Here is a 576,716-nt window from a genome sequence, read left to right as displayed (position 1 = left end):
GTACTTTATTTTTGTAACCACCTTGCATTGGCACACACATTTTCCTGGAAGCACTAAAAAGATGTACAAAATAAATATGATTGGTTAAGCTTTGGGGCCCTGGTTTTAATGTGTTTAGGGCCTCTTGCAATGGCAATCAGTTTGTGTATTTTTCAGAAATATGAGGTATTAAGTTAATGACTTTGATGATGGTTGAAAACTACACCTGAACTGTCTGAACCCTTCCCAAAATGTGTGACACTGCAGAGCCACATATTATTATACCTAAACTTTCAGACTATTAGATGTATTTAGGAATTTTCTGCAAGGGCACTAACAAGCCCCTTTTTCATATTAAATTAACTGTGGAGCTCAATGTTTAAACCAGCTAGTCCTTAAAATGCTCTAATTTTTTATTTTTTTTATTTAAACATTTACAATTTCATGACTACATCTGCTAATGAGGTTCATGTGATATGATTGAAAGCTCCAGAACAGATACTAAATGGACTTTGCATTGTGACATTAGTTGTTTGGCATAAACTCCCTTTTAGACCGTTAGAAAACGTTGATAACAGAAATCCAAATTGACTTATTAGTTAGTGTTTGTAGAAAAGTAATGTCAACACCAGAAGTAATGCTTCATATTCTGCAATTTACTTTTGAAACATGAGTTCAAAATCATTTTTATGAGCTATTTTCATAAAATTAGAAAAAAAATCATGATGTATGAAGGCGATAAAACAATGTTAAAATATTGTTTTTTGAGCTTGGCAGGGACCACAGATAAAATCATTTTTTTTACTGATTTTCAGTGGTGGAAGAAGTACTCAGATGTTTTACTTAAGTAAAAAAAAAAGAGCAAAGAGAGTATTGCTAAATACTAAATCCTGCATTCAAAATGATACCTAAAAATATAAAAAAGGTATTAGTATCAAAACATACAAATACAAAGGTAAAAAAAAAAACCTCATTATGCAGAATGGCCCATTTCAGAATAATGTTTGTTATATTATTGGATTATAATTATTGATGCGTTAATCTGTACATCACTACTATCACTTCAAAGTGGCAGCTGGTAAAGGAGGGGCAAACTTTATAAACTGCTGGGTAGTTTGTGAACGTACCACCAGGGCTCAATAATCTCATCTGTATTCTTAATAATAACTCATAATTGTTTGTTGATAATATTTGGTGTTATAATCTGAATCTGCAAAGTAACGTAAAGTTATTAAATAAATGTAGTGTAGTAAAAACATGTACATGCTGCCACTTTCTACATCTACTCTACTACATCTAAAGGAAATATTGTACTTGACTACAAGGGCAACATTTTTTTCATAAAAAAACTAATTTTCTTTATACAAAAACCAACCTATGGTTCAAACTTCTTTAATGTAGTACTGTTGGTTGGACAAAACAAACATTGTAAAGGTGTCACTTTGGGCTCTGGTTAATTGTGACTGCAATTGTCGCTATTTAAGAGTCTTTATAAACCAAACAGTCAATCAATTAATGGAGAAAAAAATCAGCAGGTTAATCCATAATAAAAAATAATCATTAGTTGCAGTCCTATACAAAATAGTAGTTAGCTCTACCTCAACCAACTACAACCTGCTTTAACATTAATGCATGAGTAATAATAACAATCTGTGATATATTGTATAATAGTACAACAGTCACAAGGGTGATTTTTCTGCATTGAGTACTTTTAATAATTTAATACTTTAATATATTTTTCTTATTATACATTTACTTAAATAACATTTTCAATGCAGGCCTTTTACTTGTAATAGAGTATTTTACAGTGTGGTATTAGTACAGTTCTATATTAGTACAATATCTGAATACTTCCTCTACTATACTCAAGAAAGGTACAAGTACCAGAGTACATTTACTCAAATAATGTTATTTTGAGGCTACTGAGCTACTTTGAATAGTTAAACGTAATGTCTAAATTAGCCTGTACCAGTACCGACCATAGACTGTAGCCTGTGGTACTGACCCGGAAAGTGTGCGTTGTAAAGCGGGCGGTGCCGTCTTTGTACATCCGGTGGGTTCGAACCTCTGTCTATGCGAAGAAGGAGAGAGCTGCTAACTAACGACACACTCCGCTGTTAGCGTGAACCATCAGTCACAACAAGTAACAGCAAAAAGCTTTAACGTTACATTAAGCTCCGCTCGGGCAGTCGTGTACATTTTGGCGTGACAAATAACACAAGCCGTATCCTGGTCGTCTGGATTAATCACAGCGAAGGTAAGACTGTTGTGTCTGCTTGCGACGAGCTAGCAAAGCAACATTTTGATAGTAAGCCTTTGGTTGTGAGCTAATATTTTCGTTGCTAACGGAGCTAATTTCCTTGTTGCGCTCGGTCCAGCTGTCAGCTAGCCACCAGCTAAGGCGTTAACGCCAAGCAAGGAGTCGGGTTGCTGTATTTGGTGGCAATTATGTGGCCCAATATTGTGATTAATAAGAACATGTCTCTGTAGCCATTTTCAGCTGAACACATTTTAAACCAGAGCAGTCACTATGGCTAAGTAATGTTTGGCTAACGTTAGCTTCGTGGCTGGTCAGTCAGGTTTTTTTTTTGGCAAGCTGGAAAGCTAACTTGGCTAACGGCTAGTTAATCGATGTGACCATCACTAATGTTAGGCTTTGTCCAGGAAACATTGGCGTACAACTCGCTTCCTTTTTTTGATTTAACCGGAGGGCCCGCTTACAAAGGATCGGTCATCTTTATATTAGCCTCAGATGCCTCTACAAAACACTTCCTCACGTACAAAGTGTTAACAACCGTAGGTTACAGCTGCTTCTCAGTGCAAGGTAACGGATGCAAAGACAGGATGGCACAGAATATGAAATGCATTAACTAAGGCCCCTTCCTCAGCCTGGTGCCAGTGGGCATAGTTGTATTGAAGCTAACTGATGCAAGTTATTCTGATTTTGTCAGGTGTAACGTTAAATGTCAGGTTAAATTGTAACGTTACCTCCCAATGTGCAAATGTTTCTTGCTCATGGTCAAATGAGCATACTGTTAGATACGGTAGTCTCAATGCAAATGTTCCTTCCTCAACTGCATAGATGGCTTATTATTGAATCAATAGTGTATTCAGTTACCCTTCATCTATTTAAATAATTGGTTGGGGTCATTTTCCACTTAATAGCACAGGGCTTTAAGAGAGTGGTGCAAACCACTTGTGAAGTTATTTTATTGAAATATATATGTTACTAGCTGGACATATGCCCAAACTAGGCTATGTGGATCCATAATAAATTACTGCTTCCTTTTTAAAAGAGTTCCACTTAAGGAAAGGCTTGGATGAAGTAGTTTGTGATCTGTTCATGAACTTCACTTAATGCAAGCCTGAACAAACTCACTGTTTACAGGCCTCAACTTAGGAACATCTACATTAAAGTAACATTTTTGTGTGTGTTACATTTCAATACATTTGCATTTTGTTCGTGTATAATTAGAACATTTGCTTTTTATTATTTGCAGGTTTTGCAGGTAATTATTGACGTGACAAAGCTGTGGTCAATGGCTTATCCGTCATCATATGTGCAGTTCATTACTACAGAATGTAGACCACCTCAGTACAGTTAAAGTAAGCTATAAGTTGTCTTTACAGAATTTAAGATATATATTTCTGCGGATCATGCAATATTTGTATGATTTTTTTTTTTTTTTTTAACTCTGGAAAAATTAGATCATTGTCATGGATGTGCGTGCACACAACTGTCGTGTATATATAAATGTGGTGTTCTCTATGAATTGATGGAGAAGGAAAACTGGATAATCTAAACTCCCACCAGTTATAGTTTATAAGAGCTGGCTTTAAGGAGAGAGAGGCAGCTGTTTGCTGGCATTGCCACAGTAGGAGTCTGCATTATTGGCAGGCCCCCCTCTCAGGCTGCTCTTTCCACTGAAGGTTAATCACTCCACTCAGAGCCTTTATGTATCTGTACAAATGAAAAGAGGTCAACAAATTAGTCTTTTTTTCTTTTTCTTTTTTTTTAAATAGATGCTAATAAGCTATAAGCATCTCAGTTTCTCAAGATATTTTGACAGGCAGAATTTGTGGACTGTAATCAAGGTTTCTGGAGTCTTAAATACATTTTCAATGGCACCGTAGTGTGTTACTTAAGGGGATGTACCAGTGAATAGTGCTGGATTTTCAAACCAGCTATTAAGCAATTACATCAACTTTCCTAAACTCTTGAAATGTTTAGTTTTTGATTAACCGGCCTTTTGCCGCTTTTTTTGTCAGGCTCCCTTGCTGCTCTGACTTTGTGCCAGGGATTAAACAGTAATGTGTATGCTTTGATGCATTTCACTTGGATATTATAACAGCATTGTGAAAATAGTACTGTCCATAATATCAACTTCCTGCTTCATCATTTCCAGTAGGACCAGAACTATAAAAGGAAATAGTCTGACGATGTTTTCAGCTGAAAGAATATTGGTGATGTGACACAGATGTGAGATCAGCAGAGCTTATTGATTGTAGTTACAACAATTCAATTCTGAGAGCACCTTGAGTAATATGACACATTTCTTGTTCATTTCTTGTTATATTTGAACAGAATGACAGTGTGTGATTGTTCAAAATATACAATGGTATTATTTTTTACACATGGTTTGTGCCCAATTGTACATTTTGAAACCTCAAAGCTCATCTATTAAATTTTGAGTGCAAATTTTCAGGAAGCAAAAAGAATGAAAATCTAATGTACTGGTATACATTTTAAGAATGTAAACTATTTCTTGCCTTTCAATGTTTAACAGGGTTAATTAATCAATGCACATAATTATGTTACTTTTCTTTGAGCACTCATACAGGCCAAGCCAGAGTCAAATGAAATGCCTTTATGCAAATGAGCACTATATCAGACACCACGCAGTGCCATCATAAATCTACACAGGCATCTACATTTACCACCTATCTATTCTAATCCAGCACGAACCCAACTAAGTTTCCACTTCGAAACTACGGTATGACATTCAAACTACAGAACAACAACTGAACACTACCTCAGCATTTCTTCAACATGCTCATCAGCCCAACTGTTGCACTTTGCACTCTCACCTGGAGAAGACGGTTTCTGTGGTGTTTGATTCCTGGTAGTCGTGCAGCTCTGACAATATCAGTTCCTTTTACTAGGGCATGCATATTGATTACATCAGGACGTTCTAATTTGAGACTATCTGATATGGTTTTTTTTCCAGTTTTATTTATATAGCCCAAAATCACAAATTTGCCTCAAGTGGCTTTAAATGTAAATGTTTGCACACATTTTACCAAAGTGGACGAGGGCAAAATGCTACATTTGCAAAACAAATTTTAAGCAAGCCTGGCCAAACCAACATGTACTTATTTGTTTGCGGTATTTGTTGCTGGCAAAAAAGAATTGTTGAACAAAATGGAAAGAAAGGGGTTAAGAAGCTAATGGGATTTTAATTTATAATCTCCTTTCATGTCCTCTCCTTCTGAGAAACAAAATTACCTTTAACCTTACTTTTATCGGATGCCAAAAGGTGTGTATCCTCAAACATATCCTCCTTTATCAGGAGACATGGTGCTTCCACAGGGATAAAGGCCGGGGATTCCCCATGTTACATCAAAACTGGAGAAGCCATTTGTAGAGACCACAGAACAGTCCAGTGGATTGCTTGTTGTTCACTTAATTAATTGGGCGCTCAGCTGATGCGAATTTACACATAGTTGCTCCATAACATTTATTTTGAAAAATCCCTTTTACACACACAAGGTTAACAAAACTACAGGGACACTTTCTAAAATAATACCATACACAACAACGCCACCACTTAGTATGTCCTAAAAAATACTAAAGAGTTGCACAGTTTCAGCTGAAATTGAACATTTACAAATGCTGTATTATAATGGGACTATTATAGTGGATGTTTTTACATTTTGCAGCAGTAGATATGACTTTGTCCAAGATAAGCATTTTTTCAATAAATTGAACATATATTCAAAAATGAGCACCGTGTATGTATCAATAACCAGATGAAAAGGATACACAAGTAGTTCAATCATACCTAGGGGCTCATTACAGCATATAGTGTGAAACGCCTTTTAAAAATGAAAGGTTTCAGATGTTTTGCTGCTTTACGTAGCATGAAAGTTCTTGTCCCACTTTGATGTTCATTTTTCCCTCATAATCCTCAGGCATGTCTGAACATGTTTGAAATACAATGGGGATGTGGTAATCTCCCTAGTACCGTAATACAAATGACAAATGCGTATAACAGGCAAAGAAACTGTACATTGTTTTGTGGTATTTGTTATAATGTGATATTCTCATACTCTGAAATTTAATGTGAAAACACCTTAAAAGTAAAGCTGGCATATAATTGGCTCCAAACAAACTGGGCTAAAACTGCCCTTGGGTCATCCCTGTGTGTTGCATTATCTGTAACAACAGACTCTTGTCTCAAATCAAAAGAAGATTTTAATATACCGTAGAATTTAGCATAATTATTGTGGAAAACAAAATTTTGAAACATTTGATCACACTTCATTTACACCCAAAAGCACATGAGTGGAAATGACAAATGACAGTCAATGTGACGCCTCAGTGTCTGCTGACCAGTCCGAATCAATCATGCCTCTCTTCCTTAAAACCACACTTGAATCTTCAGTGTAACCTTATTTTTGTAGTAATATAACTTTGAATAAAGTCGCAAGCTGTGTGTGTGTGTGTGTGTGTGTGTGTGTGTGTGTGTGTGTGTGTGTGTGTGTGTGTGTGTGTGTGTGTGTGTGTGTGTGTGTGTGTGTGTGTGTGTGTGTGTGTGTGTGTGTGTGTGTGTGATCCTGCGCCCACCACCGAGTTTGTGTGTGAAGATGGTCTTCAATCAGGGGAAACACCTAGCCGAGCTTATCTAAACACTGGTTCGCACTGGATTGGACTGGCCTACAAATGTTGTTTGCACAATGGAAACTGTAACGGCTCACCATTTGTCGTTGCTGCAAACCTGTTTTATAGCCGTGTTGTTCTGTTCCTGGTTTTATGTAATAGCAACAGTGCACAGTTGCCCTTGAGAGCAAACTAGCTGTCTTTGATGCTGAGATATGTGCGGGCAATACTCAGCATGAGTCACCCGAAAGCCCACACACACAAATACTTTTCAGCAGCAGCCTTTCCATGCTCGGGAATTACAGCATTGTCATGAAATCATTAGTAGCTGTTTTTATTTTTTTTACATGCATTTTTGGGTGGCTAATTAATGGAACTGGTAATCTGAGAAAAGAGGCCTGCAGTTGATAAAACCTACTTCTTATTTCTAAGTGATTTTTGAATCTTACACTAAACTGCTTTTACTCATTATTATTTACTCGTTATTATTCTGAGCACTTGATGAAATCCGACCAGTGTCTATCAAGTTAAGCTACGGTGTCCTTGCGAGCAGATGTAGCTTTATATAATTGTTGACATAATATTCCCTTCTGTCATTGTCTGCCAGGCTCTAGCTGTGGGTGGTGGAGAGCCTTGAGATGCATTCATGATCTCAAACTATGACTTTAAGGTTTGTGTTGATGTTAGAACTGTTTACTGGCTGTGACCTGATGACTATCTCTTTAAGTCAGCAGCTCAGTTACAGTAAGCCAGTCCTGTCCTCATTTAGCACGGTTTACTTGTAAACATTGAGCGTTTATGCGACTCATGACCTTCAAATATGAGTAAAACTTGTATTGTTATGAAGTTAAATTTAGAAAAAAAATTACTGCACTTTTTTTTCTAACATGATATTGACAGTAGTGGAACTTTAAATGGCAAAATAGATATCTACCTTACTCTTGCCATTGCCCACAACCAAGGCACTGGACCATTATTAAATAAACTTAATTCAATTCCAATTTCTGTTTTATTTGACTATACTGTGTTGCATTTCTTTAAATCTTGAGGTAGGGAGTCATGTTTTTCAGGAACTTTTAAGTGGCTAAATGTCTTCAATGTGGATCTACTTTAAATGGTATTTGCAGTGCCAGTGTTTTCAATTTGCCAGTGTTTGGAATGGTAATTTAAATGTTCATTTGACTGTCAGCTTTTGCTAAGAAGAAGCTCACTGGAAAGGACTGGTAGTGTGTTCTTTTTTTTAAGATTCTTTTTTGGGCATTTTAGGCCTTTATTTAGCAGGACAGCTGAAGACATGAGAGAGGGGCAATGACATGCAGCAAAGGGCCGCAGGTCGGAGTCGAACCCGGGCCCGCTGCATTGAGGACTAAACCTCTACATATGTGCGCCCTTAAACCCAATTTAGTTTGCAGGACTTGATCAGATTAACATTGGAGACAACACCTTAGCACCACGAAACCACGTTCAATGTGCTGCTCTCTGTGGAAAGTTAATGGCTTTGTCGTTTCTTGTGTTTGCTACAGGTCCTCCGCCTTCTCCTTCCTGTGACAGATGCTGGGGCCAGAGATCAGTCTGTTCAACTGTTAGAGGTGACAGGGTGAGGACGGGGGAGGAGTGTCGGCTAGCTGTACTAGGTTTTGTCTCATGAGAGTGACTGTGCCATCCAGGCACTGCCAGTGACCAGGGCTGTGGCTGTGGTGGGCCCGGCCCAGGAGGCCTTTTTGTACATCTTCTCAGGCCCCTGCTGACCTGTGCTGCTCACACCATGGATCAACAGAGAGATAAATATGGCGAGCGGCCTGCCAGGAGCACTAAAGTTTCCCAGGGAAGCCGCAGCGGACACTCGTCCCGACCATCTGGCTCCTCCAGCTCATCTGGCGTTCTCATGGTGGGGCCAAACTTTCGTGTGGGCAAAAAGATCGGCTGTGGAAACTTTGGTGAATTGAAGCTTGGTAAGTTGACTCTAAATCTTGTGTTAAATGGTTCAAGACATATTAACTGACGAGTGAATGTGTTGGTTTTTTTTATAGCAGTTCTTAATGGTTCCGTGTGTAACTACAGTCAGTTGCCAGTTTATAAGGTTCACCTAACCAAAACTAATGCAGTCTAAATAGTTCATTTTTAATTTAAACTGTTTTAGAGAGGTGTCGATTCAACTTTATGCTCATTTGAAGGTTGTAGTTTGGGGTAGTGTTGCATTGTATTGCATTATACTGATCAGAGTAGACTAAAAGACACCTCTCAGTATAATGCAATACAATTCCACAGCAGCACTGCAAATTATAGCCTCCAAAATAACCATAAGTTAATCCAAACCTCTTGAAACAAATAAATACAAACATAACATTATAACTTCCATGACAATAAACTTCTTGAGGGCTGTTTTATTAGGCTGCATTCTCTTTGGTTAGGTGTACCTGGCAACGGAGTATATTCCCAGTAGAGTTGGGGGAGGAAACGCTTATTGGATAATTTTTTTGTTTTATACATGGATCTTGCAAAATATGCAAGAAATTTAAATAACAAATCTCCACTCAGTCAGACACAATCAGTTACAGAGTTGCCTATTCCCTGGTGAACCTGTTGTAAAGCCTTAATGGTGTACTTTCTTTTTAAAGCCATCTAATCGGTCTTTCCTGTCTTATTTCAGGTAAAAATCTCTACACCAACGAGTATGTAGCTATTAAACTGGTAAGTGCACACTTTCTTTCTCTGCTTGATTCCCCACCTCTGCTGATGTAAAAATCCTTTCCCAAATGATAGATAAAATACAGCTACACAGATGCATAATGAAGAACAGAGAGTAGTGATGCATCGAAAATGTTACTAAAATTATTTAAAGTGGCTATATGTAACTTTCAGTTTGTGTTGATTCCAGCGGCCACTTCTGACAAAAGCGGTAGTGTTTTTACCACACTTGCTGGCGTAAAGGTCTTTTCTTGCTGTATAGGCAACTGTATTACCGAGTTAGCGTTACCGGCGCCTCATATACAGTAGTTGCGATGAATGTTTTGCTCAGAGAATGATTCATTTACAATAAGAATACATTACAGATGCATCACTGCATTTCAAATGTTGCATACAGTAACTTAGCCTACTTTAGATGTATCGTGAGCTAAACCGGCTAACGTTATCACTGTGTCACGAGCCAAAGCATTAAGAGTTCGTTGTAGCAACATAATAATAATAATGATGATGATAATAATAATAATAATAATAATAATAATAATAATAATAATAATAATAATAACTTTGATTTATTTAGCTCATTTCATGAAACCCACGGACGCTTTACACAAGTACAGGGGGACAAGGGAAAAGAAAATAGTAGGCCAACACAAACACGGACTAAAAGGAATAAAACGTCCGCGCTAAATGGAAGGGGGACGTCATTTAATGTCGGCTACTGACGAACAACCACATCGCGCAATCTAAAGTTATTTTATGAATGAAATAGACATATTACATACCTGAGGGCCTGTTCAGGGTTGGTTTTGAATCCTGAACAATTAGTGATGGGTCTCGAGACCCGGTTCTGTTAAGGACCCGGTCCCAAATTTCTCAAAACCCGAAAATCAATAAGGTCCGAGCTTATCGATACTGCTATCGAGACTAGTGGATCATATAACGTTATCTATAAAAATAGATATGTGGGCGAACCGGAAACGTGATTTACGAGCACAGTGTGTGTGCTTAAAGACCATATCTGTAAAGACTAGCCTCCCCACCGCAAGTCATTCAAAACCTAGTCGGACTGGCTACCGAGAGCACCGCTCCGTGGGCCGCTTAATCAGCTCGTTAAAACAAAAACACCGACAGAGACCGAGGAAGTCACAGACTCACAGTTTTTGCAATAAGGTTAAGAGTCTGTCATCTTTTTAACAAATAATGGAAAAGTATCTTTAATAGTATCGATAAAGACTTGGATTGTTAAGCAGTCTCAAAAATGGTATCGATATCAATAAAAATGAACGATCCCCTTCCCTATTTACAGTCCTGTAATTGTCTCGGTCTGTTAAAGAGTGTGACTTGGTTTTCGCCGTATTTCACTTTCAGCTTTTAGTTGTTAATTAGTTGTAATTTTCTTTTTTTCTGTGATGGCTCTGCCCCAGTATCAGCCATAACTTCTAAAATATAATTTTAATACAATTAGGCTTATTGTAGAACTCTCCTGCCACATTTTACCTGCATATAACGCAGGCTTGTGTTTCGCCAAAATCTGTGACCCGTCAGAACGTGTGCTCTGTAGCGCCATCTACCCGCCGTAAATCATTTCGTGACTTTGCTCGAAAAATCGGACCCGGGCAAAGGCATTAATAAAAACTATATACAAATAGCGTTCTTTTCACTGTTAGTCTCGTTTGCTGTTACAGGTCATTTATGATCATCAGATAGAATATTACACCATTTCTGAAACATTTAAAAGTTACATATAGTCACTTTAATGACAGTGCTATGTTCAGACCGGGAAGCTGTTATTAAGCAGTTACTAGACACAAATTGCACGTTTTTCATTGCCATTTGCCGTTGATTTCCAGATATGACTCTCAGGTTATGCTTGGGTGGCACAGTGGGATGGTTGTTAACACTGAACTGTTCTGGTCTTCGTGAGAAACGAGGTGTAGCTGCTTGGGGATGTGTGTCTTTCCAGTGGTTGCTGGACTGGAAATCATGACTTCTGACTCATGCTTTTATTATTGCTCACCAGAGAGTAGTAAATACAGTAGCTACAATAGTATTAAGTTCACTAAGCCAAATAGTTTTTTTTTTAGTTGCTTACACTGCTTGATGGTGTGCTGACGCTGATGTAGTGCTTTCATACAATTTACATTTTGTTTTATTAAATGGGTGTTGAGAACCAAAACGTCAGTGAACTGGGATGAAATGACAGACTTGGACGCACTGTATCTTTAGTTTACACCCAGGTCAGTTTTTATCAGGAAATTGTTTTCCAGCTTACTTTTGATTGTCCCTTTTGACTAGATTATTATTGAACAATTTAGTGGGAACTTTAGGTGGAGTGTAACTTTTGGGGAAAGACTTAAGTTTCAGAAGTACCTGGGACAAAATCTGCAAAATGGAGAGACAGATGGTAACTTTTTATGATGACTGAGGTAATAGGGTCATCTGCTGTCTTCTCTAACAAAGTTTTTGGAGGAGGAGAAACATTTGAGCTGACGGGACATCATTTAGGCTACATGTTTAAACTTTTGTAAGAAGAAAGGGTGGCTGTTGATGTTTGTGCAAAACTCACACCCAAATCCACATCGCTGACGACATTCATGCTGCTAGTGCCAGTTAGTTTGGTAGACCTGGTTTTACACGATGGGGGGGTTTTCCTGGGTCATCCCAAATTCTGTTCTCACATTCAGTTGGATAGAGAAAAGAGTTGTTTTTCTTACTGATTTAACATATCCTTACAATTCTGTTTTTAGGTGTGTTTCTTTTCACTGTTTTATTCCAGTTTGTGAGGTTCTTGTCATTAACTGATTACTGGTTTTGATGTGTCCACTGTGTAGGAACCAGTGAAGTCGAGGGCACCACAGTTGCATTTAGAGTACCGGTTCTACAAAACACTGGGAACTACAGGTAAGGTCACAGATGTGTTTGCAACACCACAGGGTAGTTCTTTTTTGTGTGTGACTGCATGACAATGATTTGACTGTTTTGGAAGATCGGCCCAGAAGATTGCATCATTTCCACAACAAGTGATTACTCCACTCCGGTTACGTATTGATATTAAGCTGGGTCAGCTACTTGATTTAATCTCCAGGACGTTTTTGTGTACATGAGTTCATCAATGCCTATGTGCATGAGAGTGTGTGTTGAACAGTGACCTTGCTTGACAACAGACTTGCCAGGGGTGCAATTCAATATAAAATGTGTTGACACAAAGCTTCTTATACACCCACAGCACAGATGCAGCAGCGGAGTTTTTTTTTTTTTTTTCTGATCTACTGAAAAGACTTCCTTGTTGTTATCGAGGCAGAATATGCAGGAGGTGTTGCACACAAAATGATGTTCTATATACACTCACCTAAAGGATTATTAGGAACACCCTACTAATACCGTGTTTGAGCCCATTTCGCCTTCAGAACTGCCTTAATTGTTCGTGGCATTGATTCAACAAGGTGCTGCAAGCATTCTTTAGAAATGTTGGCCCATATTGAGAGGATACCATCTTGCAGTTGATGGAGATTTGTGGGATGCACATCCAGGGCACGAAGCTCCCGTTTCACCACATCCCAAAGATGCTCTATTGGGTTGAGATCTGGTGACTGTGGGGGCCATTTTAGTACAGTGAACTCATTTTAATGTTCAAGAAACCAATTTGAAATGATTCAAGCTTTGTGACATAGTGCATTATCCTGCTGGAAGTAGCCATCATAGGACGGGTACATGGTGGTCATAAAGGGATGGACATGGTCAGAAACAATGCTCAGGTAGGCTGTGGCATTTAAACGATGCCCAATTGGTACTAAGTGGCCTAAAGTGTGCCAAGAAAACATTCCCCACACCATTTCACCACCGCCACCAGCCTGCACAGTGGTAACAAGGCATGACGGATCCATGTTCTCGTTCTGTTAACGCCAAATTCTGACTCTACCATCTGAATGTCTCAACAGAAATCGAGACTCATCAGACCAGGCAACATTTTTACAGTCTTCAACTGTCCAATTTTGGTGAGCTTGTTCAAATTGTAGCCTCATTTTTCTATTTTTAGTGGAGATGAGTGGTACCCGGTGGGGTCTTCTGCTGGTGCAGTCCATCTGCCTCAAGGTTGTGCGTATTGTGGCTTCACAAATGCTTTGCTGCATACCTCGGTTGTAACGAGTGGTTATTTGAGTAAAAGTTGATTTCTATCAGCTGGAATAACTCGGCCCATTCTCCTCTGACCTCTAGCATCAACAAGCCATTTTCGCCCCCCAGGACTGCAGCATACTGGATGTTTTTCCTTTTTCAGACCATTCTTTGTAAACCCTAGAAATGGTTGTGCGTGAAAATCCCAGTAACTGAGCAGATTGTGAAATACTCAGACCAGCCTGTCTGGCACCAACAACCATGCCACGCTCAAAGTTGCTTAAATCACCTTTCGTTCCCATTCTGGCATTAAGTTTGGAGTTCAGGAGATTGTGTACACCTGGACGACACCCCTAAATGGATTGAAGCAGCTGCCATGTGATTGGTTGATTAGATAATTGCATTAACGAGAAATCTTACAGGTGTTCCTAATAATCCTTTAGGTGAGTGTGTATGTATACACACTCACTTACCGCTGGAAAGTTTTCATAAAACCGGGCTGTCTAACATGCCATATGATTAAACATGTATGTAGGTCAATGCTTTATCATTTATTATTGTATAATTGATTTTATTATCTATTTACGTAGATTTTTTTTGACTATAAACTTAAATGTTTTGACTGATAGTGGTTAACGACGTCATATACAGTACATGGCAGCACGCCAGAAAGTCAGTGGTGAAACCATCGCGTTCCCATCGGGTCAGTGTTACAGGAGCTCTAGTTAAGCAGCAATTCGGACGTATGATTCTTTGTTGGCTTGTCACTACGAACGACCCCTTTCGCATTATACAGTCATTTGACCCGTCTCATAAAAAAAAAAATTTGATTATATTCGCAGTAAGGAAATGTGAGGTTTGACCTCTTCAGTATGAAGCAGGCTTATACATTGTCACTGTGCTGCTTGTAGCAAAGGAATTCAATAGTGGGTGGTGATGCCGCAGTGGAAATGACACATGCCTTTGGTGTGGGAGACCCAGGTTTGATTCCCACTGCGATACATCAACCAGTGTGTCCCTGAGCAAGACACTTAACCCTAGTAGCTCCATAGGCATGCAACCTCTGACATACAGTATAGCAATTGTAAGTCGCTTTGGATAAAAGCGTCCGCTAAATGACATGTAATAATTTAAATAGCCTTTGTTGTTTTATTAAAGCATCCGTAAATGGATGACCAAAGGTACTGTCCCTGCGTAAAGCTAGTTCATGTGGTCAAAGGTTAGCACTAATACTTCGTACATGTCACCAGATGGTTTTTAATTATTTTATATATTTAATATGCATGCCATAAATCTTAGCGGATGTCAGATAACCAATAACCTCATGGCCATTTCAGCCAATATGACTGCTGATTCATTTTAGTGCAATACTAGTGTGTCTAATCTAGCACTCCTTTATTAATTCTGATGTTGTTTGCATTCAGCCAAGCCCAAATGACTCCACTGTCAAATGTAGTTTTTCCTGATACCTTACCTGTGATGGTATATCCTACAATTCACTACGTGTTTATTTTGAATACATTTTAAATGATTCATAATGGCCAGTGGCAACCGTTTCTCATGGTGTTGAATAGTGATTACAACACTAACGGCAAAAACACTGACATAACTCATAACCTTTTCTTTTCTGAAATTGTGCCCTTTACACTATTATTTTGTGTTCATAATGAAAGACAATACAATAATAGCTGCTTCTTGACTTCTCTTCCCTTAACTCTGCTTATCAGTTCGTCATGAAAGATTAGTCAAGGTCTGCTGACGCATCCTTGTCACGGCAACCAGTGACAAGAATCTTGTTAGGATTAAATGACTACAACAGAGAAATAAATTAAGGGCAAAGGAAATGGGTAGGAATGCTAGAAACAATGGAACAATAGAAGAAAAAATGTAATAGTTGTTTGTTGCTCTTCTGGTAAAATGGTTAGAATAATAACGTATACATTACGCTGGTAGTCGTGAATACACCTTAAATGGGGCTAGAGATTGATAAGAGATTTGTTTGATCATGTTGCTTGTGAATTTATAAATTAAGATGTTCCTTACAAAACCACGCTGTTACAGTTTAGGGATGGCATCAATCATAGTTTGGCATGGAAAATAAAGGCACTTTTTTGCGATGTATGGCTCCTGATGTGATTTTTAGAGCTCTACATGCATATATGATAACCAGACTGGGAATATAATGGCTATTGTTTTGCAAAGGCAAGGGCTGGAAAAGGCCAACCGTGCGGAAAATCATTAAATATTTAGAGAGTGGGTCTGCCTTTCTTAGTACTAACCTGCCTCTGTCCTCTCCTCCAGATGGGATAACGTGACCTCATTTCTTCTTGGCTGTGTGCTGGGCCACATTCCTCTCAGCCAATGCGGTTGTCGTAGCGTCTGTGTGACACGGTCTTAATAAATTACTGTGGTTAAACTCAGATGCTCAATCAGGTGTTGGATCTGGTGCATAACCAACTGTCACTGAATATTAATAAGGATGTTTCAATTAGGAATTAAGCATCTTCTTCCAGATACTATGTGAGAATATTTATCAGTGCAGTCAATAATTGCTTCGTTGCTGCTTTGGTTTTACAAGACAGCAGGCATTATTTTGCTGAGGACAAAATGTTTGGTTTTTTTTTAAGATCAAGAGGGTTTGTTCAAGGGTGGGTGGACACGATTGAGCTGTTAAAGGCATTCGCAGTCAGACCTCATCATGAAACCCTACACCACCTCTGTGACCATTGCGATCCAAAGTAAACATTTCCCGCCGTGACGCAACTTACTAGATTTTACAAACATGTAAAAGAAAGGCCGGCAGACTTATCCTGGATGTCTGTTCCCACTACTGCGAACACATCCCTCTCCGACAATGTTTTGCTTGGAGTGAAAAAATAGGGCATGAGAAACTAGAGAGCTGCGTTCTAGTAGACTTTTTGAGACATTGATTATTCTGCAGAGCAGTTTGCTTGTCTCCTTATTCTACGCATCCACTTTCATGACCAGGGCATGAAGTTAACTTTTTTGACCACCAGCCGCTGTGGCAGGTGGATTTTTAAATCCACCTGCCACAGTGACTTTTTACCAGCCACTTTTTTTATTTTTTTGCCTCCATAAAGGTGAAAAACAGGACTCGCTGTGTCTCTATGATCCTATCCTGTCCTATTCATGGTAGCCTACTCATGGACATTGTGCCGTCATCACGTGCTGTAGTAGGGGGGCCAGCCTTGATAATACTGCATAGGGGGGTTTGGTGTTGGCTCGTTATGCCCCTGCATATAAGAGATGAGATGACTGACAAAATCAGGAGTAGCCTATGTGCACCACAACAACAAAAAAACACTGGTGAATGTGGACCATAACACATGAGTTGTTGCAAAAAAGTTGCAACATTTTTTTGTATAGTTCTTAAAAATAAAAAAATAAATAAAAGGGAAACTTGTTTTGGGGAGAATAATAATTAGTACTATTAATTAATTACTCTGGGCTGAGATTTCCTAGGAACCTTACCAAAAAGGCTCAGGATGATGATGTTGGTATAATATGAAAACGGCTGGTGGATTTAAGACACAAAATAATAATTTATTAAATGAATCAAATAGGAACATATGTGTCAGTGGCTTGTTGATCTTTACATTGTTAGTTAATTTCCTATCCTGGGCTGGGACTCACATTCACGGTTTATTAAAGTACTTATTGGACTTTAACTTATCATTGCACTTACAATAAAGTAGCTGTCCTCAATTTAGGTCATCCTGTAGGTCTCATCTGTGTTTTTTCCTGCACCCACCGTGTGTGTGTGTGTGTGTGTGTGTGTGTGTGTGTGTGTGTGTGTGTGTGTGTGTGTGTGTGTGTGTGTGTGTGTGTGTGTGTGTGTGTGTGTGTGTGTGTGTGTGTGTGTGTGTGTGTGTGTGTGTGTGTGTGCGCCAGTCGCGGGGGAAACGGAGCAACAGCCCCGCCCGCTGCAGACAGCTAACAAGATTGAAACAGCAGCAACTTTAGAGTGAAAAATCGTTACAGCGTACATTGATGTTACAATGTATACATGTTGGCAGGACGGTCTGAAATGTTTTGCACGGTCTTTCGCTGTACGTTTTGTTGGTAATGTGAGATGTTCGAGTCACACACATCTCCTCTACATAACAGAAACAAGGAAATAAATTGTACCCGTTCTCACTCCCGCTTGGTCAGTGGCTGCACGTGGGACTGCTGGGATTGTGTTAGTAATGAAAATGCGATAGGGGGCCCTGGCTGTCAATCAATGTCTTTCAGTAATGCGGGCCCCTGATTGGACCAGGCCCGTAAGCAAACGCGTACCCTGCTTACCGATAGTTACGCATCTGAATCACTCAATTCTCATTGGCTACCTGCCAAAGTGGCAGGTAGATTGACAATGTTACCCGCCAATTGCAAAATTCACCCGCATTTGGCGAGTGGGCGGGTGCTAATTTCATGTCCTGTTCATGACACAATTTTTGCACACACTTGACATAAACTTACAGTGCAAAAAGCCATCCATCCACCAATCTCTATACTGCCTATCCTGTCGCAGGGGGCTGGAGCCCTGGTGAATGGTGGGGTACACCCTGGACAGGTGACTTGTCTATCCCTGGAATGACAGGCATATACTCGATGGATGGATGGATGGATAAACACATTGACACCTACAGTTTAATTTAGAGTCACGAATTCACCTAACCTGCATTCCTTTGGACTGTGGGAGGAAACCCACACAGGCCTGAGGAGAACATGCAAACTCCACACATACAGGCACCGCACAGTAATCCCAACATAATTTCTGTGATGTTTTCTTCCATTAGTAAAAAAAAAAAACGGACTTGATGTTACCGACATGCTCGAAGAAATCGACGTTTCTCTTTCCGTAACATTTTGTTGAGCATAGCCCTTGTGAGATGGCATGGTGTTGCTCTGGCATTAGGAATCTTATTATACAATGAAACGGGTCTACAAATTATTGGTGCAAAAGAAACAAATATATGACTAAAATAATTTTTTATAGATAGACATTGGGTGTCACAGTGACGGGTAATTTATTAATAACAGAACAACTATTATCAGATGGTCACAATAAAACATCCAAGTTCAGGACATATCTGAGTCCAGAGAAAGATCTAGTCTTTCACAGCTGGTTGAAAAATTGCACCCATAGTAAGTCATGGGCAGGGAGATTTGGCCGAGTGCCTTTCAGTCGGGCTTCTAACCAAATTCTTATTCATTCATTTATTCATTCATCCCAAATTTCTCTTATTCCCCTTTTTGTTGTAAAGGGCTGCAGCCAGCACCTCCTATTAGATTACACTAATGCATAGGAAAATGTGTTATTATCCTTTTACACCCGCCAGACTGTTTTATTTAATGGCTGGGAGAACTGATACAATACCTGTTTTGTAGTTATGGTTTTTATTCTGATTTATTCTTTTCTGATCACAGACCTGCTGCTCTGAGTAATAGGGATGGGCATCGTTTGGATTTTAACGATTCTGATTCCAATTCAGATTCTTCCTTTCGATTCCGGTTCTTATCGATTCTGATTCTTTGAGTGGTGGAGTTGAAACGGGTTAGATGCTTATTTCACAAATAAGAGGAAAGTTTTATTTTGATTCATAGGTGGGTTGCAGTTTTACAGCTTTTACAATGCAAAATAAAGCCACACTAGAGCTCCGCTTACTGTGCTGCACGGCTGCAACACAACAAGCGCCTGGCTGCTACGGAAACCAAAAGTTGCGCATATTAAATTTGGAACCTATGATCAGATTTGAAACCAAATCCTCCAAACGATTCCAATAAAGAAACGATTCCGATGGAATCGTAATTTTTGAAACTATTCTGATTAGGAATCGGTTCTCGATGCCCAACCCTACTGAGTAATGACATATGTGTATATGATATATCTTGAGCCAATATTTGTATTTTACTACATAATACAACTGCATAGTATATACTTAGTTTATTGAGTTTATTAAAATAGGTAAAGCTAACTCTATTTTCAAATAGTATGTCTGGAGAATGTGTCAAGTCTGTAAGGTTTGAGCAGACATCATACCCAGCATGAAATACTGAAATTCAAATAACGTTCAAGTTCAAGTTCCACTTTATTAATCCTTAGAAAAGGAAATTTAGTGTGCAGCAGGACGTCTAAAAACACATACACAGAAAAAGCACCACCAGATGCCAACAACATTGTAAACACAACACAGGACATACATCAACACATCAAGTCAGCAGCCTTTTTAGAAGCTTACTTGCAAAATATTGCTCTAATAGAGGCAGTTTACCCCGTGCTGTTCTGCTCAGACGGCTGTCTTTGTTTGTCTATGCCACATACCGTTTACTTGCTTGAAGCACTGTAGAAATGTCTTGAAGCCCAAGTTAGAACTACACCCAGGAATTGCTCTGATTATTTTTAAGAAAATTGGATGTGAGAAGTCAAAATTGGTACCTACAAAAGTGGTAGTTTTAAAGTTTGAGTCTTCCTGTACAATTAGAGTAGACTTTGCCGTACAGGACGCACATATTTGATCTTATATGAGGACCGTTTTGCTGTAGATAATGATCCTTCTGCTATCCACGGCTTCCCTTTGCTAGTAAAAAGCTTGACAAACCTTGTTTTCATTTGAACAACTGTTTATCCACTTATTTACAGCACATCTTCAATCTGACGCATTTTTAGGCCTCCCACAGGCTCCCGGGGTTTCTAGTCACTCATTCCTATGGTACAATTAGCAACCCACAGAACTGCATAATGGTGTCCAGAAACACAAGATGGAGCACAGTATGACTCCTACATGTCCATATGCTAGCTGACAGCATTAATGCGACCTTTCATGCTGCAGTGTATTTCCTATTACCCAGCTGGCAAGTCAAATGTCTTCAGCAGCATATTCAGTATAAATATGCGAACCCACTACATCAGTATTAGTATTTAGTTTTCTCATTATCAGTCTCTGCTTAAATTATTTGAGCAAAATAAAATGTTTATGATGGCAATTTGGTCCCTTCACTAAACTTTATTGTCCAAACTCATGTCTTAGAGCCGTCTCCTTCGTCGTGGCACACAAAACATGAATGAACTGAGCACACAACCAATACAGTATATTGTCAGCTGGCAGCCTGTCCAACATTTTCACCTGTATATGTCCAGAGGAAAATAAATCTTCAAGCCTGTACATAGACTGAGATATACTACATATGTTAAGGACAGAAACTAAATGTACCGGCTCTCGTCTAGGGAGTTACTAAAAAGAAAATTAGAAATAGTTTAGTACAAAAGCGGCTCTAATCAATATTTTTATGTTAACAATGGATCAAATGATTACGTGTAATGTGAAAGGGGTTACTCATAGTGACAGAATATTCTCACAAAGTTGAGTTCTGTTCTCCTCAGCTCTATAGAGCGTCTTTACCCTCAGCTTATTGTTTTGGTTTCAAGGCCAGCAACTTAACTGTTTTGGTTCACTCTCATGCTGATAAATCTACAGTACAATACTTACTTGCCCAGCAAAAATAACAGGCAGATGTTAGACAGAAGTTAGGGCCTAGCTGGTGAACATATTGGAGCATTTAGCAGCTGAGGAGCCAGATCACTTCCTCAAGAGTTGGTGGAGACCACAACAAAGCTAGAAAGAAAGTAAACGTTTGACTCCAAATGTATTCCAATGCCGCTCTGTCTTTCATATTCACCATATCAACTTTATAATGGGATGATATGTCAATGTTGTGTTTACAGCTTAATGCACGGCCACCATGTGGCCAAAAAAATCAATGAATGCAGATTACATTTTTTTTTTTTTTTACAATGATATCCTCCATTCACAGGTGAGGAACAATGGCAAATATAACATATACATATATGCACCTCATATACAGTACATAAATAAATATATATTGCTCAAACCAGGGCTGTCAAATCGATTCAGTTTTGCTAAGAGGGCCTGAAAAGTCGCTAAATCTAGCGAGAAAGTCGCCAAGTTGGCAACACTGTTCACAACGTTACTGCTGCAGCCTCCTGATTTCCCAAACCACTACTAGTAGTGAAATCACAGAGCATGCATGCGTTAATCACACGTTAAAAAAATGAGTGCCGTTAAAAGGAAGTTGCATTAACGCGTTCATTTTGACAGCCCTAGCTCAAACAGATACATACATACACACACACACACACACACACACACACACACACACACACACACACACACACACACACACACACATATCACAAAGTATGAACACAAGAGAAACAAAGCTACTATGTATACAGTAATGCTCCCAAAGAGTCTTTCTTATTTCAAAATCTGCAGGTACTCAGTGTTAAAGGACGGGATTTAGGAACGGACAGCTTTCTTTTTTCTTTTTTTTTTACTTCTAGGCCAAGGGTCTTCAATGTTTTTTAAGCCCCTTAACTGAAAGAGAGCCGGAGCAGGGAGCCCCTACTACATATATTGTAGAACTTAAGTTGCATATTAAACTGGGCCAACAATATCGTGTAGGGCGACCTTGACCTTTTTTTTGCATAGAATACTAAGCTATTAAAATAGCCTAATAATTGTTGTTTTAATGTTAAACATACACGTGGCACATTAAATCCTTAACTGTATCTGTGGATGGATATCTTAGTGACTACCTTACCTATAGGCCAGTAAGCCTATCGTCAGTGGGGATTTATATTTGCTAATATGTTTGATTCATGTTAAGACAATAATTTGGAGGCCGCCCTGCATTGCCTCTGAGGACCCCCTGAGGGTCCCGGACCCCCTGTTGAAGATCCCTGTTCTAGGCAATTATAATATTTTACACAGCTGAAGCAGTCTGATGAAGGTCTGTGTGATTGAATCTCCAGCATTTCTTTGAAGTTTCTTGAGTATGAGGGGACCTTTTTTGAATAGGACTCTGACTAGCACTAAGCAAAGGCAAACTTTGAATCATGCGTCCCCTGAAGGCAATAAACAGTTTGACCTGATTTTCTGTTCTTTGAAACTAAAGTTCAGGATTTGGTCAGGAAGACAAAAAAGAATACGGATATCACAGATAACAAATAATTATAAATAACTAGGAACTAGTTGTATTTGCGTGAAACTTCCTGAAAAACACTAGATTAGATTTATTAGAATGTTATACTGTGTGTGCAGGATAATAAGGCTTTTGTTATACATTTAGAAATCCTCTTTGTGTGCCATCTGTCTAATTTCATGAAAAACTGCAGGAATAAAGGGACCGTTAAAACGGTTCACACCCTGCCATCACTTCATGTTACAATTTTAGGCTTTAAGCTCAAACACTTTTCTAGAAGTTTAACAGTACGAGGGGCTTTAATTCCCACATCGCCAGCATAACAAACAACCCATACCAAGGAGTTTAAGGGTCAGAGCACTGGCCCTACCATTATTACTGTTGCAATAGACTTTACCGCACAACACTAAACTGCACAGTGACAAGAAGTAAAATAAGAGCCAAGGTGGCAGATGGAAAGGATTTTGGAGCAATTAGAGTGAATAGAGCAAAGAGGACATGATTCAGTTGGGAGGATGCGATATGAGGCAGTAAAAAGATTACTTTTCAGCCTGCAGTAGAGTGACACCGTGTAATTTGTGGGCACTGTTGTATTTTACATCAGGGTAAATGTTTACCTAGCAGCTTTCTCTGTTCTCAGTAACCTTGTGATGCCCCTCCTCCAGACCAGTTTGAGGCCTGTTATGGTTCACTTTTGACCTGACTTAGAAATATCATTAGTCAAGGGAGACAGGAATAATAAACACTTTTGCCTCCCTAATAGTCTTAATGTCCATATAACTGGAAAACATTGAAGGCATATTCTACTTTTTTCATCTACTACTACTACTACTACTACTGTTGAAGGAAAAGCAACTAGCTAATAGTAGTTTATTTTCCTCCAACATTTTGCTATCTAAGGTATTTACAGTGATCTTGCATATTTTGGATGCACTTAGTTAAACAATAAAGACTTTGGATTACTAAATGTAAGGATTTGTACAGGTGTGTCCACTGAGTCGGGATTTGTGTCTCTTGTAAATCTAATTTCTTTCTCCTTGTGTTTCAGCTGAAGGTGTGCCCCAGGTATTTTACTTTGGACCCTGTGGGAAATACAATGCCATGGTTCTGGAGCTGCTGGGCCCAAGTCTAGAGGACCTCTTTGACCTTTGTGACCGGACCTTTTCACTGAAGACGGTCTTAATGATAGCTATTCAGCTGGTGAGTTCAAACTGGTGACCGACTGGTGAAATGTTAGTATAAAACTGAACACTTTGTGCATATGTTTGAGAATAAAAGCCTTCTAGGATTTTGAAAGAATTCTGCCCCCTGAATCACTGGATGGCTTTTGATGTGAAACAGATGGAGAACCTTTGACCATTTCTTTTTAAACACATAGTCTACCTGTCCAGTTTGTTTTTGCTGCAGCGTCTAAGTACAGTCTCTTAGCAGGTGGAGTTTGTTTACAACTCAAACTTTACTCCGTTGACAAATGAGCAAAAAAGTGGACCTAGAGTTAAGGTGCTTTTGCAAACTGTTTTCAAGGACAAGAATGAACTTTCACTCCCAAGATGGATCCTGTGTTGTGTTTCGTTTTATTAAGCAGTATCGCACAAGAGGGAGTGCTGTTGTTTACTATGTTGTTGAGTCCTAGGCACTTGGCAGAGTGCCGAAGATAATCAGAGTTGTGACGATATTCAGTACAACAGCGTTGATATTGGTTAATTAAAGGAAACCCAACACAACAGTTGCTTTGGTGGCATTTGTGACCAAATGTGCATTTGTGATTTTCGGACAAGTTAACAGCTGGATCAGACGGTAACGTTTCCTGCTCTCCAGGCTGTATTCATCTCAGCCTTCTTAATGGACTGAATGTTTATATATTTTAGATATTTTTGAGCCAAGTCTGAAAGCCGTTCAAAGCCCTTGTTGTTAGCCTTAAAGTGTTAACGTTAGCTTCATTTTAGCTCTTCTCTAATTTGTCTAGCGAGAGGTCAACTGATGTCGGCTGATGCGGTTACCGCAGTCATATGAGCACACTTAGAGGTTTGCACTGAATAATCCAGGCTTCTTTCCTTCCATTCCTCCTCTTCTGACAACCATTCATAATTTAACTCAAATGTTTTTCGTGGAAATATTTTCAACTTTGCGGTAGGGATGCTAACTTAGATTGTTTTTTACTTAGAACTCCTCATGGGTGAGACAGAAACTACGCACTATAGCTTTAAATGTAAATAAAGCACCTTTAACATACAGTATGTCCCACAAAGCCTAGTACAAAAGAATGTACTATATTCAATAAACTGCATAGCTGTTTTTCAGTGTTTGGGTACATTCAGCCCAACATTATAAACATTATTTTTATGCTGCTTACAGAGGTCCATGGAGCAGGTCGACTACCAATGCAGAGTCTGCAAATTAACAATCTGTCAGTATACGCATACTATTGATCAGAGTCATGTAGGCTGTCAAAAAGAGCAAAGCCATCACTGAATCTCATTGTGTCAGAGTGGCCCAGAGGGTGTTTTCCCCAGTCTTTTAGGCGCCTCAGACATCTCAAAATTTCTAGCATTTCATTTTGTCAGCACAAAATCTGCAGTGCTCTTGTAATGCAGATAGCCCCTGCAAATTCTTAAGGAAACCTAAAAAACGGCACAACATAAGCATGATGTTGCAGAACCGAGAGTTGCTAAAGCATGCATCTCAGCCAATCTCTCTGTATTCACGTAGTTCTTCCTCTTTATTTTTTGGCACAATTAAGTGATACCACAATAAGAGCTGGAATAACTCAAAAAGTAGAAAAAAGAAAAGTGTTTCAGGGTAAGGAAAGGCAACTTTATTTATAGAGCACATTTCAGCAACAAGGAAATTAAAAATGCTTTGCAGAAAACATTGAAGAGCAATTAATAACATTCATTAAAGAGAATAGAAGATAAAAACCAGCTAAAATCGAATAAGACTAAGGTATAGAATACAAGAATAAAAGTTACAGTGCAGTGTAAGAAATGAACAAAAACTTGATTTAATAAAAGGCAGCTTCAAACAGAAAGCAGCCTTGATTTAAAAGAAGTGAGAGTTGCAACTGACCTGCAGTTTTCTGGGAGTTTGTTCTAGATATATGGTGCATAAAAACTGAATGGTGCTTTAGTTCTGACTCTGGGGACCAAAAGCAGACCTGTCCTAGATGACCTGAGAGGTCTGGATGGTTTATAATGTAGCAGAAGATCAGAAATTTATTTTTGACCCTAAACCAGGGCTTTATAAACCAACAGTATTATTTTTAAATACATTTTTGAGAGCGAAAAAGCCAGTTTGAAGACCTTAGAACTAGAGTAATGTGATCCACTTTCTTGGTCTTCATGAGGACTAGGGTTGGGTACCAAAACCTGGTTCCATAGTGGAACCGGTTCCTACGCAAACGGTAGCATTCAAACCGGATTAGAACACAAATTTCAGTTCCGACTGGAATAGTTTCCCTCTGTCGCTCCGGACAGCGGCAGACTCTCTCTCTTTTTTTCTTTCTTCTTTCTCCCTTTTCCGCCGAGTGGCGCACGTGCCTTCTCGCGGTGTGAATCGTGCTATTTTCGGACATGCACTACAATCACTGCTGATAGATGGCTTTTTGTACACGCTCCGAAACGGACGTAAAAATATCACACTTTCTCTATAGTATACCATTAGCTAGCTATCGTAAATGTAGGCTACTTTTTAAATGCCATATTTTCCCTCTGGGCTCACCAAAACGGACGTAAAAACATATTAACCATTCATTGCACGTGACATATAACACTTGCTCGTTCAGGACAAGACCGTGTAGCCTGGTGGTGGGGGAGGCGGGACAGCCTCCCCCACCACCAGGCTACACGGTCTTGTCTGCCCTTTCAAACTCCTACTTGTGTGTCAGAAATGAAAATCACTCACCTTTCGGCGAAATTCGCCATTTTGAAACCAAAATAAATAAATAAATAAATAAATTAAAAAGTCCTCATGGGATCTGTTTTAATGCGCTGGGTTTAACCAATCATTGAACTTCCACCAACCAATGAAACGAGTTCCACCAACCAATGAAATGAGTTCTAGCCAATCAGATGCAAAGTAGGGCGGGTCTTTGCCGAAATGTCAGAGTGCGGTGCCGTTGTGGTCTCCGTGGTAACGTGGCTAAAATAAATTGAGTCAAAGTTTATCAAACTTGGAGCATGTAGATACAGGCAGCTTTAGTTGAGAAAGTAGTTAAAACAAATGGCGCTGGGCATGAATAGAGGACGAGAGGAAAAGGGTGGAGACGGGAAGCTGTTTAGCACTTGGTGCCTCAAATTGAGGGAGCCGGGTGCTTGCTTCTGCAGCTCATGTTGAAGGAAGACACTGGACGGCAGCAGCGGTAAGAAAGTGCTTGCTAGTCACAAAGCTTCGGTCCGTGCACTCTGTCATACGAGTACGTTACCGGCAACGACCGCTACCGCTGCGACTGTTCCTTTACTGACCGACCTTGATACAAACAATACGTGTGTGCACGTTCATAGCGGAACATGATGTGGAAAAGCTATCTGAAGCCCAAACTGCCTTGACAAAGCTGTCTGTTTGGAATTAGCATGGCAGGTATTTAAACATAACGGCCTTGTCCCAGAGTCTAGACGTCTAGCTTTTTTGATGGTGACCTGGCCAAAGTAGTAAAGTTTAGTTTTCACAATGATTCATTGTAGTATTATATTATTGCAATATGTAAATCCACATTGACTCTTTATTTAACATATGGTTGGAAGAAGTCAAAATGTATCCAAAACGTTTTAGTTTTTAAAAATGATGACTTTTTTTTATGTCAGAAGGACTTTAACTGTTTTGCCAGTCAAATTAACTTTAATGAGTGCATATTTAAATATTACACTGTTGGTTGGCAAAAAGTGTATCTCAAAATGCATCAGATTGATGCTTTAAAATATGGAATATCAAACATTTTCTTGCGGGGGACCATTCCCCCGGACCCCCGTAGAGGGGTAATATCCTTCTCACCTTTTTCACACCTGACCCGTTTTCATGCCTGGTGTGTACATGCCTCTTGGACACCGTCTGAGAGAGTTTTCTCCTGTGCAGGACATGCCATAAGTCAGGAGAGGTGTCATATCTTGCCAGAGAAGGCAAATATGGTCATTTTTCTGCATAAGAACTGCTAAAGTTTGAAGCTGGTTGGCATACCAACTCAACATTTATTTTGTTGTTACTTGTTATTAGTGTAACTGTTATTTGTTAAATTATTGTAGTTATGTGTTAGGTGACTTATTATATATTTAAGTACTTTAAAACATTAATATATTGTTAAATTTAAATCCTTTTTCAATTTTTAAAAAATCCATAAAAGAGCCTTTCTTTGATGTCATTTTTCAGTTTTTCAAGAATCTGTTTAGGAATCGGAATCGTTTTAAAAGTACCGGTTCGGCATCGGAATCGTAAAAATCCAAAGGGTACCCAACCCTAGTGAGGACTCGAGTAGCAGCGTTCTGAATCAGCTGCAGCTGTAATAGGTTACTACGGAGACCTAAAAGACACTGTTATAGTAGTCAAGCTTACTGAACATAAAAGCATGGACGAAGGTTTTCCAATCAATTGGTTGTTGACAATGTTTACATGATTTAACTTCACTACCAAGACTTAAAACTTAGGATAATATCAAACACGTTTGATTTTGTCAGAACGCCAAGACGGGACAGAGTTTTATGACCCCCTTACACCAAACGATTTACACGACGGGAGCGCCCCCCCTCCCCCTCCCCACCCCCAACTCTAGCAAGATTTCATGATTTAATTCTGAGATTGGAAATTAGCCTGCGACGGTGGATATCTCAGGATTGCAGTGACTTTGACCTTTGACCTCCACAATCTTAGCTTATCCTTGAGTCCAAGTGGACGTTTGTGCCAAATTGGAAGAAATTCCTCAAAGCGTTCCTAAGATATCTGTCGCCGGCACATTTGCAGTTTTTTTTTTTTTTTTAAAGATTATTTTGGGGGTTTTCCACCTTTATTTGACAGGACAGCTAGGTGAGAAAGGGGAGAGAGGGGGGGAAGACATGCAGAAAATCGTCACAGGTCGGATTTGATCCCTGGACCTCTGCATCAAGGCATAAACCTCTAAGTATATGTGCGCCTGCTCTACCCACTGAGCCAACCCGGCCACAACATCTGCAGGGTTTCTGTTATACATTGGTAGTCTCTAAGCTGAAATGAATGACTCAGGTGATGTCACTTATGTCATTTTCTCAGACTTGACAAAGCTCTCTCCCCTGACTAGTAAACTGATTTACATGTGGTATATCAATGGAGTGCCCCTTTTAGTATGACATAATGCTGACATCAGTTCCTTATGAAATACTAAATCACAAAGCTCTTGAAAACATTGACATAATGCAGCAGTCAACATTCATTGAAAATTTAAGTATTTTGGATTCTAATACATTGATTCCTGTTTTGCAGACTGTGTGGTCTGCTTTTTTTGATTATTTCAAATTGTTGTCAGCGTTTCTGTTTGCTGACTCTGCTGTTTTCTTTCTCCTCAGATTTCTCGAATGGAGTATGTGCACTCTAAAAACCTCATCTATAGAGATGTAAAACCTGAAAACTTTCTCATCGGACGGCAAGGAAATAAAAAGGAACACATCATCCACATCATAGACTTTGGTCTGGCCAAAGAGTACATCGACCCTGAGACCAAAAAACACATTCCATACAGGGAGCATAAGAGCTTGACTGGCACTGCCCGATATATGTCCATCAATACCCATTTAGGCAAAGGTAAGATTAGGTTCATAGTTTTGTTTTGGTTCTGTAGTGTTCTGACATGTTTATGTGGTTTGGTGCTTTATTCTTGAAGTTTCTCAGTTAAATGTTATCAAATCTATCGATATAGAGCAAAGCCGGCGAGATGACCTGGAGGCCTTAGGCCACATGTTCATGTATTTCCTTCGCGGGAGTCTACCGTGGCAAGGACTAAAGGTATGCCAAGTACATGGAAGTGTTACAAAATCAGTTTTATTCTATGTAGAAAAACATTTATCATGAAGAAAAAAAAACACATCTGAGAGCTGACATGATTTCATGGCAACCCTGACATCATGGTCTGATATACAGATCAGTATTGTTGTTTTATTTGCAGTTGTTTATGAACGATTTCAGAATGTGTTGAAAGTCAGTTTTGTATTTAAGTCCAAATTCAGTATTATTACAAGTGAGAGAATGTAAAAATAAAGACCTCTAGCAAATAGAATTAGGAAGAGAAGAACTCATTATCACTTTGTGTAATCCAGTCGGCTGTATAGTCAGAATTAAAGATTAGTTTTTTACCAGCCTGTATTAAGAGAGTTTTCACATAATTATGATTAATGCTCAGAATGGATTCATATGTCTTTCTGTTTTCATTCTACTGAAGGCCGATACGTTGAAAGAACGATACCAGAAGATTGGGGACACAAAACGAAACACTCCCATCGAGGTCCTCTGTGAGAACTTCCCAGGTAAACTGATTATGGCTGGAATGAATTTATGGATGAGGCTGTAAAGCTTGACAATGATCACATAGTGATTGGCTGTGATTTGATCTTTCTTTGTGAAAATCTTCAAATAAAATGTTTGTGCTCATATTATGCTTTTTGGCTTTTCCCCTTTATTGTGTTATATATATCTTTTTTGTGTATACAAAGTGAAAAAGCCCAAAGTCCAACCCCAAAGCGACTTACCATCTCCAACAGAAAACACTGTTCACAAACTGTTCCAAACCGCTCTATTGTAGTCCAGCCTTTACTTCCGTGACAAACGTGCGTCACTTTGTAACACACGTTATAATGCTCGCCTAGCTGCTAGCATGGCACTCCCTCGTGCTCTGCAACTGACTGGCTAGCAGTACTTACTGCGCATGTGCGACTCCCAACAAAGATGGTACAGAAATGCGATGCCTCACTCTGTAGCTAAAACGGAGAGCTCAACACACAGGGTGAAAAGAGGAGTTGCAGCAATGTGCAGTACAACAAAAATATGGTGTTTTCTGAAAATTAAACCTCTAAATACAATTATGAACCTGAAAATGAGCATAATATGAGCACTTTGAGAATTAGAATTATAGTACCCATTTTAAAAGTTAAACCAGTTTTTTTTTTATATGTATATTTGTTTAATTCAGAGGAGATGGCCACCTACCTGCGATATGTGAGACGGTTGGACTTCTTTGAAAAGCCAGACTATGAATATCTGCGAACTCTGTTCACTGAACTGTTTGAGCGAAAAGGATACACCTTTGACTACACTTACGACTGGGTTGGCAGGCAGATAGTAAGTAATGCACATAAACTACTGACAGATGTGTTTTAAGTCGGTCAACAATTTTTTTTTTTTTTTAGTATGCTGCTTGTATTGCACAGCATTTAACTGATGATTATTCACCTCAGCCCACACCAGTGGGGTCTGTCCATATAGACTCTGGAGCATCTGCTGTGACGAGAGAGAGCCATCCTCACAGAGACCGGCCCTCACAGCACCAACCAATTCGAAATCAGGTACACCAGGTTGTGTGTGTCTGTGTGTGTGTGTGTTCATGCGTTTGTGTGTGTGTGTGTTCGTGCGTGCGTGCGGCGTATGCGTTCGTTGCGTGTGTGTGTTCGTTGCGTCGTTGTGTGTTCGTTGCGGTGTGTGTGTGTGTGTGTGTGTGTGTGTGTGTGTGTGTGTGTGTGTGTGTGTGTGTGTGTGTGTGTGTGTGTGTGTGTGTGTGTGTGCGTGTGTGTGTGCGTGTGTGTGTGTGTTCGTGTTCTTTTTTCCCCCAGTGAACACCAGGGTTTCAATAGATCCTGAAATGTATGTATGAGGTACACACATCCCCCTGCATGCAAAGTTGTCCTGAAAGCGTTAGCATCCTACACATTTGTCAAATAGATGTTAAAACAGATTAATGGTTTTTAAACCATCAATCCCAATTCTTTCTATATTCTTGTTTTGGTCAATTGTCAACCAACTAATCAATCAAGTATTTTAGATCAGAAATTTAAAAGGATTCCTGTGATTGACAGCAGCCCACAAAGATGAAGATATCTGAGATAATTCTTTTTAATAATTCACATACATTGAAATAAAATAGTGAGGGAGGAATTATTTTACTTCTTTACCAGATGGAACAGGTGAGAACATGAGCTCAGGTTGTCAGTGCAGGTGTTTCATTAATGGCAGCATTTCCATGGTACTGCAGTTCACTCTTACACATGTTTCAGAGCTATGGTGCAAAGTCTTGCTCCATATAGGGTTTGGGTGAATAAGAACATTCAAACACCTGCCATTTAAGGATTTTAATTACTTTTTTCAGTGAGTTCACTGCTGAATGTACTCTACATTGTGTTTGTGTAAACACTTCTGCTGTGATCACTATTGTTAATTGCTGTTACAAAGAGGACTCGTCAAACAATTGGCTTGTTTTGTTAAAGTATTTTTAAAAGGTTAAAGACTTATTTATTTATTTATTTTTATATATATATATATATATATATATATATATATATATATAAAATAATTATTTAGGTTTAATTTGTGTGCTATTTTAAAGCTTTAGTGCGTAACTTTTTGATATTAATGAACGTCTGTTACATTCAAGCCATTGCCAAATGAGTTGATACAAAGCTAATTACAAATCTCTCTGTTTTTCCCAGCATGTTCAGAAACTGGTGTCGTCCAGCGACTTTCGTAGGCAGAAACTCGAGTGAAGATAATTTTTTTTAATCCTCCATGTCCTCCTTGGCTACTAGCAACTGCGGGGGGGGGGGGGGGGGTGCACGATCAATGAAGGCTTGAGATGTGGATGCGTGGACAGTTTTGTTGTCATTACTTAGAACTCCTCATAGGTGAGACAGAAACTACGCACTATAGCTTTAAATGTAAATAAAGCCCAAAATTTGAGATGTAAGAGCGTACCTCCATTTGGCTTCAGGCTCATTAGTTTCTTGTTCAGTTCTTTGGCTGAAGCCTTGTTTTGATTTTGATTCACTCTTTTATTTTGTTAAGTTTTTTTTTTCTTCTCCATTTCTCATGCTGCTTTGCATGGTACCTGGCCTCGCACACCCAAATATCCATCTTTCCTAACACAATTATTCCATCACCACCCCCACCCCCCCCTCTCCCATCGCACCCCTCCCCAATCCCACTTCCCCTCCCATCACCGACGCCCCTGACTCCTGAGCAGACAGCGGTCTCAGATCGACGAGGAGCATGGGAGGTGCAGCCCACACGCCAAGCAAACTCCTCCTATCTGACCTCCCACCTGGCAGCGGATAGGCACGGGGGCTCAGTGCAGGTATACACCCCTCACCTGGACAACCACAACCCCCACCCAATCTCTATGGAGTCAGATCTGTCTCATAGGATCTAATCCAGAATAATAACTAATACTTTAAGTAAAAAAAAACAAACAACTAACGATACTCGGGTGCGTCATTAATATATTTTAACCCGTTTATTCAGAAAGGTTTGGCATTTTCAAATGGTAATTCTGTCGCCCTAAACATCTTTTATTGTTATTCATCTCTAATGAAATTACAGCTCATAATTGATCCGAAAAGATTATTTCCAGAATGTTATATATTTCTGATTAGTAAAGTAAATGCACAATAGTAGATCCCAGACTTATAACCAGGACACATTTATTTTGTATTTTAGCATTGTGTGTGTGAGACAGATCTACAACCATATACCTCCCCCACCCCTTTTACCCCTGGCTGGGAATTGTTATTTTTCTGCACCACCATATGCATGTCATCTGGTGCCACCCACCCCAGATGGTGAAAATATGATTTAGCTTTATAAACAGCAGCCCTGGCTGTTGCATTTTGATCTTAGCTCCTACAACTCCTCATGGCGCTTGGACATTCCTTGCAAGATCAAGAAGCCTCTTGCATGGCAGGGTTGACCTGGCTTAGCCGGCTAAATGCATGCTCTTTAGTCATAAAGGGCCATTATGCCTAAAGGTACAACCTGGTGTAATTTTGACCACTCTGTATTACCCAAGATTGTCCCTGTCTGTAACAAGCTCTGTTTGCGTAGGCGTGTACAGTGTAGGCTTTCCTAGATCTCTGGCTATTCTACTAAATGCCATTCACTGCTATTCATGTTGAAACGGTGTGGAGACTTGAAAATTGCCATACATCAGTAGGTACCCATGTAACAACTATTGTATGTTTGCTTCATACGTGGACCGTGTCTCCTGGTTGTTTCCCACTGACAGAAACATGTCTCTCTAGCACTGATTGGACTCTTAAGTGCAGGGTGCCGTCTTGAAAGGTAGAGGAAGTGCATCAGTGTGCAAGATGATGGCCGCAAGATCAACAGAGGTAGCAGAGTTAATGCTAGCAAGCTTAGTTGTTACACCGTTGGCTTACGAAACCCCATTACCTATAGGTTAGACTCTGTTATTTTATATGGTTATATAAAGATAGTTAAAATAGTTAAGTTTCTGTATACAGTAGGAAGAATATTGACCATTCATGGATATTCATGCCAACACAGTTGCTGTTACACAATCAGTTTCCCCAGAAATTCTTTAATGTGTGGGGTGATTCAGAATATCTTGCTAGAAAAATAGCAGATGATGAAGAAGGCATCCTAAACAAAATTCTGTGGAAGTCCAAAGAAAACAAATGTCATTTTAATTCACATCACTTCATACCAAAATGTATCTTATTTTTTTTATATAAACTCTGTGTCATAAAATGGCACAGAGTCAAAGCCACAGACAGTGGTGATCTACAGGACGTTTAATGGCTCACACAGACGGTAAGAACACAGAATAGCCCGCTTGTAGTAGCTCCAGCACCTCCAGCAGACACCTAACGGTCATCTTGCACCTCGTCTCCTCCAAAACGGAGTTCTGATATATCTGTGCAAAGTTGAATGGGTTATGGTAGATGCAATAATGAAAATAAACAAGTCCTTTCAACAATCGCATGTTTAAATGTTGCGACTAGCAACTTTATCTCCAGGAGATTTATCAACAGTGTTGCATCATGAATGGAATTGAATGGTGTTAGGATTGCTGAGATTAACAAATGCATACACTGTATACATCTATGCATAGAAAACACATTTATACAATAATTATAATGCAATTTCTTCTACAGGTATATGCGATCAATAGCTTTCCTTTGTACAGTCAGTGGCAGTTTGTTTGTTTGGTGTGTTTTCATCTACGGTATGTTGATTTGATTTTAATAAAGTGTTTATAAGTTTATATTTTTACAAAGTTTTCTTACATACTGGCAAACGGGCTGGAGTACGATGGCGTATTAGGGCCATTGTAGGGAAAACTGTTTTTATTGGGGAGCTGGGGTAGGGGGGTAATATTCCGTGATTAAAGTAATACATTTACGAGAGAGAAAAACATTTTTCTTTTCAAAGAACCACATTGCTTCAGGATCACTGCAGATGCCGGGGCTTACCATGTACTATGCCTGCAGTTGATGACCTTGTCATAATTTATTGCAATAAATACTAGTGATTTTAGCCCAGAATCACCATATTATCATAAGCATTCTGACTTGTTCTGAGACATTGCTGTGAATTTGGCTGTTTTGGGTAGGTTTTGCTACCTTGCAGGCGCTTGAAAGGGTTCTTTTTTTAACATGTACAGTACAGGCCAAAAGTTTGGACACACCTTCTCATTCAATGCGTTTCCTTTTTATTTTCATGACTATTTACATTGTAGATTCTCACTGAAGGCATCAAAACTATGAATGAACACATATGGAATTATGTACTTAACAAAAAAGTGTGAAATAACTGAAAACATGTCTTATATTTTAGATTCTTCAAAGTAGCCACCCTTTGCTTTTTTTATTAATAAGGGACAAAATTCCACTAATTAACCCTGACAAAGCACACCTGTGAAATGAAAACCATTTCAGGTGACTACCTCATGAAGCTCATTGAGAGAACACCAAGGGTTTGCAGAGTTATCAAAAAAAGCAAAGGGTGGCTACTTTGAGGAATCTAAAATATAAGACATGTTTTCAGTTTTTTCACACTTTTTTTGTTAAGTACATAATTCCATATGTGTTAATTCATAGTTGTGATGCCTTCAGTGAGAATCTACAATGTAAATAGTCATAGAAACACATTGAATGAGAAGGTGTGTCCAAACTTTTGGCCTGTACTGTAAATATCAACACTGGCGTTCTGTGGTGCCATTATTACTGTTATTCCTTTCCTTGTCTCTACAGCCATGTGAAGGCAGCAGGTATCTGTTTCCTCTGCAACACGATACGGGATCCGTCCCAAGTCCCAGACAATAACTTTTCCTCCCTGGAAAACAATCTAAAGGATTCCCAAACTGTCAGTGCGTCATGACGGGGAGAGCTCCTTTGGTGAATGTGATAAGCCATGATCGCCACAGCCTCTAATGCACCCACCTATGCCCCTTTTTCTGATCCCACCCTGTGCCCAAGTGTTCCACTCGTGCACCAAGGAAGCCTGGTGACAAAATGACCAGATGTGTTTTTGGCACACTCCCCATGCCTGATCTGGCTCTGCTGCTGGTTAATAGTTACCATACCATAACACCTGAAAGTGGGTGGACCCCCCCCACATTCCTGACCCAGTGTCCGGAACTACAACGCAATGGACAGATAAGGATGTCCCTGGTTACATCTTCTCGAAATATAACCCCCTTCCCCCGGCTCCATAATTATAATTTTTTTTTTCCTCCAATTGCCCTAATACGCTGTTGTACTGGAAAGTAAATTTCAGAAACCATTAAAATAATTTAGATTCATATAGACAAGCAGTCCTATTTGCTCCCTGCAGATATAAAAGTACAATGTTTTAAACATACTGTAAATGAAAGCTTTGATTATTACAACCTTTTAAACAGAAATGAGCTTGAAGTTCACGTAAATAAATTAGATTTGTTGAAATTTATTGTCGCCTATTGTCATTGGCAAGAATTTGAAGAGCTGGGTGCGCGAATATGAAGATTTTACAATTTACTGATATCCCACTGCATAATTGTTATGGTCCTCTACCCATCTCTTGTTGCCCATTGGGACTAACTTTAAAGTTTTCGAAGTTTGCTTTAAATAAGGGGGACACACGGACAATCAGAGTGGCTATGGATACAAAATGGAAGCAAGAAAGAGCAGTTAATACAACACAATGTGCTTTTTTGATGTGGTGTTCTTCTTTGCTGCTGTATTCCATTAGAGAAGACAATACAAGTAAAGTGAATTGGTAAAGCATAATTCATGCATTAGTTTTTAACCAGAGAAACTCCCCAGCCGGAAGAGTTTTTCACTTTGATTCTTCCCAATGTCTTAACTGTTTTTGAAGTTAACACCCCTGTCTGCGCCACAGGTGGTCAGCTCGACCAACGGGGAGCTGAATGCAGACGATCCACTGGCCGTCCATTCCACACAGCCCATTACACCTCAGGCAGAGGTGGAAGTGGTCGACGAGGCCAAGTATGTGTCCTACACCTGCTACACCTCTCCTCCATGTCCATTTGTTGCTTTCTCTCCTTCCCGCTCTTCCTTTCTACCTCTCTCTGTCTCTCTCTTACGCCACTTTTTGCTATGCTGTTGAATTGTGACATCCCTCAGCTGTCATCCTACTACTGCCCCTCTTATCTTCTGTCTGACTGTGAGGGTTTTTGATTTTTATGCTGTTCCCTCAATTCCAACTTGAAGAAAGAAAGCCCATATATACTAACTTCTCAGTCGGAGTTAATTCAGCTTCTCCTACATGTAGCCTGCCTGAGCAGTCGACCCCAAACACAGGCCACACTGGCAGCAACTGAGGATGTTATTTTATCTTGTAGCAGCCTGACCATCTTAAAGAAATACGCCACTGTTGATCAACCTGATCATCATGTCTTTAACAGTACCAGTAATGATCATTGCAAAGCAGATTCTGTCAGTGTATCGTGGTAGCAGCCAGTTGAGATCACACCAGATTTTCCACATGGTAACTTAGTCAAATGTACAAAATTATGCACATTATTTCATCGTATCAGTCTCTCCCTGAGAGGCAAACATCGGTGGGAAAAAAAACCCACATGAAAACCCCGGGCATCCGCATTGGTTTCATTCACTTTATCTTAGCGCTGGTAGCACCAGCTAAACAGCTACTGGTGTTAGTCTTCAGCACCAGCAGCTGGAATGATGCCATGGCTGGCCACCTGCTGTACTAAAACTGAATGTCCCGAGGTTCAGCTGACTGAAAAGAGCTGAGAAGAGCTCTTCGGAGGCACAACTCGCTGCGAGAAAAAAATCTATATTAATGGAGAAAATAAGTGCCTAGCAGTTGAAAATAGAGGCTGTGGGATATTACAGGTGTGAAGAAGAGTGAGGCCGATTTTGTTTGATAAAAGTACAAACGTGAGAGGACTGAGAACTACACATGCCAAGACACTTTAAAATGGCGCTCTGTCTCTAGTCGCCAGCACGATCATACTCATGTTAAGCCAATGATTGTATTCCAAGACTCGGCTTTAATTGAGGGAGGAGACCCCCCTTGATCTGGTCCCAGTCTGCTCAGTTACCAAGCAGGACCTCAATAGTGCAGGTCAGCACAGTTATTCCCTGTTGTGAGGCTGCGGTGGAAACATGTATGATTATGGTTGAAATACTCTGCCGAAAATGTATGAATGTAAAATATTATCAAAGTGGGCCTAGTTTGGGTTGTGTGCGTTCTGGTAGGCAGATAAATGGCTTTTGCCCCCTGTAAATACTGGGTGTCAAATTATGCAAACATTTGTACACAAACAATTAAAACACTGGAATTTGTATTGGTTCTACCAAATATGTTTGTGCAACTGTGCGTTTAATTTGGAGATTGGAGATGGATCCGTTTTTCCTCTGAAAGTAGATGTCAGATTTCACACTGTAGCATTGTAATAAATGGTTATGTTTATTGCACAATATATCCAAATACATCTTGTATATGTTGACATACAAAAAAATCTATTCATGTATTTAGCTTCAGTCCCACCCTCTCCAAAAAAAATGATTGATCTCCCAGAGGTTCACTTTAATCTGCTCTCCTTTCTATTTCTGCCCAGATGACAGGCCTTCCTCCTGTTGTCTCCATTCACACAATTGATGCGCTGATTGTGTGTTTACTGCCATTCTCTTTCATACCTCGTCAGACAAGTTGATGTTTGATACAAAGACATGAAGTAATGAATGCAAATCATGCGTCTGATGCAATTCTTTAGGGAATATCAGGTTCCCGTGGTGAATTAATGCTCTTTCATCCTTTTTAATCATTAATTAGGGATGGACCGATATGGATTTTTTTTTTAGTGCCGATACCGTTTTTATTTATTTATTTATTTTTCATCAGCCTTAGCCAATGAAAAAATCGGTCTATTACTGTTATCAATCATAGACTGAAATTGGCCTCTGATTGTCAAACCATAACACAAATTGTAAACCGATTTTATTATCGGTGATCAAAACTCAATCCATGGCAACGGTCTGCTATACTTAGCAATGGTCTCTTATACAGAAATAACAGACAGTGTATTTGTGATTAACCAATCAGAATCAAGTATTCATCAAAGCCGTTTACTAAATATATATATATTATCTTGACCTCCTAAAACTTTCATTTGTTTGTGAACAGCTTGTGATCATAGAAATGAAATTGAACATTTTATTTTTGTGGTTGTGATGCTACAGTTACTTGCTGTTTACCTAGTTGATTGCTTTTGATTGGACAGCCCTACATAGGTTTCCTAGCAACTGATTTGAAGTCTTTACTAGCTAAGATTTTTAAGTTATAATGGTGCTTCCAGATTTAGTAAATCAGTAGTTATAAAGTAGTTACTAACAACTTTGAATGGACTTGTTACAGAATAGTAGTGATGTAGTTGGGTCAACTCTATCTTGCACTTATTTCCATCATTGTCCAACAACCTTTATCAAGATGGAGACGGACATTCGATGTCTGACGTTAGGAAATATTAGAAGCTAGACAACTAAATTTTTTATTTGATTCAGGAAGCAGAAAAGAACAATTTCTTAAAAAAGATTGTTAATGCACATTCTTATTGCAAATGTAGCATACATTATACAGCATATTTTGATACTGTAACATCCTCATAGCCAGGAATTCTGCAAGAAATAATTAACCCACCTTCCATCCTAAATGGGCTCCTGGACTAAATGGGCTCTTGGCATTCGATGTCTGACATTCGGCAACATTAGCAACTAGACAGTTAAATCGTATGAGCTATTGATTTTTATTTGATTCAGCAAGCAGAAAAGATTTTTTTTTTTTTTTTTAAAGATTGTTCTTATTGCAAATGTAGCGCAGCATATTTTGATACTGTAACATCCTCATAGCCAGGAATTCTGCAAGAAATAATGGTTACACTTTACTTGAAGGGATCTACATAAGAGTGACATGACACTGTCATGAAGGTGCCATAAACAAGTTCTAAACGTTTATGGCATAACGCTTCTGCCATTAAGTGTCATTCGGTTTTTATCATGACAAGTTAGTGTTATGGTTCATGTGTCACGACTGTGTCATGACAATGTCATGTGTTCATGACAGTGTCATGTCACTCTTATGTAGATACCTTCAAGTAAAGTGTTATCGAAATAATTAACCCACCTTCCATCCTAAATGGGCTCCTGGACTCTGCTAACACAGGGAAAATAGCTGCATAGTAGATGTTCTGTAACCTTTTCTGTGATCTTTTGTCCTTTTAACCTCAAACGTTCCCTCTCTGTGTCCACCGGTGTCCTGTTTGTGTGCATGTTTGTGTTGCATGTGCCCAGCCCCATCATCTTAGTCTTGCTGTATTAATCTATCTTTCTTTTCTCTTTACACTGTTTCCTCTCTCTTCTTCTGTAGCTGCGTGAAAATGCTCAACCTGTGGTGAGTCCCTCTCTGCTCGTCCACATCAGACTCATGGGACAGGGAGTGGACCAGCCTAGGCTGGGGCTCAGTGGAGTTGTTATTTACACATTTTTAAGTAGACTCTCACTGGTACAATAGTGCCATATACCCCTGAGAACATTGTCTACTATATGTGTACTATCAAGTCTCTGCCCTTTTCTACTTTTTTGTCACCACCGCCCGATGTTGTTCAGTGACAGATGAGTAAAGAATACCGTAAACCGTGCTGCCATGTGACCAGGCATACTAACTTAAAACTTGATGTCACATGAGTGCAAAAATAATATACAAGTACTTTGATATAAGTTAACTAAATCCTCTTTTTTGTACCCCTGTTACATTTGTAAGAAATCCGCAGGGACCGACAGAATCTGCAAACGAAGATTTCCCGCAGGTTTTACGCAGATTTAAAAAAACAACAACATAATTTTAACATCTCTCCACCACAAGAAGAAAAAAAAAATGTCTGCTAAATTCTGCAGAATTTCATTCTGGATCACCTCTGAAAACAAAAAACAAAAAAAATCTGTAAATTCCATTTGGGTCAGGCAATCAGATATCACTCTTTTAGCAGCACATGTTGGCTTCAGATTAAAGGTCTCTTAACTGTTGTTGCATGGTGCACCATTATTCGTTACTAATGAATTAATCTAAGAGTACCCAGTCACTGTCCTATGTCTTGATCCACAGCTTTTTTTCTTGTCTTTGTATGTTCTATCGACCATTTAGGCTCACCCTGTCTTGTGCTGTTTGTGCACTGCTCCCATTGTTTTGCATAGGAGAAATGTTGCCTTCAGAGTCACTGCAGCAGTTTGTAGTTGAGTCCCCTCTGCCATTTGTCTGTGGGAGGTGCAGAACCATGCAAACACTTGGTGGATGACAATGCATCCATCTTGTGTCCTAGTAATCAAATCTTTTGCCATCTGCAGTTCACACTATTATGATCCCAAAAACATGTATCTGCTCAGATTTGAAAGTTTGATTTGAAATTCAGCATACCAATTTGCTTTTTTTTTTTTTATTTATTTTAAGTTTGCTTCATTTGAAGCCTACCTTATCTACATATCGGTCTAATATGTCTCTGTCCGCAGGTGCTGCTGTTTCTTCAAGCGAAAACGGAAGAAGAACACGCCGAGGCACAAATGATCATCCGCCACCGGCCTGAAACGCTCCAAGGTCCGGCTCAGTTGATTGTGATTTCAGAAATCAATAAGGTCCCATTCAGAATTAAAGAGGGAGACAACTGAAAGATCTTGATTGAATTGCTCTCTGGAGGGGACCCGTTAAAATGGTTTGTTGAGATGTACAAGACGCTTGTGTCTTTTGATGGGAGTCCCTTTTCACGTTTTCTTCTTTTTTTTTTTTTTTTCCTCTTCCAAGATGTGTTGAAATGTTTTGCAGGCCAGTCGTCCAAATGGAAACCTTTTTAGTTGGAATTCTGCAGAGGATACTTTTTTTTTTATTTATTTTTTTTATTCCCGAGACACCCAGCATTTGTATTTTTCTCTCCTCGTTTTTGACTTTTTGCTCCTGTTTCCCTTCTGTGGTATTGCAAAGGAGAAGACAGATCGACCTGTGGAATCTTGCCACCTTCAGCCAGTTGCATACTATGATTTCTTTGTTTGACTCACAAAATCACGTTTTCATTTCCCCTCTGTCAAGTCCCAGTTCAAAGTGGTTTACCCGTCGTTAAGTTTGCCAAACTCATTTGGACACAAAGCCCTTTTGGTCATTCCTGACGTGGGACTGAATGTAAACCTGAACACGTGGGAAGCCAAGAGTGTAACTGCCTATCCTCAGGCACAAAGAGCATCAGTCTGCCATTTGGCCCCTGCACTTTTTTCCTCCAAAGAGGCCAACCCTGGCACTGGGACCCGGGCCTGAGAGACCAGAAGACCAGAGACGCCTCCTGCACTGTGTTCTCTGAGGATGATTTCTGCTCACGCTGCTTGGTTAAAGCACTCCCCTTAACCACGGCGCCGTTAAAACACACTACAGTCGCTTTTGACTCACATGCGGTTTTGCTCGTGTTGGCTTTGTGATCATGAGCAGCGACCTGACACTTGTACATGGGGCTGAAAAACTATATGCTATTTATGCTATTTATCTCTTGGTTACCACCAGTTTTCTTACTAGTTCTAAATCATACACACTGAATGTATGGACAGAAAGGTAAATGACTTTGGAGCATTTATATAATCTGTCATGCGCATGGGGAAGGAAATTGCAGTTAAGGAGTTAAGACCAATGTTTAAAAAAGAAAAAAAAAGAAAAAAAGTGAGGCCAAGATGAGAGGACGGGAGGGTCTTACATGTTCTTGATCTTAATGTGATGGTTAATAATGGTCTCTACACCAGTAGACACTGGAGGATGTTGCTTTGGATTGACGAGAGAAACTGGCGTGATGTGCTTTTGGAAATTAAATCCCAGCCTCTCAAACGCTGCTGTCCAATGCCTTAACCCCGACCAGTCGACCACCACATCACATTACCAGTGCGATAAACAAGTTGGCAGCATGATGGTTGTGAGGTTTGCAGTGCAATTTATTTTATTTCTTTTAGGTCACCTGTATAATAAAGGCCAAAATTGTGGACTGTTCCCCAGCTAGTGTCAGAGCAGTTAATGACTTTCCCTTGTAACACTGCGGATGTATTCCCAAGAGAGAGCAAAGCCAAATTGAAGGTTTGGTGTAATAATTTGTAAAGGTGTCCCCTGACTCTGCGTGTCCAGTTTGAAGACCCCCTGTGCTGCAAAGCGATGTTTGAATTTGGACGACTCTGCTAACACCCCCCCTCCCCCCCCCGGCCCCTCTCCTCAATGCCTAGAGAGAAAACCCAACGTCTCGGCGCGAGCTAGGGCGGATAAGTGAACATGTCCATACCATTTTTTTTATTATTATTTAGTGTCATGGAGGACTGCCTTGAAACAATATCCTCAAAATGTCACCTTGCCTATCCTCCGAACAGAGAGTGAAATGAACGTACATAGGTGTTTTATTTTTTTATTTTATATCTTGCTAATGTGAATTTTTTGAATGCAATTTTACTTTTTTTTTTTTTTTTTCATTCCAAATAGCCATGGTTTTTTACGGGGAAAGAGAGGGAAACAACAACAACAAAAAAACAAGCTCAAGACCATGACTGCACTACATTTGTTGACCCCGGCTTTCCCTGACGAGACCCTGCCTTCTTAATACTGTACTTTAAACATGCTTGTTACTTTAATTGTAGCTGCCTCGTGTGCTAGGCCTTCCCTATAGGGTGCAGGGAATACACTTTAAATTTACTTTTATCCCCGCCCACTCCTTTTTTTTGTGCCATGACACCCTCCTTCTTTCCTCTCTGCACGCACACACACACACACACTCACACACACACACATACACACACACACACACACACCAAGTCCCGGATGAATCAACTCTCAGCGGAGTGTTATATTTGCCGTTTTGTGGACCTGCTCCATCATCTTTAGAAATCCAATGTTGTAGACTTATCTCAATGAATCGGTATGTAAACCTGCTTGTTGCGTGTGTATTTACACTGTATAGCTTTTGGTTTATTCTCACCCGACATGTCGGTTACTCCGGGGTCTAAGTTATTGTGTTATTGAAAGTACTTGAATATGAAAATCTACGGGACCTTTTTTTTTTTTTTTTTTTTAAAGTTTGTTTTTATGTTTTTGGTCATTATCACAGTAATTCCACACAGGATTCGAGGGGAATGGTGGAAAAATAGGCTATTGGAATGACCGGTATTAATTTCTTTGCGATGTCTCAGTGCCTCTTGAGTGTGTTTGACAGGTTGTGAGACTCACCTGGGGGAGTCCTGTGCTAGCGGGTGTCAAATGATCGTGTGAGGGTTGAGTTGACGTTTTCACCCGGAGGAGTTGCCGTTTTAGATGTTGGTTTGCAGGTAAAAAATCACTTTTCAGTCTCTGGGAACCACTCACCGTAATGTAATCTGTTGTCGATGAAGCCCTTCATCGTTTCAGACGCCAAACCTGTGACATCGGCTGCCTGCGATTCTCCCCACGAAGCGTTAGCGACCACCCTGGCTGTTTCATCCCAGCTACCTGAGAAAAGTTGGAAAAGTATTTCTGTGTAGCGCGATGGATATCCAGACTATATAGCCTTCAACGTCCCGAATTCCCGAAAGTGCCATTCCTGAGACTACTACTAGCCCATGCCTTTTACCTGTGCCAGGTAAATATGAAGTTGAAGGTTTTGGTTTTTTTTTTTTTTACCATCACATTCCACCTTGTGTCCTTGATGTTTCCACTGTCATTTTGAAAAAATCGCAGAGCAACGTGGCTCAATTCAGTACCAGTAAGTGTTGTTAAAGAGTGTCAGGGGGTGGGGGTTTATGAATCGCTTCTGTTGGTTTCTTTCCCCTTTTTAATGTTGAAACCAACACCATTTTATCGACCAAGTTTATGATTTCAGAGTTGGATTTGTGACTGGTCATCTTTGCAACCTCTGCTTCTTCCTTAAACTGGGTCACCTAACTCTTTAGCTCCCGGCTGAAATGGTAGATATAGATATATTACTCTAATGTATTTACTTTTTACTCTCCGGGCCTCATACAGAGCGATATAGGAGTACTCTGTATGGTTTGTATCTGCATGGCTTATCTGGAGACGACAAGTGGGCGGTCTCTCGCTCGCTCTCTCGCTCTCTCTCCAGGGAATTTTCTCCCCTGTAGAGCTCATATACTGTTGGGTCAGTGAGACGTTATGGCTTCCAGTCCTCCATGTAAAACAAATAACTTTTTCATGTCTTCTCACAGCACATTCCATTTCAGTTCCCATTATTTCTGATATACTTCACTTCAGTCAGACTGGTGTTTTATAGCTTTGGTTGTGTGTAAGTCACATTCCTGTGTGTCAAAGCTGTGTAAATCAAAGCAAAGGACAGTTAAAAGTGTGAATGAATGGCTTAGGTCTTTATGGGTTCTCTGGCACTTTTTCCTTGTTGCTGTACTGTAGAATTGTCTTGGATTTACTGTATATTTTTCTTTGAGGGAGAGGTTTTAGGGTGGCATTTACTGCAATATTGTGATGATTATTTGTAAATTGTACAGCGTTCACAATTACACTCTTTCTTCTTTCTGTTGGGATATAAAATATGTATTTCTTTGATTTTTGTTTTCCTCTCAGACTGTGGAAAATCAAATTGTACAGCTCCAAGAGTTTATCCTCCCCTCAGCATTGATTTTTTTTTTCTTTTTTTTTTCTTTCAGAGCTATGATTAAGCGAAATCTTAAAACTGTAAATAAACATTGTGTTGAAATATGAATGTCACTTCAAAAATGTATTTGAATGAGTTAGTCAAGGGCTTCAAGAATGAAGGACCCACATTTCTGCTTTTTATGGTTTCATATTTTTAATTTACAGAAAGATAAAGGTCCTTTTATCTGAGATACCTATTTTTTTTGTTATTTGTTTTTTTCCCTTGGATTCATAAAATACAATGTGTCACATGAACCTTATAAAATCACTTTTTATTCCCTCCACACCTAAAGGGAAACTCCAGTTTGCACCCTTTTTTATGTAAAATAAATGATCTCTCCACCTCGTGTGAATGTCTTTTTTTTTTTTTTAGATAGGTATTAATTGCTGCAGATACTGTATTCCGACTTTAATTACAATTGCAAATCTACACAGTCGATAAATCCATCTAGTTTACACTAATTTCAGCATAGACAAATTTTGTCTTCATGGATGCTCAGTGCCTGTGTCAGGATTTCAGTCTGACCCTTTGGAATTCTTAGATGTTTTCAGGGTGAATGAAAGATGTGATTTGAATTGTTTGGGGGCAGTATTTACACTTCAGAGAGGAGGGGGCTTTTAGCAGGGTTTGCGGGATAACCTGATTATTCTCAGATTTTTCTCTCTTCACTTTTATTAGGAACAACATAACATTATCATAGTTAATATAAATATGTACAGCAAATGTTGCACTCATGAGTTGTCACAGATGATGGTGAGATTGTGCATGCCTCTATGCAATGTTCCCTTGTCACAGGTTGCATACAGTATGTCAGTGAGTTGTGATATTTTTTTTATTTAAATATTTTTTAGAGGCCGGATGAGGTCTAACTATCCAGTCTTTCACAGTAAAAAAAAAAAAAAATGCTGGCCCACAGGTTGAAAACTGTTGATGCAAGTAAGTAAAAATAAATATTGGGATAAAAATGTACTACGTAATTTCACTAAATCTCGTTTCCAAAAGCATCTTAAAGCTAAGATGATCTTAGTCCCGTGGAATTGCATTTCACCAGTTTTTTTAAATTCTAGCAAATTTGCAGATTGTAGATACTTTATACAAAGGAGCGTGGTCACGTTTTTCAGAGGTGGGTAGTGAGTAATAGGATTTAATTCAGTGCATTGTATAGGATTGGCTGCTCGTCTTTTTGGGGTCCACCAAAAATGTTCCACTACATGTTACATGTCAGAGTATTGTACATTTCCTACAACACTTACTGTATTTAACAGTTGTACTTAATTGTTTCTTTGCAGAATAAGACTTAAATTCATTATTATATTCTAAAAATATTTTTTTTTTAAACAGATACAGCTATATTGGTTAACTTATTGTATAGTAAGTACTGTATGTAAATAGCCTAGTAACAAAAAGGCGGTGAAAAAAAATGACAAGGCAACACATGCATGCAGTGTTGTACTTAAACTTACAGTACAGTAGGCCTACTGTCTCAAGCAAAGAGACACAGTGGTGTTAGTAGCAGCAAAGTCAGCAATATACTGTATATATAAAATACATATAAGCAGGCTACAGTATATGTCAGAGTATGTACAATCTAGTACATACTAATCTACAGCATACACCAGAATATGATTAAATAGTTATACTTACTGTACATTCAATGATGGTGTACGTAAAATGGTTTAAGCAGGGATTATGCTTGTAAGTGATTTTTCATTCTGACATTTCTTCTTTTACTTATGTAAAGGATGTAAGGACTTGATCCACCATTGATATTTTTTATTTTTATTGATACAAATACCCAAAACATCATGGTATGACAATACAATTTCCCATACAAAAAAGACACGTACAACAAAAAACAAATCACATACAAAACAAAACAAAGAGGAAAACTGTTCAGGATTTCCAGACTGTGTAGAGGAGACAAAGAAGCCGATCATTTTTTTTGGGTTATTTTTAATGATATTAAGTGATTTAAGGACCAAATCTATTTCTAACTTAAATACCTGGAAGGAAGGCTGTCCCTTTTGCCATTTCTGTTTATTAAACATTTATTTTATTCTTGTTTTAAAAAACTTAGCTTGCAAAACAAAAAAAGTTCACTACATATTCTAAAATGTTATTATCAGGATTATCATAATAAAAAAAAGAGAGAGTAAGGTGGATCAAAGTGACTATTTAAGTCACTGAGAAATGTTTTAGTTTTCTCACGTTCAAAAAATAGGTGTGATAATGTTTCATCCATATCACCACGGAAGGAACAAACACTACTCATGTCTGAATATTTCATATGTCAAGAACCTCCTTCGTCTTTCTCCATGTCCACCTGTTACCTCCCGCCGGTAGGCGTCGCTGCTGGCCGCGGTGGTGATGTGTGACAATGGTCGAAATCCGAAACTATAAACTTCCTGTATGAACATCCGGGGCCTCTCTTCCACCGGTCCGAGTCAACATGGTGGGTAACGCAGAGAACACTTCACCTCACCTGCCCTCACAATCCTTTTCAATCCTCACTGTCTGTCCGTCCATCAAGCGGTTACAAGCATCACTCTGCACACAAACGGCACAACGTTATATAAACGCTGGAATAGATGGCACTTTATTGGAGTTGAATATATGTAAACACGGGCTAAAATGTTCGCAGGTTACTGGCAACCAAATGGTCAAAAACATAACCGGAATATCACCTGTACAAAATTCTTTATATGAAGTATCTACCGGTTTATAATATTCTCTGCTTTTCAAATGTCACCTGACTTTGTCGTTGTTGCTTACAGAGGAAAGCATTGCCTTCTCAACGGCCAGTGTAACCGTCGTTATAGGGGACTGAAGTTTTAAATGATAGTAAGGATATAGCTACGTTACAAGTTACGTTATTATTTCAGGATTATTTTTTTTTTACTGGAAGTATCCTTTCAAAACCAATAGCTTGAACTCTTAATGACAGTTTGACTTTATCTTAAAAATTGTGTCTATATGGTGCTATGACTTGGTGGTCAGCGCAATGGCAGGGTACACTAAAAAGTGTGCCTTCATTTTCTGATATTAAGTGATTAAATTGCTCTTAATATGCATTTTTCTTAGCGTTTAAACGGATTTGAGGACACTTGCAGGCACCCTTAGTACCAAGACTACAGTAAAATGCCCTCTGCAGTACAGTTGACTTCAGTACAGTGACTTCCTGTGAGAAAGTTAATAGATTTGGTGGAAATGCACCGCTTTCAATTCAGGCTGTTGATATTTACTTTAGATATTACAGTTGGTGGCAAATTAAACTTTGTTAGTCTGTCTGCCAAAAGAGGCAGAGATAGTGATAGTTAATGACTACAAAACAATTGATTAGTAAGGTGTCGCCAGAGACGGTATAGAGGATCTTTGGTATTGCAAAATTATTTCTGAAATACCATTCCAGCTGAAAATATTCCCAGTTTGACCAAATATGTGCAGTCCAGTTAAATAAATATCAGCTAGACAACTACACATGTGACTTTCCGCCACATAATATATTCTTCTGGAATGTTTTGTTACTGTATTTCTCTTTCCTATGTCCAGACCTTTCAATCCGCCCACTCCACAAATTCTGTCTGATATCAGGCAACATATTTCTTAGTTGTATGAACACTGAAGCATCTCTGTTTGGTTTCTCTTCAGGGGCGAGTCAGGACCAAGACAGTCAAGAAGGCCGCCAGGGTCATCATTGAGAAATACTACACACGCCTGGGCAGTGACTTCCACACCAACAAGAGGGTGTGCGAGGAGATCGCCATTATCCCCAGCAAGCCTCTGCGCAACAAAATTGCAGGGTAACGTGGTGCCATTTCCACTGTTTGCGGTTTATTTTGGAGTGTGCATACTGCAGAAACATGCACTCCTGCTAGCTGGTCTTCCCTCTGTTGTATCTGTAACACTATACTGTATAATAACCCTCATTAATAAATGGTAAAGTTATGGTTAATTCAACTTTAGTCAATTGGCATTTCACTGTTTATTTTCACCGTTTGTGAAATTATGTTTTAATTGATGTTATTTCATCATTAGTGTAATATAAAATAATTAGTTCATACATTTAGATAAATAGTTAATACTTTGATAATGGTTGATCATTGTTTTTATAAACCATCTATCAACATTATGGCCACTATTAAGTTGCCACTAATGCTTATAATAATTAGGGAATTAAAAAGTGTTTATAAAGCATCATAAAACATTTATTTGGCCCCATTAGAGGTGCTGTAGGTAGGATTGGGAAGATCCGGGACTTAGCCCAAACAATTTGAACATCGACAACTTCTCAGTCCCTCAAAGCCCAAAACGCTCTCCTAAGCAGTTGCATTTATTGCTTTATAATAGCCATCCAAATAATGTTTATTGACAGTTTACAAACTATTTCTTAAGGTTTACAAATCATATGCTAATTATTAACAAATGTGTAATAATATGTGCAACAATAAACTGTTATACATTAAAGCATTAAATTAGTTATAATTAGTAAAAATATTAATCCTTTCATTGTTTACCACTGTTTACTACTTAACTAAAGTTTAATTTACCATTTATTAGTGATTTTTATTATTTCTATCAGTACATGATTCGTCCAGCCCAAGTGATTGTGTTTGTGTGTTTGCAGCCTGGTTCAGCTTTTTAAGTTCACCTCTAATGGAATGGTGACATTAAGGGTTCTTCAGCAGCAGCAGCATTAAACAGGCTGTTCAGGGTCAACGGAGGAGACCGCATTGCATAATGGAATATCTGTCGTCTTGGAGTACCTTTAGCAAGAGTTTATGTTGTTACTCTCATGATCTGGTTCATGGTGGACTTTATTATTAAATATTTGTCTGATTGTCACAGCAGTAGAAAGCAGTGGTGCTTGCCGTTGCTCGATCATAGCTTAATTACCCTGAAAGATTGATTTGTCACCCTAAAGCCCAGCTGCTCAGTTCTCCCCGCGACTGACACACACACACACACACACACACACACATGGTAGATGCAGAAGAAACAGGAAATGAGACAGTACGACGATGACTTCTCGCTATCGTAAGTGCAATAAAAAATGAAAGGCCTATTAGTACTTGGTCAAACTGTAAGTGAATGCGTGTCCCATGCCAGGATGGGAAATTAACTTTTAACAATGTGAACGTCAACCAGCCACTGACAAATATGTTTAAATTTGATTCATTCAATAGTAAATTATTATTTTGAGCCTTAAATCCACCAGCCGCTTTCATATTATACCAGCACCCTGAGCCTTTTTGGTAAGGTTACTTGGAACACTCCGGCCCAGAGTAGTTTCGTTATTTAAGGAGTTTGAGAGATCACTAGAAAGTGTAAATAGTTGATACAGACATGCCTTTAATCTTCATGAGCAGTGTGAATGGAAACATAGTGATTGACTTCCACTTTCAGACAGCTGTCTGAAAGTGGAAGTCAATCACTATGTTTCCATTCTGGAGGACTGCAACATCCAGCTGGATGTTGCAGTCCTCCAGATGCATCGCTCCTCCAGATGCATCGCTCACATTTTCCAGACATTCGTCCTCGTAGGTCAGCTGTCAAAATGTACTGATGTTCTCTTTGCTGTAGCCTGCGGAGCCTTCAGGGTTGAGGGCAAAATGAAGACTGAATGAAGAGAAAATGAATGATTGTAGTCTGGGGAAGTAAGTGCAGAGAAATATCAAAGTGAGTCAGCAGGCAGTACATTTCACTCAGAGGACCGTACTGCTGTAGTCTCCTGCAGCTGTTCATCCAAAATAAACATTTTACCCCACTTTTAATTAAGTTATTCTTGAAACTGAATTTTTATTTTTTTTACTGAGAAGCTATGTCCTGAAGAAACAGAGGTGCTGGCCTCTTGTTTTGCTTTATCACAGTTAGTGCGTTGCCATTATTTATGTGTTTTTATTAAAGGTCCCATGACATGCTGCTTTGTGGATGCTTTTATATAGGCCTTAGTGGTCCCCTAATACTGTATCTGAAGTCTCTTTCCCGAAATTCAGCCTTGGTGCAGAATTATAGCCACTAGAGCCAGTCCCACAATGAGCTTTCCTTAGTATGTGCCATTTCTGTGTCTGTAGCTTTAAATGCTATGGAGGAGGAGAGAGGGGGTAAGGTGGAGGGTGGGGGTGTGGCCTTGACCAACTGCCACTTTGCTGGTTTGAAAGCCATGATGACTCTTTCTCATGGGTGGGCCAAATTCTCTGGGCGGGCAAAGCAGAGAAAGGGGAGGTAACCTTGCTCCTTATGACCTCATAAGGAGAAGATTCCAGATCGGCTCATCTGAGCTTTCATTTTCTCAAAAGCAGAGCAGGATACCCAGGGCTCGGTTTACACCTATCACCATTTCTAGCCACAGGGGGACCATAGGTTAGGTTGTGTTTGCGTATTAATGTTAAAAAACCTCATAAAGTGAAATGTTCATGCCATGGGACCTTTAAAGTGAGGTCAGTCGTGTGCTTTCTCAGCAGACAACAACGAAGGCAGAGCACTTTAGTTGAATTAATCTGTTTTGGCGGTTTTTGTCCTCTCAAACTGTGGCACACCACAAAGTGATGGTTATTGCTGGGTTGATTGTTTAGTTTTTTTACGCTTTCAATTGATGTTACAAAATGCTGAATACATTGGGTTGGTTATTCTAATAGAAAGTTTTTCCTATTTTATTCATTGTTTCAGGGAACGTGAGTCACAATATTTATTTATCGATTAATCTGTGTGTAATGAACTTGAGAGCTGTTGCACAATAACCATTAGCTATTAAGTTTAGTAACAATTCCCTAGTGTTTTCGATATTGCAGCTTTTTATGACTGAATTGTTAGAAATGTCCAAGTAATGTGTTAAAATTGCTAATAAACTAAGTGGTCGATTCATTATATGTAACTGAAGAAAGAATTGGCAGTTTGTAATCCGTAACCATCTTTTCCTTGCTACAGTAAATGGCAATCATCAAAATTGTAATGCATCAAGCAAGCTCTAAATGATCAATCAGCGTCTTTTGTTGTTGACGGTTTACTTATGCTGGTATAATCATGTGCTCCTGTTTGTCTCTCAGGTATGTGACCCACCTGATGAAGCGCATTCAGCGCGGCCCAGTCCGAGGCATCTCCATCAAGCTGCAGGAGGAGGAGAGAGAGAGGAGGGACAACTACGTCCCAGAGGTCTGTTCACACGCTTTTCTCTCTTGTTTGTGACTTTGTTTCATGAGACATTAAATACATCACATACACATCTTGCCGTTTCTATCAGTCTGATAATGAATGGTGGACCCGACAGCGAGAACCCAACACCTTTTTAACTTTCCAAGTTTAATTGAACTTGTTAGAAAAGACACAATTCCGACAGCTAATATGTTTTATTTGTTTCTCTCGTCTTTCAGATTTCTGCACTGGACCAGGAGCTCATCGAGGTGGATCCAGACACAAAGGAAATGCTCAAAATGCTGGTAAGTGTAAAACACATGTATTTTGCTGCTTTTATTAGTGACAAATACTTTTTCAGTTTTTTTGTTCTAGACCTGAAGATTCTCATTACATGTTAGACATTCTGACTTTATTTATTTAGCACATTCACATATTACATTCAGATAAAACATAAGAGGTGTATTGCACAGGGAATTCCATGTGTAACTTATGACATTAATGATGGCTGTTTTTAGGTTGTTTATTGAGCCAGTTTCCACAGTGCCTTAGCGGCCACACATAATAGCAATAAGAATGCAGGTATTATTAATGTTATGAGGTTCACCTGTGTTTGACAAGTCAAAACGTCCCAGTCAGAAAAGCTTATGACATGATTCCAGTTACATAAAAGGTTCATTTGCTCACCCTTTCAGAAAGCAGAGCAGTACCTATTCTCATTTAAATATATATGAATTAAAGTGGCTAAATGTAACTTTCCGTTTGTGTTGATTCTAGCGGCTGCTTTGGACAAAAGTTGTAGTGTTTTTACCACACCTGCTGTCGTAAAGGTCTTTTCTTTACGGTGCTGTGTTGCCCACCGAGTTAGCGTTACGAGGAGGTCATACAGTTGCGATGAATGTTTTGCTCCGACAGAAAAGCATTCATTTACAATAAAAGAATAAGTTACAGATGCATCGTTGCATTTCAAGTGTTGGATATTAGTCTACTTTGGATGTCTCGTGAGCTGAACCGGGTAACGTTATCACTGTCACTTAGAGATGCACCAATTACAACTTTCTAGGCCGATTTTCATTGAGTTAGGCCAGCCGATACCGATTTTAGCCAATTCCAATTAAATTTTTTTCTAACCACTTTACAGCACACGCAAATATTTATTTTCTATCTTTTCTTTAATAGAACATTTTGCACAGAACATAGAACATTTTTTGAACAGGTAATGGATCACTATAAAATAGAACTATATCAATTACTCCTGGTGTGGGAAATTCACACACATCTAAAGTGCCATGTTAGAACCATTTCCTTCTTTTCACATCCAATATCCAACTAAAAAAATGTGATTTTGGTTTTTGGTGTCGTCCCTCCACGCCCTACTTTTTCCTTGCAGGTGTTGCATATTGCAAACTTGTTATCTTCTGCACACACACGCTGAAGAATTTCCAAACAGCTGACATGTTGCAGGTTAATTCACGAGGTTCCCGACATGTGCGAGAAGAGCGCGGACACGCACTTCACACCGCGAGCGGGCACGCGCAACACACCGTGGAAAAGTTGAGAGAGGGGGAAAAAGAGGCCGTGCTGTCGCGTCCGTGTGTGAGCGTGCGTCCATGAGAACTGTAACTCGTATAACTTATGTTGTCAGTTAATTGTAGCGTTGACCGGCATGAGTTCGGCATATGTCACACTGACCTGCCGGTCATGGCCGAGCACGTGAAAACCGGCCAATTCCGGTCACCGGCCGGTCTATCGGTGCATCTCTACTGTCACTGTGTCGCGAGCCAAAGCATTAAGAGTTTGTTGTAGCAACTAATGTAATAATAACTTAGACACAGCGCATTTCATGAAACCCACGGACGCTTTACACAAGTAACGTTACAGGGGGACAAGGGAATAGAAAATAGTAAGCCAACACAAACACGGACTAAAAGGGTCCGCGCTAAATGGAAGGGGGGGCGTAATTTAATGTCGGCTACTGACGTACAACCACATCGCGCATTTTAAAGTTATTTTATGAATGAAATAGACATATTACATACTTGAGGGCCAATTCTGGGTGGGTTTGAATAATTTACAATCCCATAATTCTCTCAATCTGTTGATAGCCCAATTGGCTCGCGTTATCGCCTCTTCACTTTCACTTTCCCTTTTAGCTTTTAGGTCTTCGTTTAATTTCCTTCTTTTCTGTTAAATGCCCTGCCCCCAGTATCAGCTATAACTACAACAGCTAACTTGTAAAATAACATTAAAATATAATTAGGCCTATATAAAGAATCTCTTGGAGCGCGGGAAAAATCAAACCCGGACAGAGGTCTTACTAAAAACTATATAAAAATAGCATTCTTGTTTGCGGTTACAGGTCATTTCAGATCATTGTATGAAAAATGACAGAGCTTCAGAAAAATTAAAACGTTACATATTGTCACTTTAAGGTATGAACTAGGGGTGGGACGAGACACTCAGCTCACGAGACGATACACGGATATTGGTGCCGGTACTTAACGATACCTTTTTCCTGTTCTTTCCCTCTGTAGTAACAAAAAAATGTATTTCAGTTGTAAAAATTATTACCATCCTATTTACTTAGAACATTTTGGTATTTTATTTTACACACTGCACAAAATAAAACCCGTCCCTACAACCTATTAAGTCCTTATAAAGTGTTACCAAAATAAATAACCATGTGCCGACTATATGTTCCTATTTATTTACCTGAATAATTCATTATTTTTCTTCCTCTTGTAGGATTTCAGTGGCCTATCCAACCTTCAAGTCACTCAGCCAACTATTGGAATGAACTTCAAAACACCAAGAGGACTGTAAAATCATGTGTAATAATCCTTCTAATAAAGAGACATAATTATTAATAAGAAGTGTTATTTTTCTTTACTTTTTACCCAGGAAGTGAATTTTTTTTTCTTTCTAAATGATACATTACAGTCGTTACATGAGCCTTCCACAAACTGGCGTCAACCAACCTTGCTCGTTGTCACCTGATAGGGTCAGTCTACCTGTGTTACCCAATACCGTGACAGACCACAGCGAAGCAGCGTCATGAATCCCACTACATTTTCACAATCACTGTCCCAGCTTCCCAGGTTTCTAAAACTTAAATTGGAACAGAAGGTATGGCTGTAATGAAAAAAATAATTTCATAATTGTATACAGACTGACATTTATGCACCAAATTGAAGACAGTTTGATTTGGCAGGAAACTATGGAGTGTTAAATCATTTCTGGAAATCTATTTCTTTCTGTCTTTAATTATTATTTAATTACTGTCTTTGCTTTGCCTGTGATTGCACAGCTATTGTCATTTAATTATGCATTAATAAAAAGAATATACTTAATGTATGCCAATAAAAAAAAAGCATTCCTGAAGTTAGGTTTAAGACCCTTTACATACATTTTAAGACCTCATCGCATCTTAGAGTCAATAAGTGGCACACTTTAACTTACATTTACATGTATTGTAAAGTAGCACAACTAAGAGTCTTATATTGTGATAACTCCTTGGACCATGGTATTAATGCAACATGATCCAGATAGATGGGGTGGGAACAAAGCACAACAGAATGAATTTAGTGACTAACCCATGCAAGTTTTATTACAAAAAGTAATGTCAGTAATACACAAGAGCTAGAAAAACAATCTTGTTCCCTATAACACACACAGTATAGTATACCATACATTTATTTTTCATAAAGTCATAGTATGTGCCATAAAAGAATTGTATAAAGAGACATAGTATAGTATGTCGAAAAAATTCATAGTTTAGTGTGTCCAAAAAGACATAATATAGTATGTTGAGAAAAGTTTGTAGTATATGGTATGTTTAAAAAATCCTTAAAAAGTCATAGTATAGTATGCTGAAAAAAAGTCATAGTATAGTATGTTGAAGAAAAAGTCATTAAATATTCATAGTAAAGAATGTCAAAATATTCAGAAACAAGTTACTAGTACTAAAAAAAAAAGTCATAATATAGTATGTCGAAAAAATTCACAGTATAATGTGTCGAAAAAAAGTCGTATGTCGAAAAAAGTCAGAAACAAGTAACTGTATAGTATGTCCAAAAAGTCACATTAAAGTATATCGGAAAAAAATCATAAAAACTCATATGTCGAAAAAGTCAGAAACAAATAATAAAATGTCGAAAAAGTCATAGTAAAGCATGTTGAAAAAAAAGTCAGTGTGTTGAAAAAAGTCCTTAAAAAGTCATGGTATAGTATGTCAAAAAAAGTCGTAAAAAATACAGTATAGCATGTGGAAAAAAATCATAGTATAGTATGTCAAAGAAGTCCCAGTATAGTATGTACAAAAAGTCGTTGTATAATATATCAAAAAAATCATAAAAAAGTCATAGTATAGTATGTTGAAAAATGTCCTTAAAAAGACATAGTATAGGATGTCGAAAAAGTCGGAAACAAGTTATAGTATAGTATATCGAAAAAAGTACCAAAAAAAGGTCATAATACAGTCATAGTATACTATGTTATATACTATGACTACATAAAAATAGTATAATATGTTAAAACAAAACACAAAACATTCATAATATAGTGTGTTGAAATACTATGACTTTTTTTTTTCAAAATACTATACCATGACTTTTTAACATACTATACTATGACTTTTTTCACATATTATACTATAACTTTTTTATGACTTTTTCAACATACTATACTATGAAATTTTTCTGTTTTTTGTCGACTATGATGACTTTTTCGACATACTATACTATGACTATACTATGACTTTTTTAGGACATACTATGCTATGACTTTTTAACATACTATACTATACTCCACCGTCGAGAGCATCCTAACGTACTGCATCACGGTGTGGTTCTCACACTGCACCGAGGCAGAATGGAAGAAGCTCCAGAGAGTGGTCAACACCGCTCAGAGGATCATCAGCTGCACCCTCCCCTCCCTGAAGGACAGCAATTCATCCCGCTGCCTCAGCAGAGCTAAGACTGCTCCATCCTGTTTGACCTGCTGCCCTCTGGCAGGCGCTACAGGTCAATCAGGACCAGGACAGACAGACTCAGGAACAGCTTCTTTCCATAAGCCATCACTACACTACACACACACTCACTAGCACACCGATCACATACGGACCATATTTCTTTCTACTTTTGTGTATATATTTCTTTCGAATTCTGTGTGTATATACATTTTGTGTGTATGTTTCTTTCTAATTTATTGTTTTACTATTTATTTCTTGTCTGTTAGATTTAGATTTATGATACGGGGTGAACTGCTGCTAAATATTTCGTTGTTCATTTTGTACAATGACGATAAATCTTCTGATTCTAAGTCTGATGACTTTTTTAGGACATACTATACTATGGCATTTTTAAAACTTACTATGGCGTTTTTCGACAAACTATACTATTGCTTGTTTCTGACTTTTTTTGACATAATATATTGTATGGCTTTTTTTATCATTTTTTTAACATACTATGGCTTTTTTAAAACATACTAAACTATGACTTTTTTTACATACTATACATACTATGGCTTTTTATCACTTTTTTTAACATACTATACTATGGCTTTTTTAAAACATACTAAACTATGACTTTTTTTCGACATACTAATTGCTTGTTTCTGACTTTTTTTGACATAATATATTGTATGGCTTTTTTATCATGTTTTTCGGCATACTATATAATGGCTTTTTTATCACTTTTTTCGACATACTATACTTTGGCTTTTTTATCTTTTTTTTAACATTCTATACTCTGGCTTTTTTATAATTTTTTTCGACATACTATACTATGGCTTTTTTATCCCTTTCTTCGACATACTATACTATTGCTTTTTTTTATATATATTTTTTTTTTAAAAGCCATAGTATAATATTTTGAAAAAAGTGATAAAAAGCCATAGTATAGTATGTTGAAAAACGCCATAGTATAGTAGGTCGACGAAAGTTATATAAAAGCTATAGTATATTAGGTCAAAAAATGAAATAGTATAGCATGTTCAAAAAAAGCCATGGCGTTTTTCAACATACTATACTATGGTATGTTTAAAAAAATAGTATAGTATGTCGTAAAAGAAGTGATAAAAAAGCCATAGTATAGTATGTCAAAAAATACCTTAGTATAGTATGTCCAAAAAAAGTCGTTGTACTGTATGTCGATAAAAAGTCATACTATAGTATGTCAAAAAACACCATAGTATAGTATGTTTAAAAAAAGCCATAGTATAGTATGTCGAAAAAAATTGATAAAAAAGTCATAGTATAATATGTAGAAAAACGCCATAGTATAGTATGTTTAAAAAAAGCCATAGTATAGTACGTCGAAAAAAAGTGATTAAAAAGCCATAATATAGTATGTCGAAAAACGCCATAGTATAGTATGTTTAAAAAAAGCCATAGTATAGTACATCGAAAAAAAGTGATTAAAAAGCCATAATATAGTATGTCGAAACACACCATAGTATAGAATGTTTAAAAAAAGCCTTAGTATGTATGTATAAAAAAGTCATAAAAAATCCATAGTATAGTATGTTGAAAAAAGTGATAAAAAAGCCATAGTATAGTATGTCGAAGTAAGTGATGAAAAGCCTTAGTATAGTATGTCGAAAAAAAGTCATTGTATGTCGATAAAAAGTCATACTATAGTATGTCGAAAAATGCCATAGTGTAGTATGTTGGAAAAAAAGTGATAAAAAAAACATAGTATACAATGTTGAAGTTAGTGATAAAAAGCCATAGTAGAGTATGTCAAAAAACACCATAGTATAGTATGTTTAAAAAAGCCATAGTATAGTATGTTGAAAAAAGTGATAAAAAAGCCATAGTATAGTATGTTGAAACACACCATAGTATAGTATGTTTAAAAAAAGCCATAGTATGTCGAAGAAAGTGAAAAAAAGCCGTAGTATATTATGTTTATAAAACAACCATTGTATAGTATGTTTAAAAAAAGCCATAGTATGTCGAAGAAAGTGAAAAAAGCCATAGTATATTATGTTTAAAAAAAGCCTTAGTATAGTATGTCGAAAAAAAAACGCCGTAGTATAGAATGTTTAAAAAAAGCCATAGTATGTATGTATAAAAAAGTGATAAAAAATCCAGAGTATAGTATGTTTAAAAAAGTGATAAAAAGCCATAGTATAGTATGTTTAAAAAACAACCATAGTATGGTATGTCCTAAAAGAAGTGATAAAAACAACCATAGTATAGTATGTCGAAAAAGTTATATAAAAGCTATAGTATATTAGGTCGAAAAAATGAAATAGTATAGTATGTTTAAAAAAAGCCATGGCGTTTTTCAACATACTATACTATGGTATGTTTAAAAAAATAGTATAGTATGTTGTAAAAGAAGTGATAAAAAAGCAATAGTATAGTATGTCAAAAAATACCTTAGTATAGTATGTCCAAAAAAAGTCGTTGTACTGTATGTCGATAAAAAGTCATACTATAGTATGTCAAAAAACACCATAGTATAGTATGTTTAAAAAAGGCCATAGTATAGTATGTCGAAATTTTTTTATAAAAAAGCCATATATAATATGTAGAAAAACGCCATAGTATAATATGTTTAAAAAAAGCCATAGTATAGTACGTCGAAAAAAAGTGATTAAAAAGCCATAGTATAGTATGTCGAAAAACGCCATAGTATAGTACATCGAAAAAATGTGATAAAAAAGCCATAGTATAGTATGTCGAAAAAAAGTGATAAAAAAGCCATAGTATAGTACATCGAAAAAAAGTGATAAAAAATCCATAGTATAGTATGTTGAAAAAAGTGATAAAAAAGCCATAGTATAGTTTGTCGAAAAACCGCCATAGTATAGTATGTTTAAAAAACAACCATAGTATAGTATGTCCTAAAAGAAGTGATAAAAAAGCCATAGTATAGAATGTTGAAAAAAGTGATAAAAAAACCCATAGTAGGTATGCCCAAAAAGTGAGTGATAAAAAGCCATAGTATAGAATGTTGAAAAAAGTGATAAAAAAACCCATAGTATAGTATGTCGAAGTAAGTGATGAAAAGCCATAGTATAGTATGTCAAAAAAAACGTCAAAAAATGCCACAATATATAGTATGTTTAAAAAAGCCTTAGTATAGTATGTCGAAAAAAAGTCATTGTATGTCGATAAAAAGTCATACTATAGTATGTCGAAAAATGCCATAGTGTAGTATGTTGGAAAAAAAAGTGATAAAAAAACATAGTATACAATGTTGAAGTTAGTGATAAAAAGCCATAGTAGAGTATGTCAAAAAACACCATAGTATAGTATGTTTAAAAAAGCCATAGTATAGTATGTTGAAAAAAGTGATAAAAAAGCCATAGTATAGTATGTTGAAATACCCCATAGTATAGTATGTTTAAAAAAAGCCATAGTATGTCGAAGAAAGTGAAAAAAAGCCGTAGTATATTATGTTTATAAAACAACCATAGTATAGTATGTTTAAAAAAAGCCTTAGTATAGTATGTCGGAAAAAAAACGCCGTAGTATAGAATGTTTAAAAAAAGCCATAGTATGTATGTATAAAAAAGTGATAAAAAATCCATAGTATAGTATGTCCTAAAAGAAGTGATAAAAAAGCCATAGTATAGTATGTTGAAAAAAGTGATAAAAAAACCCATAGTATAGTATGTCGAAGTAAGTGATAAAAAGTCATAGTATAGTATGTCGACAAAAAATGCCATAGTATTGTATGTCAGTAAAAAGTCATATAATATATGTTGAGAAAGTCATGGTATAGTATGTCGAAGTAAGTGATAAAAAGCCATAGTATAGTATGTCGAAGTAAGTGATAAAAAGCCATAGTATAGTATGTCGAAAAACGCCATAGTATTGTATGTCAGTAAAAAGTCATAAGATAATATAATATGTTGAAAAAGTCATGGTATAGTATGTCAAAGCAAGTGATAAAAAGCCATAGTATAGTATGTTGAAAAACGCCATAGTATTGTATGTCGATAAAAAGTCATAATATAATATAATATGTTGAAAAAGTCATGGCATAGTATGTTGAAGTAAGTGATAAAAAGCCATAGTATAGTATGTCAAAAAACGTCATATGTTTAAAAAAAAGCCATAGTATAGTGTGTTTTAAAAAAAACATAGTATAGTATGTCGAAAAAACACCATAGTATTGTGTGTCGATAAGAAGTCATAATATAATATAATATGTATTAAAAGTCATAGTATAGTATGTTGAAAAAAGTGATAAAAAAGCCATAGTATAGTATGTCGAAAATCGCCATAGTATAGTATGTTTAAAAAACAGCCATAGCATAGTATGTCCAAAAAAGTGATAAAAAAGCCATAGTATAGTATGTTGAAAAAAAGTCATAGTTTAGTATGTCGAAAAACGCCATAGTGTAGTATGTCTAAGAAAGTGATAAAAAAGCCATAGTATAGTATGTTCAATGTTGTGGTGTTGAGTGTTTTTTTTCCCTGTTTTTGACGGTTATTATGGTTGTTTGTATTTCTGTTTCCTGTATTTTCCATGGATTGTTATGTTTAGTTTTCCTGTTTGTATTGTGTATTCCTGTTCTTTGATGATTATTTCTGTTTCCTGTTTTATTATGATAGTCTGGTTTTCTGTCTTGTCTAGTTTTACTTCCTGTGTTTTCCCGCCTTTTTTGATTACTCTGCCTCTGCTAATGTGCTTCACCTGTTGTATCACCTGTTCCTTGTTTGATCATTGCCTCTTGTATTTAGCCTCTTTCTTCCACTTGTCTCTTGTTAGATCGTTTTGTGTATGTTAATGTGCTTTCCCCATGTCAGTTCTGGTTGATTTCTATCCTTCCTATATTTCCCTGGTTTTTGTACTCCCTTGGTTTTTTAGATTGCCTTTTACTTATTTTGGAATTGGTTTTTGCCTGCTGCTTCTCCCAGGACTCCCTTGGTTAATTTTTGTGTTTTGATTAATAAATCCTCGAGCTCAACCCATCTTCTGCCTGCCTGCCTCTCCCTGCATTTGGGTCCTTTAATCCCCTAAATCGTAACATTGAAGAAAGTGATAAAAAAGCCATAGTTGAAAAAAAGCCATAGTATAGTATGTTTAAAGGTCCCATGACATGGTGCTCTTTGGATAAAGTGATAAAAAAGCCATAGTATAGAATGTCAAAAAATGTCACAATATAGTATGTCCAAAAAAAGTCATTGTACTGTATGTCGAAAAAGTCATACTATAGTATGTTGAAAAACGCCATAGTGTAGTATGTTTAACAAAAAGCCATAGCATAGTATGTTGAAAAAAAGTGATAAAAAGCCATAGTATAGTATGTCGAAGAAATTGATAAAAAGAAAACCTAGTATACCATGTTGAAGTTAGTGATAAAAAGCCATAGTATATTATGTCAAAAAACACCATAGTATAGTATGTTTAAAAAAAGCCATAGTATAGTATGTTTAAAAAAAGCTATAGTATAGTATGTCGAAGAAAGTGATAAAAAAGCCATAGTATAGTATGTCAAAAAACACCATAGTATAGTATGTTTAAAAAAAGCCATAGTATAGTATGATGAAAAAAGTGATAAAAAAGCCATAGTATAGTATGTTGAAAAAAGTGATCAAAAAAAAACCATAGTATAGTATGTCGAAGTAAGTGACGAAAAGCCATAGTATAGTATGTCAAAAAATGGCACAGTATAGTATGTTTAAAAAATACCTTAGTATAGTATGTCCAAAAAAAGTAATTGTACTGTATGTCGATAAAAAGTCATAGTATAGTATGTTGAAAAACGCCATAGTATAGTATGTTTAAAAAAAGCCACACTTTTAGTATAGTATGTCCTAAAAGAAGTGATAAAAAAGCCATAATATAGTATGTTGAAAAAAGTGATTAAAAAAAACATAGTATGTCGAATTAAGTGATGAAAAGCCATAGTATAGTATGTCAAAAAACGCCACAGTATAGTATGTTGAAAAAAAGTCATTGTATGTCCATCAAAAGTCAAACTATAGTATGTCGAAAAACGCCATAGTGTAGTATGTTTAAAAAAAAGTCATAGTATAGTATGTTGAAGAAAGTGATAAAAAAAACATAGTATACAATGTTGAAGTTAGTGATAAAAAGCCATAGTATAGTATGTCAAAAAACGCCATAGTATAGTATGTCGAAGAAAAGTGATAAAAAGTCATGCTTTAGTATGTCAAAAAATGCCATAGTGTAGTATGTTTAAAAAAAAGCCTTAGTATAGTATGTCGGAAAAAACCCCGCCATAGTATAGTATGTAGAAAAAAAGTGATAAAAAAGCCATATTATAGTATGTCCTATATTATCCTATATTATGACTTTTTATCGACATACTGTACTATGGCTTCTTTATCACTTTTTTCAACATAATATACTATGGCTTTTTTATTACTTTTTAACGAAATACTATACTATAGCTTTTTTTAATCACTTTTCCCGACATACTATAGTATGGCTTTTTATCACTTTCTTCAACATACTATACTATGGCTTATTTTTAAACATACTATAATATATATACTTCTTTTTGCAATAACTATAACTTTTCAGACTTTTTCGACCTTTTTTGGACATACTATATATACTATGGCTTTTTATGATTTTTTTCGACATACTATACTATTACTTGTTTCTGACTGTTTTTGACACACTATAGTATGGCTTTTTATCACTTTCTTCGACATACTATACTATAGCTTTTTTTTAAACATACTATACTATGGTGTTTTTCGATATACTATACTATGTTTTTTTTAAACATATTTTACTATTTCGTTTTTCGACATACTATACTATGGTGTTTTTCAATATACTATACTATGGCTTTTTTTAAACATACTATATTTTGGCATTTTTGGACATACTATAGTATAGTATGGCTTTTTTTATCACTTTTTCCGACATACTATACTATGACTTTTTCACATACTATACTATGACTTTTTATGACTTTCTTCAACATACTATACTATGACTTTTTATGACTTTCTTCAACATACTATACTATGACTTTTTTGACATACTATGATATGACTTTTTATGATTTTTTTCATCACAGTATACTATGACTTTTTACACACTATATTATGGTTTTTTATGATTTTTTTCGACTAGTATAAGATGACTTTTTCGATATACTATCCAATGACTTTTTATGACTTTTTTGGTCATACTATACTATGAATTTTTAACATATGACTTTTTTCCATATACTATGATTTTTTTATGACTTTTTTCAACATACTTTGACTTGTTTGAACATACTATACTATGACTTTTTTATAGATGCATACATATATATACTCCACCGTCGAGAGCATCCTAACGTACTGCATCACGGTGTGGTTCTCACACTGCACCGAGGCAGAATGGAAGAAGCTCCAGAAAGTGGTCAACACCGCTCAGAGGATCATCAGCTGCACCCTCCCCTCCCTGAAGGACAGCAATTCATCCCGCTGCCTCAGCAGAGCTAAGACTGCTCCATCCTGTTTGACCTGCTGCCCTCTGGCAGGCGCTACAGGTCAATCAGGACCAGGACAGACAGACTCAGGAACAGCTTCTTTCCATAAGCCATCACTACACTACACACACACTCACTAGCACACCGATCACATACGGACCATGTGCAATAACTAGTATTTTTAGTGTGTAGCCTATATTTCTTTCTACTTTTGTGTATATATTTCTTTCGAATTATGTGTGTATATACATTTTGTGTGTATGTGTCTTTCTAATTTGTTGTTTTACTACTTATTTCTTGTCTGTTAGATTTAGATTTATGATACGGGTGTACTGCTGCTAAAATTGTTAATTTTGTACAAAGACAATAAATCTTCTGATTCTGATTCTGAGTCTGATGACTTTTTTAGGACATACTATACTATGAATTTTTTTAAACTTACTATACTATGGCGTTTTTCGACATACTTTTTTCTAGGTTTTTTTTTATACTATGGCGTTTTTATCACTTCTTTTAGGACATACTATACTATGGTTGTTTTATAAACATACTATACTATGGTTTTTTTATCACTTCTTTTAGGACATACTATACTATGGTTGTTTTATAAACATACTTATAATATGGCGGTTTTCGACATACTATTCAATGGCTTTTTTATCACTTTTTTCAACATACTATACTATGGTTGTTTTATAAACATACTATACTATGGTTTTTTTATCACTTCTTTTAGGACATACTATACTATGGTTGTTTTATAAACATACTTATAATATGGCGGTTTTCGACATACTATACTATGGCTTTTTTATCCCTTTTTTTTTCGATGTACTATATTATACCTTTTTTCACTTTCTTCGACATACTATACTATGGTCTTTTTTTTTACATACTATACTATGGCGGTTTTCGACATACTATACCATGGCTTTTTTTCAAACATACTATACTATGGCATTTTTATCACTTCTTTTAGGACATACTATACTATGGTTGTTTTATAAACATACTTATAATATGGCGGTTTTCGACATACTATACTATGGCTTTTTTATCACTTTTTTTCGATGTACTATACTATGGTTTTTTTATCACTTTCTTCGACATACTATTACTATGGCTTTTTTATCACTTTTTTTCGATGTACTATACTATGGCTTTTTTTAAACATACTATACTATGGTGTTTTTTGACATACTATACTATGGCTTTTTATCACTAACTTCAACATTGTATACTATGTTTTTTTTATCACTTTCTTCGATCACTTTCTTTTATCACTTTTTTTCAACATACTATACTATGGCTTTTTTAAAACATACTAAAATATGGCGTTTTTCGACATACTATAGTATGACTTTTTATCGACATACAATGACTTTTTTTCGACATACTATACTAAGGCTTTTTTTAAACATATGGCGTTTTTATCACTTTTTTTAGGACATACTATACTATGGTTGTTTTATAAACATAATATACTATGGCTTTTTTTATCACTTTCTTCGACATACCATACTATGTTTTTTTTTCAAAGATACTATACTATGGCGGTTTTCGACATACTATACTATGGCTTTATTATCACTTTTTTTCGACGTACTATACTATGACTTTTTTTAAACATACTATACTATGGTGTTTTTTGACATACTATACTATGGCTTTTTATCACTAACTTCAACATTGTATACTATGTTTTCTTTTTATCACTTTCTTCGACATACTATACTATGTTTTTTTTATTACTTTTTTTCAACATACTATACTATGGCTTTTTGTTAAACATACTACACTATGGCGTTTTTCAACATACTATAGTATGACTTTTTATTGACATACAGTACAATGACTTTTTTTGGACATACTATACTGTGGCATTTTTTGACATACTATGGCTTTTCATCACTTACTTCGACATACTATACTATGTTTTTTTTTTAATCACTTTTTTCAACATACTATATTATGGCTTTTTTAGCACTTCTTTTAGGACATACTATGCTATAGCTTTTTTTAAACATACTATACTATGGGTTTTTACCACTAACTTCAACATTGTATACTATGTTGTTTTTTTAATCACTTTCTTCGACATACTATACTATGGCTTTTTTATCACTTTTTTTTCAACATACTATACTATGGCTTTTTTTTAAACATACTACAATATGGCGTTTTTCGACATACTATAGTATGACTTTTTTAACACTTTTTTTCGACATACTATACTATGGCTTTTTTTAAACATACTATACTATGGCGTTTTTTATCACTTTTTTCTACATACTATTCTATGGCTTTTTTATCACTGTTTTCAACATACTATACAAAGGCGTTTTTTTTCGACATACTATATTATGGCTTTTTTTAAACATACTTTACTATGGTGTTTTTTGACATAATATACTATGCCTTTTTATCACTAACTTCAACATTGTATACTATGTTTTTTTTAACACTTTCTTTGACATACTATACTATGGCTTTTTTATCACTTTCTTTTCAACATACTATACTATGGCTTTTTTTAAAACATACTTCACTATGGCGTTTTTCGACATACTTTAGTATGACTTTTTATCGACATACAATTACTTTTTTTCAACATACTATACTATGGCTTTTTTATCACTTTCTTCGACATACTATACTATAGCTTTTTTTAAACATACTATACTATGGTGTGTTTCGACATACTATACTATGGCTTTTTTATCACTTTTTTTCAACATACTATACTATGGCTTTTTGTTAAACATACTACACTATGGCGGTTTTCGACATATTATACTATGGCTTTTTTATCACTTTCTTCGACATACTATGCTATTGCTTTTTTTTAAACATAATATACTATGGCTTTTTTTAAACATACTTTACTATGGTGTTTTTTGACATAATATACTATGGCTTTTTATCACTAACTTCAACATTGTATACTATGTTTTTTTTAACACTTTCTTCGACATACTATACTATGGCTTTTTTATCACTTTCTTTTCAACATACTATACTATGGCTTTTTTTAAAACATACTTCACTATGGCGTTTTCAACATACTTTAGTATGACTTTTTATCGACATACAATTACTTTTTTTCAACATACTATATTATGGCTTTTTTATCACTTTCTTTGAATTACTATACTATAGCTTTTTTTAAACATACTATAGTATGGTGTGTTTCGACATACTATACTATGGCTTTTTTATCACTTTTTTTCGACGTACTATACTATGGCTTTTTTCAAACATACTATACTATGGTGTTTTTCGACATACTATACTATGGCTTTTTAGCACTAACTTCAACATGGTATACTATGTCTTCTTTTTATCACTTTCTTTGACATACTATACTATGGCTTTTTTATCACTTTTTTTCAACATACTATACTATGGCTTTTTGTTAAACATACTACACTATGGCGTTTTTCAACATACTATAGTATGACTTTTTATCGACATACAGTACAATGAATTTTTTTGGACATACTATACTAAGGTATTTTTTAAACATAATATACTGTGGCATTTTTTGACATACTATACTATGGCTTTTCTTCCCTTACTTTAACATACTATACTATGGGGTTTTTTTAATCACTTTTTTCAACATACTATACTATGGCTTTTTTATCAATTCTTTTTGGATATACTATACTATGGTTGTTTTATAAACATACTATACTATGGCGTTTTTCGACATACTATTCAATGGCTTTTTTATCACTTTTTTCAACATACTATACTATGGCGTTTTTCAACATACTATACTATGGCTTTTTATCACTTTCTTTGACATACTATAAGCTATAGTATACTATAGCTTTTATAAAACATACTATACTATGGCTTTTTTTAAACATACTATACTATGGTGTTTTTTGACATACTATACTATGGCTTTTTATCACTAACTTCAACATTGTATACTATGTTTTCTTTTTATCACTTTCTTCGACATACTATACTATGGTTTTTTTATTACTTTTTTTCAACATACTATACTATGGATTTTTGTTAAACATACTACACTATGGCGTTTTTCAACATACTATAGTATGACTTTTTATCGACATACAGTACAATGACTTTTTTTGGACATACTATACTAAGGTATTTTTTAAACATACTATACTGTGGCATTTTTTGACATACTATACTATGGCTTTTCATCACTTACTTCAACATACAATAATATGGGTTTTTTTTATCACTTTTTTCAACATACTATACTATGGCTTTTTTATCAATTCTTTTTGGACATACTATACTATGGTTGTTTTATAAACCTTCTATACTATGGCGTTTTTCGACATACTATTCTATGGCTTTTTTATCACTTTCTTTGACATACTATGCTATGGCTTTTTTCAAACATACTATACTATGGCGTTTTTCGACATACTATACTATGGCTTTTTTATCACTTTTTTCAACATACTATAAAATAATAAGATGTGTTTGTCTTTCACCTTGTCGTTTTTTTAAAGATTTTTTTTCCAAATCAAGAAACTTGACTCATCAGTCTCATTCTGCATGTAACTGTTACTCCTTTTTTATTTATTTTAAACATACTATACTATGGCGTTTTTCGACATACTATACTATGGCTTTTTATCCCTAACTTCAACATTGTATACTATGTTTTTTTTATCACTTTCTTCGACATACTATACTATGGCTTTTTTATCACTTTTTTTTCAACATACTACACTATGGCGTTTTTCGACATACTATAGTATGACTTTTTATCGACATACAATGACTTTTTTTCGACATACTATACTAAAGCTTATTTAAAACATACTATACTATGGCATTTTTCGACATACTATAGTATGACTTTTTATCGACATACAATGATTTTTTTTTCAATATACTATACCAAGGCCTTTTTTAAACATACTATACTCTGGCGTTTTTTGACATACTATATTATGGCTTTTCATCACTTACTTCGACATACTATACTATAGTTGTAGTTATATTTATATTTTTTATAATTTTTTTCAACATACTATGGCTTTTTTATCACTTCTTTTAGGACATACTATACCATGGTTGTTTTATGGCGGTTTTCGACATGATAGTGCATGAAAGTGTCCTTCAGCAAGACACTGAACACCTGTGAGAAACAAAAACACCAATTCTAAACATACATGGTCCATTTTTTGTCATATTATGGCTTTTTGCACATACTATACTATAAATTTCATGACTTTTTTCAACACACTATATCATGACTATTAGCAACATACTATACTATGACTTTTTTTCAACATACTATACTATGACTTATTTCTGTATTACTTTACTATGACTATTTTCAACATACTATACTATGACTTTTTTATAACTTTTTTTCTACATACTAAGAAGCTGGTCCAAGGCAAACCTATGAAGAGAAAGGGTGCTGTGTCTGAAGCTATACCCCCTCCCCCACCAGTTTAAAAGTCAGTATAGTATAGTCATAAAAAAGTAATATAAAAAGACATAGTATAGCATGTCATAAAAAGTTATAGTTTAGTATGTCATAAAAAGTCATACAGCATGTCATAAAAAAGTCATAGTATAGTACGTCGTAAGAATATCATAAAAAGTCATAGTATAGTATGCCATACAAATGTCATAGTATAGTATGCCTTAAACATGTAATAAAAAGTCATAGTTTAGAATGTCATAAAAAAGTCATAGTATGTCATAAAAAGTCATAGTATAGTATGTCATAAAATAAGTCATATAGTATGCCATGAAAAAGTCATAGTATAGTATGTCTTAAAAAGTCACAGTATAGTAAGTCATGAAAAGTCATAGTATAGTATGTCATTTATTCATTCATTCATTCATAACATGCATGAATGGAAAAAAAGGAACAGGAAGAAGAAAATCTTATGGTACCTGTCACTTATTTGTGCACATAAAAAAAAACAAAAATATAAAACAAAAAACAGCTGCTTCATGAGTGGATCAACCCCAATCCTCACCCCAAACACCAAAAATTATCAGTACTACCTATCTTTACATTTAATTATCATCATTTTAAGCGTATTAGTCATAATTTTTCTTATAACATTCCCGTATTTTTTTCTTATACAAATTCTTAAATTTACAAACACTTTTGCAGCACTTCAGTTCATAGTCCAAAGTGTTCCACAGTTTAACTCCGTAAATGGACAAACACCTCTGTTTTTGTATAGTACGTGCGAAAAGAGTTTTAAAATGATATTGCCTTCTATGGCCATCTTCTTCTGATACAGGAGTAAATACATTTTGTAAAACCATAGGCAAAACTCTCTGCTTAGCTTTCCACATAAAAATCTAAATCTTCAAATCAACCAATTCTTTGAATTTTAGAAGTCCAGATTTTATAAATAAACTATTAGTGTGTTCTCTGTAGCCTGTCTTGTTGATAATCCTTAATGCTTTTTTCTGTAACAAAAACAGTTAGTTAGTAGGGATGTATTACCCCAAACTTCTGTGCAGTATCCGAAATATGGGAGTATTAGGGAATTGCACAACATAAGCAACACTGAATAATCTAAAACATCTTTAACTTTATACAAGACCCCAATGCTTTTACAAACTTTACTCTTAATATAAACTATATGATCTTTCCAATTCAATTTATCATCCAAAATAACACCTACAAATTTTATCTCATTAACTAGTTCAATATCAGTTCCTTCAATTGCTATTCTTACATTTTCATTCTTTTTACAATTACCAAAAATCATGTATTTTGTTTTTTCCCAATTTAAACATAATTTATTTTTGTCAAACCATTTATTAATTTTTCCCATTTCTGAATTTATATTTTCTATAATTTCTGACAGATTATTTCCAGAATAAAAAATGTTGGTATCATTGGCAAACATCAAAAACTGTACTACCTTAGACACTTCGCAGAGGTCATTAATGAACAAAATAAAAAGTAATGGGCCTAAAACGGACCCTTGTGGAACTCCACATATTATATCTTTTAACTCAGATTTTTGACCATTAATTTGAACAAACTGCTGTCGATTGAGCCATTTATGAGCTAGACCCCTAATGCCATAGTTGTATGATTTTGACAATAGCAGACTGTGATTTATGGTGTCGAATGCTTTGCTTAAGTCGATGAAGACCCCGACTGTGTGTTGCTTATTCTCAGTTGCAGATGTAATTTTTTCTATGAGTTCAATTAATGCCAAAGCTGTTGATCTTTTTGCTCTAAAGCCATATTGTTTTTCAGTAATTAATTTGTTTTTCTAAAAAAATATTTAGTTTTTGAGCAAACCACTTTTCAAGGATTTTAGAAAACTGAGAGAGCAATGACACTGGTCTGTTATTAAAGTGATGTACATCTCCCTTTTTGAAAAGTGGAACGACTTTGGCGACCTTCATCTTCTCAGGAAAAACACCCAAATGTATAGACAAATTAAAAATAAAAGTCAGAGGATTAATAATGCAGTCAATGGTCCTTTTTACAATGGTCATGTCCAGTCCATCACTATCAGTAGATGTTTTATTTTCACATTTGCTAACAATAGACGCAATTTCATTTTCCTTAACCTCACCCAGGAACATGGACTGCATTATTCTACTTTTCATTTCACAGGTAGCATTTTGACTTTGGTTAGATATATCAATTGATTTGGCAATGTTTTCCCCAATATTAATACAATTCATTGACCACATCTATGCTATTGTTCATAACAGTTTCATTGTACACAAAATATTCAGGTAACTTAATATGTTGTGAGTTTGGTTTAATTATATTATTTAATATTTTCCATGTTTTCATATTTCCTTTTTTTTCTTTTCAATTGTTTATTGTATACAAAAATAAATTGACAATTTTAAAAATAAATTGACAATTTATTTTTGTATGCTTATGGTTGGCCTCACATTTAGGTGTCCTATTTTTTACAAAGTCTTTATACAATCTATTTTTCTTTTTACATGCTTTAATTAATCCTGTCATCCAAGGTTTATCACTTTTAGGGGATTTCTTTGACAGCTTTAGTGGGCAACATTTATCAAAACTAGATATATACATATTTAAAAAGGTTTCAAACATATTTTCCATGTTTTCATATTTCCTTTTTTTTCTTTTCAATTGTTTATTGTATACAAAAATAAATTGACAATTTTAAAAATAAATTGACAATTTATTTTTGTATGCTTATGGTTGGCCTCACATTTAGGTGTCCTATTTTTTACAAAGTCTTTATACAATCTATTTTTCTTTTTACATGCTTTAATTAATCCTGTCATCCAAGGTTTATCACTTTTAGGGGATTTCTTTGACAGCTTTAGTGGGCAACATTTATCAAAACTAGATATATACATATTTAAAAAGGTTTCATATGCTGTATTCACATCAGTCACAGAAACACCTGACCAGTTTTGTTGTGAAAGCTCACTCCTAAAGTCATTTGTTTTCTCGGTTCTCACTCTAAAATATGAAGGCTGATGTGAGCTCTTGTATATCTCAGGTTGCATGTCACATATGGTAAAAACAGACAAATGATCGCTTAAGTCATTTATCAATAATCCACTTTGAACAATTTCATACAAAAGGATGGGATAGTATGTATAGTATGTCATAAAAAAAGTCATAGTATAGTATGCCATCAAAAAGTTATATAGTGTGCATAAAAAATAATATAGTATGCCATAAAGTCATGTCATAAAAAAGTCATAGTATAATGTCATAAAAAGTCAGTATTGTGCTGTAAAAAAGTATAAAGTATAAAAAAGTATATAAAAAGTAATAAAGTATGATAAAAAATGTCATAGTATTTCATAAAACAGTCATAGTACAGTATGCCATTAAAAGAATCATAGTATGTCCTAAACAGCATAGTATAGTATGCCATAAAAAAAATGTAAAGTCATAGTATGCCAAAGAAATTAAAAAGTCATAGTATAATATGCCATAAAAAAAAGTCATAGTATGCCATAAAAGTCATAGTGTGCCATAAAACATTGTATTTTTATAGTATGTCATAATAAAAAGTCGTAAAAAAGTAATTATGTCGTAGAAAATTCAATTCAATTTTATTTATAGTATCAAATCATAAAAAGACACTTTACAGATAGAGTAGGTCTAGACCACACTTTATAAAGGACCCAACAATTCCAATAATTTCCCCAAGAGCAAGCATTTAGAGAAACAATGGAGAGGAAAAACTTCCTTTAGGCAGAAACCTCGGACAGACCCAGGCTCTTGGTGAGCGGACATCTGCCGGTGCCGGTTATGGGTATGTTGAACGTTGGCAATTATAGTAACAAAGATAACGGAACTAGGACTAGAAATAATAGTTGTAGCAGTTCAGGGCGTAGTAGGATGTAGCAGGACGCTGAGCAGGAACACGCTGGCAGCTGCAACCATGATTTAGGTGCCACCCTGATCCAAGAAAGTGGAGAAAACACAGACTCCAGGGAATAAGCTCCCCAGAGCCATTAGTAACAATCATTACTGGGACATGAATGCACACAGATGAAAACAGGAAAGAAAAGCTCAGTGTGTCAAAGGTAGTCCCCCAGCAGTCTAGACAATGTCAGTATAGTAGTCTTTTAAAAGGTCATATTTTGTCAAATAAGTCAGTATTTCGTAATGTCATAATTTATAGTTTGTCAAAATAAGTCAAAGCAGCTCAAAGTATGCCATACCAATTGTCATAGTATGCCATAAAAGGTCATAGGACACACGCAATCATCTTCGTTCACTCAAAAACGCCCGTTATAGTAATGACTGTCTGCATACTGCGTTGGTCAGTAGTATGCGCACGCTGTATGAAACAGTTATCAATTTGTTTTGAGTATGCTAGGCCAGGCTTAGCTAGTTTCTGGTTTTTCAGTTTCAGTACGTACTGCTTTGCTGAGGTTTTTGGAAGTTGAATAGTTTAAGGAATATTCCAGTTAAATTGCATCAACAATCTGGCTGCTATGATACACTTTAAGATTGTATTAAAACCCCTTTACACTGAGATATATGAAAGGGATTTGTCATTTGTTGATAAAGCACCTGAGACAGGAAATGCGCACACACACACAACCCAATTTGTAGTAAACTGGCAAGAACTGGTACAGAAAGTATCACTGTAGTACTCATGGCTCATTGACCTGTAAAATTTCCTCTTTTAAGCACAAAGTTAATTTGCAGTCCCGTGTCTAGGTTGAGGAAATTGCTGGAATTTGTGGCCAATGTGATTTGAAAACTTAACTTGAAACATCATCCGCAATGAACTAATTCAGTGATGACTTAAGGTTAACGAAACTAGGATTTCCAAAATACTCCAAAGTACCACCCCTAAATTAATGAAGAGTCCAGACATGTCCAGTAATGCTTAAACACCTTTATTGTGCCCAATCTGAACATATTCCACAACTGCAAGTAGCAGCAAACTTGGCAGACCACAATGAGGTAGACTTTCAAAACTCTAAAAAGCAGCTGGGCTAAGGGACAACAAGCTCAGCATGACAAACGTAATGGATAAAGAAAAGACACTTGGTCTTTGGCACACAGCTTATTATGAGTTTATGTCCAACTGGAACAAGAAGGCAAAATGGGATTAAGAAAGCATGGAATCATTTACTGGGGTCTACTCAAGCTCTGGATAGATTAAGTTTATCGTCAGCTAAGTGGAAGTTCTTACATTCAACAGGAAACAAGCAGCTGTTCCAACATAGGCGTGTCCCCGTGCTGATGTACAAAAGTGATTAAAAACCACTGCCACCTCTCCACACGTGCAAATTAAAAAGTGCAAAAATCAAACTTAGTACAACAAATGTTCATTCACTCTCTCAACAGGATCCATCAGGTGCTTGAGAAACGATGGATTGCCCAGTTGAAGTGTACAAATGTTACACATTTAATACAACTGGACCAACAAAGCAAGTTAAAGTAGTACTTCCAACATTTTGTGCCCATTTAGCTGAAACTTGGAAGGGCAAATTAAAAAAAGAAAAAGCCACGAAAAAAAAAAAAAAAAAAAGTATGAGAAAAATGAAAAAATAAAAAAGGGGAGGGGTTTTCCCATAAACAGCCGCCTGGTAGTTCTGTTCAAAATTTTCATGTTATGACTTAAAACCGTTTGTGTACAAATTAGTAAAAAACTGCGTAAAAATGTCTGAAATGCGACTGGTTAAATGAAGCCCAACATTCAACTCCCAAAAGTAAGAAACACCAGTTGGCTTGCACAGGAAAAACAGATGCCAACTGGGGGTAGGGGAGGGAGGGAGCAGGGGGAGGAAAATAAAAATTTAAAGGCACTGTATGGCATTTGCCAATGAACGGCAATGAGACTTGCGTGATTGCTCTTCACTATGCAACACAAGTAAACAAAAAGAAAAAAAAAGAAAAAAATTGGCCTTTTCATCCACTTCTTAACCTTAGGCTGACTCACATCTTTCTGTCTGTCAGCAAGTCTGTGAAAATGCATAAGTGTGAAGGGCCCCTTGTCTTTCCCAACAAGGTCACTGTGCATAGTGCCACTGTGAACAGCAAAAATGTAGCAAGTGCAAAAGTGAACATTTTCTACAGTGATATCCCCAGTGCCTGGTGGAGTGCCATGGTGCCCTCGTACCGAGGGACATCTGGCACACGTGCTCTCCTTGGCGTGCAGCCTCGCCCCTTTGAGAGGGGCTCTTCCTCTGGCCCTTCAGAGTGTTTGGATCCATCTGCTTTAGCTGGAGTCTCTGTTCTTCTGGTTGCGCATGAGGGGCCGGTGGTTGCTCAAGATGTCCATGGAGTGCTGCCAGTGCCAGCAAGAGCGGCAGTAGTACTTAAAGCAGGCCTGTGTGTTGACAGTTGGAAAAACATTTTCAGGTGATCTATTTTAAACTCAACTCATGCACTTGTTTTTTACTTTTGTTTTAATCTAAAAAAAAAAAAAATGCCTTATGAAAAAGCTATTAATATTGCCATGTATTAAAAACAAAAACTGCAACTACAAAAATCATCTTTCCAGACCTATTCATCTTTACAAGCAGACACAAGGAATGAAATATTAAAAATAAAAAGGCAGTGAATCTCCTGATTTTTGTGGTAGGATACAAACAAGGTTACCTTTTTGGTTTAGATACACTCAGGGAGTTGAACATGTTATACTCTGAACCAAAAACACCAAACTCATTTGCAATCTAAGAGCAAGAAATTTAGGATCTAGTGCTGGACTAGCCACAACCCGCTGCTAGCAGGACAGACATTTGTTGAAGCACAAGTTTCCACTGACCTGGTCTCTGCAGAAAAAAGGCCCAGGTTGGCGAAGGCAAATTTGACACATGGAGTCTTCCAGGTACGGGTCAATCTGCACCTGAGGAGAGAAGCCAAAGCCATCGTACAAAGTTCACAGCAGCCACATTAAGTGTAAAAGTAGATTTAATATAAAAAAAATAAATTAAAAAAAAACGTTAAGTGAGAACTTACTCAAATGAATCTTTATAACTTAAAAGCACTTAAATGGTATTTTTACAAGCAGATTTGTAATTTGCAATTTCACTGGCATTTTAATAAATAGTCACTCCAAGGTTCCACAACAGGGATGAGTCTGCTCGTTGGTTGAGTCTACGTTTCCTCACACAGCCCATCCCCTTGTTCGGAAAGGGTCACGGCGGCAGCCAAGTCATGTTTCTGTAGCTAGCTAGAGCCTTCAATCAGTATGCAGCGGGCCTTACAAAGCAAACCGTATGAGCACTCTCCTAGAATTGCCGCTATGACGACATTTGGGATAAAATTAATGACTCTTACTCGTAAATGTTACTGTATGAAGCCAGTGTGTGACCATGCTCGTCTTATGGGAGGGGCTGGACAGAGGAGAGAGCTGCAGGAAGAGGTCTCCCTCTACTTCATTTTAATTTTTTTTGCCAGGTAGTTTAATCTATAATAAATTTAATTTTTTTTAAATTCTAATAAAATAATCTGCAAACTAACTAAAGTTTTATAATAAATGCAGTGGAGCATTTCCCTCTGAAATTTAGTGCAGTAAAAATATAATTTAGCATAAAATAGAAATACTGCAGTACCTCAAAACAGTACATGAGTAAATGCACTTGTTCCTGTACTCCCTAATTAACAGTGGTGAAAAGTAATTTACTACAGAGTAAATTACTACCTTCTTTGTAAACTTTGGAGTTTTGATCTCCACAAACGCTGCACACACAGCCTTCAGGTAACTGCGCTGATTGTTGAAAGTGACACGTCCAGAGCCTGCAAACAAGAAAAGTCGGGTCGCACATGGCAAAAATATTATGCACAGTAGCTTTTTATGAAACATATTAGATAGCTTCCTCTGTGTCCTCAATGGTCAGCACTGTAAAGGATTATCAATTACAAATCTACAAATTTTGCATTTATGAGTACAGGGTATACACTGATGGGACATAAGTCACAGGAGCTACTTAACATATTACTCCATTAATTTTGAAAACAATGTCATTAGTATGCCCTTAGTAGCTTACAAGATATCTACAAACTGCATGCACACACGAAAAAAAAACAAAAAATGTTTTACCTTTAACATGTTTCACAAAAAAAAAAAAAAAAAGGGACCCAACACCCGTGGTCTCACCAATGGGGTACTTGTGCTTGTCCGTGTCGATGCCAGCGTACATGACTCCTCCGAAAAGGTCGTTCATGATGCTGGCCAGGGCCTCAGCGTTCAGCATGCCATGCAGCGCGCCAACAAACACCGTCTTACTGGGGTCCAGACGCTGGGCGGGGCAGCGCACGTAGTTACTGTCGGAGATCACCCAGGGGATCACCTGCACCTGAAACCAGAAAGGGGACGCAAGTCACAGGAACTATTTAATATATTCCTCCGACAAAAACCTTATCTGATAATAGTCTAAAACTGGCAAGGTTTGGAATATTTCTCTTAAAATAAAAAAAATAAAAATAAAAATAAAAAAAAAAGAACCATCAGATCTACAGCTGCAACAAATGATTAACATGACCATTGACAATTTTCTTTTCCAATTAAAACAAGAGATTGCATTTGGCTTGTTCGAGAAAACTTTTCTAAATGCATTTAATTTTACATTGACAAAATAGAAAAGCTGAAAATGCTCTCAATTGAGATGCAGGAAGCTGTGAAGGTTTGGTATGACTTGAATTAAATGGATTATAAATTATGCCACAAATTATTTCAGCGCTAATGGGATTAGAGAACAATGAAACAAATCTGATCAGCTTTCAGTCCTGACAGCTTGATTCTTGGTGCTACAGTTCAGACACATTTCAGTCTATTCAAAAGAAGAATTTAATTACAGTAACTAGCTCTACTGTAGGGAGAATCCGGGAGCAACCCACATGTGAAAAGTCAGCCCTACACTATATTAGAAGCTCATTCTTTGCTTTTGTTGAGACCATCTACAATGTACGGTAATATAAAGTGCAACTTTACATTTCATTATTCTAAAATGCATTTGTAATATTTTGGGGTGGGTAAAGTGTCAATGACAAGGCTATGAGCACTGGATTGCATAACTGTAGATATTGTAGTACCTAATAAATTGGCAACTCCATATATTGCAGTCTTGCAGTAGCGGAGGAAGTATTCAGATCCTTTGCTAAGTACAAATACCACTGTAAAAATACTACAGTACAAGGTAAAGTCCTGCATGTTACTGCAAGTAGAACCATTACAATTTACTTCTATTGTAAGTAATAAAGACTGTCCCTTGTGACAGTTTTACCAATGGATTATTACTCCTGCATTAATGTAAAAGCAGGAGGTAATTTGTATAGGACTGCAACTCTTCATCCACTGAATAGTTTGATTAATTGATAGATTTGTAAAAAGAAATTCGTTAGTCCAAACCTCAAAATCATTTAAAAAAAAAAAAAAAAAAAAAAAAAAAATCAAATCCTCAGTTAAGATTGAACCATGAAATGTTTGGCTACTTAACAGTTGTTGCCAATAATTTTATCAATTAATTTTTTCAGATGTACTTTTATATACCATTTGGTAGTTTACATTATAATAAGCTTTTCATGTTTTTGTATGCAAAAATCTTAATTTGTAAGGCTGTCAGATACATTTTCTACTCTAGTACAGTAAACGTTACATTCCACTACTGATTGCCGAGAGCATGATCGTGCCTTGCATGTTCTACTCACATCCTTGCATCGCATTCTGCGACTGGACATCTTAAAGTAGTACTCTCGGTTGTCCTCTGGGTGAAACGGGTCTTGGGAGCAGGCATGGAGCAATGCCCGCACAGACTTCTCGTTCTCGAACACCAGATAAACATAGCCTAAAAACATACAGAATACTTTTAGGATATAGAAATGTGGGGGGCCCCCCCCACAGTATTGTGAGAATCCAGACTTCGGGGCAATAACTTAAAGTTCAGCCAGCAAGTACTGTTAAAAAACAAAACAGAAAGTAATTTGCAATTAATTTTAAAAAGGCCCGAAAATCATGTTTTAAACGGCATCTCAGAATATAATAAAGCAGTCACAAGTAGACGCTCAAACACTTGTTCAAGCCAACCACCTAAAAGTGACCAGTGAGTCAATACCTCGGGGGGGGGGGGCTTTCACAAACTTAACATTAACCACAGATCTAATGCATTATGAAGCAGCTCTTGTTTTGTCTACACCTTGGATCTACCACCATGTTTAACACTACACTTAAATGCCAGCATCACCATCCAAAGTAGCCCTAAAAAGCAACAAACTCACCAGCATGCCATTTGCTCACCACTGTGCCACCCTGAAGGAGGAAGAAAAAAAACAAATTTGCCTACCAGCTTGTCGTTACCTTTAGCAACATTACCTTTGGGAGGACAGCGAGGGTGCTTTCCATCCTTACCAGGCCACTCCACAGTCAGAGGGCCGTAGCCACTGAAGGTGTTGATCAGGCCAGCTGAAATAAAAAAAAGGGATAAACCATTTTGCATGTCTTGCAAAATAGAACTAGTATTTCAATGAGTCTTGCTTCCTTAAAGTGTTTGCATTTCTAGTTTGAATGGGTGCAAAATGTAGGTTTAGGTCATGGTTAATTTTTTGATAGCTTTTCACTGCTTGGAATTTATAGCTAGACATTAGCTGAATCCATCAACTAGGTACTGGTTAACAAAGCTAAAAGACTTTTGAGAAAGAAGAAGTCAAAAAACAAACAAAAAAAAACACAAAACAAACACCACTTACTTCCTGTAAACTCCTGGTGGACATTAAAGTGCTGCTAAATTAAGAGTGATCTGAAAAACCCTACTGAAGCAATTTACTAACCAACTTTAAACAAACTAACTTGTTTTACAGCGGTTCTCAACGTGATGCCCATCTTTGCCTTGTCGAATTTGTTTTGAGAAAAGAATTAGGGCTGTAGACAAATATTCAAGATTATTTTTTATATCCATCTCATGCAAGCCTGGGTGCTCATCGACATGTACTGCCTGTGCTGCAGTGACAGAGCCGGTTGAGAATCTGCAAAGTTTCACTAAAAAAAAAAAAAAAGTGTAAAAAAGGAAGTTAAATCTCTCGTTTGTCCTCCAAGCATAATGCCCAAAAATAGATCCAATCCAGAAGCGTGTCAAACCTGCTCCCTTTATGACTTCCAGCAGGGGGAGACTACCAGTTCATTTTTAATGGTCCCATTTGTGTTTTGAATATACTAAAGCAGGGCATGCTCTATGGCTACACCAACCTGTGAAACTTGGTAGAGGATTAGCAATGCTAACCCTGGCACTGTGTACTAGCCTGGGAAAACCCTGACGAACTTCCGGCAAATTTGAGATTTGCTCTCATGACTGCTACCGAAGCGCAGCAACCCGTTGATGCCGCTGCTACATCACCCGGATTGTTTGATTGGTAAAAAGACTATCCAATGTGCCAAGAGGAATTGGAGCGGTGTCCGATGGTGACGCCCCTTTGGAAATGAGCCGCAAATTAACCTTGCAGAGACCCACTCGTTACAACTGAGAAGGGTCTGGTGTTAACCAGGCTAACTGTGTACATTAAAATCCATTGGGTCGCATGCGGCAGTTGAACATTGGCAGCATTACTGGCAGCATTACATCCAGCTGCAAGATTACACCCAAACCGGAATTATGGAGATATGGATTTAAGCACATTAAGGGCTGCGCACTTGTTATATTTAAAAAAAATAAAAATAAAATAAACACCCCAACCCAAGAAGATTACAGCACTAAAATTTAAATGAAAGCAGCAATTACCTTCGGTGATGTCCCAGGGCACGCCACCAAGAAAGACCTTGCAGGAGTACAGAGGATCCTTGTTATTTCTGGGAGGCAGCTGACCACTCCAGGTGAATGTGGCCTCATTTACAGCTGATCAGTCCAGAAAAGGGGGATAAGCCAAAATTCAGAGGTCTCCTCTATCCACAAAGCCACCACAACCACCATGTATACCATTAAAAGCTGAGCTATAGGTGAGGCGATAGTCAAATGAATTTTAGATTTACCTGCAGCCTGTCTGTGCAGGCGGGCCTCCCTCTCAATACTGAACGTATCATCCGACTGGTCGAGCAGCTCTGCACCAGGCCAGGGAGAGCCAGTACGCCAGCGGCGGGAAATGGCTGAGGCAGGGCTGGCACTGGATGGTGGAGTCAGAGGAGAGCTGGAGTCCTGGGGGTCCAGACGGGAGCCCAGTCGCAGCAGATCCTTCTGCATGTTTGACGCCAGATAAGGCAGGGGAGGGGAAATTCGCAAAGTTGACTGGACAAAAAGACATGTCCAGACAATTAAACTTGATATGGTTTAGGCATATCAAATGTGATCAGTCCATAGAGTTTGAATCAATTACTACAAATTCTCAAATAAAGACAGCAAACAAAGACCAGCTGCTGAAAAAGGTCAGATATATAGCCGTGAGGAGTAGTGGAATACAACGTTCAGCAAATGTACATTTCACTAATCTCATCAGTACAACAGAGTCCTATCACTTTCCATCTGCTGCTCTTGTCAATAATACAGATATCCTCCACTAATGAAGTGAAGCCTGCAAGCTACTTCAGGAATCCAGTTTGAGTCTGCAGTTACTCACATGGTATTCTCCTCTCATTGAAACAAATTAAAATGCACCTTTACAATCATGGAGGCGTACTGAAGCGGTTGATGCTCTGTTCACTCTTTTGCTGCACGCCTGCCACCGCGAAAGCTACGCTGACACGTGCCGCTACTGATGCCGGCAGCACTGCTGCTGTTTGTACAGCATTTGATAAAGCCCCACCTCCTACCCAGCATCAACCTGCAGGCTCAGAGTCTAGCTTTCCTTAAGAGCCTGAGCTAGCGTTTTCTTAAGGGGAACGCTAAGGTCTAAGCCTGGAACACCAAATATTCTACATTCACATAACCCAGTCTACATCAGCAAGGTGACTGAAATGCATTGTAAGCTACTGTCAGTGAGACTTAAGACTTCCTCCCATTAAAAGTCTAGCCCTTAGAGCCACTTTAAAAGGATGTGTTTAGTTTCACTGACCAAAGCTTAACTGAAAAAAAAGAAAAAAAAAAAGTTTGAACAATATTTCTGTAAGCATAACTCAGACCAACACAGTGGTGATTATACCATGACAGGATGTAGTATATGTATTGTAGTGATTGAGTTAGTGCTGTGGAAATGTGCATTTTCCTGAATTTATCAAGATAACAGGTAAACCATTTCATTTGAATTAAAACTGGATCAGAAAAAAAAAAAAAAAAAAAAAACTAAAATATACTTCCAGGGAAAATTAGGAATACAGGGCTATCTAGAATAAAAACCTGTTTTAAATAAAAAAAAAAAGGCCCAAGCCACTATTTGATAATTTATGGCATATACAGGTTAGCATATGGTGACCTGGCTGTCCAATCAATATTGCCTCAATATTTGGTTTTAATAGTAAAGCCTATCAAAGTTTGAGACAAATACTTCCCACCTGACTGATCCCCTAACAACCTTAGACCTAAAAACACATGAAAGTATCCTAAGCCTTACCAGCATGTCACAGAGGTGGTCTGAGCCAGAGCTGAACCCACTGGTCTCCGAGTCCTCAGGACTGCTGGAGCGAGAATCCAAAAAGGAACTTGAGTCCAGACGGTTTGAGATGCGAGCCATGCTGGGGAACTTCTCCAGGAAGTCAGCAGTCATGCTCATGGACTCTGGGGGCATGTAGCCTGGGGGCTTCCCAAGGATGCTACTGAAGGGGCTGTTCAGTATACCAAGCACTGGAGAAAAAAGGACAATTACACCATTTACAATGTTAGTGAGATGATTCAGCCATTTGAGTGTGATCTGTACAAGTAGCCATGGTGATATTACCCCTTAGCTCGTTTGATGTAGTCAGTTTTGTAAGTGGATGAGCAAACTGAAGCTGGGACGCGTGTGCTGAATCTATAGAGCCATATCGATTTGTCAGCAGGCACACAGGCATTGCAATTAAAAAAGAAATCAAGTTGCAAAACAGGTTTCCATAAAAGAACAAAGTAAAGATTGGGTTTGTGTGCTGAATCTACAAAACCACACTGGTTTTGAGAGAACTCTTCTAAATTTGCATGTAGAAGAGGATACTTGATGGGCAAGCTAGCTACCAACAGGAAGACGAAATGCTTAAGTCAATGCTTGAAGCATTTTCAAAATTTTACTTTCATTTGTAACTTGGCAACTAACCTGAAACACAATCTTGTCACATAAGCTTAACGCCTTTCCCTTCAGCAAACTGGAGGCCAATTAATCCGACACCCTTCCCAAACAAAGTATAGTGCCTGTTTAGCAGCAATTGCTTAAAAGTGATTGTTCAGAGTAATTTCACCCTAGGGTCCTTTGCACCATGACCTCGAGCCAAACACCCCCCAGAAGCTTTTTTCACCTGGGTCTAACACTGGGAGAGTTAGCGAGTAGCGTTATCAGCTGAATAGCTTAGCGCAGGGGCTAATAAACCCACGTTTGGATCTCGTAAATGACCCCACTAATAATGCCCGAAATGATACCAAACGTCTACACTAGCACATATAGGTTATGCACTCATAAAACGATGGATTGGAAAGTTTGTAAGTACCAGAAGTTTATGTAAATAACACTTGCCTGCTGGCTTCTGCTCTCTGCTGTTGCTGCTGTAAGACAAGTGCTTAGGGACGTCTACAAATTACAACACCGAAAAGAGATGCAAACGAAAATATTTTTAATTTAACTTTTTTATTTTTAAGTAAGTGCTGTAGTATAACTAGCAGGAGACAATAATTGAGGTAAATTTGGAGACATTACCTTATTTAATCATTAAATAAATATTTTGTTGCATCTCTTTCCGGTGTAGTAATTTGTAGACCGCCCTAAGCACTCTTCTAACTGCAGGTAGCAGCAGCAACAGAGAGCAGAAGAGAGCAGGCAAGTGTTCAAAAACTTCTGGTGTAGTTACAAACTTTCCAATCCATCGTTTTATGAATGCATAACCTATATGTACTTGTGTAGACGTTTGGTATCATTTTGGGCATTATTAGTGGGGTCATTTACGAGATACAAACGTGGGTCCATTAGCCTCTGCGCTAAGCTATTCAGCTGATATCGCTACTCTACGCCAACTCTCCCAATGTTAGACCCAGGTGAAAAAGCTTCTTGGGGGTGTTTGGCTCGAGGTCATGGTGCAAAGGACCCTAGGGTGAAATTACTCCGAACCATCACTTTAAGTAGTTGCCAGAAGCTTCCTTTCTCTTGATAACGAAAGTGAGTCAGGTGACAACTGACATGTACTGCGTGGCCTGTAACGCAGGAACATGAGGCTCTGAGGGGATTATTCAACTGTAGGCCACATTCAAAGCTCTGCATCACTTTGTTATGGGCCCAGTTTAGAGAGCTATAAATGAAGTTATGCCTGGTTGGTTTGAAACTATAGCACTACAAATGGGTCAGGACAAGTTCTGACCTGAGACACCTCTCCAAAGAGAGGCTCATCTCAGAACTGTGACAGCTTAAATGTCAGCATTTACGTAATCTGTGTTCATGCATGTTAAACCGCTAACTGGCACAGTTAGTCTGGTTTGTATCCTAGCTAAATCTATGCACTCTGCCTGAAAAATCTCTTGTCAGTTTGATCAACAGGTACCTCAATATTTAGAAAATGACTTCTAAAATAAATCTTACGTGCTGTAGGTGTGGGTGAAAAGAAAAGTAGCTTCACTGGATTGTTTGGGCCTGCTGTATTGCTAGAGATGCAGCAAAGCAAAACTGCCACATCATCCTCCCTAGTGACGCTACAGCCAATGTTCCCACACACAGACAGCTGTTAATAACCAACAACCACATATTTCAATACAAATGAGGGCGACACAAATGGCCAACCTCAAAGGTTACAATATCCTCCCTCAAATAAACTGGGTCATGGAGAGAGATCATACACTCCTGGGAAAACAACCAACCAACCACACTCTGGGGACATTATGTGGTATAAAAACCTAGAAGACCGATAGCTGCAGGTTTTGTAGTTCTTCCTAAATACAGTCAGGTAAACAAAAGATTTGGTACTTACTGGAGGGTGAGCTGGTCTGAACCTTGGAGGGAGAGGTGTGGTTGTCTGTCTCCTGGCTGCTCCAAGGTCTGTCCCAGCCAGACAGCCGCAGAGACTGGAGGCCCAGGCCCAGGTCTGTGACACCCGGTGGGCCCCTGGATGAAGGCATCTCCTGGGAGCTGGGTATGCCACCACAGTTGGGGAAGAGCATCCTCCTGCTGCCCACTGCAGCCAGCTCCGACTCTTTCCGATCCAAGATCCAGTTCAGGGATTTAGAAGAGAGAGGGGAGAGTAAGTGTTAAGACAGCTAAAAAGGACTGTTATCAGCCTGCGTTACATAGAAAATGGCAGGGAGAGACTCGTCACACAAAACTGGAAAGAGAAAGCTAATTTAAAAACAAACTTCCCTGATCACCACATCTCCCCCTACCCTGGTTGACAGGGGAGCTAACCTGCTGCCTCTGTGCCCGGTGCAACTGCCATGCATCTCCGTCCGCATCACTGACCCATCTAGCAGCATGTGACATGGCTGCTGATGCACTCGCACACCCTTGCTAATGACATCAGCCTTCCCCCACCTTCCTGCTTCCTTGCCTAACAACTGTGTAATGAAAAATTCCTGTCGGAACTATTGGCTTGTTGATCGAAGTACTCCCCTCTCCGGTAGGCACAGCACGTCTTGAATCGTTAGGACAGCTGCTGCCACCGTTACTGCTGCTGCTGCTTACTCGGTCTAGCCTTGTATCCCGAGCTGACAGAGGCGGGAGGGAGAGAGGGGGAGGCAAGGGGCTGAGCTACAGCGGCATGGTGGGAGGCAGCATGGGAGATGGGAGCGAATGACTCAGCAGACTGGATTTAAAAACGAACACAGGGTTGAGGATGCTCAATAAGCCACCAGAAAACGATTTAAATAACTTAAAAATCGCACACTGATTTGGTGTTTTCTTCCATTTTTTGGACACAAAACAGTGAACAAACACTGCATGCAGAGCCACTCTGTAGCAGCTCACTGATCAGATGAGGACAGAGCGATTTGCACCTCCAGCTCCTCCCTTCCCCAGGCCTGGAAAGCATCCAGCTGCAGCCCTGATTCAGCAACACCAAGCTGGGGTGGTGGGGCAGTGAGGACACAGCAGAAGTTTAGCTCAGTTTGCATCAAGATACAATTCACTTTCGCGTCACTAAAAACCTACAGAACATAAGTGTTGTACTGCAGCTTATGTCAAGCGGAGTGAAACCTATATCATCTGTAACAAGACTGCGGACATGCCTTAAGCAAATTAACAATTCAAAAGGAAACTGTGCTGAGCTTAAATCTTGGCAAATCTCAAGCTAAAAAAAAAAAAAAAAAACTTCAAAGCACTGCAATGCTGCAGACCATCGATGCAGCATGAATCAGCTGTTGGCACCCAAATGATAATGACGAGGTGAAGGAGGTTTAACAGATGGCAATTCTCGTTGACAAAGTAAAGTAGCTTATTCTTTTGTTGGGGATGCAACTTTTTAAACAAAAAAAAAAAAGAAATAAACCTATCTTGTTAAAAAAATTAAGTAGTGGTATTGTAACTTCCATTCATGATAATTTTATGGGATTCTAGTCTAAATGTGTCGCTACGACAAACATGCAAATCACAAAACAGCAGCAGGAAAATCCAACATCAGATTCAATAGCTACTACTGAAGACACTGAGGTTGTGTGGTGTGTTCTTAGGAAACTGGGCTTTACATACAATTGAAACTTACACATGTAGGTATTTTCAGACTGATTCAAGCATTTTTAGAATGTGAAAAATATAAAAATGTAGCACTGGTTACTAGAGCTGAAACGTTTAGCCAATTAATCTACTGAAAATTAATTTAAGAAGAAATGCCAAATGGTCTCCATTTTCAGCTTCTCAAATGTTTGTTAATTATCATAAATTAAATCTGTTTTTTGGACTGCTGGTCGGACAACCCAGAAACTTGAGTAGAGGTCACCTGGGTCTTCTGATAAATTGTGACATTTTATAGACAAAATTATTAATCCATTAAACATAATTGATAACCTTTGGACCAAGAGTGGAAAAAAAAAAAAAAAAGACTTCATTTAGTGTTCAGGGTTAGTGTCAAAATTGTATTCATGGCTTTGAAACAGCAGAAACTAAAACTTTCCCAATTAAATGACTAAATAAAATACAAAAAAAGGGAAAAAAAAAACTTTATAAAACCATTTATTTTTTTTAAAACCGCTCAACTTTGTTCAGGAGGGGTAAGGGTCAGTGGATGGAGATGGATTCACTTCAGGGTTTCTTTAAAATGTTGGTTTATACACCAGCAGTGTACCAAGAATGAAATCTTTCCTTGCTTTTGGCAGCCAAGTCGACCTGCTGCAGAGTGGAATATACTAAACAGACTTTACCACACAGCAGGTCTGGCTTTCCCTTGGTGTTAGGTGTGGTGCACACACCGCTGAAATCCAAAGCGTTGCCTAGCATGGTGTTCATCCTTCGGAAGATGTCCGCGTTGCTGCAGGTGGACAGGGCCGGCGACTCGGAGTCCGGGCTGTCCGGCCTGCGGGGATCATTTCTCTGCAGGAGGGAAAACAGGAGAGGGGGTACATTAATCTCTGCATCCATGCTAAAAGTTAAGCTCGAGGTTAGGATACATTTGGCGGACTGAAAACCGGTTTTCGACCGTTATTAAAACAGCTCTAGGGAGTTATTTGGGGTAGGAATTAAAATGTACGCCTAAAAGAGATGTCGGTGGTAGTTTAATGTTACACAAAAGGTCAAATGTTAACGTTTAATTCGCCAATTTAATTTTGTTTTTAACTCACCAGAGAAAACGCCATGTTGTGGACTGATAGCATATAAGAAATGTCACAATAATAATCGTTGGCAGCAACAAAATGTCATATTTATGAAGTCTGCTCGCCAGCTAATTAGTCTAAATTTAGTAAACGTGCGCTCGGCGAATGAACTGAATCTGAACCCACTGCCTCGAGGGCCTCGCAGTCTGGTCACGTGACAAACATCAAAGAGCACCCCGGACAAAATAAAAATCACGTGTCAATATCATGGCCAATATAGATTAGAATTTGAAAAGAGATAATTATGGATGTTTGGGATTTTATTATTAATGTTTTTCTGAATGGACAACATATATGTATACCTGCAGCTCATCACGTTATTATGGAAAAAAACAAATACTCCAAGTATCCAAATATTTCCTACCCAATGTATTTTGGAACGTGTCCCAGTATTTATAACAAATGCTATGATATACCATACAATAAATACTAATATAATGTACAAGTATCCATCAGTTTTTTGTCTGCACCATGTTATTATTAAAATATAAAAGTATATTAATAAATATTTTAAAAGCCATGTTTGCATTTTATGACACGTGCTAATAAAGGCTTTTCCCTTCAATAATCAGGCTGAATTTCCATTTAGTACACTTCATTCATTTATTTAAATCAATGAACAAAACTAAGATGTGTTCGTTCGATTCAGGTCTGAAACCAGGTTAGTTAATCTTACTGTTGAGATTTCTAATTGATTAATTGCAATCCAGGTAATATGGAGGTGTATCTAGGGCCTACAGCATGCTTTTTTTTTTTTTTTACATAATGTTTACTGAAAGCTGAGATTTCTTTCCCTAAGGTCACTTGACTTTGGAGATATCTTGTTTGGATTTACGAAGGTACTGCCATTGAAGGGTGATGGTTAATCACGGCTCTGTGCCAGGTTTCGGGTCTGTTAGCGTAGAAGATGAGATAACTACTTTCTCCACTTCTAAAAAGATCAGCAAAAAGGGTTTCTGGCTGTTCTTTAAGAAGCTCCCATTTGAATGTGCTTCTTCCTCAGTTTTCATGTCTGGTGGGTAGTGTACTGTATGTTGTTGATGCCACTTATGCTCTGCTCGGGGAGTGAGGGAGGGTTGGCTGCTGTTTTGAATGGCTCATTGGTCAGGTTTTTTTGAACGAGAGTTCAAAAAACAAAATGCCTTCTGCTACTACTACTGTATAGCTGTGACATGCTACAGTTAGCTGCCACTAATTACAACTGCCACAGTGGGTTTCCAACTGTCACTGTTTGACCTCAGCTCAAATGCTTTATCTGAGTTATTCTTGGTCTATTTGTAACACTTGAACAAACAACTAATATTTAAGGTTTTCAACAGTCCAGGGGTGTTGTGTATGTAGGTCTACTCACTCCATTTTGAGTATCAGTTGTTTAAACAATAAGCCAATTGCACTCATTGCAACCTCAATAGCACGGCTACTCAGTCACCACCTCATCCACGTCTCCTAAAGTCTTAATCTTGAATCTTGATTTTCCTCTTGATTAGTCTTGTTACACTTTCTTTGGGGAATTTTCTTGTTTTTTCTCTTGTCCAGTTTGACTTCCCTGTAATGTCCTTGATCTTTAAGTTGTCCAATTTTTTACTGTGCTGTTCTCAATTGAAAATACCAAAATATATACAAATATAGGAGCACTTGTAGTAAATGCCTTCCCTCGTTTAAATTAAGACGGTCAAGACAGATGGCTGCCCAAATATGAGCCCGTTTTTTTTTTTTTAGGTTTCTTCATGTTATAGGGGAGTTTTTCCTTGCTGCAGTCGCCAAGTGCTTGCTCATGGGGGAATGTTGGGTCTCTGTAAATAAAAGAGTAGCCTACACTATAGTCTAGACCTGCGCTTTATGAAAACGAGATACCTTCTGTTTTCAATGCAGGACTCTAACTAGTAGCAGCGTATTTTACAGTGTTGTACTAGTATGTTTACTAAAGGGTCTGAATTTCCTCCACCAAAGTGCTAGGTGCTGGAGAGGTGCCAGTTAACCTCCTGGGCACTGCCAAGGTACCACTCAGCAAGGCCCCAAACCACCACCACCTCCTCCTCTACTTCCTCTTCCTCCTCTTTGGTCATGTTGACGTTAGGTCAGAAGAGGGCGACAAAGTCCTGCATTAAAAAATCTCCAGGCCTCCTTGTTTTATTTCTGATCAAAAGATCTTTTTCATCTTTCTTTCAACCTTATTCAAACACATCAAGTTTACATAATTATAATATTTTTATTTCAACACAGATATGGTTCTTTTTCATATAACAATATATAACAATGACATGAAGCACAAATAGTTAAAAATGTATTAATTTACACGAGAAGCTGTTATGTACATTTATGTACATATACTGTAAATAAATGTTACAGAATTATGTCAGAATTATGTTTTTGAAATAAGAAGGCAAAAGGAAATGCTTCTTTCCCCACACACATCTCTCTGAAATCTACAGTAAGGGCACACAATGATCAAATACAACTGTATTTTCATTCTACAAACTATGAATGCTTAAGATTGTGTTGCACATTACACCAGGACCCACTTCTTAGAAGATATTGGTTGTGAGCACTCATGTTTTTAAGAGACGGAGGGCTTCATGCATTTACAGAAATGACAGAAACACAGAAATGCCAACATACATTATTCATTAGACTACATAAATAGCAACATTTGTCACTTAAATTGTTGATTTACACAATGGGATTGCCTTCATGTTGACCCACTGCAGCCAGTTGTAAATAAAGACTAGCATAAATACAAATATAACAAGTATTGGAAAATGTGTTTTATACAGAACATGGCATACGGTGTAAACTTTCTTGTAGGCCATTAACAATTCTGAGTTACAATACATCTTAAATATTCACAGTAGGGCTAGTGTATGTTTATATCTGATCCTGGCATACAGCTTGTGTCTGCAGATGAAAACTGCAGAGAAAAGGAAATGTTGTAGCATCCCCGTCTTTCCACTCTGTATTGATTTCATGTCAATTCAAATATTCTGTGTGAAAGTGATGTTAACTGACCCGTTTTTTTCCATAAAGGGCAAATAGCCATTCCTTGAGAGAATTATTTGCTTCTTCTCAACAGTCCATTCAGGTTTTAACCCTCTACATTTAAATGATCAGTTCTCCATTAGACCCTTTAGGGCTGCAATTGTCATTTTCAATTAATCTGCTGGTTTTTCTGATTGTTTAGAAAATGTCAAAATAGTGAAAATGTCCATTAGTTTCTCAGCTCAGGGTGGAGTCTTAAAGTGTCTTGTTTTGTCAGTTTAAAACAAATATATCCAGTCTACAATGATATAAACCGAAAAGCAGCATATTCTCACATTTGAGAAACAAAAATGTTGACAGTTTCACTTGTTAACTTTATCAAAATTGGTTAATTTCCTGTCTGTCAGTTGATGGTTTGTGCACTCAGTTTAAGGTTACTTTTGAAATGCAATAGATTACAGGTTATAGATTACTAGCTCCCTGGTAAAAATGTTCAACATAATGTTATAACATTTGAATACATGTTCTAAACTGGGCAATAAAGCTGAAGTCTTAAAAACCTAAATTTGAGCATATACTGCTAAATGAATGGAGCCAGTCAGAACGTAGAGACCGCTCCTTGTAATCCTACTTTTGATGACGTTTCACTCAAAATTTGTCCCAAACTGCTTTGCTGACCCATGTTCACTGGAAATATGCTAATCTTGATTTTGTATATACACCCCAACTTAATTGGCACAATATGGACAAATATTTATGATTAACCACCAGCACTACAATTAGGCAGCTGGTCATACAGAGAACAGTCACTTACGAGTCCCTCCAGGAGCCGTCATGGTTGGTTGAGCAGAGCATCTTATGAGCTTGTAAGGACTGAGTGTGGAGGTCAGCATGATTCAAAGTGACACTAATGCAATGGTGCATTACAAATGAAAAGTTGGCATGAATTATTGACGCCAACATCTGATGTCCACAGAGTTCAATTCTTGGGAGTTCATACAGTGTGAGAGAGTTGGTTACCTACGATTGGCTGCTGACTAACCGCAGTGACAAACGACAGATGCCGAGAAGGAAATGCATTCACTTCTTTTATTATTCATAAGATGGGAATATTTTTTACAACTTATGCACAGCAGATACAAAGACAAACATGTTTCTAAACCACAAACTAAATTCCTCCATCACTCTAATCCCATTTCAAAATGGCCCCCCAGAAAGATCCACCTTTTAAGTTTGTAGTCCAGTTTCACATTCTGAAAGATCGTTTTACAGCAATCTCATTTTAGCAGAATGGCACAAGCCACATTCAGAACACTTCCATTTTTTGACAGATACCCATTTCCCCCTAAACAAATTGCACTTTTTTCTTCTTTAAAACTACGTCAACAGGATTATAGGATCAAAAAGTAACACCAAAAAGATGACTAAACATCCAACTTATACACAGGTTCATTATTTTAGTTGCACAAAAATGCATAAATATACATTACGCAAAAAAGTACAAAATTAGTACTTTCCTTTGCTCAAATAATGACAGACATTGATATGATCATAAGGGCTGGGGTTGTCATAGAACGTAGGGATGCATTCACAAGGTCCATGCGAGATTAGCCATTTACACAACAGCCTAACTTTCACAGAGGTAAGACCAAGGTTCTACTGGAAAACAAAACATTTCGCTGTCTAGGCCAAAAGGCAAAGAGGCAACACAAACACTAAGAAAATTAGGATACACAGAACTCTGCGTTCTAAATTCATGCCAAAAAGACTAACATGCAAGGACTCTTAATGCCTCTAAACCTCCCAGGAGCTGCGGTAAACCATGGAAGGACTAGCTTAACAGTAACTTCAATGCGTCAATTTTCCTCAGCAATTATGATCCATGGAGTTTTGACTGGGCTAAGATGGTACCACAATAGTTGCCGAGGATAAGCTCAGATTGTCGACAGCAAGATGGTTTCAACTCAGACTCCCAGAGACATCGAGAGGAGATATAAATACGGTTTGTTTATAATAATGCACATTTGTCCATTAAATAAACCTGATTAAATTAATGAAGAGCTTGGCAAACCTCACTTGAGCTGGACAAAAGGTGTGTTTTCCAGAGGCCTAGAGAAAACAGGGAAAACAAGAGTTAGTGTAAACAAGCCAATAAAGCACTCACTAAAATAAAGAGAAAAAGAACTGGTCTTTTTCTATAGTCTTCTTACTGTCAAAATAATCAATGAAAAGAATCAAAAACAATGTGTTGCCTAACAGCTCTCAGCCCAAAGCCAATTTGTTCCTAATAAAGATATAAATAATTAAAGCCACAAATGTAAATCCATTAAGAAATTTCCTAAAACAGCTGGGCAGTATAGTTTTTAACAAACATTACTCAAAGAAAAGTAAATTAGTTTTTTTGGTGACTTTTCAGCTGCAGATTAATTTCACAATTTGGTGTGCTTGCAAGCGTTTCGTGGTAACAAGATGGTGAATGTTGACAACTACAGCGCCTCGTTCATGTTCTAATGAAGGAACATGCCACCCAGTGAAACACTGCAACACAAGATGTGTTTAATAGTTTCCCAACAACAACAACGGAAAACAGTCTGGGGATTTTTCCTTGTTAAATCTCATGAAAATACAAAAAAACAACAATGAATTGATCCTACCAACTGTATATCACACCTCACAGCTTATTCCTCTTCCATTGTCAAAAAACAATTCCATATTAAGCCACACCGTTTCATTGGATGACATGTTCATTTATTACAATGAACATAGGCACTGTAATTTACTGTGCGTCAATTCAAATGTGTATTAATCTGCAGCTGTAAATAGTCCAACAACAAGCAATTTACTCCTGCTTGAGTTAATGTTTGATTTAAAAAAAAATCTTTAGGAAAGCATTTAGCATAAAAAATTAACTGTATTCATGACCCATTTTCAAAGATTTGTCAACAAGTGGGCTTGGGGCTGAGTGCCATAGACCGGTTGGATGGTTTGTTTTAAGGTTTTAAACTTTCCATGGGATTTATTAACAAACTCATCTGTTAACACTAAATCAATTAAGTTTTAAGCCATTTTCATTCTGCAGTTTTCAGTCAAACATGGTGTTAGTCTCATTATGCAGGTTTTAGTTTGCATGGTATCAGGGATAGCAGATAGAAGATTGTGGATAGGGGTTTGCAAATCTTTAAAAAAGGGAAAAAAAACCAAAACAAAAAAAAAAACACTGTTGTACCAAAGGTTACTCACTAAATATCTAACAAAACTGCCGGGACTTCCATCCAGGCTGGGAAGTCTCAGAGGGAGTAGGGTACCAGCGCATCTGAAGAAACACAAAAATAGTCATGTACAGTAGACCAACACCAGGCTCCAGTGCTTCAATCCTGCCAATCAATTAACACTTAGACATTTACTTTTGACAAGCAGGTTTAGAAGGACTGTCCCTTTAAGACCTAGTCACTGAAGCCATGGGAATGTGGGTCACGTAGTTGCTCATTGAGGACAATAGTCCTTGAGTAATTAACAGGCATGGAAAGGTGGAAAGTTGAACCTCTCCGCGCGTTAAACATTTCCACAGGGTAAGAGCTGGTACCTTTCCATACCTGTGACTTAAACCTGTAGCAGAATACATGCACGCACGCACACAATATACTCAGGAGGTTATCAACAAACACTTGATGTTACACTTCTGTCGTACATTCAAAACTAACAAGGCCAAGAGTCAGTGGGAAGAGAACTCTGGGCATTTAAGGGATCTTTCATCAGATTGTAATTAAAAAGGCTCCCCCCTCCCCCCCACACTTTGTGTGGCTACACAATCATCTTATGTTCCAACAGGAACGTGGACAGTAAGTTGGCACCTCCAGAGAAGGGCATCAGGTCTGACAATTCTTTCAAGCAAATACCTCACATTCCTCTTCCTCTTATGCCCGACAGAATGGTCTATGTAATAGCTATCTACTTTGCAGTGTAGCACTCCCCTGTGCCCTTACATTGCAGGAGGAAGCTCGATCACAATGACAATTTAAAATGACCCAACAAGGGAAATACTTTCCATTGCTATTGTTACTGAAAGGCCTGCCCACTGCAATGTAGTGAGCTACACAATTGCTGTAGCATTTAGACCGCAATTAGTTGCAATGTAAACACTTTGCACACCCATTTGTCCCCCATTTTGTCAATTCCAATTTTCAGCAAGACATGAACTTTTATTACGTTTAAAATGAATATTTTCAAACCAGATCCAAACATTAAATACATGTTTTAAATTGATTTACTGTCTAAATGCAAACAGTTGTAGTTGGGATCAAACCTCATCTTAAGGCTCAAAGTTGTTTTTTCAAATTATTAATCTTTGGGTCCACACTGTCCAAAACATGGGTGTTTTATGGAGAGCAATTTTTATCCTCCAACACACAGATGGGACAGTAATGCACTGAGCTTAATAAAAAAAAAAAAAAAAAAAACACAATTTATATCTCTGTGCAAGAGACTAATTCACAAAAAAAGGAAGCCATAGGCCAAAATCAGCCAGATGACAACCACGAAAATAGATTTAGGGTAAGTGTGTGGTATTGTGAGGCTACACTACAGAATACACACGTCATTTCAAAATGACATTACAACTATGCAATTATAACTGCACAAGTTGTGCAGTGACTTGCAGACTTGACATCTGGGTTGGCTTCAGCAAACAAGTCTTTGTGCCGTTATTGTAATACCTGAGGACCACTGGGATGGTTTCAAGAATCAACCCCTACTTTAAAAGTGCACCATGTTGCACTACCAATTGCAGTGGTGCATCCTTAATCATCTAATTTTAAGTTTACGTTTTAGAATTAGGAATGCACCTGGTTGGAGGCATTCATTCTGCATCTCTACAAAAAAGGTTCCTTGTATTATGCTGAGTGTGTACTAAACAATACTCAGGGAAATAGGAGAAACACACACCGGTTGGTCCCTCACCTGGGCGTGGAGGGCTGCAGCAGCGGCAGCAGCCGCCGGGTAAGTGAAGGCTGCGTGAGGGAGGCCTGGGGTCAGCTCCGTGGTGTACAGCGGGTAAGGAGTCCAGGCATCCGGCGATGCTGGGATCAGTGCTGCCCCTGTCAGATCATCTGGGGAAGCACAGGGCGGGAGGAAACAAAGCTGACTGACCTACCCTTGAACATACAGACTTATCATGTAAGCTACCCGTACAGAGGCTAAATAAGAAAATGGGTCATCAAAACATGCTGCAAAAAAGGGGTTTTGTTTTGTCGTCATGATGTGGCTTTTAGGTTTATTGCTGACGAATCTTACTGTAGTAATTGCTTGAATGGTCACTAAAATATAAAAGAACTTTCACAACCCTAAAAAAGGTGCAGTCAGACCTGATTTCACTCCCCATTCATTTCTATGTGGAATGGGCCTGAACACAGTCGCTTCTAGTTGAGAATTGACCGCCTTTTTCCCTTCCCACAGTTCAAATCGGACTGGACTTGCATAATTGCGAGGCTTTCCAAATATCTAGTCGGTTTGAGAACAGGTGGAGCTGATCGGAATATATTAGTTATATTCTTGTTTTATAACTGCACGGTGAAATAAGCGGCAGAAAAAAAAAAAAAATTAGATGCCGTTTGGCTGCAGTGAGTGCCGGTGCAAGGCCCTAGTATACTTTTATGAACTGCGATTTTCCCACATTTTGTTTACAACCCACGTGGTTTACTGTCCCCTCCTGCTTTTTGTCACAACACACGCACGAATAAATTCTGCCCATGAAATCTGGTCTGAATGCAGTTTAAAAACTGTTATCCATCACCTGTCAAACTACTGAATCAAGCAGGTGTTTTGAGAAAGAGAGACGAGACAACTTCTGACTAAACCCTGGGAGAGTGGAATTTCCTAGCTGTACAGAAGCAAAGCGGCTGTCTTAAAGAGTCGAGATGACATGCATGTGGAGGTGAGTTAGTCTTTAATTGGTTAGATACTGTTTTTAACCACTGCTCATTTGTCTTTAATACCACAATATCCTGAGACAGACTTATTTTTTATTTTTTTAAAGGGTTACAAGGGCAATTGAGTACTGGCATTGCCAAAGTGAGAGTGGATGAGAGAGCCTAGAGTGGTGCAGCCGTACAACTTACATGGGTCCCGTGCAATGAAGTGTGCTCCTAGAGCAGGGTGGATATTTGTGGGGTTCGGTGTGGCCATCAGCTTACTCTTTGCCATCTTCGTGTTGGCTTTAGCAAACTCTAAGCGCAGGGTCTGGGGACTTTCGGGGTCAAAACGGATACCCTGGGGGAGAGACGGAGGAGGGGGGGGACATAGTATCGTAAGGGTGGTGGGCTGAGTTTGAGGGGCTGTAAGCTCAGTCGTCTCACACACTGCCTCCTTTCCTAAAGCGGTGTTCAAATACTCGGGATGTATCCTTCAATCTTCCCTTGAGCTGAACACTGTTCTTAAATGTTCAGAACGAGGGCACGTCTTCAAAACAAAAAAAAAGGGCAGACTGAAGGATACACTCCTGAAATATTTCAACATGCTTGCATCTCTTTTTCCTCATGACAAAATCAAGAGCACATGCGGCTGAAGGAGGAGAGTCAGGAGGAGAGGGAGACGAGGAAAAGGGTCGATGGCGAGACTTTGTAGAATGCTTGTGTTCTTGTGCCCTAAGCGTTGTGCCCACATGCAGGTGAGTAGTATTTTGGTGTGTATGTGTGTGTCTGCTGGTGTGTCTAAGAGGTGATGCTCATGAGGAAGGCTAGGGTATGAGAGCAAAGTGTTAGATACTGCCAGATACGTGGGCTACTTGGTGACAAAAATAAGAGGTTACACTACTTAAGATGTGTCCAAATAACACTACACATGTGGCTACAGAACAAGTATTACAATAAGCAGTGATATGCAAAATTGGGAAAGCTATACCAGACTAAGAAGGGTTGTGTATCAAGGTCAAAATAAACTACCGTAAGGCTACGGGGATTCTGGCCTCTTTCCAAAAATGGCCCTGCCATTGAATTGTAGAAGACACAATGGGTAGACTTTGAGAGATTCTTATGGGGGAAACAAAAGTTTAAAGCTCCCAATCTTTTTTTAGGTTTAAGCAAAGGTTAGAACAAATTTAATAAATACAAAAGCAACATATTTAAAAAAAAAAAAAAAAAAAAAAAGGGGAAAATCCAAACAGCAAAAGACAAAGGAAATAAAAACAAGGCAATGCTTACATTTAGAGCATTTTTCGCAGCTTCAGCTCCAGTACGACTGTCAAAGGTTACAAACCCAACAGGCTGGAAGGCAAAAGGGAAGAAACACTGTGACAACCGACACTAACTGAGGACCATGTTAATATGAAAGAACCTGAATTTGTCAAATATTGATTATTAAATGTTATCTTATAATAAAAAAATAAATACAAAATGTGTCAAACAAATCAGCAAGAAAAGACAATACAAGTCTGTAAGTCCAAAGCTAAAGTTACAAAGAGACTGCCTGGACATTCGTTTAGTATTTTAGTACAGCATTAAAGCAGTTCTTTTTACGATGGAAGGCGTCTCACCTGTTTTGATGTTAACTTAATCAGTGACCCTTCATAACCCTGCAGGGAAGAAAGATAGCCAATTATCCACCCTGGAGTCACATGCAGGAAGTCAGGCGTGAACACTTCTTGCTATAAAGAGAAACCTGCTTGCATACACCTTCAGTTTGAGCTCGAGAGCAGGCCTTCACGGGTCCCTTCTGTGAAAGTGTTGTACTTCCACTTGTGGTGAAATAAAAAGGTGAAACGTGCACATTTTCAACAAAAGCACCACTTATTGATTTGACTACAGATAGCCTCAAAGCTAAAAAGAAAATGAAGACCCATGTTTATTTTAAAAAGGAGCAAGCACATATCAGATGTGCAAGGGTTCCTCTTACGCAGGAGATTAAGCAAAGAATGAGCATGACTTCCAAATAAAGTCACTGTTTTTAAACCAGGTTAAAAATAGCACAAGGGTTGGTTAAAGCAGGAGCAAATTCCTGAGAAATGAAGGGGATTTTTGCCTGACCAGAGTATTGATAGATGGGATCCCTTCTGATCCTGATTTACAGCCATGGAAATTTAAACTACTTTCACCAGCTGTCATAAATCCTTTGCAACAATCCAAACCAGATTTAGCTTGAGTAATTCACAGGAGGAAAACAAGTGGGAGAATACAGTCAATATTAAAAAGGTTGCTCTTTAAAAAAAAAAAAAAAAAAAAAAAAAAAAAAAGGATTTTAATGTGGATCAAAATGTAAACCTTCAATGAATCCAATTGAACCCTATTTGCACACATGTACTGCAGAAGCCAAAAGTAAAGTGTTACAATGACTTGAGGTAACAAAACATTTCAGTGGTTTCACAATATCTAAATGTTACGAGAGGAATAAAACCGTTCCCTACACGGTGGGCGAGCTGGGTCAGCGAGGGCTGGTTGGCCAATCGCGAGGTCTACTCATTTACACATTCCAGAAGAGCATCCATGTGCGAGGGATACCACTTCCAATTTAGTTAGTTAGGGCACGGGTGGGAGGGGTGTTTATGGAACTGGAGTCCAGTCAAAACCAGAGCAATGGACAAACAATGCTGTGGCCTCATTTCCATATATGCAAATCACTCATCAAAAGGAGGGATTGTTTGACTCAACTAAAAAGGAGCACTGATAAAAACGTTCTGCTGTGTGAGCTACAGGCAGGAATATTTTTATATATATATATATATATATATATATATATATATATATATATATATATATATATATATATATATATATATATAATTATTTTTTTAAAGAATAAATCGCACACTGGATTACAGTTGCTTCCTTAATACTTGAATGAATTGTTTAAACGGCTCGTTCTTGAGTGTGCAGATGATCCTTTTAGAAACTCTTTTCCAGCACCTGGCACACAATCAGCTTTAGGTGAGAAGTAGATTGCATTTATATACCCCAAATCACAGCGATTTATAATCTGTACAACATGCATCGCCCCCTTTCCTTAGAAAAACCTCATGTTGTAACTTACCTTAAAAGGTCTGAAGAGAAGGTAAAGTTCCCGTGGTTTGATATCAACTGGTAGGCCACTGACAAACAGTGTTCGTACCTGCAAACAAAAAGCAAACCTTTATTTGGCCAGCTGGAGGTGACACATTATTTGGAGTCCTCATTCCCTAGAAGGATCAGCATGAGCGATAATAACTGGGTGGCACAAATAGATCTACAAATGTTTGGCCATGGGCCAACACCTCTCATTCCTCCTTGCTAACCAACACACCTATGGATGGATATTTTGATGTATGAATTGATGCACAAAAGGACATGAATCAACGGTCCCACTGGCCAGGTGCAAAGTTGTTCTTCATGCTACAAGTGTTGCTGGAGATTCAACCCTTTAAGCCTCTGGTTCCCCAACCTTTTTTGGCCTGTGAACCCTTTAAACAAAAACCACATCTTCTTGCGACCCCTCATCAGTTTGTACACGTTGTGAGCACTTCCAACAAAAGTGATTATTCCCTCCAAGACTGTTACCTCTGCCAAGGAGGTTACATTTTCAGTTGGGTTTGTCTTGTCAGCAGGATTACAGGAAAAAACTACTGGCCTGATTTTCATGACACTTGGTGGAATGGTGTAGCATGGGCCATGGAAGAACCCATTAAATTCTGGAGGATCCGAATCACGGGGTAAATGTACAGAAAAAATGTTTTCACTTTCATTAACATTGCTGAGATAAGGGACGGCCATGGCAAAGGTCTGCACTCTCCGAGTGCCTTCTAGTTTTAAAGGGTAAGAGGCAAAATGATCTTAAACCTAAATTTGCACATATACATATACACACACACACACACTTTTGCCAGTTTTACTATTCTTTTAACCATCTTGTGACCCCTCATATTTATCAAGTGACCCATTGGCTGGACCTGAACCACCCGTAAAACCCTTTTAAAGCACCTGTCAAGACCAAAACAATCCCTTAATATTTGGCTCATTAACAAATGTGAACAATGGTCTATGAATGAAACCTGTGATCCTCCCAATGTGTTACGAGATGGTCTTAAATCGTGCCAGGGACCCCTGGATCCCGTTCAAGGACCCCTGGACTTGCCCTGACCAGACATTGAGAGCCGATGCGGTGTACAGTCCAGTGTGGGCCGCGGGAAATAAACAGTGCAGTGCGAGGCCCATTAGTTTCCAGCCAGTGGGGAGGCCCTCACTACTACAATGGGGCTGCCAGACGAACAGCACTGGACAACAGTGCACAGCGTGGTACCATTTCCTTCCTCTGACCCGTGGCCCCAACCCTCCGGCATTTTTCAGGTGCCGCACAGCAGCAATTCTCAGCCCTTTTACAAGTCCGCACATAGAGCGACTGAAGGCCGGCTCAGCTGGACACAAACTCAAATGGAGAGGTTTTAATTTGTCCACCGGCTTCTCGTTGACTGAGTGCATGAACCTGAAATGCTCCATTATAGCTTTTAATAAAATCTTAAATGCATCAGTTACATACTCGGGTGATATATTTTAAGTAAAACTATTGTGACAAGACAATGCGACATGACTGACAAGCTTCTGTATCCTGATGATTCAACACCTCTCTAAACAGACGTTTTGGGGCTTCTAAATACATTTCTCATCAGTTTGTTTAATCTTTGCTCTCAATTCCAAGGGGGGTAAGCATACAAAAGGAAATCAGGCTAGGAAAAGTCAAATGGCCACACATGGCTTTGTTGTAAGATAATGGGAACAAAAGGAGGGCCAACAAAAGGCCCAGCGCTCCCCTCAGTGCGCCTCCATAAGAAGTCATTAAAGAGGAAATATAGCTGGCCACACAGAACTGAAGAGTCCCAGCTGGAAAAAGTCAACATGGATCATTTGGGCAGTCAAGGTTTCAATCAAGGTTTATTTGAAAATTATTCTGATTTAAAAATGATATATTAAGAGTTCCAAATTGCAGATAAGGATGTCATATTAACAGTTGACATTTATTTTAGGTTTCAGTTTTATGGTGACTAGGAACCTCTTTAAAAATACCGAGATGTTTAACCTGCAGCGTTTGTGTGACGCATCTGATTTTGTTTGTCACCTGAAGGCAAACAAAATGTCACCGCAACACACTGGGTGCTGAGGAAGAGAGAACAAGTAAATTGATATTTGGAAAATTAGGAGAATCCATTTAATTGTATGACTTTCCAATCCAGACAAGCTTGCTGAGTGTACTCATTTAAAGCCCGTTTTCAATATAAAACCTTTTTTTTGTATTAAATAGAGACCTACAGTTTTTTTTTCCAACCCACATTTAAAGATGGGCTAACCGAAAGCCTCATGACCCTTTTTTGTAGTAGGTCACAAAGAAACATGAAGTAGGATTAATACACAACTTTGTCTTCTATAAAATAGTCTATTTAAACACTACATGGTCAGCTTAGAGCTTAATAGGCTAATGTACGTGTTTTGTGTGCAGTAATTAGGATTCAACAGCTGGTGATAGGCTACACATTTTAATCGGTTAAAAAAAAAAAAAAAACTACGTCCTTGCTTGTAAATTTAAGGAATAAAGAAACGCATTTTTAAATCAAATTTTGGATTATATTCCTAAACTGCGCCAGCTTTCACTGGACGTGTTTTGCCCCTTTAAAATTGCGCCTTCCTTACTTTTAAACTGCTCCAGGAGACCGAAAAGCCACTATAAACTGAACTAAAGGAATTTCAGCCAACACACAACTTGCAAGAAGGTCTGTAGACCCCCCATTTGTGGCCGGAAACACTTTTTTTTCGGCTGTCATTGAACATGAACACCCGGGTCAAAGTCCGGAGCAGCAGAGAAATAAAAAATAACTTTTGCTGAACTCACCTCCTCTTCGATGGAAACGTTGTTATTCGGCTCCGCGTCAGCTTTCAGGCTCATGTTGGCGGTCGCTTCTGCGGCTGCTGCACAAAATATCAAGTTTTTCTTCGCCGTGTGATATTTCCCCCAAGTGCGTCTGAAGCTGCAGTGAAAGTCTTGGTGGCGCTTGAACTTGAGAGAAGATGTGCCGAGGTGAGGTCGTGCAGACGAGGACGGCGGCGTATCCGAAGATATCTTAGTAGAAGAAGTGTTGCGAGAGAGAATCATTCATTAAAAAGGGAGGGGAAAAAATATGAAAGAAAAAGAAATGCAAGACACGCGCCAAACTAAAGGTGAGAAGGTGGATTTGTGCTCCGTGTGTGGTGGTGAAAGACGGGGGGAAAGAAGTGCGCGTAAAAAACAGAAAGCCTCTGCGCTCACATCAATGCCCTCAGCTGTGGGATTGTGCGGAGGAAGAACAAGTAAACTTTTCTCATTGGAGCGCGTCTCTCTCGCTCTCTCTCTCTCTCTCTCCTGTCCGTGAGTATGCACCCCCCTCTCGCTCATCCTCCTCCTGCTTTTCAATTAGGTCATCAATTATGTTGGAGTCCGCTGTGAGCCGTAATCAAGCTGCTGATCCGCCTCAGCTGTTGCAGGAAGACCCGGCCCCTCCGCCGCTGCATCACCGTTACTATGGGACCCGGAGAGCCAATGGTAATTTCCCCAAAACCTCTGCAACGTAGGCTATATTAGCCAATATAAAAACATTTAAAACAAAAATAGTATTATTCATTTATGGTTCATTTATTTTTGTATGTCTGTATCTGACCTCTGACTTCCTTCACCTCCCAACAAATAAAAATGGGGAAACAATCAAAAAGAAAGTGTCTTACCACAGAATTAAACTAGAAATAATGTATAATATTGGATCCTCTACTGTTTTGTGACACCATGGCTTCGTATTGACAACACGTTCAATTTATATTTATATATACATACTTTTCTTTTATCTTCTAGGCTCTATTCTGTGGAAAAAAAATGTATGAGCACACACGTAATAACCAAAAATATAAAGGCTATAGGCCTAGTTAAAGGGCAATTTAATGGTACACATTTCATTACAGACTGTGCTTTACATCAAAGCAACAAGGATTACTATTGATGAAAGGGTTATAATTAAATGTTGACATGCAGTTATGTCTGACAAATTTACATTATGGCTGAATCATTGTCATAATGTCAAAGTAAAATAAAACAGACATTGTATGTGTTAGTAGTTCAATACATTTGACAACTATTTGAATTAGTTTGAGAAGATCTACACATTGATAATCGACATGGATAAGCCTTGTTGACAGAGATATTACATCTTTATTTGTGCCATTACACAACTAAACCAATACATTCAAGAACAATAATAATGATAATGACAATGCCTGTGTGTGTGTGTGTGTGTTTTAATGATTTGGATCCAGACTGATGTAAGAGTGCCGTGGGTGGAGAAACGGCATGTGTTGTGTATCGAGGCTCGGCCCTGGACGTGAGCCCAGCATGCAGTGCGTTTCCTCACAACAAAACAGCTCTCAGAGGCCACAGAGTTTCCTGACTTTGTATAAGAACACAATCAGGCCCTGCGGGGCGAGGAGGGGGGGCGGCCGAGTGGACGGACGTAGTCTCGCTGTACTTCTTCACTGGTGTGATCTAAAAATAGTGGAGCTCTGCTGATTTTTCAGTGTGCTTCTCTACCTACTGAACCCAAGTGGTAAATATATACATAGCCTATATATGTGAGAGGAAACACAGTCAGATGTTAGCACAAAGCTTCGGAGACAGGTAGGATAAGAAAGTAGTGGGAAAATTGGTGTGACCAATAAGTGACCTGTAATTGTATTTCAATGCAGCAGTAACATGTAGCCTACATTATGACAAGGCACTGGTTACGTGTATAAACAGTTGAGCTGAAACGATAGTTGATTAAACGATAATCATTCAGAATCGGAATCCGAAAAAAAGGATTTATTGCCAAGTAAGTAACACTTACAAGGAATATGCCTTGGTGGTTGGTGCGTATACATAAACAAACATATTAAACATCTTTCAAGAAAGGTCATCTTTCAAGAAATAAAATGCCAAACATTCAGCTGGTTCTAGCTTCTCAAATGAACATATTTGCTTTTCTGTTTTAAATCATTATAAACTGAATATCTTTGGGATTTGGGGAAAATAAGACAGTTTTTACAACAACACAATTTTATCGAACAACCAGTTTAATCTATTAATGGAGAAAATGATCGGCTGAGTCATCAATAATTAAAATAATCATTAATTGCAGCCCTACGTTAATTCAAGGGAAAATAGCAACTCTTTGCTAAATAATTGAACACATTTTACAATGAAATACAATTCTGAATGATTTAATAAGACAAAATCTCCTTGAATGTGGGAAATTAATCACTAGATTTGAATAAAAAATGACAAAGGCCTCTTTTAGGAGCCAGTGTGCTGGTGCTCTGGTGGGTGACGATGATGATGTTTTAATCAGGTTGGATGATGATGGCTGGATATACTCCAGGTTTTATGTTGTTATTTACATTGTTTTATATGAGCGCATGTGTTGTTTTTTTTAGATTTGTTTTATATGATTTGTGTATGTTGTTGTGTTTTATGTTCAAGTAGACAGGCTGAGATGTGGCACCTATATATACCGCTTCAGTCAGCAGCTGTTTAGTTTTGAGAATGTTAAGGAATCAACATATATTACGCTCCGTTTGCCATTGTAGTAACACTCGCTGCCTATGAAATATTGACCGTGCCGCTGAGTGTTCATTCATTTATTCAGCACAAACACATGGTACAGTCTATACCATGAGGTTTTAATGCACAGGAGGTCACCATCTTTATGCACCTCGTCTACAGATTCAGTACATATTACATCAAACCTCATCCACTCTCACTCTCTCACAATTTACAAAAAAGAAGACAAATGTATGCACATGGTACGATCATAAAGCTGCATCCTTCTCAGTTTTGCAGGGGTGGCCAATAATTCAATATTATCTTTATTGTGACGATATGATCTTATCATCATATCTACATTTCTGTTCAAATGGATACTTCTTTGTGTACTGTATAACAGTGAAACATAGATCATTGCTTCAAATATCAGTTTGATTATTTAATAATTGTGTACATTTGCCATACATATATATATATATATATATATATAGTTATTAATTTTAGGATCATTTTGATAATTGAGACTATTTATTGAATCACCAAAACTGTTATTTAAAGCACATTCTTTTTCATTTTTTTTATGGCTTTGTTTCGTGTCATGTCCTCTCTCTCTCTCTCTCTCTCTCTCTCTCTCTCTCTCTCTCTCTCTCTCTCACTCCTTCGTCCCACAACTCTTTAATGCAGCTGTCCAAAAATGATTCCTAAAAAAATAATCACAGATTGGAAAACCTGGACCACTGGCAAACAATGGGTTAACAAGCAAGATATGAGTCACTGAAGCTCCGAACCTTTTATGCCCAAAGATGTCACTGCCATCTTCACTGCCAAAGATAGCTTTGTGTAGATGTACTGCGCAAACAATGTCTTATTTATATGTTTCTTCGGTTGGATTTAAAGGAATGCTTGACGTAGTTTGGACCTAAACTCACAGACCTCTTCCCTCTAAGTGTTGAGGCTTTACATAATTTAGGGCTGAGACTTTTATAGTTAAACTTATCAAGAGGTGTTTATTTTTTTAAACTACATAAATTGTTTCAGAACCTTGGGGGCCACAAATCCTCGCTGCTTCTCATTAATTGAAGAAGCGGGAGAAGACTGTCTTCTGGTTTTATATCACAACTAGTCCCACATGTCTCAAACTAAACAGTGTCAGTTCAAAAAGCTGTCATGTCCATAAAATTGCATGAGAAATATTCTTTTGCAGGCTCTCTTTCAATCGCCAAAAATATAACTTGTGACCCCTTGTCACAGGTTGAGTATGTCCATGATCTGAACCAAACAATGATTTTGTCCTTCTAAGATTGCTAGATTTGAATAATTTCAGAGGCACAAACAGGTGAAACTAATCTATCATTTCAAAATAAAATGAAGCAAATGCCAAATATGAGAAGAAAGTTTCAAAAAAATCAACATCATTTTGTGGAGCAGAATGTTCCTTTTTGTTTCCTTTTTTTTGTAATTAGCTCATAACCACTTAGATTGGTCTTGTGAGCCCTTGGAGATGTCCCAACTACCGCTACTACATATGTTGTAATGTATGATTTTTCTCTAAATGATCAGATAATACCTATTACTCTGCAAAAAGCAATGTCCTATCCAGTGATCTACTCCTTTAAGCCATCCTGCGTTGGTATCTTTTATACCTTTACATGCTTTTATAAATTCAACAAAATATAAATAAGTTCTTTCGACATTTTACCAGACAGAAGAAGAATGTATAACTAGGGCTGGGCGATTGGGAGAAAATCAGATATCACGATATTCTTGACCAAATACCTCGATATCGATATTGCTGCGATATTCTGTTCTTATGGTGCTTTAACAAAATATCTTCACACTTCGATTTCAGATAAATAATCAACAGTAATATGGACATAATGTTTAAGTGGGGAAAACAACTACAACAGTCTGGTAACACTTATGTCATATCACGTTATTATGATATCCAAAATCTAAGACTCTAGTCTCATATCACGATATCGATATAATATCGATATATTGCCCATGCCTTAAATGTAACCCCTTAAACGCTACTGTCTCGCTGGTGGGCTGCTGTTCAAAGCACAAAACTTTATATCAAATTCTAGTGCAGATCTCAGAATTTCCAAAGATATAAATATGTTAAACTAAATTTGGTGGGAAATGATGCATGATACATAATATAGAATATTTCCATTTGCTGAAAACAGTGCATAAAAACACAAAGTCTTGGGTTTCATTTAGAATTTAGAATAAGAGGATGTTAACAGCATTAAAGCTACTCAAGAGGATATTCAAGTGGAAAACTGGATGTTAAGGAGTTAATAGGATTCTGAGCATTACCAAAAAAACAATATGTTTCACCGAATTACCCCTCATTGTATCCACCAGATAATCCAAACAGTTCTGGAGCATTAAATCAGATTTCCCCCCTCTCTTTCTACCCTCAAACACCTGACAGAAACCGAGACTGCACAGCTCAGAGGCTCTGGATAAGCCCTCATGTTTTATTTGCGAAAAGCGGCCCCATTGTCCCATAAGTCACCTCGCACAGCACTCTTCTGCTTCACGCCACACTGAGCCTGTCCTACTGTGTTAGCATCACCCGCTGCTAAAGCACTTAGCTTGTGTTCTGCGTGTCCTCTGTGGTTCAGCCAAACATCCATTTGGAGGTCCTAGGAAACTTTGAAGCCTTTCCGCCCGCACAGTGAGCGAGGAAGGCGCTGGGTGCATTTGTGACGTTTCGTGAATACTTTGTCAAATAAATATCCCTCTTCACGAATACATTAAAGCTAATCATGGGCATGAATGTAGTTGCAGCCCAAACAGCATGATGGGTATGGAATTTGAGTCTAACCGAATAATATTTGTAAGAGCCTACTAACGAGTGATAGCACCAGTTATCCATGTGGTTGCCACGTTTTATTTGTTGCCCTTTTTTTTTTCTAACACTTGTCAGACATTGTCACACATGCTGCGAGAGCCAACAAGGACAGGAGGAGGGCGGAGAAGCTTCCACGTCTGCTGGAAATCAATCCACCCTTCAGATAAACGCATCAAACATACGCCTGTTTGTTTTCATTGGTAGATAGTATATTCAAATGCTAAGGTGATGTGATTTGTGTCACAGCAGTAACTGAATTTCCACTAAAGGGAGTTTAGTGGAATTGCAGAGTGGAGACAGTTGTTCCAGCAGACGACATTGATAACACTTTAATGCTTCGCTTTCATTTGATGTCACAGCTGCACTCTAAAGCAGTTTCCCAGCTGCCATTTTTCATCAGCTCTTTCTTGTAGACGAAGTTATTAGGAAGGAATTTTCACAGGAGGCGTATTTTTAATAGCTGATTGTGGAAGAAGTTGAAGAACAAGTTGTTTCATTAGCAGCTAGATGTGATTCTCAACAAGCAAATTCATTGCACCATTACTTTAAAGGGACAGTTCACCCCAAAATCAGAAAAACATATTTTAAACATATATTAAGGCCCTGACACACCAACCCGACAGCCGACCGTCAGGAGGAAAGGCAGTTGGACTGATCAGTTATTAGGTCAAAAAAGTGCCTCGGAACACACCGAAGCGACGCCAACTTGAGCGTACGTTCTGTGCGTGCGCGATACGTAATGCGTCTCCATAACAGCAGGTGGCGCTAATCTGTATTGTCACCTCCAAAAAATTCAAACCAGCAGCTGATTGGACAAACGCGTCACGTGGGTCTGGCTGCTCCCGGATTTTACAACCGAGCATAATGGCGACTCATTCAGAATACAATCTCGTATTTTACTAAAATAGTTCACTGAAACGTGTTTCTGAAAACATTTTAAGCGAGAAATAGGCCATGCAGTGGCTGAATCTGTCTTCATTTCTGATCGACAAAGGTCAGTTTAAAAGATTTTCGTCAGACTTTGAGAACCGTTCGTCACGCTAACATAAGTACACTGATTCGCTAGTCAAGGGCTAGAACTCCACCAATCAGATTGGTCATTGAGTCCGACTGCCCGCCATCCGACCCAGCAAGTCAGGTTGGCCAAAATGAAGGCCGACGGCCCCTCCAACGGACGAAGGCACGGAACACACCCAACAGACTCGAGTCACGGACCTCGCCAGACTGCCCGACAGCCAATTATCGGGTTGGTGTGTCAGCGCCTTGAGCTGTTGATTTATCAGTCTAGTTTGCATGGTGTGAGTTGCCCAGTGTTGGACAGATCTGTTGTAGAGTCTGCCTTCTCTCGAATATAATGAAACTAGATGTGGCACTCGGGCCGGACAAAAGGCTCATCCTTCTCGTCTGAGCTTTACCTGCGGCTAACCAATACTGCTCGCTGACTTAAGCTAGCTAATGTTATAGCTCAGCCGAGGAAGATGCCATGGATGTTTAATTCTCGCGCTGTCACGAGCATGAGCATCTAGTCCATGAGTATGCTTCCTTTTGCGCGGTGATACGGTTAGCGGGTGTAGTTCGGTAGAAAGAAAATAGTTCCACCATGAAACTGCTCAGAACCAGGTTAGTGAAGATTATCTTGAGTAACCAGGTCATAAATTCTAAAAAGAGACATTGCTGTGGAGTTTTTCAAATGTATTTTTGAGCCCTGCCAATGGTGAGTTCCCAGACCCAACATCTTGATGTGGGTCTGGCTTGTCAGGCTAAAGGCAGACCTCTCTACGACAGATATCTCCAACACTGGGCAACTCACACCAAAACAATCTAGATTTATAAATAACACTACAGCTAAGTGGACAAATTAATTTTTTATTTTGGGGTGAACTGTCCCTAAAATCTTATTAGTTAAACCTATGCATTGCCTGCTTTGACACGTCAAAATACCTGCTTTGAAAATAACAATCCAATAGAGTAACGGAAGAATGTAAACTTTACAAAACTCCCATGAACACAATGTTGTTCTCATTTTTAGCTTTAAATACCAAAGAAACTACAGTGATCTAATCCTTAATTATCTGAACTGGCATTCATAACCTCTGCACAGCAGCTGGAGCAAACTATTTCCTTTCTCAATCACCTCCTGGTCCAGATGTGCACCACTGACCACATCTATCAGCCCTCACTATGAGAAAAGACAATGAGGAATTGTTCACAGCTTTACTGCGGAGGCCTTTAGGTGAAGGTTTCTCACCGACGCTGGTGATGTAAACAATCCAATGCGTCGAAGCAGGCTGTGTTTGTGTTTTGCACGTCAGCGTTACTCATTTTGTAAGAAGAAGAAAAAAAAAGGTCTCGGCCACATCAGAACTTCAAGGCTACAACACAACAAAAATATATTCAGTCTGCCGTTCGCCGTCCTAACGTTTGTTGAACACAGTAACCCCAGTTCATTGCCTCCACCTCTCCTGGATCTCAGGACTGTTATGTTTTCTACAATGACAACAAAGTCAGTGCCTCCAGCAACTGTGTTTATTGTTTCGCACAAAGCATAAAACAAAACTATGGGCCCAAAAATGTTCCGAAAGATTTGCCAGATCAACTACTGTGAGATTGCGTGTTACATATTGTTCAGATATGAAAACAAATCTTGTTTTCTGGCCGTCTCGCTGTTTTTCTCACACACATCTTTTTGGGGGATCTTGAAAAAGCGACAGAGATGATTTTGTTCTCGATCTTATAACTGGTTGAAACACACTTAATATCAAAGTGTTTCCTATTACACTGAAACACTCCCACTCTGAGCATTCCTCACAAGAGGAAATGCTGCAGAAACAACCCACCGGGACCATTTAAATAGCCATTTTCTCATGAAGTGAAACTGGTAGATAAAAAAGAAACTCCACTGAGATTTATCTCAAAATGGGACAAAAATTTGGGGGAAATAAAGCCTGTCTGAATCACAATCCTAAAGCGCTATTCATGCGAAATAAAAATGTATTTGTTTAAAGATATTTGATGTGGCTATAACTAAATGAACACAACAAACCAACTGATTTCTTCACATTTCAGAGGTGGTGTGGTTTGAAACGCAAAAACAACTGTGAACTTGGTGAAAAATAAACACTTTCACAACATCCTCTCTCGGCAATAAGGTCTTCACTTCCTGTTTGTGTATGGAATATGGGACACAGAGGGTTATGCTATTTAAACCAAAGGGCAGCAGATTCCCAGCTAGCAGAGGCTAGTGGGATCTGAAAGTTTGCTGCCAGCTTCTCAAGGGGACGTGAAATGGGTGGGAAAAGGCAGGAAGCAAACAAGATAATGATGCAAACGAGGATGCAAAGGATAATTAAACAGGGATGGTTGAGGATGTGGGTCATGCAACTGTGAGGTAGAAGACACAGCATGATATCAGATCTTTACAACTTTAGATTAAGATGTTTGCACACATGCAGGCCACATCAAAAATAATATCATATTATACACATTACACACACACACACACACACAGGCCCAAAATACACACACTCAAACAGGACCTATACACATGCATTAAATGAGGAGACTTCTCCAGCTACCAGTCCACACTCCGTACTTGGTCTGTACAGAGACTTGAACCGGCGACCCTTCGGTACCCAGCTACTGCTGCAGTCGCCCCAGCAGTCAGGATGTGGTTAGCCTAGCTTGGCATAAAGACTGAATCAGAGGGAATCAGCTAACCTGGCTCTGTTCAGGCAAAATACAGTGCCTATAACACCTCTCATTAACTGTTGTGTCTTGCTTTTTGAATCCATCAACAAACAAAAGGGTAAAAATGGTTGGTTCTACATAAATAAATAAATAATTAAAAAAATTGGGGAGTTAAATAGTGCATCTATTTTGTTGCGATCAACAACCAGGCGCAGTTCCTGTGCACAGCTTTTTCGGCACACACTTAGAAAGAACAAGGTAATTTCACTTGCCTTTTTTAAGTTGGAACAACTTCACAAATTAAGTAAATACAACTAAACTTAACAAGTAGAAAGTAAAGTAGACATAACATTAGACTAATAGTTATATTTACTTATCTTTTTCCAAGGCAATCGGTTTCCTACATTGTTTTCAATAAGATCAACTTTTCAGATTTTACATTGAGGTTTCCAGGTTTGGTGCCATCACACTCTAATAGACAACAAAACCAAAATGTGTGCTCACTGGCTGTATCTGGCAGCACATAACTTCCCCTGCCAACACAAGTTGTCATTTCAGTTTCTAGAACAGATTAAACAATTGATGAACTATCCGTCTAACATGTTAGTGTATGTGCTTTAGAGGATATCTTATTATAGTGCATATTGTTTCACTTAGCTAAGCTAGCTGATTTGTCTGGTCCATAGTTAACACACAAACATAAGATCGGTATTAATCTTCTCATCTTATTCTCAGAAAGTATTTCCCCAAATTGTCAAATCTTTAAATACATAGACTAATCTAAAAAAAGTACTCGGCTGAGGCTGAGCAATCCATTTATCTTAGAAAGTGTTTCAAAGGCAAACATGGAGCAAGTGTAATTTCTTTTGTTTAAGAAATTGCAAATAGAAAACAGCAGCAACATTTTTCTCAAAAAGTGTCTCACAACCTCATCCTGTAATGTAATTCTAAACTATCCAGATCTGCACCAAAAAACTAAAACCACTTGTTTCTTGTCCTATTACCTAACTCTCTCTACAATCTGTAAACACGTGTTTTAGCTGTTTTGAGATGTTCGGATAAATGAAAAAAAAAAAATAAACATATGGGACCTTTAGTGGAGATAAGTGAACGAAGACAAATGATGTGAAAAGTAAACCTCAGTGCTGAACCTGCAGACAGAGGAAAGACATGTTTAACTCAACCTCTTTGTTGCTTCCTCAATCCAGGATTCCTGACCCTGTAAATAAAGTAGATGCACTTGATAAAACTGAAATCAAGACAAAATTGGAAAGAGGAAAAACTGGCCGATTTCTCTTTCTGGATGCTTTACTGTGAGCGCTCGATGTTATTGTGTTGCTGTAATACCTAAACCCATTATGAGGATAGTGTGTAGCAGCGTGTAGATATTCAACCATCGCATGGATTTTCAAAGACAGGAAGGCCTTTTGATAACAATCAGACCCAACAGTGCCTGTAACGCCCTCCGCCTGCAGGCACTTTCTGCGGCACCCAAACAGAGGAGACGATCTCCTGCAGCAAATTTAAACAATGTTTGGACACTTTTAGCTCAGCTGTGAGACGCGGTTATGTTCTGGTTTTGGGCAGCGTCTCTGGAATGTAAACTCCCCACTAACCCCCTCAAGAACACAGAAGACTTCATAACAACTAATGAAATACAGCGGAGAGCTCCATTTTCACATCATTACATCATCACATGCCTAATAAATCTAATTGAACTATACATGATTTAGACTCAACTAGAGCTGCAAAGATTAGTTTAGTTTTTATTTAATCGCCCACTATAATCGATTAATCGGTTTGAGTTCTTTTTTTATGGATGATCCCAGCTTTGTAATTGTGACTATTTTCTAGTTTCCTCTCTCCTTTATGACAGTAAACTGAATATCATTTTTAGACCAAAGAATTAATCGATTAATCAACAAAAGAATCGCTAGTCGCAGCCCTAGACTGAACAATAACAATCATTGCTGCTGAATATTAGTTCTCATGGGGAATTGTTCTTTAATTGGACCGTGGCTACTTCCACTTATTAGATTAGCAGTGTGTGTGTGTATTTGTGTTAGTTTTATCAACACAAACATTGTGTTTGAGGTCATCGCTTTGAGGCAGATGTGTTTGTTATGTTTAGATGAAGATGATGTGTGTCGTACTGCAGACTGTAGCCACTGGACTCAACTAGTTTGTCTTTTCTCAGCATATTTTTCCTATCTATTCTTCATCGGTGTGGTTTGGACAAATTCTTAGACACCACATGTTTTGCATATTTCTGACGACACCTCGCAGTGATTAAAACCAAACAAACTAAAATTTTCTGCAACTTTCTGTGGTTATTAAAAGTAACCTGTTTGATAAAGAATGGAAGTGAATTGAGCTGACAGACCCGAGCAACCCCCAACATTTTGATTACAGATTGTTGTGAGAAAAGGCAAATGTGGTCAGAACCTAAAATATCACTTTAAACCACAAATACATCATTACTATGATTTCTTTTTTTTTTTTTTACAGAGATTATATGCAGACTGACTATAGAGGCTTAAAGAGCCCTGTGATGACAGCTTCTGTCTACCACCAGAGCTGAGAGCTGCAGCGTGTTATTTTTGTGGCGCGAGGGCCGAGGCAACAGTCGAGAGGATATTAAAGTTTTAGCATTTCATGGTAGAATTTAACCTGTGATGGGACGTTTACATCCAGTAAAAATGCAAGAAATGTGACAAATACAGCATGGCCATCTACAGTGGCTCAACATGTCTATTCTGGTTAAATTAAATGTATCAACACCATATTTCAAATATTAGCTAAAAACAGAGATGGTGACTTAGACTTAGAAAACTTTAATGTCCCTGAGAGGCAATTTGTTGTACAGTACAGGCATATTGACACATAATCCACAACACAAACATTGAACCAGACATGGTGTATTCATTTACTAAATATGAACATGTAGCTCCGTCTAATATCACAGAGTTAAAAACCTGCTCATACTGACTAACCTCCTCTCGACTAAATGAATGAACGACTGAGGGAAATATCCATTTGAATGGATTGCCATGAATTATGGTCCATACATTCATACCTTCTGGATTAATTATATTATACTGGTGATCCTTTTGAATTTTCCTCTCAGCTCCATCATCGGGTAAAATCCTCAATGGATCTTTTTCACGGCAGACATTTTGACTTGTCATTGTAGGAAAAGCACAGCTGAAAAATCTATATGTCCAATACTTTGGTTTATGACCAAATACCTGCAAATCTAATGCCATTCCCATCAGCCTCAGCTGTACTTTGTGCTAATTAAGACATATTAACATGCTAATATGCTAAACTAAGATGATTAACATGGTAAACACGATACGTGCTAAAAACATCAGCATGTTAGCATAATCATTGATAGCTGACATTAGCATTTAGCTCAAAACACCGCGGGGCCTAGTAGATCCCTCTAGTAGAGCCTCACAGAGCTGCTAGCCTAGATCAGCATCTGAAAGATGAGATCTTGACTCATGAGCTCAGATTGATAGATAGCTAGATAGATAGCTAGATAGATAGAGAGATAGATAGATAGATAGATAGGTGTTGGATAGATAGATAGATGGATGGATGGATGGATGGATGGATGGATAGATAGATAGATAGATAGATAGATAGATAGATAGATAAATAGATAGATAGATAGATAGATAGATAGATAGATATATAGATAAATAGATAGATAGATAGATAGATGGATAGATAGATAGATAGATAGATAGATAGATAGATAGATAGATAGATAGATGGGTGTTGGATGGATGGATAGATAGATAGATAGATAGATAGGTGTTGGATAGATAGATAGATAGATAGATAGATAGATAGATAGATAGATAGATGGGTGTTGGATGGATAGATAGATAGATAGATGGGTGTTGGATGATAGGTAGATAGATAGATAGATAGATAGATAGATAGATAGATAGATAGATAGATGGGTGTTGGATGGATGGATAGATAGATATATAGATAGATAGATAGTTGGGTGTTGGATGGATAGATAGATAGATAGATAGATAGATAGATAGATAGATAGATGGGTGTTGGATGGATGGATGGATAGATAGATGTGTACAAAAATGCATAAAAAGTACTGCAAAGTCATATTGCTGGCAAGTAAAAACACAAAACATACTGAATTAAAACATACTGTAGACTTTCTTTGATATTATTTCACATAACATAATGGCAAAAGATTAACTTGACTTTTGTCAAGGAAGTCACAGCTTTTCATCAAAGACCCTGCAACAACCTCACATCTTCTCAAACAATAGCTTTTTTTGCACACTAATTTCCTCTCTTCCAAGTAACATTCAGCATGTCCTGCAGTGGAGTCTTCAGTGCAGTGAGACCTTTGTAAGTGTTGGTGGGTAAATCTGACAGGGCATCAATCACTGGACTCCAATCCAAACACATGTTAAACGCACGTTGTTCCCTCTGCGCTCTACAGATCCGAGGCATGGCTCTCATCTAATGGACAATAACAAGGCAGTTAAGAGCAGCAGGACGTAGTTCAGTCCTACTCAGAGACACTAAATCAATTTGTTTCAAATAAACATCAGGCTTTTACACCACTTGCTCAACCTGAAACCTGAGTTAGGTGTGTGACATTTCTAATTTATTACAATCTAGTGAGAAACAGATGAGTTCGGTAAAACAGCTTCGCTCATCCTCATATTTCTGCTGCTCATCGTTTATCGTCTGTCCGAGCTGTGAAATCTAAATATTCCTTCCTGCGTTTAAGAGGAGCTATTTCAAGAATCCAGATTGTTCTCTTTTATAAACAAAAAAAAGACACATTTCACACAGACAGTCAAAATCTATTTTTTTTATTTTTTTTTTTAAAGTTATTGAACTTTTTGAAATGCACACACAAGACAACCTCAAGTTATCAGGCATGCCTGGTTTATATCATCAACCATGCTTTCTAAAAACATTTCTATACTACTAATTTGCAACAGAAGTTATGTTTTAAGAGAAATGTAGTGCCACCTGAATAGGTTTCTTATTAACATAATGAGGAAACGTTTTAACGAACATATCAGACGTAGAATTTTATGATTTTTGCATGAGTTGCATCATGGGAACTGTAGAATCCAGCATTTCTTCAAGCTTGACCCATACTAGAGACTAGAAGTCAGGATATCATTTCCTTTTACTTAATACATTTTGTATACAGTTTGAGCAGGGTGGGAGCAGAGTGGGTTAACCCAGCCCTAAAGACTGATATGGTATAAATCATCTACGTATGTTGTGAGTGTAGAGAGTGTTCGTCTACACCACAGTTCAGTACTAACAGTGAACTAACGTCACTAAACTTTTTTGCCTTAGGAAAGAGCTTTTTGTTACTTGAAATCAATGATCATTTCTTATCTCTATAAAGTGCAGGATATTTTTAGGCACATATTTAATCTGTGAGGCACTTAAGAGTTTATTGCAGAGACAGTGGACGCAGATTTACTGTAACTATTTGGTTTGGTCAAAAGTACAATCACATAGGACATTATGAGAAAAGGATTAAGCATCAGTAGTTCACTAAAGATTCTTTATTGTGTTGTAGAAGGTTAACACTCATTTAAGTGCTGTGTTGTGGTATCAAATTATTACAATATACTGGCTCCATGTGTTGTCAAATATATCTGAAATATCCGTCTAACATGTTTAGACTATTTAAACACACATTTGTTATTTCAGAAAACATACTTTGTCTCGTTTAGTATATTTTCATAGGTTGAGGGAAGTTGTACATGAAATATGTCCCAAAATAACTGCAAACGAATGACACAACAATGAGGCTCCTGCTGCTGCTAAAATCAATATTTTCCAAAAGGTAGAATTGTCTTCGCAAATAGCTTTAAATTGTCACTCATTACAAGTGAAACACACCAAACGTTAATCAAAAAAGGAAATCCAGGTTGCAATTTAGGACTGGGAGGCATTCGGCAGAAGTAAAGAGTGCAGAAGCAGTCAGCAGAACTAATTTCATCAAATATTAAAACTTGGTTAGGAGACTCAGCTGAGCAGCGCAGGGCTCCAGTGGGATTTACCCGCAGTCTGGCTGCATGAGGAGAGCTAGAGCATCATGGGACATTTTGCACAAGAAGTGGACATGGTTGGTAGCCATTTTGAAAAATAATTTATACAAAGTATTGTGAGAAAATATCACATCTGGTCTGTTGCTTCATCACACTGCTAGAGAAACCCCACATTTAAAGCTTTTGGTCCTCACTGTAGCTTAATTTTTGGGAGCTTTTTGATCCCATGGCCTTCTATCTTTTGTGCTTTGTGGGGAGGGGGGGAATCTTAAGAAAATCTTGAGAGAAAATTTGCTTGGGTCTGTGGGCGGTGCTTGCTTTTAGCTTGACTTGGTAACAAACTTTCTCATTTTACAGCTAAACAGTACACTATAATAATAACTTTCTGACAGCAGCTGAGGCAAGATATAGGCAATACAGTCACAGAATCATGATTCATATTTGATCAGCCCTGCCTAGTTGACAGTTTGACCGCAGTTCACGAGCAGTCATTGACACTGCATCGAGACTCCTCGGCTCTTAGTGTTTTTTTTTTTTTTCGGGCACAGTGGACACTTGCAAATGCCATAGAGCACTAAGGAGGCAGAGGAACGTGATTTTTTTTCCCACAGATAATCTGTCTCATGTGTCAGGATATAGCGACAGTATAAGCAAATATGATAAAAGGTTATTTTTATAAAAGTAACGTAGGCTACTGAATCTTTAACAATAAAAGCAATGAAAATACAAACAACGATAAAAGCAGTAAAAAAAAAATAAAAAAATAAAAAAAGGCAGATACAGATACACACACACACACCCTGCACTATATAGAGAGTTAGAGAGACAGCTTGTATGTCTCTCTTCACACAGAATCAACAGTAGCATGACAACACAAGGTTAGGCCTGGTGACTTGTGGATTTTTGTGTGCAGAGCCTACGATAAGCAGGAACAGAATAATAAGAATTATGAAAGACAACAAACAGCATGAAAACTACATTACTGTTCTAGTAGCAGGGGTGTCAAACTCAATTTCACGAAGGGCCAGACTGGAAAATGAGAATCACATTAAGGGCCAGACATGTACAGTTTATTGACATGCTTTTATTGAAGAGAAAAAGTGAAATATTTTGACTGTATTATTGCATGTCTCATATACTGTAGCTTTGTCACTTAGAGTTTGGGCCACATGAAGCCCCCAAAAAGTTGGAAAAAAAGTTGCTTAGCCATCATAGAAAAAAACGCCAACAAACGTCGGAAAAAGAGTTTGACACATGTGTTCTAGTGTCTACTCAAATCTACAGTAAGTTAACTTGCCAGGTAAATAAAATGCATTATCTGCCAAACACAGTGGCTAGTTTGGAGGAGAATGTATTATGAAGCATGTGGGACACTGTATATGTGCTGAAAAATATAGCACGAAATAAAATAAAGTAAATAAAATAAAGTAGTCAATTTGAATAATAAATCACATTTCTGCAATTTAAAAAAAAGAAAATCTTTCAACAGAAAATTGTGAAAGAAATGACGAAATATGCTTGAATAAGTAAATACTTTCAATAAAGCTGTAATCTTTGTCTTTGTCTTTACTATCAGTCGGTCAATATTGTCTGAACACAGAGCTGCATGTTGGCGAAAAGAGGTCGTAAGGTGACTTCTTCCTCTGTGTATTTAAAAAAGGTCTATATCCTGTAATGACAATATTTCTCAAGCACATATTTCTCATCAATCTAATACATCCAAATATTAAGAGAGGAAGTGACACACAGTCTCATTTCAGTTGAATGTAAACCAGAATGAATGTAAATCATGAGCAGATACTGTACATGCACTCTTACAAAGCTCTTACGAAGTCGGAATACACTGAAATATAACGTTTCTCTTCGACCTGCTACTCCCATTTTTGTGCTTTATCATTAGTGGAATTACAAAAAATAGAAAATAAAATAAATAGAATATTTCAATGTAAGAGCCCAATAAAAAGAATCTTAAAAAAGTTATCCATTAAAGATTAACAGCTATTGACTGTCTACGCAAACTGAAATACAAATCATCACCATCAATGCTAAGATAAGAAAAGAAATTTGGAAAAAAAACTGTAAAAAAAAAAAAAAACTTTACTTAAATAAACTCCTGTTTATTGACACAAATAAAAAGTAAAACCAAGTGCAATCATTTGTTATATTCTGCTTTCAAGAGAAACTTCCTGCAGATGCCAAAATGCTGAAATACGTCAGAGTTTTTAGACTCGTTCTGTATTTCTTTATGTCGACGGAGAAAAGGAACTAAAGCTGAGCCTTCAGCTTTACTTTTTTTTGTGAGACATTCTCAATGAGTTTCAAGAATGCCTCAATGCCTAAAATATATGGATATGATGAAAGTTTTAAAACATTTAAACAAAAACAGACCGGCTTCATTGTCGTAAAGAACATCTTCAGTGAAAGTTACAGTATCTAAAGAGCCCATCTGAATCATTTTGAAAATCCACGTCACTCCCAGAAAGTGCGGTCTATTACAGTCTATTAGTCATCCCCTGCAAAGCGACTGCATGGATTTTATTTGAGAAAGTGGAGGTTCTGTACTCCAGGTGGACATTTTAGGGCCGTGGCAGGTGCTGTGTTGAAAGGCAGGGGCAGTAATGGGGGAACTGAAGGAGAGAGAATGTTTTTTGGGGGGTAAAGTGAAGTGCATTACCCGCGGGCGGCCAATAGGTTGGCACTATCCCATCGCCCTCCATCGCCTCCACTCAGCTCCTCCAGCTGAGGCGTACTTAGCACCATTCATAATGCATGGTCACCACCCCTCCATGCACAGGCCTGTCATAGCTTGTTCCCTTCGACAACTCAGCCCAACTCTACTTTTTCCCCTAAGAGGATGCGAACGGTTGCATAATTTAGATGCCGCCCGCTGTTTTTAAGGCTCATCTCTTATCAAAAATGTAGCAGACTGAGTTTCTAGGGGAGTTTTATCTAAAGGCGGCAATGGAAGATGTTCCAGTTGAGACAATGGACGTAAAACTTCCCCAACTTTTTCTCTCGAAACTTTTCTGAAACATGGTGACTGACGTCAGCATCGTGTATAGCTGACTGCCCACATGTATACAGGACCTACACCTCGACACAGAACAGACACGTTCTGCATATTTAAAACAAAAAATGTTCGGAGTAATTTAAGAGGAATAACGAGATAATCTCATTTCAATTCAAGCCTGCACTGATGTTGACAGTGTTTTCTGATTGAAAAAGTAGCTTTTTTTTGGTTGCTCTTCTCGCTTGTTTTCTACTATTGAAGTTAAAGTTAGAGTTACTTTGGCAGATGGAACATTCTCCCTAAGATATCTTTGAACGTCTAAATATGAAATGATGTGTCAATGCACGTGTGCGTAGTATATCAGGGAGGATCAAAGTAAAGCATATTTAATAAATCAGCGTATTGTTTCAGTGGAGTTGACAAAGAGAAACAAAAGGCCCATTGAAGGGAACTCATGCAGCCGGCGTGGCCAGCTGCAGTCGGGCAGGTCAAGGTGACTGAGGTCCCGAGGAGAAGAAAGATATTTAAGAGAGACGACGAACACCTGCTGAGAATATCTGACTTCACTCTATTACAGAAAAGACATGCGTCAAATTGCATTTTTTGATGTGTCTTCAGTTAATTCAGCTACCTATTATCACTTTCTTTCAAGACTGAATAGCAAAATGGTGATGGTAAAGTACATTACATATTTTACTACAATTTCAGGTGCATTGTAAATGGTAAATGCAGCATATGGAGATATTATGGCAATACTTAACAAGCAATACTTGATATATATTATACACAACTTACTGGAAACACACGTCATTAGATATAGTCTACAAATAAATAAATAAATAAATGTATGTTACTATATAAGGTCTTTTATGCAAAATAATATACACTCACCTAAAGGATTATTAGGAACACCATACTAATACCATGTTTGACCCTATTCTATCAATATGGGCCAACATGTCTAAAGAATGCTTCCAGCACCTTGTTGAATCAATGACACGAAGAATTAAAGCAGTTCTGAAGGCGAAAGGGATCCCCCACACCATTACACCCCCACCACCACCAGCCTGCCCAGTGGTAACAAGGCATGACGGATCCATGTTCTCATTCTGTTTACGCCAAATTCTGACTCTACCATCTGAATGTCTCATCAGAAATCGAGACTCATCAGACCAGACAACATTTTTACAGTCTTCAACTGTCCAATTTTTGTGAGCTCGTGCAAATTGTAGCCTCATTTTTCTATTTTTATTGGAGATGAGTGGCACCCGGTGGGGTCTTCTGCTGGTGTAGCCCATCCGCCTCAAGGTTGTGCGTGTTGTGGCTTCACAAATGCTTTGCTGCATACCTCGGTTGTAACGAGTGGTTATTTGAGACAAAGTTGATCTTCTATCAGCTTGAATCACTCGGCCCATTCTTCTTTGACCTCTAGCATCAACGAGGCATTTTCGCCCCCCAGGACTGCAGCATACTGGACGTTTTTCCTTTTTCAGACCATTCTTTGTAAACCCTAGAAATGGTTGTCTGTGAAAAATCCCAGTAACTGAGCAGATAGTGAAATACTCAGACCAGCCCGTCTGGCACCAACAAGCATGCCACGCTCAAAGTTGCTTAGATCACCTTTCTTTCCCATTCTGACATTCAGTTTGGGGTTCAGGAGATTGTCTAGACCTGGGCCACACCCCTGCCATGTGATTGGTTGATTAGATAATTTCATTAACGTGAAATTAAACAGGCGTTCCTAAAAAATCCTTTAGGTGAGAGTATATTATGGTTGCATTTGGGATATTTGTTGTTTTCATTGTGTTGAACTGGTGATGTAGAAGAACATACAGCACACCGTGGAAAAATGAAGACAGCCACAGTTTGACATCATGCTTGGCTTGTTTCTCGTAGACACAGAAAAGATTGAATGCTGATCAAGGTGCTGCTGTAGTGCTCTTAACCGATCTTATTCACTCTTCTGTGAATTTTGCTTGGCATGCTACAATCTATATAGCATGGGAGTCATATTTATTTCATGTTGAGTTCTTTCACATAATCGAACCAATCACAGCAGCAGAAAACAAGCAGTTCCATCTGACAGCCACAATTGCTCACCTTCTTATGAGCTGTAGCTGAACTAGTTTGGGTTGCACGATGCATCGAGTATGTTTACATGCACACTAACCTGGTTTTGAGTCTTGAGTCTTTTGAAACTCCACATTCAGCCACTGTGTGTCATTTCCGTACTGAGTGAGTTTCCTCAGCAGTTAAAGATGAGCCCAGTTTGGCTTCTGGCTGTCTGGACACTGCTGCTTTTACCACACTGCAGGATTTAGTCTCTCCATCTGAGCAACAATAGAAAACAGGAGCAACAAAACAATTCATGCAGAGTTACCCTTACACTTTACTCAGTGTGTAGAGATGTGATTTTTACGTTACCTGAGTTGTCAGTGCACCGGTGCACATGGCAGACAGTAATCAGATACTTAAAGGTCCCATGGCATGTTTTTTAACATTAGTATGTGTTCCCCCAGCCTGCCTATATGGGGTCCCCCAGTGGCCAGAAATGGCAATAGGTGTAAACCGAGCCTTGGGTATCCTGCTCTGCCTTTGAGAAAATGAAAGCTCAGATGGGCCAATCTGGAATCTTGCTCCTTATGATGTCATAAGGAGCAAGGTTACCTCCCCTTTCTCTGCTTTGCCCGCCCAGGGAATTTGGCCCACCCATGAGAGAGAGACATCATGGCTTTCAAACGAGCAAAGTGGCAGTTGGTCAAGGCCACACCCCCACCCCCACCCTCCACCTTGCCCCCCGTCCTCCTCAATAGCTACAGACACAGAAATGGCACATACTAAGGAAAGCTCATTGTGGGACTGGCTCTAGTGGCTGTAATTCTGCACCAAGGCTGAATTTCGGGAAAGAGACTTCAGATACAGTTTTAGGGGACCACTAAGGTCTATATAAAAGCATCCAAAGAGCACCATGTCATGGGACTTTTAAAATCAGGGGTCTTATTCAGGGTTCTGAAATCAGGATATTATGTTTATATTCACGATAACCAGTATACAAGTGTGCATGTTAACTCATAATGTTGCTCTTTTCAAAATCTGAAATTGTGTTTGGCACGCAAATAATAGAAGCTAAATTCAGGTTTATGATGAGATGAATGTGTTGTCAAAACCTCACAACAATTACACTCTGAATGTTTAAGGATGGCTTTCTCCAGGTCTGAATTGGGTGTAAAGTTTTGTTTCTGTTTAGAAATCAGAAAAGTGCATCACAAAGTTTGACAGAGGTTGTGTGGATTAAGAGCCGGTCTGTGAACTTTCCATGCCTGTTTTTACTACTTGATCGCTGTCTTCACACAAAAGAGTTCATCCCCACCACCTTATTAGGTAAGCAGTGACAAGTGACCATTGTTCCAAGCAGAAACAGACCAGCACATCTGCAAGAACAAGTGAGAACAGCCCAACTAAACAGACTACAGTTTTAAATAAATAACCACTGACAATCATAACAAACTGCCTCTATGGTGTTTGTTGGGTTGAGAGTTATTATTGCTGTGGGATGAAAACCTTGTGTCTCCAAAACTTTTTTTGTTTGTTTTTTAGAAACTACAAATGTATACCAGCTTGATATTAGTTTGACCTCATGTTTTTATTTTGCTTGTAAAATAAAAAGATTTTAAAAGCCTGAGAGGTTTGAAACGAAGCTAGCCGAAGTCAAGAAGAAGAAGAAGAAGAAGCTGACCATGTAACAATTTTTGGTTACACTTTACTTGAAGGTATCTACATAAGAGTGACATGACACTGTCATGAAGGTGTCATAAACATTATAAACAAGTCATAAACGTTCATGACTGTGTCATGACAGTGTCATGTGTTCATAACAGTGTCATGTCACTCTTATGTAAAACTTAGCACAAAAAGTAAGGAAATTTGTGTTTGGTAGATTATTTCTCTGTGGTAACAATGCTGCCTGATTGGCACCTGATTGGCAGCACAATCTCCGGTCTCAAAGGGCTGCCAGGAGTCCTGCCATGACTGCCCTTCACCGTCAGGCCCGTTTGCGCTGGTGTCTGCAACACGTGCACTGGAACCTGAACATGTGGAGGAACGTTATGATCAGTGATGAGTCCAGATTCTGCCTACGGCAGTTGGATCGTAGGGACAAAGTGTGGAGAAGACGCGGAGAACGCTATGCTGATTGCTGCACCGATAGAGTAACACCTTTTGGTGGAGGCAGTGTGATGGTGTGGGGCGGCATCTCCCTCACTGGAAAAACGAGGCTTGTCATCATTGGAGACAATCTCAGTGCAGAGAGACATAGATATGAGATTCTGCAACTAGTGGCAATCCCATATCTCCACAGTCTGGGACCGAACTCTATCCTCCAAGATGACAATGCTCGCCCCCACAGGGCAGGGTTTATCAGAGACTACCTCCAGAGTGTGGGAGTGGAGAGGATAGAATGGCCTGCCAGCAGTCCTGACCTCAACCCCATTGAACACTTGTGGGATCAGCTTGGGCGTGCTATCCGTGCCAGAGTGACCAACACAACCACGTCGGCTGACTTGTGACAAATGCTGGTTGAAGAATGGGATGCCATCCCACAGCAGTGTGTGACCAGGCCGATGACCAGCATGAGGAGGAGGTGCCAGGCTGTTGTGGCTGTGTATGGTTCTTCCACATGCTACTGAGGCTCCTGTTTGTGAAATGAATTAATTGTTAAATTGCCAATATGTCTTGTTTCTTTAAACTTCAATCATCCAATCCACCAAACGAGTCAATGGCAGAATAAGCTGTTGGCATTGGCAGAGAAGATTTGGCAAATTTTTCATGGGCGCAACCCACATACTCAGCGCTGCTGCTCATCCCACAAATGCATGTTCCGTCCAAATGGGGCACCATTTGAAAGGGAACTAAACAGGATTTCCAACGGTATAAGATTTATTGCCAAAAAGCATTGTTACCACAGAGAAATAATCTACCAAACACAAATTTCCTTACTTTTTGTGGTAAGTTTAGACACCTTCAAGTAAAGTGTTACCCAATTTATTTTTTTTGTATTTCAAAGCCATGTAAATATTTAGACCCCAAAAACATTTGACCATGCCAATGTAATGTACTATACCACAACACCTGCTATTATGTGCCAGCAGCAACAATAGCGTCATATACCTCTCCATAATAGGTCATATCAGCAGCACGGCTTGTAATTATTGTTTACTGCAACTCGGCTCCATTTATGGTGAACTGTCTTGATCTGGTGGTGAGCAGTGAGTCTGTACTCTCAAGGATTTGCAGGCTGCTCATAAAATGACTGTCATGGATGAGAGGATTATTTAATTCCTGATTCCCAGTAAGGTCAGGGTTTCACACACCAGTGAGTGGCCTTGGCTTTAAATAGGAGCTTGATAGTAAGTGGTACAGTCAGTAACAGAAGTAATGTTGAATCAAGACACTCGCTCTTCTGACTGCAGGTGGTTGCTGTTGAGAATACCCCCCACCCCCCCACAAGGGATGTGGGGGTTTTAGTGCCTTAAGTTCCGTTTATAGTTCATAAATGAAAATTACACTTGGCACCGCATGTGTAACTTTTGATAATATCAACATTCCAGTAGAACCACAGGTCTGTTATTATGGCTGTTATCTGTAAAAGCTCAATGTGGATGCTGTGCAGTTGGTGGTCCAGATTATTGCCCAGTAAACAACTGACTAATTAAGTCTTTTGTAGCCACCACAAATTTTAAAACATTTGATCCAAAGATCTTTATTAGGTCATTATACGTTTCTTAAACCATTTTATTAAACACCTGTTTCTGCAGTTTAACTTAGGGCTGTAGTTGTGACAAGATAAATACACAGCACACAATACTGGTACTTTACTTGAGTGTTTCCACTTCATTTAATCGAAATACTGTTCGTCAGTATCTGAAGGCTACGTCTCTATTCAGATTAAGAATTTACACGCAAAACATATAATATAATATAATAACATCCACTGTTATAGTTTCAATTTCCGCTGCAATATTTAGATAGGGTTAGACATAACACTGCTTGGACCATTCACACAACACTGCTGAATAAATACCACTAGTTTTCCTACTTAGGTACAGACTGTACTTGTTTACATGTTAAAATTCTTAGTACTTCAGAAGGAAAATGAGCAATGAGTCACAATACTCTAAATAAAAGTTAAAAGACGTGGAAGCTTTAAATCAAAATAAACAAACGTATACTTTTTTCCTTAAATGTATTTATCTATTTTATTTTATCCAATTGAATATGAAAGCCTTGATTAGCTATTTTTTTGTTTTTTTTTTTTACAATTTGGAGTTAAATGTTTTGTACCCAACAATAGCATTCAGCATTCTGCAGAAATAACACGACTTGGACGTTCTCCCCGTGACAGTGGCTACAACTTTCTTTTTGTGATCAATTTTTTATTGAAAAAAGTACAAAATATATATATAATCACAACATATACACAATTTTTCCTTTCTTTTCCTAACCATCAATGTAACAGAAATAAAGTCCTATGCACATCATTAGGGAAGCAACAGAATTAGGACCCCTATAACACCCCCCACCCCCACCCCAAGCGACTCCCCATAATCCCCCACCCAGGATCTCTCCCCAGACAGTGGCTACAACTTTCAAGATCACTTACTGGATCGAGATCAAGGGCTTTGAAATGGCTGCAAAGTCTCATGTCATGTTTAGCCTTGTGTGCTAACTGGCATTTGTCCCCTCTGGGACTGATTGAGAGATGGGAAGATGCTTGGATTGTAGGGACACTCCCCCTCAATGCTGTCTGCTTCAGCCCCTCACACTCCCACCTTTCCTCTATTTTCACCCTTCCTTCCTCCTCTATCTCCTCCTCCTCCTGCTCCTCCTCCTCCAGGGCGAGCAGGATAACATACCGTCTGCCTCTTGTTTGGATAAGTTACTGCTGAGATGTCAGCCTCGACTCTGATGTATACCACCTGCCTTGGCCTGCGGCTGACCTCCAGCTCCCACTGCAGAGACATTCCAGTGCTTTTCTGGGGTCTGTGTTTACACTGCAACAGATTGCCCTGCTCTCCCTATCGGCCTCATCACGGTGGACAGTGGTGGGCCTCTACGCCTTTGTCCAGAGTCGTCCAAATGCGCTTGTGTTGCTCCAAAAGAGCATGAAAAGTAAGCCGTAAGGAAGTGTTGTGACCAAGAGCGTCAATGGGAAGTTTTGGACACGGAAATTAAATTCTTACACTATCCTACAGTAATTCTCAGTAGACTGGACATCTCTTTTAGGCTGAGCCTCAGGAGGCCTGCGAAGCGCGCCCAGTCATTCAGATGCCAAGATCCTCCCACTCAACACTGTGAGAAGCTCATGTGAACACCATGACCTCACTGCGTCTGCCCTTTAAATGAAGTAGCGCTGTTGATTTTCAGTTTTAAGTCCATGTAAGATCCTAACTGAAAGATTGACGTCAAATGAAAAGAACTTTTCATCTCAGGAGGCTGAGGTACGCTGCCAAGTCTTTATCTTGGATGTAAGTCAAATATCTCAATTGCTAATGGGGCAACGTCACTTACAGTCTGCTAATAGAAACTTGACAAGGAAAAGTGCCTTTTTTTATGCCATATGCATATCTTTTTTTACTTTATTGTTAGTCAGTTTATACAAAGGCAGACATGTCACTCGCAGTGGATTACAGTTGATCATTCTGTTGCTATAGCAACCCCTACTGACAGAGTGCCATCACATCTGCAGTTTACCCATTGACATATATAACAATGGACCAACAGATCCCGTTGCTCTGGACGGAGACCAGTGAAGGATATTAGAAGCACTTTTCCGGTGATGGCTGAGCGTTACTGCGCAGCCTCCAACGCAACCTGTCTGAAAGTTGTAAGTGTTCTGGTAGCTGTGCCAAGAGAAATCTCAATCATTCCCAATCTTACAGAGACAGAGAGCGTAGGTATATGTAAGGAGATAACATAGGCACAGGCTAATTATTGCTAACTAAAATGTTAGTTAACATTAGTAATTAAACTTAAACAGCTAATGTGAGTCGAAACTGCCTGCGAGCTTCTCCTGTACTGTACGGTAATTTCTCTGCTGTGCGACAGTAAGTCGCGTGGTTACAACACAATCTTTAGCCTATTTTTACAAAAACGGCTGCTACGGAGCCATAACGTGAGGTTTTTCACGCGACACGCAAGCGTGTTGGAAGCGTTTCCATTCAAAATAGAATATGAAAAGATGATTATATGCCATTTTGACACAAACACATTTAATAAATGACATTTTGATGTTTGAAAGTCTCAGTCAGATATAATAATATCGATTTTCAAAATATTGTATGTGTCAATACAGAACGAAATATTCTGTAGCCTATTTTGCCGTCAATACTGCTGACGCTGTCTTTGCTGTAATCAAATCAGTATATATTTATGTTTAACATGAAGTATACTACTGCTTGAGTGCAGTTTATTAATGGGAAACATCCATGTGTATAGACAAGGCTAGCAGCAGCAGCGCCACGTCAGACACGTTTCTGCTGTGCAAAGACATAGAAAAATCCTACACAGAAACGCCACACTCACGCCACGCAGCCACTGTGTAGCCGGCATAACACTATATCGAGTACTGAATGAGAAAATGTCGTATTCAGGAAAGACTGCCGTAATGCAGGGTGGAGGCTACCATTGAGGACACTGAGGTCATTGTTTCAGGGAATGTGTGGGCTTTAAAAAACTGAGAAGTTGACATTCAACAATTACACGCAAATTACTGATTTTTGAAATTTAAAAAATGTTGGTGGCAAAAAAAAGATTTTATTTCAATAAAACTAAAGGAGTTTCCTATTTCTCCACCAGAATTATTTCCCTTGTGGAAAAAGGCATTGAAAGATCATACTGTAGGGAGATTAAATGTAAAGAAAATATAACTGAACAGTCAACTAAATCAATAAAATAAAAATCTGTTGGGGTTATGCTAGGGAAATTTGTACTCATTTATAAAATCCTGGCTGCTGCCCTGCCTGATCATGTACTGTAGCTGAAGCTGTAGTATCACATATTGACCAATCAGCATTGTCTGTTGCAGTTACTTGCATCTTCTTTTTGGGTAAAATGAATCATGTTAATTTCTCTTCAAGCCCATTCCTATAAATTGTAAAGATCCTAAACTTAACCATGGATATTTGTCCAATGCAATAAATTTGGTCTGGTGGGTTAATATAAAAAAATAAAGGTGTGGAGATGTCATACGTGAGCTACAGCATTAACAACAGCTGGTTTCAATCCAGTCATGACCACATACATAGTGTGTAACTGAGTGTCCAATACCGATCACGCTCCGTTACAACAGACACTCCATCCATGGACCTTTTTCACAGCAGACATTTTGACTTGTCATTGTAGGAAAAGCACAGCTAAAACTGATAACCTTAACGATGGCCCGATTCCATCAAGTGTCCCAGTAAGCTATTTCAGTGAGTCAGCATGCAACAATACCAGGGCCTCTCCTAAGTGGAATGCAGCCATCAGTAATGGTTTTGAATACATCTTGTGCTTTTCCTACTACGACATGTCAACATGTCTGCCGTGAAAAAGGTCTATTGCTGTCACATTCACCACCTGCTCTTTTTAATCAACAATACTCCCCAAATGACATTTAACTCACTATCTCCAACACTGCTGACTGTATGCGAATATGCAAAGTGGAATTTAAATCACACCCCATGGCATAACCATTTTACAACTACAGTATGTATTCAAAAATAAACATGACATTTAATGTGACAAAATACTGTAGTGTTGCATCTTTACATTAAGTCTGCATGTAAGTGAGTCTGCATTGATCAGCTGTAGTGTACAAGTATTTCTTGTTCATCCATTGGATCCAATGTAACTACAGGCCTTAAACCAAAATATGGTTTGTATTTTTTAATAATTCATGGTGCTAGCTGTGAACTATTTGGAGATAAAATGCCACTTTGTTCCAACACAGAACAGAAGAAATGTTATCAGTGAACACTATCGCCATCAAGTGGTAGGTAGAAGGAAAAGCACTTAAAGGCAATCAAACAGATGGGAGACTGATGTGATGCTAACTGGGCCGGTCAACACAAGATGCTATTTTATTAACAGCCAGACTCAATGAGGCTCAATGTTACGGAAAACTGGTTTCATCTGGTCACAGTACATGAATCAGACATACAGTAAATAATTTCTCTTTTCTGGGGGGCTTTATATTTTGATTTATACCAGAACTAAATTACCTGTTGTGGTTCTATTAGTTGTCCCTTTTTGTCTAGAAACATAGCTTATATTTCATTATTTGATTGCTTTGGTTCAGCTCATTTAGTTGCTTGGTAAAATTCATGTGTTGTGCGGTTACCGTTTTTTAGTACAGTATCACAATAAATTGATTCTAATAAAACTGGAGGCTGCCTGTGAGATATATCAGGAAATGTCTTGAGTTATAGCTTTTAATATTTTATAAATGCAATAAGTAAAATTTAAAAAAATAACAGGCCTTGCTTTTATAGATTTACCCAAAACATTACTGTAAAGGGGCATCCATAAGAATGATGGCTCCATCATGTGGCGATGAAAAAAAACTTTCACTCCAGTTTTTAATGGCATGCTTTAAGACCAACTGGCTACAGCATACGTGCCTGTTTTTAAGTAATGCAACTTGTAATTTCTGTAAAGAAATTAATTTTGGAGACTGAAGTTTATTGTACTGTTAAGTTTTGTCTGTGTTTTTGTTTTGTTTTTTATTAATTTGGGAAACAGGTAATATTTGTTTTGAAAACGGTGCGAATAAAAACCTGACCCTTCATTTTGTGACAAGGATACAGACAACACATCCATCAGTTTCCAAACTTTTAATGTAAAAGACAAAACACTACAGAATTTGGTGACGAGGTGAAGACAATTATTTTTGCTCATTTGTCCTTCTCCTTCTGCTCCTTCTCCTTTTTGTCCTTTTCAGCCTTGGCCTCCTCAGCCTCGTGCCGTTTGATGAGTTCCTCGACTTCTTTCTGCTTCAACACCTTGATTTTTGTTTTCCCGTCTTCTCGAGTCAGGGTGGCAATTTCCACTGAAACAGTCAATGCAATACGGCATTGTGTTATTGTACACATCAAGCAGTTGCACCTAAAACATAAGCGGCAAGGCAACAAACATATTCTGCAGGCCACAAAGAAGGTCTGCTCGCTGTTAAGCTCCAAATTATTATTATTATTAATGTTTATCTTAAAAAGGCAACGTTTCGATCAAGAAGATCTTCAGGCATTTCTTGTGGCCAGGTTAGCTCAGTTGGTAGAGCAGGCGCACATACAGTATGTAGAGGTTTACTCCTAGACGCAGCGGCTCCGACATGTGGCCCTTTGCTGCATGTCATTCCCCCTCTCTCTCTTCCCTTTCATGTCTTCATCTGTCCTGTGAAAATAAAGGCCTAAAAATGCCCCCAAAAATAATCTTTAAAAAAAGAAAAAAAAAAGGCTTTCTTGAGAAATCAGCTGAAAATTACTGTCACCTACTGATCAGTAGCCAGCAGGAGAAAAAACAAGCTGGCGATCACAATACAATGTTAACACAGGATACAATAGTAATATGGCTGATCAGCAGGTGATCAGCCATATTACTATTGTAGGTGCTTCGAGCGGATTACTGCCTCTACAAGAAGTTCCTGTTGTCACACTTGCCTGAGGAAGATCTGGTAGATTGAAAGGTTACCTTTTAAGAGAAATACAATTAATTTGGAGCGTAAAAGTGTGCAGACCTTCTTTGTGTCCTGCGGTTATATATTTTTTTGTCTGGCACCTGAGTATTTTGCCTTGATGTGCCCACACTTGATCCCTCTACAGTTAACACATTCTGGCCATTAATTACTGAGTACCTGTTATATCATATCTAGATGGAAGTACTAAGAGTTGAGAGCCCTTACTGACTGAACCCCAAGTTGCTAGGTGGCTGTCCACTGCTCCTGATGCTTAGGATTAGTTAAATGCAGAGATTGCATTTCACTACATTGTACTGTACGATTGCAATGTGACAAAAAACAAAAAAATAGTTTCTTCTAGATTGCTTAAACAATCTTTTATCAGAATTTGGCGCCAAGTTGGTGTTATTCTCTCAAACCGTATACTACAGTTGTACCATATTTCCTGCAGTAACATAAATCCATTTCGGCAGAGCTAGTAAAGCTCATAAGCTGCTCCAATCTCACCTTTCTCCGCTGAGAGCTTGCTGACATCCATTGTTTTGTTGAGGACTTTGACAGCCAAAGCCAGAGCAGAAGACAGACTCATCTCACCCTCTTTGAAGTCCTGCTTCAACATGGACACTGCAGCCTGAGGCCAAGAAGTCAACACATCAAACACCATACAGGGGAAGAGTATAGGAAACATTTACCATCATATGTGGATACACATATGATGGTAGGGGCTAGCACTGAAAGTGTGAGGGCCCATTGATTATTCTACACACTCCTATACAGTAATGTGGGTGGGGGTATGAGCCTTAAACTTGGTTTGCGATCCGCAATTAACACACCGAAGAAGAAGTGGCTTTTTCCCACATCTATCTTTTTCCTCGCAGAGAAGATGGCTGGAGTCCATCCGGAGTTTAATGGTTAGTATTATGAATTTATTACCGGTATTTATTCAGGGCTTTTACTGCATGCATAAAGAGGTTTTAGCCAGCGCCAAAAGGAATATCACGAGTGCCAAAATGTATGATTTTCAGCAGCCAGCTGTGGGTCCTTCCCTCTTGGAGACTACTCGGCTCGCTTTATATGCTATTCACATTCAGGACTAGTATAAGCACTTCTATATGACACTGCCGGGTGTATCTGTTGAGATCATCGCTGATATTTCATTATCCTTGTCATTTCAAACTTACAGCGCTGTTGTTGCCAATACACGTTGCCTTCCAGCCTCCATAGTTGCCACTGGGGTCACTCTGGTACAACTGGAAGCCGTAATGTTTGTCCCAGCCCATGTACAGCAGAGAAACACCAAATGGCCTCTTACCTTTCAAGATAAAAGAATACCAAAATCCATCTGTGTTTTCATACAAAGACGAGAATACTATGTCCATAGTCTTGTAGCTTGTATACCAATATGACATTTGAACAAGTTTTCTTGTGTAGCATTAAGGGACTACAACTTGCATTTCATTGTGCAACCCTTAAGAAGAATGACAATAAATGAACCTTATACAATGCGTTGATCCCAAAGGTGGTGTATAATTCAACCGCAGGGATACGAGCTAAAAACTAGACAAGCTACTGTGCAACTTACCACCAAACTGTGTGTATGCTTGTTTGATGTCACACAGGGCTGTCACCAACTGCTCGCAGGGTATTGGCTCCTGGTACTGCAATAAATATCTGAAAAGAAAAAAAGAAAATAAAATAATTAAAAACGGGTCAGCAGTTGGTGGTGAATTGGATAAATGGGTAGAAACTGCAGCATTTAGGAAAGTTATCAAATATCTGCAAATTCAGATTACCAATCGATAGGCTGGTAATTTGACAGTTTCAGCCCTGAGATAGTTCCACAAATCTAAAGTTTGTACTTACAGAACTGTATACTTTTTATTAATAAGAGAAAAAATTCCACTAATTAACCCTGAAAGGCACACCTGTGAAGTGAAAACCATTTCAGGTGACTACCTCATGAAGCTCATTGAGAGAACACCAAGGGTTTGCAAAGCTATCAAAAAAAGCAAAGGGTGGCTACTTTGAAGAATCTAAAATATAAGACATGTTTTCAGTTATTTCACACTTTTTTGTTAAGTACATAATTCCATATGTGTTCATTCATAGTTTTGATGCCTTCAGTGAGAATCTACAAAGTAAATAGTCATAAAAATAAAGGAACACATTGAATGAGAAGGTGTGTCCAAACTTTTGGCCTGTACTGTATTTAAGCCTATTCTGTTGGAAAAACTGTTCCTGTGTTTATTGGAAAAGTATACTATGTTGTTTTCACTTTGTTTATTAGTTACCATTAAAATATTTTACGGGAACAAATGGCTGCATTCCCTATCCATCACATTGAGCTTGTAATATTTTACATTTACTGCTAATGGCCAACTAATTAAAAAAGAAGAAGATATGTCTGGAAAATATGATGAACATTCACAACCTTAGACGTTTTTCAGACAGCCCTAAAATTTTAATGGTTGGGAGGTTTTCTTATGAAACTCACCTCTGTGCAATTAGCCGCAGCTCATTTGTCAGTACGTTAGCATCTGATGTGATCCCAGCAACACTGCAGGCCAAGTCACTGAAAAAGAAGATCACACACACAAGATCACAGACAGTACAATGTTAGCCTGAAAAAAATGATTACTAAAAAAGGTTTTCATGATAAGAATGGGACAAGTATTGGAGACCCTCTGTAGTTCAGTTCACTCACTCATTGAGCTTGTAGATCTTCTCAGAAAAGAAAACCTCATCAAGCAGTTTGTGAATGTTGCGTCTCTCTGCTGCTAAGAGCACTCCGTCATTGGCTAGAATCCCCAGGCATGTTCCAGCGTGACCGATTGCTTCCATTGCATACTCCACCTGATACAGACGTCCTGTAAAATACAGTCACAAAGGTTATGTTGATCACACTTGGCTAGAAACAACTGAAACTTGTGTATCTAAAAACACACTGGCCAACAGAAGAAGTTAAGTAAAGTAGTTTGACAAAATAATTGTAACTTGAGGTCCACTTACATGTTTTACCAGAGCTTTCAACTGGATGTCATGGCCTGCATCCGTGAATGGAGTTTGCACAGCCATCATTCACTGATGGGGGCCATGAAATGCAATTGAAAGCTTGAGGGACCTTGAGGTAAAAAATGTTTAATTTAACTACTGTTACAAACGAGACAAAGAATAAAAAGTATGTTAAACAGTCTAAATGTAATCTCTTAACCTTCACAGATCCAAAGCCACTTAAATCATGGAAAAGCACTGCTCAACCCACACAACGTTACATTTAAAAAAAAAAAAAGATTTAGACCAAAAAATGCCATTTCAAAAATATTTCCCATACCAAATGCCAAATCTGTAAAGGGAAATTGTATAATATAATATGACATATAAGGTGTTCAATGTCATGTAACGTTATGGGTGTGGGCATAAAAAAATGTCAAAATAAAACAGGACTTGCCTTCAGGGGAAAATATGGTTGTTCGGGAATCATATCTACGAGACTAAACAACAAAGAAAAATAGGCATTAGCTGAAACAAGCAGTAATGAAGCATATTGTGAAAATGTATTTGAGACATCTGTGACGAACACAACAGCCTAACGCAACGTTACCATTTTTTCCCGTCACTAAAACTGTCCTGCAAAAATAAAACACAAGATATAAGATGATGGAGCGACCAGCAGAAACTAAACAGTGAGACGAAAAACATTTTAGCTTGCACCACATAACAAGTTGTAATTTAAGAGATGTTTCTAAGGAAAATATCCCCTTCCCTAATTTGACAAATATAAACTGTTAAGTCTATGTTAATTTATTTGCAAACAATCAACTTTTCTCTGTGCTCTAATACATGACAGCTAAGTTAGCTAACGTTAGCTAGCTGCTGCTAAACAGAATGAATCTGCAATATCTGAGCATGCTAGTTTGTTAGCAAGTTAGCCATCTAGCTAGTTCATGATAAAGAAAGTCCTCTGACTGGGCAGTCAAACTGTAGCTACGTATACTCTAACATCGTGGTGGAATGAAAACAATACAGTAGTAAATAGTAAAATACTAATATATTACCTTTGGTAAAAGGGTCAAAGTTAGCGTAGTTTTCCACTGACTGAGAGGTCCACTACTTTCAGTTTGATGTTTCCTCAAACACACTAGCTAGGCATCCTGTGGCGGTGAAGTAGCAGCTCAGCAGCGCCGCCTTGCAGCGGGAAGACCGATTGTTCTTCTTTGTTTGGAGTTTTACGGCGGCCGACATCTGTAATGTTGCAGCATTGCTGCCACCTTCTGGAACTAGTCTTTTACTGTGCCACCTTATAATGAGTTTAATTTACAGTGTCCTCATTGACCTATTACCCAGAGCCAATGGACCTTTTTCACAGCAGACATTTTGACATAGTAGGAAAAGCACAGTTGAAATTGATAACCTTAACGATGGCTCAATTCCATCAAGTGTCCCAGTAAGCTATTTCAGTGAGTCAGCATGCACAATACCAGGGCCTCTCCTAAGAGGAATGCAGCCATCAGTAATGGTTTTGGATACACTTTTCCTACTATGACATGTCGACATGTCTGCCGTGATAAAAGTCTGTTGTCTGAGTTGTGTCCTTCAGTGTAGTAGGTTAGACTGAGTAGGCCTACAGTTGAGACACTTTTTGCGTTTCGATTTTTCACACAAAAATAGACACTGAAAAGAAGTGAATTTCCACATGGCATGCCACATGACATTTCATTAGCTTGTAGACTAAGATATTATCAATCAATAATACCCATAAGTAGCCTAGTTTATATTTTCCACAATTAGCTTATAAAAATAAGGTGCTTTTTGTCTCAACTTTGTCTCAACTGTAAACATATGTGGTACAGTTGAGACAGTACCATGGTACAGTTGAGACACCCATTTTTAATGATGTAAAGGTAACCGTTCACTGCAAATATAATAAATGAAGACAAATAAAGAAAATAACAATTGGGCAACAGATGTTTATTCATCAATTTAAATTAATTCATTTTATTTAAATTAGCACTGATTAAAATGTATAAAACATGAATAATATATTTAACAAACATATATTGCAACAGCACAAATGGAAATCACACAGATCTAATTTTATTTTCATTAGCATCCTATGCTGGGTAATTACGACGTTTAACCTGTTATCATTACACTGAACAACTAAACAGCGTGTGACACAATAGAACTCTATCGCGAGTACAGTTGATACGTAGCTGTGTCTCAACTGTCCCCCGATGGCCACTTCGCACATTTCTCTAGATTTTGCAATGACCTTGCATGACACAATACCATGAAATATGAAAAAGTCTCAACCTACACAGTCGGACCCGATACGTCCAAAACGTTGAAAAGTCCTCGGCAGCATCCAGCACCATCTTGATTCTTTCTGATTTCCCTTGTATCTTGACAGCACAATTTATTACTTATGTCCAGTTCGTTAAAAGCGGTGGAAAAATAAAGTAGGCTAGCCTACTTTAACGCTTTTACTAATGCGCTTTGTAAATCCCTTTACATAGCCATGTTTACATCAATATTTTGTGTAATTGATCTTCTAGTCAATTCCAATAAAAGTAACTTGACATACAAATCCAAAATATCAATATACAATGTACAGCATTTTACCAGGCACTATCACTGTTTATTTAGAAATAGGCTAGAGTAAAGTTCTAGTTTTAGTTTAGCTTTCTTTTACTTCATTTTTTACAAAATAAGGACAATTATATAATAAATAAATATTTATGATAATAAATAATGATGTTCCTGTTGTTTGTTGATTGATTGGTGTGTATGCAAAGTACTCTTTCTTTCTATTCAACTGGTATATTGGGCATTTGTCATTATTTCTTGACAATTAACAGACTAAATACATTAATAAAGAAAAGCAAGATCAGTTGCAGACCTTATAAGGTATATACAGCCATTAGACAGGCTGTAGGACACTCAGCGGAATTTTTTTTTCAAGAATATACTGAAATAGCTCTTGATTATATGAAGGGTTTATTTGCAAAACAGATATCTCTGTTTTTATTTATTTGACTAAATATATTGTTGTGCAATATCAATCCGAATTGTATTGGTTTATATGATGGCTTGTGTCTGTTTTATCAAATTATCTCTTCATATGTATGTATTTACTTACTTTCCGTCTCTAAAAGCGATTTTTTTTAAAATTTGATAAATGTTATGCAATGGTGGAAGGTATTCACATATTTTACTTAAGTAAAAGCACCAATACTACAGTGTATTAAATACTCTGTTGCAAGTAAGAATCCTGCATTAAAATAAACAAAAAAAGTATTAGCATCAAAATAGAATTACAAAAGTAAAAACTAATCATGCAGAACATTTAATTGTGGATGCATTAACATGTAAGCATTACTTTAATGTTGCAGCTGGTAAAGGTTGGGCAAATTCTAATTACTTGATAAACTGCTGGCTAGCTTAGCCTCTATAATACATCATCATTTATTCATTTATTACATTTTGTATTATAATCTAAAACTAATGTTGTCAAATAAATGTAGTGGAGTAGAAGTATAAAGTTAAAGTGGAAATACTCAAGTAAAGTACACCTTTCCACCACTACATGATGGATGTGAGACGAGGGGTTTCCCTCCAGGCCTTGTAGACGGCGCTAATGAAATAACTGAATGCATCATGACGTGTAAAATAAAAGAAGAAGCTCTGCTGTGCCCCGCCCTTCAATAGCGTTCACACACTACTATTGGCCAGGCGTCTATGCTTACATGTCTGCCCTACAAAGCAAAAAGGCAGTACGCAGAGTGCAGAACTGAGAAAAATGACTTTAAAGTTATCCTGTCATCCAGCTAAGTAGTTGTAGGTAGATTATTGGACATGTGGCTGTTTTTTTTGTTACTTTATATTAGCTTATTCTTTGTACATATCAATCCTCATATTTAATTTGATATTTTACCCCTATTTTGCAGTTACTGTATTCTTGCTTTGTATTACTTACCAAAAATGTGGCACCATACCAAGGAAAAAGGCAGTAACTACAGATTCTCCAAAAACTATTTTGCCACAACTTGGGCTCTGGGTGTGTTAGATACACTGTATTTGAAATAATTGGAACCATTTGTTTTCCTGAACATGGATATACCAAAACCAAAACTAATTTGACCATTTTAGGTCAATATTTTCCACCCGGAAGCTGTTCTGGTGCTGAAATGGCTGCTTAAAGTCTCACACTGCTAAGCTGTGACAAGGCCCAAATGGGGACAATTTATTTTGAATAGGACCACATTATTATGTGTGAGTATTAGATTAATGTGTGTCTGGGGGTGTTTCTGTATCTGTAATGTAGTATCTGCTATACCTACAAATCACATTAATGTTAAAGCACTGCAAAACATCTTTTCTTTGGAGCAATATAGGCAAGTTTAACTGCAATTCAACAGAGCAAAACAAAATCATTTTGCCTAAGTGTTTCAAAGGCTTTTCAAACTCTTATGATGATAACTAAGATAAACAAGTTGATGATTTTATATGGTGCAGTATCTGTTTCAGTAGGTTTATAAACACAAAGTACTGAATGAAATGAATACATGGGACAGATATTTCAAATTAGTAAACATACATTTAATAATAGATTGTATATAGATTATATATAAATATATATATAAATAAAATAATGATAATAACAATAATAATAATAATAATTGATGATGTTATGCCGCGAAATCAGCTGTGTGTGTTCACCATCGAAACAGTAACTTCACTGCGCAGCAACACGGTTATTTTTTGTTAGGTAAAACCATAGACTGTAACAGTCTATGGGTAAAACATAAGAATACAGTAATGGATGTTACTGTACTCATGCTTTGTTTCACTAGGGCTTTTTGCAGTTACTTTAAACGACTACCATTTTTCTCCAAAACGACACACATTTGAGATAAGATGTTTTGTCACATAACAAAGCATGCATTGAATGTCATGAAATGATAATAACTCATTTTTGACCAAAAATGCAGTTACTGCCTTTTTGCTTTGTAGGGCAGATGTACAGGTCCTATCCCCTGACCAATCCCCTAACACTAACCTTAACCACTCGAGGTCAAATGCCTAACCCCAACCAATCGAGCTGCTGCGTAGGGCGGGTCTTGGCGTGGCCATAGTGGGATTCGTAATTTTGCTTGCCGGTCAGTGGTTGTTTCGGCTACATGCCGTTTGAATGGGAATGGTAAGCAAGTTAGCTGACTCGCTAGGAGGTAGCTAAGTATTTACGTCGCTATAATATATTTAGCTAAACAACTGAATGACGATACGCGGAATTGCAAATTTTTTTGACCGATGACATGCTATTTAAAGTCTAACCGACATTGCCATGACCTTATAATACACATCTGTCTAAAGAGGTAAGTGCTTCCAAATCATGCCAATGCTAGCGCTAGCTAGCTAGCTACATAACTCAGGCCTAGCTCAATGTTAGCTAACACAAGCTTAAACCCACACTAGCGTGTCCAGCAGGTGATGACAGATACGTTTTATTTAACACCCGGCGTTGTCATTGTTTGACTTACTTTGTTGGGCTCATAACGTTACGTGTTATTAACGTTTACTAACACGACTGCTGCTGCTTCCGTAGCTCTCATTTGGCTTCACACCAGCTCTGGGACACGGTGTCCTCTGGCCGGCCGGTGTTGCCACTAGGGTCAAGTAAACCACAGACTGTCTTTTTATATACAGTACAAACTGTTGTAGTTGTAATGGTGTTTAGCTATGGGTGACCAGATAAGCGATATTTATACGAACACAGTCATAACACCGACATGCCAAAGCTGACCCATGCCTAAGATCAACGTATTGTTATCGTGTTGTCTTGCAGAATGACCTTTGAACTCTCAGGTACAGAGATCAAGTATCGGCAAAGGCGGATCAGGGATGGATAAAAATGACAGGTGCTCTCATTATTTGGATACCTCACAGGGTTGATTTCACATATTATTTGGGGGATAACGTTAGCAATTACAGAATAACCTACAGCTATGTTGTTATTAGTAGCTAACCGACGGTTACAGTTAGCTAGGGCTTTTAACGTTACCTCCGACTCGGGTTTGTCTTTTTGTTTGTCTGTCAGCAGGATTACGGAAAAAATGTACCGCTTTACATGACACTTGGTTGAAAGGTGTAGCATGGCCCACGGAAGAATCCACTAACGTTACATTTTGAAGCGGATACACGAATTATGTTTCTCTTGCGAGATGGGGCATTTGTGGTGTATTCAAGTACTGTCGGTGTAATCGGAAAAGTTAGATCAAGACTGCGAAAATTCACACTGCATTAACATAGTGAGATAGAGCAGGTCCTGGCGGAGGTCTGTGCTCTCTGAGAGCCCCCTCAGAGGTTTTTAATTTACGTTTTAATGTATTTTCCCTCATAAGACAAGACAATGTCAAGCCCTGCAGCAGGATTGGTTACTTAGCAAACAATCGGGTTGAGCGACATGGTGATGTATACAGTAAGACAATGTAAATGTGTCATCTGTCATAGGTTTTTTGATACCTTTTTATACTAGTAATTATCATTTCCATATCAGGTCATTGTGAGCAGAGTTGCAACTCAATGAGCAATGACAATATTGTTTGCAGGATTTTTGCATTAATCCAATATGCAAGTTATCTAATATGCTATTTATGCTGTCAGGCAGGAATCAGTCTGATGAGGGGTCACCTAAAGCTGGCAGGATGCAGCAGAAAAGGAACATCCAGATCATCGAGTGGGAGGACCTTGACAAAAGGAAGTTCTACTCTTTCGGGGTGTTCATGACGATGACCATCCGGGCCACGGTCTACCCGGCCACACTCATTCGCACTCGGCTGCAGGTGCAGAGGGGCAAATCGCTCTACAGCGGCACCTTTGACGCCTTCTTCAAGATTCTGCGGACGGAGGGCGTTCGAGGCCTTTATCGCGGCTTTATGGTCAACACCCTCACACTCATCTCAGGCCAGGCTTACATAACCACCTACGAGCTGGTGAGGAAGTATGTCTCCCAGTATTCTGAGGACAATACGGTCAAGTCACTGGTGGCGGGCGGCATGGCCTCCCTGGTTGCTCAGAGCATCACTGTTCCTATAGATGTTATCTCTCAGCAGCTAATGATGCAGGGCCAAGGGGAGCACCTCACCCGCTTTAGACTCAATTCGAACACAGAGACTGGAAAGCCCAAAAAAGTGTTCGGCCAAACCAGAAACATTATGGGTCAGATTTTTGCTGCTGATGGTTTCCGGGGCTTCTACAGGGGATATGTGGCTTCTTTACTCACATATATCCCAAACAGTGCTGTCTGGTGGCCTTTTTATCATTTTTATGCTGGTAAGTTTTCTAATTAAAAAATAAAATAAACAAAAGCTCTGCACTAATTGCACTTCCTTTTAAAGACCTTAAAGGTCCCATGACATGGATGCTTTTATATAGGCCTTAGTGGTCCCCTAATACTGTATCTGAAGTCTCTTTCCCGAAATTCAGCCTTGGTGCAGAATTACAGACACTAGAGCCAGCCCCACAATGAGCTTTCCTTAGGTTGTGCCATTTATGTGTCTGTAGCTATTGAGGAGGAGAGGGGGGGGGGCGCAAAGTGGAGGGTGGTGGTGTGGTCTTGACCAACTGCCACTTGGCTCGTTTAAAAGCCAGGATGTCTCTCTCTTTCTCATGGGTGGGCCAAATTCTCTGGGCGGGCAAAGCGGAGGTAACCTTTCCCCTTATGACATCATAAAGGGAAGATTCCAGATCGGCCCATCTGAGCTTTAATTTTCTCAAAGGCAGAGCAGGATACCCAGGACTCGGTTTACACCTATCACCATGTCTAGCCACTGGGGGACCATAGGCAGGCTGGGGGAACTCATATTAATGTAAAAAAAACTCATAAAGTGAAATGCCATGGGACCTTTTAAGCTTGTGCCATGTCTTATCTGTGGATGTCTGTGTCCCCAGTGCATTTGTACATCTGTACTGTGAGAATGAATACACCAGTCCTTGCCGTGTGGTTAATCAAGTAGCTGTATACCATGTGTAATGTTCTACAGAGCAACTTTCTCAACTGGCACCCAGTGACTGCCCTCATCTGATTCTACAAGCCATGGCTGGACCTCTAGCTGCCGCTACTGCCTCAACTGTCACCAACCCAATGGATGTGGTCCGAGCCAGAGTGCAGGTAAGTCATTTACTGTGCATCTATCAGGCCAAGTTTGGGGCTGCTATGTTAAATGTCTGATTCACAGACCAGTAAAACTCTATCCAGATAGTTTTTGTTTGATTTTTCTAATGTTTGACACACGCCAGTAGCTTAGAGATCGATGGCATGTAGTTGGTCAAAGCATCAAAACGTTGGCAGAAAAGTGCCCTGAAGTGCACAGTCCATTAGGTTTAGTTGGTGATGGGTGACATGGCCAAAACATATAAAACATTTTTCCAAGCTTGGGTATGATTCACTATTATTTTTTTTTTCCTGCAAATTACAGCAAGATGTGTGTGATTCAAGACCGCTTTCATCTACGTTACCATTTGACTGAAAAATAACCAATGGCGCATGTTGTAATAACAACATTTTCATCCAATGTAGACATTTCACATATCATGCAAAAACTAAAATCTGAATGAATCAAAAATGTTTCAAAATACATCATCCAGCCCTAGGCCAAGTCGTGATTGTAGTTTGTGGTTTCAGATGACAACACAATGTGTACTGTGTGCGTTTTTTGTTTAGGTTGAAGGGAGGTCTTCAGTCATCGAGACGTTCAGGCAGCTCATCAAAGAGGAGGGCGGCTGGGGATTGACCAAAGGACTGTCGGCACGCATCATCTCATCCACGCCCACTGCCCTCGTCATGGTGGTCGGCTACGAGACGCTAAAAAAACTGAGTTTGCGACCGGAGCTGGTGGACTCGAGACACTGGTAGAAGATACCCGGACAGACAATATACGGACCACGTGCCATTTTTTTTTTTCCTACGTTCGATATTCTGTGAAAACACTGGATGAAAGAAAAGTTTGTTTTAAATAACAACGTGGGAAACTTGAAAAAAAATTCAATCAAGCCACTTCAAACACGCATTACCATGTGTATAAGACAATGACCATGTGTCCATGCCAACATATTAGTTGCAGATTAAAGGTGCTCTAAGCGATGTTGGGCGACGGCCCTTCTCCGTTGACGTTCAAAGTATTTTCAAACAAAACGGAGGCTAGCTCGCCCCTCCCTCCTCCTCATCCCGTCCCCTCTCCCTCCCTTCCGTGCTTCCTCGCACCAACCCCCCAACCCCCACCCCCCAAATCCTTGTCGGTTATTGGCTGGAACACTCTTTGTTATGTTTGGTGGTGCAGGTTGGCGCAGTTTGTTTTTGTTGGCATTTGCGGAGCCTGAGCTGTCTACAGTGTTCAGGGGACAGGCAGCTCGCGGATAGTGAGGAGATGTTTGCTGTATGTGACAAAAAAATTTTGTAGCCAAAAAAACATCGCTTAGAGTACCTTTTTAAATACCTGGACCATCAACATTCACACCAGACCCAGGTTAACGGTTTACATCGCTGCTTTCATTCACTCTAGATCAGACGGTCCGGCGATTCGCTGCAGGAGAAAGAGAGAGAGAGAAAAGAGACAGAGGGACTGTGCTTTGTGCTGAAGCTTAATGCAGGAAAGTGTCAGCTGTTGCACAAACTCCTGGGCAGTTAGGTGAATGTGTTCCATTTTTGTAACCCTCATAGTTTTTTTTAAAAACTTTTGTTGTTGCCACGATAGAGGAAGTGAGGTTTACTGTACGTGGTTTCTCACACCGCCTCAAAACGGACTGACCAGTCTGATACCTGGTTACATGATTGGCCAACCGCAGGATGACGTTGGGTTGCGTTTCTCCATAAATTGAATCGGTCTGAACTTTTCGCAGCAGGCAGCGGGCCGCTGCAGCCTAAACTCCCTACCCCCCCATTCAAAACGAATGGAACGACCTGGGTTTTCGCCGGACCGCCTGACGACCGCTGCAGGCTATGTGAATGCAACCTTTGGTTGGCAATTAATTAATTTTTTTTTTTTTATATATATCGTTCAATTGAAAGTGGTGACTAAAATGTTTAAACACTGGCGCAAGATGCAGACAAATCAATGCAACCTTGCAACGACTCATTTTACACGCGCTACAGATATGTTCAAGCATCTTTGCAGTGGAGAAAAGTGGAATTGATTGCTTGCCACATGGTTACTGTGTTTGTGCTGTCCCAAAGCCAAACGCTGTTGGGTCCACATGAAAAAAGAAACTGGTTTTGATCAGGGTTCAGAGAGGTCATATAACATCCGATGACCCATCCACATCCACGGTAAACACATTTTTCCAAAGCGTGCGTTTCCTTCCGCTTGCTAAACTGGCTTCTCTGTGTAGTTCCTTTCTTTTGGCCTTTTTTAAAATTGCTGCCTTCGTAGTGTAATCAAGACAATCTGCTTTTTGTCTCGTGGAATGTGTGTAAGAAAAAGAACAGTAGGTATTAGAATCTGTATATCATGGCAGCCTCTTTGTTGTCGGTGTATTTCATTTAGAGTTGTCTTGTTTGCTGCACAAACTGAGTCAAAATGACAAATTCCATGCAAAACTATACATGCAGTACAATATTTTATCAGCATTTTTGTAACATACTAGCATGCTGTCTCTCTAGCATTGCAGGGCATATTGCAGTAGTCAAGCTGGTTATTATGTACCTGATTTGGTGTACTAGTAACTTGGAAGTTGAGCATAACGGAAGTATTTTATTTAAAAAGGTGAGGCAAGAAAGATTGAAGGACAGTAAGCAGAACTAATGCTGTTTTTCCCTCTTGTGACCGTAAACGTTTGAGTGCAATAATGTAAATGTTTTAACCTTATCAGCACAAAATGTAATTGTATATTTCTGGTAAACCGTGTGAATAACATGTCTTAAAGGAATGCTTTATACTTAATTTATTTTCGTCACATTTTTGGGGATTATGACCACAGAAGTGTCCCAACTTCAAAATGTCCTTGTTTATTTTAAACATGTTTTAGGATGAGTGTTGTGGCTCATTTAGTTTGTTGCTTTTGTATATTTTAATCTTTTTCAAATGGCATTTTAGAAAAAGGGAAGATAAAATGTCACCGTGGGTATTTCTATTACAAGAGAAAGGAGAATGGTAATGAGCTGTTTTAGTTTGATTGAAGGCACGTTCCTAAATCAGAGTTTGTTGAAATGAAGCCACAACACCCCATAAAGTTTTCATGAAGTTATACATAAATCTGCTCAGGCCACGCCAAGATGCGTTTATAAAATTAAAATTGACACCCGATGAACACTGGAATACACGGTAGATTCATCCACGCTCCTTCAGGGCAATCATCCAGAAGACCGTGTGGAATTTTTCATTTTCTTTGCACAACTTTTAATAATTCAAAGTGTGATTGTGTTCTCAGAGATTGGGGTTGTAAAAAAAAAACAAAAAAAAAACAACAAAAAAAAATATTAAAAGGGGGCGTTTCACTGTGTCTTGGTTCATCTAGTTGGTAAATAAAACATCACGGCTGCTTAACGAAATGTCAGTTTGTGTTTTTACTGCTTTCCAACCATTAAATCAGTACTTTTTTTTTTTTCTCCAATTGATATTTTTCATTGTTGGTTTTGAAATTTTAAAGAATGAAATTAATTTGATCAGCAGATGTCTCATCATCATCAAGCCATATCTGGGTCATTTTCCAAATGTCAAAACTTGACATTTGAGTTTTGACACGAGAACTTTTAGAAAATGTTTATGTAATTATAGACTGACCAATACATTTCTGAAGCTCACACCGATAATGTTTCAGTGTTAAACTATTTACATACTATAGGCAAACCTATTCGAGAAGGAGCCCTTAAATTGGGTTTAGTCAAAAATGGCATCCCTCGCTGGTGGACAGACTGTCATTGATAAGCTGTTCCTCGTATCTATGGCAATTTCTTCTTAATTATTAGTAGGGGTGGGAATCACCAGAGGCCTCACGACACGATATCTTCACGATACTTATGTCATGATACGATATTGCGATTTTTAACATATTGCAATATTCTGCGATATACTGCAATGTATTACCTTTTATCCAACTTCACATTTTTCCCAATTTCAAATGATGTCCCCAAAGGAAAATGTTGTCAACATCTGTTTTATTGAAAAAGATACTTTTCTCTGTTTGTTCATCTCACTTCAATTTTAAATGATGCAATATGGGATTGTCAAGCAGACAGACTGACCAACACATATAAAAGATCGATACTTGGCATCTGTGTATCGATACACTATTGCCACGAAAAATATTGCGATACTATACTGTATCGATTTTTTCCCCCAACCCTAATTATTAGCCAATGTACAACATATGCTTATATTGATATGTGTGTGATAAGCTAATCCAACAGACAGCTAATGCTGATCAGACATAAAAAAAAATAATGGCAAAGCTTTAGTGGAGAACTTTTAAAATTTGTGATGCAGTGAATCACTGCAGGCAAAGTACATTTGATTTAAGGTATTTCCTTGTTTATACATTACATAAATAAATAAATCTCGGACCAAATTAAAAATGTAAAAAGCGATCAGGGGGGATAATGTTTTTACATAAGAACATTATATTCAAGTTTAGCACCATGTGTGCTAGGAAGGAAGAGGCTTTGTGTGAACTAACATTTTGAAAAACATGTCAATACTGTGCGTTCCTCAGGGAGTTCATTGTGCCGTTTAGAAGCTCTGGGAGGGAGGACCAGTGCTTTGCTTATTAGGCATTTTGCCCAAGGGAAGTGGTCTAAATCCCCATGCAGAATAGCACTTATTGCTGGATGTAGGATAGTGCTGCGACACTGGAAAACTGAAGGAGATATATCAGTGAAGGAATGGATTAACGAAATAGCCCAAATTTCCTGCTATGAAAGATTATGTTATAAGCTGTTGGATAGGCAAGATATCTACATGGTAATATGGGGCTCTTTGTTACACCTCATTCCATTTAATATATATATAGCGATGTACTATATGACTTGCATAATTTGTGATATTTAATGTTTACAATATGATGTACTATTTGCTACATATATAATGTAATAGACTATAAACTATATAACGCTCTACCTCTGTTATTTTCCACTTGTCTTAGGTGTAGTTTGCTGTGATATTTTGATGTGTGATACATTTTACAGGCCATGTAGTATGTATGTATGTATGTACGTATATATATGTATGTATGTGTGTACGTATGTATGTTTTTCCTTTTGAAAAACCAAAAAAATTAAGCTCTGGGAGGAGAAAATGGCAAAAGTTAATGTGTTTCCTTGATGTTCTCATAACTGTGGGGCGTCTATACGTCTTATTGAAGGTGACATTCTGACACTAATGGTCCGAATGGTAATGGTAATATGTCATTATGTCAGTTAGGTAATGAGATGAAAGGAGCTAATGAGGCAAAGGGTTTTAAATCCTGTGATTTTTTTCTGATCGTTTTGTCCATAAGATAGGGTTAACTCATACATTAGCATACATTTTAAATCAGATTAAACCTTTTAAAACCATAAAAATACCAGAAGAAACCGACACAAACACTAAAAGTCTACTATTTTCCATAAACATGAGATAGGTGGCAGCAGACAATGCTCTCTCACGTCCCACGTTTACCCCTCCGTGCTTGTCACAAATCCTCAAACTTTTCCCTCACTTTCCCTTTTTTCAAATAAAACCACCCAGAGACCAACAGACAAATCTACTGATAAATGAAACAAACAAACAAGGAGGCCTATTAAAGCTGACACTTCGCGGTGGGATGATGGAGTGTTCCCTTCTCTGGTCTATACATTAATTATCAAGCGGTGTCTGGAAGGCACTTTGTCAAAAAGAGTGATGAGGGGCTGTCAGAGAGGAAACAAATCTGACTTGGCCGGGGTTAGAGGAAGGGCCTCCCATTCTCATGGGATGTGATGGTGGTAGATGGGCGTGTGTCTGTGTGTGTGTGTGTGTGTGTGTGTGTGTGTGTGTGCGCGCGCCAAAATGTTGAGAGTAGAAGAGCAGCAAAAGTACAAAGAAGTTTTAGAAAGGAGCATTCACTATCTACGTCTTCAATATAAGTGAAAATGACGAGAATGGATTCACTGCATAAATACAAAAATGTCATCTTTAAAGAACAGCTTCACATCATTCCAACTATGTCTTTAAACAATACTCATATTTGGAATTTTCGGTTTGGGTTGCTGCAATTGTTCCTCCTCTCCAGAGGGAAATTTGTCCCAAAGAAGCTGTATTATCCTTTAGCTTCAGCTGAACTTTAAATACATCTTTACACAGAGCTGTGCTGTGCATTACATCTGTGTGTTCCTCCTACAGTGGGGGTGAATGGAATTTGGTTTCTGGTCCTGAAACCAGTTAAAAATGACTAAAAACATCTGCAGCACAGTGTCCCCATTGCCACTGTGGTCAGTTTTTGTTATTGTTCTTTCTACCAACAAAATAATTGCTATGAAAATAAGGTATGTGGATTTTCTCCAACATTGTTTCTGGAAAAAAACAAGTTTGCGGTTGAATTTTTTATTGAGTACCACAGACAGTACTGGGGTTGGAGGCAGAACACTCAAGAGATGGATATTTCAAATTCTGGGCAAATAAAACCAAAATGATATGCATAACTAGATACAATTGGGAGGTATCTAGTGGAAGTGAGAATATGTTTTGTCTTTTATTTTTTCGTGTCCTAAACTGTCCATATACAAGGAAAAGAAGATGCCAAACATTAAGTTCTACTAAACGTCAGTCAGATCAGATGGTGAGATGAGACATCAAGACCATCCTATGGAACCATAATTCAGCACCGTCGTTAAAAAGTCTCTAATGAGAATAAACCATTAACACTCTGTGTGGGTGTGTGGGTGTGTGTGTGTGTGTGTGTGTGTGTGATTAATGTGTGGGAGAGGAGGCTGAGGTAGAGTGGGTTTGGTCTGCTGTGTGCTGGGATCATTGCACACAGGGAGGAGAGACAGAGAGACAGAGAGAGAGAGAGAGAGAGAGAGAGAGAGAGAGAGAGAGGAGAGAGGGAGAGAAAGAGCCTGAAGAAAAGAGAAAGGGGTAGACGGACGACAGGAGACGAAAGGCTGACACACATTGAAAACCCCCACAAGAAAAATGCCCAATTTTGCAGGGACATGGAAAATGAAAAGCAGCGAGAATTTCGAAGATTTGCTCAAAACCCTGGGTGAGGACAATTTACTCTTTTTTTTTTTTTTTTTTTTTCCTATGAAGGTTTAATGCATTTTAGGTTGTTTTTTTTTACTATCCAGTGACTGAACAAGAAAGAGGTATATTATCTGTAGACAACCAAATGTAAAACAAAAATGAAAAAGACACTAAAATATGTCACACTTGAAGTACAAATTATACATAGATTGTAAACATCTCAGATGGTGGAAACAGACGAACATTGGATACATTCACCAATGAAGAAAAAGAAAAAAAAAAGACAATTAAAGCTGGTCTTTTCCATTATGTTTCCACCAATCCAATGTCTCTTATTTTGGCTTCATAATAGCACAGGTTTTACATTTTTTTTTATATGGAAGTATGGTTGCAGAGGACAAATTCAAAACCAAAGCTGCTTGTTCCAAAGTGGACTACAACTGCTTTTAACTACAGGACGAGACGACAAACGGGTGTATTGTCGCTGGGTTTATGTGATGGACTTAAGAGGATGGATGGAAAACAGACTGAAGCGTTCTCTCATCTGGATGTTTGCACTGTAACTGTGACAGAAAGGGTTAATAGCTTTTCCACTCATTTGGAGGATATAATCTATCATGATCTACAGGAGAGCTAAACAAAGCAGCATTCCTCTCCCTCACCACCTTGTCACTGCAGCCTCCATATTTGCAACATCTGCTGATAACAATCTCAGTTGCAGCCGCTAGAGGATCCTTTTCTTGTAATGTGAAAACCAACGGCTTCATACTGTCAAAACTTCTCCTGACACCTGAAACGTGATATGTTTTTACTGTCTGAGATACGTAACTCTACATTTATTTTTAGTTCCTATTGTAAATAAGCCAAGTTTCATGTCTGAAACAGAAACTCCGATTTTTTTTCTTAAAACCTTTTTTGGCGCCAGAGGTGGACAGACAAAACGTGAAGTGACACAACGCAATGTCAAGATAATAAAATATGGATGAAAGTAGATCTAATACTGAGTGGCAATTGATGGGAACAAAGTTGTTTTGTACATCAGCATTATAGGTTACAGACTAATCAGCCCTACTTCATATTTCTATTAAAGGTCCCATGAAATGCTGCTTTTTGGATGCTTTTATATAGGCCTTAGTGGTCCCCTAATACTGGATCTGAAGTCTCTTTACAGAAATTCAGCCTTGGTGCAGAATTACAGCCACTAGAGCCAGTCCCAGAATGAGCTTTCCTTAGGATGTGCCATTTCTGTGTCTGTAGCTTTAAATGCTATTGAGGAGGAGAGAGGGGGGGGGGCAATGTGGAGGGTGGGGGTGTGGCCTTGACCAACTGCCATGCTTTGCTTGTCTCTCTCTTTCTCATGGGCTTGCCAAATTCTCTGCGCGGGCAAAGCAGAGAAAGGGGAGGTAACCTTTCCCCTTATGACGTCATAAAGGGAAGATTTCAGATCGGCCCATCTGAGCTTTCATTTTCTCAAAGACAGAGCAGGATACCCAGGGCTTGGTTTACAACTATCACCATTTCTAGCCACTGGGGGACCATAGGCAGGCTGGGGGAACGCATATTAATGTTAAAAAAAAACTCAAAGGGAAATTTTCATGCCATGGGACCTTATGTATACTGTAGGCTCACTGGTAGCTTTGTACGTGTTTTCAGGTGTGAATGCCATGCTGAGGAAGGTAGCGGTGGCAGCTGCGTCCAAGCCACATGTGGAGATAAGACAGAATGGCGAGCACTTCTACATCAAGACTTCTACCACAGTCCGCACCACGGAGATCAACTTCGTCATTGGAGAGGAGTTTAATGAGGAGACGGTGGATGGCAGAAAGTGTAAGGTAATCCAACTAACCAGCGATAACTGCACAAGAACAATCTGAGATTTTACTTTCTATCGATTCAACTGTCTTTCTGACATCTATGAATGAGTAAAACAAATTACATTATAGAAGGATGATATCTTTGTAGCTTGTTGTATTAAAATCAAGTCTTGAGGATTCCCACTAGCACCTGAACACATCACTCTGGAAGTCTTCTGAAAAACTGTCCTAACATTCAAATTACTATCAGGGGTTTTGCAACTTTGTCCAAAAAAAAAAAAAACTGTATTAAAGGTGCTCTAAGTGATGTTGGGTGACGTGGAAGTATTTTCAAACAAAACGAAGACTAGCTCGCTCCTCCCTCCTCCTCATCCTGTTCCCTCCCTTCGAGACCGCGTTTTTTTTTACAGTGTGATAGTGAGATGTTTGCTGTATGTGACAAAAAATGTTTTAGCCTAAAAAACGCATGACATCACTTAGAACACCTTTAACAAGACTCTACTAAGTGCAGGTTAAAGGGGTACCCAACATTGCAACTGTATTAAATTGTGAGAGACAGATTGAAAAAAGAATGGCTTAAAATCAAAGGATATCACCACTTTTAGTCCCTAGTTTCCAAAACCACTAGATCCTACATTTCCCATAATGCAATTCAATACTAATGACCCTATCTGCCTGGTAAATTGGTAAAAGAGGGAAGGGTTATTTTTTCAGACTTTAAAAAGTTTCTCCAGAGCACCAGATAAGATCACACAACACAGGCAGCATATGTTCCTTGTGACGACTAAACTGAACTTCATGTGTAAAATTGGTGGAGTGTCCCTTTAAATCTAATATTTTACTGAAATTAAGGGAAACCGGCTACAAGGAAGTAGATAAAAAAATGCACTGAAAAAAATCTTAAAAGTGTAATTTTTCGAGCTAAAACCTCCCTTGAAGACTGATGGTGAGAAAAAAATGCCCCGATCTCTCATCTATCACTTTGCTTTACTGCATGACATCTGCTGTTATAAATATAGAAAAAAAAAACATAATTAAAGTGCTGCTTTTCTACAGAGCTTGGCCACCTGGGAAACAGAAAACAAGATTTACTGCAAACAGACTCTACTGAGCGGGAATGGCCCGAAGACCTACTGGACCCGAGAACTCAGCGGGGACGAACTCGTACTGGTGAGTAGTTTTTAATTCAAGTTTACTGTAACTAGAAATATGGTGATAAATAAGTAAGAGAGTGCTACATGCAGCTGTAGACTCAAATGAATCAAATGTATAAAGGGTTTATGATCCACACTTCAGGAGCAACCCTTTTGTTTCTCTTTCTAGAAAAAAAAAAGTAAGAAGTTTTGGTAACACTTTACTTGAAGGTATCTACATAAGAGTGACATGACACTGTCATGAACATATGACACATGAACTCTAACCCTAACCATAACTTGTCATGACAAAAACCAAATGACACTAAAAGAAGCGTTATGCCATAAACGTTCATGACTTGTTTATAATGTTTATGACTTGTTCATGACAGTGTCATGTCACTCTTACGTAGATACCTTCAAGTAAAGTGTAACCAAAGTTTTCTCCCAAAAACTCTCGTCCCATCAGTCTGAAGACGGATGTCTACACAGTGACTCCCACTTCCAACTAAAATCTCTCAGCAGATCAATGGACACGTTTCGCTAAGTGGGATGAGGTGTCAAATTTGGAGGTCGCCGTCTTTAACCACATGGGGCCATTTTCTGTTTTTACGTTTCTTTCTGCCAATAAGAAAACAAAGGATTGGTTCAAGGGACAGTCCTCAATTTATGTCAAAACACCTGTTCTTTCAGTCCGGTGTAGCCTACGTTAGTTTAATATTTTGGGAAATACACTTATTCACTATTCTTTATTTTTTTTTTTTTTAGGAGAAGGTTGATCTCTTTCTCCTAATATGAAACTACACCCAGCAGCCGGTTAGCTTAGCTTAGCATAATAATAGCGTAATTTTCAAGCAAATGTGGCTTCTTTTTTTTTTTCTTGACAATATGACATTTGAAGACATCAGTTCTGACTTTGGGGACTTATCTGGGGATTTCATACACCAAAACAATTGATTAATCGAGAAAATATTGAGTAGATTAATCATAATGAAAACAAAATCGATAATGAAAACAACGGTTAGTTGCACTTAGGTTTTTGCACGTATTAAACAAGCAAAATATACAAGAGTTGTATCGATCCTTTCATCGAGCTCTAAAGAAAAAAGCAAATTGAGAGCATTTCCCACCGATGAAGGATACATCAGTAGAAGCAGAAAGATGGTCAAGAGAGGCCACAGCTGGGTGGTGACACCAGATGTGAAAATGTTAAACGATCTGGTCAATATTTTTCAAAAAAAATACTACGTAGTTCCTCGGAAATGTTCCGAACTCCCATGGCCATTCCGAGATACAATTTATTACTTGTATTTCTTTTCTTTTTTTTTGCCAAATGAGGGCGTGGATAAACATGCCTGCATCTGTGAGACAGCACATTATCATGATGCATTCCTTTATATTTTCATAATTGTTCATGTCAAGGGAAAAAGAAAGAAAGACATCTATAGAAAATCATGTTAAAAGAAAGGTTTTTATGAAATGTAGACCAGAAGTCAGACTCGGCCAAGGCGAGTTTTGTTTTTCTTGGGTCATTTCATGTCGATCTGATTTCCCTATTGGCTGCAAGATCCACATAGAAGAAATAAAAAAGGCACAGAAGGCTAAAAGCAAGTGAATTATTAGTTAAAGTTTGCAGAAACACATATTCTGGGGCCCCACTGAGAAACTTAATCTAGATTTCAAAAGGAATACAGTAAAATATAATTCCCCTGCCATGAGTTTGTTGTTAGACAGCACTTCATGACCTTGCATACATCAGAAACACTTCAGCCTCCAGTTCCTGGCAATTTGAGATCACTAAGACAAACATCTGGGCCCGTTTGGATTTATTGGCCAGATGGACAACAAAGCAGAGTCCAGTTTGGCTGTGATGGAGATCTCCTCTTTACCGACTATGACTCACCTCTGCAGAGAGGCAATCACAAACACATGTGAGAGGGGCTGTAATATGGACTGAACGCAGGTTTTTCCAACTGGGAACTAAAACTTTGAACAGGGCCAAACCTGTTTTGATTCAAGATAAGGGTGTGGACGTCCGTCTGTCCATTTTGGGAGTGATAGGCTGTAATCTGATCTACATGTGGGGTTGAATCATTGGAAGAAAAGAAAACTTTTCAAAAGGGAAGATGGTACGTTTTAATGCGACACCAGACACAAGGAGAGGTCCGATATATGTCCTGCTGTTCTGTGATTTTAAGGTGCAGTAGGTAAGACTTATAAAACTAACTTTCTGTCATATTTGCTGAAACTGACCCTATGTTCCAGTAGAAAAAATAAAAATATAAAAAAAGATCTGGCTCCTCTGGCACCACCTTGTTAAAAAAAAACAAAAACAACAGTATATTGTTGCTTTGAACATCGACAACTTCTCAGTCCTTCCCCCCCCCCCCTTGCTGCTAAAGCCCAAAACGTTCTCCTAAGCCCCTCCCCCCCCACAAGGGAGAATGAATGCATGTGCATGATTGGTACTGTGCCTGATTGGCCCTGATTTTTATTTATTTATATATATATATTTATTTTAATATACTTTCATTGTCACATACACATACATGTAGCAGAATTCATTCTCTGCATTTAACCCATCCCTCAAGGGAGCAGTGGGCAGCCAATCACAGCACCCAGGGACCAACTCTAGATCTGAGCCAGTGCCTTGACCAAGGGCACTGACTGGAGAACCTAGTACATGTTTTTGATGGTGGGGGAAACCGGAGCACCTGGAGGAAACCCACGCAAAAATGGGGAGAACATGCAAACTCCACACAGAAAGGCCCCGGAACGACCTTGGATTCAACCTTCTTGCTGTGAGGCCACAGGGCTAACCATTGGGCCACCATGCTGCACAAACATCAACACTTAAGTTAGCAGCTAGCTAGCTATGAAGGGTTAAGGTTAGGGTTAGAGGTAGGATAATTACATTCTAGCATCTATCTGAAAAACTAGGGTCCTAGGAATGCAGTCCTGAAACTAGAGCATCCTCTATTGCAGAAGGGCCAGTTGCAAATCACATCCCATCTTAACACGAGTTCCCTCTCCTCTCCGTTCACAGAGGAATGTGATCGACCTCTGAGTTTAAACAGAATAAAATGCATATAAATAGTTGAATGAAAGCAGTGGCCAGCAGATGAGATTAGGCTCTCAGGGGGAGATGGATGGATGTGGGGCTTAATGAAGACTCACTGTGATCGAACACGGGTGGACTTTTAAAGATCAATTGGAGTCTACAGTAAAAAAGAGGAAGAGGATAAAAGCCTAAGATGAAAAACGACTCTTTTACTTGTCCATGCAAGGAACCTCATATACTGTACTTCCTTTACATTTCAAGCCAATAAATATAGATTTTTTTTAAAGATTAGTCCTGCACTGGCTACTTTATTATGGGACCGGAGCCGGGAGGTGTGTATGTGTGTGTGTGTGTGTGTGGAGGGGGGAGGGAGGGGGGGGGAATCTGTGTGCGTGTCCTCCTGTGGACTTTAATTGGTCTCATTGATCATGCTGTTGAGAAATGCCAATGGACCCTGGTGTTACCTCCAGTTAATGTCTCCCTCGGCATCGCGCCACGTGCCAGATGGGAGTCGCCTCAGCTCCATTTTTCACACCGCTGCCCTGCTTCCCCCCCTCCCCGCCACACCGCATGGCCTGAGGTAATGATGGTGTGTGGCGCTGCAATTGGCAATAACGCTACGCCCCCCCCCCTCCGGGACTCCCATAAATCTTTGGACTCAGACACATCCACCCCCTAACCCGGGACATCCAATCTTTCTTCCCCATTCTCATATCAGATTTTGTCGGTTTCTTTAAGCAGGCAGCCGTGTCAAATTGTGGGTTACACTTTACTTGAAGGTATCTACATAAGAGTGACATGACTGTCATGAACATGTCATAAACATTATAAACAAGTCATAAACGTTTATGACATAATGCTTCTTTTAGTAAGTGTCATACCTTCAAGTAAAGTGTTACCAAGTTAAGATTATGATATAAGCCTGCATGTAGGTAATTAGTGGTGGAAATGTAACAGAGCAGCAGAGAATATGAGGACTTTTCATAGTATTTTAAGAAGACATTTAGGGAATACAATACATGAAAAACCTGACATGTTAATACTTCATTGGAGCGTATTATACCAGTAGCTTTAAAATAACACAGAGGGACACTTAGTTCAACAATTCTTTTTTCTTTTACAAATGTTACTGTAATACACAGGTTTTCCTCAAGTTTTGTCTAATTGAAAAGGCTTTTCCAGAAAATGATTTTTTTTAAAAGGGGACGGTGACATCGTTTTATATACAGTACAGGCCAAAAGTTTGGACACACCTTCTCATTCAATGTGTTTTTTTTAATTTATTTTCATGACTATTTACATTGTAGATTCTCACTGAAGGCATCAAAACTATGAATGAACACATATGGAATTATAACAAAAAAGTGTGAAATAACTGAAAACATGTCTTATATTTTAGATTCTTCAAAGTAGCCACCCTTTGCTTTTTTATTAATAAGGGAAAACATTCCACTAATTAACCCTGACAAAGCACACCTGTGAAGTGAAAACCATTTCAGGTGACTACCTCATGAAGCTCATTGAGAGAACACCAAGGGTTTGCAGAGTTATCAAAAAAGCAAAGGGTGGCTACTTTGAAGAATCTAAAATATAAGACATGTTTTCAGTTATTTCACACTTTTTTGTTAAGTACATAATTCCATATGTGTTCATTCATAGTTTTGATGCCTTCAGTGAGAATCTACAATGTAAATAGTCATGAAAATAAATAAAAAAACGCATTGAGTGAGAAGGTGTGTCCAAACTTGTGTGTGTGTGTGAACATGTCATGCTAATATATGATTCATTTCTATACTACTAATTTACCCAGTAGTACACAAATTATCTAAAATTGGCTCCACATTGATCAACTACAACATTAAAAACTATTATAATTTTTTACTTTTACTATAACTTCTGATACTTTGAGTACATTTTGCTGATAATACTTCTCTACTTTTACTTAAGTAATATTATGAATTCAGGACTTTTACTTTAATGGAGTATTTTTATATTTTTCAAAGCAGAAGGTTGAATAAAACACGGTGTACTGGTGATGAGATGAAAGACGTGTTTTGATTTTGATGGACCTGTATTGAAGCTCAGACCAGTCTGAAATTCACTCTGTGTGCCTGTGTGCGTGCGTGTGTGTGTGTGTGTTCGTTCTCAAAGTCAAACAATATAGAACTGCTGATAAAGTGATAACCAGATTTCTTTTTTTTCTCCTTCATAATCTTTTCAGACTTTTGGAGCCGATGATGTGGTGTGCACGAGGATCTACATACGAGCATAGCAGAAGTACCCAATTTCAATTTTCAACAAATAATGTCTCAGTCTCTGAACTGTCAGTGCAGAAATTCACATGAAAATCAACATCTCAAATAATCTGTTTTAAGTCAATGTTTTTGCATCTTCATGAAAAATCACAATTTCAGATGGATATCACTGCTTTTCTCCCTTTTTGTATATCATTTTTCAAGAATTGGAAATTAAACGATCAAATTATGATGTCTTTCTGTTATATTGTTGAATTAATGCTTGACATCTCGGCACAGTAGAAAAGACAAAGAAGCAGCAGAAGTAGTGGAAGAAGTTGCTGGTCGGTGTGAGGACTGGCGTGGCCCGTGCGATACAAACACAATGGCAGAAAATAAAAAAAGGAAGTGGTCAAATGAGATTCTGTCTATTTAAAGGATAGTTTAATGCCGAACACCATACTAACACTCATGTACAACATCATAAAAGTCAAGAGAATAGACACATTAAAACAAGGTACAAACAATGTCTTTATGTACAATCACCTCCCCGGGACTTCCTGTGGTATTCCATATTAAACATAGTAAATATAAAAATAAAAACCCAAGTAATAAACTGTTCCAAGATTGTCTGTAGCTGGTTATGTTACCGACCAGTGCCTTACTTGGAGCATGAAATGTAGTCGGGCAGCTTTTTCGTTTTTGCCAATCTGCATCTCTATCCTAAACATTTGGTGTGTTTGCTTCCATCCTGCTCATGTTATGAACCATATGTGAAAAATAATAAAGATAATAAAGATCTGAATGTGTTCCTAAAGTTAATGTTAACAAAAGCCTGTTGCTTATATGTCGATTTCCGCTGTAAAACACACTCGCATTTAGCGTGATGGATATCTTCCCATCTCCAGCTTACATTACCTACAATATCTACAGGGCCAATTACAGTTTTATTAAACAAACTGCAGACGGGAAAAGGCAATAAAAATCCTTAGTTTACATCCCTCTTTTAAGGGAATACAACATTCACATTTGTATTTCAGCAAGAAATACAAACTGATAGCTTTGATAAACTGCCTCAAAATGAATTATTATTATTGCTTGCTTGTTTTCTTAATCTTTAAACTGTACACAAGTCACAAGGCTGACGTTCACATATTGACCTTCTATACATCAGTCAGTGTTTGTCGCCAACACTGGGCATAAAAAATACACCAACTATTGTACAGGGTGACACATTGCGAGAGCCCTGAACCTGTCATACCGATTCCAACCATTTGGTAAAGTTTAAACACAAGAAAAAGTTGATAGTACTGTTTAGATTTCAGTACAAACGGACACATACTGTACTTTCAAAAAAAATAAAAATAAGAGAAATTGCTGCTCAGCTACATTCAATCACCTTAAAACCACGAGTGATACTAATGCCAAAGACTCAAGGTAGAAATGCGCAGAAAGGGGTCGAAGCGCGTATAAGAGGAGTCATTTTTCTACTAAACGAAGACTTTAGGGACAACACGTTCTACAAACCACAAACGAAAAAGCTCTCTAATATCCTTTGGTAAAAAAAAAAAAAAAAAAAAAAAGGTTACAATTTTGCATTTTGTCTGCAACCTCTAGCTAAAGACTGATACTGTGTGTGTTTTAATATACGCTACACATCAATGACATCGGATAAAAAAAAGAAAGAAAAGAAAATCTTGATATAAACACATATTTACACTAAATGCTTGGGTGGTCATACATAGTTGTACTTGATACACAATGCTGGAATTGTACCGACGCCAGGCATCTACCCGGCAGAGGCCAGAGATGTTTTGTTGTTGTAATTTTCTGTAAAATGTTGTGGTTCTCGAAAAACTCGTATTTCATTGTTTAGTTTTAGTTATGAAATGTTTAACCATCTTTTTTGTGTGTGTTTCAACTGTGAATTGCTCCAAAGAGAAGAAGTGAGTGAGTGTTTTCTCTGTATATTCATCTCATGTAAAAATCTGCATTTAATATAATAACGATGGAGATTCTGAGACAAGCAGGGTTTTTTTTTTGTTTTTTTTTCTTCATATAGTGACACCTGCAAAACTTCTAGTTCATATACATTGCAGAATTTGCAGCAAAAGCTTGAAAGTTTGGACAAAGTTCCTGAATCTGTTCTGACACAAACGTTTTGGCAACGGAATCCAGTTAACAGCAGGTTGTAGAAATCGGTATGAAGCTACTGTGTATATAAAGTCAACACTGGCAGTTTGTTGTGTGAAGACAGTCACTGCCACAGTTTATCTTTCAATAAAAGGGAGACTACAGTGTTCTGTACTTCACCCGGTACTTGTTAACGGTGATATAATGGAGGACCTCCGGGTCGCAACTAGTGGTGCAGGGCAATAGGCCTTCTCGTCTTTCTCCCATCAGCCACTTGCGGTTGTCGGCAGCCATGTCGCTGGTCACGTGCTCTTTGGCCCATGTGTCCAGCCAGGCGTGAAAGCGTCGGTGCAGGCGCGTGTTGACTCGCTCTTGGGACTGAAAAGACGTCAACCAGAACAACACAGCTCAGCTACTGGGATTCACAGAAAGTCACAGAAATCTTTAAAGACTTATCTCATTCACACAGGTAGTATAACATCACAACAAAATGCATCTATCCACTGGACTGTACCCTGCGGCAACAAAAGCAATGTGTCTTTTGAACGTGACGGCCCTTCTTTAGGTGACATCTAGTCTGGCTTTGCCAGGCCTTCCTCCACAAGCGCTGCGGAGGAGGGTCTGGCTAGTCCCTGCAGCAATCCGGGATGGGAGCGAAACGCGCTCCGGTTTATTGGCTTTTCTTTAAACCAATCACAATCGTCTTGGGCGGCACTAAGCGCTGCACGGAGCCCCGTTGCCGCTGCAAAATAGCCTCGGGAAGGAACTTGTTTTGGTGGAACATGTGTACGTTTAAAGGTTGTTTTAGTTGTGCAACACAAAACTCAGATTGGACAGACAGTCTAGCTAGCTGTCTGGATTTACCCGGCAGAGATCTGAGGAGCAGTTAACCATAGTCCTCCAATCCAAATCCACCAGAGTTTAAAATGCTAACACAAAGAAAGTGGAAGGTAACGGACATCTGGCCCAAAAGAGGGACATCCGGCGGAATTTCCAGCAGCAACAGGGTAATCGCGGAAGTGAAAGGTCGTGGATATAGACTAGGTGACATCTGGTGGCTACTCCGGTGACCGCCGATCCATCCACATTCACTGGGGGGCATTGTTTCACCACAGGATGAATGCTGAAGGGTTCTTGTTAGCTATATTAGCTTTAGATATTAGCTTTAACAATACAGCATACAAACCAATATAATGAAGTATGAAATGTGGCAAAGGTTTTCTAGTCTGTTAAAACTTGATAATTGTATACATAATTTTTTTTTTTTACGAATGATTAAAAGTGGGACAAACTGAAACAACAATCCACTACCTGAAGAGTTATAATAATTTGCAAGGAATAGTTAATATTAGAGCAACCACAAATGCTGGAAAATCTTCCAACTTGATAATACACCCAAAGACATCATTTAGCAGGTTTACATTTATTTGACATTACAGTTAGAGGACTTCTGCGAGCATTACCTTGGGTTTTGGAATCAATTTACTTTTGTAGTTATGGCTAAAAAATGAAAATCATGTTACTGCAGATATCTCTGTATATCCACCTGTAGGACCGATTTTTAGGGACAACTGATCCTATGTTTTTGGTTAAAGTCAAGGAAAAACAGTTGCAAAAACATAATGCCACTATTGGGAATAACAATGTTCATTATTATTTATGTATTGCCGATTGTCTTCTGTGTTAAAACAGGTGGAGTTTTTGGCCTATGCCTCCAATGTTGCAGCAGTTGTGCAAGTTGCAGTTGGCTCTACTGTTCCAGCTTTTTAACCTTGTAAATTCAATTTTTAATAATGAATACATGTTTTTCTAATAATTACAATAGAACAACATATTATATGTTCTGCTTGCTCTTACACGTCATTAACAATATGCAATCTTTAAAGCTGTAGTGTGTAGTTTCTGTCGCCCCCATGAGGAACTGTAAGTAATGACAACAACACTGTTGTTGCATAATCGTGCACGTGCCCCTCCTCCACACAGCTGCTTGTAACCAAGGAGGACACGGAGGATTAAAAACACATGACAGACTCTTCAGAAGAGGTAATTATCTTCACTCGAGTTTCTACGCGTGAAAGTCGCCGGACGACGCCATGTTCTAAACATAGCCATACTGAGAAATAAAGAGAGAGTTTATTTGAAGCTTTATTTTTGTATCAACTCATTTGGCAATGGCTTGAACGTAACAGACGTTCATTAATATAGCATAAGTTACGCACTAAAGCTTTAACAGAGTGAAAAAAAGATGATGACCAGTGTTGGGAATAACGCGTTACAAAAGTAACGCAATTACTGTATTCCTTTTTGCTGTAATACAGTAACATTGTAGAAGCATTGAATGTCTGTCATCATATTTTAGGATATAGACCCTAAAAATAAATAGTCTTTTTTCATTAAATCATAACTCGTCAGATTTCTGAACATAAACACATAGGCAGCGGGCTAATCCAATAAGGGCATACAACAATGATTAAATAATAATACAGAAACAACGCTCTCGAGTTATTGGAAATGTCTGAATTACACGAGCCAAAAACAATCCTATACCACTGGAATCTAATTCTACAAATAGTATAACACTAATAATATTAGTGTAGCCTAATCTTTATCTGCAACTGTGCAGAAATACCGGGTTTAAACAGAATACGTAGACATGCAAAAACATGAATCAAGCTTCAAACTATTCGGTACAGTCCTATAACTATTAATAATAACTTCGTAGCAGACAAAGGTGGGGAGTATGCAACTACTAAATTTATAAACACTATATTTTGTGTGCTTACCTGATGAGCTCGTGTGAGTGCGGTGTGCCTGTACATATAGTCTTCCGACTTGCAGACATAGACCATCTTGTAGGAGTTGAGCTTGAACATGCACTCCATCTTTAGCTCGCTGGTGCCGTCCTGCGACTTGTCCGAGGGGACCTTGTTCATTCTCTCTTGCTGCAGTTGCTCCCATCCTCTCTGGCACTTCCTTATCCGTCTCAAATTCCTGAAGGCCAAAAAAGAATGACAACCATGAATAACACTGACTGATCCCAGAGAAGGTCTTTTTTGATTACGCCACACATCAAAAGGGTGCATCACGTTTACAGGGAAAGTTCGCACAAATGTAAAACTGTTTTATTAACTTAAGCAATGTTACACATGGCACAATTTGGGTTTTGACAGTACGCAATGTGCAATTTTAAAGCCTATGAGATGTGGTCAGGCACAATACAGGACATTAAGCAAATTTGAGAACAGTAGAGTCAAATTTGAGAGGACTGTCCCTTTAAACAATTATTTTTAAACCCATGCATTGCAACTCACCCAGGAACCGAATTAGATAGGGAGTCAAATCATTCGAGGGAAATGTGGATCTATAAGAGCAGCAGAGGCAGCAGTCGTAATGTTTCTGTACAGTGCACTTCCGTTGCACAGCCACAGTTCAGATCTAAATATGCTTGGCAAACAAATATTTATTTTAAGTGGAAATTGATCCCGATTTTGTGCAGGTAATAAAAAAGAAAAAGAAAAAAAGCAATTATTCACCCCACCTGAATGAAAGTTTTAAATGTGTACTTACCACTGAGGGTACAGGTGAGCGGGGACTGAAACCATGAAGCATATTTTTTGCATTCAGAGCTCCACTTAAAGACATGACAGTGAGGCCAATTTCAAGTAAAAACTGTTAGAAACAAACACTAGAAAATTGCTGCACGATAGGATACGGATCCAAAATATGAGCTAAGGATACTTTGATGTGCACATACTTTCACCAACAATGTACAGAGTGTTATGATCATGAGATGAAGACCCAACACAACTGGCAAAGAAACTGCTGGAATATATATATATATTTTTTTTTTTTAACTGCTATTTCCGAATTTTGTGAAGGGAGTCTTTTGACCTGTTGTGCTGCTGATCTCTCATAGATTTGATGGAGAAAAACAAATAAAAAATAAGGGACAAGATGTGGGTGAGCCCACTGATAAATCATAGTCAGGTACCCAATTTATGCAATGGGTTAAATAAGATTCAAACTAAGAGCAATATTTTTTTTGTGTTTTAAAAAGCCTTTTGAAATGTTTTAATGGTAATGGACAGCCATCTCAAAGAAACAATAAAACTGAAAAAGCACCAAAAAAGCAATGACAGACAGGCGTTATGTGCAACACTCATCTGGAGCTTTAAGACACAACCACGCCTCCATGCACAGCTCTCAGGTGTCGGGAAAGAAATACACCAACATGACCATACAATTTAGACAATCATTTTATTTACAAACACTACTCCTCTGTACAAGTGTTGCAGATAATGTGCTTGACCAGAGTTTTTAAAAACTTACAAGTACTAATTTCTGTCAAACCAGTGGAAAAAAAAAAAAAAACCTCACCCACAACAAAAAGTTGCAACGGGAGTGCACTGTTTCCACTGAAATTTATTACAAACATAACACTATAGTATAACAGACTTAAACAAATGGACATTTGAACATGTACAGTTGCAAACAGTGACTAAGTCAAATACAGGACCTTTGAATCTGAATACAATCACAAACAAAGGGCATGATATGGTAGAAAAGGAAACCATGACTTCACTGTTCTCTCTTGACAAAGTCTCTCAGGTCCAACACAACAGCTTCAGTCTCTCAAACTCAGGTCAAAGACATCGTCCAAAAATGAAATTAAAATGAAAAAAAAGAAGAAGAAAAAAAAAAAAGCTGGAACCCATTTGTTTTGCTTTCAGTTTGTGCATTCAATGACTTATTTTTATGTTACACAATGGAAATCGTCATTTCAATTCAGTACAATGTGAATGATCAAACCCATGATTCCGTATAGCTGTCAGCTAAGGTGGAAATTCGAAAAACCCACGATCAAGCCAAAACCATTTTAAAAAATCTTTACCATTAATAAATAAAATTCCCATTAAAAAAAGGAACTGAATCAATGAATAAATAAATTCAATTTCTTTTAAAAGACGGCCATGTAAAGTGCAATCTTCCATGTGAGGCAGAGGTCAGAAACTGAAAAAGTCGTGTTCACAGCCAATGAGATTCTTTACAAACAGGAGGGCATTCAGGCACTGCAAGCACTTCACTGGAACTATGGAGTTACTCTTTTTAATGACCCTTCTCAAACCCTTGTTGTTGTTGTTTGTGTGTTACTAAAAAAGCTGAGGTCTTTTGTGATTAGAAAGAGCTTCCTAAGTCAGGCTTGCGCAGAAGTGCCACTGTTTCTATCTCTGAATGAGTTGGATTTGGCAGCTGGTTTGGCTTGTCAACAGTGGAGTGGCTGCTTAGCTGACTAGAGCCTCAGGACAGAAAGTATGCAGACAAGAGGGACACATGGCTGGGGCCTCACCTGGGGAGGAACACCGGCTTCTGGGACAGATGCTCACGCAGCTCTGGGGATGCAGAATCTGAATTCAGGTATCTACCCACGTAGTCTGACCACCTCTGCGGAGTATAGACATACTGTCAATAAGTAACATCAAACTGCAGACGGATATGATTAATGCGGTTCAAAAACCGTGTAGACATTACACTCGTCTGTAACATTCTGGTCAGTATACATCTTGGTTACAACTCTTTGAAAAATGTATAATTAAAATTTATATTATATTTATTTTATTTATTTATATCATATTTATGTTATGCATCTATGTAAAAAAAGAAGAAGAAATAAAACAGCCACTATTTTGGATTTTTTTTTTGTGTCAAGTTGTCCTGAAAACCCAGGCATCATACACCCAAGGTTTTTATTGCTAACAATTACTTTAGCGGATCTTTTTTTTTTTTTTAGATAAATGATTGAGCATTTGGTGTATAAAATGTCCGAATATAGAGGTGACAGACTAATAGTCCGAAACACAAAAATAATCAATTTACAAATCATATAAAAAACACAGTAAAGCAACACATTCTTCTCACATTTCTAAAAGCTGGAACCAGCAAATATTCCAGCTGATCGTGCATTGGCGCTTAATAACAAAGACTTACATTTTTAAACGCCCATCAAAATATTTGGGGTTTTGTCTGCTTATTACGTTAAGGGACTAATCCTTTCGGCATCAATACCCATTGATGTCTATTTTTGGAGGTCAAAATATTAGAAACATGTTACGATATAAAGCAAAAACAATGCAACACCACCATGCACAAAATATTAATAGCAGGGTTGTACTAGATAACATCTAATAAACTGATGACTACACTAGTATGAAGTGTACTTGAATATTGAATGAGTCGTACCTCTGAGTCCGCTGGCTCATCAGAGTTCTCCTCTTCTGTGTCCAGCAGCTCCATGGCCAGGCTGACAGATCCTCGTCTCTTTACAAACATCAACTGAACAAGACACAATCAGAGGAAATGTCTATAAACAAAGTGTTCAAAGTAGCTGAGACTGATGTACGATATCATCGTAATCGTCGTCATCATCATCATCATCATCATCATCATCACTCTCTGGGCTTGCGGTACCTTGAAGCAGTTCTCATCCGACATAAGCTGCTCCGCTTTGCGCTGGTAGGTCCCCTCTGCTGTGGCCCTGGACGTCTGCGTGGACAGTAAGCCCCCCGTGGCTTTATTGGCACTTTCGCTCAGGTACATGTCCGTTACGCGCGTACATACATCATCAGTGACAAGGTGCTGGAGCTGTGAAAGCAACGGGTTTAGTATGTAACAGTTGTGACCGCAAATGCAGAAAAGAATTCGCTTGTCATGATCAACCCCCCCCCCCATCAGCGCAGAGGTTATTATTTAGGTCATTATTATTTGCACAGTTAAATAATGTTTGAATTTGAATTGAACTGCATACGGTTAAAAAGTTAGCAGTCAACAAGTTGTGCAACATAAATCAAATGATAGAATCTTAAACGTGCTGACCTGCCGGACGATGCTCTGGATGAGTTTGTCCATGGTGAAGGCGATGTAGGCATGGATAGTAAACATTTCCCTCAGGGAGTCCTCGTATTGAGTCGGCTCCATGTTTCCATCCAAAAGATTACGCACCATTTCCAGGAAAACTGAGTAATAATCCTCTACATCGACATCCACTGCAGGTAGAAAATGTAGCAAATGTGTTAAGTTATGTGGTGAGAAATGATGACGTATGGTACGCCGTGGTTGTGTAGAGCAGTGTTTCTCAAATGGGGGTACGTGTACCCCTAGGGGTACTTTGGAGTGCTGCAGGGGGTATGTGAAATCTTTGCAAAAATGCTAACTTAAAAATATGTCATGCCTAATTCCTAAAATAATTATACAACAATAATGAATGAATTAAGTGATGGATTCTTGTAGCATTTAAATGTTTTTGTGTAAAAAAAAAAAAAAAAAAAAAAAAAAAAGGTTGTTGTTGGTTGTGTGTAAAAAAAAAAAAAAAGGTTGTTGTTGGTTGTGAATCTATCTGCCGGCGCCATATTGTACCTCTTTATATTAGACTTTTTTTTTCTACCAAAAATGTTTTGTGCCGGCTAAAGTACCCCCTGTACTTTAGCCTAGAAATCTAGAAGCACCCTAGCGGCAGAACATTTTATTTGCAGCCAGGGGGGTCTAGGCACTTTCCGTTGGCTTGCGAGCTGGAAAAACCAAACTCTAGTCAGGCCAATCACATCGTGTATAGAGTCGGTGGGCGGGCTTATGGCTGCTGCTGCTGGGAACAGCGGTCTTCTGAAGACTTTGAGTTAAGCTTTTCTTTGAGAAAAGAACGGCACTGAAATCGAATTAAAAAAAAGGAAGATGTGTTCGGAGTTTTGCCGACTGGATACGGCAAAAGTTTAATCTATCAACTAGCTCCGCTACCTTCTTGGTTGCTCTGCCTGGTTGTAGCGCTATCCTATTGCGTGCAGAGGGAATTTGAAAGACAACCGTTTAATCCCCGCCCCTCGGATTGAGCCCTGCCAATGGTGAGTTCCCAGACCCAACATCTTGATGTGGGTCTGGCTTGTCAGGCTAGGGGTACTTGCCTTAAAAAAGCAATTCAAAAGGGGGTACAATATTGAAAAAAGTTTGAGAAACACTGGTGTAGCGGAATCAAAATCAACGTCAGTGAGGATTTGCAATCATACAAAAGCTTCGAGATTAACTTAAACCACTGGTCGTCTAACTTACTTGGCTCCTTCATCTTCAGTTGGATTGCTGGATTTTCATTTTTCTCCCTTTTGAGCCCCAACACTTCTCTTTCCCACTCTCGCTCACGGGCGTCCTCCTCAATCTGCTTCTCGGCTTGCCCGTAGATCCGCAGCAAACGAGAACAGAGGATGTGGTGAAGACGAAGGAAGATGTACCAGTAGTTGTTCACAAAGAACATGTTGTAGGCATCATCGGTGCCTCGCAGCTTCTGAGCTGCCGTGTTGCTGAAGAGGAGCTTGGACTTCGACGGGCTGCTGCCTGGCAGGCCGTTGTGCTTCTTGGGGCCGCCTGGATCCATCTCCGTGTCGTCTTCTTCCTCCTCCTCCTCAACATCGGAGAGCTCACCTCGCCGTGCGAACAGCAGGTCAGGGATGAAGTGGTGGATGATCTGCTTGATCTTGTACTTGTCCTCTTTCTGGATGCCCACCTGTCGTTTGACGTGGTGAATGATGAGGGCGGCAGCGTCCTCCATGATTTGGCTGTCCTCGTAGCACTGGGTGATGTGTGGGCCGCTCGGTGGCGGTGTGGCAGTTTCCTCAGATGCACGATCCTGGTGCTACAGGACAGAGACAGGAGTAGACGGGGCTAAGTTTTGAGGCGTTCCTCTGATTAGTGAGTAGCGTTCTGCATGCTGTAAGTTCCACTTACAGCTTCAACACATAAATTCAACTGACTGTATCAAAAACGACGATCATGTTTACTTACGTCATCATATAGCATCTCAATTTCATTGAGTAAGGTCTTTGAACGCAACACTTTGGTGTCATTCTGCTTGAAGTTGATGCCTTGATGGTCCAGTGACTTCAGGTAATACTTTTCGTTTTGCTCCCGCCAGATTTTGTTGAAGCCTCTCTGGGCTTCTCTCCACTCCTCTTCCTTCATTTTTAATCTGAAACAGGGACAGAAAGAACGTGATGCACAAACCTTTCGTAAACATTAAATAGGAACAACTGTCAAGCCCTGACCAGAGGCAGATACGTGATTAAAAATCAGACCATTAACCTTTTCAGCACGATGGGAACAGACACAGCTGGGTTTTTCTTGAGCCCGTCGATGATGTCGTGGGCCTTGTCGCCATATATCCTTTGGATAGCTTTGCGGTGAATGACCTCTGAGGAGCCGCCCATCGCGTTGTCCAACTTGAAGCGCAGCTGCTCCTCAGCAGACATACGAGAAAGCCTCCGCTGCACTGCCTCCAGGGCTCGTATCGTGGCAAGGTTGGCTTCCAACACGACATCCAGCTTAAGGGGGTCCAATCACAGTGAAATTATTGACAAATAAGTTTAGCTATGTCAGATTACGGCTCGAGGTACCTGCAGCAAGGTTTTCTTGGATATCTGAAAGGCTTTTCTGTGATCTTTTGACTCCTGAGTGAAGTGCATCATGGAGCGAAAGTCTTATAAGCACAAAAGAACCTGCAGTTTTTACTTTGGAGTGTGAGTGGACTTACTGGAATTGTTGGGTCTCTGTAAATTATCGAGTGTGGTCTAGACCTACTCTATCGGTAAAGTGTCTTGAGATAACTCTGGTTATGAATTGATACTATAAATAAAATTGAATTGACTGAGTATTCGTCACCTCAAAGCGCTCATCTTCACATCTGTAAATGTGCTCCTCATATTGAGTCTTCTTGGAGCTCACAAAGGTAGAATCCTCAGACCACGAAGGAAACGACACCCACGTGTCATTCAGAACCTGCAAGAAGACATTCAGTTAATTTCAAACGTCTGTTTAAGGAAAGCAGTCGAGTGAAAGCTCCTACTGGCCAAGCTGGCGAATTGACTAGCAGGAACAAACATCAAATAAAAAACACACAAGGCAGGAAAATAAGGTAATAAAACTGTCACAGTTCAGTCTGAATATGAACTGCACTCTACAGTATATACATTCAGCAATCCTATGTAATAAACACAATAGTAGTAATGTCTTAAATAAATCTCATTCCTCATATTTCAAGTCCTTCACAAAAGGACCAAACAGACAAGACAAACACTTACAGTATATAATGTATGTATGTATGTATGTATGTATGTATGTATGTATGTATGTATGTATGTATGTATGTATAAACATAAAAAATAATTTAAAAAAGCTAAAACTCAAAAACAAACCAACCAACCCAACGAACAGATCAAACAATAAATGCACTCAAATAACACTATTGTCATAGTCCCTAACATTAATGTAAATATTAATAAAGTTACATTTATAAGAGATTGCCATATCTTCAAAAAGTCAGAGGTTCTGCCTTTACTCTTATAATAAATTCTGTGTGAAGAAATCCTTTTAAGCTCTATTAAGTTGTAATGGACATCTGGTGTTTTTAGACTAAATGTTCAAAACGATTTACCACCAAATTAATTCAAAATGAAAATAATCTTTAGTTGCATTCCTACTTTGTTTAATTGCCAAATAACTTACTTATTATTCACCTTTGTCCATGTATCCACTAAAAGCACAGTTTATTGGTATATGGTGTCCAGTAAATGTTAAATCTACAAGAACAAAAGCTCAAATACATTGATACCATCTTACCTAGTAGCCCTGTGGGAGAAAATAAACTTTTACCCTTTAACAAGCAGACTTTCTTCAGCGACTCACCTCTCTGCACAGCGGCGTCCTTCCTGTGCACTTGGGCTGCTGGTAGCTTTTCGGCAGTGCTCTATAGCTGGACCCCAGCCTCTTACAGGAAGCATAGTCAATCTCCATGGCGATGCCCTCTGTTGCACGCTCTTTGGGTAAACTCTCTGCGTGGCTCGACTCCCCGTGACTAGACTCTCGGTAGCCCAGGAAGTTTTTAAACCATGTGAATAGCTCCGGGAATTTTCTGTCAATCGTGCAAAAATGCATGTGAAATAAACAATTAGTAGTGCGACGGGGGCCCGGTGGTTGACAGATACTGAGCAACATTGATAGTTACATATTTTTCCGTGATATATGTAAATGTGATGTACATGAATGTTGAAACAGATACTGTGTACATCTGTTTTTTTTTGCACCTTATCATTTTATTGTTCATATTTAGTTTTATTTGCACTCTCTCCCACTTTGTATTGTTACTGTTGCACAACAATTTCCCTAAGAAATCAATACTATATTCCAATCAAATCTAATTCCAACAGGTGCAACAAGGGGCATGATGTTATATCGGAAAATAGTTAAATACTGACACTAACTCACATTAAGGAGTAACAAAAAAACTGACATAGTTCTACCTCATATCCATAGTACTGAATGCCGGTTTGCAACTGAAGTGTTTTAGTATTATTAGTGTTATTATTTAGATGCAATGCGCAACAGTACAATTATAGAGGCAATAAAGCATACACAACAGAGTGGATGTATGTTTAAACTCACCCAAGAAATGGGATGACTAACTGGACCAGCTCGGCACGAGAGATCACTTCCTGGTTGAAAATGTGAAGACAACGCAGGAAGTTGTCGTACGCCTCAGAGCTCCGAAGAGCCTTCTTAACCTGTGAAGAGTGTGTTCAGTGATGGCACAAAAATAAAATTAACAAATTACAAAAGATAATTTTCTTTTTCATAAATATTTTGGTTGTCATCTTGTTATTGCATTATTTAAACAAACAATACTGGTACTGAATATAAAAAACACTGACCTTCTCAAAGAACATAGTTTCAGTGCTGGTGCTGTGTTTGCTGACTTCAGTCATGCCATGGTCCTTCCCCAATATTTTGGGCTTCTTCTGCAAGGGTATAGGACAAAATGATGACTTGCGCAGCAGGCTCTCAAACATGTTTTAAAATGTTCTAATACCAGAGAATATTATCATTATGTTTGAGTAGATTTAAAACACACCCAGTTGAAAATGTATCTGGTAAACGTAGCTAAAACGAATAGTCTAATAATACAGCCCTGCAATAAATCCTACCTTCATTAAGCGTGATTTATGGTTCTGCGGAGGCTCCACGCACAGCTTTCACCGTAGCCTACGTAAGTGGCCTGGGGTCTCGTTTATAAACGTGGCGTACACACAAAACGGGGCTGAAAATGTGCGTACGCCACTCTCCCACGCAAAGGTTGTGATTTATATAAAAAAAAAAATAATAACTTGACAGGAAAATGTGCGGTCGTCCACGCAAACTCTGACCCATGCGTACGCACATTTTCAAAGTCTGGAAATACAGCCGTTAAGCTCTCGCGCAATTGTTACCCTTAATGTCAACATTATCTGTCCGAACTTTAATACAGTTCGTGACCAAACCTGCATAAAGAAAAGTGTGTTTGCCCATTAGACTTTCGTCTTCAAATTGTATCTCGGGGTGGGGGATACCACTAGTTGATGCTGTGATTTTGGCAATGTGTTAACAATCACAAATTGTTGTAAACATATAAATACTGCGGTGACCCCCCGTGCGTAATGCTGCATGATGGCACTTGCTGGCCCTACAGGAGGACTCCGCTAATGATAGAATCAGGAGAGAAAGAGGCTTTTGGGGGGTGGGTGGCCTCTGGCTCACCCAGTGGGAGCATTCGCCCCATGTAGCCTGGGTCCTGCAGTGGCGCAGGGTTCGAATCCGACCTGCTGCCCTTCGCTGCGTGTCATTCACCTTCTCTCTCCCCCTTTTGTGTCTATCCACTTTCAAAATAAAAAAAAGGGAAAAGCCCCCCAAAAAAATCTTTATTTATAAAAAAAAAACAAAAAAAAAACAAAAAGGAAGAGGCTTCAGGGACCATGACGATGATAATATGCCGATTTAGATTCCCTAAATTCCCTTGGATCTATGTACTGAATTGGCCATCCCGGTCCAAATACAGGTCCTCGCCACTCGGGGGGCCACCGGCTGTTTCCAGAGGGAAATGGCAGACAGCTAAGCGTTTTATATACATATTATAATCTTCGACTTCATCACTAAGGCTTGTTTGGATAGTAGGGGTGGGGGAAAAAAATCGATACAGCATAGTATCGCAATATCTTTCGTGGCAATACTGTATCGATACACAGATGCCAAGTATCGATCTTTTATGATATATGTGTTGGTCAGTCTATCTGCTTACAATCCCATTTTGCAGCAATAAAATTGAAGTGAAGATGTCAACAAAATTTTCCTTTGGGGACATTATTTGAAATATTTGAAGTTGGAAAAAAGGTAATATATTGCAATATATCGCTGAATATTGCAATATGTTTAAAATCGCAATAATATCGTATCGTGACATAGGTATCGTGATGATATCGTATCGTGAGGCCTCTGGTGATTCCCACCCCTATTGGATAGAATATATAATTCTGTTAAATTTTATCATATAGGTCTGGTATATCGAAGCTGTCCCTGAGTGCCGTAATGCCTGACGTTTTGGACGGTATTATTAATATAGGTAGTCTATAGATTAGGGCTGAACGATTAATTGCATTTGCGATAATATCGCGATATGTTAAAACGCGATTTCCTAATCGCAAAGGCTGCGATTTGGTCTCGATTTGATGACTCGCAAGAGCAAATCAGTCTGCACTACGCAGAGAAAGCATCAACTTAGCACGCTAACGCTACACTGTACCTTGAGCTGATCTCTGTCATTCAAACAATTCTGAGTTGAAGTTTAAAACTTTTACAGCCATTTTAATAAAATGAAGGGTTTTGTTTGGGCTCGAGTCCATACATGCATGCATACATATATATATATATATATATATATATATATATACACGCATGCATACACATATACATACACACATATACATATACATATACATATACATATATATATATATATATATATATATATATATATATATATATATATATATATATATATATATATATATATATATATATATATATATATATATATATATATATGTGTTTTTACTTATTTAACTGTCTAGTGTGTAATTGTGTGTTGTTCATACTATACAATGATTTATTGTTTGTCTTTGTTGAATAATACAGAAGACAAAGAGCTTAAAAAAATAATCGAATATCGAATCGCAATCGCAATATTTGGGGAAAAAATCGCAATTAGATTATTTTCAAAAATCGTTCAGCCCTACTATAGATCAGGTTTCCCTACACTATGCGAGAACAAGCCAAAATTATAATTCAATTTGCCCCCGCTAGTCGTCATGATTCGGAGTAACGAAAGAACAACTGCCAGGGCCATTAACATACTGATCAGCATTCATAAAGTGCTTTGCATTGGTTATTTATGGTTAATAATGGCCGTGTACAAGGCGGGATAAGAGGCTGATTCACGTATGCAGACTTCACGTATGCAGATGTGCGTACGCACGATTTAATAAAAAAATGTTTGGGCGTTTTGGGCGTACGTACACTTTTAGTAAGGATCCTATGCACAGTTTTATGAATGAGACCCCTGAAGTTTATACTTGGGCGTTGGGGTGTGCGTCGAGTGTGTGTGGGGAGTGTGTGGTAGAGCGAGGGAGAAAGTGAGAGAGTGACGTTGATTAGCTTCGGAGCGAGTAGCGACTCTAGAGTCATAGTGAGAGAAACAAAGTGTCTCCCTTGTGCTCTCTGACCACTGTGGGAAATCTACAGCAGGACAAGTTAACCCTCTCCTTGATTTCATGTTGTTTATGGAGAAGCAGAACCAGGAAATGAGTACGGGGAAATGCAACGCTGCCAAGACACGACATGCATCGCCCTACGTGTTGATACATTTTTCGAGAGATGCACATCAGGCTACGGCGTAGGGTCCGGCATAGTACCGTGTCTCCACGTACCTACGGACGTAGCCACGGCGTACATTTTACGCAGATGTATAAATCACGCTTTATGATGTTTAGTTTTTGTTAAAACGGTGAGTTGATTTAACTTCATTCATCATTTTGGAGGCTGTAATTTGGTGAAGATGCTGCTGAACCGTTTGTGATGCGTTTCTATTATTTAGTCTACCCCCAAATATAAATTGGAGACAAATTCTCTTTGCAGCATACTGACATTTCTGACATCTATAATATAGCCGAAACAAACAAAGAGCCAAATATATGCAGAAAGTCAGCATGTAGAGTGGGGTGTACCTTGACAGGCGGCGTGGCTCCCACTCCAGCAGGTCTCCTGATTGGCATGCCATTCTGGCTCAGTCTCTGTTTGCTGTTCATTAAGGGTCTCTTTACTGTGCCGCCATGATCATTACGCACCGACTCGGCCCTGTCTGGTGTAGCCTTGCACAGCAGCTGAAAAGAGCATCACACATCATAATCTCACCAGAGACAAGTAAGAAAATATGAACAGGAAACGTCAAAGAAAATGTGTGTGAATGCGGCCAATTTCATAGAAGCTCAATAAAGAATAAAAAAGGGAAGCCTGTCCTGACAGAATAACAGACAGTGAGGGTACTTAACAAATGTGGGGAAACAAGTGACTCGGATGTTTAGACAATTGTTTCAAATGTGCTGTTATTTACTTTAAACCCAAAACATGGAAAGTTTGCTTACCACCGGTGCCAAAAACGGCAAAACCACTGATTTGAAATGATTATAGACCAGTTGCCCTAACATCCAGAGTCCATCGATTCCAACCTGCGGCCCTTTGCTGCATGTCATTCCCCCTTTCATACCTAAGCTGTCCTGTCACAAATAAAGGCCTAAAATGCCCCCCAAAAAAATCTTTAAAAAAAAAAATTTATAAAAATAATAATAATAAAAAAAAAGAACATTTTGTACAGAACAGAAAATTGTTTGAACAGATAATGGATCACTATAAAACAGAACTATATAAATTACTCCTGGTGTGGGAAATTCACACACACATCGAAAGTGCAGTGCGGTCATGGCTGAGCACGTGAAAACCGGCCAATTCACCGGCCTGTCTATCGGTGCATCTCTAGTAATTGTTTTCCGATTGTTAAAGATACCGGGGAAACTTCTATTAAAACAAGCCCAGTTGAATTGTATCGGGAAAAAAACAACAACAATGCTACATATTATATTTGTGTGTTGTTTTGTGATATTCCATAACATTTAACACTACTACAAAGGCTGACCATTTTTAAACAGAAAGACTTTGTTTCCACAGTCAAGACCAATTACGAGACCAATCACTTTAGTTTAATAAGTCCAGTTATAATGGCCGACGCTGAAGAAGTGTGTTCACAGAGACTTACCATTGAGCTGTTTGCATCTGGCAGGAACTGTCCAAACTCTGAGAGCAGGTCTTCCTGGTTCTTGAAGAGGCGTGCCACCTGAGTGTAGACCTCCTGCTCAGTCAGTGCTGGGGTGTAGTTGCTTCCTGCCTCTTTAGCATTTCGTTGTTCCTTCTAGAAAATTTAAAGAAAGAAGCTGTGAGATTACTGCTGAGAGTATCCCTACTGGGTAAAAACAACCCTCTATACTGTACATTGCCTGAATATTGTTTTTATTGGTGTGCATTTTCTTACCTGGTATGTGTGAAGGATTTCCAGGAAGGCTTTGTAGATGTCTGGCTGACCCTGGAAGCGGTTCTTGATCTTGTTGACATAATTTATAGCGTGGTTGAACTCCACAGGCTGGTTGTTCTGGAGAGGTGGCCCACTGGACGGCGTGCTGCTCACAGGAGTGTGGGACTGAACCGACGGTGAGCGCGGTGAGGCGTAGGATGGGATGGATGGGTTGGGCTGGCTGGTGGGTGTGTGGGCTGGAGACTGAATTGGCTTATGGGATTGACAGAGAAGAGCACAAGCATGTCATTACGCTCATCAAGTAAACATTCAGGTTGGTGTGCAAATGTTAGAACAATATAGAAGCTTATAGTCTACCTTGCTGGTTTGTTTGGGAGCAGGTTGGGTGGGGGTGGGGGTGGGTGGGGTGGTGGTGGTGGTGGTGGTGGTGGGGGTAGTGTGCGGACCCGCCTGTGGCAGACTCTGGTGCTGGTTGTGGCTTGCAGGTTGGCTGGATGCTCCACTTATAGGGATGTTCTGAACAGAAATACCATGAGGGGTGATGTAGTGGATCTGACCTGGCGTGGTCACATTGACTAGATCGTTGGTTTGAACCTCAATTTTATATCCAGGTGGCAAGAACGTGTTAAATCCCATAATGAGGTCTGGATGGCCCTTGAAGAGCTGGGACACACGGTTAATGACTCCAGGAGTGTCTATGCTGTAACAACAGAACAAGTAACAGTAAGTTAGTATCTGATTCATCATCAACTGGGCCCACAGACATTGTTCCGCATGTTACATGCTTAAACTTGACACAGAAATACTATTTATGGATTTTCTCCAAACGATGCCGATAAAATTAGTCCTCACCTCTGTGACTTGAACTCTTTCATAATATCAAGGAAATCATTATAAACTTGTGGCTGGTTTCCAAACTGCAGCTTCACTTGATCCAGATAGGATAAGGCATCTTCAACCTACAAAGTAAAGAGTGAAAAATAAAAATTAGTTAATTGGTGACTTCATTATCATATGTCACAACACTTGGCCCAGGTTGCTGTTTCTTAATTTATTTTGGTGGGTATATTCTAAAATGTGTATATTTGTCCATGTAAGGGTTAGAGGATGGGTACCCGAACCAAGCCCGACGGGTTTGGACAGATATTTAGAAATTATGTTCGGGTTCGGGTCGGGCTCGGTCACATCAGCGCGATAAGGCATTGAACATTTTAAATTTAAAACAGCTTATTATGTAGGTGCGCGCCTATGTTAACGTGCGCTTGTTGCCCCGTGTGCTCTGATGCGCTCATCTGTTGACATTTCCGAATGCCTTCCTACAGTTGCTTAATAAAAACGGGCTTTCCACACAAACAAACGTACATGTGTCATTAGTATGAGAAAAAAAAAAAAAAAAAAAAGAGATTTTAACAGTGTCTGGCTCGGACATAAATATCTTAATGCCTGTCGGGCTCGGGCCGGGTTCGGTTACTGCTCTGTTGGACGCGGGCCCGGACAGAAAAATGCGGCCCGATCCGCACTCTAGTAAGGGTACCTTCAGTCGCTGAAACTGCTGTCCTTGGGTTGAAGTCATGGGTGCAGGCGGATGAACGTGACCTTGGACCAATGCAGGGCCCTGGGACTGAACTGCCAGGCTGTGTGCATGGGGACCAACATGAGGTGCAGTATTGTTATGTCCATGTCCGTGTCCACTTGCGTTCTGAGGCATTGTAGGCACCTTTTTAAAGGAAGAAATGATTAGATTTTTAGGATCTATAAAAGCTTAAATATAATCATGTCTTCAGTGGTGTTACAAAAAGTATTGTTCATATTATTACAAGTATACTGAATAAAGGGCTTTTCTTAAAACTTCACATACTTTTCAATAAAATTCAGTTCAGATGCTGCTGCATCGAGAAGAGCCACTTTAACAGGCAGTCATTCAAACATACATTGTTTTTCTTTCATTAGATTAGCTCACAGTAAGAGGAAGTTAAAAATGGTCAGGAAAGATGAAGGCTGCAAAAGTTTAAGGTTTTGTCCTCCATCCTTTAAAGGTTTTGAGCCAATGTGGGTTCTGACTTACATCCATATATCCACTAAAGGCCAACTTCACTTGAATTTGGCGCTTAGTAAAAGTTAATCTAAGACCCTGCTCCGGAGGCTGTTGTCCAAGTCGAATACATTGATGGCGTCATACCTGGTAGCCTTGGGGGAGAGAATACTGGATGCCTGTGGATGGCTGCATGTTGTCTGCAGCTGCCTCTATCACAGTAGAGGCCGGGGTGAGGGCCCGGTGCTGGAAGCTGTCTGCAATGCCTTGAACTGGGGGACGACGTGTTTGCTGTTGCTGGGGTGCAAATATTGGTTCCTGGTCCTCCACACGCCTCTTCATTGTATATGCATACTCAAATGGGCTAAAGTAAACAAAGACAGAGGGACAGTACACAGGCTGTTTTAAACGGTCTCTAAACAAATATTATTCAACGCTTTCTTCAAGAATGTGCATTATACTCATACTTCTTTAGCAGTAAGACTGAGACAGAAATAATCAGGGATAGACATACAGTACAGGCCAAAAGTTTGGACACACCTTCTCATTCAATGCGTTTCCTTTTTATTTTCATGACTATTTACATTGTAGATTCTCACTGAAGGCATCAAAACTATGAATGAACACATATGGAATTATGTACTTAACAAAAAAGTGTGAAATAACTGAAAACATGTCTTATATTTTAGATTCCTCAAAGTAGCCACCCTTTGCTCCGATTACTGCTTTGCACACTCTTGGCATTCTCTTGATGAGCTTCAAGAGGTAGTCACCTGAAATGGTTTTCCAACAGTCTTGAAGGAGTTCCCAGAGATGCTTAGCACTTGTTGGCCCTTTTTCCTTCACTCTGCGGTCCAGCTCACCCCAAACCATCTTGATTGGGTTCAGGTCCGGTGACTGTGGAGGCCAGGTCATCTGGCGCAGCACTCCATCACTCTCCTTCTTGGTCGAATAGCCCTTACACAGCCTGGAGGTGTGTTTGGGGTCATTGTCCTGTTGAAAAATAAATGATGGTCCAACTAAACGCAAACCGGATGGGATGGCATGTCGCTGCAGGATGCTGTGGTAGCCATGCTGGTTCAGTATGCCTTCAATTTTGAATAAATACAACAGTGTCACCAGCAAAGCACCCCCACACAATCACACCTCCATGCTTCACGGTGGGAACCAGGCATGTGGGAACCAGGCATGTAGAATCCATCCTTTCACCTTTTCTGCGTCGCACAAAGACACGGCGGTTGGAACCAAAGATCTCAAATTTGGACTCATCAGACCAAAGCACAGATTTCCACTGGTCTAATGTCCATTCCTTGTGTTTCTTGGCCCAAACAAATCTCTTCTGCTTGTTGCCTCTCCTTAGCAGTGGTTTCCTAGCAGCTATTTGACCATGAAGGCTGCTAGAACTCTGTGTGGCATTCATCTGGTCTCTAATCTGAGCTGCTGTGAACTTGCGATTTCTGAGGCTGGTGAGCAGAGGTGACTCTTGGTCTTCCTTTCCTGGGGCGGTCCTCGTGTGAGCCAGTTTCGTTATAGCGCTTGATGGTTTTTGCGACTGCACTTGGGAACACATTCAAAGTTTTCGCAATTTTCCGGACTGACTGACCTTCATTTGTTAAAGTAATGATGGCCACTTGTTTCTCTTTACTTAGCTGATTGGTTCTTGCCATAATATGAACTCTAACAGTTGTCCAATAGGACTGTTGGCTGTGTATCAACCTGACTTCTGCACAACACAACTGATGGTCCCAACCCCATTAATAAGGGAAATAAATTCCACCAATTAACCCTGACAAGGCACACCTGTGAAGTGAAAACCATTTCAGGTGACTACCTCATGAAGCTCATTGAGAGAACACCAAGGGTTTGCAGTGTGATCTATAAAAGTGCAAGGGTGGAAAAGGGTGTCTACATGTTTCGTAATTTCATATTTTTTGTTTAGTTATTTACATTATTTCCATATTTATTAATAATGTGTTCATTCATAGTTTTGATGCCTTCAGTGAGAATCTACAATGTAAATAGTCATGAAAATAAAGAAAACGCATTGAATGAGAAGGTGTGTCCAAACTTTTGGCCTGTACTGTACTTTTACAAATTAATGTTAATGCTAAAGTTTGTTTTTTTTTAAGAGTAAAGTACTTCAGGCAAGTATCAAGAAAATGTCTACTACTGATGTCCAGTATCACAATAAAATCCGTACCAAACTTTCTTTTCTAGCAAGTTACCTCATCGTTGTTTGAGACATGCCAATAGTCCACGTTAGTTTGGCTGCACACACTCTGACATTGTAATTGTAATCTAAAGAGAATTCTGATAAATAAATCCTAAATTTATGAAATGTATCACATTAGGTTTTTGTCCAGATTCAGTCAGAAAGGACATGGACAAAATGGACATTTTACATGTTTACAATTGAAAAACAAATCCACAAAATGCAAATCACAAAAAAAAAAAAAAATTAAATCAGGGGGAAACAAAGACAGAAAAGTATTACTTCAAAACAAAAGCCGAGAGGAAACTATTACACAAACTTATTGTCCAACGGTGTCCCTAAATAGACGTGCCGTCATAGCTCAGCAGAATGGCTGTGGCAGCCAGTTAGGGACTGTCTTTCAATAATAGGCATAAAAAGCTTCTTTGTCTGTTATATAAATAAGATGCAGGGAAGTTACCAGTTATTAGATTAATATCATTAATCATAATGTGCAATGCAAATATAATTTGCCAGACTATAATTTATTTACTTCTTCAGTACTGTAATGAAACTAATGTTTAACAGACACATTCATTCTACCATCGATTATCCCTAAATGTGTCTTATTCTGTAATTTGGTGCCTTGGAAGGCTTTGTGTCCAGACATCACACTTTTTAATAGTATTTTCCAGTTTACACCTCAAGACAAGGAACTCACAACTTTGACTGGAGATGTAAAATCTGAACTATTGGTACATTTACTGATAATATATGTGCATATGACTATAAATAACTTTAAAGTTGGTAACAAAATGTATACACTTTAATTTAAACAAGATGTGCATATACACATAATGTATTAACACACTTATGTAAACAAATATCAAATAATTAGTTATTCATGCGGATGAAACTGTAAAATACAAAACGTTATGATCCACTGTCAGGTAAATTTTTGAGTGACTTATCAATATACACATTTAGAAAAAAATAACACCCAATTTGTCAATATAAATAATCAATTTGACGATTGCATAACAAAAGAAACATGTAGCCTCTTTCTATGCTCCAAGCACAGTCTAAACATGTACATAGAGAAAAGTAATTTATAGATGTTCCCTAAGAAAACGTCATTGCAGTCGGTCAGCGGAGAACAGACATTGTGCCTCGCTGCACCACCAGTTTCGGAAAACACGGCGGCTGAGCGCGGTCTTGAATCGCCGTAATCGAGTCTGTCGCATATCCAGCGCCACACTTTCTTTGCCGAAACGCGAAGCAAATACGACAAACAGTAAAATATGGCGAAATTAGTCGACTAGCGCTACAAAATAAGCTAATTTTTTTAGCTGTCAGCCGACACTTTACAGGCATGTAGGCGCTGTCTCGCTCGCTCGCTGAAGCCCTGCCTCATCCCCTCCCCCTCTCTGACAAACACCGAGCTTAACGCCATCCGTTCTTCGGTGAGCAGACCGCTTTTGGTTGTCTGATGGCTGACGTTGGCTTTCGTCCTAGCTCGAAGTTATGTGGCAAGCAAGCTAATCTGTACTATGTGCAAATTAAAAGCTATTTTTTAAGAAAACAAACAGCGAATCTCGGTCCGTCACTCCCGGGTCCCCGCTGACAGTCCTCAGTAAAAACATCCAGATGAGCTGAACGTGTTGGCTAACTGACGCTACACTTGCTGGTTGAAGATATCGATAAGAAAACACGCTTCATCGCAGCCGACAGCGCGACAACACCGTCGGCTTCTTAGCTCGTTTATAACATATGGGCTACCGTGACACCAGGGTAGTTAAATAAAGTCACAGTCAGTCATTAATTCGGACTATGCTAGATAGCTAGTTATGTTAGAAAGAACGCTAGCTGGCTAGCAGGCTAACATTAGCTTTCACATAACGTTAACGTCGCATTGACGCCAAGTTTTGCGAGAAGTTCGACTGAAAAATACTTAGTTGTCACAAAACCGTCTTCTCCGCCAGTAACGTTTGCCTCAGTAAAACCTCAACACAGGCAGTACAATAAGATATATCAAGAAGAAACTAACAACAAAAATGCATGTTGTCAGCAGGTCAGTCTGCTCAGCGTTAGCATGTCAGCTAATTCATGGTCGCCGCTCTTAGCTTGCTAGCCTACACTAGCTTGACTAACTTATCGGCGCTGCAAGCTAATGTAGCCGCTACTGAAATTCCACATGTTTTGTTGGAAGACGAAAATACACCAACATATTAAGTCATCACCGGAAAGCAGCGAGCATTCGATAGCTATCTGGTCTGTTTGGCAAGGTTATATAGAAGCTAACTAAAAGCTACGTTAGCACAACAACCAACCCCCATCAGTACAGGGTCTCTTTGGCTAACACTAGTTTAACTTACCTCGCAGGACTGCCACCAGCAACAATTTGACACACCAGTGTACCGGGATCCAACCAGTAAACCGCTATTCGTGCATTCACCTGTCCGTGACAAAAAGTGAAGTTCTGAGAAGTGGTCTCAAATAGAAATGTCAAAAATGAAATTGGCCGTGGAGGCTACGTCGCTAACAACAGTGTATGTATGAAGCGGTGTTCCTTGAACATAGAGGCGTGTCTAACATGAAGGCGGGCTAGTCTCCTCCCAGTCTAAACTGGGATTGGTCAGATCTCCAGAATGAAAACAAATACAGTAAGGGCAGTGAGCCAGTGTCTTTGGTTAAAGGCGTCTGGTTTAGTTTATGGTCATGCCTAATATAATACATCCATGGGTCATGTCCTTCTTATATACTGTCTATGGTCATGCCAAGTGCAGGTTTATCTGCACCATAACCTCCATGTTGCTCGTCTGCTACATTATAAGTGGATGTGTATACTAATTTTGAAAAATATGGATTTCCCATTTTCCATGCCACCTAGAGATAACTTTATGAAAGCTATGCATTATGTACTAAAGTACATGCCAGATCTTAAAGCCTGTGAGAGACACACACACACACACAGATCTACAGAATGAGCTATATTTACATATATGTCCCTTGGAGGAGTAATTTGACATAGCCTTTTTTTTTTTTTTTTACACTTCTATAGTATTAGTTATTTTAAAGACCAACACAAGAAGATAAATGAATTAGAAAGATATTAGACACATATTCAACATATTTGCAGATTCTAAGAGTTATAGATTTGTTAGATAAGACTGTAATCTATAAACTAGTGTAGATTTTTAAATGAAAATATTTTGTTGAAGCTCTTCAGTTGAAGGTCAGTGCTGTTTCATATACGGCGAAAAAATTTGTTAATAAAATAAAGTCACTGTTACTGGTCACAACCCTTCATGTCAACATTAATTTAAAAGTAGAGCAGTTAAAAACAATTATAACCAAATGTTTTGTGTAATAGTGTGTTAGACTGGCTTCCCTTTTTAACACTGACAATGCCAAGTCTCACTGTGCATTTCCACATTTTCACACTTTCAAATTAGTTTTTAAGATAAACCCCATGTATCATCTCGTTTTCAAGGGGGTCCCAAATGTTATTTATCATGTTTTTATCAGAGGTTTTACTTTAAACGTGTAGCTTGACATAGATTTACATGCTTACATACTCTTTCCTCCAATAATACCACATTTTTTTTGTAGTTTTATGTTCTAACTAGCTCCATCTTACTATGTGCTGCAGCACTTCTTAAAATTCTTGAAATAGTTGTCTAACTGACCACCAGCCTGTACAGCTTTGCAACAAAACAGATCCATGAAACAAAACTCAGTTTGCGTGTTTAATGTCAGTGTGTTTAAAGCTGTAGTGCGTAGTTTCTGTCGCCCCCATGAGGAATTCTAAGTAATGACAACAACACTGTCGTCGCGTCCACATGATACAAGCCTCCCGTGATCGCACACGCGCCCCCACCCCTCCTCCACGCAGTTGCTAGTAGCCAAGAAGGACACGGAGGATTAAAAAAACATGATGGACTCTTCAGAAGAGATCATTATCTTCACATGGACATTCATTAATATCAAAAAGTTACTAAGTTAAAGTTAATATCACTAAAGCTTTAATAATATATTCATGTTATACAAACAATTTATTATAGAAAAATATATTTTTCTTTTTTGACAGGAAGTGAGGGGAAAGAGAGGAAGAATAACATGCAACAAAGTCCACCGACTCGAGGGCTCCCCATATAAGCAAATTTAAAATAAAGCCCCATGTTAGGGAGAATATTTTATTGTGTGACCCCTTGTCTATGTCACATCCTTTAGCATCCTATAACTACTTGTGATTTGAGATACAGTAATAATGATTAGTCAATGTGAGCAGTTCAGCAATATATTTTAGTTTTTTGACAGTAATGTAAGGTGCTCTCGCTTGTATTCGCTTCTCTGGAAAAGCTTAATATGTACGGTGTAATCATGTGTGGATTAAAACTTCAAATGTCCAAAACAGGCAAATGTAGTGCTTCATATCCTGACAGATCATCATCCAGCAGTATGTTCAGTAAAGGACGATGTTTTGAAGAAATATGCTGATAGTCAAAATCACTCCTGCTGCCATGGCTGAGGCCTGTTCTAGAGCTGCAAGAGAAGAGAGGAGAGGTATGTGTTTACAATTACACTGTGTGTGAACGTGTCAATTTTTAAGACATTAAAAAAAGGATAATGTAACTTGAATCAATACTTGAATTATGAAAAAAATTATGCAAGTTAGCTGCATGTCATATACCCTCTTTCAAAATTTATAAAAGTAATTGTGTGAACATCCCACCTTCTGGCAGGTGCAGGACAAATGAAAAGTACTTAAAGTAAAAAAAAATGTAATGTCCGCAACACTGCTTTAAACTCCCATATTTAATATAAATGCAACGTTTCGACCCTACTGGGTCTTCTTCAGGCAAAATATACCCTCTTTCCCCACATTTCCTGTCTCTCTCCATTATCACTATCAAACAAAGGCGTAAAAAGGTACTTTTTGCAAAAATAAAACTTAAATATAGTTTAAAGATAGAGAAAATGTTTTGCTTGCACACACTTTACAAACTTAAATTCACCTTGCACCTAATAATGTAATTCACAGTTCAGTGGATTGATATTTAATTTCATGAATGATCACAAAATCAAAAACAAAGACATTACGCTACACGGGGGCTTGTTTAGAAAATAACGCCTTACAATGTGATGTGGTGGTGCTGTGGGCCGCTGTGGTATTTGGAACAGTAACAGTAGTAGTTTTAGTTGTTGTAGTTGGTGCAGTAGTGGTTGTAGTAGTAGTCGTGAAGGTTGCTGTGGCTGGTGTGGTTGGGGTGACCACGAGTCTAACGGGTCCTGAGCGAACGGTGTAGGCGGTGGTAAACACACTGCCAACCAATAATGAGCTTGGATTGATGGAGCGGGTACACAGATCAGGGCACGTCTGAGAGGGCCCGGTGGCGATGCACAGATTGACTGTGCACTGGACATACATCTGCAAAACACAAAATTATAAGTTAGTGGTGGGAAGAGACAGCTCAAAAACACATAACTTCACAACTTTACTTCAACAATTTATTAGACATGAATCACTGATTGACAGAATACTGTAACAACGGGCAATGTTCAATCCCCAACAAACAAGACCATGCTAGCTCCTCAAGTCTAACCCCACAGTCACATTAGCTACAAAAGAGAGCGACATCAAAGAACTTCTAATATATCAAGAAGTGCCACTCCCTCGTTACTTCCGGGTTCTGAACTGGTTGCAGTTCCACCAGAGTTCCATATAGGGGGCGCTCACAGGCCAGTGCAGAATGAATGGGGCTCTATGGAGCTATACCCCTCAAAACCCACTTTTCTCAGGATATAATTTTTTGTCTAGTAATTTGAATGTTGCATTCGAAAGGGGAGGCAGAGAAAATACACACTGCTGTGTGTTAGATTTTTTTAAAGCCACTTTTTAGTTCTAAAAAGCCTTTTAAAATGTCAATGACGTCATACACATATATGGCCAGAGATACTGCTTTACGGCAAGCTCTGAGTCGCTTCCTTTGTTCTCTCGAGGCATCGACAACACAGCTAACAGGTAAGGCTCTCCCTGTTAATACACATGCTAGAAAGAGGTTTGCTAATGTTTTAAAGACCACACCGAAATATTCACTCTGATATTCAGGCTCTGCTTCGGATGCCGTCAAGCGGGATCTCCGATCGTAATCACTCCTTCACTGACCAATCAGCATTCATTAGCAGAATGCTAGCGTGTTATGGGCTACAACGACTCACCCTGTAAGAAATCAAAAGGACATAAGTACTCGTTCATTCAACTTTCGACCTATAACCCATGTTGAACTTGCAAAAACTACAATCAAATCTGAGGTTTCTCAACGACAATCAGGCGAAAGAGACAAATTTAGCCGTCTAGCTCCATAGAGTCCCATTCATTTTGCACTGGACCGCGATCCCCCCCAGTGGAACTCTGGTGGAACTGCAACCAAAATCCGGTACAATGGGGCTGGATAGGGAGTTGAATGGCTTTCCGTAGACCGGCTTTGGCGACATGCACTCGCTTGTGGGTGCTCCTGGGCGTGCCTAGCCTACTCCTGGTTGCTTGGCAACAGTAAACAGAAATTCTCCAGTGCTACCTTCAAGCACGTCTTAAAAGTTACTTCAGAGGTATTGTTAAGTCACAAGAACGATGTTTTTGGATTTAAAAGTATTTATTTCTCGATAAAAGTAACTAAATATATGAGATAAAATGCCAAACTTATCAGATATATACAGAAATACGATGTCCTGAAACGTTTTCCGCCATCTTGAATTATTTTCTTCGACTCGAGCCACTGACATACGTCACACTGCCCTCACGATCCGATTGGCAGTCGCTTTGTCGCATCGCTCATCATTTGCATAAAATAGACTTCTTGTCTATTTCGGCCCCGCCTTGCTCGTGGCAGCGGCGAGCTCGTCACTTGTCGTTGGCAAACGGCCACTCCCATTGAAAATGAATGGCAGCCTGTCACTTTGTCTCTGTCTCTTGTAGCTTTTTAACCATGGTCAATATCCAATAGTTTTTGGGACATTTCACTCAAAACCACAAATTTTAACCTCATGGTGGCACTGGAGGAAAAGTCAAGGACTCAAAGTTGGTAGGATTCATCCTTGGGGTGGGGACAATGGAGGTCTGTACAAAATTTCATGGCAATTCATCCATTCAGTCTGCCCCTTATGGTGAACCTAACGTAACTAAAAATCGGTAATGAAAAGTGTGATCATAAATATTCGTACCAGCGGTTTCTGATGGCGTAATTCGGGCTAAATCTCTACTACCTGCAGAAAGTTTCACAACGCCTGCATGGGTTACATGAGTGCCTTTCTCCACAAAGTCTGTATCAATACAGGACAAAAAATACGTGGTCTGATCACACTTGTCTTGGAAGATTTAAAAGAACACCCAGAAGAGGAGAACTGAAAAATGTATTGTATGTGTGTGTTGCATGAGAGTACAGACCGTAGATCCTTCGGCCTTCATGGAGCTCAAATCAAGGCGGTAAACCTTGGAATTGCTTTGTCTTGTAACAATCTCTAATGTGCTGTTGGAAGTTGCACACCTGGAAGAAAAAAAGTGAGAGAACTATTGGAATTGATATGATACGTTTCAAATTCACAGGTGACCTCTGCAGCCAAACAGAGTCAATATTTCTTTCACACTAGATAGCAACCTTAAACTATAATACGAAACACGTTGACTGTCACTGACCCTTGCTCCAGAAGGGGGTAGGATTTTGCAAAGTCTGCCGTCTCAGACTCAATACAACTGCTCACTACCATCTCTGCTTGAGCAATGCTGCAGTTTGACAACACCAGGAGGTCCAGTGTCTCGATCCTGGACCCGATCCTCGGTCCTCCCGTAGAAGTGCTGGTATTAGTGGAGATGCTCTTCGAGTTGTCTGATGGTGATTCCGCTTCTCGACGCAGTCGTCCTGGCGGCATCTGGATGGAGCGAAGTGTGGGTATGCCCGTGTATTCTCTCAGGGGCCCCTCTCCTGGTAAGTCAAATTCTATCCAAATGCTGAACTCACCGAAGGTCTCCTTCTCTGTGGGCATGCTGACGTTGTACTGCAGGCCCTTGACCTGGGCTCCAGGGATCCGGCAGGCCAGAGGGAGGACTAGGGAGGGCTGGCGGCTGACCATAGTGTAGGGACGTACACTTTGCAAGGTGTTGGTGTAAACCAGCTCTGAACCAGAGCTCTGGACAAAAGGAGAGGATAAGGAAGAGTATAGTCGGAATTTAACTGAATAATTTGTCACTGCAAAGTATTTTTTAAATGTAATGAGTAACTTAACACCAGACTAATAAGGTTTTACTGCACTTTCTGCACTTTCTTGTTCCAGACTGTTTCACTTCAGGTATGGTCAGAAGTGTGCTCTTACACCAGCACCTACAGTATAACCACACCCAGCAGTGTTCTGGAGTGCATCCGTGCAAGCAAAAGTTAAACCACTTGAGGTTCGCAAAGATAATATCTTTTAGGGGGTGTTCAGTAAAGTTTGTTATTTTTTTGGCCTTTTTTATGCCTTTATTATGACAGCTTATACATGAATGGGAAGGGAGAGGGGGAATGACATGCAGGAAAGTGCCACAGGTCAGAATCGAACCCCCGACCCCTGCGTCGAGGACTAAGCCTCTACGACTAGGCCATCAAGGCACCCAAGTAAAATTAGTCTTAAAGTACTGCTGTGATCCCTTTCTTAGTCACAAATAGACGATATAAACAACAAAGCATTAAACTAATAATGTTTTTTTCCCCAAAAATTTACATTTTGGGGCAAAAATAGCAATAAAGAATTATCTTTGTACCCTGTTCTCTCTTTTTCAGTGCATTTCATTATTTTTTAATGTGACTGTGTTTACATCCACATCTGAATAGAGCAATTAGAGAACAACTAGTCAATGAATCAGTTAGTCAAGAAAATATTCTGCAGATTAATTGATAATGAAAATAACCGTTAGTTGCAGTCCTACATCTGGTGTACTGTCTAGAAATGGTATTTTATACATGGAGTACTGTACAGAGCCAAAACAATAAAAACTAGCAACTAGCTCCCACTATTTATGCAGTGCAACGTATACAGAAATGTGTTCTTTGCCTTTTCAAAATGTGCAAGGTACATGTCAGGAGGGGTTATAAATATATTAAGTCTAAGAAAGAGATAGGAAAGACAGGATGACAAAAAGATACAAAAGAAAGAAAGAAAGAAAAAAAGAAAGAAAGAAAAGTGGAGCATGTTACCACAGTCTTGGTGCCGCAGCCAGTCAAGGAGATATGTGCAGTCAGGTGTGTGTTGTTGTAGGTGACGGGACAGGTGGGGCTGTTGAGCTGCAGTTCGGCCAGGTTGATGTTACTCAGGGAGGTGACAGGGAGCACCAGGGTCATTTCTGTCTTCTCACACGTCAGCTCTGCAGGCAGACGGCAATCAATACCAAAATCTTACTCACTGGAATAATGAGTACATTTCAAATTGAAATCACACACTCAACACTTGAATACAACAGGGTGTAATATTTTCGTTACCTGTTCCAGCAGGTAGTTTCCTCATCTCCCCTGAAATAATTAAGAAAGGCACATTTTTTAACAGTAAAGCATAACTGGCATTCTTATGAAACTTCTAAGAAGCTGAAGTTCTTACTTTGGTACAGCCACACGCATCTGGGCTCTGACTGCAGACTGGAAAGGCAAGTGTAAATTAGGCCACATCATGTACTAAATATGCTCCAAGTACATTTTACTTGCAGGCAGCGTAGGTTTGCATGGCAGACTTCCAGTGGATACTATACTGTAATGTGCTCATAGCATTCTCAAATTTTTCGATAGTTGACAGTATAGATACAGAAAGGAAACAGGAGAATGAGAGAGTAATGAAGAGGGAAGGGTATGACATAGTGTAAAACAAAAGTGCTGCCGCCAAAACCAAAAACAAGAAAAAAAAAAAGGAAACTTTCCTTAAAGTAAAAAAATTTTTCTTCCCTCAAACCAGGGTTACAAGGTGCTGTCCAATGAAAAAAGAGTAAAAAAATAAAAAGAGAAAGATCAAATGAAAATATATATAAAAAAAAAAAAAAAAAAAAAAAAAAAAAAAAAAAAAAAAAAAAACAAAAAAAAAAAAAAAACAAAAATTTAAAACTAAAAAAACAAAACCACAACAAACAAACACACAAAACAGCAAACACACATGGACCGACAAAGTGCTTACGAAACAGGTGAGTTTTTAAACAGCTCCTTAAAACCATTGACTGACAGCATTTTTAATAACAGTACATGTCTTAACCCACAGGCAAGCAGGACGTCCCGTAATTATTACGTGTCATTATGCACACCTGTGCACATGGTTAGGTAACAACCTTTTATACAGTCTATGGTAACAACTGAATGTGAAAGTAACTACTTACAGTATACTGTAACTGAGTTTAGTCATTTGTTATCCCTTGATAATTTTGAGTATTTTTTAAGTCTGTCATTTCATTTTACTAGATTTTACTAGTAGATATGATTGTGTTAGTTTTTCAAATTACGCACGCACGCATGCACGCACACACACACACTTAGAACTAGGTACACACACACACACACTTAGAACTAGGTACTAAGTACTTTAATAAGCTATGCGTTACTGTTACATAAGCAAATATATACTCCATGTGTGTTAGTAAAATAACAAATACATATAAATATATAATTAATAATACACACTTTATTCTAGTACCCTTTAGGCCTACACCACTATTTTTAACACAATACTGGTACCTATTACTATTAACAGCATTATAGTTATACTGTATTAAAAAAAGAAACATACATGTATTCTGTAGGCCATTTTAAAGGTGTCTTTTAATACAACCATAATAGAAATTTCCAGGACTCATGCGGGGCAGGAGGGTGAATCACACCACTTTGTCTGGCAGCATTATTGCCATTCAGTTCACAGAACAACTTACCTCATGGTATTCACAGCAAAGCAGATGGGCAAAAGGCGGGCCAGGTTGTTTTCAGAGCGGACCCAGGCCATGGTCATGGTTGCCAGGGGTCCAATTGATTTAAAACCAACCCTGAAGAGTTCAGGGGGACCAACCACTGCTACCTCTAAAACACTGCACATATGGAGAAACAACTTTCATTTCACAACTGGCTTGGTAACAGCTTGCTTAAAGACCCTGTACACCCCTCCTAAACACATACAGGTGATTTTCATTAAATGTGCGTGATTTGACCTCAGCTGCGTCTGACATCACTCACGTCACTACCATATATACAATAGGCACTCAAGAGTTTACTCTCTAGTGAGCTGTAAACTGAGATTTCTTGTCATTTTTTTGTCATGACTGAGTGTTGAGTCACATGACAGTAGCATCTATAAAATGTGTCACATTGCATTGTGGAAAATAAATAAATAAATATATGTATACAGTTTTATATAAAAAAATATAAAATAGTTTAAAATCAGATAATGTTCTGTTTTATATAAGCAAATACATACTGAGTTTTGCAGACTAAAGCTATTCATATACGCATGTATATTAAAGGTGCCCTGCCACACAAAATTTTTCTTTTAAATATGTTAGGTCCATATGTGTTTGTGTTATGTCGTGAATGTGAAAATGAACTGCTACCTCCTCTGTCAGCTCTAGCCACTGAAAAGAAATAAGCGGAGAAATCCGGCCAATTACAAAAGCTGGGCAGTCTGACGTGGTGTTGCCTGAGCTTATTACTATTCATGAGCTCGCCCAGTTGTGCTGGGTAAAGGATGCTGATAGCCAGGCTCTCATTGGCTAGCTGTTAGCCAATCAGAGTCAAGCAGCTTAGCTTGTTGAATATTAATGAGAACTGGCACAAATCGAGCTGAGTCTTCCTGCAGGCGTTCTATACCACACTAGAATGACTTGAAACAAGGTAACCAAGGTATTTTTTCCACAAATTTTTTTTACAGAGTCCATGGTAGAATATATACATGATGTCCTTCAGGACGCACCTCTCCAGCTGTGACATAAAGTCGGTGGTGAATTGCACCTCTTGGTACGGCAGGACAAACAGCATGGAGTCCTCTTTGGGGGTCGCACCTGTTGCCACCGGTTCATCACTGCAGCTGGAAGTCGACTCCTCCACTAAAAGGAAAGAGAATAAGAAACGTTTCTATAACTTTAAATTATAACAGAAGACAGGAGGCAATCTATGAAAGGAAGGACTGAAATGGGACAGAACTTGAACTCAAAATATTCTTTACCATGCTATTTTATGTTAACACACTGTAATTATGTTTATTTTAGTTTGCCCAATGACATGAATTGGCAATATTAATGCTGCTATTATCTGACTGACAGACTCACCAGTGAGAGAGAGCTGCACAGGGACAGAGCTGAGGGGTTTGTTGTCTGTGATGTGGCTTTTTTTGGGCACAGGAATCCGGTCCTCCGCCATCAGGTAGAGGAAATACTGTCCTGCCGGTGCTTTTCCAGTGAATGTCAACATGCATTTCTCCTGGCATAACCAAACGGAATGTAACCATGTCAAGTTTTCACTGAGCTGAAATTATTTGATTTATTATATGACGAGGTCTGTATTTTATTTAAAGTAACTGGGCCTTTGTTTCTGGAAAAGGATTTACAAATGTTATTTGTCTACCAGGACTTTCAAGCCTTAACTGGAGCTCAACATACCTTTGAGGGTTGGACTGTAAAATACAGTAACAGGTGTGCAGCAACATTTCTGTCCCCATGAATTACTTCCTCATATTGTCTTAAAAAAATGGTCAAATAGTTCAATTGTACCACGTCACCATTGCAAAGTAATGAACTTCTACAAGGACTGTAAGCTATAAAATGATCAAATACTCAAAATATTCTTTAATTATTTTATAGGCCATGTAAAACTCTCTCTGATTGTATATAACATGAAACATGTTTTTCAAAGGTTTTGAGGCCGAGATGTTGCTGCATAATAGGAATGACCCTAACAAAAGAAGAACACCCCAACTATTTGTTCTTTACTTGAGTATTTCCATGATATGCTTTATAAAATGCTTCATACTTCTACTTCACTATATGCCAAAGGGATATATTTTACTTTTCACTGCGCAACATTTATCTGACAGCTATAGTTACTAGTTACTTTGCAGATAGATTTTACATACAAAACATATGATCAGCCTCTACAATATGATGATTTGTTTGAGACTAAAGTGCTTGACAGTATATAAAGTAGTTCAAATCGACTCTGGCCTCGACCAACTTAGAACCGTAGACTGTATATAAAGTTAAGGACATGCTGAAATGAGACTCACCTCGTCCAGCTCTATGAAAGAGTGCTGAGTGCAGTTGAGACACTCTCCCTGATCGGGCTGGGCAAAGCGACATCTTACCCTGTCACCATCCAGGTCTTTGACCGACAAATGGAAATCGTGAGGGCAGTTCACACGGGCCCTGATCACAGAAACATAGGGGCTCTTTAACTCTCCGCATGAAAGCGAAACGTCAGCCATTCCTTTAAGTGTTGCCAGTGGTTAACACTCTCTCGTGACATTTAATTAAAGTTCAAGCTTTTTTTTTTTGCATGCAGGTGTGTGTGTGTGTGTGTGTGTGTGTGCGTGTGTGTGTGTGTGCGCGCAATACCTAAGTGGAGGAGGGAGACCGACAAAAGCAGGTCGGTTGAGTCTCCCACTGTTTGCCCGGAGATGTGGTCCTGCTTTCATTGACACATAAAATTCTGTGTTGGACCTAAACAATTGAGAAAAAAAAAACTTGTGTATTAGAGGAAATTAAGCCTCAACGTAGCCTGATTCAAATCATCACATCAAATGCCCCATTTTATAAAACATGCGAGATCAATGACAAACACTAAGTAGTATAACAGAAGCCTGGAGGACGTGTTCCACACAGAAAATACTCAGTACATTGTACCTAAAGGCAGATTACCACAGGAATGTTAAAGGGCTCATATTATGCTCATTTTCAGCTTCATAATTGTATTCAGAGGTTGTACCAGAATAGGTTTACATGGTTTAATTTTCAAAAAACACCATATTTTTGTCGTACTGCACATTGCTGCAGCTCCTCTTTTCACCCTGTGTGTTGAGCTCTCTGTTTTAGCTACAGAGTGAGACATCTCACTTCTGTTCCATCTTTGTTGGGAGTCGCACATGCTCAGTAGCTAGGTAAGGACTACTAGCCAGTCAGAAGCAGAGTATGAGGGCGTGCCATGCTAGCAGCTAGGTGAGCATTATAACGTGTGTTACAAAGTGACGCACGTTCGTCACGGAAGTAAAGGCTGGACTACAATAGAGCTGTTTGGAGCAGTTTGTGAACAGTGTTTTCTGTTGGAGATGGTAAGTCCCTTTGGGGTGGACTTTGGGCTTTTTCACTTTGTAAAATGTGCACAAAAAACATATATAACACAATAAAGGAAAGGGAAAAGCTAAACAGCATAATATGAGCACTTTAAAGAATGTTAGAAGAAATGGGACAGTAATCAGAGTAAGTGGCATTTTAAGATAATGATGCACAAGCATTTTTCTCTTCACACACATAAAAAATTAGGAATAGATCAATTATCGGCCGTTTTTTTGGCAGTTTGCAGATTATCTGTATAAGCGTTTTATTTGCCTGATAACCGATAAAGTTAATTAATTAAAAAGTGCGCTACTTGGGCTCGGCTACAGCTCCGTGTCTGTCCCTCTGCTTCGGTTTCACTCACCACTTAGTCTGACTTAATGTCCCACAACACCATCTGACTATCTTTTACTGTGTATTATGTTGAAAGTTTATAATTTATTAAATAATTGTTAAAGGCATCTAAACAAAAGTTTGTGTTGGAGTTTGTAACATTCCAAAATCTTCATGTAAATGTAATCTTCGGCTCCAAATATCGGTTATCGGTTTCACTAACTACTAATAATTGGCATCGATCTTGAAAAAACAGTATCGGTCGATCCCTATTAAAAATCTCTTACAAATGTGAAAAATAAATGACCTTAATCACTCGATATGTATAACTAGCAACATAATTATGCAAACTGAAGCTTATAAGACATTTTTGCAAAAGTTATTCTTTTCATTATCTATTATTATATATTTATATTCTTGAGTGAAACTGAAATTGCTGGCTTATTATATATAATATTATATATATATTAACAAAGCAAACAAAAAATAAGGAAGTAAGCAACCATAGCAAGACAATGTAAGTAGGTCTCATACCCTAAAGTTATGGTGGCGTTGTAATTGCTGGGGACAGTTTTCTGCCACTGGCGGACACACCAGCCAGGGTTGGGTTTAGTGCCGGTGAAAGGTGATGAGGTAGTGTAGACCTGACAGTCCTCCCCCTCAGCACACAGTCCAGACAGAGTTGGACAAGGAATGGGAGCGATGGCACTGAAATAAGCCCGCACCTGCAAGAAGCAAAGAGACAAAAATGACAAGACTGTCTTTTATGTGCTGTGACTGACGACTGAGCTCAGGATCGAGAACCTGCAGGGTGAGTGAGCTCAGCTCTGTCCTAACTCACAAAAGTAAATCACAGACACTGTTGTCATTATGCAGCTCATATGGGAATTACAATTCTGACTTTGGCTATACTTTCTGACTACCAAACTTTAAAAAAAAAACTACCAAAATGTCTTTTTTTGTTCTGTACATATTTTACAGGGATACGTATAGGTTTAATATGACCATTAAATAATGAATTTACAGATTACAATGAATCATTGTCATCAATTTGTCATGGTGCTGTCTGTTTTCCCTCTCCCTTGCTTATGTTTTGTCTTCTGTCTGTCGTGTGCTGAGTGGGTGTGGCGCTCCTGGTTCTCCCTCCCTCCCCGTCAGGACACCTATGGCTTCCTTCTTACCTGAAGCATATCCAGCAATCGCCGCTCCTGTCTTAACGTTCACCCAAGTGGTAACACTCGCTACGGCGAGCCTAAGTGTTTTTTGAAAGTCTGCCTTTTGTATTTCCTGTTGTAAGCTTAGTTTTGACTTTGTGTGTTTTTTGCAACCTGCTCCAGATTCCTGCTTCAGCCCCTGGAAGCCCAGTCTGCCTGCATGAGCCAAATAGGTTTTTGTTGGACCTGCCTCTCGCCTGTCTGCCCGCTCTCAGCCCCAGAGGATTTCAAAGCACCTTCATTACTTTTTGTGTTCAATAAACCTCTAATCCTGTTTCCAACCTTTTCTCTGTGTCTGCTCCTGAATCTGCACAACCCAGCCTAACACAATTTTACAATGAATGGGACTGTAAATTAAATTATATACAGGTTCTGAGTCACTTTTTTATTAAAAAGGCAAAGACCAGGATCCTTCTAATATAGCTTAGACTGAGAAATAAGTGGTTTTGGGTTCTAAGTCCATTAAATGTCAAAGAAAGTGATAAATAAGAAAAATTAAGGATTCCTTTTGAAATGTGTAAACGGCCTTTTAATAGGTTTCAGTTAAAAAGAATTCAATAATAAGGTTATTTTAAGGAATATAAATGTAAATGGACTGTATTTATGAAGTGATTTAGTTTTAACGACTACTCAAAGCGCTTTTACATAGTGCTGGAACCATTCACACACATTCATACACTGTGGCCGATGCTGCCGTACAAGGAGCTAACCAGCTCATTGGATAAACATGCACACACATTTACGGGAGCAATTCGGGGTTCACACTTCGACAGGGGATGTGGGGCCAGGGACGACCAAACCTTTCGATTGATAGGCGACTGCTCTACCGCCTGAGCCACTAGCCTTGATGCCAGCCGAACTTAGCCCCGCCCTAAACATTTGAGGTCGGGAAGGTCGGTCTGGACTTGATCCTTTGTGGAGCAACTATGCTCGAACCAGAGCTGTTCGGACCAATCAAATCGCCAGGGCGGGCTTTATACGATGATGGACAGATGATCAACAGCAACGTAATCAACCACGTCGCCAAAGAGCGCTTGGGTTGAATTAGTTTACAACATAGATGGCCGCCATCGCGTCTGTTATAGAACATATCGACGACGCATTCATTTAAAAAGAGGAACAGAGAACCGCGATCACGTATAGTATACACATTGCCGCACCCGTCCGCACGACACGGAAACTGCCGCCTCTGCCTTTGCTCTGTCGAAGCCTGCCTTTGACTTGCAGCTTCTGTGACGTCTGTCTCCGTTGCTCTGATTGGTTTAGGTCTATCCTACAACCAAGTGCAGAGGCATTTTCCTTCCTGGTTCGGTTGAAACACATAAATTAATGACAGCCCAATGGAGCAGTATCAGACTCATAATCTGACTAGAATCTGAGTATGACGACGTCAGGCTACTGAGCTACAGCTTTGGTAGAGAAATAAAATCAACATGGAAATTGTGAGTAATACCCAACAAGTTCCTAGTATGGATGGTTTAAAAACATAGTTTAAAACTTAGTTTTTCTAGGTGCAAATAACATAATGTTCAGGTTATAAAATGATAACTTTAAATCATTTTTACATCTTTACAACAGAGAAATGGTTTGTATTAGTTTACGTCACCTCAGATGGCACAAAAGCCTCAATAAAATAGTAGAAATCTGAGTGTAGTAAGGGCTATCTAGTGCCAAAGAGTTTGGACTTGGAGACACTTTAACAAAAATTAGTTTTGGGGAAGAGAAAAACATTGCCCACCGTATTCCCTCCATCGATGTCCAGGGGCACAACGTTGACCGTCAGTCCCAGAGAAGAGGCTTGGCAGGCTGGGCCTAACAGGACCAGAGTCAGGCTCAGCAACAGGATGCCCAGTTTGAATGTGTCTAGCATCTCACCTCCTCAGTCAGACAGGAAGTCTAAACCTTCGGGAAATACAGACAGAAAGGTTAAGCAGCCTCAGGCTCATTATAGGATGTTAAAGTTGCAAAGTTGTACTTTGCACATGCAACTGGAAAAGACTGCCGTGTCAAGCTGAACTAAGGTTACATGACGCTTAATATCATATCTAATGATAATGTTATTATTATAATTTTTTTTAAAGTTTTCATTCATGAAGCCGGGCGTACCCAACAAATTATTAACCAGAGGTAGACACGAAAGAACAAACACGACAACAAAAGTAGTAAACAGACACAAATAGGGTTTAGGAATTAGTGTTGCATCGCAATACCTAAATGAAGGAGATTGCTCCATGAGTGCCTCCATTATAGAAAGGCATTGTGGCCGTGTTTCCTTCCTTCCTTTTCAAGGGCATTTTTTTTTAAACCCGTGGAATTATTTGTCAAACTTACAAATAAAAACCCTGGATTTTTGTGGCATTTAATGCCTGATGTATGTTCAAATGTAAGTTCGAAGGGTCAAAATAATTTGGTAAAGGGACCCAAACATCAAAACTCACCACAGTAGTAGTTAAGATGTATTGATGTATTATTTTGCAGAACAATGTGACTAATAATTAAGCATCATTAGGATTAGATATAAGATATATATTAACTGAAAGATTGTGTCATTATTTCAGTCAGAACAGTCACATAAACAAGTTATTTCAACATATGTATCCACAATAAAAAAAAGCATTAAAAATGTACATGCCAATGTTGGAGAAGGAGTATGGAGTTGCACTGCATGTACGTGAGCCACCCTGTTGAATGAGAGGAAACATGACTATCATGCTACATATCACATATTATTTTCACTCGTGAATGTCAACGGACTGTATTTATATAGCTCTACTCAAAGGACTTTTACATAGCACAGAATCAATTTATACACTGTGGCCGTACAAGGTGCCACCTGCTCAACAGGTAAACATTCACACACATTTACACTCTGATGGATGCACACTCGGGGTTCAGTGTCTTGCCCAACGACACTTTGACGTGGGACTGCAGGGCCAGGGATCGAACCACCAACCTTCCAATTGGCAGGCAACCGCTCTACCACTGAGCCACAGCCACCCGTAGCGAAGCAAGTTCCGACACACCGGAACAAAATTAAATTAAGAAAAGTATGCAAAAGATTTATGTGGGCTTGTGTCTGATAGACAGACATTTTTTTTTAGCTTTTATTTTAGCGTTTCTTTACATGATTTAGGAAAATCACAAGCATAAACACAGCATATTGTGGTTCATATTTGTTGGTTTTGTGTTGTAATGTCAACATTTCACTGTTCCTTCAGTTTTTTCATATGGAGGACTATTCCATTAACTAATACAACTTTTATTCTTGTATTTTATACCTTTCATATTCTTTTTTTAGCTTGTTTTTATTGTCTATTTTCTTTAATGACAGACAGTTTTTGATTGATTTTATTGTCTTTTTGATGTTTCATGTAAAGCACTTTGAATTGCCTTGTTGCTGAAATGTGCTATAGAAATAAAATCGCCTTGTCTTAAACTCTTAATTAACCATCTCTAGGATGTTCCTGACAGAAGTCCCCATTAGTGGCTGTGCAACTCTTGTTTCATTAACAAGCATTTAAAGAAACATTCACAAACGACATATGATCACTAAATGCTGGAGGACGCTGGGGGTGTAAAGGGAATTACATTGCACAGTAGTAGGTAGTGCAGGAGTGTTGAGGAGCAGTGTGAGGATTAGAGTTTGCATAATGAAATGATGAGGTGTGGACCGCCTCGTTAATAAGACATTTATGATTGGACATTACGGCGAACATGCAACTGGAAAAGACTGCTGTGCCAAGCTAAGACTGCTGTGCCAAGCTAAGGTAACTAAGGTTACGTGATGCTTAACCCATTGTGTTGTCTTCGGGTCAAATATGACCCGTTTTTCAAAATGTCTATATCAGAAATATGGGTTTCCTTTTAACTACCTCATTTTAATTACTCAAAAATAACATGGATGATTTCTACACATCGCGCTTCGCAAGTACAACATAAGATAGGATCTTTACTTTCATTGACTTTTGGGTGTTTTATTAAAAGAAATTGGTAATAAGTTGGTGTTAGTGGTGTTTATACATGGTACTGAAAAGAAGCGTTAAAGGTACATTGTGTAGGAATTTCTCCCATCTAGCAGTGAAATTGTATTTTGCATTCAAATGAATAGTGCTCTCTAGCGCCTCGCTTTTTCAAATGCATGTTGCAACTACGGTAGCCGTTATGTACCAAGAAGCTATGACAACATGTCTTCCAATTTTTGCTTTTTTGGCATAAGTATGATCCTCCATTATGAACTAAAGAGCTGGCTCTGAACAAAAACGCGTTGTGGATTAGCTAGACAGGAAGGCATTACCAGAAGATGTATTTGTCATGACATGACATTACATTTCTTTGGAGTGTCCTTATTAAGACAACTTCAATTCAATTCAATTCAATTTTATTTATAGTATCAAATCATAACAGAGTTATCTCGAGACACTTTACAGATAGAGTAGGTCTAGACCACACTATAAATTCCAAAACCCCAACAATTACAGTAATTCCCTCAAGAGCAAGCATTAGCAGTGGCTATTGCGACAGTGGCGAGGAAAAACTCCCTTTTAGGAAGAAAACTCGGCAGACCCAGACTCTTGGTAGGCGGTGTCTGACGGGGCCGGTTGGGGGTGTGATGAACAGTGGCAAATAATAATCATAATAAAGATAATGGAACAGTGACTTCAAAGGTCATCGTGGACGTTCATGTCATAGCAGGGCACATAACTTGACATTAAACAGGATGACATTATGTCAAGTTGTCATGACAAAGACATTCTCTGGTAATGTCATCCTGGTTAATGTCAAGTTGTCATTACAAAGACATCGCTAACAAATTTAATGTCAACTTGTCATGACCAAGACAACTTCTGGTAAAGTCACTTTGATTAATGTCAACTTGTCATAATCAAGACAACCCAAACAATATCAACTTGTCATGACAAAAACCAAATGACACTTAATGACAGAAGTCATAAATGTTTATGACACGTTCATGACAGTGTCATGTCACGATTATGTCGATACCTTCAAGTAAAGTGTTACCTTATAATTATTTAAGGTTCAATTACATGCCTTGATCAAGCACAAAAGAGGCTGTTACTATGGAGCTCTGAACCAATCAGGGGCACAAAAAGTTTCACTTTCTCCAGGGACAGCAAGAAACATTTCGTTCATAAAAATAAGCCCAGTAGGTTTTGACATTTCTTTTGTTTCTTTGTTTACATTAGATAAGGCTGATAACATGGGCCCATTGTATATTTTCACCCGGGGCCTCTACCAGGTTAATCCGGCCCTGATCTTATGGAAATCTGGCCCTGTTCCCATGTAATAAGATGTGTGGGGTCTGAATATTATCTGCAAATGTTGTACATTCAATAGTATTATTATACTTCAAACCAACTTTAGTGATTTAAGATGTTGCCCAATCATGAGGCAGTAATATCATTCTGTACAGTATAAGGGTAAAATGGTCCAATGTTTTGAGAACTGGTTCACACACACACCTCACATTGTTCTTTGAAGCAATGATTTTGAAAACGGGTTCAAAACTGGAACAGACACAAGAAACATGGCTGACTGTCAGGTATGCCGAGATTCAAGGATTGTTTTTAATTCACCCCTAGTTAAAACACTAGCTGGACTTGTTAACATTGTGCAACACCTTAAGCTTTTAGCAGCTTTAAACACATACCCCATTTCAATTAGTTTATTTATTTTTTTTAAATCAGCACTTGTTCTATTAAAGTTTGTCGTACAATCATGCTTTTTTTTTTTTTTTTTAAAGACTTGAAATCTTACTTTATTTTGGTGGATCAGGACAGGAAAGTTAATTTACTTTAAGTTCTGTGCATTATTACAAGTATGTCTGCGTAAGACCACTACTAATGTGCTTAAAATGTAAGTTTGGTAACATTACCCAATGTAGGTGTGTAAAATGAGAGTACTGAAACCTAATCACCAAAACCCAAATCACAAACGGACCAATTCTGCCATTTCGTGGCTTAAACTATGAATTGTGGTTGACTCCGATCTCCACAGCATTCATGGAATAACCACACGGACCACAGCAGACGAAAGAAAACATTATTGAATACGGAAGTGAAATAAATCCTTAATTACCTTAAGCCACACTTCCTTTCCAAAGCTTTAAAGTCCCACCTAATAGACAGGTTTTGTATGGAGCCTTCAGTAAATGTGTTCTCGTACAAGACTGAAAGACTGATGAAGGTGGAGCTCAGCCGAATTTAGGCAGAATGGAGTTTAACTGGCTAGACCAGACGTAAAAAAGTTGCGCCTCAAGAGGAGGGCATAGTGAAACTGATAAGAATAACACCAGTTTACCTCGAATGACGTAGCTTCCAGTCAAAATGCCTTGTAGTGTTTCTTTTGTGTGTCTGACACCTGTGGAAACCACAAATCTGTCAACCAAGACAGAAACAGTATAACAAAAACAAAATTTATTGACAGAGATTTTTATTCATTGAAAAAGCAAAAGATTATATTCTGAGGAATGATGGTACAATGGTCTTTATCAAGCTCTACCCTCAACCCCCATCCAAATGGTGTTGACAATTGTGGTCCTTTCCTGCCAAAAAAGTGCCCATGGTCCTTTCCAGCAGTCACATGATATTACTCAGCAATACCAAAACTAATTAAGACATTAAACGTTTTTTACCCTTTTCTGGTCAAATTTCTAGTAAATATTAAGACTATTTCACGTCAACTCCACACCAACATTAGCATCAATCACCATGTATGTTTGGTCAGAAGACAGACGAGAGTTAATCCCAGCCTAAACAGAGGAAAGGTGTCCATTCAGGAGAAGGGTCCCTGGAGTTTGGTCAGATTAGGAGAGGGAAGGCCTAGTGCTCTGGACCTTCTTTCAGGTAGTTTGAAAAAGGAAGGCAGCCCGATAACTCCTTATATACTTCCTGTCGATGCCGCCGGAGATGCCAAATCTGTTAACTACTGGCCGTTTTTAACATTGAGAATTTTCTCCTGTGAAAAAGAAAAAACAGGCAGAGTCAAAAACACAGCTTGTCAAAACATGTGGCATACATTTAATAATCTCTATACTGGTAGCAAGAGAAAAAAAAAAAAAAAAAAAAAAAGTCATTAGTACAAAAACACACACAAAAAAAAAAAAAAAAAAAAAAAAAAACCACTTACTTTGATCATGGTCTCCAGCTTGATGGCATCAGCAGCGAACTTGCGGATGCCGTCAGACAGTTTCTCCACGGCCATGCGGTCCTCATTGTGCTGCCAGCGGAAATCCTTCTCATCTAGGTGGATCTTCTCCAGATCACAGGCCTTGGCTGCAAAAAAAAATAAATAAAAAAATAAAAAATAAATAAATAAATAAATAAAAAAGCAGGCCCGTTTATAGATTTCCAGTCAGATTTTGTCTTTAGGAAACTCAGTCAACCACTGCTCTTGTAATGTTCAGAAAATACTTTTGTTAAAGCTGTAGTCCGTAGTTTCGGTCTCCCCCATGAGGAATTTCTAAGCAATGACAACAAAACTGTCGGCACATTCACATGATACAAACTTTCTGGGATTGCGCACCGCAGACGTAAATGAGGGATTGATTGGCTCAGTTTTTCAAAAGTAAAAAAAAAGAAAAAAAAAAAAAAAAAGAAAAAAAAGAAGTGTGATATCTATCTATCTATCTATCCCAGTCAAACTAGTCCTTGCACTGCAAATATTTTTCATCTGACGCAGTGCATTCTGGTAGTTGTAGGTTTTCTACCTTTTATGTAAAATATCAGTTTTTCCATGTAGCACCAACTAATTTCAAACTGCATAGACAGCAGAGTTTAATTAAAAGGCCCTCTTTCCAGTAGCAGTAAAATACTTCTTTAATATCATATTATTTTAGAGGGGATATAAAAACCTCTAAACAACGGCCTTCATAATATGTGCTTCTTTGTTGGTTAAAAAAAAACCTAATGAGCTTATTCTTTCCTTACGTAACAACAGTTACTATAGTATGTGTAAATATACTGCAGCAGGGCTGGTAATGTTAAACATCTACACCAAAAGTTTAATGGGTTGCCTCTTTAGGTCTATATGGATATAGTCAATGTCAACTGATGTTCCAAACCAACTCGTCTCTGTGTACCCCCCGAATGAAAACTGATGACAACTGGGAACATCAGGGCTCTTCAGAACAGCCCTTCAAAAACTACGCTATGTACTAGGGGTGGTACGGTTCACAAAACCCACGGTTCGGTTCGTATCACGGTTTTAGGGTCACGGTTTTCGGTTCAGTACGGTTCTTGTTATTTTTTCTTTTAATCTTTAACACTCCAGAATATACTTCAGCATATGATATATAGCTAAAATTAGCATATTGAATACATGTTGCACAAAACATGCACACAGTGGCAGTTCTATATATAGTTTTATTTCATCATAGGTACCATGAAATCCAAAATGTTCCCACACACCAGACTATAAACGACGCTGGCGCATCCTACAGCTCCGGTCAGCCTCTCTCCCACTTGACATTTCTGCAGGTGACGTGACGTGACCTGCAGCGGCACCCCACTCCACTTGAGGAGCGGTCGGCTCGGTGTCTCTCAAAATCTGACGAAAATCTTTTAAACTGACTTCTGTCGATCTGAAATGAAGACAGATTCAGCAACTGCATGGCCTATTTCTCGCTTAAAATGTTTTCAGAAACACGTTTCGGTGAACTATTTTAGTACAATATGAGATTGTATTCTGAACGAGCCGCCATGACAGTCTGTTTTGAAATTAGGGACCAACCAGACCCATGTGACGCGATCGTCCAATCAGCTGCCATGGGTTGCGTTTGTCACGCCCATCCCGCTCGTCATTTCCAGTTAGTGTTTTAACATAGGTGTATAAAGTGGGCACTACGGCAGTAAGAGGTTAGTGCACATTAACAGTGTACTGACGAACCGTGCGGTACACACACGCTCCGAACAGAGACTAGCGAACCGAGCGGTTCGGGTGTTTTTTCATGAACCGTACCACCCCTACTATGTACAATATGTATTGTAGACCGTAGAAGGAGACATTTAAAAAAAATACAATTTCGCTTGAAACTAGCTTGTTTCAAGTGAGAGACACATTCGATTAGCATGAAAACGTGTCCCAGACCCCCAGAAAAGAGTTGACTCTGTACACGTTATTAACCCCTAGGTTCATTTTGCGCCGGAATTGTCCTTTAATAACAGTGACACCTGTTGTGCGACATTGTTTGCTTTAACACAAGCTGCAGAACAGATAGCACACAGAATAAATAGTTTTACAATCTCATGAAAATATGTATTGTAATACAACTAGATGTCAAAACCAGACTGCAATCATCTGGGTTTATTCTGTAATAATAATAATAATAATAATAATAATAATAATAATAATAATAACAACAACTTTCCTTTTTATACTTCTAATAAGAGACCTTCCAATACCATTTTTCCTGTTAAACCGATAAATAAATCCGGAAATAATTAAAAAAAAAAAAAAAAAAAACGTGCAGCCAATTTAGTAAAATAAGACATTTAAAATTTGAAATAGTGCAGTAACAATATAAAAAAATTGACCTAAAATTAGCAACATCCATCGAAACTGAAAAGAGAAACATATTAAAATCATAAAAATGACCATGATACGTCATCAGATATTGAGGAAACTTGCTAAGTAGAAAGACCATCTTCTCGTACAACAACGCTAAAGCCAGTATTTCCTCCATTGACTCGCTGATACCAACATTTTAGGCAGTATTGAAGGCTTTTTCTATGCTGTAAAAGAAACAGACAGCATTTTGCAGGAAGGCAGCCTTTGGATCAGAGAACAGTACCTTTCTCTACATTGAGCATCTCTGTGACGGTGCTGTGGTCCTGGCTTAGCTCCGCTAGCAGCCCAGGGGAGATGGTGAGCAGATCACAGCCTGCCAGGGCTTTCACTTCCCCCGTGTTTCTGAAGGAGGCGCCCATCACCACCGTGCTGTAGCCAAACTTCTTGTAGTAGTTGTAAATCTTGGTCACACTCAGCACACCTGGGGAAAGTGGAGACAAATTTGAAGCCTAAATGCATGAAATGCCAAGCATGCCAGCATCTTTGGGGCCAGACTTGACTAGTAGTTCCATTTAAGCTAAACCCAGCCTAATCAAAGTTCAAACAGAAGGATGTTTAAAATCGTTAACTGCACTTGATCAGGACCGTATATTCCCGCCAATCCTCTTTTGGTATTGGAAGCACTGGGTTGCAAGAGTACACATGAAATGTGTGCATCAATAAAAAAAATAAAAAAATAAAAATAAAGCTGCATCTCAGGCACAGCGGTTTGAAAATGTGATGACCTTTGTGAGGTTTTATAACAGGACCAAAAGTCAGTCATCGCTTGCCACACATGCTCATGCGACAGTCACAGCTCAAGGGTCTCTCAGACTCACGAGAACTACGCTATACATGGGTATGGGTTGCATCCAAATGAATTTGAACAAACTAGTTAGTTTGAACTTGTCGTTTTAAGAAACAGCCGTAGTTCGTACTGAAAAAGTAACTAAATCAAAAGATCCCCACTCTGAAGACAGTGGAGATGGTTGTGGACTTTAGGAAGGACAAGTAACTTGCTTGTAATACCTTGTCTTACGCTGCTACTTTCTAATTTCCACATACTTATTTTCCAATTTAATGAACATTTCATAAGGATGGCCCTTGTTACCTGGGTCTTCGTGGGGCTCGTAGCTTGTGCGGCCTGTATTCTCCTTGTGCCAGTCGAGGATGCGTCCAACGAAGGGTGATATAAGTGTTACCTTTCCTTCTGCACAGGCCACAGCCTGAGCAAAAGAGAACAGCAGGGTCATGTTGCAGTGAACGCCGTGCTTCTCCTCGAGTTCCCTGTACAAAAAAAAAAATACATATGTCTAGATATAAACCTGCATTCTTCCCCTGCTTCCCATTTCAACCAGAACCTCCTCAAAAAAGGTGGGAAATGAGACAATACTCTAATCTCAGGGTGCAGTCTTTTTTGGTTGAGAGAAACGCAAGTCTTATTATTTTGCACGGGTTAAAATATGTTGAGTCCGGTTAACAGAGATACAGGTCGCAGTCTAGGTAGATTTGGTGGTTTTGGTATCCGTACGAAAGACCCAGGTATTACAGTGACATTGATGTGTCGACAGGTAAATGCACGTTTCACTCAGAAATCCATGAGTTTGTTCACATTATAGGTTATATAACATATTGTCACAATTCCTTCCCTTCACGTCGCTCAAATACTCTTCGGTGATGTGCCTGAATTATTTGACTGTCTTTGTAGACTTGACGGCTCATCAGCTCTTCAGTCAGGCGTCACATTCCTCCTCCCCCATGTTTATACCCAACAGCAGACGGCAGCTGTAGTATGTGTTTACCACTCGGGAGAGTGGGTCTGGCGGGTCGTGGTGGAGTTTATACAGTGACAACACGTGTATGCAGTTTGCAATTTGTCCACTATTGTCTTTTTTTTTTTTTTCCCCTCAAAGAAATGTTGAATCGAGGGGATAAGCAAAATGGCGACAAAATTCTGACAAATTAAAATACTGCCTTTACTCCCTGCCTACTAACTGAAATTAGCGTAATACGGTAGAAAACTACAACATGATTTGATTAGGGTTGCAAAATTATTTTCACAGTTGATTCATTTATTGAAAGTTGTTTGGATTCCTTTTTAGTTTATTCATGTCTAAGCAATGGTGTATTATGTTAAGTATCGTTTAGTTTTTTTTTGTTTTTTTTTATCCATATAGTATGGAAAGTAAAGAGATGGCAAAAGGGAGGGAGAGAAAGATGCAACTGAGACAGACCTGATTAATGGTAGGCGAGCAGCTCAAACATTATATGCTCACCTGCCAGCCTGGATTCCTTCCCATGTGGATGACAGCTTGATGAGCACACGCTCCTTGTCAATGCCTGCTTCTTTGTAGAGAGCGATGAACCTCAGGGCCTTGGCGACCATTTCATCTTTATCGAAAGATAGCCTGTAGGATGAAGAGAAAGAACAAAGCCATTACGAATTTAAACATTTAGCTGCATTACATCTTGAGACACAAATATTTTGTTCCATTTAAGAATAATGCATTATTGGGTGGCGGTGGCTGAGCCAGAAGAGCAGGTTGTCCGGTAATCGCAGGGGTGTGGTTTGATTCTTTTGGTCAAACAGCAAGAGCCGTGGCATGCACAGGACAGGGGGGGGAAATGCCATGGATGTATAAGAGAAAGGCAGTGGGAGGGAGAGGGACGGTTCAAAAAGGAGCACTGACGGGATGGGTGCCGAGTTCAAAATATCAACGATATATTTCTCAATAATCGCAGACGCCACCTTTAAGTTAGAGGCATGGACCGTAATGTTGTGTGAGCTTTGAAGTAAATTGTGTGACGGTATAACATGGACAGAAAAATATTGTAGAAGGATTACCTGTTTAAGTGTTTTACATTAAGAGTGATGACATAACCAACAACACGGTCTCTGAATATCAGAATGTCTGCACATGGGTTAAGCTTCTCTCAGTATACGGGTTATTTTGAAAAGACGGTGAACATTTCGTAACAAGTTTCCGGTCATAGTTGGCACCTTGACATTAGAGATGTTCCAGTATCGGCTCCGATACTGCCTAAAAACTCTGGTATCGGGAAGTACTGGAGTTTATACACCGATCCGATTCCATGTAATAAAGCCCTAAAGAAAATCTACGTTAAAAGTAGTTTATTTATGTTCTTTTTCCCGTTATAACTGACTGTCAAACTGGATAATAAAAGAAAGTTCTGTGACATTCATCGTTTGTGTTTGTTCATGTTTCACAAAGATTTGAACCTGTGCCAGACTGACAAAGATAGAAATAATATCACATCCATACAGGGATAGTAGTATACAGCTGTTAAAACGTAATAAAATATGACACACTGGTATCGGATCGGTACTCGGTATCGGCAGATATGCAAGTTCAGGTATCGGAATCGGGAAGCAAAAAAATTGTATCGGGCCATCTCTACTTGATATGTTGTTTGCACCTACCTGGCATCCACCTCAGTAGAGACTCTGCCTGGGACCTTCTTGAGGATCTCTAGCCCGAAAGTCACAAACAGCTTGTCCATTGTGTTGGCGACCTGCTCCTCTTCAGTTCTGGACAGAGAACGTAATTATTATGAAGCCGGGTAACTTAATGTCAGAGTTACACTGAAACAGGGATTTTTAATTTAATTTAATTTTTTTTTTTTATTGTTCATTTATCAGGGACAATACCTATAACATTATCACAACCAGATGTGAAAGATGCAAGGTGTTTAGGACAAGTAGCCTCCAGCCAATGGTTGTGTAGTTGTTATTAATATATGCAACTAGTAATGTGCAAAGTCGCAAACCACTAACACCGAATGCTAAATGTTTTTATATGTTTAACCACATTTATATAAAAAAAAAAAAAAAAAAAGGGCATCATACTAATGCATTACAGTTAACTGCCTGCTGTAAATTAAGGAACTTAGTCAACACCTTGCACAAAAGGAAACATGTACTGTGCAACATCTGCAAACACCACAAAATAATCTTCCCTTTCTCTAGCAAATGACTTCTACTTCAGGGCTGTTTATATTTAGGTCCCTGGGGTAATTTAACTAGGTAAACAACTAAGGAATGGTTGCATTTATAATAAAAAACAAACAAAAACAAAAAGGGTTTGAGTTTAGCTCTCATTTGTGAGCAACATCTCACCCGCCTTTGGCGATGCCGTATTTAATGGCCTGATCCAACAGGTGCTGGTAGGCAGGCATCTTGGCAGCAGCCAGGATAAGAGAAGGGTTAGTGGTGGCATCTTGTGGCTTGTACTCGTCAATGGCTGCAGGACGGGAAGACAGGAGGAAAGTTGTTAACACACCTTGTTAACCTGGTTTATCACAGTCTTATAAATATCAAATATCTTATACATGGGATCATTTATGTATTAGACATCCCCAAGCCAAGGAGCGAATCGTGGGAGATTTACTAATGCTTCATAACGGATTTTGATGTATATTCTTCTCATTTCTGGAGTTTTTCTGATCCAGTAAACGACTGACCATCTACATCTCTTATTATCTGCAGGTGTAGGCAATGTTAAGGTTAATGATCTGTCAAAATTAAAACATTTAGACAATTCATGATACAGAAACAGTTTTAGCAACTTTATTACTTTGAATGCATCTCCCTCTTAAGCTTAATATAGCACTGCAAATATATATTTTTTTACTAAATTGAAAAATAAGGAAGTAAATGACTGCTCTATAATACATTTAATAAGAAAGAAAAAACATAAAAAGGGGAAGGGTAAAGGACAAAGATGGCATTCAACATTTGGGATTTATTACAACTCAAACGTTGGATACCAACATTCATCTGATTCCCATTGACAATAGTGGACAAATGTAATAAATAAAAAATAAATAAAGACGTAAATCACTGAAAAAATGCTCAACTGTTGCACGTTTGGCTGCAATAAAAGACAGCGAAGCAGCAAAAGATTTCACAAGTTCCCGTGAACCAAAAAGGCAAAAAGTATGGGAGCTGTTCATTATTTTGTGAGGTAAATGTCAATTTACCTCACAATTTCTATCGACTTATAACAAATTACATAGGACAAATATAGTAATACAATCGTTAATGTGTACCATGCGGTCAAAAAAGTTCTAACACTGCTTTAGAAAAGAATGAGGTTTGAAGTTAGCCATGCCTTATGCTAGTTAGCTTTTTCGCTAGAACTCAATGAACCTAAATGCTTGTGATCTTGCCCTAGTCATGATGACTTTAATTTAAGCTAGTCTGACTTAAATTGTCATCTGTAACTCTGATGTAATATACAGTGACCACGCAGGCATGCCATTTATGTGGATTTAGACCAAATATTATTAATACATAACTTTGGCTCAGTTACTACCAAGTTATTATTGCTAGCGTGATAACGTTATGGTCCTGTCCTACCGCGATTTAAACCTGACCAAAACACACTTTTTACCCGTATGCTGTAGGCGACGTGGTCACTCACTACAATGGGCATTTTTTTTAAAGAGGCCCATTTACGATACAGAAGGTAAATATACACTGGAATATTTCCGTAAGGGCCTTTTACATATTGACAAATATTGGAAATAACCTGTATATGCCCGTTTATGGTGAAAATAAGCAATTTATTTCAAGATAGCATATTCGCCCCATAGGGTTACACTGTTGAGTCATCTGACGATGGTATCCAATATGGCGCTCATGATTTGAGTTGGCCAAACTCTCTCTAATATACGGCTCTGTAAAAACCTATTCAGACAGAGTCAGAAGAAGCAGATAGATATATCAAAATGTCACAAGGTCCGTATTACCGGTAAAATATAATTCCATAACATGCAGAACTCTACAAACATCCTGTGACAGTTTACAGGACTGAACTGCAGATTGTAATCTGATATGCATGAGCGGCCTTTTCATGAAGCACAGTGGTTTTAGGTCAGCATTCGATTGTTGCTGCAGAGTCCAGTTGGTGTTGCTGCCAGCTCTTCAGCCTAAGAACAAAGCCTACCCCTGTTCTGGAGCCAATTACCCCCCCCCCTAAAAAAAAAAAAAAAAAAGTGGATCCTTCTGGCGCTCAGTGGGTTTGGACTGGATACTCGTGACCAACAGTTGAAGAAGACTCTACACAGTTCAAGTGCTGATTCCAGCAGTATTCCAAAAACATAGGGTCCGTCTGCCTCCCAACTACCTGGAGCATTGTTTGTTTTTTTTTGTTTTTTTTTTAACTCCTTTAATAGCCATCCCAAATATATTTCCACTGACCATACACGTAATCAACTGGGCAAATATATAGCCTGAAGTTATAATAGAAAGCTTTCTGCATTTTTAAAATGTGTAGTAGAGAATGCTTTCACTTTTTTTGTAATTTATAAGTTGAACATGAATGTGCACAAACTACATTTACATGCACATTAGCAGATTACGGTACAGGTGCATCTTCAATCTTGTTTTGCAGTCGCAGGATTTGGTAGTTTGTTGGAGCATCAGGTAAATGTCCAGAGGGATGTGTAAAAGCATGTGGGGAAACATGCCATTAGCCACAAAATAAGGCAAACTTCTTTTCACATTGATGAATGGGTTTTAAATTTGAATGCTAAAAGCTTTCTACACAAATCCTCCTCCGAGCATGGTGGTGCATTGAAATACTAGAAATGCAATCACCAAATAAAATCAAGCTTTATATTTCCAATAACCATTATTGACTAAAAAAAAAAGAAAGAAAAAAAAGTAGGCTACTTAATACCAGTCAGATTACTGCCTTAAATAGATATTATAGTGCACATAAGCCTTTCATCTGCCAAAAGCAGTAGGGAACTATTCTTTATCTCATGAGAAATATTCTCGAAATCAAAAGGTCTTCTTTAAAATCAATAACCGTGTAGGCTAATTAGTTACCCAAGCAGCCTTGTGCCCGCTCAGTCCCATTTATTAACTTTCAAGCTATTCTACAGAATCTCTCCCCCCCCCTCCACTAACTTACATAAGTGAAGAAAGAGTGTGGTGTTACACCATGTTTGACCAAGTTCTTGCATTTCTTATGTGAAAGAGACGTGATGCTGCTTGACTTTGACAGGTCTACACTTACACCCAGTGAAACCTGAGAAATCGTATAACATTCATGCAATACTTAGAAAAAAGAAAGAAGCCAATGGCTGTGTAAATCTTGAGTAACCACTCTTCTGACCACAACTTGTTTTTTTTTTTAATGACTGTGCTGACAGAGGTATTCACAAATTTTGAGAGAGGATTTGATTAAATTGCTCAAATCGGCAGACACTGTCGATGTGGAGGACATTGTTATGTGAAAAAGTATTTGCCACTTGCTGGCAAATTGTAATTACCCTGCTCAGTTTGCAGTGTTGTATTGGAGTTGATGTGCTGCAACCAACTGGCGAAACCTTTGCGAAATAAAAAGGCTGCAAGACAGATGGCTAGCTGGCCATCTTGCTGTTGGACTAGTAAGTAATGTTAGCTGGCTTGCTATGCCAAATCGCAAAAAACAGGAATATTATGCAATGCTGCTTCAGTTTTGTCTGAAAAACAATCTAAAACCTTAAGATATCAAACTTAAATATAAAAATCAGAGAACAAAATATTCAAATAATATACTTGCTTTTGAGAAGCTAAAATCAAAGAAGGGTATTTTTGCTTAACTTAAAAAAAAACAAAAAACAATGACCACTTATCAAAACTGTTGCTAATTTGTTGGTCCACCAATTTATTAAATCACATAATTACAGCACTACTGGACTGCACTAAATTCATGCATGCCTTAACAGACTCCTCCTTCATTAGAAAAAGGTAACAGTAAAGCAACAGTAGAGTAAGTGTGCAATTTAACAAAAGACATACTAACATTAAAGAGTATATGCAAACAGCCACCGCTCCTGGTGTGGAACACTATCAGCTTTCCTGAATCAGGCCTGGCTGTCACACAAACCAGTTTTGTCATGTCATCCTGAGTCTGCAACGTCTGGATGAGGAACTATCGGGTTTTCGTCACAATGCTATTGCATTACCGCACAAATTTCCTCATTCTGAGCCATTGAGAAACATGCCCTTTACCTCTGTGACATGAAAGGGACAAACCAGGAAGAACACTTTCAACACCCTCTTGCCTGTTAACTCAGGGTGCACAGCAGTTAGTTTCGACACCACATCATCTATATTTTCACCACGTAGCTACAAGTTGTATCTAGTTTCAAGTCAAGTCAATTCTGAGGTTGTTTAAAGGATAATGTAAACAAAATATGTGCATTTTTAATTGAATAAACAAAAGACGTCACGTAAATTAGTAACGTTACCGTAGTTTGCTAGTGCGGGTAACGTTAATAACAAGTAACGTTAACGTTAATCGGATTATCAGATTGTCAACTTCAGTAGTTATCAAGTAAACTATCGTAAAAACCTGCTAGGAATTTGTTAGCCTGACAGTAAGATAGCTAACATAAGCCTATCGGTCTAAATTAAATCAGACTATGCTAACATTTGAGGCTCATACTTTGACACGGCGGTCACTCACTTTAAAGCTGCATCCTTCTTGGCTAGTTAGTTAGCATGCTAACCAGCTAACATTAGCATTAGTTTAAAAGCAGGGGCTTTTTTTACCGTTAAAATCCCCGGTGTCTGCCACCACCACAGTGTGTTTCCTCAGCTGGTTCAGCGCTGACTCCATTTTTCGCCGTTTGTCTGGTGACACAGTAGACATGATGAGAGACTGGGACCCTTTTATACACAGAAAACACGTGAGAGCAGGCGGAATGTCAGAGAGACGGGAGCGCGCAACGCAAGAAAGGAGTCAGCGGGAGCGCGCTCTGGACAGAGAAGACTTCCAGGAGCTCGTGCAGAATTGAGTAGTAATTTTGCTCTATCTCGGCTTTAGGAAAAAAAAGAGGACGGCGAGAAATTTTGGGGACTACTTTTGCGTTACCCTGCAATAAGTTTTGCGTTAACGTTATCTCGCAATATATTGTTTATACTACTTTTCTTCTTCTTCCCAGCGCAATACATCCATGAGCGCAACACCCCTGTGTGTCTCAGCCATGGGCGTAAATTTCATCTAACAGTTGGGGGGGGGGACAATAAACATGACATTTTTCAAAAGCAATTTTGTACTTGTACAGGATATGTGTAGTTGTGGAACTCCAGTAAGAAGGCTGGAAAGTGATTTTATTCACTTTAAACATCGGATGAAGTGATTCTTTTCTCTAATACATATTATGCTAAACTGAGAACTGAACCCCCTAGCAAGAAAGCTAGCTAACTAACTAACTAGCATTTTCTGTAACCAGTAAAAGCACGCTGGGTGGAATTAGCAAGCAAGCTAACGTTAACTAACTAGCTAGCTATCCAACAAGCTACCAAACAAGCTAGGTAACGTTATAACCAGTAACATAGAGGATTCATGGAAAAATCTTTTGTCGTGACTAATTTATTTAGGACACAGTAAAAAATAATCACTTAACCCGATTTTTAAAGTGAATAAAATAGCCTTGTCTACTAGCTACTGAAGTTGCACAACTAACCAGTTACTGAAGTGATTCAAACTTTGTTCTCTCTCCCACCCGGCCAGTGCTGTCTCTCTTAACAATGCAGCTCCCACCGAATGTTTTGCCCTGTTTATATTGTTTTACACAATTATTTTATTTATAGATTATTTCATTATTTACAATACACAGCAAGTTTTTTAATGATTTGTACTTCCAAATGCGTCTCTGTCCCCAGCACATTTCAAACCAAACTGAGCCCATGATTCCACTCATTTTTTAAACAATGCAATTATCCGTTTCAGCCACCAGGGGGGCCCCACAGCAAGTCATGGGTCAGACCCATCTGGTAGCAGGGGCCGAGACTAAGAGCTACATGGAAAATTATGCACCAAACAAGCCACTTTGAAATTTTGCGTTTTCATGAATACAAAAGTTGGGTGAGCCCCCCCTCTGGACTGAAAAATGTTGGATGACCCTCCCCTCAGTAAAGAATAAAAAGACATGACCCTCCCCTATTTTCCTCCGGTGATCCATTCCATAAATACCGAAAGGTCCCTTATAGTGCCCAAAGTAAAAGTATTAATTATGCAAAATTACCTATTTCAATATAATAGGCTATATATATAACATTGCATTATAATTAGTGATGCATGCGTAAACATTTACATTTACACCCGCTCTGTAAGCCAGGGCAAGAATGGCGGCGCATACGTGATTCAATGCAGCCTGGACTCGGAGTGCTGTGTGTCTCCTCTCTGCTCTGACGGCAGGCTGGGACTGCTGCGTGAGGCTACTGAGAGACTGACCGCCTGTGAGGGCTTTGGACGGGGGTGAGGGGCTCATGGCAGCACCCGCTGCTTGTTGAGCACAGTAATTGCAGAGTGATACGTTCTTTCACGAGTCTCCAAACACCACAAAAGTCTCCAATAACACCAGAAAAAGTCGCTAGTCGCTTTTGACAACAAAAGTCAAGTTTGGATGGGATTTCCTCGAACATTTTGCATTGAAGCATGATGTATTTCTGAGCTAAGGTCTTAGTACGGTATGTCTGCCAACTAGTGGAGGGGAGTATGAATGACATATAACACTCTATTCAGAGAAAACAGCTGTTTGATTCAGTACCGCGTCCTGTCGCAATTTTGCGACTTTGGCGCTTAAAGGGTTAATGGTAAAGGTGGGGTTACAAGAAAGGGGAGGTAACCTTTCCCCTTATGACGTCATAAAGGGAAGATTGCAGATTGGCCCATCTGAGCTTTCATTTTCTCAAAGTCAGAGCAGGATACCCAGGGCTCGGTTTACACCTATCGCCATTTCTAGCCACTGGGGGACCATAGGCAGGCTCATATTAATGTAAAAAAACTCATAAAGTGAAATTTTCATGCCATGGGACCTTTAATATATTTATGTAGGCTACTGCCAGATGGCTTAATCCATATTGATATATCATAATTTATTAGTAGTATATTTTGTTTTAATAATAATCTGCAAAGTAGCTAGTAGCTAAAGTTAAGAAAAAATGTAGTGGAGTGGAAGTATAAACATAAAATGGAAATACTCTAGTAAAGTACCTTAAAATTGTGCCTAAGTATAATACTAGTACTAATACTAATATGTACTTACATTCCACCACTGCATATCTCATAGTCTCTCAAGTCACGACTACAGTAAGAGTTAACCAGTGGTGGAAGATGTCTAGAGATCTTTTACTTGAGCAAACATAGTAACAACATGGTATAAAAGTACTGCATAACAAGTAAAAGTCCTGCATTTGTCCTGCATTCAAACTGTTACAGAAGTAAAAGTAAGGCCTTTATTGTTGAGTCACCTCTCTGACAAGTATTGGTACAATGTTTATTGGAAAATAATGTGAGTTCTCTTGAACCTGCTATGCGATAACATTTAAATTACTTGATGAAACACAGAATAGTACATGAAAAGTGTTATATATATTTAATTACACAAAGAGTACAGAGTCTGCTCAGCATTTTAACCGCACGCCATTACATTATGTGATTTTGATTACTGTTCTGAGGAACCTGTTCCTGATATATCTTCTTGCACTCCAGTAACAGCTACTTGAACATGACTCTTATTTGCAATCATCAACAATTTAATTTAAGAAACCATTAGCTGTAATTGCCTTGCTCACCTTTCAGTGTATGTGCCTGTATTAAAAAAACAATAATTCACACCTCAGGCTTTTGCAGCATAATGAATGGTACTGTCACTTACTCTATTACCAACCTTGTAGGTCTGCTTTATTGACATATACATATTTAACAATTTCTCAAAGTTGTCATTAGTAATTAAATAAAGGCCTTGATTATTGCATGGGTAATTTCAAAGAGCATCGTATTTTTTCATGAAAACCTTTCTTCGACAAATAATTTCCACCCTGAAGCTAAAATTCCAAATTTCCAAATAAAAACAAAAGCCTACATCAGTGCAAAAAGGGTACATTGTGATCTCTTCTCTGTTTCTCTGTTTCTCTGTTTGCAGTTTTCAGTTCTTTTTTCCAGTATGTCAGGATTGTAATGTTAAGGTTGTAGAGGTCTAGGCCTGCGTTTATTCTTGGTTTTGTGGTCTATGATATTGTTTGATGTACACACAGTAGGAGGACTTAAGGTCAAATTAATTCAATTCCTGTGAAAAAGCTGCAATTCAGGATCATCGCACTTCAGCGGTGGAAAGTAACTGCATTTACTCAAGTACTGTACTTAAATACAATTACAATACTTGTACTTTACTTGAGTATTTTCATTTTATGCTATTTTCAATCTTTCCGTTTCACTACATTTCAAAGAGAAATATTGTACTTTTAACTACATTTATATTTTGATTTATTATAGGCTATACGTATTTTTATGATTCTGAAATGGGCCATTCTGCATAATTAGTACTATGACTTTTGGTACTTTAAGTATATTTTGATGCCAATACACGTACTTTTGTACTTTTGCTTAAGTAAGTATTTGTTAAGTGTATCTAGTATTGCCTTGTAATTTTGTCGTCTGCAGTATGTATGTATGAGTATAATGAAAGTCTAGTGAAAACGGGAGTCTGACTCCTTGTATGTATCAACATACTAAGTTAATTCTTAATATCCCCTGATCACGCAATCCTTAAAATAAAAAAACAAAATCCATTAATTTGATCCCACTAGTATTTATAATGAAAAGCTCAGCATAGGTTTTAGATTGTACTGTAAAACGGTGACAAAATCAAAAGTCTGAACCAATATCTAAAACCAATATACCATTTATTTGAGATTTTTGGCACTATAAAACCCAGAATCACCCAGCCATGTCCTACAGCTGTGTGTTACTGTGCAAAAGAGGAAACTATCACACATTTACTCACCTGTATCTTTGTTTAAACAATAAAAACAAGTCAAATATTTTAGCCACACTACAGGCATGGCTTAAGGGATGTCTGTCAGTTGGTGTGTCGGTTCACAACTTTGGTTCAGACTGATTAACAACAAGGCTGCTGGATGGATTGCTATGAAAACTGGGTGCACTGCAGATGTTCATGGCCCCTAGAGAATGCAACCTACTGACTTTGGTGATCCTCTGACCTTTCCTCTGGTGCCACTAGCAGGCCAAAGCTTATTCAGAGTTGAAGGGCCTGTATTGCATAGAGCAGTGGTCCCAGGGTCCTTGATGGGGGGTTCCAGGGGGTCCCCAACAAAAAGAGGATTCATTTATTTTCACTATGAATCCACCTATGTGGAAATGTTTGGGTACCACTGGCATAGAGTACTCAGCCACTCTACAGTCCCATAGACCAACTGAGGGGATAATAACTCACTTTTAAAGGTCCCATGACATGGTGCTCTTTCGATGCTTTTATATAGACCTTAGTGGTCCCTTAATACTCTATCTGAAGTCTCTTTCCCGAAATTCAGCCACTAGAGCCAGTCCCACAATGAGCTTTCCATAGGACGTGCCATTTCTGTGTCTGTAGCTATTGAGGAGGGGGGGGGGGCTTGACCAACTGCCACTTTGCTCGTTTGAAAGCCATGATGTCTCTCTCTCATGGGTGGGCCAAATTCTCTGGGTGGGCAAAGCAGAGAAAGGGGAGGTAACCTTGCTCCTTGCTTTCATTTTCTCAAAGGTAGAGCAGGATACCCAGGGCTCGGTTTACACCTATCACCATTTCTAGCTACTGGGGGACCATAGGCAGGCTGAGGCAAACGCATATTAATGTTAAAAAACCTCATAAAGTGAAATTTTCATGCCATTGGACCTTTAATGTATCATAATGATTTCTTTGTGACACCTTAAAAGTGAATGTTAACTTCCGTTTTTCTGTTGGACTTTTGGGGCTCTGTTATTGACATTAAACCCTTTGACAATGTGACAAGAAATCCAAAGTTAATAACAGAAACTTCACGCAGAGGCTCTGGTTTAGGGCCCCCTGGGCCTAGACCAGTTCAGTAATCCAGCCATGGTTCCAACCATTGCATACAGCCTCACAGAGCTGCAACCATGGCTGCATATCTTAGTTGTGTTCTTCTTCCTACAAGAAACAAAAACAAGAACTTTGTTCTTTGCAGTGAAACATGGCTGTGTGACCTTTGGGCTGAATCCTCAAGTATAACAAACATTATGTAAACGTTAAGAAAACAAGTAATTGACAGTACCATAGACTCAGTCTACGGACAGTACACACACAAATATGTAAAAACATTGACAAATGTCCAATACTTTTTTTTTCACAAACCAGCGCCAAGAGGAGATGGCTGTCTTCCATTCCAAACTCAGGAATAAGAGGCTATTTTTAATAATGTTAATCTGTAAGTTTATTTTTAACCAAAAGCGTAGCCCTACTAGGGACAAGTGTCGTGAATTAGCTTCAGCTAAAAACACTATATGATACATACATCAGATGACTGTTTAAGCTTATTTGTTTTTTTTATCTGTCCCTATCTAAATAAACTTTAATAATAATAATAATAATAATATGGTCAAACACAATAATGCTTAAAAATAATAATAATGCTTATTATTCACATTAAAGTTGAATCTAACTGACAAAGGCAGAGTGAAAAACCTCTGGTGAACTGTGAAAATAAGCTGACTTAATGATGAAAATATTACTTTTGATTAGTTTAACGAAAAATAAGTTGCTTATTAACCAGCAAACGGTCTGTGGATGGCCAGATCCAGATGGCCTGTGTATATTCATCAGTTTTTAAAACGCCCACTGAACCAGAGCAAATTAGCCTGTAAATTACTTTTGTAAATTGTCAGTAAGCCTGCCAACAACTCTGCGAAGGATAACATTATATTCAGTGCCATGCCTTTACTCACCACTAGATGTCGGCCTTTTGCTGTATTTCAGCTGGCCAGTGACAGTCACATGTGCATCCATGTTGAGAGAGGAAGAGAGAGAGAGAGAGAGGGAGAGAGAGAGAGAGGGAGAGAGAGAGAGAGAGGGAGAGAGAGAGAGAGAGAAACAGCGAGGGAGTCTGTGGAGAGGAACAACTTGGGAAGGAACTTTTGTCATACACTGAGGAAAGAAGAGGGACAGCCGGGAGAGAGAGAGAGTAGAGAGTGAGATAAGTGAGTGGTAAGTCATTTTCACATTTCTCTTACTATTCAAATGAGATGTATCGTCTCACTCTTATTCCTGGCTTCTCCTCTTTCATACTTCCTATCTTTAACTCTGTATTTCTAGCTCCAACACAGATGTCAGTGACCTTGTTTTAGGGATTTAACTTTGATAAATAGGGAGCTGGGTTTGTCCAATTAGAAGGGATAAACCAAATCCTGGTTCCATTTATCTTCCGTGAATTGGTTAATGAATGTTGTTTACTAGGATTGCATTAATCATACTTGAGCTCATTCAGTATGATTTGCTCATAAAAGTTACACTCTTTTACACTGGCCAGTATGTTTTCTAAGTTGTTGTCTATACAATCAGTTGCACAATGATTGTGGAAATGTGGTGATGTGTGAGAATCACGCTCTCTGATTGGATGAGAAATGTTTCCCTGGACCTCCATGAAAGACAGAAATAAACTTGTGGAGAAGAACAACATTTCAGAATACCAACCATTCCTCAAGCTATTCCCTCCCATCAGTTTTTTTTTTCTTCTGGAGGGGTTACAGGAACTTAAGGCCTCACTGACTTCTCATAGCCATGGCTGGCTGGCATAGGAATTCACTGCCATACAATGTGCCCTTATGTTAGGTAAGCATAGGTCTTAAATTGTTTCCGATGAAGCTGCTCCGTATTACATGTGGCACATTAATCTCAACTTTAATCAAGACAGACAGGCTGTATTAAAGGGGTGATCGATCTTAAAAACAGTTCACTCAGAAGATGTTTTTCGTATTCCTTATATATAGCCCATGTTGTTTTGTGCTGTATTTTTCGTATTGTTGCATCAGTGGGATTTGAAAGCAGCTGTCCAAATACATCAACGCTAGCTCCGCATACAGAGTTTTTCTAGCTGAGAAAAAGTCAAAGTGGTGCCTCTTATTCAAAGGTCTTGTAGCCACATTGTATTCTGGTCTATTATGGTTTCTGTCAGTGCACATGAAATGGCATCATCTTTCTCTTCTGTACATCTCTTCTGCATGTACGACTGTTAAGAATCAGCACAAACTGTAGAGTCTATAAAAAAAAAAATCTTTCTCTTTGATTCTGAAACACATAAATATTAAAAGTTAACACCCTTCCTTAAAGAGTTGCTGGGTAGTGCCAGGCATATTCCAGACACCACACATCCCTCTCTTTTTTTTTTTTTCAGCGATTTAAACAGGAATAAATAACTCAGTTGCCAATTTATTAGGTACACATATAGTGTAGCTAAACTAATGCAGTTGCAATAAGTCCTTCATGAAGGTTGTAATGTTCAGTGTTTGTTAAAACTCTTCTGAATAGGCGTTGATTCAACTTTATGGTCATTTGGAGGTTATAGTTTGTGGTGCTGTTATACAGAGAGGTGTTTCTATTATCTAGTGTGCCCTCATTGATATAAATGTGATGAACAAAATATTAGAAACACCTGTCAGTATAACACAATACAAATCAAGAGCAGCACAAACTCATAACCTTCATGAGGGTAGGATTTATTGCAGGCATGTTGTATTAGACAGTGTTAGTTTAGTGTGTGTCAAGTAAAACATGAAACATTTGCTGCTTACAGCCACATAAATATGAAGACACATTACATTGCGTCTCATAATTAGTTAAATAGATTTGTAATTTTGGCCATTAGTCAAACAAGAATACATTTCAAAGCATAATTTGGGGTACAGTGACTCGTAATTAGCACAAATCTGACTTTTTTTAATTTCACATTAAAGTTATCTGCTGATACTAATTACCAGTCTAATACCATTGCTCTTTTTTTTCAACTTAAAAAATCTACCTCACTGCGTGGAACTCATTAACAAATAAGACAAGATCAAGCATCAGGGATTGCTGTGGCACTTAAAATGAAGTTGAATGAATGTGACTTAAAGCTGAATCAGAGAATTTTATCATGACATTGATGAAAAAACTATATAAAATATTAATTGGCATTGTAAGTTAAGGATCCAGAGGATTGGAGCGTCCCTACGTGTATTGGCCATTTCTCATTACTTTTCACACTCACACAATTATTAATTAATATCAACCTAAAGTTGAATCAAAGATGCAAGTGTTGGCTGCAGCTTGTGAAATGTGGTAAACAAACGTAAATTACATTACTGAATAAATCCTGAGCACCAACGATAGATGAATCAAACATTATAAAACTATTGAAGGGCACATTTTACCCTTAGAAATAAACTCAGCTCATGTTCTGTCTAAATAACCTAACTAAATACTGCTGGTGAAATGGCACTTTCCTGCTCACGGTGACAGTCAGACTGCCTTGACAAATTCCAGGATGAGCAGACAGAGACAGTAAAGAGAAGAAGGCAGCTTCCTTTTCCCATGTCCTCCCACATGTCACCAGCTCTTGTATGGCTGAACCGATGACTCTGGCAGCTGCCCACTGTTAACACATTTAGCCTGCAATCACTGGCCAAGACCAAAGCCGCTGCTGATACACAGTTTTCAATCTGTGTTTAGTGCATATGGCATCTAGCTATTTTGATGGAAGCAGTGAAAATGTTTGGGAGACGAGGTGTCGAGGGTTTGCTTTAAATGTTACATTAGAACTAGAGCTCTGTGGCTGACTTGTGGGCTTGTATAGGTGTGGCAACTCTCTGGATAATTGCCCTTAACACTGGCTCTACTGAAGGAGGATAAAACAAGGCTGCATTGTACTGGCGCCTGCAGGTGTGTGTGTGTGTGTGGCGCGTGTGTGTGTGTTTCTGTGTGTGTGTGTATGTGTGTGTGTGCGTGCTCTGCTCTGCTCTGCTCTAAATTCACTCACCCAATTTTTCCTCAGTGTGTTCCGTACATTTTTCTTTGCCAGATTTCAGCCGATCCCCTCTCCCTTTGTTCACTCAGTATATTTTATGCCTGCAGTTTTCAGCCTCATGTTCTCGTAGCCCACTTTTCCTCAGTCCTGCCAGAAGAAGAATGAGAATATAGTTAACATATGCAAGGTATTTTTTTTATTTTTTTCTGATTCTGATCTTTACTCCTGCTCTGGTAGAAGGAATAACATTTGCACATGGATGAAAAATATATAGAAGGGAAATCAGGACCGAGGTGATCCAGGTTTTAGGTGTTGTACAGTGCACAGTGAGAGGTAGTGCCAAAACAAAATGTGAAGCAAAGAAAAGAATAGTTATCCTACGATAAACCTTAGAGGAATGCAACACTGCAGACCATCAATTAAAGGTACACTCTAACCAGAACATGTGAGATACTAAAAGGTATGGTAAGGCCAAAGGGACTACAGATGAAAAATAGCCTTTTGGCTAATTCTGGCTTTTTTAACCCATGGGAAATCATGTGTTTTATTAATTTGCGCTGTCCCCTTTTATAAATAAACTAAACACAAACTCAAACTCGATACATAAATTAATTATTCGGCAGAATATTCTGTGAGATTAAACTTTAATGGGTCTGCTGGGTCATACTAGGGGACAGAAAACATGTATACAACAGTAAAAACACAACATTAGATCAGTTTTCATCAGGACAACACATTTATTTTCTGTTTACAAGTATTCAAGGTAAGAGAGCAAATATGTCCAAATTATATTTTGGATATTTAAAATGCATTTGGATTGAATACTGCCACCCAGAGCTGTAGTCATGAGTCCTACTGATCAAAAGGCATTATTTGAAATGATCTAAATGTGACAAAAAATGCCCGCATGAGTGCAAAGGAAGCAGGCTCCCCCAAAGACAAAGTATATTATACAATGTTCATTTTCTGTTATCAATACAATACAGCCTCCCTTCTACTCAAAAATATGTTTTGCCTATTGTTCCTTGACTGTGACATTTGAGCTTCAGTGTACAGAATGATTTATGTGCAGAGTTTGGCAGTTGAAGGCTGCATTCACGTCCCTTTGCTGAAGGAGGACATTTTCTCTGTGCTCACCTAAATCTCAGTTTACAGTAACATGTGTATGTACAACCAGGATTTGTGACATCACAGCTAGTTTGAAAGCCAGTCATGGTCCAATATGAAACTTACTGTACACAAGTGTGATATGTGCGAGCAGCACATGGCCCTGCGTCATAACCAACACTGAGGTGCCTTTGAGCAAGGCTCTTAACCCCTAACCGCTCCAGTGGAGCTGCTCAGTGGCCAGCAGATCAGACTATGGTTGTACCGGGCAGCTTCCAGGTGTGAATGGGTGTAACTGTGCGAATGTGATCAGGGCGTTCCTGCAAAAGAGAGGCTTCCTCTCAGTGAAACTCCCCTGAATAAAGGTAAAAAATATAAATCAACAAAAAAAAAGTGTGATGTGATTTGTGCACTGGAGGCTTGAAACACTGAGTGGGCTTTAAAATGAAGTAGGAGACTTGCTTGCTGTGTCCAGCAGTTAAACTTTTGAAATAAACAATGTTAGTTTTTTTTATAGATTCTGTATTTTTTTTTAATAAGGGAGAAAGAGTAAATGTAATTTCAAGAATGTTAGTTAGTTAAACTTTTTGTAGAAAAACCATATCAGACACAAATTAGTATTGGAAAGCAGAGTATTTTTACATGATGATGTAGACAGTAATGAATATCCTCACTGATTCCACACCCGATTTCTTTACCAAAATTAAAAGACGCACGCAAAACCACATCCACATCCCCCAAAATATGGCCCTTAGTGTCCTGAATGCTCCGACTCTGCTGTTAACCAACAACAATTGTATGATCTTTAAGCAGTATACAGTTTGATATTCTGGGAAATACACTGATTCGCTTTCTTGCTGCAAATAAAGGCCGTTTTATGGTTCTGCGGAGGCTCCACGCAGAGCTTTCGCCGTAGCCTACGTAAGTGGCCTGATGTTTATACTTGTGCGCTGGTGTGTGCGTCGAGCCGGCATGTGTGTGTGTGGGGGGAGTGTGTGGTTGAGGGAGAAGTGAGAGAGTGACGGCGATTAGCTTCGGAGCGAGTACCGACTCTAGAGTCATAGTGAGAGAAACAAAGCGTCTCCCCTGTGCTTTCTGACCAAGGCGAGACATCTGTAGCAGGAAAAGTGAACCCTCTCCTTGATTTCATGTTGTTTATGGAGAAGGAGAACCAGGAAATGGGGAAATGGAACGCTACCAAGCCACGGCCGAGCGACGGGCGTTGCTGTGACGTGTAGTTGCATTTTTCGGAAGGTGCACGTCAGGCTACGGTGTAGGGTCCGGCATAGACGCAGAGGGGTCTGTGGGGGTACGCTGTCTATTCTACGCACAACCATAAAAAGGCCTTAAGAGTAAGAGTACCAATTTAATTTCGGTCCGTTAATGAAGCTTATCTATCTAAATACTGGAACCGCGTAGAAACAGATTCTGTCCAATGGTAACAATCCACCAGCACCACTGATTATATTATAGTTCTATCTTGTTTGTTTAATCCTTAAAAAATCCTTAAAACTGAAGTGTAAGAAAAGACAATATGGGGTTAACGGTGTTTAAAGGGGACAATTCTTTGATAATGAAGTGCTACTTCAACTTAAATAGCTAGATTTAATTCTTATTTATTCTCAATATACAGTAATAAACATAGTTATCCTTGCCTATATATTGCCTATACATTTTTAAATCTATACTTTAACATAACGTAACGTAAACATATTATATATATGTGAAATGTACCATACGGGTATGTAATTTTCCATACGGGTCATGTAGGGAACAGATTTGTTAAAGGCTGCCCTCAACCATTAGCCTGACAAGCCAGACCCACATCAAGATGTTGGGTCTGGGAACTCACCATTGGCAGGGCTCAATCCGAGGGGCGGGAAAAACGGTTGTCTTTCAAATTCCCTCTGCACTCATAGCCAACCAGAGCAACGCTAGTTGATAGATTCAAGTTTTACCGAATCCGGTCGGCAAAACTCCGAACACATCTTCCTTTTTTTAAGAATGATTTCAGTGCTTAACTACTCCCAAGTCTTCCAGAGTCGCGGCCAAAGCCGATTCCAAAGACAGCAGCAGCAGCCATCTTCTTTGTTTTCAAGTAGCAGGGAATTAACGTCCTTATGTTAAGCCCGCCCACCGACTCTATACACGATGTGATTGGCCTGATCAGAATTTGTTTTTTCCAGCTCGCAAGCCAACAATTACATTTGCTGCCGATAGGGTGCGTCTAGATTTCTAGGCTACTCAACAATGACTACGTTTACAAGCTGTCAATTTTCGGGTTATGGTCGGGTTAAGGTCACTATTCAGGTTTCTGAAACATTCGGAATAACCCGTTTACATGCGTGAGCAGAGAGAGTTACTCCTACATGGAATTTGTAATCAATTGGCAATATCCCGACGTAAACGGCGACGCACGGTTAGCGTCTGGACGTAGCCTACGGACAACCTTAAGACGCAATAACTTTTCGGTCACCTTCTTATAAATCTCACTATTTCGGTACTTTCTGCCGTCAACAAAAGACATTATATTCATGGTTTTCACCACACTAATAAAGAAATTGGTTTCCTCCTCGCTCCAAAAGTGTGGTGCTGTGCTGCGTCTCGCCATGTTTACCTCTACTTCTTGTTTACTTCCGGTATACTGCGCGGTTTTCTGCATTGACGTATATATAACTATATTATTATAGTATAAAATTATTATTATAACTATGTTTTCTGGCGCATACAAGAAGTCCCTCTACTCAAAAGACCAAGATTCCTTGCGAATAGAACATGCGCAGAACACAAATCAATGTTCCTTTTGATGGGAATATGCCGATACGCGTTTACATGACCAAAATTTCGGGTTAGAAAAGGGGTAACCCAGGTAGCATATTCGGGTTTTTAAAAACCGGAATATGAGCATATTCAGGTTTTTGCCGGTGTTTACATGGCCGTGCGCGACCGGGTTATTGCTAATATTCCGGTTTTGAACGGGTTATTGGCTGCATGTAAACGTAGTCAATGACAGAAATAAAGGCTGAGTGTGTTTGACAGCCAAGTCACAGTGACAATAATTGGCACTTGACTGCAAAGACTTGATGTCTCACACACACACACACACACACACACACACACACACACACACACACACACACACATACACATGGTGGTTGTTTTATTTTTTCCGCTTGTCCTCTCAGGATGGGAGGCACCAGCATGGCTTCTTACATTTTGAAGGGTTTATTTTGTGCCTTCTGTTCTTCTTTGTTGAGAGCTCTGCTGTAATGCTAGTGCAGAGTGAAAACCACAAGCCATAACCACCACTCTTTCACTGCTGCTGGCTCGCAGTCTCACGCCCAGTTTAACACAGAAAAAAATACAACACAGGTTTTTTTTTCTCCTCCTCACTACATCTCTTTATGTTTCTTCCCCTCCGGTCCACTATAATTTACTCTTGCTGGCTGACATAACCAAGCTTTATATTCTATTTCATGTTTTGTTTAGATTCTATAGTTTTCATTGTAAGTGATGAAAATAGCAGTAGGCATTTACATTCTGTAGCTGGTTCTTTTTAGCCTTCTTGGTGGTGCAACTGCACTGCATGTCATTTTGCATTGAATGGGGAATTCTTTAAACATGCACGCATCCCACAAAGTCATAATATTTCCTGTACATTTCTGTTGGTTTAAGTTATCTTTGCTTTCCTTTCCTTGAATTTCTCACAAAGCTTTCTCTCTACATGATTTGTTTCTTGAATTGTTTCATATATTTACTCTCCAAGCAGCCAAAGTAAGAGCTTGACTTTCTTGACATTACATTCATTTCTGGCAGCCACTCCTAGCCGGTCTTTGCTGATCTTAATAGCTTTAGTTTAACTTTATAGAGGCTGGCTCCCTGGAGGCAGATCATGCTATTGCCTCAGAGTAAAAATCAATTTTCATGACTTCAAAATGAAGAGCATTTGTCTACTAGAGTTGAATTACAATTCCTTTAGAAACTTTCTAAACCCCCATGATGTCCTGCAGTGTGCCTCTCTGAATTCAAAGTAAACTGTGATTTGTTGTTGACAACCACCACAGAATACCTCATAATGAAAAATGTAACAGCTTTAATTCTTTTGTTTGTTTTTTTCCCCCATTTTTGAAATTATGAAATTATCCCATTTTAGACACAGCCAATTTGTGGCTGGTATTATAGCTTTAGCTCTTCTTCGTCTTTGTCTGTTAGTCACATCTGGATTATTTTTTCTTTTCAAAAAAATTTGCAGTGTTTCTGCAGCTCAATGGGGAGCCTCTGTTGTCAAGTCACTGCAGAGACTTTGAATGAGATTCATTCATGCCTGTTTTTATTTTTATTTTTTGGCTCAGCCGCCCAATCACTTACACATTCTAGTGCTGAAGCTACTCTATTTGGTATTAAGACTTGTTCATGTTCACTTTTTAAATGGAAAGCTGTCCTACACAATCAGTTTCTTATTCCAAGTTTGCTTTCAACTAGCTTTGATCTGACGTAGTGGTCTCAGGCAGCTGATTGGAATCATTTTAATGGTCTCTTGAATAGGAAATATCTGACACATTTGACAGATAAAATGAATTTTACATTTTGTGTGCTGAAAAGTAAATTGGCACTCCAGTTAATCACAGCCTGTAGTAAATATGAATGTTTACTCAGTGATAACACCAATGGTTCTGAGGGGACATTTTTAAGTCTCAGTTTGGGTTTACTGTTTACTGCATGTTGCTGGAGCTCTATATGATTGAGTGACTCTTGTTTATCAGGCAAACATGATTTGAAATGCATTATCTCTTTTTGTATTTAAAAAAAATCATGAGTCACATTAGAAGAAATTACATTAGCAATCAGACATCGATACCCTGTGGTCAATGGTGACTTAAAGGAACGCGCCGACTTATTGGGATTTCAGCTTATTCACCGTATCCCAAGTCCATACATACCCTTCTCATCTCTGTGCGTGTTGTAACTCTGTCCGATGGCCCCACCGGTAGCTTAGCCTAGCACAGATCCTGGAGGTAACCGGTTCCAACTAGCCTACTGCTCTGAATAAGTGACATGTTCCTATTTACATGTTGTGATTTGTATAGTCACAGCATGTACAAACAACAAGGTCACATGAGACACAGCCATCTTCTAACCGTAAATAAACTGGGAACTATATAGTTTCAACACGCATGGAGATGAGAAGGGTATGTATAGACTTATCTAACTCTGGGGGATACGGTGAATAAGCTAAAGTCCCAATAAGTTGCCGTGTTCCTTTAATATCCGTAAACAATCCATACACTGATGCCACGGTAGACACACCCTGTAGTACACTTCAATGTAGCAATGTGAGAAGTGATATCACTGGGGGTCAGCAAAACAAGAAAAAAAAACAAGATTTTGTGTTAAATTGCTCTTTAAAGCTCAGTACTTTTATATTAACAATGAATAATAAATCGGTTTTAGATTTTCACTTTACTGTTTGGTTCTCTCTCACAACTCTCATCGGAGTCATTTTGTTGCTCTAAAAACCCACTGTACACTACCTGCTCAGGACCGAACAGCTGGCCAAAGCAGTTAGGGAAGAGCTGGTGAACATAGTGCAGCATTTAGCAGCTAAAGACTCCCGCTATTTCCCGCTGGAGTTGGTAGAGACCAAAAATAGAGTTAAGGGAGTGATAATTGGACTTAAATTCATCAGATGGCCAGAAACACAACAGTGAATGCTAATGTTTAAATAGGTAACTGTTTGCTAACAAGCCATAACAACAACAGGATACACAACGCACTTTAATTGCATTTTGTGTCTGTTAAGAGGCACAAAGGCACTCTTTATCTTATGCCCCCATAACTGCCGTTTTAGCTGAGCTCTTGGCATTAGCTGCCGCAGCTCCGTGTTGCTAGCACCGAATCGGCTCGTTTTTTTGCTATCGACAGTACTCATATACATATAGTGATCAAGATTAACGTAAAAATTGCCCAGAGTTCTCCTATTTCTAGCACTTTTTATTAGTAAAGTTACATTTTGGGTGCAAACTTACAATTGATCAAATTATATTATATTTTTTTTTATTTGGAAAGATTTTGGTCTAAGTCTAAAGGATGTCCTTGGAAGAATGAATGACTTTTTAGAGCCAGAATCTAGTGGAATCTAGTTCATTTGTGCCTTCAGTTATCTGAGAGAAGAGTAATGAATGTATTGTAAATTACAAAAACACACACACACAAAGGGATGGTATTTCTTGTGATGTTCCCTGTCTCTGTATTATGCAGCTATTACACAACAGCTAAAAAGTTTAGATTGATTTTTATTATAACGTTAATTATACAGCGTTGCAGCAGGCTTTTAGACTCCTTCATCTGCTGTTTCGAAGTCTTCACGTGGCGTGGCTGCTTTTTACAGCCCACATTTGAGAAAGAAAATGTTTGTTGTCTTTTTCTCAAGATTTTCTACTGCATCAAAGAGACTCTGTGCAGTTCTGTTCTGATCTTTATCTGTTGCCTGACCTATGCAGGCCCTATTTTCTTGGTTGTTTGTTTGGAAGACTTGCACTAAGGAGTAACAATGTAGTTGTGGCTTCTGTTTTGTAATGATGCCACCTGCTGTGCTCTTTAAAACTTTTGTTTCTAATGTTTTGTTGTCTCTGACTCTTCCTGTCAACCATTGCCATCATGCATTTTGTGTCTTATTTTAGTGCATATCCAGCCAAGTTACACAAGTTGACAAGCTAATTCAAGTTGCAGAGGGTCTAAAAAACATTTAAGGTCCCATGGCATGAAAATTTCACTTTATGAGGTTTTTTTAACATTAATATGAGTGCCCCCAGCATGCCTATGGTCCCCCAGTGGCTAGAAATGGTGATAGGTGTATACCGAGCCCTGGGTATCCTGCTCTGCCTTTAAGAAAATGAAAGCTCAGATGGGCCGATCTGGAATCTTCTCCTTATGAGGTCATAAGGAGCAAGGTTACCTCCCTTTTCTCTGCTTTGCCCACCCAGAGAATTTGGCCCACCCATGACAGAAAGACATCATGTCTTTCAAAAGAGCAAAGTGACAGTTGGTCAAGGCCGCACCCCCACCCTCCACCTTGCCCCCCCCTCTCTCCTCCTCAATAGCTACAGACACAGAAATGGCACATCCTAAGGAAAGCTCATTGTGGCTGTAATTCTGCACCAAGGCTGAATTTCGGGAAAGAGACTTCAGATACAGTATTAGGGGACCACTAAGGTCTATATAAAAACATCCAAAGAGCACCATGTCATGGGACCTTTAAGGCAAATTGGGTGCACCCAAATATGAATTAAAGTGTTTGGACAACCATTGCCTCAAAACATTTCAGCTTTTCATTTTAATTCATTTGTAAACAAATATGAACTAAAAAGAACAGACAAACAATTATGGGTTAGTGCGTGAAGATAACAAAGAAATACGTCCTAATTCAATCTATTTCAGGTGACGTTAGGGGGGGTTGTATCTTTCAGAAGTTGTCAGTGAAGAAAACGAGCATTGTAAGCTGAACTTCTACTGTCAGCACTGCTTTATTCTGTCACGATTAGTAAGAAAATCCTGATTGTGAAAACCCCCTGAGGGCATAGTCTGGCATCTTTTTAGCATTTTATTTGTATTACTGCTTTGAGCAGTAGAAGCAGCAGTAGTACTCATTAATGGATTTTCTTAATTTGACATATTTTGTTTTTGAAAGGCAGCGTCAAACGAACGCAGACTAGAATATTTTGTTTTGCATGCCAATTTTAAATTATTCATCTAATTATGTCCCCGATCAACTCACAGTGGCTAATGTCACACGTCATTAGCCACTGTTAGCCATGATGCTTCCAGCGCTGTAATCAACCCTCATGTAGAGGCCTTTGTTGCCTTGATTACTTCTTTACTCTTTGTAATGTCTGCGCGCCATCCTGGCTAAAACCTACACACACACACACACACACACACACACACACACACACACACACACACACACACACACACACACACACACCACCACCACCACCACCACCACCACCACCACCACCACCACCACCACCACCAGCAAATGTTGTCTTTTTTGGAATACTTTAAATTGGAGGCACTTACACACACACAGGAGGGAAGTGATGGAGGACAAAATGCCTAATTTTGCACCCATTTGTTGTGTTCCTATCTAGGTCTGCGATATAATTAGCATTCACAGGCTGCCACTCCATAGTCCACAGTGACTTGTTCTCATTGAGAAGTTCACAAGGTACTTCTTTGCTGCTACAGTCTGCGGATTAGTTGCCATGGAGATAAAGCTGTCGGAAGTCAGGGGGAATACGTTACCCAATACTTGTGTTTGCTTTCTCCGATGGAGGATACGTTATGGAAAAGTTTGAAGACTTTTGTTGACAGAGGCTCGGTAGCTCTCAGGGACTCAGTGTGTTGAAAAAAAACATCGACATCGTCTTTCTCCTCTTCCTGCCCATCCAGCTCTTGCTCTCCGGGCTTATTCATGAAGTTTACTTTTTAATGTTTTGTCGAGACTTGAGAGTTTCACTTTTTACATGTAATTTGTGGTGATTCAATCACCAAAAGCCAAATGGAGAGTTTAAAAACCAACTGTGGGAAAACCACAGACCTTGCATTAATAACCTGATAATTCCTTCATAAATTATTCACTAAACGGAGCTGCAGTATGTTTGCTTTATCTTCCCAGGCGGTATTATTCACCTTAAACTTGAATTGTTTATTACATATTACTAACTCTTAATTAGTACTTCAAAAACAATCATACTATGCTGCAAATCATGTCTGATCTTCAAAACAAAAGGTACTACAGCACATCCTGTTGTGTTTGAAATAAAAGCACAGCCTGTGTCACTTTCTCTGAGTGCCTTCAATTTTGTCATAACAGGGAGATTTATTAACAGAGGACAGCTAGGTGTTTTGTAGTGTATGACTCATTTTGACTCCTGTGATTAGTGTTGACACAGTAGAGCCTCTTTACTCCCTGTTGATACTGGAGTTACTGGAGTGCCAGATCGCAGTTTCAAAGTTTGCCACCGGGAGCTAAATGAGCCATTTAGAGAGTCTGTGGTGAAAGGACAGAGCTGGATGACTTCCCTGTGTACATGCTCAGGAGGACTCCAAATCCAAACTAAACTAAACTAAACTAAATATAAAAGATGTGCTGTTTTTGTATAGGAGAAAAAATAAACCAGCCAGACTATCAAAATGGCTTTAAATTAAGTTTTAAATTTTGTCCATATGATCCGATGCTTGATTCGATATCTGCATACGATACAACCAATGTTTTTCCAACCTGGACGTTTGGCCCCAAGAAGGAGTCACAAAATAAATGTTTAGGGGTCATGGGATGATTAACAGGAGAGGAACGAAAATTATATTTCTGCTACACAAAGTTATTGTTATTTGGTCAGACTTTCCTATAATCTTTCTTTTTGTCTTGTAAATTACTGGATCATTTTACTTCTTCAGGAACAAAAGAAAAAAATGTTATCACAGATTGGCTTGGCACGGTGTGGCGAAAGCTGACTGACTCTGGCTCCTAGAAAAACCCTTATAGACTTAAGGCTGAGTGCAACAGAGAAGGAAGGGAAGAGCAAATGTAGCAAATGTAGCTTTTGAGAAAAGGACTTACACCCTGTTGGTCTTTTCATGGGATTTGTTGACAATTACACAAATACGGAATAATGACTGAATAATGTCTTATCCTCATAGCATGAAAAAACATCTTAAGAGAGAAAGTTTATGAAAACTGCAGCTGCATTGAAAATATCTACAGTTGGGGTGAAAAATGAGAGGAGCACCCAACATAAAATATCGAACTTGTCAGGTGTTGGGCCACCGAGCCTCAAGAACATCTTTGGAAGTATCTGCTTTTTTTATGATTTTCCACCCATTTATTCAGGTTTGTCCTTAAATGTGTTTCTAGTAGCATACAGGATGTCCCATTGTTGTAACCTCGTCTTTTTTTTTTTAAATTTTATATATCAGTCACAATTTTGTTTGTTGTTTTAATTCATTTTAACGTATCAAGCCCTCACAATGCCGCCTACCCCATTCACAATGAAACATTCCTGTCTCACCTCATAACAAATGCTCATTGTCATGTTGATAATAAGCTACGGAGGCATCACTTGATAGAAAGCCTAAAAATATTATTATTATTATCAGAGCAAAACATGTGTGAATGCTTTACAACAGGAACTAGATATAAAAGAGCAACACTGACAGTTGTTTTTTCATAATCATGATTTGTAGTTGAAAGAACGCCTACACAGGAGAGCACGCATCCAATCAACCTCGTTTAAAGAAAATGATCCTGTTCAGTGAAATATGTAATTGTGTTCGGAAAACATTTGCACAAGTTTGATGATCAAACCCTTTTCTCTCTGTGAGCAAATTATTTACTACGCAACACTGGCCGCTATTAACCAGCTGACCCATGTTGGATCAGGGCAGATCAGTTGCTTCTTCAGGAGAGGTATAAGTATCCCTATTATAGATAATATATTAGAATAAGCAAGTAATAGTACTGTTGATCTTCATTAATAGTGTAGTCAGATTTCAATATCTGCAACATGATACACATATCACTTGCTCTAAAACATTCTTAATTTGAATATGAACTTTTTTTTGTGTCAGGTTTGTAGTCCATTGATGGCCACCTTTACTCATTTCTTGGAATCTATGTGAAGAACTAGGCCAATGGTGCATTCACATATGGTCCCATTTCTCAAATCGGGAAGTCGTTCTTTCAACTTCGGTGTGTTTGTGAGCTTTAAGTCAGAATATGAAAACAAGCTACGCTACGAAGAGGATGTGTTGTATTATATTGCTCAGAGCGTTTGAACAACACGTTCATAGCCCTTGCATTAATCATTAATCGGATCTGCTCCAAAATGTAATGGGTTCTTCCCAAGCAGCAACCTCTGGTGCTAAAAAATGATGCCAATGCAGAAGTGCAAAAAAAAAAAAAAAAACTGCACTTCACTGAGTAGCTACTTAAGGCTGGATCCAAAAGGAAGTCAATCCCCATAGACCCCCATGTTAAAATGCCCAACTTGACAGTATAAATAAACATGTTTACAGCCTGGTACAAAAAACAGTGTTGTTCTCTATAACTAAATTCACCCTTCATAGTTACCCTCCTAGTTTAATGAAAAGTGGCCCAGGAAGTTTTCTGTTATCTTGCTGACAGACAGACAAACAAACCTAACCTCCTCTGAGGCACTAAGCAGACCAGGTGTCAGCAAAAGCTAATAATCCTTTTTCTCCTATACTTTGCTGTTTTCTTCACTTCACTATGAGGATTAAACGTCATCATTTGGCTGGTTGTGTAAAATCACCATAGAAACGGCATTAAATAATCACCAAAGGATAACCAAATTATGGAAAGCCCCTAAAAAACACATCATGTTACAGTTACTGTGAGCATATAGGCATTGTTTATCAGAACAGGTTTTTAGCTTGGCAGTTTTGGAACTTTATTCCAGCACCTCTATTAAACATGACTGCAAAAGGGACTCATTAAAAATGCTTTATTGCACCTCCCCTGGTTGTGCTAAATCCATTTCAGCGCTGTCAGTTTTATAACAGAAGTAGCAGAAGGTAACCGTACACCCGCAACGCTGACCAGACGGTTGGTTGAAAGTCCTTCAATGCTTGCAGACAAAAATGCATGCAGGATACATGATCTTAACATTACCAGACATTAGAGCTCTGCTCCTCGCAGCCTGTCAGGTTGGATAAGGCCACGCTGGATGCCCTTGGGACTGAGACTGCAGCAAGCTGTACTGTATCTGTGTTTTAAACAGTATTGACAGCCTCAAGAGAACACGATGGACCAAGGTCCTTGAGGAAAGATGGAGCTCTCAAACACTCTCTCTCACAAACACGCACGCATGCATGCACGCACGCACGCACGCACGCACGCACACGTGCTTCAATTGACGTAGCTTGATCCGAGTTGTGTGCTCCAGGGACTTTATCACTGGTTATCTCTCTGGTGCTCTCTGTCTCCTGGATCAAGCAGGTTTGCCTACACACAGCCACCTGTCTGAACACTCCTCTGATGAGATTACTCACACTGGGATTCCGGCTGTGTTGTTTTGTGCACGCGTTTTGATGTGATACTCTCTTAATGCTGCGAATGAGGGACGACAGATGTCTCTGTGCGTTTCTGTTTGTGAATGTGGGTCTGACTGAAAAAATGAAACGGTGGATTTATTTGAAATGAAATGCCTGTTAATTACTATAAACTCAGTGAATGAAATTACACAACAGTGACTGGAGCAAATGCAAGTGATAAGACGAGTTGAGTGCATTGTGCACACATTCAACTAAATGAACATGTTCAATCTACACATAAAGAAACTCACTGCATCCCATTAATCCGCTAATCAAAGATACCAGTAAAATACTTTCTGAATACCCTGTGATTGGACATTCATGCCAGGCATTGTGATTTTAAGCACTTGAGAGTCCATTTAAGGCAAGGCAACTTTATTTCTTTAGCACATTTCAACAACAAGGCAATTCTTATGCTTACTGTAATTAATATATATATATATATATATCTATATTATATATATATATATATATATATATATTATATATATATATATTATATATTATATATATATGTAGTACTTGTAGTATAATGAGTTATGCCAATTGCACAATGCAAGACTTGATTGGCAGTGTAAGTTACATTTCAGACATTTCATGCCTTTCAGTCTTAAAAGCATTTTCACAAATCACATATAAAGCATTGATTTGATATATGACTCAGATTCAAAAACGTGTCTCAGTCTGGCCGCGCAAATCAGATTTCCGACTGCGTTGTGTGTGTGTGGGCTTGTACGGCGTTGAAATGAGACAATCTAATTTGCTTTTCACTCAAAACCAGTGGATACACCGTCTAAGGAAACACTTAAAGTGAAGTAAACCTTCAAAACATCACAGCTCTTTTAATTTTACCTGCAAATAATTCGTTGGATAATTTCACTAAAAGAGGATTTCATTGAAAGCAGTTCAATATGAATAGATGTTTTTTTTAAGGAGTTTAATCTGGGAGTGGGTGTCATGTATTTTATGTACATATGAACCTTTCAACAATCTGTTACCACAATGGGGGTGGTCGTTCATGTATGTGTGCAAATGCAATTGATACTGTATGCAGGATTGTGCGTTTGTGTCTGTAAAATGGATGAATTTTCAGCAACCGTCTGCTGCTTCTGTCCCCGGTGAGTTTTCTTCCATTCATGTGCATAAATACATGTTCACACAGAAAGCATATGTTTCTGTTCTTGGGCAGCGTTTGACTGGCAAGCAGGGTAATAACCTTCCAGCTCGGAGGGATTAGCAGCAGAATGCAAATAGCAGATGTGACACATACAGTATGCATATATCATGTTTGCAGGTTTTCACGCTGACTGTTCAGAGGTGTGGCGAAGGCATCGGACTCAATCATGAAGCTACTGACACCCCATATGGCAGAAATGTTTGATGAATGGAGGGAGATACAGTATTTATTATTACCATTCTGTGCCAGGTTTGAAAGATTTCCTCAGACACGTTGGCAACGTTAATCACATGCTGACTAATGCTGCATCTAGATGTCATTTCCTTGTTCATTTGTGAAGTAAAAGAAAGTACAACATGATTAAGTCAGAGATACCGGCTGTTTGCTTTTGTGTGAGTAATTATATCACATGAACTAAGCTAATGAGAGAGCCACAAGGTGTCCTCTACAGTGCTTTCTAGTTAACAGCTTGGATATGTTAATCAGCCTGCTACCATTATTTATACACGTGACATATTGATGTATTAACCATTAAAGCTGTAGTGCTTAGTTTCTGTCTCCCCCATGAGGAATTCTAAGTAATGACAACAACACTGTTGAGCGCACATGAATTATCTTCCATGATCAATTGCTGAAGTAAATTCTGAATTGTCCACCTTGGTAAGAATGTCCTAAGGGGTACTCAATTAAAATTCAAAGAGGTCCAGTGACTTAAAATTTCAACATTTTAACAAAAAGCTAAACTATGTCTAAACATCTGTTTACAAACTCACAAAACTCGTCAAAGTATAATCCAAATCTAATTTATCCAGTCGTATGATCAGTAAATTTAAATCACTTCTGCATAAACTGTTTCACGCATGGTTAAGTAATGTGCCTGTGTAAGCTTCTTGGCTTTCTTGCCGAGAGTAAGTTGAGAAGATTGACACCACTTAGCTTAGCACAAGGACTGGGTAAGCAGGTAGCCTGGCTCTGTCGATGCATAACTTAATGTAGGATTACTATTCCTTAAATCATGGGATATTAAGGATTTTGATTAATGCATATATAATAAGAAAAAAGAAAAAAAGAAGAAAAACTAACAAAGCAATTTGACTACTGATTTGAAACTACTACTGTCAAAAGCTTCGAAGCATTATGGTCAGCTCTAACAGGGTCAGAACAAATATTATAAGCACTTTGAAATTTAAACTAGGCCTAATGAAATCCCCAGTGCACACACAGCTAGGTTTTTTTCATGAAGTTCCGACGTCTTTTTTTGTCACTGCTGTTTCTCTTTGTTGATGCAGTTGGCGTTTCACACACTTTGTTGTGACTTTCCAGACTACTCTCCTTGACATATTCAAATCTTGCAGTTTTATTTTGACTGATGGAGCAGTTTGGTCGCAGGTGACCTCTTTGGAGCTCCTCTGTAAATCAACGTGCACTAATCTTAATGAGGTACATTTTTAATAGTGATTTAGTCAGTGCCCTGTTTGCAGTATTTGTCTGCCTCCCGTAGTCTTATTATACTGTATGTCACAAATAATGCACACTGCTGCTTGGCCCCTGAAAAGCAAGGGACAGCTCTGCATGCAGCAACTAAAATTTATGAATATTTTAAGTCCCTTTGTTCCTAATATTTCACCACAGACATTATTTGAGTCAGTGTTTGTAGTGTAATAACTAGTTGACATGTTGTTTAAATATACATGAAAATTATGCTCATGTAAGGTACTTTATTAAGGCTCGATGTGTGCACTTGTGTTGTCTCATTTGAGAACACATACCTGCTGATAACAACTTTAAGCCCAATTAGTTTTATTTCTGTGGAGGCCTTGTAAACATTGTATTAATAATTGAAGTTAATTTCCTCACTTCACCTTCCCTAATGATGGTAAAATAGTAACAGACGCATGTTTATCCTTTCATACCCAGACTGCGTGTCTGGTTGATCCCACCACTAGCTGCCTCTAAAATACTCACCAACAAGTTGAGATGACAAGTGAGCAAGTGACTCAGGGAAAAGCTGACATCATTCTATCATTCGTTCCTTCATTCCTCAATACTTTCTGACATTCCAGGGTGAGAATTGTAAAAACAGTTCTCACCCTGGCCACCATCTCTTTGATTTCCTGCCCTAAGGGAGACGCTACAGGTCCATCACAACACGGACCACCGGTCTAATGAACAGACTGTTTCTGGTTGCACAATTAGTTTTCTGGTATTGTGATATAGGTCAATTCTGCACGCACCTCATTACACCCCATAATTACGTTTCCTGTAGTAATTATCCATGGACTTATAGGTTAATATTTACAGTCTATGTATTTATCGCGAGAGCTAATGAGGAAGCAAGGTGACAAAGTATAAGAGTGCCAAATTCCTTGTAAGAAGGCAGGTTGGAGTACTCAAAGGGTAAAACAAACACAGGACTTTTACTCAGGACTATGTAAGTAAGTAAGTAAGTAAGTAAAATTTATTTGTATAGCACCTTTCACAGATAAAAATCACAAAGTGCTTCACAATGAAATGCAATTCAACACAAGAAGTCACAATACGAGCACATTGAAATACAAATAGAAAATATAACAAACAACCATAAAAAACCCATCGACTAAGTAAAAGCCTGCTTGAACAGCAGAGTCTTCAGCTGCTTTTTAAAAGATTCGACAGAATCCACACAACGATAGCGAGAGGCAAGTCATTCCACAGCCTAGGAGCCACTGCTTGGAATGACCGATCCCCTCTAGTTTTAAAATGAGTGCGGGGGAACCACTAATAGCATCTGACCTAATGATCTCAGACTACGGGTGGGGGTATGTAGCTGTATCAAATCAGAGATGTAGAAAGGAACTTGCCGCTGCAAGGCTCTGAAAGTAATGACAAGAATTTTAAATTGAATTCTATACTGGACTGGTAACCAGTGAAGTGCTGCTAAAACAGGCGTGATGTGTGCTCTTTTGTTAATGTGCATTAAAAGCCTTGCAGCAGAGTACTGAACAGTCTGGAGACGATAAAGCTGATTCTTACTCAGACAAGTAAAAAGACTGTTACAGTAATCTAAGCGTGAAGAAGTGAAAGCATGAATGATCATCTCTAATTCATCCTTAGTGACAAGTGGTCTTAACTTAGAGATATTTCTCAGGTGGAAGAAACAGTTCCTAACTAATAATTTAGAGTGGTGATCCAACGACATAGCTGAGTCAAAAACCACACCTAAGCTCCTGAGACTCGGCTGGACAGACAAGCCTAAGTCCCCAATATGATGCTTTATCTCAGGGATACGACTTTCAGGGGCAATAATTAGAGTTTCTGTTTTTTCTGAGTTCAAAAGCAGAAAGTTGTCACATAACCACTGTTTGATACTAGACAAACAGTTTATTAAAGATGACAGTTTGGAGAACTCAGTTTCCTTAAAAGAACAGTAAAGTTGAATATCATCCGCATAGAGATGGTACGATATATCTCTAAATTGACTAATTATCTGTCCTAAAGGAAATATATACAAGAGGAACAGAATAGGTCCCAAGACAGACCCCTGAGGTATCCCACACGACAACTCTGCAGTTTCAGACAATATCTGATTAACATGAACACTAAAACGTCTACCAGTTTTATGTTATATGTTTAAACTGCGGCCGTTACGTTAAAAAGAACAGTCAGAAATTGCAAATTATGACAGCAATTCACCACATCAAGAATGTGTTGTGGGGATTTGCTGTCGTGGATTGGGATTTGCCATCCTGGTCTCACAGAATTCAGTGAAATGATCATGCACTGTTAACACCGCATTACGTGATGGTGGCACGGAATGTGTGAAAATTCCGTGTGGACACCACGGAAAACAATGCCACTGTAAAGTGAATGAGAATATGACGTAGCATTAAGAGCGACTACCGTAGCGAGTAGTATGAAAGGCCGAAAATCCGCGTAGGGATGGGTCCCACCCATGGCCTTTTCCTTAACTTAAGGGGCCGTGTTCATTTCACGGAATTCTTCGTGGGCCCATCACAGAATTTTTTGAGATTCCGTGAAACTGCCACAGATTTTCACGGAATTCTGTGAGATCAGGTTGGATTTGCTGTTGTGGTTTGCACTTCAGGGCTACCGTAGAACCTGCCACGCAGGTCCACTGAGATCCGCGTTGTTTAGCGTCTACGGCAGATCTCGGCAGACCTCGGCTGCTAGCACCACGGAGGAAAGCCAAACACCATTCATCTTAACACAATGCTCACACAACAGAGCTGGATTCAAATTGGCAACATTAAATCCTTAAAACAATGCATGATGTTAACTGGAGGGAATTTACATGGAAGAATATGATTGGAGTTTTTATTACACCGAAATTAAAACAAAAACAGAAGGATTTGCCAAAGTTGGAGGGACTGTGGTAACGCTCAAGTGGATCACTTCCACATCTTCTGGGATTGTCCAACTCTCCGACCTTATTGGATTGAAACTATGATACTTAATAATGGGCTTTGACATTAAACATGATTTCTGTACAATATATCTTGGTAATCTCCCATCCATAATCAATTCTAGTGATAGGTACTTGATAAAAAATTATGTTGGCAGCTAGTAAAAAAGCTGTAACTAGAAAATGGCTAATTAAAGAGCCCCCAACTAAAGGGGAATGGATTGGAATTATACAAGAAATACACAATATGAAAAAGCTAACTTTCTCCCTGAAACTACAAATGGACAAATTTAATAATTACTGGAGGAAATGGATAGCCCATTTCAATACAGTAGTGTTGACATGACAACACATAATTAGGTACAATGTGGATACATGTGTATGTAAGACATTGTGGATGTATTTACATGCAAATGTAGTAGTCTATGTAAATATGTTGATATGTACAACTGGACAAATGTTTGTATATGAAGGATATGTATATGTTTGTTTGTGTGTATATAAGCATACACGGTACATACTAAGAGCAGAAGTTTGAGGAAAAAAAAATAGAGTCTTTGGAATGCAATAGCCCCACCTACTGTATACCGAGACCATCAGCTAACAGATCTTGGACTTGTGCTTTGACTTTTGATTTAATCAAATTGATGTTGACCTACCCAGAGGTCCGTTCCAGGAAGGAGGTTTAACAAACTCTGAGTCTAACCCTGAACTCTGAGTTGATTTACCCTGAGATGGGAAACTCAGAGTTTTTGGTTCCAGAACAGCTGATTTGAGTTGGTTCAATCAACTCGGAGTAGGTTCACTCAGGGTTACGCGCGTGGAAAACCACTATGAAAAGGCAGTATGAATGTAGCCATGATTCTATGATTCATCATGGCAACAAATACAAACAAACGGGTCGGCGGAAATACTCATGCGCACAAACAGCGACTTTGAACCTACAGTCTATGGTTTGAACATGCATTTTGTTAAAAAAAGCAAGACAGCGACTGCTGCTGCAAAAGAGAGAAAATTGCTGCTCGAGTCAATGCGTACGCATTAACAGTGTATTAATTTCATATTTAATCACAGTTAACTTATAATATTACTGGTGAAAACTGGAATTGTATTACATCTATAATTTCATTTAGGTGCAATCCTGCGCGCAAAAAAGTAAACTACAGGCTACTAATCCCATTCTGAGGCTGCAGCACCATATCATTAACAGAACTATAATGTATAATCATTTATTTCTTTTTAATGGCTCTCATGGTTTGTGTCCAGGGAACACTACAAAAACGTTTCAGAGCGAGTCACACTTTTCTGACGGCTCTGCATACAGTGGCTTTGCTATTACAGAGTGATCCGCTACACTGTTATAAAGAAAACTGCCGTTTGCAAAAAACGTATTTCGACACAAAGAATCTGCTTGGATGTTAAAGCCTGTCCACGATGGCTGATGTTAGTGATATGAGGATGGATAAGGTATCTACATATCTGATGGACTGTGATAAAAAATACCTCTCAAATCGGTTATGTGGAAATGAAAATACATCTATAGTCGGGACTCAATAGCATTTTTCGAAGTAAACTCTCTGTGAATTAATACAGCTTTTTCATCAACGGGATCGTCAACAAAAGGACATGACATGTTTGAGAAAAAAACATGCCTAACATAAACCAATACGTTTTTTTTTATTCATGCACGTAACAAACTGCATTAAAATGCGCCTGATACAGACTGAATGAATGAGGAAATGAGTTTCTCCTCCCTCTCTTTCTGAAACTGAAAACCCAGAGTTTCCCTCATCTCAGGGTTAACAAACTCAGAGTTTTCACTAAACCTGCTTTCTGGAATGGGCCTCTGTTCTTTTGTTTGTTTGCCTGTGCCATTAACCTTTTTTCTTTTTCTTTTCTTTTTTCCCTGTATTTTATAACATGTTTAATGCAGTAAAAAAAAAAAAGAGTATAAAAAAACCAAAACAGTGCATGATGTTATACAATGTGTTGGCTGTTAGGAGTAATTTCTACGTCTACTGCCACAAAACAAACCAGCTTCATTCCAACATCAGCAACATTTCTTTGCCTTGATACACAGGTTTACAAAACACTTGTCTTTATTTCTGTTTTCTTGTCTACACAATGAGTGTAGGTAGGCGTAGAGCCATTCTTTTCAGACACCCACATCCAAACTCTTTGTATATGCAGTGTATCTGTTTGGCTCCAAGCGTGGTGCACAGCATAATTACATTTCACCGTGTCGTGTTACACAACTACAGACATCAATTGGCTCATCCACTAACACATGCCTGATGAACAATAGGTTGGTTCATATGCTTTTCAAGGTTACTTGATTGTTTTGTTTCCCCTCATGTAAAATCCCCTTGTTGAATTCATATATTAATTAAATATTTTAGCTAACAGCTTTAATTAGTGCTAAATCATATTGTACAAAGGTATTAAGTCACCACATTCAACTAATGGTGACCCAGGTGTGACTCATTCATTGTTCACTCTCAGGCTTTGTGGATTCATATTATTCATTCATGATGGTTAATATGTGAGTTGATGTTTTAAAGTCATTGTTAATTTACAATGTTAGTCGTTTGGTAACAGTGTCAGGATGTATTGTAAGCCTCACAGCTCTCCACACATTGTTACGCTGCGATACTAGTGCAGTCGGACCTGTGTGTAAGTGGTGTCAGTCTGACCATTTATTTATTGGTCCAAAGCCAAATATCTCCTCAACTATTAAATAAGTTGCCATGAAATATGGCACAGATGTTTATGACCCTCAATGGTGGAAGAAGTATTCAGATAATATAAAAAGTACATAAGTAATAGCAATAAAATATATTTTATTTATCATATTCTATATGATGCCATTGTTTTTTTTTAAAAGATAATTTTTCCGGGCATTTTAGGCCTTTATTTTCATAGGACAGATGAAGACATGAAAGGGGAGAGGGGGAATGACAAACAGCAAAGGGCCGTAGGTCGGAGTCGAAACTGCGGCCGCTGCGTCGAGAAGTAAACCTCTCTATATAGGCACGTGCTCTACCAGGTGAGCTACCCAGGCGCACTATGCCTTTGTTTTCGATGCATTAGTGTTAGTGTTACTTAAATGAAGCATATTTAATAAACTGGTCATACAGTTGAAACCAGATATTTACATACACTTAAAAAAAAACACAAAAACATTTATTTCCTTACTGTCATACATTAAATCAGAGTAAACTTTTTCTGTTTTAGATAAATACATATTAACATATTTTTTGCATTTGTTAAATGTCAGAATCGAGCGAGGGAGAATTTTTATGTATTTTTTTTATCACTTTCATCAAAGTCAGAAGTATACATACACTTCCTTAGTATTTGGTAGAATTGCCCCGAAACTGTTTCACTTGGGCCAAATGTTTTGGGGATCCTTCCACAAGCTTTCTACAATAGTTTGCTGGAATTTTGGCCCACTCCTCTTGACAGAACTGGTGTAACTGGGTCAGGTTTGTAGGCCTTCTTGCTCGCACTCGCCTTTTCAGTGCCGCCCACAAATGTTCTATGGGATTGAGATCAGGGCTTTGTGATGGCCACTCCAATACCTTGACTTTGTTGTCCTTAAGCCACTTTGTAACTAATTTGGAGGTATGCTTGGGGTCATTGTCCATTTGGAAGACCCTTAACGCCCAAGCTTTAACTATCCTGGCTGATGTCTTCAGATGTTGCTTCAATATATCAACAAAATTTTCTTTTCTCATGATGCAATCTATTTTGTGAAGTGCACCTGTCCCTTCTGCAGCAAAGCAGCCCCACAACATTATACTACCACCCCCATACTTCACAGTTGGGATGGTGTTCTGAGGCTTCAAAGCTTCGCCCTTTTTCCTCCAAATATACCGTTTATCATTATGGCCGAACAGTTCAATTTTTTTTTCGTCAGACCACAGGACATGTCTCCAGAAATTAAGATTTTTGTCCCCATGTGCAGTTGCAAACTGTAGTCTGGCTTTTTTATGGTGGTTTTGAAGTAATGGCTTTCTTCTCCCAGAGTAACCTTTTAGCTCATGGTGGTACAGGACTCGTTTACTGTGGATAATGACACTGTCTTACCAGTTTCAGCTAGCATCTTAACAAGGTCTTTTGCTGTTGTCCTGGGATTGATTCGCACATTTCGCACCAAAAAACATTCCTCTCTGGGACCTTCCTGAGCGGTATGATTGTTGTACATTCCCATGTTTTTTATACTTGCGTATTATTGTCTGAACAGATGAACGTGGGACCTTCAGGCATCTGGAAATTGCACCTAAGGATGAGCCACACTTGTGGAGGTCCACAATTCTTTTCCTGATGTCTTGGTTGATTTCTCTTGATTTTCCCATGATGTCAAAGAAAGAGGCTCTGTGTTTGAGGTGTGCCTTTATATGCATCCACAGTTCTGTCAAGAGGAGTGGGCCAAAATTCTAGCAAACTATTGTAGAAAGCTTGTGGAAGGATACCCAAAACGTTTGGCCCAAGTGAAACAGTTTCGGGGGAATTCTACCAAATACTAAGGAAGTGTATGTATACTTCTGACTTTGATGAAAGTGATAAAAAAAATACATAAAAATTTTCCCTCGCTCGATTCTGACATTTAACAAATGCAAAGAATATGTTAATATGTATTGATCTAAAACAGAAAAAGTTTACTCTGATTTAATGTATGACAGTAAAGAAATAAATGTTTTTGTGGTTTTTTTTTAAGTGTATGTAAATATCTGGTTTCAACTGTATTTTAAATGGAAACTCTTTACTCTGAAAAGTTACTAGTAACTGTTGTTAATGAACCTTAATTTATACAGGCCATCTCGTTCAGACACGGGGTCTCATTCTCAACAGAGACCTGGTCAGGCACAAGAGCAATACAACACAAAGTCACAGACAGGCAGGACGTTCATACAAAGGACGAGACAAAATAGGACACAAGTCATAAAGTGATTAGTGCAAAAGAGCCAAGTGGTAGTTAAACCTAGAAGAACAAGAGCAGACCCCCACAGAAGCGCTCAATAGATTTCTTTTAAGATTGTTTTTGGCCTTTAATCCATAGGACAGCTGCAGACTGGAAAGGGGGGATAGAGAGTGGGAAGACATGCAGCAAAGGGCCGCAGGTCAGATTCGTACCCTAGGCAGCTGCGGTAAGGACTGAGCCTTTGTCCATGGGGCACTCGCTCTACCAGGTGAGCTACAAGGGCACCACGCTACCCAGATTTCTTAAATGTAATTTTAAAATTCTGCAGGACAGCTTCAGTTCCTGCTGTAGTGTGTTCTAGGTTGATGTGGCAGAGTAGAGTAAGGCCTTTTTTTTACCAAATTCTGCCTGGACTGGGGGGATGGAGAGATTAATGAAGCCCTAGGAGCGTATGGCAACACTGTTTACGTGACATGGAAGTGGATAAATAACTCCACTAAGTGGATAAATAAGTGGGAAGCAGACCGATGATGGACTTGTTAATTAAATAATACCAGTGCAAAGTTCTGCGCATCGATAACGATGGCCAGTTGATTAAAGAATACAGAGTACAAGGGTGTGTAAGGGGTTTACAACTGGTTATGAATATCAGAGCTCTGTTATAGACAACGTCCAACGGGTGAAGAGAGTGAGCTGAAGTGTTCTTGGACAGAACATCCCCATGAACCAGAAGAGGCAAGGAAGTGGCAACAACAAGGTGTTTCCTGCCATTAAAGGAGAAACGGGGCCAATTTTAATTTCAATTTCTTTAGAAGATGATCAATATGGAATTGAAATTGAAAGAAAGACTCTCAATAAACAAGTTAAAAAAAAAGAAAAAAGTTTCAACTACAGCTGTTAAATAAATGTAGTGTAGTAAACGTGGTGGAGTAAAAGTACAAAGTAGCTTAAATTGACACTGAAGTAACGTACAAGTACTTGAGTAAATGTACTTTGTTACTTTCCACCACTGATAGTAAATCTAATGTCAACATGAGATAAAAAAAAAAAAAATCTATTTTTACATAACAAATCACCAAATGAATTACATTGTATGTGTTAAAGGAACACGGCGACTTATTGGGAATTTAGCTTATCCACCGTAACCCCAAGAGTTAGACAAGTCGATACATACCCTTCTAATCGCCGTGCGTACTGTAACGCTGCCTGACGCCCCCAGCGGCAGCAGCCCATCACAGAACATTCAGGTGAATGGTTCCAGAAATCCTACTGCTCCGAACTGTGACAAAAATGACAAAATAACGCCAACATGCTCCTATTTACATGTTGTGATTTGTAGAGTCACAGCATGTACAAAAAACAACGTAACATGAGACACGGCCGTCTTCTATCCGTAAACAAACCAGGAACTATATTCTCAGACAGGCTTGCTGCAAAGCAAATCATTCCACCCAAGTACTATATTCTTCCGCCTGAGAATATAGTTCCCGGTTTGTTTACGGTTAGAAGATGGCTGTGTCTCATGTTACATTGTTACATTGTTTTTTGTACATGCTGTGACTCTAAAAATCACAACATGTAAATAGGAGCATGTTGGCGTTATTTTGTCACTTATTCGAAGCAGTAGGATTTCTGGAACCATTCACCTGCCTGTTCTGTGATGGGCTGCTGCCACTGGATCAGACAGCGTTACAGTACGCAGGGAGATGAGAAGGGTATTTATCGATTTGTCTAACTCTGGGGGTTACGGTTAATAAGCTAAATTCCCAATAAGTCGGCGTGTTCCTTTAAAATTAACATTATAACCCAGGATCTTATAGTCTGTCTATGTCTCTTTTCAGATATCACTCATTATGTTTTGCTCTCAGGTCAGTTTTGAAAAGGATATCTTGATCTTAAGGAGACTACATCATGAAGGAAAGTTAAATCTATTAGTATGTTACACAACTACATGCTAAAAGCATGCTATGCTTGTGCAGCAGCTATTCCATTGCTATGCCAACTGTACTCAGCAGTATCTTTCTGTGACACCAAATAAACCCAGCAGTTTAGATTTCTGTCAAACGGTTGTCAACAACGTGAGGCCACATTTTCCTTCAGGCAAACGCAGTCGAGGTCACATCTTTGGTCCTGAATACAAATTCACTTCTGGTTCTGTTGTCACTGTGCATCACATTTATATCTAAATATTTAGAGTTTTTATAATATTTAACATAGAAAAAATATTGTTAATAAAAACCATTGTGTTTTGAAGATACTGAGAGACCTAAAAAATATGTTGTTATTCCAAAACATATAATACATTTTATATTATAAAAACTACAATATAATCATTTCCACTAGAATGCTTTTACATAATTTATTTGTTTTCTGATCTTGTGTTTTCCTTTTTTCTTTTTTTTTTATCAATTCTGCGATGCTTGTTTCTTGATGCATCTATTTTTGTTTTACTGTCCATAAATCTCTATTTTTGTCAGTGAAACAAATCTTAAATCCCTGTAGAGTCGGCTTGGTTCGGTTAAACGTGTTTATTTCCCATCAGAGCTGTTGTTTTTTTAATCTTCATGGCTCAGATTCCTCAATGATCTCAAGTGTCATGCTGTTGTAAAAATGTTTTTTTCAGCCGGCTCATGTGCCTCACACACAGCTGTTTTTGGAAAGTGACATCTTGACGGCACCTGAGCCTCGCAAATTCTCAGCTTCTGATTTTTAAACACTGATCACGGTGTGATATTTGTGCCTGCACACTATTCATGGCCAGAAAATGGCAGGAACTGTTGTGGAACTTTTTAAGGTGGTTTTACATGTGATTTGATAGCATGTAGCTGTTTAATGCCTGGAGAAAGGATGTTTTCAAGGAGTGATTTTAGCTTTAACAGCACTTTAACAATGTCAAAAACCTGTGCCTTTCATTTCTGGATTAATTTAGGTAATTAGTAGGGCTGTCAATCAATTTAAATATATTAATCGAGATTAATCGCATGATTGTCCATAGTTGAAGGTCCAATATGTAATATATTTACTGTAATAAATCCAAAAATTACCCCAATGCGTCATAAGATATTAAGGAGTTGTTGTGTTGTTATCAACTGCCCATCAAGCAACAACAGATGGGCATATTGACCTGAATGTAAACCAATGTAGCGTCCCACTTTACAATTTTTTTTTGTAAACACTTTTCATTTTCTTTTCTTTTCTTGCAGAGATAGAAGGCAGTACAAAGGAGATCAGTGCAGAAAAGTACAATACAAACAGCATTAAAAATGACCATCCTCCCGCCCCCCATCAAACAGCAAACTACGACCTAATAGCAATAGTAGTGGTAGTATAAGTATAACATTCATTTGAAAAAATAAAAAATGAAATAAAATAAGTAAACAAAATAATAAGTATATAAATTAATAAATTATAAAAATTATATTAGTTGTCAGTTCCGCAGATGGACATGCTATGTACACATGTTATGTTCAAAGGCTCCACTTTACAATTGTAAAGGTTAACTTTGTAATTGTAAAGGTTAATTGCTTGTAAGGAGGTTTAACAAACTCTGAGTCTAACCCTGAACTCTGAGTTGATTTACCCTGAGATGGGAAACTCTGAGTTTTCGGTTCCAGAACAGCTGATTTGAGTTGGTTCAATCAACTCAGAGTAGGTTCACTCAAAGTTAAGAGCTTGCGCAACCACCAAAAAAAGGCAGCATGAATGGAGCCATGATACCACGATTCACCATGACAACAACCACAAACAAACTGGTCGGCGGAAATACTCATGTGCACATATCAGCCAGTTTGAACATATATTTTGTTAAAAAAAGCAACACAGCGGCTGCTGCAAAAGAGCGAGAATTTGAAAAACATTGCTGCTAGGGTAAATGCATAAATTCCTACATAGTGTATTAATTTCATATTTAATCACAAGTATAATATTACTAGTGAAATGGTAATGTACCTATAATCTATTTCATTTAGGTGCAATCCTGAAAAAGTATTAGGCCTACTAATCCCATTCTGAGGCTGCAGCACCATCATTACCAGAATTATAATTCATAATCTTTTATTTCAAAGGGTTTACATTATTCACCTGCAATCCTCTCCTTTTTAATGGATCTTACTGGTTTGTGTCCAGGGAACACTACAAAAACGTTTAAAAAACGTTTCAGAACGAGTCACACTCTTCTGACGGCCCTGCATACAGTGGCTTTACTTAAATGCTCCACATCACTAATGTTGTAAAGAAAACTGCCGTTTGCAAAAAAACGTAATGCAACACAAAGAATCTGCTGGGATGTAAGAGCATGTCCACGATGGGTGACATTAGTCATATGAGGACGGATAAGGTTATGTAAAGCCCGGGACACGCGGGGCCGATTATCGGCCGTGGGACAGTCTGGCGAGGTCAGTGACTCAAATCTGTTCGGTGTACAAGTATAAACTTGAGGCTACTTACGTAGGCTACGGCGAAAGATCTGCGTGGAGCCTCCGCAGAACCATAAATCACGCTTTAAAAGGAATTTGCGTTAACTCGTTATTATCGCGCTAATTTTGACAGCCCTAGTAATTAGTGTTGTATTGCCAGTACAGTAACATGGGGTGTCATAGATCAAGGATTGCCAACATTGGATTTGATACAAATTTGACTGTAAAAAACAAAACTGTTCAATAAAAATGTTCGTTGTCAAATAGTTATCTTGGGAAATTGTCTTAACCCTTGTGTTGTCCTTCGGGTCCCATTGACCCGAAGGACAACACAAGGATTATGTGCTTCCGTTTACTTTGTTGAGAATTGCTCTCTAAAACCGGTTTCTTTTAAAGTAAGTAAGTAAAGTTTATTTCTAGAACACATTTAAACACAGTTTAAGCTGACCAAAATGCTGTACAAACAAGAACTAAGGTGCTGTATTAACCCTTGTTTAGAGAGCAATTCTCAACAAAGTAAATGGAAGTACATAATCCTTGTGTTGTCCTTCGGGTCACTGGGACCCGAAGGACAACACAAGGGTTAAAGGTCCCATGACATGGTGCTCTTTGGATGCTTTTATATAGACCTTAGTGGTCCCCTAATACTGTATCTGAAATCTCTTTCCCGAAATTCAGCCTTGTTGCAGAATTACAGCCACTAGAGCCAGTCCCACAATGAGCTTTCCTTAGGATGTGCCATTTTTGTGTGTCTAGCTATTGAGGAGGAGAGAGGGCGGGGCAAGGTGGAGGGTGGGGGTGTGGCCTTGACCAACTGCCACTTTTCTCGTTTGAAAGCCATGATGTCTCTCGCCCATGGGTGGGCCAAATTCTCTGGGCGGGCAAAGCAGAGAAAGGGGAGGTAACCTTGCTTGTTATGACCTCATAACAAGCAAGATTCCAGAACGGCTCATCTGAGCTTTCATTTTCTCAAAGGCAGAGCAGGATACCCAGGGCTCGGTTTACACCTATCACCATTTCTAGCCAATTGGGGACCATAGACAGGCTGGGGGAACGCATATTAATGTTAAAAAACCTCATAAAGTGAAATTTTCATGCCATGGGACCTTTAAATTAGGTACTCTGTTTCTTATAGTGAATAAATTCACGTTTTTTCCTTTATTTGAAAGTGAAAGTGGATAGACAGGAAAGGTGGGAGAGAGATGGGGGAAGGATTCAGCCTACATGGGGTGCATGCTCTTACTGGGTGAGCTCTAGGTCGCCCCGAATAAATTCACTTTTGAGACCTTGCTAAAATGAAAGCATTGAGTTGTGATCTAGAGAAAATTTGAAGACCTTTTGCATTACTGTAAACGTTACCATCATTATTGCACATAATGGGGCGCTTTGTTAAATCGTGACCCTCTAACCTTAATTTATAGCCTTGCAATAATGTCCAAGGAGAAAACAGGATGCCCTGAAACAGGCATATAAAGTCTGATGACTTTAACTTTTTAATCCAAAAATAGCATCACGTTAAAAGCGTGAACTGAAATGATAGCGGTTGCATAAGCTAAAATTCTAGCAGGCAAACAGCTCTAAATAATTTGCCAGTCTTGTGGAAAGCCGTTCTCATTTCATATTCTCGTATTGCTGCTCTGTGTGCACTGCAGTTATCCTTGTAGCCTGTTTTGTCATTTAGTGGAGATTTTCATCAGAGACTCGTATTGCAGAGTTAAACAAGGGAAAGCAAGCTAGACTCCTACCCGTTTATGACTGCACGGAGACCAGAGTGCAGCACAGCACACTTAGTGTATCCGACTGAGCAAGTCAGTCCAATTACATCCTTCTTTTACATCACAGCGATTCATAAAGTACTTTAATATGTGATTCTTAAAAGAGATGGATTTCATCAGGTTGTGCATCATGTTTCCTTTCTGCAGCCAAAACACTTTTTTTTCCTCCTTCTGGGTATTTGTACATGCTGAGGACATCAAAGCTACCACCACCCGCAGGGTGCCACTGCAAGTTTACTGTGTGTGTGTGTGTGTGTGTGTGTGTGTGTGTGTGTGTGTGTGTGTGTGTGTGTGTTTGAATCTGGGGTAGAGATATGTTGTGTGTGGCGGTGGATGTGTTAGATTAGGAGATTACATGACTGACTAGCAGTAATGTGTTTTGCATTGTGGAGACAGCATGCTAATGACAATTCGCTTACAGACATATATACTATAATGAGTTTCCTGCTTCATGATTCAAAGCCAGTCTGTGTATTTCGTGACAGTGACTAAAGGATGTGTTACTGGCATTATTGATGACCACATTCTGTATAAATATATGTATTGTGATTCAACCATATGGAGCATGTATTTATAAGCACGCTCAATATTGGGGACACATCTTTGTTAACATTTGTAGAGAAAACAGGATTTTAGCTGCTCCTTTAAAACCTTTATTGGTAATACTTCAGCTACAGACACTTTGCTGGATCGTGGATAAGCTGTGATGTGGGTCTATAGGTGAATCCACCTGTTTGAATGCACATTTCCAATTTGCGTATGAAAACAGCTAGAAGGAAATGTAGAAAATGTGAAAAAAATGTTTTTCGCTCAGCTGAGGGGGAACAGTTGATGTATTGCTAAAACGAAAAGTGCAGATAAAGTGCAATGAAAATAGTCTTAACGAATAAATCATGACATAAATATGAAGCTTCTGCTCTACTGAAGAGAGAAAAATTGTGGCAGACGAAAACATCTGTGTTGGATGAGGAGGAAACCTGTAACCTTCCTCTAATTAATGCATGAAACAAATGTAGTGCCATATTTGTTTTCCACATTTCAAGGTTTGACTGTAGCTCTTTTAAGTATTTCATCTTGCTGTGCCTTCTTCTTTTGCAATGGTTAAATGGCACCTGAGTGGATGGAACCATGCATTAATTGGCATTTTCTTGTGCCGATATTTTAGTCGATACTGTTGGAATTTGTGCTACATTTGGATGGAAAACTAGTTAATTAGAACCATTTTTTTTGGCTAGAATTGTGGTGTTTACTCATAGGCTAAATGAAGTGATCAATAAATACGGTGGTTGGTCTTTTTTGCTTGTTGATCTGCACGCAACCCATGACCTTTTTGTGTACGCTGTGGATATCTTAAAGTCCAACATTTTTCTTATCATTTTGATATTGCCTCATGTCCAGTAACCTTTTTTATAGGGAGAAAACACCTTTGGCCCAACTGTCCATGTGCATTCTCTCTTCAACAATGTCAGTCTGTCAGTAAGTCACACTCACTCTCTCAGGCTGCTGCCTCCACGGTCTGACAAAAAAACATGCAGGAGACAAAACAGAAATCCATTAAATGCTTGAGGCAGCCATGTACAAAGTCACCACCTTTGCGGCGTTGAAACGTCCCTGTGGATGTGTAAAGCCACTGACCCAGATGGCCACCAGGTTGTGGAGAGGTTGCAGTTATTTTGTGAGATTGTCAGCAGCAGTGTACGATCCCCGGTATTACGAACAGAGACACACTTTATAGGTGAGTTGTTTGTAGTGTGAAAATGTGTGTGCCAAGTGTGGCAACATGGATGCTGTATGACCCAAGTCCAGGTCCAGAGGGAGAAAAGGAGAGTGGAACATGACTGTAGCCAGGCGTGCAGAGAGCAGCCTGGGTTGTGTGCAAGAACAACCTCTGCATGTGGAATGAGTTCCAGGCAGGAGGCAGAGAGGAGAGGAGGAGGAAGCACTAGCGCAAGTGCAGCACTGGTATGTTAACAACACACCAGGTTTTGTGTGTGTCTGTGTGCATGTATATTGTGTGTGTGTGTGTGTGTGTGTGTGTGTGTGTGTGTGTGTGTGTGTGCGTACATGTGTGAGTGTAGTAGATGGTAGGGCATGATTGGCGTGTGCACGAGGGAAGATGGGGCTGCGAGACACTGATTGGTTGTGCTCCCTCGTAAGGTGTGGCCAGAATATGAATGACTGCTCCTGCATTTCGCGCTGCCAGGTTTTTAGTGACATTCACCGAGGAGGGATGGGGTGTTTGAGATTGTGCGTGCAAAAGGGAGAGCATTGGTGCTTTTGACAGGAGGGAGGAAAGAAAAGGGGAGGGAGTGGAGAGGGAGGGGGGGCAGTGAGAGAAGGAGAACAGGAGCTTGTGAAGAGAAAGAGGGAGGGAGCTTCAGGCAGCGAGACTGGACTACCGCTCAAACACTGCAGTCTTTCTTTTGCTTCACTAAGGGAACTGTCTTTCTCTTCTCCCTGCCTGTTTCTCCTCCTTGCTTGTTCTTCTCTCGCTGCTTGGCCATGACCCCGGTGGACACCTTGATCTCCTTGCCCACCTAGAGAAGAGGAGAGAAATACTGTAGCGGAGGAAGAAGAGAAGAGAAGAGAAGAGAAGAGAAGAGAAGAGAAGAGAAGAGAAGAGAAAAGGGGACACCGCACACTTTGCCTCACTGATGAGATTCTGGAAAATTAATTAACCGCCGTCAGCACAGAGAGGGGAGCGCACAGAAGGGGCTCAGTGTGAGGTGCAGGAAGATAATAATAGGGAGTTGAAGAGGGCGAATTGCCAAATGTTTGAAGAACTGGCTGTGGAGGAGTGGCAGAGTAACCACTAGACACTTTTAAGAGACAAAAAGGACAAGTTATAGGGCAGATGCAAAAGAAGCGAGGGGAAAATTGGACAAGGCAGGAACTCAACAGGGATACTAATTCAAGAAGCCAAATAATGGACCAATCACATGCGTTATTTCTCCTTTCATGCTTATTTTTAACCATCTTCTCACTTTCATAACGCCATCCTTCCCTCTCATCTTTTTATTTAAAATTTTTTCGCATGTCAGCAAAAGCACATCGACAGCCACAACCACATGCTGAACACTCAGCCACGACTTAGAACCTAGCGTAGCGTTTCATTCAGTGGACCTTACTGAGTAAAAGAAGTTTCGGAATCAGGCAATAAGGGGGGGGGGGGTTGTTACCTCCCGCCTGAAAGCAGCTGCTTAGGAATGTCTCATGAGACCAGGTAGGACGTTTCGGGAGCTTTTTGCCAGCCCAAAGCAGCTGGAGAGGTTGAGTCGATGCCCTCCAGTCGTTTTGCCCGATTGAACCGTTACGAGATGAAACCTGCAAACCAGCTTATCTCTCAGAGCATGACACCTGTATTTGAGCGACTACAGAGAGGGAAACAGGGACGTGCAGATGTGTTTGTGTGTGTTGGGATTATGTCCTAAATACACAGAATTACACAGGTGTTGCTCCAGGATTATGCAAAGTCTCCTGCTGAATATAGTAACTATAGGATTAAAGGGAGGAACTCAAGTCAAGTGAATGGCAGCACTTTATCTTTTACAAATTAAGCCAGATCAAGTGTAATCACACCCGCGGTAAAAAAAAAAAAAATTGAATCAGCCATTCCAGGGTTTGATAGGGGTTAGGGTTAACTATTTTTAGGTAAACTGGGGATAGGTTCGTAAACACTAACAAAATCCATCACTCAGCGCCAAGTGGAATAACTTCTGCTCCCTTGTTGTGGACTTTGCTCCGACCTGAAGTACACAGAGTGACTATTACAGCCTCTGAAAGGCTTATTCAGCTTCCATAATGAGACGCTCGAGCACAGACGAGACTCCGTACCGGCGCAGTCCGTCTCTGGACAGCAAACCCGACACGCCGCCGTTCACTTCTGGCTTTCACCGCTTCAGCGGGGAGTTTGAGTACAAGCGGCCGCCGTTTGCGTTCGGCTTCCACACGACAAAAGAGCCGCAGGCGTCCAAGGGGCGCTACGCCCAGGGGAAGAAGTATGTGGTGTTTTACCTGGACCTCTCCTTCATATTCCTCCTAGAACTGCGGCGCTGCAGGATGGCCGAGGGTTGCATGATGGCCCTGCGATATGGAATGGTCTTCTTCAACCTCCTTTTCTGGGTGAGTAAATTCTTCTATCTCTGAGTGTGTGTGTGTGTGTGTGTTTGTGTGTGTGTGTGAGGTTTGGAGGATGTTTATTTAGCAGAAAGTGGTGCTCTGCTTTCTTGACTTTTGCATTTTTTTTGTTTCTCTGTTACTCATATTTGTCTTATCTTGTTTGAGGAAGCTCTGTTATGTGTGTCTGTGCAACCGAAATGAAGTGAGAAGAGCGAGGACGGGGGGGGCGACTGTGAGAAAGAGACAGATCATGCATTTAGATCATGTGTACAAAGCCCACTGTGTGGGTGAGTCAAGCTTTTTCTGTTCCCTATACAGTACTCAAAGTGTGGGTGTACACTGCATTGTTTGCTGTGTTACGCTTTGGCATATTTAGGGCTTGTATTATGTGTACACTAGTTAATCACAGCGTTACCGTTGTGCTGTAATTCTTCGCCCATACCTCTGCTTAGCCCCCCCCCTCCCCGCACAACAGCGCTTCTGAGCCCATCAAAGCATCTGCTGTCAAACTGTTGGCTGATCGTATCTGTTCGCCGTGGGGAAATTTGAGCCTCAGCGTCTGTCTGACTCTGTCAATCGCACTCCGATAGACCCACAACAGATCGCTTTCATTTCCGCTGTGAAGCCTGTCATATTCCAGCTTCACATTTAAAGATCTCGCTCTCTGCTTCATCCGTGTTTTTTTGGGGGGGGTTTTTGCCACAGACTCCCTTTTCTGAAATCCATTGCAACTTGTCAGAGTTTTGAAGGGATGCTGGCCCCTCTGGTTACCTAGCTAGGATTACTTTGATTTGTCATATTTCTGTTCTTATTGGTAATGGAATGAGATGAGGCCTTGGACGCTGAAATGCAATCTACCTGCAATCTCCTTCTGGGAATGAGTGACCTCTTCACCTCTACATCTCTAAGCAATAAAGTGCTGTCAAAGAGGGGTCGCAGTGTTTATTAGCACACTCTGTGTGTGTGTGTGTGTGTGTGTGTGTGTGTGTGTGTGTGTGTGTGTTGCTGCCGCTTAGGATAAATAATGACCACATAGCCACGCCAAGCTTCACCTCCTGAGAAGCCAATTATGTTATGATCCTCCAGGTAAATGGAGGAGCTCTTCCAACATGAAGCCCATCTTTGAAAATAACGCGTCTGAGTCATAGTAGCAACTGATGGCTAATGTCAGACCTCAATGTTGCCACCATTTCTACAACAATTTACAAGCTGTTATATATATATATATATATATATATATCGTGTGGTTCGCACAGACCCAGTTTTTTACACGTCTCATTCAAAATGTAGACTTTTAAGGGAGTGACTTCAAAGGTTTTAAATGTGACCTCAATATTCTGTGGATGGGATGACGGCTCTTGGGCCAGACAGAATCCAAATCTGTTTGATTTCAACTTCACTTTATGATTGACGCAGAAAATGAGAGTTCACATCATGTGTGAGGAGCGCAGTACACTAGGGGCTCTAGTCAACACCTTTCGCTTATATAGATTATTTATATGAGTGAATATACAACACATTCTCACACCCAACTCGTAAAATACGGACGTTCGGTCAGGAGCCTTTCTCGTTCTTATTTGACGTTAAAAGTCTCCTTTAGCGTCTCATGTAAACGTGCTTGGTCGCCACTATTGCCGTCCCTTTTTCGTCCCTTTTGACGCGCTTGGTCGGGACGGGTGAACAGAATCGCGGAGGTTGGGTTTAGGAGAAAAACAACGAGGAAAGGACGCCTCAAAAGCCGGGAAACACACGCCGGAGACAGGGAAACAAAACTCCACACGCGGGGCGCGAACCCGAGTCTCCTGAGTGAAAGTCCGGTGTTTTACCCATCCACCATCCTTACGCAGCAATTTCCCATTACATACCACTCGCTAAATCTCATCCAACTGCGGCTCTCCCCAGTATGTTACACAAATACGCCGAAGGGTGCCTTTTTCGTCGCATCAGACGCTGAAGGACACTGCCCAAACGTACTTATTTTACGAGTTCGGAATGAGAACGGGTTGGAATATACCTCCTGCAGCTCAACTGTTAATACATTCTCACATAGTTTCTAAGGAGATCTTATCTAAAATAACACTTAATCAACACTTAAAAGATGCAGTAGATGATAGAAGATTCGGGAAGTGAGTGGTTGGAGTTCATCACGACAGTCTTGTAGTTGGCCTTGGCATTTGTTTACTTTCACATATATTAAAAGATCCCATTAAAAAAAAATGGCCACAAAAGTGTATAGTTGTTGCTCAGTCAATAAGGAGGCTATTCTATTCTATAGAAGGTCTTTTGTGGATTTCTCTTAACGGCAAATCCACAGAAGACCGCGTGACCTGGCGCGTATCTTGAGCTGAGCGAAGAGCCGCTTCACGCACGCTCCTGGGACGCTGGTGGAACATCGAGCATTGACAGCAATGGCAGCGATTGCTTGAGCGGCCCGCGGCGTCTCCGGAACGCAGCGCAGACGCGCCTGGTGGAAAATACCGGTAACTGTAAAGTAATCTGAATTACTTTTTTTGTCCATAATAGTGCATTAGCACAGAATCTAAAATGTACTGTGTTTTTCTGTAGAGTGAAGTGAACAACATGGTTTTGATTGATGATTAAAAATTAGTTAGTTGAGTTAGTTGAAAAGGCGGATGTAGTTTTGCTTACAGTCAGTAAACGGGTTCATGACACAGCAGCAAGAAGTGTCTGGGACAAACTGTCTGCACATGTTGGTTTCTAATTTGCTCTCAAGGCAACAACAAGAGGTCAAGGAGTCAAACTGCGACGGGTAAGTGGGAAGCGTTGTTATGATTGAGGTCAGAGGTGCTGGTCTGCAGCGACCGAAGGAGCCGGGATGACAGTATCTACTGGAGCCAGCTTACCGTTTTCCTGCAGGACATCAAGTTGAATGTATATTAAAACAACTTTCCAAACATGAGCTTTAAATCACCTCTCAAAACTTACATTTTGAATGTCATGCTCTTTTGTACTGAGTTATACTGTATGTATGATGATACTATTGTTTGAAACACTTTTAAGGTAAGGCTCATTGTTTCATTGTTTTCTCTTTCATTTTTAATGCCCCAGTGTGTAACGTTTGTAGTTGTTAATTATCAAAATCTGTATTGCCCTTCACAAACTTGTCCTTTTTCATGAGTATTGACCACCACCATCAATTTCAAGTATTCCTATTAGCTTGGAATTTTACATTTGCGCTTGCATGACCTGGGGTAGACGCTCCATAATGATGCGCCATCTTGAAATACGTTAGCCGGTAAGGGACATACAGGCTATACTGCTCCGCCTTTCACGTTTTCGACTCACAGCTGCTGCTAATGGGTATTGTCGCTTTCCGGCCCCGGCAAGTTTGAAGAAGGAAACCTGGAGGACCACAGGTATTCAAAATCCAAATTTTTTTCTTCTTTGCCCAGAAAAAGAAAACGGATATTGAAAAGAGCAAGAGACCGGAAAAAGAGTCAACATTGGAGCTGCTTTGGAGGCACACACCAAATCCCAACTAGTTAATTATCCTCCGGACCGCTGCAGTCTCCTTTTCTTTCTCTCTCCTTTCCGTCGGGTAGCGCGCATGCCCGCTCGTGGTGTCCGTTCTGCTCTCCGACATGAACTCATGGATGTATTAAGAGAACGTATGAACTCCAACAATGACGGCTGATAGACGGCCTTTTGTACACCTTTGCTTTTTGAAGCGTGAAGGCTACCGTAGTTACAATACTGCGTGGCGAGAGAGAGTTGATTGCGATATATGATCTCAACGCTAGATGGGAGTAATTCTTACACAATGTAGCTTTAAGCAATGTTTCCTTAGAGCAACATTATGTAAGAAGTGTTATTTTTTGCAGTTTGGTGCACGTTATTGAAATTCACTTTAAAATATTGTCCTGAGGTGATTTTTATAATGATAAAACCCCCTACAGCAGGGGTGTCAAACTCATTTTCACTAAGGGCCACACTGGAAAAAGACAATCACACCAAGGGCCAGACATATAAAGTTTATTTGTTTTTGTTCAGATTTTTTTGTGGCTTTCTCAGACATTTGTCACCTTTTTGTAAATTTGTTGCTTTTTGCGACATTTTTGTACGCTTTTTGTCACATTTTTGTTGACATGAAGCCCTACAAAAGTTATCAAAAGAGTTCCTTAGCCATCATTGAATTTAGCAAATCAAGCAAAACAATGATTTTTTTTAACAACAACCTCTTTCACAGCCTGAATATGAAAACTCTCTGAGTCTCAGAGTCAGCAAATCTGCCATAGTCAGGTAATTGCAGTTTAATTTACACTTTCCTGTGTTTTTGCATTGGCACACAACTAGGAGGGACAAAATTGTGAACCCAAATTGATATACGGGCCGTTCTAAATCTGCAAGGGGCCGGATTTGGCCCGCGGGCCTTGAGTTTGACACATGTGTCCTACAGTTTCATAATGTTATTCACTTATACACCGCTGTTGTAAATATAGACAACCTACAGTTTCAGAATGTTATTCACTTATACACAGCTGTTGTAAGTGGTGCGCGACCAGAGGTACCACTTGTACTCCTATTCTTTTCAGCGGCGTGCGACAAAGCGGAAACAGGAAGCATAGACGAGCTCGAGGGTCAAGTTCAAGTTCAAGTTCAAGTTACTTTATTTATACCCAAAGGTAAATTTTGTTTGCAGTAGAGTCACACATCATCACATTATCACACATCCTCACATTATCACACATCATCAAAAAAGTTCTTATCGGTCCAGAATAAGATAATACATAGGCCTACATAAAGATCGTATGTAAGATACGAGTAAAAAGATTTAATACGAGTAAAAAAAAGTAAAAGATTTTGTTTGCAGTAGACTCCTCATACACACATATAAAAGCAAAGGAGTAAAAGAGTACATACATAAAAAAAACAACAACAAAAAAACAAGAGTAAACACTTAATAAATGCAAAATATAGGTATAACTTATTCCTCAATGTAATGGCTGCAGGAACAAAACTGTTTTTGTGTCTTTTTGTTTTACACTTGGGGATCATAAACCTACGCCCAGAGGGTAGAAGCTGGAACTCTGTGTGCAGTGAATGACAACTGTCGTTTAAAATTGAACTAGTTATGCGCTGTACCTGTTTTGTGTACAGGGTCTCCACGTTAGGCTGTGGCTCACCAATCAGCCTGCTAGACCACTTTACTATTTGGTTGAGTGAGTTTTTATTTTTCTAAGTGAGTTTCCAAACCAGGCTGCTAGCGCAAATGATAAAACTGATTCAATAAAAGCATGATAAAAAAGGGTCATGATGAAGGGTAACCGGATGCCAGGACTCTCAGAGTGACTGCAAGTCTCTCTTAACCCCGTAAACTTACGGGGTTAAGATGAGTTCTTCTAGACCGTAGAAATAGCAAAGTTGGTAGCCCTTTCACATTAGCGCCACCTCTGTTCAGGAGAAGACTGCAACTAGCGTCGCGACCATAACGCGCGAGTATAAACAGTTACGGCGCTCCCATGACGTCACACTGGTGTGAGACAGGTCGGCTGCGGCGAGTATACCGCACGTTTCACACAGCCAAACATCAAGCAAGAGCAACAGCACAGGACATAGCAAGCCAGTTAATATTACTTACTAGTCTAACAGCAAGATGTCTTGCAGCCTTTAATTTCTCAAAGCTCTCGCCAACATTTTCTATCGAGAAAATGTTGAGAAAACACAAATCAAGTGCTTATTATGCTTCGTTTCTCTAAGTCACTTTAAAAAAGGAACAGAAAAACTGCAGTGGGTTTGTGCTGCAAATCATGTTTTTGAAATCGGTTATTCCGCAGGAATTTTCTTTATTTTTAAACCGTCAAAATAGCCCTACACTATATACTGGCAGTAGTGTTATTATATTATTCATATTTTTTGGAGTCTCTGTTTCTTTCTGTCAGAACAAACGTGGGACATAACCATTAGTTATCTCAGTCTTAATTGCTATTTAATGCTTTCATGTCATGAAAAGGTGCATCAACTCAAGATTGTCATGGAAACAAGTCTTTTTCGAAGCACTGCATGAAAAGACATCACAAGGTTGGTGCACAAATGTACAGTACTGGCCAAAAGTTTAGACACACTTTCTCATTCAATGCGTTTCCTTTTTATTTTCATGACTATTTACATTGTAGATTCTCACTGAAGGCATCAAAACTATGAATGCACACATATGGAATTATGTACTTAACAAAAAAGTGTGAAATAACTGAAAACATGTCTTATATTTTAGATTTTTCAAAGTAGCCACCCTTTGCTTTTTTATTAATAAGGGAAAAAATTCCACTAATTAACCCTGACAAAGTACGCCTGTGAAGTGAAAACCATTTCAGGTGACTACCTCATGAAGCTCATTGAGAGAACACCAAGGGTTTGCAGAGTTATCAAAAAAAGGGTGGCTACTTTGAAGAATCTAAAATATAAGACATGTTTTCAGTTATTTCACACTTTTTTGTTAAGTACATAATTCCATATGTGTTCATTCATAGTTTTGATGCCTTCAGTGAGAATCTACAATGTAAATAGTCATGAAAATAAAGAAACACATTGAATGAGAAGGTGTGTCCAAACTTTTGGCCTGTACTGTATGTGTGTGTGTATGTGTGTGTGTGTGTGTGTGTGTGTGTGTGTGTGTGTATGTGTGTGTGTGCTTACATACTATATGTCACACACTTTAGGTGCTAATAGACTCAAAGTGTAATCCACTGACTCTTCACTCACTCTGGGCTACAGTCAGTTAATTCTCATTACTAAATAAGCTCATGACTCTGACCTCGTACATTAATCTGGGTGTACCAGACAAAGTGTCAAAAAATAAAATACAAATATAAATACAAATAGAGAGACAGATTTCTGCGCTCCGGGACAAATGCTTATTATCCCCCTAAATGTAGCAGCAATGACTCTACCATAAAATTGCGAGAGTGGGCAAGTAAAAAATATGGGACGACGCACAGCACTAATCGTCTTCAGCGGAAAGCACCACAGAGCTGCAAAAAAGCGCCCCACAGCTACAAAATACCAAAATAAGACTCTCATTTACAGCCACTTTTTAATTGATCTTGTTAGCACAAACGTGGCTTTTCCACACCAAGAGGGTGGATGAAACCCATGCAGCAGCAAGTGAGCCTGGGACAGAAAGAGATAGAAAGAGAGCAGGCAGAAGGAAGGAGAGTGAAGCCTCTGAAGTTGTGTTTACTTGTCATCGTAATGTAGGTCAGAGCCCAATGGAGGATCCATAGATTGCCAGAGTTGTGAATAGGGTTGCTTCTGTCTCCACCAATTTAGCCAGATCAATAGAAATGGTCTTTCTACTGATTTGAGATCTGTCAGCCCCGCCCCGCCCAGCCCCTGGCTGCACACAGTCCATCGATTTTGCAGCAGGACCGGGAGGGACGTGCACAGCATGAGTAGGCCACATAATGGGCCTGCAGTTTGCGTTTGCTGAGTTTGGCATATCTGTGCACAAAGCTCACAGGCAACAATGTCACACTCACATTCGATTGGGACACCTGCTGAAAAAAGCAGGGACACTGGAGATGTCTTCATTTTCTGTATTATTATGTTTAGAGATGATGGCATATGTTTTTGTGTCTAAACACCATGAACAGTTTTATCAGGTCTGGCAGATCTTGAGTTAGTTAGTGCGGTAGGTGCTGGGATATGAAGTTAGTGCTGAATAAATTACAATATTCACAAATAAATATATCATAAATACACCAAAGGTTATTGTCTGACAGATTTTGTGGAAAATATCCTTTAATAAATCTCTCTGGGGTGTTTTTATTGGCTCAGAAAGAGGCTTAGGTGGTGCCACAGTGAGGCTGCTCTGTCTTTTTCATCGCTGCCAGTTTAATACTCAAACCCCTTTGATTCCAGCTTTCAGCTTTTATAGACACCAGATTTTGGCATTGCCATAACACTGACCTACTTCAAGCATTCTTTAGCTTTTTAGAATCCAATTTTCTTCATGTTTCCATGGTTATGAAAAGCAACAGCCACATCAATTTGTTAGTGTGAAGTCATAACTTTATTTGTTCCCACCAGTGATATGTATAGGAGCTGTGTAAACAATTTTAATTTCTTATTTTATGAAAGGATTCGCATAATATATTAATGCATTTTTAGACTGAATCATAATTCTGCGATAAATTTATCCTTTGACCTCTGTACATTGGTATAGTAGCCGAAAATACATTCTCCAACTGAATTACTTCAGCCTATAAAGACCAAACTTGGGTTGATGTGCTTTCCCTCTGTATCCTATAAACATATAAAATTGCTTCGGTTTTCATCTTTTAATGAAGCTATAGGCTACGTGGGTTTTCATTCTATGATGTTGTTTAAAATATTGATATCATGGCATCCATGAAAGCCCCTTGATGGCAGAAAGTATGTCAGTAACTGGATTCCACTCAGTTAATAAACCTGACACAAAGCCAATCTCATGTCTGTTTGGCAGCTCTGCATTGTGTTGTTTTTCTCCTGCTTTTTTGCCCTGGACACTCCTACATCACTTTAAATGTTTGCAGACTCTTTTTTCAATATAGTATTGATGCTACAGATAACATGACTTGTGCCCTTTGTGGGCTGCCAACTTACATCACAGTCCATTTCTAATTGCCCTCTAAAAAAACTTATTTTTAAATGCTTTTCTATTTCCGCGTTCACTTTAAAATATTGTCCTGAGGCGATTTTTATAATGATAAAAACCCCCCTGTGCTTCTGTCACTGATGCTTATTCAAATTGGCAAACATAATAAAGTCTATACTTCAGAGACTTGGGTATATGCCACAATAAAAGTAGAAATATATTCTTTTAGAGAATGGTTAGGACCATGGGCATGTAGCATGGTAACAGATGTCTGAATCCCAACACACATCTCTGATTTGTTCATGGTTCAAAAAAGGTCTGACGTGTTCATTGAAGGCTGTTTCTGCCAGTTACAGAAAAAATCGGCCAATCAGAGCTTAGTAGGTGGGTTTAAGAATGACAGAAAAAAGCAACAACTCTGGATGAGATAGAAACACGTGCAAGGAATAGTTCACACAAAAACAAAGAAATAGTACTCACCTCCCTATGCTCCCAGAAAAAGGTTTCTATCAATGGTGTTAGGGAGAATGGAACACCCAAAAAATGAAAGCATATGACGGCAAACAGACTTCAATGGAGGCCGAACAAAAGACAGTAAAAAAGGTTATACATTTTTTGGGACCATAGAAAATGTGAGAACAATATACAATTTATATCGCTTTTTGGGTTAACTATTCCTTTAATCAGTGTACACAACTTTCAAATCAACAGTTATGTGTTAAAGTGAACTGCTTCTAAGAACCACTACTGCATCTTTTATGTCAAGTGAAAATGACATTGGCAGGACCATTGACTGTAGATATTAATGGACTTTTAATGGGCTAATATTAACTAATATTAATGGAATATTAATGGACTAAGCATCCGGTTCGGCAAAGTGCTGCAAATGCGGAAGTGCCTTTAACCTGCATTCTATCTGAATTCCAGCAGGGGGAGACACATGCAGTTGCAAAAGGAGTTCGGTTTCTGTAGAAGACTATGGGAAAGTGATCCACTTCTCACTTGATTTATTACTTTTAATAATTTAATAATATTATTATTATGAGTTTATGGTCTCAATCGCTAGTTTTATGTCTTCTGCAACACAGAATGATGTTAATTTTTTTAATTATGGTCTCCTTGATTTTAAAATCGGCGATAAAGTGTGAGGTGTTTTAGGGCGTGGCTATGATGTGATTGCCATTGAAAGTGTGTAACGTAACGTAGAGTGTAAGGGCTCCTCCCTCACTCTTCCCTCTCGTCTAAAATCGTCACATCCGCAACCAGGATGGCTGCGCCCGTAACGGCAAACTCGACGACGGATAGCAGAGCTCCACAAACCAATGGGTGACGTCACACATGCTCTGTCCATTAATATTAACAGTCTATGGGCGGGACAGATATGTCACACTACAGATTTGGATGGGGCAAAACTATAAAAAACAAATTGGAACACATCAAGCTTTGAAGTGAGTCTACTATACTAACCATGCTTCAGTCAGAGTCAGGCTAGCTGTTTCACCCCCTTCCCAGGCTTTATGCTAAGCTAAAAGGCTGCTGGCTGTAGATACTGTACAGACATGAGAGTTGTATCAATTTCCTCATCCAAACTCTCAATAAGACTTTCCAAATGTTGAAGTATTCATCTGAATGTAAACAGCCTTACACTAATGTTTACAACTATTCTGTAGAACCATATTGCCGCCACTCTTCCCATAATGTGCTCCATAGCACTAAAAGTGTTTGTGTTTGTTCACTGAATCGCCAGTCTGAGAGAAGACTCATTGTCAGCTACACTTGCGAATGAAGAGCTCTCAGTCCTCTCCAACACTTTTCCAGATTAGCCCGGGGACAGAGTGGAAGTACTCAGTGAGGGATGTGCTCACTATTTTGTCAGTATTCTGACAGCGAATTATTTCCTCCGCTGCATCAGTCCGGCATGACTAAAGTGAGGCTGCTCAGTTTGCAGTGCGGGGATGGCCTTGTCTTCTCATGGCAACAAAGAACATCTCTTAAAACAGGTAAAATATATTGTACTGCATTTAGAGAAGAGCCAAATGCATGAGCAATTATTTTAGAAAAGCCTTGCCCTACTGCAAAAGGTCTCTGCCAGTGTGTTAAAATTAATAAGTACTTAGTAATCACAATTGACAGCTAATCATGAAAAATTTAAACTATTTTAAATTTTAAATAAATATAGAGTGCACCTAAGGGCTGGATGTGTCAAAGTGATGTGCAGCACTGTGTAAAATCAGCATGTAGCTGCACTGTTCTGACAGCTTATTCTTCTACTGTAGAGTTGGCTCGTTTCTCTTTTTCAGTTCACTATGAAAGGGTTAAAGGAACACGCCGACGTATTGGAACTTTAGCTTATTCACCGTATTAGTTAGATAAGTCCATACCCTTCTCATCTCCGTGCGTGTTGTAACTCTGTCTGACGCACCCACCGCTAGCCTAGCTTAGCACAGATCCTGGAGGTAACCGGCTCCATATAAGTGACGAAATAACGCCAACATTTTCCTATTTACATGTTGTGATTTGTATAGTTACAGCGTGTACAAATAACAAGATCACATGAGACACAGTCATCTTCTAACCGTATACAAACTGGGAACTATATTCTCAGAAGGCGAAGCTCTGCTACTTCTGCTACTTGGGCGCAGTGATTTGCTCGCCGCACCTGAGAAGCCCTGTGGTGAGGAGCAGAGAGTTCACCTGGAGTTCGCTCAGAGTTGGAGTAATATCACTCCGCCCAAGTAGCAGTGCTTCGCCTTCTGAGAATATAGTTCCCAGTATTTATACGGTTAGAAGATGGCTGTGTCTCATGTGACCTTGTTATTTGTACACGCTGTGACAATACAAAATGTAAATAGGAAAATGTTGGCATTATTTTGTCACTTATTGGGAGCAGTAGGCTAGATGGAGCCGGTTACCTCCAGGATCTGTGCTAAGCTAGGCTAGCGGTGGGTGCATCAGACAGAGTTACGACACGCACGGAGATGAGAAGGGTATGGACTAGGGCTGCAGCTATTGATTCTTTTTGTAATCGATTAATCTACCACATTATCGATCGATTAATCGATTAATCAATTAATCGGATAATTTTATTTTGCGTTTTTAAACAACCAAAACTAGAAAAAAAAGCAACATTTTCGGAAAAAAGCAACATTTTCGGAAAAAAGCAACATTTGTATTGCCTACATTGCTTACAATATCATCTCTCATAAATTTAAACATATTAAGTGCATTTAAGTGCCATATTACATTGTTTTTAAAGATTTTTTTTTTCAAATGATATCAACCTCAAACTAAGGCATACATTAAACATACACAAACATTACATTAAGTTGTGCAACTTAACTTTCAGAACTACAAGTTTCAACCTGAGACTGATCTGTATATACAGTAGGCCTATATGTAAATATTAGTTATACTCAACCTATTTTCATTTATATATTTGATTATAATGTCACACAGCTCTGTTACACTTATGCTATCCGTGGAGAGAGAGAGGAAGAGAGAGAGAGAGAGAGAGAGAGATGCGCAATAATCAGCTGTTTTTCCGAAGGGATAGTCAACGCGTCAGCTCTTTAGATCAGATCGTGGTCACCACTACGTATTTTCTTGTCTTTGATTTTGGTAGTTGTTGTGTTTGGTGTAGTTTCATTGTCCATACGACTCTGTGATTTACTTTTGTCAGTCCTCTTCGTGGAATGGATGATTAAGTTAGACTCCATGTTTTCTGTTGAGATGCTAAAGCACTGACGTCGTGCTATTATCGTGGTAAGCTAGTTTGATTTTGCAGTAGACACACTGTACAGAGTTTTAGTTTTAATTACGTTTGAAATGATTCCAAACTTTGGACACTTTCTGTCGTTTTTTCCAGCCTGTCTCTTCTCTTAGCCCCTCGCTATTTACGCTGTGGCATGTGTCGCCAGCAGCAGACTGAGCCGCATCTGGTGTGCGACAGTAATAATGCTGAGGAAACACCGTTTCAACGATACAACGTTGGTAACATTGATTTAACGAAGCTTCGAGGCAAGTCATTTTGCATCGAGGAGTTTTTGTAATCGAATTATTCGAGTTATTCGAGGAATCGTTTCAGCCCTAGTATGGACTTATCTAACTCTGGGGGATACGGTGAATAAGCTAAAGTCCCAATAAGTCGGCGTGTTCCTTAAAGATACATGAGCGTCAGCCAATACATAGATTTGAACGCTCATCCATTTAAGTGATTTACTTAGAGTCAAGTGGCTGCCCATCAGTATAATCCCACTAAAGCTTTGTTTTACTCAGCTGACTATGTGTAGCCGCTTGAGGCAGCAATGAAAGCTGAATGAAAGGGGCTTCCGCGGAAAAACGGCATGGGAATTTAAACTGTGCAGATGATGTTGTGTAGGACAGAGATGTATATAAAATGTGCATATGGAGAGGTTTTAAGCGTTAGTATACAGCAGTGGGCTGTGAAGAGACCTCTGTCGGTCTGTCTCACTACAGATGGAGATCAGATGGAGGCAGTGAGCTCCAACACCCCACCAACTCAGCTGACGTAGGCAGGGGGGAAAAAAGCAGCTCGATACACCTAATTGACAGTGTGGTGTCATGAAAGGAGCTTTAGTTTAGGGTGCAGTGGTGTCCCAAGTGGAATGCATAAACAGCCAAGTGACACTGATCAGAGCCGAGCGCATCCTGCTGCGGCTTTGGAGGAGATGCTAAAGGGGCCTAGCAGGAACAAATCCTCTTGTTCTGCGATGCAAATAAAAACAAAGCCAGTGTTAATTATCGATGGCTCTCAAGGCATGGTGGGAAAGGGAAAAGATACAACTTGGGATCCAAGGTGCATCTTTTCCAAGGCATCCAAGGCATTTTCAGGAACAGGATGGAGGGGGAAGCTACAATCACTCATGTTTAAGAACAGGCTGCAGTGTATAAGTAATATCAATTTTACGAGAGACAGAATTTCTTTCTGATAGGTGGTTGTGATGCTCCCACGCACCTGGTAATCTTTTCCACTCCTATTGATTTTCTCTTTCCTCTCCGTGGACTCTATTACCAACGTGGAGAAGCTGCGATGCTGTGCTCCCCATACTGTTATGAAATATTTTTGTTATTATTCTTATTAAGTGGAAGATTGGGAAAGGCAGGTCGCACTTTTATTTAGAATGTTTCACGCATGAGGAAATCACAATGTGCTTCACATAAAAAAACATTTAAAATGCATAAGAATTGGCAGATAGGTTCTAATAGAGGTAAGAAGAAAAAGGCGCAGGAAGTGATTTTTCCTTTCAATTTACCAGTAAGTCGCTTTAAAACCAGCAGTTAGGCTGTGCCACGTATATGAATATATTCTGTATCCGCCTGATCCAGTATATTGTTGAAGTAGTATCAAACGTACTTTAAGTGAAATATTGAATTGCAGGATGACATTTTCTACGTCTGCACCATTCCATTAAGTGGAAAAAACTGTAAATTTTTCTTTGGCATATTTTTATTCACATTTAATTCAGTCTGGTATTTGGTAGGATCTTAGAGTTCGACCAAAGCTTGACTGTGCAAAATAAAATCTCTGATTGATTGATTGATTGATTGATTGATTGATTGATTGATTGATTGATTGATTGAAAATGGTTTGCAGTATTGGTCCAAAATGTTACATACACGATATAAATTGTCTGCACACAATGACAGACATCCACAATAAACAGTACCCAATACTACACAGCACCGTCCTGTGGTGCTTATAAAAGTACAAAAATTCTATTTGAGAAACTGATGTTACTATTAATGCAAAGATACAGTACAGCACACACATATCGATTGACAATGACTATGGTGCACTGCCATAACATTAAGTAACTCACAAGAGACAAAACACGGTCTCCTAGAAATTAAGTTATTTTCTACTAATTTACGTACAAAGGAAAATACGTTTTGGAAGCAACATAATGCCAACTGATTTAATTTTGTCTTTTCAACATATTTAAGAAACATTTTAATGAACTGAAATGTATGTGCAAAATATTTACTAACAGAACATTTTATTTGTTTTCCGTGCAATATCTATTTGTTGGAACTATACAGGTAACTAACATTTTGTGTTGTATTTGGTTAGGGAAAGATTGTGGTCTAGGTTACTTATTAAAAAAGCTGAAAGTGATTTGAAGCACGAAAAAACATGTTCATTTTATTAACATTTAAGTGAAACTACAATTTTCCCCTAACCTTAACAAAAGTAGCTTTGATGCCTTAACCGAAACACATTTGGAGGATACAAACTCCAGTCTCTCGTGTCAAAGTCCTGAACTTTCCTTTGACTTCTGTCCGGTACAAACACCACAGTAGCCATTGACCATACAATAATACAAATTAGTTGTACAGAAATTTTATTTCTAGGATATAGGGTTGAAGCGGCAGAGGCAGAGGCAGAGATATCCTTCCTTTTAGTCCCTAAACCATCTCTAACTAGTAAAGCCCTCATCTTTCAAGCTTCCCACCTCCACAGGCTTCCTGTCACATAATGTATGACTGCCAATGGCACTGGCAATTTTATTTATAGAGTAAAGCACCGTTCATTACACGTAAACTCAAAGTGCTTTGCATTAAAAGACAAAATATAAAAGAATATATATATAAAAAAGTGATCTGGTCTTCAAGCCCAAAATAACCTCCGATATATCATCAGTGGTTATTTGGGGCTTGGAGAGCAGACCAGATGTCAGGTTTATTTTCCCAGACTTGACAAAACACCTCCAGGAGCCAAAAAAGATATTATACATGAGTTGTCCTTCCAGTGCCAAGTAAACTGACCTGTATGAGTAAAATCCCTATTTAAATACACATTGCCAGTATAGGAACAATCAATAGTTCCACACAAGCCTCTTAATCCCACCTAAAGACACCAAACATTGTAACATAAAAATCACCTTTTATAGTAGAAAATAGAAGAGTACAACAAAGTGTAGAGGTGGTGTGATTTGTAGCAGTGAGTCAGTGTTGTCGGTAAACCTATAAACCAACTCCCACCTTGTACGGAGTAAGTTTGGCAACGACACAGCACACGCCCCACATCTGACAAACCTTTATCAAATAAGAAACAGGCTTCTTCTAACTACACCCTCACACATGCAACCTTCCCATCCCTTAGGAGTCCATGGCAATCTGTAATTTGTTATGTAATGGCTAATCACACATGTACAACCACAGGTTTCTCCTGTCAAGTTTCACCTTACTCAAGAGCATGCATCGGTTTGATTAGATTATGCCAAAAACTTTTTACTCTGTAATTATGTCCAACACCTGCTTGTCATAGCCGCGCTCCTTCGAAATCACAGTCAGATTGCATAGAAATGGTGATACATTTCCATTTTAATGCATTTATTATTTTTTGCTCCTTTTCAAAACCAGCCGCATGGTGTACTGACCTGACATGGGTTATTGTTGAGTGTAAAGTGTTTTGATTTGGATAAATAATAGCCTTTCAAAATAAAACTCTTTCAAAGGAGACATTATAGAGTTTGAGGTGTTAATTGCTTTTCACAGTGCCTTAACATGTGATTTTTTTCCCCCAGTGAAGTAGCTGACAATTATTTCAATGCCATGTTGTTCTCTTTTGTTTTGGCTGCAATTTTAGCTCACTTTGAAAGAAATACGGTGAATGTTATGATATCTCCACCTTCCTTTGCAAGTCACAAGTGTTTGTGTAGCTGGCCAAGTGCAAGACTTTAAGTGCTCATGTTGTTGGCTTTTCATCTCAGCTTTATGTCACCAAGCTGTCAGACGGTTTAAAAAATTCTACTCGAGACTTAACATTTCAGATATAGCTCATAGAGAGCAGCTCCTCTGACTCTATTCGCGCCTGCTCTACTTCGCTTTCCCTTTCAGACCCCCATTCACACACGTTTGCATTCTCTCACCTGACTCTTCTGTACAACACGCCCAGACAAACATTATTTACACTCTCACACATTAACAACAGTGAGAGGATGCAAGATGAGGCCCTGCTCTTTTAGCAGGCTATACAAATATAAGATTTTATTAACATTGATAAAAATGCCATCTTTTTATCGACAGGGAAAACGGAGAAGGGCAGGAGTGTTTTGCTGCAGCGCTGCTTGGAATAAGGATGCTGCTGGGCTGACGGAGAGCGAGAGACACCAAGAGAGAGAGAAAGGGAGATATATTGGGTGCGGATGGGGGTGAAAGGACGAGAGAGAGAGAGAGAGAAAGAGAGAGAGAGAGAGCATGTGGACAATGAGAGAGACCAGATGGTGTTTGGGGGTGAAATAACTGGGGATTGAGAGATGGAGAGGAGTGGCATTGAGAGATGGAGAGGAGTGGCATTGAGAGATGGAGAGGAGTGGCATTGAGAGATGGAGAGGAGTGGAAGAACACTAACTACCACAGAGAGTTAAAGAAGGAGAGAAAGGCAGATGGTGGCAGAGGGCTGGGGGGTAGGATTGTCTTAACTGCCCTTGTTCGTGTAATCGAGGTTGGGTTGTAGCTGTATGAAAAAAAAAAAAAAATGACCGCAGTGTGGTGCAGCAGAGAGTGTACGGATGTACAAACCGGAGGATGCCCGTGCACCCTGGGACCTGTGCTGAATGCAGGTGGAGTGGTGCAGAGCCAGAATAGCTGATGGTGGAGTTGAGTTGAGAGGGGGGCGGTGAGTCGGTGAGGATAAGTGTGGGATGAGGGGGGAGCAGGGGAGAGAGGTGGCGGTGGCAGGAACAGGTGGGGAAACAGCAGGTGGTGAAGGGGTAAGAGAAAATGTTAACAGCTCAGGCAGGCTACATCATACAGCACCTTGCTGATGCTTTAATGACCCAAACGTGCTTCTCTGTGAAAAATTAGCTAAAAATACATGGAATTAAAATCCTTGCTAATATATTGAGCGTGATATTTCAGTTGATTCCCTAATGAATGCTGTATTTATCTTTCCATGAGAGCTTGACCATGAGGGACTGTATGAAAACATCCCCAGCGCTATTAATATTTTCTTTGAACCCTCCCTCTAATATCTTAAAATATAGTGCTGAGTTGGTCTCAACTCGTTTCACCATTAAAGGGGAACTCCACACCAATTTTGCACATCAAAGTTTGTTGTACTGGTCTTGGAGAGTTCTACTGCATACGTGACAACACTTATTAAGCCTTTTGTGTTAGAGGGAGCCGCGCCAAATCTGATAAACGTCATTATATGATGTCATCAGAGTCAGCGTCAGTTGGAGCTTAAAACTACAAGTTTGAAAATGAAAAAAAAGAAATCTGGGGGGTGTGGAGTTAGAAAGAAGTGACTTTACCAGACCCCTGTAGCCCACTCCTTATCTCTGCTTGATGCTAGCAGTTAAAATTAATTCGTCACTTACACACAGTACAATGTAGTGAAATTGAATTACTGCATTTAACCCATCTAAGTATTAGGAGCAGTGGATAGCTTTACATACAGCATCCGGGAAGCAACTTGGGGTTCAGTGTCTTGCTCGAGGACACTTTTACAACATATGGCTGGAGGAGCCTAGCCTGGTCCTACCAGACTCTCGTACATTTCATTTTTATAGAGAATCTGCCCACTCTCCATTGACAAGTGTTAACTTTCTTGAAGGCGGGTACTCTGTTGAAGTTTAAAGGTCCCATGGCATGAAAATTTCACTTTATGAGTTTTTTTAACATTCCCCCAGCCTGCCTATGGTCCCCAGTGGCTAGAAATGGCGATAAGTGTAAACCGTGCCCTGGGTATCCTGCTCTGCCTTTGAGAAAATGAAAGCTCAGATGGGCCGATCTGGAATCTTATCTTATGAGGTCATAAGGAGCAAAGCCTGCCCATTAGAAAGAGAGAGACATCATGGCTTTCAAACGAGCAAAGTGGCAGTTGGTCAAGGCCACACCCCCAACATCCACCTTGCCCCCCTCTCTCCTCAATAGCTACAGACACAGAAATGACACATACTAAGGAAAGCTCATTGTGGGACTGGCTCTAGTGCCTGTAATTCTGCACCAAGACTGAATTTCGGGAAAGAGACTTCAGATACAGTATTAGGGGACCACTAAGGTCTAACTTTTGGGTCACCTTCTTTTAAATCTCACTATCTCGGTACTTTCTGCCATCAACAAAAGACATTATATTCATGGTTTTCACCACACAATAAATAAATTGGTTTCCTCCTCGCTCCAAAAGTGTGGTGCTGTGCTGCGTCTCGCCATGTTTACCTCTACTTCTTGTTTACTTCCGGTATACTGCGCGCAGGTTTTCTGGCGCATACAAGAAGTTCCTCTACTCAAAAGACCAAGATTCCTTGCGAATAGAACATGCGCAGAACACAAATCAATGTTCCTTTTGATGGGGATATGCCGATACGCGTTTACATGACCAAAATTTCGGGTTAGAAAAGGGGTAACCCAGGGATCATTTTCGGGTTTTTAAAAACAGGAATATGAGCATATTTGTGTTTTTGCCGGTGTTTACATGGCCGTGCGCGACCGGGTTATTGCTAATATTCTGGTTTTGAACGGCTTATTGGCTGCTTGTAAACGTAGTGAGTGTTGTGCCTGAACGCGCTCATTGAACGATAGTTCATGAACTTGTTCATATTTTGGGGAAACGTGAACTGAACGTACCGTATTACTGCCTGATGAACGTTACTGTGAACTCGTTCATTCTGGTGTCTGTGAACGGCACGCTCTCAGTCTAACTTCGTTCAATAGGGTGCCAGATTTCTATAGAGCCTTCCAGGCGAAAACCCGGCTAAAACCCACCGTAAACAGGCCTTAATATGTAGCGGAAAGAACAAACAATCTGGCAACACCAGTCGCACCGCCGCATGCGTCATCAAGACAAAAAGCAGCATGGAGGTCACAGCAGCAAGGAGGCGTCGTATGATCATTTAAACAAGTTTTATGACAAGGTCGGTGAGGATGGGAAAAATCATACATTTCTGTGCTAACTTTACCCGCCGGCTTTCAAAAAGAAAATCCGCACTTCAGTCACATCCACAGCAAACCTGAAATGGCACATTGAACTGATTGGATATGAAGATGAAATCTGACACATAGTTTCAGTGTTAAAACTGATATAATAATTGCTGTCTGTGGTTCTATATGGGCTTTGGCAATAATTTTGAAAAATAATAGCTCGCAGCAACATATGGAAAAAAAGAACTATGAACTAGTTCATTTTTGGAACTGTGAACTTAGTTAAAGATTTTGAAGTATGAACTATGAACTGAACTTTAAAATCATTTTAAAATTTGTGAACTGAACTTTGAACTAGTTCATGTAGAAAGTGAATTTTCCCAACACTGGAGCTGTCGGCGGTCAAGTTGCATTGTGGGTAATGTAGGCGCCAGGTTTTGACAAGGAAGAGGAATGCATTGAAAAAAGGAAATATCTCTGGTTCTGCTGCATCAAACCTTTTTTTAAATTGTCCACTGTGAATCCGACAATTTAAAAAAAGTGTAGTTCTAAATCAGTGGAGTACTCTTTTTGTAACCAATTAAACAGGCAAAGCATAATGAATTTGAGAAGGTGTAATCTAATATAAACCTTGATCTATTATTGGAATAATGATTTTCCCAAAAGCCAATTAAGACAATTAACTATTTCCAAATGTATAGCAAAAATAACAAAGTGTTGGACTTCCCACCCACTCTCTATTTTAGAATAAGTAAAATGCTTAAATGATATATAGGTCAACTAATATGAGAGATTTCTTAACTTTTCTACATATTATGATGAAGACTGAAGTGAAGGAGGGAACAACTGGAAGTAGAGATAACATTTAATGTTAACACCTTGTAATACAGTTTGTGTTTTAGACTGTATGTTCGTTATATGTAAAGTAATCAAGCAAAAATGTTATACATTCTTCAATATCCCATCAGGCTATGTTTTGAGAGACTTTCCCAAAGCCCCTATCGTTATATCATAACTGTGAAATAGGTTAAACATTATTCTGCACAATATCAGTGTTTACACTTTTTCTCTTAAACCTCAGTTTTGTTTCCCGGTACTTTCCCCCCGTACAGTAGGTATCAGGTATAATCGATTTCCATTGTCCAATTGTTATTCCTGTGTTCTCCATAGTTTTCTTCCACTGTACCTTCATGGAAGTACCAGTAGGAACCAGTAAGCATTGAATTGGTATCTGATTCATACAAGGAAACTACATTGTAAATTGCAGGCTGTATTACACAGTGTTATCCATTCAATTACTAATATCAATATTATGTGTTTGTAACTGACATATTGGTCCTATAGTTGTGATGGGAAAATAATAATACAGTAAGCCCCAAAACGGTGACAGGATTGGAAGCCCTTTTTTTTAATTGATTTCAAAAGGGAAGGTTTGAATATAAATGTCTCCCTTTAGAAAAGCATTGCCCGTCCCTTATCTACCCTCCTTTTTAATCATTTTGTAAAGTCCCTAATACGTTCGATTATTGATGATTGAGCTGCTTAATATTGTTGTCACATTTATCATGTTTGTGCCACCTGTCTCTCCACACCATGATGGAAACAAGCCAAACTATTCAGCTCGACCTTGCTGCCACTGACACATACTGATGATGACTTAGTATTCAACAGCCTTACCAAGGTATCCCAGTTATCGTCAACCTCATCATTCCCATGCACTCTTATCTGGCCTGGATAAAGGCAGAGGGACTGAGCCGACACAATAATACGCTCAGGCAAGATAGAGAAATTGCTTCTCTAAGGAGAAGAACGCTCATCCAATCAATCTCTCGACAAAGCAGAGTTCCGCGTAAATATTACCAAGAGGTAACCCTGCCCTGGCCTCCTTTGAAGCTGCCACAATGAAATCCTCAGCGGAGTCTTGTACTGATCAAAGGCCATTCCCTCCGTCTTTTAAGGAAAAATGAAGGACATCCATTATTATTCAACCCTCTGTTGCCTTTTATTGAGACAAGTCCGAGTCTGTAGGGCAGGGGTGGTGTGGGAACACAATGGGATGTGAAGTGATAACACAGGGCACAAGCAGCCTTTAGGACAGCTTTTTTGTTAACCGTTGACAAGATAAACATGAAGCCCAAACCCAAATGTCCTCATGAAATATGCATCTTTCCAAAGGGATACAGGCCATGTTTATCTAAAAAGGCTGTGTGCTGCCAGTGCTAAAACATGAGAATCCACCAGTGACCTTATTTTCTAAATTCCAGAGCAGATGCTATGATGACAAAGCTAAATGTTTTTTGGAGCTGACTGGTAATTCAGCAGTTTCATCTGATACTGCTTACTGCCTTTAGCATTCCCTGTTTGGTACTTTCTGTACATTTCCTGCAGATACTTGACACCGGCAGTAAAAAGTGGGATGAAGAACAAAAAACCTCAATCTTGACTCTTTTTGGTTTAGTGTTGAATCATGATGAAATGAAATGTTTTCATTATCATTTTGAAAGTCTTCATCATGTTGATGAACCAACAGCCCAAAACCCAAAGACATTTAACTGTTATGTTCTGTTTGGGGTCCTGGAGACCCCAGGTCCTTGCCTGGGATACAGACAAATCTGCGATCTCATGTTTTATTTGCTCTGGCAGATGCGTCTGGTCCCCCTCCACTTTGGACAGAATTCCAGCAACTTGAGATCTGACGGGCCAATCACAACCGTTTATATCAAGTCCTCCAAACCATGTGACGATAGGAGCGTTTTTATAAATTAATGCCCAGCAGTGACAGGAAATACAACCCACAGGAGCGTTTTCTGTCCTCATATCGAAATGTAACAATTACGATTTTAAAGGTCCCATCTCTGGAGCAAGATTCCAGATTGGCCCATCTGAGCTTTCATTTTCTCAAAGGAAGAGCAGGATACCCAGGGCTCGGTTTACACCTATCACCATTTCTAGCCACTGGGGGACCATAGTCAGGCTGGGGGAACGCATATTAATGTTAAAAAAACCTCATAAAGTCAAATTTTCATGTCATGGGACCTTTAAACGCATTGAATCAGGTGGTGATACCACTTAGTTCAGAAAAAGTTCAAATCAGTTCATCTGTTATGTTACTTCACTTACGGTAACACACGTGACGCAGAAGGTGACGTAGTTCCGTTTGCTCCTTAAAGTTGAAAAAAAAAGAAGCTATGAAATTCCCCAAAACTGTGTATGTATCTGTGAACTCTCTGTTTAACCAAATCACACATTTATGTGATCTTCTTTTGATAACTAATGTAATAACTAACCTAATACTTTATGTCACGTCCATTCACTGAGCCTCCCCTGAAACCGTTTGGATAGCCCCACTGTTGCTCTGATTGGTTGTAGGTCTACGCAATTCCATCTAAACCTGTTGATAACGACCCTTGGAATCGAAGATGTTTTGAGAGGTTCCACACTTATTCACGTGTGATATGATCTTGCAATGTCAGGCTACGAGGGTCCATTAATCAGCTCAAAAAACATTGTTTTATCAGCTTGATTCTTGAATTTTCCTAATTTTATGAGAATTGCTTACAGACATGATGTTGAACTGATGACATGTCCCTGAGGTCTGCGACAGAAAATGTCACATTATTTCTGTCTCAGAGGCCACAGCTGTAGAACATGATTCAATACCATGGATTTTCATATGCTCTACTTGTGTGTCACTACACCTCTCGAATAAGTTTATATTGATTTCTGATAATACAGTTTTATAAAAATGTGTTCATCAGAGGTCTAACAGGAAGTTAAAACTCTCCAGGGGTTTCAGTGACCAACACAATTACCACTGATGTAGCATACTGTACATCTTTGGTTATGAATGACCCACGTAACATATACAACAAGAAATATGTCCTTGTTTGGAGTAATAGCAACGCTTTATGGTAATTTCTGTATTTTGTCTCGTTCGTGTTCAAGTCTCGTTTGTGGCAAAGGGAAGGGTTATCACTTCCATACTTTTCTGCACCCCAAACAATGAGGATGTAAAGCAATTTTTAACAGAACACAATTTTACAATGATATAAAACAGAGAAAAGCAGAGGTTTTGCTTAGCAATCAACTTGGAATAGTTGCAGCTTATCAATTAATCAAGGTAAAGGTAAAAGTCCTGCACTTGGAATTCTACTTGATTAAGTATTACTTGCAAAATAAATAAATAAAAACCCATTTTCACCACAAGGGACCTTTAAAGTATCAAAAGTAAAATTACTCACTACGCCAAATGGCTCCAAATAGAGCTCAACAGTCACGCCCCTCCTCTGAGAGACCTTGGGTTCCAGAAGTAAATTTCCCATTCATTTCTCCCATTGACGTCTGGAAAAATCCGTACATAAAGAGTTTTAGACCATGCATTAGGCTAACCAGATGGTAGGTGACTCATATGCATACAACGTACCATTTCGAGTGAAAAAACGAACACAAAATCCAAAAAAAGTCAAAGGTACAAGACTGTGTACATATCGTCATTTCAAAGCGAAGGAACTACTCATCCCATAAACCACCGCGCACCACTGAATAAAGGAAGCTACGTTAGTTTAGCTAACGGCTAATTCGGCTAACCGCTAGCTGAGACAGCATGTAATAACTTTAACAGACCCTCAAAATAAAACCTGAAAATAACCGTTAAAATATATATAGCTGTTACATCAGCTGTAGCCTGCTTTCCCCAGTGTTTAGTTTGAGTTAACTGAATCAAGCTGTCAGCTAGCGGTTAGCCGAAATAGCTGTTAGCTAAACTAACGATAGCTTCCCGGCGGAGGCTAACGGCAGAAGTGTGGAACAGATCGTGATTCGTGCAGTGTCGTAAATCCTCGTGACAGTTCGTGCAGGCAGCTCCCCCTCTTCCCCCTCCTCACCAGCATGAGTTCCACCAATCAGAGGCGTCACTGTGGGATTGTTCAGGATTGTGGGTAATGAAGTACTTATCCAAGACATCGCGAATAAAAGACGTTTATTTCAAAACAAGGTTGGTGCCCCATGATTTTTGGGGTCTATATGATTATATAGAATTGCTTAGTCACATCGGCATGCTGGTTTTAAGTCTACCATCGACGGTTACCATTTTATGGCTTATACTCCAAATTGTCAATGGAGAAATTGCATTGTATTTTTACTTCCGGAACCTGCTGTGGGCGGGACTGTTGAGCTCTGTTCAAAGCCTTCAAAGTTATTATCGTGTGCAACAACATTAGAAATATTTTCCAGGTTCCGGGTTGCTGTACTTGCTTTACAGCAACTCCAACCTAAGTAGCTCTAATCGAAACATAACTGAATACACCTTTAAGGGTATGAGAGGCCTTTAATCTATAAAAATGCATTATATTTAATAAATTCATCATATGTTGTGTATGTAAAATCAAATTAGTAACTATAGCAGTTGAAAAAATGACGTGGAGTAAAAATAACAGTATTATCCTCTGAATGTAGTGGCGTAGAAGAATAAAGTAGCATGAGTTAGATGTACTTAAGTACAGTACTTGTGCAGGCAATCCAGTAAAAGTAAAAAATAACTTGTTAGTTTTTCAAATCAATAATATTCTATACATAAAAACGGTGCATTAGCTATTATCCCATCTGTCACACTGATTGATCCCATGTGGCTAACTAATCTACACAGCAGCTGGAGATCACCAGTTTTAATTATAGATCTGTTTTTTCACCCATATGCCTGGGAACCCAATTAAGGCGTGTGGTGCACAACCGCTACACCCATACTCTCAGACACGGCCTTACCTATGTTTCACCCGTTTCAATTGAAACAGGCCCCGCCCTCCAAGGGGGGCCCCAACAGACCAGCAAAATCCCATTAATTTTCTCCGTAGGATATTAATTTTCAGCCATAATGTCTAAACCATCCAAGTTAGATTGACCACGAGCTACGAGGTTGCGAAACAAACGTTTCTGCTCCTATTAAAGCCACAAGGTATGAAATCAAACTTTTTATTTGCGATCTTCTGGAGAAATACTACACTACCCAAAATTCAACAACAACACTAACGTCTCTGATTGGTCAAACTCGCGGTTACCATAGCGACGTTTACCGCCCCAGTGAACGGCTTAAGCGATCTGAAGTATAATACCGGTAGTTTATTTGTTTATACCTTTGCCTTTTTGCCGTTAGGTTAAAATGTTATTTTGAAGAAAAGAATTTTAAGAGGAAATGAAACGTACATATGCCAGTGGTGCTGAAAAACAAAAGATATCGGACAACAAAAGAAAAGTTTTATTCAGTCTACCAAAAGTGACCTCTTTCTTTGGTCCAGCATCTGTAAACCTACCGGCGACAGCAGCGGCCGAACCCCCGTCACAGGATGCTAGCCAAAATACAGATTATCCGTCTTCAACTGAAACTGATGGCAATAATGATGACCAAACATTGTTAGTAGAACAAGAACATGACGATCAAGATCCTACCGCTGAGACAGGTGAGGGAGATGCCAGGGAGAAAGCCCCGTTTACAGAGACAGAGAGATTGCCGATGACCAACAAATTGATATTGTTAGGAGTGGTCCCGTTCAGATAGAGGAGTTTAACTTCACACAAAGCCAATCACACCGCCGTTTTACAAAGGACAGATACTTCATGAAGATGAAAAATGGAGAAAATATATGCAGGTCATGGTTAGTGTAGGGCCTACACTAACCATGACCTGCGTATATTTTCTCCATTTTTCATAGGCTACTCAAAATCATCCGATTCAGTCTTCCGTTTCTGCTGTAGGCCTACCTATTTGGCAAGCGGACGAGTAGTCTCACTCACAGAGGTTTCAGAATGTGGGAACGACTCACTCTCACACTCCATGATCATGAAAAATCCAATACACACCATGCCAATATGGACAGCTGGTGTGAGCTGGAGAAGCGCGTAAAAACGCACGGTTCCATTGACAATACACCCTCAAAAAAAGCTGCGCAAATATAGAAAAAACCCTCGGCGATGTGGATGCTGAGGACCTTGTGCGCGAGATCTCGGCTGCTATCACTGCCGTGCCAGCAAAAGAAACCGCTGGCCTGCAGATTCTGAGCTACATTTACAGAAACAATTTAGCTGAACTGCATCCAAACCTCAGCATTGCTCTCCGACTCATGATGACAGTGCCGGGTAGACCGCAGCGAAGAGAGAAGGAGTTTCTCTCCGAAGCTAATAAAAACACAATCGCTTGTTTTAAGTCTTCTGCAACACAGAATGATGTTCATTTTTTTAATTATGGTCTCGTTGATTTTAAAATCGCCGATAAAGCACACCTGAGGTCAACAATGCTCCAGGAGGCTCAACTCTCGCTAGGATTTCAATTGAGCACGAGGTGACAAAATCGCTGGACAAAGATGAACTTATCAGGGCATTCTCAGCACTCAAACACAGAAGGGTGGATTTCTAAAAATGGCTCAGGTGAAATCTACGCCCGCCGCCCGGTGAGCTGACCGGAGCTGAAAAAACGCGGAGCCCATCATTATTTATGATAAGTTCGGTTCAGTGTCAGACACTTTTTCTTCTTTGCTTTTGTTAAATAATTCAAGTTGAGGGGATGTTTGAGCTGTTTTTTTTGTTTTTTTAAGTCAGCCCAGACAGCTGAAAATATACTGCGCAAATCAATTAAGCTGAAAGTGCACGTAATACAATAATATACCATTGATGCAAACCAACAGGAATCCTTGCTTTTTCTGTTATGTCTATGTTTTATGTGGGTAGGGCCCCATATTAGTTATTGAAACGGGCCCCCAGATGCTTAAGGCCGCCGCTGCATACTCTGATACATGCTGGTACATGTGATTCCTCAGCAATCTTTCAGTGACCGCTATTTATGAGACGCTGTCCTCATAACAAGATTTGCAATTTGAGTCAAGTCAGTGCCACTGCTAATTGATGTGAGTAAATATCTTTTGTCACGATTCTGCAGGAAGCTAATGTCTGGTTGTATATGGCAAATATTAATAACATTGTTTTCTGTAGAAATCGTGGTAGAACGTTGAGTTTTTTCCTACTGAATCTGTCTTGTAAATATGTAATTTAGAGACTGTCCTCCTAAACAACTATGTTGACATTCAAGAGACAAAGGCCTCAAGTGGCCGTAAAAATTATAGCTCGTCCATCATGACAACGATTGATCCTTAACCAGGTACTTACTTTAACCCAAACCATTTCTCTCAACCTAACTAACCATTTTTGGGAATATGTTTATTTGCTTTCTTGTTAAGAGTTAAACGAGAAGATCAGTACTACTCTAATTAGAGCTTCCATTCTGGTGGAACCCGATTGGTACTGTAATTTCTAAAAATTTCCCCGGGATGCTGTGGTTCGGGGTTGGGCTTGGACAGAAACTACACGGGTTCATGTGTAGTAAAATATTGAGCTCAAGTCAGAAGCTGGGTAGCATAAAGACTGGAAAAAGGGGGAAACAGCTAGGCTGGCTCTGCCTAAAATGTAAAAATCTTCCTACCAGCAACTCTAAAACTCAATAATTAACATGTTATGTCTCATTTGCTTAATTTGTACAATAAATCAAAGTGTAAAAATTACAAGCTGTGGTTTTACTATTTCTTGGAGCTGAAGAGTTTCTACGAAGTTACCGTTCCTGGCTAATACATAGTCTGGCATATTACTCTTAAAATGGAAAATTGTCGTTTTTACACTTTAGTTTAAGCAAACGAGATTATCAGTGAGCTTGAGAGGTGCTGGTTGGTGGATTTTGTTACCTTTGTACAAAGCAAGGCTAGCCGTTTCCCCCTGTTCCTAGTCTTTATGCTAAGCTAAGCTAACCAGCCTGTGACTGAAGCTCAATATTTTATTACGCATAAACCCGGGTAGTTTCTGTTCAAGCCCAACACCAGCCCGAACCACAGCAGTCTGGGGGAATTTTGAGAAATGACAGCCTGGGCCGGGATAGGCCCAATCGGGTTTGGGCAGAGAATCAAAGCTCTAATGAGAGTGATACTGATCTTCTCATCTAACTCTTGACAAGAAAGTGAATGCTTTCGGTCTTTATGCCAAACTAAGCTAACCATCTACTGGCTGTAGCTTGATATAGTATTAAGCAGACAGATATGAGAGTTAGAGCTATGGTGGCTCTACGTGTGACAGTGGCATCAATCTTCTCATCTAACCCTTTACCATAACAGTGTCAGATCAGAAAAGAAGTGGTTTTATTTTCTCAACAGAGATTTGAAACGATTTTGAAAAGCACTGTCAAATGATGTGGCACTACTGATAGGGTCGTCAGGCTTATACATGTCATTCTGGATTGTTCAATCACAAGCAATGTATTTCGTCATTTAATTTGAAGGACTTTGATCAGTGTACATGTTTCTGTTCTCCAGTCTATGAATTAGACCGAGATGTATACATACAGTGAGTAGGTGTGCATGTCAGCAGTGTTCATCACAAAAGGAGCCATAATGAGAGTGAAATTTGCAATGACTGCATTTGTCAAGTAAATGAAGGAAACATGTAATGGAAAATAAAAATGTAGAAGTAAGTCGGATCATTTTCTATTTTTACCCGCTGTTGGCCAGAAGTGGATGTTCTGGAAGCGCACCGAAGTGTTGCCCGCTCCCCTTTCCTTTGATACCAAATCCCCCGCCATCGTCCTGTCGGTTCCCTCACATTATGAATGAAATCCTGCTACTCTGTGCTGCTGCTGTAGGCCTACGGAGCAGAGCAGACACTTTCACGTGGGCCGACATGAACTAAATGAGTTTTATTTCTATTAAAAAAGCAAAACGATGGTAGGGGCCATGGGCAAGAAATGTGATCTGTGTATGCCCGAACACCGTGTAACACCGGTAACAACCACTACCATGGCAAGCCTACATCACACGCAACATATAGAGAATCTAGGGGTGTATTTGCAGCTGGGAAACTCACTTGAGACGTTTAATCTGGATAATTACTGCAATAGAGTGATTGGGCAGATAGGAGGGAGCTCTTTAATTAGGCAACAAGGCCCACCATCTCTTTAGAGATTGATTGCCCCCTTGACATTCATGTAGCTGTACTGATGACACTGAGGCTAGCTAAATATGAGTTATTGCACTCAAGTCTGGGTTTTGAATTAATTAGAGCCCAACATTTTTACTTTTCTCTTCTCACGTCGACTGTTATCAGCTGCCGGCTCAAATGACTTTACTCCAGCTCCACAAGCTGCATGCAGATCTGGATCCATCTCTGGGTTCTTCTGCTCAGGGGTCAAATTAGACTTTGATAATTGTCCTGGACTCCTGAGCCGAGAGGCAATTACACCAAAGTAATGATTCTAAAAAACTGTTTCAGTTTTAATGCCCAGGATCAATGCATTAAAAAAAAACAATGGTCTGCACCTGGAGTGATTGTTTTCTTTATAACACAACACTATTATAACTGTACGCTCTGGTAGTGCTCCCTCTTTCCTGATCAGGAACCACGCTGCGTTTGATCACTCCTCTCTGCTCCTGTGCACCAGTTTTACTTCCCTGGCTCATTCAAAGCTGTTTGATTTCTGCAAAGTACAACACAACCACCAATTTCTTTTTTACCCCAGTATTTTCTGGTCCGCCCTGTTCTATTTGATTAACAGGCCTTTTGAAATTTTCAGTGCTAACCTTTCCATCTTATTACCTGCGTATCCAAATGGATATACATGACAGACAGCTCCCTGCCTGTGCAGCTGCAGAGTGGGTGTATATGTGTGCAGAAAAAGCTCAAAAATCTTCTTTTATTTGATTAATCCTCTTCTTAACACAGCCATGTCCGCTCGCCGGGGCAGCACTGGGCTGGTTGAGCCTGCTCAAGTCTAAGCCCCTCTCACCCCGGCTGGATTTGCCATGTTGAGGAGACCGGTGGACATGGTGGTGATTTGAACTGATGACTGTTGGAGGGAGATGAGGGAGGTGAGGATGAGATGAAAGGGGAGGTGGATCTTTGGAGGGCAGATAGGGTAAAGGATGACAAGGTAAGGATGCAAAGGGAAGCAAAGGAAATGGGACAAGGCGACGGAAAGAGAGTGATGTGTGAGTTGGTGTGGAAAAGAGAGAGCTAATGATGATAAGATAAGAGGGAGAAGGAGGAGAGGCTGAGGTGGAACAGAACAAGGAGGGGGAGGGGGGGCTTTAGGGAATGAGGTGTTAATGATGGGAGTGGGGGAGTGGGAGAGAGGAGAGGTAAGGATGTGAAATAAGGGAAAGAGCAGCACAATTAAAAAACAAGGAATTAAAATGCCAGAGAAGTTATCTGGGATAACGAGACGGAGAGAGACAGAGTGAAGGAGTGTTAAGGGGTTTATAGGTGGCTTGGCTTGGCTTGGCTACACACACAAATAATGATTACAAATAAATATAAAATTATTATTTATTTAGTCTACAAAATGTCAGGAAATAATAAAAAATGCCCAATACAATTTCCCAGAGCTCAAGGTGACGGCTAAAACACAAATTTAATTCACAAGGATGGAACTAGTGAATGCTGAAATTCATCTCGAAAAACGACTTAAAGGATGATGTTAAGAGGACGACTATGAATTACAACCTCCACAATTCAAGTCCCATTGGGACCTTCTCACCTCATTTCCTGTCATCTCCCTACTGGGAACTTGGTAATAAAAGCTTTAAAAGAGCCCCAAAATACAGAACAAAAACACCTCACGGAACCAGATGAATGCCTGTAATCTCTCATTGTTGTTTACAACAGACCATTTACAGTAGGTAACAATTGTATAGTTTGCCTTCATTTTCTCTTATCTCACTTTGGGTTCCTCGCCCTGTGGCTAGCCACTTTGCCAGATTTAAGCAGTTAACTTGGTGGGTGCAATATTTTTTATTACAGAGAGAAACGATGGCCAAAACTATGAAAACACAACCCAAGTTATGATAAACTGAAATGAACCTTTTAACAATGAATAAAAAAAAAATCTAAACGATGAATTACCCTTCTTTAAATCGACTGAGTCTCCAAAAGTATCACTGCAAAAAAAACCTGGATTGGGTCCAAATTTTGCATTTTGTTTTCATAATTATTCATTTTAATTTATATTTATTACAGATGGTCCGATACCGTTTTTTGCTTCCCGATACCGATTCTGATACCTGAACTTGCGTATCGGCCGATACCGAGTACCGATCCGATACCAGTGCGTTATTTATTTTATTATGTTTTCACAACCGTGTACTACTATCCCTGTATGGATGTGATATTATTTCTATCTTTGTTGTCGGTCTGGCTCAGGTTCAACTCTTTGTGAAACATGAACAAACACAAACAATGAATGCCACAGAACTTTCTTTTATTATCCAGTTTGACAGTCAGTTATAATGGAAAAAGAACATAAATAAACTACTTTAACGTAGATTTTCTTTAGGGCTTTATGACGTGGTATCGGATCGGTGCATAAACTCCAGTACTTCCTGATACAGATACCAGCAATTTAGGCAGTATCGGAGCCGATACCGATACTGGTATCGGTATCGGCTCCGATACTGCATCTCTAATATTTATATTATCTACACCATTTGTGCATGACAACTATGGTATGGTTAAGGTTAAGTTGGATAAAAGAGAGCCATTAACTGCAGGTCGTTGACAGGACATGATGGTCATGGTCATCCACCACTCTGACCTTCACACCCTTACTTTCTAGATGTAAATCACAACCTGCAGGATCACCTGATATGAACACACTACTTTGGGTACCGGCAGTGAGTTTCAACACCGGGGTGTGAAGCATTTGTAACTGTAAAGGCACGGAAACGCAGCCTCACGAGGGCCACATGCTGCGCAACAACTCTCTGATCGAACGAGCCCACTGGTCTATTTGTTACCGCCGCTCCTGCTTTGTTGACCCACACTGATTATTTCCGCGCTGCACCCTCCCCCGTCTGTCTCTCTCCATCTTCCATCTCATGCCTCCTTGTCGGTAACGTTGCCTGCCACTGCATTTTGTCGTGCAGTTCTCATGGGACTGTTTGTTACTCCAGCTACTCGCTGTCCCTTCCCCTCCCTCTCTGCTCTCCTTCCTCCCCACCTCTCTCTTTCCATTAATAATTTGTTATGCCACTCTTGCTCTGCAGGGTAGTTCTCATTGGTTTCCATTTCTCTCTACTCCGATTCTGATTTGTTATGCCACTGCCATTCCCTCGTACACGACTCATTGGTCACTGTCCGCTGAGCTTTCTATTACCCTCTCTCTCTCTCTCTCTCTCCTTCCTCCCTCTTTACTCCCCTCGCCACCATGTTCTTTGATGTCATACTTTGGCTGTTAGAGATTTGTTTCTCCCTACAGCATGCAACTGAGGTGTTTTTCATCTGCAATGCCTTTATCAGCAGAGGACACAAAAGGTATGCAGCATCGGGAGATTGCGTGTGAGGCCAGAAGCTCTGGTTTTGTCCATATAATTTGGTTCAGGGGGAATTATTTAGTCAGTGTTGCACACACAGTGCAGATATTGCCATTTCAATCTGTTATTACTATCACCTGAGTACACCAGAAGGCATATTAAAAGGCTGACTGGGAATATGGGGCCATTAGTGGAAAACAGAGAAGGCATATGCTTTGTGAAAAACTGCACTTGTGTTTCCCTTTAGTGAATGTGAGTGTGAGTGTGAGCGTGTGAGTGTGTGTGTGTGTGTGTGTGTGTGTGGCGAAGCATCTATAAACCCCTTAACACTCCTTCCCTCTGTCTCACCTCTGTCATTTTAATTCCTTGTCTTTTAATTGTTCTGCTCTTTCCCTTATTTCACATCCTTACCTCTCCTCTCCCCCACTCCCCCACTCCCATCATTAACACATCATTCCCTAAAGCCCCCCCCCCCTTGTTCTGTTACACCTCATCCTCTCCTCCTTCTCCCTCTTCTCTTCTCATCATCCTTAGCTCTCTTTTCCACACCAACTCACACATCACTCTCTTTCCGTCGCCTTGTCTATCCCATTTTCTTTGCTCCCCTTTGCATCCTTACCTTGTCATCCTTTACCCTATCTGCCCTCCCACGATCCACCTCCCCTGCACCAATTTGAAAGATTTGTGTTCACATCAGTCTATTAGACACAAATGCATGTGGAAATGGGATCCAGGTTGAAAAAAACTAAATGAAATTACCCTTTAAATTAAGGAAAAATGTTGTGGTTTGGCAGTCATTGGCGTGCATACAGCAAACATTACATGGAATGCTTAAGAATTACAGTGCTTAACTTTTTGTAGCTATATGAACGCATGGTTCATAAGAACAGCCTGTGCTGGGAGGGACTATTTGAAGGGAAAGTTGGCAAACTACTTTGGCTGGTGAGCTAATGCTGCATTCACACAATATCGGTAGAATGGGAAGAACAGGAAATTAAAATTAAAATTTGAACTTGAACTTGATAATGCCAACTTTAGAGTATTCCTGCAGTATTCCAAAGACGGTTACCCCCGCCGTACTGTAGTGTACTTCCAGGGAGCAACCGTGCAGCAGCTCTCTTGCCACTTTCCTTATTTTTCTTACTATCAGTCTGTGTATCACGAGCACTTTATGGAGGCTTGTTTGCACTTTATATCCAAATGCTTTTTACGATATTCTTATTTTAATAAAAAATAATACATTTATTTTATATAGCACTTTAAAAAGATACTCAAAGGCACTTTACAAGGTAAGAAAAACAATATCAAGATCAGTATAAAAACAACAACGACTAGAGATAAATATTACAAAGGTGCAGCAAAGTCTTATATACCTCTTATTCATTTATTTTCTTTTCTTGTGCTGCTGCAACAACCAAATTTCTCGGCTGGAGATCAATATCTTATCTGCTAACACTTTAGCCACATCAGAAAAATACCGCAAATTAGAAACAATGCACTGGGTAACCCTTTAGCGTAATTTTTTTCTGGGTAGTCCAATAGATTTCAACACGTTAAAAGGTCCCATGACATGGTACTCTTTGGATGCTTTTATATAGGTCTTAGTGGTCCCCTAATACTGTATCTGAAGTCTCTTTCCCGAAATTCAGCCTTGGTGCAGAATTACAGCCACTAGAGCCAGTCTCACAATGAGCTTTCCTTAGTATGTGCCATTTCTGTGTCTGTAGCTATTGAGGAGGAGGAGGGGGGGGGGCAAGGTGGAGGGTGGGGTGTGGCCTTGACCAACTGCCACTTCACTTTTTGCCTGGTCAGGTGTTCCTGACTTTAATAATGGCATAACTTTTGCCTGTTTCCAGATTGTGGGGAATTGTCCGCTCTGAATAGACAAATTGATCAAGTGTGTTAGAGGCTTTACAAAAGTATTTTTATTTCGTTTCAGAAAGTATTTATGTGAAAAAGATCCTTACTATAGCTGTTGTTAACTGAATCTATCGCTTCAAGCACTTTTGTTTCATTGATCTGTTGAAGTGAGAATGAAGAGTATTGGTCTATTGATTGATGTTTAGTGAACTTTAGTTGCTGTTCTACAGTAACTTGTTGCACCAGTTCTTCCAATGACAAAACAAAGAACGTATTAAATTCCAGTGCTATTTGTTTACTGTCCCTAATCTGCCTGTCTCCATTTCTAAGTTCATGGATGGTCTTTGATTTGCCTGACGGTTTCACAATACCATTTATTTGCTTCCACATTATGAGAGGACTTCCCTTGGCTTCTGTTATTGTTGTAATGTAATACTCCGCTTTTGATTTTCTTATAGTTTTAGTGACTCGATTTCTTAGACTTTTAAAAATATTTATATCACTACTTAGTTTGGTCTTAACCGATTTTTTGTTTACATAGGCTAATGAACGTGACTATTCCACTAATATTCCCGTTTACATGTAGATGTACAAAATACGATTTTTTCAACGTTTTCCAGCAGTGGCGAACACAGCGTCCCTCTTTCATTCCTTCAACCAGCTTCTTGAAAAGGTCGGCGTAGCGATGTGTGTGCATAACCAAAAACCTATTGATAGCCAAGTCTTTGATAATGTTTAAAAGTAGCGTGTGTTTTTTCCTTCTTATCGGGTCTGCAGCCTTGCAAACGGTTGGCTGGTTGGTTTGTGTACAGCAATCATAGCAACGCACAGAGCTGACCATAAGCCGTAAACAGGCAAGAGGCCGTAAACTGCGGTAAATACCCCGATTGAGACACATATTCTTTGTCCAAAGAATGCTTCTAAAACCCGAATAATACCCCACGTCTTAATCTGAAAATGCTATATTCGGAAAAAAGCCTTAATCGGAATATCCAACCGGAATATGCCGTTTACATTACCTGTATCAAATTCTGAATATTGTCATATTCTGAATAATAGTGGAATATTGGTGTGTGTAAACGTACTCAATGATTTCATTCAAATTAATTGATTGCTGTTATAAAAGGATAAGGCCCTACTGCTCATACGAGAGCTGTTTTTTGGAGGTCATATGTTTTTTTTTTTAAGACACTTGGAAGTAACCAATTCTGTCATGTCGGTATGAGGACTTGTTGCTCTGAACAAGAAACACACAGCATGCTGTGAGCTCAACAGGCCACAGTGTGTTACAGGGCTGCCATTCAAAAATAAATTGATTCCAGGCAAAACTGGACCACAGCATAGTGGAAACCGTTAATGTGGTCTGATGAGGGTTTTTTTTATTTTTATTTTTTTACAGCCACACAGGGTTTATGGTTGTAGAAAACAGCTTTCACTCTGTCAATGTCTGCTGCCACTGTTAAACATGGGGGTGGAACTGTGCTGTAGTGAGCGTCTATCTCATGGGAGTCATTAGGTCTGCTGATTGCTCTGCACAGTCGTATAAAGGCAGAGGTATACAAGGGCATTTTATAGCACTCAGGTGCTCCTTAAAGTGCAAATACCGCTCTCTCTTTATGTTTTATTCCAAAGACATTAACTCCCAATAATTTAATTGTTAACAATTAAATTCAAGGATGGCTTTGTGGACACTTAGTGCCTTTGTAGTTTGCTAAATCAAGATCTACACATCAGTGAAGGTTTCTTTTTTTTGTCTTCCTGCAGTGAGTTTTGCTGCATTTGTGACAGACGTAGTGCATGAAGGATAGGAAAGCAGATGGACAAGAAGGATCCATGTGCTTTCATGACAGTCCCTTCCATTGTAATTTCATAAATACTTCATGACATAGGCTAAAGACATTTTCTTAATCCATCAATATGAAGAAAGGTCCAGTATTTCACTGCAGCAATAAGCTGCATTAACCACCTGAGTCCAAATGTTAATTGTCCCCTTCAGTCAGTCAGATAAAATATTTTCACAGTCAAACAATCTCACATGTTCATTTCGTATCAACTTGCTTACTGCCATTAAGCTAAATATTGCTTATATTAAAAGGGAAATAGCTTGTGTATTAGAATTCAGCATGACACGTGGTTTCCTGGGACCTCAGTTTAATTTAAAATAAAGCTCTCTGGGCCTGAACAATGCTTGGATGCACAATACGCATTCATAATGAAGGATCTGCTGAAGAGGATAACCCTGTGGTGTCTAAGGCCATTTTAGCAATTTAGCTGTTCATTAAATTTGGCGATTGTTTACTACCTTCGCTTGTCTATTGGACACAGTTATGAGGCTCTTTCACCCTCAGGGTTTAAATGCAATAATGCAATATATAATATAATGCTATATAGTAGACTGAGTGTATTGATGTGTTATAGGGTATTGCTGTGTTTGAGAGGTTTAGGTACTGCATATTACAATGGTTTTCTTGATGTGCAATACATCCTTCCCTTCTATTTCTTACTTTTTTTATCTTATTGATTGATTGCCTGATTGTTTTGGCATTGGTTTATGTTTACATTGGGAGGGTTAATTTTAAATAATGTATTTCAATACAATAAGTAATTAATAAAAAATACCTGTTCAAAAAACATTGTCAGGGACCTAAGTATCACAATATAGAAGAAACATAACTAAATTTGCCTACTTTCCGTTACGTTTGGATTACCTCAACACCAAATATGGGCATAACCTGCACTGTACTCTGATGTTGTTCCCATTTTCTGCTTTAAATACAAAATAATGGGTTAACCCTAAACCTAACCCATTTCCAACCAGTGTAAGCATTTTTTTTTTTTTTTTACTAATGTTAAAGAGCATACTAATTAATTAACAACTGTTAGTTAGAGACCAGAGTGGTATTGTGTGAGACTTGTGAAGTGTTGCATGGTAGTATATCGTTCTTTGTTTTGAAGTTGTAATGCTAATAATCCCCAGTTTTAAATAAATCTATCTGTAATCCGATTAGATCTTTTTTTCAGTTACTTTACCGGAATACGCTTACCTTTTTTGTGTCCTAGTTACGTAATGCCATTCCATGTATTCCGCTACTCCCCAAGCCAGGCTATGTAGTTCTGTGGCTTTTCTGTGTATTTGGTTCCCGTTATAAGGTGTTGGATCTCTTTGTGTCTAACAGTATGAAGGTTTACACACAGAAAGCGTGACTTTATTATCAAATGTCTGCATCTGACTTCATATTATGTATCCAAAACCGTTTTTAACTTATAGAAATGTTTAATTATACACGATAATACACGTTATTTCAATTAACATACCATCAAATGATTCTGTATAAACAATAAGTCTCAATCAGTCAAAGTCACTTTGAATCTACTATTTTAAATTCTTATGTCACATAATGATACAAATTATGTTACAATTAAAGTACAAATGCTTGTTGTTTGGTAACACATCTTGCTCAACATAGTCACCAGAGTTTTAATTGCTTTCTCTGCTTGCTACTTTATTTCTCCTCGTCTTATAACTGATAGACTATTAGCGCTGGTGATAACTACTTAAAGTGATCATAAAGGCAAAGGAAGTATTTTCTGCTTATTATAGCTATTCTTTATGTTTGTGCGGCTGGTCCCTTTGTTATCATTATCATCAGATATACACCTGTCCTGGGGGAGCTTTATGTACTTGTGTGCATATGGCAAAGTGACTCGAGCACACATAACCTGTTCTCAAATGAGGGCACATTAAGATCAGACAACACTTGAGGGGAGTGGAGACTTACGGTAATTTACTTCAATATGATTCCTCTATAATGACTACAGAAATGGCTGCTCAGAAATTTGAGGAAATTTCAAAAATGAGAGCGTTGATTATTTCTACAGCTTTGAAACCGAATCATCAATTTAAGGCATGAAAAAGCTTGCTGTAGGTCAAATGACACGGCTTCTCTCCCTTATTCAGAGGAAAGACTCAGTGATTTACTCATAAAATAAACATGCGTAACAATAAATAAGAAACAATAATGTGTTTCTACTGTACACAGGTTATGGTTGTACCTGAATGGCTGCTGTTTAGGACGTGCGCATGTACAACGCATGATTTACAGTGCAGTTTTAGCACTTGGCGTTAGGGAAATCAGCAGAAGCATATTAGCTGTGTGTGAGCTGGTCCCTCCACTCTGACTTGATGACTGCTGTCACCACGTCTGACAAACCGGGCACCGCTGCAACAAATCAGTCTCCTCCCAATCCCAGCCGATATAATGAGACCAGACCCGCAGGCAGCTGGAGGTCTGTGTGTGAAAGTATCAGTGTTTATCTGTGTGTGTGTGTGTGTATGTGTGTGGGTGCCTGGCTGCACAGGAGGATGGGGGAGGAGAGAATACTCAAGAGATTAGAGATTTATTGATTACCCTTTGCAGTGTCTCTCCCCCTCTCCCTCTTCCTTCCTCCATCTTGCCTGGGTCTTCCTCTCTGCCAGTTTATTTGTAGAGGGCAGTGTTTTCGGCTCTACAATGAGTTACAGACTTCTCGGGACCCGCCTTCTCTTAACACATCATTCCAGAGGCCTATCAAGTGCACTGACATTGGCATCAGTGTAATGGAAGAAAAAAAAAATGAAGGCAACAAAGCTCTTGTGTCAAGCAGCCCCCCCGCCCCATCCATTTATAGCCTTTATAAATGCGCCATGATGGCTCGTACAGCTGCACTTTGATCAACGTCAAAATGTAAATGCAGGATGCACCCTTTCTTTGCAGTTCTGATGAGCATGAAAAAACAGAAAAATGTTTGACATGTAGATGATTGTGCTGCGCTTGTACTTGGGCTGTTTGATAATGACTATTTGGAATATGAATGAATGGAAACGCGGGGGGGGGGGGGATTCGGGGGCGACAACGAAGCAGGGGTAGGTATCGGTTAAGACTTGTCAGTTTGGGTTTAGCTTCACTGGAGGCTATAGGCTTTTTACAACCAGGATGTGTTGGCACTAGTTGTCTCCCACAGAGACAGACCATACAATGTAACATGGACTGTCTATTGAATCTCATCTTCAACACCAGTACAAGCAGAAAATAGGAGACGGTTCTCGCAAGAAAAACAGCAGCATCAGTCGTTTCAGCAAATGCCCCAAAAAATGACATATGTTCACATTCAAGTGGCAAAGCCCTCTCGCTGCTGTAGTAATTGTGACTGTTGGGAGCACACAAGGAAGTCGTTGTTATAGAGCAGGGGTCACCAACCTATTTGAAACTGAGAGCTACTTCATGGGTATTGAGTCATACGAAGGGCTACCAGTTTGATACACTCTTCTGAAATAACAAATGTGCTCAGTTTGCCTTTAGTTATATATGATTATTAATGATTAATAATACTCATCTATGCGAAGACACATTATCAATAATTATCAAGAATGACTTAACAAGGTGGGAAACTGATAATATCAATATTCAATTTTCATTTTTAGAACAGGCCTGAGGGCTACTCATGTGGTCCCTGGGGGCTCCCTGGTGCCCGCGGGCACCGTGTTGGTGACCCCTGTTATAGAGCCACAAAGTTTGCGTAGGGAGGATGTCGGGGTGGATGGATGGATCAAGAAAATGTGGGACTTTAACGACCGCTGTTCGTTGTATGTTACTGACAGATAACGTTGATTTCTTCTAACCATGAGCATGATCGTTTCCTGACCTTAACCAAATGCCTGTTATTACAACAATAACAATGATGGTCCCTTAAATATGAAGTTATTTTAACCCTTTCCTAAACCTAATCAAGTCTTTTTTATGCCTAAGCCTAACCAAACCTTAACCACAGTGTTGTGACATTATACAACAGATTTGTTTGTCCAACAGTGATTTGTAATGCTTTAATAAGACCCATATAGAAGATGATGATGATGGCCTGTCGAAAGTGTCGTCAATTCAAGAAACGTTGACATTTGTCATTCTGTAGGGCAGTTACAAGCGACGTATTTTGTCATTTAACTTGGCGAATCTTTATGTAGCCAACTTTCTTAAAGCCAGGAGAGGATATCCATTGCAGAAGCAGGAGTCCGTTCTTTGGCTACTGCTTTCTGTAAGAGTCCCCTACTTACCACAGAGCAAAGAACACAATGCAATAAGAAGAATGAACACCTAATATAGGGCAGTGAATGGAGATCATGGGTTTGTCGAGCATTGTACCTGTCGAGGGAGATGCCAAGCCTCCGGGCCAAACACCCGGCAGGTTTAGAGATAGCCTATTCCCCATCTTGGCAACAAATGCCAGATTTAGACGATGCCTCCAGCCCAAATGACTATTTTAATGGGTCCCAGACTTACAGAGGGGGAGTGAGAAGATGACGGCAAGAAGCTTTACAACACAACGGAGGATACACAGTAATATTTCTCAGCTTTCGCTTGTGTGAGATGGTCTGATTCTATCACAGAAGAGCTAAACACCTGAGGGGAAGTAGATTTCTTTCATTACAGTGCAGCCTACTAATAGATTGGAAGATATTAAGTATGGAGTACAGATGTCTTTTTGCAATTCTGTGTAGAGCACAGATATAAGATAGATAATTTAGTGAAGATGCTGTGTGCCCCAGCAGAGCAGTCAAGGTTACAAATCGATGTACTTAGAAATTACAAAATGGCAGCGTGACATCAGTCAGATGCGCCTTATTATGGAGCCCACGTAACTTTTAGGCAAGTCCTGCCCTACGTAGCAGCTCGATTGGTTGGGGTTAGGCATTGACCTCGAGTGGTTAAGGTTAGGATAGGCCGATTGGTCAGGGGACAGGACCTGAACAGATCGGGGTTACGTTACCTTGCATAAGCATGGACGCCTGGCCAATAGTAGTGTGTGAATACTATTGAAGGATGGGCAACAGACATCTACAGTGTTCTTAAATTAACTGAGCTTCCTTTTCCTGTGTGTATTCAATAAATGGGGTTCTTAACATAGTTTGAGAGTTAAGATTTAATTTGGATGATAAACAGAATGCAATCTAATACACTCACACACACACACACTCTCTCACACACACACACACACACACACACCTTTTGATTGACATACTGGGAGAAATTAGATTTAATTTATGAGAAAAAAGTAGATGAGACCAGCTGGATTGTTTTTTTTTTTGTTTGTTTTTTACTTTCGGGAGACCCATAAATCAGAGGCCCAGTAATAATCCTTGTAAATTCTGATGTAACTGAAGTTTTTACCTTTGTCACACTCAGATGGGTTTAGATGGGAGCTGAAATTGAAGTGCAACATCAATCAACAATTGAAGTGCTTAATGGAAAGAGAAAAGTGGGAGCTGGGAAAGGAGGCGTGAGGGATTAGAGTGACTTTAAATCTGATTGCTACGACTCAAGATCACGAGATTACTTTGCTACATAATTCTACACACTGTCACTTCCTGCTCTTCTTATCCAACATCCTTAAACTTCCTTATTCTGCTGACCAGACCAGACTGCCCACTCTAAAGCCTCCTTCCTCCTACAAGCGGAGAACAACTGATTTCCAGGCTGAGCAGAGGCTGCTAGGCTCTTGTGGTGAAAAGTAGGTCAGCATGTGAGTGCCAAGCGTGCCCTTTTCTCCAGGTATGAAGTGGCTAATACGAGCAGTGAGAGCTAACACTGAGGTAACACTGTCTGCTCGCCAGGCTTCATGAGATGCTGAAGTCTCAGTCAGGGGGATGCTGAAATGCCAGAGGCAGGTTTTATCATTTACATACACTCTAATACTACACTGGTGTATATGTGTGTGCGTGTGTGTGTGTGTGCGTGTGCGTGTGTGTGTGCGGGTGTGTGTGTGTGTGTGCCAGATTTAGAAGGGAATAACATCTAGTAGTGGAGAGGTAACATTTACTCAAGTTCTGTAGTTGGGTGCAGTTTTGAGGTAGTTGTACTTTACTTAAGTATATCCATTGTATGTTATACTTCTAACACTGAACTATGACATTATGTGAATAACATCTACTGTTAATCCACCTCGAGATAAATGTACACATTTTCAGAAGCACCCGTTTTGATTTCACATCATACTCCTGTTTTAAGGTGACTGTTAATGCCAGGACTCCTAAGTGCTGAACTGTCACTGTGGATTTACCTGATGTGGGTGTGTGCTGAATATTCCTCTGACAGCATATGCAAGTTTGACTAATCCATTTCTGCCCCTAAATGCTTCATCCACCAAACAAATCGCTCCTCTCTCTTCGTTTATTTGCAGAGTTGGTGCGATAAAATGTAATAATTGCCAGGAGGATACAGTGTTATACCATCAAACCTCTGCAGTAATATTATCATGATACAATACAATCCCTGTTAAGTGGGTTGAAAACAGAACGTATTATGTAATATGAGATATGATAAAGAGCTCTGTAAAGTTGCTATGAACTAGTTATTGAATGACAAATATAAATCATGAATTACAAGCATGTAGAAAAACTCCCAAACAATGAAACCGTTAGATTTAAGACTTCATAATCTGTTAGGGTTACAACAAAGTCTCTGTAAAAATCTATTTCTTCCTGATTCGTTCCTCAGAAGGACACTGTGAAATAATATTTTCCAGTCCCTGCTGCATTTATGATGTGCAATTCTTAGATGTTAGCAGGGTAGTTTCCCGTCATGCGTGTAATGGAATTTCGGCAAAGATAACAATGACGCTGACAGGGCCAATAGTCCTACAAGAACAAAACCCTGTTCATTTTCTATTAGCAAAATAAAAAGGCATTAAGTATCGCGGTTTTTTTTTCTGTGTTTTAATAATTTATTAAACAAGTATCTAGGGTGAATATTTGCCCACAGCTCTTTCATAACTGTCAACCAACTGTGTGATCTTAATTTTCTTTTTTGAAGTCTTGATCTTTCAAAGAGTAAACAAACGTCACTGCCTCACGTCATGCTTTAGGTCTTCTTAGCTTTTTGTTACTTCCATCTAACTAAATATTTGCTGATTGTGCAGTTGTTTCAAAGTTGTTTGAACCTTAAAGGACCCTACAACCTGTTTTCTCAATCAGCATCTTGCTATAAGTGATGACATCCTACATGAAGGCAATGTTGCCAAGGTTTGAGCAGTTTGGTCATGTCACCTGCAAGATGTTTGCATTTTGTTGTTTTTGTTGTTGCTTTTCTTACTGGTTTGAAGTGGGGTGGGGTTCAGTTGTTGTATGATATCACTTACTTCCATGCACCAATTAGAGTTTAGCAACATTTGAAACAAAAAGTTATTTTGATGACCCGCACCCCCCACTGTCCTGATAGCTGATTAGGTGGGGTTTTGACTGCTAATGTCTTCCTGAGTAATAATAAAAAAATGTTATCCAAACTTTAAAGCTATAGTGTACAACTATTTTATATTAATGAACGTCCATTACATTCAAAGCATTGCCAAATGAGTTGATACAAAGCTAAATTAAGCCTATCAGTTCCTCAAAAAACTCTCTGTAATTCTCAGTATGGCTATGTTTACAAAATTGATAATAACCTCTTCTGAAGAGTCCATCATGTTTTTTAATCCTCCGTGTCCTCCTTGATATGACGGCTTAAATGCTAATAGCAACCGCATGGAGGAGGGGTGGGGGTGGTGCGCGTTCCCCGAAGGGTTGCGTCATGTGTATGCACCGGCAGTGTTGCTGTCATTACTTAGAATTCCTCATGAAGGCGACCGAAACTACGCACTATAGCTTTAACTTTGACTGCTGCTCATTTAATGCATATTCGATGTTATGTGAAATGTAACCATAACACTGAGTTTTAAAAACTCTCAAGTACTCAAAGAAAGCATCAAATTTTCAGATAGTTCTAGTTCTGGATTTTAGCAAATTTTAGTATTGTATTCAGGCACAGTTGCTTGTGTAACACAACATTTGATTTCTTTTGTTAAATAAAATGGAGATTTAAAGTGGACAAGGCAATATTTTCAAATGCTGTTGATTTAAGTAAAAACCAAATGAGATGCAGCGTACATATCAACAAGTACTGAGGGAAATTCAGAGAGGGTTGGTTAATTGAAACAGGGCTACAGTCTTCTCTAAAAAACACTAGACCTGAACAATAACCACACTTAAAGCAACACCAAAGATTCTTTTGTAACTTAAAATAATGTTTCCAAAATCGTTTCAGTGGTTCATCAACTCGTAACAGGGTGAACGGCACTTCTGCATTCCCTTTGCGGCCCTCTATCGGCTAAAACTGCACTATGCAAGTTTGCCAGATCGGGTAGCGGATCTGTAGTTCGAATGACAGCGGTAATGGACAATTCTGCTTCCAACCTGTAGGGGGACCAAAGATGAAAAGTGCTTTGGTGTTGCTTTAACAAAAGCTCACGGACATATTTCCTTCACACAAAGAAGAAGGCGGGAAATTGAACGTAAGTCCGTCTTGCTGTGACCTGGCTGTATCAAAGACTGCCCACTGGCAACTTTGAAATGTTCCTTATTTTTATAATGAAAATCATTTACCTCAGCATATGTTGCTAACGCTGTATGGCTAAAAGTTTACGGGCGGAACTCGCGCTTGTGAACTTTGGTTCCACATTACGTGCATCAATCTTCATGCCATGTATTCTGCTTGCAGATGCCTGCCATGACCACTGCACCGTGACGGTTCGGTCGGTATGAATACACAAACCGTTACAGCCCTAAGTAACAACGTGAGCAAGTGTGAATTAATTGTTTTCCATCCACTAACCGTGTAGAATTAGACCCCCCCAAAAAAACACACCCTGAAGCATTTTCGGGGGCCAACTAATCAGGCTGTTCTCATGAACCAGTCGTATATATAGCTATAAAAAGTAATGCACTGTAATTCGTATGTATTCCACGTATGTATTACTGTATGCCTCACATTGACTGCCGCTGTATAAGACTGGGAAGATCCAGGTAGGTTGGATGGATGGGTCCTAAAACACAGGGCTTTTAAGCAGGGGAGCGGAGTTCGTGTCCTGGAAGAAGTTAAGAGCAAAACACATTTACCCAGGTAATGAGTGTTCCTGTCCCCGGGAGTACCACTAAAGGGTACTGGTGTTTTAACCCAAAACACAATTTTTATTCTAATCTGAACTAGTCGTTTTGGCATCTAAACTGAACTGTCGCCGCCGCATGATGGCCACCTTTTGTCGGCTAAAGTTAACTGTAAAGACAGCTAAATGTAACTGTCATGTGACTGGTCAGCTAAACTTTTTCACATGACCAGCAGTCGGTCAGCAGTCGCCGTAATTTCGTAAAATATCATACGAATTGTTGTGCACAAGATTTCGTACATTATCATACGAATCCATTCATGAGAATGTGTTGAACTAATCCATCCATATTAACCTTCACATACACTTAGTGTATGTTGAAATATTCCAATTGTTTACTTAAAGAAAAGTAAACTTTCATGTAAAAGTACTCCAATGTAAGTAAAAGTACATGAGCATTATCAGCAAAAATATACTTAAAGTGTCAAAGTAAAAGTACTTCCATAGAAAATGTTCCCCATAACATCAGTTATTAATACTGATGCATCAATGTGTAAGCAGCAGTTTACTGTTGTAGCTGCTTGATGAGCAGCAAGTTTTAACTATACAACTTTACTATACTATACTTTTTTAAACTATATTTGCAGTTATGAGGGGAAAAAACTAAGTTCTTATACACAAATTTGTATTTATTTGTTTTTGGCTTTTTTCAATTGCTTTTCTGTCAACTACATTTGTATAGTTTTACTAATTTGCACCTCAAAAAGTTATTTTAAATACATTATCCATCTGAGAAGTTTACAGGGTTAACATATTTGTTTCTAACAATTCAGACACCTGAAACTTGACAAGAGCCCCAACTAGACATGTTTTTTTGTAAGAGGTCACAGACCAAAAAGGTTGGGAACCACTGGTTTAAACTGGTTCATACAATGCAATGTATTTCATAAGCGTATATGTGTTTTTTTAATGTAAAATCTTAATCTTAAAAATAATTAGTAAGGTGGCTGGTTAGCTCAGTTGATAGAGTGGGCGCACATATGAAGAGGTTTATTCCTCGATGCAAAGGGTCCAGGGTTTGAGACTGACCTGAGACGGTTTTCTTGCATGTTTTCCCCCCTCTCTCTCCCCATTTCATATCTCAGCTTTCCTATCTAATAAAGGCAAAAATACCCCTCCACCAAAAAAAAAATTAAGTAAGAACAACTGTCACATAAACGTAGTCGAGTAAAACGTGCAATATTACCCTTGGACTACAGGAGATGTTGGGTTTTCTGTGCGCTCTAATCTTTCTAATTCTGGCAAAGCATTTTACGTCTAAGAAGATCAAATAAGAGATTGGTGGGAGGAAATTAAATTAAATTAAAATTGCTTGACAAATCTCTTTCTATAAAAAGGAGTGGATGCACCATACAATTTAAATACTTAGGGTGCAAGATTGACTAGAAATATTTGTAGTTAAATCGTGTCACGTTGTGCTTTTTTGACAGAAGTTTTGAGTTAATAGATTCGATCATACATTCTGTCGCCTACTCTGAGCAAAGATTCACAGAAGATTTATTGTTGGTAGTACTTCAAGGCTTTTGAATTTCAAAATGTTTGTAGAGTGACAAGATTATGGATGAATTGTAACAGGTTTATGTAAATCTCAATAAAGCCTCACCAAAGAATTTACTTTGAGTGTCCTTGCCTGTGTCTGAGGTTTACAAAGCAACTTCAACTTCTTCCTTGACATTTGTCAACGATTAGAGACTAAAACAGGTGAATACTTGATGTCAAATTATCTCATATTCAGCAGATTTCAAACAGCGGTTTATGCCTTTCACATCAATGATGGGAACATAATAATGTACCTCCAGCGGCAATCCAGATCAATGAGACATGAATGCATTTCATTGCTCCATTATTGACTCTTTGGGGTCAGTCATGTGAGACCGTGTTTCTCACATGCTGGAGCATTCCTGCTGCAAACAGAGAAGGCTTTGTTATTTTCCTCATCAATTCTCACTGCTTATAGAAAATACTTTCTCAAAATGAACAGATGTGGGTAGAAAATGGGTGTAGCTGTAAATTAATTTGAATGAAAAATTGAATTGGGGGGGAGGGGAGGGGCAGTTTTGCATTAGTTAAAATGAATTAATTTGTCTTTCCAAATGAGCTGCTAGTGTGAAACTTGATTGATTTAAATAAGCTCCCACTGATTTAGGAAGCAAGTTATGCTCTCTGACAAAATATGCAATGTTTTCAATTACCACTTTTATTTTGGAAACGCATGTTCAGCCACATTGGCTTAACGATGTTAGGTTGTCATAATTTAATTAGCAGTCTTAATTAGCATTAGCCTATATTCTGCTGGTGACATCGGTGAAAGCAAGTAAGATTGGGCGAGGGATTCAACTCATAACCTCAGATCTGCCCTGACATCTGTTGTTTTGAATACAGGGGTCTCACACACACACACACACACACACACACACACACACACACACACACACACACACACACACACACACACACACACACACACACACACACAGCCTTTCTTCTAATAACATTAGCACAAAATTTGTCAAGAAGTAGGCCTACTGTATTTTGCCCAGTATGTTTCGGAAAGACGCCGATTAGGCTACACTGTCGAAACAGGCAACATTTCCTCCTGTATGCTAGCCCAGGTGTATCTGCTTTATTTACCTGCTGTTGAATACAGTCTCGGCTGCTTGGCAGGTATCGGCAAATGCCTTTTTCATCCGCCTCGGCGTCATTCAGGGTCCGGGGGACTTTAGCAACTAGCTTAGATTGGATGTTCTGTTCGTGGCGGTGGAGAGGTGTTTGTGACTGGCGGACAATTTACACTTTACAATGAAGTTTTTGTAAAAAAGGAGCGAACTCGACCACCTATTCCACAGTCTCTTGCTGATGCGGGGTATTTAGCTCCTCTGTTGTGAACCGAAGAGGCCCCTCTTTCAATGAGAATCGTTTTCACTTTGTCACTGGATATACTTCCCCACATTGCAGGGTCTACAACAGTCTCACACCAAGAGTCGTCATCAGCCCACCTCTGATATAGGCCTGTAGTCTCCTCCAGCAGGCATCACTACCCCCATATGACGTCACGATGAGATCAAGTGTTGCCAACTATTTTCCAATTAAAGATTATATAGCATAGACCACATTTATTTACATAAAGCTTAGTGGTTGTTTCAGTTGCAGCGATGGAGAGATCACCTACTATAAAACTATATAAAAAAAGGTAGAAAGAGAGGAAGAGAAATTGTTTGCCAAATAATCACAATCTCACTACACTGCCTTGCACAGGCAAAACGCCGTAACATCATGTTTGGGCAAAAATGAGTTTATGTCAGTTTTGGGGTATTTGAGACCTCCTTTATTATGTGAATAAATATCGTGAGTCAATTTGATTGTTTTAACGAGAAAATAAAGGGCTATGACAACCGTAACATCCAAAACCATACGAGAAACCACAGCAGAACGCCGTAACAGCTGTTACGGCTCTTTGCCTTTGTTCCGGGCACGCTGAAGTTGAGTTAAGGTGTTCTGACTTTGTTTAGCCAGGCATTAAGAGAGATGTTACTGTGCCGCCGTGATGTTACTGTACTCTGGCCTTGTCATACTGTCAAAGTTTGCCACTTTTAATTGTCACCAAACCACGTAACATACACACGACATATCTTTCAAATAAAGTGGTGATGATTCCTATTCTGTCAGTGTCAGCGACAGCCCGGAGCTAGCTAACTTTACTTCACGTAGCGCTAATGGTGATGCTAACACACCTCCTCACTTTCCGGAGCCTCACATCAGACGCCGAAAACGAATCATTAAATACACAGGCATCCTACCTTTCCATGCAATCCGATATAATCCATGGAAGATATAATCCATAGCAAAGCACGTCATCTGCTGTATCCACAACAATCCATACGTGTTTGAGCCATATTTCCTTCATGCAGGTGTTCATGTTAAATCTTACACAAATCCATAAAAGCACTAAGCTAGTTATTGCTAACGTCCGTGCAAAGTATGCTAACCTAAATGTTATCTCAGAATTAAAAAGTAGTAATCCAAGTCGAGTTTGTTGACTGTGCATCTTGAGCAGTTTGGTGGCCCTTAACCCTTAACCAGGGGCGATTCTAGGATCAGACCTTTAGGGGGGCTCAGCCCCTAATGAGAATATGACACAGATACAGTGCCTTGCAAAAGTGTTAAACATTATATATTTATTGTTAAACAATAAATATACCTTTGTATTCAATTATAATTAAATTATCTTTATTGAGAAAATATTTCTTATATTTATTCATACTGTATACTGTACTGCAAAGTAACTTATCTGTCATACTGTTCAGTGTTTCCTCTATGTTGATTGGCAAGTGGCGGTCCGCCACTGTATCAGAAATAAATATACAAAAAGGCGGCTATCAGCAGTGATTGTAAAGAGCGCGTCGACGGAGAATAGCGCAGACACGTGCTTCACAACGCGAGTGGGCACGCGCGCCACTCGGAGAAAAGGGAGAAAGAAAAAAGAGACAGGCTGTCCGGAGGACCCGGTTGAGATGGCATGTGTGCATTCTTATGCAACTGTAAGTCGTATAACTTATATTGTCAGTTCATTTAAGCCTGTATTAGTCTATAGTTCTCGCACATTTTAGTTTCACCTTCACCTGCTAGCTAAATTGCACGTGGCTGTTGATTCAATACAACGCCCTTGATATCATATCATGGCATAGGCCTAGTAGGCTAAACCGTGATTATTTCATACATTCATGAAACATATTGGGGGAAATTCATTCAACATAATTCACAGCCAAATAACAATTAAAAGTATGCTATTTGAACATTTATAACCTAACCTAACCTGGCAGGCACTGCCTCCGATTTGGTGTCTGCTGCGGTGCGCAGCGCAGCTCGGACCGTGCGCCGCTGCCCTTTTTTTCCTCCATAAACTCCGCTCTCAGCTGTGTGCAATGATTCCAGCCAGTTGTAGCATGTATAAAGTTATATGAACACGTAGACAGCTACCGTCTACGTGTAGGCCTACTGCGCCTTTCACAGAGCGATCGCCCGGTGCTTTTCTTCTGATTCAGAACCATCCACGCCGTAGCCTACGTTACCGACTCTGGCTTTGCCTTCGGCCCATCGGTGATGCATTGCCCGCACTTGTTACTCGAGACCGCTAGTTACGTTTCTCTGACAGAGGCTATGATTATTACTAAGCAACCAAAATGCATCTTCAACCACGCAAAAGATTAAAAACAAAGCCGCGAAAATCCGAGCGGTCAATATGACAGTGTATGGCCAAAATAGGTCAAAGTGATTGTATTTTCTTTGCCTTTTGTGTAATGTACAGTATATAAAAACTATTTTAAATGAAAATACAGACTCTTTTAGGAAAAGTCAGGTACCAGCAGGATTGTATTTTTTTATTAAGCAAAGTTATTACACATACATTTCAAAACGGTTCAAAATGACCATCCTGGCCGTTCTAGTGTAACCCAGCCTTGGAGTTATTTTTCCAAAATCCAAGAAAAATCAAATGCACACTGCAAGGCTGCCAACTTTGCCACTGAGGCAAATATGCAATTAGTTTCATTATGAATGGTTTCACACTATAGCCTACTTTGGGTTTTGGTTTCCCTATGAAGAAGTTCTTGTAAAATTAATTTTGTAGACCTACAGTTCCTCAAAAATACAGTTCAATCAAAACAAAATCAAAATATGCCTCATTGTGTGTGAATAGAGGTGAATAAATATATTTGTTTGTGTTGCAGCGAAGTGTCAGTTCTGTTTAATACGTAAAACATTTGCCGGCGGGACGCCGGGGGGGGTCCGACAGATCTGCTCCCACTGCTAAAAAAAATCCTAGAGGAAACACTGCTGTTCAACTGTGTTAGTGTTGCCACACTATCCTGATCATTATAGCAGTAAATAGGAACAACCAAATGTCTTCTATATAATTTAAAACAAATACCGTGATGACTAGACCTTGGTTAGGTGTTCTTATAATGGATGTATATTCTTATAATGTGTAAGTATGGTGAACAGCAAGCAAATATTGATTATATGTCAGTTACTGCCTTTTGCCTTTGCATGACTCCTTGTTTTTGGCACATGATACAAAGTCAGAGTACAGTAACTGCCAAACAAGGGTCAAAGGTCAATTTTGAACTCAAGATTTTTTTGCATACAAACATTTCTTCATTATAACAACTAGTTGTCGAATTTTGGGAGTTCTACCTATAATACTTTTGTCTGGACAAAACAAAAACTTTAAAGTCATTTTTCTCAGTTTCACACTCTAGCGAGTTAAAATGATGGTTCGGAGTAATTCACCCTAGGGTCCTTTGCACCATGACCTCGAGCCAAACACCCCCCCAGAAGCTTTTTTCACCTGGGTCGAACATTGGGAGAGTTAGCTAGAGTAGCGTTATCAGCTGAATAGCTTAACGCAGAGGCTAATGGACCCACGTTTGTATCTTGTAAGTTACCCCACTAATAATGCCCGAAATGATACCAAACGTCTACAAGTAGTACAAATAGGTTATGCTCTCATAAAACGATGGATTGGAAAGTTTGTAAGTACACCAGAAGTTTATGAACACTTGCCTGCTCTCTTCAGCTCTCTGTTGCTGCTGCTACCTGCAGTTAGACGAGTGCTTAGGGCCGTAAATTACTACACCGAAAAGAGTTACAACAAAAATATTTATTAATTCAATGATTAAATAAGGTAATGTCTCCAAACTTACCTCAATTATTACTTGTCTCCTGCTAGTTATACTACAGCACTTACTTTAAAAAGTAAGTTAAATTAATAAATATTTTTGTTGCATCTCTTTCGGTTGTTTATGTTAATGAAGCGACCCCTAAGCACTCGTCTCACAGCAGCAAACAACAACAGCAAAGAGCAGAAGCCAGGAGGCAAGTGTTATTTACATAAACTTCTGGTGTACCTACAAACTTTCCAATCCATCGTTTATGAGAGCATAACCTATTTGTTTACTAGCAGACGTTGGTATCATTTCGGCACGATTAGTGGGGTAATTTTGATATACAAACGGTGGGTCCGAAGCCGGCGCTAAGCTCTATTCAGCTGATAACGCTACTACTAGCTAACTCTAAAAATTTTATTAGTGTAAAGATACCCAAGGTGAATTACTCCGCTCATCACTTTAAGGTCTTTTGCCTTTGCAGGGCAGTACAGGGACATTGTATATATGAAGTAAAAAAATGAAAATCTACAAAGGGAGGGAGAAGATCTAACAAACTAAATATTTGTTAGGAGGAATGTTTCAGAGCGAGAGAAACCCACTACAACTATAGGCCTCCACCCACTCCGGCAGCGAGCAGCGTCCTCCTGCCTGCCCCACACCTACTGACTACCTGCAAACAGCACAGGAGGAGAGCAGGAGATGCAGCGCTATTGGCAGAAGAGCCGTGGTCTACAATTACTCTGAGCAGCATGCATGGGAATAAATTACGATATAATATGTTTTATTATATTTCTCGCCCTTTCCCTCATTATCTGAATAAGTAGCTAAATGTTTCGCTAGTCGTTTTTTAGAAACAAAGTCGCTAAGATGTTCTGAAAAGTCACTAAATCTAGCAAGAAAGTCGCCAAAAGTTGGCAACGCTGATGGAATCTAATGGCCAAAGACATTTTTCTTCAACTTTACTATTGTGCACTATGTCCATAAATGTCTTTAAGCATCTCTTTCAATTAAGTCTCTCCTGATTGAACTGACATCTGTCTGGGGACTCAATAGCATCCTGGTTACTTGAGACAATCCACCGACCTCGCTATGGACTTTAACTGAAATATTTTATTCTGAAGGTCTATAATGGAAAAACAACTGTCAACAGTCCTCGCTGTGGGACACTTTCTGCTTTTCATGGTGCTGTTGAGTTGTGGTTGTTTTTTTTTGTTTTATTGTTGCTGCAATGCTGTCAGAATCACAAATGAAATTCAATTCGCCTCCATCGAACTTAGTTGACAGCACAAATCTCAACGGCAGAAACCTGATCTTAAAGTACTGGTATTATGCTTTTTGGCTTTTCCCCTTTCCTTTATTGTGTTATATATATTTTTTGTGCACGTTATAGGTGTACAAAGTGAAAAAGCCCAAAGTCCACCCCAAAGGGACTTACCATCTTCCAGAGAAAACACTGTTCACAAACTGCTCCAAACAGCTCTGTTGTAGTCCAGCCTTTACTTCAGAGACAAACGTGCGTCACTTTGTAACACACGTTATAATGCTCGCCTAGCTGCTAGCGTGGCACACCCTCATACTCTGCAACTGACTAGCTAGCAGTACTTACCTAGCTACTGCACATGTGCTACTCCCAACAAAGATGGTACAAGAGTGAGATGTCTCACTCTGTAGCTAAAACAGAGAGCTCAACACACAGGGTGAAAAGAGGAGCTGCAGCAATGTGCAGTACAACAAATAGATGGTGTTTTTTGAAAATTAAACCACATAAACCTATTATGGTACAACCTCTAAATACAATTATGAACCTGAAAATGAGCATAATATGAATACTATAATGTGAGTGGCAGATTAAAAAAATACGTTATAAGCGTGTGTTTGTGTCTTCCAAATGACCTTTCCTGTTCCTAGCAGGAATTCTACACGGCTTAGCTTTTCACACTCTAAAGAGTACTGATGGTAGAAGTTTAATGTCCAACAAAAACAATATCTAACAGTTCACTATCTGCAGCCACATGGCATTGAGTTTAATGTTGGCAGCCAGTCTTGTTCTCAAAAGTTGCTCAGTACTGACACCCGAGAAGTGTGTGGGCTGGCTGTAGATATAAATAAAAATGTCAAATGTAAACATTAACCAAGTGAAAAATGTCGACCGTCTGAAATGACACAGCTATGCCTTGGGCCAATACAGTCTGACAGAAGTTATTAACTCTCCAAGTTGTATTACAATTAAACTTGTTAGTGGCTTTAATGGCCTTTCAAAGTTTGATTTTGTTATTTTAACCCAAACCATAATCTTTTTCCTAACCCTACAACCATAGGCGCCGATACCGTGGGTGCACGAGCTCCGGAACACCCACGGTATTGGCGCCTATGGAAAATACTGAGCACCCATATGTGCCAGACTGCCAGTAGGTTACATTCATTTAAAATTAAACATTGCAGTTGGTGCTAAGTGGAGTGTCTGTCATAGTGTGATTGGTTATGTCACTGTCAGTCCACGAAGCTGATCGCGTTTATGTGTCAGTTAAACTTCTCATCTCCAATCCTATCTGTATTTGTGAGAAGTGGCGCTGTCCTGAGTTGAAAGCCTACTTTACGGCTTTATTATGGAGTTAATAGGTGTGTGTGTTCGTGTCGGCTGCTGTCCATTTCCTAAGGTTCTGAAATGCAGTCATTTTTTGACTACTTTCTTTTTTTTAAAGGGCGTGCGCCTGTGAGCACCCACGGAGGAAAACATAAATCGGGGACTATGCCTATAACTAAATTTGTTCTTGTGCCTAAACCGAACCCAACTTTTATCATAACGGTGTCAAATCAGACAACGCTTGAATGTGATGTTCTGTAAGGCAATATAGGGGGCATTTTGTCGTTTAATAAAGAGGACTGGCTAAACACTGGCTTTACATACATTCATCAGATGGCCAGAATAACCCAATTAATGTTGATCTGCATCTGTTATCTGTTATATTGTAGAATTGTTTTCCTGCTAGTGTTGAAATTGAAAATGGGGGGTGAAAAATGCATCATATGTCAAAAAGAAAAAAGTTATTGGTGGATAATTTGGTAAAGTTTGCTGGGGTAGACAGGGGGATTCTGACCTGGACACTATTTATTTTACAATAATATTGTCACCTTTAACCCAATACTAAATGTGTAGAAAATCTACTGCATGAGTAGATAGTAAAAATGTACAATGTTTCAACAGACTTACCCCTCCCTGTCCCCCACCAGATCTGGCGAACCTGAGATGAGTTGACTGAAATCACGTACAGTTTTATGGCACCAATTTTCATTGGGATCGTCTGATTTTTCTAAATCATTCAGGCGCACCAGTGCGAGTATGACCGTGGTTGGCCAAATAGACCAATTCTCTAATTTCTTTTTTCTAATTACCAAAAAGCAATGTACAGAACATTCAAGAAGCAGCTTCCCACAACTCCCACAAAGTGATACGGATCACCTCACGTCAATTTCAGGAGTCACATTCAACTTCATGTCATATCAATCATTTTAGTTTATTATCTTAATACTTTTGAACCAGTACCCACAGTGTTTAGATTAAGTAGCTCATCAAAAATGAGGTGCCAAATTCAGTAGGCAACTGTTATTTTAATGTGTCAGATACATTAATCAGCATTGTATATAGCATTGCTTTTGCTGTTAAAAAAACTTGATCCCTAAATAAAATAAGAAATTACCCCAAACAGAGGTGATAAGATTTATCAACAATGCAGAAATATATCCCAGTGCCTCGTTTTTCATCCATCACTTTCATACATCAAATGTACTGCAAAGATAATACAGATCTAAAGTATAAAATACATTAAAAACCAGCTACCTTTAAACCTCATCACCAGAGCAGATTTTAAAGACCAGAATTCACTCCTTTGGGACAAACTGAATACATGATTCACCCATCAAAGTATCACAAAACAAATAATACATGAAGCATGGGAATTCAAACTATAATTTCTTGCTGTGGTACCCATAAAAATGCCTCTTTTTTCTACTAATCCTTGGCCCTGAGAGCTTCACATTTTATTCATGTATGAATAAGAATTCAGATTACGACCTTATTCATACTAATTTAATTATATTAATATGTATTCCTGGCCCATGCTCAAGATGGAGCACTCATAATTGCAATGAGATCAGAGCACTGATAGTCACATAATGCAAATGTAGTCATTAACTCATCCACCTATGTTATACACTGCGAGCCCAGGAACCAAGTATATCTACTGCCCATGTACTGTATATGTTATTAGGGAAATCATTCCTTTCATCACCATACTAAGATGATATTGATGTGGGTATTTCTGCTCCACCGCGCCAACTTTTGTGATGTTTCGGATGCAATAAATGCCGTTCAGTTGATACAGTAGCTATTTATTGAAGAAAATGGTATTTGTATGTTCTCTCACTGGGCCTTAATCAGCAGCCAGAATCAGAGGGCTCTGCTTCAAATACAGAAACCTGCTGTGATGTGAGGAGGCAGTCCAGATGGCTGCATCAATTCAAACACTGCAAATCTGTGTGACTGTAAAGATTTTAGCTGCTGTTTTGGGGGGGGCGGGTGCTAATCAAAACCAGTTGTGATCAGAGTGAAAGTAGTCTTGCATCACTGTGTCAGCGCTATATCCATTCTGGTATAGCAGGGGGTGGGGCGGGGGGAGGACGCTCTGACTTGTTTGTATTTCTTTAAACCAATCACAATCATCCTGGGGAGCACTAAGCCCCAGATGGTGGAAGTGATGGTGCCCTTGCAAAATAGATAGCAGAGAAAGCGGGATGGGAAGGGAAATCGTATGGATGCAGGCTTTATCCCAGCATTGTACATCCGGTAAGCCATACTAGAGTCAAAGTAAAATGTCTCGTTAAGAGCTGCTAAATGGAAGGCTTTTTGAGCAACTTCAAAACTAACCATAAAAACTGATTAAATGTTGCAAGTTGTCAGTCTTGCATTGTAATATTCAATACTTTTAATACTAGTGTTGAAACAATTCATCAAATAATTGATTACTTTATTGACAGGAAATTAAGTCTTTTATCAAGTGAAAGTGGCAAACAATTGCTGGTTTCAGGCGATTACGTATAAATGTGAAATGACTTAATAAAAATCAAAATGATATCAGGTAAAAAAAAAGGGAATAAATATAACCTCATCTTAGATGACTGTGAATGGAATATCTTCTTATTTTGGACTGTTGGTCAGAAAAAGTATGCAATTTTAAGATCTTGGGAAATAATACAACAATATAATGACTTTCATTAGTCTCACAATTAGTCTAAAGCAAAGACTTGTTGGCAAGGTTCTATCAATTAATCACATTTGTATGATGGTGGTAGGTTCATGCTTACCATCCTCTATGGCTACATCATGTATAGCTGTAAAATTAATGAAAATTAACAATTCTGAGGTTGATAATGTCTTGTAGTTTAAGGAGGACTTGTCCTTGCACGGCTGTAGAATGTTGGTATATCCTCCCCTCTAATGTGCTTAAGAATCTGACCTCAAAATGTTTGCCACCATCGATTCCCAGCGTTCCCTTTTCATCCTTCACCTTTCTCACTGCGGCCAATTTTCTTTACAGAATACACGTAATAAGGGTTCATTGTGAGCGACAGGGACCCAAAGATCCTTCATTTGCAAGCTGCTGAAATCTCCCAGCTGTGTTAGATAGTGAACAGAAACCTGCCTCAGTGAATGGAGCCCCACATGAGTGCTTTTTATTTTCGCCTTGCCCTACTTCTAGCACAAGAGCTCATTAAATAAGATCTTGTGCTAAGGCCCGAAATAGAAAGAAAAGTTGGAGGAAAAAAAACTATATTTGTATTTAGCCATGTAAATCGTATTGCCTTTGTGATTACTGGCAAGTGGCCGTAGAGAGTGTGTGAACGACGGATGATTCCAATAGATGCATCGCAAAATCCTATTATAAATTCGTTACTGTTTTTCTCCCTCACTACAATCATTCTGAGAGTCTGAAGGCAAACATGCTGTGGTTCTTAAGGAAAATAATTCAAAGAAGAACAAAACAGGATCATCTCTGGCTTTAGACTCCAAAAAGAGTGCAGATTTGCTTTTAAAAGCAGCTGAATTCCTCAAACACTGACAGTTACTGGTCTCACATATTTAAACTTAAACTATTTAGTGGAGGTGATCATTTTAATATCACAATTTAATATGTTTAATGGCTAATTCATACTCTTTCACAAGTTCAAAGAATTAAAGACCGTGTAAACCAAAACGGATTTTCATCATTATTAAAATAAGAAACTCAGGGTTGTAGTGGGCCAACACTGTCTCCTAGAAATTATATACAAACAGATTTGCAGTAGCAAATCCGTTTTAAAGGAAATGTAATGCTGACCAGATTAGGTGAATTATCAACATAAGGGAATGTTAATTGATGCAAGTAGGTATTTCATTTGTAAATTTGTTTTGTTGCCTGAATAGTAGTATAACACAGGTAATATGTAAGTGTAATTTCTAGGAGACAGGGTTGATTGGCCAGCAGTCCTAAGCTGTTGTCTCATATGAACTCTGGACAATGTCCAACAAATCTGGTGCGGACATTGACCAGGTTGCCCTTTCATACATGCAGCACACAACAGGAGATTGTCTGTTTCAGATGCATTCTCCCTTACTTGAAATACTCAAATACTATTTGATCTAGGTGAGGGGTAGCGCCTGGGTAGAGTGTGCATGAGGCAGGACATCATGAAGATTACATGGCGGTCACGTAGCCTGTGCGTAATTTGGTCGTAAACAATAGAATCTCTTGCCATTCCTTGAATTTGTCTGACGATTTTGCCGTTGGTCCGTACCGACAGAAATTCCCGTATCTTGTTTCTTCAGTTAGACATTTTCGTTGCCGTCTTTGTGTAAATTACCTGTCTTCTCCACCATGGATATTTGTTTTCTTCCATTTTTGTGCGAGCCGCCTGAACGCCATCAACGCCATCAACGCGCCTACTCGCTCACTGTGAATTTTCCGGACAATGACCTGTACGATTCACACATGGGCTCAATCGAACATTACACAGACTTTGGAGGGAGCTGACAGGGTAAAGTCTGTTTTAATGTCCAGTCCAACTGATTTGGACATTAGCGTTCTCGCATACAGCTCCACCGGGTATTGTCTAGATAATTTCAGGTTTGCAGTGCATGTGTAAAAGGGGCTTAAGATGACTGAAACCACCATTATCCCAGTTCGCTTCCAACTTGGGAGGGCTACTGTCACATATTATTCCTTTTTCTCCTCATGTTTCTGTCAGAGTGTCTTTGCTCCCACAGACAGGAGCAGAAAATACAGACAGTCTGATGCTGCGCAACAACAATCTTATATATGTCCAGTCCAGAAAAAAAACTCTGCCTACAGCAGTCAGATTGTACAATACAGAACTGAATGGAACAACAGATAGCTAGCTGAAGTCTTTGGGGTTTGTTTGTGTTTGTTTTATGGCTTTTAATTTAAATGTACAGTATGCATGGTTGTATGTAAGTTCATGGTTTTATTTGTAAGTGTGTGTGAGTATAAATGTATGCGTGCATGTGTATATACTGTAGATAAGTGTGTTGCTTTTATTAATTTGTTAACTGTGAGCATGGATGCTAATAAATTCAAACAAACTCAAACTAATCGAAAGGTAAAGAATAAGAAAAATAAGAACACTGAACCAAAATATTTGTTTTAACTTTAACCAAAGTCACACCCAAAAAGGAATGTGTTGTGGCAGTTTTGTAATTGATGCAAATACTAATTCATAGTTTTATTATGAAAAATCAATCCACTATAATATGGACATGTTATACAAACTATAGTTAATGGTTACAAATATGCAAAAAAAGATTTTCATGGGAATTTTCTTTCTCCAAATTTATCAATTTCATTGCCAGCAGACTTGTCCTGTTGTGGTTAAATCCTTTAGGGTGCTTTCACGCCTCACCTGTTTGGTTGGGTTAAAAACAAATTCTGGTGTGTTTGCCCATTTGGTTTGATGCATTTTATCCTGATGTTTTTTACCCACTTAATCCTCATCATATATAAGGTCCAGTTGCAGTCACAATAATAATGCGCATTTACCAGAGCAGTCACATATATACACAAGGTACAACACTGTATTTGGTTATACTGTATAGCACTGATGATGCATGATGACAGTCACCAAAACCTTCCAGTGAATGCATTCACTGTAAGTCCACAAGACTTCATGTTCTATGACTTCCCTTGCTCTGTTTGTAATAAATCTGTGTGAATATGAAACACAAAATACAACTATTTGTCATTTCTTAAGTGTGAAATTTCATTATTTTTTTTTTTTTTATCATTTTAATCTAGTCAGGTGTAAAAGTGGCATTTTGGGATATACGCTTATTAGCTTTCTTGCCGGGGGTTTCATGATAATATATTTATGATTGATACCACTGTCTCACACTTGTACAGTAAATAGCTACACCAACCAGCAAGTTAGGTGCAAGCCGCCCACCAGCACTTCTAAAGCTCACTAAGAAACACGTTATCTCATTAATGTCAAAAAATCAAATTCCAGTGACTGACAGTGGGACTGTTTCTTGGCAGGAACCAGTTGCCAGGCTACCAGAAAAAAATGTCAGGATGTTACTGCTTGCTGGCGGGAAATAGTCCGGCACATAACCCCTGTGAAAAATCACAACTTGTCATTTTTATCACTTGGGGTTTTGTACCGCTTAAGCAAACGAGGTATGATAAGTTCATTAAAGTGCCAATATTATGCTCATTTTCAGGTTCATAATTGTATTTTGAGGTTGTACCAGAATAGGTTTACATGGTTTAATTTTCAAAAAACACCATATATTTGTTGCTGCACATTGCTGCAGCTCCTCTTTTCAACCTGTGTGTTGAGCTCTCTGTTTTAGCTACAGAGTGAGGCATCACACTTCTATCCCATCTTTGTTGGGAGTCGCACATGCACAGTAGCTAGGTACTGTGCAGTAGCTAGGTACTAGCGGTTAGCGTTGCTAGCGGTTAGCCACCTCGTTCTCAATGGCAAAACACTGCTACAACACACAAGAGTTCACCCTAATCTACAAAATAAATAGTATAGTACTACTTACAAGTCCCTCGTCTGCAAGTATTCCACGCAAAGTTGGAAGTGCGCCCTCATTTAGAAGAAGTCTCCCGGCTTATCCTGCCTCGTACTGACCGAAGCTGGAGAAACAGCTAGCTGATGTGGTATTAGCTAAAGTGGTTAGCACACACCAAATGTTTCGGCCGATGACGTAGACGGCCCTGCCGATTTTGACCAGCTCACCCGGAGACTGAAGGCAGGATACATTCAGAAAACTGTAGGCCTATCTCACTCAAAACAGCATGGATGTTTTTTTTTTCCAAGTTTGTATGCGTGTGGAAGCACCAGAGACACAAAATAACACCCTAAATCCCGGAAAAAGTTATTTATTTCATAATATGGGCACTTTAATGAGTTTTAGAGTTGCTAGTAGGCAGATTTTGTTATGGTTGCATAGATCCAGGCTAGCTGTTTACCATTGTTTCAAGGCTTTGTACTAAGCTTAGCTAACTGGCTGTAGCCTTATATTTACAGGACAGATTTGAGGCTGGTAGTCTTCTCACTAACTCTCTGCAAAAAAGAAAATAAGCATATTTTCTCAAATGTAAAACTATTCCTTTAAACTTTTTGTTGTTTGGGTTGCTTTGCTCTGCTGCCTCTGATGATCCAGTTGTTGCTGCTGTTCAGACTTTTTGGTGTCCCCTCTTGTTTGCACCACCATGTTTGACTGTGTTTCTGTTTAGGATGGGTGTGATTGTGTTATTGGCATACGGACAGCCTTACGCCTCTTTGTGTTTCCTCTGCAGTTGGGAGGATGTGGCATACTGGGGGTGGGAGTCTGGCTCTCCGTGACCCAGGGAAACTTTGCCACCCTATCATCATCCCTTCCCTCCTTGTCGGCAGCCAACCTGCTCATCGCAGTGGGGACCATCATCATGGTGATCGGCTGTTTGGGCTGTGTGGGAGCTGTCAAAGAGAGCCGTCCTTTGCTGCTGACGGTGAGTTATTTGCCAGGATGGTTTTTGATGTTATCCCTGACTTTAAAACACAAGGCTGAGTTGGTGTATTGATGCCATGTTACATTGTTGTTGTTTGCATGACAAATAACATCACTAACTTTCATAAAGCTTTGACATATCTCATATAGCATTAGTTTCTGTTTCTCTCTATCACTGATTGATACGGCTGGTGATTCTATTGTGAACAGCTGCTGTCTGGGTGAGCTTTACTGTGGAAAATCTCTTCATTTTACATTTGAGGTTTGTTTTTGATTAACAGAAGCAGACTGAATAAGCAACATGAGTAATTACAGTATGTTGGCACAGTTTCTACAATGTATTTTGGGTTGTTAGATGTGTTGCTATACAATGCACAAGGTGAACATGGAAAGGTTTTTATATCCAACTGACTGCTTACAATATGATGACAGCTCATTTTAGCAGCTAATGCTAATGTTAGCTTCACAGACTGACAGGATTTGCAGATTTGAAGCCAATTGTCCTGATGGTTAAGATTATTAAGCTTTAAACAATGATATGATATGGTTGTAAGTTTAACTGGGACATTCAGACTTCTGACCGCTATCCACCAGCTGGAAGTTTACACTCAACAGTTACAGAGCTAGCTGTTAACTGCCTGTCTCAAAATGATGTGATGTCAAGTCGTTTATTTAGAGAAAGACGCACCACCGGGAAAAAAAATACACTCTGTCCTTTCAAACATCAAAACGATGAGAGAAACCACCTTTGACCAAGTTTGAATAGTACACACAGGAATGTTAACAGCCAAGAGCTTTCCTTTGTGGTTCATTGACAAACCCATAGAAATAACATTAATTAGCATAGCTGCAGCCATTTCAATTTGCCATCAAAATTGATGGGCATGACTAAATTCCTCTCCGGCTTGTTCAGAAATTGTTATACATGTTAATAATGAAGTAAAGGCAACACTAGCACAGGCAAAAAAAAAAAATCAAAAATGAGAAAAAAAAACCTGGAGGTTACTTCACTGCAAACAATTGATTAATTGTGGAAATTCCACCTTTATTCAAGGACAAGTCTACACCGAGACACCAAAGTCAACGTCAGTACACCTATAATATCACACACAGGCAGTTTAATCCAGGCAAACAATGCATAATACATTTAGCAATATAACCTCCATGACATAAACAACTTGTACATGTCCATACAACTGCAGCAGCTATTTTGCAGGCGATAAAGGGACATTGACAATATCTCACTATTTCTCACTGCACTTGTTGCCACAATGCTTTTTCTTTGTGAAATTGTGTTAAAGAAGCCTGGAAGCTGATATCACCACCATTGGAATGATTTATATATGTTTGTAATATATTATACTATACTACTATAAATGTCACGATATGATATTATTGTGATTTTAAACATATTGGAATATTCTGTGATATATCATTACCTTTTTTTTTCCCAATTTCAAATAATGTCCCCAAAAGGAAACAGAAAACAGTCAACATCTGTTTTATCTAAAAAGATGTTATCTCTGTTTGTTCATCTCACTTAGATTTTATTGCTGCAACATGGGATTGTCAAGCAGACAAACTGACCAACACAAATATAATAATAGATCGATACTTGGCGTCTGCATTGATACAGTATTGCCATGGAAAATATTGCGATACTATCCTGTATCTATTTTTTTCCCCACCCGTACTTCCCCGGTTATGTTACTTGAAGGACACAGCTGCTAATAAGCTACAAGCTGAATTCTGTGTCAGTGGCAACAAACCTGACATTTCCCACACGTTGCAATCCAGAGACATGTTTACTAACTTGATGAAAATCAATGAGAACACAGCTATGGCAACATAATGCTACATAGCTACTGCATTTTTAAAGAAAAATTATTTAATCTTTCTATTAAAGGTGAAAATTATATTTTGGCTTATGGGCCATACGGGAGTGGGGCACTGGCCACAGACATTGCTGTTTATTTTATTCAGTTATAAAGGATAGTTTGGATCTTATGAAGGGGTTTGGCGGACGGCACGCCATATAGTAGATATGGTACTGGAGAAGTCCTATTGGCTATTATTTATCACGAGGGCTTTAAAAGTACTGGTGATGTAAAGTCCTTCATGGCAATGATTTATTGTTTTTATTTTTCTTGTATAATTGCATTTTAAATCATCTACACTCTCTTTCCAAGTCAAAATTGCATTTAAATTTTATGTGCTGGTTTTTATACCATTATTGATATAAGCTAAAATCGGCAGTAGAAATGTGGACACACTATTCAGCTTGCAAATTGATCAAAAATGTACAAATACAATGTGGTTACCAACAGTTTACCACAATTAAGGATCATAAATGGTGCCCCAAATTGTCCTTCTTTTGTTTATTATAATGTATTATCACTAATAAATAAAACTGTGGATAGCAGACAAGCAACAAAGAAAAAAGTATAAGTAAAAATTAGAAATTTCTAAATGAGCCATGATGCTTTTGGTAGGGTCTGACACTTGGCTGATTTGGAAAGGATATATTTATATACACTCACGAATATGCAAATCAGGAGATAGGAAGTGTTTGACATCAAACATTTTTCTGCTCTGATCTACACACATTTTGCTCCAATTTCAAACCAGGCATCCCTGATAAAGCGTAAACCCAAGCTCCTTAAAAGATTGATAAGTATTTTGATAAACAAACAAGCTAACACCATCAAACACCAACACTGCGCAGCATTTAAAAGAAAAAAATCATTCGGCGTGGGGAAAAAATACAATTTATCATTAGAATAATGGCACAGCAGGAGTGAGCAATTATGGGCTCTGTGGGAATGAGTCTTGGTGTCGATCATTAGCAAGATCCGTGACATTTTCCCCACAGTGACCAGACCCATTTTTGTTCTGTGTCAACATACAGTAATGAGACCAGGCAAATTATAAGTCTGCTTCATGGAGATTTAAAAAAAAAAAAGACTCCTCTCCCTTCAAATTTCAAGGCTAATTAGCATGTTGATAGCTGATGAGGGACGCAGAGTATTGCAGTGTCACTTTGAGATATTTGAGGAATTACTGTTGCGCTCTGTGCTGGAAAAAGAAAGATTGCTTTGTGTATGTGTCATGTTATTTGTAGCAACAAAACATCAGTTAGTGGTTTACAGTTAAAATATGCTTTTGAAAATGTAATTCTGTGATCTGGATGACTTCAAAGACATTTTAAGCTTTTAATATGAATTTAAAACTTCATTCCAACATAGCCAGTATGCTTCTTGTGTGAGCTCCAGTATTGCAGCAGGCTTTGGCAAAAGTTACTCAAAAAGAATATGGGTCGCAATATTAGTGGAAACAATCAAGAAAGGAGCTTTTAAAAAGGGCCTTGAAAACCTATTTACTACCAACACATTCTCACTCCCATCGCATAAAATACAGAAGCTTGGTCAGGTGCCTTTGGCGTTATTATTGGCGCTAATAGTCTCCTTTAGCGTCATATCTAAACGCGCTTTATCTAAACACGCTCGGTCGGGACTATTGGCGTCACTTTTGAGGCAGTTAGGTTAAGGAAAAGGTTGTGGGTGGGCTTATAAAAAGTTACATTTCCATGACACGTGGGACAAGAACGGGACAGTTGGGTTTAGGAAAAGAAGAACGGGACAGTTGGGTTCAGGAAAAGAAGAACGGTACAGTTGGGTTCAGGAAAAGAAGAACGGGACAGTTCAGTTTAGGAAAAGAAGAAAGCGACAGTTGGGTTTAGGAAACGTGACACGTGGGACACGATCCCCGGGTGAAAGTCCTGTGTTGTTTGACCCATCCACCACCCCGATCAACCTCCCTATGCGGATTTTCAGGCTTTCATACTACTCGTTACCGTTGTCGCTCTTAATGCTACGTCATCTTCAAGCGCCGTGTAGCTACCCGGTGCGTTCTACACACACGCTGAAGGGTGCTTTTAGCATCGTATCTGACGCTGACAGCCACTGCCCAAGCGTCCGTATTTTACGAATTTGGAGTGAGAACGGGTTGTTACTACAAGTAATAAATCCACCACTGTATGTTCTGCCAAGGTTACAATAGAATTGCAAAAGGATGTTCTAGTAAATGATGTTGTGGTGTTTTGTAAAATTGTGGTGTATATATTATGCACAGGAAACATTTTTGTACATGTCTTTGTATTGTTGTCTTTTTGTTTATTGGTACGTTGTTTGTATGCACTTTTTTTATCTTGCACTCCTGACTGCAGATCAAGTTTCCCATTTGGGATGATATTGACTTTAAGGAAAAGTCTGAAAGGAAAAGTCCAGTTAATTTTCTGCATAAACAATGTAGGCAATCTTTCAAGACTCAGAGAGACATGAAACTCTCCCGCTTAAAGCACAGAGGATTAGCAACTGCAGTAACAAAAATATATGGTTCTTTGATTGAAAACTCAGAAACATAAACACCTGTCAACTTAAAGTGCTCATATTATGCTTTTTGGCTTTTCCCCCTTTAATTTATTGTGTTATATATCTTTTTTGGTGCATGTTATGGGTTCAAAAAGTGTCAAAAAGTCCACCGCAAAGGCAGTTACCATCTTCCAGAGAAAACATTGGGCCTCATTCACCAACCGTTCTTACGAAGAAATGTGTTCTTAAACCCTTCTTACGAACTTTTTACGAAGATTCTGGCATTCACTAATGTTTTCTTAACTTGGATTTGTTCTTGGCTAAGAACAAAATCTACGAACACTGAAAAGCACTCTTACGCACAATTGTGTGATGACAATTTGCTCCAAATGATTGCTTACTGCATTTTATTTAATTCTACAGTCGTTTACAATGATAGTATTGTACTGTAATTTATTTCTGATCATTTGTTGAAAAAAATATCATAGTATGCAAAAAAAACACTAACACTGCAATTTACATCAGCAATTAAACTGATTAAATCTTGCGTTATTTGGTGATTGATCGCTATTTATAGGGCCAAAATGCAGTGGTAGAATGTAACAAAGTACAAATTCGTCCTAACTGTACTTAAGTAAATTTTTCACGTATCTGTACTTTACTAAAGTAGACTCAATAGTGCATAGCCTACTTTTGACTTTTACTTTGTTACATTTTGCAGCAATTATCTATACTTTCTACTCCACTACATTTCTACAATGTTCCGTTACATTTTCTCATCAGTTTCCCCCCTGCCAAAACGTCTCCCTGACCGTCACACGTTTGTCTCACCAGTAAAGTGTGGTTGCCGTAGATACTGTATGGGGCACCGCTGATCCAAGCCGGCTCCGGTGCTCCAGAGCCCGGGCGCAGCGCCGCTGACCCTCGGTAATACAGCCCCCGGTAAAAGTGAAAATGAAAACGTTTGTTTTTATTATTCCCGTTTTTAAATCAAAGTTCTATATCTATTTCTCTCCACAGCGTCGTTTACTCCTCCGCCAGGCTGCGTAAGACGCGTTCATATCTTATTTATTTGGCTGGACCTCTTCACATCTCCCCATTTGCGCTGCTTCACACACTTTATTTGCTTACTTGCATGGTTAAAGAAAATAAAATACATCCATGAATAAAACCAACCGCATTCCGATTCTAACAACACATTTCCGTTTTATGCTGGTTAGGATAGGAACTTTTTTTAAAAGCCAGGCCCTGTTTGTGGTAGTGGACATCTTCTACTTTTACTAAAGTAAATATGTCTCTGGTTATTTGTACTTTAATTTAAGTACTGAGATTCAGTACTTCCTCCACCGCGGCTCCGACAATCTCCGAAAACCTGTCTCCCAGGAGGTGCACAGGAAGTGTCATGTCCTTATATGGGAATTTGCGGGGCGTTTTCTTATGCTAATTAGGAACAACTGGCACGCGCTTTCAGTTACGAAGATGTGGGATTCATCAATCCTAAGAACACAGATGCGAACAATTCTGCTGTTTAAGAACACGTCATGAATCTGACGTAGACTTTTCTTAGGAACCTTCTTAAGAACATATTTAAGAGAAAACTTAGGAAGATATTGGTGAATGAGGCCCATTGTTCACAAACTGCTCCAAACAGCTCTGTTGTAGTCCAGCCTTTACTTCTGTGACAAACGTGCGTGACTTTGTAACACACGTTATTATGCTCGCCTAGCTGTTAGCATGGCACGCCCTCATACTCTGCTAGCTTGTCTCAAACCGTGCGATTCCGTTAGTGCACTGACTAGCTAGCAGTGCTTTCCTAGGTACTGCGCATGTGCGACTCCCAACAAAGATGGAACAGAAGTGAGATGTCTCACTCTGTAGCTAAAACAGAGAGCTCAACACACAGGGTGAAAAGAGGAGCTGTAGTAATGTGCAGTACAACAAAAATATAGTGATTTTTGAAAAATAAACCACATAAACCTATTTTGGTACAACCTCTAAATACAATTATGAACCTGAAAATGAGCATAATACGAGCACTTTAAGGAGAAAAGTCAGACATTTGGGTGTTTCCACTGCTAACAGCAAGCAAAAGCTAAAATTCAACAAATATTCAGCCTTTTCAAATCACTTCAGTTCCAGGTTTTTCTGTAAACTTTGGATGAACTCTGCAACAATTTGCAACAACTAAATTCCACTCCATAGCAACAGAAACTTACTGGAGTTCTGCCATCACACTAGGGTTGCCAGACAACCAGGGGAGGCCTCAGGATAGCAGCCTCCCCTGGTTCTCCCTGGTCAAATAGTGAACTTTAGAGAAGATGCCAGGTTTATTTTGTTACATTTGGACAGAGCCGTTTCTGCCTTTTTCCAGTCTTTATGCTACATTAAACCACATTTTGGAACAGAATCCAATACCTCTCAATTTTAAAAAGAGCCATTAGAGGACACTGAATTTCTCCAGAAATTCAATTTTCAGTGTTATGGGTGATTAAAGTGATGTTTCACACCAGTAAGTCCAGACAGTCAATATTAGTGGAAGTCAAAGGGTGGAGGTTCTGTGACCTAATATCCCTACAAATTAGTCAGACGGGTGAGATCACTGTGGTGGAAATGGAAGCAGATTGTTTACTGAGCACCTCTTACATGGGTCTGAGATATAGAGCCTCTAAAAATGATTAGACCCACCACATAAAGAGAGAACATGGCTATCGCCGAATCAAGTGATTCACTCCATATACACTCAAGGCAGGAAAGATCCCAAAAGGTATTGATTATGGAGGCGCTAATGGACTGTGTGCCTGACATGACTGCTTCACCAGTCAACACACAAAAAGCCTTTGTAGCTTTCACACTGCGTGGAAATCACAGCATGGATCCGCACAAAGTAATCAATCCCTGTGCCTGGACTTTGATTATAGTTCTCATCCAGAGGCCCTGCTAACACATCAATCTCTGCTTAACAGGCATATCAGCACTGCTGGCCCAACAAGTCATAACATAAATAACAGTTACATGCAAGGGAGAGTATACATTTTCATAATGTGTGCATTGTCCATTTAGTCTTAAGTGGCCAATAAAAGCTGGTGCTATTCAGATACATTAACGTCTACTTAAATGTAGAGTAAATATCCACAACATAAAGCCCAACTATCTAGTTACTAATTGCAACACTGTTTTCTGTGCTATGAACGACTCTATTGCAATAAAATAAGCTGCATGGAAATACTTCAAGAAAAGCTTAACCCAGAGGAGCTCTATGCTGGCCGTTGTGAGTCGGTGTCCTGCAGGCTTTTGTTCCTCCCTGAAGGTGTCAGCTAGATACAGACCAGCTGTGGCTCATTCACCACGTCCACACGTACCAAAAAAATCTTTTTTCCCCCCGTCTTCCCTGGCATAGTTTCAAGAATATTAGCGTCCAAATGGATCCATTTGTAAATGACTCAACACGCTACTTCATATTCCAGGCCTATAGATGGCACTGTTCCTTCTACAGAAATTCACCAAAAACGGAGAAGAAGAGGCGGAGCATGCCCATTTGAAGAAGAAACCCAACACAAGAAGAACATGATAATAATAATAATGATAATATACACCATTACACATGTCAGTATCTGTATCCCATAGGCTTGCACAGTGAAGCAGTAGCAAGAAAAAAAAAACTACAGATTTCCTGGTTTTACATGCTTAGTGTTATCTGTTGATGAGAAAAGGTCTTAAAAAATTATCTTTCTTGCTATCGCTCTGTCTGTGACTACATGATCAGGATGAGGATTTCAGGGATGAAAGCAGGCTGCATTTACTGTAAGATACAAAGAGAATTGTGTGACGGTTTATATATAGGCATGTCATACAGTGCAGAAGTAGAAATTAGAGTTAATGAGTTAAGTACTTTCCACCACTGTGGAAAGTCCTTAACTCATTAACTCTAATTTCTACTTCTACTCCACTACATTTCAGAGAGAAATGTTATACATTGTACTTCTCTATATGCATTTGACTTCTCCTTACTTTCAGTTTAAGCTTTGAAAAACAACAACATAATAACCTTATAAAATACAGTTAATTGTTAGATTAAACCAGTGGTTCCCAGCCTTTCTAACATGTGACCTTTCATATAAAACCAATGTCTAATTGGGGCCCCTTGTGACATTTCAGATATATGAGTTGTTAGCAGTTTTACCAAAGACTAATTTCTCCTTTATACTTTTTAGATGGTTTAATTTAACTGTGAGACTCAAAAGGTAAATTATCCAATATTTCACAAATACAGGAAAGATTAAAGTCCCAAAAATGAATATAAATGTTTTGCAGAACTTTGTTTTCTTTCTCTGCCTTTAATCCTCTACCTTCAGATTTATCTTGTGACACTTGAGGGGGGCCCGACCCCAAGATTGGGAACCACTGGACTAAAAATACTGCATATTAAGTAATTAAAACTAGCTCCACCTCAACCTGCTAGTTTTCTTGCAAAACAAGTACTTTTACTTTAAGTACATTTTGCTTACTTGTACTATGACTTAAGTAGAGTTCTAAAAGAAGGGCTTTTACTTAATGGAGTATTTTATATTGTGGTATTGGTACTTGTACTAAAGGATCTGAGTACTTCTCCCACCACTAACAGTAGATTGTCAAGTCTAAAAAAGAGCAGAATCTCTGAACATAAGAATGTTGCTTGACAACAGTTTAGAAAGCTACAGCATATAGCTTTCAGCTCCATAGAAGGCATGTTTATAACCCTATTTCATTCCTTTTACTCTGATCCACTATAAATCTTTCATATAGTTATGCTGCTGGAAGCCCCTGCTGCAAACAGAATAATGTATTTCAGTTTGAATGATGACAATTCAGGAAAACATATTGAGCCTGTTTTGGTCCTTTTGTAATGGGATCCGAGTCTTTGTTTATAATAATTTATTACAGTGAGACACTAAGCACACACCAGCACAAAAGAACCCCAACTTCTTTAGATTTTAGCTCAGATGTATTGTATCTTTACTTTACTTACACACACCTTATTTTAAGCACAAGCTACCACAATTACAACAGATGTAAATGTATTTTCACTGCCTGCTGTTATAAACAAGAGTGTCACTGCAGTCTTATAGGCAAAAGCTTTTTAAAGTAATTTTAAGCAAATAATGCTGTTCTTTATTTCACTTCTCAATTAAAGCTTTTTTTTTTTACTTTTCAACCAACTGTTTTTATTATTATTATTATTTTTTATTAAAGGTCCCATGACATGGTGCTCTTTGGATGCTTTTATATTGACCTTAGTGGTCCCCTAATACTGTATCTGAAGTCTCTTTCCCGAAATTCAGTCTTGGTGCAGAATTATAGCCACTAGAGCCGGTCCCACAATGAGCTTTCCTTAGTATGTGCCATTTCTGTGTCTGTAGCTATTGAGGAGGAGAGAGGGCGGGGGGGGGGGCCAAGGTGGAGAGTGGGGGTGTGGTCTTGACGAACTGCCACTTTGCTCATTTGAAGATGTCTCTCTCTCATGGGTGGGCCAAATCCTCTGGGTGGGCAAAGCAGAGAAAGGGGAGGTAACCTTGTTCCTTATGACCTCACAAGGAGCAAGATTCCTGTAGTATATAGGGCCGCGCACTGATACACTTAAGGTTAAGCACCCGTGCGCAGGGATACGGGGCCTTAGAACAGTCAGGGTGAATACGATGTCAGACGTGGCTACGCTTGTTGGTCGTATGGTTTGTGTTCCATGTGGTTATAAATGTAAAATAAACTTCTACTGAGGAACCTACATCTGCCCACTATCATGGATATTACTACGAAACACTACATGGTGTCAGAAGTCGGTCCGATTTGTCATCTTGCCTGAAGAAATAAACACCGGAGTTTCCTGTGCTGCTGGAGCTGCAGCTAACAGGTACACGGCGAATGTGGATTAGCTAGCTGCAAAGGACATGCTAACTGACCGAAGATGGAACAGTTTAAGCTACCGTCACCACTGGTGTTAACAGGCAATTTGGGAGAAAATTGGAGACGATGGGAACAGCGCTTCCAAATATACATGACCGCGAGTGGTGCAGAGGAAAAGGATGAGAAGGTCCGCGTAGCCATTTTGCTGCACGCAATAGGGGAAGAAGCACTGGAGGTGTACAACACACTTAAAGTTGATCTGGATGATGACGATAATATGGATCATATGGATGATGAGTGGAATCTTGGATGCCTTCAAGGCATACTGTTTGCCAAAGAAAAATACAGTGTTTGAGAGACATCAATTTTGGGCGCATCCTATGGCAGAAAACATCTCAATTGAGAAGTACGTAACAGAACTGAGGCAGAAAAGTAAGGACTGTGAGTTTGGCGCCTCAGAAAATGATATGATTAGAGACAAGATTGTGTTTAGTTTGAACGACCAACGCTTGAAAGAGAGGCTCTTGAGAGAGCCTAATCTCACATTGGAGAGAGCGATAGACACGTGTCGTGCCGCAGAAACGGCAAAGGCTCAGATACAGGCAATGGCCGCGGCTCCACAGGAGAAAGCTGTGCATGTACTCCACGCGCAAAACCAAACGAAAGCAACCACACAATAAAATGAAGCAACAGCCAACACAATGGACACAAAGCAAAGCACAAAGCAACACATGTCAAAAATGTGGGAAGTCACACCAGCCACGCCACTGCCCAGCATATGGAGTGACCTGCAACAAATGTGGTAAGCAGAACCATTATGCAAGGATGTGTGTGACAGGACAAATACAGCCGAGAAAGTCTGTACATGAAATAGATACAGAAATTGATACCCTGTTTATTGGAACAGTGGATACAGACCAACTAGATGCTAAAACAGACAAGTCCTGGTATGCAAGTATAACTGTTGGAAACAAGCCCGTCCGATTCAAGATGGACACCGGAGCAGACGCCAATGTCCTGCCACTGCAGGTGTTCAAATCCTTGGTGAGGAGCGCCAGACGGAGAGGAGATCAAAGCTCAGCCTGAAATCCACTAAGACAGTGCTCACGGTGCGGGGGGGCGAGGCTGAAGCCAGAAGGCACCCTCACACTCACATGTTCCACCGCAAGGGACCAAGCTGATCTTACATTCTATGTATCAAGGCACTCCCCTGTACCCATCTTAGGCGGGGAGGCATGTGAACAGCTGGGTCTGGTCAAAAGGGTGGATGTGGACACGTTGAAGGTGAAACGCCTAGCGACGAAGGACGACTTGCTAACCCTGCACCCAACAGTCTTTGAAGGTCTTGGTGAGTTTGATGGTGAATATCACATCCACACGGATCCTAACATCACACCAGTGATACATGGGTGCAGAAAAATACCACTAGCAATAATGGACAAACTTAAAGACACACTTGACCGCCTATTGCAGGCTGATGTGATTACTCGAGTGACTGAACCCACATCATGGGTGAATAGCCTGGTGGTCACTGAAAAAAAAGACAAGAATAAACTACTGGTCTGTTTGGATCCCAGTGATTTGAATAAGGCAATCCTGAGACAGCATTACTCCATTCCCACAACAGAGGAGGTACTGAGCAAGCTTGCTGGGAAGAAAATATTCTCTGTGCTTGATGAGAAAGATGGCTACTGGCAGGTGAAGCTGGATAAAGCATCATCGCTGCTTTGCACTTTCAACACCCCATGGGGAAGATACAGATTCAAACGCCTACCTTTTGGAATCAAATCTGCAAGCGAAGTCTTCCAGCAACGCAACTGTGAAACCTTCGGAGACATTGAAGGAGTTCATATCATTGCTGATGATATGATTATTGCGGCTTCTACAGAGACGGAACACGACGAGATACTACAGAAAGTGTTGGCCAGGGCAAAAGAAGCAAACGTGAAATTCAATAAAGACAAAATACAGTTTAAAGTCGACAAAGTTAAATACATGGGACATGTTGTCACTGCAGAAGGCGTGAAGGCAGACGAAGCGAAAATCAAGGCCATCACAGAGATGCCGCCGCCTACTGATAAAGCAGGACTACAACGTATGCTGGGTATGATAAAATACCTCGCACAATACATTCCAGGTGAGGCCACCCTCACAGCACCTCTGAGACAGCTGCTGCGTAAAGACATGATGTGGCAGTGGCAACACGACCATGATGAAGCCATCAAGAAGCTCAAATTGGCACTTACAAATGCACCAGTGCTCAAGTTCTTTGACCCAAAGAAACAGCTGGTCATACAGGCTGATGCATCTAAGGACGGTCTAGGAGCATGTCTGCTACAGGAGGGACACCCAATAGCCTATGCATCAAGAGCGCTGACTGAGCCTGAGAGGAATTATGCGCAAATAGAGAAGGAGCTACTGGCCATTGTGTTTGCTGTCAGGAAGTTTCATCAATATGCTTACGGCGTGAAAGTTGAGGTTCATTCAGACCATAAACCTCTGGAGAACATCCTTAGAAAGCCCTTGGGCACAGCTCCGTCCAGATTGCAGAGAATGTTACTCCAGCTACAGAGATATGACCTAAAAGTCTCCTACAAGCCAGGTAAAGAGCTGCTGATTGCAGACACACTGTCCCGAGCTGTCATACAAGAACAAGACGCAATGCAGGAGGGCCTGGCTGAAGAGAAGGTGATCTACACTTTGGAGCCCACGGAGGCTCTCAGCGCAGCGGCTCTACAAAAGCTCAAGGGCGAGACACAGAAAGATGAAACCCTGCAGCTCCTACAAAACAGGCACAGACATGGCTGGCCACATCACAAGAAACAGGTGGACAGTCGTGTGGCACCATATTGGCCTATCAGACACACTGTGTCAATGAGAGACGGCATATTGTTTGCTGGGGACAGAATAATCATTCCAAGCGTCTGTAGACAAGAAATGCTACATAAGCTACATGTGGCGCATCAAGGAATACAAAGAACAAAGGCACTGGCCAGAAAACACTTTTACTGGCCAGGAATGACAAAAGACATTGAACAAATGATTGAAGCCTGCAGCACATGTCAACAGTTCCAGTCGAGAAACCAGAGAGAGCCGATGATCTCACATGACATACCTGAGCTCCCGTGGCTCAAGTTGGGAGCAGACATCTTTGAAATTCATGGTCAGTCATATCTCTTGATGGTGGACTATTTCTCAAAGTACCCAGAGGTACTGAACATTAGGGACAAGTCATCACATACAGTCATCAGGAGGATGAAATCAGTGTTTTGCAGACTAGGAGTTCCAAAAGAGATTGTGTGTGACCACGTTCCATTTTCAAGTTATGAAATGCATGACTTTGCATCATCATGGGGCATAGAACTCACTCACTCTAGCCCACGCTATCCTCAGTCTAATGGCTTAGCAGAGAGAATGGTGAAAACTGTGAAGCAGGTGATTAAGAAGGCACAACAAACAGGAACGGATCCTCTCCTTGCACTTCTCACCCTGAGGAACACACCAGTCACAGGTATGGAATATTCTCCTGCTCAGCTGCTTATGGGCAGGGTACTGAGGAGCACTCTACCAAGCTCCAGTTCCATTCTCCAGCCCGCAGTACCCCAGAATGCACACTCTGCTCTCCAAGACCTACAGAAAAGACAGCAGCGGTACTACAACAGAGGTACGAAGCGGCTTCCTAACCTGTTTCCCGGCGACACTGTGCACATGGAGACTGCACAGGGTTGGCGTCCAGCTATGGTGACTGAGGAGAGAAGCGAACATCGTTCCTACAATATTGTATCCTCATCTGGCCAGCACTACAGACGCAACAGGCGCCATCTGAGGAAAACGCCAGTCTGCACTCAGGCGACCTCTGATGCAGACTTGGTGGATGTAGACCTGCCAGGCTCAACGGGTACGAGTGAAGCAGAGATTGCAGACTCTCAGTCTTTATCCACACAGGCTCCAACTCACACCAGGAGCGGGCGAGTCATTAGACCACCTGAGAGGTTTAAAGACTTTCAGATGGGTCGACACTGACAGTTCGAGCAGGTGATGTCGAGCTTTGCTATCACATCTCGTCAGGCTTAAAAACAAAATGAATAAATAAATAAATGACAGTAAAAAAATAAATAAAAAAAAATAAACAAAGATGTGAAATGTTAGGTTATCCGTTCCAATATTATGATGACTGTTTGGTAACATATCTTCGCGAGAAGTGAAATGTGAAGTAATTATTTCTTTTTTAATATATGCTATCTTGTGCTGAAAAGTTGCCTATTCCACATGCCTTTTACTTAAGATAAATGTTGTTCAGTCAGTGTCTTGGGTGTGTTGACAAATTAGAAGAACATTACCAAACAAATGTCTGCTAGTACATCACATGATATTCAGTATGGATTAGGTGGGCAATTCAAGTGTTGAAGGTTGATCATCATGTTAAGAAAGGGGGATGTAGTATATAGGGCCGCGCACTGATACACTTAAGGTTAAGCACCCGTGCGCAGGGATACGGGGCCTTAGAACAGTCAGGGTGAATACGATGTCAGACGTGGCTACGCTTGTTGGTCGTATGGTTTGTGTTCCATGTGGTTATAAATGTAAAACAAACTTCTACTGAGGAACCTACATCTGCCCACTATCATGGATATTACTACGAAACACTACAATTCCAGATCGGCCCATCTGAGCTTTCATTTTCTCAAAGGCAGAGCAGGATACCCAGGGCTCGGTTTACACCTATCACCATTTCTAGCCACTGGGGGACCATAGGCAGGCTGGGGAAACGCATATTAATGTTAAAAAAAAACTCGTAAAGTGAAATTTTCATGCCATGGGACCTTTATCATGATTGGGAAGTTTACGCTTTTAAATTAATTATGTTTCATCAAGTAAGCTTCAGAATGATTCCCCTGCACTTAACTTAATTGGCACACTATGTTTGCTTTGCTTTTATTACCAGCCTTTCACGATTTATAAACAGGTTGCAGAAATGAACTGTAAAAGATGAAAAACCCATTTGATAGAAGTAACCTATTCATGCAGCAGTTTGAAATTCCTCATTCAATGTATAGTTTCTCAATCGCTTTGGCACAATTGTCGAATGACTATTGAACTTCCTCAAACTATATGACCATTCATATGAACATTAGGTCAGTTGTTCACATGACTATAGTCATTTATGCTTTGGCACAAAATGCACAGAGTGAGCCTTGCAGATCAAAATACTTTTTGCAATTTGCTATTGAATCATATTACTCTTAAATGCAATTATACACGTTCATTGTGTAAATCCCTACATACTACAAAATAGAGTACCCAGCAATCACAATAACCCGTCACATATATATTAGATACATAATAGGTATGTGGTTTTGTTGTAAACGTTTTCAGATGAATAGACTTAGGCTATATGGGGAACAATACAATTTCCTCGCAACCAAACATTAACAGGTGACAGGTGAGGATGTCACAGCAGATTGTTGTGGGGGGGCTGCGCAGACCCCTAGGGAGTCCTCAGAGTCAATGCAGGGGATCCTCAAAATTATTCTTCTTTTTAAAAAAAAACAATTTTAATTTAAAAAGTCTTATCATGAATCCAACATATTATTAGCAAATATGAATCCCCACTGCTTCTTGGCCTTCAGTCAAGGTAGTCACTAAGGCCATCCACATATGTGTGCCACATGTATGTTTAACATTAAAACAGGATTTATAAAGTCATGCCAACAATTATTAGGCTATTTGAATAGCTTAGTATTCTATGCAAAAAAAGGTATGTATAAAGGCTCTAGGCTGCCCTACAAGTTATTGTGGGCTCAGTTTAATATGCAACTTCATTTTATAAAATATATGTAATAGGGGGTCCCTGCTCCACCTTCTTTCAGTTTAGGGGTCCTTGGCTTAAAAACGTTGAAGGCCCCTGATCTAAGCAATGATAAAGGAACCTTTTGGTTTGATGGCAATGATTTATTCATGGATGGATTTATTTAGATTTGAAACAGGAGTTATATTATTTAGATTGAGAAATTACTTTTTGTAAGTCAGAGAGTGATGTGCTTATGTACCACGTGGTGTGAGGATTGTACTTAGAGTTTTGACAATTGTAACTTTGTTTCAGTAAATGTGCCAAAGTGACTGAGAATTGTATTATATTCTAAAAGCAAAATGCAGTCTTCTGCCATCAAACTATCCCATTAATTCTGCATTTTGCCTGTGGTCTAAAGAAGGCAAGACAACTTTATTTATACAAGTTTTCTGGGAGTTTGTTCCAGATATGTGGTGCATAAAAACTGAACGCTGCTTCTCCATGCTCAGTTCTGACTCTAGGGATAGAAAGCAGACCTGTCCCGGATGACCTGAGATGCTTGGGTGGTTCATAATGTGGCAGAATATCAGAAAGCACCCTAAAGCATTCAGGGCTTTATAAACCAACAGAAGTATGTTAAAATCAATTACTTGAGAGACAGAAAGCCACTGTAAAGACCTCAAAACTGGAGTAATGTGATCCACTTTCTTGGTCATAGTGAGGACTCGAGCATCAGCATTCTGAATAACCTGTAGCTGTCTAATTGATTTTTTAGGAAAACCTGTAAAGACACCGTTACAGTAGTCAAGTCTACTGAAGATAAAAGCATGGACAAGATCTACCAAATCCTGCTGAGACATAAGTCCTTGATATATGTGTCTGGTGATAGTAGGCTCACTTTGTAATTCTCTTAATGTGGCTGTTGAAATGCAGGTCTGAGTCCATGACTACACCAGGATTTCTGGCTTTGTCCGTTGTTTTTAACATTGCCGATTGAAGCTGAGCACTGACTTTTAATCGTTAAACTCTTTGGCTCCCAGAACAACCACCTCAGTTTTGTCTTCATTTAATTGAAGAAAGTTCTGGCACAAATTGTTGAAATGTTAAATGCACTCTTTGTATTGGCCCATGGTCCCTGTCGATATGGTTATTTAAATTAGTAGATTCAAATTAACAAAATTTCTTATTAAGAGCATATTAATGGGGTAATATTCAGAGAGCCACAGGGGATGGGTTTGTTTGTTTTCCAAGCGCTGGTGAGCATCAATTTCTAATTCTTAACGATGTCCCTTTGCTCTCTGCTGTGATTTCATGGTCTCAAATAAACACCCCAAAAACACAAAGGAGAATAAGCAGATATGACATTTTTTCTGTCACTTCTATGTTCATTTCTTCTTTGTGACTGTGTTAAGGTTGAAGTTTAAACGTTTAGGACTACAAAACAATCATCATAAACCATTAGAGATCGACAAACTAAATATCCATATAAGACGCAGAGCAGCATATTAAATATCAAGTCCTTTTTTTTTATAAAATGACTATAAGTAATGACTAGGCAGCTATTTACAGCAAAAAAGATAATCCCCCTTTCGCTATCTGCCCAGCACCAAACAACAAGTTAATATTCTGCAGCTAAAGACTCAATTTTTTTTTTTATAGATATCAGATATCTTTTTAAGAGTTGGAGGAGACCAACCTGAGTGAAAAGGAAAGTGATTATCAGATATTTCATTTGACAAGTAGCTGGAAACATTACTCCAAATAAATGCTAATGTTCTGGTTCCAGAACTCTGAATTGCTGTATACGTCTGAATTTTTCAGCTACTGAAATAGCATGGCATTGTGCCCATTGTCAGTTTTTCCCATCATCTTCCTGCCAGAGCCAGAACAATTGACCAAAAAGGCCACGAAATTGAACACGTGTGTGAAATATAAGTCACAGCTTACGAGTTGGGAGATTATTATGTTTTATCAACATTACATACATTGTTATCTGTTCCTAACAACCACTACAGACAGCCTCTTCTGTATTGACTAAAAATGACGAGGATACTTGAGTAACTATGATCGATTAGGGCAAAATGAGCCCCCCTATACAGAAATCAGCTACCATGCATGTCTGAAAAACTTGATTAAAATGCAAAGACATTATTATCAGGCTACTCTGCATGCGTAAATAATTAGTATTTGTTAGCTATTGTTTGCTTGTCTGCTTATCTTCAACTTGCTGCCTTTTAGTGGCCAATAATCCACAAATGTGATTCTAAGCAGGACAAACATAACCCAATAGGAAGGTTTAAGTGCCCATTGGCTCATGAATCAGCTTTAGAATTCTTGACCAGACACACTGAATCTAAATTTCTTGCAGAGTACTTGCACAGTTGACCCCGCTCTTAACACTGCAGAGGAAAAATATTTTCCTTTAAGGATCAATAGCAGGTCAAGAAATATCACAAGAAGATAAAATGGCTCAGATTGAAACTTTCTATTTTTTGTAAATCTGCCTCTGTACTGTCTACAATGGTCTCTCATTCCGTATTTTTAAAACTCTTTAAAATCATGTTTTGGTTGCAGAACTGTAGTGCATAATAATAAAAAAGTCAAATATTATGACTGTCTTGGTAGAACCTTTAGAATGTCAAATATTCAGAGTCAAGAAAACTGTTCTTAACTGCCTCTTCACTTGTTAAAAAGGATTTAATCAGCATAAATTTATGAATTGAATTCTATTTTCTTAAATCCACATTGGAGCAATTTCTTCAGTTTAAATAAACCCCTAACAATCCCCCCAAATTGGAGTTACCAGGAATTCCACACAACACAGGAGCATAAGATTCAGACAATGAAGCCTGACAGAAAAATAGAAATTGATTTCAGACGGTTATTTAAGAGCACCTCATGAAAAGAGCACGAGTGAGCCAAATACACCGTGGGCTATATGCTGTTACCTAGTCGGTCTCTCACCTTCCAGTGTTGCCCTGTTTAGTGATTCATTCATGCAACTGCTGCCAAAAAAGACCTCGCGGGGTAAATGACAGCCCTGCTCGATGCCTTTTGAACTAGCAAACACTCACATCCGCTGTATACACGAAGGACATGTAGCCATGATGTCTTTACAAAAACAACGTCTCTACTTTAAGATTAGTTTTGAAACCTCTGAGATTGCTTCGTGCATGTCTCATGCTTTCGGCGCCTCACTCTAATAAAATAACCACCAACTAAAAAACAAAACTAACTGTGAGGCTACTTATGCACAGCGGTGCTTTGAGCTAAATGTTAACATCAGGAGTCATAACTGAACAGTCAATATTAACTCAGGCATGATACACACATTCTTGATTCAGTGTGATTTACCTCCACCCCCAAATCATCTGTCCATAAATTGGCTTAAAAATGGTTGAATAATGACGCTCTTGTGACTCCAGAACTTGCCTGAGAATCATCACGCTTTTCGTGATGTTTACTTCAGTATTATAGTAATCAAGTGATAGTTGTCTGTAAATCCATTAATACATTGCAAACATGAACTACTAATTTGGCATACTTTAAACAGTTTCAATTTGCCAAAATGTAAACATATAAACGCTAAATACGTTGTAGTGGTAGTGTCTTCTACATGTAGTAACATCATAACTCCTTAATTACCCAAACCGAAGCAAGAAAAAATCCATTAATACCAACTTTTTTCATGTTGAACTACCAATATTTTAACTTAGGCTCAGAATGTCCTATCAACATGGTTCCTATCTTTAATATTTACAGGGTGGTGGTCGCAATTGTACGACAGAGCATTAGGGCCACATTGATGGAAAAAAAATTAAGGAGGAAGATTTTTTATTTATTTTGCATTTTGAGAATAAAGTCGAAATGTTCAAGAATAAAGTCAACATGACGAGAATAAAGTTGAACTACCATTTCGACAATAATGTCGAAATGTCGAGATTAAAGTTGAAATGACGAGAATAAACTCCTTTATCACTTAATCACATTAGAGCGACTGTCTGCCATGCCAGCTGCCATGTAGGCAACATCATAGATATGGGTTACATCCTTGGAGTCCCGCGCTCGCCTGAGCCCCACTCCAAACTTTGATCAATTGTCTTATTGTGTCTTTTGATACAACATATGCATACCCTTGCATCTGTCCATTACAAGCTATTTCAATTTGCAGGAATACGGCCACCTCTTCCAAGTTTGTGTGATTCCTCCTTCTGAACAGACACAATTTTCGGCACAATCTCTTCAAAGTCCTAATACTTATCACCATAATGTGTTTATACACTAAAAGAGAAAGAATTTCCTTGTTATTAAAACCGATTGTGAAGAGTTCGTATAGGCCTTCACAATGCATTTTGTAGAAGACTATAGTTAAAGCTAGTAGTTTGGTTTATTCTCAAACGTCTGACTTGATTCTTGAAATATCAAGTTTTATTCTCGAAATGGTATTTTATTCTCGACATTTTGACTTTATTTTCGAAAAAGTATTTCAATTTTATTGTCATGTTGACTTTATTCTCGACATTTAGACTTTATTCTCGAAATTCAAAATAAATAAAAAATCTTCCTCCTTAATTTTTTTTCCCTTGATGTGGCGCTAATGCTCCATCGCACAATTGGGATTACCAAAGTAGTAGTAGATTTAAACTTTGTGCATCATGGTTATCTGTACCAATTTCCATGGCAATCCACCCAGAGGTTGCTGAGCTATTTTAGTCTGAACCGATCCAAAATGCAGCACATTCTCTGTAGATGTATTTGTCTAAAGACACAGTTGATAATCTGCCATTTCATCAGATCTTTTTTTTATGACCCATTGGAACATTATACCATTGTTTCTCAAATGATTTCCCCCCCTCCCTGGTTTAGACAGTCACTCCCATATGTGGGAGACATGTCCCTAGTAGAGTGGTTGGTGATTGAGCTCGTAACTGTTCTAAGCACTCACACAGGCTCACAGGAAGAAGATGTATCACCCATTAAGTAGCTCATCCCAGAGAGGAGTGGTGGGTGGGGACTGGTGAGGAATAAAATGTGGCTTCTTTTAACACTCAAAAGTGGATATAGAGGAAAACAGTTTTTCACTTCTCCCAGTCTGTCCTACTTGCTATGATTGTCCCACCTCATCCACTCTCTCTGCTCTCTTGACCTGTCAGTTAGAAATATTGAGGCTGAACGATGTACAGCTTCTCTTCAATCGTCCTTACTTTGCCAACTCCTTCTCCTTGAGACTATGGTCATTTCATTCTCTTTTATTATTATTTTTTTTTTTCTCCTTTCATTCCCCTCACACTCTCTGGTGTCTGCTGCATTAACCCTTCTCTTCAAGTTATACTTCATTCTTCACATACAGATGCTTATTGCTTATTCTCCCTTGTTTTTGTTTGCTACTCACTGGTTAGTGTGTTAAATAACTCCTCTCTCTCTCTTCCGTTTGTGCATCCACAGTTCTTCATCCTCCTCTTGCTCATCTTCTGCCTGGAGATTCTGTCTATCATGCTTTTCTTCATCTACCAAGACGAGGTAAGACACCTAAATTGCTCTCAACATGTTATATCCTGTGATTTTCTCCATCTGAACGAGATAATAAGTGGCTGTGGCAAAGCCCTCCATATGTCATGCAGAATGCTGATGATTCAGATAGAAGCTGGCATGCAAAATGATGCAGCAGCGAGGTTGTTTTGAAATTTATACAAGCAGTGTTGTTTGTTGGTTCAGAAAAGAGCATGCCAGCTGACATTATGCATCCACGATGGTTTAATAAAACTGCCTGAGATTCTTTTCTGAAATGGTTTATGCATACACATCTTCACACATCATCTATCTCTGGGCTACGATCGAAAAAAAATACACACTGACAACAATTTCCTTTCCTTGTTAATAAATCTTCATTTATCTCAGCTCATCCATTTTGGATCATTTCCCCTGTAAATAAATAAGTCAGGCAAGAGAAAAGAAGCAGATGAGCTATCTCTCTCCTTATTTGTAATCCTTTCACATTTCAGCTACATTTTTAAAGGTCCCATGACATGGTGCTCTTTGGATGCTTTTATATAGGCCTTAGTGGTCCCCTAATACTGTATCTTAAGTCTCTTTTCTGAAATTCAGCCTTGGTGCAGAATTACAGCCACTAAAGCCAGTCCTACAATGAGCTTTTCTTAGTATGTGCCATTTCGGTGTCTGTAGCTATTGAGGGGTGGGGGTGTGGCCTTGACCAACTGCCACTTTGCTTGTTTGAAAGCCATGATGTCTCTCTCTCATGGGTGGGCCAAATTCTCTGGGCGGGCAAAGCAGAGAAAGGGGAGGTAACCTTGCTCCTTATGACCTCATAAGGAGAAGATTCCAGATCGGCCCATCTGAGCTTTCATTTTCTCAAAGGCAGAGCAGGATACCCAGGGCTCGGTTTACACCTATCACCATTTCTAACCACTGGGGCACCATAGGCAGGCTGGGGGAACACATATTAATGTTAAAAAACCTCATAAAGTGAAATTTTCATGCCATGGGACCTTTACATTTTTGATAATGCATTGAGTAGGAACATTGTTAAATTCAATCCATCTTAATTAAGGGTTTGAGGGTTGTACTTTGGATTTGTGGCAAAATTTTAACAAAATAAATACAACATGTTATTGCAAATATTAAACCCTAAGACTTGTGAGTAGACTGTGACATTGTATCTTCTATTCTGACCACAAACATCTATCACACACATAATAGCAAACATCATCTTGACAATGGGTATTAGTTGGACTGTGGTGAGACTTTTAGTGAGATTAGTCGGGCAATGGAGGGAATTGCATTCCCAGAAGAAGTCTGGTTTGATGCTGATTGACTCAAACATTTGAAAATATGGTCCAAGTGCATTAAAAAACAAACAACCTCTACTTCAAGTCCCATTGAAGATTATGTACAAGGTATCTTGTAATGCAGAACTGCTGTTGCCACAGTCAGAGGACCACTCTGACTATTCACGTAATCAATAAATAATTAAATTCTTAACAAGATTCTGAACTTATTGCAATAGAATCAAAAGTCCATAGCATTTATTGTTGTATTTGAATCAAATAACTAGTTAAATTAAACTACAGGCAACATGGCAAACAGTAACAACATCAGCAGCAGTGAACCAGTGACTGCTTTTGTATAATTTCATTGTTGATCCCTTATCAATTAGCAATTAAATTACCATTTAAAATTTGGTATAGCATTTAGGGCTGCAATTAACGAATGTTTCATTGTAGATTAAGCGGTTGATTTTTTTTTTAAATAACTTAATTGTTTAGACTTTAAAATGTCAGAGGAATGCTCATATAATTTCCTAGTGCACAAGGTGAGGTCTTTAAATTGCTTTTTGCTTGACCAAAATGCCAAAACATAGATATTTAGTAAAACAAAAATGTATAAAAGAGAGCAGCAAATCCTCACATTTGAGATCAAGTAACGTATCATTCCAGCACTAAGAGCATGTTTCTGTTGAATGAAAACTCAATGATTTGCCTGACTCGATTTTAGATGTTTTCATACCAATACAGGACTCAAGTATCCTGTAATCGGATCAAATGATAAAATTGACTGAAAAAATCTGAAAAAATTTCATTTAGTGTATGCCCTCTAGAGGCACTTAATAGTCAACTTGAAACGTAGAGACCCATCATAAATCATTGGCAATTTCAAACCACTTGCATTACATTATTCATGTGTTGGGACATAGAACGTTATCCCTGAAGTCTTAGGCCGAGGCCAACCCTGACTCTAATGCCTTTGTAAAATATGGTAAATAACAACCTACTTTGATATTTCCCCCACTTTCTGTGTGAATTATATGTGCAACCATAGACCTTGGACCTGTATGTTTCTTTTTACTGTCTTTTTTTTCTTTCTTTGTTATTCTAATTCTGGCATGATTACATAATTGCCATTCCAATGTCTTGGATTTCCATGGTTTCTTTGGTGGTGTAACACAATGAGTATTTCTGGACTGGCACGTTCTTCTGGGCTTTCAGCCGATCAGCACTGATCTCTTTAGCTTTTAATGAATGTTGTCTTTTTGTCTCGCCTCACCTCTCTCTTAGTATCTGTGTTCCCTGATGTTCAGTGCACCCCATTATGCAACATCTGAATAATTCAGTTTTGTCTACCCAGGAGGCGATTAGTGACAGAACGCAGTCAAAAAAAAGAGTTAGTGATGGTGTAGATGTTCTGCAGAGCTGTTGCACCGAGGGACATTGCTCACAGTAAAGAATGGGTTCTGTAAATTAAACAGCTGTACAATGTATTTATATAACAGCACTGTTATTTTTAAAGGATTTTGTACATTCAATAAAGATCGCCTTTGTTTATCTTCCATGAATCTAGCCATGCATGGGTTTTTAAATACAAATGGTGTTGTTGACCCAAGTAATAGGAAGTATTCTGAGGTTACAGTTTATTATCTGTATTGTATAAAACTGTCCACTCTTTAAAAGCTTAGCAACAGTAACTCCAAAAACTCAGGCCGATCTCATGAACCATTTGTACATATATGGCATTTTTCCATTACATGGTACCTGCTCGACTCGCCTCAACTCTACTCGCCTTTTTTGGTTTTCCATTATGAAAAAAAGTCCCTGATACCTGCCAACAGGAACTTTTTTTTTTTAGTATCACCTCCGTCGAGGTTCCAAGCGAGCTGAGGCGATACCAAAAGGTGAAAACCTGCAGACTACTGATTGGTCGGAGAGAATCGTCACTAATCACTGCGTCATCATTGCCAGCGACAGACAGGGGTGTCCTGAACAAACATTTTTAAATAGGTTAGCCAGCTGTGTTTTTTTTTTTTGCTGCCTCCAGTTTGGCAAAAACAACACACCTTCGACATTCTGTGTGTGTGTGTCACGTTAGGTCACGGCAGTTTCCTGCGGCGCCGCTATGACGACCAGCCATGCTCGCCTCACGTATGAGGCGGTACTAAATCTGCAATGGAAAAAGGAGGACGGGCCGCCGCGGCCGAGCCGAGTTGGTACTAGCAGTGGGTAGGCGCCAATAGCTACGGAAATAATGCACTGTAATTTGTATGCTTCCGCGTATTTATTGCTGCACGCACTATAGTGTCTGCAGCTTTATAAGAGCGCTGTGGTTCACACAGGGAGGTGGTCAGGGCGGATCTTAAAACACAGGGTTTTCAAATTTTCTCGGCTAGATTAACTGCAAAGACGGCTTAACGTAACCGTCATGTGACCGGTTGTCACGTGACTGGCCGGGGGTTGCCGTCATTTCTTAGGATATCGTACAAATTGTTTGTGCATAAGTGTTCGTACGATATCATACAACCACTTCATGAGAACGCATTGAAAAACTACATTCAGTCTCATATTTAAAATCGAATGTCGCACATCCAACCTTGACAGCCCGTCTTCACCCAGAAAACGGAACATATGGGCTCTTTGGAAATTGAGCTTTAATGCCATTTGGTTATAAGGATGTGTTGAACCATGACTATGACTTTTTTTATTGTGTGCTGTAAAAATAGATAAGAATGACATAATTTTTATCTGCTTGAAAAAAAAATCACTGTCGCTGCATGCCCATGCAAACAAACTGTAGATTTAGTGATAGGCCGATACTATACTACTACCCAGGGGTAAAAGTGGGATCTGGCAGGTGGGGGAACCCTAACATCTGGGAAGAGGGGCTAACACCATACCTAATTTCAATCTCAAATGTAACACTTTAAAGTTTCTTACTACTTTAAAGGTCCCATGACATGGTGCTCTTTGGATGCTTTTATATAGACCTTAGTGGTCCCCTAATACTGTATCTGAAGTCTCTTTCCTGAAATTCAGCCTTGGTGCAGAATTACAGTCACTAGAGCCAGTCCCACAATGAGCTTTCCTTAGTATGTGCCATTTCTGTGTCTGTAGCTATTGAGGAGGAGAGAGGGCGGGGCAAGGTGGAGGGTGGGGGTGTGGCCTTGACCAACTGCCACTTATATCGTTTGAAAGCCATGATGTCTCTCTCTCATGGGTTGGCCAAATTCTCTGGGCGGGCAAAGCAGAGAAAGGGGAGGTAACCTCGCTTGTTATGACCTCATAACAAGCAAGATTCCAGGACAGCTCATCTGAGCTTTCATTTTCTCAAAGGCAGAGCAGGATACCCAGGGCTCGGTTTACACCTATCGCCATTTCAAGCCAATTGAGGACCATAGGCAGGCTGGGGGAACTCATATTAATGTTAAAAAACCTCATAAAGTGAAATTTTCATGCCATGGGACCTTTAAAGTCTCTATCCACTACATAGAACTTAAATAAAAATCGCTTTTAAAGTTAGTTCACCACACTTATACCACACTTATTATTTCCTTCTTCCAAGACAGTGTTGAAGAACATCAGGAGCAATTGCCAGGAGTTGAGTTTTCGTTAAATGATGACTGGTGTGTTAACTGCATGCCAAATTAATCAGAGCTCACAAGGCCAAATTGCCTCCTAAGTTAACATATGACCAAGTACTGTCAAGCATTGAAAAGGCTATTTTTTTTAAACAGAGTCCGATGCAGTCACTACTCAAATCACACCAGGGCTACGTTCACTTCCAGCTTACTTCAGAGAACAAAACAGCATCACCGATCTATTTTTACTGAATATTCTGTCCAGCTCGGCTAAAAAAAATTCACTATCGAGCCTGTTTGTAACCGGTAGGCTACCGACAACGTGATCTTTACCTGTTCAACTGACTTTACCAGATCGTACACGACTGTCCTCTATTTTATTACAGACATAATGAACAAACAACAGACAGTCGCCTTGTGCATGGACCAGTTTTATACAGTCTATGGCATGGACTCCATCGGTGCGCAGCTGAGAGTGAATAGGGGACACACTGGAATGTTGTTTGATATTTGGCGTTATTTTAAACAAACTAGAAAACTGATGTATGAAACTGCCAATTTGATAACTGTACTTATATCGAATGTGCCGGAACGCACTTTAACCCTTGCTACTACCAATACTAAGTCCTAATACCAATACTTAAAATATATTTTATTGATGCTAGCATGAATACTGAAAACAATGCTGTGTTTTCTCACTTCAATTTTATTACAAAATGAACGGGCTTTGTTTCTTGCTTGTGTGTGTGCCCTGTTTCACGCGAGGTGGTGATTAAACCAGTTATCGGTAACCACGATCTAGCATCTACCCTGCAGCTTCCTTGGCCGCCATTTCGACAAGATTGGGTGACTACACATCTCCATTAAAAATAGCAAGTGTAAGTACGGAGGTACGCGATTTGAGACCCAGCATTGTTTTGCATATACAAACTATGATATAGAATCATATGAAATTGTAATTCTACATTGTACCTCATTAAGAAGAGGAATGTTTTTTCCATGTTTTGGGCACAAACCACCTCTTAGTGGATTCATTCTTTGATGCTCGCTGCTGTTGTATGCAGCATTCACCTCGTTAGTTCAGAGAAGAAGAAACACAACCCAAAAGGGGAATGATGGCTGTTCATCATTTGGAGTTATTCCTTATACATGTGATGAAGAAATTAAATGAGAATAGTAAAAAGAAATGTTTCACATCAAAGACAAATCTTTTGATGATGATGATGAACATGTATTCTTTTTAAATCATGGTACCTTGCTCCCTTCTGTGTGATAAATTTGCTGCTTTTATTAATTAAACATTTTAGTATCATCGGAGATTTTGGCCCTGGTATTACTTGTTTGGGGGTTTTGTGTACTTCACTGTGACTTTTGTCTAACTCCAGTAATGTCAGGCAATGCCAAAATGTCATTGTGACATTAAACACATTTTAAAGTGCCCATATTATGAAAAAAACACTTTTTCTGGGTTTTGGGGTGTTATTTTGTGTCTCTGGTGCTTCCACACGCATACAAACTTGGAACAAAAAACATCTATGCTGTTTTGAGTGAGATACAGGTTTCTGAATGTCTTCGGCCTTCAGTCTCCGAGTGAGCTGGTCAAAATCTGCAGGGCTTTCTACGTCAGTAGCCGAGACGAGGTGGCTAACCTTAGCATGCTAGCGCTAGCATGCTAGCTCATTCTCAATGGCAAAAAACTACTACAACACACACTAGTTCAACATAATCTACAAAAGAACTACTTACATGTCCCTGTTATGCAGGTATTCCACACAAAGTTGGAAGTGCGCTCTCGTTTAGAATAACTCTCCCGGCTAATCCTGCCTTGTACTGACCGAAGTTGAAGAAACAAACAGCTAGCTGATGTGATCCTTGCCTAGCTACTGCGCATGTGCAACAAAGATGGGATAGAAGTGAGATTCCTCACTCTGTAGCTAAGACAGAGACCTGAACACACAATGTGAAAAGAGGAGCTGCAGCAATGTGCAGCAACAAATATATGGTGTTTTTTGAAAATTAAACCATGTAAACCTATTCTGGTACAACCTCAAAATACAATTATGAACATGAAATAAGTATAACATGGGCACTTTAAAGCAAACTCAAAACATGTCTTGACTCTGATTATAAAGTAGTTAAGTGTTTGCAGTGTTTAAGTTTTTTCTAAGTTGTTGGCATTGAGCTGGAGTCACTCACAACTGCAGAGAAACGGACCATGAATAGGATGCTGGCGATCATGGACACCCACTACACAACACGTTCTTTAAACAGAGGAGCATGTTCAGTGACAGAGACTTCTGTCATAACATATACATCTTATAACTTATTCCCTGTAATATATTGTTCTTAACGTATATTATTTATTTTCCATCAAGCAATTCTAATTCTATTAGGTTTACATTCTTGTCTTTTCATAGTCATAGTTAATATTTAATAAGCTATTGCACTGATCAGTCCCTACACTGTTCTCATTTGCACTACCACCATTGCACACTGTCTACCTTAGCACCTTTAACTCTTTAAATCTCTGTGAGTGATTTTTATACCTAATTTTCTGTGAGTGATTTTTATGTATGTGAGATATATGTGTTTATATGTTTGTTGTGTTATGGTTGTCTAAGCTACTGGATGCCTAAAATTTCCCTTGGGATGAATAAAGTATCTATCTATCTATCTATCTATCTATCTATCTATCTGCTCAGTTTACAATCTAGAGTTGCTTCAAAATAAATGTTAACTTATTTGTAGGAATGTACATTGAATAAGGGATACATAAACATACTAGGTTAAAGAATGTAATACTTCTTTCCAGGCACACAAATATATAGGACCCATATTTTAGATCCTTGTCAGAGTTACTTTAGTTTTAATCTTCTTGTGTCCCATGGTTTTTAGAGCTCTACTTTATCTCTGATTATCAGGACCTGCTGCTTTTTCCCTCCTCCGTCACCATGGTAACACCATAGAAGCAGCCCTGCAGTTGAGTACAAGCCAATGCCAATCCTCCAGTCTACAAAAGCCTTCCATATGCCATAACTTAAACAGACTGTAGCAGTCGGTGCATGCTGATGAACTCCATCCCAGGCTTCAGGGATGGTCACGCTCAGTGGTCCAGTTTATTACAGCGGCTTTAGACCTGATAAAAAGCTCTGTCACGCAGCTGGAAGCTACTTCAAACAACACACCTGAAACAGTCACCGTTTGTTTCACTTTGTTGGTTCCTAAGGATGATGACAAGTTCCTAGAAGGTTAACTTTAGTGGAGCCACTATTGTTTCAACGTGTCTGAGTCAATAAAAATGAGTCTTACTCAGCAGCGTGATATCGAAAATGTATGTATGGGTTTTTTATATAACACATCGCCATGGGTTTACAACCTCGTCCGCTTGGCTTTATTATCACCTCAAGGGAAAATTACTCACCCAGACAAACAAACAATGACAAAGCAATGACAGCAGAAAACCAGCATTATTTTAAGGATTGAACAATTATAATTTGTATTATTATAATTTGTGGCAGTAGTCGTAGAAGTAAGAGTAGTAGAATTGCAGTAGAGAAGGTGTGATCTCTTGACGAGAGTCCAAAGGTCTCTGTATTGACGACCAGTTAATTATGAAGTCTTAAGAGCCTCTCAGACCTCTTAAGTGTACTTAAAGGGGTGATAGAATGATTATATAGGGTATTTTACACTGTTCCTTAAGGTCTCCTAATAGGGTATGTAACATTGGTTGGGCTGAAAATTGCCTGAATGCTATTTTATTAGGCCCTTAACTACCCTGTGAATATGGCTCCATTTGGAACAAGAGCTTTTCTTCCAAATATGGTATGCTCATTAATATTCCGAATGAGCTATGTGCTGATTGGTTTGAGCAAACTACATAGAAACACATGGGAGACTCTCATATTTCAGACACTGCAAAGTTATACATTGTTTATCGGGCTATTCCATTACAAAATTCACTTTTGAAACTTTTTTATGCGAGAAATCAACTATGTAAAGCTCAAATATGGGCCGCTTTACGAAAATGGATGGCTAATTGCAAATTTTGTCCGACTGTGTGTCGGAGTTCAGCGCCGGTGCTGCCTGTGTTGCTGCCTCGCCGTCCGGCCTGCCTTCCTTCACAGACCCAGGCCTGCTATGAGGTACTTGGAGCTCCGTCACGACTGGCAGCCCACTGCACTCCATACCCGCGCAAAGTCACCGTCTCTTGGTCTAATGACAACCAAATGCCCCTGCCCTGACAGAGCTCCAGGGCCTGCAACTCCCCTCTTCCTGCTAGCTAAATGCCCGGTGTATGTGAGTGAGAGCGCGGTCAGCGAGCTTGTTATGCCAGCAATCTCTTACCACAGGTTTCAGTTAATCTTTTAATGTGTGTAATTATAATGTGTTGAGTTATTTAAACAAACGATTGGGGAAATAAACGCCGCTTGTCCGCGAGTCCCATTGATAGAGCCTGCGTGACCTAGCTAGAGATCTGCGTGACCTAGCTAGATTCAGAAGACTACCTGATCTCAGGTCAGTTGTGTAGCCTATGTAAATGTTGGGGCATGACCGTTCTCTTGATACACCCAAGGGCTGACAAAGGTTCCGGTTTTTGGGAGGTTGACGTCAACTTCCAGCTTTGTTGAGATTCGCCCGTTTTCAGCGGCAGTTTCAAAATATAATATTTTCATAGTAAAGGGGTGTCAATGGGATTTTGAGCTTCTATGTATGTCCTATTTACCCACCGAACTGTGACAAGGTAAAATCGTTTTTGCATTCTATCACCCCTTTAAGTAGTTCATTGACTGATTGTTAGCATATGTATGCTAGTCTTTGTATACATTTGCATATACATTTACTGTTTGTATTAAATTTGCTATTTCACATAAAGTTTAGTTGCTTTTTTGCTAGTAGTAGTTCAGTTAGTTAACTCAAACAGAACAGTGTGTGCAAGTCAAAAGTCATATCCCTAAAGCCAATATAAAAAAAAAGCCCCCACAAAGTAACTAACTAACTACTTCCAAATAATACCAATACAGATGCTTCATAGCTGGATAGCAGAAGAGCAAAAATTAGCAGCCAACAAATGTGAAGACAAAACCACAAGCAAATCTTTAGCACAGCCAGCAGCCTAACAGCCTTACAGCCTTGTAGCCAAGCTCACAAATACCAAATGAACACAGTCAAGACATCAATTCACAACATGCATGTTAGCACAAACTATTTTGAAGGAACTAGTACTCTTTTCTCTCCGTCTTTTTAAAATGAGTTGGGAAGCCGGCAGCAAAGCCTAACCTTACTTTTAATATTATCAAACAAGGAGAAATGGTTTCCCCTGGTCCTAAAATGGTCATAAATCAATTTAAGAGTACTTCCTTGTTTTATGAATGAAGCTGGCGAGTTGAAGCCTGCATGCTGTGTGTGTAGATCAATCAGCGGCAAACTTAAAAAAATAACTCCTTCAGTTTCTCTCCTCTTCTCTCTGTTTGGCACAGCCATAGGCCATAAAGCACAAATTATTTTACTCAAGTTGAAAAATATTTAACTTCAACAGATGCTCCCACCTTTCAAATTCAATCAAAGCAACACGACAGTCTAGCCTGTTTATGAAATGCTACATGAGCAACAGTGGTGCAGCAGCATATTTGGGCATTTAAAGGCCCTGTATGCTCACACAGGTCTTTTCACTCACAGCTAAGTAGACCTCTGCTTAGCTGGTTGTGTGTGTAATATAATAGGCTACTCTTAATACTACTTAATATTATTACATTATTATTTGTAATAACCAATCTAAAGTAATACAACACTGGCAGCGGTATGTGTGGCAGTAAAAGTACCTTTTGGTAGTAGACTATTAGATTCATTTACTTATCAAAGTGCCTGCAGGGATGACCAGTGGAATGAAACCAGCCAATCGAAAAGGCTGACACTCAATAGGCACAGTTGAAGTGATAGAAATGATTGGCCTCTTTTGCTCTAGCTCCTTTAAAATTTACCCCTGAGGTGCATATAAAGCAGTTATGCAACCATATTGATAGGACTTGGAGTCTGTTGTATAAATGATTCAAACCCAGATCAATAACTGAAAGGCTGTGTGTTTGTGTGCTCTGATTTAAAAGGCCTATTATGCTGGAATCCTTTATATTGCAAAAAAGATGTATAAACAGTGCCCTCTGTGTACTGTATGATTCTACTAGTTTTACTCATCCACTGTTAAATACCAAATATGAATAGCTCACCTCAGAAGACATCAATCAAACAGATTTGTGTTTAATTTAAAATTCAAATGCAATACGCGTTTGACCCCAACAGAAAAATTCTGCCCTCAGCTACTCTTAAACTGCTTTGTGTCATCAGTCTGTGATTTTCAGTATTCTCTGCTTTTTGTCAATCACCTTTTTGTTGTGCTGACTTCACTTCAACTCGCTTCATCTAATTCTACAAAAAAGGTCTACCAAAGTCAAATCAGAGAACGGATGTGAAAGGTGATCAAGGAGTGAAGAGAAACATTGTCGTATGAGTGAGAATTTATAGTCAAAAGCTTTGACCCCACATGGCTCTTTGTAGGGTTCTAGGGTCTCTGGGGGAGACGCATCTGCCAGAGCAAATGAAACATGAGTTGGCAGATTTGTTTGGCTTCCAGGCTAGTGGTCTGTCCTATCTATGCTTAAACACACTATGATGCACATTTTGGATTTGGTTGGTTTTCTTTTTTTCCAGTATTCCTTATCTTTCTGTACATATTTGTACCTTATGATGATAGCTTATCTTAATGTCTTGTCTTATAAATGGAAAATTAAAATCTCTGTAAATAAACTGTGGGTCTGAAAAGTAAAACCAACGTGGAAGTGCCTTAAACCTGCATTCTATTTAATTTCCAGGACGAGGCGACTCCACTGGTTGCAAAAAGAAGTCCAACTGCATAGAAGTCTATGAGAAAATGACCCTACTTCTCACTTGATTTATTACCTTGTTAAACATTTTTATAATGAGTTTCTCTCAATCAAGTTTCAAGTCTTCTTCAATACAGCGTGATGTTCGTTTTGTAAATTAAAGTCCCATTTAGACTATTTTAGAATTGACGATAAAGCAGGGGATGTTTGAGGGGCGTGGCTACACGCCAACCTGTCAATCATGATAGAGGCTTAGCGATGCCTATCCATGGCTCTGTGTACATTAAAATAGGTGTGAACTTGTTTTGGGGTGCTGTCCATGTTATCATCTTAAACCTTGACACTCTCACAGTGTGTTTTCACTTTATCAAAGTTGATTTGAATACTTTGGTCGCCTAAAACAAATTTCTTCAGCATTCAGTATAGGGACCTTGCCAACCAAGCTAGCTAGTGTTAGGAAATCTCTAAATTACATGATCGTTCGATTTCTGAGGAGGAAGGAGAGGTTGGGGTCGAATTGAAAGTTAAACAAAAGGTTTAATAAAACAACACGATGAAAACGACAGTCAAAACACAATCAAACATAAAACATGAAAACACTGCCAGCAGTGGACTGAAATGACATGTCTCCTCTTCAGGAATTACGGCAATCAGTCATGATACATTACAAAACAATACACTGCAACCAGCGGACTGCAGAACCTTGTTCCCTTGTCGGGTCCCAGGTCTGCAGTCCTGAGATCACCTCTGTTTCCGAATTATATTCCTGTCTCTCAGGTTAAGGACACACCTCTGATGTCAGGTTCACTCCAGGTCACAAACAAAGGTTGTTTATCATGGTAGTGCCAATTCTACAGAGATACACATTTTCTTTGTTCTAATCAGTCTGGCTTAGCAGGGAGTGGCTCCCAAAGTTGTTTAAACAATAAGTCTCCTAGAGCATCTACTTTCATGCTAAATAACAGACATAACCTAATTAATTCTTTAGAAACTAGGTTGGAGTGAGGCAGTCAAATGCTGATTAGTGTGGTGTGATGCAATCGGTATTGATTCAGTGTTCATTTAACTAAAAGTATATTTTTATCAGACATCACCAATGGTTTAACTTTTTATAACCTAACACTAGCTAGTGGTAGCGTTAGCTGGTAACTCGAGAAAGTTTGCCAATTTTCTGTGTTCTGCCGTACGCAGATAAATATGGCCCCAGTACCCGGAGGTCCGCATTTATCTGCCGGTTAAACTCCTCCCATTGACTCCCTTCAGCCAGGTGAAAATCTGTAACTTTCCCTCTTTAGCATTTATCTTAGAGCAACACCATTGCAACCATAAACAACACTAGCTTGTCTGCATCATCCTCAGAGGTGTCAAAAGTATTCACATTCATTACTCAAGTAGAAGTATAGATACTAGGGTTTGAAAAGACTTTTTTAGAAGTTGAAGTATCAACTCAAGCTTTTTACTTAAGTAAAAGTGTAAAAGTACTGCTTTCAAAACTACTTAAAGTATAAAAGTAAAAGTAATGTAAGGCAGAGATCTTCAACAGGGGGTCCTCAGAGTCATTGCAGGGGGGCCTCCAAATTATTGTACATTTTTGAGTCTTTAAAAAAAAATTAAAAAAAAATGCCTTAACATACTTCCAACATATTATTAGCAAATATAAATTCCCACTGATGATAGGCTTACTGGCCTACAGGTAAGGTAGTCACTAAGATATCAGCCCACAGATACAGTTAATCCTAGATTTACTGTGCCACGTAACATTAAAATATGATTTATAAAATCATGGCAACAATTAATATTTTAATAGCTTATGAAAAAAGGTATGTAAGAAGGCTTTAGGTTACCCTAACAGTTATTGTAGGCCCAGTTTAATATGCAACTTAATTTCATACAATGTGTAGTAGGGGGTCCCTGCTACATCTCACTTTAAGTTATGGGGTCCTTGGCTTAAAAAACGTTCAAGACCCCTGATGTAAGGGGGAGAAATGCCATAAAGGACAACAGCTTAACTCTAAAACGCAGGGACAAAATCATATGACTATAATAATGTTATATTAAAATCATACCTGCAAACTCAGAAGGGCTGAAAAGGTGACACGTAGGCAGCGGGTATAAGTTAGCAGCAGGTTTGATATTCGCAGGATATTCGTTTTCGACCTACCCCAACCTCCACTACTTTTGTTGTGTTTTTTTTTGGGGAGAGGGAAAGGTTTTTTAAAAAAAATCACAATGTCCTTTTTTTGTTTTTTTTTTTGAGGGAAGAAGGAGTTTTTAAAAAAATCACAATGGTATTTGTTGTCGCTACCGATTTACCAGCGAAAACAGCACTTCAATCTATGTTCCGGCTGTTGGCCGAGTTAGGGACCATCTACAAATTACATTACTCAGGCTGGTGACATAGACTACTGGGATTCTTTCAGGAAAGAAATCCCCAAAAATCACCAAAAGTACATTTTCTCATTCTGATTGCTGTAGTACTTGCCAATGGCAGGCTACTACTTACTACAGGTCATATTTGTGTCATATGTCACATTATAGTGAAACGGGATGGAATTAAAAGTTTAAAATATTCACTAAAAATCAACAAAAGTACATTTTCTCATTCTGATTGCTGTGGTACATGCCAATGGTAAGCCTTTACTTACTACAGGTCATATTTTTCTCATATGTCACATTATAGTGAAACAGGATGGAATTAAAAGATTAAAATTATCACCAAAAATAAACCAAAAGACATTTTCTCATTCTGATTGCTGTAGTACTTGCCAATGGCAGGCTACTACTTACTACAGGTCACATTTTTGTCATATGTCACATTAAAGTGAAACAGGATGGAATTAAAAGTTTAAAATATTCACTAAAAATCAACAAAAGTACATTTTATCATTCTGATTGCTGTAGTACTTGCCAATGGTAAGCCTTTGCTTACAACAGGTCATATTTTTCTCATATGTCACATTATAGTGAAACAGGATGGAATTAAAAGATTAAAATTATCACCAAAAATCAACCTAAAGACATTTTCTCACTCTGATTGCTGTAGTACTTGCCAATGGCAGGCTACTACTTACTACAGGTCATATTTGTGTCATATGTCACATGATAGTGAAACGGGATGGAATTAAAAGTTTAAAATATTCACTAAAAATCAACAAAAGTACATTTTCTCATTCTGATTGCTGTAGTACTTGCCAAAGGCAGGCTACTACTTACTACAGGTCACATTTTTGTCATATGTCATATGTAAGTAGTAGCCCACTATTGGCAGCTACTACAGCAATCAGAATGAGAAAATGTATTTTGGTTGATTTTTGGTGAATATTTTAAACTTTAATTCCTTCCCGTTTCACTATAATGTGACGTATGAAAAAAATATGACCTGTAGTAACCAGCAGCCCACTATTGGCAGCTACTACAGCAATCAGAATGAGAAAATGTCTTTTGGTTGATTTTTGGTGATAATTCTAATCTTTTAATTCCATCCTGTTTCACTATAATGTGACATATGACAAAAATGTGACATGTAGTAAGTAGTAGCCTACCATTGGCAAGTACTACAGCAATCAGAATGAGAAAATGTACTTTTGTTGATTTTTAGTGAATATTTTAAACTTTTAATTCCATCCCGTTTCACTATAATGTGACATATGACAAAAATGTGACATGTAGTAAGTAAAGGCTTACCATTGGCAAGTACTACAGCAATCAGAATGAGAAAATGTACTTTTGTTGATTTTTAGTGAATATTTTAAACTTTTAATTCCATCCCGTTTCCCTATAATGTGACATATGAGAAAAATGTGACCTGTAGTAAGTAGCTAGCCTGCCATTGGCAAGTACTACAGCAATCAGAATGAGAAAATGTCTTTGGTTTATTTTGGTGATAATTTTAATCTTTTAATTCCATCCTGTTTCACTATAATGTGACATATGAGAAAAATATGACCTGTAGTAAGTAAAGGCTTACCATTGGCAAGTACTACAGCAATCAGAATGAGGAAAATGTACTTTGTTGATTTTAGTGAATATTCTAAACTTTTAATTCCATCCCGTTTCACTATAATGTGACATATGACACAAATATGACCTGTAGTAAGTAGTAGCCTGCCATTGGCAAGTACTACAGCAATCAGAATGAGAAAATGTACTTTTGTTGATTTTTAGTGAATATTTTAAACTTTTAATTCCATCCCGTTTCACTATAATGTGACATATGAGAAAAATATGACCTGTAGTAAGTAAAGGCTTACCATTGGCAAGTACTACAGCAATCAGAATGAGAAAAATGTACTTTTGGTGATTTTTGGTGATTTCTTTCCTGAAAGAATCCCAGTAGTCTATGTCACCAGCCTGAGTAATGTAATTTGTAGACGGTCCCTAACTCAGCCAACAGCCGGAACATAGATTGAAGTGCTGTTTTCGCTTGTAAATCGGTAGCGACAACAAATACCATTGTGATTTTTTTTTTTGACAAAGTGTCCTAAGCTGTCCTCAACATACTACACTAGTAATGTAGTGGAATTTTATTGAAGACACTGAATGGGGGTAGGTCGAAAACGAATATCCTGCGAATATCAAACCTGCTGCTAACTTATACCCGCTTCCCGTGCGGCGATGTTTCAGTTCCCTCTAACGTCCGTTTTCGGAGCATCAGAAAGAAGCGCAGGCATTTAACTGGCTCCTAAATAAGGCACCGAAATCCGTGTTGCTATTCGGTCCGGTAGATAACGGTCGTTAGGGCCCGGTGGCTTATTAGCACCGGGTCTGTACAGGTGTTATGGATCGCGTACAAACCAATAGGGTGTCGGAATAGCTATGTTTATACTTCTTATCCAACCACAATCACATTCACTCTCTCCGGATGGAGCGATTTGGAGAGGTTTTTTTGTGTGTGTGTTTTTGATGACTGACGAGCTGGAATGAAAACAAGCCGAACTGAAATATGAGTAACGAGGCTATTTTTAAAATGTAAGGAGTAGAAAGTACAGATAATTGCGTGAAAATGTAAGGAGTAGAAGTAAAAAGTATGCTCTAAAATAATTACTCCAGTAAAGTATAGATACCCAAAATTTCTACTTAAGTAAGTTAACGAAGTATTTGTACTTCGTTACTTGACACCTCTGATCATCCTCCCCATCTCCACCCTCTTGTCTAAAAATATTCACATCTGGGTTAAAAAAATCAAGACGACGATGACCAAACTGCCAAACTTAAAGGAACACGCCGACTTATTTGGAATTTAGCTTATTCACCGTAACCACCAGAGTTACACAAGTCGATACATACCCTTCTCATCTCCGTGTGTGCTGTAAAGCTGTCTGACGTCTCCAGCGGCATCAGCCCATCACAGAACAGGCAGGTGAATGGTTCCAGTAATCCTACTGCTCCGAATAAGTGACAAAATAACGCCAACATGTTCCTATTTACATGTTGTGATTTGTAGAGTCACAGCGTGTACAAAAAACAACATAACATGAGACACAGCCATCTTCTAACCGTAAACAAACCGGGAACTATATTCTCATGCGGAAGAATATAGTACTTGGGCGGAGTGATATGATCGCAGCAAGCCTATCTGAGAATATAGTTCCCGGTTTGTTTACGGATAGAAGATGGCTGTGTCTCATGTTAAGGTTTTTTTACGACACGCGTCAAACTCTAAATCACAACATGTAAATAGGGAACATGTTAGCGTTTTGTCACTTGTCACAATTCGAGCAGTAGGCTAGTTGGAACCAGTTACCTGCAGGATCTGTGCTGGGCTAAGCTAATGCTGGAACCGTCAGACAGCGTTACAGCATGCACAGAGATGAGAAGGATATGTTTCGACTTGTCTTACTCTGGGGGTTACGGTGAATAAGCTAAATTCCCAATAAGTCGGCGTGTTCCTTTAAGGTTTCAAAACAGTAGTCCACAAATCAATGGGTGAGGTCAGTGTTTCTACGTCCATCATTTTTTTTACAGTCTATGATTATAATCTAGGCTCCTTTGAGTGGAGAAACTGATGTATCTATCTCTGTTTGGATATATTTATCTTTTTTTATATTTGTTTTGATTGCTTACCATAAAGCCAAAGGTGTATTTATTTTTATGGTGTATACTTGGTGATATGTGAAGCTGGTTAGCAAACCTCAAACCATTTCAAAGTTATGACCTAAATGTGTCAATAGCACAGAGAAACTGTGGAGTACTGAAACTTGGCATCAAATTCTTATCTTACATTTATAATCCTGTTTACTTATTGTTTGATAAGACATTTGCTGATTTAAATCATAATTCTGAACAAAAATATAAACACGATTATTTTTGGCTTGAGCATTTCAGAATCCTGGCTTCTTTTAAATGGAAATAAGATTTTAGTTTTTTCTGTTAGAAAAACTAGTTTGTATTCTACTGTAGTACCGTGTCAGTACTCAGGTATTTTATTGGCAAAAAAAAATGTTTTATGGATGCACGCTGGTATGTCCTATTGACTTCTCTGACATTAAAGACTGTTTACAGATACATGTGGTTTTAAATCTGCTTTAGGACAGCATGACCCCTCTGTTACTCTCTTCTGGCAACTTTCTCATAAAAACAAAACAACAGAAAAAGTCATCATACCACGACCCTCATTTCAGAGTGTACCTACAGTGTGGCTCATCCTGCCAGGATCATTTGTTTTCTCACCTCTACATGCTGTTAGTTATCAGGTCAATGCATCATGAGGTATTTCCTCTGCAGCTCAGTGGTTGACGGCTGGCCTGTCATGCTGGCAGCCATGGAGGTGATTTCCTATCTGCTTTGTGTGCTTTGGGATGAGTCAAGGTGAGGTAATGCTGCTGTAAAAATGCAGTCATGAAGAGCTATGGTCAGGTTGGATCCCCAAAAGACCTCATCCACTAACCCAAAGGGTACGAGAGCTGTTAAAATGAATCATGGCAACTACTGCATCTAGAACAGCAGATGTAGTGGCCATGTATTTTGTTCTGATGGCGCCATTCGTAAAACTTTACAAATGCCTGCTATTAAAAATCAGTAATACTTTATCGTAACCCCCTCTATAAGCCTTTGTGAGCAGTTTAAACACAATTAATCAAAGGTCTAGACACACTAATACACTAAAATGTACGTAGTTGTAATCAGAGATAATTAACAAGCTCAACTAAGAAACTTTATACCTGCTAAGCTCTACAGAGCCACAACCATGACTATAGGCACTTAGTCTGGTTTTGTAACAGACTATAAGCATTTGCTCTGTTCTGCTCTTCTACTTTGTTATAATTTATTATATATATATATATATATATATATATATATATATATATATATATATATATATATATATATATATATATAATGGGGAGGCAAGCCCAGGTTTCCAGGGTGGAGAACAGGTCAGGTGAATTCCGGGAAGGAGCGGGTCCGTCAGAGAGAGACATTACAAACGGGGTCCAGTGGCGGTGGTTCTGGTTCGGTATATGGCAGGAGTGGAGCAGTAGCAGGAGTCAGGTACCAATGGCAGCTGGAGGCACAAGAAAAGGAATCAGGACAGGCAAACATACAAGTAGACTTAAACAGATAGGCAAAGGTTTGTCTGGAGCGAGACTAACTGTAGTATTGTCTATGATCTGACACAGAGTGAAGGAATGACCGGCTGTATGAGGTGGAGGTTGATTGTGGTAGATAAGAGGAAGCTGGAACCCTGACCCCCAATTTCCACCAACTGCAGAACGTCTGCGGATCAGCTCCAGAAAGGCGGCAGACTCAATAGGTTTCCATTAAAGTCAATGTGTGTCTTTTCACTGAACGGCTGCGTTCCGACTCCGTCCCAGCTCCGGCGATCCGCAACCCTCCGGAGGAGATACGCAGAGACAACAAATCCGGACCTGGCGGGTATTTAAGGATGGCGGAGCACGGAGCCGACACGGAGCAGAGCTGATCCGCAGCCGTACCGCAGTTGGTGGAAATGAGGGGTGACTCCCGCACACCAGACTCCACTCCTGCAATTAGGACAGACAGAGGGAGGGAGAGAGTAGAGAACATCTATATATGTATATATATAGATAGATAGATAGATAGATAGATATATAGATAGATAGATAGATAGATAGATAGATAGATAGATAGATAGATAGATAGATAGATAGATAGATAGATAGATAGATAGATTTGATATTGATATATATCTATGAATAATAAATAGTGCAGTTGTAGTGAGCGTTACTTTATCTTAGGGGATCTTTCATGCATATCTAAACAAAGACCTGCCCTCACTATCTTACTGCTGCGTAAATCACTGTGTTTCATTCTGTTGGATGTTTAAAAACAAAAATCTAGTTTTTCCAGTGAGAAGATGTCTCATGGTATATTGTGTTGACATGCATCATTTCTCCGGAGAACCAGGATCTGTTTTTGCTGTCACTCTCACATCACTATATTCACTTCTTGGCTCTATTCCGCTGCTGTTAGACTTAATTTGAAATAATATGATAAGGAGAAGGAAATGGAAAAGGTATCCACTGCAGGTGAAGTGCAACCACTCATGCGGTAAAGCTAACTACAAGCATCATCTATTTAAAAACGCAGACGTACGACATGTGAGACGTTCTGAAATCCCATTTCAAGCCCGATAGCTCCACTTTTTCCACATCATTACTGTTCCTGCATTAGCCGTCAAAACATTTTAGCTTGTCAAGATATCAAAATGCAGCACCCCTGTCTGAATACATTTCAAGCCCGACAAATTTTCATTTCAAGTAGACTGGGAGAAATGCAATTAGATAAACTCCCCTGGCTAATCGCATTGCTAAAATACACCCACGTCAGGGCAATGTTAATATGAGAGACAAATTGAGATGATCGACAAACAGACAGGACATTTGTTTGTGTCCGTGAATAAATGTGAAAAGTGAGTGTGCTGTTTGAGTGCTGCAGATAATGTTGAGGAATTGCAAAGATGGTAATTATAAAAACTTTAAATTGCAATTTAGCAAAGTTCCTGATACTACTGTATGAAGAAACACGAGAGCAAATATGTCACCACTCCTACAAAAACATTTGTATAAACATGAACACACCTCAGCCAGATGCAGTGAGAAACTGAACTCAAATCGGTAATGCTTTAGATTTACAACCCGCAAATTACAGTGTAATGATTTAGTACATTAGTATTTGATGTTTAAATAGCATGTCCATGTGAAAACAAAAAAAAGTTTCTGACCGCATAACTTAACGTATATAGGGTTTTTATTGGGTGTAGGTTTGGTTCCAGAAGTGGGGGTAACACCTAGGCCTACTTAAGCCTACTTAAAGTGTTCATATTATGCTTTTTGGCTTTTTCCCTTTCCTTTATTGTGTTATATATCTTCTTTGTGCACTTTATAGGTTTACAAAGTGAAAAAGCCCAAAGTCCAACCCAAAGGGACTTACCATCAGAAAACACTGTTCACAAACTGCTCCAAACAGCTCTATTGTAGTCCAGCCTTTACTTCCGTTGCAAACGTGCATCACTTTGTAACACACCTTATAATGCTCTCCTAGCTGCTAGCGTGGCACGCCCTCATACTCTGCTTCTGACTGGCTAGCAGCTACTGCGCATGTGCGACTCCCAACAAAGATGGAACAGAAGTGCGATGCCTCACTCTGTAGCTAAAACAGATTGTACCCGCTTTGTTAACCGCCATTTGGGGCGTGGCGTGGGAATGACAAGTCGGTGTAGCATCAAAATGATTTTGAAGCACTCATTTTAAAGGTAAAAAAGTTGCATAATGTTGCTTTAAATCATACTTAGTTTGATACAGACCTGATATTTTATAGATAATGTTGCACTTACGTCTTTAATACAAATAGCTATTATTTTAACGTCTTTTTAAGAGAATATTATCTAAAAAAAAAAAAAAAAAGATTCAAATCATTTTATACACTAAAAACAAGCAACGTTGACTGTTTGAAATGGGAAGCCAACAGCGCTCTTCCTGGTTAAAGTCCGATGTTTTGTTGACCCATCAATCCAGCCAGACCTTCTCCCCACAGACTTTTTTTGCTGTATAACAATGTCAGAGGGCTTTGTCACTTGAAAGCAAACATACTGGATGTCATTTTGAGGCACTTGATGAAGCGACTGATGCTGTCACTCTTCCTGGGGGGGAGGGGGGGTCTCTTCATATCATTACCAGCTGGGTACTTTTGAACTGCCAAAGCATTAAAAATGTGGGGAAAAGCTGCATTACTACAGTGTTCATCCTTTCTACACTCAGAACAGTGTAGTTTACAGTTTGTGTTTCACTCCCCGTCTGTGCATAATATTTACACTGTAATTTGTACTGTACATTTTTTCCTGTGAACCTGACAAGCTTTTGACCATGCTGGAGTTGTTTCCCTTTTGCTCCTCTTGATTCAGACTACTTGGTCTTTTAGATCTCATTCTTAACTTTATGTTCTTGGTTTGTAAAGTTGCTTTGGGATACATATTAGAAATGATTTTATTCAAACAAACAAAGTGTGATTACTTAGCTGAAAGGAGTCATGTATTGCACTTCTGTCTTCTCCTTTTCTTTCTGGTGCATACATCTGGTGAAACGGCACCAGGTTAAAAGGACAAAATTGAAATCCAAAGAGAGCTTGCAAAGGTTAAAACCCCTCTGACAGCAGTGTCAAACATTAGCCTCGGCTGAACATGTTGCAATATCTTCCAAGGCTTTACTGGTTCTTTAGGCCAATAGACAGAGCAGTAAGGCACTAATACAGACAGGCTGGGAGTTTGACTTCTGTTGAAAACATCACAATGGAAATAAAGTTGAAATGTACTGGGCTGCTTTGGATAAAATGAGTTAAGTGAAATTTAAGTGAAAATGATGTAATTACTAATATTTCTATATCCATATTCCAACAATTATCTTTCAAGACTTTTAAACTTTGAATTATGTTTGAAAGGAACTCCATCACTGTGAATGAGAAGCTGATAATCATGTACAAACAAGTTCCTATTCACTTTCATCATACCATACTGTTTCAGGGGTTGCGATAAGTCTTAACTTCTGTTCAGGGTTCAGAGCTGTCCTCAATATTTTTTCTGGGAATTTGGGGGGATTTATTTTGGGGGACAATAGATAAGTAAATACAAATTGAATTTACTTTAATTGAAATTAGTGTTAATTTTGTCAGATGAGACGAGACTAAAAATGACCTTTTTTCCATGACTAAGACGATGACGAGACTGTGCCAATGTCGAAAAACGCTGACTAAGACTAAAGTAACATGCATTATTGTTGACGAAAAAAGACGAGACTAAAATGTTTTCCTTCCTCTTCATTTTCGTGAGATAGAATATTCAGCTGTTACTAGGGTTGGGTACCGAGACCCGGTGCTAATACGGCACCGACAGGTGCCTTAACGACCGTTAGCTACCGGACCGAATAGCTACGCGGATTTCTGTGCCACTTAAAAGCCTGCCCTTCTCTCTGATGCTCATTAACGGATGTTAGAGGCAACCGAAACCTCGCTGCATGGGACACTAGTTAATACTACACTTGGCAGCAGGTAACGTTAGCCTACCGTTAGCTAGCAGCTGGAGTAAACATGGTTAAAATGCTGACAGCTAAACGGTGTAAAAGTTTGTCTGTATTTCACTGTGTAGGATTCCAACACCGAGACGTACGACAGTTTGTAGCTGCAATTGTCTGAAAAACAACACATACGAATACGAGGCGTATTCACTTGAAATATACCTCGCCAGTTTTGTGCTGCATTCAAAGTTATTGTAAAATACCCTTTTCCCATCCAGTGGTTGTTTTTGTTGTTTAACAGGAATTTACTGGTGAAATAAGGAAGAGGCTCAATATTTATATAACATTATATTATTTATTTTTATATAACTATTTGACTGAAATGGTTATCAGAAATAATCTCAGAAATAATTTATTTTAAAAAAGACTAAAATGTTTTGACTAAAACTTGACTAAGATACCTTGAGTTCTCTTTTGACTAAAACTAGACTAAAATGACAAGACTATTAGTCGACTAAAACTTGACTAACAAAAACAGATACAGTACAGGCCAAAAGTTTGGACACACCTTTTCATTCAATGCGTTTCCTTTTTATTTTCATGACTATTTACATTGTTTGCACTGAAGGCATCAAAACTATGAATGAACACATATGGAATTATGTACTTAACAAAAAAATGTAGCCACCCTTTGCTTTTTTATTAATAAGGGAAAGAATTCCACTAATTAACCCTGACAAGGCACACCTGTGAAGTGAAAACCATTTCAGGTGACTACCTCATGAAGCTCATTGAGAGAACACCAAGGGTTTGCAGAGTTATCAAAAAAAGCAAAGGGTGGCTACTTTGAGGAATCTAAAATATAAGACATGTTTTCAGTTATTTCACATTTTTTTGTTAAGTACATAATTCCATATGTGTTCATTCATAGTTTTGATGCCTTCAGTGAGAATCTACAATGTAAATAGTCATGAAAATAAAGAAACACACTGAAAGAGGTGTGTCCAAACTTTTGGCCTGTACGTATATGAATGACTAAAACTAACAAGGACATTTGGCACAAGACTAAGACTAAATTAAAAATAGGTGACAAAATTAACACTAATTGAAATACAGGGATTTGTATGTCTCTACCATATTTATATTCCAGGAGAAGGCTTTGAAACATTAGGGATATAACAAATGTTTACCAGTTGAATTAATATACCATATTAATATAACACATTGGGAGAAAATATAACTAAATGTAATAATTTTGTAGATTTTTTGGTTGCTTGTTTAAAATGTCTATATGGGGAAAACAGGAATTGTGACCTCAGTATTTCTTGAGCTGTGGTTTGTCTTGGTTTCTCTCCAAAATGAATAATTCAGCCGATACAGTAGCATTTTTTGTCAATCACAACTCAGTCAAGCCAGCTGACGAGTCAAAGAGAGGCCAACTGCAAACTAGGAGAGTTTGTGAATCTACAATTGTTATCTCCTTCATAACTTTTCGTACTTTAATTTAACAATGTTTACGGCTGTGGCTCAGGAAGTAGAGCAGTCGTCCACTAATCAGAAGGTTGGCGGTTCAATCTGTGGCCCCCTGCCTGCAACATGTTTATCGTTTCCGATGAGCAGGTAGTACCATAATAATAATACATGTTACTAAGAAAAAGTATAAAAACAACAATAACTAGAGATAAATATTAATAAAGTTGCTGTAAAACAGCATAGAAACAGCGTCTTCTGTGCGTGAATGGTGGCTTGTAAAGCATTTTGAGTGGTCTCTAAGACTAGAAAAAAACTATATATATATATATATATATATATATATATATATATACAGTACAGGCCAAAAGTTTGGACACACCTTCTCATTCAATGTGTTTGAATGTGAATGTGTCTTTATTTTCATGACTATTTACATTGTAGATTCTCACTGAAGGCATCAAATCTATGAATGAACACACGTGGAATTATGTACTTAACAAAAAAGTGTGAAATAACTGAAAACATGTCTTATATTTTAGATTCCTCAAAGTAGCCACCCTTTGCTTTTTTGATAACTCTGCAAACCCTTGGTGTTCTCTCAATGAGCTTCATGAGGTAGTCACCTGAAATGGTTTTCACTTCACAGGTGAGCTTTGTCAGGGTTAATTAGTGGAATTTTTTCCCTTATTAATAAAAAAAGCAAAGGGTGGCTACTTTGAAGAATCTAAAATAGAAGACATGTTTTCAGTTATTTCACAATTTTTTGTTAAAGTGCCCATATTATGAAAAAATCACTTTTTCTGGTGATTTGGGGTGTTCTTTTGTGTCTCTGGTGCTTCCACACACATACAGACTTTGAAATAAATCCATCCATGCTGTTCTGAGTGAGATACGGTTTCTGAATGTGTCCTGCCTTCAGTCTCCTGGTGAGCTGGTCAAAATCGGCTCGGACTGTGACGTCTCAGTCCGAAATGAGCTGGCTAACCACAACCGTTAGCTCGTAGCGTTAGCGTTAGCATGCTAACGCTAATGCTAACGCTAGCATGCTACGTCGTTCTCAATAGCAAAGCACTGCTACAACACACACAAGTTCACCATAATCTCTAAAAGAACTACTTACATGTGCTCCCTGGTTTAGAAGTCTCCCAGCTGATCCTGCCTTGTAACTGACCAAAGTTGGAGAAACAGCCTTTCTTTTACTGTCTCTAGAGTTAGCTAGCTGACATGAGCTACATCTGAGCTACTGAGCATGTGCGAGTGCAATCAAAGATAGTACAGAAGAAGAAGAAGAAAAGAGGTCTCACTCTGTAGCTAAAACAGAAACCAGGTGAAAAGAGGATCTACAGCAGTGAGAGAGAGCTGTGCAGTACAACAACAATATGGTGTTTTTAGATAATTAAACCTTGTAAACCTATTCTGGTAAAACCTTAAAATACAGTTATGAACCTGAAGATGAGCAGAATATGGGCGCTTTAAGTACATAATTCCATATGTGTTCATTTATAGTTTTGATGCCTTCAGTGAGAATCTACAATGTAAATAGTCATGAAAATAAAAAGGAAACGCATTGAATGAGAAGGTGTGTCCAAACTTTTGGCCTGTACTGTATATATATATATATATATATATATATATATATATATATATATATATATATATATATATATATATATATATGCATTAACTTCAAGAAACAAATGAATAAAAGAGTGAGTTCAGGCAGTCAACTCCAGTCAGTCACTTTGCTAAGATGACTCTCACTGCAACATATATCCAAAGCACTTTTTCAGCTATGCTGTCCTTTTTTGCTGCTGTTGCTTCTGCTGTTCATACAGCATTTAAAAACACCAATATCCAAAAGTAGGCTCTAGATTCTACATTCCCCTATACGAGGGTAGTTATTATCGTTTAATGGCCTCGCCTCTCCCTGCTTGATGCTTTCTTATGAGGAGCTACGAAGACTAGACGCCAAATATCTAGGCTGTACAAAAATTAACGTCAAATATTTAGGCTGTACATATACTACATAAAAGTCCATTACTGTCTGACTAAACTACAGAGAAGGAGAATCAGCAGATAAGGGGTGATAAAACCTCAGAAAAAGAATCAAAATACTGTAATGTAAAATGATTCAGGGCAGAATAAAGGCATCAGATGCCAGCTTCAGAATAATGTACCTGTTGTTGTCAATAGCTACAGGCAAAAGCTTTTAAGAGTATTTCAGTTACGCATCAAAATAGTTTCATACTTCACTTTCTTTGAAGCATCAGCATGAAAAGATCAGGCCATGAAAACAAGGATTTCTGTGTTGAATTCCAGGTTTCAATAAACAAGTAAAAACACAATGGAAGTTTCTGTTAAACCTCTGATAATGAGCTTTGACCTTGTGTTTTTGTTTAATTCATCACCTTACTACTACCTTGATTAAAGATGTTTAAGTATTATACCTTACTGATGCGATTCTGCTAGTTCACTGCTCCCCCCCCCGCCCCCCCCCCGCCGTTAGTGGCATTGATTGTCTACTCACATGGTTTGCCAAGTGTTAATCAGGAACTGATTAGAAGCAGAGGATGGACATCTGGGATTGTAATTGATTTGCCCCAGCTAAGGACTAAGATTAGTCACTTAAAGGGGGATGCCACACAGTTTAAATTATTCACGTATGTTATTACTGTGCCCCTGGACAGAATTAAAAGTCAGACAGAAGCCTTGAATTTGTGACTTGGTTGTCCCATTCATTATCTGAGGAGCACCGACAGATTTCACATCCCACTTTACAAATTTAAGGGTTAGTTCTTGAGTTTCTAGCTTCAAAGAAGAGTTGTCTAAGTTCACAGTTATTGACCGATCTGTCCTGAGGCATAGGAATAACATATGTGGATTCTTCAGAAGGGTGGCATTCCCCTATAACTCTTTTTTGAAATGCAGTGCAATACTTCCAAAGATTTAAGCTCAAGCCGGGGGAAATAAAGCGCATGCAAGTCAGACTAGAGTATAGAACTGTATGTCTGCAGTCAAACTGCCCTTGAAAAAACCCTGAATTTAGTCTAAATTGGGTCAGAGTCCGGGGAATGTAATCTGGGCTCCCTCGGAGGAAGGATGAAATGAAAGCATTTGCAGGAAACCAGCCTATTCCTGGGCACCCAATAGGTGAGGAACGCAGAAACCCAGTGGGATAGTTCGGTACATTCAGAAAGTATGACTTTTTATATCAATCATTTAATACAACCATGATTTGAAATGATCCTGATGTGCAAAGCCGCTGAAGTGATGAATTCACATCTTAAAGGCAGCAATTTAATCTAAAATCCTCATTTTTTTGAATCAATAAAGTCATTGTAGGAGAGGAAGTAGGACATGTTTTATGCAGTTTGGCGTCTGAGAGTGAAATGATGTGTCTATGGTACATCCGCGGGGAATATGATGACAGATCTTTCCTCTTTTTTAATGCTTTTATCTATTTTACTATATCTCTGATTCTGTGATCCTCCTACATTTATGACACTGGTTGGTAATGGATATCACTGTTTGGAAAGAGCAAGTAAATTGAGCCATTTTCCCTCTCATTATTTCCTCCCCTCTGAAATCTCTTTCTTGTGTTTCTTTCAAACATAATGTCCTTTCTCCTGGCCTGTCAGAGATTGAAAGCTCCCTTTTTCTGCTTGCTATACTGTTATCTTGGGACTCCTATAACCACTTCATCTGCCCCACAATGCATTTGCTTTTACTTTGTACATATTCTGCCCTTCATTGCCTTCTCTCTCTTCTCTTTCCCCCTGTTTACATTTGTCCTTCACTCACTCTCTTCCCCACCTCTATTCTCCTTTTTAAATCCACATGTCTCTATCTGTTTCTCCTCTCCTCTCCTCTCCTCTCCTCTCCTCTCCTCTCCTCTCCTCTCCATATACGTCTCTTATCTCTCCTTGTATCCCCGCCATATAAATAATTGATGGCCCGTCTTTGACTTGCCTGGTGTAGTTAAAGGGCGACTGAAGTCCTGAGGACAACATCAATACTGAGCTAAAAGTACAGCCTTGGCTTAGGCACAGTGTGCTTGCCACACTTTCACAGGAGTCAGTCTTTACTATAATGACCTACTTAGATTTGAATAAAAAGTATTTTTCTTTTTCTTTTCTCATTTTTGTATGTTCACAGCTTCAGAAAACTTTATCCAGTCCACTCACATGGGACAAAAGGGCTTTCTCAGCTAGATTCCTACATCTGACAGCTTGCATGTTGCCTTGTGCCAGAGTTGGGACGTCATGCAGCAGCTTATAGGCATGATTCTCAAAATGGGATCTGTGGCACTCTGCCAGTGGGTCTGTGAAAAGTTTTCAGATTCATTCATTTAAATTATCATCATATACAAATTTGTATTTAATTTCCAACTAACTAAGACTATAGAAGTGTAAAAAAAAGGCTACGTCAAATTATTCCAAGGTACATATACTGTACATGAGGGGGTCCCTGGTATATTCTCTATCTTGTAAGGGCTTCTTAGCTAAAAAAAGATTGAGAACCTGTGTCCTATTCTTAATTTCCTCAATATGTCTTTTCAGAGTAACTTTGTCTTTTGTCTGTTTCAGCAGATTTTTTTGTTGGCTAGGTTATGAGCCTATTTCTGTTTTACGCAGTGTTGGAAAAAGTATATATCATACATATCATCATATATTTTACTATAAGTAACTGCCACAGTGTAAAATCCTTTTACAAAATGTTAAAAAGTCTTAAATTTCTACCGGGTAGCTTAATCTATAATAATCATAATAATCATTTATTAGAAGTTAATTTATATTTTCTATTAATAACCTGAATGTGTAATGTTGTCAAATAAATGTAGTGGAGAATAAGTATAAAGTAAACTTAAAATGGAAATACTCAAGTAAAGTACCTCAAAATTGTACTTATGTACGGTACTTGAGTAAATGTACTCACGTTCCACCGCTGGTTTTAGGTTCAGCGGTCTGGCATGGTGATATCTCTGTAGTATTAGAGTGGTGAATATACAGTAAGCTGAACATATGGCTCCCCGGGGTATATGGCACATTTTACCCCACAGCCACTAGTTTAATAAAACTGCTTCACACATACCTGCAGGCATTCATGACCTTTAATAAATAATACTGACTTAAATAAAACTAGGGCGTACAGGTAGACATCACCTGTTGTGGCAGATATCACATTTCTTGACGGGGCTCTGACTGTTTTCTTCATGTGATCTTACGAGAAGAACGCCGCCTCTTAAATCTGTGACTTTGAAAGAAATGGCTCAACTCACCTAACACTGCAAAGACACTTTACATGATGTGAAGTCAGCTTCACTCAAATTTTATGGTAACATGTTTAAAGGTCCAACATGTAATATATTTACTGTAATAAATCCAAAAAATTTCCCCAATGCGTCATCAGGATATTAAGGAAAAATGCTAAGTTGAAATACTATCTTTTCTGACAACAATGCTATTAGTATTTTCTCCTTTTGAAATTTCCGTTCTAGTTTGACAGCCAGGCCAGGTTGCCAGATATACCTGTAAAAATGTTAGGACAGCCATGAAAGCAGCAAACAAACAAACAGGCTCAACGGAGATAGATTCTACCCAACCCATGTTTCTAACAGTTGCGTGACCAGAGACATAACAAACCCCGGGTAAATATTGGAGATGTATTTGAAAGATGGAGACAGCTTAGAGCTCAAAAGGACGGAGAGTTGGCTAATTTCCTCCTGAGCCAGTAAGCATTAGCTTCAGGCTAATTTATCACGGCTACAAGGGACGGGCATTTTATGTCATTTCAACATTTGTGTACTCACATTGAATTATATAGCTAGAGTACCCAACTTGGTTACTTGCAAAAACAAAATGAGACATAGCCAGTAAAGTGATCCCGACTGGTCCTGGCTAACCCTGCTAACATTACCGGAGGATCAGGCAAGCAGGCCACGGCTGTTTACAACGTGTAGCCTGTTCAGCGGCCGTAGCCGACAACAGTGAGTTATTTTAAGCCAAGAGAGGGGGGCTGTAAATTGGAAAGAGAGGACCGTGAGTTTGCAGTGTGTTTAGCGATTGTTGCTGTAATTCTAAGCCAATAAAGTGGGGAGGACAGCAAGGTAGTGTTATTTTTAGCGGTTCCTACCATAATTCTAAGCCGAGGAAGTGTGTCTGTCCATCGGGTGGAGAGGACGGCGAGGTTGTTGTGTTTTTAGCGGTTCCTACCGTAATTCTAAGCCAAAAAAGTGCATCTGTCAGTTGGGTACAGAGCTCCGCGTGAGCACAGGCTTTAATGACTGTCAATATAGCCAGCATCTAACGTTAGCTCCACTGTGCTGTGAAGTAATGGCTATGTGAGACAAGCGTCTAGCAACATTGTTGTGGATGCTCCTTCAGCGCGCTTTGGAGGAGGGTCTATAAAGCGAGACTATTGATGCTGTGGTCTCAGCCTGGCAACCTCCGTGAACTTCGAGTTTGGGGAGGAGGGGTCAGGGAAGACGACTCTCTCCACTATTTTGAATTTGTACTGCAGTGACTATTTTAAACGCTAGCTGACAGTATTACATATTGCACCTTTAACTTTTGAAATGTACTCATTAACAACTATTAAAGCTACTCTTTGTGAATGTAAAATTACTAATTATTATGGAACCCTGTGGAGTTTTTTTTGTGTGTATCCTTGAGCCCCAACAAACTGCTGAATGCATTTCCTTCCTCATAAAACACTTGCAAAGGTGCCTTTTTAAATATTTTGAAAACCTGCAGCCACTTACTTGCAGTCTTCTTCTTTCTTACCCTTGCTGGCATATTGATGCATTTTTTGGGCATGTTTCCTCCGCCAGCTGTCAATTAGTAGAATAGCATGAAATCTTGTATTGCATCACCACGTCATTGTGCTCGTGCATAACGTTCAAACCAAACGGGGACCCACTCTAAAGACATTGCTCAACAGCACTATTAGCAGCCAAAATCCACACAGGGTAGCTTTAAGAAAACTTTATTCAAAAACTGATTTTGATGGTGAGTTCAGGAGAAATTTCATGTTTTCAGGTATCTGTGTCTCCAGATTACGGTAAAAATGGGAAGCAAAGACCAATACTGTCAAAAGAGCAGCAAGTTGTGTTTTTTACTGTAATCCGACTTTGTAGGAAGGTTGCGGTGTTTGGTGTTTTAAGCCCCCAACGTCGTCTTCCAGGCAGCGCTGCCTGAAAGGCACTAGGATTAAGTTAGGGTTAAGGTTAGGGTTAGGGGCCTTGAAGTCGACAGTCGCAGCGCTGCCTTGAAGTTGACGTTGGGTGCTTAAAATACCATTGAGCGAAGGGTGCCTGTTAACATATGATTGAAGTAGATAACTTGATTAATCATTCATCAGTGTAGCACCTACTTAAAATAACTTTTCTGTCATGGAAATGTCAAACAGGGAACGATATTTGTAGGAAGGCTTTGCACGTAACAACTGACTCAGTTCATCCCTTTAAAATATTATACTGTCAAGGATCTCCACTAAATGCATGCAGCAACCCATATTAAACATGTTTGTTTGGCAACATGAAGGCCGTATTCTTTGAGTGTTTTAATAAAGATATTTAATAAGGTGGTCTGTGTCTGCACCACCTTATAGAGTTAAAGGCTGCAGCGTGGTACAGAGCAAGGTCAGTTGAGATCAATGCAATTGATGTCTGATGCGATTGAAATGTGTAAACAAGGCTCAGTAGCTTCTGTGTGCATCTGGGCCTGGGGTTTGTGTTTGCTGTTTGTATATAGCGCCCACGCTCTCTGATTGTATTGTTGATTTCAAATGAATGTATGTACTTTAGCGCAAAGCTTGTGTGTGTTTAAGCAGGTTTTGTCATGAAAAACAAGGCTCGGACCCAAAATTGCAGAGCAGGATTTATTAAACAAAAGATTTAACTGAAGGTGTCCTGAGGAAGGAAGGCAGGCAGGCACAAGGAAAATAAACCAAAATCTAAAAATCCAAAAACCACAACAAAAACCCAGAAGACATAAAAAGGGGAAAATACAACCAGGAAGAATGACAGCGAGGGTAAACAATGTACCGACAAGAGACAAAGACAGCACAGGGACTAAGGTTACACTTTACTTGAAGGTATCTACATAAGAGTGACATAAACATTATAAACAAGTCATAAACGTTTACGACATAATGCTTCGTTTAGTAAGTGTCATTCGGTTTTGTCATGACAAGTTATGGTTAGGTTTGGGTTAAAACGCAGCGCCCAGGATGGGTGCTACGAGGGGCACGGGCACAAGGGGACCACTGGTGTGGATAAAACACTTTAAAGAACTCCTTAAAAAAACGGGTTCGGTTATATAAAAAAGAGGGGGCTGTTTAACAGCCCACAGTTATTAGTCTTACTGTAATACCATGTGAAAACACTTGAGGAAATATGAGCGCTGTATGAGCGTCAGTCCATTTAGTTGTGCTGCTTAGCAAGAGAAACTGAAGGCAGTCAGGTATCAACGTGTCTGTTCTTAATGACAGTAAACATCCTTTCCACTTTGAATTTGATATAATGCCTTCTGGATAATGCAATACAACACCTTTGGTAAACAACAAGATACATAAGGGATCTTTTTTACCTTGTGCAATCGGTGGGTGAATGTTTATCTGATGAGCAGGTGGCACCTCGGCCAGTGTATAAATGTGTGTGTGTGTGTGTGTGTGTGTGTGTGTGTGTGTGTGTGTGTGTGTGTGTGTGTGTGTGTGTGTGTGTGTGTGTGAATGGTACCATGTAAAAGCACTTTGAGTAGCCGTTAAGATTGGAAAAGTGCTATGTAAATGCCTCCCATTAAAAATGCAGTCCATTTTAATGACAGTAAACGTCCTTTCCACTCCAAATTTGATATAGTTCACACATTTGGTAGACAAAAAGATACATAAGGGATCTGTTGTACCTTGTGCAATCAATATAATAAACAAACAGCACTAAAACGTCCCCATGCTGAGAGATTTCAATAAGTTGTATTAACCTTTGCACAAATATTGCTGTAATGTGTGTTTTTATTGAGATATGTTTGTTCTCGATACTGTTTATTGTTTTTATTGGTGAGACAAAGACACATTTTCTGGCCTAATGGGAAAGAAAGATCAATTTTTATTAATTTCTATTCTATTCTAGTTGACTGTAAACCAGTGGTCTACCATATAAAACTTTGCTGGGTGATTTAACCCTCCACTCAATCTATAGACTATCTACTTTTTTATGCAGCACCTTGGTGCTTTTTGTACAGCACTTAGGCTACACGTTGTTTAAATGTGCTCTTACTTACTTACTTACTTACTTACTTACTTACTTACTTACTTACTAACAGAGCTTCGTAAATTGAGCTCCATATCGTGTGAAATTGTTTCTCGTTGTTGCTCTCTTACGACATCGTCCTTTCAGTACTCAAGTCATTTTTCTTAATGTTTTCCACTATTGAAGTGTTAGTGCTTCCTTAATTTTTTTTCCAGTTTTGCAATATGAGCTTCTTATGACAAAAAAAATAATAATTTGGCATCCAGTTAAGAATGGAGAATATGTGTGGTTATCTGTTAGCACTTAACAAGTAACATTTGTTCTCAGTTGGTGAAGTGGAAATAAGCTGCTCCAAACACTTGATGCTTAAAAGGAACGCACGCGTCCTCCATCAATAAATCATAAATCAATCTCACACAGGTAGAAATTACGTCTGTTAAATGATCTTGATTGACACAACCGTTTTTTCCTGTCCTGTCTTCTCAGATCGATCACTACGCCCAGAGGGATCTGAAGAAGGGCCTCCAGCTCTTTGGCACAGAGGGAAACGTGGGTCTGACCAACGCCTGGATGATAGTACAAACTGATGTAAGATGTGTGATCACCGGAGGGGGCGGGTGGTGCTGATTCAAAACACAAGTTGGAAGATATTTAAGACAGAAAGCCCCAGATGTTTTGAGACATCTTTCTTCTACTCAGTTACAGTTTGCCGAGGTAATGATGCTTTAAAAACATGTTGTGAACATTGCAGCCCATTCAAAATTAACGCCAATGCCATTTAGCAAGACAAGTCATAAATACCTTGTCATCAGCTAAGGATACATGACGTTTAACTGCTTTAACGTGGCACTGCTTACTTTTGCTATTGGCAAGGTTTCCCCATTTGTACCACTGTGATCACATTAAATTAACAGGGAGTAGTTAAATGTTGAAGGGCCATTTGATTTTACATTTCTCCATTTCATATAAAATTTGAATAAAAGTGCAATCTTTCCTGTAGTTAATGGGATCTTGACATTTACAAGCAGGCTGGTAAAAAAAAAATACTGGCAATCTAAAAAAAAATAACACAGTACCAGTAAAAATGTGTGAAATATCTCAACCAACTGTAACAAACACTCGCAGCATTACTAGTCCAAATGCTATGGTAGAATGGTGTCAGAGAGATTAATGCACCACATTCTCTATGAGACTCTATGAGGTAATCTTTGTTTCCAGCTCTTACTTTGAAGTGCTTTTTCTTTTGTATTATTTATTTATATTTTCTCACGTTCCTTTGCAAAGAAAACACAACGTAAGAAACGGAGATTTGGATTTAAGGATTGCTGCGGCTGGTGAATGCCTTTTGGGAGACATCAAACGATAGATCGGAGACCTCAGTGCTCTTTGGACTTTTTTCATATGACAGATCCAGATCCAGTATTATAGCTTGTAGTTTTGTTACATTGGCAAATGAGTGGTAAACGCTGAAGTCTGTGTGCATGCATGTGTCTAGTGTCTGGAAGGCAAGTCAGTGTGTGTTTGTATGGGACTAAAAAAAGGCATAAACGAGACAGAAACATGTATTGCTATGCAAATGATTTATGCAAATGTGTGCGTGTGGGTGTTAATGTGTTTATTCCTGCGTACAGGATGATAGCATGAGGAGAATCTGCCTGAATGAGCCAGCGTTTGAAAATGCATGTGTGCAAGCATGAATGTGCACTTTTTTACTTGTCATATCACGGCAGCTGTGTGTGTGTGTGTGTGTGTGTGTGTGTGTGTGTGTGTGTGTGTGTGTGTGTGTGTGTGTGTGTGTGTGTGTGTGTGTGTGTGTGTGTGTGTGTGTGTGTGTGTGTGTGTGAGAGAGATGAAGTCCATTAAAAGGTAGCTCTCATTCTGTCACTGTTCTTCTCTCCCAAGCCTCCTTCATACATGCTGAGTCACTAAATAGACAAAACAGCAGATGTCCCTGGAGTAAAGTTCACCTTGAATATTATAAATGACCGCTTATGGAATACACACAGAATCTACATACATGAGAAGAAGCAGTAAAACCATCCACAACGTGCCAAATGCTGGCACAATAAATCAGACGGGGTAACGCTGTAAATCTTTCAATGCAAAAACATTTGAGCATTACGACTTTGTGCAGTTTTTACGCCTTTGATTTGTTCTCAAACTTTAAAACTAGGCTTCAAATGCTTTCTGGTAATTTGAATTCAGCTGTACTTCATGATAAATTGCAAACTTGATCCATTGTTTAAGCGGGTGAGCAAGTTTTAAATTAACACACAATCCCTTATTCTGTGCACGGAGCGGGGTGGGGGAGCGGGGTGGGGGAGCGGCCCCGGCAGCATTATTCCTGTGTGGAAATAAAGTCCATGGAATGAACAAAACATCAGGGGCACTTTATCTTTTCACAACGTACACTGATGAATTGAATTGCGGTGGAAACCATGATCCCTTATCAAAAATCCATACCAATCACAAAGGGGGAAGCTGTAGATAAAAAGAAGCAGGCGAGTTAGAAAATGATTTTAGGGCTTCGAGACAAATGGGATGTGGATTGTACAAAAGGGGCTACAGCTCAATATCAGGGAATATTAAGGGTTTTCTACACCCAGCGCATGAATTATTTTGACCATTACTCTTGTTCTTGGCGGATAAATATGTTTTGTTTCCATCAGCGAAGGATGTTTATTTGATATCAAACATTAGGATTTCAGTGTCATGATGATAAAAGGCCAGACTCTCTTGACTTATTGTCTCTCTCCGGTGCAGTTTCGCTGCTGTGGAGTAACCAACCACACAGACTGGTTCGAGGTTTACAATGCCACCCGTGTGCCAGACTCCTGCTGCCTGGAGTACAGCGACAACTGTGGCCTGGACAACCCAGGAACATGGTGGACAGCGGTAAGTTCTGGCATTAAAAAAAAACCAAGTATACCTCCAAAAAGGTTTAACTTACTGTAATAACTAACTTTGTAATCTTTTACAGTTTTATATTTCTACAGTATTATAAATTCACTGTTTGCTAAAGCCCTTTCCCAGGCATTGTCAAATCCGTAACTAGCCACAGTAAGCCTGTGAAGCGGTGTGCGTAGGAGAGTAATTCAGTACTTAAAGTTTGATAAGATAAGTTTTGATAAGAGTTCAATGATTACTGGTGAGGGTCTAAACACCTGACCTGTACAGGGGAACCAAGGGCCAATTTCATCTCAATTCAAAGCAAAGAAAAACAAAGCGAAAAACAAAGAGAAGATACTGTACATCTGGAGTAAGGTCGTCACAGTGTTGGCCAAATTTAATTTAAATGCAAATTTCTAATGTCGAAAGGTAATTCCTCATTTAATCCCAAATCCTTCCGGGACCATTAATTAATATGATTTAACATCCTTTTCTTTCCGTACCAAGAAAATAAAAAAAAATACTAGTAGGCTAACCAGTTATCTATTGAAAAACAACTTGGGCTCCACAAATTGAGTCAAAAAGACTAGGCCTGCCTTTCTTCTGTCTTTTTAATACCTTGGCTGTGCAGCAAGCAAACAGCAGGACATAATGAGAGATTTATATTCATAATTACTGATATTGAATAATCACCTCTATCCAGAAGGACTTGACTGCTGGTACTACTAATGTCAATCTGGTGTATAATTAGTGTTTTTTAGTTTTAAGCAGCTGACCTGTGCAGAGAGCTGTTTTTTTAACTTTCGGATTGTGATTTAAGCTTAAGAAAGCAACCATACAACAAAACAACAGACATTCTATGTCATGAAATACGTTACAACTACAAATAAACACTACTGAGGTTTAGAGGTCTTACACCTGCGCTGCATCTCTGTAAGTCTCTTCATATCTCCCAGACCGTAGTCTACATCCTTCGTGTTCCACTTCTGGTGCTGCAGGAAATTCCGCCGGATGCATGTATTTTCCGTTTCCTTCCACTTTCTTTGTGTTATCATTTTAAATTCGGTGGATTTATGAGGACTATGGTTAACTGCTCCTCAGATCGCTGCATGGTAAATAGAGACAGCTAGCTAGACTATCTGTCCAATCTGAGTTTTCTCTCGCACGACTATTTTGCAGCCATTAAACTAGAGCACGTTTTCCTCCCATCCCCGAATTCTGTGTGGAGTAGCCATTGACTGTATAGACTCTCCTTCAGCGCGCTTTGGAGGAGGGTCTGGCAAAGCCAATACCGTTAGTATGCCACACAGACGTTGTATCCTGACCACTTAAAAACAATGATTGATGCTTCTTTGCTGCTGCCAAACCAGTCAGGAAAAAAAGGGTTGGCACTTGGGTTCAAATTCATTAATGTAATGTGGAAAATCTGCCAAAGGGGGTTGGATATGTGTGAGTGTTGTGACTGTTAATGCTGGTGAAAACAGGATGTGCAGCGAATTGCAGTCAGTCAAAAGAGGAAAATATAAGCTTAATCTTTTTTGCAAGTTTGCCTTAATGAATATGTAACACTTGTAGTGATATCACTACAGTAGGAAAGTATGCAAATATATTAATCTGCTCGTGTAACATGATTCAGCGAGACTGGAAGTGGTTGCAGGAGAGGTAATTGAGTGTGTTGAGATAATATGTAGGGACAGATGGTTTTTCTTTACACATGTATTCAGAACTTAAATGTCCCCACCTAAGTGTGAACTGTTTGTCATCCTGGCAAAGTCTGCTGCACTGAAATATTTTACTACAGCTGAAGAAATTTGTGTCCACCACCTGTTCTCTCAACACTCTTCCCATGAACTTGTCATTAACACAATTAGTCCCAGCAGTCGTTAAATTTAGCAAGAGCTAGGAAACTGGGCAACTAGCCCTTTTATCAATAGTCCAAAAAAGAGAAATCTCACTTCTGAACAACCACAGACTCATCCCCTTTCTTCCCAACGTTTTGGATATATCATTTTTAATGAACTGATGTCTTTTCTGCTCCAGATCACCATCTTTTCCCCCAAAAATTCAGTCTGGTTTTAAAAACCTTGCTCTATCGGACAGAATCAGCCCTCTTGACTCATGATCTCCTCTTGGCCACATGATTCAAAATTAGCCTTTAGGAGGACAATTAGCCTACGAAGCATAGATGTACGAATGTTACCTTGCGGTACCTTCATCTGACAGTCAGTAACAACAAAAAAGAATTGCTTAAACCTGCATTAAAGCTGGGGTAAGCAGTTATTTGTGTTGTTGCAAAACAAATCCATAATTACCTTTCAGCATATTGAATGGTCTGAGAGAAAACCTCCTCCTCTTGGATCTGTTTTTAGGCTTTAGAAAATCTAGCCTGTGGCAGGACAATTTGGACAATCACAGGTCATTACAGAGAGAAGGCGTTCCTATTGGCTGTTCTACAGATGCAGATGCACATCCCCTTGGATGGTGAAAGCATGATTTAATGGTGGAAATAGTTGCTATTCCAGCATTGGCAACAATAAACACAATAAAACATTTGTTAATAACGGCAAAGCGTTTAAGAGATGGAGAGAAAATGTTGCTCATAGTTTAGCCTTCTGCTAACCGTAGCCAGTGTCTCACAGCTGTGGCTAATTCAAGTTCATGTTTATGTATCAAGCTCGAGCCTCAAATCACAGTATGTCATCTTAAGAGTCACAGGCCCACAAGCCAGCAAAGAAACAGCACGGTAATTCTCATAGAATTGCCGCTATATAACAGCATCAGGATCACAATCACGATGATTGAGATGGATGACTCGTACTTGTACAGGTTACTGTATGAAGCCTCAGCTTTAATTAATATTTATTTGGCCATTTGAGAGCAGCACAAAAAGCTGTAAATACACACATTGGCATTTTATAACTATATAACATGGGTAGCAAACTTAGGCACACGCAGTAGCTCAACCAATGGCACACTAACAATAAGCATGCAAGAGTTTTTTTGGTAATGTTCCAATATGCATGCCAAATGACCTCTTTCCCAGCCACTGGCAGGAGCGCAGCCGCATTCCGCAAAGAAAGACCCACTCTGCTTTGCCTCTGATTGGCTGGTACTCCTTGCCTTCTTCACAGAATGCGGTGCGAAGGAAAAAAATAACACTGGCTGATGATGGCAGGCTTAATGCTGATTGCCAACCTCTGCTATATAATATGTAAGTAATACTAATGGATATGAAGGTGGTAGTAAATGGTTGCTTATTTACACATCTATCAGATACGGAGCAATATAAGCATTCATTTAATGTCATGTCTCGGTCCACCTGTCAAATTTTAGATTCCTTCTATCTTTTAACTGGTTTTCACCAACTCCTGAGGGAAACATCTGGCTCTTTAGCTGCTAAATGCTCCACTATGTTCAGTGGAGCATTTAGCATTTGCTAACTTGGGCAGGTAGTGTACAGTACAGTAGGTTAATCATTGATTGTTGAACACAGCGGCCTGTTGCAGATGAAAACGAGGTTGATGAGAGCGGTGAGTGAACTCAAACGGTAAAGTCGAAGGCTGTAAAATATAACCATAACAATAAGATGAAAGAAACTAGCTTCACTTTGTGTGAAGGAGCGCTAGAGCTGAGGGGGACTGTAGAGTCTGTGGACAATCCTCTGTGGGTTCGACAATAAAACACCTTTAGATTACTCATAGTCATTTGTTCAAAAATTTGTGATTGGAGCATCTTTAACAAAGTATTTTAGTCCTGCATGGACTTAGCCCACACTGTGCTGCACAGGGCATTTCAAAAACCAACTAACTAATAAACAAACACATTAGGAAGTTCATAAAACAATATTTTACACTGTCACTTTAAGTATGATAGCCATAAAAGCAAGAAACACCAATTTTGCATTGAAATGCATTTAACTTATTCAGTTTGCTAAAAAAAAAGACTAAATGAAAAACACAAAAGCAGCAAACCTACACACCAGCTATTGTTCAGCTCTGCCAACTGCAAAAGCTGATTATTGTGCTATTATTTGGAGGATCAGCGTGAAAGATAAAAAATAAAGTGTCACAGTAGGACGTGATGGCAGGAACATTAGTTAAAAATAAGTTTCAAAAAGAAAATCCTATCCAAAGTTATGCATGTACTTTGTAAGACCGTGGTGTATTTCAATGTGAAACTGGTCTTTGTAGATGTTTTTTTCTGTACACAGTCAATGTCAGAGGTACTTTTTGATGATCTGTTGGTTTATGTATACATAAGGTAGTGATATATTGCCACATACTTGTGAGAATAGTACCATAGCGTCATAAAAAAAACTGTACGTGAAAGGTTGCCATTTCTTCTTGTGTGTATTTTCTGCGTCTTTGTTATTAAACATTTTGAAGTATCATTCCTCAGAGGCCCTGTTTCAACCTTGTACTGAATCACATTGTTCTGTTTAGTAAAAAAAAAAAAACAGAAAGAAAGCCCTTCATCTTTAAATACTAACCCTTCACTCCAATTGTCTGCAACTCGATTCAATTTGTCCACTCAGCAGTGGAAAGGCCAAGCGGTGGGCAAACTGCAGCGGTTTCAATTGTAGAAAAGAAATGAATAACGTAACCTTTTAAAATGTCTTTCTGTTACTGTTCCTGAAACCAGGTTCTGCACAAACCATTGAAAGATTCTTCAAAATTATGCATATTTACCTCCTTCAGGCGACAGCTTGTTGGCCTTCACCTAGACCTCTGAATTCCACCGGCCCTGCTAGTGCGAAAGACAAATTAAATCTAGATACATAGTTCTGTATTTTGATTCATGTTTGCCCTGCAGATCACAGATTCAGTTTGTGTTGTTCACATTACTGTACGCATAACAGATCTATCTTCCAGTAATACCTGCAGACCCTTTTTCTTTTAGTTATATATTGTATATTTCAGACACATTCATATTTCTGTGGTGCACAGTATAACAGTGATGGCCATTTTGATCCAGACGGTTTACCTTTGCTTTTCAGTTTGAAATCAAATCCTACTCCAGGGATTTCTTTATTGAGCTCTAAGTAGTCTGACTCACCAGATGTAGACTCTGGGTGTAAGCGCATTCTCTGTGCGTTGCTATGGTTGTGGTACGCAAACCAACCAGCCAACAGTTTGCAAGGCTGCGGTAGAGATGCATTCCCAAAAGAAAGGAAGGAGAAACACAAGCTATACTTGTGAACATTATGACTTGGATATCAACAGTTTTTTGGATATGCCCAAACATAGCAATGGCGACCTTTTCAAGACAGTGGTTGAAGAAATGAAAGAGGGAGGCTGTGTTTGCACAGTCGAACAAGTCCGCCACCGGTGAAAAACGTTGAAAAAATTCTATTTTGCACGGCTGCGTGTAAACGGGAACATTAGCGGAATATAGGGCTGGGCGATATATCGATATAAACAAATATATCGATATATTTTTAAATGAGATATGGAATTAGACCATATCGCATATATCGATATAGTTCAAATGTGATCCTTGCTCCCATAGATATGTTGCCGTGAGGTTCTAAACATACGTCAAAACCCGCCGCATTCTTGGAACAGGGGTCCAGGGAACAGGGAAGCATTCAGATCAACGCTAAAGATGCCGGACTTTTGTACTGCTTAATTATGTTCGATAGAGGAAATGAAAAGAACAAACCGCAATGGATAACATTTAACAGGTGACAATGTGTTTTATGATTATATATGCCGCCTTCGACCAGCAATCTGAGCTCCGGCGGCAGCGGGAGGCGGAGAGCCCCGTGGCCGCCGCCGCTCTCTTCCTCGGGCAAAAACACAGCTTCGCCGCTGCTGCGCCGGTCCCCGCTGATCCAGATCGGACCAGCCAAAGACAGAGTGGTGATCGGTAGGATCTTACACGTAGTCCAGGACGAACTGTATGTCGATATCGGGCGGAAAAAGTTCCACTAAGTTTGCCGGGCGGCAGGCGGACGGAAAGAAGCTACAGCGGGGCAGCGACCGTATGCGGCTGCAGGATCTGGAGCTCAGTGCCCGTTAAAATTACATGTAACGCATAAATACATACAGAAATAAATAGTGGAGGAATGAGCCTGGACATTTCAGTCTGTTTAAACTTCACCTTGAAGCAGAAACTCTTAGTTCAGAAGGGTGAAGTTTCCGTTTGAACTCAGATCTGTGAACCGATCATAATAAATATTCTTTGTATTAACACATTAATTAGTTTCTTTGTTTTGTAGTCGATAGTTCATCTTTTTTATTTTAGTTAACTCAAGCGAGCAGTATCAAGTGGAAGAATGGGACTATAACCTAGGCTTACAGGCATGAGGCATTACATTTTGAACAAAGTAGATTATATTAATATCAAAAGCTTAATTGACCTTTGGAACAAATCACAAATAGCCTATGGAGCTTTGATTTCAAAAAAGTTACTCCTGTTATACAGTATTTAGGTTTACATTTTATTGTTATTTGAACAGCTGAGCATTTAATCATGAACCAGGTGAAGAAACCGGTTTATTATTTATTTGATTTTGCAACTGTTTCTATGAAACTACTTGTGACATGTCATATTTGATTTGGGCTTTGACTGAACATTTGCTCTCACTTCGCGGAAAAAAATATCGGGATATATATCGTATATCGATATTCAGCCAAAATATATCGGGATATGACTTTTGGTCCATATCGCCAAGCCCTAGCGGAATATTCACTTTAATAAGCCATGTAAAAAGCTCAGTCGGAATATTGTCTTTTTAGGAATAAGGGCACAAACTGGAATATTATGTGCATGTAAATGTAGTCAGTGAGGCCATCCAAGGACAACAACAGATTTATGTTGTTGAAACATCTCAAGGTTAGATATAAGAGTGTACAAATCTTATAAAGACTTCATGTCCTGTTTTCTGTGAATAGAGTTGGAATAAAGCCTGATCCTTTAGCCTAGAAATCCAGACGCACACTAGTGGCAGCAAATTTATTTTGCAGCCAGGGGGGTCTAGGCACTCTCCGTTGGCTTGCGAGCTGGAAAAACCAAATTTTGGTCAGGCCAATCACATCGTGTATAGAGTCGGTGGGCGGTGCTTATGGCTGCTGCTGCTGGGAACAGCGGTCTTCTGGAAGAGTTGGAGTTCAGCTTTTCTTTGAGAAAAGAACAAAGAACGGCATAGAAATCATTCTTAAAAAGGAAGATGTGTTCGGAGTTTTGCCGACCGGATACGGCAAAAGTTGAATCTATCAACTAGCTCCGCTACCTTCTTCATTGCTCTTGTTGGTTGTAGCACTATCCTATTACGTGCAGAGGGAATTTGAAAGACAACCGTTTATCCCGCCCCTCGGATTGAGCCCTGTCAATGGTGAGTTCCCAGACCCAACATCTTGATGTGGGTCTGGCTTGTCAGGCTACTGATCCTTGGTGGGTGTTTGGTGTTTTAAGCCCCCAATGTTGCCTTCCAGGCAGCGCGGCAATGGTTATGTTTAGGGTTAAGGTTAGAGTTAGCTGCCTGGAAGGCGACGTTGGAGGCTTAAAACAACATTGAGCATCCTTGGACTTTAGACGTTGACTTTAGATTCTTGTGATTCTTGTTACCGGCAGCCGAGAAATATATATATAATATGTAAGAAATATTTTTATACAAATGAAAAATCTCCTCACTCATTGATAGAAAACACACAAACAAAAAAGACACAATCAAATAGGCATGACGCACACACACACACACACACACACACACACTATTTGAAAGCCTGCACATGTTTCAAGGTTTCCTCTGTATGTAGATAACAAGTGTGTGGGTTATGAATGGAAACATTGAGACTGTAATTACCTGAAAAATTGCAGCATGGTTGTTCAAATGCCTAAAAATACCGTTTATGTTTAGTATAGGCGCGTGACTTTCATCTGAAAGACTGCTGTTTGCTTGCCATCTACAATACCATGAAAAAGTCACGCTTGCGACTTACATTGACTTACAAAGATACATAACAGCTACAAGTGTATGCACTGTACAGGATTTACCCTATTATACTTTGTCAACAGGAATAGATAGGTCAAACAGCAAACAGCCATCCACAAATAGTCGATAAACATTTAAGATTTAGATTTAACATGAACAATGGTTAAAGTTACTCAGGCTACCGAAGAATACCATAATAAAGAGCTTCCATCCTTAACAAACAGCCATGTATATCGGCTCTTCCAGTCTCTCCACGCTGGCTGTTCCAATTTAACGGGAGAAGAGGAACAAGAGGGGTTAGGATGGTGACATGCCTCTGACGAGCTGTTATTACCACCATCTTCAGCCAGAGAGGACATTATTTCTTCAGCTTCTTCTTGCGTTGCCCCCCCTCCTCCCCCCCGGAGGGAGGTGTGCCAACAGGGCTTGCAACCAAGGGGGTAAGCGAGTGTCTGGAATGCGTAGCTCCTATGGTGCCATTTTGATGCTAACAAGCGATCACCTCCCGTTAGCATTCCATTGACTGCCATTCATTTTGACGTCACTTTGACAGCAAATAACTTTACATCTGAAGCGTTTAAAGACTCTATTTGTCCATTGTTCATTTCTAAAGAAACACGACAATGTATAAAAGGCTCCCTTACCTTGTACCTCACATTATGGCTCCGTAGCAGGCGTTTTTGTAAAAATATAACGATTCTGTCATAACCACGCGACTTACTGTCGCATAGTAGAGGAATTACTGTATAGTACAGGAGAAGCTCGCAGGCAGTTTGGACTTACATTAGCTGTTTAGGTTTAATTACTGATGTTTACTAGCATTTTAGTTAGCAATAATTAGCCTGTGCCCATGTTATCTCCTTACATATACCTACGCTCTCCGTCTCTGCAAGATTGGGAATGATTGAGATTTCTCTTGGCACAGCTACCAGAAGACTTACAACTTTCAGACAGGTTGCTCACGTCACATTTACGTTGTCTCTGTCCAGACTGATCTCATGAATTGGCGTATGTGTGACACGCCAATTTGTATGCCGTTTTGGCATGTTATCAAGACGCATAATCGCATTTTAGCGTGTATCAACGCAAATCGGCCGCCATTGACATACATTGCGAGTGAATATCCGCCGTAGTGAGTAATATAAAGGAACGGGGGATTGCGGAGGTAGGTTGGGGTGGCGGACCTTTCACCCAGGAGAGCTGGCTTCGCGTCCCGCGTGTGGCGATTTTTCAGCCTTTTTTTATTTTTATTTTTTTAAGCCTTCCCCAATGTTTCTTTCCTAAACCCAACCGTTTATTGTTTTCCTAAGCGTGTTTTTGTCGATATTTTCCGTGTTTTTGTCACTGTTTTGTTACTAAAGCCTTTCCCTGTCTTCTTTTCCTAAACCCAACCATTTTTAAAAAAAAAAAAAATTTTAACGTACAATAACACGTTGTTCTCGCGATAGTAAGTCGCATTCTCGCGATAACACGCAACGTGACGAGGCCACGTGGTGGGTATGTTTACATCTGCTGTATACAGCGTAGATATACACATGGATAGCTGAAAATGCGTACAATAACACGCCATTTGGCTTTAGGAAAGTGGCGTGTATGTTTACGCAAAGTCATGATGCCAAGTTGCTCTGTCAGTGCGAGGCTGCGCAGTAACGCTCAGCGCTCAGTTGCTCTGGTCTAATTCCAGAGCAACGGGCTCTGTTGGTCCATTTTATATATGTCAATGCTTGCAACAGGTGAATTAGTCGTGCTATTAACGTCATCGCTACACAATTTCTTAGTGAAAACCTAAATGAATTAAACTGCCTTGTTTTCTTTTTGCCATGGCTATATGATGTTTACTGCAGAATGGATTTCAAGGACTTTGTGCGCCGATTAATGGCCTCCAACGTTTATATTTTTCCTACGAATCTTTGAGTTAACAAGTACTATGACTTGAATTTGCATCGCAGTGCCGCCACGCCTTGATGCTCATAACAAGAATAGCATGTATAGTTATCTTTATTGAAGTGAATTAGGTTTAAATCGCAATCATGCATGAATGAATGATATTTTTACACATTATAATCCAAAATTGATCGCATTACACAAAACTGAAATTGCATGTCAAAGTGACACATTGTCAATATTTTAGAGACCCCCCAAAATTTCACAAATCACGTTTTCAGGGGAGCCCATGTCTTATTAAGGGGAGCCGAGCTCCCCCTAGCTCCCCCGTAGTTCGCACCCTGCTGGAGAGGCATTGCTTTCTCCCCACCCAATTAAAGTAATGATTAAAAAACACAGATGCTTGATGAAGGGCCCGGCCCGAGTTCGGGCTCGGGCTTGGGCAGATAATCTAATCTCTAACCCTTGGAACAGACCCACATGATTCATGTGAAAATGTAAATCTCTAGTAGTAGTTTTCTGAACTTAAAGCTGCAGTGGGTAGAATACAAAAAAAAAGCACCACAATTTGAAGTAGAGTGACACCTCTTGCTCTCTTTGTCGTACGGGCAATGCATGCGCAGAACAGCCAATAGGAAAGCTCTCTCTCTCTCTCTCTCTCTCTCTCTCTCTCTCTCTCTAAAATGACCTGCGATTGGCCAAAGTCTCTCGTGACGGCTCGATTTCCTGAAGGCTGAAAACAGAGCCAAGAGGAGGTGCAGAAGTCTAGTTTTCTCTCTGGACACTTGAAATACAACATGCTGTAAGAATATATTGGAAACCTCGCCAAAAATAAAGTGCCACACTGCACAGCTTTCATAAGCAAATCTTTTTTTTTGTAGAACACCCATTACGGATGTTTTGAAAGAAAACAAAAAAAAAAATATATATATATATATATATAAAAAAAAATAATAATAATCTCAGCCCAATTATACACCTACTGAGCTTTTCTGAGCTTTCAGTCCAGCCTCCTACACAGAGCACAGAACGCCTTACAGTGAGGGGGGCGGGGCAGTCCAGGACTAGGAGTGGATGATGGGAAATCCATCGTCACATAAGACCGGGACACACATTGCTGAATCAGCACAGACCACCCAGAGCATCCCAGTGGGACTCTAACTGGAGTTTTTAAGTAGGAAAACACAAACCATTTCAACACCTTAAGTCGCCGTGCTGGGGCTGGCTTAGCAGGTTCAGGTTTGCTTATCTTTTATTTCACGGTTTTATGGGAGTCTGCACTGGACGTTAAACAATAAAAATATGAATTTATTTATTTCCAGGTGCAGCTCTGTGGTCCAGGAGAGTTGCAGTGGGGGCAGCAGTTTCATAAATAACACTGAAGCTGAACAAAATTTTAGCTGACTGAATTATTTTCCATATTGATCCAGCACAGAATTATTTCACCTTGCGCAAAGTAAAACATATCTTATCGGCAGCAGTGAAATGTAGATTGTGTTTGGTTTCCGTGGCTCTGACTCTGCTTCTTGATGAAAGGAGATTTAAAAAATATATATATATAAAAAAAATAGCACAATCTGGAAGGCATATCTGCAAGAAATGTATAATAAAATAAGAGCAGCGGTGTGGACTGTTCTGATAACACCTTTTTCCTTTACTACAATATGTCAGACTGTCTTTGCAGTTTGGCATACATGTCTTAAAATGTCTTATAGGTGACGGAACCGTGTGTAAATGCCACTCCTATCACTTTTAATGCCATCTTTCAACTGTTCTCAGAAAGCCACTTTCTTTGCTTGGAAGATTCATTTCCTTTTCATTACTTGCGCACGTCTCTGACCTAAAAGGGCATTGCTCTATTTCCTCTATTAATTATAATTACCTTTCTTTTCTTTCTGCCTTTTGGGCACTATACGGCTCGGGACATTTTCAGTTTTCAGTTTGAGAAGAGATTTTGAAATGCACTCTAGGCGATGAAAATGTCTTAGTTACAAGAAATGTGGAAGCAGTGACAGGGTTTTTTCGTCAAGTCGCCTTCAAAATGTATTCAACCAATGCCAGACATGAAAAATGCAGCACGTTCTCATGTCTCAGTGACATCTGCAGTGTATGGGCTGCTCTCGTATTCACATTACGCCTGTTTGTACAGCTGAGGGGAGACAAGGACAGCAGGGACTCCTAGGAATTTTGGAAAGTTTTCTCAAAGAATATTAGGTCAGAGGAGGAGAGGGGAGATAAGGATGTTGCCACAGGAGATCGTTTAGCCAAAGAACATTCACCACAGTTGGAGGAGACTCACTGTAAATGGTACATCATCCTCTTGTATATAGCACTGGACATCTAAATGGCGAGTTTACGTTTGTGAGCTAATGTTTTCTCATTCTGTGTGCCTGTGTTTGTGTGTGTGTTTGTCTCCACAGCCGTGCTACGAGCGTGTAAAGGACTGGCTTAATGAGAACCTGGTGGCCCTTTGGATCTTTGCTCTATGCACAGCACTTACTCAGGTAATTACAGCTTTTAAGTTGTGTGACTTCTTTTTTTTTTTTCAGCAGTTATTAACTCAGCCCTTGATATCTACAGCCTCAGACAGAGGCTTTTACTTTGTGATAAATAAACCTAATACTTCCAGCGTCCTTTGCATTAAGAGCTGAACGCAGGATTTCTCTGGACAGGAAGCGCCTGTATAAGCCTCTTGTGTTACTACAGTAGACCACATAGGACGGTTTGACTTATTTTATATTCCTTCCAGCCAAGCGGTACATGATGCGCTCAGACATGCTGAGAGGAGATACGCTGTTCTTGAAAGCATCAATCACACGAGCCTCCTGTGATGCTGCAGGCTCGTTTCTAGTCACCGGCTAGATTCCCAGTGCCCTTTTTGAAAATACAACTGTACATGCAGCAAAATGAGAAGCAGAGAGAATATGTCATCACTGCCAGACTGATCTCAAATACTGTATCTGTGATGTCTGCCAGCTGACTGATGGCGAAAGTTAGATAAACTCATCAGATATCGCTGAGTAAGCTTATTGACTCAGTGATGTCCTTTGTCTTTTGACTTCCACTCGTGCCATTGTTACACTACACTTAACTCACCGTCATTATATGATAAGTAGCACTTGTAGCCACAGTGACCGTTTTGTTTGCACACCCAAACTGAATTGGTGTGTCCCATAAACCTACCAGTACAGATTAAAATTAAAATTAAAAAAAAAAAAATATATATATATATACATACAGTATATTTCAGAGCTTTTTAGGAATAGAAAAAAAGGGTTAGGGTTTTTAAGAAAAAACCCAGTAGACATTTTGTATAGCAATAGACACAGAGAATAGGGATAGGAAAGTAACTTAAGAGAATTAGAATATTGAATTGAAGAATATTGTTATGCATTAATCCAAATATTTCCTTAAAATACAATAAAAATGGGGAATAGAAAGTTCCAATAAACACAGGCATACCTGGGCGCCCGGATAGCTCAGTTGGTAGAGCGGGCGCCCATATATGGAGGTTTACTCCTTGACGAAGGGGGGCCCGGTTTCGACTCTGCAAAAAAAACTGCAATATGAATATCAGTAAACATGTTCTCATGTATCCTGGTAATGCACTATAATAAAGTTCTTGGAAGAAGCCTTCAAACAAGTATTTCATCATAATTTACCACAAACACCGGAGTGTTCACAGGAAGGTGATACAATCTGTTAGAGACCTGATTAACAGCAGCAAACGGTAAACTGTATTAAAACATGACTCTAAATAAAGGCAAAATAATAATTATTATTATAAATAAAAAAACATGTCTCTGCAAAATGTATGGTAAAAAAATGTTCATTAAACCTAAACTATGTACACTCCAAAAGGTGGGTTCCACAGTATGTGATGGTCCTAAACACCAGAACAACAGAAAAACAACTAAGTCTCTTCTTCTCGCCCTCCTTTCTGTCAGCACATAAAACTGCATCACAGCCAACAGCCAATTCATGATTTCATGAATGATGACAGAGAAAGTAAGAGGCGACTAAAGCTTGTCTTCTGGCACACAACCCCCCCCCCCGCCCCTCAATGGCCGGCTTACATCATAGTTTACTCCGTACACATTGAAACATCAAACTGGATTTTGCACACACTCAGGAGGCCATTTTGTTAAAAGCTCAGTTTTGGGCAGAGAAAACGCTGTTTAAGTCTCAATGGAGGACTGAAACAGAGTGAAAAAGATGCATTTACAAATTTAACCGGCTTAGTGTGGATGTACTCTCAAGCACATTCTTGTGCTGCCACTTTTATTACTGTATATGATTGCTGTTTAAATAGCTAAAGTGACAGTTTATTTTGTATGTTTATGTGTATTTTCTCTTTTGTGTGTTTGAAATGGTGTATGTTGGTTATTTTCTCAGGTATTACTATGTCTATTTGAAAGCGAAATTACCCACTAATTAAACAAAAACAACAGTCACATGGACCATCTGGTGTCCTGGCTATTTGTCAAAAGGCACCTTAGTAAAAAAAAAAACAACAGAGCAAATTAATGACTCCGGGCCCTATTTTAACAATCTGAAACGCAAGTATCAAACGTGAAACGCAAGTAGCTTTGTGGGCGGATCTCGGGTGCTGTTGCTATTATACCGGCGGGATAAATGACTCTTGTGCCCGACGCAAATCTAAAATGGGTTGGTCTGAAGTAGCTAGGTGTGGTTTGGACGTAACGTGCAATAAACCAATCAGAGCGTCATTTCACATTCACTTTAAGAGCAGGCGCGCTTGTTTAATGGTGGATTGCTATTATAACGGTGGATTTGCCTGGCACACGCCAGCGGGAGCTGCCGATGCGAGATGCGGCAAAGTAATAAATGCCTGTCTTGGCCGGGTGGCGATGTTGCTGCGGCCTCTCGGGCGCATCTCCACAGTCTGGAGAGGATTGCTGCAGCCATGGAGCGTGGGCCTCCAAACGCACCACCTGCTCCTGTTGTGCCCCTTCCTCCTCCCCCCACTCCATCTCCGTCCACCCGCTCCACCAGGAGCACATCGCGCATTGCCACTCCAGGACCAGATTCTGCCGGAGTGTCCAATCCCGACGTAGTTCAACATCTCATCTCCTTAAGTCCTCTAATATTTCCTCATTTATGTCATCAACACATCCATGATTCATGGAATTGTTGTGTAAAACACAACAAGTCACAAAGAATGCTGCAACTGTTTGAGGACTGAACTGTAAAATGCCTCCTGACCTATCCAAACACCTGAAGCGCATTTTCAGTCATATTTTTCTTTGTAATTATGCATGGTTTGCAAAAATGGGAACTGCTGCATCCGTGTAGATGAGAGAAGCAAAGTGTATGCGCGTTTTGCACACAATACATTATGACCAAGCATGCGCCCCTAAAATAGCATCTGAATAACGCGCTACTAACTTTAGACTAGCGCCACTGACTTTAGACCAGGTTTTTCCTGGTCAGTGGCGGAATTGTTTTCTGAAACTGCAAAATAGCACCAGGGAACGTTTGCGCCGGAACACTCCACCTCTTCTCGCTTAACGGCACCCGGGAGCGCAAATACATTCCCTAATTTACCGACGTGCGTCTGTTGAGGGAAAAGTCCGCTGTGCGTCGAGTGCAAAATAGGAATGATACATGCGTCTGTGTACAAAGGCAATTGCGCTGAGTGCAAGATAGGGCCCTCCAAATGTAAAATTGAAAAATCTATGTTTTGTGATACACAAGTGTTGACTAACCTAATAGATAAAAACTCTGTAAAATGAAGAATTAATCACAAATGAGTGCCATTTAAATTGAAAAAGTGAAAATTAGCATTTTCACTCAGAGAAACAACTGAAAAGCGTTTTGGCTTGTAATGAAAAAAAGTATCCAACCCCTCCAATCTGTGCCATATTTGATAAATGAATATTGCACAGATTGGAGTGGGTGACTACTCTTCTTTTTTTGTGATTTATTCAACATAATGAGATTTGGATTTTAACAAAATCTTTTCGGTGTTTAACTGTGAAAAAGGTGTACATTATGGTACAGAAAATGAGCCAAAGCATTAAGAATTAGAAATACATGCTTAAGATGTCTATATTGCTTTACAATATAACACAATCCACTGCTTTGGTGTTATAGAGACTGCAATATGTAATAACTGTAGTAGGGCAGATGATACATTTGAGAGTGTATTTCATTTCACTGTGACTTGGCACATCTGGACCCATTAATGGCTGATTTGAATGGTGATTTGTTTGTTGTGTTTGTGCAGATCCTGGGCCTGGTTTTCTCCATGACGATGTTCTGTCAGGCAGTGAAAGTAGAGACCTTTTACGCCTAGCCATCGTTCTCTCTGCCCTTCAGCACATTTGGATTGTTTCTCATCAGAGAGGGACGAATATAGACCCACCCACCCTCCTCCTCCTCCTCCTCCTCCTCCTCCTCCTCTTCCCGACAGACTCTTCTTTCCTTGTCCTCTCTGTGACATTCCCTCTCAGATGTCACCAGTTCACAGTTTTTCTGCTAACTATCAACAAGCACAGTGTCAGTGTATTATCTGAGTTGAGTTGGTTCCTATGGTTTGCTCTGTGTCAAAATGCTAATTTCTGTGATACATTTTATGAAGCAGTATTATGAACATGTATAAAAAAAAAAAAATGTAACCCCTTTTTTTAATATGTGTTTTGTTCTAAATTATTTTATGGCTTGTATGTGTTTTAAAAATGAGAGCTACAGTTGGGGACTATGTGAAGTGCTGCAAGTGCATGTCTCCTGCAATGATGTGTAATAAATGTTTTTGGCTCGACTAAACAGCACGTGTCATCTTGTCATTCCTCAACAGGAAACGCTGACGGCTTTTATGTGTAATCCTGCTGTATTTGCCAGGAACCTTCTTGTAAAATAGTTTACATATTCCCTCTGCTGAGGCATGCTGGAGTCATTAAAATATTTTGTAGCATATAACTAATCAGGCATTAATTAGATATATCTAATGAAAGTAACCGCTTTGCGACTTAATGCACCATGGAACATGTGGCTTTTGTACTGGCTGAATTTACATGGCACATGAGAATTAAACCAACTACAATAAAAAAAAATAAAAAATACTCTGTCAGAGAAGTGGCAGGATCCTTCAGACTCGCCTGGGGCAAAGAAAGTCCCGTATTTTACCCTTCTTTCCCGCCATCCTCCCGTATTAGTATTTTCCCGTAAATCTCCCGTATTTTAACCTGCGTTATTAAAAAATAATAATACCCCGGGCCCGAGCGGAGTTAAAAAAAGAAAAAAAACATTCCCAATCTGAGCTCTTTCACTAGCCTCGCGATAACTGCCAACTGCAGTAGCCTACCACAGGTACTGTAGGTGGCAGTTGTCGCGAGGTTAGTGTGTGAGGTCAGATGATGAGTGACAACGCGGGGAAAAAAAAGAAAAAAAAAACAGAGACAGATGATGGACGCTACGACTTTTGAAGGCTTTACTATGCATTCCCCATAGCAATGCAAGTTCAGAAAGGGTGTTTAGCATGGTACGAAAGATTGTTCCAGAGAATAGGAAGACGTTAGACAACAGAACTGTTTGCGCTCTACTCTCATGTAAAATGAACCACTCTGGCCCAGCCCACAAATACACTCCTTCCACAACAGTCTTAAAGAATGCAAAGTCTGCAAGAAATTTGTACAATAACTCACTAAAGAAAAGTTATGTGAAATTAAAAGAAAAACTGTAAAAGAAAAGCAATATGAAATGAAAAGAATGTGTGGAATGAAAATAAAATGTAAATGTAAAGACAAGCATAAATTGTAAATGTTTTCAGCATTCTGCATCAAGTGGTGATTTTAGCTTTCTTGTACACCCGTCTTAAAATGTAAGGGACACTGGAGCTTGGTTGGGGTGGTGGGACTGCTCGAGGTGGGCACCGGAAAATTTCCCTTATTTTCAAATCCAAAACTTGACAGGTATGGCCTGGGGCCATTTCCATCCCAGCACCAATCAGAGGGGCTCCAATGACAAAGATTCATCTGCAGTCTTCGAAGCACCGTCTGGCTCTTTATGACTCCTTACGTTTCGTACTACCTAGGGCCGTCAAGTATAATCCAGGCTGTAAGTACACCAGAGACACTGGAGAAACTGTCTGATTAAATACCATGAGGGAAAATGCTATGAGGTGTATTCAGCTGCAGTTTGAGGTCCAAGCACTGCAGGTGCTAGAACACTTTTTTTTTTATTTGTTAGGATCTTTTCTCCATTTGCTTCTTTTTCTGACTTCAAACAATCTGGACCTGAGAGACCAAAAGTCCCAGAGCAATCAGTGGAAAAGTTTAAAATCTCCCCCTGAAGTCAACCAAACTAATTACGCAGATCAGCCAGTAGGTGGAGCTATGACAGGAAATATGTTGGTTGTTCCCAATGGGGTTAGCGAGCGTCCGTAAAGCGTACCTACTATGGCGCCATTTTGATGCTATCAAGCATCACCCGCCGTTAGCATCCCATTGACTGCCATTCATTTTGGCGCCACTTTGACAGCAAATAACTTTACATCTGAAGCGTTTAAAGACTCTATTTGTCCATTGTTTATTTCTAAAGAAACACGACAATGTATAAAAGGCTCCATTACCTTGTATCTCACATTATGGCTCCGTAGCAGGCGTTTTTGTAAAAATAGGCTAACGATTGTGTCATAACCACACGACTGACTGTCGCATAGTAGAGGAATTACCGTACAGTACAGGAGAAGCTCGCAGGCAGTTTTGACTTTAGCTGTTTAAGTTTAATTACTAATGTTAAATAGCATTTTAGTTAGCAATAATTAGCCTGTGCCTATGTTATCTCCTTACATATACCTACGCTCTCCGTCTCTGCAAGATTGGGAATGATTGAGATTTCTCTTGGCACAGCTACCGGAACAGCAACTACAACTTTCGGACAGGTTGTTCACGTCACATTTACGTCGGCAAGCTCAGTTGGAGGCTGCGCAGTAACACTCAGCCATCACCGGAAAAGTGCTTCTAATAGACTTCACTCATCTCCATGGAAATGTACGGCGTCACATTGTTCATTTATTTTACTGTCTATGGTTGTTCCTGGCACAATGATTTTTTTTCTGCCATTTTGAGTCATGAAAAATAGAAAACATCTTCTCCAATAGTTTCCCAACATGTGCTGTGTTTAACATACTCTGTCTTGTGGTGAAAAATAATTATTCCAAAAGAAAAGGCTCAGAAAGACAGAAACACAGCAAGCTTGAACCCAAAAGCACGGCAGAAAGAGACATAAAAGTTATGGTTTGCTCAGTGGCGGGCCGTGTATTTTATACCTGGGCCTTCAGTACTATCCTACAGCAATCAAACCACATTTGAATAACCTCACCATTACACTAGGACAATATTGTGGGGAATAAAGTGATTTAAAGTGCTCATAATATGCTTTTTGGCTTTTCCTCTTTATTGTGTTTTATATCTTTTTGTGCATGTTATAGGTTTACAAAGTGAAAAAGCCCAAAGTCCACCCCAAAGGGACTTACCATCTCCAACAGAAAACACTGTTCACAAACTGCTCCAAACAGCTCTATTGTAGTCCAGCCTTTACTTCCGTGACAAACGTGCGTCACTTTGTCACGTTATAATGCTCGCCTAGCTGCTAGCGTGGCACGCCCTCATACTCTGCTTCTGACTGGCTAGTAGTCCTTACCTAGCTACTGCGCATGTGTGACTCCCAGCAAAGATGGAACAGAAGTGTAATGCCTCACTCTGTAGCTAAAACAGAGAGCTCAACACACAGGGTGAAAAGAGGAGCTGCAGCAATGTGCAGTACAACAAAAATATGGTATTTTCTGAAAATTAAACCACATAAACCTATTCTGGTACAACCATCTAAATACAATCATGAACCTGAAAATGAGCATAATATGAGCACTTTAATGCAAGGCTCAACACCTAGAGAGAGACATGAATACACAGTGACTGAAGCCATCTCTTTTATGCAGTATGACAGGATACTGCATCACATGTAGTCAAAATTTATATAATTACCAAAGAAACCAAAACAAACCCACAACAACCGGTCACATTTACTCATACGACAACCACAAAGCAATCAAAAACACAAATAACACAATCAGCAATCAACAGGCTACCCCACAAATTCTAGCCAGGCTGCTGAGGCTCAACATACATGGCACCACACAAACACAAGGGCACAGCGGCCTCTGACACTGCTCAACTCTTCAACACCAGCAGCAACTAGCTAAAGCAAGTAAAATTATTTCACTAAAATGCAGAAAAATCCATTAAACTTACCAAAAGCTGCTCATCATTTGAAGAAAAGCACATCCTCCTTTCTTTCATTAATTTTCCATCTAAAAATCTGCACGAACTTGAACTAACGTTACATCTACGGTAATGTGATGCTGGCTAATTTTGCTTCTCGGCCACGCTATACTAACTGGTCCAATAGGTGGCAAGGCCAGCTAGAAGGCTCTGTCCTGTCAAAGAATACACCCAACAGGACAAACCCAAAATTGTATTGGCTAAAGAATATGACAATTGACAACATTGTCCCTATTTGCTTGAAAAGCAGAAGGATTCACTCGAAATTCTGAAGGCCTCAGAGTAGATTTTTCACCCGGAGAAAGCGCAGGGAGAAACCTGATTGGATATACCAAGGGAGAGAGGAGCAATGAAATTACAGTAATAGACTCGTGGTAACGGACTTTGTAAAATACATATGAAATGAATAAATAATACATTTTACAAATTAATATAATTATAAAAATAGAATTGTCTGATTCTGACCATCTTTTGGCCAGCAGAGAAGGCCTTGCAGGCCCTGACGGCCCATGCTGAAGGATCAGGTCAAGCCAAGCAAATATAACCCGATGGGGGCAGGCAAAGAACTATCAATCCATGTATCAGGCAAAGGGTCAGGCAGGTAGAAACTACCACCCCGTTTACACGTACTTGGTTATTTTGAAAAACTGAGACATTTCCCTTCGTTTGTGCCCTTCGTTTACACGAGAATTCGCCTCTGAAAAGATTCTTTCTAAAACCTCCGGCCAGAGTGGAGATTTTGGAAAACTTCGTCTGCACGTTTGCATGTAAACTGAGACAAACGGAGGTTTAGGCAGCCGAGAGAGAGAAAGAGAAAGTGATTCGTTGCTGTTGTTGCTATTTTCGGGATTCTGATTGGCTATCGTGGGCTTGAGCTTCTCATTACACTGCCACCTACAGGTTTGGCATGCACTTGACGGCATTGATGGCATATATACACGGGTACGTGTAAACAAACACTTTTCTGAAAACTGACAGCTGTGCACAATGTTATTTTTGAAAACGGAGAGGTTGAAATGTCCATTTATAAAAGTAGCCGGCCACGTGTAAACGTAGCAAAATGCTTGAAAGCTAGGGTGGATGCAATCTATCAATCTGGCAAGGAATGAGTGGAGATTGCTATAAATACTGCTAGGCTGATTAGAGGAATGAGAAGCAGGTGAGTAAGAGAGCGGGGGAGGTCAGGGGATTGGAACGGCAGGAAAGGGGGTTACTGAAGGGCAGGACAAATGGGACATATAGTGAAAACACTAAACTGGAAGTTAAGCATAAAAAGCACACTTTGATGCAGCATGTACGAACAAAGCTTTAATACAGATTCTTGAAACTAAACTCACAATATCGTCAACATCAGTCTTGACCAGATCAGAAGCTTTTAGCAGTGAAGACTGAAAGCACTAAATGCTCTTGGGGGAATTACTGGAATTGTTGGTTATTTTTAAATTATAGAGTGTGGTCTATCTGTAAAGTGTCTTGAGATAATTCTTGTTATGATTTGATACTATAAATAAAATTGAATTGAATTATTAGTCGTGTTTCCATTTAATTGTAAAGCAAATTTTTTGAAATGTCACAAAAAAGAAATGTGAATTAGCCATGTTTCCATTAACTGGCATGGCTGTAATCTGCCAGTAAACAGAGAAGAAGTAGAGGCTGCCAAGCAAACACAAAACAAGCCGCCTTGGCCATCTAACCCATCTGTGAGAGAAAAATGGAGAGAGCTCTTTAGAAATTTGGTTAAATTGGGCAAGTTTTAATTGTTCTTTCTTGTCAGCTGATGACAGCGAGAAATACTTTGGTCTCCTCGTTGGTCCACACGCAGTCGTTGTAGCTACTACCATCCCTGTTTTTGCACATTACGGGAACATCCCGGGAGACGCCGACAGCAGAAACAGCTGATTAGTAGGATTGGGCATCGAGAACCGATTCCTACTTGAAATCGTTCCAAAAATTACTATTACAGGCGCTTGTTGTGTTGCAGCTATGGAGCACAGTATCAGAAAGAAGAAATAATCAGAATGGGAATGATAATTGTTCAAATCCAAACGATACCCAACCCTACTGATCAGCATGTGAGTTAAATGTTGGCTAAGTCATAACCTTTTCGGCAAAGTCGTTTCCATATCCCATTTAGCACATTGACTCTTTTTTAACAAAGGCAAAAACCACTTCAAGCGAGTGTAAAATGTTTTGCGCAATTGAGGAAGTTTTATCACATTTTGCCATTTCCATACAGCTTTTCTTATGCACTACTTCACAATGTGTATAACAATATGTTTATGGAGACATAGCTATTTCCAGCTAGGTTTCAGGAAATGACACATCACCTTACTACATTTCTGATAGATCATTTCTGGCTGGATGGAGTCTCAACTTGCAAAAAGCGTCAAAAACCTTTTTTTACCGTCCAACAGACAAAGTCTTTAAGGTTTCTGGAAATATCTTCAGAACAGCAGTAAGAAAAGATCACCAACTATTTATTAGCCTAGAAATAGACGCACCCTATCAGCAGCAAATGTAATTTGCAGCCAGGGGGGTCTAGCCACTCTCTGTTGGCTTGAAAGCTGGAAAAGCTAAACTCTAGCCGGGCCAATCACATCATGTATAGAGTAGGTGGGCGGGCTTAACATAATAACGGCAGAGTTACGACGGTTCCGCGTGAATACCCTGCTACTTGAAAACAAAGAAGATGGCTGCTGCTGCTGGCGAACAGCGGTCTTTCGAATCTGCTTTGGCCGCGACTCTGGAGACTTGGAGTTAAGCTTTTCTTTGAGAAAAGAACAACGGACGGCACTGAAGTCATTCTTAACAAAGGAAGAGGTGTTCAGAGTAGTGTTGACGAAATGACGAAGAGCCGGTTAATTAACCTGAGCCGTGTCACAGAACCAGGAGTATCGAGTGCCATACGTCAATGAACCGACTCACTCCTGTTTTTTTTTTACCTCATTAGCGCCTCCACTGGAGTGGTGGTAGAATCAATCAGGAAATGGGTTACCTCGAGCAGCACGATTGGACCAAAAGAGTTGTTGAAGAGTAGTAGATTGGAGAACGGCCACCAGGCTACTGAACGACACTGAATGTAACCGTGCAAACGCTCGAGTCTAACGTAATCAAGCGGTGTCTTGGTTTTCGGCAAGTTTGAGTTATTAACCAAGCCTTGTTTCTAGTGCATCTTAGATTATTGTGTTCATGGCAATTCACACATTATCAATGGGGAAGTACATCACATACAAATACACGTCATGTTATCTTGGTAGTTATGTTAAGTTAAATGTTTGTTACATGGTAGGTAGGCTTTCACGAGGAGACCGCGCACCAGGCTACTGAACGAGACTGTAACCGTGCCTAATGCATGAGTCTATGTAATCAAACGGGTGTCTAGGTTCTCGGCAAGTTTGAGTTATAAACCGATCCCAGAAGCCTTTATGTTTCGTGCATCTTAGAATTACATTCATGGAAATTTATAGGCTACATTACAGCTGGTCTTGTAGTCAACTGAACGTAAGAGTGTGAATCAGCAACAGACAGAAGTTACTACTGAAATGAAGACAGTCACATAGTCTAGTGACTATACAAATCTTGCTGAATCTTATCCCAGCATGCACTGGATAAGAGGCAGGGTACACGATGGACAGCTCACCACTCACACATGGCTGACATACAGACAGACACAGCATTCACACTCACAGTCACACATTCATGTGTCTAGTATATTCCTGTTAAACTGAGTCATTCTCCACCAGATATTACCAGCAGCATGTTTCAACAACTGCCTCCATTTTTCTAGAACATGTTACACCAATGACCCTGTGTATATATGTGAAAACCTTTCACATACTAGTATACACTGGGGCTCCGAGTTGTATTTGTCACATCTCTGGCATCAGTTTGGCTGACGGGCCAGGACCCTTTGAATTGCAACTGTGATAACAACAAGCTTATATTTTTTGCTTACAGATGCGCACAATGAAGCCCACGTGATGAGATGTAGTCTAAAAATACAGTCAGATGTAGGCTATTACCTCAGACCCTATTAAATCAAACCAAATACCTGCTATTCACACATTGATTTTAGGTGTTTCAGTGTGTGTGTGTGTGTGTGTGTGTGTGTGTGTGTGTATATACAGTATATATATATATATATATATATATATATATATATATATGGATCTGTACATCTATGTTTTTCATGCATCGCTTCAGCGTTCTTATTAGGAAATAACTCAAGTTGTCAAGTTTATGTGTACAACCTTCGAATGCAGTTAGAGTTTCAAAAGGCTTCACTGAGCTGGGATTATGAAACACAAAATTAAAACGATAAATGAAAATGACAATCCACAATTTTCGGCCTTCAGTGAGAGCTGAGAAGAAAAGACTCATTAAAACAAATCTGATAAGCTTTTCATGGTATACAGTAGCATGTGCCAGCATCTAATTGTTTAGAAACTGTGATTCTAGTACAACAGCTGTGACATAGAAAATTAGAAGCTATTGATGTGTTGATGTGACCTTTAAAACATGCTGGAATTTATTTATTGAGCATATGATGAGTTGAAAAGTAAGGGTACACATTGGCCTGGATTAAGGTTTTTTTTGTGTATGTGGCATTTTAGGCCTTTATTGGATAGGACAGCTTAGACGTGGGAGGGGAGAGAGAGAGAGGGAATGACACTGCATTGAGGACTTTTAAACTTTTAAAATAAAAACGGGGAGTCAGGGTCATGTATGGATTACTGAATAGGCTACCAGGCAGATGTTGTTTTTTTTCTCTTTGCATGTGACACACAGGAGTAGTTGATCAGCTGACCTAAGAGAATGGGTTGGTGTACAAGGGTGCAGCAGCTCAGAGATGTAGGGTGGGACAAGACCATTTTGGGATTTAAAAGTAAATAAAATAATTTTAAAATGGATCCTAAAATGTATGGGTAGCCAGTGAAGTGAAGCTAAAATGGGGGAAATGTGCTTGTGTTTACGTGTGCCAGTTAAAAAAGACACGCAGCTGCGTTTTGTACCATCTGGAGACGGGCGACAGAGGACCCACTAACCCCCACATACAGTGCATCACAGTAATTCAGCTGAGTGGTGACAAAGGCATAGAGTGCTAACTTACTTACTCCTCTTCATCCCCTATGGGACATAAGGCTTCAATGAGCACTCTCCATTGCTTTCGGTCCCTGGCAGCATGTTGGGCCTCTTCCCATGACAGGTTCATCTGTTCCAGCTCTTGTGTCACAGTTCTGCGCCAGATGGTTTTGGGCCTCCCAGGTTTTCTTTTGCCAGGTGGTGTCCATCTTAAGGTGACTTTTGTGATGCGGTCCTGCTCCATCCTCAACACATGTCCTACCCATCTCAGGCGTCTGTGCGTAATCTCCTTGGTGATGCTCCGGCTTCCCGTTTTCGTGTACAGTTCATTGTTGGAGATCTTATGAGGCCGAAAGATTTTGCATATTCATTGGGGGCATCCGTTACGGAACACTTCCATTCTCCTCATGTCTATTTTGACAACTCGCCAGCTCTCTGAACTGTACACCAGAACAGACTTTACATTGCAGTTATATAGGAACATCAAAGGCTGTATTATTTTGATCTCCAGATGGGACGGAGTTGGGAGAAGGCACCCTGAGCCTTTCCCAGCCTTGCTTTAATGTCTTTAGATGCCCCACTGTCCTTACTGATGAGACTGCCCAGATAGGTGAAATCTTCCACAAACTCAAGTGGCTTCCTCATTAACAAGGATGGGTGCTGGTGGGGATGGAGTTGACACACATCACTTGTGTTTTGGAGGTGTTGATACTGAGCCCAACTTGTCTGGCAAAGTTGTTCAGCCTATCAGTTTTAGCCTGCATGTTGTACTGGTTGGTTGATAGGAGAGCAAGATTGTCAGCGAAGTCAAGATCTTCCAGCTGGGAGAACAGAGTCCACTGGATGCCTCTGGGTCTGTCTGTTGTGGTGTTGGTTGTGATCCAGTCTATGGCGACCAGGAAGAGGTAGAGTACTGCCTCCGAAGAATTAGCTTTATTTTGCCTCATGTGACTGCTATGATCAGACTGTTGAGCTTAAGGTCAGAGTGGATTTTAACCCCTAGGTTTGTGATGGTTGGCTTGATGTACTGGGCCAAGGAACACAAATATACAGGGATGGTCCCAGTAGTGCCACCAAAACCATCACTTCTGTCTTTCTTTCATTAAAACTTAAGAAGTTAAGAGCCATCCAGGCCTTTATGTCATCAAGACACTTGAGTAATGGTCTGACAGAGTATGTGTCATTCTTTTTAAGAGGCGCATAAATCTGGCTACCGCCTTCATAACAGTGGAATGACATGCCATGTTTAACCAAGCGGGAACAAATATAGAGAGAAGAGAAGAGGGCCTAAAAATGAGCCCTGTAGGACCCCACAAAAGAGTGGAGCAGAGGAGGACACAGAGTCACCAGAGCTGACACAGAAAGTTCGATCTGCCAAATAGGATCTGAACCATTTGAGTGCTATGCCCTAGATGCCCACCCATTGCTCCAAGAGGTAAAGATTTCATGATCCATGTGTCCAATGCAGCAGTTAAATCAAGAAGCACAAAAATAGCACAGTCACTTTAGTCAGTAGCTAAAAGGATATGATTAAAATCTGCTATAAAATGACTACAAAGAGACACAAAATGATCAGAAAGATACACAAAATGAGCACGAAGAGATGCATAACGACTATATAGAACCTTGAAGTGCAGAACAACTACGAAGAGACACAAAACGACCACAAGGTGGTGCAAAATGACTAAAGGGATGCAAAACAACCACAAACAGCCCATGATATAAAAATACACTAAATGACCACTACAAGAAGCCAAACTACCACAAAGGGACACACAGCCACCCTAAAGAGACCCAAAACAACCACAAGTGATGCCAAAATACCACAAAGAGACACACTACTACAAAAAGTTTCAAAACACCCACAAAATGTCAGAAAATTACAGTTTTCTGACATTTTGTCATTTAGTGTTATTTGGCACAGCTTACACTCTGGGTGTCTGCTCTTAAATAGTTAGGATAAGGGGCCTGTCTGCAGCAAGGGGCCTGTTATTTCATAATCCATCCACAGAATAGAACACCCTGCATGGAAATAAATGTGATTTATCAAGAGTGATCAAACCATTAACCTGTAATGAGCTTATCAACATGCAGACCTCTCACAGGTGTGTGCACTAGTTCAAACAAGCCTCAGATGCCTCGTTGACTCCATTAGTCTGGGAATGTACTTGCTTACAACACAGACAACCCTCTCCAAATCTCTCCGTCCTCTGTCGTTCCTCTGTTGCCTCTTGAATTCACCTCACCGCTTCAGCAGATGCATTAGATGGGTGGAAGTTTCCCTTCCACCCATCTAATGCATTATTCATTCTCATGTTCACGGCTTTCTCCCTTCTTGTGCCTGATCAATAAAACATACCTGTGCTTGCTCCCTCACCTCCACATCCTCTTGTCTTTGCGCTGAAGCCAAACCATGAGCCCATGCTGAGCTGATAAAACAGCATGGATGGATGGCCTTTTCAAACTGGTAGAAAATGACTACATTTCAGGCCATCTCTCGTCTGCGTGAGTTGTGTATCTTATTTGGGTAGTGAAAGGAAAGCGCTGTATGTGTCACTCTCTTGACTCCCCCCCACGCCCCAAAAGAAATCCAGAAAAGGTGTCTTCTCAAAAAACGCTAGAAACGGGTTTTTTTGTGTGTTTGTGTGGCCTGCTCCCAAAAGGAAGCACATATCAGAATCTTTTATCACCACAGAATAACATTCAGGGTAACAGGCTTGGTCAGTGTCGGGCAGAATACATGTGAACATATTAAGATTACCTCTAGACTGTTAGGGTTTTTGTTTTTTAAAGTGACTATATGTAACTTTCCGTTTGTGTTGATTGTGTTGATCAGCGGCCCCTTTGGACAAAAGCGGTAGTGTTTTTACCACACTTGGATGCCATTTAATATAGGTTACTGATGTACAACCACATTGTGCAATCTAAAGTTATTTTATGAATGAAATAAACATATTACATACCTGAGGGCATATTCAGGGACGTTTTTTAATAATTTGCAATCCCGTACTTGTCTCCATCTGTTGAAAGCCTGACTGAGTGTGACTCGGATTTCGGCTTTCACTTTCAGCTCTTTTTCTGTGATGGCCCTACCATCTAAAGAACTTCTAAAATAAAATACAATTAGGCCTACAGAAAGACATCTCCTGCTACCTTTTACCTGCATACTCACTAACACAGGCTTTTCCGGTGTTCAGCCGAAATCTGTGACCCGTCAAAAATTTTAAAAAGTCAGACCTGGGCAGAGGCATTAATAAAAACTATAAATATAATATAATATAATATATGATCATCAGGTGAAACATTTTACGGTTTCAGAAACATTTAAAAGTTACAAATAGTCACTTTAATGTCAAATAGATTTAATTGCATTAAAACAGAATAGAACCACATATTCTGTACCACTCACAGTGGAGTCCACATGGTTTATACTCCACTTGAATGTCTGAAATCATTATATGGACTTTGTTGGGAAAGGAAAGGGTCACTAATCACTGATTGTGGCTGTTATGATTAAACTATATCGTGGCTTGGACTGATGAAAACCCTTTGAATCCTCATTACTTTGATACAAAAGCAGAGACTTCAAATTGAAAAAAAAAAAAAAAGAAAACTACACTAACAGCTGCCTTGACTTGATCAGGGGCCTGTATACTCCACAAACGTGTTTGGTTACTCAAACATTACAGCTGTATGTGATTGTTGAACATTAATCTCTAACACCCTCCACAAGCTTTTCAAGAGATTTTGGCTGCAGGGATTTGCTTGATCTGGCTCAATGATGGCCCACTTTCACCAGCTGGCATCAAGTCGACGTTCCAGTTTAGCCACTTTACTTGAGGAGGCACAAAAAGGGAACATAATAGTAAGATAATCACGATGTAATGTCATCATTATCTACTACATAGTTCTCATTTTGGAGATAGTTCTCACTTAGGAGATATTCAGCATTGTAAAGTGTTTATTTATCTGCAGTCCAGTTCTGGGAGTCTGAGTGGCTGCTGAGCTGTGGATTTCCACTTCACAATAACAGAACTCACAGTTGACTGGGGAAAATTTAGCAGATCCAGCAAACCTGCAGTAACGGATTTATTGGAAAGATGGCAACTTATGACGCTACGTTGAGAGTTATTGAGCTTTTCAGCATGACCCATTCTTTAGCAAATGTGTCAATAGACCTTTTTCAAAGCAGACAGTTTGGCTTGTCATGGCAGTAAAAGCACCGGTGGGATTATTAACAGCTGGTATTGTGCATGCTGGCTCACTGTTATGGCTTACTGAAACACTTGAGAGAACGGAGCCATCGTTAACAAATTTTGTTTCACTTGAGCTTTTTCTGAAGAGGTAAAACTCCAGCAACACTTATAGTATGCAAAACAAAGTTGTTCAGACTTCTGCATACACATCGGAAGTATAGTGAAGTTGTGCCAGAAGTCCTTACTCTACCTGTGCTTTTCCTGTTGTGACAAGTAAAACTGTCTGACTGTGAAGATGGTCTAGAGAGGCCTATAGATGCTTGATTGTATGCATCTGTATGCAGCTGAACCTAGTAATTACAACCAGCGTGCATTGTCCATATGGTACACAACAGAATAACAGATTTAGGCTGTAGTTTACTAACTTAAAGGAACACGCCGACTTATTGGGAATTTAGCTTATTCACCGTAACCCCCAGAGTAAGTCGATACATACCCTTCTCATCTCCTTGCGTGCTGTAAAGCTGTCTGACGGCTCCAGCATTAGCTTAGCCCAGCACAGATCCTGCATGTAACTGGTTCCAACTAGCCTACTGCTCCGAATTGTGACAAAAGTGACAAAATAACGCCAACATGTTTCTGTTTACATTTGTGATTTGTAGAGTCACAGCGTGTACAAAAAACAACGTAACATGAGACACAGCCATCTTCTATCCGTAAACAAACCGGGAACTATATTCTCAGACAGGCTTGCTGCGAGCATATCACTCCGCCCAAGTACTATATTCTTCCGCCTGAGAATATAGTTCCCGGTTTGTTTATCTTGGAAATTAGGGGATTACATATCTATCTGATAATCAATTCAAAGAAGTTTCCAGATCTTCCCCGGGGATTCTCTGTTCCAACATAAAGTTTTACAGTGAAAACAAATGCGTGCTTGCTTGGTTTGACTTTGTACTGACCATGTAAACTGGAAGGTCGCACTGCCTCTCCTGCATGTGGCCATCCATCAAACTCTGGCTGGGTTTGTTTAAATCTCCACCAATCAACTGCCAGAACAAATTACAGCACAATTTGTCAGCAGCCGAAAATAACTTCTACCTGAATAAAGTTGTACATTTTTCAGGATGAGAACTAGAAAACATAAATGACAAACTACAGTACTGACCATATAAATACTCCTCTAATTGCTTTTCCACAATGTGACGCTTTGTGTAATCTCTGATTTACAATCCAAAACCATTAATTCTCTTTTCAGTGTGATGCCAACATTGATAACAACTGGTGATACTGAGCTCAACAGGGCATGACTGCAGCCTGGCAAGAAGTGAATAGACATGGCTCCTTTGGCAAAACCTTGAAGTGTCAGTGGAGCTTCTCTTAATTAACAGATTTGTATGCTCTCCTTTCTCCCGTGAAGTTCTTTGTTGTGCCCTAAAACATTAAAATCGTATGATTGAAAACCAAATATAAAAGTTTTAGACAACAAGTGAGGAGAAATGTTCTGTATGGTATCTTCTTTAACCTCACGTCTGATTGGTTGTGTTCATGCAACGTATTCTCAACAATCTACAAATAGTTTGTGTGATATCTTCTAAAAGGTTATGCATACTCTTTCTGGAACAAATCTACTTGGTTAGGTTTAGGAAAAGATCATGGTTTGTCAATGTTTGTTTGCTAGCTGTTAGCTTGCTGCTGTTGGCGTTAGTTAAGTACGTAAGTTACGTAACAAGTTAAAAGTTGTTTTCTTTATTCTGGCTCGGATGGCTTACAGTAGTTTTTACTTGCTAAACCTGGTCAAATTGTTTTACAGAAACTAAGCACAATAGCTTTAATAGTTTTCGGCCATAATCTAATTTCCTTGCGGGAGTCATCCCAAAAGGATCAATAAAGAGAAGTCTAAGTCGGGGGGGGGGGGGGGGGGGAGAAAGGGGGGGGGGGATTTTTAATAGTTTTGGGGAAAAAAAAAAAAGAAAAAACTGGAAATTTTAATGTCGATAAGACTTTTATGAGGATGTTTTATTGCTGTTTTATTGAAACTATTCTTTCTTTTGCCTTTGTGAGCTGGTTTGGGTCCCTCACTCTTAAAAACAAAAACAGGCTGCAATACATTACTAAAGTGTGTGGAAAAATTTCCCAGAACTCTCTGACTGACTTAAAATCTCTATATGAGACAAGGACCCTGAAGAAGGCCCAGTCAGTCCTGGCTGATATAAGCCACCCGCTGAACAGCTACTTCATGTTGTTGCCGTCTGGCCGCAGATTCTGTCTGCCTAAATGCAGGACAAACAGACACAAAAACTCATTTGTTCCGGCTGCTATAGGTTTTGTTAATAATTCAATGTGAGATGTGGACTTCTGTGTAGTATGTATTTATTTGTGTCCTCCATCGATAGTGTCTGTTGTCTGTATGGCTTATGTGTTGTTTATGTTGCACTTTACTTGCTGCAAAACGAATTGCCCCTCGGGGATAATAAAGTCTCCTTGACCGTGACCTTGAAATATTTTAGCAACTGTTAGATAGATTAAGATTAAGACAAATTTCGCACGTATATTTATGCTCCCCAAAGGAAGAATCCTATTGATTTTGGTGATCCCTTGATTTTTCAACGTGAGGTTGCCTTTTTGTTAAGTGCTATTTATCAAATATTAGTACGCTAAGAAGCTAATCTAAGATGGGGAATAATGTAAACGTTATACATACTTTGTACTGATGGACGATGTGTCTCCACCACTTCCTCCCACTGTACAAAAGTGAAGCCAAAATATCCCAGATACTGCCATCTTGTAATTTTGGAGCCATAGTCTGCGCAGTAGAGATCAGAGCCAGAGCCATCTTTATATACAGTCTATGGTGGTGACCCCTGCTGGTACCTGTTCTTATAATTCACTTCACAATTTGGTTTAGATTACAGGTCGGTCATCAGTGCCTTCACTGGGCCCAGTGTTCCCAGCCTATAAGATCTGGAAACTGTTACTCAGTCTCTTTTTCTCTCTCTTATCTCCCTGCAGGTGGTTATGTGGCAGCGTTAGCTCCTCCTTCGTTTATTTCATACACTATTCTCAACTTCCATGCACAATGCTGAGTAGTCTTGTTTCTATACATTTAAGTAGACAGAATTGATTTAGAGGATACATTTGATTATTATCATCATTAGAAACTCCACCACAGACAGCTGGGCCCTTTCTCTGTTCAGACACAAAAGATGCTACATCCTGAGCTCAGCGTTTTGTCTCTTTGTTGTTAACAAGCGCACTTTTAGCTACATGTTGTAATTAAACAACACCAGAAAATGTCTACATCCTCCCTCTGCAACATAATTATATGTTTGCACAACCAGATTAGCATCTCATCATGGTGATCAGAAAAAGGCTGTGTTATCAGACACTCGCCTCCAGTGTGCTAAAAAGAAATTAAGATTCATTGCCTAATGTAGGACACCTCGATTTAAATATTTCATGCAGTATGCCCGAGCATCAAACCATTCCCATTTTACGTCTAAGCTAATGTGATTAGAGGTATTACATTATTAACACAATTGGGTGGAAATTATTCCAGAGTGTACATTATAAAACAGTTTTACATCAAATTTTATCTTCACAATGAAGTGTGATTTCATGGAAGCTCTGGTCATTTCTGTGTCTAATTTTAAAGCGAGATGGCTGCTCTTCTTATCTCTTCTTCCTTTTTAGTCGGACCATCATGCGTTTCATGCACTTGAGCCAACCCTGAAATCTCCACATCACTGTCAGCGCTCACATTCATCTTCATCCTCCTGTGTTATTATGGACAATTATGGGATTGGAAAGGCAATAGATCCTTTAAGAAAAGCGACACTGCAATCTTCTAGTAATCCAATTTCACAATAGTTCTGCAGGGTGTTAACATCTAAATACATTACTGCAGATATTTTATCATCTTCTGAATGAAAAATTATCTTAATATTTTTCAAAATCTCCCAAATTCTGCAGGGGGGAGGAATGCATTTCATTAAAAAAGAAAATCGTGCAAAACTGGTAAGATCGGAAAAACACTTTAAGCAGAACAAACAAGACAAAAAACTAACAAAAAAACAGCCTGGACCAGATTTACACTGGCTGGCTCATAGACTTGCAGAAGGGTACAGCATCCAGGGCAAGGCTCCCCCTCAGCTGCTGCAGGACGGGAATGGCAGAAACAAATGATGTGCCAGAAAGTGGGGGCCCCCTGCCAGGGCCAAATGCATTAACCATGCTGTTTAGACTCCATAAAATAGTCCACTTCTATCCTGGGGCGAAAAAAAATACGCAGTTTATCTGGGGACAATGTGGAGTTTCACTTGCTTGAATCAGAGACAAAGAGCTCAGGTTTTCTTTGGGGAGACAAGTGAATCCAATGAAACACACAAACACACTTTCAGTAAGTGCTGCAACTCTGAATGGGGAATCAGGAGCAGACAACCGGTGGAAAACACGGGACGTTTTCATATGAAAATTAAATGGACATTTCATTTTGGCGGTCTAAAACTGGACTTGGTCTAATTCAGTGGTTCCAAACCTGGGTGTTGGGCATGCGCGGAGTTTGCGGGGGGGGGGGGCAGGGGGAGCACTGCCCCCCCTGGTAGCTGAAAGGGGTAATTGCATTGTTTAAAAAATGAGTGGAATAATTACTTCTGGCATAACCAGATATTTTATAAATACTTTAAATAACACAAAACAACTAAATGGTGATGGTCAAATGAAGCTTCGCAAACCGGTGTCTTTACTTTCTGAGCTCACTAGATGGCGCTCTCTGTTCAACAAAGGGTTTGAAAACCCATTGAATTGCCATTCATTTCACCTTTTTCTTTGAACAGAGAGCGCCATCTAGTGAGCTCAGAAAGTAAAGAAACTGGTTCGCGAAGCTTCATTTGACCATCACTAGTGATAGGTAATACATCTGATTTCATATACTGCTTTAGTAAAAATAATATTTTTTCAGGGCTCTGGCTCTCACCTGAGACCATTGTCGACGCATATGCAGGACGCAAAAAACGATAATTACTGTTGCACTAGTCTGGACATCTTACCGTGCCAATGTTGCAATAAAGGTTACCTAAATGTCATGTATATAAATTTGCTGTCAGCTTACTAATTGATTGCACGTTTTGTGTAGATTTGGACTTTTATACGTTTTACTCCACTTTGTTTAAACGGCGAAGTTCACCTCGTTCACCTGTTTGGAGCTGACTGGTGAATGTGACGCTTGTATAGGCCTTGCTGGATACACCGTGACTCTGTTTGTGGATCTACTGATCGCTGTGGATTACTTTTTTTCATGTCATTGGATTATGGCAAAATACGGATCTTTTTTCTTAACGTGTCTTAACGTTTTATGGTGTGATTGCGCTTGGTTTCTGCGTTTGGAGGCATCTCAACACACTTTAGGTCCAACACTGATTGTTCACTGTTACATTTTAGTTGAATTTAAGTGTTGGGGAATTCCGCCACCGTCTGTCTATTGTGCTCCAACACAGCCGTGGCGTGATTGAATTTCATAAGGGCGAATTGTTAAATTGTTACAATGTAATTTCAAATCTGCTTTAAAAAATAAACATATGTTTATTAAGCATGTTTGTTTTGTCCGTATGTGCAGTGCTCGAAGTGGGCCAGTACTCACCGGTACGCAGTACCGGCACTTCTACATTTTACTCTTAAGCGCACCTGCACTTTTTCTTGCGTACCGCTACTTCTCGCATGTAGCTGGGACTCTACCACTGACAGAGAAAGTGTGAGAGAGATTGACCCTAACGTTACATAAACTACACTACCCAGAGGGCACTACGTGATTTACCTCAGATCTTGACGAATCACGTAAAGACAAGAAGTCGGCCCACCCTATCAGAAGTTCGCTTAGCCACGGACGCTAGTTCGGAAAAGCTGTCTGATGCTTGCCGCCTGACCGTAACAGATTTTTCACTGCTGAAAACCTAGAAACTAAAACGAAGTGTCGAGTTTGTAAGTCGTTATTATTAGCCTGGCTTCAGAAAGGTACTAAAACAACGTGTGTGCCACAGCCAGCGTTAATGAGGAGTCTGCAGCTACTAACCCTAACATTACCTTAGTCAATGACACCGACATCAACAATAACGTGAGTAACGAAACACATGGCTGGCCTGACTGTTGGTCAAGGGACCAAATTATGTATTTTTGGTCCACGAACAGCTGGCTCGTTTTTAAAGGGGTGATAGAATGCAAAACCGATTTTACCCTGTCATAGTTGAATAACGACAGTTCGGTGGGTAAATAGGACATACATAAATCCCATTGACACCCCTTTACTATGAGATTGCTGGCGTAACAAGCTCGCTGACCGTGCTCTCACTCACACACACCTGGCATTAGGAAGAGGGGAACTGCAGGCCCTGGAGCTCTGTCAGAGCAGCTGCGTTTGGTAGTAGTCCATTAGCCCACAAAGCGGTGACTTTGCGCGGGTATGAAGTGCCGTGGGTTGCCAGCCGTAACAGAGCTCAATCGAGCTCACAGCAGGCCGGGGTCTGTGAAGGAAGGCAGGCCAGGCGGCGAGGCAGCAGCACCGCCGCTTAACTCCGACACACAGTCTTACCAAATTTGCAATTAGCCATCAATTTTCGTAAAACGGCCCATGTTTGAGCTTTATATAGTTGATTTCTCACATAAAAAAGTCTCAGAAGTGAATTTGGTAAGGAAACATTGCAGTGTCTGGAATATGGGAATATGAGATTCTGTCGCCTCTCTAATGTGTTTGTATTGGGGATTCGCTCAACCAATCAGCGTGCGTCTCTAATGTGTGTGTATTGGGGATTCGCTCAACCAATCAGCGCACATCTCTAATGTGTGCGTAATGCAATTCGCTCAACCAATCAGCGCACAGCTCATCTAAATATTCATGAGCATACCATATTTTGAAGAAAAGCTCTTGTTACAAATAGGGCCAAAACACAGAGATGAATAAGGGCCAATAAAATATCAACCAGGCCATTTTCAGCCCAACCAATGTTACATACCCCATTAGGAGACCATAAGGAACAGTGTGAAATACCCTATATAATCATTCTATCACCCCTTTAAAGATAACAAACTGGGCTGGAAAACATGTAGCAGCAGGCCAGACAGAGAGTGGACTAAAGCTGTCAAGAGAATCACACACACACAACTTGTTTAAATAAATACATACATTTATGTTGTTAATAAATAACAATAAATTGTTGTTGTACCAGCAATATCTCCCAAGTTTTGTTTTTCACTGTAGAAATCTCAAATGTCATAATGATTTGCTAATGCAAGAAAGTACAGGTACCTTTTTTTCCCCACTTCAAGCACTGCATATGTGCTTGTGCTGTGTTCCCAGGTCTCAGCTGCTACAATGAGTTTTTTTTGTTGCCCCCCCCGGCTTGAATGTCAAACTCCGCCTATGGTGTCGGGACTTCGAAGAGATCTTAAGATAAAGTCGAGGGGGTCGTGAGGTTCATGACAAGACAAGAAATAAGAAAATGAAACAGATTTTTGTTTATTTTTTAGACTTTTACCTCTAAAAACTATTTGAAGAAGAACTCCACTGATTTTACAAATCAAGATCAGTTTCCTTATCATGGTTAGTCCTACTGAACAGTTGTACTGTATAATGTCTTCTGTGCTCCCGTGGGGAGCTTTCATAATGTCTGATAATAATAAACAATAACGTGTCTGCAGCATCAACTTTGACCAATAAAAAAACTCTTTAATTTAGAAAAATAATAAATAGGAAACTAAACCAAATAACAGAGATTTTTGTATGCTGCGCAGTGATATGTGATATTGGGCTGCATGGATACAACATTTCTTTTGGGGCTGAGTGCCACAGACAGGGTGGGGAAGTCAGAAAGTATTGTGAGACTGACTAACACATTGTTGGTTTGCACTTTTCATGGGATTTGTGGACAACAATTAACATAATAGAATTATATCCCTTGCGGGGTCAATCAAGTATGTCTCTATCTTGCTAAATTATAAGGATAAGGCCGGCAAAATAATACTATATATTGTCAAGCTTGCCTACACTGAGCAGTGTTCATTTACCTGGAAAAAAAACTTAAATTTAAACTTAAATTGTATCTGTACACAATATTTAGGAAAATGAATCTCATCATGTCTTCTTCAGATAGGCCTAGAGACACTTGTGTTAATGAGCTGTCTTAATATCACTTTTCAAAACCATGCAGTGAAGTGCTTTTCTTAACATACATAATAAAACTGGCAGGAATTGATCAGACAGGAGTAACATCACACTAAAACGAGCACAGATAATAAAGAGAAAGACAAATTAAGAGAAAAAGAAATGGAATCAGAATACGACTCCGACTGTGGCTGCTGACGCTCTCGGGGACAGGGTGTTTCAAAGCTTTGGGGCTCCAACATCAAAGACCCAATCACTTTTGGTGCTGGGAAACCACCAGTCGGGTCCTCTGGCTCCAGCTCGGTGGGATTAAAACATGTGAGAGATGTAGCTGGGAGCTAGACCAGGCTGAGGTGCACAAAAACACCTCTCAGTGAAACCAGTCAACCAGCCAAAACAGATCGGACTCTCTGACACCTGTTTAGACTCAGTAGATAACCGCACGTCAAACAATCTGAAGTGAAATTATTTGCTTCGGCCTCCCAGCTGCTCCGGTGAAGCTGCACGGTTTAATCAGTAGCCTGCAAGACTGTGGTTGGACATTTCCCAGAGGTGGTTCTACATGGTTGACCTTTCTTCTCCCCTTTGAAGTAAGAGCCGCCCTGAGAGCCTGTTACATGGGAAGATATTACCCATTAACTGTGATGTTTGGTGCCTTTCAGGGTATGTTTTAATTCGTTTTCTTGGTGTATCCTGTTTGAATTGGCTCTTCCTTGTTATAATAAAGTACTTCACTTACTGATTTCCTACAGTATGTTTCACAGTGTTGTAGTACTTGAGATCGCTCTTGGTCTCAAGACCACTTTTTGAAGGTCTCAGTCTTGGAATCGACTGCATTTTTACTCGGTCTCAGATAAAGATGACTCTAGTTTTTATTTCAAGACTGGTCAAGACCACAACTGCCTTTTGATTATTTTATCAAGGCATTTCTCATGATACACCTACCAAGAGGTGAATGAAGACTTGCACTTAACCTGCCTCTCTTAGTTATGCTATTATAATTCTAGACTGCCGGGGAAGTTCCTTCCTTCCTATGCCACACTGAGCTGGTCTCTCATCTCTGTTTTCATTTGTTTCCTTTTGTGTGCATCCTTGTCCCAGAAATGCTTGTTACTAACCTACAGTACAGGCCAAAAGTTTGGACACACCTTCTCATTCAATGTGTTTCTTTATTTTCATGACTATTTACATTGTAGATTCTCACTGAAGGCATCACAACTATGAATGAACACATATGGAATTATGTACTTAACAAAAAAGTGTGAAATAACTGAAAACATGTCTTATATTTTAGATTCTTCAAAGTAGCCACCCTTTGCTTTTTTTGATAACTCTGCAAACCCTTGGTGTTCTCTCAATGAGCTTCATGAGGTAGTCACCTGAAATGGTTTTCACTTCACAGGTGTGCTTTGTCAGGGTTAATTAGTGGAATTTTGTCCCTTATTAATAAAAAAGCAAAGGGTGGCTACTTTGAAAAATCTAAAATATAAGACATGTTTTCAGTTATTTCACACTTTTTTGTTAAGTACATAATTCCATATGTGTTCATTCATAGTTTTGATGCCTTCAGTGAGAATCTACAATGTAAATAGTCATGAAAATAAAAAGGAAACGCATTGAATGAGAAGGTGTGTCCAAACTTTTGGCCTGTACTGTAGCTCTGGGGAGTTTACTTCCCGGAGTCCTTATGTTTCTTCTTGATTCTTGAGCTAGGTTTCCCTGCAATGTCTTGCTGCGTCCTGCTGCGTCCACTGCATCCACCCATGCTCTGCTGTCCCACGCTACATCCCACAACGCCCTCCTGTGCCCTGCTATGACATGAACTACAACGACTACCATTGTAGTCACTGTTCCATTATCTTTATTATGATTATTATTGCCACTGTTCATCACAACCCCAACCGACCCCGTCAAACACCACCTATCAAGAGTCTGGGTCTGCCGAGGTTTCTTCCTAAAAGGGAGTTTTTCCTCGCCACTGTCGCAATAGCCACTGCTAATGCTTGCTCTTGAGGGAATTACTGGAATTGTTGGGGTTTTGGAATTTATAGAGTGTGGTCTAGACCTACTCTATCTGTAAAGTGTCTCGAGATAACTCTTGTTATGATTTGATACTATAAATAAAATTGAATTGAATTGAATTGAATTGAATTGGTCTTGACTCCGTCTCAACCTCACAACGTCTCTGTCTTGTCTCGGTCTCAATACACCCTGGTCTTGGTGATGACTTGGTCTCGGTTTAGGTGGTCTTGACTACAACACTGATGTTTCAAGAGCAACCAGAGAAGATACCTCAACTTGTATCCTACTTTGGGTTATAGTACACAGTATGTGTAGGTGGAAATAGCTAATAAATCACACAGCTCACTCCACATTCCCCATTCTGTTGGCTGTTTTGAATTCTAGTGTACTGTACATGATGTATAATCTGAATAAATATAATTTGAGTTCACACAAAGGTCTTTTGCAAAGAATTTTTTTTATTTATTTTTTATTTGCTCCAACACGACACAACTACTGGGAACACACAAACAATGCTTGTGCAAGGCAAGCCTCTGAATGCTTTATTATTTGTTGTTGAAAGCACATTTATGTCCAATCAAACAGAACAGAAGGGAAAACAATGACCGCCCCAACTAAGTGCTTTTACAGATTCATTTTAAAGGTTTTTCAATCCAAGAAATTGATATTAGAAATAATCAATGTTTCCATTATTTTCCGTCCTCTGAGTCTGAAGGTGATGCAGACAGTGCTCTTTGGCAGAACATAAACTTCAAAGCACAAAAGCCCAGGTGTAAATAATAACAGTAATTATTGCTGTAATCCATATAATTGTGGATGATGGCTCACTTGCATTGCCTTTTGGGACAATCAGTGGGGCTCAGCCATCGGTAATATCATTAGTTCAACCTGTGCTTTTCCTGCTAAGACAAGTCAAAGTCACTCCAGTGAGTTTATTTTGCTATACATAACCATAGGAATGCTTAGGTGTTTTTGGCATGATTTACACTGTAATGTTGCTGCTTTGGTTTTGTTGAACTGTGGAAGTTTTTGCAGAAACTGGGGAAATTATTGGGGGCTTGATCAGATATATATTTGATCATTTAAATTACCCGTCTACTCATGTATATAAATAATAAAAAATACGCATTTTTATTTGTTTTTAAACTGATCATACCTGAAAATATAGCCCGTTTTAGTCCTGACTTTACAGACATTTCTGATGTTAACAAATCTCACAGTAAATGCCCTAAAAGGCTCTGACAACCTATCCCCCGTTAGATTTCTATTATGAATAATTGAGTCTACATGGCCACAAACGTCTCTGCTGAACTTTTAATACTTTGGGTAATTTCAGTTGAGAGATTTATGTCTGTGCTGTTTCGTCTGTGCTGAGACACCCGTGCTTGTGCTTTATTAGAAAACCTTTCACACCATTCTTCGAACTAGTGCACCTATTAAGTGTCTTTGAATCCCAACCTAACCACCCCAACACGAACGATAGATTGGCTGAGTAACTTTGATTTTTGCATTTTTTTGTCATTAATATTTAATGTTATAGAGAAATCCATTTAAAACCAGGTTTTGAACAGCTTAAAACATTTAAGAACCCGAGTGTAGGGAGCAACAGCAGAATATGATCCTGTGTTAACATTTTTAGTTATGGGTTGACCACTTTGGTTTACGTTTGGATGGTGGAGGGATGGGATGGGATGTGTGAAATGGCCCTATGATGATTGCTGATCATTAGGAGCAAAATAGTCTCACACTGCCAGACCTTCCTCCACAGCGCTGGGGAGGAGGGTCTGGCTAGTCCACACAGATTTCCGGGATGGGAGAAAAAAACGTGCTCCGGTTTATTGGCATTTCTTTAAACCAATCACATTCATCCTGGGCGGAGCTAAGCTCCGCACGGAGCCCCGGTGCCGCTGCAAAATAGGCTCGGGAAGGAACTTGTTTTGGTGTAACGTGTACGTTTAAAGGTTGTTTTAGTCGTGTAACAGAAAACTCAGATTGTGGACAGATAGTCTAGCTAGCTGTCTGGATTTACCCTGCAGAGATCTGAGGAGCAGTTAACCGTAGTCTTCAGAAATCCACCACAGTTTAGAATTCTAACACAAAGAAAGCGGACGGTAACGGACATCTGGCACTAAAGACATGCATCCGGCGGTATTTCCGGTGGCAATCACAGAGCAATCCTAGAAGTGGAACGTCGTGGATATAGACAAGAAGCAAAATGATGGGTCAAGACTCCAGAATCATCAAACTTATTTGAAATCTGAATCAAATCTCTCAGCAACATTGCCTTTATTATTTTCTTTTCGTTTACATATTGCTGCATCTAAATGCTGCCTGTTGTAAATACTGCATGGATGCAAACGGTCTTTTCACTGTTGCCGGTTACCACATTTAGTTCACATAAATCCTTTATTAATATAAGAATCTCAGTAGCATGTTTTCGCTTAGGAGTTTTAATAATAGAATATCTCACATCAATGAAAAGATGAAGATTTGACTGTGTCCTTCACTCATGCTATTCATTTATTCTGTCAGTCAAGTCGCATTTACTGTTCATTCCATTTCCCTTTGCAGTCTTTATAAGCACAATATATTTATAGAATATAATGATGATTGCCTGTTCCACATAAAGCTGTTTCATTTATTTAATTAAAATGAGAAAACAGGTGTAAATTTGATGAAGGGTGAGAATGCAAACAATCCAGTGTCAATGGGGAATTGGGTGAAGGGAAACCAGAGCAGAACTAAGGCCTGTATGCCTCAGGGTGGTAGCAGGACAGAAATAGCTCAGGAGAACTGGCAGAGGACATCCACTGCCAAATTCTGTCCAGTTTGCTTCAACAACCTCAGTTAAAAACATTCAACAGTGTGGTGAATTTATTTTGAATCTGGTTTGCCTGGTTCACCCTGCCAGTATTTCAGTCTGTAAGACCTTTGATATCTTTGACTGAAAGAGCTGGTATATATCTTCTATTTCAACATTGTTTACTGTAGATGAAAAGAAAAAGGAATACAACAGAAATTAATGAGGTGATTGCCACACAAGCCACAGTAAAATCCAGCATTGTCAGCAGGTCTGACAAATAAACAAGAAGGAACCCTTTGTGTTTAGTGCACAGTAACAGGTTGACTGATGTCTAAAGATATAAATAGCAAGCGCGGCTGCATTAACTGTAAACCAGATCCGAGATGCAGTTTTTAATTTGATAAATGAGGTCAACAACAGCGATTGTGGAAGGCATGTTGTGTTACACGGTTATATATAAAAGCAGTAAATTGCTCAAATCTGCAGTCTAAATGCACACAGTTCAGCCTGAATAAAGAGGCTTTACATTCAGAGAAACACCAGCATTGGCTAACAATTTGCTTTGCCCATGGTCAAAATACCCCAAATATCTGGAGCAGCTTACATCAAACTCGGGCTGCAAATACTCATTTTCGTTATCAAATGACCTGTCAGCTATTTTCTTGACTTAACGTTTGGTCCGTAAATGTCACTATACAGTAGAAAATGTCACTCACAAATTCCCAAAGCTAAAGATGGCATATTCAAATTGCTTGCTTTGAATACTCTAAATATATTTAGTTTAATACCTTAGTAAAACCTGCCAGAAAATATTCACATTAGTAAACTGAATTAATAGGCCAACGGGAATTTCATATCGTATGTTTTTCTTTTGAAACCTAATGATGAGGACAGGTGAAAGATCAGGTGGTTTAACGTTAATACAAGTCATCCTCTGGGGACCGTGAATGTCTGCACCTACTTTCACGGCCATAAATAAAATAACTGTGGAGACCTTTACATTAATTAAAAAAAAAAAAAAAATGGTGCAATGAAAAGTCAAGGAATCACCAAAGTAAGTAGGATTCTACAAAAGTTTAAGATAGTAGATATTGAAGATAAGATAGTTGCATAGTTGCACATCTTCACCTGCACTGCTATCATATCTGTCCGTTTACGCTCTTTTGCACTATTCATCTGCCCTGGCATGCTCTGTTATTCTTCCCACCATTGTTGTCATACAATTTTTACACATCTACTGATCTCCCGCACTAACTCGACCACAATTTGCACTAACTGTATATTATGTATATTGACTCTTTACTACATTTATATAGACTGTCTATTCGTTTACATTGTTATTACCATATCACTTTCGAATATCCATCGACTTACTTATACCTCATTTTGCGCCGGCTTGTAATGCCTACTTAATCTGTATTTTATGTAGCCTATTATATTTTGTATTTTTGTACTGTATTGAATGTAAAACTATATATTGTCTTGCACGTTTATGCTTTATTCTTGGCCAGGTCGCCGTTGCAAATGAGAATCTGTTCTCAGCGGCCAACGTGGTTAAATAAAAAAGAATAATAATTAAGTGAAAAGGTGAAGAATAAGTGAAAACTTCTTACCTGCTGTTGGCCCTCGACCCTGAATACTGTAGCACAAACATTTCATGGCAATCAAAACCAAAGTGGTGAACCCACCAACTGACCAACACCGCATACATCGAGCCATGCTGCTAGCGAGGCTGAAAATGATGCCGATTAACTGAAAACAGTTGCCACTTACTTGTAATAACAGCAGGAGCCTGATTTTGAAGTCAGAATAGAGACAAACTGATACACAGGCGTAAACAGTACTAAAGCAAAGTTTATTAGAATAAACAAGGAAAACATCACAAAGACAAAATAGCTATAAATCTATCATTTTAACCATTTTCTTTTTCACACAGCGTGTTTACTCCAGACTTCAATAATAAACTTGAAAAGTGTAAGCCAGTCACATTTAAACTGTGGGGTGTAGAGGATCTTCTTACTGCTTCGATCTGCCTGCAACGGTCACAAATATATCCCAGAGAATGTTTTTGGTGAGGAAAATCTCTGTTTTTTTTGTTCTTCCTTTTTATAGTCACACATTATTCCACACGGACGCAATCACACATGCCCACACACACTCCAACACACTCAGACCAATGTCTTTACTTTGGTCTTTTTTTTTATTTTTTATTGTCCAAACAGGATGCTACGCACTTCGCCCAGAGACTCTTGTCTAAATAAAGAATGCTACGCTCATCGTGCAGCACCTTCAGGGCCTCAACGGTTGACAAATCATTGAAGTCTAAAAGGACGAACATGCACAAACTGTTTATTTATAATTATTTACAAATCTGCAAAACCAAAACCCTTCCTCGGCGTTTTTGACCATCGCTGCTCCTCGGGACGCTCCTCTCACTCAGCGGGCGTCCGGATGCCGGTCGGGGTTAGTGGATCCTCGTCAGCTCCTCCACAATCTTAATGACCTCGTCCACTGTGGCTTCACGTTTCATGCCGCTGCCGTCATCGATCTGAAATTGAGCGACAGCCAAACAGTGAGCCCTCCACTGCCGAGACAGACCCCACCTGTGCCGCTTACGTCACACATTAGATGACCAGATAAACAGGTACATGGGTAGAGAGGAAGGCATGTGGCATTTTCTCATTCTCCCAACATTTCTTCTTTTTTTTTTTTTTTTTTGGCATTTTTGCTTCAGTTGGTTTGAGGTAAGATTTTAGAAGCTCCTGGGAATCTTTTCATCTTGCTTGTTCTGATTATTGACGGCATTATTCATCCCTGGTCTTTTTTTAGGGATGCACCGAACCCAGCCTCTTGTTACGTCTATGCTCTTTGACAAGAGCAGAAACTCAACACAATGTTTGCCTCTTTTTCTCGAGCTTCGCCTCTTGTTACTTCTCTTTGGTAGCGTCTTCTAAAGTTCGACAGTACCTGAACGCTGTCAAAAAGCCCAAAGTTTGACCCGAACCCGGTACATCCCTAGTCTTTTTTAAAAATCTGTGTACTTTTGTATAACTTTTCTTCTGTATCTTAATGCGATGTTAATGAACTCTGTGACCATCATCAAGTTGTTTTTGGGGGCTTTTTCTGCTGAACGCCATGCCCCTTTTTGGGGTTTTAAGGTTTAAGTTAAGGCTTTTTCGGTAAAGCTGCAAAAATAAGTCAATCAATCGATTAGTTGATCAACAGATTTAATTAATAAGCAATTATTCTAATAATGAATTCATAGTTTAAGCTTTTGTTATGCACAAATGTCAAATGTCAATTTGACAGTTCCAAGTTCTCCAATGTGAGATTCTGCTGTATTTCTTGGTCTTATGATTATAAATAGTAAATTGAATCTCTTTAGATTTTGGAATCTTAGTCAGAAAAAAACAAGACATTTGATGGCATCGTCTTGGGCTCTAGGAAATTACGAGGGGAATTTCTCACTGTTTTCTGCAAGAGATAATCCAGAGCGAGCAAGTCTTTGTCAGGAATTAGAACCCCATGGGTGATGCAGAGGTTCTTGAATCAGCCTGAACTGCATATTTTCACTTGCAAAAGGATGTAAGCAACAGATGTTGTAACATATTTCATTTTTAAGTAGAATCGCAGATTTCAAAAGGAGTTTCCTGGCAAAGAAATCGTCCAAATGTGCTGGACTGTCTTTATCAGCTGGTCTTAAAAGAGGGAAACAGGGAATAGTCTGTTTGTGAGCCAACAGTGTGATCTTTTTTTAAGTACCATGAGAGTAAAGAGAGACACAAAACAGAGCACGTTTATCTGCCAAAAGTGATTTTGCCACCTGTTCCTGCTATGAAAATGATTCCCAGTTGCCACTCACAAAGCACAGGAGCAACTAATTAAACTGTCTAAAAAGGTTTTTAAAGTTAAACACTGCTTTAAGCCAAATATAGAAAATGACTAGGGCTGAGTTTGGCAAGAATCTGGCGATACGATACGTATCATAATACAGGGGTTAAGATTCAATATATTGCGATATATTGTTACTGTAGGCAAGGTGATATATATTGTGATTTAAAATTTTGTTTTAATATTAACAAAACTGTCAGTGTACAGTGAGGTCAAGTTTTTAAAACAAAATGGTCTCACTACAATGAAATGGCTACGATGGGGACAAACATTGTCACACATGAATACAATTGGGCTCATTAAATCCACAAGAGTCTCTGCTTTCCGTCAGACCCAATTTATGCAATTCCAAGACTATTTAGGGACCCCAGTATGCAGAAATATTCAAATACACCATTTTAGAATACTTGAAAATAACACATGCACAAATAAACCATTTGCCCCACACTGCATGGGATTAGCATTACATTTGCATGTCTGAAAAGGGGAGACTGGTGGGCACCCATAGAATCCATTCTCATGCTTTTGAGGTTAGAGGTCAACAGACCAGTTTGAAAATGGTCATGCCAATTGTTTTCTCTCACCAAAATTTTGCCTAACTTTGGCGCATTATTTAGCCTGCTTCCCAACAAGCTAGCATGACATGGTTATCTAGTTTCATATGATACATTCACTCCAGCTTCAAAACGAAGCCTGCTACAGCCGCTTAAAGACAGAAATGATGGCCGGGACCGCTGGCGATCTCGGGTCTTAGAGGGTCAATTAAAAAAAAATTAAAAATAAATCTAATGGGTTTTTGAGAATTGATCCAGTATCACAACACATAATATTGTGATACTCAAGTGTATTGTTATTTTCTTACACGCCCACAAATAACACAGCTTTCGTTTGCTTCTTCATCAGATAAGCTTGCTGTTAGACCAGAGGTCCAGGCTCTAATAACAATCTTATGTTACGGTGTTATTAAACTAACTTTCATATTTGGGTCTATTAAGGGGTCACAATAAGCTGTGTTAACAACCTGGCAATGATCAAGCTGTTGAATTAGCTTTATACCTCAGTGCTTAATGTCCTTTAAGAGTATGAAGCAGTCCAGTGTGTTCACAATAGTAGATATACATACCTTTTTTTTTTTTTTTTTTTTTTAAATATACCTTTCTTTATTTCATATTTTTTCATGAATGTAGGATAGTCAAAAGATGCACAGAAAAAGGAAGAAACACATTTCATCTGGTTCAACGTATAGAAATGTAGAAGTGTGGATGAAGATGAGCTCCTACCTGTAGAGTACTGACGACCTCCTGCATCTTGGCTCGACCCAGATCCAGGAAGCTCTCAATCAGATCCCCGTCGATGAATCCTGTGGCTTGCTCTGTCTTACGCTCCGTGTGGAAGGATCTCCAGGTGCCGCGGAGTCAAGGAAAATCAAAGCAAGGCTGCGGCCTCGGCTGAGGATCGCACTTTAGGTACAATATCACATATTTCAACTCGGGCACAGTCAATAATTACTCAGAATGATGTGTAGGAAGCACGGTTCAGAGGACCTGACAGATGGCGTCGTCAGTCAAGCAGAATCAAGTATTAGTACTGTAGAGAACTGGTATTTAAACTTTTGTTAAAGGATTTTAATATGGGATGTATAGTACAAAAAACCCCAGTGTATCTGGGTTGCAAGTGCAATCACCCTTAACTTTCCATCATATAAAATATCAATAAAATTACAGAATATCTGCAACAAATGCTTCTGAATTTCTTTTTTTTTTTATAAATCACTACATTTTCGTGGCAGGGTTGGATCAGTGGGTAGAGCAGGCGCACATATATTTAGAGTTTTATGCCTCGACGCAGAGGTCCAGGGTTCAAATCTGACCTATGACAATTTCCTGCATGTCTTCCCCCTCTCACCTCACTGTCCTGTCAATTAAAGGCAGAAAAGCCCCCCCCAAAAAATCCCCAAAAAAAACACTAAAGAGTTTTTTTACTGGTCTGTACAAATAGAGCTGCGACTAACAACTTCTATTAAAAATTATTCTGACGATTGTTTTCTTGATAAATCGATGAACTTCTTAGCCTAAAAAAATAAATCAGAAAAGAGAAAAATGCCCCTCACAATTTCCTAAAGCCCAAAGTGATGTCTTCAAATGTTCTGTTTTGTCTGACCAGCGGTCTCAATCCTAAATATATTAAGTTTATTATTGTAAAAGACTAATGGAACCAGCAGACGTTCACATTGGAGAAGCTGGAACTAGTGGCATCAAATCATTATATCATGATGATATCATCAGACCTTCCAGGAGAGTGGCCACATACAATCGATTGTATGCATTTGAAGCCAATTAAAACAACTATTATCACTTTGTCACTTCGCTCTCTGGGTTTACTGTCTACAACCACGCTGGTCAGTGCAGGTTGTGACTGATGGCAAGCGCACGGATGAACATGTAGAAGAAGGATATAAGCTGTGCTCGATCTTGCCCACGCTCTTGATGACCTTGTTGAGGCGGGTCTGCAGGTCCAGGAGGAGGCTGTACCAGCCCTCGGACAGGGACGTCACCAGACCTAAACACACACACACACAGTTCTTTTGAAGGCGTAATATTCAAAACAGATTTGCACCTTATTGCAGCAGATGGTAAATACTTTTGATTTCTCATCAGCGAGGAAGGAAGGAACGTTTTAGGACTGGATTCATAACAGGACTCATAAAAGCCTTACAATAAATGTATTAGAAGATCAGTGTGGGACAAACTGCAAGGAGCAGTTTGATTATTATTGATTATTTTATTTTTTTAAATATTTTATTTAATTATTTTCATTATCAGCTAACTAGTGCTGTATGTTTTTTTTTCGATTCTATGGAGTTGTTTATTTGGTCTAAAATGTCAGAAATTTGGGGAAAATACGTGTCACAAATGTTGGATCTTTCATATTACACCGGTCCATCATTTGTTTAATGTGAACTCCTGCAAAATTATTGTTTTGTCTGACAAACAAAACAGAGAGAGATGATTAATTCAAAAAGTGACACAAAACAGAGAAAAGCAGCAACATCACATTTGAGAAGCTGGAACTAAAGGATGTTTGGTTAGTTTGATGTTTTTGCTTAGTAAGATGATTTAACCCTTATATTGGGTTAGGGTCAAATTTGACCCATTTACAAGTTCAGATGTGTAAAAAATACCATTTACTTTTTTTTTTGAACAAGACTTCACGATATCTCCAGACATGACTTTTGTAACACAACAAACGTGAGAATTTCAGTAATTGTAAATGTCTCACATAAAAAAAAAAAAAAGGTAACATATTACATGTTACGGGTCAAATATGACCCGGCAGAGAATATTGCCGGTTGTGGGCTGCTTTGTAGATTCAATTTGGCTCAAAGGTCCCCAACCACACCACACACACCTACCCACACACTGCTTTACGCAAAATATTAAGTAAAAATATTTAAAAAAATGTACCCACTGTTGAAGAGCTGCTAAACAGATGTTCATTGTACATTGCACAATGACAGTAAAAGTTTTGGCTTGCGCACCCTCACAAGGGGGACACTAAGGCGAGCATAAACCTGGCTTAGTAAAGAGTAGCGCCGTTGAAGCTTTTTTGAATACAACCAAGATGGCCACAGCTGATGTGGAATTTTCTATTGAAGTACAATTTTAAATTTCTGATGGCAAAAACAACAACACTCATTCACAGACATGTTGATGCTAAACCATCACAGCTCATCTCTGCCAGACGTGTATAAAGTACTAGAGACCCATGCTCGAGTAAAAGTACAAGTGCTCTATCAAAAGAGTGACTTGAGTAGAAGTTGAAGAGCTCTTTAAGCACCGCACTTAAGTGGAAGTACTAAAGTATTCAACATTAGTATTGCAAGTAGTTTATTTTAAAATGTACTACTCAACTGAAAGTAAAAGTACAAGTATTGTGTTATGTAGTTATTAAAGAAAGCAGTCAAAAGTTTGAATATCATATTGTTTATATTATTTCAAATGTTTAGCCCAAAGGACACTTTGGTTGTAGCCAAAGGAATTCACAAATATTAAATATATTATATTAAAAATTAATATTAACAAATACTGAAATAAAATGTACAATTATCACACTGTGCAAGTAAAATGAACATTCTCTCCAGCACAGTAACGATTAAAGCCCCCAAAACGTATCACACACTAGCGTATCACACACTAGTAACGTGATGTACAGGAAAGTTAGCAAGCTAGCAACATCCAGATAAACTAGCAGCTTCACATCACAGGGTCAACCACAACATTCAGTACTCACTGCAGACTCAAATAACTCAGGAATAGTTTTATCTGCTGCAACAATAGCTAAATAGAAAGAGTACAAACATACATCGTCTCTGACTTCTGAACAGGCAACCGTAATGAAAAGAAACACGACGCGATCTCAGGGATTTCTAAATTACGTAATTAGGTACGTAACTAACGTAGCCGTAACTACACACACTGTAACCTACACAGTCTTCGTAGCGTGAGGAATTCACAACAGTAACGAGTAACGATGCAGCACATAAAAAAATCTATCGGAGTAAAAGTATTAAACTCATCGAAAATATGTACTCAAGTAAAAGTGGAAGTAGGAGAAAAAAATAATACTCCAGTAGAGTACAGATACAGCCTGTTAGTACTTAAGTAGAGCAATGAAGTAGTTCTACTTCGTTACTATACAGCTCTGATCTCTGCCCACTGTAGTCTGCTACGTCACGTTGCATTGCTCTGATTGGTTGTAGGTGCTACGCAAATGCATCCAGGGGCCTTTTGGTCTATGCCCCTTGTTAATCGAAAATTAACTGAGAGGTTGTACTAACTCGCATTTGCGATTTGGTCTGGCGATGTCAGCTGAGTGAAATATGAAGCCAACTGAACACCTATAGTGTCTGGAGAACTACATTTACCAGCAGCAAGACCTTTTATAAAGCTTCAAGTTTGGATAAAATAATTTTACATTAGATGACATTTTCCCCATCTCTTCACCTCAAATTTCCATGTCCAGGACCAAAAACAAGTTTATTCGAAGTTTGTCCACTTGTTGGTTGGGAGAATAGTTGTGTGGCCTGCAGCTTCATCCCAGGAACATCTAATATATCACAGCATCTTGAGGAGCGATAAGAGGAGCAGGGGTATTTTTCTTCTTTACACCCTCAACCCCATTTTGGTTTCCAGGCTACTGCAGAAAGTTTTAACTGGAATGTACAATGAGGGGTCTAATCTGTGGCTCAGAGACTTTTTAAAGAATAACAGAAGGAGTGGAGGTGAAATAATGTGCTGTGTTGTTGGTGCTGTGAGAGCGAAATGTGTAAATTACTGCTGTGTCCAAATGATGTGCACTTCCTATTTCTCATCTCTGACTCTGCAATCTCTATAGCCAGCCTGAAAGTTACTAGTTCAAATGTGAGTAATGAGGTGTAAAACTATGATTTATTCTCTCTTTCTTCTTTCTTTACATTAGCTCTGTATAAATGGCTTTGACCAAAGTTTGTGTCCTCCCTAATTGGTTTGAGGTATCCTTACGGCAGTCAGCAAATTATTGGAAAAACTGGAAACTGAAAACTGGTGACAAATGCGGTGACAATAGGGCTCCGGTTCCGACGTAAACGGTAGTAACGAGACTGAATAAGAACGAAAATTTCGGTGCTTGACTTTTTTCCACGTTACCGTTAGCTAGTAGCTAGATTAAACACAATGGTTAAGATGCTGATAGTTTACGTTAAGCGGTATAAATTGTGACTATTTCCCTGTAGAGGATTCCAACAGCGGGACGTAACAGTCAGACTGCAGCTGCCGTTGTCGGAAAAACAACACAGACTGTGCGTTCACTTGAAACTCGGCAGCCTTGTGGTGCATTCAAAGTTATTGTAAAATACCCTTTTCCCATCTGGTGCTTGTTTTTGCCATTTACCAGCAATTTACTGGTTATTTTTATTACATTATTAATCAATCATTTAATTTTGACCATATGGCCTTAGCAATAAACAAGCCGTTTTTTAATGTCGCCAACTGTCGTTTTGTACTCCTTTTTTATATTTTATATTATATACATTATATATATATTTCGGTTCAGGCACCGGCGCAGTTTTAAAAGTATCGTTTTAGCACCGGTATCGGGAAAAAAGCAAGGATACCCAACCCTAATTAACGCGCCCATAGTATGCTCATTTTCAGGTTCATAACTGTATTTTAAGGTTGTACCAGAATAGGTTTACATGGTTTCATTTTCAAAAAACACCATATTTTTGTTGTACTGCACAGCTCTCTCTCACTGCTGCAGATCCTCTTTTCACCTGGTTTCTGTTTTAGCTACAGAGTGAGACCTCTTTTCATCTTCTTCTTCTGTACTATCTTTGATTGCACTCACACATGCTCAGTAGCTCAGATGTAGAGCATGTCAGCTAGCTAACTCTAGAGACAGTAAAAGAAAGCCTGTTTCTCCAACTTCGGTCAGTTACAAGGCAGGATTAGCTGGGAGACTTCTAAATGAGGGCGCACATGTAAGTAGTTCTTTTGTAGATTAGGGTGAACTTGTGTGTTGTAGCAGTGCTTTGCTATTGAGAATGACGTAGCATGCTAGCTTTAGCATGCTAATGCTAACGCTATGAGCTAACGGTTGCGGTTAGCCAGCTCATTTCGGACTGTGACGTCACAGTCCGAGCCGATTTTGAACAGCTCACCAGGAGACTGAAGGCAGGACACATTCAGAAACCATATCTCACTCAAAACAGCATGGATGGATTTTTTTCAAAGTTTGTATGTGTGTGGAAGCACCAGAGACACAACACCCCAAATCCCAGAAAAAGTGTTACTTTCATAATATGGGCACTTTAAAACTTAAAAAGGGGCAATATGTAATATTGTATGTAATACTGGCAGCTAGCGGTTAAAATAGTTACTGCACTACCAATTCAAAATACTGGAGAGTCGTTTCCCCCGCCCCCTCCTGCCCAGACTCGAAATTCACGAGGGTTGCCAGGCTGAGACCGCAGCATTCACAACAATGTTGCTAGATGCTTTTCTCACATAGCCAGACATTACTTCACAGCACAGCAGAGTAGCTAACGTTAGATGCTAGTCTCACATAGCCAGACATTACTCCACAGCACAGCAGAGTAGCTAACGTTATATGCTGGCATAAAAGCCCGTGCTCACGCGGAGCTCTGTAGCCAACTGACAGACACACTTTTTCGGCTAAAAATTACAGTATGAACCGCTAAAAACACAACAACCTCACCGTCCTCTCCACACGCCAGTCAGGCACACTTCCTCGGCTTAGAATTACAATACGAAACGCTAAAAATACCACTACCTTGCCGACGGAACACTCTTCATTGGCTTAGAATTACGGCAACAATCGCTAAACACACTGCAAACTCACGGTCCTCTCTTCCCGATTTACAGCCCCCCTCTCGTGGCTTAAAATAACTCACCGTTGTCGGCTCCAGCCGCTGAACTACCCGTTGTAAACAGCCATGGCCCGCTTGCCTGGTCCTCCCGGTAACGTTAGCAGTTAACAGGGTTAGCATGGCGGCGTTAGCCAGGACCAGTCGGGATCACTTTACTGGCTATGTCTCAATTGTTTTTGCGAGTAACCAACTCGGGTACTCTAGCTATATAATTCAATGTGAGTAGCTACACAAATGTTGAAATGTTGAATGCCCGTCCCTAGTGGCTGTGATAAATTAGCCTGAAGCTAATGCTTACCTGTTCAGGAGGAAATAAGCCAATTCTGCGTCCTTTTGGGATCTAAGCTGTCTCCATCTTTCAAATACATCTCCAATATTTACCCGGGGGTTGTTACGTCTCTGGTCACGCAACTATTAGAAACATGCTGTTTTCTTTTTTTTAGGTCCGGTAGAATCTATCTCCGTTGATCCTGTTCGTTTGTGTGCTGCTTTCATGGCTGTACTACTGTTACAGCTGTAGCGCGCTGGGTTTACGTTTTTACAGGTATATCTGGCAACCCGGCCTGGCTGTCAAACTGGTCAGTTGATAACAACACACAGACCAAAACATAAATTCCGTCACGGAATGTAAATTTCAAAAAGAAAAAATACTGACATTAGCATTGTTGTCAGAAAAGATAGTATTTCAGTTTAACATGTTTCCTTAATATCTGATGAGGCATTGGTGTCATTTTTGGATTTATTACAGTACAAATATTACATATTGGACCTTTAATGCTCATGCTGATGTTAACTCTTGTGAATTTAGTGACTGAAAGTTTTTCAGATTTTTTTCAACAGGATTTTACCACCAAATATAAAAACATCGTTAAAATTGGTCAGTGGGAACTGTTCAGTGGGTTGTCACTGTGAACTATTTTCTACCAAAAGTAAAACATAAACTGCTCTCAGAGAGGTCTGTGGATTACCTTGAGGAACAGAGACAGTGTTTCTGAAGGACATGCTGGAAACATAGGCTGTTTTTGTGATTTGACTGACCCTTGACTGGTGTGCATACTACATTGAATTTCACACACTTTTGCGTCACCATATGCACGCAGATCCACCCCAAACGCTCGTCTAAATGCGGAACAAAAAGTGATAACGCAAGGCCACTTTTGTGTTTTCTCTTCAGATCGTTTCCGTCTATACATAGCCTCAGTTAGCTTATCTTAGCTGAGCACAAAGGCTGGAAACAGAGGTAAACAGCTAGCCGGGCTCTGATAAAATCTGCCTACCAGCGCCTCTAAAGCTCACTAATTAACATGTTACATCTTGTTTATTTAATCTGTACAAAAACCAAAGTGAAAAGAAGACAATTTAGGATTTATGGAGGGTAACATGCACTATTTCTTGGCTCTGACCAATTACCAGGTAACCAGTAGCGACTCCAGGAAGTGATTGCTTTCTAGCTAAGAAATAGCCCAAAATTTAGCATTCCTATAAAACCCCAAAATCTTGTTTTTACACTTCGGTTTTTGTACAGATTAAACAAACAATTCACAAATAGCTTTATTAGTGAGTTTTAAAAAGGTGGTAGGAGGTGGACTGTGTGTTATCTTTCGACGGAGCCAGGCTAGCCATTTCCCCCCCCATTTCCACTCTTTGAGCTAAGTTAAGTATTCCCAAGATGTTGAAATATTCCATTTGAACAATCAGGTCGTATTAAACCCATTAAAAAAAAATCAAAAACACATGAAAAGTTGATATTTAGTAGAGCAGGGGTTTTACCTGCAGCATTTGTGTGTGTGTGTGTGTGTGTGTGTGTGTGTAAATGCTTCTGTGAGTGTGAAATTGTCCGTGCACCTACCAATCATGCCGTTAACTGTGCCGAAGAGCACAGAGCCCTGGGTTGGCGTGGAGCTCTCGCCCAGGTTCTGCAGCACCAGCGAGCCGTGGCAGAAGACATTTACAAACTCCCCGAGGTGAAAGACCCCCACCTCCTGCAGGTGCTGCCGCTCCTCATCTGTGGTGGCCGCACTGATCGGAGGAAGGATGGTGGGAGAGAATTACAAAGAGGGGAGAAGGAGGGATTACAAACATTAAAGGAAGGATAATGTGGGAGGTAGAGGGGTCAGGATAGGAGCAAACAGAAAGAGAAGCGATCAAACGAAAGTGTTAAAACAAAGAAAAAGATGTCAAAGGCAAAGTCAGACATTTTGGGGGGCAAGAATGATCGATTACGCAAACGAAAAACAAGAGGGGCAGAAATATCAGACGTGTTGGAAAAGGTCAGAGAATGATAGCGCAGTAATGGATAAAAGGGTGAGGAAAAGTGGAGACGGCAACAGAAAAAGAGATGTGATACAAAAATAAAGGTCAAAAGCATTGGAGGGGTCTGACCTGATGTATTAGGTGGATAATAAGCGGTGGCATGAATGTAACACACTCACTTTAAGGCCACATCTTTCTTCTTTTCCCATGAAATCAACACTTGTCTAATAGAAAATGAGTAAAGTGGGAAATGAAGCAGAGTGGCTAAAAGCTCAGTGGTGAGAGGACTCATAATTTCCAAAACAAATGCAACGACAATGCTGCCGCTCTAAAAAAGCATCACGGGACCCAGTGTGGAAAGAGCAGCCTCCTCCTAATGACAATGTTGATTTCAGTGGAGAAAAAAAAAATTGTTAGGTAATTAAAAACCTTTTGTCAGTTTGGCTGGAGAGGAGCAGCTCAGGGGACTATAGCGATTGTTGGAGAGGTTGAAATTCATGTGCAGTCAATCTTACTGCACTTCATTTACATACAATAAGATTTGAGGATTTCCTCACCTGTCCTTCTGGCAGACAAACAGATTGAATGCATTCTCCGCCCCGAGGAAGTTGTCGTCGTCCAGGATTTCCACAGCACTCATCCAGTTAGGATTAAAGTCACGCGCAATCTGACCCAAAAAACAAAAACAAAAAAAAACAACAGAGGTGTTAAGCCAAAAACAATAAAGTTCTTGCCTCTGAGTAAATACATTATCTATGAGCAAGGAAGTGCTGACTGCACACAAGTGCTGAGATCAAAACACAACACAAACACAATACTGTATGTTGCAGTAAAAGGGCAATAGACTTTTTAAATACCCTTGAAGATACTCACGTATCAAAAAAGCAAGAAAATACAAAAAAAAAACACCCCGAACATCTGTTCAATCTATGCAGACCTGCATACGCATGTGATGGATGCTCAACCACTCTGTGTTACCCCGCTATACCATGGTAGGAAATTTGACGGTTGTCATATCACGTACATTTGCTTATCTACAATACTGAAACAAATATTTTATATATTTTCACAGTATGCAGGTTTTTATTTTTTAAACACTTTATTTGTACATTTCCAGTTATCAGATAAAACAATCATATTCTCCATTTTACAAATAATCATAGAAAAACAATCCCAACAAGAGAAAGACAAAGACAAACATAAAATCACAGACAACAGACGGACAAGAGATTAAAAAATAAATAAAAAATACAACAAGTGCACCCAACATTCCTTATTACAGGACTGACCAAGGGCAGGTCTAAACATTCAGAGTTCCAGTTCCAGTTCCAGACCAGGTTGTTCACATAAGTTATCAGAGGGTCCCAGGTTTTGTAGGATCTGTTGATGGAACCGTTGAAGGTACATCTGATTTTTTCCAGCTTAACATTCTGCATGATGTCCCTAATTCAGTGGTCCATCTAAATAAAATCAAGCGTCTAGCTAATAAGGAGGAAAAGGCAATGACCCTCTGTAAATGAACAGGGGGAACAGATCCCGTTGTATGTAGGTTTTTAACACATAATTCCATTAAAATGGTTTCAAGTTCCAATTATAATAGTTTGTTCAATAAAAAAAAACAACTTCTGTTTTCATTCCTTTAAGGGTCATTGTAACTGATAATGATAATTGTGTAATACCGTACACCTTGAAACCAGGATATTTTCTGAGAGGGTTATCGCACCGTGACAATCTCATACCGTTGCAACATTACTCTGTATTGTTATATTTAAAAAGAAACAACTCTACTCTACTAATGTAGCTTATTGCCTCACATTACTGACGAAAAAACGAAAGCTGATGTGGTATCAATATTCTCATCTAACTCTTGGCAAGAAACCGAATCCTTTAGCTGGCTTCTTTGGTCACTTAGGGGCACTGGAAACATGTTGTAAACACAACACATACTATCACCATATAAAGACGTTATTGCAAACTTGTTAACAAACAGCTGTCTAGCATTTTGGGAAGTTATGTTCTTGACCACCGGATGAGTGTCAGTCCAATATCTACGCTCTCTTTTAGCTCTGTTTTTGGTCTCTACCAACTCCTGAAGGAAATATCTTGCTTATTAGCAGTCAAATGCTTTACTATGTTCACAAGCTAGTCTCTAACTGTGTCTGTCTGCCTTTTGGTGCTGAGCAGGTAGTGTACAGTTGTCTGCTGCCTCTGGAAACCAATCTGATTATAGCGGTGAGAGGAAACCAAAACGGTAACTATGTGGGCTGGAAAACCAAAACAACAAGCTAACGGTTCTCCAATTTCCCCATAAAGCTGAGGGGAACGGAGTTGGGTGACAATATTCTGTGGATTTGTCACTTTTTTCCGTGATCCATTGTTGATATTCAAATATTCATTAGAGCTGCTTCAAGGAAAGATTTGATTTTCAATAGTTAAAAATTACTACTTTCAATCTAACATTTCGAGGTAAGTTGTTCTGTTCTGAATAAATTCAAGTCTGAGAGAGACTTGAATTTATTACACCACGCACTGCACCACAGCATGCCTTCACAGCAGTATGCATGACTCATCCTCACATCTCTTCATCTTTCTACCACAAATCAATTTGAACACTCCATTCATCAAAAGGCTGGGAGGTATATGTCAGCTTACAATGCTTGGTAGAGACAGAAAAGAAAACATTCATACACCAAAGAGATGTTAAAACATGCAAGTGTGGATAAACTAACCTCAACCCTGATTTGTGTTTAAAAGAACAGAATAGGAAATACTCAATTGTCTACTTTTTGCATGACAAAAAGGCACTTTGTCTTTGGTTTGCATGTGCAAAATTGCTATTACAAAGGGTACATTAAAACACATCATATCCCATCTGGACAGGATACATTTAAACATGTTTACTTAAAAACACAATACACAAAAGAAGTTACATAAAAAAGGAGCACCAGGTACTCGATAGTGAGGACTGAATCAAGGTTTAAAAGTGGCTGTTCACACAATACCAACCCAAAGCAAAATTACATATTTGGGCATCACCATTCACACATTGCTACAGCGAGTTGTCTAGGACAACTATGAATCTATACTAAGTAGTGCTCAAAGAGATCTGATTAATTGGTCTGCGCTGCCGGCGTCGCTACGGTCCAGGATTGCTGTGGTTAAAATGAACATAGTTCCTCGTGTGAATTTGTACAAAAGTACAATGATCCCCTTACCCCCACCAATACATTTCTGAAAGAAACTTGATACCGTAATTCGGCAGTATATTTGGAATAATAAACAACCCAGGCTAAAATACTCTACCCTGCAACGTACCACAGACACGGGAGGCCTGGCCCTCCCTAACCTTAAAGTGTAGAGCCTTTCAGCTACGGGCCCTCAGAGTGTGGATGGACCCCTCATCTACAGTCCCATGGAGAGAAATAGAGCAAAACCTCACTGGAAATCTAAGAGTGCAAGACCTCGCCTTCACAGGTGTGTGTGTCCAAAAAAGTGAATGCTAGCCTATGGCCCTATTATCACCAACACAGTGAACAATTTTAAACAGGTGGAGGAACAACTACGCTACACCAATAAGTGGCATTTGAACACCCCTATTTGGAACAACATACAGTTAATGTCTGGTAACAAACCTTTTGTTTATAACCAGTGGAGTGACAGAGGTATTTATACTCCAGACCAGCTATTCAATGATGAAGGTATGTTAAGTTTTGAGGACCTGAGAGCTAGCTTTGAGGTCCCTAGGACATCCTTCTTCCTTTATCTTCGCTTAAGATCAGCCCTAAAATGTTATGGAGTACCATGGGGGAACAGTCTTGAGATGCACCCAATCATTAAATGGCTTGTTGATTCTCCTGTGAGAGGATTAGTGTCCAGGATTTATGCTGAACTGATGCAAGTATCCGTAGGAAAACTCCCAATAGTAAAGAAATGGGAGCCAGAGCTGAGCTCGGAGGGGAACGTAATTAATTGGCAGACAGTTTCGGACAACATTTCCCACTGTTCCAAGAACCCAAATCACCAGCAGATCCACTTCAACATATGCCATATGCCAAAATTGGACGCCTCAGAAGAGATATGTCTCTAAAGTCATTCCTACTCCCTATTGCACGTTCTGTCAACCTGAACAAACTGGAACTTTCCTGCACATGGTCTGGGAGTGTGAACAGGTACATGAGTTTTGGAATGAAACAACATCAATAATATCTGATGTGATAGGATGTTGACTTCCTACGGACCCGATTGTTTTGTTACTTAATGAGGACTCTAAATTACACCTGCTTGGGAGACAGAAGAAAATTTGGCTAGCTGGATCAACTGCGACCAAGAAAATGATAGCTCAGCACTGGCTCCCCCTTTGTTTTTGCTTATTTGTTTGTTTTTGTTTTCCTCGAGACCGGAGGGTGGGGGTGGGAGAGGGTTTCTGATTTTGTTCAATTGTGTTTGTATGTTCAAAAATATAAAAATAATAAAAAATTGATCTTTTTAGCTTAATTTATCGTAACGGCTTCGTAGTCATTGGAATGGTTATATGACTTTTTTTCGAGTTGAATGGCGGCCGTCTTGCTTCCCCCTAACGCCTGTGAGTGGAAAAATCCACCCTTGCAACTTTGGGCTGGCAGGCCACCTGGTGAAGTTTGCGTGATATGACACTGCACACATACAGGAACTGGCTAGCTATAAGAACAGGTAGTGATGGAGTTTTTCACACTATTGTCACGGCTGAGCCGGCAAAAAAGAACCAGAAAGCTAGGAAAGCATTGTCGGAGGAACAGAGAAAGAGGAAACGGCAGACTGACCGAGCGAGGAGTCAGACATGAGTAAACATCGGACCTGCGTTTTCAGAATGGCGAGAACTGAGACAAACGGAAGCCTGCAAATCCGATGCTGAGCTGGTGTTCTTGCTGTTGCACATGTAAGTATCATTGGGATAAACTCTGTTTAATCTTTGTATTTCTTGTTATTGTGACCTCAGGATGTTTGCTATTGTCTGTAAAGGTTTTTATTATGATCGCTGTGTGTTACAGGCTTAGTAGCTGTCTACCTCAGTGGACATGGCTCCGTGCGTTCGTCGGTTTCTTTGAAAACAAATGCACATGACCAGAGGGAGAAGATGGGAGGGGGAGAGAGTCGCCTATGAGTTTTTACAACAGTGTTGCCAAATATCTATTCCGAAGCTGTACGGGGAGCTCTATAGAGAAACCTGCGAGCAAAAAGCGAAAGAAATTGCCAAAACTGCATAGCGCCCCTTTAAGATATGTTATGGCAACAGGGACCGCATAGCTGCAAGCCACTGGTCAGTGACAGGGTCGCGCCCCCAAATCAGACTCTTTTAGTACAACCATATACAATCCTAAACTTGTTTGCCCTTTAGAGTTCTTATGTTATTTTTCTCAAAAGCGTTCTCACCTCTTCAAAGTTGCCCTCCATGGGTTTGTACGCCAGCAGCAGGACGGACCTCATCAGGTCTCCCACAAGGATGAAATCTCCTTTGGTCTTCAAGTAAAGAGCCATGATATTGTTGTAGTGGTTACACTCGGTCCTCAGCTCCTTCTCAGCCGTCCATTCGTACAGACGGACCTGAAACAAACAATCACGCTGAGTAATCCTTTGTTGTCATACAAGCTGCCAAAGGGTAGAGGATCGGCAATGAGCTCCAGCAGTATTTGATGAACTGGCTGACATTTCAGCTCAACGTTGCCATCACTCTGAATATGATGTGCCTCAGTAAGTGTTGATTAACAGTGTGCGTTATTAGCTGCCACATTACATATCGGTTAGCAGCTAATTACACCCGCCATTAACACGATCTGCACCTTCTAAATGGTTTTGAGGTGAGGGATGGAGGGTTGCAGGAGTGTCTTTGGACCTAATTACCGTTCCCTTGATGCCAGAGTGATGTTGAGAACACCTCCAAGAAGGTACTACGGCATCAAAGGTTTGGCTGCTGCTAGAGTTCAGAGCTCAGCAAGGTTTGAAATAATGGCATGGGTAGTGTAGCTTTCATATGTTATACTTTCTTCACATGGCTTTCACAATTTTATTCTTTGATTTTCTTACCACTTTTCCCCCCAGTGTTTTTTTTCCAACACTATATTGTTTCCCTGTTTACTTTTGTGTCCGTTTTTCTTTGTTCTAACACTCTTTAACTTTGTTTCTTCATTTTCATCCTTTTAATGTGAAGCACTTTAGGCTGAATCTTTGCATGAATGATGCTACACAGAATAACAATTAACAAGTAAAAAACAAAGAGGGACAAATCCTAATTTCACTGACACTATATATATATATATATATATATATATATATATATATATATATATATATTTCATTCTATTATTACGTTTTTTTTATTGTGTTGGTTCCCACGGAGAAAACCTTATCTTTGTTATCTAAAAAAGGAAAACCAAAAACCTGTATTGTTTTTGCTCAGATATTTGCGGGTATGTTTACGTACTGTTTAATGTGCTCGTTCAATAAGCCAAGGTGAAGGACAAAACGTGTGTTCATGTTTGTAAGTGAGACAAGGAGATGTAGCTTAGATTAGGAAAGCTAATGTGGGTTGTTGTTCAGTGTCTGTGGCTCTTGTGTTGTGTAGCTGCTGCCTGGCTCAGTGGGACGTCTGCTTTTACTCAGCTTTGGACAGAGCCAGGCTAGCTGTCTCTCTCCCCTCCCCTGGTTCAAGGTATTATGCTGAGTGGCACCGATCTTCTCATCAAATACTTGGCAAAAAGGAAATCAACTATTTCTTTAATATAGGCATGTACATCTACATTTAGTTTACATAGCAAATATATTTAATAATGTGGCCTTGTTAAATTATTGTCACTCCCAAACTGTAATGAATACAGTGTATTTCATCAGCCAATTTCAGCTGAGTCAAACAGACCTGTGGAATCTAAATCAGCAACTTCGGCTGGAAACGACGTTGTTGTGTAAAACTTCTTCGGCTATTTGTACTCCCTACAGCTAGGGATTTTACAGAAGATAAAAAATATTTTCACAACCGTCATATTAAGGGGTACTGACATAAATATAAAGTTCTTGCAAGTGACAGTGATGAAGAGTTAACCATTTTTAGCCAAGAAAATGTCAGAGGAAGGGAGAATAACACCCCAGTTGTCCAGTTGATGAAATTATTAAAAAAGTAATTTAAGAAGGCATTTCTCAGGCCACTAATGTCAGATCTTGTCACTAAGTTGTATTATGTTCTGCTGAGGCTGCTGTCAAAAGGGGAAAATGATGAATTAGTCTGTTTACATTTGGTGTGTAATAGTGAGTTTAGAGGCAAACATTTGCTCTCTGATGCAGAGAACACAACATAAAATACACCATAGTTTGTGACTGATGTTTGAAATGAGATAAGTGAAATTGATTAAACTTTGAAACCCAGAAATGCAAGGTTAAGTCAATAAAAGCCATTTTGAAATATTACTCAAGTAAATAAATAAATAATTAAAATGATAATTGAATAAAAAACAAAAACACTAATTCTTTAAAGTCCAAGCGGTTTCTTTCTTACTGTATGTCGAGTGATTTCACAGAGAAATCCATATGGGATAAATATATTTAGATATTGTATTTTAAAATCTTCTTAAACAAATCAAAGAAAAGGAAAGTAAATCTCATCCAGAGGTTGACTTGCTGGTGAAAATAAACAAGTGAGAATGTTCAACTGAACATAGTGACGGTCTTCTGGACCAAACGGTTTTCTGATCTAGACAAATGTTAGAAATAACTGAAGAAAGAAAAAAAAGAAAAAAAAAAAAGAAAAATAAATCAACTGTCTGGATTCTGGTGAAAAGTACATAATCTGAACTTCCTAGTTCCTACCTATGGCTAGGTATCAAACCTTAACACTTTCATCTCGTCATTTTAATAACTTTTAAAGCGACATTATATAACTTTTTTATCTTAAAATGACCGCTTCAAATCATGTTGATGATACTCTTACTTGTAAAAGGGAGAATGATTACGTCACTCCAGCAAAGTTCTCGCTCTATCTAACTGGTTGGTTGGTTGGGTGCTATCTCTCCCTTATGGCACAACCACTGATTTTGGTGATACTGGATCATATATTTATGAAGAAAATGTTTTCTGGTTTTTCCTTTCATGTCCTCCAACTGCAGCTAACTGTAGCTGCAGTCAACTAGCTAGTTAGCCCGCTACGGACATCATGGCAGAGGCTATGAGACCGAGAAGAGAACAATGTAGGAGGAGAGCATTTGCAAAATAAAAGGCTGCGAAACAGACGACGAGCTGGCTATCTTGCTGTTGGACTAGTAAGTTATATTAGCGGGCTTATGTATTGTGTTGTTGCACTTGCTTGGTCTTCCTGTTAGGGTTAAACACGGAATGGAGTGATAGCCTCCCAATTAGGGCTGGGCGATATGGAGAAAATCCAATATCACGATATTTTTGACCAAATACCTCGATATGGATACTGCAACGATATTGTAGGGTTGACTATTTGTGCTTTCACAAAATATTTACACAATGAGATTTTAAATAACCACCAGTAATGTGGATATAATGACTATGTGGGTAAAGGCAAATAATAGTTTACAGTTAATAACAGTTACAACAGTCTGGTAAGTTCAGAAAATGACATTACTTTACTGTAATGCAGTCTTTAGAACCAGGAAAAGACACTTATGTCATATCACGATATTACGATATCCAAAATCTAAGACGATATCTAGTCTCATATCATGATATCGATATAATATTGATAGATTGCCCAGCTCTACTCCCAATAGAGAAACTGGGCTTTAGCAACGGTAGAGTGTATCCAGTTATGTGTATCGACCTCCAGTGTAAACACAATCATATTACAACTGACAGTTCTCTTGACAAACGGGCAGAATTGAGAGACGCTGGTATTAATCCCTGGGCCAGATGAGAGGCACTTGGTCTGCACCGTCTTAGAGCCAGAGTCTTTTTGGCAGTGAGTCTGAGGTAAAAAATATAATCCGACAATTTTACTTATTACAAAGTGTACATGAAGCGAAGGTAATGTTCAGTCTCCAAACGTATTTGACATGAATTCAAGTGCAGTCTAGCACCAAAAAGTCAAGTGCTTTGTATGTCTTCATCATCAAGCACCACTTACTGTGCTATTGATGCTGGCCAGCAGTTTGCCATTGAACTCCACCATAGAATAGACAGCTCCTTTCACCTCCTTCTCAGCCACAGTTTGCAGCTTACCTGCAAAAGAGAGAACAACGTCTGTCAGTCAGAGTGAGGTTAAAAGTGTTAAGGTGCTGACACACCAACCCGATTATCGGCTGTCGGACAGTCTGGCGAGGTCAGAGGTCCGTCGGCAATCATTTGGGCTGATTTGACATGTTGAATCGGCCAGTGGGCAGACGGACTCAATGACCAATCTGATTGGTGGAGTGCTAACCTGGAAATGACGGTCGGCCGTCGGGTTGGTGTGTCAGAGCCTTTACACGCTCAACGTCAACCTCAACTAGCACCAACAACATTTTTGTGAAGCTGATATAAACCGCTCAACAACTGTGAGAGATGTAGCAAAAAGTGAAAGAGTGGGTGAGACATTCACAATAAAGACGATGGTTAAATGAAAAGCTGAAAAGGAGGACACATGAAAGGCAAGCAATGCACCTCACGAGTAACAGACTATGAAAGAAAATGAGGGGGAATCAGTAGTGGTGAGAGGAGAAAAGTCTGACATGAAGTGATAAGAAAATGATTAAGTGAGGAGGAAAACAAGAGCATGGTAGGACAAAGTGTCCGAGAGTGGGGGGGAAAAAAAAACATGACAGAGGGCAGGGAGGAGAAAATTAAACCGGGGAAGGGATAAGGAGAGCAAAATGATCTGGATGCGAAGACAAACAACAAGGTTGACAAACAAGAAAAGTGTTTCTTTTCTGGAAACGGAGAATGCGGAGGAAGAGCCTGGCTACTGACCGTCAGTGTAGTGGAAGACAATGATGCGTCCCTGCTTGGGCTCAGCCTCCTCTGGGTACACCATGGCGGTGCCGACGATAAAATACACTGATGGGTCTTTTCCCAGACGACATGACACCATACTGAGAGCGTACTCGCTGGGGAGGAACTGATGGGCATGGAGGACTGATAGAGATAGAGAACAACAAATACCTTAGGAAACTGAGTGCGACAGCAACACAATACATCGCTCTTTAAAGTGATGGTTCGGAGATTATACTATTCCCAGAAGCTTTCACCCTTTCATGTATCAAACATTGGTCGTTGTTAGTGAGCGTTAGCCGCTGAATAGCGTAGGATGTATTGACCCACGCTTGATCTCTAAATCGACCCTAACTAATACCTCCCGAAATGATACCAAAGGTCTACACTAGTACAACAAAAGGGTTATGCACTCATAAAACGATGGATTAGGTGTGTGAAAGTACAACAGAAGTTTATGAACACTTGCCTGCGCTCTCTTCTGCTCTCTGTTGCTGCTGAAATGCTGCTACACGTTGTTAGACTTCTACAAAGTATGCCAAATGACTATACAACAAAAAAAAAGAAAAAACAAAAATATGTATTAATTTAATGATAATTAAGTAAGGTAATGTCTCCAAACTTACCTCCATTACTTGTCTCCGTCTATTTATATTACAGCACTTACTTTAAAAAAATAAGTTAAATTAAAAATATTTTTTGTTGCTCTCTTCGGTGTTGTAATTTGTAGACGTCCCTAAGCACTCGTTCCGCACAGCAGCAACAACAACAGCAGAGGGCAGAAGCCAGCAGGCAAGTGTTATTTACATAAACTTCTGGTGTACCTACAAACTTTCCAATCCATCGCTTTATGAGTGCATAACCTATATATACTAGTGTAGACCTTGGGATCATTTCGGGCATTATTAGTGGGTCATTTAAGAGATACAAACGTGGTTCCATTAGCCCCCAGCGCTATTCAGCGGGCTAACGCTACTTCCACGCCTAACTCACGCCCAATGTTGAAGACCCGGGGAAAAAAGAGGTGGGGGGGTGGGGGTGTTGGGCGCGGAGCCTGTGTTGGGCGCAAAGGACCCTAGGGTAAATTACTCCGAACCATCACTTTAAAAAAGGATTTTACATGTATCTGTTGTTTTTTCACGACCGTCTTTCGGTATTACGTTTTTAAAAGTTTCAATTCAGTTGATTCTGGTTTATTACAACTGGAGTGATATTTTCTGGGAGCACGCTAACATGAAACAAGGGAAAGATGAGTGGTCAGATACAGTTTAACCAGATTATCTAAAACACATTAGTTGGCAGTAAAAAAAAAAAAAACAACTAAGTGAGCACACCTGAAAATGTCCATTACAATCGCTCATTGCACAGGAAAACTGTGTGCATACACAACTCTGGCAGGTATGCTAATGTGTAAGTGGAAAGTTGAATCATGAACTTGGTTTGTAAACAGCTAACATGGAGCAGGGTTCATACGCATTTTAACCAATACTTTTCAGCAAATTTCCATGACTATGTGTTCCTGAAAATGTACAATAAGAATACAAATCTGTGTTAAAGTTTACCCTCAGAGGTTTAACTATAAAATTAATGATAATTCATGTGGTTCATAGTGGGATTCATAATATCGCTCCCCGAATAGAATGTTGTAAGACGATGTGAAAATACATTTATTAATGACATTATTATGCTGTGTTAAAAAAAATTCCATGACTTTTCCAAAACGTTCTGGGTCTTTTTAGGTTTCCAAAACCTTTCCAGGCCTTGCATTTTGCATTTTTCAAATTCCATAACTATTCCAGTTTTTTTCAAAATGTATGAACCCTTATGGAGGTTTACTTACAACTTGTATGAGTTAGGGGTGGGAATCTCTTGGCACCGCACGATTCAATTCCAATTCAGAGGCCAACGATTCTAAACCGATTTTCGATGCAACAATTTTTTTATGTACATTTCCATTCGTGATTTTATAAAAACATACATATAAATCTGAGTTTGCTACTCAGAGTTTGCTAATCACTTCCTAGCCAAAGCAGCTAGACAAAGCTTAGATTTTAACATATTTGTCATGGATTGCAACAACGTAATTTAACCAATGCACTTTTGAATGGACTGTGTCCTCTCTGATTAAGTGTAGAAAAAAATTGGGCTAATGACAATGCATTGATTAGGAGTCTATAACATAACTGGTATGAATATCCATTGTTTCATAAATTTACTGAGTGAATGAATGACGTCATTCAAGAGCCGGACCCGATCCTGGTCAGTCAACCAAACTATTTAAGGCTATGGTTGAGGTGAATGTGTGAATTTACCTGATGAAGGTCTAAGACCGAAACATTGTATTTTTCTAAATAAATTATTGCTTGCGTAATGGTCAGTGTGCGGGACTTTTTCTAAGCTTCTGATCTGCTACTTTTGATCATATCCTACGCACCTGCCTGACAAAAGCGGTGTGCAAAAAAGCTTTTCTACGTGACATATATTTGTCACACACAATTTTTAATGAAATGTTTTGTCTACTGAGGTTTTTGTTTTGTAGTCATTCCATGCTTAACTTAAACATGCTTGTGAAAGTCACCTTCTCTCCCAGTAATCTTCCATTTCAGACAGTGTTCGAATTACGCGGGAGCCAGAGGGAGCCGAGCTCCCATAGAGTGAGGACTGGCTCCCATGAAAGCACCAAAGTCAAACATCTGAAGGTGTCTGCCATATGTGGCATTGTAATTTAATCAACGCTCATTATCCATCCCTGTGCGATCTCTTACCATTAAAGAATGTTAAATTAAAATATAGGCTACTCGGACGTAGACCTGAGCCTACCCTACGCTCATTAACGCAGCATGACTGCACTTCACCACCATACCAAAGGTGGCGGTGCTGCGGTGCAAATTCAACTTGTTTAGTAGGCTACATGTTAACTCAAAGATTCGCAGAAAAAATATAAACGTTGGAGGCCATTAATCGGCGCGCAAAGTCCTTGAAATCCATTCTGCAGTAAGCATCATTAGCCATGGCAAAATGAAAACAAGGCAGTTTAATTTTGGTTTTACTAAGAAATTGTGTAGCGATGACGTTAATAGCACGACTAATTCACCTGTTGCAAGCCCTGTTGGCACACCTCCCAACGGGGTGACAACGCAAGAAGAAGCTGAAGAAATAATGTCCTCTCTGGCTGAAGATGATCCTAACCCCACTCGCTCCTCTCTCCCGTTAAATTGGAACAGCCAGCAGTGGAGAGACTGGAAGAGCCCGTATACATGGCTGTTTGTTAAGGATGGAAGCTTGGGGTGCTTCGCTAAGGTCTAATTGAACGGAGGAATTATGGTATTCTTCGGTAGCCTGAGTAACTTTAACCGTTGTTCATGTGAAATCTCAAAAACAGCCTGATGCTTTGTTTATAGACTATTTGTGGCTGGCTGTTTGACCTATCAATTCCTGTCGATAAAGTATAATAGGGTCAATCCTGTATAGTGCGTACACTTGTAGCTGTTATGTATCTTTTGTAAGTCATTGTAAGTCGCAAGCGCATGACATTATGTATTTACAGTATTTATCTCCTTCACTCGCTTAGTTTTTATGCACCTTCAGGGAGGACAGCTTTCATATTTTATCACCGGTCTTGCTCATTTTTCTTATCCCAAACACCTGGGGCTTAACCTCTACCTAGTCTAATGCAATGGATCACATGTCCCATGATATCAAGAAATGCCGATAAATTATGCATGCATTAAGATATATTTGACACCGCTAATGTTGAGTCCACAGAATGCAAGGCATTGAAGTGGTGTGTGACTAGAGCAGGCAGCGCTCATTAGAGCCCAACCTTGATAGAAATAACTGCAGATTTCAGTGGTGTAGCAGTAACTGAATAACTGAGTAGACTATGTATATGAACCCCACATTTCTTCTTAAATAACAGAGGACCAGTGCAGTTATATGCATCAATGAACTCAATGTGCGTTTATCGTGTACTTAAAAGACAACACCACTGCATGAGAATGCCTCCACATCAGATCGATGAAAATCTTGAATGAGCAGTTATCTGATCACATATTAATACATTGAAGTCAGTGGTGGACACAGTGTGCTGAACAAGAGCCTTATTTACATATCATTAACATATAACATACTCTAATGTATGCGGGTGTGGTAACTCTTGGGTTTTTAAAAAGGGAAGGCTTGGCGCAGCGAAATTTGCATTGCAAAACAGAATGGAGCAAAAGAACCTGGCATGATGCCCAACATGTTCAATCATCAGGTTATTCCATAAAGAGTGAGTGAGTGAGTGTGTGTGTGTGTGTGTGTGTGTGTGTGTGTGTGTGTGTGTGTGTGTGAGTTGAATATTGAGTAATAATAGCAAATCTATTGATAATGAGTAATAACGAAAACCTAGTTCACGAGGCACCTTACTCAACACCAAGTGTAAAAGAACACTATTCACTTAGGAGACAAGATATAATTAAAAGATGACGACAATGTTGAAACTGATAAATACAAGCTTGATTGGTAAAATGAGTGTGAAACTATTTTAAGATCAGATATGAGCATATACAGGGTTTCTGCAGGTTTCACCAAGTCAAAGGTAAGACTTTTTAAGTCCTTTTTAAGGCCTTTATGAATGAAATGTTAAGACATATATCAAAAAAATAATAATTTACAAACAAATTTTTTTACAGCCACACAATTACAGGCTGGAGCCTTCAGATACTTGGCAGAACGGACTGGACTGATGGCTGTCATTTGCTGGAGACCCTTCACAGCAGTACGTCGTACACGCATCGTTCCCAAGCCAAGTATGGCTAAACTTGCACCTCCCCATAGCTGAAGAATAAAATCCGTTTTAGGTCTGTTGTACAATCCGAAAGAGACTCGCACCAATAACACAAAAGCTGATTGGCTGCAACATAGTTGCAAACTCACCTCATTTGGAGTCGTAATCCAGCAAATTATGATTTTGACTTGTGAAAGAAAGAACTAAAAAAAAATAAAATAAAACAGTCTCCTGCGCTGCGGGAACATTTCAATGAGCATTAAAAGTAGTGTTAAATGGACGGAGGAAATTATTTAATACCTAGAACACAATACGTCAGCAAATTTACAACTTTTTAAAGCCTAAAATTTAGATTTTGAAATGTTAGACTTTTTAAGACCCTGTGGAAACCCTGATATAACAGCTTGATGAATGAGCGTCAGGGGATCAGGCTGTGGAAAGAGCTTCCTGCACTGACCTGGTTATTCTCCGAGCTGAGCACTATGTTTTACCATCAGAAGCTCCATATGAAAGCACCAGCTTTGGGAGATCAAATGGAAATGTATAGCACAGCCGGCTGTCTCACCTTCAAAGGTGTGCTGATCCACGACTAGCAGACTGTGAACCTCCACCTCTTCACCAAAGGAGGTCTCATGGGGAGAAGTGCTGCTGGGGAAGAGCTTGCTGGAGCTCACGCTGCTGGAGAGAGCCTGGAAGGATGTACATTTATGAGATGGGACAGGAAGACATGTAGACACAAGAGAAACCTAATAAAGGGTATACAGCAATTCAAATCTCTATTTCTGCGTGAGCTCAACAGCCCAGGCGGCACCATCTGTAGCACCAGATGTGCAGCATTTAAAATCAGGTAAACGTGTTTCTGGTCACCATGTGTAAGAGGCTCTGGCTCGGCTTTGTTTCCACAAAATTCTGCACCTGTCCCCGTGGGGAAGTTATAGAGCCAGGCTGAGTGGACACCACACATGCTGTCACTGGGAATCTGGCTGAAAAATTAGCTCTCCAAGTACAAATCTGTTTTAAATCTTGGCCCTACTATTTCTTTTTCTTGCCAGCTGAATCACCATTGTCCTTGACAACAAATCAAACAAAGGACGATTATATTTAATGTAGCTTAAACTTGTTTTGAAGTCTTGCAACAGCTACATTTAGAGTTCACTTACAAAAAGGCCTACGGTCTTCATTCTTACTAACTACATGTCTTTGCAGTGGCGAGGAAACCAAAAATGGAGAATATAATTTGATGAATTGTGATTATAATTACATTTTTTTGAAGAAATATTTTAAAGCGGCAAATTATCAACTAAAAAACTGGAGAGAAAAACCTGCAGGTAACAGCTAGCAGTTATGTTACAATTACAATTCTTAGACTGTAAAAGGTAAATTATCAAACCAGAACGCAACAGCATTACGATTTAAATCCTGGTTTAGAAAATCCGCTAAGTGACTAACTTACATTTGTTGTCCTGACAAGCTCCCAGTCTCACGTTATAAATAATGTTCTTAGTCAGCACACCTGGTTAGATAAGAGTGCAAAACAAACAGCCCTTGGGTGTTTATTAGCCGAACATCACATAGAGCCACAGTACCTGAGTGCTGGCACTGGGGCGCACAGCAGATGTGGTGCCGCTCACATCTTGAATCTCCACCCTGCTGGATAGAACCCCGAAACACTGGGAAACCTCTTGGTAACAGATCCGCCTGGTGGGGGATCAACACAGGGGGAAGGAGGGAGAGAGAGAGAGAGAGAGAGAGAGAGAGAGAGAGAGAGAGAGAGAGAGAGAGAGAGAGAGAGAGAGAGAGAGAGAGAGAGAGACAAGGAGAGTGAGACAAGGCAAAGAGGATACGCTCGCTGGTAAACACGAAAAGAGCAAACAAGGGTAAGCTAAACAAAAATAGGTGGCCTGGGAGACTGCTTTCTGTTTTCTGACTGGATAACAACAGTCAACCGTTTAATAATTGATTTAACAACCTTGAGTCATAGTTGTTATTTAAATGTTTGAGCACAAAAAGAGAGAACAAAAACGTATTCTGCAGCTGTATGACAAAACCCAACAGGAGACTGTAGCTTGAATTAGAGCAAACGGGCAGCATATTTGTAAAGATGACGGATCTGAAATGTTCCATTTGAGGACTGACCTGGGAGACTCATAGAGGGGAACGGTGCGAATGTGGAGTTTCTGAATCTCGTCGATGGTGCCGATGGTCAGAGTGCTGTTGTTGGCCAGAGCCAGACTGTAAACAATAACAAGGTGCAGCATCAGTAAAAGGGGAGACAAGAAGAAATACACCCACTTCCTACAAATCAAAAACCAAGTTTCACTGTATGCATTTCTGTAGTCAACAGAGAACCAGTGGTGGATTGCAACTAAGTACATTTACTCAAATACCTGTACTTAAGTACACATTTGAGGTACTTGTACCTGACATGAGTCTTTTCTTTTCATGCCACTTACTACTTCTACTCCACCACATTTCAGAGGGAAATATTGTACTTTTTACTCCACTACATTAATCTGATAGCTTTAGTTACTAGTTACCTTACAAATAAAGATTTTTGCACACAAAACACACGTAGTTTATAAAACACTATATTTTATTATGAATTAAACTACCCATCAATATAACGGCCTACAAGTCCAGCTGAAATGATTAACCGATTAAACACTTAGTTGATTGACAGAACGGTTTTGATAGTTTCCAGTTCTCAAATGTGACGATGTTTCTGCATGGAGTACTTTTACTTTTAATACTTGAAGAACATTTTCGTTAGTGATGCACCGAAATGAAAATTCTTGGCCGAAACCGAAAAAAGAGGAAACCAAGACCGAAAACCGAAACCGAAACACCGAAAGAAATTAAGCCAATTATTAGTACCATTGCATTTATGGCTATGACTGTGTACTAACTTTACTAAAATCAAGGCATTGCAATTGTATAAATTAATATTAAAGTTTAATTAAAAAAATATCTAGCAGAAATATGGCTACAATCTGATAGTCACATACAGTATACAGTAGCCTAAGAACAGAATAGCTTACCTATTGTTATTATTATTATTATTTGAGGCACTTTCTTGCAGGATTTCACTGAACATATCAGACAACGAGGGTGCATGCCCCCTCATCTGGTGCAGAGAGACAAGTCTTTTTTTCTGCGCTCTGATCTCCTCCTGCGCTGGGCGCTGCTCAGTGCGCTGCTCCGTGCGCGCTCCGTCTCCGCGCGGGTTCTCCGCATCCATCGCGGCCTGGATCATTTCTCGTGCGCGCTGCTTTATTTCCACATCCAAGTAATGGTCTTTATAACGCGGATCAAGTACAGTCGCGATGAAGTGCAGAGGATCCGAATAGATCTCACTGAAACTGACAGACTCTAAGCGCGTACTTTTCATTGTTTTCACTCCGTGGTCCGTCTCAACCTCTTTGCTTAGGAGACGCTTTGCAGGTGGAACGGATCGGGTACTGACACACGTGCAGGTCGCGGTTTCTGTTTGAGTCATCACAACATTTTCGGCCGTATTGTTTCGGTGATAAAAGTATTTCTGGCGAAAATCTTCGGTGGCCGAATATTCGGTGCATCCCTAATTTTCGTTTTAATTCTCTTTTTCGCTTCCCTGGCGAGTAACCTCCCCCTGGCATTCGTCACGGTGCCAATAGAAATACGGAGGTATAAGACCTTTAGCATGCTGCTGTAACCCAGAGTATACAGCAAAGTGGAAGGACTTGGAGATCTCGCAGCTGACTGTGCCATTGCAGTCAGTGCTGGGTAGCAAACCTTTATATGAACAGTATTCTAAAAGTTTAAATCAATGGACTATGGTTCCTGTTAGAATCTGGTTTAAAGAATGCAAATCTCCGTTACTTGAAAGACAATCTAGACTGGTCCATCTGGTCTAGGTATTTCAGAGGAAGACTGGCTGAATATTTGCTCGGTACAGGCGACTTCTACCAGCTCGGGTATGTGGAGAGAATTCTGCTGGCGGAACCTTATTAGATACTTTGTAACCCCCAAGTTAAAATCTATTCAGTCCTGCGAGAAGGGAAGTGGTCTATGTTGGAGGAAATGTGGGGAACAGTTGGCAGACCATTTTCATGTATTCTGGAGCTGCCCAGCCATTCAGTCATATTGGCAGGAGGTAATACAAGTAATACATTTTATTTTCGGTGATGGAATTGACTGCTCATTTTCTACAATTTACCTGGGCAACTTAGCAGCTCATTTGACGATGAAAGACAAGTACCTTTTAAAGATATTATTAGCAACCACCAAGAAAGCTGTAACACGAAAGTGGCTACAATCTGAACCCCCAACAAAGGCTGAATGGCTGGACATTATGATCAGTGTCCAAGAGATGGAGAGAATGACTTTCGCTTTAAACCTACAGATGGATAAGTATTTGCAGTATTGGAAAAAATGGATTGTGTTTACGACTTCATGACATGTTTATTGACCAATGTATCATCTGACTTATACACTTCCATCAATCTTGTTTTATGTAATAATGTATAAGTGACCAAACGTTTGTTCTGTTTTGTTTAGATGTGATTGTATGTTTGTTATGGCTGTTTGTTTTTGTTGTTGTTGGTTTTGTTAATTTTCAAAAAGGAAAAAGAATAAAAATAAAGTTTAAAAAAAAAAAAAAAAAAAAAAAAAAAAAGAAATACGGAGGTATGTCCCTCTTTGGCTAATGCATTTTAAAGATGGAGGCGCTACATGGCTGCAGTCATTCGAGCGACTCGCTCGAATGTATTCTGAATGACAATACTTTGATTAGTTGGTGGAAGTAATTACACATGAATGAGCACATATTTTTGAAAGAACAAAGGTTTTTTTTGTTGTTGCTAAGAATCAACTCAAAACATTACACAATGTAGGTTTAAGTAAAGGATCTGAATACTTCCACCACTGCAGAGACCACTTTGGAGCCAGCTTTGTATCTGCTCAACGATCAAAACAAGAGAAAGTGGAGTTTATGAACTCTGTAAAAAGCACAGAGGAAGAAAAGACAACAACAGTTTTCAGTGAAGCTGCTGACGGTTAAAAAACCCGATTAGTAAAAGGTTCTGCTGCTGACCTGTCGGGATAACCCTCCGAGTTGAGTGGGCACATATAGTTGACCTCCTTGAGGTTGACGTTGGAGAATACCAGCTTGTGGTTGGACGAGTAGATGACAGTGGGTCGGTCGGAGCAGGCGAAGACGTTGGAAGTGGACAGGGACCTGAAGGTCCTCAGCACGGTGGGCTGAGTGCCGAGCGTGACCTTCTTACGCTCGCTCAGGGCGCCTGGGGGAGGGAAGGAAGGATGGGAACACAAGTGTAAGTCCAGTTTGAAAGGTCGGTGTACCGATCGCTGTTTGGACTCACTTGGCGCCGCCTTGAGCCAATAAAGTTCGTCCTTGTGTGCAGGATATCCATCTCCATTTTTTATGCTCAAAAAAACATTTCAGTGAGGCCTTGAGCCCTGCATGGAAACATCTGCCTTTGTTTCTCCACTCATTTATTCAGGTTTTTCCTTTAATTTGTGAACAACTAATAGTCCTAGTAGCAGTATGCATAGTTTGCATAGGCTTTAGTAGTGATGGTCAAATGAAGCTTCGCGAACCAGTGTCTTTACTTTCTGAGCTCACTAGATGGCGCTCTCTGTTCAAAGAAAAAGGTGAAATGAATGGCAATTCAATGGGTTTTCAAACCCTTTGTTGAACAGAGAGCGCCATCTAGTGAGCTCAGAAAGTAAAGACACTGGTTCGCGAAGCTTCATTTGAGCATCACTAGGCTTTAGCTTTCGATACTCTTGTATTTTGTCCTTTCTGAACACCGTACAGTACATATGTTATGACTATGAGCTGATTAATCAAAGCCAAATTAATGAAGACATTTATATGCGCACTAGTATTCTGGTTAATCAAATTCAGAACGAGATAGGGGAACACAGAATAAACTGATTATACTCATATTCCTGTGTTCATGATAATAGCATCCAGGTTTCTCAACACTGTTTGCAGTTTGTTCAGGGGTTTCCTTCACTGCCATGGCACTGGTCACTTAACGTATAATTATTCTGATACTATTTTTATAATTGATTTGTGGATTTAATTCAATTATATAAGTACTAGAATAAAAATAGCTTTAAAATCCACAGATTGCTGGAACATATTGCTTCATAAAAAGGTTGAATAAACAAGATTTTTCGCCATCCATGCATCTATTCAAAGGTCAAAAGAGAGACCTTAAAGTCAGCTGTAGTTAGGCAGGCAGGCAGGCTTCAACAGTGCAGTGATGAAAGGGCTCTACACAGGGAGAACGACACAGCCTGTAAATAAATGTAGCATTGTTTTCTGTAGAGATGCACCGATTACAACTTTCTAGGCCGATTCCGATTTCCGATTTTCATTGAGTTAGGCCAGCCAATTCCGATTTCATTTTTTCTAACCACTTTACAGCACACGCAAATATTTATTTTCTATCTTTTCTTTAATAGTACATTTTACATTGAAAATTTTTTGAACAGATAATGGATCACTATAAAATAGAACTATATAAATTACTCCTGGTGTGGGAAATTCACACACATCTGAAGTGCCATGTTAGAACCATTTCCTTCTTTACACATCCATTATCCAACTAAAAAAATGTGATTTTGGTTTTTGGAGTCGTCCCTCCACGCCCTACTTTTTCCTTGCAGGTGTTGCATATTGCAAACTTGTTATGTTCTGCACACACGCTGAAGAATTTCCAAACAGCTGACATGTTGCAGGTTAATTCACGAGGTTCCCTACATGCGCAAGAATAGCGGGGACACGCGCTTCACACTGCGAGAGACTGTGCTGTCCGTGTGTGCATGCGTCCTTGAGAACTGTAACTCGTATAACTTAGGTTTTCAGTTAATTGTAGCATTGACCGGCATTAAATCGGCATATGTCAGACTGACCTGCCGGTCGCCGGTCATGGCCGAGCACGTGAAAACCGGCCAATTCCGGTCACAGGCCGGTCTATCGGTGCATCTCTAGTTTTCTGTGGCTCTTGATTTACTTTTTTTGTATTACTTGAAATGTAATGTGTCTTGACCAGGTGATGTCATTTCAGTGACATCACCCAGTCTCACACTAAACATTTTAAACAGCGAGACCTCAACACAAACGGGAGGAGTGGAGTCGAACAAAAGGCACTTCCATCTTGACCAGCAATACAAGACCAAAAACAGAGCTAAAAGAGAGTGAACACTGGCTTTACATTCACCAGGGGGGCTACAATCACCACTCCACATGAATGAGAATAATGCTCCCTAACAGCTAGAGGTGTGAATAAGCCAACGTTGGCTCACAAGTTTCTCCACCATTACACACAAATATAGTGCTGGCTTGGCAGTTATGCAATTCTCCATGAAATAATATTCTAAAAAAGTTTTCAGACAGCTGCCTGTGGTCTGTCTGGAGAGCCCTGGTCAGTCTAAGAAGCTCTACTCTAACAGCTGTAGTGATGTTTGGTGTGAAAGACCTACCAGTCTGCAGGTCCAGACCAAAGTAGAAGAGCGCTCCGTCTCCCAGCGCACACAGCAGGTAGTAGCTGCCTTCGAAGGTGGTCATTAGGATGGAGCGAGGGATGATCTCTGAGGACACACACAGACAAATGATTTCACAATTTCATGGATGAACACCAAAGTGATAACTGTCTACAAAAATGTCGTCAGAAAAATCAATATAGGGTTATTCTGCCAGACTGGCTGGTTACTTTTGAGAAAAAAAAAAAACTTTTGAATGCTGCAGGGTAAATCTAAAGTCTTCTGTCTTTTCCGTTTACCAAACATCAGTTTCTCTGACTGTAGGCCAATTACATCAAAATAGCATTGGCTGTGATGAAATGCTTGTTGGATGACTCACAAAGCAGCAATGTTAAAAAAAAAATAGTCTGCACCATGTGGCTACTTCAGAGGTTGCATGTTTCCATGGTAATGTACATCAACTATTTTAAGTAAGCCGGCCAAAATGTTAAAACACAAACATAGGGCTGTGTTTAATTTAAAGGGGTGATAGAATGATTATATAGGGTATTTCACAATGTTCCTTAAAGTTCCCATGGCATGAAAATTTCACTTTATGAGGTCTTTTAACATTAATATGCGTTCCCCCAGCCTGCCTATGGTCCCCCAGTGGTTAGAAATGGCGATAGGTGTAAACCGAGCCCTGGGTATCCTGCTCTGTCTTTGAGAAAATGAAAGCTCAGATGGGCCAATCTGGAATCTTGCTCCTTATGAGGTCATAAGGAGCAAGGTTACCTCCCCTTTCTCCGTTTTGCCAGCCCAGAGAATTTGGCCCACCTATGAGAGAGAGACATCATGGCTTTCAAACCAACAAAGTGGCAGTTGGTCAAGGCCACACCCCCACCCTCCACCTTGCCTCCCCCTCTCTCCTCCTCAATAGCTACAGACACAGAAATGGCACATACTAAGGAAAGCTCATTGTGGGACTGGCTCTAGTGGCTGTAATTCTGCACCAAGGCTGAATTTCGGGAAAGAGACTTCAGATACAGTATTAGGGGACCACTACTAGTATATAAAAGCATCCAAAGAGCACCATGTCATGGGACATTTAAGGTCTCCAAATAGGGTATGCAACATGGGTTGGGCTGAAAATGGCCCGGGTGCTGTTCTATGCTCCCTAATGCAACCATATGAAATTGCCCTTGATTGAAAGGGGAGGTTTTCTGCCTTCTATGATATGCTCATCAATATTTAGATGAGCTGCGTGCTGACTGGTTGGTTTACAACGAGCAAAGCTCCAGAGCACAGACACATGGGGGGGGCTGAACAACACACAGCCCAGCAACACCATCCCTGACTTTCTCAGCGCCACGTTTCCCTTTTCGGCTTTCCATCATTAGACTCACACACACACACACACACACACACACACAGTCTGTTATCATTACCGATCATTTCAAAAGACAGAGACAGAGACAGACACACACACACACACACACACACACACACACACACACACACACACACACACACACACACACACACACACACACACACACACACACACACACACACACACACACACACACACACACACACACACACACACACACACACACACACACACACGGCTTTGACTTACAAATGAGCGGCGGGCTGCCTCGCGGTTGGGAAGCCCGCAGCCCCTGCCTGTTTTGGAAGTCTATCGGTAACGTTAACAGACAGTGTGTGTCTAATGATGCCCGCTGCTGCGGCCGTCCGTACGGGTTGAGCAGAGGCTGCACAGTTTGACCGGCCTCGCCGCCTCGAAACACTACCGGCCCACCGGGAAAAGTCACGACTCTCCCACCCGCCACTCCGCTACTGGTTAAGTGTATATCAGGGAACATGCCTGCCACACTCAGTTACCTGGTAACTAGACCACCAACTACACTTACCTGACGGAGCTCCACGACCGGCAGCTCATGGTGCTCTGCACCCAGCGCACACTCATCTTTCTTTGCGGTAACTGAAACAACAATTAGCGCTTACCTGGAGCATCACGACCGGCAGCCTGCGATGAAATGCGAAAAGTGTCAGCATTCCCTGTACAGCCTGGAACGCTGCATTTACGACCGTGGTTCATTTTCAACATCCTTGAAAACTTCCAAACTTTCTTCTTTGTAATTCCCGTGGAAATGCACAGCTCGCAGCTAAACTAGTGCGTCAGATCTGCGCGAGCTACATTTAGAACACCAGCTGCTCTCAGAACAGTGGGTCTGTATCTATGTAAATGTTGGGGTGTGACAAAGGTAGAGACCAGAGCCAAATAAGGCACAGCCACCGAGTTGATGTCAACTATTAGCTTCGTTGGGATTTGCCCGTTTTCAGAGGCAGTTTCAAATTGTGAGATTTGCAGAGGAAAGAGGTGTCAATGGGACTTTAAGGTTCTATGTATATGTCCCGTTTACCCACCAAACTGTCGTTATTCAACTATGACAAGGTAAACTCGGTTTTGCATTCTATCACCCCTTTAAAAATAAATAGAAAACACAAAAAAACAACAATGTAAATAAAATTAATGTAAAAACAGCTTAAATGCAACTATACAATGTTGCATTGTTGAAATACACTGCTTCCAAAGACAGAGCTGAACATATCAGCAATTAGAACAGCACATCAGCTTTTAATTTGAAAATGCTCTGTTCATAACTCAGTCTGCAGTCCGACTGTCCTTGTTAGGGGAGTCAGCGAGAGAGGAGTATGTGCATCAAGCAGCTGTCAATCAAACACACTGGGAAAATAAAGTGTGTCACTGCGGGAAAGAGTGTGGAATTATTCTTCATGGGTGAAGCATTGTAATTGGAAAGTAAGAGTCCTGCTTGTGCTGGTTTACCACGTTATGAAACTTTGTCTCCAGTGACTGCTGACTTTTTGATAAGTTTAACCAAAGAAGTAGTCAAGTCCTCTCCTGCATATTGAAACATTCTAAGTTTAAATACTTTTTAAGTGTCTAAATGCTGCATGAAATGCACTTGGGTTGGCAGCATAGTTAATGTTCAAGTACTAAAAAAGGAAGTACTTAATGGGAGAAGTGCCATTTACATCTATTAATGACACTGGAGATACAATCAATTTTAGCTACCTCTACATTCTAGACCCATTCCTTGGACTTATTTTTTAGACTTACTAAAAGGAATAGTTTCACATTCTGTCGACTCCAAAAGGTAACAAAATCTGCTTAACGTCACCTCACTAATAACACGTTACATGTTGTTTGTTTAAGCGGCACAAAAAAAAAACTAAATGTCTCAACAACAAGTCACTGTTTTACAGGGGGTTATGTCAGGACTATTTCTTGGCCGGGGGAAATCCAGGAATTAACTGGTCCAAACAACAAACAAGGGGTTTAGTGCTAGGCACGCATTAAGGGAGGGGACGGGATGAGGAGGAGCGAGCTAGCCTCCGTTTTGTTTAAAAATACTTTGAACGTCAACGAGAAGTTCCATCACCCAACATCGCTTAGAGCACCTTTAATTCAAGTCAGCTTTTATGTATCTGTGAGGCATCGTATGTGCTATTGGGTTTGCAAAAAAAAAGAAATAAAAAAAAAGAACTCCACTTGACTTGACATTATGTGTGTGTACCTATCTCTCTCCACAAGTCAGTGACAGCTTATCTTCTCTCCTGTCAGTTGCACCCTGCCCCTCTTTTCTCTTACCTCCGCCGAGCATTTCCTTGTGCAGGGCTGTAAAGCAGGGCAGTTTGAGCACACGGGCTGAGATGTCAGTCCAGAGTCCCACAGCGCAGAGCGGTGACTCACCGCCACCCTCCCCCAGAGGTGTGATGTCCAGGCAGGCCACCTCGTGCTCCATCTCCGTGGTACTAAGGAAGGTGTAAAGTTTGTAAGATAAACAGTAGCAAGCTGCCCTCCACATTGTGTGAGCGGGGACTGTGCATGACAAAATTGCCCACACAGCGGAACACAATGACTAATGGCATTAATGTGTTGGGGAAAAAAAGCATACGCTCAAACAGATTTGTTTTTCTCATGTAAAATGCAAATTGTCATCTGGGAGTTCACGCTGTTTTAAGTTGCCAGGTGACCATTATTTTCCTATAAAGCTGTGTTGGGATCTCATACAATGTGACAGGCAACAAGATTGTTGTCTCAAATTAGTTGACAGCTGGACTTTTTGGTCAGTAACAGAGCCCCTAAGATTTTTGCACTCTCTTGTTTAAGCTCTGTTGTGTGCAGTAATATCAGGTCTTAGGAACAATTTCTGGAAAAACGGATGCATTCAATAGGTCAGTGTTATTCTGGGAAATTGATCAGCGCAATCATATCTCTACTACTCTGACTATTTGTCTTAACTCGTCAAAGCAGCACAAAATTAGCAAAAACTTCACTATTTGCCATTCTGTTCACAATGACGCTACTACAATGCACCTAACGCCTCGACATTTCAAATTTAGTTTGTGAGTCCATATGCTTGTTTGGGTTATGAATTACATTTCCAAAATCAATAGGAATACTAATTATTCTGAATTTATCTGATTATCACTCAATATACAGTATTTTAGAGAAGGGCGGCAATATCACAATACATACTATGAGATGGTATAAATTTGTCTAATGTCACATATTTTGGTAGTTATCCTTATAAAGCTACAGTGCCTTGCGAAAGTATTCGGCCCCCTTGAACGTTTCGACCTTTTGCCACATTTCAGGCCTCAAACATAAAGATATAAAACTGTAATTTTTTGTGAAGAATCAACAACAAGTGGGTCCCAATTATGAAGTGGAACGAAATTCATTGGCTATTTCAAACTTTTTTAACAAATAAAAAACTGAAAAGTAGGTGCAAAATTATTCAGCCCCTTTACTTTCAGTGCAGCAAACTCTCTCCAGAAGTTCAGTGAGGATCTCTGAATGATCCAATGTTGACCTAAATGACTAATGATGATAAATAGAATCCAGCTGTGTGTAATCAAGTCTCCGTATAAATGCACCTGCTCTGTGATAGTGTCAGAGGTCCGTGTAAAGCGCGAGGCATCATGAAGAACAAGGAACACACCAGGCAGGTCCGAGATACTGTTGTGGAGAAGTTTAAAGCCGGTTTGGATACAAAAAGATTTCCCAAGCTTTAAACATCCCAAGGAGCACTGTGCAAGCGATAATATTGAAATGGAAGGAGTATCAGACCACTACAAATCTAGAAGACCCGGCCGTCCCTCTAAACTTTCAGCTCATACAATGAGAAGACTGATCAGAGATGCAGCCAAGAGGCCCATGATCACTCTGGATGAACTGCAGAGATCTACAGCTGAGGTGGGAGACTCTGTCCATAGGACAACAATCAGTCGTATACTGCACAAATCTGGCCTTTATGGAAGAGTGGCAAGAAGAAAGCCATTTCTTAAAGATATCCATAAAAAGTGTCGTTTAAAGTTTGCCAAAAGCCACCTGGGAGACACACCAAACACGTGGAAGAAGGTGCTGTGGTCAGATGAAACCAAAATCGAACTTTTTGGCAACAATGCAAAACGTTATGTTTGGCGTAAAAGCAACACAGCTCATCACCCTGAACACACCATCCCCACTGTCAAACATGGTGGTGGCAGCATCATGGTTTGGGCCTGCTTTTCTTCAGCAGGGACAGGGAAGATGGTTAAAATTGATGGGAAGATGGATGGAGCCAAATACAGGACCATTCTGGAAGAAAACCTGATGGAGTCTGCAAAAGACCTGAGACTGGGACGGAGATTTGTCTTCCAACAAGACAATGATCCAAAACATAAAGCAAAATCTACAATGGAATGGTTCACAAATAAACATATCCAGGTGTTAGAATGGCCAAGTCAAAGTCCAGACCTGAATCCAATCGAGAATGTGTGGAAAGAACTGAAAACTGCTGTTCACAAACGCTCTCCATCCAACCTCACTGAGCTCGAGCTGTTTTGCAAGGAGGAATGGGCAAAAATGTCAGTCTCTTGATGTGCAAAACTGATAGAGACATACCCCAAGCGACTTACAGCTGTAATCGCAGCAAAAGGTGGCGCTACAAAGTATTAACTTAAGGGGGCTGAATAATTTTGCACGCCCAATATTTCAGTTTTTTATTTGTTTAAAAGGTTTGAAATATCCAATAAATTTCGTTCCACTTCATGATTGTGTCCCACTTGTTGTTGATTCTTCACAAAAAATTACAGTTTTATATCTTTATGTTTGAGGCCTGAAATGTGGCAAAAGGTTGAAAAGTTCAAGGGGGCCGAATACTTTCGCAAGGCACTGTATCAAATAGGCTAACATACTGTATCTGGTTGTATGAGGTCATTGTGGGCAATGTTGCAAATGATGGACTAGGAATAATTTATGGCAATATTGGATTTTTAAATCAATATGACGAAGTGTCTTGATTTGTCAGGTATTTCAGTCACTAGATTAGGAAAAAACAGACATTTCTGCCAGGTTATTTTATCCACAACATTTACAATATCAGAAAATATATCAATATTGCAATATAAAATGTATTACATTACATATACTGTAATAAAGGAGTTTATCCATACTGCCCATATGCTTAATATGATAAAAAAGAGGTAAAATGAATAATAAAAAGGAGCATGAATTGAATTTTAAAAAATGCCCCCAACTCCTCTGTTGTAATAAAACCTGCCTACTCAATAATGCATATAAAATGTAAGGATAATCGCGGTTCGGTGTGCTGAGTACTCATGCTTTGATTGCATTACAGAAGAGCATTTCAGCCATGTAAACGCCTTTCATCCAGCTATGACTATTTACAGATTCTTTTGCGACTCACAAAGTAAACCAGAAGATTATTGATGTAGGCCAAACATTATTTCACAGCTCTGGTGAGACACTTCACTCTCTTTCCCGGTTCCTTCTGTTAGAACACTCTCAGGGCTACAAACAAACACTTTGTGCTTCAAGTGGGCCTGGTGGCCATTCTTTTTACAAGCTATGTGTCGTTCTCTGAAAAAAAAATGTATCCTCTACTTATTTTAAAACTACTGTAAAAATAGTGACTCAAAGCAGTTTTATTGCAGTAGTGGCACAAAGTCGGCCACGAGGGTAAACCACAGCAGCAATGTGAAAGAATATTATAAAATGTATTGGAAAAGGAGGTTGCACCTCAACAAAAGGGATTGTCAGTGGAGTGCTAAACCCAAAATCCAATGAGCATGTTCCAAATCCAAGTCGAGGAGGACAAAACACTCACATTTCACTTGTCTATTTGGCTATTATATGATAAAATGAAGACCCTACAGTTCTACTGCACAATTCACTTCGGACTTTAAAATGAGACGCAAATCCCTCATCACAAACATTTCCGCAGATCAGAAAAGAATAAATAAAGATTACGGTAAGATAGTGCAGGAAAATAATAACAAGTAACTGTGAGTCAGAGACAAGGTTGGTAAATCACTGGGAAAATAGCAAATTAATGTATGATTAATTCAACTTACAAACAGCAGCTCAGTAATGTGTATTTAGTATGTATGTACGTACGTATGTATGTACGTACATACATACACAAGATTCCCTTCTGTTGTATCATATTAACTATTAATTTAACCTGCAACTCTATTAGTTTGACTAATTTGTTAATAATAGTAAGTTGGAGTACTAAATCTTGGATTGATGAAGAGCCTCTGCAGTCGATTTTGTTACCTAAAAATTAAGTTACTGTAAATAATTTATTATAGATAATTTTTTTTTTTTTTTTTTTTTTTTTTTTTTTTTTTTTTGTGTTTTTTGGTTTTTTTTGGCTTCAAACACAAAACCCCCAAAAAACCCACAAAATTTTTTTTTTTTTTTTTTTTTTTGGTTAAGGCTTATTCACTTTCCTTTCGAGACTTAGATAAGACGGCCGATACCACTCTTGTGTCTGTATGGTAAATATGTAGGGTATGTGAGTAGACACTTACCGGCTGCTGGTCTCAATCTTCTTATCTAACTCTCACCAAGAAAGTGAATCAGTGTATTTCCCAAAATGTCAAACGATTCCTTTGAAGCAGGTGGTAGATGTTGATCTTTTTGTAATGTCATTCCAGGAGATCTCCAGACATTCAGGAATGCAGTAATATGCAGTAGATGTATATATAATGTAGTGCCGATATTGCAAAGAAGAAGCTCTGGGTATGATTCAAAGTGCTTATAGCATGGCCGTGATCAGCTGTGTTTGTAGTAGAGGAGGTAAGGTGCATGTCAAATACCGCCTGAATATCAGTAAACTGAATAAGGGTGTATCCCTCGTGTCTGTATCCATGTCCTACCTGATCTGTTTGAGCTCTCCAGCCAGGATCTGCAGGTAGTAGAGGGCTCGGCCCACGGCGAGCACCACCTGGGTGTGGTTACAGGCAGCCACGCTGATGTTCCTGCCCTGTGGCTCCTTCCATTCACTCACTAATGCCTTGCTCTCCTGGAGCACCAGGCGCACAGAGCCCGACGTGATCTGCAGGCACACACAGGGTTTCCCTTTAAAAAAAAATATTTTGCACAATATTTCTGGGAAGTGACAGGAAGGATGCTGTGGAGACTGGGAGCCGAAACGTGAAGCCCTTTCGCAGCAAATCTTGTTGTTTATATGTGGTTATGTGCCACGTTTGTTACTGCACTTTTTGCAAAGAGAACTTTTCTACAATTTACAAATGTGATGAGACATATGAGACAGATAAATCACTTTCCATTTAATTTTTCTCGAATTATTTAACATAAAGGTGCATGTATCAGTTCCTTGAGTCCTGAGATGTTTAAAAACAATATCAGCAATTCTGATGGAGATACTGCAGAATGAAATGATGGCTACAGTGACATTTTGCCCACTAGAAACCATTATTTCAAGAATTATACTGTATTAATGGAAAATACAGCAGTCCAAAACGAATGAAGGATACATGTCCAGCTTTTTTGATTCCATAAATCACTTTCATAAAACATCAAAATAAGATGTTTTGTGTTTTCAAGACCTAATACTAGAATTGTATTTGTATTGAATGTACCAAAGAGTCTTGTGAATACCTAGTAAAAGGTCCCTCAGGTTAAAGAGGAATACAAATTGAATATTACAATTTGAACAATGTGATGGGGAGCGCCATAGAGCACTGAAGAAGCAAGACAAGACAAAAAAAGTGCTGAAGAAGCTTTGGTAACAGATTGCAGCAGGTACAAACAACAGCCAGACTATAAATGGAGGTGTTGCACTGCTGGGGAGCACACATCACATGAGGATGTAATGAGATGTGAAAATACAGCATATATTCGAGAAGGAATCCTGGAGTCCTTGAAAAGCAGTAATGAAGTTTCTGCAGTTTGTTTATGTTTGCAGTGCAGTGCAAATCACAGCACATTTAAAGAAACCAAAAACCGTTTAAATTTAAGTTCTGCATCAGAACACATGGTTGGGAAACAGCTAGTGTCAAACAAGACTAATGGCTCATTTCAACTGCATGGTGCAGTATGGCATGGCTGGCCCAGCTTGGAACCGTTCCTTTTTTGGTTTTCCATTTAGCAAACGTTGTGGACAGTACCTGGGACTTTCTGTGGTACCATCTCAGTCGAGGGTCCAAACGAGCTGAGCCCATACTGAAAGTGTCCACAGCAACACTAGTGGGCTTTGTGAGGCTGCACTTTGGCACAGAGGTGCTTTTAACTTGATTAAAACATGCTCACAATGAGACTGCTAACTAGGGTCTGCACAATTAATCGCAATTTTATCAAAATCGCAATATGGACTATTGCTATATTTGTTAAAAGGCAATATATGTGTCAAACCATTCTGAAGGAAGTATTGTGGAGCTGCAGAGATGTCCTGGGACTACAATCCCATCCTACAGAAAACATCTTTGTTTGGTACAGATTCTTGCAAACATCTTTATTTGTGTTTTCAATGAAAATGAGACTGATGATCCAAAAAATTGATCATTCCCTCCAATATCGTGACTCACATCGCAATCGCAACATCAGTCAAAATAACTGCAATTTGACATTTTCGTCATATCGTGCAGCCCTACTGCTAAACATAACGTTTAGCAGGTATTATGTTTACCATAGTATATTTTAATGTTATCTCGCAGTTAGTTCTGCATGTTCACATTTGCTAATTAGCACTAAGAAAACAAGTCAGGGGATCACCACAGTAAATAGCAATTAGTCCATGGCAATTCGCAGCACTTTGGAAACCTTGTGTTTGTTAAAATCGTGCTATATAAATAAAGTGGATTGGACTGGATTGAATTTGTCCAAGAGACATTGCAATAAAAAAATACTAAAATATCATCTCATAGTGGTGCAAAAGTGAGGGGATCCCCAAAATCATTAAGCCCAGTTCAGACCAAAGATTCGCGACGAGACCAGTTGAAACTTGCAACTTCTTGCAACGAGCCGGTCTGCAATGTTCGGAAACCTGCCAGTTCACACCAAATGCGACGAGACAAGATGGTGTATCATCTCCATAGCAACGACTCTTTGAACTTCTGTTTATTTCCAACTTTCAGGCTTATTTTTGAAGCTGGATATATCATTATATATCATTATTATAAATATGAATGTGGATAAAATGTATTCTTGATCATTTTATTTCTATAGTTTATAGCTGACTTTACAAGCTGACTTCTCTATTGGCTGTTAAAACAGGTGATGTCCCTCACGTTTTGAAACCGGCCTCTGCGACTTGACAAGCTGAGTCGCAGGCGCCACTATTAGCCGGCTTGAGTCGAGCTGAGACGGGCCAGTGCAGACTGCTGCAACTTCTCCCTGCGACGCTCTAAAGCGGTTTTGTCTCGTCGCGAATCTTTAGTCTTAACTGGGCTTTAGCATTCATCCTCAGGAACCGACTGGCTAACACTGCCATCCCTAATACTTAAAAAGTTCATAAAGAAATGTGTGACCAAAGAACAAATACTCCAAAGCAAACTACTGTATATTGGTGTGCAGGCAACACAGTTTTCGCTTTGGAGTTGCGTTTATGGCCAACTGTTAAATCCTGTATCCATTGAGAGGAATATCTTGGTCCTTCTAAATGCTCAGCATTGTTTACAGAGCGCTTCTTTAGATTTTTGCAATTTCGTGCTGGACAGGTATGCACAGTCGCTTGTCGCCTATGCTGCCTACAGTTTTGTATTGCAGGGTTAATTAGAGCAGCAAAGCTCAATTACTCAGTCTATGTGTGGGATGGAGGAACACATTAATGAGCTAAAAGAAGGCTAAAAGCAGAAAAGAACTGTAGAGTCAGGCTTTCATTCATATTGGGTTTAGCACTTGGAGCAACCCTTTCATGTAACAAGGTTGCTGAAAATTGGCACAGTCTCTCTGTTCCTGCTTTCAGTCCATTAATTTGAGTGACCCAACAATGTGCACCACGGTGTCATTTTTGATAAAACCACTCAAGGCCAAAGTAAAAACGTAACTCCACAGTTTAAGTGCAACTACCAACTTCAATCATTTGAAATGACTCTGTCTTTGTCAGAAAGCATGAGAAAGTAGAAAAAGCTGAAAATATATGCTATGTACTTCTTTACAAATCACTATGTGATGTGCATTCTTTTTAGAAAACAATTACTTTTTAGAAATGTATCATGATATATTGTCTCTAGAAGTGTATTATTCAACTTTTTTTGTTTTTGTTAAAGAAGGAAAAGCAAATCGCAATACTCAACACTATCGAATCGTAATACTTCTACAACCGCAATAAATGAAAATCGCAATTAGCACGCATGTATTGTGAAAGAATCGAATCGGGACAAAAGCATATCATCCCAGCCCTAACCGGTGACCCTCCCGTTCCCAACCCCCTACGGAGTGAGCTACTGCCACCCCAAAAGTGAAAATGTATTCAGTGTAAATATACCAAGTCTGAGAGGCAAGAGAGTTGGTGAAAATGTCCATGCTTCAAAACACAAGCAGTGTTGTCATAACAACCTAAAGACATATGGTTGAGGGTCTAACAGTTGGCAGAATTCCCAGCAGGTTTCATCCTCATTTAAAAAAGGCAGGCTAAAACTCGAATTTAAATGAAGTGCAATATTCGTCTCAACCAAGTGTAAAATACATGAAGTCCTTTTTGCGCCCTTCATATGCTCAACTCTCCTTTCAATCATGTATGATTCGGCTCCCGCAAAGTATATCTCATTAAATGGAGAGAGGTCACAGTTGAATAAGTTCTTTTTTATAATTAATTTAGAATTTGTGAAATTAGATGTTATGTCTGCTTTGAACTAGATGTCGACGTTATTCTAACCAAGGCATGTTCTTGTGAAGCACACCGACAGCACATGTAACAGAAGTGTGCGTGTATGTGTACAAACTTGAACGAGTTGCTGGTGCGCCACGTTGCCACAGTAAAAGGTCTGCTGGTTGTCCACGAAGCCGGGAAGTTCAGTCTCCTCGACTTCCTCGCCACTCAGCATCAACACTCTAGGGAAAAACACACTCTAAAGTTTAGATAAAAAAGGCATTCGGAATGGACTCTTATCTACACTTATCTGGCATGCTGTAATGGCAAACGCTCACCGTGTTTGTCCCACGAAAGACAGCACCAGCATGTCATCTGTCTCTCGGCCTGCCTCTGAGCGGAGCGGCCACAAGCCTTGAAGGGGAAATCGAGAGAGGGCGTTAGAAATCAAAGTTACTTTACGCACCATTCTGCAGAGCAAGAAAAATGCGTTTGTCCAGCCAACATCCAACTGGATATTTGACTGTTCCATCTGTCAAATTGTAACTTGTTGGAAGATGTACAGGTTACAAATCCCTCTCAAGAGCGCTATTGATTGGTTTAGTGAATAATTGTCTCTCATCAAGAGGCCAGGGGCAAGAGGCAGCATCTGAGGCTTTTAGGGCAGACATGGTCAATAAACAGCTGAAGCCTAACAACCTAACCTGTGTGTCTCATTTAAGCATGAGAGAACAGTCTTGGGAGAGGAACCTCATTTTCTGGGAGTAAGAGGTCTCTGGCATTGTTAAACCTAATGGGATTCTTCCACTTGACACTTTACTAATGCAGACATTGCAGTGCTCATTGGTATGCTAAATGAAAACAAATGTTTCCAGACCTATGGTTGGCAATTTTCCCCCGTTTCTTTTGAAAAGTACTGACTGACCCAAGACCTAGGACGTCGGAGCCATCTGCCGACGCTCGCATGCGGAGCTTGGACGAGCAACAGCTGGCACCTTGGCCAGCCAAGGCAAACAGATGTGCAGGTTGAAGTGAAAGGAATAAGGTCCAGATAAAGTCAAGACTTGAGAGGGAGGTGGTGGAACACACAGACACACACACACACACACACACACACACACACACACACACACACACACACACACACCTTTGATTCCCGGAAGGTCAATGCTGGCATGCTCATGAATCCCAATGCCGTTGCGAATGATCCGAAGGGAGCCCTCCTTGAACGCACCAGAGCACGTCACCAGCTGCACAGAAAGACATAAAGACATCGACTGAGATTATGGGCGGGGTTTGCTATTTAGGGTTTTTGGTTTTTGTGGCATGTTAGTTACTATTTACTCTAAAACATCGAAACAGGGGCATGCTGGTATGTTGTTTAAAACATCTATTGCGTAAAATATCTATTGTTTTTTCGCTAAAAACCCTTTGTTATTTCACAAATACATGCTCATTCATGTGTACTTACTTCCACCAACTAATCAAAGTATTCTCGTAAGCGTAGATTATGACTTAGATTATTCTGGCTTTCTTCTCGACAGGCAATTCTGCCTATTTGTGTAAATTCGAAGTTTTATAGTTGCTACTTGCTTGGCTAACTATAGCATGGTTGTACATAACGCTAGAACAAAATCTATGATTTCCTTGCATCAATGGTGAAAAAGGATCGTCTACCTTGTAACTAGGCCTGCAAGATAAATCGCGATTTCGATTCACGATTTAATTTTTAAATGACTTCGATTTAAAAAAATAAAAAAAATAAAAAAATTCGGCCTTTATTTTGGTAGGACATCTCTCACACAGTTCAGGTCTTCACCCTCAGCCAAAGACAAAGCGCCTTTTAGTCACATTTCACTCTTCAGTTCAGGTCTTCACCCTCAGCCAAAGACAAAGCGCCCTTTAGTCACGCGTTTCACTCATCGAGCGAGCGCGGAAGTTCGGAAATAAACCAAATGGATACTGTTGAAAACCCAGGTACTAGGGACGAGAATCAGCCAACCACTCAGTCTCAAACCAAACTCGTTCCGAAAAAAAGCTCACATTCGGTGGTGTGGAAGTACTTTGGATAGAAGCAAGACGACGAGGGTCAGTCCGATGTGATTTGCAAGGCATGCTTTGCCCTCGTCGCGGCACCGCAAAGTAACGCCGCAAGACTTTACCAGCACCTCAAACGTCACCACAAACTGCAATACGATGAATCATTAATGATCAATTAGCCTATTTACAGCTATGTTCAGGGCCATATTCAGCGCAGTACGTTAAACTTCTATTTTTGGTAACCTACTTGAATGGCCATTTGAATGTTAATTCTATAAAAGGCAAGCAGTTAAAAGAGTGTGCTAAGAAATCATTCTGTTTTTGATGGTGTACTTAATTGGCAATTTACAAACTCCATTTCTCTAGAAACTGAAGCTGTAGCTGCAGCATGTTGATTGACATGTTATGTACGTTAATTATGTAAAGACATGTTCAAGGAGTTCAGATAGAGCCGGTATCAGGGCCATATTTAGTTCAATATGTTAGGTCACTATTTTTGGTAGCCTACTGTACTTAAATGGCCAGTATTTACTTTATTTTCTTTATTCATTGAAGCCTCTATGTTTACAGGCTTGTGGTGATGTGCAATGTGCTACGTGTTTTGTTTGTCATGGTTCATGTGTGCAATAAACATTACACATTGTGAGAAAAAAATCGTGGCAGAGAATCGTGATATAAATTCATAAATTCATATTTTTCCCTGAATCGTGCAGGCCTACTTGTAACATAAATACAATCATAGGTGTTGTGATTTCCCTGGCAGACAACTCACGTAATGGAGTTGTAACACAGACTAGCTACCGCTAGAACAGCTGCATGTAAACGATGGAGATACTAAGAGCTAATTTCGGTTTCATTGACATTGTTCATACTGCTCAGAGAAATATATATATATATATATATAATATGCTAGAAAGTAATATTCAGTTGGTTGTCATATACAATTTCACCGCTAGATGGGAGAAATTCTTACACAATGTAGCTTTAAAATGATTAATCAATTATCAAAATAGTTAGTTTGATTTTCTTTTGAGTGCCAAATTGTTCAGCTCTTTGTCATTGCCATTAGTACTAGTAGTAGTAGTAGTAGTAATGATAGCCAGCTTCAGCGGTGGTAGCAGTAATAGTAACAGTTTATTCTCTGAGATTGCCAGTTCATACATGGCAACAGTGTTGAGATCCAACACCCTGAAGGTGAATAATTCTGGTGTCTGTACAGTGAGACTGGAGAGCATCAGAATGTTATTCATTCATCCAGTCATGTCACACCAACAGGATTAATACCAGAGGTCAAATAATCTCGGTGTCTACCACATGCCACCCAACAGCTTCATTCTAATGGAAATAACCACAGTGAACCTGGCAACCCACCTAACCCCCCCCCCCCACCGAGAGTGTTCTCAAATGCCCTCACACTCTTACAGGACTGACTAAATCCTGATAATCTGCACATAATACATTGTGTTTGTGTATTTGTTACCATTTTCATTATTGTATTTTATCCTTCATAAACCCAAATCTGGTTTGCAGCTGCACATCTGTGAATACAATCATGTTCATGCTTTTTCTGAGAGGGTACAGTTATTTTGTTTTTTCCCCTGCAGCTTGTGCATCAGTCCGGTCTTAACGGTCTTGGAATGCGTCCGCACCAATTAACCAGGTCAAATGCTCGGTGGATTTAGTGCAAATGGCAAATTAAAACAATTATTGGATTTAGCTCTGGGCCCCAAAATGAGCTCGAGTGTGTGGATGAATACAGTCAGTGGCAGACTGTGTGCTGGTCTGTACCCAGAGAGTGGCTCTGAGCTCTAGTGGACCGCTGCCTTTGGAACCACATCAAGAACCCTGAGGCCTGGTGTCAAACCCTGCCAACAAAACCTTCTGTACTGTATCTCTCTCGTTACTTCACCGTTTCATCTCCCTCTGCCTCACTGATTTGATACAAAGAAGGACAAATGTTCAATCAAGCAACGCTTTTGTCAAACTATCATATTAGAAATGTGTATAAAGAATGTGCCAAAAAAACAGGCCGATTCATTTTGCATCTGGTTTCAGAACATAAAGAAGAAATACTATGATATTACAGGAACAAGAAAGAAACTCCTTTGCTGGGTAGCAACATAAAATTGTGTCTTCTTGTTGCCTTTTAAACTTGACATTGCAATATGGGTTGTATCACATTATATTCAGGTAAGTACACAGAAGTGCTAAAGCTGACGAATTGTTTCGGATACATGCAGATAGGAAATGACCACGACGAGGTCTTCGCTGTCAGATTTAAAAGGGTGTCAATATTATTAGAGGAAATAACATCCACAGCAATCTGACTTTTTTTGCAATGGACCAAGAAAGCCAATTTAAGTTTGTGTACCAGAGATGCATTTTAACATCAGGTGTTACTGCAGTGCAGCCAAATCATATCTAGATGCAAATAGGATACTAGGCGCGCATTACTCCAGATGTACAGGGACCACTGTCAACAAAAAAATAGACAAAAGAAGAACACCCGGACTGCCTATAAAAAAATAAAAATAAAAAAAAAGGCACAGGAAGCCGTGCATTTGATGTCAGCAAGAATACTTGCACTGGGCTAGTCTGGCCAGTGGCAGGTTTGTGCTGTAGTACGTTGCATGCTTAATTCTGCTGACAAAAACACTGTTAACACGACGCAAGAAACCGGCTACATTGGCGGTATAAGCCCAGAGTCCCTGAAGGCTGTGACAAAGAGGATGATAGAGAGAAAAACACAGATGGAGACTCACCATAAGCTATAAAATGCATCCAGTGACTGTTAAAAGAGGGTTTTCGGTAATCACCTTGTCATGTCTACATCCTCCGGCGAACGCCCCAAGAAACCTTTTATTTTATCTGAATGATTCGCTCTCAAAATTTAGCTGTGATATAACATGTGTTATGTCTGTCCTGCTTTGCTGGTGGCAAAAAAAAACACATCACTTTTTCCACAGAAATAGAAAAAGGATTCAGCTTGCGGCCTTTACCTGGCCCTGGCCCTGCCTCTCCAGGTCCACCACACACATGTCCACGATGGGCCCCAGGTTGGTGAACGTCTCCATCACCGCCACATACGAGCCCTGTTCATTGCTGTCCACGTTGAGCTGCAGAGAAACAAAGAGAACCCTCTTTACAAATCAATGCGAAAGGATGACAGTACATGGTGAACATGGTGATACATGGCATGTGTCATTTTGTACGGATTTCTGTTGAAGATTATGAAAAGTTAAAACGTTTTAAGATATCAAAAGGCCAATATTAAAATGTAGTTCAAAACAAATGTCAAAATAATACAGTCCAAAGGAGGGACCAAATACTTTGCCATACTCCATCCCCCTTCATGAAATAATTTAAAGGTCTCATGAGATGAAAATGTCCCTTTATGAGGTTTTTTAACATTAATATGAGTTCCCCCAGCCTGCCTATGGTCCCCCAGTGGCTAGAAATGGCGATAGGTGTAAACCGAGCCCTGGGTATCCTGCTCTGTCTTTGAGAAAATGAAAGCTCAGATGGGCCGATCTGGAGTCTTGCTCCTTATGAGGTCATAAGGAGTAAGGATACCTCGCCTTTCTCTGCTTTTCCCACCCAGAGAATTTTGCCCACCCATGAGAGAGAGACATCATGGCTTTCAAACTAGCAAAGTGGCAGTTGGTCAAGGCCACACCCCCACCCCTCAATAGCTACAGACACCGAAATGGCACATACTAAGGAAAGCTCATTGTGGGACTGGCTCTAGTGGCTATAATTCTGCACCAAGGCTGAATTTCTGGAAAGAGACTTCAGATACAGTATTAGGGGACCACTAAGGTCTATATAAAAGCATCCAAAGAGCACCATGTCATGGGACCTTTAATTACCTGCAGAAAATTATTTAACGAACATAACAGGTTCATGGAACAATTTAAAGATAATAAAAAAAAAAAAAGAAGTTTGAATTTAATGATGTTGTTGATTGTTGTTGGTGTAGAAGGTGTGAAACTGTCTCTTGCTGCTTACCTTCACTAACTGGGAGTCGCCCAGTCTGGAGCCCACAAAGACCACGCCGTTATCCAAGTAGGTCAAACACTCAGCAATGGATGTCTGTCATTGGAGAGAGACACAAAAACATCTCTGAGGCCATATCCACCCAATGGCTGCAACTACTATTTTTTTTTTAGCAATGCTATCTGCATGGTTCAAGGGATGTCGCAGCCTGTCTGTCAGTCAGTCTGTAGTAAGAAATGTCTATCCCAATTTCCCAGAGCCCACGGTGATGTCTTCAAATGGCTTGTTTAGTCCAACCAACAGTCCAAACCCCAAAGATATTCAGTTTACTATAATATGAGACAAAAACAAGCAGCAAGTCATCACATTAGAGAAGCTGGAACTAGGGCTGCACGATATGAGGAAAATATCTCATTGCGATTATTTTGACAGATATTGCGATGGGATTCGCGATATTGGAGGGAATGATCGTTTTTGTATCATTATTCTCATTTTCATTGAAAATTATTAACATTGAAAGAAATGAAAATGATTATAGTGTGATTTTTCCGAGGATCTGTACCAATACTGTAGGATAGGATTTGTAGGCCCGTGACATTTCTGCAGCACCACAATATTCCCTGCGATTTGGATATTGCACTAGTCCATTTTGCGATTTTGATACAATTGCGATTAATTGTGCAGCGCTAGCTGGAACCAGCAAATATTTTTGCATTTTTGCTTGAAAAATTAATCAAGCAATCAATTATCAAAATGTATTAAATGAATTAACACTAATGCAAATACATCTTTTTTCTCTCCATTTTGGCCTTCAGATCACATGAAGTCATTATTTACAAAGCTTTGTGTTTGGTACAAACTCTGTAAAGGCTCCACAAATGTATTAAGTTAATAACGCTGATCACACGTAAAACATAGTGATATCAATACAAGAAGGAGCATTTCTGAGCCACCATTTTGTACTTGCGTGGTGCTAAAATGATTAATCAATTAGTCAATCGACAATAATCTAACTAAAATGGAAGGTGCCTCTGTCCTTCGATTTTTCACAACCGTTCATCCGATCGAGAGATCCCAAGGAAGTGCAGTGTCGATTGCAAGCTCTTGAGATCTACAGCCTACGGGACATATTTATTAGTAGTGCGTTATGTACACGCACTACTAATAGGGGACCTCTATTAACAGTTACACCGCCGAACGGCATGCTGGGTACCGCTCGCTCTCCACCGCTTGCTCGCTCACCATCGCTTGCTCGCTCACCATCGCTTGCTCGCTCACCATCGCTTGCTCGCTACTACATACAGAAGAAGAAAGAGAGACCGGAGAGGTTACATTGTAGCAACCTAACATTTCAAGCTTCAGAGACGTAACTTTCGGAATAAGCGCTTTTGCTCTTCGAAATAGCCTGATCCCAAATAGCTAGCTTTAAGCAAATGACGCTTATACTCCAGCATGGCTAGGGGACGCAACTATGTCACGGTAGATGTATTGCTTAGGACCCAGTGCAGTGTTGAGTGTGAAGCTGTTTGGATTAGCGGTTCTCGAGAAAGCTGCAAGTAGAAATACTGGAGGCAGTGCAATCGGCCCGTTCTGATCAGGCATGCTTTGAACGGACACGGTCCTAGTTCAAACAACGACAACTTTCATAATAGATTTGTTTGTTTAATCGTTTGAGTCATTTAAAGCAACACCAAAGATTATTTTGTACCTTAAAATAATGTTTCCAAAATCGTGGTTCATCAGTTCGTAACAGGCTAAAATGCCACTTGCATTCGCTTTGCGGGCCTCTATCGGCTAAAAAAAAGCACTATGCAAGTTTGCCAGATCAGGTAGTGGATCTGTAGGTCGAATGAGAACGCTAATGGACAATTACGCTTCCAACCTGTAGGGGGACCGAAGAGGAAAAGTGCTTTGGTGTCGCTTTAAGTATAAACACCAAAGCTTTGCAAATAGAAGTATTTGCTTGCTGCCCTTCACGTCACAACACTGAACACTGAATTATTTTGCTTTTACGGTTGGTCACATAAAATGAGCAATTATGAGAGATCACTTTAGGCTCTGGCAATTTCAGATGGCACATCATTAGAATGTTTGACCTTTTACATGCTAAACCATTAATTGAAAAACATTTTTTGACAGATTAATTGAAAATGAAAAAAATTATGATTTGCAGTCAACTTGTGCAACAAAAAAAGGTTACTGAGGACAACTCTGTTCAGCTATCTAGAAACACAAATTAAGTATTAACAAAGATGGCAGATAATTGTATTAATGTACATTTTTGTTTTTTGCCAAATGGAAGAGAAGAAAAAAAATCCTATTGTTCTAAAATTTTACTTTGGCAGTGGTGGAATGTACGACTTTACTAAAGTACTGTACTTACAGTACAAATTCTAAAATTCTGTTCAACATGAACTTATCCTTTATGTGTTGAGAAGATTCTCCTACTTCTAAAGCTACAGTATCTCACAAAAGTGAGTACACCCCTCACATTTTAGTAAATATTTCATTATATCTTTTAATGGGACAACACTGAAGAAATTACTCTTTGCTACAATGTAAAGTATTAAGTGTACAGCTTGTATAACAGTGTAAATGTGCTCTCCCCTCAAAATAACTCAACATACAGCCATTAATGTCTAAACTGCTGGCAACAAAAGTGAGTACACCCCTATGTTAAATTCCCATAGAGGCAGTCAGATTTTTATTTTTAAAGGCCAGTTATTTCATGGATCCAGGATACCATGCATCCTGATAAAGTTCCCTTGGCCTTTGGAATTAAAATAGCCCCACATCATCACATACTCTTCACCATACCTAGAGACTGGCATGGGGTACTTTCCATAAAATCATCTCTCAATGCAAATCAAACCAGCTATTAGGCTAACTGACATAAAACCATGTCAATCTCTAGGTATGGTGAAGGGTATGTGATGATGTGGGGCTATTTTAATTCCAAAGGCCAAGGGAACTTTATCAGGATGCATAGTATCCTGGATCCATGAAATAACTGGCCTTTAAAAATAAAATCTGCCTGCCTCTAAGGGAATTTAACATAGGGGTGTACTCACTTTTGTTGCCAGCAGTTTAGACATGAATGGCTGTGTGCTGTTAATTTCTTCAGTGTTGTCCCATTAAAAGATATAATGAAATATTTACTAAAATGTGAGAGGTGTACTCACTTTTGTGAGATACTGTAAATAAACAATTTAAAAAGCTTCTAGTTCCAGCATCACTCAGCCGCATTTTACCTTGGCAAGTCATTAGAAGACGTCGCCACAAGCCGAAAGCTGTGTGCCTTTAAGATGAGATTCAGCTTGAGCCCAGTATTGATATAAAGTCATTGTCTAAATCAACTTAAAAAGGGAAATGACACCCTGGCAAGCTAGCAACAAAGAGGTGGGATAATTTTTTCGTCATCTTCCCTACAAGTCTAGACTGATCCATTGACTACTGTCAGGTCTATAAACCATTAAAAGAGTCAAACGTAACAAAGAGGGTACTGAAAGGCAAAAGGCAGCAGGAGAAAAAAAGAAAAACTAAAAAAAACAAGCAATCGAAAGGGTGGTTGAGCCAGGTACAGAGAAACAGATGGGAGAAATGCCAGAGGATAGGCAGGTGGATAAACAGTGAAGACAGACCGAGAGATAAGGAGACAGAGAATAAGATAAATAGAGGACCTCTCCGAGCAGCTCCACGTGCAAGTCTTTGAGCGCCACGGTGCCGTCCATGAGCTCCTCCTTCTCCAGCAGCAGCATAAACAGACGTCCCTCCATGTCCCCCAGCAAGTAGCGAGAGCCATTGGGGTCCACCCGGTTGTGACAGACGATGGTGCTTTGCTGTAAATGAGAGTGGAACGTAAACAAATCATTAAAATAACACTCGCAGTGGAGGAGCTGCAAGAGCTTGTGGAATTACACCAGTACAGAAGAAGTCTTCATGCTCACCTCATGCATTATCCATATAAATGATATGAGCATGTCCAAGTACAGGCACAGAGACCTGTCTTCACAAGGTTTGGTTTGTTCTTTCTCATTAACAAACCATAGCGCTTCCCCAGCGTACAGCTTCAATCTGACTCGCAGAGCTACAGACTGTTCAAATTTTAACTGACATGAAAAGCACAGAGTAAACAAGTCGGCCTGCCTTCCCGTCAGGACCCTGAGTAGACGACCGGCGGAGCAATACAAAAGGTCCAGAATTATTTATCGTTTGAGAATGTACAATTTGAAAGTCGATTACAAATGTAATGTGACACACAGCACAGGCATATTAAAGCTACATTGGGTTAGAATTTCTGCCATCTAGCGTTGTCGTTTTGATTCTCTTTTTCACTTCCCTGGCGAGTAATCTCCCCCTGGCATTCGTCACAGTGCCAATAGGTGTTAAGAGGGCAAAATACGGAGGTATGTCCCTCTTTGGCTGATATATTTTAAAAGATGGAGGCCCTACATGGCGGCTCGTCTGTATTCTGAATGATTCTGAATGGCAGATTCTACGCTTACGAGAATACTTTGATTATTTGGTGGAAGTAATTACACATGAATGAGCACATATTTGTGCAAAGAACAAAGGGGGTTTTGCTAAAAAATCCACTCAAAAAAATTACACAATGTAGGTTCAACATTGATAAAATAATTAATTAGAGCACAAGTGATACTGGATTTTTTTAAAAAGGCAATGCTGATATTAAGGTTTAAAAAGAAATATGATACATTGGCAGATATTCATATTTTCACATAAGCACATTACATAAACAAGCACGTTGATAAAGATCCTTCAATTTTATGATTGAAGCATTATGAACCAAAACGTGTATTGATCAGGGCATTTTACAGTGGAAAAATAACTTGTCAGCGCTCTCTGGAGGACAACATATGCAACAGCAACACGGTCTCTAAATTACCTGAAACATATAATTTGGTATTTATGTACGGCCATATCTTGGGTCTTATCAGCTGACATATATCTGCTAAAACCAATATATCTGTGATAAGCTAATACTGGCTTCTAATAGCAACCTGGCTGGGATTTATGAGCTCTGCTTATGATTATATGCTTTTTTTTTTGTGTGTGTGTGCTCAATGCATGTTGGCATTTTATACAATATTATATAAGATATGCTTACCAAATAAAACTGCAATGCCACTTAAACATAGTCAAGTAAGACAATTCTACTGAAGCACAAACTATGACAGGTGTAAAACATAACTTCTCTTCTTCTGATCTCCTGAACAAAACTCCCTTGGGATATTTTCAGAGTCACTCTCAGCTTTCAGTCCTGGTTAGATTTGGGCTGCCTGACAACGCAAGCCTAACCCGACTGGCCTAACGTGTTTGGAAAAAAAAAAAGCTTTAAGCTTTAAAGTGGAGTTCCTGTCTCCACTATAAGCTGGCTAGAACAGTAGTCATGATTGGAATGGTTATAAAAATCACATAGTGTGACTGAGCTTCCTCTACTTTTCCTTCAACGGAAGCTAAGGTTATTGCTGCTGTCTACAGTACAAGCCGAGTCAGTTTCTCACTTGATCGAACCTTAACAAAACTTCACAGTCCTCCTGCCTGTGGTATTGTTAACATCTTCGGTCAAATGGTGGATCTACTTTTATTTTCACAAACCTCTAGCATCCCTCTCTCGACTGGTCATTTAGCTTGTTAGATTCAACAAGCGAAAGCAGTCTGCTAGCCCAACATAGACAAGTAGTACATGAATTCAGACACACGTTCAGCAGACCTCCGCGCTGGCACAATGTTTGGCGTCTCACATTTGTTTTTCACTTCTGTGCTCGTGAGTGACAATTTATTAATTAACTGCCAAGACATTTTTGTTATACATCAAAGGATATGCTTCGGTTTCCTTGACGCTGCAGAAAAGAGTGTGTTTCAGCGGACTACTAATGTTACATTAGGTGTGGGGGGGCGGCTTCAGTAAGAGTTTCATTAGTCACATAATAGTCTCGCATTGTGGCCAGGTTAGCTCAGTTGGTAGAGCAGGCGCACATATATAGAGGTTTACTCCTCGACGCAGCGGCCGCGGGTTCGACTCCGACCTGCGGCCCTTTGCTGCATGTCACTGTCCCACCTCTCTCCCCTTTCATGTCTTCATCTGTCCTGTGAAAATAAAGGCCTAAAAATGCCCCAAAGAAAAAATCTTAAAAAATATATTTTAGTCTCGCATTGCCAGACTTATCTCCACAGCGCTGGAGTATGGCCTGGCTGCATTTCTTTAAACCAATCACAACAGTCTTGGGTGGCGCTAAGCCCTGGATGCAGTGACTGTGTTTTTTGGCAAAGAGAGAGCAGAGATAGCGGAAAGGGAGGTACATCCAGAGCATGACAGACGTGCCGGATGTCAGACTTTATCCCAGCACTGTACACCGGGTAAGCCGGACTAGTCGCATAGCAACAACCCACTAACTCTTTCCCGCCTCCCCAATACCTGCTGAGCGATGATGTAGCAATGCTACTGTGGAAACAGAGTTTTAACAGAGACATGACAGCTTGCAAGGCAATTGTGAGCTGGGTTAGTAAGTGTGCAGGCAGTTTGGAGCTTTTAATGATCAATCAGCAGAGAATCAGCAGGACACAGATATGAGCCAGGAAACAACAGGGACATAACAGAAGGCTTGGAAGCATTTCAAGCAGCACCTACTTCTGTCGCAGCTAAACAACACTCGACACTTGATGGGTGCTTAGTCGGGCTGGGCCATATGGACCAAAAATCCTATGTTGGTATTATTCGGCTGAATGGCGATACACATCTCTGTATTTTCTTCAAAAGTGGGCTAAGCGAAGTCAAAGCCACGTGTGAGATGTCACACACACACACACACACTTTTATTAGCCCTGGTGTTGTCCTTCTGGATGAAAATGAACACTTTTGACGTTTTTGCCGCTTTAAAAAAGACACAAAAAAAAACTGTTTTTGTCTCTTTTCGTTTAACTCAATATTTTTGTAGCATTTTTTCGGTCTTTTTTTTTCAGTACCACCATTATACACTAACACCATCTTATTACCACTATCTTTACACTATTTTTTGGAATGTGCGGACAGTAAAGCTCATTTAGCCTATATGACATTATATATAATTTTGAGTTAAAAAAGCAGAACGTATGAATTATTTTGACTAATATTTAAGATCAGAGGATGTTTATGGATAATGACAGACTTTCCAACTTAAGTCAGAATAATGCTGTTAAAATGAGTAAAACCTAAAAGTCAATAAAAAAAGAACTGATCCTTAATTTGACTTGTGAAGAACGTTTTAAGGAACCATGTTACTTACTTTTGGGCAATTAGGTTGAAAGAAACCCAAATTTCTACTATAGAAACTATGACAATGGATCAAATTTGACCAAAAGACAACATGAGGATTAAAACATACTGTGATCAAATATCAAAAGGGGTGAAATGAATAGAAAGTTGGATATTGAATTCCAAAATGACAAAGTTAAATCAGAATAAAGCATAAATCCACTACTCTCGATCGCAGCTCTCCAAAACCTACTCCACTTCCTAAATGTTCTTCCATTATTAACAGTTTCTTAAGCTCCTGTGGTGCATCCGATGTCTGGTGCTTCCTAAACCCCACAAGCCACAATTACTCTTTTTTTCTCTCAAGTCCATAAGACTTTTTCGCGGGTCGATTACTTCTTTCTTGACAACAAATTACTCTCCTCAGTTCGAAGCTGTAGCTACCAGGCTATTGTAATTTCAGATCATGCCCCATTAACTCTTGAACTAGCTTTACCAAATCAGCCTCTATCCAGTCGACAGTGGAGCTTCAACTCCCTGTTACTTTCCGACGAATCCTTTCTCGACTTCATGTCCAAGCATATTGTTTCCTTCCTAGAAATAAACCGGACTCCGGAAGTATCTATTGCAACTTTATGGGAGACATTAAAAGCCTTTATGAGGGGTCAAATGATATCGTACTCGGCCTTCGCCCGGAAACGTAAATTGCAAAAACTCAATGCCTTAAAGGATGAAATATTGGAAATTGATAGGACCTATGCTTCATCCCCATCACCTGAGCTGCACAAACAACGTCTTTCATTACAAACACAATTTGAAAACACTGTCAACTGGACATGCAGAACGCATGAAGTCACGTTCTAAGTTCTACGAACAAGAAGAGAAATCAGGCAAGATTCTGGCGCATCAGTTACGCCAAGCAGCAGTCCGCCAAAATATTACAGAAATTCGCACTCCCTCAGGTACCACTACTACTGATTACGACAAAATAAATGACACATTCCGTAACTTCTATTCTAAACTCTATTCCTCTGACTCCCTTGAAGACCAGACACCCATGGAAAGATTCTTTGAGAACTTGGAGATTCCCTCCGTCGACGAAAATGTTAGAGACAGATTTGAGGAGCCGGTTTCCGAAATTGAGATAACAAGAGCTGTTGGAGCCATGCAGACGGTGAAGTCACCGGGGCCTGAAGGCTTTACAGTGGAATTTTATAGGGCATTCTCAAATCTTCTCTCACCGCTTCTGGCTGAAATGTTCGGCGAGGCCTTTAGAGCTCACTCTCTTCCTCCGTCTCTATGTGAAGCTTCAATTTCAATTATACTTAAGAAGGGTAAAGATCCCCTCGACCGTGCATCGTATCGGCCAATCTCGCTCCTCAACGCTGACGTAAAGATACTGGCTAAGGCCCTTGCCCATCGCTTGGAGACTGTCCTCCCTGATATAATTTCCCCAGACCAGGCTGGATTTGTTAAAAACAGGCATTAGTTTTTCAACCTCTGTCGTCTTTTCAATATTTTATATTCCCAGCCCCAGAGGTGGTGGTCTCATTTGACGCGGAAAAAGCCTTCGATCGCGTCGAATGGGATTACCTCTTCCATACCCTGCACAAATTTGGTTTCGGTGATAATTTCATTTCCTGGGTCAAATTATTGTATTCCTCTCCAACGGCCTCAAATACGAACAAACGACACCACTTCACCTCCCTTCCAGCTGCGCAGAGGTACTAGGCAGGGGTGCCCTTTAAGCCCCCTACTCTTTGTAATAGCAATAGAGCCATTGCCATAGCCTTGTGCAGGGACAATAGCATTCGTGGTATACATAGAGACAAGGAACACAAAGTTTTGCTCTTTGCGGACGACCTGCTTATCCTGGTATCTGACCCGATGAGCTGCATCCCCAAGATTGACAACACCTTTGCGTCTTTCGACCAACTCTCCAGAAGGTTCAATCTACCCCAAACTCACTTCTTTCGATATTTGCAGATACGGGACTTTACACGCTCTAAATTAGGTCACTTTCCGGCTCTCCCCCCCAAAACCCAATTATACCTTATTCTAGATTTCGTCCGTGTCAAGAAGGGCAATATTAGTAAACTCTACGACGCTATTAATAAGGGGGGCAAGATACCACTTGAACCTCTTAAAAACCGATGGGAGCGGGATATGGGTGCGTCTATTTCCGAGGAAGATTGGGATCAGGCAATCCGAAGGATACACTCCTCTTCAGTATGCATGAGACATTGTGTTATCCAGTTCAAAGTGGTCCATCGCCTGCATTATTCCTAAGAGAGATTGTCGAGAATTTATCCAGAGCTTAATCCAGAATGTGACAGATGTAAACGGGAAACTGCTGACCTATTCCATATGTTCTGGTCTTGCCCGAAATTGACTCAATTTTGGGAATCCATCTTTGACGCTTTGACTACTGTGTTACACTGCTCGCTTACTCCTTTGCCTCCGATTGCCATTTTTGGGGTTGTTCCAGCTGGTGTGCACTTAAACGCCACCCAGGCAAACCTTGTTGCCTACTCCACTCTGCTAGCCAGAAGACTAATATTGTTCAAGTGGAAGGAGGCTTCTCCTCCTGCCTTTGCGCACTGGGTTCGGGAGGTTTTGCAATCACAGAGTAGAAAAGATCCGTTACACCATGAGAGGATCCACTTCAAAATTTTACTTGACTTGGAGGCCCTTTTTAGACTTTATAGATGGGTTGGATGCTCGGTTACTAACCATAAGGGATGAACATACAATCTGCTTTCAGGTGAATGTCCTTCATCCTCTTTTGCTCGCATTAGCATTCTTGCTGGACTTAACTTGATTTTTATTTAATTTTAAATTTTAATTTTAATTTTAATTTTATTTTTAATTTTTTTAATTTTTTTAATTTAATTTTTAATTTTTATTTAATTTATTTTTTTCTCTCTCAATTCTTTATTAGTTTTTTTTCTATTCTCTTTCTTTCTCTTTTTATTGTTGATGTGTGTAACCCTTGGTAATTCATATTACTCTTGACTGCCTGTGACCTGGGGGTGGGACGGGTGGGAGGGATTTTGTTTAAATCTATGCGACCTGTGATTGCTGCATAAACTGTGTTGTTCATAACTGAAAAATGAATAAACCTTGTTTAAAAAAAGAAAAAAGCATAAATCAATCATCCCGATATCAGACTGATATTATTGATGTTATTTATCAACTAGAGATGTTCTGATACCGATACCAGTATAACAAAGATAGAATTCATATCACATCCATACAGGGATAGTAGTACACGGTTGTTAACACATAATAAAATATATGACACACTGGTATCGGATCAGTACTTGGAATCGGCCGATACGCAAGTTCAGGTATCGGGAAGCAAAAAAATGGTATTGGGCCATCTCTATTATCAACACAGCCGGCAACTCTAGCAAAGACATTATTTTTTTATCATGAAGACAAAGCTGTGTAACTCTAAATCAGAAGCTACTTGAACATTAAATGTTCTTTCCAAAATTTATGAGACCATGGTACCAAAAAGCAGCGGAACAGTGATAGAACATTCTCTAATTATAGAAGCAGCCTTGAGATTTGTTAAATGGGAGCAGAGCAGTACAGCAACTTCATCTTGAGCTAAAGTCACCATCACATAGGTGTGAATCTTCACTGAGCTCCAGATTCGATTACGATTATCATGTCAGCGAGTCAATTCGATATCTCGATGCATCACGATGCGTCAAATACATTTTTCTATTATAGCCATGTAGGATATTTAACTCATAGCTTTTCAAGCTTCAAAAACAAAACATTCTGCAGTGCTCTAATACTAAATAAATTGGACACGTAAAACTACAGCACTGAGCACATGGCACTTCCTGAATGTGCAAAACATAACAGAATATGTAAACAGAAATGTTGTTTTTCAACGATTATGAGCGTGCCGATTATCGATGCAGCATCGTCCACGATTCGATGCATCGATTATTTGATTAATTTCAATACCTCTACCATCACAGCAGTTATAAACCTGTCTTTCAATGTCCCTTTACATCAACACAAGGTTCTTTACAAATCACCTCTAACAAGTACACCTCAGGGGTTCCTAAATGTAGCAAAATTTTGTAATATGTACACATAATAGAAATTCTGATGGCTACTTTTGCTACCACCATTTTTATTTTACTTCATTCAAAGAGATAAATGATAAAAGTCTGATACTAATGAAACATGGCAAAAAATGGCAATATATGGTAGATAGATGGTGCATTACCTCAACTCTGCAAGTGACGTTACTTTGTTTCTACAGAATTGTTGATATTTGTTGGGATCCAACAGTATGGAACGCATTCATATAACGAAAATGTTCATTGTTATTACAAACCCTTCAATAATCATGCCAGTAGGATGCTTTGCTTTAAATGAAGCTCATGTCCTTGTTTCTATGCAGCCTTCCCTGCAGAGCTGGTAGCTTTACATGAAATGGGGCTAAAGATCGGTCATTTGCTTTACTTCCCAATTACGAAAGAAAAAAAAAAAAACATTGCTAATATACAGTTACAATATTATTACACTATGAAAGTAACTAGAGATGCACCGATTGACCGGTCGGTGACCGGAATAGGCTGATTTTCACGTCATCGGACATGACCGGCGACCTGCCGGTGAGTCTGACATATGCCGATTTTATGCCGGTCAAATTCACTTGGGCGCCACATGATTAACATCGTGCAACATCAGCACCACACATGCAGGGTTTGCGCTATATGCATGTAGCAGCGGCGCACTGCTGCTCAATCAGTTGTTTATGAAATGTCATAAAGTCGTAATTATACACGGCTCTGCTCTACTGATCTCAGGCAAACAGTCTCTTCTCTCTCTCTCTCTCTCTCTCTCTCTCTAATAAATATTTGTGTGTGCTGTAAAGTGGTTAGAAAATATGAAATCGGAATCGGCTAAAATCGGTATCGGCTGGCCTGACTCAATGAAAAATCGGAATCGGCCTAGAAAGTTGTAATCAGTGCATCTCTAAAAGTAACATTACTCTTGGTGTGTTACAAGACAATGTAAATCAATTCTACACTATACAATATGGGGTTACACTTTACTTGAAGGTATCTACATAAGAGTGACACTGTCATGAACGTGTCATAAACATAAACAAGTCATAAACGACACAAGCTTCTTTTAGTAAGTGTCATTCGGTTATTGTCATGACAAGTTATTGTTATGGTTAGGGTTAGAGTTAAGGTTCATGTGTCATAACCGCGTCATGACAATGTCATATGTTCATGACAGTGTCATGTCACTCTTATGTAGATACCTTCAAGTAAAGTGTTACCAAATATTGCAACTGAATGACTACTGAATGATAGATAATATCGAAAGCGGGAGGGTTTAGAAAGAACAACTAAATATTCTACTTTTTAAAATGAGACCGATGACAAAAACCGAGCATTATCAACAGCCATTATTTGATGTCTTTACCTTGATAGTAGGTGGTGCAATGGCCAAGTATTTATCTCCATTGTGGTAGGTGATGGACTCTTGTCCTATGATTATAGCTCCACCAAATGGCTCTGGCACTAAAATACAAGCACAAAAGCAAGAAAGTCAGAACTAGATTTGTACAATTTCAGGAGCAAACCTATGACACAGAATATGTTCTAAACGGGTATAAGCAGTGCTGAAATAAATAACATTTATTCATCAATGACCTCTATATTTTCAATTCATCTACAATACAGTGGGTTCTGAGAGGAGAATACAGCATCACATATACATTAAATATGTTTTCTATTGTGGAAGTCTGCCCATCTTGTGCAAAGGATAAAAATCTAAATCATCCCTTCATAACTGCTTGTTTTAGTTTGATTAATGGGTAAAACTCAATTTTATCAGGGCTTTCTTTAAAAACTAAATAAATTAGTAAAATCTAGATAGAAAACAATTCTGAAATCCAGGTAGAATTCAGATGATAAAAATATTGTTAGCAGTGCTTCTGTTGATTTACTAATTGATGAATTGATTATGTCAGTAATGTGGACAGTATATGCTCCGATTACCCGGGATGACCATAGATGCCTCAGCTTCCACATTCTCCTGTTTCCAGGGGCCCTTGTTGAACTCCTTCTCCCTCAGAGAAACCTCGTAGGTCTTCACATGGCGTCCCTGGGGGTCCTACCATACACAACAGGAAACCATGTTACATCTTCAAAGAAATGTCTTGAATGAGGACAATAAAATAGGACATCAAGTTTAGGTTCCCTGTGGGCAGTAACACGGCAAGATATGCCGTAATGTGCCAACAAAGGCAGAAGAAGACTGCAAGCTAGTAAACATGGAACAATGCTGGATTTTTATTACTTAAAAAAAGGTCCAATGTGTTAACGTTGAGATCATATATCGCAATCAACTCTCTCGCACCAAGCAGTTCAAAGTACGTATTACAGCTACGGTAGCCTTCACGCTTCAAAAAGCCGGTCTTTTGCTCTTTTCAATATCCTTGAAGAAGAAGACTCCTGTTCCTGAAATTTGGATTTTGAATACGTGTGGTCCTCCATTGTTCCTTCTTCAAACTTGCCGGGGCCGGGAAGCTACGATGCCCATTAGCAGCACCTGTGAGTTTATCATGTGACAGCGAAAACGTGAAAGGCGGAGCAGTATGTCCTGTAGGTCCCTTACCGGCTAACGTATTTCAAGATGGCGCATGAATATGGAGCGTCTACCCCAGTTCATGCGAATGCAAATGTTAAATTTCAAGCCAAAAGGAATACTTGGAATCGATGGTGGTGGTAAATATTCACGAAAAAGGACAAGTTTGTGAACGGGCAACATAGATTTTGAGAATAAACAACTGAAAACACACACTGGACCTTTAAAAAAAAAAAAAAAAAAAACAGCTTTGCAAAGTTTATGTGGAAGGAGACGAACTTGACACGTTTGTTAGACTTCAAGGATACACACAATTGTCCTCATTTATTAACCCAACGTAGAAATCATCTTACGACAGTCTTCACGTGTGATTCATGAAACGTTCGTATCACACCAATCACAGCGCAAGAATGGTCGTACATTGATAAATGCAGCGGCTGGAAACGATTGGAATTTAAATATCACGCCCCAATATATTCTCGGTTTTGAGGCCTCGCCCCTACAATTTACGACATGGCGAGACGTAATCCGGCTGAGAAGCGGCACTTTTCAGAGGTGGAGACTGAAACCCTAATATCTCATATCATTTGCACTAATGTGTGTACTTTTTTGGCAGCCTGAAAACTGGTATTAAAGGCTGTAGAAAGAATGCGGAATGGAGAGAGATCACTGATGCAGTCAACAGTATTGCCGTAGTAAATCGGACTCCAGCTGAAGTTTATTTAATTGATACACCCTTGACATATGTATGCTATAGTAATGGGCGATAGAAACAATATGCAATATAAACGATACAAAATTGGCCTACGATAGAGATTTTAATTATATTGCACTATCGCGATAATGCATGTTGATGACGCAATCTACCCGCGAAAGTTAGAGCCACGAGCTGCAATGCATCATCGTCATCTTGAGTAAACATGGCTGAAAGTGAAACAGAGGAGCTGGTGAAAAAGACCGGTGCAACATCCATTATTTGGACTTGGTCGATTTAAGCCGCTACAACGGGACCTGTGGTCGAAGTCGTACCATGGAGCCTTTTCTCAGCCTGACCATTCTCTATATAGACGGACGATTGAATCTTGGCAGCCGATGTTTGCAGACGCGTCGTACTTCCGCTGAACATACGGGCTGTATTTGTGTTGTGTGTGTGTGTGTGTGTGTGTGTGTGTGTGTGTGTGTGTGTGTGTGTGTGTGTGTGTGTGTGTGTGTGTGTGTGTGTGTACACAAGTGTGCTCAAATGCGTTAGGCTGCAGGTAAGAAACTTTGTTTGAAATATGTTTTTATTTAAAAGTATCTGTGCATCTTTGCCTAATAATGGAAGTAATTTCAGTACAGTGTCCGTTCCTTAACTAAAAAGACATCTGGGGTGGCATTTAAGAACCAAGGACTTAAATTAACTAAGTGTATTGCCTTTTAGAATAGTTTGCACTGAAGGAAAGAAACCCAATACTTTAAGCTTTTTCTTTGTTAAAGTCTCTGCAACTAGTGTACTTGAATTTTATTTATCTGCAACATTATGTTGTATAATTACAGTTTTGCACAAAAATGTTCTCAAAACTACATACTACGTTTCTTTCTCTTTGTAAAAAAAAAATAAAATGCATTTAGCAGTTTGGCTTTCCTTAGGGTCTATGTAACCTGGTCTGAAATGGTTCTATTATAATTTATATATCATTATCGCAAGAGGCTGCAATGTATATCGCAATATGGATTTTAGGCCATATCGCCCATTCCTAGTATGCTATAGTCCTAATAGTAATATACAAACTTATATTGCAATCTCTTAGGCCTACATGGTGTACCTAGATTTAAATAAACACAGTAGCGGAGTTTATGCAGTGTCTTTTATTTTACTAGTTTTTTTTCATAGTTCACTTGTGGCCATTGTTGTGCATCGTCATGTTTCCTGTATTGAGTATCATTGCCAAACATAACACTATACCTTTTAAAATGTTGCAGACTTTTTCTGCTGTGTATAAAAAGGGTCCCCCCCCCACCCCGCTGATGCAAGACAGAGCCATCTGCCCTTAATCAATCCGACGCAGCGCTCCACTGTGGCCCGTGCGCGTACATGTGCGCTGCTGTACCGTCACATAGAGGTCTTCTAAAAGAGCCAGATCTGCCATTGCTGATAAGTGATCAACTGAGGACTTCTCCTTCTCCTGTTAAACTGATTATATGCGGCACCGCAAGTTCACACTGACTCCAAAACTTGCGTACATGAGTTCAGACCAGACGTGAGATTTTATCGTAGCCTATGCTCACGTTCAAATTGATAAATGCCGAGCTTTGCGTAGGAATTGGCGTACGCCCGTCCTACGCCTGTTTTAGGTCATACGCACGTTGCATGAACGAGGGCCAACGCGTTTTAGTGAGTAGTACAGAATGTAAACACGACATTTGATTGCTTACAGGAAAACTCCACAGGGGCAACTTTAAAATTGACCATTAAACTGCTGTCATACAATACAATATTTTATTATCACTATGGGCTTGAAAGAACACTTGAAAAATGAAAACATAAGTCTTTCCTATACCCTTAAACACACAATGCCACATGAGGTACCACTCCTATCAGGTACCTGGTAGATGAAGCAGACGGTTGGGGCCTGGCAGCCATACAGGAAGTGAACGTCGATGACCTGCAGCTCCTCCAGTCTGATGTTGAAGGCCTTGAGCTCACGGTTGTCCCGGTCCAATGGGATCACCTTGAACAACCCGTCATACAGCCGCAGGCCAATCATACGGCATTCTGGGTCTACAATTCCAATGATACCCGTTTCCGATGGACGCCCGATACGATCCTGCAAAAGAGCATTTTGACTTAGAAACGTTTAAGGTCAGCAGGATACTTCAGACAAAAAAAATATATATAAAAATCACATTTGGTGTGTTCTCAGGCTGCTGTTAAATAGCTAGGAAACCTTTATCAGCTCTTTATACTTTGAAATGAGACCTACGAAATCCACAACTTTGCTGATATAAACCCTATTAAGGAAATGAATGCCACTGACATGTTAATTAAAATAGTCTAGCCAATTTAAATTACAACATATTCTAATAACACAATGCAAAAATGAGACTGTGCGTTGCTTTTGGCTGAATTTAAAGTTTGATTAATAAGGGTGGATATCAAGAGTGAACTTATTAAAAAAAAATAATGAATAGCCTAAACAAAACAATCATTTTTATTGAGGAGATATTAGAATACAGCGAATTTCCGGAATCATATACACTCACCTAAAGGATTATTAGGAACACCCTACTAATACCGTGTTTGACCCCGTTTCGCCTTCAGAACTGCCTTAATTCTTCGTGGCATTGATTCAACAAGGTGCTGGAAGCATTCTTTAGAAATGTTGGCCCATATTGAGAGGATACCATCTTGCAGTTGATGGAGATTTGTGGGATGCACATCCAGGGCACGAAGCTCCCGTTCCACCACATCCCAAAGATGCTCTATTGGGTTGAGATCTGGTGACTGTGGGGGCCATTTTAGTACAGTGAACTCATTGTCATGTTCAAGAAACCAATTTGAAATGATTCAAGCTTTGTGACATAGTGCATTATCCTGCTGGAAGTAGCCATCAGAGGATGGGCACATGGTGGTCATAAAGGGATGGACACGGTCAGAAACAATGCTCAGGTAGGCTGTGGCATTTAAACGATGCCCAATTGGTACAGTAACTAAAACATAAAATAACAAAAACATAATAAAAAAACACAATACACATAAAATACATATACACACACACCAAAAGGTGCTCCTTAAGTGAACTATTAAGATTTACAAACAAATAAAGTAAAATACAGAATGAGTTGAGCAAAGATAGCGTTGTGCTGATTACAGAGCGTCAAATATTGATTTCCACACAGAGTTAAATTGTTTTTGTTTATTTTTGTCCACTGACTGATTTTTGTCCACTGATGTTTAGGTAATATTTCATTACATTTTTCCATTTTTCCAACCCTGGGGTATCTGTATTTTTCCAATTTTGTAACAACAGCTTCTTATAAACTAATGAGGAAAATATGAATTGCCATCCCATAGGATATTTCATTTTTGTTACATTTTGGAGTAAGCAGGCTTCTGGTGTAAATACAAATTTCTGCTTACAAATTTGTTTTTGTTTTTTTTCTTTGATAGTATGACTTGTCCTGTGTGTTGTAACTTGTCCAGAATGTGTCTAAATACTTGTTTTGTTGGTCTTGTCTACTGTTTTTTGTCTTGTGTGTTTAAAAAAAAAAAAAAGAAAAAGAGTACTGTATGGATAAAGTAAAAGGGGAACGAGCATTGTGAATTATTTATTTTCTTCCCCTACTGTAAAGAAGATATTGTTTAACACTGGTTAACACTTGAATGGACTTGGACTGGAAACAAGGTTGACCAGGTTGTTTGTCGTTGTACTTGCATAATAAAAACAATTCTAAAAATAAAAAAATAAAAAACATTACACTACCACCAGCAGCCTGCCCAGTGGTAACAAGGCACGACGGATCCATGTTCTCATTCTGTTTACGCCAAACTCTGACTCTACCATCTGAATGTCTCAACAGAAATCGAGACTCATCAGACCAGGCAACATTTTTCCAGTCTTCAAATATCCAATTTTGTTGAGCTTGTGCAACTTGTAGCCTCATTTTCCTATTTTTAGTGGAGATGAGTGGTACCCGGTGGGGTCTTCTGCTGGTGTAGCCCATCCGCCTGCGTGTTGTGGCTTCACAAATGCTTTGCTGCATACCTCGGTTGTAACGAGTGGTTATTTGAGTCAAAGCCGATCTTCTATCAGCTGGAATCAGTCGGCCCATTCTCCTCTGACCTCTAGCATCAAAGAGACATTTTCGCCTCCCAGGACTGCAGCATACTGGATGTTTTTACTTTTTCCAGACAATTCTTTGTAAACCCTAGAAATGGTTGTGCGTGAAAATCCCAGTAACTGAGCAGATTGTGAAATACTCAAACCAGTCTGTCTGGCACCAACAACCATTCCACCCTCAAAGTTGCGTAGATCACCTTTCTTTCCCATTCTGACATTCAGTTTGGAGTTCAGGAGATTGTCTAGACCTGGGCCACACCCCTAAATGCATTGAAGCAGCTGCCATGTGATTGGTTGATTAGATAATTGCATTAACGAGAAATCTTACAGGTGTTCCAAATAATCCTTTAGGTGAGTGTATTTGTATTGCAGGCTCACCTGGACATTGCCGTGGGCACGAGTGATGATGTCAATGCTCTCCCCGTTCTGTTTGTATTCTAGGATGCAGGCGTTGTACTTGGATGTGAGAATGAACAGCAGGTCCTTGCTCTCACCCTGAACAAATGGAAGAAAAAAAAATAATCCAAGATCAAACATGCAGAGGCCTGCTTTCAATTTAATTCCACCAGCCTAATTAGTAGGGGCAGCATGACCGGCCTAAGAATCCACCGTACAGTCAACAGCAACTATTCTACTCAAGTTATTGCCTTTTATTTAGCCAAGATTTATAATAACGACGTTTCAGCATGTGTCTGTTTTTTCTTTTTCAAATTTTTGTTATTAAGATAACAACATACTATTGCAGTTTTTCCACTGCGTGGAATGGTGTGACTCGACACGCTCTTTTTTGGTTTCCCATTAGCAAAAGTTGTGGATAGTACCTGGCCCTTTTTTCGGTACAACCTTGGTCGAGGTTCCAAGCGAGTTGAGCCGATGGCGATCAGTTTAGAATCTATACTATAATGATGTGAAACCGAGAAAAGCAAGACAATGCTCCCATCTGATAGACTACACCAGGCTCATTTCACTCAACTAGATTCATGATTCAAGATGCTTATTGTCACTCCGGTTATACCAGATTGCTAAATACCCTCTGTATGCATGTGGGGGTACTATCGCAGTGGGAAACGAAAAAAGAAAAGTACTGGTACCAAAAACGTGAGTCGAGTCGAGCAGAGCCATACCATACAGTGGAAAGGCAGCATAACTGGCACAGACATCTGCCAGGAACAACATAGAAGAACATTCGAGAGGAGAATCCTTATAATCAAATAAGCGTTTAATTTTCCAAACTGTAAAATGTCCACCTGAAAACAAAATTTAAAGAGAATTAAGGAACAAAATAGAAATATATTTGACATGTTTTGGCCTCATTTCTTGGGAAAATGTATGTGCATTCTTTCTGAAAAAACAATTTTAAAAAAAAAATACAAACAGATCTTCAGTGAGATAAACTAGTTGACCAGTTACCCCAACAGCCCACCAACTAGTTCATTTTAAGAAATGTTTACACATTGCTACCAACCGCACACACCCACAACCTTTACCTTTGGCCTGAAGAGCTCCATGACAGCAATCTTTCCATACATGCCCACCTCCTTGACGGGCCTCAGCCCCTCGGCTGTCACCACATAGATCTCCAACCGTGTGTTTTTAGCTATGAGCAGATTGAGGTCTTCAGCAGAGGTGAAGTGACCTGGAGACACACCAACATTTGTAATATGTTAATTACACGGTTGATTAGGTAAGAGCAGCGGGGTAAAAGATGACTAAAAAGCAGGGGTGTTGTTAATCATTGCGTCGATGCATCGCGATGCAGACCTAGAGCTGGGCGATATGGAGTAAATCAGATATCACGATATTGTTGACCAAATACCTCAATATCGATATTGCGGCGATATTCTAGGGTTGAAAATTGGTGCTCTAACAAAATATCTTCACACTTAGATTTTAGATAAATAACCATCAGTAATGTGGACATAATGTCTAAGTGGGGCAAAAGGCAAATAATAGAACAGCTAGAACAGTCTGGTAAGTTCACTTTACTGTAATGCAGCCTTTAAAACCAGTAAAAGACAACACTTATGTCATATCACAATATCAAAAATCTAAGACGATATCTAGTTTCATATCACGATATCGATATTATTTCGATATATTGCCCAGCCCTATGCAGACCTAGGTGATTCTGCATCGATGCAGTGACAGACCATAATCGATAATTGCCTCCTGATGTTACTTGTTGATTTTCCAGTCACTCCTGTCTGTTGTGTTCAGACTCTGCTACATTCAGGAGGTGTCTTTTTTTTAAGAGCAGATACAATAAAAAGGGAAGTTGATTCTTGAATTTGTTGATGAAAACCATGCGTAGCAGTATATAATAATGCTGATGAGGTGATGCACCGCGGTACCGATTCGAATCGTTAACACTATAATCTTAATTGAATCGAATCGTGAGACCAGTGAAGATTCACACCCCTACTAAAAAGGTAGACAAATAACAGGAATGGGACCTGAAAGCAATATTGACATCAAAAATCCCAATTCCCAAATATTTTTTTTTTATTGATAGTGTGGCGATATTTGAGGCATGCTTATTGGTGCTTCTAAAATATATTTAGACTAGGGTGGCAACCAACAATTATTTTCTCTATAGATCGTCGCATTAGTTAGGACTCCAATTTACTATGTCAGCCTATGAACAGTCAAAAATAATAACCCCCCACCATAAAGTACCTGAGCCCTACCTATGATGTATTAAAATAATGTTTTTTGGTTAAAAGTATTACCATACTATTCTACAATACTATAACGATGTGAAACAGAGAAAAGCAAGACAATGTTCACATCTGATAGACTAAACCAGGCTCATTTCACTCAACTAGATTCATGACTCAAGATGCGTATTGCCACTCCGGTTATACCAGATTGCTAAAATACCCTCTGTATGCATGTATCACGCAGTTTGGGATATAGCTGTGCAGTGGTATGATCATGTTTGTCAGCAAGAGAAAACGCATTTTCACCTGGGGTAACGATAACCAAACTAGGCACGACAACTAGCTAACTTTAGATCCAAAAGAAGCACTGACGAAAGGTTCACAGGGATAGTTATGTGCGTTAGAACAAACAAGACATAAACAGATAAGAGACGTGTGTTTGTGTGTGTCAAGACTTGCACACAGACGAGTACGCCTAGAATAGCAAGTCAACATTTGACTTAGCAAAACAGCTAGCTGCTACCACAGGCCTGTCAGGAGCAGTTTGCTTGCAGCGCGGGAGCACAGCTAGCACGCAGGTGGCAAATGTCCAACCACTGCACAACTGCAAAGAGAAACAAACAGCGGATATTTACCTGTGATGCAGGCATTGACTGCCGTAGGTTTCTGAGCGGTTACCACGTAGTTGTACGACATTTTTTGACAACAACAAAAGACAAACACCAGAGTAGTGTTTTAATCCCACACAAGTGACAAAATCATTGATAATAAAAACTTCCGGAAGTAGTTAGGTGAGCCGTTTAGGCATAACGGCAGCGAAAGAGCGGTGACTCTGAGTTAGAGCGCCCCCTCTGTCGCGGAGGCTATTGGTTTCAATGATTAAACTACTCGGTAAGTGGAAAGTAACTCAGTACATTTACTGAAGTAGCCCACTAAGCTCAAGTATAATTGTGAGGTACTTGTACTTCACTTGAGTATTTCTATTTTCTGCAACTGTATACTTATACTCCACTATTATTAAGACGGAAGTATTGTGCTTTTTATTCCAATAAACCCAAAAGTCCTGCATCCTAATCCTTTAGGATTAGGATTCCTAGTACGTGTCTTTGAGTCGACCTGTTAAGGATTACACTCTTAACTACATTCAAATATCTAGTAGGCCTACATACTTGGTTGAATGATTACTACAATGTAATGTTCACAATGCAATTATAATTCATTCATGTCAGGAAAGTTTACTTTGAGAGAAGGGCCTCCTGCTGCCCCACCAGCACTATTACACAGCTCAATATTTAATGTCCCTGAATACAGTAGCAGGAGAAATGCTACTGTGCATTAAGTGAACAGAGAGGGAAACCAGCATGTATGACTATATTCTATTTCTCACTTTAATCCAAGATGAAAAACTAAAATTGCAGCAATATTTTCCTTCTGTAGTGAAAAGCACTATAAACAAGTATATACAATTACACATAATAAGTGTAATGTTTCTTAAATAACTGTCACTGTTGAATAAAAAACGTTATTAAAAGGGCAGAATCTGGCAACAATGAACGCAGAAATAATGTATTATGCTATTTTGTTTGTTGCTTTATTCCTTCGTTTTGTTTGTTGTTATTTTTTACTCCTATGAGGCTAGTGTTATTTTATTGTTTGTTTTATCATTTAGTTTTTTATAGTAACCTGAAAACCCTTGACACTGCTTGTCTGCCTATTTCAAATTCTACTTGAACGCAACACCATGTTGCCATGGAAACGTGACTCTGTGGCTGTGGTGGTGGATCCAAAGAAAAAAAGCCACTAAGGCTAAAAAAGATTATAAGTCTACACAATGGAGACTCCTGAAAATAATGCAGAAACAAGCTTGAATATAAAAATAACTGTCATCCGTGGAAATAACCTGGTAAGCTCGTTCAAAGTTGGCTAGCTAGCTAGTGTAATAAAAGTGACGAACATCACACAATTAATTGTGTGATGTTCGTCACTTTTATTTAGCAATTGCTAACTAACGTTAGCTAGCTAATTAACGTTACCTTGATTTACGTAGCTAGATAACCAACGGCTAGAGCAACAGAAGTGCGCTTAACGCGTGTTGCATGAATGTGCATTTTATCTTTTAAGTTTAGCCATAGTTAAATAAACAAAAACTAAAAAAAGTTTACAAACAACGTTGTTGAATAATGTGTCTCAATAATGCCATGAGGGATGGGTCATGTTTAACCCTCCTGTTGTCCTCGGGTCGAATTTGACCCATTTTCAAAAAGTTTAGCTATTTCCACCAAATTGTAAAAAAAAAAAAAAACGTGGATGGTTCCATACAACTAGCTAGCTAGCTAGTAAAGTAAATTATCAGTTCACTGCTTTCATTGAATTTGGGTGTTGTATTAAATTTTATGGCATTTGGAGAAGAAAAAAATCGACAAAAACATCGGGAAATGTGACAAAAAAAAACTTGGATATAAGTGAAAAAAACGCTGAAAAAAGTGTCGAAAAAGAAGACAAAAAAATAAATAAAAAAATGAAGACAAAAATGATAACGTTAATTATTTAAATTATTCTATAAGACTTAACGTTAGTTAGGGTAACGTTATTAGCTAGTATTAATTGTATTAGTACATTTACCAGTGGGGGAAAACTACTCACAAATTTCACGTAAACTTTGCAAATGCCACAGTTGAGCACTCAATGAAATGTAACGCAGTGATGTGTTCAAGGTTTTATCAGGGCAGTCTTCCAATATACCTCATTCAGGATCCAAGTGGCCTGAGTGAGGGTCCTGGATTATTTTTTCTAACTTTAACATAATAGAAACTTTTGGGTCAAATGACTGGTATCGGATCAGGAGCAGATAAAACTAGGTTGGAAGACTAGCTGAGGCTGAGAAGGTGTGTGGATGACAGTATCCACCTGATGTTATTATTCAGTTTTTTTCTCTCTTTTCAGCAAGGGAAAAAAGCAGACAGCTTCCAGAGTTTTCTGCAGGTTGAAGTGGATGGAAATGTGCTGGAAGAGTCAGATAAGAAGCAGGTCGACCCTGTGGAGCAGCGTGTTGAATACGACTTTGCCTGCAGCTTCCACTGCCCCAATAACACTCAGGCTCTCAGTGACATCGCCAATAAACCCATCATATGTAAGTTGAGTTTGAAAATGTTGTTCTGTCTCTTGATATCTGACATAACTGACAGTGGAGCTAACCAGCATCTGTACAGTTTCTGAACATATAGTTTCACTCTGTCTCACCTTTAAACTTTTTTGCTGTGGCTCCCTGTAAATTGGCCACCAGCATCTCTCTGATAGCCACACATAGCTGGTTATGTCCACATGATACACCAACAGGAAATTTATACACATTCAAGAACGATGAAAATACTTCCATCATGGCGCGTGTGCATGTAAGTCCATGTGGCTGTGAAAAATATAATGGAATTGAACTGAATTATTGTACGTTTTTTGTTGCACTGGCTATCTATTTTCATTAATTTTTGCTGTTATGTTTCAGAAGAACTGGCTTAATTGTGAAAAATAGCCTTTAAACTTTAAAATTAACAGATTTTGCTGCAATTTTGTTGTTTGACTATGGTGAAATTGATGACACTTATTCTGTGCAGGTATACTGCCTTGACACAGCAGGTCTAGTCCCCTGAATCACCAAAATAATTTGAGCATTGTGACAAGTCTACTTCAGCTTAGACTGAAACAATTATCACTAACTAATTTAATTACACTGGTGGTCATTTCCTCACTGGTGAACGAGTTTCATGGCTGTCAGTACAGCCCTTAGTTTTCACAGCACTGTTCAAAGTGAATGATTTTGTTGTGGTCAGTGACGGTGAGAGAGTTCCTGCCTGAGGAGAAGAAAGCTGAGGCGAAGACACCAGTGCTGGGCCAAGCTGTGGTCGACCTACTGCCGCTGCTACAAGGTACAGTTGTACCTGTCAGAAGACATATGTTTTTATATTGTAATATGACAGTGTGTGTTTTTCCCAAACATCAGTTTCTTTATGTGGTCAACAAAATCAACAAAAAATGACTTCAAAGAGCTTTCCTTACAGGGCAGGACTTTCACTGTTGGAATGATTTTCTCTTCTGTCTTCAGGTCAGTGCAGCTTCTCGTCAACAGTCCCACTGAACCCAGTGACCTCCCAGGACTCCAGCACCAAGGTTGGTTGGTTATAATGACATAACAATAATATCATTCACTTATTTTCAGGGGCAGTAGTCTATATCTACGATGTTTCATTTCCGGGATTGTGATTGGTTGAAAGAAATGCCAATGAACCAGAGCACGTTTTTCTCCCATCCCGAAATGCTGTGTGGACTAGCCAGACCCTCCTCCGCTGCTCTGTGGGCTGCTGAGACCCTAAATACATGGTAGTTGTTTCTTCCAGATTTCTTAATCAGTGAATATTCTACAATCACAGAACAGCCTGAATGTGGAGACAGCAGTTAGAGCCAGACAGAAGCAGGTGGCCAGCCAAGTCATTTTAAAGTCGAAGAGGAAGGTAATCCCATCAACTCACTAGGGCTGGGACTGTTTTAGTTTGGGGGAATATTTGACCTCCAACATGTCACCAAGTGACACCTTTTACTGTTATATAGAAAAGCTCTCCAGGCCTCTAATCACACCTGCTCACAGTGGGCTGCAGTGCAGGTATCTCAACCATATCATTTAGCATTTATGACAAATATGACAAATAATAAAGTACTTATAGTAATTGTAAAAAGAAAGGCAGCACAGGACAACAATCGTTGACTAGAGGCCAGTATCTTTAAATATGGGCAGGTTTTAGACCAAAAACAAAATTGCTCAATACTGTCCCACCAGTATTTGAAAAAGCCCTTTTAACATCAGGGCAAGAAACCTATGGCACATTTGACGGCCTTTTACTTAATTATGGCATTTGCGGTAAAACGTACTGAAACAGTTTATAAATAAAACATGAATGTGCCTTATGATTTCACCCCCTTTAGCCACCGACCCTGGACGTGTGTGTTAGTGTGTCGAATCCAGTGCTGTCTGAGGCTGAACTCTCAGCCTCCAACCTGCTGAGGGTAACCGTGGAGACAGCCTACTCCATCCCTGAGTCATGGATGCTGCAGTCTGGCCCTGCCCCTACTCCCTGCACGTTCACTGCTGCCCTGGAGGTCCCGCTTGATGCACAAGTGAGTGTTAAACTGTGCTCTTCATGTAGCTTCTTTAAGCTATTTTACTGAACAGAACCAACGGCAGGCATATCATATTTAGTTTGTATCTTTTTAATAAAAAAGAAATTAAAAACATTTTAACCCATCATGATCTTAAGATGTTATGCTGTACAATAGTACTAGCAGTGTTAAATCAAAATGAAACAGAAAACAAATTCAGACCAACTTCAAATCCAAATCTTTCCAGAGTGAAGGATTTTAACAGTGTGGCTGTACAATTCCTCTGACTCCCAGAAAAACCAGGTGCTGGTATTCTGTGAGGGGCAGCTGAAGGCAGGGGGGCAGAGGGAGGAAATAGGCCGACAGAAGAAGAGGCCCCATCAGGCCCTGCTGGTCCCAGGGAACCACTTCCTGCCTGATGCCTTTTTCCAGGCAGAGTCCATTAAACAAGAGGATGGTGAGCTGACTGGCTTGGAGGTAACTGCAAATGTGGCCTGCACCTGCTGCCAATTGTGTTAGCTGGAATGCCTTGGTGCATAGATAGATTTTGCAGTATGGCACATTACTGTCACTAACTATGAAAATATGAAAGTGAGGGATGTCTACTGAATGCCTTTTATTTAATAGATATGACCAGACTTTAAGGTAAGCGCCAGTAATTTGACACACAGGCTTAGCTAGTGACTAATGATATGAGAAGTTTAAGTGCCTTAAAAATATTAAAAGAAGTAAAAGTAAATTGCCCATAGTAGCATATGTAATACTGTTGAAAATTGGAACATTTAAAATTATTCAAATTTCTAGTCACACAGGGCTGAACGTCTCAGTGTTCCTACAGGACTGGGAGTTTCGTAATGAGGCAGAGACCACGAAGAATAGGGTGAGCTGGGACACAGAGATGTGCTGCTTCCTGGATGTAGGAGGAACTGCCAGGTCAGCTACACACACAACTCACTCCTCTTCCTCCTTTCTGACCACAATGCTACCTGTTGGCCACGACCTTTACAAGATTCTTCTAGAAAGGAAAAGTCAGTCATCAATTTCTTGGGGCTCTGTCTGGACTTTGAGTAATTTCTTTAAGATAACCACATTTCAGGACTATAAAACTTGGTTCCCTCATTCAGTGCGTTTCAGGCCAAATGGAAAGGAAATCAGGGAGTCATGGAAGTCACCGACCTTTTTACTAATTTGACCTCAGGCCCATGCAATATACCTGGAATTCTGTGATCTGTGTAACTCTGAAGTTAAACAGGTTTGATGTTTAGAATAACTGTCAAATCCCTGTGAAGAAAACTGGTTACTACAGCAACAAATACTTGCTTAGGAAAGATGCATGACTTATAGCAAAACCAAAATAAACATACATAGAAGAACATCAGAATGTTTGTGAGTGTATTGCAGTATCCGGTGTGTAAATAAAATACAGAACGAGAGATACAGAAAAAAAATTCTTAAACTATGTGTATCAATATTTAGGCTGCGGCAGAAGATCACTGAGAGCAGACTGTGGCCGGTTGAGATAATGAGGCCGTTGGCTCCGCTGACAAAGGCAGCAGAAACTAAGACGGTGAGGGAGCTTTGTTGTCGATAACCTATGTTAACGATAGGTTCAGAAATGTCCCCTCTCTGTACTGTATTGACCCAGCAGTGTTAGCTCTTTAGCCTGAACCAAATTTAAGAAAACAGAAAAGATAATTTCAGGCAAAATTTGTGTGTGTGTGTGTGTGTGTGTGTGTGTGTGTGTGTGTGTGTGTGTGTGTGTGTGTGTGTGTGTGTGTGTGTGTGTAGCAAGCTGAGGAGAACCCAGAGATCCCCTTCCACGGTGTGGCATTTGTGGACATGGGGCGGCTGCTGTATCCTGGAGTCAGCCGCATCCGAGGAGCATACAGCATTCAGCCCTTCTCCGAGGCTGAGTTGCTGAAAAAGGTCAAACAAATATACACATCTAAATTTGCTTTAATTTCTGTTCATTATTCGTAGTTCTTGATCTGGGTCTGTATTAACTGGATCAAGTATCACATAATGTCTGCCGAGAATGACCTACACAAATGGAATTCCACGTGCTTTTTAAAGTACTACACTTTATTCAAGTCATAATCTTGTACTTACTGTAAAGGCCAAGCGGAGTGTCAGTGTGTTAAAGGAGCAGGCCAATGCTGCAGCCAACCAGGCCAAAGCTTGTGCTGCCGCAGCTGGAGGCTTTAACAAGGCAAAGGCAGGGAAGAACTTGGATGGAAGGGGAACAAAGGATCCCAAGGAGCCAGCTAAAAAGGTTTGCAAGGTTGTGATGGTTAGAAGAGATGACTTTTTGCATGACATTTTAGTCAAGAGAATTTCCAGGGGCTTGGAAAATCATATATATCAACTTGAGCAAACTTTTTTTTTTTTTTTATCTCACAGAAATTGAAAGTCTTACTTGTATGTAAACTTTACATACAAGTTGTGTTTGTTAAGGCTGGACCCTAATGTAACCTGTTTTCATTATCGCAGCAACCTGGTAGTCAGAGCAGATTGGCTGCAGCCGACGTCGTCGCCGACAGCGTGTCCGAAAATGAGCTGAACGTCAACACCGAGGGAAATGTAAGCTTCCACTAAACAAAAACACAAACTGTACAGTAATAAACAGTAGGCATCATTTACTGGAAACTGTGGTTGTGGTTACAGTTAAATACAGATCCAGTGGGAGCAGCAGCAATACAAACTCCTGTTGTACAGTACATCCTTAATACTGTAATATAATATAAACCTTTATTCATTCTAAATGCTTGCTGTTATGTCATATTTTGGAAATCCTCTAGCATATTAACACCTCATTCCTGTTAATGGCAGATGTATGTGGAGGCCAGAACTTATATTATCATTGAGATAGCCTTGGAGAAACCGCTGGTACCCAAAACATCTCCAGAGGAGCTGTCCAGAAGGTAATGTGGTAAAAAAAAAAAATCTTCCACGTGTCCCGTGGTCACTTAGTTTGACCTGGTTGTATTGGTGATACTGTCTTGCAAGATTGTGGTCTGAGCTATCAGAAAACGTTAACTTTTTATTAAAATGAGCTCTTACTCATTTAAAGGCACCATTTCTATTAGTGACAGATTAACATCAAATTACAGTCTGGTCTATTACATGTGGTTGCTACTCCTTTGTTTTCTGTGGAACACAAATGGGTGAGAATGTGCTAAGAAGTGTCTCTATTTCCTTCAGGGTAAAGGCGTTGATCCCACCCAGATCTCCACTTCCAGCCGGTCCAAGCAGAGCAGAAAGAGTAAAACAGTGATACAGTTACAGTGTACACACATATATATATAGTTTATATATATATACAGTTTATATATATATACACAGAAACACAAATAACACACACAATGAACCACACACCACTGGACAGTTGCTTACTTGCTGCTTTCTCTGCACGGGTATGTGCTCCTGCAGGCAGTGCTGGACTTCCACAGGCAGGTTGGCAACGTGGTGAGCCATGTTTCGGACCAGTATGAGGAATTGTTTGGAGCAAGATGCAAGTCATCTGGAGACTGCAGCCGGGAGCAAAAAAAGGTTCAGCTGATGGGAACACTCAACGTCTCTGCGAGATACTTTACCTTTAAGGAACAGATGAAGGTCAGAACAGCTGCACACATTCTTGGCAGATGGATAAACTAGTAGCCTAGTTTTTTTTGTTGAAATAAATCTGTAGCCCTTCAGGTTTTTTTTTTACCGGTGGTGGTGGCTTTTTGTGTGTGTGTGTGTGTGTGTGTGTGTGTGTGTGTGTGTGTGTGTGTGTGTGTGTGTGTGTGTGTGTGTGTGTGTGTGTGTGTGTGTGTTTCTGGTGTGTAGCATGCAGTGGTGAGGATTGTACGTGACAAGATGCAGCGAACAGAGCCATTCACTGACCCTCAGGAGCTAAAGGCTTTTGTCAGCAAGCTTTACGTCTACCTGGTGGACGAGATGCACATAGCTCTCAACAAGGTGATGCACATACACACGCACACACACATATATATATATATATATACAGTGCCTTGCGAAAGTATTCGGCCCCCTTGAACTTTTCGACCTTTTGCCACATTTCAGGCCTCAAACATAAAGATATAAAACTGTAATTTTTTGTGAAGAATCAACAACAAGTGGGACACAATCATGAAGTGGAACGAAATTTATTGGATATTTCAAACCTTTTAAACAAATAAAAAACTGAAATATTGGGCGTGCAAAATTATTCAGCCCCCTTAAGTTAATACTTTGTAGCGCCACCTTTTGCTGCGATTACAGCTGTAAGTCGCTTGGGGTATGTCTCTATCAGTTTTGCACATCGAGAGACTGACATTTTTGCCCATTCCTCCTTGCAAAACAGCTCGAGCTCAGTGAGGTTGGATGGAGAGCGTTTGTGAACAGCAGTTTTACGTTCTTTCCACAGATTCTCGATTGGATTCAGGTCTGGACTTTGACTTGGCCATTCTAACACCTGGATATGTTTATTTGTGAACCATTCCATTGTAGATTTTGCTTTATGTTTTGGATCATTGTCTTGTTGGAAGACAAATCTCCGTCCCAGTCTCAGGTCTTTTGCAGACTCCATCAGGTTTTCTTCCAGAATGGTCCTGTATTTGGCTCCATCCATCTTACCATCAATTTTAACCATCTTTCCTGTCCCTGCTGAAGAAAAGCAGGCCCAAACCATGATGCTGCCACCACCATGTTTGACAGTGGGGATGGTGTGTTCAGGGTGATGAGCTGTGTTGCTTTTACGCCAAACATAACGTTTTGCATTGTTGCCAAAAAGTTCGATTTTGGTTTCATCTGACCACAGCACCTTCTTCCACATGTTTGGTGTGTCTCCCAGGTGGCTTTTGGCAAACTTTAAACGACACCTTTTATGGATATCTTTAAGAAATGGCTTTCTTCTTGCCACTCTTCCATAAAGGCCAGATTTGTGCAGTATATGACTGATTGTTGTCCTATGGACAGAGTCTCCCAGCTCAGCTGTAGATCTCTGCAGTTCATCCAGAGTGATCATGGGCCTCTTGGCTGCATCTCTGATCAGTCTTCTCATTGTATGAGCTGAAAGTTTAGAGGGACGGCCGGGTCTTCGTAGATTTGTAGTGATCTGATACTCCTTCCATTTCAATATTATCGCGCACCAGTGCTCCTTGGGATGTTTAAAGCTTGGGAAATCTTTTTGTATCCAAATCCGGCTTTAAACTTCTCCACAATAGTATCTCGGACCTGCCTGGTGTGTTCCTTGTTCTTCATGATGCTCTCTGCGCTTTACACGGACCTCTGAGACTATCACAGAGCAGGTGCATTTATAACGGAGACTTGATTACACACAGCTGGATTCTATTTATCATCATTAGTCATTTAGGTCAACATTGGATCATTCAGAGATCCTCACTGACGTAACTTTTGGAGAGAGTTTGCTGCACTGAAAGTAAAGGGGCTGAATAATTTTGCACGCCCACTTTTCAGTTTTTTATTTGTTAAAAAGTTTTGAAATAGCCAATGAATTTCGTTCCACTTCATAATTGGGACCCACTTGTTGTTGATTCTTCACAAAAAATTACAGTTTTATATCTTTATGTTTGAGGCCTGAAATGTGGCAAAAGGTCGAAACGTTCAAGGGGGCCGAATACTTTCGCAAGGCACTGTATATATATATATATATATATATATATATATATATATATATATACTGTATATATATTTTACTTTTATCCTCTCCTCACCAGATTTATTCAGATGGCGTTGATGATGACTCCCTGAATGAGATCCAGTTGACTTCTTCTCAGCTCAGCCACTTTGCCAGAGAAGCTAAGCTTACTGGGGATTATCAACAGGCTGTTCAGTACTACCAAGAGGTACAATAGCATACAATAGCACTTTCATTTCCTGGTACTTCTGCTCTATACTCATAGTAAATCAGGAAAAGAAAATTTTTTTGGTCATAACTATACTCACGAAAAAGATTTATAAACAGAGCAGGGTTGACAACCAATCACAGACGTCCATTTATCCGCTCTTTTCAGACCTATACATTAATTGGTTGTCACAAATACGCCTTCAATTATAGTACACACTGGCTTCCATTTGTCTATTATCCTTCCATATCAGTGTTTTTGTGTGTTTCTTGTGTCAAGTGGCCATATTGACTCTGGCTGGTAAAATAACTAAAGTGGCCACTGCATTTTGTATGTGTTCCCCTGCAGCTGGTGGTGAGGCACCCAATGGAGCCCTCCCACAAGTTTGAGTGGGGAAGCCTTTACATGCTGACTGGAGACTACATGAAGGCTAAAGAGTGTTTCCATGACGCCGTGTCCATCCAGCAGGCACACCAACCCAGGTTAGAAATACTCCAGTATGTATATATATATATATATATATATATATATATATATATATATATATATATATATATATATATATATATATATATATATATACTATATACTTTGTTAGAAAGAAATACTCCAGTATATATATATACTGGAGTATTTCTTTCTAACACTGAAATCCTGAGTCCGTATATCGTGATTGTTTATATATCATTGAGAATGAAGTCAATGCCAGCTGTCTATTGGCATTGTGTAACAGGACACCACAAACATAGTTCCAGTTCTCCAGTTCTTTGCTCCTAATCAGCGTGTAGTAACATAGCAACAACGTTAATGGTTAAACACTCAAACTTATCAACTTTACTTCCTGTGATGATGTTCTTCACCTCCACCTTATCACTTCTTGTCTATAGCTAGAGGTGTGAAATCACTTGTCATTTTGTACATTTAAAACTGTGTGAGACTATAACTTTGCATCACAACCAATACAAAAAGAAAAGGTAGAATCAGGGGCAGCCCACCATTGGATGGTGACTCAATGGTTTATAATCTGATGTAGGCACAAAAAAAAAAGAAAATGAACTGGGAAGTCAGGACCTGTGTGTATTCTCTTGTTTCTCCAGCCTGATGATGTGTGGGGTCTTGGCAGTGATGTTTGAGCATCATGAGGAGGCCCAGACCTTCCTGGAGAGAGCTGCCAGCATAGAACCGCCCAGTGTGGTGGCCTGGGTGCTGCTGGGTGAGATGAAAGTTTGTATTCCTACTCACTGCTGTCAACACACAACACACACAGACTGCTAATACGGACACGCTTTTATCAAATATCACCATTTGTCATACGTCACTGTTGTCAACCCCCACTATGATGGAGGTTCTTGTGAGGTTACAGCTACACAAGGCACTTTGAATGATATTGTGTATGTGTATTTTTTATTAGTTAGATTTCAGAAGAGATGCATGCTGGGAATTGTACATTCTCATTTTACGTTTCTGGGTCTGCTGTCTAGGTTTGCTCCATGAGAGCCAGAGCGAATCCATCCTGGCTGAGAGGGCTTTTCTGGAGGCCAGAAAGCAGCTGAGGGCAAAAGAAGCAAAGAAGCAAACACTGAGGGAGGAGGAGGAGGAGGAGAAAGACAGGGAGAAAGACAAGGAGGAGGACAAAAATGAGAAGGAGAAAGACCAGCGAGAGGATGAGGAGATGGCCACGCCTGCATGTCAGTCTGCCACTCTTAAGAAAGATGATATGCAGTGGGATTAAAAGCATGTAATGTCTCTTCATCTGAATGAATTGATCTGTTAGTTTTCTCTCGTCATATAAGGGCAACCAGGCAGCAAATATAAACACCATTCTTGGAGAGAAAAGCAGGAAAGATAGTAGTGAATGTGGTGATATCTGTATCAGGGGTGACTGAGAAAGCGTAATTTGGGGTTTGGTTTGTACTGGGAGTGTTTCTGGTTCCAGTTCTCCTGGATCTGCGATGGTGAAAATCAACACACATCTTTAACACTACATAGAGTACATGATGAAACACACAGAGATGCATTAACATTCAAAACATTCAAATAAATCCAAAACATATTTCATTGTTATTGACATTTGCTATAAAATCTCAAATAACAGGAAAGGGTGCATTTTCAGGGTGAAAAGGACAAGTTGTCAGTAATTGATTGTAGTTTTTGTTTGATTTCTATCTTTGTGCATCTACCGGGACAGAAAATCTCAACATGTTAAAATAAAGAATGTTGATACACAACATCACCTATACATTTTTAGATGAACTCTGTTGGCAACAGTCACCTATAAATAAGACTAATAAGACTTGCATTTCAACCTAAAGGTCTTTGGCGGTGACTATGGGTACCAAATGCTACCTGACTAATGTTGCTGTCATTTCTCTTAGACCCAGAGTGTGGAGACCAGGACTCAGAGGTGCAAGCAGAGCCTCCTGCACAGAGTGTCAGCTCCAGATCAGCTCCAGCTGAACTCTCCTCAGAGAACATTTACACCGAGACAGTTCAGTTCCTGCTGCAGAACATTGCCCTGCAGGTAAAAGCACACATAGTGGCTGGTGGTTTGCCAAGCTGAACAGCCAGCTGCACTCACAGTGGTCAAATAGGAATGAAAACAACCCATGATGTACGACCATTAATGATGCTCCAACATCTGGAAAATGACAGCTGTGGAAGAGACATATATTATGGGAATCAAAACACATTGTGGAAAAGGGCAATATGAACCTCTGAAAGTTTTTTTTTCATATTATACATTTATTGTACAAAGTATTTATAATGGCACACTAAAATCAACAATGGTTACTGTTGTCAGCAGTAAAGGTTCAACCAAAATGAAACAACAACATGGCCTTGTTGTGGTTGCTAGCAGTTATTAGCAGTCACTGTTTTCCTGTTGTCAGATGGCGGAGCGTGCTCTGTCCCTGGAGCTGCTGTGTTCAGCTGGTGGTCGCAGTGTCTCCTATCTTCTTCATCTGGCGCAGCTGCAGCTGCTCAGAGCCGACTACTGCAGTGCCGCCGCCAGCCTCAACGAGGCGCTGTTTCACGGAGACCAGGTACTCACACTCTTTACTTCTGGCTGCAACACTGAGTAAAGGGCTGGGTGGAAAATGTGACATGTGCAGTATGGGTCACTGCTTCTGTTTGCAGCAAAGATTCACATTTAGTTTGGGATTCATGAACTTCTTTCACCCCATTGTTGTTTGTATACTATATATATTGACAAAGTCAGAAATGTACTCTTTATTGGTAGTGTTATGTTCATGGATAAAAGACTCATTTTGGATCATTCTTTTCAGAGGATATAGGGACTCAGTTTATTTCACAACCTTTTTAGTTCACATGAATATTAACCTTCTGTTAATATTCATGTGATGTGACCACACACGTAAAAGCACCTGATTAAACTAGCCTCTCTTCTGAATCGCTGACCCGAGAAGTGTTGTCCACCCTGTGAGCAGGATGTGGATGCGTGGGCGCTGAATGGTCACTGTCACTACCTGCAAGGGTCGTTCAGTGATGCCCAGGAGAGCTATGAGCGGAGCCTGAACTTCCTGCAGCTGCCATCAGACGCTCACCTTGTCCGACTCCGCCTGGGATCCATCTACCTCCAGCAGGGGAAGGTCAGACATTGAGACAAGCTTCACTGCTCTCTGATCAGTCAGACAGTTTACTCATGTGTACTGTATCTGCTGATGAATCAGCCTGGTGCATTTCCAGGAAAGACTACACATTTCACCAGTCATTCTTAAACTCTACCAGCCACAGGGGGGGCTGCCACGCATCTCGAAAAACTAGGAACTCTAAAATACTGTAATAAGACATTCTAGTCATAGTACGTTTTTCTAGAATAGCAAAAAGTCAGGAACAATGGGTTTTCCTGGACACATTTTTAATTTAACAATTATGATCAAGTTGCTATTGTATTGCTACACGTGAATTTCTATATCAATGTGAGTGTGTCATAAAAAGAGCATTGTGCTGTAGAAACCAGGCAGTTATTCTTATATTTGGGGGAATGCTGTTCTACAGCATTCCACCTATTGTTGTTTCTGTCGGCCATTTTCTTTATTTTTCTGCTTCTGCTTATTCCCTCTTCCGTACGTTTTTGGCTCTCTGTAACTTCTGCATACTTTCACCTATTTAAACCATTCAACTTTTCAAATGTTCAGCTCTTTCAGCTAATGATGGGACTTCTTCAACTTTTTTTCTACTATTTATACTTTTTCAAATTTTAAGCTTTTTAACACTTTTTTTTAACATTGAAGTGAATGAGAGCAGCCTTCAACAACTTGAAATCCTCTTCTGCTTCAACATGTATCTCCTCCTACATTCTTCCACCTACAGACGTGATTCAAAATGTAAAATGTTCACAAAATATTCAGGTATTCGGGGTGTGCTCAGTGTTTTGATATCTTTTACAGTTTTTGTGAAAAATCTGTTTAAGTTTAGTGATTATTTCAGGAAATTTTATCGATTAAACAGGGTGTGTATTGCGTTTGCTAGAGTGGATGACATCACAGCTAGAGGGTGAAGCTTCGAAAAAATTATCTTAGTTCCTTGTCTGTAAACTGCTCTCACGCCCACAATATCTACTTGTCATACACAATTTATACATCAAAACGTAGGTATTTTTGTCTAGTTTCAGAAAATCTGCTCAGTTTTGTGATACGCCTTTTACTTTTGGCTGGTTGAGCTTCCAAATGACAAGATGTCCATATCGTTCTCCATTGGCTTCAATGATCAAACTCCTAGATATTTCCCAGCGAAACACTGAACGAACCACTTTTTGAAATCGCTGATATGACCACATTTTTACGTTTATCCATATAAATTTTATACCGATACGTTCACAAAGGCCTTGTGATGCTCAGGATCACGTCATTTGACTGATAGCAGTTATGGTGTTGCCACAGTGAGGCTTTGTTTGGGAGCTCGCTCTCAGGGACTCTGAATAGCTGCAGCACAGCACAGCTGACAGATTCAGCAGGTGACAGGCTCGTTAGCTTGATTACAGACATCAAAGCAAGTAAACATTCCCAGGCCATGGTTACCATGACAACACTTTCACAGACACACACCCAGATACTACAGGCAGTAATATGAACAGTAGTCTATACAGATACTACAGGCAGTAATATGAACAGTAGTCTATACAGATACTACAGGCAGTAACATGAACAGTAGTCTCTTTGGCCTTCCACTTCTGTCCGTCTGTCTTCTCTGTCTGTCCATCCTCTTTCTGTCCTCTTTCTTCTTTCCTCTTTCTGTCTTCTTTCCTCTTTCTGTCCTCTGTTCTCTTTCTGTCCTCTCGCTCTCTTTTCTCTTTCCTCTTTCTGTCCTCTGTTCTCTTTCCTCTTCCTTACCTCTTCGTTCCTCTCTGTCCTCTTTCTTCTTTCTTCTTTCTGTCCTCTTTCTGTCCTTTCTTCTTTCCTCTTTCTGTTCTCTTGCTCTCTGTTCTCTTTCCTCTTTCTGTCCTCTTTCTTCCCTCTTTATTCTTCCCTCTGTCCTCTGTCTTCTTTCTTTCCTCTTTCTGTCCTCTCGCTCCCTGTCCTCTTTCCTCTTTCTGTCCTCTTTCTTCTTCCCTCTTTCTGTCCTCTCGCTCCCTGTCCTCTTTCCTCTTTCTGTCCTCTTTCTTCTTCCCTCTTTCTGTCCTCTCGCTCCCTGTCCTCTTTCCTCTTTCTTCTTCCCTCTTTCTGTCCTCTTTCTTCTTTCCTCTTTCTGTCCTCTTTCTTCTTTCCTCTTTCTTCTTTCTGTCCTCTTTCTTCTTTCCTCTTTTCTGTCCTCTTTCTTCTTTCCTCTTTCTGTCCTCCTCCTGTCCTCTTTCCTCTTTCTGTCCTCTTTTTCTTCTTTCCTCTTTCTGTCCTCTTCCTTTCTCTTTCTTCCTCTTTCTTCCCTCTTTTATTCTTCCCTCTGTCCTCTTTCTTCTTTCTTTTCCTCTTTTCCTCTTTCTGTCCTCTCTTTGTCTTCTTTTCCTCTTTCTGTCCTCTTTCTTCTTCCTCTCTTTCTGTCCTCTCTCGCTCCCTGTCCTCTTTCCTCTTTCTTTTTCCTCTTTCTTCTTCCCTCTTTCTGTCCTCTTTCTTCTTTCTGTCCTCTCGCTCCCTGTTCTCTTTCCTCTTTCTGTCCTCTTTCTTCCCTCTTTCTTCTTCCCTCTGTCCTCTTTCTTCTTTCTTTCCTCTTTCTGTCCTCTTTCTTCTTCCCTCTTTCTGTCCTCTCGCTCCCTGTTCTCTTTCTGTCCTCTTTCTTCTTTTCCTCTTTCTGTCCTCTTTCGCTCCTGTTCTCTTTTCCTCTTTCTGTCCTCTTTCTTCTTCCCTCTTTCTGTCCTCTTTCTTCTTTCTGTCCTCTGCTCCTGTCCTCTTTCCTCTTTCTTCTTCCCTCTTTTCTGTCCTCTTTCTTCTTTCTGTCCTCTTTCTTTCTGTCTTCTTTCCTCTTTCTGTTCTCTTTCTTCTTTCCTTTCTGTCCTCGGCTCTCTGTTGTCTTTCCTTTCTGTCATCTTCTTTCCTCTTTCTTCTTTCCTCTTTCTGTCCTCTTTCTTCTTTCTTTCCTCTTTCCTCTTTTCTTGTCCTCTGCTCTCTGTTCTCTTTCCTCTTTCTGTCCTCTTTCTGTCCTCTTTCCTCTTTCTGATCTCTTTTCTTTCCTCTTTTCTGTCTTCTGTCCTCTTTCTTCTTTCCTCTTTCTTCTTTCTGTCCTCTTTCTTCTTTCCTCTTTCTGTCCTCTTTCTTCTTTTCCTCTTTCTTCTTTCTGTCCTCTTTCTTCTTTCCTCTTTCTGTCCTCTTTTTTTCTTCTTTCCTCTTTCTGTCCTTTTCTCTTTCTGTCCTCTTTTTCTCTCTCTCTTTTCTCTTTCCTCTTTCTGTCCTCTTCTCTTTCCTTTCCTCTTGTTCCTCTTTCTGTCCTCTTTTCTTTCTTCTTTCTGTCCTCTTTCTTGTCCTTTCTTCTTTTTCCTCTTTCTGTTCTCTTGCTCTCTGTTCTCTTTCCTCTTTCTGTCCTCTTTTCTTCCCTCTTTGTTCTTTCCTCTGTCCTCTTTCTTCTTTCTTTCCTCTTTCTCTCTTTCTGTCCTCCTCTCCTGTCCTCTTTCTTCTTTCTTCTTTCTGTCCTCTGTCTGTCCTTTCTTCTTTCCTCTTTCTGTTCTCTTTCCTCTCTGTTCTCCTTTTTCCTCTTTCTGTCCTCTTTCTTCTTTCTTTCTTCTTTCCTCTTTCCTCTTTCTTCTTTCTTTCCTCTTTCCTCTTTCTGTCCTCCCTGTCCTCTTTCTCTCTTTCTGTCCTCTTTCTTCTTTTCCTCTTTCTGTCCTCTTTCTTCTTTCCTCTTTCTGTCCTTGTCCTGTCCTCTTTCCTCTTTCTTGTCCTCTTTCTTCTTTCCTCTTCTGTCCTTTTTCTTCTTTCTGTCCTCTTTCTGTCCTCTTTCCTCTTTCTTCTTTCCTCTTTCTGTCCTCTTTCTGTCCTCTTTCTTCTTTCCTCTTTCTGTTTCTCTTTCTTCTTTCTCTTTCTGTCCTCTTTCTCTTTTTCTTTTCCTTTCTGTCTCTTCTTTCCTCTTTCTTCTTTTCCTCTTTCTGTCCTCTTTCTTCTTTCTTTCCTCTTTCCTCTTTCCTCTTCTTTCCTCTTTCTTTCCTCTTTCTGTCCTCTTTCCTGTCCCTCTTTCCTCTTTCCTCTTCTCTTCTGTCCTCTTTCTTTCTTCCTCTTTCTTCTTTCCTCTTTCCTCCTCCCCTCTTTCCTTTCCTCTTTCTTCTTTCCTGTCCCTTTCTTGTCCTCTTTCCTCTTTCTTCTTTTCTCTGTCCTCTTTCTTCTTTCTTCCTCTTTCTTTCTTCTTTCCTCTTTCCTGTCCTCTTTCTTCTTTCCTCTTTCCTTTCCTCTTTCCTTCTCTTCTTTCCTCTTTCTTCTTTTCCTCTTTTCTTCTTTCCTCTTTCTTCTTTCTTTCCTCTTTCCCTCTTTCTTCTTTCCTCTTTCTTCTTTCTTTCCTCTCTTTCTTCTTTCCTCTTTCTGTCCTCTTTTCTTCTTTCCTCTTTCTTCCTCTTTCTCTTTCTTTCCTCTCTTTCTCTTTCCTCTTCCTGTCCTTTTCTCTTTCCTCTTTCTTTCCCTCTTTCTTCCTCTGTCCTCTTTTCTTCTTTCTTCTTTCTTCCTCTTTCTTCCTCTTTCTTCTTTCCTCTTTCTTCCTCTTCTCTCTTTCTTTCCTCTTTCCTGTCCTCTTTCTTCTCTCTTTTTTCTTCCTCTGTCCTCTTTCTTCTTTCCTCTTTCCTCTTTTCCTCTTTCCTTTCCTCTTTCCTCTTTCTTCTTTCCTTCTTTCTTTCCTCTTCCTCTTTCCTCTTCTTCCTCTTTCCTCTTTTCTTCCTTCCTCTCTGTCCTCTTTTCCTCTTTCCTCTTTCTTCCTCTTTTCTTTCCTCTGTCCTCTTTCTTCTTTCTTTCCTCTTTCCTCTTTCTTCCCTCTTTCCTTTTCCTCTTTCCTCTTCTTCCTCTTTTCTTCTTTCTCCTCCTCCCTGTCCTCTTTCCTCTTTCTGTCCTCTTTCTTCTTTCCTCTTTCCTGTCCTCTTTCTTTCTGTCCTCTTGTTCTCTTTCCCTCTTTCTGTCCTCTTTCTTCTCTTTCTTCTTTCTCCTCTTTCTTCTTTTCCTTTCTTTCCTCTTTCCTGTCCTCTTTCTCTTTCCTCTTTCTGTCCTCCTGTCCTCTTTTCCTCTTTCTGTCCCTCTTTCTTCTTCTCCTTTCTGTCCTCCCTGTCCTCTTTCCTCTTTCTTCTTCTTCTTCCCTCTTTCTGTCCTCTTTCTTCTTTCTGTCCTCTTTCTTTCCTGTCTTCTTTCCTCTTTCGTTCCTCTTTCTTCTTTCCTTTCTGTCCTCCTCTGTTTCTTTCCTTTCTGTCCTCTTCTTTCCTCTTTCTTCTTTCCTCTTTCTGTCCTCTTTCTTCTTTTTCCTCTTTCTGTTCCTCTTTCCTCTTTTGTCCTCTTCTTCTTTCCTCTTTCTGTCTTCTGTCCTCTTTCTTCTTCCTCTTTCTGTCCTCTTTTCCTCTTCTTTTCCTCTGTCCTCTTTCTTCTTTCTTCTTTCCTCTTTCTGTCTTCTTTCCTCTTTCTCTTTCTCTGTCTCTTTCCTCTTTCTGTCCTCTTTCTTCTCTCTTTCTTCCTCTGTCCTCTTTCTTCTTTCCTCTTTCCTCTTTCTGTCCTCTGTCCACTTTCTGTCCTCTGTCCCCTTTCTCTGTCCTCTGTCCTCTTTCCTCTTTCCTCTTTCTCCTCTTTCTTTCTTTCTGTCCTCTGTCCTCTTTCCTCTTTCTTTCTTCTTCCTCTGTCCTCTCTTCTTTCCTCTTTCTTCCTTGTCCTCTTTCCTCTTTCTGTCCTCTTTCTTCTTTCTTCCTCCTTCCTCTTTTCTCTGTCCTCTTTCTTCTTTCTGTCCTCTTTCTTCTTTCCTCTTCTCTTTTCCTCTTTCTTCTCTTCTCTTTCTTCTTCTCTGTCCTCTTTCTTTCTTTCTTTCTTTCTGTCCTCTTTTCCTCTTTCTGTCCTCTTTCTTCTTCCTCTGTCCTCTTTCCTCTTTCCTCTTTCTTCTTTCTGTCCTCTTTCTTTCTTTCTGTCCTCTTTCTTTCTTCTTTCCTCTTTCTGTTCTCTTCTTTCTCTCTGTTCTCTTTCTGTCCTTCTTTCCTCTTTCTTCTTTCCTCTTTCTGTCTTTCTTCTTTCCTCTTTCTGTCCTCTGTTCTCTTTCCTCTTGTCCTCTTTCTTCTTTCTCCTCTTTCTTCTTCTTTCCTCTTTCTTCTTTCCTCTTTCTTCTTTCTTCTTCTCTTTCCTTCTTTCCTTTTCCTCTGTCCTCTTTCTTCTTTCTTTGTCCTTCTTTCCTCTTTCTTCTCTTTCTCTTTCCTCTTTCTGTCCTCTTTCTTCTCTTCCTCTGTCCTCTTTCTTCTTTTCCTCTTGTCCTCTTTCCTCTTTCTGTCCTCTTTCTTCTTTCTTTTCCTTCTCTGTCCTCTTTCTTCTTTCCTTTCTTCTTCGTCCTCTTTCTTTCTGTCCTCTTTTCTCTTTGTCCTCTTCTCTTCTTTCTGTCCTCTTTCTTCTTTCCTCTTTCTGTCCTCTTTCTTTCTTTCCTCTTTCTGTCCTCTTTCTTCTTTCTCTGTCCTCTTTCCTTTCCTCTTTCTTTCTGTCCTCTTTCCTCTTTGTCCTCTGTTCTCTTTCCTCTTTCTTTTTGTCCTCTTGCTCTTTCTGTTTCTCTTTCTCTTGTCCTTCCTGTCTCTTTTCCTCCGTCCGTCCATCTGTCTGTCTGTCAACTTTATTTTTTTTTTTATTATTCCACATATTTTGTATTTTGTGTGGTATGATATAGGTTAAAACCATTCCTTTTTCAACTTTTTCTACTTCATCTTCTTCTTCTCAGTTTTAGCTATTCATCCAGTTAGCTTAGCTATTCAGCTATTCAGCATTCCACGCATTTTCTGCAGGAATGCATTTTCTGTTTATTATTATTCCGTCTTCCGTCACGTTTTTTGGCTCTCTGTAACTTCTGCATACTTTCACCTATTTAAACCATTCAACTTTTCAAATGTTCAGCTCTTTCAGCTAATGATGGGACTTCTTCAACTTTTTTTCTACTATTTATACTTTTTCAAATTTTAAGCTTTTTTACACTTTTTTTAACATTAAAGTCAATGAGGCGGCCTTCAAATCCTTCAAATCCTCTTCTGCTTCAAAATGTATCTCCTCCTCATTCTTCCACCTACAGAGTGTGATTCAAAATTTAAAATGTTCACAAAATATTCAGTTATTCGGGGTTTACTTTTCAGGTTGATATCTTTTACAGTTTTTGTGAAAAGCCTGTTTAAGTTTAGTAATCTTTTTGGGGATTTTTATCGATTAAACAAGGGTGTGTATTGCATTTGCTAGAGTGGATGACATCACAGCTAGAGGGTGAAGCTTCAAAAAATTATCTTAGTTCCTTGTCTGTAAACTGCTCTCCGCGCACAATATCTACTTGTCATACACAATTTATACATCAAAACGTAGGTATTTTTGTCTAGTTTCAGAAAATCTGCTCGGTTGTACGTCTCATACTTTTGGCTCAGCGGAGCTTCCAAATGACGAGGAAAACAAATTTCTCTCAATCCGCGGCAATGATAAAAGGCGTCCATATTTTCCAGCGAAGAGCAGAACGAACCACTTTTTAAATTGCTGATATGCCCACATTTTTTATGTTTATCCATATAAATTTTATACCGATACGTTCACAAAGGCCGTGTGCCTCTAACGGTCAAGTCGCTGTTTCGATAGCATTTACTGTTGTGGATTTATTAAGGCTTGTTTGAAGGGTTCTCTCACACTGTCTCTCATTAGGTGTGGCGATTAATGATCAAAGGGAGGCTTTATAAATACTAAAGGGAAAGATGTTTGTCTGTTCTGAAGATGGCGCAGTGGTTTATGGCACATGGCTAGGGTGTGGGGGCCCGGGTTCAAATCCCCTGTGGCATATCCATCATTGTGTCCCTGGCAAGGGTGTTATTTGACTTTTCAACTACTCTCACTGCATAACTTATTTTTACGGTTTTAAGCTATTCATCCAGTTTAGCTTTAGCAATTCAGCTATTCATGTTTTTTTTGCCACACACACACATACCGCAAACACACACATATACACACACACACAACACACAACAGACACATAAACACACACACAAAACACACACACACAAACACACACACACAAAGACAATACACATACAAAAACACACACAAAACACACACACAACCACTCAAAACACACACACCTCCACACAACACACACAAAACACACTCCCCACACACACACCCGCACGGCTCGTCGTTACACACACACCACACTCTTCTCTCTTCTCATCTCTTCTCTTCTGCTCTCCTTTCTTCTCTCTTTCTCTCCCTCTCTCTTTCCTCTTTCTTCTTGTTCAGCCCCATTCTTTTCACCTAATATATTTCACATCTCATCTCAGCTAGATTGATGCTTTTTCGTTCTATGCAGTATATATCTGATAATAATGAAAATATTTCTTCTGCTCTCAGTGTCTGAAGTGCTGGCGTGTACTACAGGAGACATATTAAGAGCAGGTGCTATCGTTATCAGATCAAAGAGATGTTTATAAACATTGCCCAGGCCCTTAGTAACCATGACAACACTTTCACAGACAGTCTACTGATTACTCCAGGCTTGCTGTAGGAGTCAACTAACTAGACTAACTATGATCATCAGTCTATATCATTTGCGTTCCACTTCTGTCTGTCTGTCTGAAAATCTGGGGAAAATCTGCTCAGTTTTGTGATACGCCTTTTACTTTTGGCTGGTTGAGCTTCCAAATGACAAGATGTCCATTTCGTTCTCCATTTGCTTCAATGATCAAACTCCTGGATATTTCCCAGCGAAACACTGAACAAACCACTTTTTGAAATCGCTGATATGACCACATATTTTACCTTTATCCATATAAATTTTTATACCCGTCACGTTCATAAAGGCCTTGTGGTGCTCAGGATCACGTCATTTGACTGATAGCAGTTATGGTGTTGCCACAGTGAGGCTTTGTTTGAGAGCTTGCTCTCAGGGACTCTGAATAGCTGCAGCACAGCACAGTGGTCTTCCACTTCTCTCTGAATGTCTTCTCTCTCCCCTCTCTATCTCTCTGTTTCTCTCTCTTCTTTCCATCCCTTCTTCTCTGTCTTCTCCATCCCTCTTTTTTTTTCTCTTTCCTTTCTCCATCTCGCCCTTCTCCCTCTCTCTCTGTTTCTCTTTCTTTTCTCTCTCCCTGTTTCTCTCTTTTTCTCTCTCTCTCCTCTCTCCATCCCTCCTTCTCCCTCCCTCTCTCTGTCCTCTTCCATCCCTCCTTCTCCCTCCATCTCTCTCTGTCTCTCTCTCTTTTCTCTCTCTCTCCTTCTCTCTCATCCCGCCTTCTCCCTCCCTCTCCCTGTCTCTCTCTTTTCTCTCTCTCTCTCTCTCATCCCGCCTTCTCCCTCCCTCTCCCTGTCTCTTTCTCTTTTTTTCTCTTCTTTCTCCATCCCTCCTCCTTCCCTCTCTTACTTTCTTTAACTTATTGAACCAATTTCCAATTTTTCAACTATTCTTCAGCTTCAGCTAAAGACTTCACAATGTTCTACATATTTTGTCATTTTTCAGCTTTTAAAGCCAACTTTTTAACGATTTCCACTTTTTCAACTATTCTCACTATTTCAACTTCTTCTTACAGATTTCAGCTATTCAACCAGTTAGCTTTAGCAGTTCAGCTATTCAGCATTCCCACGCATTTTCCGCAGGAAATGCATTTTCTAGTCCTATTTGACATTGTAAAACATCTTGTATGAAGCAACTAACTACAGTGTAATTAAATCTCTTATTCTTATGTTTTTAACTTTCAGTTTGAGCAAGCCAAAGTTGTCTACCTGCAGGCTTGTGAGCAGTCTCCGTCCTGCCTGACCTGGCTGGGCCTGGGCACCACCTGTTACCGGGTAAAACTCCACCTCCACCTCCAGAACAATGAAGGAAACCTGGAATTATATTGAAATCCAGTTTAAGTCTGGTTTTGAATAGTCTATATCCTTGACGTTCCACTTTTGGGATTGCTCCGGTGCCGCAGGAAATTCCGCCGGATGCATGTCCTTTCGCCGATGTCCGTTTCCTTCGGCTTTCTTTCTGTTGGAATTCTAAACTCCGGTGGATTTATGAGGACTATGGTTAACTGCTCCTCAGATCTCTGCAGGGTAAATCCAGACAGCTAGCTAGACTTTCTGTCCAATCTGAGTTTTCTGTTGCACAACTAAAACAACCTTTGAACGTACACATGTTCCACCAAAACAAGTTCCTTCCCGAGGCTATTTTGCCGCGGCTCCTTGCGGAGCTTAGCGCCGCCCATGACGATTGTAATTGGTTTAAATGCCAATAAACCAGAGCACGTTTTTCTCCCATCCCGGAATGCTATGTGGACTAGCTAGACCATCCTCCGCAGCACTGTGGAGGAAGGTCTGGCAAAGTGAGACTAGGTTTTGAAAGCCTCCAAAGCTGATTAATACATTGTATCTTGTGACATTACTGTGTTAAAGGCAGTTAATGTTGGGGTAATTTCTTCACCAAAACAGCTGAACAAAGCCCAGGTGACTCTTGGATCTACTGTATAGTTCGCCAACAAGCTCACGTAAACAAGACAGCTGTGGAGCCTTATTTTTTTTTCATTTACTTCGTAAAGGAAGTGAGCCTTGTTGTGTTTGTGTGTATCTGTTTGTGTAGCTGGAGGAGCTGTGTGTAGCTGAAGAAGCTTTGACTGAGGCCAATCATTTGAACAACCAGAATGCAGAGGTGTGGGCTTACCTGTCTCTGATCTGCCTCAGGGTGAGTGGAGACAGCGCTCTGAAAACATACAACAGCTGTGTCCCAGTTCAAGCTCTGCTTCAAATCCGGCGCTAAATGAACCTAGGAGTTAATAACACATGGGTACTGAGTCGACCGTTCTCTGGGATAGGTTTTCATACTAATCGAATGGGACCAGTTTTATCGCAAACCGTGAATTAGCTTATAACACTAGTCATCGGGGCCACGCGAAAGTAAAAAGAAATCGCTATTTCTATACCACTAACAAGGCTCAAAATAGCACCACACTTCCACGGTAGCATAAAGAGGGTCCCTACATGTAAACCGAAGCATTGACAACTTTGTAAGTGTACAGACAGTTTATTAAAAAGATAGTTTATAAAGACAGTATCGTTCATGTACAGGCAGGCGCCATCTTGGGAAAACAGGCACCATCAGTCGAACGATGAACACCGTGCAACCAGTAACCAGTAACATAGCTCAAGTTTACATGTAGGAACCCTCATTATGCTACCGTGGAAGTGTGGTGCTATTTTGAGCCTTGTTAGTGCTGTAGAAATAGCGATTTCTTTTTACTTTAGCCGTGCCCTGACGACTAGCGTTATAAGGTAATTAGCGGTTTGCGCTAAAACTGGTCACATTCGATTAGCATGAAAACATAGCCCAGAGAACGGTCGACTCAGTACCAATTTGTTGTTAACCCCTAGGTTCATTTTGCGCCGGATTTCTCCTTAAGGGCTATATTTCAAGACAGAAATGAGCCAACACTTTCCCCTTATAAATAATCCCCAAAAAAATGTAGCCTTTCTTTACCCAAACATGAGTTGCACATCTGGTAAATGGTCCTTAGTAGCCCATGATCCATTGTTAACTGAAAACAAGACCTTGTCATATTGCTAAGTGAGCCTGGACTTCATTTGAGGAGGAAAAGCAAGTTCTGCTTAACCCTCAGGTCCAACGAAGGACACACCTTTGTGACCTATGTCATTACAGGAATGCAGCCTCAGAATTGGGACACAGTTCAACCCAGATTCACTTTTTCACTGTCTGCAGCTGGACTTATAGAGGCCCGCAGAGTCCTGAACTAACCATGTAATGAACCTTTTGTTTTCAGTCTGGCAGACAAGAGGAAGCAGAGCAGTTTTATAAATATGCAACAAGGGTGAGTTAGTCTAGTGTTTTTATTAGTCATTTAAAGTAGGGCTGGGACCAGTTACGGATTTATTGTTAATATCGATAATGCCGCAATACAGCAAATAAACCTACAACAATTTCATTTGTTTCAGTGTTACATAAAACAGCGAAAACAAAGCTTTTGGATTTCTTGAGTCAGTCAAATATGTAGCATTATTAACTGAAGAGAAAATACTTTCATATAGATTACTAGTTTATACTAGTTTGTTTTGTCGTCACGTAATCCAGGCCTCGAGGTATTTATCCATTTTGTCACAATATATTAATTTGAATAAATTACGTTTTACAAATAATACATTAGTCCAAGATCTTTTTAAAAGTCATACCTCTGTTTTCATTTCTCATAAAGAAACTCCCATCTAAAGAAAACCTGTTCTCTTTTCTTTGTGTACAGTTCAACCTGCAGAAGGAGTCCCTCTTCAAAGAGTTCAATGACCTGAAGGATCAGCTCCGCTTCGCTCATCTGGTGTCATGCTTTGGAACAAGCTCATAAATCATTTGACCAAGTACATTTCATACAAACACACACACATCTCAAAAGACATTTTATTGGATTTTAAACATTTAACACTTCTTGTGAAAATGAAACACAGCCAGCTCGGACGCACACGATGGGTCAGATTTTACAGACAGTTGGAGATCAGTAACTGTTTAAGTCATAATAAAGTTAAACCCTGTTCAATATCGACACAGCAAACAAACTCAAAGCAACACACATAGTCTGAAATGTATATAAAACAACTGCAGCATTAACAAAAGACAAGAAAAAGGGCATGTGGTGACAGGTATCAACAGAATATATTAAATCATCTCCCATTTCATTTTTTCATTTTTACCATCTGACCAGCAAAACAAGCCTGATGAGACGTTGTTCTAAAACGTCTTACCAGATTTTGGCACAATCCTTCGAAAGGAAATGCTATGTGGAATAGATATTTTGGCTACAATTCCTGTCAATTTGTTTTTTTATAATATATGTTTTGCAACACATGCATTTAGGCCTGAATGTATTTCTTATTTTAAATCTGAAAATGAATGTTCCCAAAAATGTAGCTGGTATTGTGGTTGGAAATGCATTTAAAATACACTGTATTAAAGTGCCCATTTTGTCCCCCATTTTAAGTATGGATTTCCAAATGCACACTTTATTATAACATCTTTGGTTTCCACATGTGACAACCTGTTTTTAAGTTCTGGCCTCTGTGGCATCATGTGCTTTTATTATTTATTTTTTTTGCAGTAAGATCACTGCCTGACCCGAGCGAACAGTTCTCGCAGCCACGGTGAATCCTCGTAGAGGCGAGGGTCACCCAGATACTCTGAGGTCCTCTTGTACAAATAGTAGTACAACACAGAAGCTGTGAACAGAAAAATTATGTGAGGTTTTATCATACAAAAAAAAATAACATACAGAAAATACACTTGTTTCCACATTTTAAATCAATTTCAAGTTGCTCGGAGTGAGACTGTCCCGTAGCACAAAAATTGAGTTGCTGATAAATACTAATGACTTACAGTACTTTATTACAGGTTTTGACATATCTGCCTTCATAGCTAGTCCAATTCTCAACTAATGGAGGACAGTGCTTTCAATAAGTAGTCAGCGGCACAACACATCCAAAACAGCTAATAAAAAAAACCAAATGAAATAAATATATTTTGTTGAATCTCTAATAAGCCAGTTTAGTTGTTCTGTTGGGAAATCAAGAATCTTTATTTCATAGAACCATGCTTATGTTTTGTCTGGTTAAAACGATTACTACAAATCATTCATTACTTTCATCACTTCAAACTCTTGTTCTGACTTGTTCTTTTTTTTTTAAGAATTCATGCAAACGCTGCATCCACTTTCAATCCTGTCGTGAAAATCCACTTGCAAAAACTTGAGACTCGCTTCAGTTAGGTAAATCATCACACCGAATTACTTCAGTTATTGTCTGAAACCAATCTCTATTACCAGAATGATAACTTAACGTTCAAAATGTAGCTGCATAAAAAGGTGAGAAATGTCATTTGTGTAAATAAATACATCAATAGCCCTTTTTAGTTGGCATAATCCCAAGTGAGTGGCTCCTATGTTTGAGTTTGAACAATGATTCAGGTTACTTGAGAGATAGTATGTGACTGTACAGAGACAGAGGAATGGGAACTCCCCACCAGCATTTACAACTGCAACTCAGCCCAGTAGAGTTTACAGAGTCTTAAGGAAGGTTCATAATGAAAGAGCTTTTGTGGTGATGCAACACTGAATCACACGCTGAGTAACCGTCTGGGTGGGTCTAAAGTAGCAAACGGAACGGAGAGAAATAAAACATGGCTGCAGTCTGTTCTCATACTTAATAAGGGATCACCTGCAGGGAAGAACAACAGCTAGACAGCAAATCCTTTTATCCACTTATGAGCTTATACATGTATGAAAATCACACCCACGAGGCGATGTGAGATCGCTGCCCGTCGGTAGAGAGGAGGGACTATAGCACACTCTGGGAACACTATAAGCTTTGTGTCAGTGAAACTCTTCAGAGCATAAAGAGTGACAATTACACTGAAATGCCCTGTCGTTCTATTTGATCATTGATTAAACATATGAGAGATGTGCGCAGCGGTTCAGAGGTCAGAGGTGATTCGGTAAAGTGGCATAGTTACGGCAAACTATGGGTAAGAGGTAAAGGGAAAACTAAAAAGGTGGGAGAAATGATGGTACAGTTTACTTTAGTCCTTCAAATATGAATTATGTTTCATCTTTGTACTAGCATTCACTCTCTTAAATATTAAGTCAATATTTCTGCTCTGAGGGAGAAATTAATCTTAATATTCAGCTGAGAGAAAACACAAAGCTCTGCTGTATTCTTAAGTCATTTCTCACTTATCATTCTCCTGTAACTCTTGCTCTCTGAGCATGTCTCAAATCTCATGGAATATGCAGTGATAAATTGTGTCTCCTTATTTTCTGAAAGAAGACATATTGTTGACATTATGAACAAAGCTCTAGAGACAACAGTAAACACTTCAAATGAATGCATTTAGGCTGGCATTAAAAAGAATGTATTAACAAGTCATCTTACCGACTCTTTGGAACACAAACAGCACCTGAAGGCCGTCTGTCCAAATAAACCTGTTGATATTTAGCCAACGTAGATTCTGGAAAGAATAAAACGCTGATGTCATTGTCATTGATGAATTGTCTATTTGGTTTCGTAAAGTAATAAACAAAGTAACATTCACAAGGACTTAGATTTGAATACATTTCTGTCCATGTGCGCGCATACAGCAGCACATACCATAAGCCAGGAATGGAGTATGATACTGAAGGTCAAGTAGAGAGCAGAGAGAATTAGCAGAGCTCTAAACCGCTCCAGCAATATGGCGACCAGGCCGACCCTGAACACGTAGGTGTTAAACAGCATCAACAGAATGATGATCAGGTTAAACAGGATGGCAATGTCCTGGATACTGTGGAGGAAAAGCATACAGGAGGGAAAAGAAAAGCCACGAGAGAAGGATTTGTGTGACCAGCAGAAACAAAAAGGGACAACAGGCTTACTGTCTTTGTACAGTGCTATTTAAAATCATTCCCGCCTCCCAAATGACTCAGTATAGACAACTAAAGAATTTTTAGAGCCCGACCGATAAAGGATTTTAAGGCCGATATCGATACAAATATTTGGTGATTTAAAAATCCGATATTCAATCCGATATTCCTATATATATATATATATATATATATATATATTATTTATTTATTTTATTGAAATTGTTAAGAGGATAACCCCTTGAGATGAAGCATCTTGTTTTCGAGGGGGTTGTCGAGACATAAGACAAGGACATATATATATATATATATATATATATATATATGTATGTGTATATATATATATTTATTTATTTATTTTTATCCAGAAATGCGTTACAAAACATAAACAGATTTCCCTACATTAGTTATTTGTAGTTATTTATGAGTCCTCACTAAAATAATATGATAATGCAGTTTAAAAATAAACTTGTTTGTTTTATTGTCACAACAGAACAGAGGAACATCAAAATATATTATAAGTTCTGATAAATAAAATGTATAAAAATACAAATTTAAGATATGAAACTTAAAGTCCTTTGAACAAAAACACAATAACAGAAAAATAGATATCAAAGTTACCAGTGTTAATAGACTTGGTAAGCTTCATAAATATAACTTTGAACAAGACTGGGGGGGAAAAAAAAGAAGAAACAACCATGTTAACACTCCTAACATGGTTGAAGGGTGTTTCGTCCGTTTTTATTTTATTTTTTAAATATTAATTTATCGGCCATTATGAATGCCGATACTGATAGTTTGGAAAATGCCTAATATCGGCCGATAACATCGGCCCGCCGATTTATCGGTCGGGCTCTACTAATTTGATCTTTTCCCCCTCGAGCCAGAGATCATGTTTGGCTGCTGAAACGACGAAGAAACTCTTACTTACATGAAAAGCACCAGCTGGACAGCCGGTTCAGCCCTCAGCAGCTCGCTGAAGGAGTTAACAAACAGGTCGAAGGAGAGCAGGCTGAGCTGAATCAGTAACACCAGAGAGTAGTTGCTGGTGTGGAGCGTCTCCGGCCCGAAGGCTGGGCGCCCGGGCGCACTGTGGGGGTTCCACGATGGATCCAAGGCTGCACTGCACTCGCACACGCGTTACATAGAAACATCAATCCACTCACAACAGTCCTGACAGCTTGGGGGGCTCAGTGAGGCGTTCAGACGGCTCCACTCTGAGGTGCGATCGAAACATTTAGGGCTCCATTTTCTGTTCAAATTAGTCCTGTTTACTCGGGGAAAATTGAAGTCCTTTCAAAATGGGAAACGGAGTCCGGTATTGGGATGAGCTGCGTGGAGATCACAGATGTCAACATGTCACAAGTGTGGATTTTTCCAGCTCCAACATAAACAGGCGTGCAGCGCAGTTCAGTGGTGTGGTAAAGCAGCCACCGATTTATCCGCCAATTTATGAACCGTCATAAATTGAATGAAGTTTAAGCACCAAAGTAAATCCAGTAGAGACTCTGTGGAAGGAGAGACAGGAGAGACACATTAGTATTCTGCTAAAAAAAAACTATTCACTGTACAGTGCAACTCTCACTCTGTTGCAGATTTACGTATGTGCACTTGACGTGTACAGGACTGTTGTTATTTTCCTACCAAACGTAACAAACTGTAAAATGAGTCCATTTAACTGCCTCGTGTTGATACTTCTCTAAGAGTGTTGGTTCTCATATACTGTGATGCCACTTTCAACCTGTTTGACCTTATTAACACACAGCACCTTTTTTTGGGGGGGGGGGGGAAACAGCTACAAAGTATCAAACATCTGGTCACATGCAAAAGGATTAAGAGGAAAGGGAGGGAGCCTGTGGTTCTGGCAGCAACTGGCGCATACGTGACTAAAGTATGAGTAACCTGGGCTGCTTTCAGGCATGGGCTAGCATGTTGATGAGGACTGGCCTGCTTGATCATTTTTTTAATATACATCTCACGTCCAGTTGTATCTATCCATGCAGATAGTTTTGGTTTTATTTGTTCACATTTAAAAAAATGTTAAGGAAATACGCTTAAGGAAATATACCCTCGGAAAACAGTGTTTTCTGTGAATAATCCAGAGTGACGCTGATTCTGGGAAGATGCTGTATGTTATGTTTTCGTACAGAGGGCACCAAAATGAATATCCATCCATCCCTCAAAACCTGAACAAAGAAAAAACTGTCTGCACAGCTAGATGCCAATAAAGGCAATAATTTAGGTGAACCAAACTTTTAAGCACAACAAAAGATTATACCTTAAATAACACTTTGCAAATATCCAGTTATAGCTAGTCACATTTCAAACATAACAAAACAAGCCCCGACACCGATTAAGATTAAATGAAATGACTACACTGCGCTAATTCTACACCAGGACATTTAAATTGTTTACCGTTACGTAAGAGGCAGCTTCTCTTTCAAAGGAGCATTCTTTTTGGATGGTGTCATGATAGCCTAGAAGTACAGAAAAAGAAACAGACATCCTTCGGGGAACTTGTCATCCATTTCATTAAAACAGACAGTTTCTTCCCTCGCTTGTTGTAGATGAAGAACACAGGTCCTCCTAGCACTCTACTGTTGTTGCCACTGGGGTGTTAGTTAAGCAGGTACTGTAAACCTTTGCCTTGGCTCCTCTTATGACACAGGATCCCTATCCAACATGGCTCCCTCCCACTGTCACCTGGTGGATCCTCTTATTACCCCCATATTTATAGCTTGGCATGGCCGTGGCAGGTGTGAGGAAGATTAGGACTACGATTAAACAGTGGAGCTTTGACCAGAAGACTACTTGAAAGCTGTCCCACTGAGATTGTGGGACAACCAGTATAAACAAAGTGTTAAATGATACCAGACAAACGTGTTAAAAGTTTTAACATCTTGTTCAAGGTTTTTTTTTTCTTTTTTTTCCCAGTGCTGTGGATCCATATCAGAGACTCAATTCCTGCTCTCTCTTTTTGTAATCACATGTAGGCTAATCAAAAACTCATCCGTTTTTGTCAGATATTTAGTTTTCCTTTGACAAGGAATAGTGGTTTAATTTTAAAGCCTCCGTTGTTGTTGTTCATGTGCTCCCATCTTGATGTTCTTAGTACCATTTAATCTTCTTAGGAAACTCCCTAACAGCTTGTTGCTTTAGACAGAAGTGATACATCCTCCCTTTTACTATTTCAGAATCTCAACTACCACCACCAAATTGCTGCCAAAACAGTAAAAGTGTATGTGCCTGTAAATTGTTGATTTCAGAGGCTGGTGGAGTAGTATCTGTCCAAATGATGCACGTGGCCAATAACAACTCAAGTGTTCATCATAGATTGGCAGCTTGTGTCTTAAGACTTCAAGCTGCCCCCCAACCCCACCCTCCCCACCTCTCGAATAGACAGGCACAAGATTTTTGTCAAGACATTTTGGGTAGATTGTTTGGATGCACGTTAAATAAAAAATTGTACTGTGATATGTTTTCTTTTCACTTTATTGTGGACAAAATGTTTCACTTCCGTATGTGCTACTTATTTTTATTTTTTATTTTTTATTAAATATATCTTTACAATGTACAAACCACAACAGGTTAAGGCTGTATACGTTTAAGCAACCGATTAACAACTTTTTCATGGTCACATTTCCATCCAAGATTACAGTAATGCTTCTAGAAAGGATATTTGGAATTCAGCCAGAGAAAACACTGTCATCTAGTGGTGAATGTGCATAACCACACACACACACACACACACACACACACACACACACACACACACACACACACACACACACACACACACACTACAGTGCGTTTACTCACGTACTGTATTAACAACTGGCTAAAGTGGGCAGCCATGCAGCCATGAACCACCGGAAACCAGCAGTGTAAATTGGGTTTTGAGAATTAGATTAAATCTAATGTTTGGGTATATGAAATGTAAATGTAATTGCCATGGCAGTGCATTTGTTATAGTAGTAGTAGTAGCAATAGTAGTAGTACTAAAGTAAAATGTTAAGGCTTCCTTTATTCAGTGAAGTGTTTAATGAAATCCTTACATAATTCATTGAAAAAGAAGTGTGTGTGTGTGTGTGTGTGTGTGTGTGTCTATGTGTCACCTTGGCAAAATGTGGTCCTGGAGACACAGCGGGAACTACCACAGAGGTGGTTTTGAGTACTTTGCCAGGTGTTTAATACAGTATGTCTGTCTGTCTGTCAGATTTTGTCAACATGATAGGGTCACAACCATGCAAGATGCAGTCACGGAACTTCACAGGCGTGTAGTTGAGATCAACATGAAGGACAAGTTCGAAGATGGGTTTGGTCTGAGCAAAGCTGCCGGAAGCAGAGGGGTAGGAAGTAGGGAAGGGGCCTTGGCCCCTCGCTATACACATATGTTACATATGTAGATTTATTTAACACAGGACCTCTTTACTAAAGTTATAATCTGTTTTAAGATTTCAGTAATCAACCATTCCCAGTTTATAACTAATTGTGTTGCAGCGAAGTGCTGAGCCTGGTAGGATATAATAATAATATAATGTATACTTTATTAATCCTGCAAGGGGAAATTACAGTGTTTTTCACTCTGTTGTTATTACACACAGGCCTGAATTACACACATGTGCTCAGTACCTTGGCAGTGCCCAGGAGGTGAACTGGCACCTCTCCAGCTACCTGTCCACCACCATACTTTGGTCCATATGGGGACTTCAACCGGCGACCCTCCGGTTCCCAACCCAACTCCCTACTGACTGAGCTACTGCCACTGGATTTGTGTCGAAAACACTTCACGAGTGAAATGCAGAATACTGAAGGCTCATATCAAGGTTTCAAACTGTCGAGCAGTCGAACTGATTTATGAAGGCCAAAAGGATTCAGTTATCCTGTAGGAACTCTCTGCCTGACAAATGTTAATGTTCTACAACTTGTTCTAAAATAGCACTACAGAGATGTTAAATAAATAAGTTACTCAAGAGATACAAATAATTTTAAATAGATGTATCATACTGTAAACTGCTATAATACTTCCTAAAATATTACAGGGAAATCACATAATACATAATCATGTAATTGTGCATTCCCTATACCCTAACCATTGGTTTTGCATTCATTTCTCAAACAGCAGTTCTGCCCACCTATCTGCAATATAGAGATTACAGTGTAGCCAGTGGTGTAGGCAGAAATAGTATTTTGGGCGGGCCAGTACAAAAGTGAGTGGGCCATTTTTCAAAACGACTAGAAGTAGCAAAAAGGACAATCTGAAAAAAACAGCAACAATTTTACCTTCCAACATACTGCAATAGTACTGTCTACAACATGCTTAACCAACAAAACTCAGTCTAAAAAGTTTGTATACAACAATAGATAAAAACCTGTCAGTTTTAACCTATTTGGGCTAAAATATATTTGCAGCAGCAGAACCAGCAGCATTGGCTCTGCACAGCACTGTTATAAAATTAACCATTTTATTGCACAGAGTGGCAACTAATCATGAACCCAAACAGCAGAGAAGGCATCTAAATTACATACTGCATGACATAGAATAGCCTACATCAGACAAAACTCCCACATGTAACATATCCTATCCATATGCTTCAGGACTATGGTCAGATCATGAGCAGCTACCAGCAGTAAAAGAAAATCACAGAATGAAAACTTCCAGCCTAGCATTGTTTGAATTATGAAAGCTATAATGAAAAGTCGCCAGCAAGGTGCCAAATCTTAGACAGTGTATGGAGTCAAGGGCAGTGACAGGATCAAAGAAAACTAAAAACTACGTCCCTCACAGATAAGTTATCTTCTTATTTAATGTGGGCAAAACACAAAGGCGTTTCAGCTAGAAGCCATCATCAGTGTTCATCATTTAGCACATCTGTTCTTCTTTACTGACTATTCAACAGTCCTAAGATAATTGTTGAATCTTCTATTTTACTATAGCTTTCTTAGGGAAAAACTGAGTGGGCTCATATCCACTGGTGGAAAGTAACAGTACATTAACTGTACAGAGGTACTTGTACTATTGAGTATTTCCTTGTTTTGCTACTTTATACTTCTACTGCACTAAAAGAGGCAAATATTGCACTTTTTACTCCACTACATGTATTTGATAATTTTTACATAATACAAAATATAATCACAAATAAATGATGATGTATTATCATAGGTGAAGATAAGACCTTAGTAATTCACAAGCTCGATCCCCAGCAGTATATAGTCATTTAAATTAGCCCAACCTTTACCAGCTGCAACGTTAAAGTGATGCACACATTAATGCATCAATATTGATAGTTGATAATATAATATGATATACATTCTAAATGATTACTTTTACTTTTGGTACACAGTATATTTTGATACTTTTGTAGGCTACTTTTACTCAAGTCAAATAAATGCAGATCGTATAGTTGTAACAGAGTATTTTTTACAATGTCGTATTGCTAAAATAAGTAAAATATCCGAGTAGCCCACTTTTTCCCACCACTGTCCATATCTCAGCCTTTTGGAAATGTTCTAGCTCAAATTTAATAGAAATGTTAATTTCTAATAGCATGAAACATCTGTATAGGCTACTAGGCTATGCTGATGGTGTGGGTAAAAAGCCTTAATCAATATATAACTCTGATTTGAATATTCTTAAAATAAACATAAATCTCTCCTTTGTGTATGTTTGCATCACAGAAGCATTGCCCCGGGACAGGAAGAAAACACACTCCAAGAAACATGAAAGGTGGCCCCGGCCGGCTGGGTGGAGTCACCAGCAGGAGCAGCAGCAGCAGCTCCAGCCTTATTCAGTGCGTGAGCTCAGCACTGATTTTTGTGACTCCCTATTCCGCTGTCGGAGAGGCCTTTGTCTGAGGAAAGTGGAATGAAAACAGGCGACATATAGCAATATTTCTTACATATTTCATCGCTTTATATCGATAAGAAGAGCAAATATACGGGAGGTAAGTGAAAGCAGGAAGTGGTCCGAGAGTTGTTACGTTAGCCCCACACTGCGGTGTCGCATTGAGCAGACAAGGCAGGTTTATCGTCTTTTTACCATACGGCCGAAACATTTGAAAGCTTTCTATGAAAGCTCTGTTAGTAGACATGTTTTTACCATGTTGTTCGGCACTTTTTAAAGTAGGTCGTCTCGATAAAATAGGTGTTTATTTTTTGGGTTTTTTTTCCCACTGCAGCCCAGACGTCAGTGAAAGCTTTAGCGTTAGCCCAAGCCGGGGCGAAGAGATGCGCTGTGACGTCAGTTGAAAACCACCGAGGAAACGTAGAAAACTGATTTTTATGTCCGCGTGTAACATTGGTCCTGTAGCTTATTATGCGACATAATGGAGGTTACCATTCGTTATTATAATAAGGTTTATTTGTAGATATTGTGGTGAACTCAAACAGGACGTTACTTTCCAGTGGTTTACACCTGAGCCTGAGACGTAGCTAGCTAGCTAGGACAGTTTGTAATGGGAATGTTTAGCTAACTTTTTCTTGCATCCTTGGCATCCTTGGACTCAGTGCTAGCTAGGTAATAATATACTCGCTATATGAACAGTTTTATTATTTTTACTGTAAGTTTTAGCTACATAGCAGCTAGTCAAACAACCTGTTTTTTCCAATCCGCTAAAGGCCACAGGTGTGATTAATATAGCATAAAATGTGACTCATTTAATCAGTTTTTAACATTAGTTTTTTCATGAGATGACTTTGGTTTGTTTTTTAATTGGCTAATTCTGTAACTTCCCATCTGTTCCCGTCCGGGTTATGTATTCAAATCCAAACATTTACATTTTGGTCGAAGTAGGTTTAGTTTAGTTTTAGTCAAAATCATAGAAATAAATATATTTAAAAAAAAAAAAATAACAACAACAAAAAAAACTTCTAAAAACGTTTTTCCCACGTGACTTGAGTATGATAGCGTAATGTTAACGTTACAGTAACAGTCAAGTCAAAATATTGGATTCATCTAAGAATTGGTAAATACTAATTACTCTGTGGATTATTTTCTCGATGTAGCCTAGTCGTTTAATAGAAGATAGTGAAAATGTCCATCGCAGTTTCCCAGAGTCCAAGATCACGTCTTCAAATGTTTAGTTGTGTCCCACAAACACTCCAAAGCACCAGCTGCTTCTGGTGATGTTTTATTTGAAAATGAATGTAGATAATTACTTCATCGATAATTGTCTCCACGCTAAGCCTGCAACATCTATAGCACTTAAATACATTTATTTGCTTATACAGATTAAAAATAAAAAACTTTTCTGGACCTGTTCCAAGTACAGTATTTCACCACTGTAATCTCTGAGGGTAGACGAGACAGCCATAATCTTACTCAATGCAATATATGGTGAGTGTGTCAGACCGGAGACATATCTGGGCTTTATTTACCAGGCAACAGTCTTGTTTAATGTGCCCATGACTAAAGATAGCACGTCCTGGAATAAACTAAAGATAATAATTGTGGAACTCTATTGTTCTTCAATGCTAAACCCTCCATGCAGAAGGGGTATTTCTTTTCCCAAACATTGTCAACCTCTGTCTTGACTCAGCTGTTTCCTAAAAAAGTAAAACAAGGAGTTGTCAATTAAGTGCTGTTTGAGTTTAATTAGCAAGATCACGCTAAGTGGTCTCACTATAACAGATGGTCACCAGACAGAGCCCAGACGTACTCCCTCATCCATGCAGTGCACTCATCTGAAGTGATAGTAGTAGATGCGGGGGTGGGGGTGCAGACGGGAGAGCCAGGAGGGGAAGAAGAGTTTGATAAGAAGCAGTCAGAGGAGGGCGAGTCTGGGCTTGACTGGCAAGTGAGGCCAAGAAAATTGTGGGGTTAAAAAAAAAAAAAAGCCATGTGAGACTAGGAGAACGAAGGTTAGAATGAAGGCAGCCAGTAGCAAGCGTTGGTCTATAATGGGATCTATAAATCTTGCAAACTTCAAATTTGGTGTTGTTGTGGTGAAAACACTGTCAAATTTGAATACAGTGTTGATTACTGTGGTTTAAATACAGAGATTGTTAGGATAAGCTTGAGTCTGTTTTCATTTACTGCTTAAAAAAACCGACGAGTGACATTTTTAACAATTCAGTGTAAGTACAGGTTAATAGCTTAAGATGACACTTGTATTATGAAACACACCCTGCTTAGTATATATTGCTGTTAAAAGTAGACGTCTTTGCTGAAGCATTAGATGTTGGCTCCTACTCAGTGCTTAGTCATGGATCTCTCTGCATACACATGTAATAACTCAGCTCAGTGATTCTGCCTACACTGCTGACTCCCCCATGTTCTGCATTAGCCCTGTAGCAGCTCATTTGTTAAAAGCAGCTCACCATAAAAAGGATAGGTTGGCTTTTATTTTAAAGCTGTAATTTTGTATCCTCACTGCCAACTACTAGCCTGCATTGTACTTTAAGAGTTGTTTCATATGGCCGTGGAATCATTGGGACATCATTCAGTTTAGAGCTGCAGCAATTAGTCAATCAACAGAAGATTTGTCTGCAACCATTCTCCTAATTGATTAAGTTATTTTTAAAGCAATATATCCAAATATTCTCTGGTTTCAGCTGCTCACATATGGGAGTCTGCTGCTTGTCTGTCCTATGACAGTACTTTGAAAATATTTAATCGAGAAAATAATCAGATCAATCAATGATTAAAACAAAAACAAAATCGTCGATTGCAGCCCTAATTCAATTTGATATTCTCGACTTGATGTCCTTCAACAAGCTAGTAGGCTAAGCCTTTCAACATAATCTGTTATCTCTAAAATCTGTGGTGTTTATTTTACTTTTCAAAGTAGGACTGGGGTATCAAACAATCACTTTTTTGCTCACTCTGATATGTACAGTTTTTCACTTATTCTTTGATTTTTGTTGAGCTGATTTAGCAAGTTTTAGTATGTATTTATGAATTCACTCAAAATGACTCCTACTGTTTGCAATTGTCATAACTGACCTGAAATCTGCTGTCTTTTGCAGCATGGGGGTCTATGAGGAGAAAAAGGAAACATGTGGAACCATCTGCCTGAAATACCTCCTGTTTAGTTTCAACTTTCTCTTCTGGGTGAGTTTCCATTCTGGCGTAGTAAACCCTGCACGAGGGATTCAACTGCCAAAGTGCTTGTGTTGGTCTGAAGTGCTTCTCAAACATCTGCATGCTTTCCAAAATGCATCTTACAACTTTTTTTGATCTGAATACCTTTTCACCAATCTCTTTTGTCTTTTGGTTTGGTCATCATTTTTATTTGTTATAATAACATTTTACTCCCCAAGATAATTGCTGAGATGACGTCATGGCATGTGATGAGTCAGACGGGGTGGGGGGCAAGAAACACAAGCAGTGAGACATACATGTGTTAAAAAAAACAACCTCAGGTTGGTCAAATTTCCTGTGTTTGGACGAGAAAACAAAGGAGAACTATAGTGTGATTAACCAAACTCTTCATCATGAGCATGCATCACACTTTACAGACCTGCCTCAACTTTGAACTTTTGTACTTGCCGTAGTTTTGTTCTCACACAGATTTCCTGTGACGTTTTGGGTTTGACCTCCGATTAAAGTGGTTTAGAATATAATCTGGCAAAGTTGTTTACAACCTGCCTGTTTGTTTGTCTGATGGTTATAGTGGTTTTGTCGTGTTCCCAGATCTCAGCAACTACTTTGGTGAGTATTTTATCACAACGGACAACTGAAATGATGGCCAAAACTAAGTGAAATCCAAATGGTAATAAACCAGATTTCCCTTTTAAACTGTATGATATCTGCCATCAAGATGGGTGCAGGGATGAAGTGGTATTTAAAGGTCCCATGGCATGAAAATGGCTAGAAATGGCGATAGGTGTAAACCGAGCCCTGGGTATCCTGCTCTGCCTTTGAGAAAATGAAAGCTTAGATGGGCCGATCTGGAATCTTGCTCCTTATGAGGTCATAAGGAGCAAGATTACCTCCCCTTTCTCTGCTTTGCCCGCCCAGAGAATTTGGCAAGCCCATGAGAAAGAGAGAGACATCATGGCTTGCAAACGAGCGAAGCATGACAGTTGGTGAAGGCCACACCCCCACCCTCCACCTTGCCCCCCCCCCTCTCCTCCTCAATAGCTACAGACACAGAAATGGGACATCCTAAGGAAAACTCATTGTGGGACTGGCTCTAGTGGCTGTAATTCTGCACCAAGGCTGAATTTCTGGAAACATACTTCAGATTCAGTATTAGGGGACCACTCAGGCCTATATAAAAGCATCCAAAGAGCACCATGTCACGGGACATTTTTAAAAACCAATCAGATTGCTTTTAAGTCTGAAATAAAAGGCCCCTCGTTTGATTGGTTTGAAATGATGAATTATCCTTTTCACTTTACCATTCCTATGATTTCAAAATGACACATCCAACTTCATGTGGAATGTCATTAGACTCCATGGATTGATTGAGGTGTTAGCTTGATGCATTTAGCTGAACATGTTACCTAGAATGTTCTACCTCATTTTCATACCCGTGTGTCTGTGTAGATGTGAGATGTTAGCATGACTTGACAGCGTTGGCAGTGGTTTCTGATGTGTCCACTGCTAAAACCCAATGAAAACAAATCTGTTTAACTCATGTGTTGAAGAAGCCGGGGGGATCAACACAGAGGTCTTAATTATTTATCAAAGCCCTAAACAGGCCAAACCGATATTGATTAAAGTCGAAGCAATTCAGACAACACATCCAACCGTATTCCTGATAAAGATAAGGAGAGGATATTTCAAGTTCTAAAATAGTATATTTCACAACAAAAGGACAGTAAAACACATGCACACAATATGTCCTCGTATCGACATGAAAATGTGTTTTTCATGTGGCATAAATAGGGAGAATTAGCTGATAAAACTCTTTCTGAACCCTCCAACTAAGCCTTTTTTTTTTTTTTTGTTCAGGCAGCAGATGAATGCCTGCTTCTATTTCAGTTCATGGAATCAAAGCCAAGTTGCAAACTTTTACAGAGGACACAGAAGATGCATTCAAAGCCTAATTCCCCCAAACTTTCCAGTATCAAGAATGTGGTGTTCCGGGAGGATAGCACTACAAATAACTGATTTCACCAACATTTGGATGTTCTGTGTGAAATAAGAGTCAAACATCAGCAGAAAAGGAAGAGTGTCTCTCTCATCCTTAGTGTGAAATCACACTAACAGCTCTGCCCATATGTGGTCTAGTCATCTGTCTGCCAAAGCATCAGATCTCTCTCAAACTGGCAGACAGACAATACTGAACCTTTTCAGTGCCAGAGTTACAACCATACTTCTGGATATTGCAGTTATTTCCATAGACTCTTGTGATTATTAAATTAGTGAAAAGTATTAACCAAATACATGAATCACCGCTATTGTACACTGTATAAGTATTTCTGGACTAAACTCCAGACAACCTAATTAACACACTTCAACACTATATTTAAAGTATTTTTGCTGAATGGCAGCTGTCCATTTACCTCAGGTATGTCCTGTTTTCTATTGATGTACTGTCAGCGTGATAGAATCTTGACTCAAGACACCAAATTGAGTAAAAAAGTCAATGCTTAGGCATTACAGGTGTTTCGGCAAGATGAGATGGATTGTTGTTCGTCCTTCTGTTTGTCTGCCCTTTTTTGGGTTGTGGCTCATGTAGGTTGCTGCTATAGGGAGTTTTTTTTTTTTGAGGGAACTTCAGGTCCTTCCTCCTTAGACCTGGTAATGCATTCAATAGAACAGTCATGGATTTGTTTGGCTATATTGACTTTGGGTTCATCAACTTATCAAAACTAGAATAAAACCTGAAAAAATGAATTTAGTTTTAGAATGTTTTTATTTATTTTTGAAGTAGGGTTTTGCATTTTCCACCTTTTGAGGTTTTATGTTGAAATTCTTTACAATTTGGGTTTTAATCAAACATTTCTAGAACACAATCTACATTTCAGACATGTCATGCTCCAACAGCTATAGCACATTCCACATAAGTTTGACATGAAGATGGAAAATGAACTTCTTAATCTGCCGTGTTTGTGAGCATTAACAAACCTTGTAATCTTGAAAGCCAAGAAGAAACTTTTGAGCAGTGCGTTGCCATTTAAACAAAGCATTTCTTGTAGTTTTTTTTAAAGATAATTTTTTGGGGCTTTTCCACCTTTAATGGACAGGACAGCTAGGAAAGAGAGGGGGAAGACATGAAGGAAATCGTCACAGGTTGGACTCGAACCCTGGGCCTCTGCGTCGAGGCATAAACCTCTCCGTATATGTGTGCCTGCTCTCTCTACCAACTGAGCCAACCCGGCCACGTAGCAGCAATGTTTTTGATAATGGATTTTATCAATGATAATTTACACTGAGACTGCATTAAAGATTAGAATAAACTATAAAAAAAAAATAGTTGAATACGTATGTAACTTTTTGTTGCATAAAGATACTGAAAAAAAGATCCAGTTAACACATGACATATTACATATTGGAGCTCTTTTGGACTTGATTTTATCAATACCCCCTCGGCTACCAGTAATAGTTAAAGAAGTGCAAACGGTGTTTTTCTTCACTTCATCTTCACCCTGTTTACCCGCTAAGAAAAATCAATCCACCTGTAGGTTTAATAGATGGAAAAGTGCACTGACATGAACACATTTACTTCTTTTCAAATGTTGCAGTTTGTACCTCTTTGTTGCCACTGGAGGCCGCCAAAGTTTCAATTACACTCATTCCTGTGCTTTAACAGCAGGTAAAGCTACAGCAAGCGTCATGTTCACCACATGGACTGATGACTGCAAACACAGATTTTTCTGTAGGTAGCCTAGAGGATTTTTGGAGAATTGTGAGATGCTTTTTGTTAAAAAAAAAAAAAAAAAACTTAAATTAACAGTTTACTAAGATTTAGTAATCTCAACTTTATATGTCTTACATAAAATTATGAATTATTTTTCTCTAATCAATCCCTTTGTAATAAATTGAAAGTCTCTTAAAGGGAAACTCACATGCAGCTGGTGACACGAGGTCATATGTAATTGATAAAGTGGCCATGAGCAAAAACACTGACATTTGGTATGCACTTTATGGATAATCTTTATATATGTATATGTGTATGTGTGTGTATATGTACATGTTTGCACTCTTACTACTTTGAACTGCAACTGCTGCACAACAGTTGCCCTTGGGATTAAAAAAAAAAGTTATATATTATCTTTTTGGATAGACGTTTAGTCTGTAGGCCTCTGACATCAAGTTAGTGGGCATGTGTGGACTGCTAAATTATCAGGTTGTGTTTTGAACTGCACCTATGAACTATGATGGAAGTGAGTAATACAACTAAAATAAATTAACATATCCAGTATTGTAATATAAGCAACCGAACAGTACGGAACACAATTCCTGCTTAAAGCGATGTGGTTACTATTACAAACATTGTAATAGTAAATAAAGAGCGTGTTTATTGGAATATCTTGCTCAACACTTGTTGTTCTGTGTTTTCCTGCCACACTGTCTTGTCTCCGGGTGTGGTACAGTCTGACTCAGTGTCTCCGCCCTCTGTAGCCATTCCCTTTTTATAAATGAAATCTTAAATTAGGCCGGCTGTTAGATTGACGGCTTTGGCACCATGACAGATTTCTGTTGCAGTGCTGCACCATCCTCCTACTCGTCACAGTGACCTCTTATTGATTTCATTTCCCTCATATTCTCTTAAAGCATTATTTTAGATAATGCTGAAGATGTCGGACAATGGCAGTTATATGCTGGATTATTCTATCCTGTGGGTTTAAGGATTCACTTGATGGTTTCTAATTCCTCAGACTTTAAACCATATGATTCCTCTGAAGTTGTTAGAGTTTAGGGCTACAGTTTAGGGCTACAACTAACTATTATTTTATTTACAGTGATTATTCTGCCAATTATTTTTTTCTGAGTTAAGTCTATAAAATGTATAAAAAAAGTCTTTAAAAACAGTGAAAAAAAGGCTAACAATTTTACATAGCCCACAAAGATGTCTTCAATTTGCTTTATTTGTCCGAACAGTTGAAAACCCAAAGATATTGAATATACTGCTATATATCACAAAGAAAAGCAGCAGATCCTCTCATTTCAGAAGATGAAACCAGAACACATTTTGCAAAAAAAATAAAAAAAATAAACCAGTTTACTGATTATCATAATAGTTGCAGATTAATTTTCTGTCAATCGACTAATTGCTGCAGCTGTAGCTAAGTATACATTTTTTATCTGCTCCATTCGGCTCATTCACAATTATCTTGCAGCGTGAACTAATGCAAGATTAGATTAGATCTTGTGTGGCAGCGGTGGGTCGTTTTTATTGGTTCACATTCATCGACAGACATTCATTTCTCCTTCGTCACTTTTTTTTTTTTTTACGATGTTTTTATTGATTTTTCATTGCATTACAACAATTTTTCTCTTACACCCCCAATTTGTTTTTTTAATATATATGTTAATCTCTCCATGGACATACATTGCACCATATTCTTGATCCAAACACCAATTGTAGGTGCCTCCATTTTCTTCCAGATGAGAGCCATAGTCCTTTTTGCCTGTAGTATAGCAAAATCAATACATTTATATTCTCGGGGTTTCAGATTCAGATTTTTTGGATACAGGTGCAACAAAATCATCTTAGGCTCAAGTGGAATGATGCCTCCTTTGTCACCTTGAAGCCAACTTGGGTGATACATAATTTAAACCTTGTTGTCACTCTCAGGTTTTGCCACCTTTTTTTTATTCTACAGTGTGCTGTTTTTTTCGGGGACCAGAGTCTCAGTTCTTTTGTACCGCTCACTGCCAGAGATCGGACTCTCATCATGTGCTCTTCTCCCAGTTGGCAGGGGGCGCCGTGATGGCGGTGGGTGTTTGGACCTTGGTTGAGAAGAGCGACTACATCAGCCTTCTCTCCTCTAAGACCTACGCCGCCTCCGCCTACATACTGGTCCTGGCTGGGGCCATCGTCATGGTAACAGGCGTGCTGGGCTGCTGTGCCACCTTCAAGGAGCAGAGGAGGCTACTGCGAGTGGTAAGAGATCACGTCAGGGTACAGAGATGAGTGACGCTGCACACAACAGCACTTGTGTGTGTGTGTGTGTGTGTGTGTGTGTGTGTGTGTGTGTGTGTGAAAAGAAGTCACTTGTTCTGTGCAACCTAAACCCAACCCAAAAGTAATTTGCGATATATGCATTCTTTTTTTAAGTGATTTTCTTTCTTGCCACCACCAACACCCTTCATTGGAGAACTTTATTTTATGACCAATTGTAGTTTCACTAATGGCTCGTCAAGACATGGCAAAAAAAAAAGAAGGAGAGAGCATGAAACGTTAGCTGGTTTGTCATCTCATCACGTGATCTGGAAAGGAGATCTAATGCTAAAACTAATTTCATAAGGTGAAAATAAAAGATGCAACAATCACAGCCATAGTAACTATTGTTGATTTAAAAATGAACGACAATCTTTAGTTTAGACTTGAGTTGAGATAACTTTATTGCCATAAAAACAAATATTGTAACTTGCCTGTGCGCTCACCAAGTCTCACCGAGTTTGTCCCCTACCATAGACCACTACCTGCCCAGGTACAAAACAAAGGGAACACGTTCTGTATCACACAGGCTTCTTATTTGTTGCCTGTTACTGTGTTTGATATGAAGCAGTAACAATCTTTCTGTCCTGTCTCCAGCCAGATGGCTAACTACACATGTGGATTGATAATAAGCAGGTGTGAAGCCCCAAAAGACTCAGAAATGAAGATCTATTGTAGAAGTAAATGACCGACAGACTGATTCTGTGCACAAAATATCACTAAAAACATGCGGGATGGCACATTCCTCAGTAGGATGTACAGTACATCCATGTATTTGGGCACTGAGCTTTATATTGGCATGTGGATGGATTTAGTTTTTCCCTAGAATAAGCCAAAAAGTAAATGTGGGACACCGTATATAACTGCCAGAAGTAATAGGTTATTAGAAGGACGTTGTGGTGCCAAACACACACACACACACACACACACACACACACACACACACACACACACACACACACACACACACACACACACACACACACCCCCACACACACACACACACACACACACACCACGGCCGAGGTGTCGGCCTCGACTGGGTTCAGTTTAGACAAAACAAAAACTTCATACTCTAGCGCGTGTGTGCCCATATTTGATTTGGCACACTCTGTACACAGCAGAGGGATTTGCCATCAGAGATCTGCATGGAACTAAACACGCAGAAACACTGTACTATTTACTCGTGCACAAACTGTTCAGGCCCTCAAGCCACACATTTCGACATGGTAAGTTTATGCATGCACACCACTGTGGGCGCAGTTGAAATGTTTGTGTCATATAAGCTTTGCAAGAACATCTGTGGCATGATCCACTTTTCAGCAGACGAGTCCACAAGATTTCGGCGCAGCCAGATATTTTACGGTTGCGACAAGGCAGATGTCAAAATCCAGCCATGTATTTATATGTAGCATTCATGAAGAAGCAAGACGTTTCTAAAAGCCAAGAATAGCATCTAGAACAAAGTTATGGTACAGACTTGACGTCTCGCATAGAAATATGTTCAAATCACGCAACAGCTGTCTGCCCCATATGATATCAATATGATATGATATCAATGCTCATTTCATCACTTGTAATGACTGAAATGTTTAACATAAAGTTGTCGTAATTACGTACTTTCATGTAGGTCTGGGACACATGCACCAATAGCTGTATTTGTATCTGTAAAAATGACAGTAGTCAGAAATTATCTAAATATTCAGTCAAAGGCAAGTGGAATTGCTGATTCTTTTTTAAAATATCATCTAAAATATATATTAAAAGTCGATATCCTACTTTTATGGTAATCCTTAAAGACATCCTAATAATACCGTTAAATAGCTAGGATAAAAAAAAAAAAGGAAACAAAACAAAGGACATTCACTCAATGTGAAGTTGTAGTTATTGTTAGAGAGGTGGAAAAAATGTTTGAAGGGCACAGTGTGGTTATTACTAATGCAAAAAAATCTGTAAAGTGACAACTTGTTGCAGATGTAGTTAATGCCACAGCCTCAGAATGTCGGACTGTGGCCCAAATTAAAGGTGCAGTGGGTAAGCCTTATAAAACTAACTTTCTGTCATATTTGCTGAAACTGACCCTATGTTCCAGTAGAACTACATGAAGCAGGTAATTAAAAAAAAAAATCCAGCTCCTCTGGCACTTTGTAGTGTGATTTGCAAAAATCCACCGCTCCCTGTTCAGATGCACCAATCAAGGCCAGGGGGTTGTCCAAAAGGTGTCGGAATGAATCTAATTATAAATGACAAAAAGTAATAAGTAAAACGTCTTATTGTACTTTTCACAATGGTTAAACAAGCTTTAATCAAAATTAATAAAAACAAACATTTAAAACGATCTAAAGCCATAAAAATAAACACTGTATAAAACCCTATGATACTGTATATGATGACCATATTAAAATGACGTGGTCCGCCAGACGGAGGCATCGAAAACCACATCAGTGTGAACATTATTTGTCCTGTTTATCATGAGAATAAATTGCATAACATGCCAATATAATTACAGAACATTTGAGTTTTTTTTCGCAAATATATCTTCATTTGAATTTACAATAGTATCTTGTTTTATTTTGTCTGGTTTTCACCGCAGATGGATCAAACAGGTGTTTGTGTTTGATAATAATTCTAAGAATGGCTTAGTGAATTCTTCATACCATCAATGAGAGGCAATATTTCGATGTATTTTACACAATGGTCTCAGTTTCACGTGTTTCATCCGTCTGCCGTCGGTGTCACCGTTTCTCATTTCCCCCGTTTCTGTGCGTACGCCTGGGTCAGAGTGTCCGTAGAGGACCGCACATTTTCCCAAGTGTGCTTTTCATAAATCCCAATTATTGCGCAGAGAGTGGTGTACGTCTTCATTTGTGCGTACGCCACGTTTATAAATGAGGCCCAAGATCATTTTGATTTGTACCTCTGCACTAAAATGCGTAAATTCAGGATGCGTTCACCACCTCTTGTCCTGTGTGTTGTGCCGTTTTGAAACGCTCAGTGCATCCGGAAGAGTTGAGATTAGGTCAGTGAATCACAGCGACAGACTGAACTTGTCGGCAAGGAGAGAGGCTGGCGAGATTGTTAAAGAGGGCAAACATAAGGGCAGGGTGCTGGGGGGAGAGAGGTAGAGTAATTGTTTTTCCTGTGAGTGCCTGGTACCTGTTGAGAGTACATGAGAGCAGCTGTGTCCTGTAGCCTGAAGCTCACAAGTTGTAACCACACACGTGCTGATGCAGCCATAGCATCACCAGGATATTTGCAGCGGTAAGGCTTAGATAAACTAACTGCAGTAGCCTTTAGATTAACCCTTGTGTTGTCTTCCCCGTCGACCATGCAACTTTATGTTTTTAGGGGTCAAAATGTAAAAAAATTCCAACGTTTTGGTAGTATTTTCAACACTTTTTGGTCACTTTCTTCTGTCAGTATTTTTCTGTGCTTTTTTTCCCCATGTTTTTTAAAGATTATCCTGACGTTTTTGTCACTTTTATCAATGTTTTTGTTACTTTTCCTGACGTTTTTTTCACTTTTACCGATGTTTTTGTCACTTTTTTTGTCACTTTGTTTTTCAGTGTTCTATTATAAATTTATTTATTTATTATTTATCTATTATAATTATTTTAATTTATCTTATGCTATAAAATTGAATAAAACACCCAAATTCAATGAAAGTAGTGAACTGATCATTTATTTAACTTGTGAAGAGCGTTGTATGGAACTCTCCACGTTATTTTGTTTAAAAAATTTGGTTGAAAGAACATTTCTGATATAGAAACTTTTTGAAAATGGGTCAGATTTGACCCGAAGACAACAGGAGGGTTAAAGGGGAGGCCATATTTGTAAGGCTGTTAGTGATGTTTGCACTATACAAAGTATGAACGAGGTCAGTAAGATAAAGAGAACAAGAAGAAATCTCTCCCACGGGAAGAGGGGTGTGGTGTGTGTCTGCAAACACACAGCTTCATTGTTTTGTGAGAGAAAAGCGACAGAACAGTGTAATGACTCAGGGAGAGGAGGGAGAAAGTTTTTTTTTTTTCCTTCCAAATGAGCGAGCCAAATGGAAAAGTGGTCCTAACAGAGGCTGGATCCACCTGTGGAGAAACTGACTTCATGCAGTTTCATCAGCCATATTACAGGCTCTCTTTAGTTCTCTCTCATTCTCTTTGTCTTTCTCACTTGATCTTTGTCTTTGCTGTCTTCATCTGCTTTTTGTCTTTCTTTTGTCTGTTTCTTTGTCCGCCCATTTAATAAAAAGATCATTTATCTGCAATAAAGTTACAAATTTAGAATTCATTATAATTAAAACTTTTGTTTTTTTACATATAATAGTACGGAGCCCCCCTGGTCCCACTTTGTCAAAAAAATTAATTATGACTATCTCGTGGCCTCAAGATACTATCTCGTGGCTCGTGATAGTAAAGTGTCTGACACATGGACCCTTTGTTATTAAACTGGACCCTGTAGTGTAGTGCAATACTTCACATTCTGTGCAATATTCTGTTTTAATATTTAGTGTGCAATATAGTTTTCTGCAGTTCTGCTTCTATTTATTTACTAGTACTGTTCATCACAATTCTGTTAACACAGCAATGTAAATCTTGTAGGCTGCATATCCATAGTCCTTTATAATTCTTCTTCATATTTTATAGCCTATATTTATACTTTTTACATGTATATATGTCACGAAGTGGTGCCAGGCAGCCAGAGATTTCTCATGTTGTATATAGTGTGGTGTTTCGGGTGTTTTATTTTGTATATAGTGTGGTGTTTTTGCGTTTGCCTGGCACAGAACGGAAGACTCCTCCCAGCGCACCTGAGGCAGATCTCATCAGGAGAGATGCTGGAGGAACACGGAACGCGCTCCAACACACCGGGAGCGCATTTTGATAATGGATGGCTGAGACACAAGGAGGAAAGAGGAGCGGATAGAGAGCGGAAAAGAAACGTTGGGGACGCTACAGGAGTGCAGGACGGAGCACAGATAGACGGGCAGGACAGCGGAGCCGGAGGACAGCTGTGGATGTTTGGCGGATCGGCGCGTTGGCGTTGTGCGAGTGCGATTTGGGCAAAAATAGAAAATCTGATTTCAACCAGTCTATAGAGAAAGGGACTACAGTCTTTACCCTTTTCTGTTTGAGGGAGGGGGGAAGAGGGCCAGCAGCACGCAACGTCCACTCTGCTTTTCCCGGCGTCAACGCGCCGATCCGCCAAACCGCGATGTCACAATTTTTTTTTTTTCACATACAGCACACCTCTCCTCACTATCCGCTGGCTGCCTGTCCCCTGAACACACTGTAAAAAAAAAACTGCGGTGTCTGTAGACAGCCCAGGTGCCACAAACTCCAACAAAAACAAACTGCGCCAACCCGCACCACCAAACATAACTAACAGTGTTCCAGCCAATAACCGACAACAAGGATTTGGGGGGTGGGGGTTGGGGAGGGTAAGTGCGCGGGAGGGGACGGGATGAGGAGGAGGGAGGGGCGATCTAGCCTCGTTTTGTTTGACAATACTTTGAGCGTCAACAAGCAACATCGCTTAGAGCACCTTTTAATTGTGTTGAATAATGGTGATTTTAATATTGACCAAAATAATCGTGATTATAATTTTTTTTCCATAATGGAGCAGCCCTACCTTCAGTGTGACTGTAATTGTAAAGGCAGCAGTACACTTCTAATGAAGTCTGAAATAGAAACACCATCCACAACGGAGCTGCATACTGTATCCAAGCAGTATAATGTTGGTCCTTTATGTACACAAAAGGCCAAAGAAGCTGTATTATTGTGTAATTAATATTTTCCAACAACCTCAGCAAGATAAGTCAGAGTGATGTTAGACATTTTGTAGTTTAGTCTGGAAGTCTGAAGCCAGTGCAGGGCTTTTTGTACATATGGACCTACTGAGTCCTTTCTTGCAGTAATTACACTGTGCCTTTGAGTCGCCCGGGGGAAGAATCGCAGCTCAGACGTAAAATGAGAGTAAATGGGAGTGTGCCTGAAATCATAAGGAGTCCTCTGGAGGAACTGCAGTCTATAATTCAGCCGCCTCTGTCACCACATCCAACAGCAGGTTCCCTGTTACACCCTGAACACATCACTGTCCGTGTGGGATCAGCCTGAGAAGCATGCTTTTGTGTGTGAAAGAGAAAGCATTGTGCAAAGATTACAAGTATAGTACAGTCAGAAAAACTGACCTTCCACTAACTTAGTTGTCCTCGTTTTCAGCTTCAACCCCAAAGATTTGTCTGTTCAGATCAGTGTTGTATAAAGTACTAGAAAGCAATACTTGAGTAAAAGTACAAGTATCGTACTAGAAAAAGACTTTGGTAGAAGTGAAAGTTACCTTTTAGAATATTACTTAAGTAAAAGTCTTAAAGTATCTGATATATACTGTACTTAAGTATCAAAAGTAATTTTCTGATATTTAATGTACTTAAGTATTTGAAGTAAAAGTAAAAGTTTTTTTTTTTTTAAAGCAAGCGGTTAGAACTTTTATTGTGGCTTTCTTATAGTAAAGCATAAAGCATATTCAGGGTTCCCATATCTTCTTAATCTCACTCATCAAATCAAAATCACATTCTTTTCTAGGACTTTTCAGGCACAATTCTCTTAAGTTCAAAGAACAAACAGCATATTTTTAGAGCTGACATCAATGTACAGAAACATTTCTTACAACACGGGTGTATGACGTTATCTTCACCACTACCCTGTTCAGCGAGTTCACCACTATCGTCGGGGTGGTCGCAGGGCTCAACATGAAAAAAAAAATCCCCACTGGCCCCCGGGGCCAGTAGATCAGAGTTTTGCTGGCCTCTTCTACATTTTTACTGGCCCTGAAAGAAATATCATAGGTGTGATTGGAAAAGGATAAAAAAGCAGGAAAATATACACTGCACCTATGCTTTAGAAAATGGTTCTAACCCAGCTAGCCACTGCCACTGGATGTTGTGCCATTAGCAGCAAAGCTAGACCAGGGGTCATCAACTACATTTTTACCAAGGGCCAGAGAGTGGACAGCGCAGACTGAAATATCGGTTTCTACGTGTTTCTGCCTGTAGAACAGGTACGTGGGTTATTGATAAGTATTGACTCTTTAATCATGGAGGTTTTATTGTAGGCTACCTACTTACAGTAACGAGTGTAGCGTTAGTTCATCTGCGCCATCGGGTGAAATAATCCTCTGTAACTGTGCTGCGTAGTAACGCGCATACCAGTGACTGTGGCTGCAACCAGCCCAACATAACGTTTTTACTGGCCCCGGGCGTTCGCCGGGCCATTGCTTATGTCGAGCCTGGTCGCTCACGATAACGGCAGGCCCTCCAGTAGGTGCTCATCCCTCCATGGCGGTTTCAGTTGTGGTCCTCCTCCTCCTTTAGCAACAAACAAGCGCTGAAATGGAAGCCGCGTGCGCGCGGGCGTCGTAATGCAATCTAGGAGCAGTGATTCGCCAAACCTCCCTTATTGCATTCGCAACATTTCTTCTAATTTTATTTTTTAGTAACGAGTAACGAAGATGCTTAGTGGAAATATAACGGAGTAAACGTATAAATTTTATCTAGGAAATGTAGTGGAGTAAAAGTGAAAGTTGACATAAATTTAAATAGCGAAGTAAAGTACAGATACGTGAAATTTCTACTTAAGTACAGTAACGAAGTATTTGTACTCCGTTACATTACAACACTGAAGAGAACTTACATCACTGAGAAACAATTCTTAATCAAATCCCACTCTGTGTGGCTGTTAAAGGTACATTATTAAACAATACATGTGTTCAAGTTGAGACTGATTTCCTATCCGTTCATTGCAAAAGGTGTTTATTTGAATTGAGTTTGAGTTTATTTAAAGCTTTAGTGCATAACTTTTTGATATTAATAAGCATCCGTTACATTTAAGCCATTGCTTAAATGTAATGAATGAGTGAATGAATGAGTTGATACAAAGCGTATTAAGACTATCAGCTCCACACAATTCTCTCTGTATTTCTATATATATATATATATATATAACATACTAAATGTGCATAAGTGCATGTATATGTTATGCTCACACTAGCTAGTTCTGTCTTGTACAATCAGACGTCTGTCTTCAGTCTGTCTGTTCTGCACTGAATATCTGTATCTGCATTAATTTACTACTGACCACCTACTTAGATACGTTTCTGTTCAGCATCCATACCTACAACTACCATTTCCTGCCTTAAAGATATTGCTGTTTGTTTTAATGCCAGGGATATCCTTTTTTTTTTTTTGGAGAAAAAAAGTAAACTTTTAATACACTATTAGCTGGTAGTTGTTTGAAGTTACCTAAAGACCGTTTTGTTCAGGATACTTCAAATATTGTTCTTAAAGAGTTGTGATGAAGACATTTCCTAACAGTAAATTGAAGAAAGGCACACGTTAAATGAAAAACTTGACTAGAAAAATGTTAATATGGAAACATACGTATCTACAGCAACTTGCCCTTATCAAATGTAATCAAATCATGGGAGAAGTGTAATTCACCGTATCTTGACATTAAGGATCCAATATAAATTGTGGTCGGATCAAATCCTCACACACCTTGTTAACTGTCATAAGCTCAATTGTTTAATCTGTCTTTCTTATGTTTTCATTATCAACCTGTGTCGCCATGCTTCTTAAACCTAACATCAACATAACATCAACACGCTTCTGTCTGCACGAGTCCGTTCAGCATTCAGGCTCAGAGGCACTCCGAGGTCTAATCAGCCAACGCTATCAAATCAAAGACCAAGTGCACTTTTACCGGCCTGATTTTCTCTCTCTCTGATAGCAGCGCGCCAGAGGAATTTGGGTCAAGGTTTTTGATCTGATAACATCTCTTCTTGTCTTTTCATTCTGCGGAAAACGTCTGCAGACCTTCTCTCTAACTCCCACGGGCCCGGTCACGAATCAGATACCCGCGATAAACTCTGAACAGCACACCTCAACAAAGAGTGTGAGATGTGCCACTGAGCAAATAACTTAAAGGTTTGCAGTTTAGGGCTTTAATTAAAATGACCACAGCAGCAACACATCACCATAAGAAAACACACAGCACTTTTACTTCAATTTGCCTAGCTTTAAGTTTTGTCATCTGTTGTGAGGGCTGACACGGTTGTACATGTTTAATGCACTGCTATTAAGCATTAGTTACACCTGTACGGTGCAGTTTAATCCACAACCTCAGCTGGATGTGTAAATGAGGAACTGTTTGCTTACAAGTTCACTATACCAATATGCGTTCACAGCTTGTTACCAAAGAAACAAGTTTCAGGTTTAACCCTTGTGTTGTCTTCCTGGAGACTATGAACTTGGTGTCCTCCCAGGTCAAAATTGAAAATGAACACTTCTTGTGACCTTTTTTAAAACATTTTGTATTTATTTACGGAAAGAAGAAGAAGTTTTATTTTGTTTTGCTTATGTTGCCACCCCCCAAACACTGGTCTACCACTAGATCCAAATATGAACTCTCTCTCTCTCTCTCTCTCTCTCTCTCTCTCTCTCTCTCTCTCTCTCTCTGTCTCTCTCTCATACACATACACACTAAACACAGAGCCTTGTTATGGGGTTTTTCCATTCAACATCTCAACATCTCATCTCAACTCTCACACACACACACACACACACACACACACACACGCTACCACCATTATATAAACCACTAATATGAATTTATATCACTTTTTCTTTTAAAAAACAAAAAGCAGAAATCATGGTTTATTTTGACTAAATGATGGATGATCACAGATATGTCAGTTTAGTTTGGGGATGCTGTTTTTGACAGGTTAGTGACCTGATCATTAACTTTACTTGCGAAGAGCGTTGACTGGAAACTTTTCGGGACACTCCGCTTGAAAGAAACAAATTTCTGATGTAAAAAGTTGGAAAACTGGTCTAATTTGACCCGAGGACATCAGGAGGGTTAAGTGTTTTATAGTAACCAATAAAAGAAATAAATAAATAATACAGTACTTCAGATGTCACACTGTGACTGCCAAAACAATTTGAACAATGAAAGTTAACAAAGAGACAGCAACATGTTTTGAGCTGTTTGAGTTGGAGTTTTCTTTCTTTCTTTTTTTTCTATCTGTTGAGCAGCTCCTTCATTTCATTTGTGCTTTTGTGCCATCAGCAGGAAACCTAGCCCAGGCAGGCAGAATGTCTTTACGAGCATTGTTTGTTTTCACTTTCTCTTTCTATCAAATGGCTGCACAAACCTGCAATGGACCAACTTTTCCAATATTATTATTATTATTGCTAATTAATATGGCTGGGTACTGAATTCAATACTTTTTAGGCACCGACCAAATTGCCTCTGAAGTATCGAAAACAGCCTTGTCATTCAATACCAAATTTCAGTACTTAAGGAGTAAATCTCATCAGCGTCAGTGAGCCAATCAGCATGCGGCATGCTTCTACCAAGATCCAATAATGCTGCTGATTGGCTGTTTAGTGCTACACGTCTTAGAGGCAGGCAGAAAAAAGTCTACGTTACACAGAGACGGGCTCACGTATTTGTGCCCTAAAGTTGTAATTTCTTTTTGTTTTATAGAATTGGTATCGAAAAAGTATCGTTTAGGAACTGGTATCGAATTCATGGTATCGGTACCGGTATTGGAAATGTTTGAACGAAACCGAGCCCTACTAATTAACTATAGGTTTCTATTTTGTTCAAACTGCCTCTCCTGCAGCGCTGCATGTGTGACTTTCCACATCAGACTTTGGAGCTACCTGTCGCTCCATCGCATAACCATCCCCTAACTGTTTCTCTCCTCCTCTGTTGTTCCCTGTGTCCTCAGTACTTTGTCCTGCTGCTGTGTATCTTCCTGTTGGAGATCCTGGCTGGCGTCCTGGCTTATATCTACTACCAGCAGGTAATCCCTCTCAAACCAATAACATTTTTTTTTTTTAAAAGTCCTTTCAAATGTATTTTACAATGCACCCTGGGATTTTTACTGTACATTAGGTTGTGTGTGTGGAATGACGGGAGGAGCGGCTCACCGATATAGAAAGACTTAAGGGTTTGTTTTAAGTAATAATGCAATCGTAACTGAATGGTGTTGGGCGGATTACAAAAGGGAATCTCATGAATACTGTTTCTTTTTCTTCTTTTGATATTCTTATTTTTGATCAATTATCCAATTATTGTCACTGTAGTTAAAAAAAAAAAAAGTAAACCATGATACAGAAAATCATCATTTGATACTCTAATCTGATGTCTCTGTGTGTAGCAGATATGATGTACTAAAAAAATCAATAGAGCATGCTTGCCTCTTAATCTGAGCGCGTAGTCAAAAGAGTTAATAAGACTGTTTCAGTTTCCATGACAAAACTAGCATGATAAATCAGATTGCTGGGAAAAAAATATCAGAAAGCCCATTAAAAAATAAAACTAATGTCAGACTGAGCATATTACTCGTGGTACATTTAGTCCAAATGGAAGGGGAAATGCCTCCAGCAGTACACATAACAAGGCTGAATGCTCTGTGTCAGAATCATTTAGAATCATTTTGTTATGATTTGGGATTATTCTACACTGAAACAGAGCTGTTCCCTCCAAAAACAAAGAAATGAAGAACTCTGCTGACACAGGTAAATGACTAAAGAGAGCTAAAATACTGCTGGGCACTACAGAATTAGAAGTAATTACATAATTCACACAGTTTTACTTACAATTGATTCTTGTCTTCTCTCATGTGCTGTAGTTGATGCAAAAACTAGACTAAAACCTGCAGTGTAGAGTTTACCCCTTTTTTTCCCACCTGGCGCGTCCACGCTGCGTTCCGAAAGGCGCCGCGACCCCCCTCGAGCAATGGTTGCCATTCAAGTCAACGCTTGATATTCCACCAGCCGCACCAAGGCGCGCCCCAGAAGCGCGCGTGAAAATCGGCTCTCCGCTCCGCTAAAGACAAGCGCCAGGTCTACTTTCACCCAAGCCGCTGGGCTTTCGGTCAACACGGCAGGCGGTGAAACAGCGAGACTATCCAGTCACTTTACCGAAACACACCTCCCTCCCAATAACATTTATGTCTCCTCTACAACACCACGGACAATGAGATATTCATCTTGGAGGTTGAAAAACATAATACCACATCACAGATCTTTATTATTATTTTTTTTTTTTAAGGACAACACCAGAAAAGAGAAAAATTCCAGGAGTGCTTGGAGTGGAAGGTAGATGCTAGCTTAATAAACACGCGATTGTTCTGTAAAGTACTTGTAGAGCCAATATAATCTGCAAGTCGGGCAGCAAGGACGCTCTGCTTCTGAGAGGCTCCCGGTGTGGTATGGCTTGTGGCAGAGGCTTTTTTTTTTTTTTTGACTCGTGTAATATTACCGTGGCTGATTGCTCTCCACCAGCGTCGCTCCCGGCCCGACTAGTCTTAAAGCCTGGTGGCTTGTAGCTCAGCAACAGGCCTTCTCTTAGTGTAGAGGTGCACTGCTTTCATTAGAAGCGCCTGATTCCTAATACACCACTGGTCTGAACAGGAGCAGCCGCTGAGCTCCACGGCTCTCTCTCCTGCTTCCTGAAGCTCTGACTCCTTTACTTTCTTCAAAAGATTGTTGCTTTAATTCCGTTTTGCTAAAATCTCTAAAGCCACTCTCCTTCCATCCCTCTGTTCTTTCATCCCTTGTTATTATTATTCCTCTTTTTTAGTTTTTAGTTATGGTGAGCTGAAGACACATTAAGATGCTCTGAACGGTGTGAACTCAGTATTCTTACCAGTGTTTAAGCCGAAAATATATACTTGTACATACTCTTAACATTTTGTATGTTTTTTTTTCTTCAATTATCTTTTTATTGATTTTTAACATTTTAGTAACATAACAGACAGAAGAGGAAAAAAAGTAAAAATAATAATAAAATACAGCAAATTAAATCAAGTCAGTCCATGGTCACAGATCACAGTTCATCCTTTGTGAATGTTATGTAAACATGCCAAACCCTGTTATGATATGGTAGTGTCAGAGGTCCATAAGCGGTTCCCATATCCTTCGGAAGGTATCCCCCTTATTTTTCAGGGCGCATGTGCGTTGTTCCAGTCTTAAAGTTTCATTTAGGATTCGTTTAAACAGATGAAATGATGGGGGGCTTTGTTGATACCAACTGAGCAAGATGCATTTCTTTGCTATATAAGACACAGTGATAATCCTCTTCCTGCATGTGGTGTCTATTTTGTATGTTTTAAAATGTAAAAGATGTCAAAAAACCAGCCATGAAAAAGAAAGCTATTGCAGCTTGTTGCCTTCACGTGACACCATTGTCAAAACAGCAGATGCTGTTAAGTCCCTTACCTGTAGATGGCGCACATTTACATGTCAACATCTGCAGCTCTAAACTGCTGCTGCTGCTGCTGCTGCTGCTGCTGCTGCTGTGACTTTTCCTGAGCCGGTCCAGGCTGGGCTGGAACTGGTTTCAGTTTCACAGCCATCGCCTGAATAGATGCTTGAACTCATGTTTGCTTCGATTGGTGCTGTATGTGGTTAATGGAACATAATGCCGCTCACTCGCGCTCACAGCCCGGCTGGTTTTACTTGTTGAGCCATTTTGAATGTAGAATTGCTGTTTTTGCTTCCCTACCACCGCAGTGTTTGCTAAACTGTCAACAGGTAAAATATACAGCTAAACACCCCCCCCCCCCATCCCCCCTCTCTCTATCCTCTCCTTTCCTCTTTGTCTTCACCTCCCATCTCTCATCTCTTTCCACCCCACCCTTCCTCTCTTCATCATTCATTCCCTTGATATCTCCTTCGCCTTTTGATTTACAGTGGTTTCCCAGCTGGCTTGTTGCCATAGAAACTGAGCCCCCCCCAGACCTCGCACTCCTCCAGTAAGCGTTTTCTGCCACTGGTCCAGAGAACAAAACAAAAGAAACCACCGTCTTCCACTGCCTTCGACCCGGCTTCGTCCTCGTCTGCTCCTCTGTCGTTAGAACCTACGGTCCATGACACGTGTCGCCAGGAGAGCGTTTAGACTCTGTGGGCCTAATTTACTAACACTAGCGCATTTTGCGCTGCGTCTGTTTATGCGAGTTCGGTAATAGCGCATGCTATGCGTCCACATTTTGCGTAGTATTTATCAACCCTGACACCCATCAGGCAATCAGCGTCTTTCTCCGCCCACTAGACCGTAGATTGCGCTGTAGCAAAGCGGTACTGGTGCTATGATATGGCTGAGTGCAGACTGCGATATTCCCACTGCTGATGCTATGACTGTTTGAAATGATCCTGATGCCAATATTTGTAATGTAGCGAGGAGTTTAACAACTGCTGGAATGGGATGTGAACGCTGAGTGGGAGATTCAATTTCATCTTTGATTTCTTCCAGTAACTCTAATATTGCATGGCTGCTTGATCCGTAACGCTAAATGATGTTGTGTTCACTGACAAAGTGTTATTCTTGTGTTCAAATTATTTTCAGCCTCGCCTATGTCTTCGTCTTGCTCAAATTACTGTTGCCATTTCACCAGCGGCATATAAAGGTCTACGAGGAAACTCGATTGCGGCTGGTTTAGACCTGCTTTTAAGAGGCGGAGAATTTCCCCCGCAGAATAGAGGCGCGCTCTTACTGACAGTCTTTGTAAATACCACGGAATATATAATTAGGTGCACTTTGCGCTCATCCTCCCACCTTTTTGGGTGGAACTCCCACTTTCCCCCACGACCCTCCCACGAACGCATATTGAAAGCGCAACTTGTCTCTTCTCGCTCATGTGGCGGTCAATCTGCGATTTTACCCAAGTGCGCCCTGTTTGTAAATAGCCCGCATCGGTTACGTCCGTCTTTGTGACCAATTAGCGCCTGGAAACAGGCGCAAACGGCTTGATAAACCTAGCCCTGTGTGCTATAAATCTCATCAATCAGTCAACAATTACAACTCCTTTTCATCCCTTGGTCATTCATGCTCTGTGCTGGCCTGACATTTTAGTGGCTATATGTATTGCGGCTGCTAGTGAGTACATCTGTGTCCGTGTGTCCCAACAGTTGAATGAGGAGCTGAAGCAGAACCTGAGAGAGACCATGACCCAGAAGTATAAACAGAGCAGCCATGAGCCCATCACCAGGGCTGTGGACAAGCTGCAGCAGGAGGTAAGCATCCACGTGCAAAACCAGGATGGATAAATGGATGGATACATCTACCAATTTTACAAGCCAGAGGTTCATTTAATCGTGTTTTTAACACAAACTCTGAAACGACAACGCATATTTACTTTTATAGTAAGAGTGCCGTTTTACTTTGACCCCAAATACATTGGAAAACTGGATGTATTTGCATCCACACCGTCACGTTATAAGTGAAGCAGAGCTTCTAAGCAGAAGCCACATGGACTCGCATGTGATTGGACAGTGTTTTGGTAACCTATCATCCCATCAGATTAGAGATTTTTGGTGATGGGGGGGGCAAGTCAAAACAAATCTGATTCCAGTCCGCTCTGTCTTCAGCTGAGCAGGGTGGACTTGCCTGCAGCCTGTGCTGTAATTCCCCCTCTCTTTGGCTTATACCGGTTGACGGCACATGAAGGAACGGATAAATCTGAGCAGCAGTCCACACTTCACTCTGTTAATTTTTTATGAGTATGAGATGCCCTCGGGCTGTCAGAGGTCAACATTTATTCTTTGTTCTTTCTCCTCAACTTTCCTAAAAAAAATAAATAAAAAAAAAATAGTTTGGACTTCTCACAGACACACTTAACTCGCTTTCTTGCCGAGAGCCTGCTGTAGCTTCTTATTTACCATACAAATGTCAACGTAGTATCGGTACCCTCGTATAACTATTGGTAAGAAAAACAAAGAAGCCCAAAATCTCAAACCAGTCCTTCAGCAAATTACACAAACCTTTTGCTCGTATTTCTTTAGCGAAGTGCAGTATTACAAAATGTCATCCGTTGGTATACAGCAAAACAACTTCTACTGTTTTTATACTTATTTGCCACCGTCAAAATTCTCCCCTCTAAAGATAAGAACGTGCGTCTTCCCCTTTTATCCCCCGTCAGTTCAAGTGCTGTGGCAGCAACAGTTCCTCCGACTGGGAAGAGAGCGTCTGGATTCGCTCCAGCGACGCAAAAAGCAGGAAGGTGCCTGACAGCTGCTGCAAGACGCTCACTGATCTCTGCGGCCTCAGGGACCACCCATCCAACATCTACAAGGTGGAGGTGAGAGGATGAAGGGTGCCGGGGCTGTCGACGTGGTTGACTTTGTTTTTTTGTTTTTTTTTAGCGCGGCTGGCTCGATCAGTATTTCTGTCATGTCTCCGTATGTGTCAGCATTGAGACTGCGTGGTGTGTGTGAGAGCAGCGGTGAGACTCCAGCAACACTCCCACAGCAACTGATGCAACATGAAGACACTCTTTTGTTTTTTTCATTCAGGGTGGCTGCATCACCAAACTGGAGAAATTCATCCTGGACCATCTGAAGATCATCGGGGCGGTGGGTGTTGGCATCGCCTGTGTACAGGTGAGCATCACACGCTACCCTTTTCAACAGTTTGCTTGCACATAATAAACAAAGAAGAAATGCATGCGTATCCGTGGAGTTTTTGCTGAATTCTGTTTTCCTTCCCCCGCCATCCAATCCCCAGGTCATAGGGATGGTGTTTACGTGCTGCCTATATCGAAGTCTAAAGGCAGAGCCGTACTAGGAGAAGCAGCAGCAGAAGAAGAAGAAGAAGAAGAAGAGTGGGTGGGTGGGTGAGGGAGGCGACTTCATCACCACATGCCGTACTCAAATAGCCCATAGGTTCTTTTCTTTGCAACTTTGGCAAGCAATCAAATTTCACATCTGAGGGTCTCATTTTGGTAAACAAAGGGTGGAAAAACACTCCCAAGGTTTCTTGAAGTAATTAGGCACTCAAACTGCAGCCTCAGCTACATCTTCCAAGATCACAGCGCTGTGAGGAAAAAAAAAAGCCTCCGAGAGAAACTGATGGGGAATTTCTAACGCAGACTGTGGAAATTGGCGTGGGACAGACTCCTTGGGACTTAAACACTGTAGTTTTCTTCCACTCCTGTTTTCCTTTGTTGTTTCCTTTTTGTAAGTCATACCGAGTGCCCAAAGATTTGCGATGGCTAAAATTGGCATTTGAAAAAATGTCCCTCCTCGTCGCAGCAGCTTTCCTTTCCGAGCCGAACTCCGGGGCCCTCTTCAACTGCAAAAGCGCTTTTTGTTTCCACGTTAACTAGCCGGTCGTGCATTTCAAATATTCATTTGATCGTGGCCTCTTTTTTTTAAAAAACTTTTGAACTGTTAGTTTTTATATTTTGTAAAAGGATTATTTTCTGTAACACTTGAGGCGCCTTTCTTACGAGCTATTCTTTTTTGCCTAATCTGTCTTCATATAGTACATGTCGGTGTTTGACCATCACGCGTTTGTCATTCATGTATCTCATTATGCGTACTATTTTGTGTAATATCATTTATTTCTCTATGACCCTACCTGTTATCTTGTTCGAAATAAATGTCCACAAACATCAGTCAGTCAATCTTAAAGACCTGCGGAGGACACAGTACTTTCTTCTCACAAGTTAGTGCCTTCTTCAGCAGCATAACTGGTGCCCTGTGTGACTACCCTAAGGTAGTGAGGTGATTATGCGTTACTCGTACATACAAGCAGTGCCACTGCTATTGCTCATAATAAAGTGCCTCATGTTTGCTTCTTTTTTTTTTTTATATAAGGGATTTATCCACTGATGCCAAAATTGTCAACCGTAACTTTGTGTAAGGACCTACTGTATCTCTTCCAGCCTTATTCACGTATCTCCTGATGTCTCTCTTTTTAGATTGTTTTCATGAATGAAGATTTTGTTTGACTTTTCTATAGACCATGAATATATTATTGTATTTAACAGACACTTTGGTAGGAAATGATAGTCACTCACTGTTGGCAATGATCTTTTTTCCTGTGTGCCTCAAAGACGACACTAAACGGATCTGCTGTATATCTGTCTTGATAATCCAGGAATGTTTGAATAAACATTGATCACTAATAACACTTCTTCTGTTATGTTTGATTTCTTAGCAAAAGTCAGGCGGCACTTTGCAACATAAACGGTGTAACAAGGAGCATCTCTATTCTTTTTCTCTTTTTTTTTTTATTCAGTGTGACAGATTATGATTTGTGAAAAAAAACGAATATTTTATGAACTTTACGGCACAAATGCTGAGCAATGTCCTTCACCTCACGGTTATCAGGTCAGGTCATCCCCAAAAAAAAAAAAAAAAACTGCCAAAAACAAATTATTGTGTAAAGACTAAACCACGTTGCCTGTAACCAGTGGCCCTTAAACAATTGGCACCGGCTTACATGTACATTAGTGTATTAACCCAAAGTCAATTCCCTAATGTTACTGTACTGTAGCGATTTGGGATGTAAGCTATATTCTTGACAGCTGCTGCTGGAGTGTATTACCTATACTATGACAGCTATATGGTCTGTAATGAGAGTAATTCTGCTGTTCGGTGCAAGGCCAGCTCATTTGAACCCTTGTATTGTTGAGAGAGTGACTGTGCATCAGCGTTATTACTGAGCAGCAGCAGCAGTTACTGTGTGCAAACACAGGGCGGCAGCACTCGCCAGGCTTTCACCACCGCCAAAACACCACACTGATGAAAACAGCTGGTGAGAGAGAGGCTATTAAGGATTACAGCCCCCGAACGCACTCACGCTCTTTCCTAATACAGAAAAGAGAGAAAAGCTTTAATGTGGTTTTCCAAAAGTGTTCAGGAGGGGTGGAAGAGGTTTTTTTTTTTCTTCTTTTTTTTTAAAACGTGCACAGAAATGTCACTTGGACATTGAACTTTGCCTGCTTGTAATTCATTCGTTGATCTAAAAATCTGCTTCTCAGTTTAACGAGCTTGAAGGAGCCCCCCCACCCCCCACCCCGTGTAACAGGCGCACATGGTGAAATGAAACAACAGAAATCTGTGTGAATTGTCATAACGCCCCTTGAAGGGGCTCTCGCAGCACACCTCGTGAAAGCTGAGTCATCCCTGGCAAAATGAGCGTGTGAGGTGTTTTTTTTTTTCCTCAAGTGAGTGGTGGGGGGGGGATTCAGCAGTTAACATTTCCATTCGAGTGAAAGCAGTTCAGCACATGGCAATTTTAACAGGGCTCTTTTCCACGAAGCAGACATCTGTGGAATGCATGTTGTCTGTCCTGCTCTTGACACGGCCGTTGCCTTTGCCAAGGTCTCCTCCATTGTCCCACGGTCCCGGGCTTAAGCAACAGAGGTGACGGAGCCTTTTTTCTGTTGCTGGCCATCAGCTGTGGAACCGACCGCCACCTGACATCAGAAATGCCCCTTCAATTACAATATTAAAACACCAGGCTCAAAACTCACCTATTTACATTGGCCTTCCCCGTGTTTGAGGCCTAAATTGTCTTACCCTGTTATTGTCTGTAATTAAGTGTTTGTCTCTTGATGTCGTCTTAGCTTAAATCACTGATCTGTAAGTGTATTTATGTTATTTTATTTTATTATTCTGTGGTTAATGTACAGCGCTTTGGTCAGTGCGAGCTGTTTTTTTAAATGTGCCGTAGAAATACATTTGACTTACTTACTTGCTTGTTGCCTGAGTTTGACTTTAAATAGATGGCAGAAATGATGACGAGCTTTTGAACGACAAGTGTGTCCCAACCAATTGTGCCCTGCTGATGAAAACCATAATAAATCTCCCTCCTCATTGCCAGCCGTGCAGACCTCTGTGCCTGTTCTGCCCGCTTGCTGTGACAGCCCGCATACAGGCTAACCCAAGAGGTATGTTAATAATGCCAGCGCATGACATTTCCAAAATATCTCCTACGATACTCGGTTGTCCATTCAGTCACCCGCTGCACCTCGACCTGTTGGCCCATCCTGCAGAGAGAGGTGTGTTATTTTCAGTATGAGCAGGGAGGGTGGGGTGGTGCTTGTTCACTCTTCTCCGTCCACCTTTCTTTTTTTCCCTGGGAGGTGATTTCTGTGCCTACAGGACAAGCAGACAACAGGGACTGTGCGACAGTTTGTCTGCAGCTGGTGACGGTAGGAGGAACACGCAGGCATTCGTTCCCATGGTCACCCAAAGGCAGAGTACCCCAAGGGTACAGCGTCTAATTTTAGATATAGTTTGCATCATTTTCAACTTAGTCGTCTGGGGGACCTCTAAGCTTGCTGAGGTTAAGAATTTGTTGTTTCTGATTTGGTTTCACAGCAGTTAGATTTATCATGAGCTAAAACGGTTCCTGTCCTCACCGGGATCGGGTAGAGGTTAAGGTTAGGTAAGTATAGTTATGGTTAAATTTAGGGTTACCTATAAGGAAATGAGTCTAAACCCCAGAGCTAAACGCAGCGGTGGTTTCCAACCTGTGGGTCAGGACCACCCAAAGAGGTCGTAAGATAAATCTCAGGGGTCGTGATGATTAACGACATAGAAAGAAGAAACACATTTAAAAATATAAATGTTCATTCTTTTTTGAGGGCATACCTGGAATATGAACAAACCAGAAGAAGAAAAATAAATAAATAAATGGACACAACACATCCTGAGTAATAACAATAACCATAACCACAGTCATAATTAAATACAAAGCAGTTTAACTTCAAGTGCAAGTGCATATACATAGTAAAAGGAATATACACAGTAAGTACATTAGAACCAACACATTAGTCCTTACCTTGAAATAATGTCAGTACAGGGCCCCAGATCTTATTGAGCCCCTTATATCTTAGAAAATCTCATTCTCTGCAGATTTAGTGTGTTTGCAATTTCTCTTAACCACAAATCAAAACCAAACAGCCGTTTTTCAGACTTATTGGCAAGAAGAAACAATATTGTCTGCAGCTCAAAATATCTAATATATATATATAATATAATTTTTTTAATTTTACTTTGCTTCATTTTTTTCTTTTGAATGACTGGTTAATTTTATCTGCTCACGCACCTATACATTTGAATTAAATTGGAATGATTTAAATTAAAAAAGTCATTTTGCGTTGTTTTAAAGAGGTCACATGTAAAAAAAGGAACTACTGAGTGACTGTATGTCAACATCTGTGTGTGGTCATTACATAAAAACAGATAGCTTAGCAGATATAGCTTTCAGCCAGCTAACCTTGTGACTACAGGTGAATAGAGGTCTAAACATAATCTGCTCCCATGTTTAGCTGTATGTATGCTTTGCATCCTGAAAGTCTCTGCTGCAGGCACAGACATCTCAGGTCATTTCATTATCACTCAAGGCCTCGGCTGTTTACATTGTGTGTGTGTGTGTGTGTGTGTGTGTGTGTGTGTGTGTGTGTGTGTGTGTGTGTGTGTGTGTGTGTGAGAGGAGGGTGGGCAACAGATGTAATCACGAGTCTGTAGATGGCAGCAACACTCTTGGCCAATCTGTCTCAATAAAATGGGGGAAAAAAGTCTATTGTCTTGGCGGTCAAGGGCTGCCAACTGAAATTGAAAATAATTGGAATGATCCAGCGGGAAGAAGAAAAAAATCCACTGTAATCGTGAAATAAATCCACTGGCTACCAATAGGAGTTGTTTCACTGTCTGCCCTTGTATACCTGTGCACACACACAGGCCAAATGTTTGCCGTATAGTCACCCTCTCGGTAAATTTTTGAAAATCAGTCGTATGGATATAAGTTTATTCAAATACACAACATGCCGAAATTGATATGAAAAATAGCTTCTACTTCACCCACACGATGATCAGGACTCTGGGTCAGGGATAAGCCTCATTATGCAGCAGAAAAAGCCACATTAAATGTCACTTCTATTCTGCTCACATGCTGAACATGACTGACTATGTTTGGCTATTTTTACACAGTTATCAACAGTGTTATGAATCGCTGACTTCACATTTTTTTGGTGTGTGTGTGTGTGTGTGTGTGTGTGTGTGTGTATATAAGGAGGGTGCTGATTATGTAAGTCATTTACATTTCCTCCAATTTGAGAGTGACTGGCTCAGCGAACTGCGAGACTTTGAGCCTCGGTAGCTTTCAAGCTCCCCTCAGACTAATACTGAGGAGCTGCGTGAAATAAAACCTCTCACTGAGCTGCCTCTCAGCTTTTAAGAGATGTCACTGGTGCATCTGTTGAAAGAAAGGAGAAAAAAAAGGAGCGACTACGAGGACGCACGTCAGGGTAAAGCTCCTGTGTGCTGACAGGAGGCTCACATGTGGCTCTTATCCCTCTGCACACAGATACAACGCCGTACTCCACCTACGTCACCACGCCTGCCACTCACTTGCTCACTCAGGCTCACTTCAGCCCTTCGCTTTGCTCCCTGAAGCGTAGCGCCTCAACATCTGGATCTCCATCCTCCTCCTCTTATGGGTCACATCCCATTCAGGCAGAGGAGATCCCGAGTCCTGAGGTGTTTAGACTTAGACCTTCTCCAAGGTGATTTGACCAGCTGGCTTTTGATCTTCCTCGAGGGGGTTAGAGTGTATCTGTTTGGGTGGTAGTGGTGGTGGTGGGGGGCAGCAGGGGTACAGCTGCAGATTTGGGATCAGAAGGAGGTGTGGAGGCCATGGCTTTGGATGTGATACGACAACGCAAACACAAACATTTTTGTATGTTCTGCAACTTTGTGTGAAATTATCTTTCGTCTTTTTTTCTTTTTTTTGTGTGTGTATGTGTTTGTGGGACCTGTCTTGAATGAGGACCAGCAATGTGCGGGGTGGGTGGGTAAATGGGGGCGGGGGTGGGAGAGGTGGGCGGATGGTAGGGTGGGTTGGGTTGGTAGGGGTGGGTCGGTATATAATCAATAATAAGTAGTGAGGGAAGCATAGTATGTAAAAGTAGAGATGAAATTCTGAATTTTGATGAAGTTCTGAATTATTTTTTTTTTTCATTGTTGTTGTTTCACCCTTATTTTTGGGGGGCATTTTAGGCCTTTATTTGGATAGGACAGCTTAGACTTGAAAGGTTGGAGTTGAACCTGCGGCCGCTGCGTCAAGGAGTAAACGTCTATATATAGGCGCTTGCTCTACCAGGTGAGCTAACCAGGTGCCTTGTTTCGCCCCTTATTTGATGTACTTCCTGGTACCTAATCATGATGACCCACAGAAATAAAATTTTTTTTAAAATTCAACAAAAATAAAAATATATATATATATAACTCCCCAAGAAACACGTTACTCTCACATATAATCCAGTTAATATTCACGCGACAAATTGTCCATGTGTTGTGCATTACAGTAGATCCTATCCGGTTAAATAGCCAGGTCTGAGAAACACATTTCTATATTAGATAGGCCATGAACAAAAACTGCAACATGGTTTAATTTGGTTTATGACTTAAACCTAGAGAGCATATGTTCAGTTTGAACTTCTTTCGCTGAGATAACACTAATTTAACCATCAGATTAAGCTTCTTGCATGAGTTCTGAGGAACAAAGTTCTGCATTAGAAAGGCCGTGAATTAAAAGGACAATATGGTTTTAATTCCCAAATGAAACCTTGACAGAACAGAGCATATGTTTAAGTTTGAACTTCTTTCGCTGAGATAATGTTAATTTGACCATCACATTAGATTAAGCCATTACCTTGTTTTTATAGAAATAAAAAAGGCCGTGAATTAAAAGGGCGACATGGTTTTATTTGATTTCCCACCGAAGCCTAGACAGGAGAAAGAATCTGTTCATTTTGACCCTCTGAACGCTAATTAAAGCTTCACTACTTAGCGAAAGGTCTGAGAAACACATTTCAACATTAAAATGACATGGTTTTAAGCAGTAGTGGGAAAAGTATTTAGATCATTTACTTATGTGATTTCCCACCACTGAATAAGGCGTTCACCATCCAAAGGGACGTGCACGTGCATCTGTAGAACAGACAATAGGAACGCTGTGATTGGCCAAAGTCTCCCGTCAAGGGCTAGATTTTTGAAAGCCTGAAAACAGATCCAAGATGAGGTGCAGAAGTCTCTCAGTTTCTCTCAGACCACTGGATTTACAATGTATTAAAAGGTTATTATCAGTGCTTGAAGTGGGGGAAAAAAAGTTGCCGGTACTCTCTTGCATTGGCAAATCATTATGACATTTGAGATTTCTACAGTGAAAAACAAAACTTGGAGATATTGCTGGTACAACAACAATTTATTGTTATTTATTAACAAGATAAATGTATTTATTTATTTAAACAAGTCGTGTGTGTGTGTGGGTGTGTGTGAGTGATTCTTTTGACAGCTTCAGTCCCCTCTCTGTCTGGCCAGCAAGTGACGGGATGCTGCTACATGTTTTGCAGCCCAGTTTGTTATCTTTAAAAAGGAGCCAGCTGTTCATTTGGTCCCTTGACCAACAGTCAGGCCATCCATGTGTTTCGTTACTCACGTTATTGTTGACGTCGGTGTCACTGACTAAGGTAACGTTAATGTTGGTAGCTGCAGACTCCTCATTGACGTTAACGTTAGTTTGAAGCTCATGAATCGTACCTGATGTTTCTGGTTGGACTTGGACCTCTGTTGAAGTGTCTGGCTCTGGCACACGCCTTCTTTTAGTACCTGTATCTGGGTAGTGTAGTTCATGTAACGTTAGGGTCAATCTCTCTGACACTGACGCTTTCTCTGTCAGTGGTAGAGTAGGCCTACCGGCTACATGCGAGAAGTAGCGGTCCGCAAGAAAAAGTACAGGTACGCTTAAGAATAAAATGTAGAAGTGCCGGCACTGCGTACCGGTGAGTACCGGCCCACTTCGAGCACTGGTTATTATGGAGTTTTTGCCAAATGATGCCAAATTAAACTACCTACCACAGCTTTAAATGCTCCTTTTATAAGTTGAAAATGTTTTGTAATGTAATTCTTAGGCTTAAGGCATGATTATACTCCCAAACGGCCACGGACAGGTGGGGACACCACTGCTGCATAGTAGTTCTTCTGTTCATAATATCCAATTGGTGGATGCGTTCCACACATGCACAGTAGATCGCTACGCTACCACTTGTAGCGGAGTGGCTACGCGGTTACAACAAATTGGCAGTATGTGGGCGTCCGCGCAGAAGCAACAAAACCACACGCTCTGATGACAACATTTTCATCATGCAGAACTTAGCGGACCTTTGTGCATACGCAACTCTTTAAAACCTGATGCATTGCCATAAAGCTTAAAACAAGGACAGTGAAGATGAATATTACTACACTGTACATGGATCTCCAATTACAGGTTGTTTGGATATATTACAGGGATAATGACAGGGAATTACTGTGTGTGATTATGTGTATTATAGTTTAAATGCAGCAGGTGCACTTGATTTATCTAATTGAAAGGATCTCGACAGTGTTGAGGGTCAATGACTGCCAGAGACATTACATGTTCATTAAAAGACTCTCTAAAGTGCATAATAAAATGCTTATCGACATACTTGGATTAGACCACGAGGCTGTAGATGGGGATGTAGATATATTTTTTATATCCTTAACTTTCAATAGAAAATGTGCTCATGCAGGTAAAATCATAAATTAAAGAAGGACCACAGGCCCCAAAACAATACAGGCCCTGAGACACAAGCTATTGTGTTGTTATTGGAGCTTTGAGCACTGGGTGCATCTGCACTCAGTGGTTGCTTGAAGTGGAGGAGGTACCTGCTGATTGCTGCTTGGGGCTTCTGGATCTATAGAAGCCTATATTTATTGATCCGTTGTACATTTAGGTTTAACCAGCCATGCTGCACGCGCGCGCGCAAACACACACACACACACACACACACACACACACACACACACACACACACACACACACACACACACACACACACACACACACACACACACACACAGAAGAAGACTATCTAAACCTTGCTCATTCACAGATCAATACACACTCACTGGGATTACCTGTCCTACAGTACTGTTACACTGAAAGTCAGATACAAGTAGGCTAATTATCTCAATTAGCCTACTTTTTAAGTAAAAGTACCAATACAAAAGTAGCCTATTCCATTAGGCTACTAGTAAACGTCCAGCATTCAAAGTCTTAGTTAAAGTGGCTATAATCGATATCTATCATATCTCTAGTTTTGTACTTAAAAAAAGTAAAAAAAGTATAAGTATGAATAGGCTACATAACTTTTAATTGTTCAGAGTATTTCTCCACTGTAGTATTGCTAGAAGGCCTATTTTTGACTTGTAACTAAATCAAATGTTTGAACCTGTCCTGCTCGGTTAACCTGTCAACTGTACCATATTGTCGCTTCAAGAGTTTGTTTTGAAGAATAATACAGTTTTGTGGCTAACTCTGCGGTATTCTGCAACATGTTCAGCATTTCAAGCCGGAGGTGTTTTCTTTGTTGACTTTGACCGCCGTTGGGACCCCGGTTGGGACTGTGAAGGACCAATAAGGTAAGGTAACGTTAACATTAACGCTACTAACAGGTGTTCGAGCTGTCTGTCACTGTTGTCTTTGAGCCGCTGGTGAAGTTCTGTGCATAGATAGTATATAAACTGGACCAACAGATCCCATTGCTCTGGACGGAGACCAGTGAAGGATATTAGAAGCACTTTTCCGGTGAGCGCTGAGCGTTACTGCGCAGCCTCCAACTGAGAGAGACAATGTAAATGTGACGTGAGCAACCTGTCTGAAAGTTGTAAGTCTTCTGGTAGCTGTGCCAAGAGAAATCTCAATCATTCCCAATCTTGCAGAGACGGAGAGCGTAGGTATATGTAAGGAGATAACATGGGCACAGGCTAATTATTGCTAACTAAAATGCTAGTTAACATTAGTAATTAAACTTAAACAGCTAATGTCAATCGAAACTGCCTGCGAGCTTCTCCTGTACTATATGGTAATTCCTCTACTATGCGACAGTAAGTCACGTAGTTATGTTTTTTACAAAAATGTCTACTACAGAGCCATAACGTGAGATACAAGGTAATGGAGCCTTTAATACATTGTTGTGTTTCTTTAGAAATAAGCAATGGACAAATGAAGTCTTTAAACGTTTCAGATGTAAAGTTATTCGCTGTCAAAGTGGCGCCAAAATGAATGGCAGTCAATGGAATGCTAACGGCGGCTGAGCGTTTGGTAGCATCAAAATGGCTCCATAGGAGGTTCGAGTTCTGAAGCGAGGCTTACCCCCGTTGGTTCTGTGTGGTAGCTAGCTAATATCCGCAACATGTATTTAATGTAGGCTACATTGCGGCATGCAGCAGACCTGCTCAATTGGCATTTACATATATTGTAGTGGAGTAGAATTATAAAGTAGCAGAAAATGAAAATACTCAAGTAAAAAAACAAGTACCATTAAAGTAGGCTACTTGAGTAAATGCACTAATTTATTTTCCACCACTGCACTGTACTATAATTAGCGATGCATGAATGTGTAAGCATTTGTTGCAGCTAAAGGTGTGGCCAATTTGAACTACTTTATACTGTATAGCCTACTGACGGGTAACTTAATCCATAACAATACATCATAATTTATAGGTTGATTTATATTTTGTATTAATAATCTGCATCTGCAAAGTAAACAGGAACGGATGTGCCAAGAAGGATAATGGCCACACATGGCTCGTCAATGATGCAATGTGCAATACGTCCATGTGATTAGTGCTCACACATACTAGAATCCGCTAACTAGATAGCAAGGATTTAAAAATTGAGCTTCTTCTTTTTTGCATTGATTAATGTACAGAGCATCTTTTGCATGCATTAAAACCATTCCTCTTTTTTGACCTGTTTGCCTTAAGTGCATCCACAAAATCAACAAGTTAACACAAATCACATGAAGTTTTATATGAGACTGACGAGTCATCCAGGTCTGCAAAATCAATGTATGCTTTTGATTATGATGGGATTTAACGAGTTGAAGATAACAGGTTTAGGTGTTTACGTGGCAGCTTAGTTAATGTGATGTTCGCTTTAATGTGATTATTATTAGTGCATATAAGCGCAACAATTTAACCGAGAGTCTTGTAGATCTTAAGTATATTGCCTCACCTGGTTGTACCTCCTCCAGACTTCCCTCCTCTCTCAGATTCAGTCAGGGTGGAATATGACAGTGCATAATATTTCTGCAGATTTAGCTTTTTCTTTTCTTTTTTTTTTTGCTGCTGTTTTATTTTTTTATTTTCCTGCCTGAGAAGCCAGGAGCTGTTGAGGCTGTGCCTCCAATCTCAGTGTGTCACTGATGGGAGGAAAGAGATGGAGGAAAAAGGTGGTGGTGCCGAGGGGGTATGTGTGTGTGTGTGTTTGTGTGTGTATTAGAGGTGGGGGTTGCGAGTTGCTGGGGCGTAAAAAGTCCACTACTATTTGTCACCGTCGACTGTATGCCTGGCTGTCAGTGGAGCCCGCCTGCATATCGCAGCAAAGGCCTCTGGGAGCCCCGTGTTCCACTGTGTGCATCTGCCAGGCAGGAACCTGAATGCCTGTTGCTACCTCTCATAATGGACTGTATGCTCCCTCTGCATGGGGAAGTATGTTTGTGTTTGTGATAGAGAGGGTACAACCCAGAAGACTCTCAGTTGACCTCTACGACCTGCAAGGCTAGGGTCATGTAGCCTACAGGGGTAGCTTAAGGGCCTGACGTTGTGAGCTACTATCAACAGCCCACTATTAGCTGTGCAAGCCAATACAATATTATTTAGTTGACCACACTGACATAGGGTTTGCTGATGTTTTAAGACTTTGTATTTGGACAAATGTTAGAATTAATTGACAATTTTACAGATACAGAGCTGATGATTAAAAAAATGTAATGTGTTGCCTAATAATAACATTGGCATTTAGGCTGTGCCCTCATCATTATCATATTTCTCTAGACATTTTGAACAGACAGACCCACCCAAGAGTCTGCTTATAAAGAAGTGTTTGCATAAATATTCATGCAATGAATGGAGTTGTTTCTTTCACAATCATTGGTTTTACACTAAAGCATTTTTGAAATCACAATTTTCCAAAAGTGATCGTTTATCCCTTTTCTTTATGAGTTTGAATAATTTTCCATTCAATTTTCCTGTCCCCATGATGAACCTCTCTTGACACACAGGTCATCAGCTCAACATGGTAATGAATGAACGAATTCTCCAGCATGCCGAAGTAAACGGTGATTACAAGATGGGTCTAGGATGTCTTAGTCAAGCTGTCTCATGCATTAAGGTTACGTAACTGAGGGAGTGGAAAAGGAGATGTATTTGTGTTGTGTGTGTGTGTGTATTCTGACTTTTTACCCTTTTGAGTATTATGGAGGTGGCAGATAGCTTCAAAGAGTATCATTCAAAGGTCATGAGTTATTCTAGCGCTCATTTTTTTATTTAAAAGAAAAATAATTTGAATTACAAAAAAGATAATACAGCTTAAATATCGCTAACTTTTTTTGGCAAATCATTTCATTTTTGGTTGAATAAAATTCAAAATGTTTTGAGAAAAATGCCATTAGTCTTTTGTTCGTAGATCTTGAAAAAACCCAATCCGATGAAATCTGTAGAAGAATGTTTGGCTTTTTTGCTTGATGAATGACTGAAATGATTAATCGTTTATCAGAACTGTTGTGGATTCATTTTCTGTTTATTTCTATCATGTATTTTTTACCTTTTTAGAGTATTTATGTTGAATTCAAAGGTCATTAATACACATTTGTTCTGGTCTTTTTTGTTTTTTGTTGTAGTGTTTGCCCCTGCCTCTTTATCAGAGTCATTGGAACACCTGCTGTACTGTATTTATGGGAAATTTGAAAAACATTGCACCATTTGTTAAAATTTTGGTCATGATTCATAGCTGGGACTCCCGCCATTTTTGCAACATGATGGCAGATCCTGTGGGAAAATTTGTAAGGCCAAAAAAATCATTTTAGCTTAAAATGTAATTGAAGGACTGACATCTTTTTGTGTAACAGCAAACCCGAGAGTTGTTCATTAATAGCAAAGTCCTTGCCGCTTTGTAGGTCAGCTTGGGGTTCCCCAATGTGTCAGACTGTGTCTGTTCACATCCCATTAACTTGCTGGTAAAGTGCCTCAAACCTACAACAACACCTCCTGTATCCTGTTTGTCCTGACTTTAATGCCGTTGTAGTGCGTCGTGGTCATTATCTGATAGGACGCTCTTGTGCCATGTGACTGTATGTGCAGCCAGGGATGATCCTCGCTTGCATGTGCACATGTGTCGTCTGTTTGCTCCCCCTGTCGCTTTACTAGCTGGGGGGGGGGGTTGAAGCTGCCAGCTCTGACTGCATGCAGCGCCGCAGAGAGAAGTGTGTGTGTAGGAGTAATATTGAGTGGAAAAAAAAACATAACAAGGCTCTGTGTTTAGTGTGTATGAGAGAGAAGGAGAGAGAGAGTATCTGGATATTTTTATATTTGGATCTAGTGGCAGACTAGTGTTTGGGGGCTCTGTGGAAACATGGTCACAGTTTCCCTAAATCCAATTTTTATTTCGTTCCTGGACTCCTTCCCAACAGCAACTGTATTAAGGCCAATACTTCTGTTTCAGACACACAGTTTGGACAATCTGAAAGCAGCTTTATGAAGGTTGCACATGGTGGGTCCGCCCACTGTGTGGCCCACTTTTTGTATGTTTCCAAAACAGTCACTTTTGTCAGTCAGTTATGTTCACTCCTAAGGGTACACCGTTCTCCTCTGAGCTGGCAGCGCTGAAGGCAGCGGGCTTTTAGAGAAGAGATGGGAGCAGTTGGGAGCTGGATGAAGTCTTGATGGGCAGGTATATTGGGCAAGCCAATAGTCAAATTCTCGTATTCCCTCTGCCCTGTTTTTTTTTTTTTTTTAAGTTAAACTCTCACCAGGTGGCATGATTAAAGGATCAATTATTTTTAATCACATGCACATACACTCACCTAAAGGATTATTAGGAACACCCTACTAATGCCGTGTTTGACCCCGTTTCGCCTTCAGAACTGCCTTAATTCTTCGTGGCATTGATTCAACAAGGTGCTGGAAGCATTCTTTAGAAATGTTGGCCCATATTGAGAGGATAGCATCTTGCAGTTGATGGAGATTTGTGGGATGCACATCCAGGGCACGAAGCTCACGTTCCACCACATCCCAAAGATGCTCTATTGGGTTGAGATCTGGTGACTGTGGGGGCCATTTTAGTACCGTGAACTCATTGTCATGTTCAAGAAACCAATTTGAAATGATTCAAGCTTTGTGACATGGTGCATCATCCTGCTGGAAGTAGCCATCAGAGGATGGGCACATGGTGGTCATAAAGGGATGGACATGGTCAGAAACA

At 39.5% G+C, this 576,716-nt stretch overlaps 16 protein-coding genes across 43 annotated transcripts in view; 8 read left to right on the top strand and 8 right to left on the bottom strand.

Moving 5' to 3' along the window:
- The window catches only part of LOC120555812 (sorting nexin-1-like), an 11,817-nt gene extending 11,724 nt beyond the window's left edge, over positions 1-93 (top strand). Inside the window, exon 15 of the mRNA XM_039794905.1 lies at positions 1-93. This exon is cut by the window's left edge and continues 1,112 nt beyond it. The gene's annotated coding sequence lies outside the window, so the exon portion shown is untranslated.
- A 1,947-nt stretch (positions 94-2,040) lies between these two features.
- Positions 2,041-43,159, top strand: csnk1g1 (casein kinase 1, gamma 1). Of its 6 annotated transcripts, XM_039795396.1 has the most exons (16): positions 2,041-2,236; positions 3,480-3,488; positions 7,467-7,529; positions 8,383-8,811; positions 9,510-9,550; positions 12,379-12,448; positions 23,718-23,869; positions 29,194-29,428; positions 29,544-29,629; positions 30,063-30,147; positions 30,810-30,958; positions 31,075-31,182; positions 32,850-32,960; positions 37,007-37,113; positions 40,517-40,540; positions 41,653-43,159. In XM_039795396.1, the coding sequence occupies exons 4-16, from the start codon at positions 8,625-8,627 to the stop codon at positions 41,705-41,707; spliced, it is 1,410 nt and encodes a 469-aa protein (XP_039651330.1). In that variant the 5' UTR covers positions 2,041-2,236; positions 3,480-3,488; positions 7,467-7,529; positions 8,383-8,624; the 3' UTR covers positions 41,708-43,159. The 6 variants fall into 6 exon arrangements, with proteins under 6 accessions (XP_039651330.1, XP_039651329.1, XP_039651332.1 ...); XM_039795395.1 differs by lacking the exons at positions 3,480-3,488; positions 7,467-7,529; XM_039795398.1 differs by lacking the exons at positions 3,480-3,488; positions 7,467-7,529; positions 32,850-32,960.
- A 4,963-nt stretch (positions 43,160-48,122) lies between these two features.
- LOC120556400 (40S ribosomal protein S17-like) lies at positions 48,123-55,789 on the top strand. Its single transcript, XM_039795988.1, has 5 exons — positions 48,123-48,243; positions 49,440-49,591; positions 52,835-52,940; positions 53,159-53,224; positions 55,665-55,789. Exons 1-5 carry the CDS (start codon positions 48,241-48,243, stop codon positions 55,740-55,742), a joined length of 405 nt encoding a protein of 134 aa, XP_039651922.1. The 5' UTR covers positions 48,123-48,240; the 3' UTR covers positions 55,743-55,789.
- A 19,893-nt stretch (positions 55,790-75,682) lies between these two features.
- On the bottom strand, positions 75,683-89,734 carry cpeb1b (cytoplasmic polyadenylation element binding protein 1b). Of its 6 annotated transcripts, none has more exons than XM_039795721.1 (12): positions 89,598-89,734; positions 89,181-89,349; positions 86,804-87,025; positions 84,280-84,509; positions 82,769-82,970; positions 82,521-82,634; positions 81,107-81,211; positions 80,461-80,597; positions 78,911-79,109; positions 78,455-78,549; positions 77,576-77,656; positions 75,683-77,137 (listed from the first exon to the last, which is right to left on the bottom strand). In XM_039795721.1, exons 1-12 carry the CDS (start codon positions 89,628-89,630, stop codon positions 77,027-77,029), a joined length of 1,698 nt encoding a protein of 565 aa, XP_039651655.1. In that variant the 5' UTR covers positions 89,631-89,734; the 3' UTR covers positions 75,683-77,026. The 6 variants fall into 6 exon arrangements, with proteins under 6 accessions (XP_039651655.1, XP_039651657.1, XP_039651651.1 ...); XM_039795723.1 differs by having other exon boundaries at positions 82,769-83,021; positions 86,804-87,052; positions 89,190-89,349; positions 89,598-89,731; XM_039795717.1 differs by having other exon boundaries at positions 82,769-83,021; positions 89,598-89,730.
- A 3,947-nt stretch (positions 89,735-93,681) lies between these two features.
- On the bottom strand, positions 93,682-104,986 carry LOC120556001 (RNA-binding protein, mRNA-processing factor 2a). Of its 4 annotated transcripts, none has more exons than XM_039795275.1 (9): positions 104,445-104,986; positions 101,622-101,699; positions 100,132-100,170; positions 99,800-99,862; positions 99,542-99,628; positions 98,720-98,870; positions 97,548-97,711; positions 95,847-95,919; positions 93,682-94,715 (listed from the first exon to the last, which is right to left on the bottom strand). In XM_039795275.1, the coding sequence occupies exons 1-8, from the start codon at positions 104,703-104,705 to the stop codon at positions 95,854-95,856; spliced, it is 909 nt and encodes a 302-aa protein (XP_039651209.1). In that variant the 5' UTR covers positions 104,706-104,986; the 3' UTR covers positions 93,682-94,715; positions 95,847-95,853. The 4 variants fall into 4 exon arrangements, with proteins under 4 accessions (XP_039651209.1, XP_039651210.1, XP_039651211.1 ...); XM_039795276.1 differs by having other exon boundaries at positions 97,563-97,711; positions 104,445-104,983; XM_039795277.1 differs by lacking the exon at positions 99,542-99,628 and having other exon boundaries at positions 104,445-104,976.
- A 28,654-nt stretch (positions 104,987-133,640) lies between these two features.
- On the bottom strand, positions 133,641-138,678 carry LOC120556433 (proteasome subunit alpha type-4-like). The gene is made up of 9 exons (XM_039796045.1): positions 138,550-138,678; positions 138,096-138,121; positions 137,943-137,985; positions 137,199-137,361; positions 136,989-137,066; positions 136,077-136,165; positions 135,676-135,806; positions 135,002-135,125; positions 133,641-133,870 (listed from the first exon to the last, which is right to left on the bottom strand). The coding sequence occupies exons 2-9, from the start codon at positions 138,096-138,098 to the stop codon at positions 133,716-133,718; spliced, it is 786 nt and encodes a 261-aa protein (XP_039651979.1). The 5' UTR covers positions 138,099-138,121; positions 138,550-138,678; the 3' UTR covers positions 133,641-133,715.
- Positions 138,679-142,644: 3,966 nt separating this feature from the next.
- On the top strand, positions 142,645-146,711 carry LOC120556362 (solute carrier family 25 member 44-like). Of its 3 annotated transcripts, none has more exons than XM_039795916.1 (4): positions 142,645-142,869; positions 144,162-144,826; positions 145,537-145,664; positions 146,217-146,711. In XM_039795916.1, the coding sequence occupies exons 1-4, from the start codon at positions 142,805-142,807 to the stop codon at positions 146,406-146,408; spliced, it is 1,050 nt and encodes a 349-aa protein (XP_039651850.1). In that variant the 5' UTR covers positions 142,645-142,804; the 3' UTR covers positions 146,409-146,711. The 3 variants fall into 3 exon arrangements, with proteins under 3 accessions (XP_039651850.1, XP_039651853.1, XP_039651852.1); XM_039795919.1 differs by having other exon boundaries at positions 144,158-144,826; positions 146,217-146,710; XM_039795918.1 differs by lacking the exon at positions 142,645-142,869 and adding an exon at positions 143,340-143,412 and having other exon boundaries at positions 144,158-144,826.
- Positions 146,712-152,533: 5,822 nt separating this feature from the next.
- On the top strand, positions 152,534-161,181 carry LOC120555953 (cellular retinoic acid-binding protein 1). The gene is made up of 4 exons (XM_039795177.1): positions 152,534-152,707; positions 154,342-154,520; positions 155,559-155,672; positions 160,918-161,181. Exons 1-4 carry the CDS (start codon positions 152,638-152,640, stop codon positions 160,966-160,968), a joined length of 414 nt encoding a protein of 137 aa, XP_039651111.1. The 5' UTR covers positions 152,534-152,637; the 3' UTR covers positions 160,969-161,181.
- Positions 161,182-161,357: 176 nt separating this feature from the next.
- LOC120555952 (paired amphipathic helix protein Sin3a-like) lies at positions 161,358-186,349 on the bottom strand. 3 transcript variants are annotated; one of them, XM_039795175.1, is made up of 22 exons: positions 183,798-183,959; positions 181,720-181,936; positions 181,075-181,257; positions 180,393-180,499; positions 179,898-180,240; positions 179,541-179,792; positions 179,268-179,420; positions 178,183-178,338; positions 174,802-174,888; positions 174,536-174,654; positions 173,780-174,005; positions 172,757-172,873; positions 172,181-172,419; positions 171,884-172,067; positions 171,158-171,734; positions 169,934-170,103; positions 169,529-169,702; positions 169,301-169,393; positions 168,411-168,505; positions 166,631-166,655; positions 165,847-166,054; positions 161,358-163,441 (listed from the first exon to the last, which is right to left on the bottom strand). In XM_039795175.1, exons 1-22 carry the CDS (start codon positions 183,815-183,817, stop codon positions 163,290-163,292), a joined length of 3,897 nt encoding a protein of 1,298 aa, XP_039651109.1. In that variant the 5' UTR covers positions 183,818-183,959; the 3' UTR covers positions 161,358-163,289. The 3 variants fall into 3 exon arrangements, with proteins under 3 accessions (XP_039651109.1, XP_039651108.1, XP_039651107.1); XM_039795174.1 differs by lacking the exons at positions 166,631-166,655; positions 183,798-183,959 and adding an exon at positions 186,139-186,349; XM_039795173.1 differs by lacking the exon at positions 166,631-166,655 and having other exon boundaries at positions 183,798-183,958.
- Positions 186,350-187,799: 1,450 nt separating this feature from the next.
- On the bottom strand, positions 187,800-205,945 carry LOC120556051. 3 transcript variants are annotated; one of them, XM_039795409.1, is made up of 16 exons: positions 205,724-205,945; positions 202,256-202,308; positions 201,366-201,529; positions 198,948-199,138; positions 197,364-197,468; positions 197,036-197,174; positions 196,083-196,233; positions 195,728-195,860; positions 194,697-194,849; positions 193,391-193,428; positions 193,276-193,305; positions 192,994-193,160; positions 191,460-191,950; positions 191,211-191,310; positions 188,903-189,194; positions 187,800-188,308 (listed from the first exon to the last, which is right to left on the bottom strand). In XM_039795409.1, the coding sequence occupies exons 3-16, from the start codon at positions 201,495-201,497 to the stop codon at positions 188,229-188,231; spliced, it is 2,202 nt and encodes a 733-aa protein (XP_039651343.1). In that variant the 5' UTR covers positions 201,498-201,529; positions 202,256-202,308; positions 205,724-205,945; the 3' UTR covers positions 187,800-188,228. The 3 variants fall into 3 exon arrangements, with proteins under 3 accessions (XP_039651343.1, XP_039651341.1, XP_039651342.1); XM_039795407.1 differs by having other exon boundaries at positions 202,260-202,308; XM_039795408.1 differs by having other exon boundaries at positions 201,366-201,523; positions 202,260-202,308.
- Positions 205,946-206,060: 115 nt separating this feature from the next.
- taldo1 (transaldolase 1) lies at positions 206,061-217,934 on the bottom strand. Of its 2 annotated transcripts, XM_039795411.1 has the most exons (9): positions 217,761-217,934; positions 213,330-213,453; positions 212,634-212,741; positions 211,468-211,599; positions 210,303-210,478; positions 209,436-209,633; positions 206,774-206,919; positions 206,555-206,602; positions 206,061-206,458 (listed from the first exon to the last, which is right to left on the bottom strand). In XM_039795411.1, exons 1-8 carry the CDS (start codon positions 217,858-217,860, stop codon positions 206,570-206,572), a joined length of 1,017 nt encoding a protein of 338 aa, XP_039651345.1. In that variant the 5' UTR covers positions 217,861-217,934; the 3' UTR covers positions 206,061-206,458; positions 206,555-206,569. The 2 variants fall into 2 exon arrangements, with proteins under 2 accessions (XP_039651345.1, XP_039651344.1); XM_039795410.1 differs by having other exon boundaries at positions 206,061-206,602; positions 217,761-217,933.
- Positions 217,935-224,073: 6,139 nt separating this feature from the next.
- tspan4a (tetraspanin 4a) lies at positions 224,074-398,413 on the top strand. 4 transcript variants are annotated; one of them, XM_039795901.1, is made up of 8 exons: positions 224,074-224,208; positions 260,966-261,045; positions 323,243-323,434; positions 344,917-344,991; positions 379,402-379,503; positions 381,679-381,810; positions 394,045-394,128; positions 397,875-398,413. In XM_039795901.1, exons 2-8 carry the CDS (start codon positions 260,983-260,985, stop codon positions 397,941-397,943), a joined length of 717 nt encoding a protein of 238 aa, XP_039651835.1. In that variant the 5' UTR covers positions 224,074-224,208; positions 260,966-260,982; the 3' UTR covers positions 397,944-398,413. The 4 variants fall into 4 exon arrangements, with proteins under 4 accessions (XP_039651835.1, XP_039651834.1, XP_039651832.1 ...); XM_039795900.1 differs by having other exon boundaries at positions 224,074-224,215; XM_039795898.1 differs by lacking the exon at positions 224,074-224,208 and adding an exon at positions 224,818-224,839.
- Positions 398,414-426,017: 27,604 nt separating this feature from the next.
- On the bottom strand, positions 426,018-500,339 carry ddb1 (damage-specific DNA binding protein 1). Its single transcript, XM_039795020.1, has 27 exons — positions 500,170-500,339; positions 498,362-498,510; positions 497,253-497,369; positions 494,640-494,861; positions 491,466-491,580; positions 490,888-490,985; positions 481,847-482,005; positions 478,179-478,262; positions 477,170-477,286; positions 473,278-473,380; positions 472,469-472,544; positions 472,264-472,372; positions 468,235-468,413; positions 463,652-463,815; positions 459,973-460,080; positions 457,550-457,757; positions 454,615-454,710; positions 454,065-454,176; positions 453,044-453,167; positions 447,687-447,851; positions 446,866-446,960; positions 443,163-443,333; positions 438,311-438,420; positions 437,350-437,519; positions 430,531-430,633; positions 429,355-429,478; positions 426,018-426,731 (listed from the first exon to the last, which is right to left on the bottom strand). The coding sequence occupies exons 1-27, from the start codon at positions 500,228-500,230 to the stop codon at positions 426,648-426,650; spliced, it is 3,423 nt and encodes a 1,140-aa protein (XP_039650954.1). The 5' UTR covers positions 500,231-500,339; the 3' UTR covers positions 426,018-426,647.
- Positions 500,340-501,302: 963 nt separating this feature from the next.
- Positions 501,303-526,505, top strand: cfap70 (cilia and flagella associated protein 70). Of its 3 annotated transcripts, none has more exons than XM_039795747.1 (27): positions 501,303-501,437; positions 502,478-502,664; positions 503,359-503,454; positions 503,631-503,695; positions 503,956-504,036; positions 504,506-504,697; positions 504,974-505,156; positions 505,518-505,612; positions 506,156-506,246; positions 506,468-506,605; positions 506,796-506,951; positions 507,170-507,259; positions 507,509-507,600; positions 507,881-507,941; positions 508,109-508,291; positions 508,508-508,639; positions 510,400-510,528; positions 510,877-511,010; positions 511,626-511,741; positions 512,010-512,216; positions 512,904-513,049; positions 513,417-513,569; positions 513,975-514,136; positions 523,839-523,928; positions 524,704-524,805; positions 525,899-525,946; positions 526,373-526,505. In XM_039795747.1, the coding sequence occupies exons 1-27, from the start codon at positions 501,366-501,368 to the stop codon at positions 526,469-526,471; spliced, it is 3,300 nt and encodes a 1,099-aa protein (XP_039651681.1). In that variant the 5' UTR covers positions 501,303-501,365; the 3' UTR covers positions 526,472-526,505. The 3 variants fall into 3 exon arrangements, with proteins under 3 accessions (XP_039651681.1, XP_039651680.1, XP_039651682.1); XM_039795746.1 differs by having other exon boundaries at positions 513,954-514,136; XM_039795748.1 differs by lacking the exon at positions 503,956-504,036 and having other exon boundaries at positions 513,954-514,136.
- Positions 526,506-526,510: 5 nt separating this feature from the next.
- On the bottom strand, positions 526,511-532,231 carry LOC120556271 (transmembrane protein 138-like). Of its 2 annotated transcripts, none has more exons than XM_039795749.1 (5): positions 531,926-532,231; positions 530,442-531,018; positions 529,260-529,431; positions 529,044-529,119; positions 526,511-527,336 (listed from the first exon to the last, which is right to left on the bottom strand). In XM_039795749.1, the coding sequence occupies exons 3-5, from the start codon at positions 529,383-529,385 to the stop codon at positions 527,224-527,226; spliced, it is 315 nt and encodes a 104-aa protein (XP_039651683.1). In that variant the 5' UTR covers positions 529,386-529,431; positions 530,442-531,018; positions 531,926-532,231; the 3' UTR covers positions 526,511-527,223. The 2 variants fall into 2 exon arrangements, with proteins under 2 accessions (XP_039651683.1, XP_039651684.1); XM_039795750.1 differs by lacking the exon at positions 531,926-532,231 and adding an exon at positions 531,155-531,893.
- A 4,019-nt stretch (positions 532,232-536,250) lies between these two features.
- On the top strand, positions 536,251-562,569 carry LOC120556194 (CD151 antigen-like). 2 transcript variants are annotated; one of them, XM_039795631.1, is made up of 8 exons: positions 536,251-536,454; positions 539,477-539,561; positions 545,320-545,511; positions 556,360-556,434; positions 560,546-560,650; positions 561,556-561,714; positions 561,929-562,015; positions 562,140-562,569. In XM_039795631.1, the coding sequence occupies exons 2-8, from the start codon at positions 539,478-539,480 to the stop codon at positions 562,197-562,199; spliced, it is 762 nt and encodes a 253-aa protein (XP_039651565.1). In that variant the 5' UTR covers positions 536,251-536,454; position 539,477; the 3' UTR covers positions 562,200-562,569. The 2 variants fall into 2 exon arrangements, with proteins under 2 accessions (XP_039651565.1, XP_039651566.1); XM_039795632.1 differs by lacking the exon at positions 536,251-536,454 and adding an exon at positions 537,008-537,026.
- The last annotated feature ends 14,147 nt before the right edge of the window (positions 562,570-576,716 follow it).

The sequence above is a fragment of the Perca fluviatilis genome, chromosome 3, assembly GCF_010015445.1.
Source record: "Perca fluviatilis chromosome 3, GENO_Pfluv_1.0, whole genome shotgun sequence".
In the NCBI taxonomy this organism is placed as follows: domain Eukaryota; kingdom Metazoa; phylum Chordata; class Actinopteri; order Perciformes; family Percidae; genus Perca; species Perca fluviatilis.
Note: the sequence above shows the minus strand (reverse complement) of the source record. Positions and strands in the feature narration are given on the sequence as shown.

Excerpts from the sequence above, each read along its gene's own strand:
- csnk1g1 (XM_039795395.1), top strand. The coding sequence starts at position 8,625 with ATGGATCAACAGAGAGATAAATATGGCGAGCGGCCTGCCAGGAGCACT. Across the intron at positions 30,959-31,074 it reads ACTGGGTTGGCAGGCAGATA|CCCACACCAGTGGGGTCTGT; the intron begins GTAAGTAATGCA and ends TATTCACCTCAG. Across the intron at positions 40,541-41,652 it reads GTGAAAATGCTCAACCTGTG|GTGCTGCTGTTTCTTCAAGC; the intron begins GTGAGTCCCTCT and ends CTCTGTCCGCAG.
- LOC120556400 (XM_039795988.1), top strand. Across the intron at positions 49,592-52,834 it reads CTGCGCAACAAAATTGCAGG|GTATGTGACCCACCTGATGA; the intron begins GTAACGTGGTGC and ends TTTGTCTCTCAG. Across the intron at positions 52,941-53,158 it reads GGGACAACTACGTCCCAGAG|ATTTCTGCACTGGACCAGGA; the intron begins GTCTGTTCACAC and ends CTCGTCTTTCAG.
- cpeb1b (XM_039795723.1), bottom strand. The coding sequence starts at position 89,630 with ATGCTATCAGTCCACAACATGGCGTTTTCTCTG. Across the intron at positions 87,053-89,189 it reads CACCAAGGGAAAGCCAGACC|CCCTGAACTGGATCTTGGAT; the intron begins TGCTGTGTGGTA and ends TCTCTTCTAAAT. Across the intron at positions 77,657-78,454 it reads CTCCAAAGTTTACAAAGAAG|GTGCAGATTGACCCGTACCT; the intron begins GTAGTAATTTAC and ends TTCTCTCCTCAG.
- LOC120556001 (XM_039795275.1), bottom strand. The coding sequence starts at position 104,705 with ATGATTCTCTCTCGCAACACTTCTTCTACTAAGATATCTTCGGATACG. Across the intron at positions 98,871-99,541 it reads AGAATCCCCGTAGCCTTACG|GGTATCCGTTTTGACCCCGA; the intron begins GTAGTTTATTTT and ends TCTCTCCCCCAG. Across the intron at positions 95,920-97,547 it reads CCCAGGTGAGGGACCAACCG|ATGCGCTGGTACCCTACTCC; the intron begins GTGTGTGTTTCT and ends GTGTTTCTTCAG.
- LOC120556433 (XM_039796045.1), bottom strand. Across the intron at positions 135,807-136,076 it reads AGCATACACACAGTTTGGTG|GTAAGAGGCCATTTGGTGTT; the intron begins GTAAGTTGCACA and ends TTATCTTGAAAG. Across the intron at positions 133,871-135,001 it reads CAAGCTCTCAGCGGAGAAAG|TGGAAATTGCCACCCTGACT; the intron begins GTGAGATTGGAG and ends TGACTGTTTCAG.
- LOC120556362 (XM_039795916.1), top strand. The coding sequence starts at position 142,805 with ATGACATGCTATTTAAAGTCTAACCGACATTGCCATGACCTTATAATA. Across the intron at positions 144,827-145,536 it reads TTTTTATCATTTTTATGCTG|AGCAACTTTCTCAACTGGCA; the intron begins GTAAGTTTTCTA and ends AATGTTCTACAG. Across the intron at positions 145,665-146,216 it reads TGGTCCGAGCCAGAGTGCAG|GTTGAAGGGAGGTCTTCAGT; the intron begins GTAAGTCATTTA and ends TTTTTTGTTTAG.
- LOC120555953 (XM_039795177.1), top strand. The coding sequence starts at position 152,638 with ATGCCCAATTTTGCAGGGACATGGAAAATGAAAAGCAGCGAGAATTTC. Across the intron at positions 154,521-155,558 it reads TGGATGGCAGAAAGTGTAAG|AGCTTGGCCACCTGGGAAAC; the intron begins GTAATCCAACTA and ends GCTTTTCTACAG. Across the intron at positions 155,673-160,917 it reads GCGGGGACGAACTCGTACTG|ACTTTTGGAGCCGATGATGT; the intron begins GTGAGTAGTTTT and ends TAATCTTTTCAG.
- LOC120555952 (XM_039795173.1), bottom strand. The coding sequence starts at position 183,817 with ATGTCTCAAACAACGATGAG. Across the intron at positions 180,241-180,392 it reads AAAGAGTTCAAGTCACAGAG|CATAGACACTCCTGGAGTCA; the intron begins GTGAGGACTAAT and ends CTGTTGTTACAG. Across the intron at positions 174,889-178,182 it reads GAGCCACGCCGCCTGTCAAG|AAGAAGCCCAAAATATTGGG; the intron begins GTACACCCCACT and ends ATACCCTTGCAG.
- LOC120556051 (XM_039795409.1), bottom strand. The coding sequence starts at position 201,497 with ATGCTAGACACATTCAAACTGGGCATCCTGTTGCTGAGCCTGACTCTG. Across the intron at positions 199,139-201,365 it reads ACATCGATGGAGGGAATACG|GTGCGGGCTTATTTCAGTGC; the intron begins GTGGGCAATGTT and ends TGCTTCTTGCAG. Across the intron at positions 193,161-193,275 it reads GAAACTACCTGCTGGAACAG|AGCTGACGTGTGAGAAGACA; the intron begins GTAACGAAAATA and ends GTCTGCCTGCAG.
- taldo1 (XM_039795411.1), bottom strand. The coding sequence starts at position 217,860 with ATGTCTACTGTGTCACCAGACAAACGGCGAAAAATGGAGTCAGCGCTG. Across the intron at positions 211,600-212,633 it reads TCTACTGAGGTGGATGCCAG|GCTATCTTTCGATAAAGATG; the intron begins GTAGGTGCAAAC and ends TTCATCCTACAG. Across the intron at positions 210,479-211,467 it reads GAAGGAATCCAGGCTGGCAG|GGAACTCGAGGAGAAGCACG; the intron begins GTGAGCATATAA and ends TTTTTTGTACAG.
- tspan4a (XM_039795897.1), top strand. The coding sequence starts at position 260,725 with ATGAGACGCTCGAGCACAGACGAGACTCCGTACCGGCGCAGTCCGTCT. Across the intron at positions 323,435-344,916 it reads GCCGTCCTTTGCTGCTGACG|TTCTTCATCCTCCTCTTGCT; the intron begins GTGAGTTATTTG and ends GTGCATCCACAG. Across the intron at positions 344,992-379,401 it reads TCTTCATCTACCAAGACGAG|ATCGATCACTACGCCCAGAG; the intron begins GTAAGACACCTA and ends CTGTCTTCTCAG.
- ddb1 (XM_039795020.1), bottom strand. The coding sequence starts at position 500,230 with ATGTCGTACAACTACGTGGTAACCGCTCAGAAACCTACGGCAGTCAAT. Across the intron at positions 498,511-500,169 it reads AGTCAATGCCTGCATCACAG|GTCACTTCACCTCTGCTGAA; the intron begins GTAAATATCCGC and ends GTGTGTCTCCAG. Across the intron at positions 457,758-459,972 it reads TGGTCTGGACCTGCAGACTG|GCGCCCTGAGCGAGCGTAAG; the intron begins GTAGGTCTTTCA and ends TCCCTCCCCCAG.
- cfap70 (XM_039795746.1), top strand. The coding sequence starts at position 501,366 with ATGGAGACTCCTGAAAATAATGCAGAAACAAGCTTGAATATAAAAATA. Across the intron at positions 501,438-502,477 it reads TCATCCGTGGAAATAACCTG|CAAGGGAAAAAAGCAGACAG; the intron begins GTAAGCTCGTTC and ends CTCTCTTTTCAG. Across the intron at positions 507,260-507,508 it reads ACGTCAACACCGAGGGAAAT|ATGTATGTGGAGGCCAGAAC; the intron begins GTAAGCTTCCAC and ends TGTTAATGGCAG.
- LOC120556271 (XM_039795749.1), bottom strand. The coding sequence starts at position 529,385 with ATGCTGTTTAACACCTACGTGTTCAGGGTCGGCCTGGTCGCCATATTG. Across the intron at positions 529,120-529,259 it reads TACTCCATTCCTGGCTTATG|AATCTACGTTGGCTAAATAT; the intron begins GTATGTGCTGCT and ends TATTCTTTCCAG. Across the intron at positions 527,337-529,043 it reads GTTTGTGTTCCAAAGAGTCG|CTTCTGTGTTGTACTACTAT; the intron begins GTAAGATGACTT and ends TTCTGTTCACAG.
- LOC120556194 (XM_039795631.1), top strand. The coding sequence starts at position 539,478 with ATGGGGGTCTATGAGGAGAAAAAGGAAACATGTGGAACCATCTGCCTG. Across the intron at positions 556,435-560,545 it reads CTTATATCTACTACCAGCAG|TTGAATGAGGAGCTGAAGCA; the intron begins GTAATCCCTCTC and ends GTGTCCCAACAG. Across the intron at positions 561,715-561,928 it reads CCAACATCTACAAGGTGGAG|GGTGGCTGCATCACCAAACT; the intron begins GTGAGAGGATGA and ends TTTTTCATTCAG.